Source organism: Dama dama, chromosome 5, assembly GCF_033118175.1.
Source record: "Dama dama isolate Ldn47 chromosome 5, ASM3311817v1, whole genome shotgun sequence".
NCBI classification, from domain to species: domain Eukaryota; kingdom Metazoa; phylum Chordata; class Mammalia; order Artiodactyla; family Cervidae; genus Dama; species Dama dama.
The window spans coordinates 84,767,227-85,220,398 of record NC_083685.1 but is presented as its reverse complement, the minus strand read 5'-3'; the positions used below and the strand labels follow the sequence as shown (position 1 = coordinate 85,220,398).

The 453,172-nt window shown below is 43.5% G+C and overlaps 16 protein-coding genes, 3 long non-coding RNA genes, 3 other non-coding genes and 1 pseudogene across 30 annotated transcripts; 10 read left to right on the top strand and 13 right to left on the bottom strand.

Annotated features, from left to right (window-relative positions):
* Nucleotides 1-15,742: 15,742 nt before the first annotated feature.
* On the bottom strand, nucleotides 15,743-21,289 carry LOC133056911 (uncharacterized). 3 transcript variants are annotated; one of them, XR_009692933.1, is made up of 4 exons: nucleotides 21,085-21,289; nucleotides 20,530-20,652; nucleotides 18,257-20,017; nucleotides 15,743-17,243 (listed from the first exon to the last, which is right to left on the bottom strand). It is a non-coding gene; the product is annotated as an uncharacterized LOC133056911 (long non-coding RNA). The 3 variants fall into 3 exon arrangements; XR_009692932.1 differs by lacking the exon at nucleotides 21,085-21,289 and having other exon boundaries at nucleotides 18,257-18,596; nucleotides 19,751-20,017; nucleotides 20,530-21,045; XR_009692931.1 differs by lacking the exon at nucleotides 21,085-21,289 and having other exon boundaries at nucleotides 20,530-21,054.
* Nucleotides 21,290-21,443: 154 nt separating this feature from the next.
* On the bottom strand, nucleotides 21,444-21,900 carry LOC133055589 (macrophage migration inhibitory factor-like). Its single transcript, XM_061140736.1, has one exon. The coding sequence runs from the start codon at nucleotides 21,898-21,900 to the stop codon at nucleotides 21,547-21,549; it is 354 nt and encodes a 117-aa protein (XP_060996719.1). The 3' UTR covers nucleotides 21,444-21,546.
* A 5,851-nt stretch (nucleotides 21,901-27,751) lies between these two features.
* LOC133055588 (schlafen family member 5-like) lies at nucleotides 27,752-31,858 on the top strand (annotated as a pseudogene).
* A 4,138-nt stretch (nucleotides 31,859-35,996) lies between these two features.
* On the bottom strand, nucleotides 35,997-71,221 carry LOC133056909 (ribonuclease SLFN12-like). Of its 2 annotated transcripts, XM_061142779.1 has the most exons (8): nucleotides 71,085-71,221; nucleotides 51,887-52,965; nucleotides 50,914-50,994; nucleotides 43,075-47,634; nucleotides 42,091-42,358; nucleotides 39,282-39,376; nucleotides 38,516-38,617; nucleotides 35,998-37,645 (listed from the first exon to the last, which is right to left on the bottom strand). In XM_061142779.1, the coding sequence occupies exons 2-4, from the start codon at nucleotides 52,938-52,940 to the stop codon at nucleotides 47,054-47,056; spliced, it is 1,716 nt and encodes a 571-aa protein (XP_060998762.1). In that variant the 5' UTR covers nucleotides 52,941-52,965; nucleotides 71,085-71,221; the 3' UTR covers nucleotides 35,998-37,645; nucleotides 38,516-38,617; nucleotides 39,282-39,376; nucleotides 42,091-42,358; nucleotides 43,075-47,053. The 2 variants fall into 2 exon arrangements, with proteins under 2 accessions (XP_060998763.1, XP_060998762.1); XM_061142780.1 differs by lacking the exon at nucleotides 38,516-38,617 and having other exon boundaries at nucleotides 35,997-37,645.
* On the top strand, nucleotides 42,083-42,245 carry LOC133058175 (U1 spliceosomal RNA). Its single transcript, XR_009693283.1, has one exon. It is a non-coding gene; the product is annotated as a U1 spliceosomal RNA (small nuclear RNA).
* Nucleotides 62,849-64,205, bottom strand: LOC133055587 (tripartite motif-containing protein 6-like). Its single transcript, XM_061140735.1, has one exon. It carries the CDS (start codon nucleotides 64,202-64,204, stop codon nucleotides 62,849-62,851), a length of 1,356 nt encoding a protein of 451 aa, XP_060996718.1. The 5' UTR covers nucleotide 64,205.
* Nucleotides 71,222-71,447: 226 nt separating the features above from the next.
* Nucleotides 71,448-75,618, top strand: LOC133056910 (uncharacterized). 2 transcript variants are annotated; one of them, XR_009692929.1, is made up of 3 exons: nucleotides 71,448-71,784; nucleotides 72,023-72,124; nucleotides 73,020-75,618. It is a non-coding gene; the product is annotated as an uncharacterized LOC133056910 (long non-coding RNA). The 2 variants fall into 2 exon arrangements; XR_009692930.1 differs by lacking the exon at nucleotides 73,020-75,618 and adding an exon at nucleotides 72,395-73,012 and having other exon boundaries at nucleotides 71,564-71,784.
* A 7,754-nt stretch (nucleotides 75,619-83,372) lies between these two features.
* LOC133056907 (schlafen family member 11-like) lies at nucleotides 83,373-140,791 on the bottom strand. Of its 2 annotated transcripts, none has more exons than XM_061142777.1 (5): nucleotides 140,660-140,791; nucleotides 96,260-97,329; nucleotides 95,213-95,341; nucleotides 86,942-87,665; nucleotides 83,373-86,318 (listed from the first exon to the last, which is right to left on the bottom strand). In XM_061142777.1, exons 2-5 carry the CDS (start codon nucleotides 97,314-97,316, stop codon nucleotides 85,535-85,537), a joined length of 2,694 nt encoding a protein of 897 aa, XP_060998760.1. In that variant the 5' UTR covers nucleotides 97,317-97,329; nucleotides 140,660-140,791; the 3' UTR covers nucleotides 83,373-85,534. The 2 variants fall into 2 exon arrangements, with proteins under 2 accessions (XP_060998760.1, XP_060998759.1); XM_061142776.1 differs by lacking the exon at nucleotides 140,660-140,791 and adding an exon at nucleotides 103,986-104,285.
* Nucleotides 104,079-106,868, top strand: LOC133055585 (uncharacterized). Its single transcript, XM_061140734.1, has 4 exons — nucleotides 104,079-104,145; nucleotides 104,253-104,685; nucleotides 104,924-105,025; nucleotides 105,924-106,868. The coding sequence occupies exons 1-4, from the start codon at nucleotides 104,079-104,081 to the stop codon at nucleotides 106,147-106,149; spliced, it is 828 nt and encodes a 275-aa protein (XP_060996717.1). The 3' UTR covers nucleotides 106,150-106,868.
* On the bottom strand, nucleotides 116,696-140,727 carry LOC133056908 (schlafen family member 11-like). The gene is made up of 5 exons (XM_061142778.1): nucleotides 140,660-140,727; nucleotides 129,877-130,946; nucleotides 128,830-128,958; nucleotides 120,233-120,956; nucleotides 116,696-119,614 (listed from the first exon to the last, which is right to left on the bottom strand). The coding sequence occupies exons 2-5, from the start codon at nucleotides 130,931-130,933 to the stop codon at nucleotides 118,831-118,833; spliced, it is 2,694 nt and encodes an 897-aa protein (XP_060998761.1). The 5' UTR covers nucleotides 130,934-130,946; nucleotides 140,660-140,727; the 3' UTR covers nucleotides 116,696-118,830.
* LOC133058165 (small nucleolar RNA SNORA44) lies at nucleotides 133,729-133,859 on the bottom strand. The gene has a single exon (XR_009693273.1). It is a non-coding gene; the product is annotated as a small nucleolar RNA SNORA44 (small nucleolar RNA).
* A 7,614-nt stretch (nucleotides 140,792-148,405) lies between the features above and the next one.
* SLFN14 (schlafen family member 14) lies at nucleotides 148,406-161,476 on the bottom strand. Its single transcript, XM_061142775.1, has 5 exons — nucleotides 161,401-161,476; nucleotides 158,537-159,708; nucleotides 156,725-156,853; nucleotides 154,384-155,098; nucleotides 148,406-151,626 (listed from the first exon to the last, which is right to left on the bottom strand). The coding sequence occupies exons 2-5, from the start codon at nucleotides 159,588-159,590 to the stop codon at nucleotides 150,792-150,794; spliced, it is 2,733 nt and encodes a 910-aa protein (XP_060998758.1). The 5' UTR covers nucleotides 159,591-159,708; nucleotides 161,401-161,476; the 3' UTR covers nucleotides 148,406-150,791.
* Nucleotides 161,477-168,177: 6,701 nt separating this feature from the next.
* Nucleotides 168,178-170,889, top strand: LOC133056905 (uncharacterized). Its single transcript, XR_009692928.1, has 2 exons — nucleotides 168,178-168,624; nucleotides 170,614-170,889. It is a non-coding gene; the product is annotated as an uncharacterized LOC133056905 (long non-coding RNA).
* Nucleotides 170,394-170,490, top strand: LOC133058159 (Z30 small nucleolar RNA). Its single transcript, XR_009693267.1, has one exon. It is a non-coding gene; the product is annotated as a Z30 small nucleolar RNA (small nucleolar RNA).
* A 1,087-nt stretch (nucleotides 170,890-171,976) lies between the features above and the next one.
* Nucleotides 171,977-175,852, bottom strand: PEX12 (peroxisomal biogenesis factor 12). The gene is made up of 3 exons (XM_061142773.1): nucleotides 175,092-175,852; nucleotides 174,233-174,786; nucleotides 171,977-173,199 (listed from the first exon to the last, which is right to left on the bottom strand). Exons 1-3 carry the CDS (start codon nucleotides 175,215-175,217, stop codon nucleotides 172,800-172,802), a joined length of 1,080 nt encoding a protein of 359 aa, XP_060998756.1. The 5' UTR covers nucleotides 175,218-175,852; the 3' UTR covers nucleotides 171,977-172,799.
* Nucleotides 175,853-181,372: 5,520 nt separating this feature from the next.
* Nucleotides 181,373-292,077, top strand: AP2B1 (adaptor related protein complex 2 subunit beta 1). 3 transcript variants are annotated; one of them, XM_061142770.1, is made up of 22 exons: nucleotides 181,373-181,513; nucleotides 187,520-187,579; nucleotides 191,761-191,866; nucleotides 195,108-195,243; nucleotides 196,924-197,169; nucleotides 209,527-209,717; nucleotides 211,763-211,984; nucleotides 212,524-212,644; nucleotides 212,777-212,872; nucleotides 221,539-221,654; nucleotides 222,812-222,977; nucleotides 224,221-224,319; nucleotides 232,759-233,018; nucleotides 237,377-237,569; nucleotides 249,437-249,478; nucleotides 250,220-250,366; nucleotides 251,029-251,174; nucleotides 255,861-255,990; nucleotides 277,120-277,204; nucleotides 278,124-278,210; nucleotides 286,224-286,378; nucleotides 291,260-292,077. In XM_061142770.1, the coding sequence occupies exons 2-22, from the start codon at nucleotides 187,543-187,545 to the stop codon at nucleotides 291,332-291,334; spliced, it is 2,856 nt and encodes a 951-aa protein (XP_060998753.1). In that variant the 5' UTR covers nucleotides 181,373-181,513; nucleotides 187,520-187,542; the 3' UTR covers nucleotides 291,335-292,077. The 3 variants fall into 3 exon arrangements, with proteins under 3 accessions (XP_060998753.1, XP_060998755.1, XP_060998754.1); XM_061142771.1 differs by lacking the exon at nucleotides 181,373-181,513 and adding an exon at nucleotides 181,537-181,629; XM_061142772.1 differs by lacking the exon at nucleotides 249,437-249,478.
* A 7,434-nt stretch (nucleotides 292,078-299,511) lies between these two features.
* Nucleotides 299,512-311,192, top strand: RASL10B (RAS like family 10 member B). The gene is made up of 4 exons (XM_061142769.1): nucleotides 299,512-299,746; nucleotides 302,798-303,161; nucleotides 308,032-308,156; nucleotides 308,736-311,192. The coding sequence occupies exons 2-4, from the start codon at nucleotides 302,946-302,948 to the stop codon at nucleotides 309,004-309,006; spliced, it is 612 nt and encodes a 203-aa protein (XP_060998752.1). The 5' UTR covers nucleotides 299,512-299,746; nucleotides 302,798-302,945; the 3' UTR covers nucleotides 309,007-311,192.
* A 1,103-nt stretch (nucleotides 311,193-312,295) lies between these two features.
* On the bottom strand, nucleotides 312,296-319,379 carry GAS2L2 (growth arrest specific 2 like 2). Its single transcript, XM_061140977.1, has 6 exons — nucleotides 318,995-319,379; nucleotides 317,393-317,634; nucleotides 316,463-316,570; nucleotides 315,267-315,363; nucleotides 314,407-314,659; nucleotides 312,296-313,844 (listed from the first exon to the last, which is right to left on the bottom strand). Exons 1-6 carry the CDS (start codon nucleotides 319,377-319,379, stop codon nucleotides 312,317-312,319), a joined length of 2,613 nt encoding a protein of 870 aa, XP_060996960.1. The 3' UTR covers nucleotides 312,296-312,316.
* A 4,320-nt stretch (nucleotides 319,380-323,699) lies between these two features.
* On the top strand, nucleotides 323,700-326,259 carry C5H17orf50 (chromosome 5 C17orf50 homolog). Its single transcript, XM_061140733.1, has 3 exons — nucleotides 323,700-323,712; nucleotides 325,648-325,969; nucleotides 326,064-326,259. The coding sequence occupies exons 1-3, from the start codon at nucleotides 323,700-323,702 to the stop codon at nucleotides 326,257-326,259; spliced, it is 531 nt and encodes a 176-aa protein (XP_060996716.1).
* Nucleotides 326,260-327,428: 1,169 nt separating this feature from the next.
* On the bottom strand, nucleotides 327,429-352,459 carry MMP28 (matrix metallopeptidase 28). Its single transcript, XM_061142768.1, has 8 exons — nucleotides 352,350-352,459; nucleotides 341,330-341,409; nucleotides 340,919-341,106; nucleotides 334,645-334,869; nucleotides 331,800-332,045; nucleotides 330,206-330,355; nucleotides 329,712-329,879; nucleotides 327,429-328,499 (listed from the first exon to the last, which is right to left on the bottom strand). The coding sequence occupies exons 1-8, from the start codon at nucleotides 352,449-352,451 to the stop codon at nucleotides 328,105-328,107; spliced, it is 1,554 nt and encodes a 517-aa protein (XP_060998751.1). The 5' UTR covers nucleotides 352,452-352,459; the 3' UTR covers nucleotides 327,429-328,104.
* A 12,870-nt stretch (nucleotides 352,460-365,329) lies between these two features.
* TAF15 (TATA-box binding protein associated factor 15) lies at nucleotides 365,330-395,496 on the top strand. 2 transcript variants are annotated; one of them, XM_061142767.1, is made up of 16 exons: nucleotides 365,330-365,451; nucleotides 372,880-372,919; nucleotides 374,435-374,486; nucleotides 374,569-374,653; nucleotides 374,736-374,841; nucleotides 376,606-376,799; nucleotides 377,903-377,924; nucleotides 386,942-386,976; nucleotides 387,581-387,613; nucleotides 388,918-389,027; nucleotides 390,068-390,197; nucleotides 392,099-392,191; nucleotides 392,800-392,881; nucleotides 392,994-393,082; nucleotides 393,189-393,825; nucleotides 395,165-395,496. In XM_061142767.1, exons 1-16 carry the CDS (start codon nucleotides 365,445-365,447, stop codon nucleotides 395,202-395,204), a joined length of 1,755 nt encoding a protein of 584 aa, XP_060998750.1. In that variant the 5' UTR covers nucleotides 365,330-365,444; the 3' UTR covers nucleotides 395,205-395,496. The 2 variants fall into 2 exon arrangements, with proteins under 2 accessions (XP_060998750.1, XP_060998749.1); XM_061142766.1 differs by having other exon boundaries at nucleotides 377,903-378,023.
* A 7,675-nt stretch (nucleotides 395,497-403,171) lies between these two features.
* HEATR9 (HEAT repeat containing 9) lies at nucleotides 403,172-418,912 on the bottom strand. The gene is made up of 15 exons (XM_061140732.1): nucleotides 418,825-418,912; nucleotides 417,387-417,436; nucleotides 415,041-415,222; nucleotides 414,667-414,793; nucleotides 414,390-414,446; nucleotides 414,134-414,190; nucleotides 413,468-413,525; nucleotides 412,950-413,080; nucleotides 407,613-407,795; nucleotides 407,150-407,242; nucleotides 406,940-407,059; nucleotides 404,808-404,881; nucleotides 404,278-404,329; nucleotides 403,758-403,844; nucleotides 403,172-403,540 (listed from the first exon to the last, which is right to left on the bottom strand). The coding sequence occupies exons 1-15, from the start codon at nucleotides 418,910-418,912 to the stop codon at nucleotides 403,172-403,174; spliced, it is 1,728 nt and encodes a 575-aa protein (XP_060996715.1).
* Nucleotides 418,913-422,325: 3,413 nt separating this feature from the next.
* On the bottom strand, nucleotides 422,326-429,056 carry CCL5 (C-C motif chemokine ligand 5). The gene is made up of 3 exons (XM_061142765.1): nucleotides 428,897-429,056; nucleotides 427,284-427,395; nucleotides 422,326-422,793 (listed from the first exon to the last, which is right to left on the bottom strand). Exons 1-3 carry the CDS (start codon nucleotides 428,970-428,972, stop codon nucleotides 422,706-422,708), a joined length of 276 nt encoding a protein of 91 aa, XP_060998748.1. The 5' UTR covers nucleotides 428,973-429,056; the 3' UTR covers nucleotides 422,326-422,705.
* Between the last annotated feature and the right edge of the window lie 24,116 nt (nucleotides 429,057-453,172).

The window sequence follows — 453,172 nt, the reverse complement described above, 5'->3', positions numbered from 1 at the left end:
CACTGAAACATCAGGGTAATAGATTCCCTCGTGATTCATAAAACCTTTCATAAAATGTTTCATGTTTTATGAAAGGTTTTAGTGCAAACAGCCACACTACTAGTCAAGGTTCTGGGATCCAATCTAGGTAAGTGAGTTCTGGGTCTTGGGGAGAAATAAAGTGAAAACCGCTCAGTCGTGTCCGACTCTATGCAACCCCATGTGCTTATACGGTAGGTCCAGGTTGTTTATCTATTTTAGATATAGAAAGCGAAAGTCACTCAGTCGTGTCCCACTCTTTGCGACCTCAAGCTTGGTGGTGGATTTTCAAGAGGGACTAAAAGGAAGAAGTCGAATGTAAAGGGAACTATGCTCTTTGGGTGGGTGGGTAGGTGTTCTGGGATTTGTATCACAGGTACTTTAAAAGAAACAGAACAGCTACCAACTCTGTAGGGGCTTTTCAGGTGGCTCTCCGCCTGCAAATGCAGGAGACTCGGGTTTGATCCCTGGGTCGGGAAGATCCCCTGGAGAAGGAAATAGCAACCCACTCCAGTGTTCTTGCCTGGGAAATCCCATGGACAGAGGAGCCTGGTGCGACCCCTTGGACTATACAGTCCATGGAATTCTCTAGGCCAGAATACTGGAGTGGGTAGCCTTTCCTTTCTCCAGGGGATCTTCCTAACCCAGGGATTGAACCCAGGTCTCCCACATTGCAGGGAAACCCGATGTTTCCAATATTCGAGGGAAGCCCAAGAATACTGGAGTGGGTAGCCTATCCCTTCCAGACCCAGGAATCGAACCGGTGTCTCCTGTATTGCAGGTGGATTCTTTACCAACTGAGCTCTGAGGGAAGCCCAAGGATAGAAACAGGCTCCTGAAATCATTTTACAGCAGGCTGTGTTCCAAATGACTGCCTGTGAGCTTCTGTCTTTGAAGTCTTTGAAGGTACCGGCATTGGATGGGGTGGGCAGGTGGAGATTTCTTCTCCCATTTACTCATGGTAGGAGTCGGGGCTAGAAAATGAATCTCTAGGGCAGAGTCTGTGTCAGGGTGCAAGGGGTGTGCTTAAAAGTGGGTTGAGCGTGTTCCCTGGGGTCTGGGAAGGGCAAGTGTTAGACATAGCTCAGGGATTATTGGATTGCTGCTCCTAGGAGTTGGTTGTTGTTGTTTAGTCACTGAGTCATGTCCCGACTCTTTTTGTGACCCTGTGAACTGTAGCCCACCTGGCTCCTCTGTCCATGGGATTTCCCAGGCAAGAACACTGGAGTGGGTTGCTATTTCCTTCTCCAGGGGATCTTCCCGACCCAGGGATCAAACCCGAGTCTCCTGCATTTGCAGGCGGAGAGCCACCTGAAAAGCCCCTACAGAGTTGGTAGCTGTTCTGTTTCTTTTAAAGTACCTGTGATTCAAATCCCAGAACACCTACCCACCCACCCAAAGAGCATAGTTCCCTTTACATTCGACTTCTTCCTTTTAGTCCCTCTTGAAAATCTACCACCAAGCTTGGGGACTTCACCCCAATGAAATTCTAAGTGTCATCAGGTTTTCGTGTAAGATTCTTGTGGTGTGGGTAGCTGGATTGGTGGATGACTCATATAGCCATCCATGGTTACCAGTTACACTGGGGTTGTAACCCCATTTTTGCTTTCTGTACAACAAAGTTTTGTAAGCATACTCTTATAAAAAAAAAAGTAATAGAGATCATGGGAAAGGATGAAGGAGCTCGCTGTCACCTTCAGGGGGCAGTGCAGGGTGCATGCTGGCCAGCTCAAGGGGAACCGAGCCCCCGGTTTCTCGGGGATGGTGTGAGAGTTCCAGGTATCACAGCAGCAGGGAAGGTCAGCAGTGCTTCCTGGGTAAGCAATGTTCATTTAAATGAAACATAAACTCTCAGACTCTTAAGAAACTTAGCAGAAGCACAAGTTTTATTATCTCCATGCATGTGGGAGACAGGAAAAAGCTTCTTCTCCTGGCTTGAAAAAGCAGATTTGTAAGTACGTATTCCTTCCAGGAAAAAGGTGTCAGTTTAAATGTTATCAGAGCTGGACATCATTTAGTTAAAAAAAAAACCCATCAAACTTTTTAGCAGTTTGTGATTATTTTCATAGGAGACGCCAACAGTCTCTGAATTCCATGGGTCTATACAATTCCCCTTTGTCAGAATAGCATTTAGAAAGACAGCTTTCTGAGTTGTATCTGCTTTTTATGCAGATATGACTGCATAAGGTACAGGAGGTCTTCCCTGGCGGCTCAGATGGTAAAGAATCCACCGGCAGTGCAGGAGACCTGGGTTCTGGGTTGGGAAGATCTCCTGGAGAAGGGAACAGCTACCCACGCCAGTATTCTGGCCTGGAGAATTTCATGGACAGGGGAGCCTGGCATACAGTCCATGGGGTCACAGAGTCAGACACGACTGAGCAACTTTCACTTTCGCTTTAAGGGACAAGAAGATATTATCTGTTTAACTTGCTGAATTTCTGTTCTCCACCCAGTTCTGTAATTTCCCGAACCAAGCACTGTATTCACTAATTGCTTTGGAGAAAGTGAATGCTAGACTCCAAAACTCAAAACTTCCAACGTGCAGTGAGAGGTCAGGATGGGGTTTTTATTATTATTTGACTGTAGATTCTGCAGTGTTTTATATTCACAGGAGTGCCAAGAATCTGGGACTATTAAACACAGATTGTATCAGAGGCCCAGGATATATGGGGGAGGGGACGTTCCAAAACAGGAGAAAAACACATTGTCTTAATACTTTCCAGATAATTGGAAAGAATTTTTTTTTTTTTATAAAATTAAAAGGTCAAAGTTGCCCAAGCACTTGGTATTGAAAGTCAAATAGTTCTCCAAGGCTTAGGATAAAATCAGTAGTCTCCTGTCCCACCCCTCTTCCTGCTCCTAGAAGTGAACACTTTGATGTTTCTTTTGGATATACTTTTCTGTAGGTGCAGTTTTGAGTTTCAAATGGGTATTATCTATTTACTTCCTGAAGACTTAGTTCAATTACGCTCCCTCCCTGTCTTCCCTTCCCCATACCCTGCCAGGGTGCTTTTATCAGCATTTTGGGTTAGAACAATCTTCAGCGTGTACCTTATTTTGACTCTTTTCACAGCTGTGCTAGGTGATATACTATGTGTACATTTCATTTCCTGTACAATTTTCTGCTTTGCTCAGAATTTATAATCATCTTACTTTCTGTCTGTTTAATTTTATAATTTTCTAATTTGTCTCCAAATTCTCTGCCTCATACAAGGAAACTTTTTGTTGGTGCTGTTAATCAAATGTATTAAGTATACTATCAATTAACATCAATTTCTATCCTTAGGATGTGTGTCCCCTGAGCCCTTTCCCCTGGGATCCTGACTGGGGCCTCTCTGGGCTCACTCCTGGGTTCTCCCTTCATGTACATACTGTTTTTTGTTTGTTTTGCTTTTCCCCAGGGCTATATCCTTGTTTCCTCGATCAAACTGCTGCAGAAGTATTTGGTGGTAGCAGGGTCAGGGCAATGTTTTGGGCACCAGAGTTTCCCTGTAGGTGCTTTGAAAGTCTCTCCAATCCATTTAGTTTTTAAATTTTCTCGGTTTCTACTTTGATGAAACAAAATCTCTAATATTTTTAGAAAAAAAAATGCCTATCACCAAATTATTATTTTTTCTTTAAGCCTGAAGGGATAAGAGATGGTGATATAGTCTGCTGGGGTTCCTCTGACAAACAAAAGACTCAAGAGCTTTCAGTTTGAATACAGTTACTTTAACAATGAACTAACACAAAATCGGTTTAAACTAAAGATTGCAAAACATGGGAAAAAACTTTAATGCTTTGAAGGCTAGATGTCTCAGATGGGACTTTTTTCCCCCTAGTAGTTTCACTACACTTTTTTTATTTGGCCACGCTGTACAGTTTGTGGAAACTTAGTTCCCCAACCAGGAAACTGAACCCAGGCTCTTAGCAGTGTAAGTGTGGAGTCCCAACCAGTGGACCACCATGGAGTTGCCTTTTGTTGTTTGTATTTAGACTTTTTCTAAATAATCTTCAAGCATCCTTTAGTACACAAGTCACAAATATGGCTTTTCACAAAGGGTGTTTCCATTAGACAAGTGTATGTGACTGTGAGAGTTTTGGTCTTCATTTACCTATAGACTCTGAGAATCCACCCACCCCACCGTGATATCCTGACACATGCTACCGTCACTGATGATGGGCAGTTTGCTCTATACAGCTCACCAATGTTAGTACACTGTTGTGCTTCTTACCAGGCACTTGACCCCCCACCTGGAAACACCCACATCCCTGGGCTTCCCTGATATAACTCTCACAGTATCCTGTTTATTTCTAAAACTGTGTTAAAAAAAAAAAAAAAAAGTACATAAAAGTTGTCATCTTAAATGGTACAGTTCAGTAGTGTTAAGTATATCCAGATTGTTGTCAGATAGACCACAGTTTTTTTATTTTGCAGAACTGAAACTCTACCCATTAAGCAACTGTGACTCACCTCTGCCTCGCCCAGCCGCTGGTAATCACTCCACTCCTTTCTGCCTCTACGAACTTGAGTACTTCAGGTACCTTGTGTGAGCAGAATCATACATCATCTGTCTTTGCATGACTGGCTTGTTTCCCTTAGCGTAATGTCATCAAAGTTCATCATGCTGGAGCACGTGCTGGGATTTTATTCCTTTCTAAAACTGAATAATATTCCATTGTATATATTTACCACATTTTGGTTATTCATTCATATGTTGATGGACATCTGGGTGTCCACTTCTACCTCCTGGTTTTTGTACACAGCGCTGCTATGAACATTAGCGTGCAAATACCTCTTCAAGATCCTGTTTTCGGTTCTTATGGGTATATACCCAGAAGTGGGATTGCTGGATCCCATGGTAGTTTTCATTTTTTGAGGAACTTGTATACCGATTTCCACAGGACTGTACCATTTTACAATCTCACAAAATGCAGTAGGGTTCCAATTTCTCCCCATCTTCACCAACACTTGTTATTTTTGGCTTTTTTTTTTTTTTTTTCTGATAGTATCTTTCTGTGGAGAGGGAAATGGCAACCCATTCCAGTACTCTTGCCTGGAAAATCCCATGGACAGGGGGGCCTGGTAGGCTACGGTCCATGGGGTCTCGAAGAGTCGGACACGTCTGAAGCGACTTAGCAGCAACAGTATCTTTCTAATGGGTGTGAGAAAATACTGCCTTTTGGTTTTGATTTCCATTTCTCTGGTGCTCTGAGGATTAATGATATGGATCATCTTTTTACACATTTGTTGGCCATCTGTTATCACCTCTGGAGAAATGTCCATTCAAGTCCTTTGTCCATTTTTGAATCAGGTTATCTGATTTTTTTTCTGTTAACTTGCAGAATTTCTCTATATATTCTGGATATTAACCCCTTATCACATATATGGTTTGCAAACATTTTCTCCCAGTCTGTCTGCTGTCCTTTCACTGTGGGGTCCTTTCATGCACGAGTTTTGGTGTTTTTTTTTCCATTTATTTTTATTAGTTGGAGGCTAATTACTTTACAATATTGAAGTGGGTTTTGCCTTACATTGACATGAATCAGCCATGGAGTTACATGTATTCCCGATCCCGATCCCCCCTCCCACCTCCCTCTCCACCCGATTCCTCTTGGTCTTCCCAGTGCACCAGGCCCGAGCACTTGTCTCATGCATCCAACCTGGGCTGGTGCTCTGTTTCACTATAGATAATATACATGTTTTGATGCTGTTCTTTCAAAACATCCCACCCTCGCCTTCTCCCACAGAGTCCAAAAGTCTGTTCTGTACATCTGTGTCTCTTTTTCTGTTTTCATGCACGAGTTTTAAAGTTTGATGTAGTCTCACTTGTCTAGTGTCTCTTTTGTGGCTGTCCTGTTCATTTTATTTCCTGAGTATCTCCCTGATGCACTCGAGTCTCTTCTCCACTGCAACTGGTCTAGTCTATATCACTCCCTCTCAACAAAACAGCTGCCATGACCCTCCCCCTTTGCTTTTAGTCTTCATTCCCCACACCTTCCCTCCACCCTGAGTTAATAATATGACACTTTGAAGTGCAGACTGGAACATGTTTTTTTCTTACCTAAAGATCTTCATATAGGTGTAACCCATTGCTTCAGGAGCCCGTTGGTCCAAAAGACAATGGATCTTAAGGATAGAAAAATGCATCTTGAATAAATGAATTGTTTTTACATTTATATTCTCTCTGAATACTGTTAGATTTTTTATGACAGAATCAGCTTTGGCATATAGTAGTTATTCAATAGATTGCTGAATGAAGTGGATGAGAAAATGGTTGTTGAATGTTCCTAAGATTACGGTCGTTAAGCCAACAACTATTTACTAAATCATAATGTGCAGGGCTGTATGCTGTCTTCTTTCGGCAATACAAAGTTTCTCTTTCCATGAAACTTACAATTCATTCATTTATTCACCAAATATTTATTGAGCACCTACTATGTGGCAGTTACTGTGGCAATGATGGGTATACAGTGCTGTACAATATACCTGACCTCATGGAGCTTTTGGTTTAGTAGGCAAGATCCCCATGAAAGCAAATACATAATTATTTAATTAGAGTTGTTGTAAGGGTTATTAGTGAAAAGCACAGGAATCTATGAGAGCATTTTCTAGAGTGTCCTAATCTAGAGTTAGGGATGGTAGATGTGGAGAGGGGTAGGGTGGGGGAACAAGACATATACACTGCTAAGTATAGCAAAAGTGTGTGACAAGTTCCATTAGAACCTCAAGCAAAGCACTAATGAGACTTAGAGAAAGGAGAATCGTACTGAACAGAGAAATGTATTCCAGATCCAAAACAACTCTTCTTCAGTGGTGAATCCCTGGGCATGGAGCAAAAGCATGCAGCACAGGCAGTAGTCCAGACAAACAAGAGAATGTATGTTTGCCCAATGTCTTCTCCAAGCATCGCTTGGGAGCTTGTCAGAAAAGCAGACTCTTGGGCCCAATTCCAAAACTACTGAGTCAGGAGGACCTGCAGGTCTAACAAGATCCCCAGGTGATTCAGGCAGATCTTATAGATACAAGAGTGAATGAAGTTATCACATCAGAAGACTGTGATACATTTTGCACCTCCACCAACAAGAGGAGGTTTTGTTGTGAAGCACTGTACCCCCGAGTGGTTTTTTTTTTTTTTTTAATCTTTATCAGCTATAGCACACAAAGGAAGTGCATTTGTTAGGTAAAGTTAGTTTCATTATCTTTATTTTTTTCACTATGTGCCTCACTTGTATCTCATTTATTTTTAAACGAATACACTTACTTTTCAGAGCAGTTTTAAATCCATAGCAAAACTGAGCAGAAAATACAGAGTATGTTCTGTCACCGCACACATAAACCTCTTCCCATTATAGATTTTCTGCCCCACGGTGGTACATTTCTTACAATCCATGAACCTACACTGACACATATTCATCACTCCAAGGTCCACAGATGATGTTAGGGTCCACTCTTGTAGTTGAACAGTCTGTGGGTCTCAACAAACATATAATGACATATATCCATCATTACAGTATTATACAGAGTGGTTTTACTGGCCTAAAAATCCTCTGAAGTAGGTTCTTCATCTGTAACAGGTACAGCACATGCAGAAGTCACTGGTTGGGTAAAGTAAGTTTTCATTTCAGAGAGAATTTCAAACATTCTTTCAGCTGGGGATGAGACAGACTATGTTTTGAATAAAAGGAAGCAGGTGAGCTCAGAGGAAAGGGGGCCAAGGAAGGAAGAATCTATTTCAAACTCAGCTACTTATGCTACCTTATAAGCCTGGTCCTTTTTGCTCATCAACTTTCAACCACTGCTCTTTCAAATCTGATATTACCTTGGAATTATTTTCTTCTCCTTGAAGTAGTTCGGAAGTTAAAGCTTCACTCACCTTCAATCCAGTTATACAATGAATCAAGTTCATTTGCTTTGGCTTTTTGAAATTCATTTTTAAAATGAGTACTTTTTAAAGTGAATTTCTGAGTGTGTTTCTTCACTCTTGCAAGTGCAAGTGTGAAGTATTTTTGTGTGTGTGAGCATTCATTATGTATTATATATTTTAGCTGAGTTTTAATTTTCAGCTTATTTTTAAAAAGTTCTTCAAGTTTAAGTCTTAATTCAAAGTACAAGGAGCACTAACATGCACATGTCCCTACCGGATTCGCCTGTGTTCAGGGATAGTTCATTCAATCTTCCCAACTCTGAGAAGTAGGTCTGTATTATCTATGCTGAAGAGAGTGAAGCTCAAAGAAGTCAAATAACTTTCCCATCACTTCCAAGGGCCAGAAACAGTCTGACTCCAAGGACCACAGTCTTTCCACTGCAGCAAACTGTTTCGTGCTTACAGATCCCATTTTAAGGAGTTCCTATAAACCAATAAGTTATGTATTTGCTGAAGATGCTATCTGCTATATAACGCAGGTCTTTCTTTCCCTTGCAAAGGAATTTTCCTTACAAAGGGACTGGTTGTGTGGTAGACAACCAATCAGCCCCCAGTGCTACCTAGCCATCCTAGGGAAGAGCTGTGAGGGTTTGTAACAAAGCAAATTTAAGAAGAATACAAACCATACGCAACTGGAGGACTCAAAAAGGAAACTGCAATATACAAAGTGTCAGTTGCTCAGTCATGTCTGACTCTTTGTGACCCCATGGACTGTAGCCCACAGGCTCCAGAAGTCCATGGAATTTTCCAGACAAGAATACTGGAGTGGTTAGCCATTCCCTTCTTCAGACAATCTTCCTGACCCTGGGATTAAACCCGGCCTCCTGCATTGCAGGCCATTCTTTACTATCTGAGCCACCAAGGAAGCCCTTAACATATTGTGTTTATGTTAATAGTATTCTGAACCAATTTTTCACTAAAACTTCTACTGTAACAAAGTATTAAAATTTGTTTACAAAGTTTCCACTGCTGCTGAATCTAATCAGTTCAACTGTTTTTAAAATTAACATGAGGAAAATGAACTCACAAAATGCCCAAAAGTCATCACGTTTATACCTTAATGCTAAGTCATCCAAAACTCTCGGGAATATATACTTGACAACTCTCTCATACAACAGTAAAAGGCATTTTTTCCTCACTAAAAAAATCCATAACTAATGTTATAGTCCTGACTTGGAAGCATCTCTGCACTTACACATGAAGAAATATAATAGGCATAAAATAATGTTTTTATACAGAACTGTCTGTGTGTATGCATGTGTGTGTTTTCAGGAAATTAACTGATATATCACTGTCTCTCCTAAAATGTGTGTTTCCAAGATTTTGTGAGAGGTAGAAGGAGTTTTCATTGTTCAGATTTCATCTAAGAATTTGATTTCCCAATTATTTTGCTAATAGAAAATGACAGCTACTTTAAGAATGACCTGAAAATTCATTAAAAGAGCAAAATAAACACTTGAAAAAAAAGTCAACTAAAATTGAAGAAGATAATGAAAGTAACGTACTCGTTAGTTTATGAGAACTGTGCTATATTAGTCACTTGTCTAAGACATTTCAGTAATTAATAATAACAATAATACAACCACCATGGCAACTTTAATAACAATACACTGTAGCTATCATCTACCGAGTAGCTACTCTGTGCAAGGTGCTTAGACCCATTGTCTCTTTGAAGTTCTACCACAGCCCTATGAAGGAAGCATCTCTAGATGAGCAACACAAGGGGCTTAAAGAGAGATTAGCTTGCCCACATCCCGTCCACGTGGAACTCCAGTTTAGTCGGGCTCAAGTATATACTCAGAAGCACTGCTACCTTGTCTTTCTTACAGTTAGCCTTAAAACATGCTCTTTTGAAAACTTTCAAGAGGGAAAATGTGTATTATGTGGCAATCTGTTTACATCAGTGACTCCCAGTGGGCTATGTGTTCATGGTTTGGGGCAGGTTCCTCTTCTTGAATCTGGGCTGGGTTCAAGACTGGCCTTAATCAACATGAGATAGAAATGATGCTACGTCAGGTCCGGGCCTCAGTCTTAAGAAGTCTGGCAGCTTCTGCTTTTGTGCTCTTGAGAGATCTGAACTGTCACATAAAGATGGTTACCCACCTGCAGAGCCCCCACGGAGCAAAAGAAAGGCCCAGCCAAACCAGCGCTCCCACTGCCTCCTGCCCCTACCCGTGACCTCCACGGCACCAACAGCGTGAGTGCGAAGCTCTGTCCTGGACGCTCCAGCCCAGGCTGCTCTTCATCTCCTTTAAAATATGTGCCTTCATGACTCTGGGGTCACAACGGAGAACAGCAGCGGAACTGCCCAGCTGAGGCCCGCTCAACTCACAGAATCCCAAGGAGACAGAATGGTTCTAATTTAATCCACTAAGTTTGAGGGTGCTTTGTTCCATAACAATAACTGAAATAAAAATTCACACCTGGAACTGAGGTACTGATGGAACAAAAAATCGAGAACATGAGTCCTTGGCTTTGAGCCTGGATGAGGCTTAAAGCTGTCAGAGTGATTTCCTGGCAGTCACAGAACCAGGAAAAGGCTGAGTTAGGACTTGAATCTAGGTCTCTCTCTCTTTTCATAACACTTCATTAGCTTAAGCCAAAAGACCACTTCTCTCCACTGCTGAGCAAATGCAATTGTAGTCCTCGATGGCGGTGTCACACAGGATTCACTTCAGCATTTACTTTTTTTTCTTTACTTGCACAATGCTACACTTTCCTCAAGGAAATCACATGATTCCTGAAGACAGGAAGTGGTTCCTTTATGTCTTTTGTTTTTCACATAGTAGGTAGAAAACCTGGAAACTAACACAACATTGTAAATCAATTACACTCTAATAAAAATTTTTAGGAAAAAAAATAACAGAGACCTAGGGGTCAAAAAAAAGAAGAAAATATGGGGGCCCAAAAGCATCCCCAGCCCCTATGCATTTTGCATCAGCTGCATAAGGCTGTTCACCACTCTCCATGTAGTTTGGGATCTCTGAACCTATAAAAAGTGTCCTTGGTGCCTCTGACGCTGTGCTCTCTTTGTTCACCTAAGAATTCCTCACCCTTCGAGGGTTGCCACGCCCTCCTTCAGGGGATCTTCCCAACCAGGGATCGAGCCCAGGTCTCCTGCATTTCAGGCAAATTCTTTACCAGCTGAGCTACCAGGGAAGCCCCATTTTCTAGATTTTAAAGCAAATCCTAGACAGTATATCATTTTACTTATATACATGACAGCAAATATCTTCATCAGATAAGACTGTCACAAGTTTTGCTTTGTTACATTTTTTTTTTTTTTTTCCAAAAAATCAGAATCCAAATAAGGTCCACACATTACATTTAGTTGATAAGGGACATAAGTCTCTCTTAATCCTCAGCCTTGATTTCATATTTGAAATCACCTGGGGACCTTTACAGTCAACTCAGAGGTTCTTATTTACTCGGTCTGGAGTGCAGCCTACACACTGAGACTTTTTTTTTTTTTTTTTTAGTATTTATTTGGCTGCGCTGGGTCTTAGTTGCGACACTCAGGATCTTTGCTGGTGCTTGGGGGATCTAGTTCTCTGATCAGGGATTGAAACCCAGGTCCCTTGCATTGGGAATGTGGAGTCTTAACCACTGAACCACCAGGGAAGTCCCCACATTGAGACTTTTTAACAGTTTTCCTGGGCAGTCAAGGTGTAGATCCACTATCCTTGTAGTTTCAGCATCCACTGGTGATTGTTACCTAGATCCATCATTTCATTAAAATATGCCCTTGAGACATCCTACTATTTGTGACAATATGGATGAAACTTCAGGGTATTATGGTAGGTGAAGTGAGTCAGACAGAGGTAGACAAATATTGCAAGATATTACTGATATATGGACTCTAAAAAGCTAAACTCATAAAACAGAGACAAGAATGGCGGTTACCAGGGACTGGGAGGTGGGGAGAAAGACAGTATCTTTCTAAAATACTATCAAAAATGACATTAATGCCATGTTTTAATGAAAACATATTTTCAACAAAAATTTTAGTGAGACGAGTGACATTCTTTCATAATTCTGCAAAGCTCTGATATCTGGTTTAAGAGAAGATAGCTAGATTTTTGATCTGCTTTTGTATTGTCTGTTAAATATCAGGTATCATGAAACCCCTGGAAAACTTCATTGTGTATTTGTGAAAAAATGAGAGTGATGAGGTAAATAATGTCTTGGTATTAAAACAAAATTAGTTTTGACCTACTGGCTCCTCTGAAAAGGTCTTGGTTCCTGAGACCACATCATGAGAACTGTTTTTAAATGTCCTATTTCTCTCACAAGATATTGTGGAATCATTGTGATCCTTTGCTGAACCAGAGGACATGTCAATTAATGACAATGGTACCATAGTCTGAGTCACAATTTTAGTTTCCAATGGCTTCTGTATCAAATTACTACAAATTTAGCGGCTTAAAGCAATGCAAATTTATTACCATACAGTTCTGGGGATGAGGAGTCCAAAATGGGTCTCACTGGCTAAAATCAAGATGTCAGTAGGACTGCCTTCCTTTCTGGAGGCTTTAGGGGAGATTACACTTCTAGCTCTTCCAGCTTCTAGGTTGCCAGTATTCTCTCATTGTAGCCACGCGTTCTGGGAAACAAACTCAGTCGGAAGGACAATGCAGATAGTGGAGGGCAGTCTATTACATCGGCGAGCCCAAGGCAGAGTCTCCTGTTAGCCAAGGACCTGGACCAGTTTTTGTGAAAACCTTTTATACCCTAAGTGTATAAGTTTCCCTGAAACTAGTCTGGACAAAGGATCAAATGCCTTAAGCCTAGGTAGTTAACAGTGGACAATTATCAATAGGCCTGTGGTCATACCCCAATAAGCATAATAGAATGTGTGATTCTATTCAGTTACACAGATAATTAGAGTATTCTTTTAGGTGATGGAGAGCCCTGGGACTCTTCCTTTTGGGGGCCTGGTTTTCCAGTTGATACGTCGTTTCCATAGATATTGGGCATATAGCTCAAAGTCCACAGACTTTGCCCCTCGCAGACTGAAATGGAATCAGTTTCTATTTCCCCAACCAAGGGAGGCATAGCTTCGCCACCTTCCAATACAGGAAGGTCAGGCAAAAAATAGAGCTTGTTCTCTTTCCTCCTTCACCCTAGCTTGTGATCCCTTCTGTCTTCAAAACTAGCCATGGATGGTCAAGTGTTCCTTCACTCTGGATGTGATGCACAGCATCATGGCCTAAATCTCACCAAACCAAGCCTTGTAGTGTTCAGTTAAATACACATAGCCCGGAAAGCCCGGTACCCGCCTCCCCCCATCAAATGGCTACCTAGAGCTCTGGTGTGTTCTGTCTGCAGAGGCTAGGCTTTGGTGATTCCATTTCCTTCTGCTGTCAGGAAGGAAATTCTTGAGGACTAGTACGGTAGGGAGGAGATGCTTGACAGTGGGATTTTTGTGGTAGCTCCTCCCAGTTCCCAGACCCAGAGTGGGTCTCCAGAAGGTGGAGCTGCTAGAAGGACATGGGGCGGTGGTTAACGTTTTCCTGACCTTCCTGTATTGGAATGTGGGAAAGCTACGCCTACCTTGGTTGGGGAAATAGAAACTGATTCCATTTCAGTCTGTGAGGGGCAAAGATGAGAGTTCTTGTGGCCAGAGAAGCAGGAAAGACAAGCCACTAAGCCTGACAGTTTCCTGTGTCAAAAGTGTTCACTTCAATGTCACAACTCTTCAAGTCTTTTGTTTAAATAGGAAAATGAGCAATTATAAATTTTAGGCCATTCTTACAAGTGGACAAAGAGTGAAATAAAATGATCCACTTGTGCCCTGATTATGAAATCTCAAGGTGTGTATGTCTATCAGAAAACAGAAACCGGTCTCAGTATTCTTTTCTTGGTAACAGGACATTAAGTAAACAATGATTCATAGTTACAGTATCTCTCAAGGTTAATACACAGTTCACAGGTCAGGTCACAGCCTCTGAAGACCAGGTGTCTTGAAGGATTCCTTTGCTAGCAAAACAAATCTGTAAGAGCAGTTTTACGAAATGGAACACTTTCAGTTTTAATGCACCTATAAGGGAGGAAAGAGCATTTTCTGCTATTTTGTTGAGGTAATTTTCAGTAGTAGTTAGATAGGCCTGCTGTTTTCTACACCAAGCACTTGATTTCCACTGAGAAAGGACTCGGCAGGTGTGAGAAGTGTAACCTTACAATATACAAAACAAAGGATAGGGTGGGGTGGTGATTGTAAGGTAGTTCCGGCCGAGGCAGAAAAGGGAAGATGACCTCAACAGAAGTAGGTTACCTTTATTCAGTCAAGGAGGGGCGACAGTCGGCCTAAAGACCAGGCTGAGCACTGAGAGGGATCAGGGAGGTTTCATATTTGTAGGGAGGTTTGTGGAAACGGTAAGGAAAACGTTACCTGATGGTGGGATATTTTGAGTATTCTTTAGTTGAGATGACATTTGTAGTTGGGCAGGGGATGATAAGTCTTCTGGGCAGGTGTAGGGTGTGGAAGGTTTCTGGACAGGGGGTGATAAATCCCAGATAGATGCAACCGGCCTGGAGCATCAGGGCGGAATTAAAGTATCTGTTGTTTTCTCCGAAGTTAGATGACTCAGCAAGGGCCTTTGAGACTGTTGTTTTCTTTTCTAGGCCCAAAAGACTCCTTCAGTGATTGTTATCAAATGAATATGGGGGCAAAGACCTCCATCTGGAGTATGCAGAATTTCAGACTCTATATCACTAATTCTTTCAGAGATATAGTTCCTGTGGGAAAAAACTTACCAATAGCAGGCACATAAATAGCCTACTGATTTGTGAACTAATTATATTACAGTAAGGCCCCTACTCTCTGGTTGGATCCATTGGGATGGCATCACCGATGCAATGGACATGAACTTGGGCAAACTTCAGGAGACGGTGAGGGACAGGGAGGCCTGGGTGCTACAGTCCATGGGGTCGCAGAGTCGGACGTGACTGGGTGACTGAACAACAACAAAGGCCCCTATTTACAAATCTTTCAAACTTTCAAAGATGTAAATGTGCATTCACAAGTTTAAGTTAGTTCATGTGTCTGACATATGTTTGTCATATGTGTTGTCAACTACAAATTGGCACTTAACAACAGTATTGCCAATCAGTTTTCATTCCAATCCCAAAGAAAGGCAATCCCAAAGAATGCTCAAACTACCGCACAATTGCACTCATCTCACACGCCAGTAAAGTAATGCTAAAAATTCTCCAAGCCAGGCTTCAGCAATACGTGAACCGTGAACTTCCAGATGTTCAAGCTGGTTTCAGAAAAGGCAGAAGAACCAGAGATCAAATTACCAACATCCGCTGGATCATTGAAAAAGCAATAGAGTTCCAGAAAAACATCTATTTCTGCTTTATTGACTATGCCAAAGCCTTTGACTGTGTGGATCACAATAAACTGTGGAAAATTCTGAAAGAGATGGGAATGCCAGATCACCCGACCTGCCTCTTGAGAAATCTGTATGCTGGTCAGGAAGCAACAGTTAGAACTGGACATGGAACAACAGACTGGTTCCAAATAGGAAAAGGAATATGTCAAGGCTGTATATTGTCACCCTGCTTATTTAACTTGTATGCAGAGTACATCATGAGAAACGCTGGGCTGGAAGAAGCACAAGCTGGAATCAAGATTGCGGGGAGAAAAATCAATAACCTCAGATTGTTATAGCCACGCTTTCCGGGAAACAAACTCACTCAGAAGGACAATGCAGATAGTGGAGTGCAGTTTATTACACCAGCGGGCCCAAGGCAGAGTCTCCTCTTAGCCAAGGACCCCGACCAGCATTTGTGAAAATCTTTTATACCCCATGTGTACGCGTCCAAACCCACTACCTTGAAACTTACATAAACAAAGGAAGGGTAAATACAACTACAATAACCCCATCATTCACGTGTTATGTGTTCAAACAGTCAATAATCAATAAGCCCGCAGTTACATTCCAAATAGTTAATAACCGATAAGCCTGTGCTTACATTCTTATAGATAGTGTCCGGAGGCAGGGGTGATTAGTGTCTGTTTTCTCTTCTTCAACATTCCCCTGCCCAGAGGGGGGTCTTATCCTTCCATTGTCATTCCCACAGGCACTAAGCAGAGAGTTCAGAGTCCACTGGAGAGGTGGCCGCGCACGATCAGCACAGACAGGCCTGAGATGGAGTCCAGGCCCTATGAATTCCTTCTTCATTACCCCCTCTTGATGCTCTTAGTTTACATAACGAGCATCATTTATTGAGATATATTGTACCTTAGCCCTCCTGCCACCCACATGAGAGAATGCTATCAACCTCTGGGTTACAAAATTCACGAGGCATTGTAGGAAGCAGGGCCCACAAAGCAGCAACAAGGCAGCAACATAGTCATACCATTGGAACACAGATCGTGTCCATCTTGCATGCAGATAAGGCAGGTTTACTGGAGGCTGGTATAGGCTAGGCTTAATTCTGCCATGGGCGAAAGCAAATCCTAATGTGCAACGCCGCACCCAGCCAACTGGTAACCATGGCCATAAGTTAAGCCCACAGAGCCACTGGGTCCCACTGGGGGCTACCCAGCTGATTCCAGGATTATATTTCCAGTCGGAACCGGGCCACTGAGCAGACTGATTGGGGTGATAGGTAACTTCCAAGATTTGTTTACATTGTTCAGGGCACAAATAACAATTCTTTTGGGTCTAGGGGATGGTCTCCAAATCCAACTTTCTGTTCTTTTTGTTCCCAGCAAATAGTAGCAGGGGCAATCAACTGTCCTTTCTCAGGAGTCATCCAGAAATATTCATCCCAGACCTGGTAGTATTGCTCAAGGCACCGGGAGGCCTGTCCCCCTTTTGTAAGGGAGCCCTTTTCCTCCTTAATTCTCATATATGAGGTATAAGCCTTTGTTATCTCCATAAGGCTGGTATTCATGTTAATGTAACCCTATGTCCCTGGCCCATTGATGGCTTCTTCTAACACCAGAGGGCAAAGAAAGGTTATGGTTGGTGAGAGACAGGAAAGTTCCTTTCTGTTGTTAAAGTCCCCATAACGGAGTGACGATACCCACCAGGGGAGTCTGTCTATTACTGACAGGGGCATAGCCCCACATACCCAAGTTCAGAATTGCATTGGTGAGGCCGAGCAGCAGGAGTCGTTTACCCAGCTCCATCCTGTAGAGGGCTCGTCTGGGACCTAGTTTTCTTCTTCCTCCTCAGAATGATCTTGGTTTCCCGTGGGTCGGTGGGGTCCTTCTGGGTGGTCCACTCGGCGTCCTCCGGGTCAGCATGGTATGCCTTCTTTGCTCTGGTGTGATGAATCAAGGGACAATACCTGCAACTTTAACTGCAGTAGGGGTAGTTAGAATAACATAAGGGCCCTTTCACCAAAGAGCTAGCAAATCATGTTCCCAATCTTTGACCCATACTTGGTCACCAAGTGTAAACTCATGAATCTGTTCCCCAAGGGGGAACGGCACCCTTTCTTGTACAAACTTAGTTATCCGATTTTATTACCTTACCCAGTTCCATCTGCTGTGAAATCCTATCCCCCCTTACCTGAGGCAAGTTTGTTGATACCTGTTTTATTATGGGAGGAGGCCTCCCATACACAATTTCATATGGAGAATAGCCTTGGGACTGTGGGGTCATCCTGAGTCTGAGCAGAGCCATTGGGAGCAAGTCCACTCAGGAGCAGTCAGTCTCTCTGATCCACTTGGAGAGTCTCTTTAAGTGTCTGGTTGGTTCATTCCACCATCTCAGAACTCTGGGCCTATATGCAGTGTGCAGTTTAAAGTTTTGCTTACTTGTTATACTAAATCAGCTACAAAAGCCGGGCCATTGCCTGATCCAATGCTGGTAGGAAATCCAAATCTAGGAACCATTTCCCTAATCAGGCACCGGGATACTTCTGATTCTCTTTCAGTCCAGGTAGGAAAAGCTTTTACCCATCTCAAGAATGCACATACCATGACCAGCAGGTAACGGTAGTGTCGGTGAGGTTTCATTTCAGTGAAGTCCACTCCCAGGTGTTCAAGGGGCAGTGTGCCTTTCAGTTGAATACCTGGAGGTTTTTGTCTGAATACCCAAGAGGCAGCATTAACCTGTGAGTAGGCAGCATAGCCTAGGTGGGTCGCTTGGTGTATTTGGCTTACCAGAGTGTGTGCCAGCTCCTCCGGTACCAATAATTTGCCACTTGGCAATTCCCACCCTCTCTTTTCAGTCTTGATGGCCCCTTCCACTTTGGAATACCCGAGAGCTGTTGTCCCTGTTTTATCAGGCGAGTGCCATCAATATATAGGACCCAATTAGGGTCTGGAACCCTGAGTCCTTCTTTAAAACAAACCCCAGATACCTTACCTCCTCTTTGTAGATCTGTGCCTTCTTCTTCGACACCCGGTAACCTTCCATCAACAGCTGGAGCAGTGCATTTGTCCCTTTCCAGCATTTTTCCTTGGGTCTCAGGCAGCCAGCAGCAGGTCATCCCCCTATTGTAGGAGCTGACATCCATACTCTTCCGGATGGAATGAGTCCAGATCAGAAGCCAAGGCTTCCCCAAAGATGGCTGGGAAGTTTTTAAACCCTTGTGGGGGAGTCCAGATGAGCTGTTGTTTGGTGCTCCCCACTGGATCTTCCCATTCAAAGGCAAAGATGGGTTGTGACGTTGGGGCGAGGCATATGCAGAAGGCATCCTTGAGATCTAGGCAAGTGTAAACTTTAGTCCTCGGTGGGAGGAGGCTAAGTAAGGTATAGGGGTTTGGAACAGTGGCGTGTAAAGTCACAGTAGCCTGGTTGACTAGCCTGAGATCTTGTACAGGCCTATAGTCCTGTCCTCCTTCCCTTTTGACTGGCAGGATTGGCGTATTCCAAGCCGACTGGCACTCTACCAGAATGCCTGCTTGTTTCAATCTATTGATGTAGGGCAATATGCCGGTTCAGGCCTCCATCCGTAGCGGGTACTGGCACCCTCTAACCGGGATGGTACCTGGTTTGAGTTCCATTATCACTGGGGCATGATGTTTAGCCAGCCTGGGGGGAGGAGGGGTTGTCTTCCACCCAGACCTCAGGGAATAATTGAGTTAGCTCCCTCATGCTCTTCTAGCCCACCCGGTTCTGCCTTCAGAGGCTCATGCAACCTCCACTCATCTTGGGTTGGTATTGAGAGAGAGGGCAAATAAGTCACAGAGTCCGTCCAGAAGGTGGGCCTCTCTCAGGGGAGAAAGTCACTTGTGCTCCTAGTTTGGAGAACAAGTCTCTTCCCAACAGGGGTACTGGGCACTCAGGAATGTAGAGGAATTCATGAATCACTTGGTGCCCCGCCCCCCCCCCCCCCCCCCCATCTGACATTTTCTGGGCTGGCAAAACGATTTAATCATCTCTTCTCCCGATACCCCAGTTACAGCGGTAGTCTTGTGGACAGAGGTGCCACAGGTTTTGTTACTACCGACAGTTCTCCTGTATCCACCACGAAGTCAATGTTTTGGTCCCCCACTTTTACGGTTACCATGGGCTCTCAGGGACCTGGTATCTCTGAGCCCTGGCAGCCCTAGTTAATTTTCAGGTCAGCAAGCCCCACAACTGCGGGAGCTTCCTCTTCTTCCAGTGGCCAAAAGCTCGGCGCCGGGCACACTGGTTTGGCTGTAACGGGCCCAGGGCCTCCCTTGGGACCGGCTGAAGGACTGTCCTGTCCCTGGGGCAGATGAGGTTTTCTGGAGGGCCCGAGTTAGACTTTCCCAGAGCAGCAGCTTGCACTGTAAGTCTCTTGTCTGTTCTCTTTCGTTCCCTCCAGCTCTCTGGCAGGGCGCGGTCTCTGCTTAATTCCAACGTCTCCCTCCCCCTCTTGTCAGTACTCACCGGGAGAGGCGGGTATAGCTTGGGCGGTTCGGGTGGAGCCGGATCCTGGAAGTGTTGGCCAGAGGCTTCTGTCACCGGGATTGGAGCCTGCCCAAACGGCGGCTCTATGAACTCCGGGAAAGCTGGCAGAGGAGCAGTGGCTGTTGCAGAAACTTCACCTGGCCCTGGATAGGGCATTAAGGCGGCCTCCGGTCCTGGTGAAGCACTGGGAGGCAGGCGTGTCATTATCCAGCATGGGGGAGGGGTCAGGTCATCCCCGTCCAAATCCTGTAGAATTTCCTTTTTTATCATCAGTCAATTTTTGTGCCGTTAATATTTTTCCCTTTCCCTTCTGGATACAGAACCTTGTCCAAGTAGGAGGGTCTCAAGCTAACCCTAGCCATGAGTCAATAGATGGATATAGATCCAGGTGTCCTGGCTCTCCTGTGACTACTGTATAGATTGCTTCCACTATTTTTAAGTTCACGGTGTTCTCTGGTGGCCATCCTGCTCCCATAGGGGTCCATTCGACCTCACAGAGTATGTGGAGGCAGTTAGGCTTCATCTTCACCCCATTGTCTCCTCCTAATCCCTTCTTTAAATTTTTAATCATGCACTCCAATACAGTTGCCTTAGATTCACTTTCCCCCATCTTGCTTACCTTCTCGGACCTTCTTCTACTTTTCCTTTTCGTTCTGTCTATGAAGTTCTCAGTACCCCATGTACTTCTGATATTTCCACTCAGTGACACTTAAATTGCCATTTTGCCTCCTTCTTAACTGGGGTGAGAAGAGCCTTACCTGCCAGATCCCAGAGGGAGAAGGGGGATCAGCGTGTCTTCACCTGCCAGTCAGCATAGCTGAACCAGAACATCACATGGTCCGAGACTGTTTCTCCCTTAAAGTCCATTCTGCCTTGGTGGGCTTGATCAGGTGCGGATGAAAACACAGATGGGTTAAATATCTCATGTCCCAGGCCATCTCCGGAAAAGCCAATTCATACTCACTTCTGTATCCCCCTCCTTCTAGCCCAACAATTCCGAGGGGGTCAAGAATTTCACAGCAGACAGGACACCTCCTGGGGGAGGGCAGAATACGAGCATACAAGGACCAGTTTCCTATCCTAAGAATCCCCTGGCGATAGTTTGGTAATAATTTTCCTCGAGACGCCATGGACACACCTCCTAAATGACCTTCACAAATTTCCTTCCTAAACCCTAGCACGCTCGTCGACCTGTGTACCAAGCAATCGCCGCCTGCCTATTCCAGGCTCCTGTGGGTCCCCGCTCCTTCTAGTCCCTCCCAGGGGGGTGATCAGGCCCCCTCTTCCACCCTGCCGGGTGGGCTCCTCCTCACCTGAGCGCTCAGTTCCCCTGCTGCCGTCCACTACCTGCTGACGTGAAAGGTCCAGGCGTTGAGAAGCAGAATCCTTCCAGAGGGGCGAGGCGCCTTCCCCCCTCTAGGAGATTCAAGCTACAAAGCCTCGGGGTGGCCTCAAATGAGACCTGTCTCCTCAAAGTGAGGAGTTTCCCGGCCAACGCACCAAATGTTATAGCCACGCTTTCCGGGAAACAAACTCACTCAGAAGGACAATGCAGATAGTGGAGTGCAGTTTATTACGCCGGCGGGCCCAAGGCAGAGTCTCCTCTTAGCCAAGGACCCCGACCAGCATTTGTGAAAATCTTTTTTTTTTTTTTTTTTCCCGCGTCTCCAGTTTATTTCTCCTTCCAGGGAGGTAGGGTCGGGGGAGGGGGACGCGGCGGGCGGGAAACCCGTGCGCGCCAGGGCGGCGGGCAGGGGGAACCCGTGGCGCGGCCCTCAGGCGAAGGTGGAGCCGTTCCAGCCCACGTTGGCCGCGTTCATGTCGCAGAAGTTGATGTAGACCCTGTCCGGGCTAATGCGCAGGCGCTCGGTCAGCAGGCCGCACAGCAGCTTGCTGTAGGAGCGGTTCTGCGCGCCGCCGATCTTGCCGATGCTGTGCAGGCTGCAGAGCGCGCAGGGCTCGCTGGAGCCCCCGAAGGTCACGAGCTGGTCTGGGGCCACGTGCACCGCGATGTACTGCGGGCGAGGGGCGGCGGTCAGCCGGCTCCCGCGCCCCCGCCGCTCCCGGCCTGGAGCCCCATCCCGGAGCCGCCCGCCTTCCGGGCCCTGTGAAAATCTTTTATACCCCATGTGTACGCGTCCAAACCCACTACCTTGAGACTTACATAAACAAAGGAAGGGTAAATACAACTACAATAACCCCATCATTCACGTGTTATGTGTTCAAACAGTCAATAATCAATAAGCCCGCAGTTACATTCCAAATAGTTAATAACCGATAAGCCTGTGCTTACATTCTTATAGATAGTGTCCGGAGGCAGGGGTGATTAGTGTCTGTTTTCTCTTCTTCAACATTCCCCTGCCCAGAGGGGGGTCTTATCCTTCCATTGTCATTCCCACAGGCACTAAGCAGAGAGTTCAGAGTCCACTGGAGAGGTGGCCGCGCACGATCAGCACAGACAGGCCTGAGATGGAGTCCAGGCCCTATGAATTCCTTCTTCAAGATATGCAGATGACACCACGCTTATGGCAGAAAGTGAAGAAGAACTAAAGAGCCTCTTGATGAAAGTGAAAGAGGAGAGTGAAAAAGTTGGCTTAAAGCTCAACATTCAGAAAACTAAGATCATGGTGTCACGCGAGTGTATGCTCCTCGGTTCAAAAATTTGGAGTGATGGACATTGAAGCCCCCTGGGCGGGTCACAGCTCTCGGAGGACAGACCGTGTTATAGCTCTTAAATAAATCAGTGTTACAGCTTTATTTATTTAGATAATAGCAGGAAAATCCATCTTCGAGGCATGAGGGCACGTCGATCCAAAGACAAAAAGAGAAGATGGCCCCATTGCGTGCGGGAGACAGAGAAGGAGAGAGGGGGGCGGAGAGGGAGAGGGAGAGCGCGAAGAGGGCTTTGGCTCCTCTTTTTATATGTTTCTCTGTCCCTGGGCCTGTGTTATGTGAATTGGGCCTAGGCAGGAGCGCTGTTTGTTTTACCTGAGGTTCTCACTCCGGTCGTCTGACCTTCCTTTGTTCTATTTTCGCAGGCTTTCCCCTTTCAGGTCTTTTAGCCACAGCCATTTTGGACTCCTTTTCCCTATTCTAACTACCTAACAATGGCATCTGGTCCCATCACCTCATGGGAAATAGATGGATAGACAGTGGAAACAGTGGCTGACTTTATTTTGGGGGCTCCAAAATCACTTCAGATGGTGATTGCAGCCATGAAATTAAAAGACACTCCTTGGAAGGAAAGTTATGACCAACCTAGACAGCATATTAAAAAGCAGAGGCATTACTTTGCCAAGAAAGGTCCATCTAGTCAAGGCTATGGTTTTTCCAGTGGTCATGTATGGGTGTGAGTGTTGGACTGTGAAGAAAGCTGAGCGCTGAAGAATTGATGCTTTTGAACTGTGGTGTTGGAGAAGACTCTTGAGAGTACCTTGGACTGCAAGGAGATCCAACCAGTCCATCCTAAAGGAGATCAGTCCTGGGTGTTCATTGGAAGGACTGATATTGAAGCTGAAGCTCCAGTACTTTGGCCAATTCATGCGGGGAGTTGACTCATTGGAGAAGACCCTGATGCTGGGAGGGATTGGGGGCAGGAGGAGAAGGGGACGACAGAGGATGAGATGGTTGGACGGCATTGCCAACTCAAAGGACATAAGTTTGAGTAAACTCCGGGAGTTGGTGATGTACAGGGAAGCCTGGTGTGCTGTGATTCATGGGGTCACAAAGAGTCAGACATGACTGAGCGACTGAACTGAACTAAACTGAACTGAACTGAAGAGCATTGCCAATGACAAAGAGTTTGCCATCTGCCTCTACAGAGATTGAACCCCATGCTGCTATAGCTGGTGACCTTCAACCATCCCTGAGGGAGTTCAGGGTGGAGTGAGGCACTCTGTGCTCCAGAGAATCTGGTGGGACAGGTCTTTAGACAGTTGCATGTTTTTAGGAGCAGATTTTATGATCTCAATCCTTGCATCTCCTCATATCTAGAGAAGCATTAAATCCCTTCATGGTGACATCAGACCCTCATGACTAATAAAAAACCTTTTGTAAACTGAATGCTTCATGGTATTGAACTTCCCTTTCACCAAAACCTTATATATTGACTTTCCCCCACTGCTGCTTTGGAGGAGTCTCTCAGAGCTATCTGAGATGCTGCCTCCCGGGCTGCAGACCTCATTTTGTCTCACAGCTCTCAAGTTGTACATCTTTTTTGGTCAACAGTGAGCATCCTCTCCAAGTGGTTGTGCTTTGGTGTACCTAACTGCACAGTACTGTACAGAGGACGGTAGTAGAGCATCTTCATTTCAAGCCCAGGATGTCAGGAAATGAGCGTAAAAGCAGCATGATGGAGCTGGTACTGCAAGATTAAAAATGTTTTATTCTTTGTGTTGGGTTGCTTTTTATTTGTGTGAAAAGTGTTTACACCTATTTCAGCACACTACCATGTAGCTGATTGTGTTAGTTGGGTACCTAGGCTAACTTTGTCAGACTTACAAATTGAACTTAAGAAACGGAAATCTTTCGTATGCAAGGGACTTACTGTATGATAAAATGTTTTTGCTTATTTTCTCAAAATCATTCATGTATGTAGTTTTTAATAGCATTATTTGGGCATTTTTGACAAACAACAAACTGCACATATTTAAATATTTGTTTATTTATTTATCTGGCTGTGCTGGGTCCTAGTAGCAGCATGTGGGATCTATACTTGTGGCACGGAAACTCTTATTTGCAGTATGTGGGATCTATCTCCCTGACCAGGGATTAAACCTGGGTGCCTGCTTTGGGAACTCAGAGTCTTAGTCACTAGACCACCAGGGAAGTCCCCTGCACATATTTAACGTGTAAAATTATATAAATTTTGACATATGAAACCATCACTGCAATCAAGATATCAAACATACATACCATCCTCTTTGCAATCTCTCTCTTCCACTTTTCCATACTCTGCTACCATCTGCAAGAAACAATTGATTTGCTATCTGTCACTACAGAAGAATTTGCACTTTCTAGACTTTTATACAAATGGAATCAAATGCACACTCCTTTTTTGTCTGGCTTCTTTCACTCAGAATAATTATTCTGAGAATCATTCATGTTGTGAGTACCAATAGTTCTTTCCTATTTTATAGGGAGCAATAATTCATCATATGGATAACTAAAACTTGTTTCTGTTGATGGGCATTTGGGTTTTCCAGTTTGACTTTTACAAATAAAAGTGTTATGAACATTCGTGTACAAGTCTGTGTTTGAATATATGCTTTCATTTCTCTTGGGTAAACACTTAGGAGCAGAACGACTGGGTCTTACAGTAAATGTATGAAAATACCAAACTGTTTCCAAAAATGGTTGTACTTTAAGTTCCTACCAGAAGTATATTGAAGGAAGAAACAGACAGAACAGGCTGCATCTTGAAAGCAGGACTCCATCTTGGGCTGGACTGTGGACTTTGAGCTCGATGCCCAGTATCTATGGAAACGACATATCAATGGAAAACCAGACCCCGCCCCCACCCCACCCCCAAGGAGCCTCAGGACTTGTACCTAGACTCTCCGAGGCCTAAAACAATGTGCTAATTATCTCTGTACCAGAACAAAGTCATAAATCCCATTATGCTTCTCAGGGTATGACCACAGGCCTATTGATAAATGTCCACTGTTAACTATCTAGGCTTATGGCACATGAATCATGGGTTAACTTTGATCTTATCTCTCTTTTACCTTGTCCAGACTAGTTTCAAGGAATTTGGGGAGGTGGGTTTGAGCACGTACACTTAGGGCATATAAGGTTTTCACAAAAACTGGTCAGGGTCCTTGGCTAAGAGGAGACTCTGCCTTGGGCCCGCTGGTGTAATAAACTGCACTCCACTATCTGCATTGTCCTTCTGAGTGAGTTTGTTTTCCGGAACACGTGGCTACAACAATATGAGAGTTCCCTTTCCTCCATAACCTTGCAGACACCCTGTATGGTTTCATTTTCACCATTCCAATGGGTAGGTAGTTTTGATTGGTATTTCCCTAATGACTAATGATGTTATCTCATTATAGTTTTTAAAAAGCTATTTATTTAATTAATTAATTTTTGACTGTACCACACAGCTTGTGGGATCTTTAGTTCCCTGACCAGGGATCAAACTATGCCCCCTGAAGTGGCAGTGTGGAGCCCTAACCACTGGACTGCCAGAGAATTCCCTCTTTTATCCATTTTTAAATTGTTTTCCTATTATTGCCTTTCAAGAGTTCTATATATAATTGAGATATAAGTTCTTTTATCATATAATCAATTACACATAGTTTCTTCTGGTCAAGGGCTCATATTTTAATTCCCTTAAGAGTGTCTTTCACTGTTAAGGAGGCTTTTTTTTTTTTTTTAAGGAAGCATTTTTAAAGTCCAATAAATCAATTTTTTTTTCTTTTATGTTTTGTGCATTTAGTGTCAGCTCTAAGAATTGTTTGCTGAACCCAAGGTAAAAATTCTGTTTTCCTCCGGAAGTTTGGAAGTTGAGAGATTAAACATACAAATGGATACTGGCCAAACCATAGATCAAAACGGACCTCTGATCACAGCGCTCAGTTGTGACTCAAACCTGATTCACAACTTTGACTTCCCAACCTAACCACAACCTCTGCAGCAACTGGTCAAACGTGGTCAGGACTTGATCAACAGCTGCTAAATTGCTTCCCCCACTTCCAACTCTGGCCCAACCAAACAAAGCCAGATAAGGTCTCCAAACCAGTGACATGAGATAACCCATTTCCAGGAAACCCACTTCCAGCTTCCATAAGTGAAAGTTGCTCAGTCATGTCTGACTCTTTGTGACCCCATGGACCATACCATGGAATTCTCCAGGCCAGAATACTGGAGTGGGTAGCCTTTCCCTCCGCCAGGGGATCTTCCCAACCCAGGGATCAAACCCAGGTCTCCCACATTGCAGGCGGATTCTTTACCTACCAGCTGAGCCACAAGGCAGCTTCCTTAGAACAACCTCAAATCAGGTCATCCCTGAGCCCTCTCTCTCTCTTTTAACTATAAATCTTCTGAGTTTCTGCCATCACAAACAAAGGATGGTGGCTGATTCTCTCGATGTACTGAGCTCTGAGTGAACAGAGCTCTACTTGTTATCATTTGGGCAGTCTTCATTTATTTCCACATGATTTTAGGCTTTACATTTAGGTCTATGACACATTTTAAGTACACTTCTGTAAATGGTGTAAAGACTTCGAATTGAAGTCCTTTCTTTGGTATGTAGATATCCAATGGTTCCAGTCCTATTTGCTGGGACAACTGGATTGCATTTAGGAAATGATGAAACACACCTCAACCTGCCAGACTGGTTGTTCCCAACAAATAGTCAATAATTTGTTAGTTCCAAACAAACTAAATGTGTGTGTATATGATATATTTTTATTACATAAAATATAATATATTAAATATATAATATACTTTTTTTCCCTCACAAAGATGGGAACTGCTCGGACCAGAGAAAGCTAAGGAATGTGTTCCATTGCAACAAAGATAAATGACCAACTCAATCAGATTTGCTCCTTTCAATACTTGGGCTATAAAATAATCTGAGATTGCCCAGGTCTAAGTGAGAGAGGAAAGACAAAGCACCAAGAAAAGCCATACCCACAGCATACCCTAGAAACACCCTGACCCTGAAAGCTTTCCAGGTCCAAGAAGAATGTTGCAGAAACTGTTACCAAAATCACAGCAGAAAAATCACCTCTTGACCATTTTTCTGGTGGCCATGGGCTCATGTCAGACTTGGCTTCTCCACCTGTCTTCCACACTTAATTCCTGTATGAATCTGGGCTCAAGTTCTGTGGGAATAAACGAAGTGAACCAACTTCAGAAGAGTGGCCTCAAAATAGTAATTTGCTTGCCTTCCCTGTGCTTGTCCTATTCTAATGGTGTGTCTTCCTGTATTTTAGGAGAACATTTCAGGGAAAGAACAGGACAATTGCTGAGAGTATGAGTCTCAAGACTGATTTGAAAATGAGTTTTGCTGTGTATGTTTTAAACGCAGGAAAAGTCACCCCTAGGAATGAGCACAGGAGAGGAATGAACCCTCAACTGCAGAAGAAAACAGAAAGAAAGCATCATGCATGCAACATCCGCCTGCTGAATTCTGGAGGGGGAGCGACCAAGGCTCAGACTGAGAACAAAGTCTACAATTATGAAAGCCGTGGAGTATGAATGTATCTGCCTTCAACTTTCAAAAGGCTGTTCAGATGAGTTGCACCAGGGAGATGTCTTTCTGATTTCTGTGAAATCATGGACCATCAGAGGCCTCTGTTATAGGACTTGCTACCTCTGCTCCTCTTTGAACCACAGACAGCGAATATCTACTGTTGTCATGAATTCTCAGGAAGCACTGGCCTTCCTCAAAGGCAGGATTCAGACTCTTAGAAATGTTCTAATTTGTTAAATCCATAGAAAGCTCAGGTTCATGTACAAAATAAAGGTAACCCAGAGGCTTCAGCTGCTGCTTTATTTGATAGTGCTCACCGCCTTCAGTGCCTGGAAAAGCTCAACCTTACTTCAAGTCCACACAGGTTGAATTTAAAATGTTCTCAACAAAAGAGTCACAATGCTTTACTGAGTATCTCCTCAGGTGTTTCTGCATTTATAAACACTGAGGGAGGGTACATATTTTTTGGTGTGCATGATAAGACCCATCGAGTCACTGTCCTTGGAAGTGAAAAGAGAAACTAGATCTTTCCGCCATGAGTGCTTCTGTTGATCACTGTATTAGGAAGTTACCAGTCCATCACTTCTGAACTCAGAGGTGTGAGATAAAATATGCCATCAAATTCCTTGAAGTGCACAATCAGGAGGCCCTCCATGGATAGATATGTCTGTGCAGTCGAGGTGGAATGATTCTGCAGTGTAGCGTTTCTGCCTAATTCCAGGCAGGTGAAGGACCACTGTGTGAGACAGCTGGCCACAAAGAACAGGCAGCACGGATGGTGTAAGGAGACTGAGGTCAGGGAACAAAATCAACAGTGGTTTTCATGTTTGCTGAGGTGGGAGGAGGTGGGGAAGGAGGAAGGGGAGGTTATTATTTTAGTATCTGGGGAAAGAGAGGTACCTTCTGATTTGCAGATGCCTGATTTATTAATTCCTATAGACACAGCGGGTGGGTCATTGCCCCTCTTTCCCTCTGCCTATCTTGAATATCCTGCATTCCACAAATAGATGCCCTGGCTTAGCAGACCTACTAGATGCTGGTGCAGAAAGCTGTTTGATTTAACAGTTTGTTATCTTCACACCCTTTCTTGTGTTCACATTCAAGTGTCTTGCTTCCCTTTCTGATTATGAATTCACGCTTATTCAGGAAATTCCTTTTTCACAGATGCATATGTGTCCTCTCTAATTTACTGCCCCTTTCCCCTGCCTCCCCATTCTTATAACGGTTCCATGATCAAATCTTTCTCACAACCCCATTTCCACTTTTGAACCAATGTACAATCAAACCTCTCTTTCTTCACTTTTCCTTTCAAAAGTCATGACTTTTGATGTTAACCATGACTAGAGGCCAAAAAGGTGATATGCATGCACCTTGGAAAAGGAAATTCTGAGATAAAATCAAACAAAAGAAAATCAATGGTAACTTCTTTAAAAGTCCAGAAAAACAAAGTCCATTTCAGGGTCTTCTTAGAAATCTATATTCATTTACCTTCATTTCTTCTAGTCATACTTTTTAAAAATATATTTAGAGATATGCCAACATGTACACATAGATTAACTGTCCTCAATGGTCCCAAACAGAAAACAACCAATTTATTTATTGATACAACAATGGATAAATATAGTATACTTGCATGATGAAATATTATTCAGTAATGAAAATGAAATAGGTCTAGAGTAGGATAATTAAATTGTTTCAAAATACCACTAGAGGGTTAAAGAAAGAGAGGGAATTTTAAGGGGGTGTGGAAGACTGTTTTAAGGTAATGACCACTTAAGAAAAGAATCCAGTAAGCTAGCAACAATCTACTCTACCTTGAAGTGAGACCAGGTGCATCTAAGCACTAGACACACTCAAGCCACAAGATCTTACAGTTAAAACACAAGACAACAGACATGGGGTCTGAATCTTGTTCCATGAAGTCAGAAATGCTGAAGAGCAGCATTTCTACATTTAGCTAAGACAGAAACACAGAGAAAGAAACCAGGTAAAGGGGGGCTTTATACTGAAACCTGGGATGAATTACCATATTCTAGAATAGGTTACCACCCTTTTGCTAATATATATGATCTGAATAGCACCCTAACAGTCCTGGTTATATCACACAGGGATGGAGGAGAAATTAACTATATAAGCCTGCAACAAGGGCAGGGTAGGCATGCAGTTGTTAGCGCTCGACCCTTAGCCAGAGGTCCCACTCCACTAGCAGTCAGCCTCGCAGTGGTCCTGGCAGCAGAGAGTGTGGTGAAAGGTGGATCACGGCCTTCTCCCCAGGGTCCTCCAGGTCCTCCAGCCTCAGGACTGGCAGGTGAGTTGGGGACAGGCTGAGAGCTGTACCTTGCAGAGCTCCAGAGCCCTCACCAGGGCCGCCCACTAGCCAGGCCTGGGCCCTGGTGAGAGAACCCAGACCAGGTACTGGATGAATGCTCCCAGGCAGGGTAACTGGCCTGCACAGGGAGACCCTCCTCTTAGCCAGGGCCTGGGCCTGGGAAAACGAAAGTTGAGTCTTGGGACCTTACCCTTTCTTGTCAGAACAGAGAACATTTGCTTTGGTGGAGGTTTACAGGGACATTGTGATCTGACCATGACCTGATACTGAGAAGTCTGCAATAACTAACCACACCCCTCTCCTCACATTTCCTATAAAAGGGCTTTGCTGAAAGCTTTCTGGGAGTTCAGGGTTTTTAAGGCATGAGCCACCCATCTCCTTGCATGGCTCTGCAATAAACCTCTCTCTGCTCCAAACTAACGTTTTGCTATTGTTTGGCCTCACTGTATGTCAGGCACACAGACCTAATGTTTGGTAACAAGACTTGATGTCTACTCAGGAAAGAGAAAATGATAGTCTTCTCCCCTCCCCACTCTTTCTTTGATTACAAAAATGTAGCCCTCTTTGTTCTTGGGGTTGCACTCCCTGGACTGCCCACTAGTATCTCTCACAAGCATCCTATGCTAATAAACTCACTCTTTGCCAACTGCTTTGCCTCACGTTGACTTCTTTCTGTGAGGAGACAAAACCTGAGCTTCAATAAGTCAGACACCAGATGAGCTGTTTTAATTGAAAGACAGTGGGCTTGAATCCCCTTCTGAACTAGGGATCTTGGGTTCAAATTCTAATCTGAGGTGCCGCTGGGTTCCAGTCCTATTTGACAAGGAGTGTGGCTTCAGAGCCTGCTCAGAACTCTTTCAGACACAGATCCAAACCACTAAATAAAATATACAATGTTAGGAACTAAATGGTTTGAAAACAGTAATGATTTTAAGGCAGTTTATAAAACACTCCTTTGATCTTTTGTGAGAAAAGACAAAGACTCAATCCCTTAATCTATGCCAAAGGAGACTGCAGGATTTTTAAACTGTGGTTGTAGATTTAAATACACATTATATATTGCATTAGACCAAGTCTTGTCTTATAAAAATCATGTCTTAAGGAATAAGAAAAATTAGCAATTCCCCAAATTCAGATAATATAAAGATTTTTTAAATCTTAAACTTAAAAATTCACTCTCAAAGGTTTCAATGGGCCTTTTCCAAACATATTTATGTGCTCTTGCTGCCTATTGAACTTCTGCTCTAGAAAATATAAAGGTTGACCACCACGGTCCTCTCCTCCAACTCATGGGCCCTCCGGCTCCTCAAATGGACAGAAGGTGTGAGGTCCAGGTAGCGGCCCCATGGAGGCCTAGACTCAGGGGTGGGTCTCAAGGCTGCCTCCCGAGCCCCGGCTTTCTAAAATGGAATGTGGGTCTGGACACGGATGACCAGCAGGCACAGAAGACCCGAAAGTGTCTGCTCCGCAGCTCTGCACCGCGGCCTCCGGGTCCTAGTATTTCAACCTGAAAGTCAACTTCGAGCTTTGCTTTGGACGGACCCTCCAGGCCAAGTGAACAGGACCACCAGGGAAGTCCCCGTGTGGACATGTCTTGAACCTCTTTGGGTAAAAACCAAGAAGTGAGCTGCAGCACTTTTCAGTGCCCACTACAAAGAGGGCACTTGAAAAAGCAAGAGAGTTCCAGAAAAGTATCTACTTCTGCTTTATTGACTACGCCAAAGCCTTTGACTGTGTGGATCACAACAAACTGGAAAATTCTTAAAGAGATGGGAATACCAGACCACCTTACCTGCCTCATGAAAAACCTGTATACAGGTCAAGAAGCAACAGTTAGAACTGAACATGGAACAACAGACTGGTTCCAAATAGGAAAGAGTACGTCAAGGCTGTATATTGTTACCCTGCTTATTTAACTTATATGCAGAGTACATCATGCGAAATGCCAGGCTGAATGAAGCACAAGCTGGCATCAGGATTGCCGGGAGAAATATCAATAACCTCAGATATGCAGATGACACCACCCTCATGGCAGAAATCGAAGAAGAACTAAAGAGCCTCTTGATGAAAGTGAAAGAGGAGAGTGAAAAAGTTGGCTTAAAACTCAACATTCAAAAAAACAAGATCATGGCACCTGGTCCCATCACTTCATGGCAAATAGATGGGGAAACAACAGAAACAGTGACAGACTTTATTTTGGGGGCTCCAAAATCACTTCAGATAGTAACTGCAACCATGAGGTTAAAAGATGCTTGCTCCTTGGGAGAAAAGCTATGACTAATCTAGGCAGCATATTAAAAAGCAGAGACATTACTTTGCCACAAAGGTCCATCTAGTCTAAGCTATGGTTTTTCCAGTAGTCATATATGGATGTGAGAGTTGGACTATAAAGAAAGCTGAGCGCAGAAGAATTGATGCTTCTGAACTGTGCTTTTGAAGACTCTTGAGAGTCCCTTGGACTGCAAGGAGATCAAACCAGTCAATCCTAAAGGAAATCAGTCCTGAACATTCATCGTAAGGACTGGTGCTGAAGCTGAAACTCCAGTACTTTCACCACCTGATGGGAAGAACTGCCCCATTGGAAAAGACTCTGATGCTGGGAAAGATTGAAAGCAGGAGAAGGTGATGACAGAAGATGAGATGGTTGGATGGCATCACCGACTCGATGGACATGAGTTTGAGTGAGCTCTGGGAGTTGGTGATGGACAGGGAGGCCTTGTGTGCTGCAGTCCATCGTGTCACAAAGAGTCGGACACGATTGAGCAACTGAATTGAAATGAACAAAGAGGAAAGCTTTGTGGTTGGTTGGTTTCTCTGAATTTTGGACATGCAGCTCTAATCTACATTCTGGTGACCAGTAAGGCTGTCCAGAGAGCAGGACTCTGTAGCAAGACCAAAGCAAGGATGCCTGGCCATTTTCACATGATGACCCAGCAGACCCAGTGGGAATGGAAGGCTCTGTAGAAGACAGGGTTCTGAAGAAAGTTCCCTAACAAGCCCCAGTAACAATCCCTGTGGTTTTGGAGGAAGACCACACTCACTCCTGCCAACGAGAGCTGTCCATGTGCATTCAGTCTCTGGCTTCCCACAGAGTCCTACTGAGACTGAATCTCAGACCATGGGGCACCAAGTAACTGTGTGCACTGACATCCCGTCACATCCTAGGGGTCATCTGATCTACTGAATCACACAGTGAAGGTACAGAGTAGAATTCCATCGTAAAATGGAGCTCATTTATATGACTGGACACAAGCGGGTCTGCAAGACCAAAACAAGTTACAAAAGCAGGCAACTCGGACTCCCATAGCATCGCCATCCACTATCTCACTGGCTTTCCCTCCACTCACAGCACTACCTTCAACCAGAATGGATGGTTGCTGCCCTCTGCCCCACTCAGGTAACCCTGAAAGACAATGCCAAAGGGAACTTCTCTAGGTCAGCAAACAATCATTGGGGTGGAATGAGAGATCTTCAAGGACTAAGACCCCACAGGAAGAAAAGTTTAGCCCCACGAGGTAAAGACTCCCATCCCACTGAGATGGGCAGAACTTGGAGGAGTTGATGGGAGAAGGAAGGCTGCTATAATTACCACCCGAGGCCTAAGGTCAGCTCCAGAAGTGGGTCAGCAGCAGCCAGGATTTGTGCTACTTGATGTTTCTTTCTCCCCCACTCCTTCTGATGAGAAGACTGGGGATTGATGACATTTTTTGGTTTCAAATGAACATTTGACTGAATTGACACCACTGTACGGTAGCTTCATTTACTATGTTGGGGACATTAACCCTTCACCCACAGGAAGGATAAGAACAGGTGCTTGGGAGGGTGAGAAGATGTGTTGGATCTCTCTGGGATCCATTCTCCATCCTGTTCTGGACCCCAAGAGGCTGACTGGATCATATCATCAGCTGAATTCTGGTTGATTTTGTCCATGGGGACGATGACTGAAAATTAGCAGGAAGGAGGAGAGTAAAGCAAGGCTTCTAAAAAAAAATTGCCCGTTTTACAACCATATTTTGCTCTGCCATTTTTTATAGTCCTTTGTTCATGTATTCAAGTTCGCCTCTGCCACAGGATTCCCAGCACCTAGAACAGCTAGTTTCACACACAGGCATAGTTTCTTCTTAGACGGGAGGCCTTCCTTTCAGTTATCATCCTTCTGAATATACAGACATGTTTCCATCCTGGAGGCTGGAGAGAGCATAAGAGTCTGTGCAACAGTTGTCCCAGCCAACCTTAGAGTATCTCAAACGTGACCTCCCTTGGAGTGATCTCAAACGTGACCTCCCTTGGACTGATCTCAAACATGACCTCCCTTGGAGTGATCTCAAACTTGACTTTCCTTAGAGTGATCTCAAAAGTGACCTCCCTTCCCAAGTTTGGAGCAGACATCACCGTCCAACCTGATGTGTTCATCCAGCTCTTCAGATGCCTTGTTGCTCTGGACTGTACCCTTTGCTTCCTCACTTGTTTCAGGAGCTTTGTCTGCTGTGTTTATTTAAAGGTCAACCCCTTGCGGGAGTGATCCTTTTTTTAAAAAGACCTGGCATAGCTCTGCCACATGGATCTCCTCATACAGTGCACTCAAATCTCTAAAGTGCCATCCACACCCTAAGTCCAGGAAGCCCCCAGAGAGTCACAGGGATGTTAGGTGGGGAATTTTCTCTGACCTCCTGCACTGCTCTTTGCTTTTGGATATTATCACAAAGCACTCTATTAAATGTCATCAAAACACTCTATTCCTGAATGCAAGGGTAAGGAGTGGGGAGGCCCCTGCAATCCAAGCAGCGAGTCAGAAAGTGGACCAAGAAAATCCAGAAAAAATTCCTGGGCAATTTTTGTCATTTCAGTGATGTTTTTTTCTTCTCATAGTAGTCTCTGTTGTCATTGTGGAAATTTCTTAGTTTCATCAGTCATGACATGTTGCATCCTTTCAAATATACTTTTTCATGAAGGTTTTCTGAGTTATTGCCTGGCAGATGTTTCGTGTGTGTGCTTAGTCATTCAATCATGTCTAACTCTCTGCAGCCCCACGGACTGTAGACTGCTAGACTCCTCTGTTCATGGAATTTCACAAGCAAGAATACTGAGCAGGTTGCCATCTCCTTCTCCAGGGGATCTTCCCCACCTAGGGATCGAACCCTATCTCTTGCCTCTCCTGCATTGGCAGGCAGAACATGCTATTAAAAATGCAAGAAGAGCTCTTCCTGCCATCTTTCAGTGCTGCCATAATGGTGCACGAATGTCCTGGTTGATGCTCTCGAGTATCAACAACGGCAAAAGGAAAGAGGTAAATGACCATGCTCCAAATCAGGCCATGCTCCAAAGTCATCTTCAGGTTTCTAACTATGATGATGAAGCATAGTTACATTGGCAAATTTGAAATCATTGATAATCACAAGGCTGGTAAAACTGTGGACCTCACAGGCAGGCTGAATAAGTGGCAAGTGGTCAGCCCAAGATTTGATGTGCAACTCAAAGAGCTAGAAAAATGACAGAATAACCTTCTCCCATCTTGTCGGTTTGGTTTCATTGTTCTGACAATCTCAGCTGACATCATGGACCATGAAGAAACAAGGTGAAAACACACAGGAGCGAAAATCCTTGGATTCTTTTTCTAGGGATGTACTACGTGCATGCAAATAAAATGCCTCAATGGTTAAAAAAGAAAAAGATACAAATGCAGGTCTTCCTAATGAAATAAAGAAAGCAGATGATTTTTAAAAATTCTTTAAAAATCAAAGTATAGTTTATTTACAATATTTTCTTAGTTACATGTGTTCAACATAGTGATTTATTTTTTTTACAAATTATGTTCCATTTGGTATTACAAAATAATGCCTATATTTCTCTGTGTTGTATAATATATACTTGTTGCTTATTTATGTCATACACAGTAGTTTGCACCTCTTAATCCCATGCCCCTTCCCCTCTCTCTCCCCACTAGTAACCACTAGTTTGTTCTCTGTATCTGTTTCTGTTTTGTTATACACTTGTTTGGTTTATTTCTTAGATTCTACATATATTTGATGAATATCTTGGACAGCAAGGAGATCAAACCAGTCAATCCTAAAGGAAATCAACCCTGAATATTCATTGGAAGGACTGATGCTGTAGCTGAAGCTCCAATACTTTGGCCACCTGATGTGAAGAGCCAACTCATTGGAGAAGACCCTGATGCTGGGAAAGACTGAAGGCAGGAGGAGAAGGGGACGACAGAAGACGAGATAGTTGGATGGCATCACCGACTCAATGGTCATGAGTTTGAGCAAACTCCAGAAGATTGTGAAGGACAGGGAAACCTGGTGTACTGCAGTCCATTCATGTTGGTGCAAATGGCAGAATTTCATTCTTCTTTTATGGCTGAGGAGTATTCCATTGTGTATATATGTACCACATCTTCTTTACTCATTCATCTATTGATGGACACGTAGGTTGTTTCCATATCTTGGCTATTACAAATAATGCTGCTATGAACATTGGGATGCATGTATCTTTTCGAATTAGTGTTTTTGTTTTCTTTGGATATAAACCCAGGAGTGGAACTGCTGAGTCATACAACAATACATACATACAGTTTTTTTGAGACGCTACCATACTGTTTTCCATAAAGGCTGCACTAGTTTACATTCCCACCAACAATGCACAAGGGTTCCCTTTTCTCCACATCCTCGTCAAAATTTGTTATTTGTACTATACTTTTGATGATAGCGTCCCTGGTGGCTCAGATGGTAAAGCTGGAATGCGGGAGACCCAGGCTCGACCCCTGGGTTGGAAAGATCCCCTGGAGAAGGAAATGGCAACCCACTCCAGTACTCTTGCCTGGAAAATTCCATGGACTGAGAAGCCTGGTAGGCTACAGTCCATGGGGTCGCAAAGAGTCGGACACGACTGAGCAACTTTATTTACTTACTTTGACGATAGCTATTCTGACAGGTGTGAGGTGATATCACATTGTGGCTTTAATTTGCATTTCTATAATGATTCCATAATGATTAGTGGGGCTTCCAAGGTGGCACTAGTGGTAAAGAACCCGCCTGCCAATGCAGGAGACGTGAGATACAGGTTCGATCCCTGGGTTAGGAAGATCCTCTGGAGGAAGGCATGGCAACCCACTCCAGTATTCTTGCCTGGAGAATCCCATGGACAGAGGGGCCTGGCGGGCTACAGTCCATGGGGTCGCAAAGAGTCAGACTCGGCTGAAGTGACTGAGCCCACATGCAGTGATTAGTGATGCTGAGTATCTGTTCACGTGCCTAATAGCCATTTCTACGTCTTCTTTGGGAAAATGTCTACTCAGGTCTTCTGCCCTGAAATTAATGTTTACATCTCTTTGGTCTCCTTAAACCTGGAAGAAACAGAGAAAAGCATAGAGTTCATCTGGATACTTTTTAGGTACCTATGACGTATCAAGCTGTACAACAAGCAACTAGACACAATAAAAATATTTTGAGCTCAGATAAAAATTACAGCCCATTAAAATGTAATCAAATGAGTGTATTGGTTATCTACTAAAATTTTAAGTTTTATTCTGAAATACTGCTATTAGTGCACAAAACTGGTATGCAGTAATGAGTAGCATGTGGCAAACCAACATTTCTACTGAGAACAGTTAGAAAAGGCCGTTATCATACATAAAACATCTGTCTGAAGGCAATTTAAAGCTGAGGCAACCAGCTTTGCTTTGCTTTAGACAAATAAGAGATTTGCAAATACAAATCAGAGATAAACAAAACTGTCAAAACTCTCCTTGAGTAGCTAAGTCTCTAACTGGATTAAGATAATCATATGTTACTCTGTTGGCCTTGCAAAGAAGAGCATGAATCTTCTTGAGAGGAAGACAGTATCATCTAGATCCTCTATACCTTTTTTCATACAGTGTCTAGGATTTAACTGAAAATTACCTGGTATGCCAAAATATAGGACTGTATGGTGAAGACCAAGAAGGAAAAAACCATACAACAGAAACAGACCAAAGTTAATCCAAATAATGGAATTATCAGACAAGCTATTATTTCTGTGCATAAGAAAAAGAGGAAAAGAGGGAGAAAAAAATCGTCAAAGAATTGACAGACTCCAGTAGGAATTCTAGAATTGAATTGAAATTAGACATTAACAGATAGGTTTAACAGGAAATTAGATAGCAAAAGAGAAAATTAGTGAACTAGAAGGCTGATAAAATCAATATTTAGATTTAAGCATATATATGGCAACCCACTCCAGTATTCTTGCCTGGAGAATCCCATGGATGGAGGAGTCTGGTTGGCTACAGTCCACGGGGTCGCAAAAAGTTGGACACGACTGAGTGACTTCACTTTCACTTTCAGAGAAAAAGAAGAGTGAAAATTCAGTTTAAAAAATAGCCATATGGCACACAACAAAAACATCAAATGTATACACAACATGTAGAGATGCGAGAAAGAATAAGAGTAATATTTTCTTTAAGAGATAACTTTTGAAAAATTCCAAAGCTGACAAGACAGAAAAAGCTGTGAATTGACATTCTGTGAATCCCAAACAGGATGAATAGAAACAAAAATATACATAGGCACAGCATATCAAACTGTTAAACATCAAAGACAAAGGAAAAAATATTAAGATGAAGAACAAAGTACACATTACTTTCACAGTAGTAACAGAAAATATTCTGTTGACTGTTTAAAGTTTTCATTTTATGTTGGACCATAGTTGATTAACAATGCTGTGTTAGTTTCAGGAGTACAGCAAAATGATTCAGTTATACATGTATCTTCTTTTTATTCTATTGACTTTTTACAATTTAGATATAATTGGCATATAACATTATATTAGCGACTGGTATACAACACAGTGATTAGATATTTCTGTATATTGCAAAGTGATCACCACTGGACAGTAAGTCTAGTTGATATCCATCACCATACATTATTACAACATTTTTTTCCTTGTGAAAACTTTTAATATTTATTCTCTTAACAACCTTCAAATATACAATAGAGTATTACCATAGTTGCGCTTCTCTGGTAGCTCTGCTGGCAAAGAATCCACCTGCAATGCAGGACACCCTGGCTCGACTTCTGAGTCGGGAAGATCCAGGAATCTGAAGGAGAAGGGATAGGCTATCCACTTCAGTATTCTTGGGCTGCCCTGGTCACTCAACCGGTAAAGAATCCACTTGCAGTGTGGGAGACCTGGGTTCAATCCCTGGGTTGGGAAGATCCCCTGGAGAAGGGAACAGCTACCTACTCCAGTATTCTGACCTGGAGAATTCCATGAACTGCATAGTCCATGGGGTCACAAAGAGTTGGACGTGACTGAGCCAATTTCACTTTCACTTTCATTACCATAGTCACCAGGCTGTATATAACATCCCATGACTTATTCATTTTACAGTTGGAATTTTGTGCTTTTTAACTTACTTTATCCATTTTGCAACCCCATCCCCACCCCTAATCTTTGTATTCATGAGCTGGGAGCTTTTTTGATTGGTTGGTTTTTGTCTTCATATTCCACATATAAGTGAGATCACATAATATTTGTTTTTCTCTGTCTTATTTCACTTAACATCATGCCCTAAAAATCCACCCATATTGTCAAAAATGGCAAAATCTTCTTTTTCTGTGATTGAATGATGTTTCATTGTGTGTGTTTAATGGCTATACAGAATATAGGAACATAAGTTTCTTCCATATCTTGGCTATTGTAAATAATGCTGCAATAAACATAGGGGTCATGTATCTTTCAGTTAGTACTTTTTTCTTCCTTTGAATAAACACCCAGACGTGAAACTGTGGGATCATATGGTCGTTCTACTTTAAATTTTTTGAGGAACTTCCATACTACTTTCCATAGTGGTTGCACAAATTTATATTCCCACCAACAGTGCACAAGCATTCCTTTTCTTTCAATCCTCACTAAAACTTGTCATTTCTTGTCTTTTTGATGATAGCCATTCTAACAGGTGTGTGGTGATATCTCATTGTGTTTTTGATTTTCATTTCCCTAATGATTAGTGATGTTAAAGCACTTTTTCATGTACCTTTTATTATCTGTATGTCTTCTTTAGAAAAATGTCTATTCAGATTCTGTACCCATTTTAAAATTAGATTGTTTTATTTTGTAGTTATTGAGTTGAATGAATTCTTTATATACTTTGGATGTTAACCCCTCATCAGACACATGATGTGCAAACATATTCTCCTATTTGGTATGTTGTCTTTTAATTTTATTGATGATTTAATTTGTTTTACACAAAGTTTTAAGTTTGATGGACAGGGAGGCCTGGCGTGCTGTGGTTCATGGGGTCGCAAAGAGCTGGACACGACTGAGCGACTGAACTGAACTGAACTGAACTGCTTGTTTATTTTTGCTTTCGTTATCTGTGCTTTTGGTGTCAATTCAAAAAAACAAAATCACCAAGACAGATGCTAAGCAGCTTACCACCTATGTTTTCTTCCAAGAGTTTTATGATTTCAGATCTAACATTAAAGCTTTTAATCCATTTTGAGTTAATTTTTTATGTAAGATATGGATTAATGGAACAGGATAGAAATCCAAGAAATAAACCCAAGCACTTGTCAGTTAATCCATGATAAAGGAAGTAAGAATGTACAGTGGAGAAAAGACAATTTCTTCAATAAGTGGTGCTGGGAAAACTGGACAGCTCCATTTAATAATAAAAGAATGAAATCAGAACATTCTCCATCACCATTTACAAAAATAATATCAAAATGGATTAAAGACTTAAATACAAGACTGGAAACCATAAAACTCCTAGAAGAAAACACATGCAGAATACTCTTTGAAGTAAGTTGTAGAAATATATATAGTTTTGGATCTGTCTCTGAAAGCAAAGAAAATAAAAGCAAAAGTAAATAAATGGAATCTAGTGAAACTTAAAAGCTTTTGCATAGTAAAGAAAACTATTGACAAAATGAAAAGACAATCTACTAAATAGGAGAAAATATTTCTAAATGATATGACTGATAAGGGGCTACTATCCAAAATATTAAAATAGCTCATACAACTTAACATCAAAAAGCTAGCAATGTGATTTTTAAACTTGCAGAAGACCTGAATAGACAATTTTCCAAAGAAAACAAACAGATGGCCAGCAGGAACATGGAAAGAGGCTCCACACTGTTAATCATCAGAGAAGCTCAGCTTAAAACCACAATGAGACATCGCCTGATACTGCCAGAGTAGCTACCATTAAAAAGAACACAAATAAAAAATGTTAGCAAGCATGTGAAAAACAGTAAGGAGCTTTCTCAAAAGACTAAAAAGAGGACTACCACATCACCCAGAAAATCCACTCCTGGGTATATATCCAAAAAATGAAAAACTAATTTGAAAAGACATATGAATCCCAATGTTCATAGCAGCATTATTTATAACTGAAGCAACCTAAGTGTCTATCAACAATGAATGGATAAAGAAGATGTGCTATATATGTACAATGGATTACTCAGCCATAAAAATGAAACCTTGCCTTTTTTCAACAACATGGATAAAATAAGTCAGACAGAAAGACAAATACTGTATGATATCACTTATATGTAGAATCTAAAATATAAAGCAAACTAGTTAAAACTAGTAACAAACTAGTAACAAAAAAGGAACAGACCCACAGATACAGTGGGGAGAAGGAAGTGGGGGAAGGGAAAAATAGAGTAGGGATTAAGAGGTACAAACTACTATGTATAAAATAAATAGGCTCCAGGGATATATTGTACAACACAAGGAATATAGCCAATATTTTATAAAAACTATAAACGAGGGATAACCTTTAAAAATTGTGAATCATATACTTACCCAACAGGGGAGATAACGTGATCATGAAGGTGGTTTTCCCAGGGCAAGGCTCATCCATTGCACACCAGGTGTTGCACTCCTGCGATTTCCTCAAATGTGGGGAACTCGGCTGCATAATTTGTAGTAGGGAGGAGCTGTATTCATGCTTCCCCCTGGTCTTTGTAGGTTTTGAAAAACATCTGGGAATTTCCCAGTGGTTCAGCTTTTAAGAATCTGTGCTTCCACTGCAGGGGGCACAGGTTCAATCCTTGGTTCTGGAACTAAGACCCTATATGCCATGTGGTACAGCCAAAAACGAAAACAAAACAAAAAACAGAACAAAACACTGTGAATCGCTGTGTTGTATAGTAAAACTTATATAATATTGTAAATCAACTATTTACATAAATATATAAACATTTTAAAAAGAAAGTAATTATTGATAGGTTTGCATTTAGTACCATTTTGCCATTTCCTGCTGTTTTGTAGCTCATCTGTTTCTTTTTTCTTCTCTCACTCACTTGCTTTGTGATTTGATGACTTTCTGTAGTAGTATGCTTAGATTCTTATCCCTTTATCTTTTGGAGTGGAAACGGAAACCCACTCCAGTATTCTTGCCTGGAGAATTCTATGGACAGGGGAGCCTGGCCAGCTACAATCCATGGGGTCGCAAAGAGTTGGACACGACTGAGTGACTATCAATTATACTTTCATATGTTTTCCTATTACAGATCTCCCTTGACTTGTGATGGTTTTATGTCCCAATAAACCCATCATAAGTTGAAAATATTTTAAGCCAAAACTGCATGTAATACAACTAACCTACTGAACATCATAGCTCAGTCCAGCCTACCTGAAATCAGCTCAGAACAGTTACATTAGCCTACAGTTGGGCAAACTCATCTAACACAAAGCTTATTTTTAAATTAAAATGTTGAATATATCATTTAATTTATTAATCACTGTACTGAAAGTGAAAAACAAAATGGTTGTATGGATACTCACCATCAAAGCAGACAGCTGAAAGCGCAGCAGGCCTGAAGAATGTTTGAAACATTGAACTAAAATCAATTGCTGGATGATATTGATGCTACAGTGACAGGATCATCAATTCTCTCTCGATGAGGCTTGAGAATAGCTGGTAGGAGGCACTGGGGCATCTACACTTGCTGATGGTTAATTAGGCACAGTATTCTTTAGGAAGGTTTCAAGCTTTGATTGTATAGTTTGTTTCTTCTTTTCATCATGAATTTCCCTACAGCAAATAAGAGCATCCTGTATCTGCCTGTGAGCTCTTGAGAACCTCTTGTAATTGACATCCATTTCTTCTAATATCCATATGCCCCTGCTCACAGTAGTAAATGTCTCTGCCAGTTTCTTTGCTGTTAACTCTCTTGGTGCCTTGGTATAACTTCTTCCTCTGCCTCAACTTCGTTACCTTTTAAAAAGTTTTTTATTGAATTTGTTACAATATTGCTTCTATTTTATGTTTTGGAATTTTGGCCTTGAGGCATGTGGGATCTTAGCTGCCCGACCAGGGATAAAACCCACACCCTCTTCTTTGAAAGGCAAAGTCTTAACCGCTGGATGGCCAGGGAAGTCCCCCAACTTCTTTACTATTTTTCCCTCCAGTTTGATGAGCTCCTCCCTGGAAAGCTCTTCAGCTTTGATGCCACCAAAGCTCATGAATATCCTCTATATCAATGTCCAATTCTAGATGTTTCTCAAGCACTAGTGTTTTGTGAGGTGGCTCAGTGGTAGAGAATCTGCCTGCCAAGCAGGAGACACAGGTTCAATCCCTGGTTCAGGAAGATCCCCTGGAGAAGGAAATGGCAACCCACTCCAGTATTCTTGCCTGGAAAATCCCATGGACAGAGGAGCCTGGCAGGCTACAGTCCATGGGGTCACAAAAGGGTCGGACACGACTTAGTGACTAGACAACAACAGAATATCTTGTTACTTAATATTTCATCAACCGCAGAATCATTTGAATATTCACATATGTCTTCATTCATTGCTGTGTGACTTTGACACACAATACAACAATGCTCCGGATAGATTCAGCATGTGAAAATCTTTCCAAATCTCTGAGAGTGTTTGGCCAGATTCACCACTTCAAAAGCATATGCAAACCTTTGGCATAAATAGGATGCTTTGAACGTAGCTGTTGCACCTTGGTCCATTGTGAACACCGTTGTGTTCAGTAGCAAATACACAGCTTTTATAGCACACTGCTGATATGACGTGGATGCCTTGGGGCATTGTCTAAGATCAGAAGGGTCTTAAATTGAATGTTTTGCCTGCGACATTGTCTTGTGTGCAGAATAAGACAGTTCAAAAACCAGTTTTCAAACAATACTAATGTCATCCAGGCTTCCCTGTTACAGCAACAATAAATGGGAAGTATATGCTTTTTTTGAGCAGGCTCTGGGAGTTGGTGATGGACAGGGAAGCCTGACGTGCCGCAGTCCATGGAGTGGCAAAGAGTCGGACATGACTGAGCGACTGGACTGAACTGAACCTATATGTTTTCTCATATTCCTACATGCTCTAGGGTTTTCCAAGTGGTAGGTTAAGAAAGGCTTTAACTTGAACCTTACAACATCTCTATCCCAAAGCAGCATTGTATCGTCTTCGAAAGCCTTGAATCCTGGCATTGTCTTGGACTTTTGATGAATGTACGTATGCTCTGGCATATGTTTTCAGAACAAGCTGATTTCATCAACATTACATATGTGTTCTCATTGACAATTATTCTACGCAGCTCTTCCTTAAATGCTTTGGCACTTCCTTAAACACTTTGGTATCAGCAACCTGCTGCCTCACCACCGACCTTCACATTATGAAAATAACAACGCCTCTTGAAACACTGGACATTTACTCACTATAAACATTCCCGTATGTGTAAGATCGTCAGCATACTCTTTAAGTGTATGTAAAAAACTTGCCTCAGTAGACTACGTGGAGTGCGCCTCTGTATCTGGTCTTCCATTCTAGTGTCGAGAAATTTTCCCATATCATCAATTAGCCCAGGTAATTTCTTCGCAAAGACAGTGGATTTAACCAATGCTGACAATTTCACTGCATCACCGATTCGCTTATCCTTTAAGACGGTCGAGATCATCAATTGTGAAAGTCCTAATTCACATGCGATGGCCGTTACTGACTTGCCACTTTCACGCAGGGAAATTATCTTGAGTTTCATCTCAAGAGTAATTGCTTTCCTCTTCTCCACATCAGAAGCAGGAAGTGACACAGTACACTATAGAGTGTTGATTGTTTACCCTCATGATCGCATGGCTGACTGGGAGTTGTGGCTCACTGCCAGTGCCCGGCATCATACGAAAATATTGTATCACATACAACTAGCTCAAGGAAAGATCAAAATTCAAAATTCGAAGTATAGTTTCTACGGAATGTGACGTGCTTCTGTACCATCATAAAGTCAAGAAATCCTAAGTTGAACCATTCTAAGACAGAGACCATCTGTGCTAATTAGCACCCTTTCATTTCAGCTTAAGTCCCTGTCACATTTCTTGCAGCACCAGTCTAGTGGTGATGAACTTCTTTAGCTTTTGTTTGTCTGGGAGACTATATCATCTTCAATTCCGCATGTTAAACTGACTATTCCGCTGAGTTCTTAAGGATGCCAGCTGAGTAATTAGAAACGTCATAACTTCTCCTAGAGAACAGTGTAAAAGTAGTCCAAGAAGATTCAGAGAATTTTGCAGGGAGGGGAAACAAATTTTGGATTCTTCTTCATTTCCTTATAAAGATTGTAAACATCATAATTATAATCTTTTCTAAGTTATAAAGGTTTTCTGGGTACGTCTTGGAAATTTCCATTGCTGTTGTTAAAAATAAAAGTATTGAAATTTTTTGCAACTTAAAAGTGGAAGAAAACTTATCCATGAACTATGCACAGAGTAATTAACAAATTGATTTTCCTAATAACTCTTAAAGGGGCTTTCCAGAGGGCTCGGTGGTAAAGAATCTGCCTGCCAAGCAGGAGATGCAAGTTTGATCCCTGGGTTGGAAAGATCCCCTGGAGAAGGAAATGGCAACCCACTCCAGTATTCCTGCCTGGGAAATCCCACGGACAGAGGAGCCTGGTGGGCTACAGTTCATGAGGTTGCAAAAGTGTCGGGTACAATTTAGAGACTAAATAACAACAAAAAGTCTTGAGTAACACCTATGAAAACCATTTAGAAAGAAACAAATTGAAAATTAAATTAGACTTTCCAAGATCCTATCAAGTTGTTTTCCTTGCAAAGTTTTTCAGAGGTATATTTTCACATTATTTGAGAATAACATTGACGACATAATGAAAAATGTAGCCTTTGTAGCCTGGTCCACTTTTCATGATTCAGATGAGCCTTGCACAAGATTTTCTTGGGCTCCAAAATCACTGCAGATGGTGACTGTACCCGTGAGATAAAAAGACACTTGCTCCTCGGAAGAAAAGCTATGACAAACCAAGACAGCACATTAAAAAGCTTTGCCAACAAAGGTCCATCTAGTCAAAGCTATGGTTTTTCTAGTAGTCATGTATGGATGTGAGAATTGGACCATAAAGAAAGCTGAGCGCCGAAGAATTGATGCTTTTGAACTGTGCTGTTGGAGAAGATTCTTGAGAGTCCCTTGGACTGCAAGGAGATCCAACCAGTCAATTCTAAAGGAAATCAGTCCTGAATATTTATTGGAAGGATTGGTGCTGAAGCTGAATACTTTGGCTGCCTGATGCAAAGAGCTGACTCATGAGAAAAGAACCTGCTGCTGGGAAAGATTGAAGACAGGACGAGAAGGGCACGACAGAGGATGAGATGATTGAATGGCATCACCGACTTGATAGACATGAGTTTGAGCAAACTCCGAGAGATGGCAAAGGACAGGGAAGCCAGCGTGCTGCAGTCTGTGGGGTTGCAAAGAGTCGGACACAACTGAGCAACTAAACTGAACTGGACGATATTTAAACAACCTTTTGTCATTCCTCAGAAAGTAATCCATGCTGATTGCTCAAGAGATGTTGAAAAATCTCAGAATCAAATTTATCACTCAAAGTTCCAAGTCTCTTCAAGACTATAAAAAGGGCCTTCTTTAAGTCGTTCATTGTTTGACTGGTTATAAGGGTGTAGGACTTAGGGTAAATTGCAGATAAGCTTGAATCATGAAGAAGTCTTGCACTGCCTTCAGTTAATATAGAAGATTCTTCACTCCAGTAGATCTTTGTCATGACACACACTTTACCAGTGTAGCCACCAATTTTTACCAGTTTCTTCTTTAAAGTTAAGGCAGTTTGTATAGAATAACCTTTTAGTTCCTCATTCAGTTCCCTAAGGAAGGTGTATAAGACTGGTGGACGGTCCTGGGAAATTAGAAGTGCATCACAGATGACACTCTGGTTCTCTTGCAAGTCCAGATCCAAAGACCAACTCTTAGAAAAGATCAATGTACCATGATGAACAGAGCCCATTTCTTTACGTATTAACTGTGCAAGTCCTTCATGTTGTGAGAACAGTCTCTTGCAGAGGATTTCTGGAATATACGTCACCTTTTCTGATGGCACTAGATATGAAAATAATCATAATAAATGTTTAAACATTGGAAGCTTCCAATTCCAATCAAGACAAAGTAGCTTGTACCAGACCAATCCCTCCCACCAAACACAACTATAAAAGTTGCATAACATATAAAAATAGAAATTTAAAGAACTAGAGAGCAACCAACACAAGCAGGACTTAAAGGGTCACAATATTTGATGGAAGCACAGGAAGCAGCACCACATTCATCCCAGCTTTTTGCCTGAGGATATTTTCCATATCATGTCATGGGTAAATACAGTGCAAGCATAAATCTTCAGTTTTACTAGGCTGAGGAAAAAGAGACTGGCATTCAGGGCTACCAGAGGAACTATAATTCGAGAAGGAAAATCTAAGATAAAACTGCAGAAAAGCAGCCAAACTCTACATACACATTTCCTTCAACTAACTGGCAGATACAGGGTGAGATGCAGACAACCCAGAAGAAAATGTCAACTGGGAGGTTAAAAAGAGCTGAACCTGAGTTTCATCAACCTCACGGTGGTGGGGTGACTTAGGCTGGAATTCAAGTCCCTGAAAAGCGGAAGGCCCGTGGTTAACACCTCAGAATTTGAGTTGAGACTCAAGAAGAGCCATGACCTAATAATGGTAAGGGCAAAATTTAAAGATATTATTGCTAGAAAAGTATAAAACAAACCTTAAAACAAAAAATCAAGGTTATCACTGGTACTCTATCTACCTGCAGAAAGAAATATAATCCCCTTTGGAGGAATGGAGCATCTTCCAAAGCCGCTGTAGTTTTTTCTTTTATTTTAATTGGAGGATAATTGCTTTGCAAGGTTGTGTTGGTTTCTGCAACACAATATCTTAATGATATTTTCTTAGGTCTGGAAAGCAATGTTATTTAAAATATTTAATTTTAACAAGGTGGTGTGAAATCAATATATAAAATCAGTTACATTTCTACACACTAGCAACAAATAAGAAAGAAATGTAACTTTTAAAGTAAAATGTTGAGAATTCCCTGGTGGTACAGTGGTTAGGACTTTGTACCTCATTCATTCCTGAGCGCACAAATTCGGTTCTGAGTCAGAGAACTAAGATCCCGCAAGCTAAGCAGTGCAGCCAAACAAAAAGGTAACATCAGTTACAACAATGAAACATTTTAAAAACCTATGCTCAGTTGTACAAAGGCCAATTGATATAAATTATGTCACTATGCCACTTCTGAAATCCATATATTCAGTGTAACTGCGATAAACATCTTTAAAGGGCTTTTTGTGGCACTTAAACAGTTCTAAAATTTGTTTCATAGATTAAATGATTTTTTTTCTATGTACAGTAGATAAAAGTTTTATTAGACTGCAGAGTGTTGTTTCATGGAAATTAAGATAAACATGTTTGACACAAGACATTTTGCCATAAAGTGAAATGAAGTCGCTCAGTCGTATCCGACTCTTTGCGACCCCATGGACTGTAGCCTACTAGGCTCCTCGGTCCATGGGATTTTCCAGGCAAGAGTACTGGAGTGGGTTGCCATTTCCTTCTCCAAGATTAAATGATTTAAATTGCCAAGACGCTCTCCAAGAAAAAGAGTACTAGTAAGGAGGCCTGCCCTGCTAAGTACTTAGAACAATATTACAATATTAAGACAGTATAGTGTGTATAAGGACAAATTGACCAAATGAACATAATAGGGATTCTAGAAACACAGTTATACATATACCTAGTAATATTGCTGGAGTTGGCATGGCAAATTGGTGGGTGAAAATGGGAACTGTTCAGTAACTGGAGCTGGGTAATGTGGTTACTGGGCTTCCCTGGGGGCTCAGTGGTAAAGAATCTGCCTACCAAGCCAGGAGAACACAGGTTTGATCGCGAGGTTTGGAAGATCCCCCTGGAGAAGGAAATGGCAACCCACTCCAGTATTCTTGCCTAGGAAATCCCATGGATGGAGCAGCCTGGTGGGCTACAGTCCAGGGAGGTCACAAAGAATTAGACATGACTTAGTGAATAAAAAACAACAATGTGGTTATCCACATGGAATAAAATGAAATACCACCCTTACATCACCACTGAGATAGACTGAGGCTTTAAATATTAAACATAAAGTGCAAAACCCTAAAACTTTTAGAAGAAAATGAAAGGAAATATGGTTCTAACTTTCTGGTTAGAGAGGATCTCATACACAAAGCAGAAAGAGCACTGAAACAGAAAATTTAAATATTGGTAACTTGGACTATTTTAAATTTAAGTTATAATCAGCAAAAATATCAAGCTGCTGATAATCATCATATGCCTGAAGGAGTCGGATACGACTGAAGCAACTTAGCAGCAGCAGCAGCCTCAAGAAAAGAGAAAACAAAAGCTACAAACTTGGAGAAGATTTCTGTAACCTGTAATACCTATGATCAGAAGAGGATCTGGATTCTAGAATCTCCTACATGTCAACAGGAAAAAGACAAAAGCCTAATAGCAAAATGGGCAACCAACAGAATAGGCATTTCATAGGCAATAAAATACATACCAACAGTAAGTACACAAAGAGATGCTCAACCAAATTAATAACCAGGGAAATGCAGATGTAAACAGATACTACTTTATACCTATCTGAGTGGGAAAAAGGAGGATGAAAAGAAAGATGAAGAGAAGCTGACAACTGGAGAAGATGTGCCATTTCTAACATGTTGGTGGGAGTAAAGTGACTCATCTACTTTGGAAAACAATCTGGCATTATCTTATTGCTTGGATATTCATATACTTCCTGACCTAGCAATTCTACTCCTAGGTGTGCACCCTAGAAAAACCTTCACAAATATGCGACAGAAGGCTGAAGAAAAATATTCAAGATAACACTGTTTAAACAGCAGAAAACAACAAACATGTTGCCCATAAACAATAACAACAAAAACAGGTAAATCAGAGATTCTGAGTATTGTTGGTCTTTCTTCAATAATGTAATATAGCCGTGTATGAAGCTGGGTCTCAATATAGACTTCCTACTGACATGATGGATTTCCTTTTTGTTTAAACTAAGTTAACTTGGGTTTCTCTTACTTCCAATGAAAGGAGCTCCTATTACACCAAGAAAAAGTCTACTCAAAATCTGAAATATTACATTTTGATATAGTCCATGCTAAAAACACCAGAAGCATTCCCCTGAATGCCAGAATATGCTTTGATGATAAGTTTCAAGACAGAGCTGATTTGAAGAGGAGATTTGAAAACACAAACAAGTCCAAAGAAACCCTAATTAAATTACCTCTAAAGTGATATCTCTGCTGATGACTTTCTAAATTCTTACCTTTATCAACAGACCAATCATGGGGAATTGGTGATAACATACTTCGTTGAAGGTTCAACTCTTCAAGCAACCTGGAAAAATCTTAAAAAACAAAAACCACTTTCTTAATTTGTCACAACTAAATGCTTAGTATTTCAACTAAATGCTTTGTATATCTAAAGTCTGGTTAGAAATGACCCCATTTTCCCAATAGAAATATTGTTAAATATCGTGGATAGATTCCCAGGTCAGACAAAAATTATAAATTTATTCCTTGAAGCTGCTGAAGCATACTATGTTGAATATTAATAGGAAAGTGCATGAATAGTAATTGAATACATTACCATATAACTGAGCTCATTTAAAAAGCAATTAAAATTAGAAAACATGATGCCTAGTGAAGGAGAGTCTAATTTCATGCAGATTCTAAGAAAAAGGCTTGCAATTTCAGAGATTTTTAAGTTGCTAGTGCTGGTCCGATTTCACTGGATGCTTTCCTTTTCCAAAAATCAGATAAAATACCAACATTATCCTTTTCTTATCTGTCCAATTTAGGGTTATATGTTGGTCCACAAATGGAAGAAACAGGAGAGGAAGAGGGAAGAGGTTTTAAGGGAAAGGTTTAAAGAAAGATGAAGGAGCAAGTACATAAAAGAGGCAAGTGTTCCTGAGAGAAAGAAATGGTCAGTTACTGAAACTGAGTTCTGAAGGGAAAGGGAGAAGGAATTCACAGGCTTTCCTTGAAAGTGAGTAGAGGTGATAGGGAAGAAAAATTACACCAGGTAGTGCTGTGGAGAGAAGATAATGTACTTCTGTGTATGGAATCATTACCTTCTAAACAGGTAGAGATAGCAAACTATTGCTTGTATCTACCAAAGATTAGTAAATTAGGTGTTGAAATCTGAGGACTATTGATCTTGCCCCCAATCTCAGAGAACAAAAAACCTTGCTGCCGCAGCCAAATGCACCATTATTTCTAATCCCCCTTCCTCACCTGGCTCAGGATCCATCATTAATTGCACCCACTCCTCCACGGACAGCTGCATCACTTGATTGTCTTTCACATGCCAGGAATCCGGCTTTTTGGCAAACACTGCACAACAGAACGGCTCTATTTTGAGCATACAGACATATCCACAAAGATTTTCTTCGTCGTATACCTCAAGGAATTTGCATAAATAATTTATCTTCTTCTTCTCCATACAGAAGTGATAGACAGGCAACTTGCTGATGCATTTTTCTATTTCTCTTTCTAACTTGTCAAGGTCACTCTTCTCTGCTTTAAAGCCAATTACTTCTTGTTTTTCTTCACTTAAACCAATAAACAAATACCCCCCACGAGTATTTGCAAATGCAGAAACGTTCTGAGGGAGAATCTCTTTAATGCGTTGTAACAGCTTTTGTGTTGAGAAGTCTTTAATTTCCACATATGTGGATTCAGTAAAGGTGAGTTTTTCTCTGTACCCGAGTTGCGTCTTATTAAAAAAGTCAGAAGCCAAGGACTTTGTGCTACTTTCTTCTGTTTCTTCTCGGCACCTCTTTGAAGATGATTTCAACATTAAAGAAAATCTCTCTCTAGTTTCTACCCTGTCTTTGAGGAATTCCAGTGCCACGGTAGCATTCATGACATTTACAGAGGTTATATCTCTTTTGTACAAATTGGAACTCAAGGTGGCAATCTTCATCCCAGGGATTTTGGAGCTCCACGATTTGACAAAAATCAGAAAATATTTACCTTGTTTCATAAAGTCAAAGTATTTATGAACAATTGGAACCATATCGGCTAAAGAATGTTCCAAATCTAATCCTATTCCATCTTTTTCATAACTATAATCTTCATTCTCAATTTCAATCTTGCTCATCCCCCCTCCAGAATTCAGCAAAGTAATCACACATTTTGAGAGGTTTTCATTCTGCTTTTTTCTCAGTTGAGAATCTCTCATTTTTTTTCTCTTCTTCTCCCCCAAAGTGACTTTTCCCACATCTAAAACCAGCTCAGCATAGTTAGAGTCCGAAACAATAAAGTTGGTCATTTTCTCAGGAGCCATTCAATTTCCAAGCAGAAATTCTTTTCTGTAAAACAGACAGCCATTTAAAATTGTACCTGAACAGAAGAGATAGCAAATTCTGTATTGTGAGGCAAACCCAGCAACATTCTTTCTTTTGCTTTACCCTATATCCCACTGAACAGCACGGTAAGGATACAAAGTATGTTTTTTTGAACATATTTTGAATTAAGGTGATAATTTGTACTCCTCTAAAATTTTTCAATATTTTACCATAGTTTTATACGACCCTCTTCTAATTGCTTGAATCTCATATTTATCTGTTTATATTATATACTTTCTAATTCCATATATATAAAAAACTTATTTCTCTCTTCTTTTCTTAAATAAGGCCCTGAGGAGAGCCTATCTATATTTCTGATCTCAGTGAACCAAGTTTTAGTTTTATATATTACATATATTTTAATTTTTAAAATAATTTCAACTTTATCTTAATTATCTTATTGAGGAATCCTTAGGTGAAATTATCATTGTTGAGTATAAACACATTTAGCAATATACCATTTTTTTCTTTTTTTAGTTGTAAAGCAACATTGCTTTACAATGTTGCATTGGTGCAATATGCCATTGTAGTAATTTTTCCTTCCTGCAAGGATGAATCAGATTCACAAATTTTGGCCATTGATCTTAAGCAAGGTGGGCCAAGATTTTCTATTTTCTATCCATTTTCTATCAGATATCACATAGCCACATATTTTCAATGAGGTAAAATTCTTATATACAAAAACATCTGCTTTAGTATAACTATATACATAATCCATTAGCTCTGTCCCTTTAAGGTCTATTGGGATTACGGTTTTGCTATATGGCTTAGAGACAACTGAGTGTAAAGTTTATCACAGATAGAAATAACTACACTGGGAAAGGATATAAAGGGTCCAAATATTCCTATCCTTTGCTGGACCAGTATCCTGAGGAGGCTCAGCTGTGGGTTGTAGATACCACCTCAGTCTCCATAAACTTTTGATCATATGTAAATAACTGTATGGATTGAATATTTGTTTCCCTCCAAAATTCGTACGCTGAACCCCTGCCCTACCATGCTGAAGATATTAGAAAGTTGGGCCTCTGGGGGGTCATTAGGATCAGATGAGATCATAAGGCTCGAGCACTCATGAATAAGATTAATGCCTTTATAAGAATCTCAAGACAGCTTGCTTCTCTTCTCTGCTCTCTACCATGTCATGAAAAGTCAGTAGTCCGCAACCAGAAAAGGACCCTCTTTTCAACCAGACTAGAACCTGACCACACTGGCACCTTGATCTTGGACTTCCCAGCCTCTAGAACTGTGAGAAATAAATTTCTGTTGTTTATAAGCCACCCAGTCTAGGATAGTTTTGTTACAGCAGCCAGAACTGAGACATCAAAAATAACTCTTTGTGCTGTGTGCTGAGTCGCTCAGTTGTGTCCGACTCTTTGCGACCCCATGGACCCCAACCTCTGTCCATGGGGATTCTCCAGGCAAGAATACTGGAGTGGGTTGCCATGACTTCTTCCAAGGAGGATCTTCCCGACCCAGGGACAGAACCCAGGTCTCTCGCATTGCAGGCAGAGATTCTTTACTGTTGAGTCATCAGGGAAACCACCAGGAAGTCTAGAGTGGTTGTTTTCAAACTACAGGAAATCAGGTGGGGGCTTCTAATCAGAACACAAACAGGAAAGATCTGGGGCTGGTTCCTGCCATGGACTCTGAACCTCCGGGGTACAGAGCACTCTTCATGCTCTGGAATGTCGTCCATGAAATTTTCTGAGCCCTTCCAGTGCCTGGGACCAGCCAGGGCCAGCAGTGTCATCCTGGAAGGTTGCCCAAGCCTGGACAACACTGTAAGGTTTCAGATCCAACATTCCTCTCTTTGGAGTTCTCAACGGCCTCTACCCAAGGAGCCCTGGGACTCATGCCAACATGTTGTCCTGGGACCTCATGACTGGATCCTGGTTCCAGAGAATAGCCTGGTACTATAAACTGAATGTTTGTGTGCCCCTAAAATTCACATGTTGAAACCTAATCCCCAGTGTGATGATGTTTGGGGTGTGGTGTGATTAAGTCATAAGGGGGGTGCCTTCCTAATTAAGATTAGTATCCTTATAAAAGGTTCCCCAGAGAGCTGCCTGACCCCTTACACCATGTAAGGACAGAGAAAGGACAGTCATTTAAGAAGCAAGAAGCCACCCTCATCAGACACCAAATTTGCTGCACCAACTTCCATAACTGTAAGAAATAAACTTCTACCGTTTATAAGCCACCCAGTCTATGATATTTTGTGATAGCAGCATGAACAAATTAAGATATCTGACAAGTGGATCACCTTAGTATTTCTTCCACAGGACTGAGACTGGACAGCCAGAATGGTGCTAATGTTCCGATTTTAGTTGAGAAAATTATTTTTATTGGCAAGAATCCCACACACACAAAAAAATTTAGCCAGGCAGAATACACCAGTGAAGCCATCTTTATAGCCAGGTAGAATTCACCAGTGAAGCCATCTTCATTTCATCTTCTTCTGACCCTCATTTCTTATTTTTTTAAGGAATATATTATGTCTTTATTGATTATTTTGTTGAAGCATTGAATGAGATCCTTTAACTTACATTCATCCAGTTATCCTTTTGCTTTTTTTTAACCTCCTTCCTTCCTTTCTTATTTATTTATTTATTTATTGCCTCTCTCTTTTATTTACTTTATGACATTAGAAAATTTTAGTTTGATAATAAAACAATAGTGATATCATCATGTCTTATGGCAGGCAAAATTATAATCCTTAAAGATGTCCATGCTCTAAACCCCAGATCCTGCAAATATGTTACCTTATATTATCCCAACAGCCTCTACAGATGTGATTAAGGGTACAGATCTTATTTTTTTTTTTCATTTATTTTTATTAGTTGGAGGCTAATTACTTTACAATATTGTAGTGGTTTTTGTCATACATTGACATGAATCAGCCATGGATTTACAAGTATTCCCCATCCCGATCCCCCCTCCCACCTCCCTCTCCACCCGATTCCTTTCTTGTTTAACTGAAGTATAGTTGATTTACGATGTGATAGTTTCAGGTGTATAGCAAACTAATTCAGTTATACATATGTGTGTCTATGTGTGTGTGTAAATCTAGTCTTTTTCAGATTCTTTTTCATTGTGGGATATTAACAGATATTGAATATAGTTTCCTGTGCTATACAGTAAGCCCTTGTTGGCTATCTATTTTATATATAATAGTGTGTATATGTTAATACTAATTTATCCCTCCCCCTGCCTTTTCCCTTTGGTAACCATAAGTCTGCTCTCTATGTCTGTGAGTCTATTTCTGCTTTGTAAATAAGTTCATATGAATCATTTTTTTAAGATTCCATATATAAATGATATTAGTCTTTCTCTGTCTGACTTAACTTCACTTAGTATGATAATTTCTAAGTCCATCCATGTTTCTGCAAATGGCACTATTTCATTCCTTTTTATGGCTGAGTAATATCCCGTTTTGTGTGTATGTGTATATATTTATATGATACATCTTCTTTATCCATTCACCTGTCAATGGACATTTAGGTTGCTTCCATGCCTCGGCTACTGTAAGTAGAGTTGCTATGAACACTGAGGTGCATGTATCTTTTTGAATTAGTTTTCCCTAGAAAACTGCCTGGGAGTGGGATTGCTGGATCATATGGATACTGTTCTCCATAGCTGCTGCATTAATTTACATTCTCACCATCAGTGTATGAGGGTTCTTTTTTCTCCATGCCCTCCCCAGCATTTATTGTTTGTAGACTTTTTAATGATGGTCAGATCTGACCAGTGTGAGGTGATACCTCATTTTAGTTTTGACTTGCATTTTTCTCTTATAATTAACAACCTTGAGCATCTTTTCATGTACCTGTTGGCTATCTATCTTGAATAGATGTCTATTTAGGTCTCCTGACTACTTTTTGATTGGGTTGTTTTTTTGACATTTGGGTTATATAACCTGTTTGTATACTTTGGGAATTAGACCCTTGTCAGTCACATTGTTTGCAAATATTTTCTCCCATTCTGTGAGTTGTCTTTTCATTTTGTTTATGGTTTCCTTTGCTGTGCGAAGTATTTTAAGTTTAGTTAGGTCCATTTGTTTATTTTTCCTTTTATATCCATAACCTGAAGAGACAGATCCAAAAACATGTTGCTGCGACTTATGTTGAAGATGTTCTGCCTATGTTTTCCTCATTTCCTATTTTAATGCCTTCCTTTGTGTTTATTTTTTCCCCATAGTTTACCTTAGGGCTCACTCTTGGTGTTGAATTTTCTATGGGTTTGGACCAATGTATAATAACATGTATCCATGATTGCACTATCATACAGAGCGTTTTCACTGCCCCCCAAAATCTTCTGTGCTCCACCTGTTCTCCTCTCTGCAACCCTCAGTCCCTGACAACTACCGATCATTTTACTGTCTTAGTTTTGCCATTCCCATAAGGTCGTATAATTGCATTCATACAGTATACAGTCTTTTCAATTGACTTCATTCATGTGATAGTATGCATTTAAGGTTCTTCTGTGTCTTTTCATGGCTTGATAACTCACTTATTTTTTAAAAAAACTTTTAATTTTGTATTGGGGTGTGGCCAATTAACAATGCTGTGATAGCTTCAGGTGAACAACAAAGGGACTCAGCCACACATACACATGTATCTGTTCTCCCCTAAACTCCCCTCCCATCCAGGCTTACTTATTTTTAACTCTGAATAATATTCCATTGCCTGAATACACCACAGTTTATTTATCCATTCACCTACTGAAGGATGCTTTTCAGGTGGTGCTAGTGGTAAAGAACCTGCCTGCCAAACCAGGAGACATGAGGAGACATGGGTTTGATCCCTTGGTCGGGAGCATCTACTGGAGAGGGGAGTGGCAACCCACTCCAGTATTCTTGCCTGGAGAATCCCATGGACAGAGGGGCATGGTGGGCTATAGTCCATGGGGTCACAAAGAGTCAGACACAACTGAAGCGACTGAGCACTGAAGGGTATCTTAATTGCTTCCCAGTTTGGGCAGTTATGAATAGGGCTGCTAAATCATCTATATGCAGGTTTTTGTGGAGACAAAAAATTTCATTTCCTTTGGAAAAATACCAAGGATCAAAATTGCTGGATTATACAGTAAGAGTATGTTTAGTTTTGTAAGAAATTGCCAAGCTGTCTTCCAAAGTAGCTGTGCCATTTTATATTCCCATCAGCAATGAGTATGAGTTCCTGGTATTTCACATCCTTGCCAACATTTGGTGTTCTCTGTGTTCCGGATTTTAGCCATTCTAATAGATAAGTGGTAGAATCTTGTTTTAATTTGCATTTCCCTGATGACATATAGTGTGGATCATCTTTTCATATGCTTATCTGCCATCTGTATATCTTCTTTGGTGAATGATTGTTAAGATTTTTTAGCTCATTTTTTAAATAGAGTTATTTTCTTATTGTTGAATTTTAAGAGTTCTTTGCATATTTTGGATAACAATACAATAACTATGTTTCTTGGAAGTATTTTTTCTTAGTCTGTGCCTTGTCTTATTCTCTTGACATTTTCTTTTCAGAGCAGAAGTTTTTTAATGTTAATGAAGTCCAATTTATCAATTCTTTACTTCATGGACCATGCCCTTGGTGTTGTATCTAAAAAGTCATTGTCAGCCAAGGTCACTGAGGTTTTCTCCTAGATTATTTTCTAGGCGTTTTATCATTTTGAATTCTACATTTGTTAATACACCCCATGATCCACTTTGAGTTAATGTTTGTGAAGTGTATAAGGTTACTATCTACATGTTTTTTTTTTTTAATTTCTATGTGGATGTTCAGTAGTTCTACCACCATTTGTTGAAAAGACTATCTTTACTCTATTGCATTGTCTTTGCTCTTTTGTCAAAGATCAGCTGGCCATATTGATGCAGGTCTATTTCTGAGTTCTCCATTCTGTTTCATTGATCTTTTCTATTCTTTCATCAGTACCATGCTGCCTTAACCAGTGTAGCTTTATTGAAGTTAAAGTACTTTCTTGAAGTTGGGGAGTATCAGTTCTCCAACTTTGTTCTTCTCCTTTAATATTGTATTGGTTATTTGAGGTTCTGTTTTTCTCTCCATGTAAACTATAAAATCAGTTTTTTGGTATCCACAAAGTAACTTGCTGGGATTTTGATTGGGATTGCATTGAATCTTATAGATCAAGTTGGGAAGAACTAAGATTGTGACAATATGAAACCTATTCACAGATACGGAGTCCCTATTTAGCTCTACTTTGATTTCTTTCATCACTGTTGTGTGGTTTTCCCTGTACATATCTTTTACATATTTTCAAAGATTTATACCTAAGCGTTTCATTTTGGGTGGTGCTAATGTAGGTGATATTGTGTTTTTAATTTCAAATTCCACTGCTCATTGCAAGTATATAGGCAAATGACTGACGTTTGTATATTAACCTTGTATCCTGAAAACTTGCTATAACTGTTTATAGTTTCAGTAGTTTCTGTTTTATTATTCTTTCAATTTTTTGCATAAATGATTATGTCATCTGTGAACAAATTTTATTTCTTCTTCCCAATCTGTATACCTTTATTCTTTCTTTCATTATTATTATTGTTTTAATAAGGACATCCAATATAATGATGAAAAAAAGTAGTGAGAGGGGATATCTTTACCTCAACTTAATTTTAGTGGGAAAATTTCAAATTTCTCACCATTAAGTAGGATGTTAGCTGTAGGTTTTTTGCAGGTCTTCTTTACCAGTTTGAGAAAGTTCCCCTCTATTCCTAGTTTGCAGAGAGTTTTTTAATCATAAATGGGTGTTGGGACTTTTTTTTAGCTATGTGTCTCAAACCCAGAGGATTTGATGAAGAGTTTATTTTTTAATAATGTTATTTATTTTTGGCTGTGCTGGGACTTCATTGCTGTCTGGGCATTTCTCTAGTTGCGGCGAGCAGGGGCTATTCTTTACTTGCAGTGTGCATGCTTCTCAATACGACAGCTTCTCTTGTTGCAGAGCATGGGTCCTAGGGCACTTGGGCTTCAGTAGTTGCAGCTCCCAGTTTCTAAAGCACAGGCTCAATAGTTGTGGTGCATGGGCTTAGCTGCTCTGCAGCATGTGGGATCTTCCCAGATCAGGGATCAAACCCATGTCGCCTGCATTGGCAGGCAAATTCTTCACCACTGGGAGCCACCAGGGAAACCTCATATATAACATTTTAAAATGATGACAATCTGCCTTAAAATCATTCCAATTTAACTTCAGTCACATAGAAAAACTCTACCTCTTTATAACTCATCCCTCCCTCACTTTATGTTACTGATGACACAAACTGTATCTTTATATACTATGTACCAGTAACTTAGATTTATACTACTTATACATTTTTCTTTTAAATCCAGTAGAAAATAAAAATAGCTACAAACCAAAATTATAGTAATACTTTTGTAGTATTTGTCTACATATTTTCTTTTACCAATAACTGTTATTAGAATTACTATCTGACATCCTTTCACTTTAACTTGAGGAATTCCCTTCAGCATTCCCTTTATGGCCAGCGTAGTGGAAATAAATTCCTCTAGCTTTTGTTTGGGACTATCTTAATTTCTCCTTTATTTTTAAAAGACAGTTTTGCCAGAGATAGAATTTTCAGTTGACAGGTTTTTTAAAAATATTTTAAATATACATCATCCCACTGCCTTCTAGCCTCCAAGGTTTTCTGCTGAGAAACTGGCTATTAATCTTACTGAAGAGCCTGTGTGATATGACAAGTTGCTTCTCTCTTGCTACTTTCAAGGTTCACTTTGCCTTTGGCTTTGACTGCTTGATCATAAGAAGTGTTGGTGTGAATCTCTTCTGGTTTATCCTTCTTGGGAGTTTACTGAGTTTCTTCTGTAGATTCACATATCTCACCAAATTTAGGAAGTTTTCAGTCATTATTTCTTCAAACAATCTCTTTTCTCCTTCTGGACTCCCATAATGTGTATTGCTCTGTGTGATAATATCCCACAAATCCCCAAAGCTTTGTTTGCTTCTCTTCATTCTTTTCTTTCTGCTCTTCGACTTGGATCATCTCAATTGTCTTGTCTCAAAATTCATCGATTTTTTTTCTTATGCCTTTTCAAGTCTACTGTTGAATTTCTCTACTTTTTTTCAATTCAGTTATTGTATTTTTCAGCTCCAGATTTGTCTTCCTTTATTATTTCTATTATTTTTGTTGATATTCCTACTTTGTAAATATACTGTTTGCCTGGTTTATTTAGTTCTCTGTCCATTTTTTCCTTCGGCTCTTTGAGCATACTTAATCTAGTTGTTTTATTTTATTTATTTTTTTTTATGGGGGGGGCGGGGCGCGCCTGAGGCCGCAGCCTAAGCCCTGGCTCTACCAGCTCCATCTGTTCGTCGCACTTCCGCGCCCTCACTTTTCCCCCACCCTCCTTTTTTTTTTTTAATCTAGTTGTTTTAACATCTTCATCTAGTATGTCTGATATCTGAGTTTCCTCAGGGGAAAGTTCTGCCATTCTACCTTCTTATTTTGCATGGGCCATGTTTTCCTGTTTCTCTCTATGCCTTACAAGTTTTTGCTGAAAATCAGATATCTGAAAAAACAGCCTCCTCTCCCAGTTTTTGCAGACCGCCTCTGTGCCAGGGCAGTCTTTCACTGATTAGCTGAGCATGGTCTGAGCATAGTGAGTCTGCCTCACATGAGAGGTTAAGAAATTCTCAGGTCTTTTACTGATCACAACTCCTACCTGAGCTTTATTCAATTTCTCCATATACATAATTGCTTTGCAATACCTTCATTTCCCCAAAATCTCACCCCAGCTCTTTCTCCAGGCTTTAGATGGTTATTGTATGTCTTCAACTGTAGTCTTTTGTCCTAGACATCTGTATGTTTATAGTCTCCTTGAAGATTTCACAAAGAGTGGCTGCCACTTTTTCCCACCTGGGGTCTGAATGAGGTGATATGGACACCATCCCTCAGGCAGTCTTTAAGACAGGTTAGAATATCACAAGTAAGGCCTGTTCTGGCACCTCCATGTCAAGGAGGGAAGTGGGAACTGAGTTGCTATCTCATCCAGACCAAGATCTTGCCAAGCCAGGGAGAGTTTGAGCCAAGGGCAAGCAAAATTGTCATGCAATTTCTTACAGTTTTGAATGCTGTGTCTTCTTGATATATTCACTTGACTGCCTTTAACCACTTACTATTGTTCAGTTCAGTTCAGTCGCTCAGTCAAGTCCAACTCTTTGCGACCCCATGAATCGCAGCACGCCAGGCCTCCCTGTCCATCACCAACTCCCGGAGTCCACCCAAACCCATGTCCATTGAGTCGGTGATGCCATCCAACCATCTCATCCTCTGTCATCCCCTTCTCCTCCTGCCCTCAATCTTTCTCAGCATCAGGGTCTCTTCCAATGAGTCAGCTCTTCACATCAGGTGGCCAAAGTATTGGAGTTTCAGCTTCAACATCAGTCCTTCCAATGAACACCCAGGACTGATCTCCTTTAGAATGGACTGGTTGGATCTTCTTGAAATCCAAGGGACTCTCCAGAGTCTTCTCCAACACCACAGTTCAAAAGCATCAATTCTTTGGCGCTCAGCTTTCTTCACAGTCCAACTCTCACATCCATACATGACCACTGGAAAAACCATAGCCTTGACTAGACGGACCTTTGTTGGCAAAGTAATGTCTCTGCTTTTTTTTTTTTTTTTAATACCTCACTACATACATCTATTAAAACACATAAAGGGAAACAAAATCAAGTTATAGCAAGGATGCAGAATAACTTCTACAATGATAAAAAAGATATTAAATGGTATAATTACTTTGGAAAATAGTTTGGCAGTTAAAAAATTAACCATATACTACCATATAACTGAACTATTTTACTACTGTGAATGAGTGCATGGGTGTTAAGTCGCTTCAGACATGTCTGATGCTGTGACCCCATGGACTGTATAGCCAGCCAGTCCACAGGATTCTCCCGGTAAGAATATTAAGAGTGGGTAGCCATTCCCTTCTCCAGGGGATCTTCCTGACCGAGGGATCAAACCCAGGTCATCTGCATGGCAGGCAGATTCTTCACCTCTTGAGCCACTTGGGAAGCCCATTATCATTGCTATCTGCCTCCGGTTCTTAGACAGGACAAGATTTAAATTAGCCGTGTGTGGATTCAGGGTCACGTCCACCCAGTAGCTCTGGACATCTGTCAGCTCTCTAAACACTCGCAGCATCTTTTTCAGATCTGGAGCTCGAAACATACTCTTCAGCTTGGTGGGGAGAGCCTCTGGCTTCTTCAGGGTCCAGAACTCACTCCTTTTCGCAACATCACTCACATCCTGCAGGAGCTCTGTTGCTGACCCCTCAGAACGGCGCTCCAGGTCTGAGATGAGCTCTCTCAGGGACTGGCTCTGCTGGACCAGCTCGACCTCAGCTTCTGCTATCATGTTCAGCCCCCTCCTCTCCTCCTCCTCCAGCTTCTTCAGCTGTCGCTGCTCCTCTTTGTCCAGGATGCTCCTCAACTGATCAAACTGTTTCTGGATCCTGTGTCTCTCAGGTTCCATCTGATTCTTCCAGGATGTCCTCTTCTCTCTGATAACAGCTGTTAATTTCTCAGCTTCCTGCTGCTCTTGCCTCAGCTTCTTCAGAGACTCCTGGAACTTCTCCTGGTACTCCTGGGCTATCTCCTCCATGAGGAATGTGTGGTGACCACGGTGCTCCTGAGACCGCTCGCAAAGCCAACAAATGAGCTTCCGATCCTCCTCACAGAAAAGCTGGAGTTTCTCTCCATGGTGTGCACAAAGAATCACCTTCAGCTGCTTCCCTGAGCCCAACACCACCTCCCTGAGCCTCTCGGCTATGTTGGCCAGGTGCTGATTGGGCCGCAGGTTCCCAAGCCAGTAGCTGGTCTGGCACACGGGACACCTGCTCTGCCCTTCTTGGCCAGGCACGGACTCCTTGTTGTGTGCAGTGATGCAGGCTTGGCAGAAGTTGTGTCCACAGTCTATGCTCAGGGGTTCGGTCAGGAACTCCAGGCAGATGGGGCAGGTCACTTCATCTTGGATGTCCACCAGGACTGCTGAAGTCATTGTAGCCACTTTCCTGGCCTCTGCCTGGCCAGCCCTGACTTCTAAGGTGCTTCCAGCGTTTAGAATCCTGGAATCTGTGACTTGGATCAGAGCCGAGGCTTTACAGCTGCTGCCGCCACCACCGAGGCAGAGAGGCTCGGGGCTGTCTCTGCTTTTTAATATGCTGTCTAGGTTGGTCATAACTTTCCTTCCAAGGAGTAAGTGTCTTTTAATTTCATGGCTGCAATCACCATCTGCAGTGATTTTGGAGCCCAGACTATTGAGCCATCTGGTTTCTTGTTTTTTTTTTATTTTTTCCTATATTTTCATGGGGAGTTGAAGCTTCCTTATCCACCTTTTTGCTGACATCACTCCTGTAATCATTTCTTTTTTAAAAAAATATTTACTTAGTCTATTTATTTGGCCATGCCATATCTTAGTTGCAGCATGTGGCATCTTCCTTGTGGCATGTGGGATCTTTCAATTGTGGCATGCAAACTCTTAGTTGTAGCATGTGAGATTTTAGTTCCCTGACCAAGGATCAAACCTGGGCCCCCTGCATTGGGAACACCAAGTCTCAGTTACTGCACAATCAGGGAAGTCCTTCCTCCTGCTATCATTTCTTAATATTGAATCTGACTTGTAATATTTTGTTTAAGATTTGTATTTATGATCATGGATGAGATTGTAAAAAAATTGTCCTTTCTCATATTATTGTTGACAGATGTTGGTGTCAAGGTTATAGTTCAGTTCAGTTAAGTTGCTCAGTCATGTCCGACTCTTTGTGACCCCATGGACTGCAGCATGCTAGGCTTCCCTGTCCATCACCAACTCCTGGAGCTTGCTCAAACTCATGACCATTGAGTCAGTGATGCCATCCAACCACCTCATCCTCTGTTCCCTTCTCCTCCTGCCTTCTGTCTTTCCCAGCATCAGGGTCTTTTTCAATGAGTAGGGTATTTTCCAGTGAGTCAGTTCTTCGCATCAGGTGGCCAAAGTATTGGAGTTTCAACTTCAGCATCCATCCTCCCAGTGAATATTCAGGACTGATTTCCTTTAGGATGGACTGGTTGGATCTTCTTGCAGTTCAAGGGACTCTCAAGAGGCATCCCCAACACCACAGTTCATAAACATCAATTCTTTGATGCTCAACTTTGTTTACGGTCCAACTGTAACATCCATACATGACTACTGGAAAAATAATAGTTTTGACTATATGGACCATTGTCAATAAAATAATGCCTCTGCTTTTTAATATGCTGTCTGGGTTTGTCATAGCTTTTCTTCCAACAAGCAAGCATCTTTTAATTTCATGGCTGCAGTCACCATTTGCAGTGATTTTGGAGCCCAAGAAAATAAAGCCTGTCACTGTTTGCATTGTTTCCCCATCTATTTGCCATAAAGTGATGGGACCAGATGCCATGATCTTGGTTTTTTGAATGTTGAGTTTTAAGCCAGCTTTTTCACTCTCCTCTTTCACTTTCATCAAGAGACTCTTTAATTCTTCACTTTCTGCCACAAGGGTGGTGTCATCTGCATATCTGAGGTTGTTGATATTTCTCCCAGCAATCTTGATTCCAGCTTGTGTTTCCTCCAGCCCAGCATTTCTCATGATGTACTCTGCATATAAGTTAAATAAGCAGGGTGACAATATACAGCCTCGACATACTCCTTTCCCAATTTGGAATCAATCCATTGTTTCATATCTGGTCCCAACTGTTGCTTCTTGACCAGCATACAGATTTCTCAAGAGTCAGGTGTGATGGCCTGATTTTCCCAACTCTTGAAGAATTTTCCACAGTTTGTTGTGATCCACATGGTCAAAGGCTTTGGCATAGTCAATAAAGCAGAAGTAGATGTTTTTCTGGAATTCTCTTGCTTTTTCTATGATCCAACGGATGTTGGCAATTTCTCTGGTTCCTCTGCCTTTTCTAAATCCAGCTTGAACATCTGGAAGTTCTTGGTTCACATACTGTTGAAGCCTTGCTTGGAGAATTTTGAGCATCACGTTGCTAGTGTGTGAGATGAGTGCAATTGTGTAGTAGTTTGAACATTCTTTGCCATTGCCTTTCTTAGGGATTGGAATCAAAACTGACCTTTTCCAGTCCTGTGGCCACTGAGTTTTCCAAATTTGCTGACATATTGAATGCAGTACTTTAACAGCATCATCTTTCAGTATTTGAAATAGCTCAGCTAGAATTTCATCACCTCCACTAACTTTGTTTGTAGGGATGCTTCCTAAAGTCCCACTTGACTCTGTATTCCAGGACGTCTGGCTCTAGGTAGTGATCATACCATTGTGGTTTTCTGAGTCATTAAGATCTTTTTTGTATAGTTATAGCAGCTACATAATATAAATTAGAGATGTAAGCTGTTTTTCTGCTCTTTTAACACTTTACCCAACATGATGAGCTTTTTCCAGTGGAAGAGTTTGTATGGTCTGGTCCATACTAAACTTGACAAACAGTTTTAAATCTTGTTTTTCCAGTGTAATAATATGTTATATATACTCATTTTGTAAAATAATGATTAGCTATTTTTAAAAACCTTACTAACTGCTTCATAACTTCATATATATTATTAGCATAGTATTATTTATTTTTCTACAGCTGGGAAATGAAATTGCTTTTTTTAAGATTTTTTTGGGGGGCGGATGTGAAACATTTTTTAAAGTCTTTACTGAATTTGTTACAATATTGCTTCTGTTTTATGTTTTGCTTTTTTTGGCCAGGAGGCATGTTGTATCTTAGCCCTCCAACCAGGAATTGAACCTGCACTCCCTGCATTGAAAGGCAAAGTCTTAACCACTGGACCACTAAGGAAGTACCCTGAAGTTGCTTTTAATTATTCAATAAATTATACTAGGATCATAGATCAGTTATACTGAGGCTTGGATAGGCTAATTACATCTTCTACTTTGCAGTGAGTCTAAGAGTCTCCTGACAAAGTACTTCAATTCAGTATACAAATATGATTCAAACATATGTAAAGGCTTTTTAGGATGGGGAATGGAGGCCAGAACAGAAAATCAGCAATTTCTCTTCTGTTCTAGAAATGGAGGATTTTTCCCTAGGGGAAAAATCATGTTAAGTGAAGAAAGTGTCTAGATCTGTGGAAATAAAGGTTGGCTCTAAAACATGAGGTTACACTTGGTCTTAGGTACATAAATAAGTGAAAATTATAAAACTCTGGAAGTAGATGAAGTATATACAGACACAGAGATTTCTAAAAGTTGAATCAGTAGATCGAGTGATGAAATATTTAAAGATCTAAATATATATTGTCAAATGGTTTCCTAAAGAATGGTATAAAATTTTTTTTTTTAGTGAAAAAATATAGTGTTTATTAGGAGGAAAATAAACAGGCACGCACATGGGCAGACAGACTCAGCTAGAGTCACACCCTCATGGTAGCCTGAATCGCTTATATGGAGATCTTTTTGTGTGAATAAGGTGCGAAAGGAAAGCATAGTGGAGGGTTCTACATGGGACAGAGAGATTGAAAGACCCTTTGGGCTCCTTCCCCGTCAGAAATCGTGTTTCCACTAGGTCCCAGTGGACAGCGTCAGCTGTCACTCAAGCATTATTTGAACCTGCATGACCTGGGGTATCCTTAATTTGAGGGTGGCCCTTGTCACTCAATTTGAGTGGACCCATAAGGCAGTGAGCAGACTGAGTTTATGCTCTGCATGTCTTGAATAGAAAGCAAAGCAGAAAGCAAGAGAAAAAGGACAAGAGCAAAAGTCAGGGGCCTCAAGCCGCAGCTGGGCAAAGGCTGCGGTTTACCTTGAATTCCTGGGTTTCTGCACCAAATATGATCTCGGGTGGCCTTGGACTACAGCAGATTTAAGCAGGATTTCAGTTCCCAGCCAGAGACTGAAGTCATGCCATGGCAATGAGAGCTCTGAAACCCAGGCACTAGACCACCAAGGACCAGTGGCTAGTGACAAGGCCCTGGCCCATCAGCTGTGAATAAATGGATTTCCAAGAGAAATGGGAAGTAGTGAAACAAGTTAAGCATTTATTAGCAGGCAAAAGAGCACATGGGAATAGGCACACACAGACAGACTCAGAGACAGAGAGTTGTCCAGATTTTTCTTTAGCAACTTCATCTTTGGGAGGATTACTGGGCTCTGCCCTGTACCTTTTGGAGGGAGAAGGCTGTGGTTCCAAGTCTACTAGACGGCAGAACCATTTCCTCAAGGTTGCCCCGAAACTCAGAGCTGGACCAGATGGAAGATGCCCTTCTAAGAGATGAGGACCTAGTAATCCATTCAAATAGGACTCCTTGGCCCAGGTCCCTAGAAGAAAAGCTTTTGAACATGACCCTGAAGGAAGGAGTGAGTGAAAGTGAAAGTCACTCGGTCATGTCCGACTCCTTGCCACCCCATGGACTATACAGTCCATGGAATTCTCCAGGCCAGAATACTGGAGTGGGTAGCCCTTCCCTTCTCCAGGAGATCTTCCCAACCCAGGGATCGAACCCAGGTCTCCCGTATTACAGGTGGATTCTTCACCAGCTGAGCTACTGGGGAAGTCCTGAAGGAAGGAACATTTCCCCCAAAAGAGACACTAACAGAGGAAGTATCCTCTCCTGGTAGATAAACAACGATAAAGCCAGCTAAACAAAGTCATTTAATTATAATCCTTAATAAAAGTCTTAATGTTGCATAAACAGATAACCAGCAAAGACCTACTGTATTTGTACGTACAGGGAACTCTGCTCAATATTCTGTAATAACCTAAATGGGAAAAGAATTTGAAAAAGAATAGATACATGTATAAGGGAGTCACTTTACTGTACACTTGAAACTAACACAATATTGTCAATCAATTATACTCAACTGTAGAACAAAACTTTAAAAATAAAATCATTAAAATAAATTAATAAAAAAAAGAAAAGAGCAGAGAGAGATAAGTATGCCTGCCATCCTATGCTTTCTCCACAATATTGCAGTACAACTAGTATTCTTTAGACCCAGTTTCTTTGTATTTCTTAGACATGAGGGCTGCCTCAAACACAGGTCCACATTTCCTGCTGACCTGACAGAAAAGATTCTGCATCTCTATCCCAAAGGGAGAATCAGTTCTACTCATGCCCAAGAACACAATCCCAGTCCTAGTATCTTCTGTAATACAAGCCCTGCCAAGAAGTCCCTGCATCCCAGTCTTCTTGTAGCTTCTGCATCGAGTCCTCTCACCTTTCCTCCCATCCTTAACACCTTCTGCATCAGGCCCTACCACTGGTGAACCCTTCTGGTTCACTCACCATATGTACTGTCTCACCCCCAGAGTGCTTAAGGAGGATGCCTTCTCATCCTGCTGGGCAACCTGGAACCCACGGAAGCTGGAACTGAGACGCCATATAGAAAAAGGACCCAGAGCTTGTGGGTGAGCATGACATCCTGGCCGTGCAGGTCCAACTCGGTAACTATGGAGAACTTTCTACAGTTCAAAACAACTGCCTTTAGGTGGTGGAACACAGTCCTTAAATATGCTGGGAACTGAAGCCTACCAAATCCATAAGAGCCTAAAAATCATTGACCTCACCTGGAACCTTGGATCTAGTTTTACAGGGAAGTCGTTTTTGAAATCTTCCACACTTCAGACTTTGGGGAAAATTCTATCTGACCTGGATTGGGGATTTAGCCTGAGTTGTTAGCTATTTTTAATGGGCAATGGGATGGCATTCACATCTCCTTAGTTATGCCAGAATGAAGGTTGGTGGTAACTGCACAGAAAGGTGGGCCAGAAGTGACAGGAACTAACTCCTGAGAAATAAAAACCAAGATGCCAAATACACACACATACACACACACACAAACCACAGACCACAAGCATATGGTGCATTCTTTGGCCTTCTCCCTTAGCACTTTGTATTTAGTTTAAAAGGGTGTGGTTCTTCTCCCCACTCCCTTTTAGACTATAACCTCTGGCAAAGCACTAAGGGCTTGGTTTCTCTTTCCGGATTTAGAAGACAGTTCACCAGTGACTGCCAGCCACATTTCTATCTACAGAACCCTAACTCCCCTTATTCCTGACCTGTCCCTTGCCCTTCCTCCCTCCCTGTGATATGCTGCTGCTCAGACCCCAACTTTCTCTCCCTAGGTCCATGCAGGGGAAGACACCAGCTCTGACCTCAAGCTCCCACGTGTCCCAATCCCAAGTCCTTAACAGTCTGTAGGCTTTTGGTAGATGTTGCTACAGAGACGGAGAAGGCAATGGCATCCCACTCCAGTATCCTTGCCTGGAAAATCCCATGGACAGAGGAGCCTGGTAGGCTGCAGTCCACAGGGTCATGAAGAGTCGGGCAGGGCTGAGTGACTTCACTTTCCATTTTCATGCATTGGAGAAGGAAATGGCAACCCACTCCAGTGTTCTTGCCTGGAGAAACCCAGGGACGGGGGAGCCTGGTGGGCTGCCGTCTATGGGGTCATACAGAGTCGGACACGACTGAAGCGACTTAGCAGCCTCAGCAGCTACCGAGACAGGAGTCCCGGAGCCAAGACTCAGACACGAGGGAACATCGGGCCGGGGTCTGCCCGGGGACAGCAGGAAGTGAGCTGCTGGCCAGCGAGGGAAGTTTCATGTGCTGCTCCCCATCACTCGAATTACTGCCAAAATCACACCCCCTCACCCCACCCCCATCCCCACCACGGTGGTGGTAAAATTGTCTTTCTCTAAAAGAAAGGTGTCAAAAAGGGTTGGGGACGGCAGGATTAGACTTAGGATAAGAAGCTGAGGTCCAAATATGTGGCAGTAGTGAAAGTCGCTCAGTCATCTCCGTCTCTTTGCCACCCCATGGACTACACAGTCCATGGGGTTTTCTAGACCAGAATACTGGAGTGGGTAGCCTATCCCTTCTCCAGGGGATCTTCCCAACCCAGGGATCGAACCCAGGTCTCCACAAGGGAAGCCCAAGAATACTGGAGTGGGTAGCCTATCCCTGTTCCAGCGGATTTTCCCAACCCAGGCATCGAACCGGGGTCTCCTGCATTGCAGGCGGATTCTTTACCAACTGAGCCACCAGGGAAGCCCGTTTGGCAACTGCTGGGGCAGGGCGGTGGAGGGGACAAACTTACCCAGGTGCGCTGCTCAGAAGTTTGCAGGATCCTTGTTGTTCCCAGTTTGAAAGGCGAGCTGATAAACGCTAGGCGAGCTGGCACATCCAGCCAATGGTGACGCCGCCGCCTCCGCCCCTCGAAACTTTGCGAGCGAAGCGCCTGGGCTTTAAACAAGTGAGTGTCCGAGTGGTGGCGGGAGATTTCTCCTTCTGGGCCTGCTTATCTGTACTTTCGAAGATACTATGCACGATAGGGCTAAAAGAACGAAGCTCACTTAAAACAAAGAAATCGAAACTGGCGAGGTCCGCTTTCTGGTCCCGGTCGCGGTTCTTCCGGGCTCGGCGTCCCCATCCGCCAGCGGCCGTTCCCGCCTGTTAGCGCGGCAGCCAATCAGCTTGTCAGGCAGTGTCCCCCACGCGCCGGGAGCCACCCTGAGCGTTTGCTCGACTGTCCTTTCTTTGGCTCATCACAGCCGAAGGGGTATCAGGTTTTCTACTCGGGACTCTCTCCAGCTCTACTCGCCTCGTTCCAGCCGCACCGCTGTCCCCTGGACTCAAAGCCCAGTCGCCGCTGGGGACCGGGTAAGAGCCGTCTGTGCACCTAAACGAGGATGGCGCGAAAATCCGGAGGCAGATTCGGACACATTCCCCGAGGAGCACCTCAGGGCCATTTGGGATGATCGGTCCGGAGCCGGCTCCATTTGGTTTCTCTCAAAGGGGTACGATTTTCTTGATACTTTTCTTAGGCCCGCTTTTTTATGGTAATTATGGTAATAGATGTTTCTGCAGCTCAGCGGGTCTAAGACCTGTGATCGGAACCCGCAGACTTTGAAACTCTCGGAAGCCGCGTTTTAAAACCGGGAGAGAGAGAGAGATGAAGGAGGAGAGGGAGGGAAGAAGGGAGGGAGGTCGGAATGCCTAAGGAACCCCCGGGTTAGTGGCTTCTCCTACCATCAGCCGCAGGTTGAACCTTCGGAGGATTCCAACCCCAACCTTCAAGTCAGTTGAAAATGAATGGAACAACATATCCCCTGTCCGGATTCCGGGCTCTCAGGATCTGTGAGTCTGGTTATTTTATGCAGCTGAGTTTTGGGATCATTTGTTATGCACCTTAGTAACGAACAATAGTATGTGTGTTCTTCTCAGGCTTCTTTTCCTGGTCTTAGTCTTTCCAACGTTTGCTATTTTCACACTTTTTTTTTTTTTCTTTTTTCATTTGTGCTGCAAGTATCTGTAGATCAGTTTGGAGACAATGACATCTCTATGAGATTACAGCTTCTGTAATCTGTAATCTATAATCCCCAACTTTCTCTCCCTGCTCTCTTTAAGGCACTTCCCAGTCCAAGCAGTGGAAGATGTCCAGCCCTGACCTGATACATGATATAACCTATACTTAATCACATTTTCTTCAATGTCTCACAATAAAGTTATGTACAATTTTCCCAAAGGATCTCGCACCTGTTGTCAGATAGTCCTATGTCCCTAATTTTTGAGGCAGTTTTAGATAGTATCTTCAAAAAATAATTTTGGAGGACATCCCTGGTGGCACCGTGGCTAAGAATCCGCCTGCCAGTGCAGGGGACAACCCTGGTCCGGGAAGATCCCACATGCCACAGAGCAACTAAGCCTTTGGGCCACAACTGCGGAGCCTGCGCTGTAGTCAGGGAGTTGCAACTACTGAGCCGGCTTGCCTAGAGCCCGGTGCTCTGCAACTAGAGGAGCCACCGCAATGAGAAGACTGGGCATCCAACGAAGAGTAGCCCCCTACTTACCTCAACTACAGAAAAACCTGTGTGCAACAACAAAGACCCAGCACAGTCAAAAATAAATTGAAATTTTTTTCCGTTTGATAATATAAGTACAATTACTTTGCACACATAGATTTCTGCAACCAGAAAATGGACACACTTCCTTATTATTCAAATTATTTTTCTGCACTTTTTTAAAAACATAGGCTTCCCTGATGGCTCAGTGGTAAAGAATCCACCTTGCAATGCAATGGACACAGGTTCAATCCGTGGTCTGGGAAGATCCCACATGCCTCGAAGCAGCTAAGCCCACACGCCACAACTACTGAGCCTGTATTCCAGAGCCCCCGAGCCGCAACTACTGAAGCCTGTGGAGCCCCTGTTCCACAACAAGAGAAGCCACCGCAACAAGAAGCCCTCGGCACTGCAATGAGAGAGTAACCCCCGCTCACCAAAACTAGAGAAAGTCCATGCAGCAACAAAGACCCAGTACAGCCAAAAATAACTAAATAAAACATAGTCGATAAGGGAATTCCCTGGAGATCCAGTGGTTGGGCCTCAGTGGTTTCATTTATTGCAAAGGCCCAGGTTCAATCCCTAGTTCGGAAACTAAGACCCTGCAAGCCAAGCAACTCGGCTAAAACACCAAAAGAACCCAGAAAGCAATAGTCAGTCATATCACCTTCTTTTCAGTACCCATTTTCTATTTTTCCTGCTCAACTGGATTAGCTAGAACCTCTTGGGAGGCAGTGAATAAGTGTTGATAGTAGGCACTCTTCCTGTGTTCACTGTCTTAAGGGGATATCTCAATAGTTTCTCAGCATGAAAACTATTTGCTGTGTGTTTTCTCATAAACTCCTTTTATCACTTCCCAAAAGTTTGGTCATAGTTCTAATTTGCTAAGAGGCTTTATCACGGATGAATATCCAAATTTATTAGAAGCCTTCTCATCTATTCAGCTGATCATATGATTTTTCACATTTGATCTTCTGTCAAGTTACAAACTGATTGATTTTCTAGTGCTAAAATGAACATTAAATTCCTCATTTAGATACAGTGCTGTGTGTCAATTATATCTCACTAAAACTAGAAGAAAAAAATTAACGAATTCCTGATTCAAATCACCTTGGCCATGATGTATTATCATTTTTAGATATTGTTGGATTTGGTTTGCTAAAATTTTATTTAGAATTTTTTTCATCTAGACATTGAGTGATGATGATCTGCAGTTTTCCTCTCATATTTCACTTGTCCAACTGATTATCAAGATTATGCTAGCCAGTGTTCATAACAGCAATATGTACAATAGCCAAGAAGTAGAAGCAACCTAAGTATCCATCAACGGATGGATAAAGAAAATGTGGCATATATATGTATATAAATGAATACTACTCACCCATTTTTCAAAAAGGATGAAATAATACCATTTGCAGCAACATGGATGGACCTAGAGATTATCATATTAAGTGAAGTAAGTCAGACAGAGAAAGACAAATACATGATATCACTTATATGTGGAATTTAAAAAGTTAATACGTGTAAACTTGTCTACAAAACAGAAACAGGCTCGTAGACATAGAAAGCAATGTTACAGTTTCCAAAGAGGAAATGGGTAGGAGAGGGATAAATTAAGAGTTGGGGATTAATTTCACATCCCTATATATAAAATAGATAAACAAAACGACCGAGCGACTAAGCACAGCACAGCATGAATACACATATATAACTGAATCAATTTGCAGTACAGAAGAAACTAGCACAACATTGTAAACCAACTATACTTCAATTAAAACAAGAAAAATGTCAATCCAGGAAATTGCTAGGAGAAATATGCAAAATACAGGGATTTAAAAACAAGAGTATGCTAGCATCATAAAGTTATTTAGGCAGTGTTTCCTCTTCTGTTCTTGTGGGTAGTTTGTGTAATACTGAAACTCTCACTTCCTTAAACTTGTATCTTAGAAGTTGCTGTGACAGAGTTATTAAGCTTGTCTGGATTTTTCCAATGTATGCACGTGTGTGTGCTAAATTGCTTCAGTTGTGTCTAACTCTTTGTGACCCCATGAACTGGGGAACTAGAGAACCATTCCAGATTAAAGGAGATTAAGAAACATAAATATTATATGTGTTCCTAGATTGAATCCCAGACCAGATTTTTTTCTTTTGCCATAAAATTCAAATAAAGTCTGTAGATTAGGTCATAGTAGTGTATCAGTTTTAGTTTACTGGTTTTGATTATTGCACTGTGAATGTCCTTATTCTTAAGAAATACCCACGAAAGTACTAGTGAAAAATGAAAGTAGTAGTCGCTCAGTGTCTGACTTTGTGACCCCATGGACTGTAGCCGGCCAGGCTCCTCTGTCCATGGAATTCTCCAGGCAAGAATACTGGAGTGGGCTGCCATTCCCTTCTCCAAGGGATCTTCCAGACCCAGTGATCAAACTCAGGTCTCCTGCTTTGCAGGTGGATTCTTTACCGTTTGAGCCATGAGGGAAGGAGTATTATGTCTGCAACTTACTCTCAAATATTTCAGCGGAAAAACAAATGGCAGTAGAAGGAGGATAAGGAGAAAAAAGCCATCAGGATAACCTGTGGTCAAAGGACTCTGGGCACAGTGCTATCTAATATCTAATTTAAAATATTTCCCTCTCACTCTAATCAAGTCTTTACTATGTTTTGCTAAAATCAGGGTCTGATATTTCATGTAACTTGGGAAACAGAGGAAGAGATCTTTTTCTTCTTGGGATACAGAGCAGCATGGCAAGGGCAGAGCTTGCAAGAGTTGTCGGGTCAATCAAGGAGGTAACCAGCAGAGGTCTTGACATAGCAGTTCAGAGCAAAAAGTGAGAGGAGAGGACTAGAAGAGATCTGTGGAGCATGGAAGCATTTCTGGCACTCTCAGAATTCTTAATGCAAGGAAACTAGAGAAAAGACCAAATTTTCTGTATTTACATATAAATGAGAGCCCAGACAATATCAAATGGGTGTTAAAAATCTCAATGTCACTGATAACTAGAGAACTTACGGTCATTCAGATTGCAAATGGGTGGGTTTTTTCCTGCTAGAAAGAAAAGAAATTGAACAAAACATTTTGAGCCTCCCTCCATTCCCCTTGTGTTGATTATAGAAGAAAGAAAAGCATAAAAACAGGTGCTGTAGAATTTTTGGTTATATAGATTCTCCAGTGTAGAAAGGCAACAGCATCCTGGTCTTTAGAACTATGTGAAATACATTGTAAATGTGGTTGCTGCATGAACCCCAGAATAGATCAGAAGTATATTTGGGTAAGGCCATTTGCAGCAACATGGATCAACCTAGACAGTGTCATACTGAGTGAAGTAAACCAGACAGAGAAAGAGAAATATCATATGACATCCCTAACATGTGGACTCTAAAAAACAATGATACAAATGAACTTACTTACAGAACAGAGACTCACAGACTTAGAAAAGGAACTCATGGTTGCCGAGGGAAAGGGATAGTTAAGCACTTTGGGAAGGACATGTACATGCTGCTATATTTAAAGGGATAACCAACAAAGACCTGTTGTATAACACATGGAACTCTGCTCAATGAAATTGAACGGGAGTGGGGTTTGGGGGAGAATGGATACATGTATATGTGTGGCTGAGTCCCTCCACTGTTCACCTGAAACTATCACAACATTGCTAATCAACTACAGCCCAACAAAAAATGTTTTGGATGTTAAAAAAATTAATATAAAATAACTATATGTGGGGAATGAGATCATTACAGCCTTGCACATAAGAGAATAAAAAGAAGTTGTAGGAAGCTGGAGTATTGTGGATGTAGGGATGCACCACCCACATCCCGTCAAAGGAGGCTTCCTGCCCAGACTTGGAAGAAGGCAAATGGCAGACCAGCCTCTAAACGTCAGCTCCTTCAGGGCCCACCTCAACTGTAGTGAGCTGCCTTGCTTGGAGTCACAGACCACTCCCAGACTCACAGCTCACAACTGACAACTGGAAAAATGTTATGGACAATATCAAACCTCAGCCATTCAGCTCAACGCAGGACAGCTCCCTTGGGCACAATTACTGCACCGCATCCTGCCAGAATGGCTGAGGTTCGTGGAGGGCTACATCTCATTCAACATCTTTCTCTACCCGAGTCTACTTCCTCCTGTTCTTTTCAGGGGGTTTGCTCTGTTGTAAACATCTTGCACCTGATAGAGCAGCTCAGCATCTGCTTCCAGAGAACTTCAACCTGCAAGGGAGTGTGAGAGGATACAGCAGAGTCTGCTACATGGTGCAGCAGATGTGAGTTGACATATGAATAAAGACACTTCACTACCTAGGATGAGTAGGAGGGACAAGGAGATGAGAATAAGGTTGGCATGTGTTTGGGTTCTGAGGTTGGTTCTGATGCTTTTACAGAAACCTCAAATTACCAATGGCTTAAAGAATTTAGAAATTTATTTCTCATGAAATTGAAGGTGTTAGTCACTCAGTCATGTCACATCTTCTTTGTGACCTCACAGGCTGTAGCCCACCGGGCTTTTCTGAGAATGGGATTCTCCAGGCAAGGATACTGGAGTGGGTTGACATTTCCTCCTTCAGGGGATCTTCCCAACCCAGGGATCGAACCTGGGTCTCCCACATTGCAGGCAGACTCTTTAGCACCTGAGCCACCAGGGAAGCCCAACAAGAAGGAGGCAGAGCTACGATTTGAACCCAGGCAGCTGGCCCCTGAGCCCTCGCTCTTACCAATTTTGCTGTACTGCCTCCTATTTCTCATAGAGAAGTAAAAAATGATGTGTTACTCCTCTGTTGTTTGTTGTTGTTCAGTTGCTAAGTCGTGTCTGACTCTTTTGTGACCCCATGGACTGTAGCCCACCAGGTTCCTCTGTCCATGGGATTCTCCAAGCAAGAATACTGGAGTGGGTTGCCATTTCCTTCTTCAGGGGATCTTCCCAATCCGGGGAACAAGCCTGTGTCTCCTGCATTGGCAGGCAGATTCTTTACCACTGAGCCACCAGGGAAGCCCACTATTTCTCTGAGAAGTCATCAAAGTCCAAGACCCCTTCCATTTTGTTGCTCTGCCTCACTTGACATGCTTCACCTACTCATCAATATAGGCCAGGTCATGGTGCAGAGAAGACTCATTTCCAAACCTCAGTGGCTTACAACAAACATTTTCTCACTTACACTGTAAGTCTGTTGGGGATTCACCTTCGCTCTGCTCCATATTCTTCTCACATGGGGATCAGGCTGCTAGAAAACCCCCTATCTGAGACATCACCACAATGCAGAGGAGATCACAACAATTAAGCAAAACACAAGCAATAACTGCCTTCAGACATAATACCACACCTGCCTGTGGTTATTGTCCCAGTCTGCAATACAGTTCAGAAAACTCAAGTTTTAGAGCTAATCAATGAATATAGTAAAGTGACAGGATATAAAATTAACACACAGAAATCCCTTGCATTCCTATACACTAACAATGAGAGAACACGAAGAGAAATTAAGGAAACAATTCCATTTACCACTGCAATGAAAAGAATAAAATACTTAGGAATAAATCTACCTAAAGAAACAAAAGACCCATATATAGAAAACTATAAAACACTGATGAAAGAAATCAAAGATGACACAAATAGATGGAGAACTATACCATGTTCATGAATCAGAAGAATCAATCGAGTGAAAATGAGTATAATATTCAAAGCAATCTATAGATTCAGTGCAATCCCTATCAAGCTACCAATGGTATTTTTCAGAGAACTAGAACAAATAACTTCACAGTTTGTATGGAAATACAAAAAACCTCAAATAGCCAAAGAAATCTTGAGAAAGAAGAATGGAACTGGAGGAATCAACCTGCCTGACTTCAAACTATGCTACAAAGCTATAGTCATCAAGACAGTATGGTACTGGCACAAAGACAGAAAAATGGATCAATGGAAGGAAATAGAAAGCCCATAGATAAATCCACACACCTGTGGACACCTTATCTTTGACAAAGGAGGCATGAATATACAATGGAGAAAAGACAATCTCTTTAACAAGTGGTGCTGGGAAAACTGGTCAACCACTTGTAAAAGAATGAAACTAGAACACTTTCTAACACCATACACAAAAATAAACTCAAAATGGATTAAGGATCTAAATGTAAGACCAGAAATTATAAAACTCCTAGAAGAAAACATAGGCAAAACACTCTGATATAAACCACAGCAGGATCCTCTATGACCCACCTCCCATAGTAATGGAAATAAGAGCAAAAATAAACAAATAGGAACTAATTAAATTTAAAAGTTTTTTCACAATGAAGGAAACTATAAGCAAGGTGAAAAGACAGCCTTCAGAATGGGAGAAAATAATAGCAAACGAAGCAACTGACAAAGAATTAATTTCAAAAATATACAAGCAGCTCCTGCAGCTCAATTCCAGAAAAATAAGCAAAATGGGCCAAAGAACTAAACAGACATTTCTACAAGGAAGGCATACAGATGGCTAACAAACACATGAAAAAATGTTCAACATCACTCATTATCAGAGAAATGCAAGTCAAAACCACAATGAAGTATCATCTCATGCTGGTCAGAATGGCTGCTATCAAAAAGTCTACAAACAATAAAGGCTGGACAGGGTGCGGAGAAAAGGGAACCCTCTTACACTGTTGGAGGGAATGCAAACAGTACAGCCACTATAGAGAATAGTGTGGAGATTCCTTAAAAAACTGGAAATAGAACTGCCATAAGACCCAGCAATCCCACTGCTGGGCATATACACAGAGGAAAACAGAATGGAAAGAGACATGTGTACCCCAGTGTTCATCACAGCACTGTTTGTAATATCCAGGACACGGAAGCAACCTAGATGAATGGATAAGAAAGCTGTGGTACATATACACAATGGAATATTAATCAGCCATTAAAAGAATGCACTTGAATCAGTTCTAATAAGGTGGATGAAACTGGAGCCTATTATACAGAGTGAAGTAAGTCAGAAAGAAAAACACCAATACAGTATAATAACACATATATATGGATTTAGAAAGATGGTAACGATCACCCTATATGCGAGACAGCAAAAGAGACACAGATGTAAAGAACAGACTTTTGGACTCTGTGGGAGAAGGCGAGGGTGGGATGATTTGAGAGAATAGCACTGAAACATGTATATTATCATATGTGAAACGGATCACCAGTCTGGATTTGATGCATGAGTCAGGGTGCTCAGGGCTGGTGCACTGGGATGACCCTGAGGGATGGGATGGGGAGGGAGGTGGGAGGGGGGTTCAGGATGGGGAACACATATACACCCATGGCTGATTCATGTCAATGTATGGCAAAAACCACTACAATATTATAAAGTAATTAGCCTCCAATTAAAATAAATAAAATTTTTTTAAAAACTCAAGTTTTCAGTAATATAAGAGCATGTCCAAAATTATGTATGCAGAGGCCACTTAGTTTTAATTTGGTTGTCTGAACCACAGCTACTCCCGTTTGAGTTTTGAATGCATTCCCTTTCTCAATGGCCAAAGCAGATGCACAGTGCATGTCTGAAGGACCACAAGGTGTGCTGCTCTCTAGTCAGTAAAATTTAAGTTCAGCCATGTATAAACCTTCTGACTTCCTCAATATGTGCAGATTCTCCCATCATTTCTCTTTTTAATTGCAAATCTTTCAATAGAAAGCACTGATGATTAAAATATCCAACCCTCAATAGGGTGTTGGCTTCTAGTCTAGATTCAGATTGTGTCCCTAGGCCTCCTTTACATTCACCTAATCATTCATATTGAGGGAAAACTAATCAGATCTCGTGAACAGGCTCAAAAGTTACATTAATGAGGAAACACATTAGAGGCCATATATTTTATGCCATTGTTACACAAGCATTATACATATGCTTTTTAAATTTTTCATTTTTTTTGGGCCACACCATGCAGTATGTGGAACTTCCCTGATCAGGAATCAGACTCAAGCCCCCCTGTAATAGAAGCATAGAGTTTTAACCAGTGGACCATCAGGGGCTTCCCAGGGGGTTTAGTGGGTTAAGAACCCACCTGCCAATACAGGAGACGTAAGACATGCAGTTTCTATCCCTGGGTCGGGAAGATCCCCTGGAGGACAGCATGGCAATACACTCCAGTATTCTTGCCTGGAGAATACCAATGGACAGAGGAGCTTCGCGGGCTACAGTCCATAGCGTCGCAAAGAACTGGACACGGCTGAGCAACTGACACACACACCATCAAGGAAGCCCCTATGTGAGCTTTTTTCTTTTTAAAATTTACTTATTTAATGTGTGTGCTTCTTTACAGCTTTTTAAGAAAGAAAAAAAGTTTTTTGACTGCACTGGGTCTTGGTTGCTGTGTGCAGCTTTCTCCGGTTGTGGCGAGCAGGGGCTACTCTCTGTTGCAGTGTGTGGGCTTCTCACTGCAGTGGCTTCTCTTGTTGCAAAGCATGGGCTCTAGGGCACGTGGGGCTCAGTAGCTATGGCACTCGAGCTTAGCTTTCCGCACACCATGTGGGATCTTCCAAAACGGGAATTGAACCTGTGTTCCCTACAGATTCACTGGACCCCCAGGGAAGCCCCCCTACATGTGCTTTTAGTCATAGATTTAAAGCAAACGGTGTCACACTTCATGAGTAGTTTTACTCTGTGACAATTTCACCAGAAAATTTTTTCTTTCCATCCAGAACATCAGGGCAAAAGTATGGCTAGCACAATAACTTTCATAAATACAGAGCTCAATTAACAGAACTGGAATATTGTTCTCTCTAAAATTACCCTCATTCCACCAAACACAGCCCATCAAAAGTAATTTGTTTGCAAAATAAGCCTGGTCAATTGACCACACTCAGAGTCTCACCATGCAATGAGACTCCTCCAAACTGACTGAGGGAGAACTCCTTGGGAGTCTCAGACAGAATTCCCAAAAGGCCCCTGGAAGCCAGCGAAGCTATGCCAAAGGTCTGCTCTCAGGCTATACGTGATGGATTTCTCAGTCCCCAAAATATTAAGATTCTTGCACATGCCCGGAGATAGTCTCTATCACCACCTGAGAAGGCTGCTCAGAACCTAAGGATCTCTAACTTCTGGAGGGACAGGTAGAGATGGAAAATGTTTTAATTCTACCCACAGGTGTAGTTTACCAAATGGCTATAAATCATACCCAACTTGAGTGAAAGGGCTTCTTCATATCTGAAAAACACAGATCAAACACAGTAACATTCCAGACAAAACCCATAAATGGTATAACCATATTTACCAGGTCATTCAGTAACCAGTCTTTCTGTTAACTTTTTATGAAGACATCAGGTCTTCTATTAGGATTCTTCAAGTTCTTACCCAGTTCAACAGTATCCCATGAAAGTCGCCCAGTTGTGTGCGACTCTTTGCAACCACATGGACTAGAGTCCATGGAATTGTCCAGGCCAGAATACTGGAGTGGGTAGCCTTTCCCTTCTCCAGGGGATTTTCCAAACCCAGGGATCGAACCCAGGTCTCCTGCACTGCAGGTGGATTCTTTGCCAGCTGAGCCACAGGGAAGCCCAAGAATACTGGAGTGAGTAGCCTATCCCTTCTCCAGCAGATCTTCCCGAGCCAGGAATTGAACCAGGGTCTCCTGCATTGCAGGCAGATTCTTTACCAACTGAGCTATCAGTTCAGCAGTATAAGATGAAATTTATCAGACCTGTTATGGTCAAGAGGCTCTTCCTACGAATCTTCTTGAAGATGAAGCATTTTTTGCTAAAACATCAGAGTACAGCAATAACAAATGTCTAAAGTATTTCAAAAAGGCACAAACGATCACAATGTGATGGATAAAGAAACTTGGTTACAAGAATTATGACTAATTATAATCTTAGCCCTTGAGAATCTTAATCTCTGGCAAAAAAAAAAAAAACAAGAAGCAAGTAATCATGCACTTCCTGATTGGAAAACTTAATGTTTAGTCTTCCTCTCCTAAGCAAACAAAGGTAGATAAACTTAGACTTGCCCAGTAATTAATACTTCAATCTTTTAACCTGTTTGAAATGACTCATGAATTCTCTTCTTTCAACTTCATTTTCAAAGTCACCAAAATCTAGGGAGACTATTTTAGGTAGACATTCCCAAAATATAATTATTTCTACAGAGTTTACCTAAAAGCTTTTTTTCCCTTCTTTACCCTGAGAGGTCATGTAAGATTAAAGTTCCAGAGAGCCCAGATAGATTATTTACATCTCAGAGGCACAAGAGAAATACCAAATACTTCTTGAAAGATAGCTTTGCCAATGACAAAAGGCTCACTCTGATACAATAGCAGAGCCATTAGAGGCCATTGCTCTCCAGATCTCTTGGTGGCCCCCCTTCAGCAAGGACAGACACCCCAGGATTACCCCTGCAACTTCCAGGCCCCACAGGCTCATGGACAGTCCTTGCAGCTTTCCATTCCCCATCCTGTGTTTTCCAACATCTTGGCACTAGTGGGAGTTTCTTTGGTTTCTTGATTGGCTCCACCAGTTTCTGGACTGCACACTCAGGCCTACAAGGCCCGTGTTTGCCCAGCTTCAAGACTGAAGAAACAGGCTGGAGTCAGCAACAGAGAACCAATGGTTTAATGGATGGGGGAGTTTATATGTCTGAAGCAAGTTTCTGGAGAGATACCCCACTGTGTGCAGTGGACAGTGGGCAGGACATGGTGGCAGGCTTTGCTCCAGAATTAGACTTTTAAAAAATTACTTTTGTAGACATTGCAACTCCAAGTCCAAGGACCTTACAAAACCAATTTTATTAGAGACAGCATTTACAAGGATAACTATTTGGTGCAGTGTTGTAACTGATTTAATGCAGTCAGAAAGAAAGATCACTTTTTCCTTATTTTGCTGAAGTTAGAAGAGCCTACAGTTTCAAGTCAAGAGGATGAAATTCCATGTGCAAGCACAGACAGGAGAAAGAAAAAGTCACAACTTATAATATGGGAGAAGGGGAGTAGAATAGGACTAGTAATAAGTGGAATATTAATCATGTAATGTTTTAAATTTCCATTAGTTGTACAAATATTTTGTGGTTATTTTTTAGACTAGAAACATTTTTCAAATGTTTTGTATGGACAGAAAAATAATAAATGCATTGGCGTTATTAAGTAGCAGGGCTTCCCTGGTGGCTTAGATGGTGAAGAATCTGCCTGCAATGTGGGAGGCCTGGGTTGGATCCCTGGGTCAGAAAGATCCCCTGGAGAAGGGAATAGCTACCCACTCCAGTATTCTGGTCTGGAGAATTCCATGGTTAGAGGAGCCTGGTGAGCTGTAGTCCATGGGGTCACAAAGAGTCGGACATGACTGAGCAACTAACACTAACACTATTAAGTATGTGTTTTAGTTAGAAGAATAATTCTGTGGCTATGTTAGTCTGCTCAGGCTGTAAGAACAAAATGCCACAGACTGGGTGGCTTAAAGGACAGAAATTTACTTCACAAAGTTCTAGATGCTGGGAATCTAAGATCGTGGTGTCAGTAGGAGTTGTTTCATCTTGGAGTCTCTTGACTTGAAACTGGCCACCATCTCTCTCTGTGTTCACATGACCTCATGTTTGTGTGTGAACAGAGAAAGAGACAGAAAGAGCTCTTGCGTGTCTCTTATAAGCTCTCCAATCTTAGGAGATCAAGACCCCATCCTATGACCGCATTTAACCTTAATGACTTCCTTACAAATCTACAAATACATCCACAGTAAATGTTAAGGGCTTCAATCTGTCAATTTTGGAAGGACACAAACATTCAGTCCATAAGTCTGGCCCACCAAAATATAAAAGTAAAGGGGGAAATTATAGTTCAAGAATATACTTGACTCAAAATTTAAGTTGATATGTTATAGAACATTAAGTAGAGCAGAGTTGAGAAGTTCCTCTGTAAAGACTGCATTTTTCCTAGTTCTCTTTACTTAATGACCCGTGTGCACCTTTAGAAGCAGATTTTGGTCTCTAATGCTCTCACTGAAAGAGAAAATGGCTCTAGTTTTGTTTTATATTGGCTTATAATTTCTTTGTAAAGTGACAATCAATGCTTACTATCATGATTAAAGCTTGATCTGGGATATTCTGAGGAGAAAAAAAATGGAACTTACAATTTTAAAGGATTAAATAATTGTACAGTGCTCTATGTTCTGCAAAAAATTATTAAGACCCACTGAGTTTTTGTCTGAACTATCTTGGGAATCTCCCAAATCCTGGATCACTGCAACACAGAGAAATGTCAAGAATTCTGGAAATAAGAATTCTGCTTCTAATTTGGCCAAGTAGTCCTTACCAGACCACCCTTCTGCAGATTAACTATAGATCCTGGACAAATTTTTTAAAAAATACACTATGAGGGTCCAGACTTAGAAGAAACAACGGCCACTGGACGAATGTGTTGTTTTATGGCTTTTAGCCAAAGGGCAGGTCACAGTCTGTGCTGTGCAGGGTGATTAAAGCTTCTTTAGAAAATCACTATCATTCTGGTTGGAAGAATCAGGGGCAGAATTTGGGACAATAGCTGGCAGAAGTAGTGTGGGGAGGAATCCCTAAAAGGAGAGAGCCAGAGAGGGAAGTTCCAGATTCTGTATGTCAGCTCTGCCCAAATCTCTAGCTGACCCATGAATGGAAAAGACAAGTTTCTTCCAATACCAGTCAGATTGCCACCCATGGATACTGACAGAGCAATTCGCCTCATCCCAAATCCCAAATCGCCTCATCCTCATCATTCTGGTTTGGAATTCTTCTTAAACGTCACGCTGCCACAGAATATGTAGCTGTTGATTCGCTCTGGATGCCAGACAGACAAGAATGTTGTATAAGATAGCTGGCTCCATGGTGCTTGGATGGATCCCAAACACAATGTTCCTTTCCAGACCTGAGAATCTTCGGATACTATCGAACACAATGTGATCACCCCCCATGTCACTCGCATTGGTGAGACACATTATCCTTTTCTTCCTCATTGCTTTCAAGAGCTCCTGCTCGTATTTCTCCACATCTCTTGTGGTGCTGACAAGCACAGCAACATCCTTGGGAGAATAACCCCTTTCAAAGAGAAGCTTGCATGTGTCTGCCACATGCGTCACTATTGCATTCAGAGTTAAGTTCTTCTTAATATTTAAGGTTCCCTGAACATCCTGAGCCCATTTAGCTTCAAGACGCATCTTCAGGGACTCATGGGGGATGTTATACGGAGGATTTTTCCTGATCCTCTTCAATACACGTTTTAGGTATCTGACTATTTGACCTGCATTGCGTACCACTCTGGTGAGCTCTTCCCTTGGATACTGGGCTGAGAAAGCAGGGAGGCCGATGCACTCCACGTGGCTGGTCTGAAAGTAGTCCAGAAAGATCCACATAATTCCTGGGCAATCCTTGTCTCTCTGAGTGATGGTTTTCGCCTTTCTATACCAATCCCCATCTTTAGCGCGGAAATTCTGAGCTTCATCGATGATGATGTGTTGAATGCGTGTAAAGTCATGTTTCATGAAGCTCTTCCGGGTCACTGCCTGGCAGATATCTTTGTCCCTGTGAAAATTAAAAAGATACATCCCGGTTTTCTCTTGAGTCAGTAAAGGAGGGAAATGATCATACTCCTACAAACACGTGGAGAAGGAAACGGCAACCCACTCCAGTGTTCTTCCCTGGAGAATCCCAGGGAGACGGCAGCCCACCCGGCTCCCCCGTCCCTGGGATTCTCTAGGCAAGAACACTGGAGTGGGTTGCCGTTTCCTTCTCCAATGCATGAAAGTGAAAAGTGAAAGTGAAGTCACTCAGTCGTGTCCGACTCCTAGTGACCCCATGGACTGCAGCCGACCAGGCTCCTCCATCCATGGGATTTTCCAGGCAAGAGTACTGGAGTAGGGTGCCATTGCCTTCTCTGCAACTTAGCAGCAGCTACAAACGTGGTATTCTTGCCACAGATCATTTTACCATCTTACTCTCAAGAAACAAGGTGATTCAGGTTGTCGGGGATGTGGAGTGAATTTAGACAGAATCTCATTTGCTGACAATAAGATCCAGCTGCTGGGACTTCCCTGGCCATCCAATGATTAGAACTCGGCCCTTTTGGTGCAGTGGGCCTGGGTTCAATCCCATTAAGCCGTGTGGTACGGCCCAAAAAAAGAAAAAAAAAAGATCCAGCTGCTTACCTGATAAAATTCTTCAGAGGCTCGTTCTCACAAATGTAGAGAATTTCATTCGTCTTACAGTGAAATGTGTTCCTGATCTTCTCCATGATCTTTATGGCCATGATCGTCTTCCCTGAGCCAGGTAAGCCATGGATAAACAACTCTTTGCTCTTGCGCAGGTTTTTTGAAAAGATCTTATACTGCTTGGCTGTGAGTAGATTTAAAACCTCACAGCCGAGCTGGTCACTCAAGACAGACCGGAAGCCAAGCAAGACGATCACAAGCGACTGCAGCAAAGCTTCCATTTGCTGAGTGTCTGCTAGGTGATAGGAACTGGGGTAATCAATCACAGAGCCTGAACCCGCCGAGGACTCTGCACTGCTCTCGGGACTCAGGTGGAGGACCTTGGTCATGATACACAGATTTTCAGTGTAGCCTCCCATGTTCACCAACTTCTGCTTCAGCGTGAACGCGACGCGAGTGCAATAGGACTGCCCCTCTGCGTCTTGCTCCCTGAGGACGGTGTAGAGAATGGGAGGACTGTTCTGTGCTATCAGCAGAGCATCACAGATGACTCCTGGCTTCTCTTCCAAGTTCAGGTCCACAGCCCAGCTTGTAGAAAGGATTAAAATTCCCTGGGAGAATGGGTCTATTTGCCTATGTATTAATTCCTCCAAACCTTCATTCTGCAAGAACAGTTCCTTCTGGAGAGATTCAGGGGTGTATTTCAGACATCCTGGTGTCACTAGATATGGAAAAGATTACACATTTAATGGCAAAGGTCGCATTTTTATGATTAATTGTAATTAATCAAAATTGCTAAATACTTATACTTAAATTGTAATCTTATTATTATAAATTACATATTTTATATACATTCTTTTGCCAATATTATTATATTACAGTGAGGAAAAAGAAGCCTTGATAGTCTGGCACACTTCAGCTAAGCCTATGTGCTTATTATGTTTATGACCCTGGTAAATTTCTTAACCTAAGACTGTTCCCTCATCTGTAAAACGAACAGAAATCCATGTTTACAAAAATAGCACATCTCTTAAGGTGAGAAATAAAAAAAAATGGCATAAAGTATGTGCTCATTATAGCTGGTTGAGAAGTTATTCTTCCCCTTGCTACTCTTAAAGCACCTGAATCTCCAAATGCCCCTGAACAGTCCCCACTGATGGAAGTAGGAAGAACCCTTCCAAGAAGAAGGTGGTCATTAAATATCAGTGGAGAAGATGGAGCTATGAGAACTTTACTAGAAGGAAACTTCATGCAGCCCTGCACTGGGAGATGCTGAGATTAGACTCTGAGATAACTCTCCTGAAGCATCACTCCCTTACAGATCTATGTAAGACTGCATCCATAACAAAGAGTCTTCCCTTTGACATGAGGGAGCAGGGAGCAGTGTTGTGACATGAGAATAAACTTTGCCTTTTAGGGTTTTAAACTTATGTCAACGATCATTTGTTCCCAAGAGGTGGGGGGAGGAATGAAGAGACTGTTGTCGTTCTCTGGTGGTGGCATCAGATCACATGCTAGAATCTGGATCTGTAGTGTTGATTTCCAATGAAATGACCCATATTGCATTGGTGGTTGTTTATTGTTCCTTGCCGTGGTGCTTTCTCACTGGTACCAGATGTTTGCTTAACTTGGTTTTGCCTGTAACCCGGGTGGTGGTAAGTAGGAGATGGAATCTATGATGAGACACATCTGGATTTTGGAGATGTTAAAAGGTGGGAGGAGGGCTTCCCTGGTGACTCCCAGTGGTAAAGAACCCTCCTGCCAATGCAGAAGACACAGGTTCAATCCCTGATCCAGGAAGATCCCATATGCTGCAGAGCAGCTAAGCCCATGCATCATGACCGCTGAGCCTGTGCTCTAGAAGCTGGGAGCCACAGCTACTGAACCCACGTGTCACAACCACGGAAGCCTGAGCACCTACAGCCTGTGCTCCAGGACGAAAGAAGCGCCCACAATGAGAAGCCCACACACTGCCACTAGAGAGTGGCCCTCACTAGACACAACTAGAGAAAAGCCTGAGCAGCAGCAAGACCCATCACAGCCAAAAGTAAATAAATAAATATTTAAAAGATGGGGGAAACATGCATCTTTGGATGGACAGAAGATATAAGGATATGTTTAAACATGCAGCTTTAGAAACCAAACAGGAAGTATAAAATAAGTAGTATAAAATAAGTATAAAATAAGAAAACACACCATTTGTTGATTATACCCGGGAGTTGACATGCATCTATGGTTCTCACAATTTTGCAAGGCAGGTATACTGACTGTTGTCTTTTTCATATGAGTAAATGGGAACTCAAACAGGTCAAGTGCCTGGCCCAAGGTCACACCACTGGGAAGTGGCAGAGCCGTGGGCTGGACCCGGTGCTGTCTCAGACACCAGACCCTCTCGCGGTCTCTACTGCACAGCCCTGCAAGCCACACAGACTACGCCTGCTGCTAAGTGGAGCATGTCACTAAAGCATTTGATGTTCATAGCACCTCCTTATCACCGAGTAGCTCGTATTATTAATTACATAATGGGATATGCTTCCCAAGGAAATTATGTGGAGACAATGTGTCCCTTTCATTTTTTTTATATTCTACTTGGCACTTAATCAATGATAGGGGCCAGACTAAATGTCAATAAAAGGCCAACCACTTCATGTGCACCAGAGGAGTTACCACTCTCCATGTGACTTGGGGTCTCTGTGCCTTTGTGCAGGTGTGCCCTGAGACTCGAATGCCCTCCTCTACTTTTGAAAGTTAAAGTGGCTCAGTCATGTCCAACAGTTTGCAACCCCATGGACTGTAGTGTCCATGGAATTCTCCAGGCCAGAATACTGGAGTGGGTAGCTGTTCCCCTTCTCCAAGGTTTCTTCCCAACCCAGGGATCGAACCCAGGTCTCCCATATTGCAGGCGGATTCCTTGGTTAGGGTGCTAGATCCCACATGGTACAACAAAGGTGGAAGATTCTATGTGCCACAACTAAGACCTGGCTGGATCTTAGAAAAAGCAAGCGAATTCCAAAAACCCTCTACTTTTGACATCTCAGTCCTTCCAGTCCTTCCAGAAGCCCCATGTTTGTTCTCTCCTCAGGGTTCTCACAGAACTTCATATCCATACTAAGCACTAATCTCACCATGGATCTAGGGAAATCTTTTGTGTTTGTGTATGTGGGTAAATGCGTTTTTTTTCATTTATGTTAGGGAGTCCCTGGTGGCCCGGTGGGTAAGACTGGGCACTCCCAATGCAGGAGGCCCAGGTTCAATCCCTGGTTGGGGAACTAGATCCTGCAAGCATACCACAACTAAAAGTCCACACGCTGCAACCCAGTGCAGCCTAAATAAATAAAATTTTTTAAAAATATATTAATTTATTTTTGGTTGCATTGAGTCTTCATTGCTGGGCACAGGTTTTTCTCTAGTTGCAGAGGCTACTCTCTAGCTGTGGTACGCCAGCTTCTTATTTTGATGGCATCTCTGGTTGCAGAGCACAAGCTCTAGGCATTCAGGCTTCAGCAGTCGTGGAGCGTGGGGTCAGTTGCTCCGTGGCATGTGGAAGCTTCCCAGACAAGGGATCGAACCTAAGTCCTCTTTGTCAGCAGGTGGATTCTTAACCACTGTACCACCAGGGAAGTCCAATAAGTAAACATTTTAAGAGTATTCTAGAGTATAGTTGATTAACAATGTGTTAGTTTCAGGTGCAGAGCAAAGTGATTCTTTTACACAAATATACACGTGTCTAGTGTCTATTGTTTTTCAAAACCTTCTCCTATTTAGGCTGTTACACAATATTAAGCAGAGTTCCCTGTGCTATACAGTAGATGAGCTAGGAAAATCGTTAAACACGGAGCCCTGAAGTATCTGGACTGATGCTTTTTCCAACTACAGGAAATCAGGTGAGGGCACCTAACAGTTTAGCACACCAGGATGGAGGTCGTTCGGGGCCGGCTGAATCTGATCCAGTACCCTCACCCCTGACTTTCTCTAGTACCCATATGCCAGGCACAGACAAAACTCCAGAGAGTCATTACATTTCTTTCAAGAAACATTTATACTGTTTAATCTGAAGCTAAACTATTGTCGATCAATAGTGGATTTCCCTATCCATAGAATCTGGACTCCCACTGCAAAACTGAAACTGAACTGATTATTTACCACATTGAGAGTTCAGAATCTAATAATAGCAGACTCTGAAAAATGACAATTTGCCTTAAAAAGTAGTTCTAACTAGGTAATACATCCCCATAGTCCAAATGCCAAAGCACTTCTACCCCTGTTTGCTCTTTTCCTCCCTCTTCAACTCCATCCTACTCCCCTAACACAGACAATTTTTTTTTTTTTTTTGCCAGTTCCTCACCTAGTCTTCCAAAACTTCTTCGAGCAAATACAAGCAAATATTTCCCCCTTTTGTTCAGCCCTCACATCTTTTTGTCCAGCAATATGTGTGGGAGATCTTTCTATACAAGTGCCAAGAACTTCCTTATTTTTTTCCCACATTTGTCTAACATGCCATCTTATGGATGTGACATAAGTCCCTGTTGATGGGTTCTTGTGTGTTTGCTCCAACTTTTTTAAAATAAATATTTATTTACCTAGCTGTGTAGGGTACTAGATGCAGCATGTGGGACCTTCCATTGCAAACCATGGATTCTCCAGTTGCTCCATGGCATGTGAAATCCCGGTTCCCCGACCAGAGATGGAACTTGCAACCCCAGTGCTACAAGGCAGGCTTTCAACCACTGGACCACTAAGGAAGTCCCTGCCTCAACTTGTTGCCATTACAAGAATATTACAATGTGTGCACGCTCATTCACTCGGTCCTCAGTTGTGTCTGACTCTCTGCGACCCTATGGACTGTAGTCTGCCAGGCTCCTCTGTCTATGGGATTTCCCAGGCAAGAATGCTGGAGTGTGTGGCCATTTCCTCCTACAGGGGATCTTCCCTACACAGGGATCAAACCACATCTTCTGCATTGGCCGGCAGATTCTTTACCACTGAGCCACCTGGGAAGCCCATTACAATGAGTAACCTTGTACATAGTCTTGGACATTTAGTGTGCACACAGGTATATATAAAGTATAAACTCCCAGGAACTCTCTGGAAGTCCAGTGATTAAGACTCAGCACTTTCACTGCTGAGGGCCTGGATTGGATCCCTAGTCAGGGAATTAAGATCCCACAAGCCATGTGGTATGGCCAAAATAATAATAATTTTAAAAGTCCCAGCAGTGGGATTACTGGGTAAAAGGGTAAATGCCATCTGTCCTTCTGATAGATATTGCCAAATTGTCCTCCATAGTTGTACCAATATGTATCCCTGCCAGTAATGAATGGGAAGACTTGCATAGCATCGCATACAAATGCCGAGAAATAGCAGTATAGCATACAAATGATAATATCAGATTTTTTTTTTACAATCCAGTAGATACAAATGATAGCTTGTTTAAATTTACATCTCTTATATTGATTACTATTAGGAATCTCTCCAAATGTTTGAAAGCCATTTGAATTTTATGTGCTCTGAACTATGTTTGTTGATTTTTCTGTTAAGTTGTTCTTTATCCTTATCAACTTTTGGAAGCTCTTTATATATTAGAGACATTGGCCCTCTGTAATATCAGTTGCAAACATTTTTCCTAGTTGGTCAATGGCCCTTTGACTTTGTACCTAGTTGTTTTAGCCATGCACACTGCTTATTTTTAATGTAATCATGTATGTCAGTATACAGTCACGGCTTCTGGATTTTGAATCTTGAACGTTCTAATCCTCATGCCAAAAGCATAAAGCCATTTATGAATGTATTTTCTAGAATACTTATGATATTTTTCAAATTCTTGATTGATTTAGAGCTTATGTTGGTATATAGTATCAATCGTGCATCTTTTTAAAAATAAATTATCACCCAGTTATCCCAATGTCTCTTTATTGAAACATCCCCATTCTTCTCCCTTAGTTGAGAGACCAGTTCCATCACGAACTAAATTCTGATATGTGTTTGCATCTACTTTCAGATCTTCTATTCTGTACCCTTGATCTAATTATATGTCAGTATAACTCTGTTTTTATTTGAGGCTTTATAATGATTTCATATCTGGAGTGCCCTTCTTTTTGCTCTTCTTTTTCAGATTTTTATTTCCTGGCTCTTCTTACTTATTTTTTCACTGGAACTTTAAGTTCCAATGTAGTTAAGTTAATCTCCAGATTAAGTTAATCTCTTGGATTTTTTAAAATTGATACCTCACTAAGTTTATAAAATAACTTAGAGAAAATTGACAGCTTTCTTTCCTTCAAAAATATAACATGTGTTTCCATTTTATTTTTCTTGTGTCCTTCAATATTATTTAAAATTTTTTCTCAGATTGCCTTATCTTAGATATTTTAACTTTTTGTTGCTATTGAAAATTGGGTGTTCTCTTTGATTGTTTGTTATATTAGGAAACTGAATTTTTGTGATATTAATTCTGACTTCATATAATACTATTAATACAACTATTGGTATTCAGTCCATATTCTTCTATTGTTTATAATAGGTTTTCATTGGATTCTCTTGAATATGGTCCCATGTTCTTCAGTTTTTATCCCTCTAATTTCTTTCTCCTATCTAACGGCACTGGCTAATTAATACTGCACAAAAGTTGCAGTAGTGTACATAATGGTTTTGTCCCCAAATTTAATAGAATGCTTCTCATATCTCCCTATTAGCATAATGGTCTTTGGTGGATATTGATAGATATAGACATCAATACATAGATATAAATATAATGTTAAAGAAGTATCTATGGGTTCCTATTTTATTGTCTTCCAGAAATTAAAATGTATATTCATGCTTTTCAAATGCTTTTTCAGTATATAAGAGGACAATCATAAAATTTTCTGCATGAAGAAATGGTGGATTATAATTAGAAATTATGGATTATAATAATTACTCTCTTAATGTTGATCCATCCTTTCATTTCTGGAGTTCTGTGTTTGCGTTTTCATTCATAAGGAAGATTAGTCTGAGTTTTCCTTTTGTGTGCTATCTCTGTCAAGTTTTACAATTACTGTTACTCCCATTTAAAATAACCTGGGAATCTTCCCTTTTTATATGACTCTGGAATAATTTGAATAGTGTTGAAACTGTCTGTTCTTCAAATGTTTGGTATGATTCCTGGAAAATTGATTTTTTTATACCAGAATAATAGGTTATCACTCTATGAGCATAAAGCCCAGTGTTTTGTTTTTAGATATAGTTTATTCAATGTTAATAAGTTCTACTAAAATAGAATTTGTTGAATTTAAAAAATAATTATCAATGCTTATGTTTATTCTTAGATTTAGTACTGTTTATTGTGGACAATTAGTAAAATATAAATTGATATGCAAATGAATGCAAAAAGCTCAATTAGGTAAGGTGAAAAAGAAATCTTAATTGGAACATCATTATCTATTAACTTAAAGGTCCTCGAGAGACATTTCCACATACATAGGACACTTCCCTGGTGGCTCAGTGGTAAAGAATCTGCCAGCCAATGCAAGAGACTCGGGTTCTATCCCTGGGTCAGGGAGATTCCCTGGAAGAGGAAATGACAACCCACTCTAGTATTCTTGCCTGGAGAATCCCATGGACGGAGGAGCCTGGTGGGCTACAGTCCAGGGGGTTGCAAAGAGTCGGACATGACTGAGCAACTTAACTTTCACTTTCAAACCCAAACATGCTGACTCATGTTGTAATTGATCTTCACTGTATTTGTTTTGTGTTCCATCTTGATATAAATCTTATATCTTCATATTCATAACTGGCACCTCTCTGGTAAATTCGGTAGAGGTAATTTGCCCTTAGTTCGGTAATTTGCCCTTAGTTCAATGTGTGCCTCTAATTCAACTAGATCAAAAGTTCCCAAAATGGATGAGGGTCAGAATACTGTGAGTAGCTTGAAAAAATGAACATTATAAGGTTCTATCTTCAGATATTTTAATTTATGAAGTCTGGAGTGTGGAGCCAGGTATCTGTACTTTTAAAAATAACCAGAAATACTGATGATCAGTCCTATTTAAGAACAAGACCAAAAGGTCTGTAAGGGCAATAATGTTTCTGGATTCTATACGTGATACTGCCTCAGTGAATGAGGTCAGTGAGGGTTCATTTCTAAATCATCAACATGTTTGTAGCACCATTACCTTGAACACATAGGTTTTGCAGAGTGTACTTTCAGGACTTTAAATAACAAACATAAGTTTATCTCCCCCTCTACTAACACAGAAACTGGCTGGTGTGAAGTAGGCAAACCATTGTTGCTACCTGGAAATAAGCGTTGTTGGAGATCCTTCTTATGTTCCAGACCTTTCTTGGAGTACACTGGTCTGCTCTGAGGAGGGCTGTTAGACAGGCTCAGCTGAGATTCAAAGTCTTTGCACAGCTGCCTAAGATCTTAACAAAGAAAGGAAATTCATGTTATTCTGACATGTTAGTTCATCTCTTCACCACTGAAAAAGACTTTATGAGTGGGTATATTGTATGGCTGTCGAGGCATGATTTGAGACATAATAGCAAGAAAACACCCCATTCACCCTGTATGAACAAGTGCCTTTACTGCATATGAAAGTTGCCAAAACCATCATAAGAGAGATGTTATTTGGAAGTTTGAATGTGTTTCCATTCAATATAAGTCTCCACTCGCTCTATCTGAATAGCATTTTGTTTTTATTTCTTCTATGGTACATAGAACATTCTTTTAGTACACTTATCTATGCATGTATCTATGGTGTAAATATTCCCACCATGGGCAATTTTAAGCTACCAATATGATGTCACTAAATGCAGAGTCGGGGAGACATGCATCATAACACATCATTTTAGAGCAATTCCATCATGCAGATAAAATAGATGTAAATAACCTCACACGCATCATCTTAAAATATAGTATTATAATTGGTGTTTTTATTTACTGCATTGGTTTTAAATATAATTTATGGAACTGTATAACTTGAGTTTTGTTTGTATAACTTGATTTTTAATAATGACTGTTTAGCAACTGGCTCACAACAATCCTGAAAATTTAATAAATCTTAATAAACAGCAAGAGTCAGTTCCAATACACCACTGCAAGGCAATCATCCCCAAACAATTTTCTCTTCATCTGATGTGGGAAATTGCCCATTATAAGACACTGGACTCAGGCTTGTCATCACCCAGCCAAATTTTCTCATGTTTGAAAAGTAGGATACTTGAAGATTCAAGAAACACAGAGTTTAATGGATGCGAGAAGTTCAAAGTCATGGCAAATATGTTTAATTGGAGTTTCTGAAGAGGCAGAAAAGACAGGAAGGGAGTTTTCTTCCATCTTACCTGGATCTGTATCCATCATCATGCTTAGCCATTCCTCAGTTGTCAGGCTGCAAACATCCTTATCCTTCACCATCCAGGAACTGGGAACACCTGAGAACACTGCACCACAGAATCGCTTCACTCCGATCACACAAGCATAGCCATATAACTCTCCCTTGTCTAACACATCCAAGATTTTGACTGTGAAATCTATCTGGCATTGACATTGGCAAAAATGGACACAAGATAACTTTTGTATTGCTTCTTCTATTTTCTTTTTCAAAGAGTCATGGTCAACATTTTCTTTAGCACATCCCAGAACTTTCCTACTTTTATCATCCACACCAATAACAAGATAGCCTCCTTCAGTGTTTGCAAATGCAGGGACATACTCTAGAATCGTGTCTTTCGTATATTGTTCAATGTGTTTTGTAGCAAACTGCTTAAACTCTATGAATTGAGACTCGGGAAAAGGCATGACTTCACCATGTTCAAAATGGTCTTTTTGAAAAACACTGTAAGTAGGATCCACGTCATGGAGGTCTGGATGTATAACCTTGGAAATTTCACCAAAAGGCTCTTTCCCTGAGCTTTTTGCATTTGCTTTCTTGGTTTTCAGGAAACGGAATGCCTTTCCTGAGTCCATGAGAAACACAGAAGTGCCAGATCTACAGTATAACGAAGAACTCAGGCTACAAATGCGGGGCTTAACAGAAATGTCTTCAGGGAAAGCGTCGGTGCTCCAAGACTTCACAAAAATGTAGTAACACTTCCCTTGTTGCTTTGTCTTGAAGAAAGCTTGCAGATTTGAAAACAGAATAAGTGTTCTCAAAGCTTCTTCTAAATCCAGTCCCATCTCCACGAGATTTTCATCGTTGTTTGCCATTTCCAGTTGAATCACTCCTCCTCCTGAGTTTAATAAAGCACATGCAGCCTGGGTCACTTTCGCCTTCTCTTTCTCTCTCTGAACTTTCTGCAGCTTTTTTCTGTTACTTTCACCAAGAGTTACTTTTCCTACATTGATGACCAAGTCTGAGTAAGACGATTTTATCGCCAATCGTGAATAATGTTTCTCCATGTTTATCCTGCAACTGAAACCATTAAAACACATATCTCATGTTGGTGAAGAAGTAGATTGCATAGTACACAAAAATGCATTTATTAATTTATTTTAAAGTGTGTATAATGGAATCACTTTGTGAAGCATCTATACTTCAATAAAATAAAACTTTTTTAAAGTTTACACTGAGCTGAAAAAAAAAAAGTGACAGAGAATGGGAGATGAGAAGTGGTGAGAGGAGACCTCAGAGTTGGAAAAGGGCTTACAACAGTAGAAAGCCGAAGAAGCATTTTAAGGACGGGAGTGACATGAGCACACGGACATTGTAAAAGACACATTACTGATGAACAGATCCATAGTTGCCAAGGGTTATGGGGAGGGAAGGGGTAACTACAAGGGATAACACAGTGGAGTTTGTTGGGGTGATGAAACTGTTCTGTCTCCTGATTGTGGTTGTAATTATATGAATCCATGTGCTAGAAGTGATAGAACTGCACACCCCAAAAGTAAATTTTATTGCATGATTAATTTTTAAGAGCAGAGGGCACATTATTTACAGATGGAGAACTAATTAGAGAAGAGTAAACAAGTAGGGATGGTTTTGCAGTAACCTGAGTGACAGATGATGGTAGCCTGCGCCACAGTAGGTAGCGGCCGTGGGAATGAAGAAATGTGAATGTTTCCGAGAGACATTTAGAAAATATTGATAAAAATTAACACGGCTCTGTACTGACCAGCTAGAGATCAGGAGAAAGGATTAAAATTTAGTAACGGGATTTTTAGCTTGGGCAATTGAGTTGTTAGCAGTACCACTTATTGGCAAAAAAAATTCAATGATTATTGAAGGTGGGTGATTGATAAATGGAGATTCACTCTCCTTGCCCTCTCTCTACCTCTGTGTATATTTGAAAAGTGTCTAAATAAGTTTTAAAAATCATTTCATCTATTAACTGGGTGGTGGACAAACTGGTGTTCATTATACTGTTCTCTATTTTTTTCCTGTAAATTTGAAATTACTCATGACATAAAAATGAAAACTTTTACCTCCAAAAAGTTTTAAAGGAGAGTAGGGCATATGAATTTGGAGTAACACAGTGGTTGAACTTTTGGACTATGCATTCTAACAAAACAAAGATGGCCAGGGCAGAGGGTGGATCTGAGAAATGAGGGAAGAGAAGGATAATGGATTCTAAGACTTTACGATGCCAAAAACTTGTATTTGGGAGTGATTGAGCAAATCAACAAAACTCAACAGTACCATAGTGAGGAGAGAGCGCTTAAGACCCAGGGTTGTGTTGCAACCTAGACTGTCATTTTTTTTCTTTTTTATTCTTTTGCTTGATTATATACTGAAGCATACACCGAAATATTTCATTTTTTAATTTTTTTAGCACAGGAAATACCTAATGGGCACTCACCAAGGGCACACTACCTGCTGTGAAAGACACTAAGAATACGACTATTGGAGATTTATGGTTTAGGGTCCGTCAGATTACCATGATGTGGTTTAAATGGTATGTGGAGAAAAATTCGTAGCCCTAAATGTCTGTCATGGTAAGAGAGAGAATTTAAATAAAATGATTTCCATCAACATTTAAAGAATTTAGGAAAAAACCCAGGTCACACAAGAACACAAAAGAACAGGAATAACAGATGGACGGGCAGAAGAAAGTTGGAAAATTAAAAAGCAATTATTTGATTAATTAACAAGATTGAGAGTTTTTTTTCATTTGTTTTGCTTTTTGCGTGTTTGATTTTTGTTTTTTAGATAAGCCACTAGCATCTTATTTATTTCGAATTTTATTGAAGTATAGTTGACTTACAATGTTGTGTAAGTTTCAGGTGTACATCAAAGTGACTCACTAATACATATACAGATATCATTCTTTTCCAGATTCTTTCCCCACATAGGGTATTACAGAACATTGAGTAGAGTTCCCTGTGCTAAACAGCAGGTCCTTGTCAATCATCTACTTTATATATAATAGTGTGTGTATGTTAATCCCAAGCTCCTAGCATCTTTATTATTTAAAAAGAGCTCTGAACAAATAGAAGGGTTGTTGATACAGGTGTGGCAAGGAAACAGAATTCTGAGCAGTAAATTATTAGAAGGCCATGTCATTCACAATCTTACTCATTTATCTGATATGTTCCTTGTGATATATTTTATATTTACAAATATCTTATTCTATATTTTATAACCTTTAAGGTGTTCTTGTCAGGTTATTTATACAAAATGCCACTGGAGACATTTGGACTTCAAAGTTTTGGTGTTTATTCATATGGATATTTGCTCTCAAGTATTGTGTTTGCATCTGTGCTCATCGTATCCAACTCTCTGTGACCCCATGGACTGCAGTCAGGCTCCTCTGTCCATGGAATTTCCCAGGCAATACTGGAGTGGGTTGCCATGTCCTACTCCAGGGGATCTTCCAAGCCCAGGGATTGAACCCGCAACTCCTGCATTGGCAGGTGGATTCGTCACCACTGAGCCACCTAGGAAGCATACTATTATCAGCAACTGATATCAGTGACTGATATCATATCAGCAACTGCCTTCTATTATCTAGTAAGCCTGGATCATTTTATATGGCAGAGAAAGCTTCAGAACTCCTAATATTTTCTTCTCCCTTTAAGACCTAAAAGAAAATCAGTAAAGGGAAATGTCTGGTAGATTTCTTTTTCAATAGGCAGAAAAGCAAAATTGGTTTTGCTTTCGGTTTTAAAAATTGAGAGCGCAGATAAATCAATAACAGAATAAAAGTATCAGGGCAGTTATAACAAGGAAAATTTTTAAGTGCCTGGCTCCATTGTGTTTACTGGAGAGCTTTTTTAAACTTTAAAATCATATAATTTCTACATTATTAGATTTAAAGTGTTTGACACATGAAAAACTATGGCCTGCTACAAAATTCAGTATTGTCATATATTTCATGAACATTATGACACTCAAGAATTCTTTCACCTGTTTTTCCTTTATCTCTTATGATCTTAATAATACAGTTTTTTTTAACAGATTGTAAGCATCAGATGAAGAGTTTTGCATTCTGCTTTTATCATTAACACTTCTGTAAACCTTTGAAGTCATTATATTTCTAATTATATGTCTTAAAGACAATAAAACTTCTCATCAAGTACATACAGTATTAATGAACTGGACATTTCTCGATCGTTAACATTTCTCTTGCTCACAATTCTTAATAATAAGCAATACTGCATTTACTTAACAGCTGTTTAGTGGACATCTATTATTTGCAAATCACTGTGCTAAATCCAGAGTAGACAGTGGTGAACAAAACAAACACGGTCCCTGCTCTCAAGATGCTCATTGCTTACCGAAGCTCACTGTTAAATAATCGATAGTTCAGAATGCCAGGGATGCTTAGAATGGAAACTGTCCTTATATGGCAGTTGGAAGGGGGATGGGTTCAGATAAGGCTTTCTAGAAAAAGTAATATTCTGAATTAAGATCTGAAGAGTGTAAATGAGGTGAAGAGTTAATTAGGTGAAGAAGGGTGGAAAAAACTTTCCAGAAGGAAGTAGGAAGGAACATGTCAGGTTCAAAGGACGGACTGTCTGAAACACTGAGATGGAGGGACGGAGAGGGAGGAAATGAGGCTGGAAAGGGGATCAAGAGTCACCTGTACATTGGCTGGCAGGCCCCTTTAAGGATTCAGTCTTTATCCTGAAGGTAATGGGAAGCCATTGGAGGATTTTTAGCAGGAAGGCATAGCATCAGATGTACTCTGTGTGTGTGTGTGTGTGTGTGTGTATAAATTTTTTTTTTTTTTACAAAGTTCCTTCTAGCTTCAGCGTGGAGGATGGATTGGAAGAGACTAGAGTAGTTGTGGAAGAGAACTTTGGGGATGCTATTTCAAAAGTCCAATGAGAAAAGATGGTGGTATGTACTAGTGACTGTGGATATGAAGAGAAATAAACAGTTGAGAGATATTTAGAAATAAATTGAAGGACATGGTATTTGATGGAAACTCAAGTCCATTATTTGAACTGTTTTTCTTCCTCCCTAACCCAATAGATAGAAACCAAAACTAGCCACTCACTGCGAGTTTATGACAAATTGCTTCTCAACCTAGATTAAAACAGGGAGCACAATGTATTTCAAAACCCACTGAAATGTTGTGAAGTAATTAGCCTCCAACTAATAAAAAAAAAAATAAATAAAATAAAATAAAATAAAAACAGGGAGCAACATGCAAAAACCTGTACACAGATGTTTTTAGCAGCTTTATTCATAACTTCCCAAACTTGGAAGCAGTCAATATCCTTCAGCATGTGAGTGAATAAATAAACTGTGGTACACCCAGACAGTGGTATATTATCTGTGCTAAAAAGAAATGAGCCATCAAGTCAGGAAAGACAAAAGGGAAATTTAAATGCATATTACAAAGTGACAGAAGACCATGTGAAAGAACATACTGTATGATTTTAATTACATGACATTCTGGAAAAGGCAAAACTGTGGAGACAGTGAAAAGATCAGTGGTTATCAGGAGTTGTGGGAAGGGAAGGATAAATAGGTAGAGAACAGAGGATTTTGAGGCAGTGGGAATACTCTGTTTAACAGTGTAGTTGTGGATGCATTTCATGTCATTATACATTTGTCCAAACCATAGAATATACACCAAGAGTGAACCATAAAGTAAGCTATGGACTTTGAATGATCATGATCTTTCAATGTAAGTTCATTAATTGTAACAAATGTACCACTGTGTTGCCCGGTGGGTAGGTTGGGGGTTGGGTGTTGATGATAGGAGGGTAATGCCAATGTAGGGGCAAGGGATATATGGGAAATCTCTGTACTTTCCTCTCTATTTTGCTGTGAGTCATGGATTTCCATGGAAGTTCAGTGGTGGTTAAGACTCCATGCTTCCAATACCCAAAAGAGTTGAATACCTGTCCTCAAAAATCTGTACATGAATGTTCATAGTAGCTTGGCTCATGATTACAAAAATTTGGAAGCAACCAAGATGTTTTTCAACTGATGAATGGATAAACCATGTATGTAAGGAGATAAGAACAGTCTTTTTTTTTTTAAGCACTATTTGTAACACCAAGTTTTGGAAATAGCCTATCAATAACAGAATAAGGAAATAATGGTAATATTTACTGAAAGGAATGCTGTGAACCACTTTAAGAGAATAAACTGAAACACACACAATGACATAGATATGAGAAACAAAATACAGAGTTTAAAAAATCAAGTTGCAGAAATATACACATAAAATTATACCATTTAAATAAGCTAAAAATGCACACATCACAGTGCTACATATTATTCCTGGATGTCTGTGCTTGTGTAAAACTGTGTTAAAAATATTAAAAAGATATATGGAGAAGGAAATGGCAACCCACTCCAGTATTCTTGCCTGAGAAATCCCATGAAGGGAGGAGCCTGGCAGGCTACAGTGCATGGGGTAACACCTAATTTTATCTTGGCAATTTTTCATTTTTCCTCCCAAAGAGGGGGCACTCCTCAGTTGTGTGAGCTTCGACTCCAATGAATCTGGACTGATCCCTGACTCAAGATACTTAAGAAAGACATTTACAGTGATGATGTTCATAGATTTTATATATGCATTGAAGACATACATACCAAATCTTGTACACAGAAAAATTAGTCATCTGTACACTGAAAAGTCAAAAGTAATAGTTCCTATGTGCTGGGAACATGAGAAAATACTTTTTCTCCCTCCCCCCCCTTTTTTTAAAGTTTTCCGTGATTGGAAGAAGTTTTTTCAAAATGGTGGAAAGTGAATTTTATAGAAACCCAGTAAATAATTTTCAAGAAAATTTAAAAAGCAAAAACAAATATAACTAAAATTCCATGACTCCAACAAAACTATTTTAAGTTTTACACTTTCTTTGCTATGATTTGACCACATTCACTGTCTTATAGTTACAACAAAATAAATATTTATAATTTACTTACTAAAAAAAAAATATTAAAAAGATATACAGTAAACTCAGAATGTTGGTTGCTTCTGAGATAAGAGAAAAATGAAGAGAGAGGAGAGAGAAGGCAAAGAGAACTTCAAATTTATCTACAATATTTTAGTTACTCGATTTTTTAAAAGCTTGAAGTAACTATGGCAAGACACCAACACTTGTCTATTTGAGGTAATGGGGTAACAAAAATTGGGGATAGCAGAACAGTTTTTTATATTTGTTCTTTAAGTTCCCTAGGAGCTCAGAGGGTAAGGAATCTGCCTGTAATGCAGGAGACCTGGGTTTGATCAGGTCAGGAAGATCCCCTGGAGAAGGGAATGAAAACCGACTCCAGTATTCTTGCCTGGAAAGTCCCATGAACAGAGGAGCCTGGCGGGCTATAGCCCTGGGGTCGCAAAGACATGACTGAGCGACCAGCACTTTCACACTTGAAGTTTATTATGTGTGTGCTGTGCTCAGTCGTGTCCTACTCTGTGTGACCCTGTGGAATGTAGCCCGCCAGGCTCCTCTGTCCATGGGATTTCCCAGGCAAGAACACTGGAATGGGGAAGCCCAAGAATACTGGAGTGGGTAGCCTATCCCTGCTCCAGCGGATTTTCCCAACCCAGGCATCGAACCGGGGTCTCCTGCATTGCAGGCGGATTCTTTACCAACTGAGCCACCAGGGAAGCCCGTTTGGCAACTGCGGGGACAGGGCGGTGGGGGGAGGGACAAACTTACCCAGGTGCGCTGCTTAGAACTTTGCAGGATCCTTGTTGTTCCCAGTTTGAAAGGCGAGCTGATAAACGCTAGGCGAGCTGGCACATCCAGCCAATGGTGACGCCGCCGCCTCCGCCCCTCGAAACTTTGCGAGCGAAGCGCCTGGGCTTTAAACAAGTGAGTGTCTTAGTGGTGGCGGGAGATTTCTCCTTCTGGGCCTGCTTATCTGTACTTTCGAAGATACTATGCACGATAGGGCTAAAAGAACGAAGCTCACTTAAAACAAAGAAATCGAAACTGGCGAGGTCCGCTTTCTGGTCCCGGTCGCGGTTCTTCCGGGCTCGGCGTCCCCATCCGCCCGCGGCCGTTCCCGCCTGTTAGCGCGGCAGCCAATCAGCTTGTCAGGCAGTGTCCCCCACGCGCCGGGAGCCACCCTGAGCGTTTGCTCGACTGTCCTTTCTTTGGCTCATCACAGCCGAAGGGGTATCAGGTTTTCTACTCGGGACTCTCTCCAGCTCTACTCGCCTCGTTCCAGCCACACCGCTGTCCCCTGGACTCAAAGCCCAGTCGCCGCTGGGGACCGGGTAAGAGCCGTCTGTGCACCTAAACGAGGATGGCGCGAAAATCCGGAGGCAGATTCGGACACATTCCCCGAGGAGCACCTCAGGGCCATTTGGGATGATCGGTCCGGAGCCGGCTCCATTTGGTTTCTCTCAAAGGGGTACGATTTTCTTGATACTTTTCTTAGGCCCGCTTTTTTATGGTAATTATGGTAATAGATGTTTCTGCAGCTCAGCGGGTCTAAGACCTGTGATCGGAACCCGCAGACTTTGAAACTCTCGGAAGCCGCGTTTTAAAACCGGGAGAGAGAGAGAGATGAAGGAGGAGAGGGAGGGAAGAAGGGAGGGAGGTCGGAATGCCTAAGGAACCCCCGGGTTAGTGGCTTCTCCTACCATCAGCCGCAGGTTGAACCTTCGGAGGATTCCAACCCCAACCTACAAGTCAGTTGAAAATGAATGGAACAACATATCCCCTGTCCGGATTCCGGGCTCTCAGGATCTGTGAGTCTTGGTTATTTTATGCAGCTGAGTTTTGGGATCATTTGTTATGCACCTTAGTAACGAACAATAGTATGTGTGTTCTTCTCAGGCTTCTTTTCCTAGTTTTCTAAGTTTTTCCAACGTTTGCTATTTTCAGACTTTTTTTTTTCTTTTTTCATTTGTGCTGCAAGTATCTGTAGATCAGTTTGGAGACAATGACATCTCTATGAGATTACAGCTTCTGTAATCTGTAATCTATAATCCCCAACTTTCTCTCCCTATGCTCTTTAAGGCACTTCCCAGTCCAAGCAGGGGAAGATGTCCAGCCCTGACCTGATACATGATATAACCTATACTTAATCACATTTTCTTCAATGTCTCACAATAAAGTTATGTACAATTTTCCCAAAGGATCTCGCACCTGTTGTCAGATAGTCCTATGTCCCTAATTTTTGAGGCAGTTTTAGATAGTATCTTCAAAAAATAATTTTGGAGGACATCCCTGGCGGCACTGTGGCTAAGAATCCGCCTGCCAGTGCAGGGGACAATCCCTGATCCGGGAAGATCCCACATGCCACAGAGCAACTAAGCCTTTGGGCCACAACTGCGGAGCCTGCGCTGTAGTCAGGGAGTTGCAACTACTGAGCCGGCTTGCCTAGAGCCCGGTGCTCTGCAACTAGAGGAGCCACCGCAATGAGAAGACTGGGCATCCAATGAAGAGTAGCCCCCTACTTGCCTCAACTACAGAAAAACCTGTGTGCAACAACAAAGACCCAGCACAGTCAAAAATAAATTGAAATTTTTTTTCCTTTTGATAATATAAGTACAATTACTTTGCACACATAGATTTCTGCAACCAGAAAATGGACACACTTCCTTATTATTCAAATTATTTTTCTGCACTTTTTTAAAAACATAGGCTCCCCTCATGGCTCAGTGGTAAAGAATCCACCTTGCAATGCAATGGACACAGGTTCAATCCGTGGTCTGGGAAGATACCACATGCCTCGAAGCAGCTAAGCCCACGCGCCACAACTACTGAAGCCCGTGGATTGTGGAGCCCCTGTTCCACAACAAGAGAAGCCACCGCAACGAGAAGCCCTCGGCACTGCAATGAGAGAGTAACCCCCGCTCACCAAAACTAGAGAAAGTCCATGCAGCCATAAAGACCCAGTACAGCCAAAAATAACTAAATAAAACATAGTTGATCAGGGAATTCCCTGGAGATCCAGTGGTTGGGCCTCAGTGGTTTCATTTATTGCAAAGGCCCAGGTTCAATCCCTAGTTCGGAAACTAAGACCCTGCAAGTCAAGCAACTCGGCTAAAACATCAAAAGAACCCAGAAAGCAATAGTCAGTCATATCACCTTCTTTTCAGTATCCATTTTCTATTTTTCCTGCTCAACTGGATTAGCTAGAACCTCTTGGGAGGCAGTGAATAAGTGTTGATAGTAGGCACTCTTCCTGTGTTCACTGTCTTAAGGGGATATCTCAGTAGTTTCTCAGCATGAAAACTATTTGCTGTGTGTTTTCTCATAAACTCCTTTTATCACTTCCCAAAAGGTTGGTCATAGTTCTGATTTGCAAAGAGGCTTTATCACGGATGAATATCCAAATTTATTAGAAGCCTTCTCATATAGTCAGCTGATCATATGATTTTTCTCATTTGATCTTCTAATCTGTCAAGTTACAAACTGATTGATTTTCTAGTGCTAAAATGAACATTAAATTCCTCATTTAGATACAGTGCTGTGTGTCAATTATATCTCAGTAAAACTAGAAGAAAAAAATAAATGAATTCCTTATTCAAATCACCTTGGCCATGATGTATTATCATTTTTAGATATTGTTGGATTTGGTTTGCTAAAATTTTATTTAGAATTTTTTTCATCTAGACATTGAGTGATGATGATCTGCAATTTTCCTCTCATATTTTACTTGTCCAATTGATTATCAAGATTATGCTAGCCAGTGTTCATAACAGCAATATGTACAATAGCCAAGAAGTAGAAGCAACCTAAGTATCCATCAACGGATGGATAAAGAAAATGTGGCATATATATGTATATAAATGAATACTACTCACCCATTTTTCAAAAAGGATGAAATAATACCATTTGCAGCAACATGAATGGACCTAGAGATTATCATATTAAGTGAAGTAAGTCAGACAGAGAAAGACAAATACATGATATCACTTATATGTGGAATTTAAAAAGTTAATACGTGTAAACTTGTCTACAAGACAGAAACAGGCTCATAGACATAGAGGGCAATGTTACAGTTTCCAAAGAGGAAATGGGTAGGAGAGGGATAAATTAGGAGTTGGAGATTAATTACACACTTCTGTATATAAAGGGGCTTCCCTGATAGCTCAGTTGGTAAAGAATCCGCCTACAATGCAGGAGACTCCGATTCGATTCTTGGGTTGGGAAGGTCTGCTGGAGAAGGGATAGGCTACGCACTCCAGTATTTTGGCCTGGAGAATTCCATGGACTGTATAGTCCATGGGGTCGCAAAGAGTGGGACACGACTAAGAGACTTTCACTTTCACTTTCTATATTTAAAATAGATAAACAACCTGGACCTACTGTATAAGCACAAGAAACTATATTCAATATATATAATAGAAAAGAATATGAAAAAAAAAATATATATATATACATCTTCAGTATTCTTGCCTGGAGAATCCCCATGGACAGAGGAACCTGGAGAGCTACAGTCCATGGGGTCACAAAGAGTCCAAAGAGGAAATGGGTAGGAAAGGGATAAATTAGGAGTTGGGGATTAATTTCACATCCCTATATATAAAATAGATAAACAACATGACCGAGCGACTAAGCACAGCACAGCATGAATATACATATATAACTGAATCCATTTGCTGTGCAGAAAACTAGTACAACATTGTAAACCAACTATAATTAAAACAAGAAAAATGTCAATCCAGGAAATTGCTAGAAGAAGTATGCAAAATGAAGGGATTTAAAAACAAGAGTATGCTAGCATCATAAAGTTATTTAGGCAGTGTTTCCTCTTCTGTTCTTGTGGATAGTTTGTGTAATACTGAAACTCTCTCTTCTTTAAACTTGTATTTTAGAAGTTGCTGTGATAGAGTTACTAAGCTATTCTGGATTTTTCCAATGTATGCATGTGTGTGTGCTAAGTTGCTTCAGTTGTGTCTAACTCTTTGTGACCCCATGAACTGGGGAACTAGAGAACCAATCCAGATTAAAGGAGATTAAGAAACAAATATTATATGTGTTCCTAGATTGAATCCCAGACCAGATTTTTTTCTTTTGCCATAAAATTCAAATAAAGTCTGTAGATTAGGTCATAGTAGTGTATCAGTTTTAGTTTACTGGCTTTGATTATTGTACTGTGAATGTTCTTATTCTTAAGAAATACCCACTAAAGTACTAGTGAAAAATGAAAGTGGTAGTCGCTCAGTGTCTGACTTTGTGACCCCATGGACTATAGCCCACCAGGCTCCTCTGTCCATGGAATTCTCCAGGCAAGAATACTGGAGTGGGCTGCCATTCCCTTCTCCAAGGGATCTTCCAGACCCAGTGATCAAACTCAGGTCTCTTGCTTTGCAGGTGGATTCTGTACCATTTGAGCCACGAGGGAAGGAGTATTATGTCTGCAACTTCCTCTCAATATTTCAGGGGGAAAAAAATGGCAGTAGAAGGAGGATAAGGAGAGAAGAGCCATCAAGATAACCTGTGGTCAAAGGACTCTGGGCACAGTGCTATCTAATATCTAATTTAAAATATTTCCCTCTCACTCTAATCAAGTCTTTACTATGTTTTGCTAAAATCAGGGTCTGATATTTCATGTAACTTGGGAAACAGAGGAAGAGATCTTTTTCTTCTTGGGATACAGAGCAGCATGGCAGGGGCAGAGCTTGCAAGAGTTACCGGGTCAATCAAGGAGGTAACCAGCAGAGGTCTTGACATAGCAGTTCAGAGCAAAAAGTGAGAGGAGAGGACTAGAAGAGATCTGTGGAGCATGGAAGCATTTCTGGCACTCTCAGAATTCTTAATGCAAGGAAACTAGAGAAAAGACCAAATTTTCTGTATTTACACATAATGAGAGCCCAGACAATATCAAATGGGTGTTAAAAATCTCAATGTCACTGATAACTAGAGAACTTACGGTCATTCAGATGCAAATGGGTGGGTTTTTTTCCTGCTAGAAAGAAAAGAAATTGAACAAAACATTTTGAGCCTCCCTCCATTCCCCTTGTGTTGATTGTAGAAGAAAGAAAAGCGTAAAAACAGGTGCTGTAGAATTTTTGGTTATATAGATTCTCCAGTGTAGAAAGGCAACAGCATCCTGGTCTTTAGAACTATGTGAAATACATTGTAAATGTGGTTGCTGCCATGAACCCCAGATTTGAGTAAGGCCATTTGCAGCAACATTGATCGACCTAGACAGTGTCATACTGAGTGAAGTAAACCAGACAGAGAAAGAGAAATATCATATGACATCCCTAACATGTGGACTCTAAAAAACAATGATACAAATGAACTTACATACAGAACAGAGACTCACAGACTTAGAAAAGGAACTCATGGTTGCCGAGGGAAAGGGATAGTTAAGGACTTTGGGAAGGACATGTACACGCTGCTATATTTAAAAGGGATAACCAACAAAGACCTGTTGTATAACACATGGAACTCTGCTCAATGAAATTGAATGGGAGTGGGGTTTGGGGGAGAATGGATACATGTATATGTGTGGCTGAGTCCCTCCACTGTTCACCTGAAACTATCACAACATTGCTAATCAACTACAGCCCAACAAAAAATGTTTTGGATGTTAAAAAAATTAAAATAAAATAACTATACGTGGGGAATGAGATCGTTACGGTCTTGTGCATAAGAGAATAAAAGGAAGTTGTAGGAAGGTGGAGTATTGTGGACGTACGGTTGCACCACCAACATCCTCGTCAAAGGAGACTTCCTGCCCAGACTTGGAAGAAGGCAAATGGCAGACCAGCCTCTAAACGTCAGCTCCTTCAGGGCCCACCTCAACAGCAGTGAGCTGCCTTGCTTGGAGTCACAGACCACTCCCAGACTCACAGCTCACAACTGACAACTGGAAAAATGTTGTGGACAATATCAAACCTCAGCCATTCAGCTCAACGCAGGACAGCTCCCTTGGGCACAATTACTGCACCGCATCCTGCCAGAATGGCTGAGGTTCGTGGAGGGCTACATCTCATTCAACGTCTTTCTCTACCCGAGTCTACTTCCTCCTGTTCTTTTCAGGAGGGTTGCTCTGTTGTAAACATCTTGCACCTGATAGAGCAGCTCAGCATCTGCTTCCAGAGAACTTCAACCTGCAAGGGAGTGTGAAAGGATACAGCAGAGTCTGCTACATGGTGCAGCAGATGTGAGTTGACATATGAATAAAGACACTTCACTACCTAGGATGAGTAGGAGGGACAAGGAGATGAGAGTAAGGTTGGCATGTGTTTGGGTTCTGAGGTTGTTTCTGATGCTTTTACAGAAACCTCAAATTACCAATGGCTTAAAGAATTTAGAAATTTATTTCTCATGAAATTGAAGGTGTTAGTCACTCAGTCATGTCGGACCTTCTTTGTGACCTCACAGGCTGTAGCCCACCGGGCTTTTCTGAGAATGGGATTCTCCAGGCAAGGATACTGGAGTGGGTTGACATTTCCTCCTTCAGGGGATCTTCCCGACCCAGGGATCAAACCTGGGTCTCCCACATTGCAGGCAGATTCTTTACCACCTGAGCCACCAGGGAAGCCCAACAAGAAGGAGGCAGAGCTAGGATTTGAACCCAGGCAGCTGGCCCCTGAGCCCTCGCTCTTACCAATTTTGCTATACTGCCTCCTATTTCTCATAGAGAAGTAAAAAATGATGTGTTACTCCTCTGTTGTTTGTTGTTGTTCAGTTGCTAAGTCGTGTCTGACTCTTTTGTGACCCCATGGACTGTAGCCCACCAGGTTCCTCTGTCCATGGGATTCTCCAGGCAAGAATACTGGAGTGGGTTGCCATTTCCTTCTTCAGGGGATGTTCCCAATCCGGGGAACAAGCCTGTGTCTCCTGCATTGGCAGGCAGATTCTTTACCACTGAGCCACCAGGGAAGCCCACTATTTCTCTGAGAAGTCATCAAAGTCCAAGACCCCTTCCATTTTGTTGCTCTGCCTCACTTGACATGCTTCACATACTCATCAATATAGGCCAGGTCATGGTGCAGGGAAGATTCATTTCCAAACCTCAGCGGCTTACAACAAACATTTTCTCACTTACACTGTAAGTCTGTTGGGGATTCACCTTCGCGCTGCTCCATATTCTTCTCACATGGGGATCAGGCTGCTAGAAAACCCCCTATCTGAGACATCACCACAATGCAGAGGAGATCACAACAATTAAGCAAAACACAAGCAATAACTGCCTTCAGACATAATACCACACCTGCCTGTGGTTTTTGTCCCAGTCTGCAATACAGTTCAGAAAACTCAAGTTTTAGAGCTAATCAATGAATATAGTAAAGTGACAGGATATAAAATTAACACACAGAAATCCCTTGCACTCCTATACACTAACAATGAGAGAACAGAAGGAGAAATTAAGGAAACAATTCATTTTACCACTGCAACAAAAAGAATAAAATACTTAGGAATAAATCTACCTAAAGAAACGAAAGACCCATATATAGAAAACTATAAAACACTGATGAAAGAAATCAAAGATGACACAAATAGATGGAGAACTATACCATGTTCATGAATCAGAAGAATCAATCGAGTGAAAATGGGTATAATATTCAAAGCAATCTATAGATTCAGTGAAATCCCTATCAAGCTACCAATGAAAATACCAATGGTATTTTTCAGAGAACTAGAACAAATAACTTCAAATTTGTATGGAAATACAAGAAACCTCAAATAGCCAAAGAAATCTTGAGAAAGAAGAATGGAACTGGAGGAATCAACCTGCCTGACTTCAAACTATACTACAAAGCTATAGTCATCAAGACAGTATGGTACTGGCACAAAGACAAATAGATCAATGGAACAAAATAGAAAGCCCATAGATAAATCCACACACCTGTGGACACCTTATCTTTGACAAAGGAGGCAAGAATATACAATGGAGAAAAGACAATCTCTTTAACAAGTGGTGCTGGGAAAACTGGTCAACCACTTGTAAAAGAATGAAACTAGAACACTTTCTAACACCATACACAAAAATAAACTCAAAATGGATTAAAGATCTAAATGTAACACCAGAAACTATAAAACTCCTAGAAGAAAACATAGGCAAAACACTCTGATATAAACCACAGCAGGATCCTCTATGACCCACCTCCCAGAGTAATGGAAATAAGAGCAAAAATAAACAAATAGGAACTAATTAAATTTAAAAGTTTTTTCACAATGAAGGAAACTATAAGCAAGGTGAAAAGACAGCCTTCAGAATGGGAGAAAATAATAGCAAACAAAGCAACTGACAAAAAATTAATCTCAAAATATACAAGCAGCTCCTGCAGCTCAATTCCAGAAAAATAAATGACCCAATCAAAAAATGGGCCAAAGAACTAAACAGACATTTCTCCAAAGAAGACATACAGATGGCTAACAAACACATGAAAAGATGCTCAACATCACTCATTATCAGAGAAATGCAAATCAAAAGCACAATGAGGTACCATCTCATGCTGGTCAGAATGGCTGCTATCAAAAAGTCTACAAACAATAAAGGCTGGACAGGGTGCAGAGAATAGGGAGCCCTCTTACACTGTTGGAGGGAATGCAAACAGTACAGCCACTATAGAGAATAGTGTGGAGATTCCTTAAAAAACTGGAAATAGAACTGCCATAAGACCCAGCAATCCCACTGATGGGCATACACACCGAGGAAACCAGAATGGAAAGAGACACGTGTACCCCAGTGTTCATCGCAGCACTGTTTGTAAGAGCCAGGACATGGAAGCAACCTAGATGAATGGATAAGAAAGCTTTGGTACATATACACAATGGAATATTAATCAGCCATTAAAAGAATGCACTTGAATCAGTTCTAATAAGGTGGATGAAACTGGAGCCTATTATACAGAGTGAAGTAAGTCAGAAAGAAAAACACCAATACAGTATATTAACACATATATATGGATTTAGAAAGATGGTAACTATCACCATATATGCGAGACAGCAAAAGAGACACAGATGTAAAGAACAGACTTTTGGACTCTGTGGGAGAAGGCGAGGGTGGGATGATTTGAGAGAATAGCATTGAATCATGTTTATTATCATATGTGAAATAGATCTCCAGGCTAGGTTCAATGCATGATACAAGGTGCTCAGGGCTGGTGCACTGGGATGACCCTGAGAGATGGGATGGGGAAGGAGGTGGGAGGGAGGTTCAGGATGGGGAACACATATACACCCATGGCTGATTCATGTCAATGTATGGCAAAAACCACTACAATATTATAAAGTAATTAGCCTCCAATTAAAATAAATAAATTTTTTTAAACACTCAAGTTTTCAGTAATATAAGAGCATGTCCAAAATTATGTATGCAGAGGCCACTTAGTTTTAATTTGGTTGTCTGAACCACCGCTACTCCTGTTTGACTTTTGAATGCGTTCCCTTTCCCAATGGCCAAAGCAGATGTACAGTGCATGTCTGAAGGACCACAAGGTGTGCTGCTCTCTAGTCAGTAAAATTTAAGTTCAGCCATGTATAAACCTTCTGACTTCCTCAATATGTGCAGATTCTCCCATCATTTCTCTTTTTAATTGCAAATCTTTCAACAGAAAGCACTGATGATTAAAATATCCAACCCTCAATAGGGTGTTGGCTTCTAGTCTAGATTCAGATTGTGTCCCTAGGCCTCCTTTATATTCACCTAATCATTCATATTGAGGGAAAACTAATCAGATCTCGTGAACAGGCTCAGAAGTTATGTTAATGAGGAAACACTTTAGAGGCCATATATTTTATCCAGTTGTTACACAAGCATTATACATATGCTTTTTAATTTTTCATTTTTTTTGGGCCACACCATGCAGTATGTGGAACTTCCATGATCAGGAATCAGACTCAAGCCCCGCTATAGTAGAAGTATAGAGTTTTAACCAGTGGACCATCAGGGGCTTCCCAGGGGGTTTAGTGCGTTAAGAACCCACCTGCCGATGCAGGAGACGTAAGACATGCAGTTTCGATCCCTGGGTCAGGAAGATCCCCTGGAGGACAGCATGGCAATACACTCCAGTATTCTTGCCTGGAGAATCCCAATGGACAGAGGAGTTTCACAGGCTACAGTCCAAGCGTCACAAAGAATTTGACATGCTGAGCAACTGACACACACACCATCAAGGAAGCCCCTATGTGAGCTTTTTTTTTTTTAAATTTTCTTCTTTTATGTGTGTGCTTCTTTACAGCTTTTTAAGAAAGAAAAAAAAGTTTTTTGACTGCACTGGGTCTTGGTTGTTGTGGGCAGCTTTCTCTGGTTGTGGCGAGCAGGGGCTACTCTCTATTGCAGTGTGTGGGCTTCTCACTGCAGTGGCTTCTCTTGTTGCAAAGCATGGGCTCTAGGGCACGTGGGGCTCAGTAGCTATGGCACTCGAGCTTAGCTTTCTGCACACCATGTGGGATCTTCCAAAACGGGAATTGAACCTGTGTTCCCTACAGATTCTTAATCACTGGACCCCCAGGGAAGCCCCCCTACATGTGCTTTTAGTCATAGATTTAAAGCAAACGGTGTCACACTTCATGAGTAGTTTTACTCTGTGACAATTTCACCAGAAAATTTTTTCTTTCCATCCAGAACATCAGGGCAAAAGTATGGCTAGCACAATAACTTTCATAAATACAGAGCTCAATTAACAGAACTGGAATATTGTTCTCTCTAAAATTACCCTCATTCCACCAAACACAGCCCATCAAAAGTAATTTGTTTGCAAAATAAGCCTGGTCAATTGACCACACTCAGAGTCTCACCATGCAATGAGACTCCTCCAAACTGACTGAGGGAGAACTCCTTGGGAGTCTCAGACAGAATTCCCAAAAGGCCCCTGGAAGCCAGCGAAGCCATGCAAAGGCCTGCTCTCAGGCTATACGTGATGGATTTCTCAGTCCCCAAAATATTAAGATTCCTGCACATGCCCGGAGATAGTCTCTATCACCACCTGAGAAGGCTGCTCAGAACCTAAGGATCTCTAACTTCTGGAGGGACAGGTAGAGATGGAAAATGTTTTAATTCTACCCACAGGTGTAGTTTACCAAATGGCTATAAATCATACCCAACTTGAGTGAAAGGGCTTCTTCATATCTGAAAAACACAGATCAAACACAGTAACATTCCAGACAAAACCCATAAATGGTATAACCATATTTACCAGGTCATTCAGTAACCAGTCTTTCTGTTAACTTTTTATGAAGACATCAGGTCTTCTATTAGGATTCTTCAAGTTCTTACCCAGTTCAACAGTATCCCATGAAAGTCGCCCAGTTGTGTGCGACTCTTTGCAACCACATGGACTAGAGTCCATGGAATTGTCCAGGCCAGAATACTGGAGTGGGTAGCCTTTCCCTTCTCCAGGGGATTTTCCAAACCCAGGGATCGAACCCAGGTCTCCTGCACTGCAGGTGGATTCTTTGCCAGCTGAGCCACAGGGAAGCCCAAGAATACTGGAGTGAGTAGCCTATCCCTTCTCCAGCGGATCTTCCCGAGCCAGGAATTGAACCAGGGTCTCCTGCATTGCAGGCAGATTCTTTACCAACTGAGCTATCAGTTCAACAGTATAAGATGAAATTTATCAGACCTGTTATGGTCAAGAGGCTCTTCCTACGAATCTTGAAGATGAAGCATTTTTTGCTAAAACATCAGAGTACAGCAATAACAAACGTCTAAATTCTTTTTAAAAGGCACAAACGATCACAATGTGATGGATAAAGAAACTTGGTTACAAGAATTATGACTAATTATAATCTTAGCCCTTGAGAATCTTAATCTCTGGCAAAAAAAAAAAAACAAGAAGCAAGTAATCATGCACTTCCTGATTGGAAAACTTAATGTTAATCTTCCTCTCCTAAGCAAACAAAGGTAGATAAACTTAGACTTGCCCAGTAATTAATACTTCAATCTTTTAACCTGTTTGAAATGACTCATGAATTCTCTTCTTTCAACTTCATTTTCAAAGTCACCAAAATCTAGGGAGACTATTTTAGGTAGACATTCCCAAAATATAATTATTTCTACAGAGTTTACCTAAAAGCTTTTTTTCCCTTCTTTACCCTGAGAGGTCATGTAAGATTAAAGTTCCAGAGAGCCCAGATAGATTATTTACATCTCAGAGGCACAAGAGAAATACCAAATACTTCTTGAAAGATAGCTTTGCCAATGACAAAAGGCTCACTCTGATACAATAGCAGAGCCATTAGAGGCCATTGCTCTCCAGATCTCTTGGTGGCCCCCCTTCAGCAAGGACAGACACCCCAGGATTACCCCTGCAACTTCCAGGCCCCACAGGCTCATGGACAGTCCTTGCAGCTTTCCATTCCCCATCCTGTGTTTTCCAACATCTTGGCACTAGTGGGAGTTTCTTTGGTTTCTTGATTGGCTCCACCAGTTTCTGGACTGCACACTCAGGCCTACAAGGCCCGTGTTTGCCCAGCTTCAAGACTGAAGAAACAGGCTGGAGTCAGCAACAGAGAACCAATGGTTTAATGGATGGGGGAGTTTATATGTCTGAAGCAAGTTTCTGGAGAGATACCCCACTGTGTGCAGTGGACAGTGGGCAGGATATGGTGGCAGGCTTTGCTCCAGAATTAGATTTTTAAAGAATTACTTTTGTAGACATTGCAACTCCAAGTCCAAGGACCTTACAAAACCAATTTTATTAGAGACAGCATTTACAAGGATAACTATTTGGTGCAGTGTTGTAACTGATTTAATGCAGTCAGAAAGAAAGATCACTTTTTCCTTATTTTGCTGAAGTTAGAAGAGCCTACAGTTTCAAGTCAAGAGGATGAAATTCCATGTGCAAGCACAGACAGGAGAAAGAAAAAGTCACAACTTATAATATGGGAGAAGGGGAGTAGAATAGGACTAGTAATAAATGGAATATTAATCATGTAATGTTTTAAATTTCCATTAGTTGTACAAATATTTTGTGGTTATTTTTTAGACTAGAAACATTTTTCAGATGTTTTGTATGGACAGAAAAATAATAAATGCATTGGCGTTATTAAGTAGCAGGGCTTCCCTGGTGGCTTAGATGGTGAAGAATCTGCCTGCAATGTGGGAGGCCTGGGTTGGATCCCTGGGTCAGAAAGATCCCCTGGAGAAGGGAATAGCTACCCACTCCAGTATTCTGGTCTGGAGAATTCCATGGTTAGAGGAGCCTGGTGAGCTGTAGTCCATGGGGTCACAAAGAGTCGGACATGACTGAGCAACTAACACTAACACTATTAAGTATGTGTTTTAGTTAGAAGAATAATTCTGTGGCTATGTTAGTCTGCTCAGGCTGTAAGAACAAAATGCCACAGACTGGGTGGCTTAAAGGACAGAAATTTACTTCACAAAGTTCTAGATGCTGGGAATCTAAGATCATGGTGTCAGTAGGAGTTGTTTCATCTTGGAGCCTCTTCTCTTGACTTGGAAGTGGCCACATCTCTCTCTGTGTTCACATGACCTCATGTTTGTGTGTGAACAGAGAAAGAGACAGAAAGAGCTCTTGCGTGTCTCTTATAAGCTCTCCAATCTTAGGAGATCAAGACCCCATCCTATGACCGCATTTAACCTTAATGACTTCCTTACAAATCTACAAATACATCCACACTAAATGTTAAGGGCTTCAATCTGTCAATTTTGGAAGGACACAAACATTCAGTCCTTAAGACTGGCCCACCAACATATAAAAGTAAAGGGGGAAATTATAGTTCAAGAATATACTTGACTTAAAATTTAAGTTGATATGTTATAGAACATTAAGTAGAGCAGAGTTGAGAAGTTCCTCTGTAAAGACTGCATTTTTCCTAGTTCTATTTACTTAATGACCCGTGTGCACCTTTAGAAGCAGATTTTGGTCTCTAATGCTCTCACTGAAAGAGAAAATGGCTCTAGTTTTGTTTTATATTGGCTTATAATTTCTTTGTAAAGTGACAATCAATGCCTACTATCATATTAAAGGTTGATCTAGGATATTCTGAGGACAAAAAAAATGGAACTTACAATTTTAAAGGATTAAATAATTGTACAGTGCTCCATGTTCTGCCAAAAATTATTAAGACCCACTCAGTTGCTGTCTGAACTATCTTGGGAACCTCTCAAGTCCTGGATCAATGCAACACAGAGAAATGTCAAGAATTCTGGAAACAAGAATTCTGCTTCTAATGTGGTCAATAGTCCCAACCAGACCACCCTTCTGCAGATTAACTATAGATCCTGGACATTTTTTTTAAAAAATACACTATGAGGGTCCAGACTTAGAAGAAACAATGGCCACAGGACGAATGTGTTGTTTTTATGGCTTTTAGCCAAAGGGCAGGTCACAGTCTGTGCTGTGCAGGGTGATTAAAGCTCCTTTAGAAATCCACTATCCTGGTTGGAAGAATCAGAGTCAGAATTTGGGACAATAGCTGGCAGAAGTAGTGTGGGGAGGAATCCCTAAAAGGCGAGAGCCAGAGAGGGAAGTTCCAGATTCTGTATGTCAGCTCTGCCCAAATCCTAGCTGACCCATGAATGGAAAAGACAAGTTTCTTCCAATACCAGTCAGATTGCCACCCACGGATACTGACAGAGCAAATCACCTCATCCTGTTTTGGTTTGGAATTCTTCTTAAACGTCACACTGCCACAGAATATGTAGCTGTTGATTCGCTCTGGATGCCAGACAGACAAGAATGTTGTATAAGATAGCCGCCTTCATGGTGCTTGGATGGATCCCAAACACAATGTTCCTTTCCAGACCTGAGAATCTTCGGACACTGTCCAACACCATGTGATCACCTCCCACGTCACTCGCATTGGTGAGACACACTATCCCTTTCTTCCTCATTGCTTTCACGAGCTCCTGCCGGTATTTCTCCACATCTCTTGCGGTGCTGACAAGCACAGCAACATCCTTGGGAGAATAGCCCCTTTCAAAGAGAAGCTTGCATGTGTCTGCCACATGCATCACTATTGCATTCAGAGTTAAGTTCTTCTTAATATTTAAGGTTCCCTGAACATCCTGAGCCCATTTAGCTTCAAGACACATCTTCAGGGGCTCATGAGGGATGTTACGTGGAGGATTTTTCCTGACCCTCTGCAATACACGTTGTAGGTATCCGGCTATTTGACCTGCATTGCGTACCACTCTGGTGAGCTCTTCCCTTGGATACTGGGCTGAGAAAGCAGGGAGGCCGATGCACTCCACGTGGCTGGTCTGAAAGTAGTCCAGAAAGATCCAGAGAATTCTTGGGCAATCCGTGTCTCTCTGAGTGATGGTTTTCGCCTTTCTATACCAATCCCCATCTTCAGTGCGGAAATTCTGAGCTTCATCGATGATGATGTGTTGAATGTGTGTAAAGTCATATTTCATGAAGGTCTTCCGGGTCACTGCCTGGCAGATATCTTTGTCCCTGTGAAAATTAAAAAGATACATCCGGTTTTCCCTTGAGTCAGTAAAGGAGGAAAATGATCATACTCCTACAAACATGTGGAGAAGGAAATGGTAACCCACTCCAGGATTCTTGCCTGGAGAATTCCAGGGAGACGGCAGCCCACCCGGCTCCCCCGTCCCTGGGATTCTCTAGGCAAGAACACTGGAGTGGGTTGCCATTTCCTTCTCCAATGCATGAAAGTGAAAAGTGAAAGTGAAGTCGCTCAGTCGTGTCCGACTCCTAGCTACCCCATGGGCTGCAGCCGACCAGGCTCCTCCGTTCATGGGATTTTCCAGGCAAGAGTACTGGAGTAGGGTGCCATTGCCTTCTCTGCAACTTAGCAGCAGCTACAAACATGGTGTTCTTGCCACAGATCATTTTACCATCTTACTCTCAAGAAACAAGGTGATTCAGGTTGTCGGGGATGTGGAGTGAATTTAGACAGAATCTCATTTGCTGACAATAAGATCCAGCTGCTGGGACTTCCCTGGCCGTCCAATGATTAGAATTCAGCCCTTTTGGTGCAGTGGGCCTGGGTTCAATCCCATTAAGCCGTGTGGTACGGCCCCCAAAAAAAAAAAAGACCCAACTGCTTACCTGATAAAATTCTTCAGAGGCTTGTTCTCACAAATGTAGAGAATTTCATTCGTCTTACAGTGAAATGTGTTCCTGATCTTCTCCATGATCTTTATGGCCATGATCGTCTTCCCTGAGCCAGGTAAGCCATGGATAAACAACTCTTTGCTCTTGCGCAGGTTTTTTGAGAAGATCTTATACTGCTTGGCTGTGAGCAGATTTAAAACCTCACAGCCGAGCTGGTCACTCAAGACAGACCGGAAGCCAAGCAAGACGATCACAAGCGACTGCAGCAAAGCTTCCATTTGCTGAGTGTCTGCTAGGTGATAGGAACTGGGGTAATCAATCACAGAGCCTGAACCCGCCGAGGACTCTGCACTGCTCTCGGGACTCAGGTGGAGGACCTTGGTCATGATACACAGATTTTCAGTGTAGCCTCCCATGTTCACCAACTTCTGCTTCAGCGTGAACGCGACGCGAGTGCAATAGGACTGCCCCTCTGCGTCTTGCTCCCTGAGGACAGTGTAGAGAATGGGAGGACTGTTCTGTGCTATCAGCAGAGCATCACAGATGACTCCTGGCTTCTCTTCCAAGTTCAGGTCCACAGCCCAGCTTGTAGAAAGGATTAAAGTTCCCTGGGAGAATGGGTCTATTTGCCTATGTATTAATTCCTCCAAACCTTCATTCTGCAAGAACAGTTCCTTCTGGAGAGATTCAGGGGTGTATTTCAGACATCCTGGTGTCACTAGATATGGAAAAGATTATACATTTAATGGCATAGGCCACATTTTTATGATTAATTGTAATTAATCAAAATTGCTAAATACTTATACTTAAATTGTAATCTTATTAATTATTATAAATTACATATTTTATATACATTCTTTTGCCAATATTATTATATTACAGTGAGGAAAAAGAAGCCTTGATAGTCTGGCACACTTCAGCTAAGCCTATGTGCTTATTATGTTTATGACCCTGGTAAATTTCTTAACCTAAGACTGTTCCCTCATCTGTAAAACGAACAGAAATCCATGTTTACAAAAATAGCACATCTCTTATGGTGAGAAATAAAAAAAAATGGCATAAAGTATGTGCTCATTATAGCTGGTTGAGAAGTTATTCTTTCCCTTGCTACTCTTAAAGCACCTGAATCTCAAAATGCCCCTGAACAGTCCCCACTGATGGAAGTAGGAAGAACCCTTCCAAGAAGAAGGTGGTCATTAAATATCAGTGGAGAAGATGGAGCTATGAGAACTTTGCTAGAAGGAAACTCCATGCAGCCCTGCACTGGGAGATGCTGAGATCAGACTCTGAGATAACTCTCCTGAAGCATCACTCCCTTACCGATCTATGTAAGACTGCATCCATAACAAAGAGTCTTCCCTTTGATATGAGGGAGCAGGGAGCAGTGTTGTGACATGAGAATAAACTTTGCCTTTTAGGGTTTTAAACTTATGTCAACGATCATTTGTTCCCAAGAGGTGGGGGGAGGAATGAAGAGACTGTTGTCGTTCTCTGGTGGTGGCATCAGATCACATGCTAGAATCTGGATCTGTAGCGTTGATTTCCAGTGAAATGACCCATATTGCATTGGTGGTTGTTTATTGTTCCTTGCCGTGGTGCTTTCTCACTCGTACCAGATGTTTGCTTAACTTGGTTTTGCCTGTAACCCGGGTGGTGGTAAGTAGGAGATGGAATCTATGATGAGACACATCTGGATTTTGGAGATGTTAAAAGGTGGGAGGAGGGCTTCCCTGGTGACTCCCAGTGGTAAAGAACTCTCCTGCCAATGCAGAAGACACAGGTTCAATCCCTGATCCAGGAAGATCCCATATGCATCTTTGGATGGACAGAAGATATAAGGATATGTTTAAACATGCAGCTTTAGAAACCAACCAGGAAGTATAAAATAAATAGTATAAGTATAAAATAAGGAGTATAAAATAAGAAAACACACCATTTGTTGATTATACCCGGGAGTTGACATGCATCTATGGTTCTCACAGTTAAAAAAAATACACTATGAGGGTCCAGACCCAGAAGAAACCATGACCACAGGACGAATGTGTTGTTTTTATGGCTTTTAGCCAAACGGCAGGTCACAGTCTGGGCTGTGCAGGGTGATTAAAGCTCCTTTAGAAAACCACTATCCTGGTTGGAAGAATCAGAGACAGAATAATTTTGCAAGGCAGATATACTGACTGCTGTCTTTTTCATATGAGTAAATGGGAACTCAAACAGGTCAAGTGCCTGGTGCATGATCACACCACTGGGCAGTGGCAGAGCCGTGGGCTGGACCCGGTGCTGTCTCAGACACCAGACCCTCTCGCGGTCTCTACTGCACAGCCCTGCAAGCCACACAGACTACGCCTGCTGCTAAGTGGAGCATGTCACTAAAGCATTTGATGTTCATAGCACCTCCTTATCACCGAGTAGCTCGTATTATTAATTACATAATGGGATATGCTTCCCAAGGAAATTATGTGGAGACAATGTGTCCCTTTCATTTTTTTTATATTCTACTTGGCACTTAATCAATGATAGGGGCCAGACTAAATGTCAATAAAAGGCCAACCACTTCATGTGCACCAGAGGAGTTACCACTCTCCATGTGACTTGGGGTCTCTGTGCCTTTGTGCAGGTGTGCCCTGAGACTCGAATGCCCTCCTCTACTTTTGAAAGTTAAAGTCGCTCAGTCGTGTCCAACTCTTTGCGACCCCATGGACTGTAGTGTCCATGGAATTCTCCAGGCCAGAATACTGGAGTGGGTAGCTGTTCCCTTCTCCAAGGTTTCTTCCCAACCCAGGGATCGAACCCAGGTCTCCCATATTGCAGGCGGATTCCTTGGTTGGGGTGCTAGATCCCACATGGTACAACAAAGGTGGAAGATTCTATGTGCCACAACTAAGACCTGGCTGGATCTTAGAAAAAGCAAGCGAATTCCAAAAACCCTCTACTTTTGACATCTCAGTCCTTCCAGTCCTTCCAGAAGCCCCATGTTTGTTCTCTCCTCAGGGTTCTCACAGAACTTCATATCCATACTAAGCACTAATCTCACCATGGATCTAGGGAAATCTTTTGTGTTTGTGTGTGTGTGAATGTGTTTTTTTTTTTCCATTTATGTTAGGGAGTCCCTGGTGGCCCGGTGGGTAAGACTGGGCACTCCCAATGCAGGAGGCCCAGATTCAATCCCTGGTTGGGGAACTAGATCCTGCAAGCATACCACAACTAAAAGTCCACACGCTGCAACCCAGTGCAGCCTAAATAAATAAAATTTTTAAAAAATATATTAATTTATTTTTGGTTACATTGAGTCTTCATTGCTGGGCACAGGTTTTTCTCTAGTTGCAGAGGCTACTCTCTAGCTGTGGTAGGCCGGCTTCTTATTTTGATGGCATCTCTGGTTGCACAGCACAAGCTCTAGGCATACAGGCTTCAGCAGTCGTGGAGCGTGGGGTCAGTTGCTCCGTGGCATGTGGAAGCTTCCCAGACAAGGGATCGAACCTAAGTCCTCTTTGTCAGCAGGTGGATTCTTAACCACTGTACCACCAGGGAAGTCCAATAAGTAAACATTTTAAGAGTATTCTAGAGTATAGTTGATTAATAATGTGTTAGTTTCAGATGCAGAGCAAAGTGATTCTTTTACACAAATATACACGTGTCTAGTGTCTATTGTTTTTCAAAACCTTCTCCTATTTAGGCTGTTACACAATATTAAGCAGAGTTCCCTGTGCTATACAGTAGATGAGCTAGGAAAATCGTTAAACACGGAGCCCTGAAGTATCTGGACTGATGCTTTTTCCAACTACAGGAAATCAGGTGAGGGCACCTAACAGTTTAGCACACCAGGATGGAGGTCGTTCGGGGCCGGCTGAATCTGATCCAGTACCCTCACCCCTGACTTTCTCTAGTACCCATATGCCAGGCACAGACAAAACTCCAGAGAGTCATTACATTTCTTTCAAGAAACATTTATACTGTTTAATCTGAAGCTAAACTATTGTCGATCAATAGTGGATTTCCCTAACCACAGAATCTGGACTCCCACTGCAAAACCGAAACTGAACTGATTATTTATCACATTGAGAGTTCAGAATCTAATAATAGCAGACTCTGAAAAATGACAATTTGCCTTAAAAAGTAGTTCTAACTAGGTAATACATCCCCATAGTCCAAATGCCAAAGCACTTCTACCCCTGTTTGCTCTTTTCCTCCCTCTTCAACTCCATCCTACTCCCCTAACACAGACAATTTTTTTTTTTTTGCCAGTTCCTCACCTAGTCTTCCAAAACTTCTTCGTGAAAATACAAGCAAATATTTCCCCCTTTTGTTTAGCCCTCACATCTTTTTGTCCAGCAATATGTGTGGGAGATCTTTCTATACAAGTGCCAAGAACTTCCTTATTTTTTTCCCACATTTGTCTAACATGCCATCTTATGGATGTGACATAAGTCCCTGTTGATGGGTTCTTGTGTGTTTGCTCCAACTTTTTTAAAATAAATATTTATTTACCTAGCTGTGTAGGGTCCTAGATGCAGCATGTGGGACCTTCCATTGCAAACCATGGATTCTCCAGTTGCTCCATGGCATGTGAAATCCCGGTTCCCCGACCAGAGATGGAACTTGCAACCCCAGTGCTACAAGGCAGGCTTTCAACCACTGGACCACTAAGGAAGTCCCTGCCTCAACTTGTTGCCATTACAAGAATATTACAATGTGTGCACGCTCATTCACTCGGTCCTCAGTCGTGTCTGACTCTCTGCGACCCTATGGACTGTAGTCTGCCGGGCTCCTCTGTCTATGGGATTTCCCAGGCAAGAATGCTGGAGTGTGTGGCCATTTCCTCCTACAGGGGATCTTCCCTACACAGGGATCAAACCACATCTTCTGCATTGGCCGGCAGATTCTTTACCACTGAGCCACCTGGGAAGCCCATTACAATGAGTAACCTTGTACATAGTCTTGGACATTTAGTGTGCACACAGGTATATATAAAGTATAAACTCCCAGGAACTCTCTGGAAGTCCAGTGATTAAGACTCAGCACTTTCACTGCTGAGGGCCTGGATTGGATCCCTAGTCAGGGAATTAAGATCCCACAAGCCATGTGGTATGGCCAAAATAATAATAATTTTAAAAGTCCCAGCAGTGGGATTACTGGGTAAAAGGGTAAATGCCATCTGTCCTTCTGATAGATATTGCCAAATTGTCCTCCATAGTTGTACCAATATGTATCCCTGCCAGTAATGAATGGGAAGACTTGCATAGCATCGCATACAAATGCCGAGAAATAGCAGTATAGCATACAAATGATAATATCAGATTTTTTTTTACAATCCAGTAGATACAAATGATAGCTTGTTTAAATTTACATCTCTTATTTTGATTACGATTAGGAATCTTTCCAAATGTTTGAAAGCCATTTGAATTTTATGTGCTCTGAACTATGTTTGTTGATTTTTCTGTTAAGTTGTTCTTTATCCTTATCAACTTTTGGAAGCTCTTTATATATTAGAGACATTGGCCCTCTGTAATATCAGTTGCAAACATTTTTCCTAGTTGGTCAATGGCCCTTTGACTTTGTACCTAGTTGTTTTAGCCATGCACACTGCTTATTTTTAATGTAATCATATCTGTCAGTATACTGTCGCGGCTTCTGGATTTTGAATCTTGAATGTTCTAATCCTCATGCCAAAAGCATAAAGCCATTTATGAATGTATTCTTCTAGAATACTTATGGCTTTGATTTTTTAAAAATTCTTGATTGATTTAGAGCTTATGTTGGTATATAGTATAAATCGTGAATCTTTTAAAAAATAAATTATCACCCAGTTATCCCAATGTCTCTTTATTGAAACATCCCCATTCTTCTCCCTTAGTTTAGAGACCAGTTCCATCACGAACTAAATTCTGATATGTGTTTGCATCTACTTTCAGATCTTCTATTCTGTACCCTTGATCTAATTATATGTCAGTATAACTCTGTTTTTATTTGAGGCTTTATAATGATTTCATATCTGGAGTGCCCTTCTTTTTGCTCTTCTTTTTCAGATTTTTATTTCCTGGCTCTTCTTACTTATTTTTTCACTGGAACTTTAAGTTCCAATGAAGTTAAGTTAATCTCCAGATTAAGTTAATCGCTTGGGTTTTTATAAAATTGATACCTCACTAAGTTATAAAATGACTTAGAGAAAATTGACAACTTTCTTTCCTTCAAAAATATAACATGTGTTTCCATTTTATTTTTCTTCTGTGTCCTTCAATATTATTTAAATTTTTTCTCAGATTGGCTTATCTTAGATATTTTAACTTTTTGTTGCTATTGAAAATTGGGTGTTCTCTTTGATTGTTTGTTATATTAGGAAACTGAATTTTTGTGATATTAATTCTGACTTCATATAATACTATTAATACAACTATTGGTATTCAGTCCATATTCTTCTATTGTTTATAATAGGTTTTCATTGGATTCTCTTGAATATGGTCCCATGTTCTTCAGTTTTTATCCCTCTAATTTCTTTCTCCTATCTAATGGCACTGGCTAATTAGTACTGCACAAAAGTTGTAGTAGTGTACATAATGGTTTTGTCCCCAAATTTAATAGAATGCTTCTCATATCTCCCTATTAGCATAATGGTCTTTGGTGGATATTGATAGATATAGACATCAATACATAGATATAAATATAATGTTAAAGAAGTATCTATGGGTTCCTATTTTATTGTCTTCTAAAAATTAAAATGTATATTCATGCTTTTCAAATGCTTTTTCAGTATATAAGAGGACAATCATAAAATTTTCTGCATGAAGAAATGGTGGATTATAATTAGAAATTATGGATTATAATAATTACTCTCTTAATGTTGATCCATCCTTTCATTTCTGGAGTTCTGTGTTTGCGTTTTCATTCATAAGGAAGATTAGTCTGAGTTTTCCTTTTGTGTGCTATCTCTGTCAAGTTTTACAATTACTGTTACTCCCATTTAAAATAACCTGGGAATCTTCCCTTTTTATATGACTCTGGAATAATTTGAATAGTGTTGAAACTGTCTGTTCTTCAAATGTTTGGTATGATTCCTGGAAAATTGATTTTTTTATACCAGAATAATAGGTTATCACTCTATGAGCATAAAGCCCAGTGTTTTGTTTTTAGATATAGTTTATTCAATGTTAATAAGTTCTACTAAAATAGAATTTGTTGAATTTAAAAAATAATTATCAATGCTTATGTTTATTCTTAGATTTAGTACTGTTTATTGTGGACAATTAGTAAAATATAAATTGATATGCAAATGAATGCAAAAAGCTCAATTAGGTAAGGTGAAAAAGAAATCTTAATTGGAACATCATTATCTATTAACTTAAAGTCCCTCGATAGACATTTCCACATACATAGGATGCTTCCCTGGTGGCTCAGTGGTAAAGAATCTGCCAGCCAATGCAAGAGACTCGGGTTCTATCCCTGGGTCAGGGAGATTCCCTGGAAGAGGAAATGACAACCCACTCTAGTATTCTTGCCTGGAGAATCCCATGGACAGAGGAGCCTGGCAGGCTACAGTCCATGGGGTGGCAAGAGTTGGACATGACTTAGCGACTAAATAACAACAAAAGGACATTTATGTATCAGAGTCTAGTGCCAGATAAGCCATTAACTTACTGCATATATCTGATCAGGTGGTTTTTCCTCTCTAAAAGTATAGAAAGAGGACAGCAACGGAAAACCTAACATGTTGGGAGTGAGGAATGAGAACAGATGCTATCCTTGGTCCTGAAACACGATTTTGTGCTGTCCTAAACCTAGCTCAGAGGTAAAAGCATCTGCCCGCAATGCAAGGAGACTGCCCCGCAATGGGTTCGATCCCTGGGTCGGGAAGATCCCCAGGAGAAGAAAATGGCAATCCACTCCAGCATTCTTGCCTGGAGAATCCCATGGACGGAGGAGCCTGGTGGGCTACAGTCCAGGGGGTGGCAAAGAGTCGGACACGACTGAGCGACTTAACTTTCACTTTCAAACCCAAACATGCTGACTCATGTTGTAATTGATCTTCATTGTATTTGTTTTGTGTTCCATCTTGATATAAATCTTACATCTTCGTATTCATAACTGGCACTCCTCTGGTAAATTTAGTAGAGGTAATTTGCCCTTAGTTCGGTAATTTGCCCTTAGTTCAATGTGTGCCTCTAATTCAACTAGATCAAAAGTTCCCAAAATGGATGAGGGTCAGAATACTGTGAGTAGCTTGAAAAAATGAACATTATAAGGTTCTATCTTCAGATATTTTAATTTATGAAGTCTGGAGTGTGGAGCCAGGTATCTGTACTTTTAAAAATAACCAGAAATACTGATGATCAGTCCTATTTAAGAACAAGACCAAAAGGTCTGTAAGGGCAATAATGTTCCTGGATTCTATACGTGATACTGCCCCAGTGAATGAGGTCAGTGAGGGTTCATTTCTAAACTACTTATCATCAATATGTTTATAGCACCATTACCTTGAACACATAGGTTTTGCAGAGTGTACTTTCAGGACTTTAAATAACAAACATAACAGTTTATCTCCCTCTCTACTAACACAGAAACTGGCTGGTGTGAAGTAGGCAAACCATTGTTGCTACCTGGAAATAAGCGTTGTTGGAGATCCTTCTTATGTTCCAGACCTTTCTTGGAGTACACTGGTCTGCTCTGAGGAGGGCTGTTAGACAGGCTCAGCTGAGATTCAAAGTCTTTGCACAGCTGCCTAAGATCTTAACAAAGAAAGGAAATTCATGTTATTCTGACATGTTAGTTCATCTCTTCACCACTGAAAAAGACTTTATGAGTGGGTATATTGTATGGCTGTCGAGGCATGATTTGAGACATAATAGCAAGAAAACACCCCATTCACCCTGTATGAACAAGTGCCTTTACTGCATATGAAAGTTGCCAAAACCATCATAAGAGAGATGTTATTTGGAAGTTTGAATGTGTTTCCATTCAATGTAAGTCTCCACTTTCTCTATCTGAATAGCATTTTGTTTTTATTTCTTCTATGGTACATAGAACATTCTTTTAGTACACTTATCTATGCATGTATCTATGGTGTAAATATTCCCACCATGGGCAATTTTAAGCTACCAATATGATGTCACTAAATGCAGAGTCGGGGAGACATGCATCATAACACATCATTTTAGAGCAATTCCATCATGCAGATAAAATAGATGTAAATAACCTCACACGCATCATCTTAAAATGTAGTATTATAATTGGTTTTTTTATTTACTGCATTGGTTTTAAATATAATTTATGGAACTGTATAACTTGATTTTTGTTTGTATAACTTGATTTTTAATAATGACTGTTTAGCAACTGGCTCACAACAATCCTGAAAATTTAATAAATCTTAATAAACAGCAAGAGTCAGTTCCAATACACCACTGCAAGGCAATCATCCCCAAACAATTTTCTCTTCATCTGATGTGGGAAATTGCCCATTATAAGACACTGGACTCAGGCTTGTCATCACCCAGCCAAATTTTCTCATGTTTGAAAAGTAGGATACTTGAAGATTCAAAAAACACAGAGTTTAATAGATGCGAGAAGTTCAAAGTCATGGCAAATATGTTTAATTGGAGTTTCTGAAGAGGCAGAAAAGACAGGAAGGGAGTTTTCTTCCATCTTACCTGGATCTGTATCCATCATCATGCTTAGCCATTCCTCAGTTGTCAGGCTGCAAACATCCTTATCCTTCACCATCCAGGAACTGGGAACACCTGAGAACACTGCACCACAGAATCGCTTCACTCCGATCACACAAGCATAGCCATATAACTCTCCCTTGTCTAACACATCCAAGATTTTGACTGTGAAATCTATCTGGCATTGACATTGGCAAAAATGGACACAAGATAACTTTTGTATTGCTTCTTCTATTTTCTTTTTCAAAGAGTCATGGTCAACATTTTCTTTAGCACATCCCAGAACTTTCCTACTTTTATCATCCACACCAATAACAAGATAGCCTCCTTCAGTGTTTGCAAATGCAGGGATATACTCTAGAATCGTGTCTTTCGTATATTGTTCAATGTGTTTTGTAGCAAACTGCTTAAACTCTATGAATTGAGACTCGGGAAAAGGCATGACTTCACCATGTTCAAAATGGTCTTTTTGAAAAACACTGTAAGTAGGATCCACGTCATGGAGGTCTGGATGTATAACCTTGGAAATTTCACCAAAAGGCTCTTTCCCTGAGCTTTTTGCATTTGCTTTCTTGGTTTTCAGGAAACGGAATGCCTTTCCTGAATCCATGAGAAACACAGAAGTGCCAGATCTACAGTATAACGAAGAACTCAGGCTACAAATGCGGGGCTTAACAGAAATGTCTTCAGGGAAAGCGTCGGTGCTCCAAGACTTCACAAAAATGTAGTAACACTTCCCTTGTTGCTTTGTCTTGAAGAAAGCTTGCAGATTTGAAAACAGAATAAGTGTTCTCAAAGCTTCTTCTAAATCCAGTCCCATCTCCACGAGATTTTCATCGTTGTTTGCCATTTCCAGTTGAATCACTCCTCCTCCTGAGTTTAATAAAGCACATGCAGCCTGGATCACTTTCGCCTTCTCTTTCTCTCTCTGAACTTTCTGCAGCTTTTTTCTGTTACTTTCACCAAGAGTTACTTTTCCTACGTTGATGACCAAGTCTGAGTAAGACGATTTTATCGCCAAACGTGAATAATGTTTCTCCATGTTTATTCTGCAACTGAAACCATTAAAACACATATCTCATGTTGGTGAAGAAGTAGATTGCATAGTACACAAAAATGCATTTATTAATTTATTTTAAAGTGTGTATAATGGAATCACTTTGTGAAGCATCTATACTTCAATAAAATAAAACTTTTTTAAAGTTTACACTGAGCTGAAAAAAAAAAGTGACAGAGAATGGGAGATGAGAAGTGGTGAGAGGAGACCTCAGAGTTGGAAAAGGGCTTACAACAGTAGAAAGCCGAAGAAGCATTTTAAGGACGGGAGTGACATGAGCACACGGACATTGTAAAAGACACATTACTGATGAACAGATCCATAGTTGCCAAGGGTTATGGGGAGGGAAGGGGTAACTACAAGGGATAACACAGTGGAGTTTGTTGGGGTGATGAAACTGTTCTGTCTCCTGATTGTGGTTGTAATTATATGAATCCATGTGCTAGAAGTGATAGAACTGCACACCCCAAAAGTAAATTTTATTGCATGATTAATTTTTAAGAGCAGAGGGCACATTATTTACAGATGGAGAACTAATTAGAGAAGAGTAAACAAGTAGGGATGGTTTTGCAGTAACCTGAGTGACAGATGATGGTAGCCTGCGCCACAGTAGGTAGCGGCCGTGGGAATGAAGAAATGTGAATGTTTCCGAGAGACATTTAGAAAATATTGATAAAAATTAACACGGCTCTGTACTGACCAGCTAGAGATCAGGAGAAAGGATTAAAATTTAGTAACGGGATTTTTAGCTTGGGCAATTGAGTTGTTAGCAGTACCATTTATTGCCAAAAAAATTCAATGATTATTGAAGGTGGGTGATTGATAAATGGAGATTCACTCTCCTTGCCCTCTCTCTACCTCTGTGTATATTTGAAAAGTGTCTAAATAAGTTTTAAAATTGATTTCATCTATTAACTGGGTGGTGGACAAACTGGTGTTCATTATATTTTTCTCTATTTTTTTCCTGTAAATTTGAAATTACTCATGACATAAAAAAGAAAACTTTTACCTCCAAAAATTTTTAAAGGAGAGTAGGGCATATGAATTTGGAGTAACAAAGTGGATGAACTTTTGGACTATGCATTCTAACAAAACAAAGATGGCCAGGGCAGAGGGTGGATCTGAGAAATGGGGGAAGAGAAGGATAATGGATTCTAAGACTTTACGATGCCAAAAACTTGTATTTGGGAGTGATTGAGCAAATCAACAAAACTCAACAGTACCATAGTGAGGAGAGAGCGCTTAAGACTCAGGGTTGTGTTGCAGCCTAGACAGTCATTTGTTTTTTCTTTTTTATTCTTTTGCTTGATTATATACTGAAGTGTACATTGAAATATTTCATTTTTTAATTTTCTTAGCACAGGAAACATCTAATGGGCTCTCACCAAGGGCACACTACCTGCTGTGAAAGACACAAAGAATGTGACTATTGGAGATTTATGGTTTAGGGTCCGTCAGATTACCATGATGTGGTTTAAATGGTATGTGGAGAAAAATTCGTAGCCCTAAATGTCTGTCATGGTAAGAGAGAGAATTTAAATAAAATGATTTCCATCAACATTTAAAGAATTTAGGAAAAAACCCAGGTCACACAAGAACACAAAAGAACAGGAATAACAGATGGACGGGCAGAAGAAAGTTGGAAAATTAAAAAGCAATTATTTGATTAATTAACAAGATTGAGAGTTTTTTTTTCATTTGTTTTGCTTTTTGCGTGTTTGATTTTTGTTTTTTAGATAAGCCACTAGCATCTTATTTATTTTACATTTTATTGAAGTATAGTTGACTTACAATGTTGTGTAAGTTTCAGGTGTACATCAAAGTGACTCACTTATACATATACAGATATCATTCTTTTCCAGATTCTTTCCCCACATAGGGTATTACAGAACATTGAGTAGAGTTCCCTGTGCTAGACAGCAGGTCCTTGTCAATCATCTACTTTATATATAATAGTGTGTGTATGTTAATCCCAAGCTCCTAGCATCTTTATTATTTAAAAAGAGCTCTGAACAAATAGAAGGGTTGTTGATACAGGTGTGGCAAGGAAACAGAATTCTGAGCAGTAAATTATTAGAAGGCCATGTCATTCACAATCTTACTCATTTATCTGATATGTTCCTTGTGATATATTTTATATTTATAAATATCTTATTCTGTATTTTATAACCTTTAAGGTGTTCTTGTCAGGTTATTTATACAAAATGCCACTGGAGACATTTGGACTTCAAAGTTTTGATGTTTATTCATATGGATATTTGCTCTCAAGTATTGTGTTTGCAAGTGTGCTCGTCGTGTCCAACTCTTTGTGACCCCATGGACTGCAGCCAGGCTCCTCTGTCCATGGAATTTTCCAGGCAAGAATACTGGAGTGGGTTGCCATGTCCTACTCCAGGGGATCTTCCAAGCCCAGGGATTGAACCCACAACTCCTGCATTGGCAGGTGGATTCGTCACCACTGAGCCACCTAGGAAGCATACTATTATCAGCAACTGATATCAGTGACTGATATCATATCAGCAACTGCCTTCTATTATCTAGTAAGCCTGGATCATTTTATATGGCAGAGAAAGCTTCAGAACTCCTAATATTTTCTTCTCCCTTTAAGACCTAAAAGAAAATCAATAAAGGGAAATGTCTGGTAGATTTCTTTTTCAATAGGCAGAAAAGCAAAATTGGTTTGATTTAAAAATTGAGAGCTCAAATAAATCAATAACAGAATAAAAGTATCAGGGCAGTTATAACAAGGAAAACTTTTTTTTTCTTTCTTTTTCTCCTGAGATTATAGGAAAGGCAAGTGGCAGCTGCAGGTATTATGCTGACCTGTGCTGTCGAAGTCTCTCCGCGTTGCTCTCACATGCAGTTGGAGATCCCGTGGCCACAACAGGCCACAGCCCTTGGAAACATGCCGATAACAAGGAAAACTTTTAAGTGCCTGGCTCCATTGTGTTTACTGGAGAGCTTTTTTAAACTTCAAAATCATATAATTTCTACATTATTAGATTTAAAGTGTTTGACACATGAAAAACTATGGCCTGCTACAAAATTCAGTATTGTCATATATTTCATGAACATTATGACACTCAAGAATTCTTTCACCTGTTTTTCCTTTATCTCTTATGATCTTAATAATATTACAGACTGTTTTTTAACAGATTGTAAGCGTCAGATGAAGAGTTTTGCATTCTGCTTTTATCATTAACACTTCTGTAAACCTTTGAAGTCATTATATTTCTAATTATATGTCTTAAAGACAATAAAACTTCTCATCAAGTACATACAATATTAATGAACTGGACATTTCTCGATCGTTAACATTTCTCTTGCTCACAATTCTTAATAATAAGCAATACTGCATTTACTTAACAGCTGTTTAGTGGACATCTATTATTTGCAAATCACTGTGCTAAATCCAGAGTAGACAGTGGTGAACAAAACAAACACGGTCCCTGCTCTCAAGATGCTCATTGCTTACCGAAGCTCACTGTTAAATAAACGATAGTTCAGAATGCCAGGGATGCTTAGAATGGAAACTGTCCTTATATGGCAGTTGGAAGGGGGATGGGTTCTGAGAAGGCTTTCTAGAAAAAGTAATATTCTGAATTAAGATCTGAAGAGTGTAAATGAGGTGAAGAGTTAATTAGGTGAAGAAGGGTGGAAAAAACTTTCCAGAAGGAAGTAGGAAGGAACATGTCAGGTTCAAAGGACGGACTGTCTGAAACACTGAGATGGAGGGACAGAGAGGGAGGAATGAGGCTGGAAAGGGGATCAAGAGTCACCTGTACATTGGTTGGCAGGCCCCTTTAAGGATTCAGTCTTTATCCTGAAGGTAATGGGAAGCCATTGGAGGATTTTTAGCAGGAAGGCATAGCATCAGATGTACTCTGTGTGTGTGTGTGTGTGTGTGTGTGTGTGTGTATACTTTTTTTTTTTACAAAGTTCCTTCTAGCTTCAGCGTGGAGGATGGATTGGAAGAGACTAGAGTAGTTGTGGAAGAGAACTTTGGGGATGCTATTTCAAAAGTCCAATGAGAAAAGATGGTGGTATGTACTAGTGACTGTGGATATGAAGAGAAATAAACAGTTGAGAGATATTTAGAAATAAATTGAAGGACATGGTATTTGATGGAAACTCAAGTCCATTATTTGAACTGTTTTTCTTCCTCCCTAACCCAATAGATAGAAACCAAAACTAGCCACTCACTGCGAGTTTATGACAAATTGCTTCTCAGCCTAGATTAAAACAGGGAGCAACATGCAAAAACCTGTACACACAGATGTTTTTAGCAGCTTTATTCATAACTTCCCAAACTTGGAAGCAGTCAATATCCTTCAGCATGTGAGTGAATAAATAAACTGTGGTACACCCAGACAGTGGTATATTATCTGTGCTAAAAAGAAATGAGCCATCAAGTCAGGAAAGACAAAAGGGAAATTTAAATGCATATTACAAAGTGACAGAAGACCATGTGAAAGGACATACTGTATGATTTTAATTACATGACATTCTGGAAAAGGTAAAACTGTGGAGACAGTGAAAAGATCAGTGGTTGTCAGGAGTTGTGGGAAGGGAAGGATAAATAGGTAGAGAACAGAGGATTTTGAGGCAGTGGGAATACTCTGTTTAACAGTGTAGTTGTGGATGCATTTCATGTCATTATACATTTGTCCAAACCGTAGAATGTACACCAAGAGTGAACCATAAAGTAAGCTATGGACTTTGAATGATCATGATCTTTCAGTGTAAGTAACAAATGTACCACCGTGTTGCCGGGTAGGTTGGGGGTTGGGTGTTGATGACAGGAAGGTAATGTCAATGTAGGGGCAAGGGATATATGGGAAATCTCTGTACTTTCCTTTCAATTTTGCTGTGAGTCATGGATTTCCATGGAAGTTCAGTGGTGGTTAAGACTCCATGCTTCCAATACCCCAAAGAGTTGAATACCTGTCCTCAAAAACCTGCACATGAATGTTCATAGTAGCTTGGCTCATGATTACAAAAATTTGGAAGCAACCAAGATGTTTTTCAACTGATGAATGGATAAACCATGTATGTTAGGAGATAAGAACAGTCTTTTTTTTTTAAGCACTATTTGTAACACCAAGTTTTGGAAATAGCCTATCAATAACAGAATAAGGAAATAATGGTAATATTTACTGAAAGGAATGCTGTGAACCACTTTAAGAGAATAAACTGAAACACACACAATGACACAGATATGAGAAACAAAATACAGAGTTTAAAAAATCAAGTTGCAGAAATATACACATAAAATTATACCATTTAAATAAGCTAAAAATGCACACATCACAGTGCTACATATTATTCCTGGATGTCTGTGCTTGTGTAAAACTGTGTTAAAAATATTAAAAAGATATACAGTAAACTCAGAATGTTGGTTGCTTCTGAGATAAGAAGAGAAAAATGAAGAGAGAGGAGAGAGAAGGCAAAGAGAACTTCAAATTTATCTACAATATTTTAGTCACTCGATTTTTTAAAAGCTTGAAGTAACTATGGGAAGACAATATGGTAACAAAAATTGGGGATAGCAGAACAGTTTTTTATATTTGTTAAGTTCCCTAGGAGCTCATAGTGTAAGGAATCTGCCTGTAATGCAGGAGACCCAGCTTTGATCCCTGGGTCAGGAAGATCCCCTGGAGAAGGGAGTGACAACCGACTCTAGTATTCTTGCCTGGAAAGTCCCATGAACAGAGGAGCCTGGCGGGCTATAGCCCTGGGGTCACAAAGACATGACTGAGCAGCCAGCACTTTCACACTTTGTTTATTATGTGTTGCTGTGCTCAGTCGTGTCCAACTCTTTGTAACCCCATGGACTGTAGCCCGCCAGGCTCCTCCGTCCATGGGATTTCACAGGCAAGAACACTGGAGTGGGTTGCCATTTCTTCCTCCAGGGAATCTTCCCAACCCAGGGATTGAACCCTTGTCTCCTATGTTGCAGGCAGATTCTTTACGGCTGAGCCATAAGTTTATTATTGCTATCATTAAACACACACAGACCCACACACACTAGCAGGAAGGCATTTTAATCTTAGTCTTAATGAACAACACACACACTCACTTAGCGTCTTAACAAAGTACACACACACACACGCACACACACACACACACACACACACACCTCAAGTCCAGGTCTCCCACCCCACCCACTGGCTCTGCACCTGTGCCCCATCCAGCCAGCACTTTCGTTTCAGCTCTTCCACCCTCCCCTCCTCACCACTCTACGTGTCCTTCAAGTGCGCATGCACACGTGTGTGTGTGTGTGTATGTGTGTGTAGATTCGGAAATGATAGTCTTGGAAGGGAAGTAGAGCCTCTGCATGCGGGCCCAAGGGGAAGAATGGAATGGGGAAGGTTATGAGCACCCGGGGCTGAGAAAATTGCAACCCACAAAGCAAAACAGACCCTAGAGAGGAGACCCTCAGCCTCAGACATGACTGCCCAGGCATTGTGATATCTTGTATTTCACAGGGCAAGACTCAAACCAGAGAACCATAAAGCCCACATCCTGTTCATGATTCAGTTACCTCCTCTGACTTCTTTCTTTTCATCATGTCAGTACTGTAGGCCCAGTCTCTGCTAATTCGTCCTTATTTAATTTGGGTCTAAAAAAATCATTTTAGGGCTTCCCTCATGGCTCAGTGGTAAAGAATCTGCCTGCCAGTGCAGAAGACACAGGTTAAATCCCTGATCCAGAAAGCTCACACGTGCCACAGAGCAGCTAAACCCATGTGCCAAAACTAATGAGCCTGTGTTCTAGAAGCCAGGAGGTGCAACTACCGAGCCGACACACTGCAGCAGAGAGGGACAGAATGAGGGGACAATACAGGTGACTAAACAGTCAATTCCACTAGGGGACTGTAAATAAAAGAATATGGGAGACTCATAAGTTAATTATTACTCAAGAAAGCAGGTGAGCTTAACCATAAAACCAAGCAGGCTTGCTTAACAACGAACTCATGCATGAGAAGCAGGGGACATGCCCCCGAACAATAAAACAGTGGTGGCAGGAGCCCCACATCCTGCCCAATGAGTTCAGGACATCAATGGTCCCTAGGACGTTCTCTCTGCTCATATGAATAAACCAGTAATTTGTAGACTTGGCTTGACCACGCAGGGACAAGAAAACTCCCCTGCTCAACATAGAGAAGGAACTAATGATAAAAATGTGACGTCTACTCAAGGAAGACAGAGAAGGTCTTCTCTCCTTCCCCACTTTTCCTTTGATTATAAAACTGTAGCCCACTAAGTTCTCGGGATGCAGCATTTGCTCTCCCTCTTCTAAGCCTCCAAAGCGCCTATCCTAATAAATCACCTTTTATGTACCACTTTGCTCTCCCTGACCTCTTCTCTGCACTGACACCTAAAAGAGTGTGGTACGGGAGCATTTCAGTGCCCCCCTAAAATGTTTCACCGATGAGTTTCACAACTCCTGAAGCCTGCGCGCCCTAGAGTCCATGCCCTGACCAAAGAGAAGCCACCACCACAGAGAAGCCTGTGCCCTGCAAGGAAGACTAGCACCCACTCGCTGCAACTAGAGAAAGCCCTCACAGCACAGCCAAATATTAAATCAATAAATTCTAAGAAATCACCTACGACTGCAGTGATAAAAGCATATTTATGTTGTAAACAGGAGTGTGGCAACTGATTTCTAGGAAATACTCAGAACATCTGTAGGTGTTGCCTATGTCTAGTAAAATAAATACCTACTATCGCAGATGAGGTTTTTTCCTATTACAGATTGGCAAATATTTTTCAAACATCCACTTGCTGAATTATTCATAATCCTACATTCCTTTGTTCCCCATCTCCAAAAAGATTAGAAAAAGCAATTTGTTAAAGTTGGGCAAGTTAATTTCCAGGGCTTTTGATAAATGTTGGTAAACAAAATAATCAAACTTTTGGCACACTTGCAAAAAATAACCTGAAATTTCCAATGAGGTCCGAGCTTCTGGGTTAATATATTTAAGTTTTTCCTGAAAACAAAAGTGTGTATATATCATAAAAAACAAAACCCTTTTCATAGAGACCAACCAACTGGGTACCTGACAGAATATCCTGACAGTCACCCCTTCCCGCCAAAGCTCTAGCTCCTCCCTGATCTATCTGAGAGTTTGCCTCCAGATAGTTGGTGATCTGTCCACCCCACAATCCTCTCCACCACCATCTCAGACCTCAGGGTGTCTGGCTGGAACCCTGCATCCCATATCCCTGGCCTGAGCTAGAAGGTAAGTCCCATCAAAGGACCAGTTCTCTTCACTGTCTATTTCACTTAAGAAAAATGCAGGCATAACATGTCCACCACAATCTCTCTTGTCTAAGATAGATATATCTGAAAGGGTCTCTAGCTACAGGGTGAATTTATTTATATATGTATATATTTTTTTAATTGTAGGACAATTACTTTACAATATTGTGATGGTTTTTGCCATCCATCAACATGAACCAGCCATAGGTATACATATGTCCCCTCCTTCTTACACCCTCTTCCCACAGCCCTCCCCCGTCCATCCCTCTGTGTTATCACAGAGCACTGACTTTGGGTTCCACAGGGTGGATTTTTTCCTTAGCATTCTTTGGTCTTTTTTCCAGCCCATCTTTTCTGTTGAACAGGCATGGATCCAGTCTCTCCAGATAGTCTCAGGGTTGGGGTGCTGAAGAGAAAAACGCCTGAGTTCTGACCTGTTCAGGTATCCTTGGCTTCACAAAAGCAAGCCCAGGAGAAATGCCCAGTTTTTATTTTCTTGAAAAGGGAAACTAGAATGTTCCCATCATTTTAAAGTTCCCACTATTTTACTGTTCACAACATTTTAATGTTCCCACCATTTTAAAGTTTCAATTTCCTGAAACCAAGTTAAATGTGTTCCCGTCTTTTAGGTTTCGATTTCTCAAGGAACTAATTAGATGGCATTTGACTCTTTATGGCTGCCTTCCCAACCTCAAGAGAGAGAGAAAATAAAGCACTGACTGTTGGCTGTCAGTCAATAGGAAATTGTCTTTTTAATAAGTAAGTGAAAAGTGCATTACTTCTGGCTTGAAACTTAAAACATCTTGGAGAGCAATGCTACAGAGAAATCTGTTTGGATACACATCAAATTATTATTAAGGATTTCACCCTAAGGAATGGAATTGGAAAGGAAGAGGGAGAGAGACGGAGGAAATGTTATTTTGTACACTATGCCTGTATTATTTGAGAAATGTTTAAAGCAATAGAAAAGAAAACAGTGCTAGAGCCAGACAGAGAATTAAGCAGTACACCTCATTGACTTTCTCACTCAATTTTTCTAGTGGCCTCTATAAGCTCAACAGTTGCCATTGAAACCAGTTGAAATTGTTGCTAGATTTCCTGTTCCTGATTTGACTAACACTGTTAGTTTTGTATTGAGTAAGTTTCTCCTACTTGCCATATTGATCTACAACCTCCCCCATAGCTTATGGAAATCAGAGTCCCCTGGGATTCTTTTTTTGGTTTCTTTTGGGTGGCCGTCCTTATAGATTGCAAAAATTGTTCCAGTATGAATTTAGCGATCATTCCTAATATTCAGGAAAAGTGTTGTGCACTAGAGGGAATTGAGTTTACGATGTGATGAGTCAGTGTTCTGTGATCATCTCAGTCTATCAATAACCAATGTAGTTCTTCAGCAATAATCATCAGGAACCTTTCGAAAAAAAAAAATTAAAAGTGATTACTTACAGGCTCTGGAAGTTACGCAACAGACTGGGCCGCACAGCGAGATCAGAAGTAGGAATGAGCACACTGGCCTGGTGATCGGCTCAGCCTTGGGGTGGAAGATGAGGGTTTAGGGTTTGGCAGGTTCCCTATTGGTGAACTTGAAACATGGGGGCAGAATTTAAAGTGCGGGGAGTAGGGGGCGGAGAAAAAAAACAGAAAGAAAACCGGAAACCCAGGGGGAATTCCCTGGCAGTCCAGTGGTAGCACTTTTCCTGCTGAGGACCCTAGTTCAGTCCCTGGTGTGGAAACTAAAATCCCACAAGCTGCTCGGGCATAGCCCCCAAAGACAAAAAAAGCCTTGCAACCAAAACTGTCAGTAATGAAATCAACAAAGATCTCAAAAACAGAAGAACCTGACTGGCAATGTGTTTATTCAAGATAGTCATCCTTGAAGTAAGGAAAGAAAAAAAAATTTTCAGCTCTCAGGTTCTACACTACAACAAAATTAGTTCCCAAATTTGGCTGCTCATCAGAATCTTTCAGCACACTTTTTTAAAAAATCCAGATTCCAACAATTTACAAATAAAATATTTTTTTAATTTTAAAAAGAAAGAGGGGGAAATAAAAAACAAACAAACAAAAAATAAAGCAGATTCATGGAGAATCTAATAGTAAATCTACAATTTTAAGATCCCCAGGTAATTTTATGGTCTGCAAGGTTCAGAAACTACTGGACTCCCATATTTCCTGTCTCTTGTCACAATCTCTTGGCTCACTATGGATGGTTATTGTCCTAGAAATTCCTAGTGTTATAGACTGCCACACAAAGCCAGTTGGTACCAAATCTGGTTGAATATGGTGAGCATTATCACTTCATGACATTGCCTACATTGCAGAGGAGGTAATGATCTGATTGTAAAAAACCAATGCAACCTACCAAGTACCCCAGAAACAGCAAACATCATTAAAATATTAAAATATGTACTTAAGAAGCATCCAGTGAGAAAAACTTAGCAATGTCCAGGAGATGTCTTAATAGCTGCCATAGGAGCTTGCTTGGTGGCTCAGATGATAAAGAATCCACCTGTAATGCAGGAGACACGGGTTCCATCCCCGGGTTGGGAAGATCCCCTGGAGGAGGAAATGGCTACCCACTCCAGTATTCTTGCCTGGAGAATTCCATGAACAGAGTAGTCTGGTGGGCTACAGTCCATGGGGTCACAAAGAGTTGGACACAACTGAGCGACTAACACTTTTCACAGAGGATTTAGCATTGTGCCCGCATTTCATAGTACCTCTGTGTTGAGGCTTAGAGCAGGCTGCCCCACGACATACCAGAATGGTATATTGATTGTTTTGAGTTAAAGTTACTGGAGAAAGACCTGGTGAGGGAAAGATTGATATTAAAACAATAACACTCTGACCTCCCCCTCGCTCCCCCAAAAAGTAGAAAATAAATCACCCATGTAAAAGGATCCCCCTATACTAGGAGTATAGAGAGTATTCTTATCACCAGATAAGGAATTCAAGGCTAAGAAAGCCAAATAAACAGACTCTCTTCCCTCATGAGTCTACTACCCCAAGCACAAACCCCTTTCTTAAATCTTCATAAATAATTCTGTATCTAAGAATGTTATATGAACAGACTGCTTTGGTCACTTGGTCTGGGTGGGGTTAGGGCATAGGGGTAGAATTTCTGTGACCTCTGTGTATATTAATTAATTTTTTCCTCCTTTTTTTCATTACAAATTTTTTTTTCTTTTTTTTTTTTTTATTAGTTGGAGGCTAATTACTTCACAACATTTCAGTGGGTTTTGTCATACATTGATATGAATCAGCCATAGATTTACACGTATTCCCCATCCCGATCCCCCCTCCCACCTCCCTCTCCACCCGATTCCTCTGGGTCTTCCCAGTGCACCAGGCCCGAGCACTTGTCTCATGCATCCCACCTGGGCTGGTGATCTGTTTCACCATAGATAGTATACATGCTGTTCTTTTGAAACATCCCACCCTCACCTTCTCCCACAGAGTTCAAAAGTCTGTTCTGTATTTCTGTGTCTCTTTTTCTGTTTTGCACATAGGGTTATCGTTGCCGTCTTTCTAAATTCCATATATATGTGTTAGTATGCTGTAATGTTCTTTATCTTTCTGGCTTACTTCACTCTGTATAATGGGCTCCAGTTTCATCCATCTCATTAGGACTGATTCAAATGAATTCTTTTTAACGGCTGAGTAATATTCCATGGTGTATATGTACCACAGCTTCCTTATCCATTCATCTGCTGATGGGCATCTAGGTTGCTTCCATGTCCTGGCTATTATAAACAGTGCTGCGATGAACATTGGGGTGCACGTGTCTCTTTCAGATCTGGTTTCCTCAGTGTGTATGCCCAGAAGTAAAAAATATTTATTTATTTATCTAACTGTGCAGTGTGTTAGCTGGGCATGCAGGATCTTTTATTTTTTTAACAGCTGTGCTGGGTCTTCATTGCTTCCTGGGCTTTCCTCTAGTTGTGGTGAGCGGGGGCTACTCTCATCACGGTGTACAGGCCTCTCATTGCAGCGGCTTCTTGTTGCAGAGCACAGGCTCAATAGTTGTAGCACATGAGCATGGTTGTTCCATGGCATGTGGGATCTTCCTGGATCAGCGCTCAAACTCTTGTCCCCTGCGTTGACAGGCGGATTCTTTACCACTGAGCCACCAAAGAAGTCCCAGCACGCAGGATCTCTAGTCACAGCATTTGAACTCTTAGTTGCCTCATGAGGGATCTAGTTCCTTGACCTGGCCTTGAACATGGGGCCCCTGCCTTGGGAGGGTAGAGTCTTAGCCACTGGACCACCAAGGAAGTCCCTGTCTTGTTAATTTGTCTTGTGTTAATCTACAGCTAAAATAACTCAAGACAGGTAGCAGGGGGATATTTCCCACTCTCCAACTTCCTGACCCTTGGAGGAAACTAAGCTTTGGAAAGATTAAGTAACAGTGCTTGATCATATGCCAGGCACTGAGAATTTACTAGTGGTTTAATAGCTACTGCTTATTGACACTTAGATTGTGTACCAAACACATGGAACACAGCATCTAATCATTACAACAACCATTGAGAGATGGATATAATAATGGTTATTTCCATTTTATATAGGAAAGAGCAGTTAAACCACCCAAATCACATGTGAGTGCCTGTAGTCGTAGTGAAAGTCACTCAGTTGTGTCCGACTCTTGTGACCCCATGGACTGTAGCCCGCCAGGCTCCTCTGTCCGTGGGATTCTCCAGGCAAGAATATTGGAGTGGGTTACCATTTCCTTCTCCAGGGAATCTTCCTGACCCAGGAATCGAACCCAAGTCTCCTGCATTGCAGGCAAGTTCTTTACCACCTGAGCTATGAGGGAAGCCTGAGCCTTGTCGAATTTGACTCTGAAACCCACACAAATACACGGGCACCTCCTCAAAGCTCAGTCTGATGGACGTAATGGTCATTCCTGGGTAGCACTTTAGGAAATGCATGAGTGTTCTTCCTGTAATCCAATCACAGTCTCCACCCATTTCAACACTCAACATATTTTCTGAATGATTTCCAAATTCCCTAGAGCTGAGATGGGCCTAGGGTCTGGAATTTTAACAACCACACCAGGTGATTCCTCATGGGAAAATTTGGACAACACTCTTTAGGTATCTTTGGATCAACAAAGGTTTGTTTTACAGACCTCTTGAGTTGTGTGCCTGCCAACAGCCACCCTTCGGGGAAGGCACAAGCCCCAGTGCCAGCTTCTCACAGTGACCTGGGAGGAAATGAGGGAGGAAGAATGCTTCTGTCCTGATAGTGTTCCTCTGTTCTCAGTTCCCTAAAATCTCTACCCTCTACCCCCACCTCCATATTTTATGGAGTTTGGGAAAGAGCTTCTTTTTGTTGTCGTTGTTTTGCTTTACTTGATAAGGTGTTTTCATTTATTTATAAATAAAAAATAAACATTTATTTATTTATTTGCTCTGGGATTTCTCCAGCTGCGGTGAGTAGGGGCTACTCTTCCTTGCAGTGTGCAGGCTTCTCGTTGCTGTGTCTTCTCTTGTTGTGGAGCACAGGCTCTAGCACAGGCTTCAGCAGTTCTGGTGCATGGGCTTCGTTGCTCTGAGGCCTGAGAAATCTTCCTGGGCTAAGACTAAATCCATGTCCCCTGCATTGGTAGGTGGATCCTTATCCAGGGAAGTCCTGGTGAGGAGTTCCTGTATTTTTTACATCATCTTCTTCCTCTGTAGGGGTAAATTCAGGCAGGTTTGGCCAAGGAATCAACTGGAACATCAGAGACTCTGCTACACCAAGAGTTGCTCCCCGCTAGGCTGTAAATGTGGACAAGGTCTCAGTGGGAGACTGCAGAGTGGAAAGAGGCCTCCAGAACAACCAGCCCCAGTGGGATGCAAAATGCAGTGTATACTATGATTACAACTCTGCTGAAATATATCTGCCAATGGATTAACACTGGAAATGAATAAGCAAAAATGAAAGCAACTGTGTGATACAGTGGTTGGAACAGAGATGAGTTTTCTTTTGTTATTCTCTGCTTTTCAATCTTTCTGTAACGTCATTAGAGAAGGCTTCCCAGATGGCATTAAAGGTAAAGAACCTGCCTGCCAATACAGGAGACAAAAAACAGGTGGGTTCAATCCCTGGACAGAGGAGCCTGGCAGCTACAGCCCATAGGGTCATACAGAGTCAGACATAACTGAAGAGGCTTAGCACGCACGCACACAGGCATGCAGGATATATATGGGGCTTCCCAGGCGGTGCAGTGGTAAAAGGGTCCGCCTGCCAACGCAGGAGACACAGGAGACACGGCTTCAATCCCTGGGTTGGGAAGATCCCCTGGAGGAGGAAATGGCAACCCAGGCCAGTATTCTTGCCTGAAAATTTCTATGGACAGAGGATAGACTGTAGGATACAGTATCCTTGCAGGATACAGTCCATGGAGTCACAAAGAGCCGGACATGACTGAGCACATCATCTGTGCTCATTTTATACATATATATAAAATGCGTATATATACACATCATATATTATATATATAATTCCTTATATATTCCTTATATAATTCCTTATATATAATTATATATATATATATTCCTTCCCCCTCCCCCCTGATCAAGGGACTTTGAAAGAAGAAGGACTGGAATTTTACATAAAATCACCAGGAAGCTCCTCCAAGTTTGCAGTATGAGAAGTCAAGATGCAACAGTCTTAGAGGGGATTTGCCAGTTCATGTTAGGAGTCCCTGATCTTGGACAGATCAGGAATATGACCTGAGTCTGATCCTGAGCTTTGCAGAAAAAGAAATTCAGATTTCTCCAGAATGATCAGGAGGCTCTGGGAGAACTGACAGATATTGAGTATAGGAAACAGTAGAGACTACTCAGCTGTTTCCACTTTCAGTGGAGGCCAATGCTTTCTAGAGATGACAGCTTGACAGAGGATCCTGATAGCAAACTTGAGTATTCTCACCTCTGGGGAGTATCTTCAGAGTATTTCTATGCTCTCAGAGTTGAGATGACTAACTCAAGGATTCTCTTTAAATGCTTTATTTATCTAGTTTGGATACCTTGACGTGTGCCTTTAAGAAAATTAAATTCTCTGTGCCTCAGTTGTACCATCTATGAAATTGGAATAATGTGTATATGATATACTTCATAGAATTGTCAGAATGTATGCCAAGCCTTAGCAAATAGTAGCTGGTTGTATCAATAATAACATCTCAGTAAATAGTAACAAGCGGTTATTGTAAATCTTGTGCTTATTTCAGATTGAAGCCTCTTGAAGATAATTTGATGTTCAACCTCTCCAAAACCTTGGGCAAAGCTGGGGCAGCTCAGCCTCATAGGAAATCTAGTTTACTGCTCTACCCTTCGTCTTTCCTTACATGTGTTTCTCCTGAGTCTCTCTTAAAAAAAAAAAAAAATTCCTATCTGAAATTCCCTGGCAGTCCAGTGGTTAGGATTCCATTGCAGGTGATATGAGTGTGATCCCTGATTAGGGAACTAAGATCCCACAAGGCACACAGCATGGCGAAAAAAAAAATTTTTTAAAGAGTCCTATTGATGTTTAGAGGTATCCTGTCTTTTCTTTTCTCTGGGATAGTACCCAACATCAATTTCAAGTGACCAGAATTTTTTAATTTATATATTAATGTTAAGATTGCATAATTCATATTCCTATCTGTAATTCTCCAAGTTACAGTCTTCCTCTGAGGTTCTGAGTTAGGGTGATGGATCCTGGTTTTACTCTGCATACACTCAGCATAATCTGAGCCACCTGTTTCTGAGATGCCAAAGCCTCTTTTGTCATCAAAACCTGATGTCAGCATTTTGTTCTCTTATTTAAGGCAACAGATCTGTATGTGTTTACATACAATGATCTGGGGATTTTCTAAGCACTCACCAGCTTCCCCAGTGGCTCAGACAGTAAAGAAACAGCCTGCAATGCAGGAGACCTGGGTTCGATCCCTGGGTTGGGAAGACCCCCTAAAGAAGGTAATGGCAACCTGTTCCAGCATTCTTGCCTGGAGAGTTCCATGGACAAAGGAACCTGGTAGGCTATAGTCCATGGGGCCACAAAGAGTTGGACATGACTGAGCAACTATAACACTTTCACTTCACTTTGACTTACGCACTGTCCATCAGAACCAGTATGAATACAGCAAATCTTTTATCGAGGTCTTTTTGATCCAGTCATCTCATATCTGGGGACCCACACATATACCAAGGAAAGAAAAGGGTCATATGCCTGAGTAGAGAATATGCCTGGCTTGATTTTAAAGTGTAAAACTGCTAGTCACCCAAATCATTAGGAGGATAATTATTGTATAATCTGAGATATCACACAACCATTGAAAATGATCATTTTGAAGATGGTGCTACAACATAGGGAAATGCCAGCATTACTCAGCTACCACTGCTGCTGCTGCTGCTAAGTCACTTCAGTCGTGTCCGACTCTGTGCGACCCTACAGACGGCAGCCCACCAGGCTCTGCCGTCCCTGGGACTCTCCAGGCAAGAACACTGGAGGGGGTTGCCGTTTCCTTCTCCAATGCATGAAAGTGAAATGGGAAAGTGAAGTCGCTCAGTCGTGTCCGACTCTTCGCGACCCCATGGACATGCAGCCTACCAGGCTCCTCCGTCCAAGGGATTTTCCAGGCAAGAGTACTGGAGTGGGTTGCCATTGCCTTCTCCTGCTGCCAAGCAAACAAACCATGAACCTCAATCATACAAGAAATCTTTACTTCTTCTGCATTTGCAGGTCAGCTGGATTTTGGCTGATCCAGGCCAGATCGGTGGAACTTGGCTGATCAGTTGAGTTGACATCGCTCAGTCCTTCATGACTGGTGGGCTACTCAAGACATCGTCTTTACAAGATGGTAGCAGAAGCTCAGGAGAGCAGACCTAATGCTGAAATGGGTAAAGCCTCTGTACACGTCACAACTACTAACATTTCTTTGGCTGAATAAAGTCCTATGGACCAGTCCACATCAGGGGGGGTGGAAAATACACTCCACCTCTAATGTCAGGAACTACAAGTGGTGTAGATCTAGGGAGTGAGGAAGTCTTGAGAAGAAGAATACGGGCTACAACAGTGCCTCACAAAAAGGCTACATGGAAAACACATGCACGCGATATGAAGTTGATTGTCCAACTTCATAGTAACTAAAAATATTTTTTGCAAGTCAACAAAGAATAGAAATAGATAAGCAAAATTGAAAAAAAATTTTGCCTGGATAACAAATTAATAAGAACTTTTTATTTTGCATTTCTCCAGTCCTCAAACTTACATAATAGAATTATCTTACCTTTTTTTTTAATTGGAGTATACTTGATTTACAATGTGTGTTAGTTACTTTTCTTTATTAAAGTAAGTTTTAGAAGCTTCTCACAGCAGGCATGTTATTTCACCAAATGAACTGTTTTATCTGTTACATTAAGGGTCTGTAGAAAAATGTAGACTTCTAAGTACATTTAAGTTAGCCATTTGTTCTTAGTCCCCACCAGTTGCTAATCTCAAACTCAAATCTAACAAACTTCCATCAATATGGATCTTTGCCTAAAAACAGTTTAAATGCCTTTGTTCTCTTATTCCTTGTTATGACAGTGTTAATTATTCTCTGCACTGACCTCTTTGAAGTCTCCAAAATCAGATATTCATTCCATTGACTAGAAGCATTGTTCTGGTAGATTCTGATTTTCTGAAAGGAGCAAGTCCATTCAATAAATAAGAATGGAGCACCTGTCATGTTCAAGGCACTCTACTAGTTACTTTTGGGGAACTAGAGATGTGTAAGTGCCATCCTTACTCTTAGGGGTCTCACAATCTAATGGGAAGAGAAAAGTGTACACATACATTTGGGGACAGAAAGAACAGACTAGAAGAAGAAAGAGTTCGTGAGTTCTCAACCCTGGTGGCATGGTGGAATCATTTGGACAACTTTTAATAAGTGCCCAAGCCCACGCCTGGAGATGCTGATTTAATTGGTCTGATGTCTGACTTCATGACTCTTTTGGTTAATTTTTAACATTTATTTATTTTTATTTTCTTATTTATTTGACTGCACCTTGTCTCACTTGTGGCATGCAGTGCCTTTAGCTGCAGCATGTGAACTCTTAGTTCATGTAGGATCTAGTTCCCTGACCAGGGATGATCGAACCTGGGCTCCCTGCATTGGGAGCACTTGAGTCTTATCCACTGGACCACCAAGGAAGTACCTGGTATTTTTTTAAAACTCTTCAGAGGGTTGTAAAGAGTAGCCAAGGTTGAGAACCCCTGGATTAGGCCTTCTACTTTAAGCTTGACTGAACTCTGTGCATAATACTGACAAAGACTCTCAAATGCAATCCTTAAGGCAATTAATTATTTTTAAAAAATAATTTTATCAAAAATTATACAATGTATGCAAATAGTTTAAAGTCAGAAAAGGCAAATGACCCTGAGGCTTGTGACTGAATTTCAGCAGTCCCCTGTTCTCTCCATCCCCCAATTCTTCCTCCATTTTTGACTCTTTGAATTACTTGTAGAGAATTCACACATCTTCAATTCTCCAAATGTTAACACACTGGTATCTCTTGCTTCATCAAAAAGAATTTACTAGGATTTCCCTGGTGGTTCAGTAGTTAAGAACCTGCCTTTCAGGAAATGTGGGTTTGATCCCTGGTCTGGGAACTAAGATCCCATATCCTTCGGAGCAACTAAGCCTTCGCCCCACAGCTACTGAGCCAGTGGGCCAATTAGAGTCCAGTGCGCTACAATGAAGGATTCCGCATGATGCAACTAAGAACCGATGCAGCCAAAAATTAACCCAAAAAACGAAAACAGGAAACTAATTAATTGTGGAATTTTTTTTCCCACCTAAAAGTACCCTGAAGCCCCCAAGGAAAGGCAAACAGAAGTAGGTAGTTGGAGCAACAGGAGGCAGAGGAAGGTTCTTCTGTTCATTCCAGGAAAAGGACAGCTGAAGTCAGGTTCAGACTGGCTGCCCTGGTGACCCAAGCAGTTCAGAGAGGCAGCTAAGAGCACTTTTCTAAGCCCCACCCACCTGCTCTCCCACCTCTTGGAAAGCTGATGGGCTTTATCTTAAATGATGGCCAAAAGCATGTATCCACACTTTCTCCTGGATATATGCTTGGAGGGCACCCTACTCCACCTCCAAAAGAAGCCAGTGAGGTGGGGGTATGTTAGAAACACGGGGAGATGGACTTATAACAAAGGATGCATTAGAAAAGTAAGTTAGAGTGTTATCCTGGGAAACCCTGAAAATTAGTTTGGCTTGAAGACTTCAGGGACTCCCTGGAGATACATTAGCAGGGATGTCACAAAATCAGTTCTGTATTTGAGGAGCACCTCTGTGGCTGGACAAGATGAAGGCTGGATTGGATTAGAAAACCCAGAGGCAAGGGACTCATCATAAGTCCCAGGGAAGAGGTGGAGAGGAGTGGGAAAGACCAGTGACACCGCAAATAGACTGGGAGGTCCAGTGCCAGGAGACAGTTTTGTGGCTTCACGAAATTCTGACTGAGCCTTGATGTCCTCGCTTGTGACACATGAAAGGGCGAAGCTGCCACCTGCTGGGGGGCAGGGAGACTCTGCTCTCTGTCCCTTCCTATACTGTTTGAAATAATTTTCAGAAGGTTGCCCTCTTTTCATAAAACAGGTAGAGGTGTTTGATGGCTTTCGAGGCAAAACAGAGCTTATGAACTTCCTCTGACAGGGCATACTCCGGACTGAGCCCAAACACAATATTCCTCTGCAGGCCTGAAAACTGCTGAATGCTGTCTAAAACAATGTGACCGTCCAGAACACCAGAGGCCTGGCTGAACACAACCTTTGTGGCTCCGCAGGTCTCAAATAATTCCATTGCTCTTAGCAGTGCAAGCTCATAGCGGCCTCTGTCCTCTGCTCTCCTGCACAGAATTGCTATGTCTCTGGGCAGATAGCCACACTGGAACAGGTGGTGACATCTTTCTGCCACGTGTCTCGCAATTTCTTCTGTGGTCAGGTTGGTCTCTGTCTCACACACCCCAGGCAGAGCCTGGGCACGGATTGCTTCCTCATATGAAGCTTCCCTGAATGACGCCAGTGTGTCTGGAGACACGATGGGGTGAGGATTTTCCTTGATCCTCTTCATTTCTTCTTTCATGAGCATCGCTATTTCCAGAGCACAGTGGATCCCGCGGGTGACTGTTTTCCGAGGAAACTGAGCAGATGGAGGGGGGAGGCCGTTGCCGTCTCCATGATGGACTTGGAAAGGGTCCAGAAAAAGCCAGAGAATCCCGTGGTGTGGGTTTTCAATTCCAGCAGCCCTCACCTTTGGGTGGGTGATGCTCTTGGCCTTCATGTACCAGTCACCATATTTACTGCAGAAATGCTCAGTTTCATCCATCACTATGTGCTTGATCTTTGGGAACTCCCCTCCCATAAAGGTTTTCCGGGTCACAGCTCGGCAGGTTGTTTGCTGTCTGTAAGGATGAAGGAGAGAATAGGGTTTCAGGCATACAAATAAAAGGAACACCATGCATTTATGACTCTCTGGATTGGCATTAGAGACTGGTTCTCATCCGGAGGCTGATTCACTGATTCAGTAGTGTCCTGAATACTACAAAAATGCTCTTCTTACAAGGTTCCTGACATTTGTTGTCTAAGTCAGGTTTCCCAGGTGGCGCTAGTGGTAAAGAACCTGCCTGCCAATACAGGAGATGTAAGAGATGGAGGTTCCATCCCTGGGTCGGGAAAGATCCCCTGGAGGAGGGCATGGCAATCCCCTCTAGTATTCTTGCCTGGAGAATCTTTTGGACAGAGGAGCCTAGTAGGTTATAGTCCACAGGGTCTCCTGGAGTTGGATACGACTGAAGTGACTTAGCATGCACACACAGTCACTAAGTCAGGTCCAACTCTTTTGCGACCCCATGGACTATAGCCTGCTGGGCTCCTCTGTCCATGGGATTTCCAGGCAAGAATACTGGAGTAGGTTGCCATTTCCTTCTCCAGGGGATCTTCCTGACCCAGGAGTCAAACTCATGTCTCCTGCTTGGCAGACTGATTCTTTACCACTGAGCCACCTAGGAATTCCTCCTGACAGAATACATAATTGCAAACCCTAATCTTTGGAGTTAGCAAGTTAAATCAGCATGTGAGACTTTTAAAATGAACTCAGGTAGAAGATTTTGTTTTTTCTACTATGGTCTATTTCTACTGCTTAACAATCCTTAAAGATAAATTCCTTATATCTAAGGGAAATCTCAAAGTGAATTTACACTTGTTACTACTATTTCTTTACTTTCTTTTTTAGAGCTGGTAAGCAGTCACCTAGAGGCATATCATAATTTTCATATGAAAAAGAAATATGGGCTCCTATAAGTTCCTCTAAAGAAAATCCTCATTCCCCACTTATTTTTAGTGCAAAACCAGAAGCCTCTCTAGATTTTGGTTAGGAAAGCATCTAGAGGTTGCTGAGTTCCATGACATGTCAGGATGGCAGGTAGGGTACCAAGTCTACAGGGCTATGCCCCTATAGAGCTACCATCCTACTTACTTAGCTCAATTTTCATTTAAAGTATATTTTAGCATATAAATAGATATACATGCATACATATACTTAAAATTTTTTAGTTGTTTATTGCCTCTTCTAATTTAGATTCAAGTCATATCACCCATCCCTACAGATTTCCTGATTTTGCATATGCAGTCCCTGGGGAAAAAGCTTTAATCGCTTTGTCCAGAATCACAAACCCCTAGTCACAACCATTCAATTTCTTTTCTTCCGGTTTGGACAGTGTAGACTTCTTGAAGAAAAGCGTTGATTCTTAGCCATCTCTGTATCCCCCTCACATTGTGCTCATAGCTATTTGTTGACTTTAACTTGGCTTTTGACTGGGGTTCTCTTAAAACTCATCTATAAAGCATAAGAAAGAACATAGCTTCAGCACAGTTTACAAGATCCTTCATTATCTGGCGTCTGCTTCCTTTCCAACTTCATTTGTCACACACCCACAGCTCCTCACAGCTCCAGGCAGACCTACCATTCTGAATGCCTTTCTACTTGCTGTAAAGTTGCTGCTGCTGCTGCTAAGTCGCTTCAGTCGTGTCCGACTCTGTGCGACCCCATCGACGGCAGCCCACCGGGCTCCGCCGTCCCTGGGACTCTCCAGGCAAGAACACTGGAGTGGGTTGCCATTTCCTTCTCCAATGCATGAAAGTGAAAAGTGAAAGTGAAGTCACTCAGTCGTCTCTGACTCTTAGCGACCCCATGCACTGCAGCCCACCAGGCTCCTCCATCCATGGGATTTTCCAGGTAAGAGAACTGGAGCGGGGTGCCATTGCCTTCTCCAACTTGCTGTAAAGAGCCCCTATTTAATGCACTTCTTCTACTGACTTCTTAAGAAAGAAGTCAGCATGTCCTTCATTGGAGAGTATTTGCTGACCAAACTACAGCCTGTTAAGTTTAAGCACATCTTTACTATCATACTAATTACACAACATTCCCATTGCTTATTTTTCTCTTTGTCTCTCTTACATGGCTTTATGGCAAGGTCTTCAACATGTTTTCCTCCTCTAACACTAAATGTACCCTACATCTAGCATATAAATGGTGCTCAAAAAAGATTAGCTTGATAAATAAGTCAAGCAAACCAAAAACTAAAAGCTCTCATTCGCTGGATTGAATAACAGCCAATTTCTTTTGCTAAACTGAAAGCTTAAGATTTAAATCAGAAGCAAATGTGCATGGTTTCTAAAATGGTTGAATCAGAATAAGTCAAACACATAAAAATATTTTATAAATGAAATCAAACGGTATTTAAAATCAAGTTCGTGTTAGGTAGACTGTCTAATTGACTGAAATACCCTATGAAAGCATGTAAATACCCTATTAAAACATTAAATATCAAGCAAAAACCATATGTGAAACAAGATGGATTCGTTTCAGCCTTTCTTAAGTTTAAAGCCATAAACTGTGGGGGAAAATGTTTCTAGTTCTATAAATTGAAAGTTATGCCTATGTGGCTAATTGATAATGAAATGTTTAAGTGTGAACACTGCAAAGTGCTCTTTTCTAGCTCAGCTGCTTGATCACTTGCAAATGTATACATAGTTTGGGCTGTTGTCTGTATGCATCAAAGGCATTGCACAATCTTACAGCAAAGACACAGATTACTGGTGCAATGCTGTTGAAAGACTGACTAAATACATTTATGGTGTTTAATTAGTGAAACTCTTACGTCACAAAATCCTTTAAGACGTCACTTTCGCAAACATAGAGGATCTCCTTGGGCTTGCAGTGGAAGAAGTCCTTAATTTTCTCCATGATCTTTATGGCCAGCACTGTCTTTCTGGTTCCTGGAAAGCAGTGGACGAACAGTTCTCGTGTCTCCTGAAGGCTCTGTGAAAGCAACTCACACTGCTCCACTACGAGCAAATTGGAAAATTCACAGCCCAGTTGGTCACTCAGAAGGGATCGAGAGCAGAGAGAGACCACGATAAGAGCCTGCAACAATTTTTCCATTTCGTCCTCATCGGCAAGCCTGTAGGGTCGGGGATAGCACAAGGTGATTTCACTGGGTTTGCGCTGTGTGCCGGGCAGGTACACCAGCTTCGGAATGACACACACTTTCCCCGTGTAACCACCAACAGTTCCCAGTCTCTGCTTTAACTGACGAGCAGTGTTCTGGGCATACACAAGCGCCCCAGTCCACGTGGGGTCTGTTAAGACTGTATAGAGTACCGGGGGGCTATTCACCGCTATTAGAAGAGCATCACAGAGGACATACTGCTCCTTCCTTAAACCGACATCACTAGCCCAGCTTCTGGAAACTATCACAAACCCCTGAGAACAAGGATATATCTGTGTCTTCATTAATTCCTCCAGTCCTTTATGATCTGAGAAGAGCTTCTTACAGAGGGATTCTGGTTTAAATTGAATCTTTTCCCGTGTCACTGAAAATTCAAGGAATAGAGGTTACTAAGATTTATAAAAGGATATTTAAGTATTCCCGCGACCTCATAATGAAATAAGCCTAGCCACGGAAATGTGGCTAGGATAAGTTTCCTTATTGGCAAATAAAACACCTCCTCTTCACAGGCCAGGGCTGTGAAGTCCCTGTTTCTGACAGCTCTCATGCAGGCAACAGAGTCAGACACGACTGAAGCGACTTAGCATGTATGCATGCATCGGAGAAGGAAATGGCAACCCACTCCAGTGTTCTTGCCTGGAGAATCCCAGGGACAGAGGAGCCTGGTGGGCTGCCGTCTATGGGGTCGCATAGGGTCGGACACAACTGAAGCGACTTAGTGGCAGCAGCAAGGAAGGGCAATCAGGGAGGGGTCTTCACAGAACAGCCTTCTAACACTCTGTCCTCAGCCCTAAGTGACCCAGTAACTCTAGGAAGGTACTTCTGTTAAGGGTGTGTGTGAGAGAGAGAGAGAGAACAAAAAGCTGATGCTTTGGGGAATCTAAGAACTTTGCTTTTGCAACAGTGATTCTTAACCTGTGGCAAGTTTGCCCCCAGTGGGGTTATTTGGGACGGTCTGGAAATGGTTTGACTTTTTGGAGCTAGAGAGGTATTACCGCCATCTAGTGGCTAGAGGCCAGGAATGCTGCTAAACTTCCTGCAATTCTCAGGGCTGCGGCTACTGCTGCTAAGTCACGTCTGTCGGGTCCAACTCTGTGCGACCCCATAGACGGCAGCCCACCAGGCTCCGCGGTCCCTGGGATTCTCCAGGCAAGAACACTGGATTGGGTTGCCATTTCCTTCTCCAATGCATGAAAGTGAAAAGTGAAAGTGAAGTCGCTAAGTCATGTCCGACTCAGCAATCCCATGGACTGCAGCCGACCAGGCTCCTCCATCCATGGGATTTTCCAGGCAAGAGTACTGGAGTGGGGTGCCATTGCCTTCTCGGAATTCTCAGGGCAGCCTCCCTCAAGCCATATGTAAAATAGAGAGCCAGCGGAAATGCTGAGGGACGCAGAGAGCTCAAACCCAGTGCTCTGTGACAAGCTAGAGGGGTGGGATGGGGTAAGAGGTGGGAGGGAGTTCAAGAGGGAGGGGACATGTGTATACCTATGGCTGATTCATGTTCATGTATGGCAGAAACTAACACAATATTGTAAAGCAATTATCCTCCAATTAAAATATTAATTAAAAAAAGAATTACCTAATCCAAATGTCAACAGGGTCGAGATTGAGAAACTCTGCCTTAGACTCTGCCTGGACTTTTGCCTGGAAGAGTCCAGGTGACCCCATGGCTCACTTCCTTCTGCCTTGGAAAGCCGAGGGGGGGGGGGGGCAGTTCTCTTAAATTTATTCTCTCATATATGGAGGGAAAAAAAAAAAAAAGCTATGTGACTGGAAGCCCAAAGGTACACAGAAGTATAGGGTGGATTTAATGACTGCAAACAAGAGTCCACCATGTGTATTAATTCAGGACCATTATGTCTGCTGAGCCCTACACCTGACCTTCTCCAAGGAGGAAGTCTGGGATGAATTGCTACCAACCACCCCCCACCGGCGACTTAATTTTAGGAAATAAATAGTCCCCTCAGCTGAAATCAAGAAGGAATACCTGGAAACAGGTGCTGTTGGAGAGCCTTTTTAAATTCTAAGACTTTGATGGGATATGACAGGCTTCTTAGGGTAGATGAAGTTGATGAAATCGGGTGAAGGCTGTGGTCAGCCTCCAAATTGGAAGGAGCTAAAAAAAAAACAAAAAAAACCACAAAGCATCATTTTAGATGATAAAGAACTTCTCTATTGCTCTTCCTATGGTTGACGTATGACATGTGTCATGCCTGGGCTGCCTTCACTCTTTCTACGCTGCCAACAGTACATGCTTGTTAGGAAGGAGGCCTGGGACTCCTGCAGGGCCATGCATCTTCTAAGGCACCTGTGATTCATCTCAGGCAAGTCAGTTCTCCTCTTCCTGCAAGGGTGGTCCCTGCAATTCCTTCCAATTCTAATATTTTGGTTCCAGGTCACCCCTAAAGAGAAAAGTCTTCTAGTAGTGGTGATGATGGGATGGCAGAAAAAGTAAGCACAGGATTTCCTTGCTGGTCCAGTGGTTAGGACTCTGTGCCTCCAATGCTGGGGATATGGGTTCGATCCCTGGCTGGGGAACTAAGGTCCAATATGGGAACTAAGGTCCAGCATGCCTAAAACAAATTTTTTAAAGTAAGCACAGTAATTTTTTTTATATTGTGATAGTTGTTAAAGGTCTCTCCCACCCCCCACCAAGTTTAGATGAAGAATAAGAAGTGGTAGGATCTCTAGTTTGGTATGTGTGTGTGAAGTAAACTCTAATTTAAGATAAGAGAAAGCATAATCCAATAAAATCACTCAAGTCTTGATCCAAACTTCTTTTTACCAAATCTGGAATTTACTGACCCTGGAGGCAAACCAATAAACTTCATTCAGCCTGTAAGTCTTTTATGGGCTGATCTGAAATCACCAGGGCTGATGTTTAGCAAAACTGAAAGGAAGTGAAAACACAGAGTCCTCCTCCCACACCCCCAACCCCTCCCCAGGACCTCCTTTTGCATAAGTTTTTAGTTTTTCTCCACTTGGTGGTGCCCCCAGCCCTGAGAGTGGCTGGAGTATGAGCTCCTAATGTTACTGAAGCAATTCAAATTTGTCAACAAGTTTCCCTTGAAAGAATTAGTGGAGAGCCATTCTTAAACAGTGTTTCTCTAAAATATCACCTTTAGAGAGACTATAGATGAATGTTTTAGAGTAGGAATATCAGCCTGCAAATTTGATTCAGCAGACCTTTACAATGTATAAGAATGAGACCTAGAAGGACACATTAATTGGTAAACTGCTTGAGATTATGAATGACTTTGGTTTTTGCTTCTTGTATTTTTTGGTTTCCTATTACGCACATGTTAACTTTTAAGAAATGAATGTTATTTTAAAAAGCTTAAAGGAAAAATAAAAAAGGAACTTTCACAAATTCATGGCTGATGGCCTACAGGCTTTTCTTGACTTCACACAGTTCATATTTTGAATCTTCGGAACTAAAAATATAGAAAATCACCCTTTAATAGGAGAAGATTTGTAAGCAAAAGCAGATTTATGTTCTTTTTTTCTCGTTGTTTAGTCGCTAAGTTATTTCCAACTCTTCTGCCACCCCATGGCATGGATGGTAGCCCGCCAGGCTCCTCTGTCCATGGGATTCCCAGGCAAGAATACCAGAGTGGGTTGCCATTTCCTTCTCCAGGGGATCTTCCCAACCCAGGGATCGAACCTGCGTCTCCTGAATTGGCAGGCAGATTCTTTACAGCTGATCCACCAGGGAAGCCCCATTCTTTACCTGGCCAAATAACCAAATGAAGACAGAAGTTTCTGCCTCCTGAATGAACAATGGCTTCTCTTGCTTTACCTGGTTGAATATCCAGCATCATGGTTACCCACTGCTCAGCAGACAGCCTCGTGACAGAATTGTCCCTGATGATCCAGGAATCCGGGGCTTCTGTGAATACTACACAGCAGAAGGGCTCCACGTGGACCACACAGACATGACCGTACAGGACATCTCTTTGGTATACATTTAAGATTTTGGTAGTGAAGCTCACCTTTGGCTTCTCACAGCAGAAGTGGAATGTAGGCAATTTTTCTATGCAGTTTTCTATTTCTTTTTTTAGTAAGTCAGGGTTCACTTTTTCTCCCTGACAGCCAAACACTTCTTTGCTCTTATCATCCACCCCAATAATTAGGTATCCCCCGTGGGTGTTGGCAAATGCAGAGACATAATGAGGCAGCATTTCTTTAGTCCGAGGAATGATCTTTTTGGTGGTGAACCTTTTAAACTCGACGTGTGTGGACTCAGTGAAGTTGAGTTTCTCCTTATACAGGAGCTTATCCTTTTTAACAAATTCTGAGGCGCTCATCCTCATGTCTTCCTCTTCCTGCATGTATCTATCCAGAGCTTTCTGAGAATGTAGCTCCTGCATCTTTGATCTTCCTCTCTGGGTTCTAGACTGTTTTTCTCGGAGGAGCTCCAGGGCGCTGTGGGCACTCAAGTTGATGGTGGAAGTCACAGCTCTCTGATATAAATTGGAGCGCAAGCTGCAGATCCTTAGGCTGAAAACATCAGGGTTCCATGACTTCACAAAAATCATAAGATTGTGTCCCTGCTGCACATAGTCAAGGTATTTCTGTGAGCCTGAAGGGAGGAGCTTCTGAAAAGAAGTTTCCAGATCATGTCCCAGGCCGTGGCATCGGTAACTGTAAGTCTTATCCTCAATCTCCGCTTTGATCACACCCCCTCCGGAATTTAACAGTGCACACGTCGCTTGGATGATTCTAGAATTCTCAGTTCTTTTCAAATAGCTATTGGTCATCCTCTTCCTGTTCTCCTCTCCGAAAGTGACTCTGCCCACTTCTACAGTTATCTCGGGATAAAGCATTTCCGTCTCCATCTTGAGGCTTTCCATCTCAGCAGCCCTTTTGCGCCACAAGCAATGACAGAAAGAAGTTCCAATAAATAATTAGGACAGAAGTGTTGTTTCAATATTAACATGAATTCCGGAGATTATAAAATTTTCTTCGAAGCTGTAAATTATTGGAGATAGATTTTAGTATTGGAAATCATCTTTGATAACAATTTTTTTTTTTAATTGGAGCATGATTGCTTTACAATGTTTACTTTCTGCTATACAACCACGTGGATCAGCTACATGTATACATGTATTCCCTCCCTCTTGAGCCTCCTTCCCATCCCCCTATCCCACCCTTCTAGGTCAGATTTCACTGTTTTATCCCAACTTAGTCAAGACCTTAGGCTTCCCAGCATGAATGGGCATAAACTAAATGCTTAATATTCAACCATAAAGGAAAAAATCGTATTGCTGAAAATTTTAGCTATTTTTCATTTAAAATAAGGAAGCATCAATTGTGAGCCCAGATATAAAGGGTATGGATTGTTACAGGAGCCAAACGAATTTTACAGAAGTGGTTGCCATCAGAAAATGCTCCTATTTACAATCCAAAGGGGAAAGAAGACAATAGAGAACCAAGAGAGCATAGCTTTGAAGTATATGTGATGTACAAGATCTAGTTATAAAAACAAACATAAAACTTGGTATTCTCTATGTGCTATTTTATACATTTTAAAAACCTTTATTCTACTCCTGAAAGAATGCCGACTGACACCAAATGCAGAAATCTTTCAAGCTCTTCAGACTTTCTTCTAAAAGTACATTTCTTATACAGTGTGATGTAGGAACAGTTTTCCTTGCTTCCTAACAGTTCTGCCTGTGGGAACCTCTGAGACCTGGGCATGGATATGAGCCTTTGAGACATAGTTACCAAATCATGGTAAACCTCCTTTTGCTTTCCAGACCAGAAAACAGCCACCTAACTTGAAGCTAGCACCCCAGAAGCAGATGTTACAGAAATGTCCCCTCCTTTGTTTTCGTTAATTGCAAAATAAAAGATTTACTAACCCAAACCAAAATTCTTCCTCTAGAAGAAGAGAGCCCAGTTTTTTTTCCCCTGTGTGATCTCTGCTAAGCAGAGGCCACGTGGGTGGTGTTTATATCCACTAAGAGGGAAAGAAAGCAGGCATCCAGCAGGCTTGGTCCCCTCCTCTGCCACTAGTTTACTCTTGGTTGCTTTCTCACTTCCTCCAAGCAAACCAGAATCAACCTGATGAATTGTTCTTTTCATAGGTGAGCATCTCCTATACACAAATGTAAATATCTGGCTCTTAGAGAAATATCCGGTAAGATTCTATTCATATCATAGAATCACAGAAGTGTTGGAACGGACTTTAAAGATCATTTTAACCATCAATCTGGTTCTTAAATACTCTATAATATTCACAACTCCCAACAAATTGCTTTCCAGTAATTGTTTGAACACCTCCAATAACATAACTCATTGTCTCTCAAATTAGTCCCCTTCTATTTTCTGACAGCTCTGTTATATATAGCTTGCTTATTTTTAGCTATAATCTGTCTTCCTATAACTTCCACATGGTGGGACTAAAACAAATCTAATTGCTTTTAAGCTAGAACTATACTCTCACTGATGTTACTTGAATGCTGATAACAACCCTGATAGATACAAAGTAGTCTGAGAGTCTAGCTCCAGATGAACATCTATCTGCTCCACATGTCCCCAGATTCCTCACTTGTTTTCCTTTACAAGATTCTCCTGTGCTATAATTTTATTAAGTTCTTTATGCCTTCAGACATAAGCTGAGATGAGATGGATGCGATTAAAAAAAAATTTTTTTTTTACCTGATGCCCTTGCTTTTCCTCTTGCTGTTTCAGTTCCACATCTGGGTTTGGTCTGAATGTTTGCCTTCTCTCACAGCCCCTGTTGCCCTCTGATATCAGCCTGGGAGGAGCAGGAACTCTGCCAGACTCCCCAAGACTTCGTAACACTGACCCACTGAGAAAGGCTGATAAGGAGTCAAGAAAAGTTCATGACAGGGCCGATTGGCGGGCCACAGTCTGACCTCTGGGAGTAAATGAAGGAGTAATGGGAAAATTCAGGGGTGTTCAAGTGCAGGGCCAAAGCTAAAACTTCCCACCTCTGAAAGGCTGAATGTCTTTTTTCATACATCCTACAAGCAGCTTCTGTCATAATTAATTTCATTTCAAAGCTCTATATTTATTTTAAATTAAGCTGCCCTGTACATATCCATTATGAACAATATTAACCTATTTTATCACCTTCCAAATTGCTTGTTCTGTTCTTCTTACTTTTATTCTATTTTTCCCATTCTTTCTCTTTGTTAAACACAAGACCCTTTCTAGAAAAATGCTCATTGATGAAGGTTTGGCTATCCTGGATGAGAGAATTACAGATGACCTCTCATCAAATTTCTTTTCCTTTCCTTTTTTTTTTTTTTAACTTTTCTGTATTTTCTAAATGGTCTACAATAAATGTCAATCATTTGCATAATTTACAAAGCAATTAAATTTAAAAAAAAAACAGACAAGAGACTGTTATCTCATTTGAGGATGCTGGTTAAACTGAATCAAGTTTCTTATAGAGGGCTGACTGATGGCCACCAATAATTGATGGTGATGATGGGATGGACCTATAAATGTTAACTTACAAGGGCTTCCCTGACAGCTCAGTGGGTAAAGAATCTGCCCACAATGTGGGAGACCTGGGTTTAATCCTGGGTTGGGAAGATCCCTTGGAGAAGGAAAAGGCTATCCATTCCAGTATTCTGGCCTAAAGAATTCCATGGACTATATAGTCCACGGGGTGGCAAAGAGTCAGACACAACTGAGCAACTTTCACTTTCACTTACAAGGAAAAAGGATCTTTACAGGTGTGATTAAGTACTGATGTTGAGATGAGATTATTTATCCATATGGGCCCTAAATCCAAATCAGAAGTGTTCTCATAAGAGCAGCAGCAGAAAGAGATTTGACATGTGCAAAAGAGAAGGCAAAAGACTGCAGAGGCAGAGACCACATGTGAGGGGTGTCAGCAGGCATGGGAAACAGCCAAATAGAGCTTCTGAGGGAGGGGAGCACAGCCCCTGCTGATATCCTGATTTCTGCCCACTTTTGTCAAACTCCTGGCAGTGAGAGAATAAACTTTTGTTGTTTTAAACAACCAAAATGGGGGTAATTTGTTACAGCAGCCACAGAAAACTAACACAGTTCTTTCCCCCTAAGTCAAACCATCAAACATCTACCATCTACTTCAACTTATTTATGATGAAATGACATTATTAAATAGGTTTCTGAATACCCCTCGTATTTCTTTTCATTAACTAAGGTTACTGTTCCTATGAAGTTCTGCTTTGCTGGCAGACTGAAAAGAGTTTCCAGGACAGGAGCCAGAATGGATGCTATGATGAATAATCAGTTCAGTTCAGTTCACTTGCTCAGTCTTGTCCGACTCTTTGCGACCCCATGAACTGCAGCACGCCAAGCCTCCCTGTCCATCACCAACAAATTAATAAAGTGCAAAGGTCTTCAACTTTAACCCTTTTCACTCTTTCGTTTTCAAATCCAGTCTCATTTATTTTATTTTTTAATTTCTTGTCCACACTGAGTGCTGATCCTAATTCCCTAACCAGGGAACCACTGGACCACCAGGGACGTCCTCAGTCTCATTTTTTTTTTTTTTCTTTAGGCCTCACTGTGCAGCATGTGGGATCTTAGTTCCCTGACCAGGAATCGAACCCATGTCCCCTTCATTGGAAGTGCAGAGTGTTAACCACTGGACTTCCAGGGAAATCCCCGAAGTCTCACTTTTAGTTCTACCATCTACCTTAATTCTCAGCTTCACTGAAATTCTTCTGATATTACTTACTTTTAGAAAGGTAGAAAAGACCATCATTTACTGGACATGTGCCTTTGGGCACAAGGGACCAAGCTGGGAGTGTGGCACACCACATGGAAACCGAGATTACTTGGCCAGGATTCCCTAGTGGCTCAGATGGTAAAGAGTCTGCCTGTAATGGGGGAGACCCAAGTTCCACCCCTGGGTCGGGAAGATCCCCTGGAGAAGGAAGGAAATGGCAACCCACTCTAGTACTCTCGCCTGGAAAAGCCCAAGGCCAGAGGAACCTGGCGGGCTACAGTCCATGGAGTCTCAAAGAGTCGGACCCGACTGAGCGACTTCACTTTCACTTTTCAAGTGGAAGAGCCGGCATGCAGTCAGGTCTGTTACTCCTTCCACTGCCTCTCAAATTTAGGATTCTGGATTGCTTTGGAGTCTTCAAAATCAGAAATTTACTTAAGTACTTCCTTTTTTTCTTCCCAGTCAACAGGAAAGACATTTTATGGGGCAGGAGAACTAGGAATTGGATTGTTTTCTTCTTCTTATTCTTTTGTTGTTGTTGTTGTGCTGGGTCTTCGTTGTTGCAGGCAGGCTTCCTCTAGCTGTGGCGTGAGGGCTTCTCGCCTTGTGAAGAACTCAGGCTCTAGAGCTCAGACTCAGTATTTGCGAGGTATAGTTGCCCCATGGCATGTGGAATCTTCCTGGACCAGAGATCAAACCCACGTCCCATGCTTTGGAAGGCAGATTCTTAACCACTAGATGACCAGGGAAGTTCTTCTTATTCTTTAATGAACTATTGGGAACCAAATCAGGAGAAGAAAGGATAATGTCAAAGGTGAGTAAGGAGAGTTTCTCTTCTTCAAAGTTCCTTAGTCAAGTCCGCTGGCTATGAATAGTAGGTTATCAGAACAGGGAGGAGTTCTCATTTTGGCTCTGATACCTAGAAGCAAATGTGCGTGATATGAAGCAACTTGAAATCAGTAGCTTGGACAGTGATTCTCTCTAGATCTTGGGACAGTAATCTGGCCATGCTGTTGACAGTTAGCTAAGAACTAGAGCTCCCAATTTAAGATGTGTTTATTCACTATGCATTTCAGTTTATCCTCAGAGATAATTACAGCACAGCCTTCAAGCTCAAAAGACACAAACAGCTGAATACCAGCCTTCATCTCACTCTAAATTCATTTGTCAGTATGACTTGACTAGCATAGCAGACTTGATAACATAGTGACCGACAGCAACCGTGCTGTTTTTACCACACCACCATCTGACTCTGAGTAAGTCTTTCATTCATTCTCTCATTCAATCAACCACTTTTTTTTTTTTTTTAAGCCCCAAGCACATAGCAACTCTAGCACTTTTTAGCTCTGAAGCTATGGTTAAGATAATCCAAGCCTCAGGCTCCTTCTGTGTACGTTGGAGGTAATAATAGTGCCTTCTTCATATCGTTCTTGATGAAGTGAGATGATGTATATAGTTTAGCATGGTGCCTGACATAGAATGTCAGCTTTTCATTTAATAATCAATTATCAAGCACTTACTGTGTTCCAAACATAGTACTGTGCTCTGGGGCTTCTGGTCATTTGCACCATTTAGTGACTGCCTTCTTTGGACCAGATCTGCAACTTTGATGATCTCAAATTGTCCTCATAATAACTTGTAAGACATGCATTACTTTCACCATCTTATAAATGAAGAAACTGAGTTAAGAGAAGTACAGCTCAAGGCTACACACCTAGTAGGTAGCAGAGCTGAGATCTGAACTCCTGGAGTCCAACTGATTTCAAAACTCACTTACTATCAGTCTGCCGTGCAGCCTTTACTGTTAGCAAGAATAAGACACGTGTCCTGTTCACAGTCTAGAGGGGGAAAACACGTATTAAAGAACTCATGGCAATACAACATATGTGGTAACACCAGGTGAGAACTTCATGTATTATGCATTGTTCTCAATGAGGAAGGTACTGTCATTTTCCCCACTTTTACAGATAGAGAAACTGAGGAACAGAGTTTATGATGCTTGCAAATACTATAGTCCATATGAATGACCACTACACTCTAGTGCCATTCTGGCAAGCTAGACTCCTATGAACAGTGTGCTTGGGGTGTTCTAATGAGTGAAAATGACTAAGCTTGTAAGAACAAGGTAAGACTTCTTAGATGAGATGGTATAGGAGCTTAATCCTGCAAGGAAGAGTGCACCAGCTTGAGAAAGGGTAATGGGGAGGGAAGGGGAAAACCAGGAAAAGGAAACAGCACTTGCAAAGGCCCATTCTCTTCACTATCTAAACTCTCCTATTTTTAAAGTATGATGAAAGTGATGAAAGTGAAAGTCGCTCAGTCATGTCCAACTCCTTGTGACCCCGTGGACTATGCAGTCCATGGAATTCTCTAGGCCAGAATACTGGAGTGGGTAAGCCTTTCCCTTCTCCAGGGAATCTTCCCAACCCAGGGATTGAACCCAGGTCTCCCACATTGCAGGCGGATTCTTTACCAACTGAGCCACAGGAGAAGTCTAAGAATACTGGACTGGGTAGCCTGTCCCTTCTCAGCGGATCTTCCTGAGTCAGGAATCTAACCGGGGTCTCCTGCATTGCAGGTGGATTCTTTAACAACTGAGGCATCAGGGAAGCCCCTAAAGTAAAATGAGGATCCTTAATAGGTCTCTAAAGAAGGCATTCCATTTTTCTCCACACTTTTCTTTTATTTCTTCACGTCTTTCTCCCCATCCCTATCCTCCTGCCACCCTTCACATGCCACCTTTCCATTTCTTACTAGCTATCACTGGACACTTGCCATCACTTGAAATAGCTTCCCCTTCTTTCACTCTGCCTTCCTTCCATCTATTTAAAAACATAGTTGACTAATGGGTTTTCATATTTAATCACTTATCTCCTCAGACTTTGAAACCTTCACACTGTCCACTTTCTCCAGAATAGTCTAAACTACACAGGCAGCAAGCCACCATCTTGCCCTGTCTTTCAATTCGTGCCACCCCCTTTCATCGCGGCTAACACTGGTCCTCAACTTTGGTGTGAATCAGAATCTCCCCTGCCATGCATGTGTGTGTGCTCAGTCACTTCAGTCGTGTCCAACGCTTTGTGACCCCATGGACTGTAGCCCACCAGGCTCCTCTGTCCATGGGATTCCCCAGGCAAGAATACCGGAGTGGGTTGCCATGCCCTCCTCCAGAGGATCTTCCCAACCTGGGGATCCTGGGGATCGAACTTGCATTTGCCTGCGTCTCCTGCATTGCATGCGGATTCTTTACCCACTGAGCCACCTGGGAAGCCCACTCCCTTAACATATTTATTAAAAATATACACGCTTGGGGGCTCCAGATTCAACCTTATTTATTCCGGAAAACTGAATTGTGCAGTTTTGTCCTTTGTTTTTGATGTTTTAGGACGTCTGTGTTAACTTTCCTCCTGGTGTTTCTAACTCACTGATTTTGAGAAACACTACACCATTTCAACCTGACCTAAATTTGGAAGGAAATGGCAACCCACTCCAATATTCGTGCCTGGAGAATTCCATGGACAGAGGAGCCTGATGGGCTCCAGTCCATGGGGTCGCAACGAATTGGACACAACTGAGTGACTCTCACTCACTCACCTATGCTTTCTTATTTAATTCGAGAGTTAAATAATCTGCTCCCAGAATATCCTAGTTCTCACACATCTTTCAAGACCCAGATCAAAGGCCAACTCTTCCACGACTTTTTTTCCTGTGCTCCTTCGCAGTTCTTTGATATCTAATGCCCTCTCTTTGTTGTTTAGGAAGCGCCCAAACCTCTGACCAGCCAATGAGTTTCCCCTGGGTGGGGAAGAAGGGGCACCTTAATCAAAGTTCACCCCAACCTCTCTAGTGCTCAGGTGGGAGTTTGGCACAAGCGCAGTATTGTTGGATCACTGTCTGAATCGATAGTTCTTCCTGTCAACTACAAATTGGCACCTACCAAGAGCATTGCCAATGACTGAACAACAAAAGCATTTGCCATCTGCCTCTACAGAGATTGAATCCCATGCTGCTATAGCTGTTGACCTTCAACAACCTCTGATGGAGTTCAGGGTGGAGTGAGGCACTCTGTGCTCTAGGGAATCTGGTGGGACAGGTCTTTGGATAGTTGCATGTTTTTAGGAACAGATTTTATGATCTCAAGCCTTCCATCTCCTCATATCTAGAGAAGGACTAAATCCCTTCATGGTGACATCAGATCCTCATGACTAACAAAAAGCCTTTTGTAAAATGAGTGCTTCATGGTATTGAACTCCCCCTTCACCAAAATCTTATATATTGTTTTTCCCCCACTGCCGCGTTGGAGCAGTCTCTCAGAGCTATCCGAGATGCTGCCTCCCAGGCTGCAGTCCTCATTTTGCCCCAAATAAAACTTAACTCACAACTCTTAAGTTGTACATCTTTTTTAGCTGACCTTTCCAAAAGTCCAAGGCACACACACTCTACAACCCTGCCTCAGAGGCCTTTCCCTAGTGAAACAAGACACCCCAGATAACAGCCTCTCCAACGTCAGAGATTAAGGAATTGAAGGACCAGCGGAAACTACTCAGCGTCTAACTTTTAACTCAGGCTTCGGAGCCCGCCAAGCCACAGAGCGACCGCAAACGCGCCTGCGCCCTCTAGCCGGCTCCGTCTCCAAAGTTCGCCTCGCGCTCCGATTGGCTGCTCTCCGCACCAGCCCCGCCTCAAAGCTGGGCGCCACGTGATCCACTGGCCACCGCGTGATTGGCTGTTCCTCTCCCGGGCCGCCGGCCCCGCCGCGAGGAGCAGGAGGAGTCTGGGAAGCAGCAAGTGGCTTCCTCCCGCACCAGACAGCACAGGGTGGGCTGCCGTCAGCCTCAGCAGGCCCTGGCCGGCCTCGTGAGAATGTAGGACGTAAGCGTTTAGGGAGGTTCGCAAAGCGGACTGTAGAGCCCCTGCCTGCAGCTTTGGTCTGCGCCCTGGCTCCGGCCTTACTTGTGTTTCCCCCACAAGAATGGCTTCCCCCAGTCTTTCCTGAAGTTGGTGAGGTTTGGACGTATTAGTAATATTGTAATTTTTCTTACTATCATCATCATTTTGAGAGTCCACTGCATATAAGCATTGGTGGTCCTGCGCAGGGCGCCATGCAGAAAGCCATGAGTTAGAAGCTGGAGGAAGGAGGGCTTATAGATGCTTGAGGAGTGTCCTTAAACCAGCATGAAATGTTGGAGGTAAGTCAAGCTTTATAAATTGTGCTGATGCTTTTATAATCTAGGAGCTTAGGGTTTAGTAGGGAGGGTTATTCGTTGACTAAACACTCGTTTATTGAGCCGCCTTCTGTTGTCCGAGGTACCCTGCTGAGTGTAATGGTTGCAAAGGCCAGTGGGACCCAGTCCTGGTTCTTTAGGACCTCCGTCTGTGTGTTGGGACTGGTGGGTGAGACAAGGAGATGGAAGATGGGAATGGGTGAATATTTGGCATGTGACGCCTACTATGGTCGGAAAAAGTGCTGTGAGAGTCAGAGGAGGGGGTAACTGAGGGAGTTAGGGACCACTCAACCGAGAAGGGGGCTTCCCTGATAGCTCAACTGGTAAAGAATCCGCCTGCAATGCAGGAGACCCCGGTTCGATTCTTGGATCAGGAAGATCCACTGAAGAAGGGAAGGACTACACCCTCCTGGAGAATTCCATGGACTGGATAGTCCATGAGGTCGCAGAGAGGCAGCACGACTGAGCGGCTTTCACTTAACAGAGGTGACATTTGGACAAGTCTTTAGAACTATAATTAGACTTTGTCCAAATAGAAAGGGGTAGGGAAGGCACTCCAGACAGGGAAAAGTTTACAGAGGAAGAGAACTAGGAAAGTGTGCCCACTGTGACTGGACCACACAGAGTTCTGCTCACAAGTCTCCTGCTTTGAGACAGAGTTATTTAAATTAAGTTCTGTTAGCTCCTTTGTTTTTTTGTAACAGGTACTTCTGCAGAGGTTGGTGGGATCAAGGCTCAAGCCTCTAAAAAGGCACTTTGTTTTTAATAGTTTCCCTCTCTTTGTGGAGTTTAGTTGCTGAATGGAGAACATACGTATATGCTGAATGGAGGCCATATGTAGCTGTCCAGTTTTAACTATGGAGTATCAGTCTATTGTCAGTTTTATAAGTGGCCAACTGAAGCGTGTTGTGTGTCCAGAATTGTTACTTATATATTGACAGTACTCTGCTGAAAAGCTGGAGAGGTTGACATTGTTTGCAAATCATGAGGTGTCATTTAGAATAAATAAAATGTAGTCAACTTTCTCATTCAGAAATTGACTTTCCAGGTTGTGAATTACTCAGGCTTTGCATTGTTTCATTTATCTTGCCCATCCTCTGGAGAAAAATGAAATTAAACCTTATATTTAGCTGGTAGTGGAAAAATATAAATCTGGTGACCAGACCTGTTTCTCTTCCAACTCTGTTGTTAATTTGCTATGGACCTTTGTCACATCATATCCTCCTTGGGTTTTGGACTCTTTAGAAGACTTGTATAAAATTTTTATGGCTAATACTTTTCATCTTTATTGGCAGTAGAATTGTAAATCAAATTATATGTTAAATGAATTGGAGTTTATAAAGGCTTTTTAGTAGAAAATCTTTCCTGAAGGTTTTCCTTTAGAGCTAGACTATAAATCCCTTCACAGACAATCCCTAAGATTTTATCATGCATGGTGTTTGGACTCACTAAAACCAGAAATTATTTTGAACTGTAAATGCTTCTCTACTCTGTATTTTAAAAGCAAACAGCCAAAAAAACCACATACCCCAAAACAAAACTTGTTCATGTTTACATTTTGTACAGCAGAGTTGTACATACTGGTGCATAGTGCAAGACGCAGTATTGAAAGCCCATGCCTGAAATTTATCTGAAAAGAAGCCTTTTTTTTTTCATGGGTAAACCTGTTTTCTCTGATGTGAAAATAGGGTTTGGGGCTGCTCTTATGAAATACAAGGAGGTGAAAAGCAATGATGCGATGATGAGTGAAGCGTAGTCTGACCTGGTATTGCCATTGCTTCAGTGTTGGCTTTGACCAGGGTATGACCCCTTAATCTTCTCTCTGAGCTGATTCTGATTGTGGTTTTTCTACATTGGTATGTTCTAGCCTATTTGAATACTGGCTTTATTCTATGTTAGAATGTTTCTTTAATATGCCTTTGTATTACTGATTCTTTCATGTTTTCTTTGTAGGTTGAGGTGAAAAATACAGCTTTGATATCTTCATGGAAGACTGCATCATTTCATCCCTGAATCTGGTTCAGTTCCCTTATTGACTTATTACTGTGTTAAAAATGCTTGTTTAGCAGATTGTAAAATAAATTAACACGTCCATGCTCTCTTGGGGCAGACTAAGGGAAAACAGGTGTTCAGCCTAGAAAAATGTTGCTCATTGGATTTCCAATTAAGTCAGTATGTCTTGGGTTTAACTTTGAAACAAATTAAAAACTTTAAATATTTTAAAATCTATAGGATATTCTATTTCAATATTTGTTACCTTCGTGGTATCAGAAAATGTGCTTTGAATTGCTAAAATGAGTTGTATTAGAAAACACCTGTCTTAGCAGAGGCACTTAAAAATCATTTTCATTCTTCTTCTTCTAGTAATGATTTAAAAAAAAAAAAAAACAAAACGTATATTTTCACCAACCTGCCAATCCAGTGGCTTGCTTTTTTCTACGTGGGTAACTTAAGTGTTTCTGTAGAATAAGGTATTTCACGCAAGACTAATTTCTTGCTGTTGGAGTAGAGGATTTCTCTCCGAGTATTCAATTAGCAAAAAAAGCAAAATGTTCATACAAAATGCCTCAAAATTTACTGTAAGTACCTCAACTAGGAAATTCCCTGGCAGTCCAGTGCTTAGGACTCCAGTGGTTAGGCTTTCACTGCCGAAGGCCTGGGTTCAGTCCCTGGTCAAGAAACTAAGATCCCACAAGCCTTGAGGTGTGGCCAAAAATAAATAAATATCTCATCTAATCTTTCAGTTTCCACATAATCATGACATGGAACAGCTCTTTGCCAAAAACATTTATTCTTAAAATTTATTTAAGCGTTTCATAGAAACTTTAGTAATAACCAGAATAATTCATGCCAGTTTAGCAAACTCTTAACAACAAGCAGAAAGAGCTTATTGAAAGGTGCTTTATGTACACAGTCACAGTTAGGTCAGTATTTTACTCCATCTCTTCATTAATAACTTTGCTTTCACATTGAAATCTTCAGACTATTCTGTATATACATTCAACCTCTATTTTCCTTTAACCGGTTTCCCAAGGAAGACATGTGTGGTTCACAAAGGGAACTTTAAAAGTTGATAAACTATAGCAGGTGTTATTTAACAAGTGGGTCACAGCAGACAGAAGGAGCTGTTGTTTTCCTAAAGTGTTTCTAAGTATGTCTGTAAAGAGCAAGTCCATATTTCATACTGTTTGCAAGCCAATAAAACCTATTCCTCAGAGGCAGGTTTCCCAGGTGGCTCAGTGGTAAAGAATCTGCCTGCCAACGCAGGAGCTACAAGAGATGCAGGTTCGATCCCTAGGTTGGGAACCTATCCTAGAGGAGGAAACGGCAACCCCTTCCAGTATTTTTGCCAGGATAGTCCCATGGACAGGAGCCTTTTGGCTACAGTCTCTGGGATTTCAAAGACTCGGACATGACTGAGCCACTGAGCACATAAGCATGCAGAGGCTGGTTACTGCTTTCTTTTCCAAAAAGGCCTGTTTCCGATTCACCACCCACATAAGGAGGTCTAACGTGGGTTTTCCCTGAGAGCTTCTATACCTCTTGTCCTTTAATGAGGGGGAGAGAAGATCTTCTGTGTCAAGTATTCTCTTTTATCCCATCCTCTTTGCTGACCCTCACATCCCTTGCCAGTCCTGATTCTCTCACTCTAACCAGCTTGGTCAACTCTAAGTAGGGGTGTCTAGGGAGCAAGCTAAAAGGTTAAGATCAACGAGTAAACCCTTTTATATTCTATGTGGTTGTCTGAAGTTCACACAATTATTAATTGAGAATGCTGCTGCTGCTAAGTCACTTCAGTCGTGTCCGACTCTATGCGACCCCATCGACGGCAGCCCACCACGCTCCCCGATCCCTGGGATCGCCTGGAGAACCAGGCGAGAACACTGGAGTGGATTGCCATTTCCTTCACTGCATGAAAGTGAAGTCGCTCAGGCGGGTCCGACTGTTAGCAACCCCATGGACTGCAGCCTACCAGATTCCTCCATGGAGGGTTTCCAGGGAGGAAAATCCATGAGATTTTCCAGGCAAGAGTACTGGAGTGGGTTGCCATTGCCTTCTCCTAATTGGGAATGAGAAGTATCAAGCCCTGTGGCCTTACAGTGCAATCATTTTGTTGTGAGATAAGGTGCTAACCCCTCTCAATTCTCAGGGGAGTACAGTTTGATCAGATGCTGTACCTCTGTTGGATAACCTGTGATCGGACAAGCCTGGTGACTCCTCACGTAATTAAACACACAGCGGTAACAAAACACGTAGCCAGAGGTGGCGAGAACCGTGTCGTTCACCCGGTTTTTACGACACAGTGGGCACACAGTCTTCATTTTGGGTAACAGAGGAGAATCAGAATTGTAGTCTAGGTGTACAGGTGGTGGTGGGGTAGGCAGAGCAGTCAGGGTCTTGATGGTTTCTTGGTTTTCCGATGAATACCACCACTCAAGGAACTGCAGGAAGAATACACCCACCGAAAGGCCAGTAGAGAGGGATAAGGCAACACCCCCCACGGCTTTCTTCAGAGCTGACTTTATCTTCTCACCAATGCTGTTTGGAGAATAGAATAAGGAGGCAAAGAGAAACTGTTTGTTTAGTTATAATCACAGAATGACTAATAGAAATGTAGTTCTTGCATTTTTCATTGGAATCATTGATTCAGCTTGGGGATGAAAATTGTGTCCTTAATGGTCCCTTCTAAACCATTCCCTCTTTCTGACTTATAATATTTTAGGAGTATAGGAGCTAAGATTTGTTTTTAATGACTAGAGCTTGTGTTTTGAGAAAGAAATTAGTGAGATTATATAGACTATAATCAACTTGTATATTGATTATATAGACCTTTCTGGGCAGGGGGTGAAGGGTAGTAATATCCAGGAAAAAAAAACAACTCAGCAGTATTGAGGAATATATTTGAACTTGTAGGAGAACACAAACACTAACCAGAAGTGGGATGTGTGTGCATGTTCAGTCATGTCCAACTCTTGGCGATCCCATGGACTGTAGCCGCCTGTTTCCTCTGTCCATGGGATTTTCCAGGCAAGAATACTGGAGTGGGTTGCTGTTTCCTACTCCAGAGGATCTTCCCGACCTAGGGATTGAACCCTAGTCTCTGGTATCTCCTGCACTGGCAGGCAGATTCTTTACCACTAGCACCAAATGTAAGTGGGAGAGCACCATGGTAAGAGCAGTCTTTAGAATTGTATTGATCTGGCTGGAATCTCAGCTCTGCCACCTTCTAGCTGTGTGGCCTTGGTGAGGCACTTAACTATTAGAACTTAGTTTCTTCAACTGTTAAATGGTGCTTCTGCATTATTTCATTGAGTTGTGATAAGGATTCAGGTGATATACATAAACATCTGTGTACCAGCACAGGGCCTGGTACATAGCAAGGGTGCACAAAAATGTAGGCAGTATGAGGAGGAAAGTTACCAGGATAGCAGTCCTTGTTTTATGGACACATGAATTTTTCAATGATTTTATGGAATAACCTCAGAGTGGACTGAAGGAGGTGAATTATAAAATTGGGATCAGATTTTAGGATTTATTAATCAAAGACTTGGGGGAAATGTTAAGGTCTTACCTCCCAGCTGGTAGCTGCATCATGCTGGCCTTAGCTGATTTGTGCTCCAGAGCTTGTATATCCTGAACTGTAAGCCGACCTAGCCGAACTCCAGCCAGCCTCAGCAGTGGTGAGTGATGTTGAACCTTTCCTAGGATGTATCGAAGCTGCTGTACCAGAAACCAGCCTTCCCAGGCCATGTTAACAAATGGGTAGGCTGCCAGGAAGGCTCTGTAAAATCGTTTCCAGCGGGAAGAAGGGGGATGGATGGAATATTCGTCTTCTTCTCTCAGGCTAGAAACCAGCTTCTCCAGTTTCACTTTCAGATAGGGAAGAAGAACCAGGAACATGATTGATTTCATAAGCTGCTTCTTTGGGAGACCAGCACTGGCCAATCTCTGAAGCCTGTGTTGGTCTCCCATTACAATCCTCTTTAAGCCATAAAAGTTTTCAGAAAAGGAGGCGCTGGTTTTTGACAGATAATGCTGCTGGAGCAGAAGATCTAGCAGGGTAAAGATTTCATCAAACCACCTCCAAAAGAAGCCAAAGTGGGCAGGATTTGATTCTGCAAGAACCTACAGCAAAATAAATAAATGAAATTCATTCCATTACAACAGCTACTATGCCTTGTTATTTATATTTCCTTTTTTCCCCTCTAAATTCTACACTTTTCTTTCTACATCTTAACCTCCCTGAAGGGCTGGGTATGTAGTGCACACAACACTCTACACAGAAGAGAGGCTCCATAACTGTTAAATCATAGGATATGAATTATATGCTAATTGATTATTTCAAAACCGAGGCCAACAAATTCAAATTGTTGGTTTGTTTTTTTTTACCCCAGACGTCTCGAAAACTTTCCAGAGAATTAGATCCTTACCTTGACCACATGCTGAAGAGCAGGTCTCACTGCTGACATTAAACTGTCCTGTGCTACCACCTCAAAGATGGATGGCTGGTCATCCACAACAGAGGCAGTCGTGATGTGAGCCCCGTGCTCAGCCATAGTTTCGTGTGTGCACTGGGTTTTTCTTTGTCCACAAGCTCTTTAGTAAGCATGAACTTTTGGGGGGCGCCAGATGGGTGCTCAGTCTCAACGATAACTTCTATCTCAAAAGATAGCCCCTCAGTTTTACTGGAACTGGGCCAAAAAAAAAGACCTCTTCCGGAGGCAAGCTAGGGGGCGGTGGGCGGGTGTTCGAGGGAAGGGAGGTGAAGAACGAAGTTAACACAGACGTGGTTAAATAGTGTGTAGGAGGGGTGACTTGACTAACGCTGCGCTTCACGGGACAAAACGTTGACTATGGGAGACAGCTCGGCACTGGACGCTGGCCTGTCGAGCGGCAGTCCCGGAGGCTGCCAGTCAGGGACTCTCACTCAGGAGGGTTCAAAAGCCAAGAGGCTCTGAGGGATCGGGCGTGCACCAGTACGGCCAGCCCCGCGCGGCCTGGCTCAGCTGTGGGCTGAGCAGTCCCCCCAACCCGTGACCGTCCTTGCCCGCTGACCCTAGGCGAGGCGGGAGGGACCCGCGACACCGCGGTTGAAAGGAGGTCTCGGCTTTACAACAGAATCCGCAGCGGGAAATAGAAGCTGCTGGAGCTTGAAGAAGGCCGGCGGAGGAGAGGCGCTCTAGCCCGGAATGAGGCCCTGGAGACCGGAACTAGAGAACTCTATGACCTCATCGGGACTTCCGCTTCCGCCCCCGCTGAAAATAAAGGAGGTGCTAGAGGCGATCGGGTTTGTGTCGCTGTCTTGTTAGAATGCCACATCTCTGATCTCTCTGCGGAGTCTTTTTGGCAAGGTGTTGGGGGCACTGCATCGACGTCTGGAGCCTGAGCTCGGCCCGCAGCTGAGGCGTTTGTTTCCTGGGGCGATACAGAGAGGGGCGAGGGACCCAAGGGAAATGTGCAGATGGAAGCCTCACTTTGCTTGCGGCGGGGGTCGTGATTCACTATTATCTGCCGCCTTCGGGAAGGATTTAAAGTGACATAGGCAGAGATAGAAGCCTTAGCTTTATGGCCACCAATTATTAAAAGTTTCCTGCCGTTGCTTATAACTTGGGACGATTCTTTTTCCTTCGGCCCTGTAGCTTAATTGTCTTCTAGGTTAGGTTCCCTTCAGTCATAACTCTAGGCACTTGCTCCATTTAATGAAAATGGTTCGTGTCCTCGAACACCGTAGGATGTGTTACATTGGCCATATAAATACGGTGCTAAGACGGAAGGATGCTGATGAATTCTAACCTAAGAGAAGGTGCTTTCCATTAATCGCATACCAAAATTAATGTAATTAACCTGACGATTTGCAAAGTGCTTTTACATCGTATGCAATTGCTTTGAGTTCCTGCTGCAGGTTTACTGAATTTGGATAATATTGATGGTTCAAGTTCATTTCCTTCTTCGAAACCTTCCCCCAGTCCCTGGGGGAAAGCTGGAAATAGAAATAGCTAGAAACAGAAGATATTATTATTTGTCCTAGAGGATCTTATGGAACAAAGGTAGTTAATTGGTTAACATAATGAGAACGCTCGAAAACAAGGTTTTCTTTTAGTTGTTTCAACAGGAAAAGTAAAATCTTGCAAGTTAACTTTATAGTTCCAAAAAGTGTTTTAGGGAATTCCCTGGTGGTCCAGGGCACTCGTGCACGGGGCTCGGTTTCCATCCCTGGTTGGGGGACGATCTCCCATGCCATGGGGCCAAGAAAAAAAAGTTTCACACTCTGCTAGGATATCTGTTGGAGAAAGTCACATTGATGAAAGATTTTACCTTAAAGAATTTTAAGGAACAGAGATAATGTATCTATATAGAGTACCTGGTTTTAGGTGCTTGATCGGTGGTAGCTATTACAGGCAGGCTTTTCTTAAGTGAACAGCAAAAAGACAAAGTTGAGAAATACAATCAACTAAGTCAAGTGGAAAGTTAAACATTTGTATCAGTTAGGGGTCTTTGGCTACAAGAAACAGAAAACATGCTAATTTAAACTAAAAAAAAAAAATTAGAATGTAGAGTAGCTAACAAAACAAATTAAACAGTTCTACTGGATGTTTCTAGCAAGAATTAGCAAAGTCTCACCCAGGCATTGATTATCATTGCAATAAATGAGCTTCAACACATTTCTGTCATTTTACTCATGATTCAGATTCCTATTGATTGACCTTAGGTTAAGATTACCTCTCCACTCCCTGTTTCACTCTTAGTCAACTAATAGTTCTTTGAGAATATTTCAAAAGTAAACTGACATTACTGCATGAGAAAAAAAGAAAGGCAGTAAAAAATAACAATGTCAGTTAATACAGCCAATAAATAATAAACCCCATCACAAACCCCACTCAGGTTTACAGTATAATGAGACAGGACACACAAAAATTGATTGTGCATATGTTAAAAATTATTAAGAGCCATCGGATAGGTTAATATGGTGAGATTCATATGGTGATAACAGCTGGGAGAAATGAGGCTGTTCAAACTAGCTCCAACTGAAGCCCTGTATTGGCCTTTGTAACCAAAGGGAAGATTGTTTCTAACCTCACGTTTTATCTCAGCTTCTCTCTGCCAGTTGCTTTCTACTAGAGTGATGTAACCTGGTATCTCCTTGTATCTCATGTCAGGACCAGAAGTCCGCTGAGAAATTAGGTGGACCTCAGAAGGTTGAGTACATTTGGGAAAAGTCATAGTCATGGTGCATCTGCCCGCAGTGCGGGAGACCCGGTTTCGATCCCTGGGTCAGGAAGCCCCTGGAGAAGGAAATGGCAACCCACTCCAGTATTCTTGCCTGGAAAATTCCATGGACAGAGGAGCCTGGCGGGCTATGGCCATGGGATCGCAAACAGTCGGATATGACTGAGTGACTTCACTTACTCACTACAAAATGGAATAAGAGGGCCAGGAAGGGGATGGCAGTGGGGGCTAGGAGAGAAGAACCTTTTAGATAAGGTAATCAGGGAGTGCTTTTATGAGATTACAGTTAAAACACGACCTAAGTTATAAGCCAGTCATAACTCCACCCTGTACAGGGTTGCTGCTGCTGCTACTGCTAAGTCGCTTCAGTCGTGTCCGACTCTGTGCGACCCCATAGATGGCAGCCCACCAGGCTCCACCATCCCTGGGATTCTCGAGGCAAGAACACTGGAGTAGGCGTATGGGGTTAGGGAAGACGAATAATAGGTAGGAGGAGTGTAGTTATAAAGCCCCTAGGATGGGAAACAGCTTGGAGTATTTGAAGGCTGCAAAACGTAGCAAGAAGTGAAATGAAGAGGAACTGAGTGACGAAAAAAATAAAATGATGTTAGAGAGGCAGGCAGGAACCAAACCACTCACAAGTCACGAGAAGGAGACTGGATTTTAGTCAAAGTGTAATGGGAAGCTTTTGAAGAGTCATGACCAGGTTTATATTTTTAAGATGACCCTGTAATGGTTATGTAGTTAGAATTGACAACTTGGAGATGGAATGAATGTGGCAGTTAAGGGAAAGAGAGAAATCAAGAATGACCCCCAGGTTTCTGGCTAGTAATTTCTGTCAGTGTAATTCATTGAGATAATTGCAATCTTAGAAAATATTTACACTCCAAAGTCTTCCCAGGTAGCTCAGTGGGTAAAGAATCTGCCTGCAATGCCGGAGGCCCCAGTTTGATCCCTGAGTCGGGAAGATCTCCTGGAGAAGGGCATGGCAACCCACTCCAGTATTCTTGCCTGGAGAAGCCCAAGGCCAGAGGAGTCTGGGGGGTACAGTCCATGGGGTTGAAAAGGGTCAGAGACGACTAAAACAACTGAGCTCAAGCACAGCACGAACTACTCAGAACAAGTCCTAGTCGACAACACGGCCATATATTGCCTCATATTCCTCATATATATGCTATGCGCAGGCATAGTTAAGTGACTTAGGTAGCCTAATTCATTTCATCCTTATAATAATATTATGGTTGGATATTACTATTTCTTCCATTGTATAGATGAGAAAACTAAAGAACAAAGAAATGGGGAAAACTGGGAGAAGGACAGTTCTGTTCAGTTCAGTCTCTCGGTTATGTCCGACTATTTGTGACTCCATGGACTGCAGCACTCCAGGCTTCTCTGTCCATCACCAACTCCCAGAGCTTGCTCAAACTCATGTCCATCGAGTCGGTGATGCCATCCAACCATCTCATCCTCTGTCCCCTTCTCCTCCTCCTTCAATCTTTCCCAGCATCAAGGTCTTTTACAAGGAGTCAGTTCTTTGCATCAGGTGGCCAAAGTATTGGAGTTTCAGCTTCAGCATCAGTCCTTCCAATGAATGTTCAGGACTGATTTCCTTTAGGATTGACTGGTTGGATCTTGTAGTCCAGGGACTCTCAAGAGTCTTCTCCAACACCACAATTCAAAAGCAACTATTCTTCGGTGCTCAGCTTTCTTTATAGTTCAAGTGTCACATCCATACATGACTACTGGAGAAGGACAGGTTCTATACAAATTAGGAAAATGAGAAACTGTTGGAAGTTTTTGAATGGGGGAAGAGGTATGAGTCAAAGATTTTTCTGGTGGCATCTTCTTTACAAAATACAACTCTGTCTTCTGTGAATTGTACCTGAAACCAGTTTTTTTTTTTTTTAACTCCCCACCCTACCCCCTACTCTTATGACTTGGCATATATATAGAATTACTCAAAAGTGTTGTTAGCAATTTGGTGGTGAAGTTTGGGGACTAGGTCAGGGCTAGAGATAGGTTTTTAGGAGTCATATGAGTAGGAAAAATAGTTGAACCCATGATATTGCTAAAGGGCTAGTGTAAAGAAAATGTATGAGTATAGAACATAAATCCTTGCTACTCTCTCCCTCAAACACCATCTTATATCTCTTTTCTTTTCAGTCATATTTTTTTATGGAGTTACCTGTTTTCATTCCTTTCCTCTCATTTATCTTCCAACTTCTGCAGCATGACTCTTGCCTTCAATATCTCTACGGATGGTCTCGGCAATGACATAAAGACCTTTGTGTTGCTAAGTTCTTGGACACTTTTTGGCCCCTTCTTTTCTCTATAGCAACTGTTATTGTTGACCACTCACTCATACATTTAGTCATTCAAATTCGGGGGAGGCGGGGCTAGGCCTCAGAGGTATAGTACAGTATTGATATTCAGTTCCTGTACTTTCATAGACCTCTAAAAACATCTTAAATCATTAGGACTGCCTTCTTTTCCTTCTACCTCTCTGACTGCTTCTCAGTCCCCTTTGCATTTTGGTTTCCCAGCTTCTGCCTTAGGCTCTCTTCACATTCTTCTTCTTTCTTGATTAATGACTTTATTATTTTTTTTTTACTTAGAGCAGTTTTAGTTTTGAGGGGAAGATACAGAGATTTCTAGGTTTTGGTTTCTGAAAGGGACTTCTTTTGTGTAAGCAAACTACAAGGCTTCCTTGGTGGCTGATTGGTAAGGAACTCACCTGCCAATGTAGTAGACACGGGTTCAATCCCTGGGTGGGGAATGATCCCTTGGAGAAAGAAATGGCAACCCACCCCAGTATTTTTGCCTAGGAAATCACATGGATGAAGGAGCCTGGTGGGCTACAGTCCATGAGGTCACAAGAGTCGTCTGTGACTTAGCAACTAAAACAATTAACAAAGCATACCTATTACATGCTAGGCTTCTTACCTACCTAATCCGGTTTAAGCTTCATAAACTGGGAAGATTTATTATCATCGTCTTTACTTCACAAGTAAGAAGACTAAAGTCGAAAAGACAAGTAACTTTCCTAGTCACCTTCAGGGCAGGGATTCGGACTCAGATGGATTCACACATAGATTTGAGGCCGTGTCAACCTCTTTTCCTTGCACCAGTCTCCTCCAGTCCCACTGCCCTTGTATAATCCTGGGCTGGATCACCACTGTCCGTGTATTTTAACTGCCCAAGCAATTAGCTGGGTTTTGTTGTTTGTTTTTAAAGAAAACAACAGGCATTTCACTGACTCTGTGTAAGTTTTTAGAGAGGTCTTGTGTGAGGAAACAAATCCAGAGAATGTCAGCTTGTTTACTAGATTCTTTCGGATGAACTTCCTCGGAAGCCCAGATCTCCGATCTTTTCCCCACCGAGCAAAATTTTTCCGTCTCCAAGGCGACAGAGTCCCTCCTTTCTCGTCCTCTCGCGCGTCTGGATGACGTCACACGGCGAGGCTCTCTGACGTAAGAGTTTCCTGTCCACCATCTTTGTCCCTGGCAAAGTGGGTTTTGCGCAGTGGCTTAGACCTGGAGAAGGAGTCGTGACGTGCAGGAAACCATTACAACATCGCCCGGGCCGTGCTCTCTGGCCGCTGCTGCCACCCCCGCCCTTGCCTACGGTGAGTTGTAGGCGGCTAACTTTGGGGTGTGTCCCTTTTTGATGGGGATGGGGGATCCCCAGGCTTGGCTGGAGACAGATGGAGGAGAGGAAATCCGAGGACCGTGACCGTTGAAGGTGGAGTGAGCCGTCGTGTGTGACCGTTGTGAGGAAGAGGGTTGGAGAAAAGGACTCCACCGCTGGGGCGGGGCGAGGGAATCCTCGAGGTGGCAATTGGGAATTGGGGGACACTGGGGAAAAGATATGTTCGAAGTCGGGGGGTTAGGATGGTCAGAGGCCAGGGGTGTGGCTGGCGGAGACCGGAGGCCGGGGAGAGAACCTGGCTTTTTCCCGGTTTGGCGTCGTTCTCTGAGAGGCTAGGATATGCTCAGCTGAGAGGGAAAAGGAGTTCCCCAGAGCTTTGCTCCTAGATGGGCAAACCTCGCCGTCGTCCGTCATTTGAGGTTAAGAGACGCCTCTCCTCCGCTTTGTAATGGAGGAACATAGCCGTAGAATTTTAACCATCTCGGGAAAGAAGAGGAATTCCTGACACCGGAGAAAGGGAAGAAAACTCAGAGAATTGACCCGATATGAGAGAGGGGGAAGTTCGTGGGAGTAAATCTTAGCCCGGAATTTTTTCTTCGGGGTCTTAGAAGGAACGGTCTGGTTTGAGAAAGGCTGTAGATTAAGACAGAGGTAAAGAAACTGGAACTTCCTGTTAATTCCATATTTTTTTGAATCCAAAGAATTTATCCATGCTGTTAGTTTTTACAGCACTCTTCTATTTGGGGGCAGACTTTTTTTTGTTGTTGTTGTTTTTTTTTCAGACTTTTTTTTTAACTCCGTTATGAAGCGGTGTGAATAAAGTGTGGCTGCTTCATTAAACTTTTGACTTTTAAAGGTTTTAAAAATGCCAAACACTGTTAACAATCATTGTGGTTTAAAAGAGAAAGTAAAAAAAAAAAACGAGGTAAGTTTAGAAAAGACAGAATGACCAAGAAAGTGGTCTCAGTGAGGAACAATTTAAATTATTAATCACCTTCCTGGTATAATTCTGTTACTTAGCCTCAGGGTACACTTACAAAGTAATAATAGAAAGCAGCAGATGAAGGAGATGAGGCTGTACAAGAAAACGTGTAACACATTGCCAGTGGTGACTAAGCCTGGTGGGAAGGTGAGAACTGTTTACAGGTATTTGACAGTTTAAACTTCCAGAGAAGCAGAAGGTAGAGTGTGTTCTGCAAATAACTTCACTGAAAGTTGGGTGGTAAAATTAGTATAAAGTTAACATTCTGTGAGGGCTTCCCTGGTGGCTCATTGGTAAGGAATCCATCTGCCAATGCAGTAGGTGTGGGTTTGATCCCTGGCTTGGGAAGATCCCCTGCAGAAGGAAATGGTAGTCCACTCCAGTATTCCTTCCTGGGAAATCCCATGGACAGAGGAGCCTGGCGGCCTACAGTCCATGGAGTGGCAAAACAGTAGGATGCCACTTAACCACTAAACAGCAACATTCTGTGACTTAAGAGACTCAGGAAACCCCGGTTCTTCCATCTTTTTTTTCCTTCTTTAAACACACCTGTATTTTCAGTCGGTCAGTTCAGTCCCTCTGTCGTGTGTGACTCTTTGCCACCCCATGGACTGCAGTACACCAGGCCTCCCTGTCCATCACCAACTCCCGGAGTTTACTCAAACTCATGTCCATTGAATCGGTGATGCCATCCAACCATCTCTTCCTCTGTTGTCCCCTTCTCCTGCCCTCAATCTTTCCCAGCATCAGGGTCTTTTCAAATGAGTCAGCCCTTCCCATCAGGTGGCCAAAGTATTGGAGTTTCAGCTTCAACATCAGTCCTTCCAATTCAGGACTGATTTCCTTTAGGATGGACTGGTTGGATCTCCCTGCAGTCCAAGGGACTGTCAAGAGTCTTCTCCAACACCACAATTCAAAAGCATCAATTCTTCGGCGCTCAGCTTTCTACCTGTATTTTAAAATATTACATTTTAGGCCCAGTTCTGAATCAAGCTGAACAAGGAACAAATTAAGTAGGACACATTTTCCTTTCTTCCTTCTTTCTCTCCTTCCAGGTGTAAGTTTTCCATAGTTTATTTCAATTAAGAATTGGATGTAAAACTTTTGACCTTTTTTCTTACTGTATGATATTAGAGTACTTTGTAGTCATTTTTAAATGGAAATGATAGGTGTGTCTGTTGTAATGAGTTATCTATTGTAATTTCGTATGCAGTAAATGATACATGAAGATGCGTTATTGAAATATCTAGTTAGCACTTCTCATCCTTATGCTTGTAGTGAAAGATTACTAGAATGACCTGTCCACTTTATAATTTGGTTAACTCTGTTCCCTTTTTCCCTATGGGCACCAGCTGTGTAAAGTCCAACTTTACGTGAAGAGAGTGGATTTAGTGGCCTCACCAACTCTAAATTAGCTTTTATTTTCCAGAGAGCCATTTGAAATTAAGACCCCTATTAATTTTTTTCTGGCCTTATTCTCATTAGGGGCACCAGAAGGAAGGAGGAATAGTTGAGAAGGGAAAACTGTCACAGCCTGTATTTAGTAGAAACTAGGTTATGTTAAATCTAGATGTGTAATCCTGTACAGAGAGGCCTTTTCTGAAATGCAGTGACATCACACTCTGGGCTAGGAAAGTTAGAGAAATTGTGCTTTTGACTCTGTCAGCCTTATTTATTTTTTAAAACAATGTCCTGAAGCCATACCTCAAGCCCGTAGAGCAGCAGGTGGATGACTTGTCTTGTTTGATCTGGTAAAGGGGTAGTGTGAGTTCCAATTCCATGTTGGCTTTGCTTTGCCCTGGATCTCTCCTGAGGAATAACTTCTCTCCCACTCCCCAGAAGAACTTGATTTTTTTTTTTTTTTTTTAAATTAGAGTATAGCCAATTAACAATACTAGTTTCAGTCAACAGAGCCACTCAGCCATACACATACATGTATCCATTCTCCCCCAAACTCTGCTCCCATCCAAGCTAGATTTTTGAGACTTTTCAGCAAATACTTGCTTTATTCTTTGAGCTCTATCTTTATCTTGGCTGCCTTTTTGGAGGGGGCGGGGGGTGGGTTCTAAAACAGTCAGCAGTTTTCACCATTCCTATGTTTTAGAGAATCTGTGTTCATCTCTGGCATGTGATTAAGTGTCTCATTTAAAAATATATGCATATGCATCTTTTGAGGTGAAATTCACATAAAATTAACCATTTTTTTAAAAAAATTAACCATTTTTAAGTGAACCGTTTGGTGGCATTTAGTACATTCACAGTATTGTGCAAGTCCGCCTCTTTATTTTTGTTGAGTTTTAGCTTTGTGGGTTTTTTTTGGAGTTTCTTTGGCTTAAGGCAAGAGCTGCTGCTGCTAAGTCACTTCAGTCGTGTCCGACTCTGTGTAACCCCATAGACGGCAGCCCACGAGACTCCCCCCATCCCTGGGATTCTCCAGGCAAGAATACTGGAGTGGGTTGCCATTTCCTTCTCCAGTGCATGAAAGTGAAAAGTGAAAGTGAAGACTCTCAGTCCTGTCCTACTCTTAGTGACCCCATGGACTGGAGCCTACCAGGCTCCTCCATCCATGGGATTTTCCAGGCAGGAGTACTGGAGTGGGTTGCCATTGCCTTCTCTGAAGGCAAGAGCTAACATGATAAAATGTTTCTCTGCTGGTAGCTGTAAGGGATATTACATTACTATTGTGTAGGACAGAGTGAAGGAAGAGAGTGGTAAGTTTTTCCCTTCTCTTTAAAAGCAGGGATTTTAATTTAGTATCTAAGATTATGTACTTGACTTTCTCCTGTTCCCTGAAGTGGTTGGGTACATTATTCCCTCGTTAAGAACACTTGGTGCTCACAGTGGATAGGACAGAAATCTCTTCCTCAGTGATAAAGATTGTTAGGGATTTGAGGCTAGGTTAATTTAATGTGTAATAGATTGTGCTGAAAATTTGTTAGGAATTTAATATGCGTGAATGTGTCAATGCTTTAGGAAACAAAACAATTTGGGGGCCCTTTTTCAAAGAAACAATGAAAATTTTCAAGCAGCTTTTATTTTTAAATCTTGAGCAAGTTTTAAGCTTTGGTGACCCCATAGGATTTAGAGTGGCTTAATCGCATCCTGGAGAGACCATAATGGCCTTGAGCTATGGCCCTCCTGTCAGGCTGTAGCAGCCATTTCTGTGTACTGGTTTTTCTCTTTGTGTATGTAAGTTCTTGGGCTTTCCAGGTGGCTCAGTGGTAAAGAATCCACCTGCCAGTGCGGGAGACACAGGTTCGGTCCCTGTGTCAGCAAGATCCCCTGGAGGAGGAAATAGCAGCCCACTCCAGTGTTCTCGCAGGGAAAATCCCATGGACAAAGGAGCCGGAAGAGCTACAGTCCATGGGATTTCAGAGTCAGACTGACTGCGCACACAGTGCAGTGCCATGTGTAAGTTCTTAGACAGTAACTTCAGATTTGGTCCAAGTCTTCTGTGTGAAGGACTCCTTTCTTCAGTTTGCCCACTTCACATTTAGTTTACATTGTGAATGGATTAAATGATTATAACATTCTTTGAATTTTTGCTAGAAAGGCATTATGAAAATATTACATAAGGCAAGTCTTTGTTACAGATTCACTTTAAATTGTAACAAATATGCTGAAAGCAGAAATTTCTGTTTTCAGTGATTTATGTGAGTTCTAGCTCTCTTCTTTTAATACAGTAAATTCAGTGAAATTCTGGTACAACCTAAAGCACTATTGTATATAAGGATCAGGATTATAAATATTAAGTAGTTGCTTGGAAAGATAGCAAATGAGTCTAATTTCTCTTAAATTACCCAAGTAGTACCTTTTAGAGAACAAAGTTGAGCCAAACTCTTGTCGCTACATGATTTTGTGGCTCTTTTTTCCTTAATTACATTGATTTGTTTAGTGCTTAGGTCTTTTCTCTCAGATACATAAGTACCATTGTTTGTAAAGATGTGGTCACTCAAATTTGCCAAATGTGTTATCACTGATGTTGTTTTGACCTGAAAGTGATGAGCAGGTACTGGGGCATCTGTCCTAAATTTGGTGATAAGTAGTACTAATAATGGTGGTAAAAAAGAAGATACCTTTTTTTAAGTGCAGAAGGAATATTATTAAAAGAGAAATTTAATGTATTTGAAGAAGTCAAGTACATTGGACAAACTCTTTAGAATTTCTTAAATCAGAAAACAGTGTTTCATTATTTGGGGAGAAATGTGATTAGTCTGTGCTGGTTTTGTTTTACCAGTGGAGCCTTATGTCAGCTGAATCAGTTCTGGAAATTGGAAGGGAAAAGTTAAAGCTGGCACCCATGTTCTTTTAAGTTTTAATATCAGTTCTGATTCTTTTTTGTACTCAATGTGACTAAACAGATATCTCAGTTCTTTGCATTGTTTTTAAGTGTAAACTGATACCATTTCTTTTGGGGAGTACTTTTGGGGGTAATTGTAGTTGTTGGAAATATATTTTTTAAGGTCTCTCTAGATGTTTGTCATGAAAGAATATTATCCTACTAATTTAGACCTTTTTTTTTTTTCTGAAAGAGATTCCTTTTACTGATACATGTGATGGTGAATAGATTGATGGAATTATTTTCTCTTTCAGTTTTTCTGTGCTTCTAAGAGACTAGGAGTGAGTCAGATTTGCCTTAATAGAAAGTAATAGGGAGATCTTTCAAAACAAACTTTGTCTTATCTTAAGTATTACAGAAAGATCTAGCTTTAGGTCTTGGAGGCTCTGAGGAGATAATTGTGGATAAAATCATAAAGCCATGATAGGTTCAGATTTTCACTATTTTCCATTAGGCCTTTGGAGTTTGCTCCAATTAGCTTTTTGACACAAGAGTTTCATTCTTAATTATCCTTGCATCCCTTTGGATCACCCATGATGGTGGTAAGGATGAAGAGACTCGTGGAATTTAGATATTCTCATATATAAATGTTCTTAAAATTGGTTGAATCCTTTGCTAGACCTAAATAACTCAGATAAAGGTATTTTTTTCTCTTGCTCTAGGTGCACATTAAAGATCCAAAACCATGACTGACTCCAAGTACTTCACAACCAATAAAAAGGGTAAGTATGAGAACTCGATTAAAGCCATTTTTGAAGATTCTTCAAAAGTGATGGTGTAAGATTGCTTCAGATAAAATGCTCCTTATCTCTTCAGAGATGCATGTCTTGGACCATCTCATAGGGAATCTGCTGCTTCTACAGAAAAGTGTATTGAACAGATTTTTAGAGTATAGGTTTTTAAAGATATAACTGTAATACACATCATTTTGACTTAAAAGTTTTAGTGAAAGGAAGAGATCCAAGATTGATCCACTGAAAATTGATAGGTCTGAGGAGGGTGAAAGAGAAAGAAGCGCATTTATTCTCTTTTTTAAAAAAATGGAAGTGTAGTTGGTTTACAGTGTTGTGTTCGTTTCTGGTGTACAGCAAGAGTAATTCAGTCGTGTGTTTGTGTGTGTGTATTCTTTTTCAGATTCTTTCCTATTACAGGTTATTACAAGATATTGAATATAGTTCCCTGTGCTGCTCAGTAGGACCTTGTTGTTTGTCTATTTAATATATAGTAGTGTGTATCTCCTAATCCCAAGGTCCTAATTTATCTCCCCCCACTCTTCCCCTCTGCTTTGATAACCATAAGTTTGTTTTGTAAATAAGTCCATTTGTACCATTTTTTTTTTTAGATTCCACATATAAGTGATATCATATATTTGTCTTTCTCTGTGTGATTTAACTTCACTTACTATGGTAATCTCTAGGTCTATCCATGTTGCTGCAAATGGCAGTATTTCATTCTTTTTTATGGCTGAATAATATTCCATAGTCCTTATGTATAAATCACATCTTCTTTATCCTTTCATCTGTTGATGGACATCTAGGTTGCTGCCATGTCTTGGCTATTGTAAATAGTGCTGCTGTGACCATTGGTGTGCATGTATCTTTTCAAATTAGAATTTTCTCTGGATATATGCCTAGGAGTGGAATTGTTGGATCATATGGTGATTATAGTTTTTTAAGGAACTCGCATACTGTTTTTCATAGTGGCTGCACCAAATTCTTTTATTTTTTCCTTGGAAATAAATATTTTATAACGAGTCTTATAAAAGCAATATAGCAATAAAAAGTAAAAATAAAAGTTCTCTTCTAATTTCTGTTTCTGATGGGAAGTTGATGTGTACCCTTAATCTTTTCTGTGCATATATTAGTACATATGATTGAAAAAAATTTTAACCACAAAAAAGAGATGATACAAAACGCTGCATGGAAACTTGATATTTTCTTATCCTTGCACTCATGCATTGTTTTGCATGACCTCTTTTTTGTTAAAGAGAAAAATGATGTGATGCACAGAGAAGCACATACCGTTGTTTATTAATTACAGCTGCCAAAATGCATAACCTCAGTGTGATTATGAGAAAATACCCATGACAACTGAGGGTGTTCTTTAAAATGACTGTCCTGTGCTTTTTAAAAACATCATTATAATGAAAGACAAAGGCTGACCAGCTGTTTCAGATTAAAGGGTGCTGAGACGTGACAGTAAGTGTAACGCATGATCCTGAATTGGGTTCTGGCCCGAGGGGGATGGGGTAAAATTACTGCAGAGGACATTATCAAGATCATTAAGTCTGTATAGATTAGATAATGTATTAGTGTTACATTCCCCGATTTTCATCATTGTATTACGGTTATGTAACGTAATTCCTTGTTCTTAGAAATTACACACTGATATAATTTAGGGCTAAAGAGACGTGATGTCTACAGTTTGTTGAATGAATCAGAAAAAAATGTATAAGTATATAAGAAGAGTATGATAAAGCAAATGTGGTGTAACATTAGGAACTGGGGAGTTTTATAGATTTTCCGTAAGATTAAAATGATTTCAAAAGAAAAAATGGGAGGGCAGGTATAGTGTCTGGAGCACCAGAAAGTTATCTAGAAAGCCCAAGCATATTCGTCATTTGTTATGTCATTTGGAGTTAATTAAGGCTAAACAGGCTCTTGAGCTATACTACAGAAAACACCGTAGGACACTACTTATTACATCAGCTGCTATAGTCCATGGCTTTCAACCTTGCCGACACATTGGCATTGCCTAGTGAAAGAGAGGAGGTGGTGTCCAGTCCTCCCCTGCACATGTCCTGATTACTTTGGTCTGGGATATGACTTTGATGGGATTTTTAAAAGCTCCCCAGATTTTTCCAGTGTTTAGCTGAGACTGAGAGCTATTGCCACCTGCTTGGTAGAGTTGATGAAGCGGGGAAGGAAGGGGGAAAGATGAGAATTTAATAAAGTGGTAGTATGTATGAGATACCTTGCCTCACTTAGTGCCCCTTGGCTCCACCCAGCTTCTTCCTGTTTATATTGCTTACACCTTAGAAAATCCTTTAGCCCCGGTCATTCATTTTCAGCTTTATTTCTGATTCTCTTACCATTCTGAAATGTATTTATTTCTTCTGTTAACATTTTGTGTGCTTTGATGACCTAGATGTTGTGTGAAGTTAAAGTGAAAGTCGCTCACTCATGTTGACTCTTTGCGACCCCTCAGTGCATGGAATTCTCCAGGCCAGAATACTGGAGTGGATAGCCTTTCCCTTCTCCAGGGGATCTTCCTAACCCAGGGATTAAACCCAGGTCTCCCACAATGCAGGCAGATTCTTTACCAGCTGAGCCACAAGGGAAACCCAGATGTTGTGTATAATGATACAAAAAGATGTAATTTAAAACTCACCTAATCCTTCAAACCTTCTCTTATAATGGGTCCTGATAACCTTTTTTTAATTTCAGGGATTTTTGTACAAGTTTGAGACTTAAGATGAATCATGACTAAGTAAATACCACATTTTAGAAAATGGATAGATTGTGTTCCTTTTACTTCCTGTAACACCCACCAGAACTGCCATGGAACATACTCTTTAAATTTATGCTATTGGAGTTGGAATAATTTCAGTTACATCCTGTTTTGATTCTTCGACTCCTGCTGCTATTCACAATTCAGATTTTCTGAAACCCTGCTGCTTGTTCTTTACTTTCCCCAGAAGTGAGTGATGGGAGGGACCCTGAGAGCTGGATTCAGCAGCAGAGGACTTGGAGAAGAGGAGAATGACTCTCTCAAGGGCCCGGCTTTTCTGTCTGTGCTATTTCTATAGCAGCTGTCAAGGAAAGGGCGATTTTTGTCAGAATTTATTTGCTTTGTTGGCAGTATATCTTGATATAACAAGTTTTTTTAGTGCTTATCTTCTGTGCTGCTTACTGGTTTCATCCTTCTCATTTAGAGGCTTCAGCAGATCACATCGTTTGCTGCCCCCACTATTATTATACTGGTGAGCGAGGCTGAAGTGAACGTCAAGAACAGTGGAAGAAAATGAGACAGTACGCTAGGTGGGAAGTGGAAGTGGCAGTAGTCAACTTCTTTTTCGTAGTGTTATAGTATATTTTCTTTCTTTTAAAACCAGTTGAGAGTTGTTACCTTCTTATTTCACCTCCAGCTTTCTTAAGGTAGGTGAGCCTAGGCCTTAAAATAGTAGTGACAGCCCTGGCATTTCACAGTGCAGAGCTTGAGCAGTCGCTGAAGATTGTACATTTAGAAATGACTGGTTTGTACCATTCTTGAAGCTTCAGGATGATTATTTCTGTTGTTAGCTTGATTGGACAGGATACGGCTTTAAATCCCATTGATATCTTAAAGTACTGATTAGAACAGTGATTTTCAACTCTGTACGTTGGAATCACTTGGGGAAACTTTAAAAAATATGAATGTAGGAGTTTTACTGTCTGAAAGTCTGTTTTACTTGATTCAGAATGGAGCCTGAGCATTGGTATTTTTAGATCCTTCCCAGGTAAGAATGTGTAGACAATGTTGGAAAATTCTTAAGTTAAAAAAGTTGGGAGAAACAGTTCTAAGGCCAGTTCTGTTACTCGCTAGCCCTGTGACCTTGGGTCCTCACTTTGTGGAGTTGAGAGTAGTGAATGAGAGGTATCTTCTGGTTTGGAAACATGGGTTTGTGAATTTGTTTCCTGCCTACGTTTATTTTTTCCTCAGGACTTGGAAATTCTGATGGGAGATCATCCCTCAGATGCCATTCTGTCCCCTTTGTAGAAAGATTTTACATCTTTGCTTTTTTAAAAATCTTGTTTCAATTGCAGCCTTGCCTCTGGTTAGCTGTTGTGGTGTTACTTTACATAGTGCAGTGTTGTGCTCTAATTTTCTGACCCTGGGACCTCATCTGTTTGTTCTCTTCTAGGAGAAATCTTTGAATTAAAGGCTGAACTCAACAATGAAAAGAAAGAAAAGAGGAAGGAGGCTGTGAAGAAAGTGATTGCTGCTATGACTGTGGGGAAGGATGTTAGGTAAGGGTGACCTCTTCTGCCTTGCTCACTTTAGAGTCTTACTCTAGTGGCTTTTACTGCTTTTCATTTAAGGCTATTATGATAAGAGTGTATATGAACTAGTTTGTCCCACGGAAAACATTAGGAAGTGTAGTTGATTTTATATTAACTCTGTGACCAAGTGTGGTGTTTTTAAAAGAGTGAAGCCAGTTTGATTTCATTTGCATATAGATCGAGCATAAAACCTCCTGAGAGCTGGCACAATTACAAATCTGTTGCTAAGGTAGTTTTAGAAGATGATAAAAATACACAGAGGAGCAGAAGCCCATGTATAGTTTAATTGGCTCATACCAGTGCCTCAACTGTACAACTCTGCATTGAGTTGCTGAATTCAAGATGAAAATCAATGGTAACAAAGTCCAAATGGTCTGTTTTTTTTTTTCTCCCTCTTTTTTCCCTGTAATTTAGCAGGACCATTTGGAAATAAGTAAAGATAGTCTGCAGGCCCCTGAGAATTCCGGAGATCCTTTCCATGAATTCCATGAGGTCAAAGCTATTCTTGTAATAATACTTAGGTCTTATTTGCCCTTTTCAATGTGTTGATATTTGCACGGCTGGTGCCGTATTCTGAATTAAGGCAGTGTGCCAGACCATAGCAGTAGTCACTGTATCCTTCACCACCATGTGCTTGGAGGAAAAAAGGGCAGTTTCACTTAGGACTGTCCTTCATGAAGCACTACAAATTTATTTCAGTAAAACTTGAATCTGAGTTCAGGTCTTTTTAATATTCTGTGTGATGAAACAGGAATTTGCATAAATTACTTCCGCATAGCAGAGTGTGTCGGTTGATTTGAAAAAAAGCCCGTGCACAGTTGTTTGACTTGGGAACACCATTCTATGCGAAATAATGATTGACAGACAAAATTATAGTTAATCAGACTTAATATTTGGGAGACATTTTATAAAAAATGAACAAAGTGAACCTGTCTTCAAGGGAAAAAATTTGACAGTAGATACATTTCGACTTTAAAAATTAGAGTGTTGGAAAACTTGTGTCTCCCATCACGAGCTTGATAGTTTCCGATACTTAGGGATTTTTCTGATGAGATTGGTGGTGAAATTAATGAATGTGATTATTTGGTGCTGTATAATGAAATATGACAACCTAGAGATGACCTGCATAACTCATTGAACCAGTGTTTTCCAAATAACCAGTGCATATATCATAAAATTATGCATGGGTAAAAGATCCAGTCAAAATAAATGCTAAATTAATGGATTTTAATTCAATCAAGTACAGAAAGTTTATCAGTATGGTTTCAGATTCCATGTTGCACCTAACTTTTAAGAAACTAGGATTTGTGGACTAAAAAAGACAAAAGAAAAATGATTGTCTGGCTTTAATGTGTCAAAGAAGAACACCCAGTTATGTGAAAAAGCTATTAAAATACTCCATTTTGCAATTTATGTATGTGTATGAAGATATGTTTTCTTCTTAATACTTCAGTTAAAACAACCTTTTCTACACGGGTTGAATGCAGGAGCAGATGTGAGAATCCAGCTATTTTTGCTTAAGTGAAAGTGAAAAGAGTGAAAGTGTTAGCCACTCAGTTGTGTTTGACTCTGCAACCCCATGGACTGCAGCTCTCTGTCCATAGGATTTCCTAGGCAAGAATACTGGAGTAGGTTGCCATTGCCTTCTCTAAGGCATCTTCCCAACCCAGGGATCTCCTGTATTACAGGCAGATTTTTACCTTCTGAGTCACCAGGGAAGCCCAAAGCCACACCCAACATGGGGCTTGAACCCATGACCCTGAGATTGGGACTCAGTTTTTGCTTAAACTAGACATTAAAGAGTTTGCAGAAATTAAAACAATGTCATCTTAATTTTTTAAAAAAAGTAAAATAGAGTTTTACTTTATAAAATATTTATGTTAATATGAAGCACATTTATTTTCTTTTTATTAGTTGAGTCAAATGCTGCTGATAAGAAGTGGATGAGTGCAAGAATGTCAAGTAAATTCCAGCATCTAGTGGTGGAATGTTGTTGTTTTAACACAAACATCTGAGAAGGTTCTAAGGCTAATGATGACCTTCTGATGTCATTAAGAAAAGGGAGAATCAAATTTAAGTGTATTGTGTCAGGCATGGTGATAGATGATTTTAGTTAACAGTTGTGTTTTTTTTAATAGTTCTCATATCTTCTGAACTAAAGGTTATTCTGAATTATAAGTTATTCCATGTTAGAGATCAAGAAAGGTATGCTCAGAGGACTAAAGAATAATCCCAGACTCATACAGCTAGTGGTAATGTAGCCAGGATTCTAACCTAATTTTGGGTCCCAGTACCCATTACTAGTCACTGCTTTCATGGGTGTATGTATATAATAGAGTTTAAATCTGTATATGCATGCACATGGGCTTCCCTGCTGGCTCATCTGGTAAAGAATCCACCTGTTGATGCAGGAGATGCAAAAGATTCAGGTTCAATCCCTGGGTTGGGAAGATCCCCTGGAGAAGGAAATGGCTACCCACTCCAGTATTCTTGTCTGCAGAATCCCATGAACGGAGGAGCTTGGTGGTCATAGAGCCGCAAAGAGTTGGACATGACTGAGAGACTGAACATGCATACACACACATGCTCAGGACTGTTTTGTTTTCTGAAAAGGTTAAAATTTTGAACAAAGGCCTTATCTGGGAACTGTTATTTAATAAGGACACCAACCACATAAGTTCCCACTGGTTAGAGATGGAAGAATATGCACATTGAAAAGCATAGCAACTGTAGTGCTTGGAAACTGCAAAGAATTGGTATGAAGAATACTGTTAACTGTTTTTGGTGACATAGTGATTTTTTTAAAAATTTGTAAAGAGATACACTAAGGTGTATGTCTAGGATTTGTTTAGAAATGGTTTAGAGCAATTAGATGGGGTAGGGACTGGGGGAGGGAAAGTGGGTTGAGGTTGTATATGAAACAATGTCAGGTATGTATCAATATTTACAGCTGGGTGATGGATGCATCAGGTGCATTAAACTGCTGTCTCCACTTTGAAAATTTTCAAAGTAAATGGTTTTTTAAAAATCTGGTTTTCAGTATCTTCTTGAGACCATTACTGTAGTTTCTTTAGTAATTCATTTCTGTGATTATTATCACTGCATTCATCCTCTCATCAGATTACTTTTTAAATTAAGGCTTTTTCTTTGTGTTCTATCCAACATCTTGGCACCAACATCAGTTCACTTTCCCTTTCTCTCTTCTTAGCTCTCTCTTTCCAGATGTAGTGAACTGTATGCAGACGGACAATCTGGAACTGAAGAAGCTTGTGTATCTCTACTTGATGAACTATGCCAAGAGTCAGCCAGACATGGCCATCATGGCTGTCAACAGCTTTGTGAAGGTAACTCTTTCTCAGGGACTCAAGGACAGTTTCTTCTATCTCAGAAAGCCTTTTAAGAAGTGTCTCTTGATATGGTTAGTGTCTGCATTGCAAATAAGCAACCTCTGTTCCAAAAGAGGGCTTCTAGAGAAGTATTGGCAACGAGTAGGAATGTTCATGATTTAAGCATTCTGAATGCTGGCGTTTGTCATCCAGTTCAGACCGTATGGTGAGCCTCCTGTCAGCTGGGCTTGTTACATCCTTGCCAGATGGGAGGAGAAGGCCAGGTGAAATGTCACCCTAACCTTCTGTGGCAGACAGAGGTTGGGCATGTCATTATAGTGTCAGTAACCTGGGGCCTTACCTATTTATCTTTGTAGAAATTATGCTTGTGTTTTAGAAGTAGTGGAAACTATAGAAGCTGCCTTTTAATTTTGTTTTAGTAAGTATGATTAACTTTTTTTGTTGTTGTTATGGAAATTTTCAAACATACTCAAGTAAAGGAAATAGTATAGTAAGTTCCTAAATATCTACCTTGTAGTTTCAATAGTTACCAACCTATGACCAGTCTTGTTTAGCTTATATTCTCCATACATGCTTTCCTGACCCCCACGTCCTCTCCTACTGGATAATTTTAAAGCAAATTCCAAACATTGTAAGGATGAAAAATCATTTAAGCAGCTGAGCATCAAAGAAAGTCCTTAATGCTATTGTATATCCAGTTAAAATTCTCATATGGTTAGATATGATGAACATAATAATAAGGTTGTCTCTATTAGAGATTGGGATTTTTTTGTTTTGTCTACTTATTGTTTTTTTCCTCTGTCTGGAATTCAGTGTACGTTAGAAGCAAAAATCAGATGGCATTTCTAAAATTAGCTGCAATTAAATTGTTTTGAAAAAATAAACATGCTTTCTTCTCATGGAATTTTTTTTTTCTGTGTTTAACTAAAAAATGTACAGAATCAAAATAACATTTCATTCTGTTTGGTGATTCATAGATGGATGATATCATTGGAAATAATTTAGTGTACATTTTTTGAAAGTTAGCTTGTGCATAGGTTTATAAAGTTTAAAGAAATTTTTAAATACAGGGCAATTTAAGGGGTATTCCTTCATGGTAAGCGTTCTATTAATATTTGTACAATATTTGGAGGCACTTGCTAGGAAAGGAGAATGTATGTTAATCAGGATTTCAGCAGATCTCTCTGCTGCTTCACTTAAGGATCTTCTCGGGGACCCAGATCAGCTTCTGGAATCTCCTTTGTTTTCTTGGCTGTCGGCCCCAGATATATCTAGCCCTCTTTTCTCCTTGGTTGATATTTGTGGAGTGGGACACATCTTTCCAGTTTCTGATTTTTCTCCTGTACCCGAATACAAGCCCAAAGCCCTTTTCTCTTTTTAGAGTAGGTCCACTAATGGCCATGAGGATAGTAACACCAGCTATCTAAATTTCTGCCCAGCTCTGGAATGAATCCTACAGGGCATGTCTTCATTGTATATATGAAACAGTTAAATGAATTCCTAGCCTAAACTCCTTGAATAGGCAACTAAGTTTTGTACTTGGAAAAGGTGGGTTCTGATGTAGAATATAACTGGAAACCTACATTAATTTAATGTTCTTTTGTGGCTTATAGAAGTCAGACTGTTCGATTTTAGACACCATGTACACCAGTAGTTGTCAATGACTGTTGTCTGTAGGACTGTGAAGATCCCAATCCTCTGATTCGAGCTTTGGCAGTCAGAACCATGGGGTGCATCCGGGTGGACAAGATTACAGAGTATCTCTGTGAGCCCCTCCGCAAGTGCTTAAAGGATGAAGATCCCTATGTCCGGAAGACAGCAGCAGTCTGTGTGGCAAAACTCCATGACATCAATGCCCAGATGGTGGAAGATCAGGGATTTTTGGATTCTCTGCGGGATCTCATAGCAGATTCAAATCCAATGGTAATGTATTTCCATTTTTTTATGAGAGAGCAGTATTTAAAATGGGTCTCTTTATTTTTTTATTTTATTTTTTTTTTTAATTTTTTTTTATAAAGTTTTATTAAAGTATAAAGGAGATAGAGAAAGCTTCTGACATAGGCATCAGAAGGGGGCAAAAAAGTACCCCCTGTAATAAAGTTTTATTAAAGTATAAAGGAGATAGAGAAAGCTTCTGACATAGGCATCAGAAGGGGGCAAAAGAGTACCCTAAAATGGGTCTCTTTAAAAAGCATGTTTAAAATAAATCTTTGGGACATTGAGCCATAGGTTAGCTATGTGAAGCATGACTTCCATGGGACCCAAAGATTGTCTGTCTCATACCCTACTGAGCTGAAAACCAAGTCCTAATATATAAATAGTATATGTATGCCGTTTATTTATTTATACTTTTCATTATAGGAATTTTCAAACATCTTCAAAATTAGAGTTACTAAATGAGTAAATAAAATGAACTCAGTTACCATCACCAGGTTCAGTAATTATTAATACATGCTAGTTTATTTTACCTGTTTTCTTCTCCTACCCCCTACTTACCTATGGGTAACTTAAAGATGTCACACATGAATGGGTCTCTGAATTTAATGTGTCATTATAATTAATAATAACCTTTAATAATCTTAACCTGTTTTTATACAACAAATCAGGACGATTTGAGGAGATTTTCACAAGGATCTTTGAGAAAACTTTTAGAGAAAATTTAAGGTTACTTAGTAGAGTTGTGAGAAACTATTTCAGGAATGCCTTATGTTTTATTGTGTCTTTCTTGAAGATTTTCCTAGAACAGGTGTTAGCATCAGGGATTATTAAATTGTTGGGCCCTGCTGCCCTCTAAATAGGAAATTTTTCCTTATTTCCTTTGTTTGACATCTTGTTAAGAAGGTGCCCAGGAGGCAGAATTTAAGGAGGCATTCATTCTCAGGTGCCCACTCTACCTGTGCAGGCTTGAGAGTGGAATACCTCTCTCCCTGCCTTATTCTCAGTTCAGTTGAGTCGCTCAGTCATGTCTGACTCTTTGCAATGCCATGAACTGCAGCACGCCAGGCCTCCCTGTCCCATCACCAACTCCCAGAGTTTACTCAGACTCATGTCCATTGATTCGATGATGCCATCCAACCATCTCATCCTCTGTCGTCCCCTTCTCTTCCTGCCTTCAATCTTTCCCAGCATCAGGGTCTTTTCAGATGAGTTAGTTCTTTGCATCAGGTGGCCAAAGTATTGGAGCTTCAGCATCAGTCCTTCCAGTGAATATTCTGGACTGATTTCCTTTACGATGGACTGGTTGGAACTCCTTGGCCTTATTTTACAAACATTAAATCATTTGTTTGAACTCTTCATTCCTGTTATTTTAGTGAAGAACTGAAAAGCTTGGACTAAGAGATAAACACATATATATCCCCATGCCTACTTTTGTTCTTGAACCCGTACTTTTCATCTCAACTGTATGTCCTGTTTTTTTTTGCCAGAAGTATTACTGCTGTTTTTAGACTGCTGGTTGTCCTTTTTATCAGTTGGGTCAAATGCTGCTGATATGAAATGAATGAGTATAAGAATGTGAAGTAAATTCCAGTGTCTAGTGGTGGAATGGAAGGTATAGTAACTCAAACATCTGAGAAGGTCCTAAGGCTAATGATGACCTTCCTAATACCATTAAGAAAATGAGAGGCTTCTCGGATGGTCCACCGGTTGGGAATCTGCCTAACAGTGCAGGGGTTCGATATCTGGTCCGAGAAAATCCCGTTTGCCGTGGAGCAACTAAGCCCTTGTGCCAGAGCTGAGCCCTCATGCCTAGAGCCTGTGCTCCACAATCAGAGAAGCCCCCACTGCACTCACAGCAGCTGAAGAAAGCCCTTGTGCGCAGCAACGGAAGACCCAGCGCAGCCAATAAATGAGTAATTTAAAAAAAATAAAAGGAAAGTGCATTCTCTGTCAGGCGTAGTGATAGGTGCTTTTACTTAAAGTGTTTTTTTTTTTTTTTTTGGTAGCTCTTCTATCTTCTGAACTACAAGTTATTCTGAATTAGAGGTTTTTCTATGATAGAGATCAAGTAGTATATACTTCAGTTCAGTCACTCATTTGTGTCTGACTCTGCGACCCCTTGAACCACAGCACTCCAGGCCTCCCTGTCCATGACCAACTCCCAGGGTCCACCCAAACCCATGTCCATTGAGTCGGTGATGCCATCCAACCATCTCATCCTCTGTGGTCCCCTTTTCCTCCTGCCCTCAATCTTTCCCAGCATCCGGATCTTTTCAAATGAGTCAGCTCTTCACATCAGGTGGCCAGAGTATTGGAGTTTCAGCTTCAACATCAGTCCTACCAATGAACACCCAGGACTGATCTCTTTTAGGATGGACTGGTTGGATCTCCTTCCACTCCAAGGAACTCTCACTTGGAGAAGCTAAAGAATAATCCCAGCGTCACTCAGCTAGTGGTACTGTGGCCAAAATTCTAACCTGGTTCTGAGCCCCAATACCCATCAGTGGTTACTGCCTCCATGGGTGTGTATAGGCATGATGTAATTTAAATACATATATGCACGTACAGATTTAGGACTTTGATTTTCTGAAAATGGTTAAAATTTTGAACAAATTAAGGCCTTAATTATCTGACAACTGTTTTAATAAGGAAATCTTCTGAACCCTCTTATTCCCATGATAGGTATGAGTCCAGTTTTACTGCTCTTGAGGGAGAATTTTGTTCCGCTTTTTCAGAAGTTGCCCCACATGGTGGCAGCACTGCACCAGCAACTCTCAGAACCACTTGCAGAAGGAATTGATGCTTCCTGGTTCTACCTGAGTAGTTTTCTTACAGCTCACTTTAGAAGGGCATCCTAGATGTGGAAGCACCAGTACCTCTGGAGAAATGACTTTGAAATCAGAGGGTAAAATGTCAGTTAAAATCTGATGACTTTTTTGGTGGATGGAGCCTTGCTTGTGGATCTTCTTAGTTCCCTGACCAGGAAGGCAGCTGTGCATCACTGTACCATCACCACGTACTTGGTTCCCTAACCAGGGATTGAACACTGGCCCTTGGCAGTGAGAGCATGGAGTCCAAACCACTAGACCTCCGGGGAATTTCCACTACAGTGTTAGTTTAAAAGGTGCTGATCTCTTTGATATCTCTACAGATTCATATGGTAAAACCTTTTCTGAGGAATTAGAGCTAAACTTATCTTTAGAGGCCAATTTTATTAATCCATTTTGTTGAAAGTAATTATGTATTTAGAAAGAGGAAGCACTTTGCAGTGAGAGGAAGATAACTCCCATGATTTCTTCACATAGCAGAATTTTGAAAGTCCTGGTCTCTGTAAATTGATATTTGCAAGAAAGATACACTTTTGGGTGATAGTGACTTTTCTCTAGCTTTTTATCCACATATTAGGATTTTCCCTCCTTAACTACAATTTTTCTTTTCTCTCTCAGAGGCATTTGAGATATTCCAATTTCTGTTAATGTTTACACTGGAATCTGCTCCCTGAGACTCCCTGGACAGCCCCACCACATGTGCTTTGCTTTTTGTTTGAGAATTCAGATCTCTTGAATCCTTTGGCTCCATGCCTTAGCCCCTTTGATCTTGTCTTGGAAGCCTTCTCAGTTCTGTCATCACTCTTGAGAACTGTCCCGGGAATGTCCCTTTTCCATTGCTCTGTTCTCTCAGCCAAAGTACAAACTACTGGATTAGTTACAACAACACCACCACCACCACCCCCAGAATCGTGTTTTTCATTTGTTGAGGGTTTTTCTGCACAAGCAGCATGCTGTCAGAACTTGGCCCACTATGGCCTTCAGCAAAGGCTCTAGTTAAACTGCCAGCTCCTTTTTTTTCCCTCAGCTTCTTTTAATTTGAACTTATTCTGAAAAGCTCTCTTACGAAAAGTAGCACTTTTCCTCTTAGAAAAAGTGTGTATTTTAACCATGTGCTAGCCAGCAGTTAGAAGCCGCGTGAGATTGTGACAGTGGTTCTCAGCTGGTAGCGGTATTCTCCCTGGGGGTACGCGGCCGTGTGGGGAAACACTCTTGGTTGTCAAAGCTGATGGGAAGATTGCTACTGACCTCTGGTAAGTAGCGTTCAAGGATACGTTAAACATCCTGCAGCGCTCAGGGAGTCTTCTGCAACCAACAGTTATCCATCCTGAAACGTCACTAGTGCTACTGTTGTGAAAATCTGGGTTATGGAAATAGCACACCGCATTTAGGGCCCAGAGTGGTTGCTGTTTGGCGTCCTGGCTTGGCTGCTTACTAGAAGCGTGGCCTTGAGACTGTTACTTAAAATGAGCTTCAGTGGCCTCATCTGGAAAAATAAAAATAAAAGCAGGTAATAATGCCTGTTTTACTGGATTATTTTGAACATGGAGGAATAATTTATTTAAAAATTTAAGTAATGCCTAACAGAGTAAATGCTTAATAAACAGTAGCTATTTTGGGGGGGAAATTTTTAAAAATTTATTTTTAATTGGAAGATAATTGCTTTACAGTGTTGTGTTGGTTTCTGCCAAACATCAACATCAATCAATCATAGGTATACACATGTCCCCTCCCCCTTGAACCTCCTTCCCACCTCCCAGCCCATCCCACCCATCTTAGGCTGTCACAGAGCACCAAGCTGAGCACTTGTGATACACAGCAGCTTCCTGTTAGCTATCTGTTTTACATATGGTAATGTGTATGCTGCTCGGCTAAGTCGCTCCAGTCATGTCCGACTCTGCGGCCCCATAGACGGCAGCCCACGAGGCTCCCCCATCCCTGGGGTTCTCCAGGCAAGAACACTGGAGTGGGTTGCCATTTCCTTCTCCAATGCAGGAAAGTGAAGACGCTCAGTCATGTCTGACTCTTAGCAACCCCACGGACTGCAGCCTACCAGGCTGCTCTGTCCATGGGATTTTCCCGGCAAGAATACTGGAGTGAGTGGCCATTGCCTTCTTTGGGTAATATATATATTTCAGTGCTATTCTCTCAGTTTGTCCCACCCTCTTTTTCCCCCTCCTCTGTCCATGAGTCTGATCTCTATGTCTGAGTCTCTATTCCCACCCTGCAAAGGGGTTCGTCAGTACCATTTTTCTAGATTTCATGTATATGCATTAATATTAATATATGATATTTATTTTTTCTCTTTCTGACTTACTTCCCACTGTATAAGGGTCTAGGTTGATCCACCTCACTAGAACTGATGCAAATTCATTCCTTCTTATGAACAGCAGCTATTCTCGAGGAATAGACCTAACATGACATGCTTTCTAATTATTGTAATTTTTATTTAGGCCTTTAGTGTGTGGCTTCCTGGTGGCTCAGAGGTTAAAGCATCTGCCTGCAATGCAGGAGACGTGGGTTCGATCCCTGGGTTGGGAAGATCCCCTGGAGAAGGAAATGGCAACCCACTCCAGTATTCTTGCCTGGAGAATCCTATGGACGGAGGAGCCTGGTGGGCTACAGTCCACGGGGTCGCAAAGAGTCAGACATGACTGAGCGATTTCAGTTTCACTTAGTGTGTGGTGGTTTGCTGTCAGTTTGAGATGGTAAATAATGAAAAACTCAAGTCTCTAGATCACTTTGTAAATTTGAGAAGGATTTTTGTCAGAATATATTTGTTGTCCTTGTGGGCTGTGTAAAATTGTTTATTAATAACCTCAGTTTAGTACTTTAATTACATTATTTCTTTTATCCCTAGACATATATTAATAAACAGAGTTGTAAACTTAGAATATTACACAGAAGTGAAATTAGAAATCCATAATGCTCTTCATGCCCCGTGTCCATGAAGGCGTTTCAGAGCTAGTCAAAATTTAGGCATGTGGGAGTATTGGTATGTTGGTAGGCAGTGGGTAAGAGTGATGTAGCAGGTAACATGTTCAGTCTTTGTCTGGATGCCCCTAGTAAGTAATGTTGTATTTGGTTGAGTAAGTGGAATCATTGGCAGCTGCCTAGTTGGAAGTGCGATTGATCTTAGTGCTTTTCTGTCTTTATTTACAGAGTAAGGAAACGATTTTTGTTTATCTTTATAGTAAACTTTGTGAAGATCTTCCTATGTGCAATCTCACCTTAGAAATTTTAATCATAATCGGGTTTTATTTTAGAAATTATTTCTAACTTAGGATATTGTTTTTTTAATCTCATTTTTGGGAGTAGATTTTTAGACTTAAAGTTTCAAAGACCATACAGAAACTTCTCATATGCTTGTCTTCACACAGGTTTACCAGTAATAAAATATTATTATATAATTATGGTACCTTTGTCAAAACTAAGAAATTAACTTTGGTACATTATTATAAACTGAAGTACAGACTTTATTTCACCTGTTTCAAAACAGATGTCCTTTTGCTATTGCAGCATTCAATTCAGCATACCAAATCGCATTCAGCCACTTCCTCTTATAAAGAGTTGACTCACTTTTTTTGGGGCTTACACAGCATGTTTATTTCCTCCGAGCTGTGAAGGCTGGAAGCCCAAGTCCAGGGCATCAGTAGGCTCGGTTTCTCCCTCTAAGGCCTCTCGTCTTGGCCTGTGGGTGGGCATCTCCCTTCTCTTCATATGATCCTCCCTCCTCAGGTGTCTATCCAAATTTAGTCTTCTGATAAGGACACCAGTTATATTGGATTAAGGTCCACTGTAATGACCTCATTTTAACTTAATTTCCTCTTTAAAGACCCTATCTCCAAACACAGTCACATGAGGTTTTTGGAGGTTAGGACTTCAAATCTTCAAATGTGAATTTTGGGGAGATACAAATTCAGCCCTTGTAGGAGGATGATAATAGAATTTACTTCACAGACTTGTGAGAATTAATTGAATCAGAACGTGTAAAGGGCTTAGAACAGTGATGGAAAATGTTTTGTATTGCTAAAGATGACATTTGAAATGACATGAAAATGAGACAGCCATTTCACAGATGTCCCAAAGCTCCGGCCTTTTCTGCAAGTGGCTCCTTTGAGTCCTTAGAGTTCTCAGAGACTAGTACCTTTAGAAGCGCTCCCCACTTACTTTGGATAATAGTTGACTCACTGTTTACCAAGGATTCTCAAAACAGAAAAGTGCTTTGTAACTGTGAAATGATTTTTTTCTTTCCCAGTATTAATAATGTGGGGGTTAAAACTCAGGCTCTGGAATCATTCAGACTTGGGTTTGTATCCTGGTCTGCCTTTCTTAGCTTGATGGTCTTCCTGAACATCTCAGTAGCCTCATCTACAAAATGGAATTGTGAAAGATAAAGGACAGAGGGCTTGCAAAGCACTTCACTGTGAATCTGATATAGAGTAAGCCCTTAATAAAACAAACTTTTCCTTACTTTATAGCAATCATGGTGCTGGTTTTTAGTGATTTTAGAAAGGTTAATATTTCAGTGGCAATTTTATTTAAAAAAAATTTTTTTTGTATACAATATTTAAAGCCAGACGTTATTTTTGAGGGGTTTCTGAGGGCAGCATATCTACAGATGGAAGCTTAAGTCTATCTACAATATTAATTAACACACCATTGCAGAATTACTCTTAAAAGAATTGTTCAAAGATATAACTAGAGCAGTTTTTGTTGGCAACTTCTGGAAAACTGGATCTGTTGTATATTGTAATTCAGTTGTGTACCAAAAGATCCCAGCTTGTTCATTTCTTAGTGTTCCTTTTAAAATGATCTCAAGGCTCTAATTTGGCAGAGGATTACTTATTCTCAAAAAGAGAAGATAAATGGAGTGATAATAAACTTTTTGTTTTGTTCATGTAGTAGCATTCTTTTGTGTGATTTGTGTGATTTTAGGTCCTGTGGACCAAGTAACTCTCTGCCTTTTAACTCTTAGGAGTGCCTCTTGTATGTATGTAGACATTTATTTGTAGTGTTTTGGCTTTGTGCTTATTTACATTTCATTAGAACACATCTTAAGCCACTCAAGTAATTAATGAGTTTCATTGAGTCTAATTTTTTATCTTTCTTGTTACTATGTATTCAGACTTTCTTGCTGTAATGGGATGTGTTGACTCTACTAGGTAGATGTATTCATTCAACTTTGTCATTCTGGAGAAGATGGGAAAACAGAACATTAGAATGTCATATAATCAGTGTATTATTAGTTGACAGTCTGGACAGTGTCTTTGGATTAAAGCATGAGCAGTAAAATTAACTGGTACCATATAGTCATATCCTTGGAGATGATAATGTCTGAAACCTGTTTAGGATAAATGCTCTGTGCTTTAACATGTTATTTCAGGCAACTCCATAAAAAAGAAAGTGAGGTTTTGAACTGTTGGTGATTTTCAGGAGGATAAAAATATACAAATCACCTGTATGTTTCATTATAATAGATTTGGCTAGCTATTCTACTGCTTTCAATTCAAGTCTTCAAGGGGCAGCAGCCAAGAGGATTGTAAATTGAATATGAGAATTGAAGTGTTTTTATTTCAGAGAGTGTGACCTTGAAGGTCATTGCTAGGAATGAAAGTCTTAATAGTAATTTAGTTAACAGGAGGAAGTCACTGAACCCAAGTTCTTGGGTTCTGGAACTAGGAAAGTGAGTGAAATTAGGGAAGTCATTCAAGGGGACAGGAAATGTGTGAGAGAGTCCTCCTAAAAAACTTCTACCTGTGATACTCCACTCCCAATGAGTATCTAGATTTCCTTCTAGCATTCTTTTTTTACAGGATAACTTTTATTTTATTCATATCCACTACTCCAGCTTGCTGCTTTTTTAAAAAAAGAAAAAGTGAGGTCAAATTTATGCCCTCGGAATTTCTGTGTATACGATAGGGGTAGCTTATAAATCAGGTTTTATAGCCAGATAGTAAATCTTGCCCTCTTAAGTGCTGCTAGGATGTGATTATCTCTGAAATATATAAAGTAAGAGAATACCCTTTTCTCCTTGTATGACTCTGCCAGGAAGTAATGTTTTGATTATATCATCCTGCCCAACTTTGATTTTTCTTTCGCAGCTCTTGGGACTTCTATAAATACAGTCGGCAGAGTGATTAGTACTCAGACACTAGAATCAGATACAGGCCATGTGTTCGTATTCAAGCATTTTCTCTTTTTGGGCTGTGTTGATTAAGCAAGTCACTGAGTTCCTCTAACTGTATTTATAAATTCGTTTTTAAAACCTGTTTCCTTATCTGTAATATGTAGATTTTGATAGCCGCTACATTAGAGTTGCATGAGGGTAAATGGCATAGTAAGTGTTCAATAAATTTTAGCTATTGCTGTCTTTTGTTTCTTTGTCCAATTCTTTTAGGTATAGTGTAAGGTAAGTCAAAACACAAGTTGCTTATGTTAAAAAAAATTCAGCAGACTTCAAGGGTCCACTTGGAGCTGTCAAATTGAAGGGAAGTGTGTAGTTATGGCAGAGAAAGATTTTTTTAGTATTGAGTGTGATTTTATTTATACACATACATATGTGTGCATGCTTTTGCATGTATGTATATATTTGTGTTTAGTGTCTATAAAGGATACATATTACATTAGGTCTACAGGGGTGGAGGTGAGATAGGAGGAGAAGTGTTTAGTTGCAGTCTCCCAAAGAACAGAATTGACTGTAATTGGGAGGTAAGATGAACTAAAAACAGTTTGTTGTGGTTTTTTTTTTTGATGTTATGGGATGTATTCCTTTGTAGCATAGATGCAAGGACAAGTGAGTTGTCCTATATAATCCAGCTATACTGTCTTGAAGTTAATGTTTGCCTCCTTGAGATTCAGTGTGCTAGCTCATTTTAAGTCTCCGTTAGTATAAGAAGCATGGCTTCCTGACCAGGAGAACTCTAAGCAACCCTTTATGGATCCACCTCAGTATGTTTTTAAAAATCTAGCAGTCTGAATGTGAAGATTAGGAGATGAAAATGGAAAGAATAGAATAGAAGGGATTTTAGAGGAATAGCGGTATGGTTTTGTTCAGTTCAGTCGCTCAGTCGTGTCTGACTCTTTGTGACCCCATGAACCGCAGCACGCCAGGCCTCCCTGTCCACCAACTTCTGGAGTTTACCCAAACTCATGTCCATTGAGTCGGTTATGCCATCCAACCATCTTATCCTCTGTTGTCCTCTTCTGTCGTCCTCTTCTCCTCCTGCCCTCAGTCTTTTCCCAGCGGCAGAGTTTTGTTATTGGGGTGCATATCTTCTGGTCACCCATTGGCTCCGTGACCATTTAGCAGTGACCTCTTTTCCCAGTGCAGACTTTTCTGAACATAATCCTGTAATCTGATCTCCGCATCTTTTAATCAGGTTTAGTTTTCCCTGTTTTTTTCCTTATTTTAATGGGATAAGTGAAAGTTGCCTATTTTACCACCAGACCATACACTTCATTAGCTGCATTATATACTTGGTTTAATTTCCAATTATGTATGATGATAGCAGAGGAATTATAAATGGTTCCTCCTGTTCAGTATCCTTCTGTTCTCTTTCCTCTCCATTGCTTTTTGTAATTCCCCCAATTCTCCCCTTTTGTTTTACGTTTCCTGTTAACAGACCTTATATTTAAATTTTTTAACAAGAAAAAGAAACTGGCAGAAAGTCAGTGACAGGACCTTTGTTTTGGACCAACTGGTCAAGAGTGGGCATGTGTTGACAGCAAGAAAGGAAAATAGGTATTTGGTCTTCCAGTGTGACATTTTGATCCTTTATCCTGTCATCCAATATATCAGGCTTATTATACAGGGAAAATATGTCTTTTCCTTGCATGTAAAGCACTGAGATGATGGAGATTATTATTTCACTCTTCATGCTTTTTAATTTTCATGAAAGCCTTTGCTTAATGGTGTGGTTGGTAAACAAAAATTGTCAGAAAAGAACCTCATGCATGCTGCCATGTGATAGATAGGTGAACTAGATAATCCTTCATGGTTTGTCTTAATAACAAGAAAATATTATATCCATAACCATACTTACCAACTGAACCATTGGTTTTTTCATCTTGGAATTTTTTTACCTAATCACTAGATTATAGCTGAAGGTGATTTCTGTTTGTGGCATCATTATCTTTTACATAATAATGGGTACTGTCAGAAGTATATTATTTCATTTAAAAAATCATATTCTCTAGAACTTAATCTTCTAGGTAAAATGCTGGGATAATCTGCAGACTACTCATGTGATGTAGATGTTAAAATCAGTAGCTTGGGACTTCACTGGTGGTATAGTGGTTAACTCCTCGCTTCCAATGCAAGGGGCGTGGGTTCAATCCCTGGCCGGGAAACTTAAGATCCCACATGCTGTTACCACCTTAACTTTGCTTAAAGCTTTTAGAAAGCACTTACATGTTATCTGGTTTTATTCTCAAACTGAAGCTCATCTCTGAGGTGAATTAAATTATCTCTAGTTTTTAGTTGAGGAAATGGAACTTACACAGAGTGTATGTGCTCTCCCAACATCATGTTACAGTGAACTAGTGTTTTGAGGTCACAGTTTCTTATTCTGACACTTAAAGGGAGTTGGACTATAAAGAAAGCTGAGTGCCAAAGAATTAATGCTTTTGAACTGTGGTGTTGGAGAAGCCTCTTGAGAGTTTCTTGGACTGCAAGGAGATCAAACCAGTGAATCCTAAAGGAAATCAGTCCAGAATATTCATTGGAAGGACTGATGCGGAAGCTGAAACTCCAATACTTTGGCCACCTGATGTGAAGAACTGACTCCTTGGAAAAGACCCTGATGCTGGGAAAGGTTGAAGGCGGGAGGATCAGGGGATGACAGAGGAAGAGATGGTTGGATGGCATCACCAACTCAATGGACATGAGTTTGAGCAAGCTCTGGGAGTTGTTGATGGACAGGGAAGCCTGGCGTGCTGCAGTCCATGGGGTCACAAAGAGTTGGACACTACTAAGAGTCTGAACTGAACTGAACGGATCACCTCCCTATCTGCCATACACCCATAAAATTATTTGGCCTAGATTTTCTTCTTTCTGTTGCCCAATGTACATTTCAAAATTAAAATTCACTGCTTTTTTTTTTTTTTGGCCACGAGGCATGCAGAATCTTAGTTCCCCAACAGGGATTAAACCCATGCCCCTTGCACTGGAAGTGCAGAGTTCTAACCATTGGACTGCCAGGGAAGTCCCTAAACTTGACTGCTTTTATAGCTGTTCGTTTGTCTTAGTTTTATTGATGGTTTGAGTACTATTAAAATTAATGTTTTAGTAGTAAACCATCAGTGACTCTCTGCTAAGATGTGAATTGTTTTAATTCTGGGTTGCCTGACCACAAGGAAGCTATATAAGCCATCATTAGTGGTATAATACATATTTTGAAAGCAGTTTATCTTTTTGTATATGACTAGGTAAAATGTTCAGGAACAGTTATGATTCAGAGAAATAGTTGTACTGTTCTTGACAAATCAAGGTCATATCTGCTTCTTTTTCCAGGTGGTGGCTAATGCTGTAGCAGCACTATCTGAAATCAGTGAGTCTCACCCCAACAGCAACTTACTCGATCTGAATCCACAGAACATTAATAAACTACTGACAGCCCTGAATGAGTGCACCGAATGGGGCCAGATTTTCATCCTGGACTGCTTATCTAATTACAACCCTAAAGATGACCGGGAGGCTCAGAGGTCAGTCTGTTTCTCTGAGTCTTGCCTGGTTCAGTAAGTTCTAGTGTGTCTGTATTAGAATAAGGGTCTGTTATGTTAGGAACAAGGAAAACAGTGACTTATGGGGTAGATATTGCTATCCCTGTGGTATTTTCTCTTTGTAATTAGGAACATTTTAGGTAGCAGAGTAAGCCATGCAAAAATAGGAGATGTGTATCTGCCATTTCTTTTCTGAGCAATACACTTAAAACAGTCTGCAAAAATCACCCTTATCACCTTCTCACATCTCCCATACAGCAGTTCTTAGCCACTTGGCAAAGGTTTGTGAGTGTCTCTCATTTTAGTGACCATTCTCATTCTTAAAGATACTTGGTATGTGGCTTGATACTAGTTAGTGAGGTGCCTTATACCTGTAATTTAGTACTAGAGAAAGTGGATGGGAGCCTGCAGTAAGTATGATGTCTTCCGTTAGGTATGGAAATTATATATTTGGAGAAGATTTGAAAGGCACACCTGAATTGTTCTGCTTAGCTCTCTACCACTTTAGTGTTCGAAGTTTTTTTTGGCTTTCAGATACTGACTGCTAAATTTCATGTACACATACATACATTCTGGTGTACAGAATTGGAGTTATATCAATTTTTATTGAGCATTTTGTGCATATAGGCACTGTAATTCTGGCAAAGTAATTCTGAAGAATTGTTGGCTCATTTTAACTATGATAGGTAGTAAGTAACCTTCCTTGCCTGGCTGAAGCTCGAGCTGCTATAATATAAATGTTCTTCACTTGTCTGGGAAATCGTTCCCTCTGGATTTTATCAAAACTCACCCTGATAGTTTCTTTCCATCACTGAAAGTACAAATGTCTCCTGGAAAGAATTTTACATACAATTTTATTTTCTCTTGGTCATTGACATCTCACACTTACTCACTCAGCAAATGTTTTTTTTGAACCCATGCTGTGTGCCAGGCATTGTTCTAGTCTCTGAGAATACAGCACTGGACAGACTAAAATCATAGCTCTTACGGAAAATCTATTCTGAGGCATAGAGCAGAAATGTATATAATATGTGTATATAATCCAACATATAATAGGTCAGATGATGATAAGTGCTAACAAGAAAAATAAAGTAAGGAAGAGAGCTAAGAAATATTGGGTGATTAGGTAAGGCCTCCTTAAGAAGGTGGCATTTGTATAAAGACCTAAAGAAGAGCAGGAAGTCTGCTGAGTAGATATAGGAAGAAGGGAAAAAAACACAGCTTAACTTAATCTCGTATCCTTAACTGAGTCAGCTAGCCAACCATGTTGCCTAAGAGCTATCAAAATTAGGTTAATTTCTGGAGAACCCTCAACAGATAATTAAATATCCTATATTTTATGAGACATTTAAGTATATCGTGACTGAGACGAGGAGAAGGGGATGACGTTGGATGAATATTGCAGTGGTATTTTTTTTTTTTTTTTTTTTTTGGTATTGTTGTTAAACAATCAAAAACCTTCTCCAAGAGGAATGGTTATTGTTAACAGCCAAAATCCCTCTTCAAGATTCTCTTATTATCCTGAAGACAACAGGTTGGGTAGTTTTCCCTGTCAGTCCATCTCCTCCTGCATCTTACAATGAAACTTCAGCCACAATTGGTTGATATCTTTCATTATGAAATAACTCTCAGAATGCTTAATTTGACTTCCTATAGGTTGAGGAGAAATGGGCTGTGAGTCAGGGAGCCCTTACATAATATGGGGAGACAGAGAGAGCTATAAAACAGGAAGGTAAATGGTGTGAGCTTCAAGTGTTTGGGGTATTGGCTATTTTCCTTCCATTTTGAACGTCCGTTATTGCTGGTTTCCTAAAGTCTTGTATCCCTGCTCTGCCTGTAGTTTGTTGGGAATGAGGCGTCTGCAGTGTTGAATCCCAAATTTACCTACGCATGGAGTTTTGACTTTTCTAACTGATTCTCTAATTTCTTGATCTTGGGCCATGGGACCTCTGACAGCATTACCTTACAGATTGGATTGAGCACAGAAATTGTCATTTAAGATACTAATTTTCATTTTCTGCCCTCAGCATCTGTGAGCGGGTAACTCCCCGGTTATCTCATGCCAACTCAGCAGTGGTGCTTTCAGCAGTAAAAGTCCTAATGAAATTTTTAGAGTTGCTACCCAAGGACTCTGACTACTACAATATGCTGCTGAAGAAGTTGGCCCCGCCACTTGTCACTCTGCTGTCTGGGGAGCCAGAGGTGCAATATGTCGCCCTGAGGAACATCAACCTAATTGTCCAGAAAAGGTTGGGAAAAAAATGAATTGGTGATTAAAGTGTTTGTAATTTTGAATTAAGCTTAATGATGTGAGTATTTAAAAGGACTGTTAAGCTTTGTTTAATGTGTAGAAATAAAAATATTATATGGTAGAGCAACTTGCCCAGGGTCAGGAGGCTGACAGTTGATTTTAGAGTGTTCCTGCAGTGAATGAACACAGTGAATGCCTGGTGTTGCTTTATAATTTAGTTTCTTTTCTGAAGGACCTGTTAGTATGCTAGCTAGTGTCTGTTTAATATGGTTCAGGCCATGGTTTAGATCAGGTTGTTGTTCTTCCACTGATTCTTCTTGGCAGTATATACTTTGCCCCCTTAAAAAGCATAAAAATAGTCTGCTAAATGGATCTGGTTAGAGGGGTGTAGAGGAAGATTCTGAGTTTTTTTTTTTTTTCCTGAGTGGGGTGTGTGGATGGAGAGGATAGAAGCACAGGTTGGGTATTAATGCAGACTCAGAAAGATATATCAATATATGCCTCACCTTCCTTACCTTGTATTTCTATACATCACAGGCCTGAAATCTTGAAGCAGGAAATCAAAGTTTTCTTTGTGAAGTACAATGATCCCATCTATGTGAAACTAGAGAAATTGGACATCATGATTCGTTTGGCATCTCAAGCCAACATTGCTCAGGTCAGACTTCCAGTAGATTCAAGTTAAGATCTAGTAACTTAGATCTTAAGAGCTGATCTTCAGAAAAGCTTAGACCTGAAAATTGTTGTTGCAGAATCCTTAATGGTTGTTCACTTCATGGATGTTTAACAGGTTCTGGCTGAACTGAAAGAGTATGCCACAGAGGTGGATGTTGACTTCGTGCGCAAAGCCGTGCGAGCCATTGGGCGGTGTGCCATCAAGGTGGAGGTGAGTGTTCCTTGGTAGCATAGGATTCTGGGTATTCTCTTTCCTAAAATACATTTTTAAGTTTATCAGAATAATAAAGCACATTGTTAGAATATTAAAGAATTTTTAACAAAAAGCAGCTATCCCTGATCTCTTTCTTTCCTGAGGGAATCATTTTTAACTCTGTTCCTAGTTATAGTTACTTTAATTACTTCCATATCTCTACTTTTATTTATTGATTTGCCATTTGTAGGCATTGTCTGTTAACTTTCTGCTATGAGATAAATTAGTTCATAAACTCCATCACTCCTATTTCTCCCCTTCTGTTCTCCTGTGTACTTAACATGAGGTTTTTGTTCCTGTATTATCTTTGTAAGTTGAGATACCTTTATTTCTTGTTCTGTCAACTAGAGTCTTGCAAAACTTACCATGCATATTATGCCTATAGATAAGTAGAAACTACATAATACAAATGATTGTATTTTCTTTCTTATAGAGACTTGGTTTTTTTCTTGAAGTTTATAATGGCCTTTTTTTTTTTTAATTTCATAATGTCTTCATTGCATTCCTATCTTCTTCCAGCTTTTCAAGCATAATATCAAATTTATAAAACTTTTCCTTTGTTCTAGGCCCTTCTGTCTTCCAGTCCTCTGTCTTTCAAGTGCTTGTTCCAGTCTGACTGTCTGCTTTCTTATTTTCTACACAACCATTTTTCTATACAGCCTCCCTTCATTGCTCTTTCTTGTTGTCAGTACTTTTTCATAGCCTTTTTTTGTGGTTGCAATAGTTTCTTAAGTCTCTGGGGATGTGAATTATAGTTTTGGTTTTATTTCTACAGTTTGAATTTAATTATCTCCAATATTTTACAGTGATGGTTGCATGTCTATATATGGTTTTTTAATTAAGATGTATAAGGTGGTGCTAGTAGTAAAGAACCAGCCTACCCATGCAAGAGATGTAAGAGACGCAGGTTCGATCCCTGAGTTGGGAAAATCCCATGGAGGAGGGCATGGCGACCAACTCCAGTAGTCTTGCCTTGAGAATCCCATGGACAGAGGAGCCTAGTGGGCTACAGTCCATAGAGTTGCACAGAGTTAGACATAACTGAAGTGACTTAGCACACACATACCGTGTATATAGTAGACGGGTGCCCACTTATATTAAGAACGAAATAACAGGAAAGTTGTCAGGATTTCTGTGCATGTAGGTAGGGCTGTTGACTAGCAAGTTTCTGCTTTAGGACAGGGAGTTTGTTGTTACTTGTTAAGTCCTCTGGAAGAGTATCTCTGTGGTCTTAGGGGGCAGATTTTTTTCTAGCTTGATTGAAATGTTCCAATAGATATTAAGGATTGCAACTTAAATTACGCTGCTTCATCAGTCCTCCATTTACTTTTCCTTACTCAGAAATTTGTTGAAATTAATGATGGCTTCTATTGACAGTGATATTGTAGATTCACAGTTCCATATTTGTTCTTACTACTGGACTGTATGCCGTGCTTTGAGTCAGATTGGATCATATGATTTCACAAGGATAGTTCTAAAATAATTTGTACAGTACGACCAGTGCTTCATAGGATCAGAAGGAAACAGATGTTGTGTCAGAGAAAAGTGTCTCTGAAAGCCAAGTTCCTAATTGGCCTTCCTTATTTTTATTTTTGTCAGTGCTGTTTCATATAGTTACCACTGATAAGTCATTTAGTAGACTAGTTGTTATAACAAGAAGTTAATTCATCCTGGTTTCTACTCCTGGTTCTTCCAGTTCAGAGGCTTCAGATATTTAATATACATGCTTCTGTTGCTCCATTTGAGAAATGGAAAAGTCTGTTTATTGGATCTTGGTGTGTTCTTTTTTTTTTTTTTTTACCACCACACTTCACATACTCAACTTTTGTCTTTTTCTTTTCTCACTGAGCAGTAGCCACATACTTATGGTACTAATGTAGACAATTTTCAGAACTTTTCTGATGGCAGAAGAGTCATTTTATGCTTTTCACTTCCTGAATGTCATTGCCTTATTAACCTCTCTTGCAGTGCTCTCTAAAAAGTCTCATTCCAAAGTTAAAAGAGATATTTTTTTTTTATTCCTGGAATTACTGGAAAGTGTTCTTAAAGCCTCTAGATTCTTAGAGGCTGTTAGTACTGTTTACTGTGACTAACAGGAAAGTTATCCATCATTTTCTGAAGGAGATGAGCTTCTGCTGGCTCTTACTTCTTCCTTTGACTCAAGATGCCCTGGTGGGAATATGAGAGTGTATGAGGAATGAATTTCCTCTGGAAGCTGAAGATCAGCCTTAAAGAATCCTGCCTTTTTGCTAATGTTCCCTTATCTCAAGTTACTTGGATTTGCTTGAGAACTTTTCCTAGAACTGTTTCAATCATGGAAGTTATTAGTTGGAAAGAGTTGCCTAGTCCAGACACAGTTACTGGGGCAGGAGAGGTCATGATTGCTTGTTTTTAACTGGCCTATCTGGGACAAGGGCAAGAACCAGTGACCCAGTTGTAATAGACTTTCTCTGTAGCTTACAGACTGAGCTGCTGTTTCCTCTCAGGGCACCTGACCATTTTTAACGTGGATCTGGTTTCAACGATATGACAGATGAGAAAAAAAGAATTTTGGTTAGGTGCTTAGCTAAGAGAACAGGGCCTATTGTAAACTTTGGGTATTGTTAAGAGTTGCAGTGGTTTTTTTTTTTTTCAATCATGACTTTAGGTACAGATGTCTCTCTGTTGCTTTAAGTAGCCTGAGGTGAAAAAACTAATTTTGTCCTATTAAGTTGTTTAGGTTAAAGGTTAATAAGCTTAAGTTGTTGAGTCAGTAAATAGCACTGAAAAAGAAATCTCATAGTACTGTTTTTTTTTAATGCTTTTTGTCTATACTTTTTTTGTATAATTGCCTTTTTAATGGATTTTACTCCATACCCCACCCTTCTCCCAGTTTTATTGAGGTATGATTGACAAATCATAGCTGTATATATTTACAGTATACACTTGTTTCTTTAAAGAGGAAATAAACACTGGCCCTCCTTTTCTTTTACAAATAAAATAATTTTGTTTGAGAGAGATATATTTATTTGTTTGATTTTGGTTTTGAGAGATTAAGTCATTAAGACACCACCGTTATGGCAGAAAGCGAAGCACTAAAGAGCCTTTTCAAGAAAATTAGAGATACCAAGGGAACATTTCATGCAAAGATGGGTTCAATAAAGGACAAAAATGGTATGGACCCAACAGAAGCAGAAGAGATTAAGAAGAGGTGACAAGAATACATGGAAGAACTGTACAATAAAGATCTTCACGACTCAGATAATCACGATGGTCTGATCACTCACCTAGAGCCAAACATCCTGAAATGTGAAGTCAAGTGGGCCTTAGAAAACATCACTACGAACAAAACTAGTGGAGGTGATGGAATTCCCGTTGAGCTATTTCAAATCCTGAAAGATGATGCTGTGAAAGTGCTGCACTCAATATGCCAGCAAACTTGGAAAACTCATCAGTGGCCACAGGACTGGAAAAGGTCAATTTTCATTCCAGTCCCAAAGAAAGGCAATGCCAAAGAATGTTCAGACTACCGCACAATTGCACTCATCTCACACGCTAATAAAGTAATGCTCAAAATTCTCCAAGCCAGGCTTCAGCAATATGTGAACCGTGAGCTTCCATATGTTCAAGCTGGTTTTAGAAAAGACAGAGGAACCAGAGATCAAATTGCCAACATTCACTGGATCATCGAAAAAGCAAGAGAGTTCCAGAAAAACATTTATTTCTGTTTTATTGATTATGCCAAAGCCTTTGATTGTGTGGATCACAACAAACTGTGGAAAATTCTTCAAGAGATGGGAATGTCAGACCACCTGACCTGCCTCTTGAGAAACCTGTGTGCAGGTCAGGAAGCAACAGTTAGAACTGGACATGGAACAACAGACTGGTTCCAAATAGGAAAAGGAGTACGTCAAGGCTGTGTATTGTCACCCTACTTATTTAACTTATATGCAGAGTACATCATGAGAAATGCTGGGCTGGAAGAAGCACAAGCTGGAATCAAGATTGCCGGGAGAAAAATCAATAACCTCAGATATGCAGATGACACCACCCTTATGGCAGAAAGTGAAGAAGAACTAAAGAGCCTCTTGATGAAAGTGAAAGAGGAGAGTGAAAAATTTTGCTTAAAGCTCAACATTCAGAAAACTAAGATCATGGCATCTGGTCCCATCACTTCATGGCAGATAGATGGGGAAACAGTAGAAACAGTATCAGACTTTATTTTTTGGGGCTCCAAAATCACTGCAGATGGTGATTGCAGCCATGAAATTAAAAGATGCTTACTTTTTGGAAGGAAAGTTATGACCAACCTAGATAGCATATTAAAGAGCAGAGACATTATTTTGCCAACAAAGGTCCATCTAGTCAAAGCTATGGTTTTTCCAGTGGTCATGTATGGATGTGAGAGTTGGACAGTGAAGAAAGCTGAGCGCTGAAAAATTGATGCTTTTGAACTGTGATGTTGGCGAAGACTCTTGAGAGTCCCTTGGACTGCAAGAAGATCCAACCGGTCCATCCTAGAGGAGATCAGTCCAGGGTGTTCATTGGAAGGGCTGAAGCAGGAACTCCAGTACTTTGGCCACCTCATGCAAAGAGTTGACTCATTGGAAAAGACTATGATGCTGGGAGGGATTGAGGGCAGGAGGAGAAGGAGACGGCAGAGGATCAGATGGCTGTATGGCATCACCGACTCGATGGACATGTGTTTGAGTAAACTCGGGGAGTTTGTGATGGACAGGGAGGCCTGGCGTGCTGTGATTCATGGGGTCGCAGAGAGTCGGACATGACTAAGCCACTGAACTGAACTGAAAGAGCCTCTTGAAAGTGAAAGAGGAGAGTGAAAAAGTTGGCTTAAAACTCAACATTCAGAAAACTAAGATCATTGGATCTGGTCCCATTACTTCATGGCAAGTAGATGGGGAAGCAGTGGAAACAGTGACAGACTTTATTTTCTGGTCTCCAAAATCACTGCAAATGGTGACTGCAGCCATGAAATTAAAAGACGCTTGCTCTTTGGGAGAAAAGCTATGACCAACCTAGACAGCATATTAGAAAGCAGAGAGATCACTTTGCCAACAAAGGTCCGTCTAGTCACAAGTATGGTTTTTCCAGTAGTCCTGTATGGAAATGAGAAAGTGAGTGAAGTCACTCAGTCGTGTCCGACTCTTTGCGACCCCATGGACTGTAGCCTACCAGACTCCTCAGTCCATGGGATTTTCCAGGCAAGATACTGGAGTGGGTTGCCATTTCCTTCTCCAGGAGATCTTCCCAACCCAGGGATTGAACCCTTGTCTCCTGCATTGTAGGCAGACGCTTTACCGTCTCAGCCACCAGGGATGAGAGTTGGACTATAAAGAAAGCTGAGTGCTAAAGAATTGATGCTTTTGAACTGTGGTGTTGGACTCTTGAGAGTCCCTGGGACTGCAAGGAGTTCCAACCAGTCCATCCTAAAGGACATCAGTCCTGCACATTCATCAGAAGGATTTATGCTAAAGTTGAAGCTCCAATACTTTGGCCACCTGATGCGAAGAACTGACTCCTTGGAAAAGACCCTGATGTTGGGAAAGATTGAGGGCAGGAGGAAAAGGGGATGACAGAAGATGAGATGGTTGGATGGCATCACCTACTCCATGGACGTGAGTTTGAGCAAGCTCCACGAGTTGTTGATGGACAGGGAATCCTGGCATGCTGTGGTCCATGGGGTCGCAAAGAGTCGGACACGACTGAGCGACAACTGAACTGATCTGAAGTCGCTAAGTTAAGATTAAGGTGTTTCTCACTTCCTTGTCTTTACTTTTAGCTGCAGTGGGTCTTTGTTGCTGTGTGTAGGCTTTCTCTAGTTGCAGCGAGTACTGGCCACTCTGTATTCACAGTACTTGGGCTTCTCGTTGCAGTGGCTTCTTTTGTTGTGGAGTACAAGCTCTAGGGCGTGTGAATCATTTCTGATTTGTGTAGGTCAGGATAAGGTACTAACTTATGTCTTATATAAACAAAAAGCATGTATTTACTCCATCAAATCATTAAATAATAGAAGTTAAAAGTAGAACACTGCTTTCTCCTATGCTTATTCTTCCCTCCCAGAGGTGACATGGACATAATTTTAAGTTCCCCTGAATTTCCAATTTTCTTGAAGAGATCGATAGCCTTAACCATTCTTTTGTTTTCCTCTGTTTGCATTGTTCTTTTAAGGCCTTCTTCTCTCCCCTCGCTATTCCCTGGAGTTCTGCTTTCAGTTGCCTATAGCTTTCTCTCTTTCCCTTGCCTTTGGCTTCACTTCTTTCCTCAGCTTGATGCATGGAAGTTCGCACTTCCTTGTGAGTTCTGTCCATTTTCTCTCAATAATATCTTCAGTGGCAGACCCAGAAACTTATGGTTCACCTCAAAAGTTATATAAAATTCACCATTGTTTTCTGCTTTAATGGAAATGGTTTGGTTAAAGATAAAGAGTATGGGGATCAAACACCAGAACATTTGATCCTTTCCTTATAGCTATGAATGTTGCCTTTTTTTAAAAAATCACATACCAAACTGTATATGTCTGAATTCCTTTGTTTCTGGACTTATTTTTTATTTACAGCGACTGGATATTTACTTTTGTTCCTCTGCCATACTGCTTTTTTTTTTTGCTACATCAGATCTTAGTTGTGACATGAAAGTTCAGTAGTTGTGGCACGCAGGCTTAGTTGCCCTTTGGCATGTGGGATCTTAGTTCCCCTACCAGGGATTGAACCTGCATCCCCTGCATTGGAAAGCAGGTTCTTCAACCACTGGACCACCAGGGAAATAACTGCCATACTGCTTTAATGGTAGTTTTAAAAAATTTATCAAAAGCAACATGCGTGAGATGACAATTTGCTTGAAAATTACTATCCTAGACTTAAATATTTTTGAATGTTGATGCATCATGGGAGATAGCCTTTAATCTTTATTATAATATTAAAACTAGAAGCTTAGTAAATGTTCGCTTTTTATCAAGTCCTATGCTGAGCAGTTTATTTTTGCTATCTAACTTGATAATTTAGCCCTTACGTGCTTTATAATTTATCATGACTTATATATTTAAAATTTCCTACTTCCTAGTCTTTGATTCCTTTGTGTTTACCATTTCTAATTTTTTTTCTTTTCTTTCTTTCAAATTTCCCAACTGTTTTGCTCTTGTAATAATAGCACAGGAATTACTAGTTGAAAATGAATTAAGATGTAATTAAAAAATGGAAAAACTACATAGAAGAATACACAATCATCATATATATGACCTTATATACATAACCTCAAGATGCAGTTTTGTTCTCATTATATTACTTGGAATGTTTTAAATTATAATATCCTTAAAAGATTTTATTACGGATTTTTAGGCGTGCACTAAAGTAAAACTGATTTATGAGCTCTCATGTACCCACCATCTGTCTTTAATAAATATCAATACATTGCTGTTTCCAATTGATCCTCTCCCTTCTCTTTCAAGGAAGTGGGTTACTGTTGTATTTTAATGCATATCTCAGATATGGTCTTACTAGAGTAGTCCAGTGTATATATTTAATAAGTCCTCTAAAAAGTCCTATTCATTGAATATCCAGTCCATGTTCAGTTTTCCATAATTGTGTCTAAATACAGTTGCCTTGTTCAAATCAAAATCTCAGAAGAACTACACATTGCATTTGGTTACTATGTCTTTTAAGTCTTTGCTTATTTATTTGGGTGCCATTTATTGAAGGAACTAGATCGATAGGCTTGTAGAATTTTCCAGAGTCTAGATTTAGCTGGTTGTATTTTAGCGATGCTTATCTCATCCCTTCATCCCCTTTAGACAGTTAAATCTAGAGGTTTGGTAATGTTCGTGTTCATTGTTTTTGGTAAGGGTTCCTCTTAGGTCATGCTGTATACTTCCTGTTGCATCTTATCAGGAGGCATATAATGGAATTACCTATCATAGTATATAATATATGGAAAATCAGTCCTTGGATTTTAGGATCTCTCTTCTGCTACCTTTCTTCTTTTAAAAACTATGATTTATTGTTTCAGTACATTAGTTTTGTCACTTGTATTCTTCCATATTCCTTTCATATAGCCGAACCATAGGCTATGGAAAATTGCAATTTATCTAAGTCCATAAACTTTCAGTTATATAGCCCAAAAGATGGCAAATTTTACTTAGAGCAATTTGAGTCACAGATAACTTTGAAAATACAGTGAAAATTGGGGACCCTCTTCCTGGAAAATATGCTTGTCTGCACAAATGAAATTTGACAGTTTCATTTCAAGAGGTTTAAAAATGCCCTCTGTCTTGCTCATTCATGAACTGCAGATAAAGACCTCCTACTTCGGTGTATTTTGTCATTCTTACTCTTTCCTCGTACCTTGACTTATGCTTTCTTCTCATTTCTGTCATCCTGGCTGTCCAAGATGATTTTGTTCATTTGAACTGACTCTTTTGTAATGAGTAAAATTTGGGGTGTATCTTGAACTTCTGTGCATCTCCATCAGATAACCCTGTGTCTAATACAGTTATGATCAAATTAAGTGCCTCATCTTTTAATCTAGTTTAGTTGATGTACCTGGATGTTCTCTCCCCTCTCCCCCATTTTTTTTTTGTTGATGTTGTTATTGGGTAGATATCTGACTTCTCATTATGTTCTTCATTGTAGCAATCTGCAGAGCGCTGTGTGAGCACGTTGCTTGATCTCATCCAAACCAAAGTAAATTATGTGGTCCAAGAGGCGATTGTTGTCATCAGGGACATCTTCCGCAAATACCCCAACAAGTATGTCCAAATACTTCTGCCCCTCTTCCTCAGATCATTTAGGAAATGTTTAAGTAAGGCACTTTGAGATTGGCTAGGTAAGAATTATTTTGTCATAATTAAATGCTTTATTAAAAATCAAACATGTAAGTTGGTGAGCACAAGGATTAAAATCTGATTTTTACTGTTTCATCACTTTTAGAAGAATTGGAGCTCTGTCTGAATATGCATTGTTGATTGGCGTATTTTTAAAGTTAACCAGGTTCTTTGGTGATGAAGTTACTGTTAAATAGGATACTCATACATTCCAGGTTGTCTGGGCATAATCCATTTTATGCTTCTTATCAAGTGTAATTAATAAATGTGCCCCCTTTCACTCTCAGAAACGTCTCAGTTTGAATAATATGGCCACCCTATTGTAAAATCCAGGAAGGTGACAGCTTCGCTATTCCCTTTGTATGTTACCTAGTACTTTTAGAAAATTATAGAACATGTAACAATGAATTATCAGAGTTTTAGACCCTTTCTCAAGTATGGTAGCTGCTTCCATTAAGATACGCAAAATCTACATTTTCACTCCACAGAAAATTTTCATGTTGAGGTCTCTTAGTTTGTGAAACATAGAGTTTTTCAAATTTGCTTTTGAAGGCAAGCAATTAAAGAATCTGAAAGAGTGAAATAAGCAGGTTCAAGGGGGAGGGGATATATGTATAATTTAAGACTGATTTGCGTTGTTGTATGGCAGAAATCATGACACTGTAATGCAGCTACCCTCCAATTAAAAAAAAAGAGCAGATCATATAAGCATATCCTAAATGTCATTTTAGGATATAATCATAGAGATAGGTTGTGCTGAGGCTTCTGACTAATCTTTAAAGATCATGTGAAATGAAATGACTTACAATTAAGTTAGTTTAATGGTGGACTCAAAATTAGTAGAAATATTTTAACAAGGTAGTGGTTTATTAAGTGTTTTATATATATATTTTTTTAATTCTAGAAATGGTATTTTTGGAAAAAGGATATGCTTTTACCTCTCTCTCAGGAAAGAGGGGTTGGGTTTCTAAGTTTCGTGATTAAGTGTGGATACCTTGTCCATGGTTTCGCTTTTAGCCTTCATTGTTAAATACAGTTCTCAGTTCTGCCCTCAGTAACCATAATCCATTTTGTTACATCAGATACGAAAGTATCATTGCCACACTGTGTGAGAACTTAGATTCACTGGATGAGCCAGACGCTCGAGCAGCTATGATTTGGATTGTGGGAGAATATGCTGAAAGAATTGACAATGCTGATGAGTTACTAGAGAGCTTTCTGGAGGGTTTCCATGATGAAAGCACCCAAGTAAGTTCTCTTCTATACCTTATGAAATAGATGTTTGGGGGAGGATTTCAGGAAAGGTTAAGGTTAGGCAGTTTTGTGTATCTGAACTTAAATATATGTGTGTGTGTATATAGTATGTATTATATATATAGTGTGTATATGTGTGGTGTGTATATATGTGTGTATATGTTCATTTTTCTCCCCAAGGGGGTGAGTGAGCTTTTTCAGTTGTGCTGACGTCTGTTGGAACAAGCTTGTTTAGCTTACACTGGTGGTTCTCAAACTTTAATGAGCTGTTAAGCACCTAAGCACTGGTATTTGACCTCTATTAAAGCTACAGGTTGCTGGAACCCACACTAGAGTTTCTGACTCAGTAGGCCTGAGATGGTTCATTTTTACAAGGTTCAGGGTGGTGATGCTTCTGCTGCTGCTGCTGCTCTTCCAGAACCATGCTTTGACAGCTACTGTCTAGAGCGATAGTTAATTATAATTTTCTGTCACCTAAAGATGATTCCCCATTACTGTTGGTAATGGCTGTGGCTCGGTTACAGCTGGAGTTTTTGTCGGGGTGAAGGCTGACATGTGCATTTTGAAAAGAATCTTCCTTCCCACGTTCTATCTGTCTTCTACCAAAATTGAGAGACCTTGAGAGACCTTTGAGTCAAAGGCCCAGAGAAGCAAATAAATTACTAAACCTTTTCCCCCTGGTGTTCATACTGACTGCAAATTGAAGTTCATATATGTATTCTATCATAGTAATTTTAATAGGCCCTGACAGGGAACACATACAAGCCAGTAATTCCATGGTTCAGCAGGCCACTCTTAATTGACTGTGAGCTGGCTTAATTCTATGGTCTTGACTCTTGCCTCAGTATGATAAATGATTCTTCAATTCCCCAGAAGTTGTAGCTTTCGGTGGAAGTAAATAATAAGGAATTTGGTCAGGAACCAGTTTTATTGCCATCAGCAATAACAGCTAACAAGCATGTACTTTAAGAAATACAGATGATTATCTGGGTCAGAAACAAACAGGCAGTTTTTGATGCCAAAAATGCAATTTGGAGATGGGAGTCTAGTGAGTTTTCAGTTGATGAAAACCTTTGACTGCTATTGTTGATATTGGTGGAGTTTTCAACCTTTGTCTCTTAATCAAAATCAGAAAGGCCTCATAGTCAGTCAGTCATGTTTGGGGAAACACCACTTTGGAATTGATGGTGTGGAATAAGGCGGAATGCCTTTCACTTTATCTATTAAATTTGTTTAGGTGCAGCTCACTCTGCTCACTGCCATAGTGAAGCTGTTTCTCAAGAAACCATCAGAAACACAGGAGCTGGTACAGCAGGTCTTGAGTTTGGCAACACAGGTAAGAAATCTGGAAAAAGCATGGAGTTGATTTGTCTTGTTTTAAATTCTTGGAAATTGTAAAACTTCTTCCAAGAAGGTTCATTTGGGGAGGTTTTGAATGTAAAGAGTACAGTCTTTAGATTCTGTTAAAAAATTAGAAACAGTTTTGCTTTTACATATTCTGCTGAATTAGAACTGGTTGTATGGCTTTTAAATGAGTTGACTGACTTTTGTTTTAATGGTAATTCATGAAAATTGAACTGAGAATAGACTCTTCAGTGTGAATGAAGGACATGCCTCTCTGAAAGTGACATTGAGTCTCACAGTACCTCCTTCTGAGGGACTTAATTTCAGCTTTCAAATGGAAGTACCCTGTAGAGATGGTAGATGCTTTGACAAAGATCTAATGTGTGCTGTTCTGCCTTCTAGATGGGTTGCTTTCTCTGAAAGTAATTTTTAAGTGCTAAAGCTACTTCCTTAATTATTTAATATTTTTGGTCTTCGTAGGGAGGGTTCTTATTTCAGGAATGTGGCCCCAAGCCCAGAAATTGAAGTAATTACTTTTTCTGATGTGACTAGTATAATGATAATCAATCCATCATGATCCAGTGATGTTCTTAATTGGATTTGAGAACAGGCTGACTTTAGCAGACTGTTCAGATATTCAATTTACCATTTCCTCTTTCTTCTCTACAGTTGTATATTTCAAAATTTGAAACTCTTTTATAGTACTTTGCCTAGTTCCGAGGTGTCATCTTTCTTTATATTTTTATTTTTTACTCTTTTTTCTGGTGAGCTTTATTTCATATCAAAAACAAGCACAATTGGAGGATTAGATATGGTAAATATTGTAATTAGTACAGTTGACATATATACCTTGTACACGGCTTGAATCCCAGTTCTCAATTGAGACCACAAATGTGAACCTACAGTAGTTGCCAGTACATTATCTGTTAAGTGATCAAAGCACATAATTTACTGCATATTAAATGCAAAGTTCTTCTTTCCTCTGACAGTATGTAATTTTAGAAATGCCAGGAATCCATTTTAAGGACAAGAATTTCCATGGATAGATAAGGCTTTTGAATACTCAATGGAATACTGTAAATGAGATAGCATTACCAAATAAGTTGTTTTTAGAATATACTACACAACTTTGAAAAAAATACAGCCAAGAAAACAGCTAGAGCCAGAGGCTACTTTCTGACACTTGATTCAAATACAGATGTTTCACAGTCGGTGAACTCAAACATGAAGAAGGCCTGAAGCTAAAAATTAAGATAATTTTCTTATCTGATTATTGATTCATATAAACATTATTGAGAATTATCTGCTTGATTATCTTTTAATGGAGCAGTTGACCAACAGTAATTGAGTTAAAGGATATTGTAAAATTCATTTAGCAGAAAACAGAGGTGTCTTGTCCCACCCCTTGTACCTCGGTTTTCTTCGTCTCTCCGACAGATAATCAGCATGCTGTTTTCCGAAGTCTCTAAGCTTTCACTTGACCCCATTGCAGTTAGTCTGAAGAAGCATTCATTTGATCATGTGGAGCCAAGGGCAAGCCATGGCTCACCATCTGTCCATGAAAAGTGGATGGGAGATTGTCCATCACTGATCAGGCATGTCTTGGTACTAAGGGCAGAAATTGGTCATCTTTTGAATCAAAGCAGTTAGGTTGGACACAGGAAGTCATTTTCCCATTAATGTATAATAGGTCATCTACAGGGGGCCATTTTGAATAGAAATTGCCACTTCTTAATCGTGTAGGGCTTATTACAGACACTACAGGGTGACTGCCATTAAATTAGTGATGTGTTATGAAAAAACAGAGAAATTAAGGAAACAATACCATTCACCATTGCAACAAAAAGAATAAAATACTTAGGAGTATATCTACCTAAAGAAACAAAAGACCTATACATAGAAAACTATAAAACACTGATGAAAGAAATCAAAGAGGACACAAACATACCGTGGAGAAACATACCGTGTTCATGGATTGGAAGAATCAATATTGTCAAAATGGCTATTCTACCCAAAGCAGTCTATAGATTCAATGCAATCCCTATCAAGCTACCAATGGTATTTTTCACAGAACTAGACCAAATAATTTCACAATTTGTATGGAAATACAAAAAACCTCGAATAGCCAAAGTAATCTTGAGAAAGAAGAATGGAACTGGAGGAATCAACCTGCCTGACTTCAGACTCTACTACAAAGCCACAGTCATCAAGACAGTATGGTACTGGCACAAAGACAGAAATATAGATCAATGGAACAGAATAGAAAGCCCAGAGATAAATCCACGAACCTATGGACACTTTATCTTTGACAAAGGAGGCAAGGATATACAATGGAAAAAAGACAACCTCTTTAACAAGTGGTACTGGGAAAACTGGTCAACCACTTGTAAAAGAATGAAACTAGAACACTTTCTAACACCATACACAAAAATAAACTCAAAATGGATTAAAGATCTAAATGTAAGACCAGAAACTATAAAACTCCTAGAGGAGAACATAGGGAAAACACTCTCCGACATAAATCACAGCAAGATCCTCTATGACCCACCTCCCAGAATATTGGAAATAAAAGCAAAAATAAACAAATGGGACCTAATGAAACTTAAAAGCTTTTGCACTACAAAGGAAACTATAAGTAAGGTGAAAAGACAGCCCTCAGATTGGGAGAAAATAATAGCAAATGAAGAAACAGACAAAGGATTAATCTCAAAAATATACAAGCAACTCCTGCAGCTCAATTCCAGAAAAATAAATGACCCAATCAAAAAATGGGCCAAAGAACTAAACAGACATTTCTCCAAAGAAGACATACAGATGGCTAACAAACACATGAAAAGATGCTCAACATCACTCATTATTAGAGAAATGCAAATCAAAACCACAATGAGGTACCATTACACGCCAGTCAGGATGGCTGCTATCCAAAAGTCTACAAGCAATAAATGCTGGAGAGGGTGTGGAGAAAAGGGAACCCTCTTACACTGTTGGTGGGAATGCAAACTAGTACAGCCGCTATGGAAAACAGTGTGGAGATTTCTTAAAAAACTGGAAATAGAACTGCCATATGACCCAGCAATCCCACTTCTGGGCATACACACTGAGGAAACCAGATCTGAAAGAGACACGTGCACCCCAATGTTCATCGCAGCACTGTTTATAATAGCCAGGACATGGAAGCAACCTAGATGCCCATCAGCAGATGAATGGATAAGGAAGCTGTGGTACATATACACCATGGAATATTACTCAGCCATTAAAAAGAATTCATTTGAACCAGTCCTAATGAGATGGATGAAGCTGGAGCCCCTTATACAGAGTGAAGTAAGCCAGAAAGATAAAGAACATTACAGCATACTAACACATATATATGGAATTTAGAAAGATGGTAACGATAACCCTATATGCAAAACAGAAAAAGAGACACAGAAATACAGAACAGACTTTTGAACTCTGTGGGAGAAGGCGAGGGTGGGATGTTTCGAGAGGAATCGGGTGGAGAGGGAGGTGGGAGCGGGGATTGGGATGGGGAAGACGTGTAAATCCATGGCTGATTCATATCAATGTATGACAAAACCCACTGAAATGTTGTGAAGTAATTAGCCTCCAACTAATAAAAAAATTAAAAAAAAAAAAAATTAGTGATGTGTTTGACTTCTTCTTAGGGCCTTAAAGCTCATTTCTGCCTTTTGTTACAGGCTTTGGAGCCTCTCTGCTTTGTATAAAAGAAAGAGCTTTATATAAATTAACGAAATCCAAAGATGTCTGGTGTTTATTCTAGATGGTAAAATGGTAAACTTGACATTAACAATGCCTTGTAATACTTGAGAAAACCTCCTAAACACAGGTAAATTCACATTTATACAGTCTCTTACCTTTCTTGGAAATAACATTTTCTTCAAGAATCATAGGATTTCTATTTATTACAATGTTTACTTGTATTGAAGTTTTAACTCTCCCTTGAGGGCTATATTTCAAAGCATCAGCAGTATTTGGCCCCTTGTGAAAGTTGCCACAATAAGTAGAAAAGAAAGAAAGAGAAAAGGTAGAGAAGAGAGTGCTGGGTCACTCAGCACCTAGAATTACTCAGAAGGTAAGGGACTGTCTCAGCTCACATTGTGTGACAGATTCATTCCTCAGCCAAATTAAAGATGACTGTGTTTAGCTATGTGTGGGATAGTCAGAATCATCTTAACTGCTGAGACTCCACTTGACATTCATACCCATTGTAAATAGAGACATCTTTTGCAATTTATTCGTAAGAGCTCTTCAGAGGGTTTTTAACTTTTATGCATCTTCCTTTGCCTGAAGCAGAATAATTTCCATTATCATTAAGACAGTGGTTATTAATATTATCTATATTGAGCATTCTAGATTTCCTAGTCTAGACCCATGACCACCCATTTGTGTCTCTGTTAAGATGGAGTCAGAACAGTCTTCTAAAAAGACTTTTGGCCTTGGTCCTTTTCAGTCACCTCTGAATAGATAAGGCTAGTCTCACAATCAAGTGAGTGTCTTTGGTAGATTTCTTTGTGTTCACACAAGTTCTGAACTCTGTCTTCATCTCCATTTTCTCTTAAATCCTCTGTATTTGTATTTTAACAGGCAGCATGGGAGAGCTGTATTTTAGATTCTTGTCAGAGTTCAGACTCACTCTTATTATTTACCTGAGGTAAAGTGTTAGGGAGAATTCCCTGTGTTCTTACAGATGTTGGAATGTACCACTGAATCAAGCCAAATTAGTAGAGAGCTGGCAATCTAATAAGGATTTGACCCTTATTAGAATTGTTTTTCGGAGAAGGCAATAGCACCCCACTCCAGTACTTTTGCCTGAAATCTCCCATGGATGGAGGAGCCTGGTAGGCAGCAGTCCATGGAGTTGTGAAGAGTTGGACATGACTGAGCAACTTCACTTTCACTTTTCACTTTCATGTGTTGGAGAAGGAAATGGCAACCCACTCCAGTGTTCTTGCCTGGAGAACCCCAGGGACAGAGGAGCCTGGTGGGCTGCCGTCTATGGGGTCGCACAGAGTCGGACACGACTGAAGTGACTTAGCAGCAGCAGTAGCAGCAGAATTATTTTTACTGAATTACATAGGTATCATCATCCTGTAGTAAAGGTTGTACATGAGAAACTATCCTGTTTGGGTTTGTTATCAAAGTAATTATTTACTTAATCATATATTTTCTTCTCTTGGAGACCGTGTAAAAAATTCCTAACCAGTTTTGGGTTCCCTTATGCGTAAGTATGTAGTTAACTGCCCCTCTAAAAGACTTATCTGACTTGATTTCTTTCTCATATCAGATGTTTGAAACCTCTGTCCATGGGATTCTCTAAGTAAGAATACTGGAGCAGGTTGTCATTTCCTTCTCCAGGGGATCTTCCTGACCTAGGGATCAAACCCGTGTCTCTTGTGTCTCCTGCATTGGCAGATGGGTTCTTTACCACTGCGCCTCTATCTTCATAGTAGACTTAATCCTGTTCTTTATGCTGAGGATTCAGGAAAGTATGTGTGAAATCTTTGTGCTTCTAATTTTAAGTAAAATGGTGGTATAATTAGAAATACTATTGGTTACGAAAAAAGAACAACCCTTGAATCCATGCCTTTAATAAGGTGTCTTTTTCACTTTGGTGGTTTTAAAGGAAATAGTAAAGAATACACAGAAAAGCGTCCAAACTTTAGTAATTACCTTCTTTAGTACATGGAAAGAAGTCTTCATCTTGGTATTTCCATCTGTGAACTAGAGACTACCATCATCAAAATCACCTGTGCTGCCTGTTGAAAATAAAAATTCCTGGGCTCCCCTTCTGACATAATGAATCAGAAACTCTGGTTTAGTTCTGGAATCTGCACTTTAGATGGCTTTCTTGGTGTGTTAAAATGTTGACACATGTTATAGTGTTAGGAATTACTGTTTTAGAGCTTGCCTGGTAAGAATTGTTTTGGAAGCTCTCAAATTTTGGGCAATACATTATTTTCTCGAGATCCTTATGAGGGCCTGTCAGACTAGCAGTACAGTGGATCCCCAACAAAATTTTCTGAGTTGCCAAACACATAATGGCACACTGTAAAATCATAAAAGATTCTGTTTTTTTTTGTCATTAGCCTTGACTGGGCCTGATTTATCGTGACTTCCATGTGAATAGTGAGGCAGTGAAGGCCGGCTGATAGTAGGCCTATCAGATCAGCCCTTAGGATAACCCGAGTTTGGACAGTGGAGGTCCTTGTCCACTCTTGACTTCTGGTCATGAAAAACTTGCACTCATTTTCTCATTTCTCATAGGACTAAAATTTTAAGTCAGTGTACCCCCTTTAATCCATTGATTGTATCTCTAGAAATTTCTCCTATTGTAGTGTTTCAAATTTGTGGGGGGACTCAAGCTTTTTTCATGGAAGTATGTATTTTTGTGAATCTCCACAGGAATTGTTTTTTTGCTATTTGGTTAAATATGTAGCTGATATATGAGAAGAATAATTTGAAGTAAAAAAAATTTACTTTGTATTATTAAGCTGTGTTGTATAGTTTATTTTAATATGTTTAACAATTTACTAGACAAATTAATATTTTCCCAGTTAAGTGATGTGTAGTATTCATTTTCATTGAGTAATAAAAAATATAACTAGTCTACAGATTTTAAATGACACACTTTGGGGACTGAGTGTACAGATTAAAACTTTTAATTTAAATATCAATAAAAGCTGGGATGGGGATTGCTTTCCTGATGAGATATTCGGAGAAACTTGTATTCTACTGTTTAAAACAAAAAAATCAACTTATGTTTTATAATATTTAAGTTTTGTTTCCAAATGAAAATCTAAGGAGGTTTCAGTCAACCATTTATAAGCACTTCCTCAGGAGCAAATTTCATGCTTCAACATGCAGCAAAGCAAATGCATCTAATTTGGATATTACCAGTTTCTTTTTTTTAATGGCATTTCAAATACTACAAATAGTTTGATATAAGTAATGCATGTATATGTGCAGTTCTTTTAGAATAATGCAACCTGTGAATATGATAAAGATTATCTTGAGATAAAATTTACCATTTTTATGCTGTATTAGCTTGTATCTCAGTTTTCTTTATACTTTAAAAAAAATTTTTTTTTCTTTATTCTTTTTTGTTTTTAACCAGCAGTCCATTTTTGAGTGCCAATAAAACAACATATGATTAAGAAAATATATGTAAAGCAGTCTGGGTCACTTCTGGTATTGAGCTGAATGCTCAATACCAAGTGCCTTAAGTGGCTAAATTATGAACCAGTTCATCTGCTTATGTACAGACTCGTGGGAAAACCCTGGCCTACTTTAAAGAAATACTTTTGTATGTGTGTTTTAGATGCAGAAATTGAAATGGGACTAATTGTTGCCTTTAATAACATAATACCACTGAAACAATTCATGGGTAGATGAATGTCACCATACAGACAGACTCTTGGAGGTAGATACCAGGATATTTACTGCCACTTTGTAATGACCACAAAACTGAATAGTATAAAGGAGGGAGAAGGAGGCAGCAATCTCAGTGTTCATCAGTAGGACACTAGTAAACAATGATGCAGTGCTGTGTATATAGTGGGAAAACGACAGCCGTGTGTGCCACTATGGAAAGAGGCGTGAGGAGCAGTATAGGATGAAACTGGTTTTGTGTGAAATGAATATATGTGTGTGTGTGAGCTCATAGCGCACTGTTCATGTGGATGGATACTTGGAGGATGGGGTAGGGCTGGGTGATCGGGGGAGACTTATTTTTATATTATTCATTTCTAAATTATGATGTGGCATTGATAATAAATTTTCCTTAGCCACAATCATGTATAAAATTATTTTAACCACCGCACAAAGAAATGAGGTCACTAAGTTCGTCACCCTTTTTAGAAGCACTTAGTTTTCTAGGCTCTCTTAAACAGTTTTTTTTTATTATTTAGATAATAGCGCCTTTCATATTTAATAAATAATTAGTGTCCTTTGAGCTTTTTGAAGTCAGGCCCCATGTGTTGTCTGTATTGCCAGGGCCTAGCCAGTGTCTCCATGGGAGATGCTTAATGTTTGAATAAAGAAAGAAGGTATGGGTGAAATATATGTCAGATGTGTTTCATGAATACTTCTGCTAATATTTGTAGCAGTTAAAAACATTTTTATGTCCCAAGGCCATTTGAAGCAATTGATTTTTCTTGGGTTAAACTTTATTTTCTTCTTCCCAACTTCCTTTCTGAATTTGAGTCTTAGAACTAACCTCAATTTATATTTAAATTCTTTGAAACATTAGAGATTTCAGAATTATGAGTATATTAACAACATTGAGTCTAAATATCTTCTAACAGCCAACCCTGCATAAATTGCTACGGCATTACCTTGATAATAAATCAGCTGTTTGAGTTTCTATATGGAAAAGAGTTATATTTAAACCTTCTTGTGTTTGCCTTTTCATTAGGATTCTGATAATCCTGACCTTCGAGACCGGGGTTATATTTATTGGCGCCTTCTCTCAACTGATCCTGTCACAGCTAAAGAAGTAGTCTTGTCTGAAAAGCCACTGATTTCTGAGGAGACAGATCTTATTGAGCCAACTCTACTGGATGAGCTAATCTGCCACATTGGTTCTTTGGCCTCAGTGTACCATAAGCCGCCCAATGCTTTTGTGGAAGGAAGTCATGGAATCCATCGCAAACACTTGCCAATACATCATGGGAGGTAAGCAGGTAAACTTGGTTTGATTGAGAAGTGATTCTTTGTATAGATGAAGTTGGTTGGTCTTAAGGTTTGCTATGCATTTGGCAAACCTATTCTGCTGCCTTGGGGGCTTCATCTGAATTCTAGTGACTACACACATGTAATGGATAAAAGCCCTTTTTGAGTTCTGATCTCAGGGTTGGTAAGATTATGCCTTTAGAAAATTGTGGTAAAACTTTCTGAACGGATAAAGTTTGAAAGTTGCTTAAGACTCTAAAAGATGCAGCTAGAAATTTTCCCATATTTGAAAACTTGGGAAAAAAACATATACAGGCATACCATAGAGATTGTGGACTTTGGATCCAGAACACTGCAATAAAGCAGGTCACAAATTTTTTTGTTGTTATTTCTGAGTGCATACAAAAGTTACATCTGCTCTATGGTGTAGTCTATTAAAGGTGCAATAGTATGACGTCTTAAAAAAAGTCTTTTGTTGTTCGGTCACTAAGTCGTGTCCGACTCTTTGCGACCCTGTGGACTGCAGCACACTGGGTTTCCCTGTCCTTCACTGTCTCCTGGAGTTTGCTCAAACTCATGTCCATTGAGTCGGTGGCCATCCAGTCATCTCATCCTCTGTCATTCCCTTCTCTTCCTGCCCTCAGTCTTCCCCACCATCAGGGTCATTTTCAGTGAGTTGACTTTTTGCGTCAGGTGGCCAAAGTACTGGAGCTTCAGCTTCAGCAACAGTCCTTCCAGTGAATGTTCAGGGTTGATTTCCTTTAGGATTGACTGGTGTGATCTCCTTGCAGTCCAAGGGACTCGCAAGAGTTTTCACCAGCACCATAGTTCAAAAGCATCAATTCTTCAGCAATCAGCCTGCTTTATGGTCCAACTCGCTCATCCGCGCATGACTACTGGAAAAGCCATAGTTTTGCCTATATGGACCTTTGTTGTCAAAGTGATGTCTCTACTTTTTAATACGCTGTCTCGGTTTGTTGTAGCTTTCCTTCCAAGGAGCAAGTATCTTTTAATTTTACGGCTACAGTCACAGTCCACAGTGATTTTGGAGCCCAAGAATATAAAATCTGCCACTATTTGCATTTATTCCCCATCTATTTGCCATGAAGTGATGGAACCAGATGCCATGATCTTAGTTTTTTGAATGTTGAGTTTTAAGCCAGGTCTTTTAGTTTCATCAAAAGGCTCTTTAGTTCCTTTTCACTTTCTACCATTAGAGTGGTGTCATCTGCATATCTGAGGTTGTTGATGTTTCTCCTGGCAATCTTGATTCCAGCTTATGCTTCATCCAGCCTGGCATATCACATGATGTACTCTGCATATAAATGAAATAAGCAGGGTGACAATAAAAAAGCCTTGATGTACTCCTTTCCCAGTCTGGAACCAGTCTGTTGTTTCATGTCCATTTCTAACTGTTGCTTCTTGACCCACATACAGGTTTTTCAGGAGGCTGGTAAGGTGGTCTGGTATTCTCATCTCTCTTAAGACTCTTCCACAGTTTAATGTGTTCCACATAGTCAAAGACTTACGTGTAGTCAGTGAAGCAGAAGTAGATATTTTTCTAGAATTCCCTTGCTTTCTTTATGATCCAGTGAATATTGGCAATTTGATTTCTGGTTCCTCTGCCTTTTCTAAATCCAGCTTGTACATCTGGAAGTTCTTGCTTCATATACTGCTAAAGGCTAGCTTGAAGGATTTTGAGCATAACCTTACTAGCATGCAAAATGAGCACAATTGTGCCATAGTTTGAATGTTCTTTGGCACTGCCCTTCTTTGAGATTGGAATGAAAACTAACCTTTTCCAGTCCTGTGGCCATGGCTGAGTTTTCCAAATTTGCTGACATATTGAGTGCAGTTCTTTAATAGCATCATCTTTTAGGATTTTAAATAGCTCAACTGGGTTACCACTGATACATTACAGGACTTTACAGTTTATACCATGTTTTCATTTGGAGCTCCCCTGGTAGTTCAGCTGGTGGTGAAACCACCGGCAGTGCAAGAAACCCTGGTTTGATTCCCGGGTCAGGGAGATCTCCTGGAGAAGGGATAGGCTACCCACTCCAGTATTCTTGGGTTTCCCTGGTGGTTCAGCTAGTAAAGAATCCACCTGCAATGTAGGAGACCTGGGTTCGACCCCTGGGTTGAGAAGATCCCACTATCCACTCCAGTATTCTGGCCTGGAGAAATACATGGACTATATAGTCCATGGGGTGGCAAAGAGTTGGACAGGACTAAGCGACTTTTACTCACTTCATTTGATCCTTCCTAAAATAGAGTGCTTTGTTTTGTTATCATTTTATTGGTGAGGAAGCTTTGTCTCAGAGAGGTGGTCACTTGCCCAAGACAGTGCATGCAACTAGTTATTAGTGGAACCAAAGCTTGGTCCTGGTCACCTTACTCTAATCGCCCCGTTCTTACCACAACACCCCCAGTGTTACTCTGCTTATTTCACTGGAAGTGTGTGCATGAATTTCTTCCCAGGTTTACTTCTGTGACTGACTGCCAGTTCCTTGGCCTTAGCTGTCTATTGAACTTCCCTATTTGTTTTTCTTCCTTGAAACTTGAACAGAATTGAAAGCAACATATAATTTTCCCTGTTACCCCTCCAGATTCCTCTTATAAGGAGCATAACTAGTCTTTTGCTTCTTTTCTTTTGTTTTTTTTCTGAGTTTGATTCTTCATTCTTCTTTGTTCAAGCATTGTCAAAACATAACTAGGAAGAGGGGATATGTGTAAACATACAGCTGATTCATTTTGCCTCTACAGCAGAAACTAACACAACATTGCAAAGCAACTTTACGCCAATAAAAAAGAATTAAAAAACCTACCTAGGGTTTTTAGAGAAAGCATTCGTTTATTAATGGGATTTTTATAGAATCTTTTTTGTTTTTAAAAATTTATCTTATGTCTTAGAAAACATGCAAGATAGATGGTTAAAACATAATCATCACTCAGCTTCAACGGTCATCAGTATTTTGCCAGTCTTATTTCATTTATCACCCCCACAATTTTTCTTTTTTAGGGAACTGAAGTATTTTAAATTTCAGACCTCATATCACTTCATTCGTAGTACTTTAATTGGTATCTCTAAAAAACAAGCAGTTTTTTAAAGGATCATAATATATCATCAAGCTGAAGTTAGGAATAATTCCTTAATAATCAAAACTGAACTTCTTTCAGATTTTTTCAATTGCCATTCTCTATTCTGTTTTATTAAAGTTTATCTAAAATTGGTTTTACTTTTTGCATAAATGTTTGGAATACTTCACAGTGAAGCCAACTGAGCTGGAAATTTTCTTTTGAGATTTTTTTTTCTTTTTTTTTTCACTTGGTAGGATTTAGGGGAAGTGAAGACGAAGAATATACAACTCTGAAAACAGGTCTAGAACATTACTCTAGCGGGTGTGTGTATAGTGGACTGAAGTTGGGAGAGTGGACATGAAGATGAGCTAAGAGTGATCAATTTAACTGCTACTGCCACCACACTGTAAAAAAGAGAATAGTGAGTTCTAAGAAATGTTAAAAGAATTAGTCCTTTCTTAAAACTCAGTATTCCCTTTTTAAACAATTACTCTTAGCTCATCTTCACGTCCATTCTCCCAACTTCAGTCCACTGTACACACAGCTGCTAGAATAATATTCCTCTAAATGTTATTTTTAGTTTTGTTCAATGAATAAAAGTAATTCTGCATTGCCTATCATATAAAAATTAACTCTCCAGACCTGTTTTCAGAGTTGTATTTTTCTCATCTTCATTTCCCCTAAATCTTGTAATTACAGTGTCTGCTCCTGCCAATATAATTTTTTAACTGGCCCTAAAAGTCAGGCTATTTATTTCTATGCCTTTGCACAAACTATCCCTTCATTTTTGGAAGGTCTCTCCCTGGTAGTTCCTTATAACTATACTATTCTTAAAAATCTAGCCCTAAAACCATCCTCAGAAGCTTTTGGGAATCAGCCCCTCCTGGTTCTGAGAAGCCCCACCTGCTTCTCGTCTGTAGTCTTGTCATTGTGCCAGACATACAATACTCATTTCTGCTGTTGCACAGTGAATGTGCTTTTCACTTGTTTTATCAGTACTGGTTTTAGGGTTGGTTTGTTCGAGTGTAAGTTATTTGAAGACAGGAAATATATTTCTCTCTTTAATTTTTTTAGATATTTTGCCAGAGTTCTCATTACAGTGTTCCCTTATAGAGTAGGCGCTCAATTAAAATTGATTGATGAGGTCGTTTTATATATATAAAATTGATTGAAGGGGTTATATTGTATAAGAACATATGACATTGACTTGTTGCCTTGTTACCAAGTCCCTGCTAAAACTGAGTTTTCTCTGTTCCCCTCTTCCTGTCTGTACCTTGCAGCACGGATGCGGGTGACAGCCCTGTTGGCACCACCACTGCCACCAACCTGGAGCAGCCTCAGGTTATTCCCTCCCAAGGTGACCTTCTGGGGGATCTTTTAAACCTTGACCTTGGTCCCCCAGTCAATGTGCCACAGGTGTCTTCCATGCAGATGGGAGCAGTGGATCTCTTGGGAGGAGGACTAGATAGTCTGGTAAGCATCTTTCTTCTGGTTCTTTTAAATTCTTTTTGTCTTTAAATTTTGGGAGTTATTTTTAATTCTTGATATGCTGAAGAACGTTAAACCTTTCACCTTTTTGGAACTAGATGACAAGCAGAGCAGTGTCCTTTGATAAGGACAGGATTGTGTGGTGTCTCTAGAGAATTAAATGATACTGTTACCATTGGTGTGGGGAGTGTTTGCCTGTGTACAGGATCATTTGGTTGTCCTGCCTTTGAATAGAACTTTTGGTGTTTAACCAACCTAGTTGCCTTTCCAGAGCTTATTTTTGCTCCTGCTGCTTAACTCTGGATAGCTGCTGTAATTCCCCTTTTGACCTGAACATCATTTAAATGATGTTCATTTAATAGTGTTCATCCTATTTTGAGGCTTTCAAGCTTTTGCCTTTTTTTATTTCAATATTTTATTGGCTTATACCTTATCTAATTCTGAAAGATTCTGAGGCAGACATTTGAGCCATTTGTGGTTTTTTTTTTTTTTTAAATGTATCTTTCTTACAGTTGGAAAGTACTTTTTGATTGGTTCTTTTTTCCTCTTCTCCATCCACATCTCCGACTCCACACTGTCATACTTCCAATTTAATTAGCTTCCAGGATTCTAATACTAAAAGGCTCCAAAGTCCAAAGTGTTTGTGAACATGTGCCAGTTAGTTACTGTTGCTGTGCAGGGTACATGAGAAACACTAAGGATGACCTTCCATCTGGGTAGAGAGGCCAGAGAAATAAGAGGGCTTATCACTTGGCTCCCCGCAAATTAGATGCTTAATTGTGGTGGAATTAGAGAAGCTTTTTTAGCAGGACACTTGCAAATAAGATGTTTGTCAACCTGATGACTATATATATGCCCAACAAACTGATTTATTTCCCAGCATTAGAAATTGAAAGGCAGTGCCTTAGATACAAAAATATGATGTCCTCAGAGATTACATAAATGAAACAACCTTCCTTTCTGCTTCATACACTGGCATTTTCTCTTCTACTTTATGAACAGTGTTATTATGTTTGGGATTTATACTAGCCAGTACATGTGTATTTACTTTTGGCTGACAGAGAGTCTAAGGAGATAGGGTTACCATCATATCTCTGTGGATGATACATTTTACTAATGGAAATCACTGCTTCCAGGGTCTATATACTGACCAAGCTCTGGACTGTAGCTAATGGTGACACAGATGAGCATTCCTTTTGTCTTTCTTGGGAATATAAGCATTGCTTTTCATATTCAGATCTCTTTAATGAACAGAGTTGACTGAAGGGCTTCCTCATGTGATATCCTGCATTGCTGTGTAGCCTCCTTTCTAGACTCAGGAGACTGACAGATGAATGTTGAAATATTCATGCAGACTCCCAGAAATCCCTTCTAAACATTGAAACATTCTGTTGACGTATGAACTGCAAGTTAAATATTAAATCCTCCTCACGTTTATGCCTTAACAACCCTGCTTATCTCTCTAGAAGTTTACATCATGGTGGACTCGTTGAACCTAAGAAGACAAATTAAATTTGAAGGATGGAGGGGATAAAGAGGCTCTGTATTTCGATGAAGCCTGGCCCAGGATTCTGTCCTCTTGTTTCTTGACCCACTTTAGCATGGAAGGAAAGGGAATATTATTTCCATTTGGCTTGGTATCTTAACTCTTTTTATCTTAGCTCTTGCTGGTCCTTAACACCAGTGAGTTTTTTCCTTTTATTTTATGCAGCCAATCCAGTCATCTGTTAGAATTCTGGAAAGTTTACATCAGGAAGAAAATTGATTAGAATTTTCTTAGATTGTAGTAGACTAAATCACATGTGGGCTTTTTCTTGTTTTGTTTTGCAAAGGATATTCTCTTTGGGGCAGAGAATAAACTGTTTTTACAATTGGATGTCTAAATATTATATAGGGGTTGCTGTGAAAGCCCAGTAATGTTCCTGTAACTCTAAATTTTAGCTTATTCTGACTTTGAGATTTAAAATGGCATGCTTGGTGTTATAGCCCCAGAAAGTGTTTACATGCAGGTTTCTTCAGCTTATTCTGTGATACAAATATATCCCAGAAATCAGAATGAGGAGGAAAAGCCCTTCTTTTTGCTTTGAATCTGTCTGCAGTTAAATATATATTCACTCAAAGAACCAAGATTACTTTTAAGAGAACATCACAAGGAAGAGACCTAAATGTGGCTGTGTGAAAGAACAAGTTTCTGTGGCAGCAGTAGTTTGTGCCATTTTTAAAAAGCTTTTATTGTTCTTGCGTAAATTATCTAATTTAAAGACGAAAATAGTTCTCAGGGTTTTTACTTAATCTATACAGATAGTGCTGTTTCTTGAATGAATGTTACCTTTTAACAGTGCTCCTCAAATTAACGTGTACATACATCAAATGGAGATCTTGAACAAGACAGTTGTTGTTGGTGTGGGGTATGACCTAGGAGTCTCCTTTTCTAACAAACACCCATGTCTGCGGACAACATTTTGCATCGCAAAGACATGGAATATCTGTAATCACTGTGAAACGCTTCATTTTGGTGTTGGAATAGCTACTGATAAACCTCCGTGCCTTTTCTCCTGACTTCAGTAGTAAACACAGTCCTGGAAAGATGGCTCCTACTCTGCCTAACATTGAGGGGGAGCATGAGACTCTTGAAATTATTTTGTTAAAAGTCTTTTATTCTCTAGGAAGAAGACTGTTGCTGGGTATGGTAGAATTTGACCCAGGTCCCCATTTAAAATGTAGCCTGGATCAGAGTTATTAATATGTGGTTGTCTGGCAAGCAGCGCTCAGGTTACATCGTCAGTGTTCATCTCAGAAAGGTGCTCGGCAAGGTTTCTGCTTGCTTTTATCATTGGTTTCTAACAGAACCTTACCATAGAGGTCAGTGGTGTGCTGCTAAGGAAGCGTGGCAGCTACTTAGCTTTTATTCCAAGCTTTGTGTTCTCAACTCTAGCTGCGTAATTGGTATTTAAAAACTACATACACTGGCAGTGTTTGTACCTAGCTCTAGAACAATTAAACAGGATTTCTGAGAGACAGGACCCTGTTGCTGTTCAGTCGCTCAGTTGGGTCTGACTCTTTGCGACCCCATGGACTGCAGCACGCCAGGCTTCCCTGTCCTTGACCATATCCCGGAACTTGCTCAAACTCATGTCCATTGAGTCAGTGATACCATCCAACAATCTCGTCCTCTGTTGTCCACTTCTCTTCGACGTTGGTTTTTTTTTTTTAATATCCAGGCTATTTTAATTTTGCAGCCAAGACTGAGAATATTGAGCCAGGTAAAGTTCCAGATGAAGTTAGGTAGAGAGTTAAAAAATTGGTCTTTAAGCCAAGACAGTGATTTCCACAGAGTTATATTCTGGTGAGTCTTGGTAGCTCCTACAGAACAGTCCTCTCTGAATTTACCTTTGTTCTGTCCCTCCCCACCTCACCCCTTACCCCCAACTCCGGGGCATTTTCTTGCTGTGATTTGCTGTTAGGTGATCCAGCCTATCAGAAATTGGCCAAAGGTTGAATTTGACCAATTTAGATTTAGTTGCTCATTCCCAGGGTTCTTTTACCCTTGCTCATGGTCCATAATTAGAGACTGAAAATTGTCTTGTATTTTAGATTATCTATCCATTTTCTGTTCCTTCGTCTTAAAACTTGAAATTCACTAGAGGATAGTATTATTCTTCCATTTTCATATCTTGCTGAACCTCCCATTAGATTTCATTTGCCCTCTTTCATCATCACGCTTACAGAACTTTGAGATTTAGTGAATTGTGACTTTTCTAGAGCTGTCATTCAGGAAATACTTGTCAATTCATTCATTCATTATCATTATTTATTACAACCTATCCGAAGGCTCCAGCCTTCGTCCATCAGTAATAGTAACTCATGTAACAGCTGCTATTCTTAAACCAGAGTGAGGCAGGTATGTAGCTGTGACATAAAAAAAACACACGTGCACACCATTCCTCCCAAGTGATTCTTAACATGGTGTTTTTTTGTTGTTGTTTGGCTTGTTTTCTTGGGTGTTTTTTGTTTGTTTTTTCTTTTTTTTTAGAGGTAGGTCTTTGAAAACCATTGAGTTTCCCTGGTAGCTCAACTGATAAGGAATCCACCTGCAATGCAGGAGACCTGGGTTCATTCCCTGGGTTGGGAAGATTCCCCTGGAGAAGGGAAAGGCTACCCATTCCAGTATTCTGGTCTGGAGAATTCCATGGACTATATAGTCCATGGGGTTGCATAGAGTCGGACACAGCTGAGCTACTTTCACTTCACTTTACCTTTGAAAATCATTGATGTAGATAGAGCTTCAGATTTTTAAAAATATTTCTGTATCACTGGACTTAAATAAAAATGGATTTCTGATATACTCTTCTCTTTCCTCCTTAGTTTTTTCTTGTCCTTTAGCATATTCTCTTTTGCTTAAAACATAGTTTCCTTCTGTTGGTATAAACTTAACTGTCTGCTTGATGTGGAATTAATTTCAGTTAATGAAACTTATGAGGTTGATCTGTTCTATGTGTAGAGCAGTGTAGTATACTATTTCAATATTATTGGGGGTTTTGCTTCTTTGTTTGAGAAGCTGTATGGGTGTCTTTTGATGCCCCAGCTACCGAATCTAAGAAACTGCTCATCCTGGGTAGTGTGGCTTTTCTGACAGTGCAGACCCTTCTGGTTTGGTGTAGTATGGGAGGTGACCCGGCACCCATGTGTGTAAACCTTGCATACACGTTACACAGATACAGCATGTGCTGGTGAGTGTGATATCTCTAAGGAGCACTGAGGTGATAATTGAATCTTGATTATTTGTTTCCATTATTTTCAGACTGTCAGCAGAGACCTTGGCTAAATTATGGCCTTCTTTTCATCCGAGATGCTGTGTGTTACTCTGTTTAGAAAAATGGTGCTATTGTATATCAAGAATGGAAAAGAACCATCATCCAGAGTGCCCTTTCTCTATGCTGACAGAGGGTTTCCTGCCAGAGAAATGTGCTTGCAGTGTGCCCAGCTAGAACAGAGTAGGAGAGAGGAGAAACTGCCTTTTCCAGACTCCAGTGTATGTTTTTCCAGAACATCCAGAACATCCTTTCAGATATTTTAACTCATGCACAATTATAGTAATGATTTTGAGGTTTCTTTAGCCCATGGGAAATCCATGCTACATCTTCATCTCTCTTCCTCTGGAAAAGATTTGCTGTGATTTCAGAACTTAAGTTTTAGAGTTGGAAGTGTTGTGGAGAGAGCTTTGTAAATTGTAGCCTAGTTTTGCCTGGTAAATTCTTTTTTTTTTTTTCTTGTAAATTCTTAAGTGGCTTTTTGTAACCGCTGTCTCTCTTTTCAGTGCATAGATTTCGTGAAGGCTGGCCTCAGGCAGTTTGGGGAATAATTACCAAACACCAAGTGCTGATCTCTGTGCCAGAACTTTTATAATTTCTAATCCTCAAAATAAGTGTGCAGGGTAATTGGTATTGGGTCTCATTTGACAGATAACTGAAGGACACATAGCTAACAAGTCTCAGTCAGGATTTTGAACCCAGGACTTTTTCAAAACTTTAAAGTTTATACACACCTTCAGTGTCCTGTGGTTCCTGCAGTTTGTTACTGTCATCTTCCATAATAGAGTCCAGTCTCACTTTGATCCTTCTCAAACTGGAGTACACAGTCTCTGGAGTGCACAGCAGAGCAGAGGGTGCATCTAAAGCTGCAGGATAAACCTGGTTCCTCGTCTTGTAGTGTTAAGTGTTACTCTACGGCAAGCAGCATAAACACACCATAGTAAGGCTTAGAATGTAAAATTGTATGAATGTTTTAAGATAAAACACAAGACTTGCTTGCCCTAGGCCTTTCCATGATATACCTCCTAGGTGCCCTCTCTGTGAATTTGAGCTAGTTTACCACTAGGGGGCACTTGAAAGTTTGAGAAAGACAATAAAAATATTCATTAATGAGAAGAAGGATTAGTTAAGTTTATACATCTGTCTCCCAACAAAAGGACTAAGATTGCTTAATCTTACCTCTTTCAAGTAGAGCCACAAAATCCTGTGTTCCCAGCTATTTGGTGGTGAGCTGTGATATAAAGCAAGTACTTTCAAGGCAATAAAATGATGCATGGGGCATTCTTGTGATGAAAACTCAGTCAAAACCACTCAGGCAATACATTCAGATTCTAGAAAAAGCTTTGGCTTTGGTTGGGAATAGAGGGGATGGGGTCATTTTTTTCCCTTAATGGTTCTATTCATATGTTTTGGCAGTGTTGATGGAGATAACGGTGCTCTCAGCAGTTAGTGAAACAATTTTGTCAGCCTTCTATCTGTTTTGTGATAATTTTCACCAGGGAAGTGATTCGTTTCAGAATTATCTTCCCAAGGAATAATAGTGCTGCTTACATGGTTAGTGAAACATTCAGTCACTCAGTAACTATTTGAGTGCTTATTCTATGTCAGGCTCTATTCTATGTATTGGGAATGTAGTTGTGAACAGGTAGTAATTACTGCAAAGGAAGATGAGGCCAGATACAGAGCTGCTCCTGTGAACTTTTACTACATTGAACGTGGCCATTCTAGGAACTTCTTGTCACATTCTGTCCCCTGTCCCGTCTCAGAAAATAATCTGTTACATCACCCTCTTTTTCTGTTAATACAAGACTTTTTTTTCCCTTCAAGCTAAGGAGTCTTCTGATGATTTTGTATAGTCTCAACTCCTTTATGCTGTTCTACATCAAGTCTGTTCTGTTCTCATCATGAGTTTGTCTAGTAGCTTTGGCACAGTTCCAGATTCTTTTCACTGGTTCAATTAGTTACATTTTCTGGTGCTTTTCTAAATAGCTTTGTGAAAAATCAAATTAAAATTTGCAGCCTAACAGCTGAAAACCATACTTTACCTCGGAGATAGTATGTGCCTATTAAAATCTGAAACTAATAGGAAAAACACAGATTGACATTTTTTATGCCAATAAGATTTTGGTATAAGTTTTCTTTGTGATGGGAATCATTATGTACTATTTTTACATCATTCTATTTTGATTCCTGCCTAGCAGAGCTATCGGTAAACTGTATGCCCTGAAACATTTCTTAGACTCTCTTCAATTAAATCAGTTCTGGAAAGTGTCAAATAAGAGGTAATAATTCCAGAAAGGAGCAAAGAAATGTGTGAGCTTAAGATCTCTACTTCTTATTAAGAGAATGTCTTCAGATTCTCAGAAAGCTCCATAGTTTCAGAAGCAGACAGGCATACTTTAGACTGGTCAGATGGACCTTGTCAGACTGACCAGATCAGTCTTTGTGAACATTTATGGGGCTTTGTGTTTTGTTTTATTTTCAGTCTACTTGGTGGCCACGTCAAGACTTACCCTTTTCTTAGAGTCTGACAGACTTGTTGCCTTACAGAATCTCAGTCTTGAATTCTTTTTTTGTACTTCTGGTATTAAAGCATGTTGCCATTGGATGAAGGAATTTCCTTTTGGTATGCGAACTCAGCTCTCAAACTTTTGACTCAACCAGGTTCTGGAGCAGAACTCTTGTATCCATGCTGAAATCTCTTTAGCCCATAAATTAAAATAAGTCACCATGAAATCACTGCTTTGCATCCAATTAATGAATGAACAGAGAAGCAATACATTATTATGTAGTTCAACATAAACTGAGCTGTTTCAGCACTAATTCAGACATGCTGAAGCACCCCACTCTTTGGCAGTAGCCAATATTAGTGTTACTGTTAATGTGTCATTTAATGTGATTTAGATTAGAGCCTGGGGAAGCTTTACCACTAGCAGAAATTTTAGACATGGGTATCAACCACAGACCTTTAGGAAAATTCTGTTTAATTTGCAGCATTTAAAATATTCTTTTCTTGAAATTGGTACCTTTCCTTTCTTCATCTTCCTATATACTGATTTAGTTGGTCTATAAAAAAGTGTTCGTTGCTCAGTCATGGTTGATTCTTTGAGACCCTGTGGACTGTAGCTCACCAGGCTCCGCTGTCCATGGAATCCTCCAGGCAAGAACACTGGAGTGGGTAGCCATTCCCTTCTCCGGGGGATCTTCCCAAACCAGGGATAAACCTGGGCCTCCTTCACTGCACACAAATTATTTACTGCCTGAACCACCAAGGAAGCAAGTTGACATTACTTCCTTCATGGAGAAAATAGCAGCCTCATTAAGGCAATCCTGGGAATAATGGGAAATAGCTCCAAAAGACCACTTAAAACATGTACAGCCTTTGAGATTAAAGTTGTACCTTACTTTTCACTCACCTCCTCTAGCTCACTGGATAACAGATATCACTGAAGACCGCTTAAAACATGTACAGCCTTTGAGATTAAAGTTGTACCTTACTTTTCACTCACCTCCTCTAGCTCACTGGATAACAGATATCACTGAATTTTTATAAGTGCAGTTTGATTGATTTTGTACCTGACCTGATTAGAAAGTATTACCAAACAGATGAATCTTGTCTGACTCAGGGTAATACTAGCAACTGAACTGAAACATTAGTGGCTGGTTCAGGCTAATATGACAACAACTTTGCTTTGTTTACTGTGGCTTTCTAGCCTCCCTGCCCCACCCCTACCTACCCCCCAATTAATATCTGCCTCAACCTGCTTGTCACTGTAGATAGGAGAGGCCCTCACTGGGGAATTGGCTCCTATCCTTGATGACAGCTCCCTATTACTCTTGTCTGTCACTCTGCTGTCACCTGTGTCATATTTTCAGAGGAAGATGACAGCCTCTCTCAGAAACTTTTCAGTCAGGAAGGCTGCCAAATAAAGTCTGAATAAGCTAGAGTTTTGCCAGTTAGAAAGCATACTGAAATTGTCCTTCACTTGTGCTCTGTGGACATAGCCCAGTTAGGTGAACCTTTTTATTTCTGGCCATGTGTCTCTAATACCCCTTGCATGCTGTCCCTGTAAGATCAGAGATCTTGAGTCTGAGTTGTAGCTCAGGTGTATCTGATCAGCTGAACATAAATGGAGGAGTGTCAGAATTGCTTTTCAGTTTCTCATATTGTTTTGAATAAAATTGACAAGCAGCATGGTGGGTGAGGGGGTGGGGAGGGGCGTACATTTAGATCCTGTCCAGCTAAGATAATACTCATATAATGCTCAAATATAATAAGAATGAAATCTAGGAAAATAAGGGCTATAAAGGGGCTTTTTTTCCTTTGGAAATAACACCACTAGTGAGTGCCTTTTCTCAATACCTTTTGTTGAATTTAGCATCTTTGATAATATTGCTGTTTCTCTTCCAGTGTGTTTTTTCTTTCTTGCCATCAAGTCCCAACTAGGTCCATAAAGAATTCCATCTCTTTCAAACTTGAGTTGTGAGATAGCCCAGAAGGGAAGATAATGGCTGTGGGAAGAATGTGTAAGCCCATCAGAAAGTCATAAAACCAGATCAAAACCAGCACTGGGACAAATGAGACATTCTGCATCATTGCCTTCCTTAGAAAGGGCTTTTCTTTCTGCTCAAGTTCTAGCTTCCTTTTCAATTTAGAAGATAGCTCCAAAGTAATTTCTAAACTGATAACTCTTGTCTGACTCCAGATAATAGTTAATTCTCTAAGGCAGTGGTTTTCAACCTTGTCTGTACATTGGAATCACTAGGGCAACTTTTTAAAATTCTGATGCCCAGGCTACACCTCAGAACAATTAAATCACTATGACTAGAACTGAGACTTGGGCATTAGTGGTTTTAAAAGTCCCCTTCCCCTGATGTGCCACAATCCATGGGATCACAAAGAATCAGACATGACTTAGCAACTGAACAACAACTCCCCACACTGTACACACAAAAGTGGTTGATTCCACTTTGTCTTTAAGGTTGAAAGCCATCGTTATTAGAACGAAATTGAGATCGTTATTAATACTCTTAGAAAGTTTGACTCTTAATCTAAGAAGCCTCCAAGTTTCATAAGGAGAAATTGAAAACTAAAGACCTCCATAAGCAGCTTGCTTTTGCAAATTTGTTTTCTGTGGCTTCTTTCTTTTTTTTACACCTATCTACCCTGTGCTCAAATCTAATTATAGTGCTCATTCTTCTTGATCATGCTTTTATTCCTACTTTTTAACCTTTGTTCATTCTGAGAAATAAATAACCTCTCCTGTCTTTGCTTTCTGTAATTTCACAAGCATCTTTTCATTATCCTTCAGCCAAAAGGAGGCTCTTCTCTCTAGAACTTTGCTTTTTTTGTGTTAGCATGTTCTGTTCTGTATGGTTTTGCATTCGTGTTTTATTTTTCTGCTAGTTTGCAAAGCCTGGATCTGGTTCGTCTATGTATTCCCCTCATCACCTGGCATCTTTACATTCCCCATCGTACCTTTCCTCCAATAAACGTTATGTAGGTGTGTGTTTGAATAACAGGACTCCCATGCTCCGGATGTGTGCTGTTCTGGAAACAGGGAGGAGGCAGGTGTATCATGTCCTTTCTGTTTGCTGTCATGTTTCCGGTTACTCAGAGTCTTGGTTGTGGTGCCTTTTTCATCTGTCTGAGCCTGTGATTTCTCCTCCCAGGTCCAACCATTACATAGTCTTCAGAAACCAGATTTTGGAAGTGTTGACTCTGAGGTTTGGAGTGCTCTGTAGCTTAGTGCAGAGCAAGCTTATTTGTGCCAGTTAGGCAGCACCTGCCTGGGTGGGTGTTTTTTTTTTTTTCCTGCCATGCTGGAAACAGAATGTTGTCATAAGTCCCATTATTTTTCAATATATATATTATTTTTGAGATTTGACAACTCAGTTTTATGTATCTCTTCACTGAGAAGATAATAAATCCTCTCTCTCAAATCCTGAAGATAGTACAGTTTTTTTAAAACACATCCGTAGCATCTGAGCTATCCAAGTTTCTATCACCAAATGACAATAAAGGAAACTGTTTTGTAAAGCAGACAAGGCATTTGGTAATTCAGAGATGCATTTTAGATACACAGTGCCAACTAGGGAAGCAGCAGTGTGAAATTGTAACAAAAAAAGTGGCCTTTGCCTTTTCAACGGCACCATTAGTTGCATGTATGTGTGTTTTATGTTTCTTCATGGTAGCTGTTTTCAGCTTCAGTTCTTTTAAATACTTTTGTCCTGAAATTCAGGGTGAATTATATCAGAGCCCTGGGGGTGGGGGTGGGGGGGCAGAGCTAAGACCATGTGGAATTACTTTCCTGTCACCAAGCTAATTACGTTAATCTAATTCTGTAGTAGCCAACATCCTTTTAAATAATCTACTTCAGAGAAATCACAGCATTTCTCCTTAATTGTACTGGCTGTGAGAGAGAGTTGAAAAATGGCAAGCCTTCCCACTTCCTCTCCAAGTAGGATATCTTCCTAACCCAGCTGTTGCTTTCTTAGCAAAGTTCTAAACTGAAAATCCCTCTTGTTCCAGCTGTAATTTTTGGAGCTTGAAATCTCAGTTCACTACTGGTTTGGCCCCTACTTTCTCAGTGAGGCAGCAAGTTTTGTAGTTCAAAGCACATTTTCATTTTTATTTTCTTTTTTCCCCCCTCAAATTTCCTTTTAAAAAAATAAGATGTATCCAAAACATTACTACCTGGAGATAGAGCTTCTTGGAATATGTAAATTCTTTAAATGCTGTTTGGGTTTGTGTCTGTGTACCCCAGTGGAAAGATTGGATCTGAAACATCCCTGAGGTGTCCCAGCTCCATCTCCTTTCCAAGTTTTCTGAAAACTCCCACACATCATCATGTCCCCTACTTAGTTCCCCTAGGATGTATTTCTTTGCAATCTAGAATTTCTTTAGCCTTTGGGAGTCAAGTTGAATAGCATGTGTTCCCTGCAAACTTGGTAGAGCAATTTGCACATTCTGTATGGGCATCTAGTACTTAGCTAAATGAACTCTACCTTTCTCTCCTCTCTCTCCTTTCTCTCTTTCAGCTTGGCAGTGACCTTGGCGGGGGCATTGGAGGAAGTCCGGCAGTAAGTGCCCTCGGTTTTTCTCACCATGGGACGCGCTGCCCCCTGTTTGATGCCTTTGCTATGCGCAGCTTCTCAGACCAGCCACCGCTGCTGTCTAGCCCTGCACGCCAGAACCTCTGTAGCAGTGTTAAGAAGAGTAGACAGTAGTGTAGGGTTACTTAGAATCCTCGGGACCATACGCCACATGGGCTGTAGGGGTGTCTATAGGGATTGGCGCTCTGGTGTCTCCAGAGTTCTGTGTCTTCCTGATGGTAAAGAGCCAAAGGAAATGGAACCTCCCATCTTGACGAGAGAATACCCTTCTTCTCTTCTGTCATCTAGAAAGAGCTTGAGAGTCAGCTGGACTCCAAGTGAGACTCTCCTCGTAAAAGAATTGGGGAGTATGAGTATCCGTCTCCCCCAGGAGAGTTTCCTGGGGATACTATAGGCCTTTTGCACAGAATCATGGAAGCTAAAATTGGAAACAAATAGAAAAAACCTTGGGTTACTGTGTTCCTGATCCTGCTGATTACTCTCTCTTGATAGAACTTCTAAAGAGTGTGTGTATCTTTTCAATGATGAAAAAATAACCATGATGATTTAAAGGACAAAGAATATATGAATTAAACTCCTAAGAATATTGTAATTATGGTGTGTTCTTATTGATTTACCAACAACTATTAAAATAGATAGCAACATTTTAAGGACTGTTAATCTGTTCTTCCTGATCTCCGTGCTCCCCTTCCCTTTCATTCCCTGCAGGTGGGACAGTCCTTCATCCCGTCATCAGTGCCTGCAACCTTTGCTCCCTCCCCTACTCCTGCTGTGGTCAGCAGTGGTCTGAATGACCTGTTTGAACTCTCCACGGGGATAGGCATGGCACCTGGTGGATATGTGGCTCCTAAGGCTGTAAGTAACACAACACTTCGTGGACAGGACCTGAATTATTTAACGTTTAACATTTGCATTACTCCCACTGATAATAAGTCCAAGGTTGGGGCCCTTAGTCTAGAGAATTTACAAGGACGATGAATGGTGGCCTCAAACCTAGCAATATGAAGCGCCATAGCACCCTTATTAACCATTTTTATAGTTAGACTTAAAATTGAAAATATTAAGTGTTTAGGTTTTGTTCTCTAGAAATCCTGCCTTGGTTGTCAGCACTGAAATCAATCTAGTGATCAATCTAGTGATTTGAACTGTACATCATTTCAAAGCAGAGGGGAAAAGACATAACATTTTACTTCACTTTCCTTCTGCTCTCCTTTTCCATTGGTATTGCATGTGGATTCTAGAGTGCCATTGCTCAGACTTGGTTTTCATGCATCTTAGTGCACCCTTTTAGAGTTCTGATTTAGGTTAGTGTCGTTAATATCTTTCTAGTCTCAGCCTTGCTTGATAGCATGCTCAAAAGGAAATTCAGAAGAAGAAGGGGAAACTCCTGTAAATGAAGCTTATTTTAGCACCTTACTTGCCTAACCAAGTGAAATCTTAATTTCATCTTTATTTACTCAAAAACAGCAGTGAGATGAATCCTGTCTGATTTCATTGGGCTTTATGCTGTGTTTTAGGTCTGGCTGCCTGCAGTAAAGGCTAAAGGCCTGGAGATATCAGGAACATTTACTCACCGCCAAGGGCACATCTATATGGAAATGAACTTCACCAACAAAGCTCTGCAGCACATGACGGACTTTGCAATTCAGTTTAACAAGAATAGGTAAGAAATCTGAGTTCCCCAGCTCAATCCTGAGACGGCGTGTACTTTGTGTCTAACAAGTGAGTGTTCCGTTCAGCAGTGGGTAGAAACTCTTGTGTTGGCGGATGCCCAATGTGGACTGAGCGAAGGCTCTTGTATATCTCTTCCGTGGTCAGCTTTAACTCTGGAGGCCCTAGGGAATTCTGCTGAGAAGGTTGTCCATATGGAATAAGGAAACCAGGACTGGGAGGAGCCAAGATGGCGGAGGAGTAGGACGGGGAGACCACTTTCTCTCCTACAAATTCATCAAAAGAATAACTGAACGCAGAACAAACTTCACAAAACAACTTCTGATCGCTAGCTGAGGTCATCAGGCGCCCAGAAAAGGAAACCAGGACTGACTTACTGCCATAAAGGATTCTAGAACTTGTATGTCTTTATTAACACAGTTTACCAAAAAAACACTTTTAGTTGAAACCCATTTATACAGTTAATAATAATTGTTTAATAATTGTTTTGCATCTGAGTGCCAGACATTTCTGGGTACTAAAGCTAGAGTGATGAAACAAATACGTGTCTCAAATGTGTGTCCAATGTTTGTAACTTGGACTTCCCTGGTGGCTCAGCTGGTAAATAATCCTCCTGACATGTGGGAAACCTGGGTTCAATCCCTGGGATGGGAAGATCCCATGGAGAAGCGAAAGGCTACCCACTCCAGTATTCTGGCCTGGAGAATTCCATGGACTGTATAAACTTTTGCTTGACTGTCCAAGTCCAGTGATTTTCTAGGATATTCCCAGTGTTGACCAATGTTACTTTTTCCTGGAATAAGGTGTGCCCTTTCAGTGTGTGTCTAGAGCCCACATTTTGGTGAGAAAAATGAATGGACTTTGGCTGCTGTAAAAAATATGGAAGACAGTCTGCCTGTTAACTGAATAATCATATATAGGCAGACAGTTTGCTTTTAGCAGTGAATTCTCTGCCATAATAGGGAAGAGAGTTATGACAGATGAGAGCTTATTCTACTTTCCACCTGCTTGTCTCCTTTTCCTCTCATTTTTGTCAGTTGTCATTTCTACATTTTATTCTTTCACTTTTATCCTCATCTTTGTTTCGTCTTGAGTTTGTGCTTGCTGCCAGTCCTTTTACTTACATTTCCATGGTCATTTCTTGTATGTCTTCTAGTAGGTTCCTCAACAAGGCCTCAACGATCCCTGAATTCTTACATGCTCAAAATCATGACTTATATGCTTGAAAATTCTTGACTTAAGCTCTTCGTTTTACTTCAGAGTTGTTTCTCATTTAATATTCCTGAGGAGAAGTTCATTGCCAGCATGGTTTTTCCCTGTATCTATAAGTAATCTGATCATTCTGTTTGGCAGTCCAAAGTTTTGAAGTCTGGTAATTTTTCTCGGCTACTCCCTGTGTTGACCAGTGTTAGTCACTGTTTCCTGGAATGAGGTGTGCCCTTTCAGTGTGTGCCTTGAAGTCCTGTATCTCTGGGAGGTTTTCAGGGTTTATGTGTTTAACCTTTTGTACTGTTCCATTGTTTAGATTTTCTTCTTTGGAGAATTCTGTATTTATTGACTTTGTCTGTTATATGTACTATTTTTCTCTCTAATATTTTCTTATCTATAAATATTGGAATATGTATCTCATGACTTTTTTTTTAATCCATTAACCACAGTGCCATTATTAAACTCAAAAATATTATTAAATTCTTTAATATCATTAATATTATTAAGTTCTTTAACATCATTAGCAGATTATTGCAATTCCCTGGTGTTGTACAACTTGTTTTATCTGAACAGGATCCCATTGGTCCCCATATATACCAATTAATTGATACGTGTCTTAAGTCTCTTTTAACCCATAGACTTTTCCTCCTCTCTCTTCCTTGAAATTTATTTGTAGAAGAAATTAGATCTTTTATCTGTAGAATTTCCCACAGTCTAGATTTTGCTGATTTTATCTGTAAATTGGTCTATAGGCTTAATTAGATTTAGACTTGATCTTCTGACTGGAGTGCTTCATGAGTAGTGGTGATCTTTTTCTTCATTTCTGTTTTATTTTATTTGCTTTTTCTTATTTTATTCTCTGTGTCTCTTACTGTTTTTACTATGATGTCTCTTCTCTTGTTCTTTGTAGCTCTGTCTCTGCCAGTATAATCATACCTTCTCTATTATGTTTTGTAAATGAAATTACATAGTATGGAGTCTTTTGCATTAGATTTTTTTCACTTAGCATAATGCTTAGAGGTGTTTCAGCAGTCTGTTTATTGTTGAGTAGTATCCCAGTGATACTTGTAGCACAATTTGTTTACAGTTTCACCAGTTGGTAGAAGTGGGGGTTGTTTCCAGTTTTTTCTTTCATGGCTAAAGCGCCTATGAATTTTCATATATAAGTCTTTGTGTAGAACTGTGTTTTCATTTTTTCTGGGTAAATACCTATCAGTGGTATTGCTGGGTCACATGGTAAGTATGGATGTTCCCGCTGTTCCATGTTCTCACCAATGCTAGCCATTCTTGTAGATGTATAGTAATATCTCTCTACTAACTGACAATACTGAGCATTTTTTTCATAATCTTGTTGACTAATCTTATATCTTCTTTGGTGAAGTATCTGCTCAGATCATTCCTTTTTCTTTTTTAAAAAAATTGTTTGTCCTGTTATCAAGTAGTAAAGTTTTTTATATTTTCTGGCTATAAGTACTTTTCAGATATGCCTTGCAAATATTTTCTCCCAGTCTGTAGCTTACTTTTACTTTCTTAGTGTTTTTCAAGGAACAGGTTTTTTATTTAAACACAGTTTATTTTACAATTTTTTCCTTTATAAGTCTTTTGCTTTTTGTTTTCTGTTTATCAAATCTTTGCCTGACCCACAGTTATTAATACAATTTTTAAAAATTTAATAGATATGGCAATCAATAAAGCTCTTATGTTTACCTTTATAATTCATTTTGAGATAATTTTGGTGAGATAATATGGTGTAATGTGCAATATCCAATTGTGTCCGACTCTTCACAGCCCCATGGATTGTAGCCCACCAGGCTTCTCTATCTGTGGAATTTTCCAGGCAAGAGTACTGGAGTAGGTTGCCATGCACTCCTCCAAGGGATCTTCCCAACCCAGAAATCCTCATCTCTTGAATTGGCAGGTGGATTTTTTTACCATTAGCGCCACCTGGGAAGCCTAGGATGGTGTAAAGTAAGAGTCAAAGTCAAATCTTTTTCTGGAGTAAATCTTGAAGTCATATAGTGTAAACCCTCCAACTATATTCTTTTTCAGAAATTGTTTTGGGCAAGTCTAGGTCTTTTTTCTGCTTGGATTTTGATGGAAAGTATAGGGAATATATAGATCAGTTTAGGGAAGAACTGACAACAAACAATACTGAGTCTTCTAATCCATCAGCATAGCATATCTCTCCATTTATGTAGGACATCTTTAACTTCCCTTTACAGTATTTTATAATTTTTCATGTACAGATCTTACACATCTTTTGTTGCATTTAAGTGTTTCATAGTTTTGATGTTATAGTAAGTAGCATGTTTTAACTTTCGGTTGCTAGTATATAGAAATACATTTGATTTTTGTATATTGAACTTGTATCGTGCAACTTTAATAAACTTACTTACTAGTTCTGGTAGCCTTTTTTTAAGATTCCCTATAGTGTTCCACATAGATGAATCATGAGAGCAAGATCAAAAGGGCAGAATGGTTTTTGACCCATAGATGTTAATACCAAAATGATTTGATGTGTCTACTCAAAATCATTTATTACATTTGGGACTCTAAAGTATAGTTTATCTAGGAAAAGGAAAATGTTTCTCCTGCTGTTCTGTGACTCTTGAAATTGATACTGCCTAAAAAACTCTAGTTATTTTATATTATAATCTCATCTTGCTTCCTGAAGCTAATTAGAGCATAAATTCAATGTAAATTTGTATCATTAAGTTGTTCATTTGTTTTACCTGTGGCCCAGCTTTTCCCTTTCAGTCTTCCTTCATACATTTTTGTTTTTATGTGACTTCAAACTCAGACTTTTCCTAGCTCTTTACTATTCTTATATTATTATCATGCAGGCTTCTGTGAGAAGTCTAATTGTGGTGGATACTCACTGCTTGCCTTAGGCTAAGAAAGTGGCCAGATTTGAGTCTACAGCCTGTCTTTTGTCCTTTGAGGTGTTGTTTTGAATATTTAAGCCAGTCAGTTCTGCTTTACTTAGAGTGGCTTTTTCCCAATGATTGTATCCTATGTAAGTAAATAAAGAAAAAAGAAAGTGAGTTACCATAAATCATCCTTGGGCTGATTGGGCAGGTTATCAGGCTAGTGAAAAAGTAGTAGTGTACTTTGCAGGGCGGGTATTCTCCCAAGGATTATCTAAAGACAGATGTATAAAAAAAAGATGTTTACCAAACCTGCCCCTCTAGTGGCATGATAAACAAGAAAACTTTAGCATCAGGCCATTACCTAACCAGTTCTCTGCTGCTGAATGTTTCTTCTTCCTCTAATCTGTTTCATGGAAAACAGAGGTTATGTGGTAACCAGTGTTACAGCAAATTAGAATTGGGCACCTCAGCTCCTGCTGTTCCTTCCATTTAATTTTGTTAAAAATTATGTTTCCTTGTAAAAAGCCATTGAAACCTAAAGATGGGTCTAAATCCTGCCTCCTAATTAACCTCTAGGATTTCTTCACCTTCTCTCCTAGCTTTGGTGTCATTCCCAGCACTCCTCTGGCCATCCATACACCGCTAATGCCAAACCAAAGCATCGATGTCTCCCTGCCCCTCAACACCTTGGGCCCCGTCATGAAGATGGAGCCTCTGAACAACCTGCAGGTTAGACATTTACTTCACTCTGGGTGTACAGGTTGATATGTTGCCAATTTTATTTTATTTATATGTAAAGCAACTCCTCTCATATCAGATTTAGTCATGGAATAGGGTTTGAAATAACTCTGAGGAGAAGACTTATTTTTCGTTAAAACATGCGCACAGAAAAGTCATACATTGACACAAAGTTATTAATTTTTTTTAACTCAAGAAACAAAAACTTTTCAAGGTGTTACTTACAAACTTTTTTCTTAAGACTTTCATAAAAGGGAATTTGCCCTTGTAAGAGTAGATTTCAGGAAAGCTATGTGGCAGTCATGTTTGAACACACTGCTGTAAATAGTTGGGTTATCTGTATGATATGCATGTGGTTAAGTATAACATCGCCTTAGAGGAGCTCAGAACTTTATCATGTCTACAAGAGCCTTTCCATCTTGAAAATACTGAATTTTTAGAATGCTTAAGTCCTAGCTTAGAGTTTCATTTCATTTGCATCACTTTGAATTTCTCTTTGAAATAAGCCTTCTGGTGTTTAAGCAACATGAAGACAGAGTAGTAAGCATGTAAATTGAAGCCACAGCAACCTGAAGAGATAAAATACAGATAGAAGCCCGGAAGTTGAGGGTTTTAATGCTCACAAGGACAGAAGAGACCACCTTGCGCTGACCTGAGATGGGGAACTGTAACTGAGCTTTGCATAAAGCTGACCCCTGGAAGGGCAAATCCCTCAGGGAAAGGGGAACTAGAAACAGATATCCATAGAGGCAAGTGATGGGAGAAAGTTCTCTCTGACCAGGGTTCTGGGTGGCCTCTTGTGGAAAATTCAGGGCCTGAATTTATACTGTGTAGGTACAGAATTCTCCAAACCAGTAAATTAGTGTAAAATTGGACCAGAACTGAGAGAGCCTAAGATACCAGGCAGAAGCAAATGCAATAATGGCCCTTTTGCAACAATTTTGAACTTTAAGGCCATCAGGACTCCCATCTGAAAAGAAAATCTCTACTGAAAGTGAGCTCACAATTTAACAAAAAAAGAAAAAGGGAACGATGTACTATGACTGACATAAGACTCAACAAAGAGGATTGGGCATCCCCTTCTACCAAGAACTTGAGAGAACAGTCTGAATGAGACTGTAAAATATGCTTTAAATGATGAACAAAAAATAGCAACCTTCTACTTTGTGGTCAAGACAGGTAGGATCCCATTGCTCAGTGTCTTGGAAATACCATTGTGGGATCCTAGTACTCATGGTAAGACATCAACAATAAAATTACCTAGAGTTGAAACTAATGTTCTCCAAAATAGTTTAAATACCAGCACACCAGGCCTGCTTGCCAGTTGACTGATTACCTTGCTGCCTCAGTAGTTGACTGCTTCTTTTTCAGCAAAGGGTTTGATGATACAGAGTGACAGTGAGTGAGTCACAATATAACTTGGCTTAGTCTAGGAGAGCAGAATAAGGATTACTGTGCAGAAGGAATTGGCTGTGCTGCTATGATGAGACTAATGTGTTGAGGGGCTTTTCCAACATAGAATCCTAAAGTAAGTAACTAACCCAAATTTACATCTGTTCTCTTTTCATGGAAATCTGACCTCCTGTTACCTTACAGAGCCTCAAGCCAAATATTTGAGGTCAGTCAGCATGGGTGCGAGAATGCTTTACTTTAGAAGTAAGAAAAGGAATTTGGGTCACAGATATCAGGGCAAATTTCCTCCTCTTAAAACCAAAAGGGAACAGTGAATAAATGTCAGTTTACTTCCCTATTTGCATTTCCATTTCACATTCAGTAAAATGAACATTCCAGATGGGAACCCTCACATGAGTTGATCTTTTTGTTTATTTGGCGCATGGCATGTGGGATCTTAGTTCCCCAACCAAGGATTGAACTGGTGTCTCTTGCATTGGAAGCCCAGAGTCTTAATGACTAAACCACCAGAGAAGTCCCAGGAATCCTCATAAAAGAGGTGACTCTTAGTCCAAATCCTTCTCTCGCATTAGAACTAGCAAGTTTTCATTTTCACAAACCTGACATTAAAAAAAAACTTAAAATTTTTCCATCTAAGCAGAATGTAATAAAGCAGTTCAACTTTCTAGAAAAAAACAGATTTTCCATCTGTAGTCAACTACTGATTCTACATGCTTTCCCATGGATTCTTTCCTTTCAAGGATGTCATAATTATGGCTATTTTCTCATTTAACTGGCTTTGCCCAATGGAGAAGATAAGCAAAAACTTGGAAAGAGATGAAGTTTTTCCCCCCTGAGAGCAGTTCTATTTAATGTCTGCTAGTGGAAGGTGAAACTAATGATTAACTGAAGATGGTGGGTTACCTTAGTTTTCAGCTTCTATTCTGCTCTTGTCCCAGTATGAATAAAAAGAGTCAGATCTTAACGCAGATCTTAAGCCTATTGAAACAGGCTTTGACCATAAAGATCCAGATAAAGCCAGGTAAATATTGATTGGCATTTAAACATTATGAATATATATGTTTAAATTCAAGAGCTCATGCAGGAAAAATTAGTACTTTTCTAGTACTGCAGACCATAAAATCAGAAAAGAAAGAGTTTTAGGAAATGAAATTTGGGAAGCAATGCGAGTTTTAGCTGTTTCAGCTAATTTGATATCTATATATAGGACAGACAAACCAAACTAACCTCCAGAACTGTAATGTAGCATTTACTACAAAAACTTTTCATTAAAAACATTGTCTAACTATTAACTCCATGGCTGATTCATGTCAATGTATGACAAAACCCACTGCAATGTTGTGAAGTAATTAGCCTCCAACTAATAAAAATAAAGGAAAAAAATAAAATAAAAAATAAAAACATTGTCAAACTACTTATTGACCTATGGTCTTTTTGAACCACTATTGGAAAAAAGACACTGTTCTCTCTTAAAATGTAAAATAGATTATACCTTAGAGCATTAAATACCTAGTAGAAATTTGAACCTAGAAAATCTACTGTACTAATAATGTTGGTTATCAAAAGCCTTTGTGAATCCAACTTATAAATATTACACAAAGCAAAGTTTAGCTTGCCCGCCCGGGAGCTTCTCTTGAGTTTAACATATTATATTCCTTTAAAAAAAGAGAATTGATTTCCTCTATTTAAATAAAACAAAAACCTTAACAAATGTCTAAATGAATTTTGTCTAAAAGAGCTTTCTCTGACTTTGATATCCTTTTCACTTCATCTGTTTTTTTATATTTTTTTTCACTTCATCTATTTCATCTGTGTTAGTTGCTTAGAAACATTTTCCCAGTACACTCCTTCAAACTTGACACCTGGCAGGTGACTGCTTCTTCAGGTCATTGTCTTCAAAAGTGCAATAGAATCGTGACATAACATGTTCATCCCAGTCTTTGTATGGATACTGTGGAGTTCTCACATTTGCTTGGCCTCCTTTTTCACCAAGCTGTGAACTTTTTGTGAGAACGTTGATACTCCTTTCTTTGAAGTTTTAATTTTATCAGGTCTGTGAATATACAGTTTAGAATTAACTAGTTCTAGAGTTAACTAAGAAAAACCCAGTCCCCAGCCTTCTCTTCCCACTTCCAGCCATTATCTGTGTATATATTCCCAATCCTCATATTTTCCTGATAGGACTGTCTTAGGATTTGCTTTAATTAGTATTCATTGTTCATGTTACTATGATTATATATACTCCTCAGAGCTGAACTATATAGTGTGATTATTTTTCTCCATAAAAGTTATTTCTTTTTTTCCATAAAACTTTTTATAAGTAATTAGATATTTACCCATTAAGACTTGTCTCTATTTATTTGCTTAATTTTTTGTGTTAACTGCCATTCATTCCCAAATTCCAGTGAGATCAAACTCTTCAAAATAGTCCTACCGAATTCACTCTTAAAGTCTCCTTTGGGAGCCGTTTGACTGCTTTAATCTGGAACGATTTTCTTCCACACCTGAAACTGTCATTCTATGAACTCCCTTCATCATAGCCCTGAGGATTCATTCTCTTCATCTGTTTTGTATGTTGGGTCTCCTCTTGTATTTTTCTTTCCTTGATTTACTCCTTCATTTTGATGAAGAACATACTCCAGTAGCTTCCTAAAAATAGGTGTTCAGTTCAGCCGCGCAGTCATGTCTGACTCTTTGCGACCCCATGGACTGCAACACGCCAGGCCTCGCTGTCCATCACCAACTCCCAGAGTTTACTCAGACTCATGTCCATTGCGTTGGTGATGCCATCCAGCCATCTCATCCTCTGTTGTCCCCTTGTCCTCCCGCCTTCAGTCTTTCCCAGCATCGGGTCTTTTCAACGAGTCAGTTCTTCGAATCAGGTGGCCAAAGTATTAGATAGGTGTGTAGAGTAAAGTTTTAAACAGGTAGCGACTTTACATGTTTTAGAACTTTTTTTTCTTCACACTTACATGATGGTTTCTGTATATTTTTCTAGATTAGAAATAGTTTTCCTCCTAGTCTGAAGTCATTCTGATTCTTGATCCTTTTCTGTGCCGTGTTCTCTCTGAATGAAAGCTTGTACAATCCTTGTTTTTCCCTCTTCTGAAACTTCACAGTGATATGCCTTGGTTTGTGTCTCTCTTCACCCACTGCACCAGGTCCTTATTGTGCTCTTTCAATGTAGAAACTTCTATCCTTCAATTCTGGGAATTTTCCTTTTTTATAGATCTCCTTTCATTTTCTTTGTCTCTCTTATTGGAAGTCTTGCTCTTTGAGTGCTGACTTTCCTGGACCAGTCTTCTGCTTTTTGTCCTATTTTCCATCTCCTTCTGCTCTGCTTTTTTTTTTTTTCCATAACCACGTGACATGCAGGCTCTTAGTTCCCTGACCAGGGATTGAACCTGTACCCCCTGCAGTGGATGTGCAGTCTTAACCACTGGACCACCAGGGAAGTCCTTCTTTTTGCTCTATTTTCTAAAAACTTTTTATGAAAAAAATTTTAACTGTACAAAAGTAAGCAATTACGTGATGAGTCCCATGTGCTCATCCCTCAGCTTCAATAATTAATCAATCCAGAGTTAGTAGCATTTCATCTGTGCTCTCTGTGCATAGCCCTGCCCTATATTATTTTGAAGCAAATCTTAGACATATCATTTCCTCTGTAAATATTTCAATGTATATATTTAAAACAGATGGTTTCTTTTTAAAACATAACCACAGTAACTATTGTGCTCATTAAAAAATTAACAAGAATTCCTCAACATCAGATATCCGGTCAGTGCTCAAGTTTCTGATTATCTCCATGTCTTAAATTTTATTTTTATTTATTTATTATTGTTTGTTTGAGTTAGTAAAGTGCATATATTAATGATGGGTTGATACCTCATAAGGCTCCTTAACTACCCTGTTCAATAAAATAACCCTTAGCCACATGCAGCTATCTAAATGGAAATTAATTAAAATCAAGTAAAGTAAAAAGTTGATTTCCTCTATTGCATTAGCCACATTCGAATGTTCACATGGCTGGTGGTTACTGAATCGGTCAGTGCAGAAGTAGAACATTTCTGTCATTATGGGAAGTTCTGTTGGGCAGTGCTCATCTATGGGCTCCTTCATTGTTAGGTTTGGTTTTCAGCAGCTTAAGACTGTTATGTACCTTGATGTTTTCATTACATTTATCTGACTTCAGATTCACTGAACTTGGATCTGTAAATTGATAGCTTCTCCCAAATTTAGGAAAGTCGTTTTTGGGTTTGTTTTTTTTTTTTTTTAATTATTTCTTTGATTTTTTTATCAGTCCCAGTATCTCACTCCCCTTCCTTCAGAATTCCACTTCTAAGGTGGCCCAAGTGGTAAAGAATCTACCTGCGTGTGCAGGAGCAGTAGAGATGTGGGCTTGATCCCTGGGTCGGCGGATCCCCTGGAGAAGAAAAATGGCAACCCACTGCAGTATTTCTTGCCTGAAAAATTGCATGGACCGAGGAGTTTGACAGGCTGCAATCCATGGGGTTGCAAAGCGTCAGACACGACTGAGTGTACACACGCCACTGTCACCTGTGACTGCTGGATTGTCCCCTCAGCCCCTAAGGCTGGTTTTCAGTTGTTCTTGTTTTCTTTATTTCTGTTCTTCAGAATGGGTAATTCCTATTGATCTGTCTTCAAGCGTACAGCCTCTTTTCTTTTATAGGCTACAACATTCTGGTTTATCTGTCCAGGATAGCTTTCATTTCAGATACTGTACTTTTTGATTCTAGGGTTTCCATTTGGTGCTTTGCTAAAATTCCACCTCTGTTCACTCAGGAGTACAACTGGAGAACCGTGTTTCACAGCCTTCTCTTCTTCTATTCCACTTCCACCCTTCGGCCATCCCTTGGGCCTCTGGATATATTTACTGACCCTCAGAAAAAGTGACCAGTAGAAGTATCTCAGACAGGACCTGGAAACAGTGTTAGGGCTTTTTAGTTAGGAAATTCTATGTTTCCTACCTGGGCATGTCTCTTTGGCCATATGGATTCTTCTGTAGAGGGGTTCTGAGGAGGCCAGAAAAACATCAGAGTGTGGCCCTCTAAACTGTAAGACACAGGGTAGGACCTCCACCCACCCATCACTGAACTCATCTGGAATCTTCTGTGTCAGTACTTTCATGTCTTTCTTTTGGGAGCTGGTTTAATTCTTCCAAAAATTACCCTTGACTCTCCTGTTTAGAATTTAAAGGCTTTCTACCAGCCTCCTGGAAGCTAAACTGGGAAAGAGGACTGGAGAGTCTCAGTACTCAGTATGCATAAATTCCCTTACTCCACCACCCCTCAGCCGTGTCTAGCATTCCCTTCAAAGTACTATCTTGTCTCCTCTGAAAGAATCAGTCTCTTAGTTTTATTGAAGGGCTGGGGTAGCTCAGGGTCGTGTGGGCATCTTGAACTCGGTTTCTTCATCCTCTTTATTTTAACGTCCCCTCCATCATTTCCCCTTCATACAATTCCAGAGGTGCTACCAGTACCAAGACTTTGAGAATTGTGCGGTGTTATTGCTAACAGCATTTGTTTTACAGTTACCAAGATTTTGTTGCCACTGTGTGTTTTTCTTTCCCATCTTTGTAAACTTATACCCTTAATTCTTTTTTCCTTTTAATTATGGCCAAATTCTTCCAGGAGAAAGAAAATTTAAATGTGATTTTAAATCTACTGTCTTTACCTGAAAGTCTCATGACACCTTCATAAAAATCCTTCTTTCGTTCCTTCTGTACTTCTTTGTGGTTAGAGGTTAACCTGTAGATAAATAATTGATCCTTTAGTGTATATGGTTTTTTATTATCTATCTTTGTATCCTCTTTAAACCCCACTTACATGTTGTTTAATAAGAGGATGGATATTATTTACAGAAAAGAAATAATGTCTCAGTTTTTTATTTGAATGTCCCTTCTAAAGCAAGGCAAGAGTCATCAACTCTCTTCATTTAACCTTTGAATGATTAGGGCAGGAAGTGCTAAGGATGCTAGCTGCAAAGGACACAATCTTACAACCCCATTTATTCATGTCTTTAAGATCTTTGTTAACCAAAAGGGTTTTTTTTTTGGGGGGGGGGGGTTTGTTTTGTTTTTTTTGGCAGTGTATGGCCCTGAGAAAAGTCTGTCCCTTGCTACTCCCACATTGCAGTCCCAGCCTATGAGACAATCAGTTGCAGATGGTGCCTGTCCCTGGTATTTCATGTCTTACATATGTCCATTCACACTCAGAAGGCCCACAGCTGTAGCTATTGTACCAGAAAAACTGGTAAATGCTTCCAAACGGAAGACCTTTTAAGCAGCTTCCATCAAAGGAAGCAAACCAGCTTGGCATTTACTGACTTTCTTGACTCTTGTGCAAGCCAAACAAGTTCAGTATTAAAGCCTCCTTTGGTCTTCCAGGCTCCACAGCTGAGGACTGCGCACTGTGGTTGCTTTTATGGGACCACATGCTGCTTGACTAGACATTGAGTCCTTGAAGTGGTGGATCTTAGGAAAACTATAAGAGATTCCCAGGTCACAGATAGAGCCAGTGCTGAAAATAACCCCTGTAGACAGGACAGAATCTGAAATATTCCATTAACAACCTGTAGGAAATGGTTATGAAAGATAAAAATATTTCACCACCAAAGAAGAGAAAAGAGAAAATTGCTTTTCGTGATTGCTGTTTCAATTTTGATTTATTTTTCATGTCACATCAGTACTATAAATGTGTCCTTTAATCTCATCTGAGGAGTAGAGTATCTTATATACTAGATGTTCCTTTTTCACTCAGTTGTCCTTATAGAGAACCTCCTTATCCTTTTTGTCAAGATAATCAAGATTCTGCTAGACAACACCTTTTGTCTTCCTGTAACTGGAACTCAACTACTGGCTTCTGGTACCCTCTTCTACGAATACGTTTGTCAGTAGCAACTGCCTTGCTTGAATAACCACACAGAAGCAGTAGATAAAAATCCTGTATCTTGATAGGCTGACATGGTCTAGCAAATTATAAATCTGACTTCAATGGTAGGAGACAGTTGTTCCTAAAACCCAGAATTCAGTTCTTAAAACACCCGAGCTTGAGAACTAGTTGTCATTAAAAAGAGCCTATGAGATGATTACCCAAGTAATAGAAGCCCGTGCTTGGCCAAATGATACTAAATTTCACATAGTTCTGCAGGGTAATAGGAGTGATTTGTGGGTGTTCGTCTATTAAAATTTCAACCATCTTTATATGATGTTAGTAAGTCAAGAGTTGATAAAAATTGAATTAGTTTTGTATTTCTAGTCAGATAAAAGATTGGAAAATAGATCTTTATGCAGTAGAGGACTTCAAATTCTGAATAAAAAGTAGGTACCTCTTTCTAGTCCTTAGGTTCTCGTTGTGGCTCGTAATTTTTACACAAAGCCTTAGGGGACATTATAGGTTTGAATTAAAGGAGACACCCTGGGCTTTACCTAAACTGGATTGAAGCCCACTTGAGAGCCATATCTTGCCCTCATTCATGTTTAGCTCTCTTAATACTCTGCTGTGGCGTCATGTTCAGTGAGATTGGAAAAGAGTTTCTTTTATTCACAATTTTGTGGTGTGAGGTTATACATAGGTTTCATGGTATTGAGATCAGGTTTTATACAATAAGTTTCTCTCTGAATCAAGGTTCACAAAGCCTGAAAATCAGTCAGGTGGACCTATAATGAAAATATACCCAGTCTGAATTCATTTTCCCTTTTATTCTACTTCAGGAGAGCCTAAGTTTGTGGAAGGACTTTTGTGTTCTGCAAATAAATGTCAGTTTTATTATTTTAATGGAAAAAAAAATGTGGAGACACAAGTAAATGTGCTTAGACTCAGTTACACTGGAGATAAAGGAAAACATCATTTAATTGTTTTTGAAAAGTGTGTGAATTTGGTCTTGGGCTTAGTGGCAACATCCCACTGATGGAGTTAGAAGGCAGAGACTCCAAATATGAAAGCACAAAACTTCTCAGATCCATAGCTCAAGCTCATGCTGTGTTTCTGACAGTGGTTTCTGCCCCTTCCGTATATGACCTGATCCCCTGCACAGTGGCCTACCCATGTGCCCAGTCACCTGACAGCCACCTCTGCCTGCTTTTTGTCTGTGCTGAGGTTAAATAATAGGGCAGGCAGTACATACCACACCTGTGAACCCTCTTGATTTCTAACTTGCTAGAACCTAGATTAGATTCTAGATCAGTTTCATCTCAGAATTTTTAAATAATGTTCATGGAGAAGGAAATGGCAACCCACTCCAGTATTCTTGCCTGAAGAATCCCATGGACGGAAGAGCCTGGTGTGGGCTACAGTCCACGGGGTCGCAAAGAGTCGGATACGGCCGAGCGACTTCACTTTCATTTTCAACCCTCAGCTGAGAAGACTTTCAGCTCTTGTGTTTGCTATTGATTTCTTGAGTTCTCAAAGACCTGTGATCATATTTTTTTTTAAGTTGCCGGTTTTCTAATTGCATCACTTTACACACTGTTGTCTAATAATATGTGGTATTTAGAATGCCTTCTTAATTATTTTGAGCAGCCATTGCCTGTATTTTCTTAGCACCTCCTTGGTTTTCTTACGTGAACTCATCTGACAGGGAAATGCAGCTTTTTTGTTCACCCTCTCTGCATACTGGACCGTCTGAGTCAGTGTTCTAACTAATCCCTGATGGTCTCTGAGCTACTGTTCTACCAGACTCAGTAGTTACGTGCTTCAGGAATTTTGGGGTAGAATTGGTCCTATTAGGAGACTCTTGGTGTCACCTTTGTTATCTTAAAAGCTGGTCCCTTTACCGAGGCTCTTAATTTTTTGAAAACTTGATGCTATTTCAGCTGAAAAAAATTGGCAAGACTTTAAAAAATTGAGGGAAGCCATTTAAGAAATTGAAAAGTAATCACAAACAACATTGGGTAGTTGTGACTTTCAGTTCTTTATCAGTTGAATTTTTGTGCTCTTTTCCCTGTGTACGTGGTGGTTCTATTTTTCTCCAGTAAAACTTTTTATTTAAAAATAAATAAATAATGTTCATTCACTCTCATTACTAAAGGAATGAGAGTTTTCTTTGTGTCTTCAGTCCCGTGACATACCAACTGGGGTGTGGAATATCTAATAACTTTAACTGATAGTTTATTAGTCCTTTCTTCACCATTTTGTGGTTCAGTACAGTATGTACAAAATGTATTTTAAAGTTTTAACAGTAAGCCCTGCGTAGCAAACAGATCATGGTGCTTAATGGTAAATAGTATTCAGCAGTGCAACAGCTGCAGTCATGGGCACATCAGCCCGTCATAGCAAGGTACACAGAGCTATTAATAAAGGCTAAAAGATAAAAGAGGTCATGCTTTTAGGGTTAGAGTCTGTGTGGGTTGGGCAGAACCTGTTTAAGGTAAGACCTTGGGTTTGGGGAATTTACCTGTTGGAAAGACTGAAAGGCCTCTGAAAATATTTTTGGCTGTTTCTGACAGCTGAAACTGTAGAGAGTAATTCTTTTGAAGGCTGCTGGAGGAGGAGGACACCTGGAGCGTGTGATAAAGGTTTCTGGGTGGTAACCAAATTGATTAGTATAGCATGGCAGGTGGGTTCTGTATTGACAGAAAAGACATCAAATTACCTTTGCTGTGAGTTTTCTGATTTATTTTGCTTAACATGTAAAACTAATAATGCCTGGAGCAGGAACAGATGCCGTATATCTTAGTATCATTTTCCCTTGACCCCGTGGTCCCTGTGAGGCACGCAGCTGCCAGTGACCCTCTCCACAGGTCCTAGCAGAGTTGTGACGGTTGCTTAATTCTTGCTGTACCAGTGCCCTGTTAGACACATGTTTACATCACTAGTGTAGACGAGCTCGCATTGGTATTCTTTCCAAGCAGAAAATTCCAAGTCCTAACAGTGGTCTCCAAGTCCCTGTCTTATCCAGCCATGTCTTCCCCCTCCCCTCTACCTCATTGACTTCATCTGCTACTCCTCCCCTCACTCCACTTAGCCACACTGGCTTCCTCCTGGATCCTCAGACTGACCGGTATGCTGCCACCTGGAGGCCTTGGAATTGGCTGTTTCCCACGCGTGGGATGTTCCTTCTCCCAGTTGCCATATCTGCATGACTCATTGCCTCCTTCAGGCCTTTGGTAAAATAGGGCCTTTCTGATAAGGCCTCCTCACTCTACTCCCAGTATTCTTGATCCCCTTTACCCTTGTTCTCTCCCCACCCCCAGAGCACTTATCCATTTTAAATACTATTTATTGTACTTAATTCATTTTCGCCTCTCCCCCTCCCACTCCACCCCCACCCACCACCTCCCAATTGGAACGCAGACTTCAAAAGGGCAACCATTTTTGTCTTAGTTTTTTTTTTTTTTTTCCCCTTCACTGACTTATCCCCCCAGTGCATGCCTGGCACACAATGAGTATTTAATAAATATTTGTTGTTGAATGAATCTTTTTGCTTTCATTTAAGAAAGTGTTTACAAGTATCTGGTGCCTCCAGTTCTTGAACGAGACTTAGCAAAGCCATCTCCTCATCATAGCAAACGGCATCCCTAGACACACTCTGCCTCTTGTTTCTCAGTGGCCTTGCAGTCTGCCCACTGCCCCTTTAATACCCTTTCATTTGGATGGGTCAGGTCCTGGCTTAATCTGAGGGCTACAATCGCAAATTCATTTTTCTCTCAAGTGGGCAGAGAAACATTAGAAGCTACTGCTTTCTTTACTCTGTTCATTGATATTTCTAAAGGCAAGATCACAGCACATTAATGGACCTTATTTCCAAGACTGGTGATAATCAGGATAATATAACATGTGACTGTTGTAACGTTTAGGGAACTTTTTCTGTTACTAACCTATGTTTTTGTGCCACTTCAAAATAAAAACAAACTGTCACCACACAACTATTAAACCATTGTCCTAATACCATCAAATTATTTGTGTAATATTCTCAGAATAACTTTGGAAACTCAAGGATGCTCTGTAAGTGTCTCAGAGCCCCAGGGAAAAGCAGAATCGTTCAGATATCTGACAGGAAATGGAGCTGAGCAAACCTTTTTTTCTGGGAGACCAGAAAGAAGCCTATCTGTTTCCTAATTTGGATGGAAGTAAAGTGATAAGGAGGCACTCTTTGAAAGGAAGGGCAAAGAGGGATATCTTTGGCCCGTGGATGAATCTCATCACTCATTCTTTGCTTTCAGAAAATAGTTCTTTTCAAATAATATTCAAAACAGTCTAACTTTTACCTTTAAAAGGGAAAAAAATTTAAAAGGTAATGGTCTAGCACTTCCCAATTCCAGATTTTTCTGCATGTGCTATCAGAAGAATTTGCTTTTTTGGGAATGGATATGGTTGTTTTCCAGTCCAGAGGTAAGCAGTATAAAGATTGGAAATCTAAACTGAAATTCACTTTGGGATGGATAAGGTGTCACATGCTGGCACTGGAGGTTGTCCTGAGAGTTGAAGGGTTTGAGTTCAACTTGACTCTGGTTCAGCTGGCTTTAGTGGTGGCTTTGGGTGGACTTCGAAAAGAAGCTTCTTGAAAGAGTCCCTCCACATTCCGAAGCTTCATGAAAGAGTCCCTCCACAGAGGCAGTCTTTGATGAAAATTGTGACCTTTCTACTTTTTTCCAAATGGCTTTGAAGGAAACAGGAATGCTTTTTTTTTTTTAAGCAGTACTTGAGAGTCTAACTTAAGTTGCAGAGAATTGCAAGATTTGATTCCAGTAGTTCTAACCCTACTGTGCTTTGGGGTTCTTCTAGTGTATACAGCTTTTGGAGACCATCATTCTGGTTTACTCCTGTCTAAATCAGAGGCTTTTAACAGCTTTTTGTTTGCTTTTTAAAATATATATTATTTATTTATTTATTTTCAGCTGTACTGGGTCTTCATTGCTTTGCACAGGCTTGTGGCAAGCAGGGGCTACTCTTTGTTGCGGTGCACGGGCTTCTCATTGCGGTGTCTTGCGGAGCACGGACTCCAGGGCACACCAGCTTCAGTAGCTGCAGCATGTGGGCTCAGCCGTTGCAGTTCCCAGGCTCTAGAGCTTGGACTCAATAGATGTGGTTTAGTTGCTCCATAGCATGTGGGATCTTTCTGAACCAGGGGAACCCATGTCTCCTGCATTGGCAGGTGGATTCTTTACCATTGAACCACCAGGGAAGCCCAATTTTTAACAGTTTAATCCGAGAGTCTTCTAAACTCATGTCTATCTATATCTCTTTACATCTTCATCTTCTCTTTGGTGTTCTGGTGATTTAATCTGCCTACATCCCAGTTCATGGTGTAAACTATGTGGGAGGTTTCTGAGACTGAGATTAAGCAGATCGCATGACAGAATGGGGACTCCAGGAGGAGTCAGAGCTACATCAGCTTTAGTAGATTTTGGTTTCTCCTCCCTTTCAAAAGGAGAAGGAAATGGCAACGCACTCCAGCATTCTTGCCTGGAGAGTCCCGTGGACAGAGGAGCCTGGTGGGCTGCTCTCCATGGGGTCGCACAGAGTCGGGCATTACTGAAGCGACTTAGCATGCATGCATTGGAGAAGGAAATGGCAACCCACCCCAGTATTCTTGCCTGGAGAATCCCAGGATGGAGGAGCCTGGTGGGCTGCCGTCTATGGGGTCACACAGAGTCAGACACGACTGAAGTGACTTAGCAGCAGCAGCTGCAGCACCTTTCAAAAACAAGACTCATTAAGAGAGTTTGTTTCTTAGGTTCTCATTGCCATTCTAAAACCCAATACTTACGAGTACCACTAGAAAATTTATAGTTTAAGAGATCATCTGGGGGTCTCTTCAGAGCTTTCCTTTCTATTCTGAAAAGCCTCTATTCTGTAAAGAAGTACAGATAGACATTAATTAGCCTTGGAAATATCAAATGCTGAAGTGCAAGTTGCTGCCCAAGAAATTAGGGATTTGAAGCTACTGCTTTTATTGGGACGAGTGGAACCTGTCAAATTTTCCCTGTAAAGGACTTTACTGGCCACATACTCTTAACAGTGAAAGTAAACAAGTATGGCTTTTATCTATCATAAACAGCAGACAGGGACTCTTTGAGGGCTGTTCAACTGCCATACAATCCCTCTGGTCTATTGGGTGAACTAGGAAAAAAAATAGAGGGTTTTTGATTGAATCTTAGCCTTGGAAGTAAACCAAAGATGCTTCTTCAAGTTAAAATGTAATTAGCATTGGAAGAAAGTAAATTGATATTTTCTATGGTGGATGGTGGCACTAGTGGTAAAGAATCCACCTGCAGGGCAGGGGACATACGAGATGGCGGGTTCAGTCCCTGGGTTGGGAAGATCCCCTGGAGAAGGGTATGGCAACCCACTCCAGTATTCTTGCCTGGAGAATCCCCTTGGGCAGAGGAACCAGGAGGGCCACAGTCCATAAGGTCACAAAGAGTTGATCACAAGTGAAGTGACTTAGCACACATGCATGGTGAGTTGCATGCCTATTCCTGCTATATTTTTAACTCTATTCAGACACTGTCAAATATTATAGATAGACCTGTTTTTTCAGGATGTCTCTGAGAGGTCTCAGGTAGTTTATTGGTCAATAGGGTTTGAAGTAGAAAACCATATTTAAACTAAAAATGGTAGATATTTTTTCACATTGACTGGGAATGCAGCACTGCGGGTGGATTTAACTCCAGCAGCTAGCAGAGAGCCTCTTCTGCTTGAGTCTCAGATGACATATCACACAGTTGGAGGCAGTATCATTAAAAACCTGTCACTCAGAGCCATTCCTCTAGGTTCTGTTGACTATATAGTGTAGTGCTTAAAACACATCTGAATCATCATTCCTCAGACAACTGGTGATGGTTGGCGTCACTGCCTGGTCCTCGGTTGGACCAGCCTGCAAATAATCTTTCCCAAAGCTAAATAGAGAGGAGGAAAACAGGGGGGAGAAATTGCTCAGAGACTGGGAAAGGTCACAAGTGACGTCACGGAAGAGTAGACGGTAATGCTCTCAAAGGTGAACTGTGTACCGCTTGCCTTGAATTTTCTTGTGGCAGTGCCTCCCGTGGTGATCTGTGGGGAGAGGTGTAGAGAGAGACCACATTTGCCAGAGTTCAGACCGAGTTCATCTTGTACCTTTTTATAGTACTTTTGAGCGCACTGGAACAAGGTTGGAATATTAATTCAGCCTGCTCGTCTCCAGCTGTGCTGCCAGAAAGGGGCTGCAGCCCCTGCAGCAGGCTTTCTGTACTATGGAGAGAAACTAATTGCTGGTTACAGGCTGAAGCTGACAAGCTGCTCTTTCCCCAGCAGCCACTGAAAGTAACTTGTAAAACTCATTATTATTATTAAGCATTTCTAGCCCGCTTTTGTGTTTTCCAAGTGCCTCATAATCATTTCTTTTTGCTCTCCCTATTGATGTCCCTGAGAAGCAAGTTAATATTACTGTGTCCCCATGTTGCTCGTGGCAGACCGGAGGAACACAGGATTAGGTAATTTGGTTCTTGGTACCATCTGGGATCTGCTTTAGGCTTCCTCAGAGCAGAAACTGAGGTGCACACCCTGTTCCTAAGCTCACTGAGCCCAGTTCCTCACTACTTGGTTTATAATTTGGTGAGTGAGTATTTAGGGCTTTTATAGTTTTTGGCTGCAGCTTACATAAGGAGGTATATTTTGCATAGTATATTCACACATACAGTACATAAAACTGAAACAGTTTCAGGAACCATTACTTATTCTTAGTGAGATACACTATGACATTTTCTATTCTGTTACTTATTTGGCCACACTGTGTGGAATTTCCTTGACCAGGAATCGAACTCATGTCCTCTGAAGTGGAAGCATGAGTCTTAACCACTGGACCTCTAGGGAAGTCCCTTCTATTATATTATTTTATGCCAGTTACGTCCCATTAAACAAATTTTAAGAACCACCAATTGGCCGTGACCCACAGTATTTAAAACCACCTTGTAAAAATAAAATAAAACCACCTTGATAGGAAGTACTTGAGGCTGAAGAATACACATGGTATATTCTCCTGGAGCATCAGTTTTGTTTAAAGGTAAATGAAAAAACACATTTCATATTAAAACACTTGGGTTCATTATGGAATAGCACAGAAGTTCAAAGAAATTTTGTTCTTATGGGCTACTTCATACTGTGCCCCTAATCCTGATCCTTACCCCTACCTCCACCCCAGTATATATGTCCATTCTTTCTTCCTCTGTTAAAGGAAGTACACTGGGAAAACCTTGAGAAGTACTGTCCTTTGGAAACTTAGTCCAAGTTCGTGTCTTATCTAAGCCCCGTGGCTGTCAGGAGCTTGGAGCCATGTATTTTACAGTCATTATTCTTACTGAGCCTTTACTCTGTGCCAGTCACTGAGGATCGAGTAGTAAACAAGAGACCAAAATCCCCGACTGTGTGGAGCTTGCATTTTCCTGGAGGTGCGTTATGTGGCACAGGTTCAGGCAGTGCACCAACCAATCAGTAAAAATGTGTGTCAGATAAGAGCAATGGGAGAAAAAGCAGAGCCTGAGCTAGGGCGTCCTGGAGGTCGAGATTGGGCGGTATGATTTCATAAATAGGTTGGTCATGGAAGACCTACATGAGAAGATAATGCTTGATTAAAGAGAAGACCTAAAGGAGGCCAGAATAAACCTTGCAGATTTCTGGTGGAAGAGAATTTCGGACAGAGGAAACAGCGAAAGGTTATGAGATAGGGGCATGCATGGTGTGTGCAAGGCACAGCAGCTGGCTCCAGCATGTGACAGCAGAGAGCTAACAGGCGTCTGACCGGAGTCAGTTATAACTTTGGGAAATCATTGGAGTCTCAAACACGGAGATATCTATGAACTGTTACATTTTAAGATCACTCTGATGCTATGTTGACAAGAGGCTGGGAAGTTAGGTGTTGAAGGTGGAAAAGACGAGTGCAGAAGCAGAGACATCATAGAGAGCTTTGCAGTATTTCATTTACTGGGTTTGGAAAGTCAGCAGGAGGTTCCATTTAGGGATGGGGAGAGGAGATCAAGAATTTGGTTTTGGACATGTTCATTTTGAGGTATCCATTTGTTATTTCAGGTGAAGATACTAAGTAGGCAGTTGGATATGTATGTGATAATTGATTTGCCATAGGCAGGCTAAACATCACTGTGAAAGCTCTTAGAAGGTACTTCTCCAGCTTGTATGGATTATGTCTTTCTGCTCTGTACCTGGTAGGATAGTGAATTTCAAAATAAGAAAACAAAGAACTCCCCTTTCTCCCTCTAAAGCAATCAATATCATACTATAAGGTTTACTCAGTTCTATTTCAGAGTAGCCGCCTGGCTAAAATTGAACTGGCTTCATACTGTGTTTTCCTTGATTCTTTTTTTGGCCTGGACTCCCAAAGAGTTATTGGCGTATTCTTAGAGATTCTCGTATTCTTTGGGTTGTGATCTACCACCTATGTTATTCTTCCTCCACATCTAGTTCAGTGATTTGAAACCAGGTGAACCCACATGTCATCCTATTGCCCCATCCTTGGCCTGTCATGTATCCATATGCCTAATGAGCCATGTTAGTGGTGAAATTATGTTTTGCCTATGAGTGATAGGGAGGTTTAGGGGGAAAAAAAAGGTTGAGAAACCAGTGTTTCATTCCATTTGCTCAGCTTCTTCCCTTTAATGAAAGGGGACAAATATTTATTGAGTCACTGGGATGTGAGTGAAGATGAGAGCCCCTGCATGCGCGAGAAACTGTTGTGTTGTGGGGGAGGCAGAGATAAATGCCTGTTTATGCTATGGTGGAAGTGCATGGTGTGGGTGCAATGGAGAGGAGTTAGAACCTTCCTGAGAAATCCTTGTCAAGTTTGAACTAAATCTTCAGATTACATAGATATTTTCCAGACAGATGAAGCTTTAGGAAAAGAACATACTAAGCAGAAAGAACAACATTAATGTTTGGAGAGCAGGAATCTACTTTGATAGGCTTGATGTTAAGGAAATGGACTAGAGAGATAGACAGGGGCCACGTCCAAGGGAACCATATACATTTGAAATAAATGCAGTTCTAGCCTGCATTTTACAGGCTACGTTTTACTCTACAAAAGAGTAAAAGTTTGAGAGCAGCAAAATGCAGATTTTGAAGAGCTAATGTAATAGAGGTGAACGACTTCTTCCAAGGAGTGCTGTGTGCAGTTGATCCTATAAGGAGATGACGTTTGACCAGGAGCACAGTCGCAAGAGGAATCATTAAACTAAGTTTCCCAGTAAGCCTTTCTTAAAAAATCTCTCCTGATATCTCTCATTAGCATAGCTGTAATACTACATTTGAGCATGTGTAAGATTTCAGATACGTCTAATGTGGTTATCCTTAATTATGAAAAATTCTTGAATAAGTGTACAGCAGAAAATGGTGAAAGAAGAGGGAACTTTTCTTTAGGAAACATTTGTTAACAGTACTTAACTGAAGTCAGTCACCATTCTAAGTGCTTTGCAAATATTAGCTTGCCTCATAACAACCCCATGCATTTAGTGTTGTGGTTATCTCCATTCTTTAGGCAAGAGACTGAGCTGAGTACTCCTGCCTCAGATCACACAGCTAGTAAGGAACAGAGTCCACGTTTGACTCTGTTGGTCAGGTGGTCTGGTCTGGTCCCTGAGTCCATGTTCAGAACCACTGTGTCTGCTGCTGCCAATTTGGGTGTGCCAGCTTCTCAGAGAACTTATCTAGAGCAGAAACCCAGGGATAGGTTTTAGGGTCTCCTGAAACCCCTGAAGTTTTGGTGGGAACATTGCATGTACAATTTGCAAAAAGAAGGTCCCTGACTTTCATGTGTTTGTCAAAAGGGTCCTCAGGGCAGAATGGTTTAGCACTGCTGACCTAGAAGAGCTTTTCACATCTTTTCCATGGTTAAAGGGCTCCAGTTGGTTTAAGAATTCCCTGAGAAGCACAGGCTATTTATAAGCCCAAGCGTACTTCCTAGGTAACATTGTTCTAAATTAATTACATGTCTAGTTGATCTTCTTAGAAACTTTTTCAAAAAATAGGTGTGCCAGGTCCCAGATTTAGGAGTTGGTTTATTTGTTTGTTTCTTAAATACAGGATGGAGTCAAAGATTCTGTTTTGAAAAATCTCTCCAAATGATTCTAATATAAGTCTTTGGTTAAGAACCAGTACTATTGTCTCCTGGAGGACATATAACCCACATGAGCCCACTTGCACCTCCTCCAGTTTGTACTTCTGAATGCCCTTTTCAGAGCCAGGCACTCCCTCAAGGTCTTCTTGGTGCCCTTATTTGAAATAAAGAGTTGCCCTTCTCTTAACTGCTGAGTACCAGATGAATTAGAAAATACCTCCTTCCTGGAGACCTGCAGCTGGTATGATCTTTTGAAGTGATGCTCTAGTACATCTTAAAGAATGTCTAAGGTCCCTCTTTCCTGAGGTTAGTTACTCTGCTTGCATTCACTGGACTCAAGCTTTTGGGGACTCCTGCTGTCTCAGCATTTGTGGGCATCAGATTATGTGATAGAGATTAGAAATTCCTGGGGGTTGGTAACTGAAAGCTTCAATGCCCAAGTTTCAAGGAAAGTAACTTGATAAATTCTTCTGGGAAGGAGTAGAAAGATATCAAGTAGATACACCCAAACCAAATTATGGAGGATGAAATAAAGTTACTGTTTAAGGTGGGGAAAATGAGTTGATAAGTGTAGACATTTGCCCCCAAGAAGGTGGGAGGAGAATGGTGGGGCTAGATAAGCACTTTTTACCTTTATTTTTTTAAAGAGAAATAGTCATGGTTACTGATTGTAAAACTCACCCAGAGAAATATTTTTCTGTGGCACCAAGAGCATAGATAGGAAAGTCACCAGTGACAGAAACCAGTGGGTAGCGTGGTTTCAAGCAGTTTTTCTCCTATGTCTCCCCTCATACTTATTTGCTTCTTATAATCTGCCTCAGCATAGTCTGTTTCTGAATGGAAACACCACCAATAATTGTCCCTAAACACAAGTATTATACTTATTGTAGCTTTTTAAAAAATACATAAACAGCTTCCTCTGGATTGAGCAGGCCACGGTAGAATCACAGCCTGTGCACATCCAGAAGTTTGTGTTGTGAGAATGAAACTCATTTCTTCATTCACTCAAAGGCTTTTCCTTCTTATAGTCATCAGATTTACAAGTGTTTGACACAAACTTTTCTAGCCATATGACTTAGGAAGTAGGAGTGTATAAAAGAAAACACTTTAAAACTCATGTCAGAAAAAAGGTAAGGGCGTTATGACACCAGTTATTGTGGAGAGAGAAAGATCAAAGTGTAGAGTCAAATTTGCATTTGAATCCTGTTTTTCTGTGTGCTTACAATGTGGCCCTGAATGTTACTTAATCTTTCAGTTCTTCATCAGGAAAATGAGAGGGGAGTACCAGTTACTACTTTGTTTGGGATAGTTATAAAGAGGATATAATGAGTTATAATGAAGATTAGAAATACCTGTTGGTACAGGTACTTAGTAAGTGATAGCAGCAGCTACTACTAAAATAACCGAGTAGATTATTACAGGCATAGAATTTATGCCTTGAATTCATCCCTCCTGGAGTGAGGCAGGGTTGCAGGTTGTTGATGGTGCTCTGATAGTGGAATAAGTAGGGACATGCTTTGTAGTATATGGGCTGGTGTGTCTTGATAAGGAAATCGGATGGTATATTTCTAGACAGTAACTGTTCTTTCCCTCCTACCTACCTTCTTATGATGTCCTAATTTTCCCTTCCTACTTTCCTGGCAGGTGGCTGTGAAAAACAATATTGATGTCTTCTACTTCAGCTGCCTCATCCCACTCAACGTGCTTTTTGTAGAAGATGGCAAAATGGGTAAGTATGTCCTCCTGTCCTACCAAATATACCTTTGCCCTTCCTCTGAACATCAGGTAGAGCATATCCCCAGAAGTTCAATTTATTTTGAGGTTTAAAAAAATGGGGGATGGCTATTCTAAAGCTCTGATAACTGCTAATTATGTATTCGCCTGAGTCACAGTTGATCTTGCTGTGCTGTTGGTCTTTAAATCACAATGCCCACTGTCTGAATAAGCCAGTCACCACAGCAGAGAGTAAGTGGCTTGGTGACAAGTAGATATGGATTGGAATCTCAGCTTGGCTGTTTGTTAGCTTTGTGACTATAGCGAGATGCTTAATTTTTTTGAGTTTCAGTTTCCATGTTTACAAAGCAGAAATAGTTTTTTTGTAATGACTTGAGATAATACATGCAGGTTTTAGCACTTAGCCCTGTCCTGAGTTCTTGCTGTCTCAAGATACGAATTCAGTTATTTATAATAAATTGTTAGTACTCCCCATGTGGTGGTTGATATTTCTCTTTTCCATTATTTAGGAAACCACCAGCTAATAAAACTAGCTTATATTGATACATATTAAGTTGTATTGGCATTTTATTAGTTTGATTCTTACAATAAGTCTTTGGGTAGTGTGGCAGGTATAATATATGATGAAATTAAGGATCAGGAAGTTCACAAGACTTACCCAAAGTCACCTAAATAGGAAAACTATGGAGCCAAAACAACCCTAAAGTCTTTCCCAATGTATCTTAGTACTCAGGAGGGATTAACTGACCTGGAAGGTGGCACTTGTGCAGAGCTGAGCATTGGCTCCAGTCGCAGGCTGCCGCTGGATGTCCTGCTGGGGCCAGCAGTCCACAGGAGAAACGGTGCAAGGGCTTAAATGTCAGACTGTTGCCAGACTGTGCGCATCCAGCCTTATCTCTGCTTCCCCCGAACAGAGCGCCAGGTCTTCCTTGCAACATGGAAGGATATTCCCAATGAAAATGAACTTCAGTTTCAGATTAAGGAATGTCATTTAAATGCTGGTGAGTGATAACTCTAAATTTCATTTTCATCTTGGTATATTCAGTTAGATGGTTGAAAATTCTGTCTTCTCTTTACCTATCTCTTTTTTTCACAGCTGCCTGTTTCTAGTGAGTAAAGGGTATATTACTTTGCAGACTTCTCGTTAAAAACTTGGGATGATTTGATGTAGGCACTAGATTAGCTACAAGCTGAGATTTAAGAACTAGAATGGATCCACATGCCTGATTGTCTAGTAGTTGAACATGGATCAGTCATGTTACTTGGACATTCTAAGCATCAGGTAACTGAGTGGCACTTGAAGATACGTGCTGTCCCAAGAATTAAAAGGACTGTTTGTCCTCTTACATCAGCCTTCAGTAGTGACTCTGTCTGAGATCCTTGTTTGGAATCCTCTGTTTATTATTAAATAAGACTACATCATAGTTGATTAAAGCCTGATTGGTGGCCTTTTTCTTTCTTTCCTTGTGTCAACTGTCACATGAAGATACGACCTCCTTAATCACCATTAAAAAGTTACAGCCCCCTTAGTAGTTGTATTATTACACTAGAACTTCAGACTGGGAACTGGGGAGGAAAAACAGTATGCGCTGGCAGTGCCTGGGCCTTGTTTCGCTGAGGCGTCCTCAGGCCTGGAGGGAGCCCTAAGCGGTTCAGGGTCTTGCCTTTGTCCCGGTCTCTCCTTGCGGTTAGTATAAGACTTGATGAGTTTGAATGAGGGTGGCCCCTGATGCCGGTCAGTGCCGCCTCTCTTCATTCCCCGTCACTTCCTCCTTCCGACGTGCTGCCCTCCCACTGTGGCTAGAGTGTTGCCCTGGGAGAAAGAGGCAGACAGACAGAAAAACAACAACTCACTGGCTCAACATTTCAACTTGTTCTTTAAAATTTGTTTGCAGGGAGTGGGTGTGCTCTGTGACATGTCCATCCTCTGTGTTCCATACAGATTTTTTTCTTACAGGGCTTCTCCTTAGCCCTTGGAGAGGTGTTTGAGGAAGACAGTCTTCTGTAATGTCCACTGTCATGACAGTTTGTTGATTCTCTTCACAAATACCACATGCCCTCCAGGTTTCTCAGCCTGACTGGTTATGTAGCTATTAAACAAAACCAGATTTTTTGCTGAGTTGTGTTTTTTTTTTTATTATTATTCATATTTAAATTGAGCTGCTTTTTATGCCATGTTCTAGGTAGGTGACGGTGTTTGCTGTCTCTCCCAGGCTCACTGGTTAGTTACCGCAAGCCTCATTTGATGAGTTGGGAGGTTGGACAGTTTTCCATTTTTTTAACCTCTTTTTCAGGAAACTTCAGCTGCAGAACCCACAGTGGCTAATGGCTAGGATTATAGTCACCCTTGTGTGGTCAGTCCCAGGTCATTTCATATATTATACTCCTGAGAACACTTGTCCCTCAGAAAAGCGTTCTGTGGTCATAAGATTGGGAAGTACAGTGTATGATGTGCCCGTCTTAGAAGTTGCCATTGCACATGAGCGTACTAGAAGCTGAGGCCTCCTGCATTGAGGAAACCACTAACTCAGTATCAACTGAATGTTTTCCCTATGGGATTTAAAATCACAAAATGCTTATTACTAACGTCTTACAGAGAACCAGTGTTCCTTCAACATATATGATCAGGAAAACTCTGGCCTACAGAGAGCAAAGAAAGGCCAGAGTCCTGGGAAAGCAGATTTGGTCTCAGAGGTCTGATGTAAAGGGGACACGATTTTTCAAAAAAGAAAATGGAAGTTTGGATGATTGAGGGTTTTAGTCTGGCCTGTCAGATTAATAAAATCCCCCTGCTTCCAGATGGGGGCTCCGAACCTTGGTGTACATTTGTGATCTTGCCAAAGAAAAGGTGTCTGGCCTTTCTCCCAGTGGAGCTATGTCTTCTGATGTAAACAGAAACAGTTTGCCAGAACAAACTCAGTTTTTTTGAACAGTTCGGCCGTGGCCCCGTGCCAGTGCCTGCCTGCCTTGGGTGCTCCAGATACCTGGGAATCAGTTCTCCAGGGACAGCCCGCTCCTGCGGTGGTGCAGCAATGAAGCCCAGGGGACGTGCCCAGCCGCTTCCTCTTCTCTGGGAGCCCAAGGCCGTCCAGCATTTCCCACACTGAATCCCTGCGCGTGTCTTACAAGACCACTCCTGCAGCTAATCCTTTCTAGCTTTTCCTCTCCCTCCACCCCGAGGTCTGGAGTACCTACCCCAACCTTTACTTTTCCTTCCAGTCTGAGGGCTCAATTAACGTGAATGTTTTCAGGTTTAGTGCCTTCTGATTCAACACCCTGGGTTGAGAGCTAAAAATACCTTCTTTCCAGCTGATCTGTCCTAATCACAATAGCACCAACCCTTTAAATAGCTTTTCTGTGCCAGAGTAGACATTTGACAGATGGAGCTAACACTCTGAGGGCTACAGGAAGTCTCAGGCTTAAAGTACTGACCAGCCTAGCATTGAGCTTTTACTTCTGCTCTTCCATTTCTTCTAGAGAAGAAAGAAGAAAAGAAACCCTCTTACTAAGCCTTAATAATTTATCAGTTCTTAATAGAAAAGTGTATATGATAGTGTGCTTATGATGTGTCACTAGTGGTGTAAATACTGGAAAATACTGGTTCAGAAAAGGCACCCAGTTGTATGGGTCTCCTTGCTTCCTAGCACTGGTCATATCTGGGACCACTATCTTATGTAAGAAATAGCTGCATCTCCAGCCATATCCAGAAAAGAATCTTTCGGGCAAGTGGTCTACAAATCTGTTTTTTAAATTAAGTGCTTCTTTTGCTTTGAGAAACTCAGAGACATGTTGCATCTGTATTTTCTAGTTAGGCTCTCTAATAAGGGACAGATATTTCTTCAGGCACAGGGACTAGGTGAGGGTGAATTCCTTTTCTTTGGTCATGGTTCTCCCCATTTCATAAATATAGGTGCATATTGCCAGTCAGCACTTAAATACAATTTGGTTGTTCAAACAATTGAAAAAAGAAAGGTGTTCTTTTCAGCAGGCACAGTGGTTTGCAGCTTGCTGATGATGGTGTCCCACAGCTGGGTCCCATGTGCAGGTCCCTCTTCCCGCTCTCCGAGTACCTTCTTCACTCTTACGGCTGCTGGAAGAGGTGAGACCTTAGCTAAGGTAGGAAGATGAAGGAGGGAAGACCACATTCCCATCTTCTAAGATTTTAGGCCTCAGACCCAAAGTCAGATACGAGGTAGGAGACAAATGAACCCAAAGAAATTACATCTTAATGCGTGTGTAACCGTATTTGACTGTCTTTTAATAAAAGCTCTTGTCCTGTAGGGCAGATCTCAGTGTCTTTACATTACATTCTCATTCTCCAAGTCACAGCTATTAGATTCCGTCGTATTTCCCCAGGAGTTTGGATATGTTTAAGAAACAAACAAACACAAAGAACTGTGATATTTTGTCAAGAAGTGTATCCCAGTCTGGCTGGGAAGCTTCTTTACATTGGCTCCCATTGCCATTCTTTTTGTTCTGTTTTTTTTCTAAGTTGGCTGCGTGGCGTCTTCATTGCTTTGTGTAGGGTTTCTCTGATTGTGGCAAGCAGGAAATACTCTTCATTGCATCGCATGGGCTGCTGCTTGCGGTGGCTTCTCTTGTGGAGCACAGACTCTAGGGCGTGCATGGGCTTCAGTAGTTGTTGCTCCTGGGCTCCGTAGTTGTGGCTCACAGGTAGAGTGTGGTCTTGGTAGAATCCTTCCAGACCAGAGATCGAACCCATGTTCCCTCCGTTGGCAAGCAGATTCTTATCCACTCTGCCACCAGGGAAGTCCCATTGCCGTTCTTAATAAGTTCACTTAGCAGAGTCTGGTTATCCTACCACCTTCAAGCCCTCTAGCTCAAACCTATAGTCTAAGGTTTATAAAAATTGACTCACAGAGACTTCCCTGGCCATCCAGTGGTTAAGACTCCACGCTTCCAGTGCAGGGGTATGGGTTCAATCCCTGGTCAGGGAACTAAGATCTCACAGGCTCTGTGGTGCAGCCAGAAAAATTGACTCACACATACTTATGTTATAGACCCCTCTTCCCTCCATGCAGTATTCTGATAGAAATCACAATAACAGCCATTCAGTAGGAGCAGAGCCAGGTTCCTAATCAGAATGCTTCCAAACACATTAAAGTTACATCCATTCAACTGGCTTATTCCGTCTGGCTTTTGGCCGTGTTTTTTAATTCTGGAGTGGGTGAGTGTGTATGTGTGTTTGGGTGCTTCCATTTCTTAGCCTATCATCTCTTTTTTAGCCTATCACCACTTACTTAGCCTGTCACCTCTTACTTAAACACATGACATGTCTGTAGGCATCTGGGCCTTGCTCTATATGTTGTCTAGAACATGTGCCTGTGCAACACGGTAGAACTTCAACAGAAGATCCTGTCGTGTGTATTTTCTGTTTCTTTGGAAATGGGCAAGAGCCTTGAAACTTGGGAATGGCTTTTACAACTTAAAGCAATCCTCCTCGTGTTAAAGACGGTCCTGTCAAAAGATGTAAGCCAAACTCCAGCTGGTGATGTTGCCTAGCAACTCAGTCTGAGCTGCAAGAGCCCTTCATAGTGGGAACCAAGGTGACAACCAGAACTGCCTGACCCCCCAGAAGGTGATGAAAAAGTATATTGAGGCTCCCTCCTCCCTCAGTCATGTGCATAACGACTTTGAGATAAACATTGTGGCTTCTCAAAGAGAACCCATTCTTGAATTACAGCTACTCTGCTTGGTGTTAGTGGAAACTGGAAATAAAAGGAGGGAAATTAAGCCATAACTAAGTGTGATGCAGTTGTTTAATGAATGGGCTTCAATACCTCCTGCCCTGAGCGTTCGCTGGGTTGAATGTGGAAGAAAGACATCAGGGCAAGAACTACCTGCAAAATTAGACCACATCTAAATAGATGGTTTTTACATTCGTAAACATAGAAAGCAAAATTATGGTTACCAAAGGGGAAAAGGGAAGGAGGAGAGATAAATTAGGAATATGGGATTAACAGATACATCAGTTCAACTCAGTTCAGTCATTCAGTCGTGTCCGACTCTTTGTGACCCCATGGACTGCAGCACGCCAGGCTTCCTGTCCATCACCAACTCCCGGAGCTTGCTCAAACTCATGTCCATCGAGTCAGTGATGCCATCCAACTGTCTCATCCTCTGTCGTTGTCTTTTTCCTCCTGCCTTCAATCTTTGCCAGCATCAGGGTGTTTTCAAATGAGTCAACTCTTTGAATTAGGTGGCCACAGTATTGGAGTTTCAGCTTCAGCTTCAGCTCTTCCAGTGAATATTCAGGACTGATTTCCTTTAGGATGGACTCGTTGGATCTCCTTGCAGTCCAAGGGACTCTCAAGAGTCTTCTCCAGCACCACAGTTCAAAAGCATTAATACTTTGGTGCTCAGCTTTCTTTATAGTCCAACTCTCACATCCATACATGTGATACGTACTACTATATATAAAACAGATAAAAAGGATTTAATGTATAGCACAGGGAACTATATTCAATATCTTATAATAACCTATCATGGAAAAGAATATTAGAAAAAGTATATATATATATGTATATATATATATATATATACACACACACACACATATATATATATATTTGTATATGTCTGAATCATTTTGCTGAACACCTGAAACGCAGTTTTGTAAATCAGCTGTACTTCAAATAACTAAACAAAAGATGTGAAGTTTTTCTGGCAGATTTTTTTTTTTTTTTTTTTTGGCAGCCTGACAGCTTATAGGATTTCAGTTTCCTGACCAGGGATTGAATCTGGGCCACAGCAGTGAAATCTCCAAATCCTAACCACTAGACCACCAAAGAACTCCCCAGAGAAAGTTGGCTTTGTTTGTTTGTTTGTTTGTTTTAATTGAAGTGTAGTTGATATAAATATTGTGTTAGTTTCTGCTACATAGCAAAGTGATTCAGTTGTGTGTGTATATACATACACACACACACACACACATATGTTTTTGCATTTTTTTCCACCATGGTTTATCACAGGATATTGAATATAGCTCCCTGTACTATACATTAGGCCCTTTTTGTTCACCCATTCTGTATTCAGTAGTTTGCATCTGCTAACCCAAACCTCCCATTCCATTCCTCCCCCTACCTACCTCGCCCATGGCAACCACAGGTCTTTTCTCTATGTCTGTGAATCTGTTTCTGTTTCATAGATAAGTCCATTTGTGTCATATTTTAGATTCTACACATAGGTCACGTATGATATAATATGGTATTTATCTTTTTGACTCACTTCACATAGTATGATGATCTCTAGCTCCATCTGTGTTGTGGCAGATAGCATTGTTTTGCTCTTTTTCCTGGCTGAGCAGATTCCCTTGTAGATGTGTACCACATCTGCTTCATCCATTCATCTGCAGATGGACATTTAGGTTGTTGGCCGGTCTCGGCGATTGTGGATGGTGCTGCTGTGGGCATAGGAATGCATGTGTCTTCTTTAATTATAATTTCGTCTGGATATTTGTCCAAAAGTGGGATTGCTGGATCATATGGTAATTCTGTTTTGTTTTTTGAGGAACTTCCATGTTGTTTTCCATAGTGGCTACACCAATTTACATTCCCACCAACAGCATAGGAGAGTTTTCTTTTCTCCACATCCTCTCCAGCATTTGTTATTTGCAGAGTTTTAAATAATGGCCATTCTGGCTAGTGTGAGGTGGTGCCTCATTCTAGTTTTGGTTTGCATTTGTCTATTATCACTATCCGTTAGGGATGTTGAGCATCTTTTCATGTGTCTGTCGGCCATTTGTATTTCTTTGGGGAAATGTCTTAAATAATGTTTTTTAATGCCTATGGCATTATGCACATGTCGGCATCTCCAACACCTGAGTCAGAGGCTTATTCACAGGTATTGATGGCAGGTACTCATTGTGTCCCAGATACTGTGAGAAGCACAGTGATGAAAAACCCTGGGATCCCTGTGCTCAGAGGGTTTACCGTCTAGGAGAATAGAAAGATCATCCATCACAGCAGCCTTCTCCCATAGAGTATGACTGGTTTTTATGTGGGGAGAATTTAGTTCCTGAGTAATTTAATTCTTATTAGAAGCAAATGTAATAAACTATCAACAAAGAAATGGTGTTTATCTTCTCTGTTCTTAAAGTTTCTCTGGTGCTGCAGCATCTCATGTTAGCAGTCAGAGAACAAGGAGAGAGAAATGACCTTTAATTCTAGAATGTCATGTCTTTGGTGCGATATGTAGTCACAAGGAAGACCCCAAACACCAACTTGTTCTTATCCTGCATTGATGACTACAAAGGCCCCCCGTTCTAACCAGAAATGGCAGTTGAGCTTACAGGCCTTGGAATAATCAACTTTGTACAACTTCAGTCTTTCCAAAGAACTTTTGTTGAGGCAGTTTGTTTCATTATTAATTTGGGGTATGGTATTCCCCAGAGGTTTAAGAAATCATTTGCCTGCTTTAAAAAAAAAACAAACAAAACAGAAAACAAACACCTTAACGTCAAGGCTAACAAATTTGATTTGCAGGATTTCTGCAACTGGGTGCTTTTCTGATCCTGGCACGTAAGGCCAGAATGACTCATGGTGGAGTAGTAGTGGCTTGGGAAGTATTGTTGGAGATTCAGTTGTCAATCTTTGGATCCCTATGGATCTGGGACCAATGTTCCAGAAGTGAATCCCAACATGGCAGTCACCCATTCACCCATTTCTGTCTCTGTCCACTTCAGTGCATTTTTACCGGTCTAGCTCCTAGTAGTAGTTTGAGGATACCAATGGCTTAGACCCACCATAATCTCCACAGGTAGTTCTTAAACACTGATGTTTAGTCACACCTTATTCCATTTTCTGGCCTGGAATGTGGTGCATAGGCACTTGAAGAGCTTCCTCACACTTTGCTCTTGTGGGAGAAGGGCTTTCTGAAATGTGCACATATGCATGTAACGGTGCTTATCAGGGGCTAATTGAGCACACATGGCTCACAGCATCCTTGTTGGATATTTTAGCTGAAGGTGTTGCATTTTGAATCTGTGTTTCTAGACACTGTTTCCAGCAAGTTGCAAAACAACAATGTTTATACTATTGCCAAGAGGAATGTGGAAGGACAGGACATGCTGTACCAATCCCTGAAGCTCACTAACGGCATTTGGATTTTGGCCGAGCTACGTATCCAACCAGGAAACCCCAATTACACGGTAAGGCCTTTTTCAGAATGGGTGAGATGGGTTCACGGAGGGAGGTAAGAGCCCTTCATTTTCTTCTTAGCATTTTTTAATTTGCCAGGAAAGATCTGGTGGAGTTCCTTCACTCCCTAGATATCCAAAACAAGCAGTCAAAAAAGTCCCCAGTTGCATTCTTAGAAGACCTTGTTCTGCCCCCATTCACCAGGAAGGGGCCTCTGGCAGCCGGAGTAACTCAGACTCCTCCAGGTATATACAAAGCTGCTCACAGAACCTGCAACTTCATCAGTATTGGTTAATGCTCATTTAGCGTATCCGTGCATGTGGTACTGTAACAGGCTGCTAAGAGGATTGTTTTCGTAGCTCATTTCAAGCCCATTCCTGCTTTTGGACGTAAGGATGTCAAAATCCCTGAACATATGAGCCTCTTTAGTGATATTGTATGTCCTAAATGCTTGTTGAAAAATTACGGCAAAATGGGACACACTTTTTATAGCCTGAAAGGGGACTTTAGGAAACTTCCTCAGTGCCATGCTGGGCTAAAATTGAAATCCTGGCCTTATTTTTAGGGGAGGAGCTGGTTGCTTTGTTAATCAGCACAGCCGTAATGCCCTAGGCACTGGCCATTTGTTTACTGTTGTAAAATACTGTCTCCCAGTAAGATGCTGCTTATCATCTGCATTTTGTAAAGTATATTATGAAAACCCTTGGGATAGGGGAAATACCATATTCTTCTGGCTTCATGTTCAAGGCTTTTGTACACTGTTTTGAATGAGAGGAAAGGAAAGTGATGAGAAAAGTAAGGTTCAAAAATTGAATAACTGATAAAGCTTTATATTCAGTAGATTAAGTGAGCTTTTTAGCCATTTAGCCGAGAAAAGTCTGACTCCATTCCTTAATTTTAAGGCAAGCGTGTGTTCATTAGCATATAGGAAGTAGTACCACTCTGAAATGAAAATTCTTGGTTTCCGTTGAAGTAAGCTGGACAAGTGTGTGTGTATGAGTGATACTACGTCCCATCTAACTAGATTTTTTTGCCCAAGCGTTTGTGAGCTGAGAAACTTGAGGCTTCTCCCATAAACTGTACACTCCTCCCACCCACCTCCTCCGCTGCCAGTCTTTTGTCTTTTTTTGTAAGAAACTATCCTGTCATTTTCCTTGAGTTCCCCAAGAAAGGGAAAGCCCTATCTGCTCTTCTGGAGGGACAGGTTTTTACTGTAAAATCAGGTCTTGTAAAATAGCTCCATTTACTTCCCTAGAAATTTTCTCAAAGTATGTGTATTTGTGTGTGTGTTTTGTTTTTTTTATCATTCATTATTTTATTGTCTGCAGTATTTCATCTCAGCTAGATTAGAGTAGCATGAATTGTAAAGTAGGTAGCCTCCAACTAATAAAAATAAATGGAAAAAAAAAATAGAGTAGCATGATTACCCCCAGATTCCAGATAAGGAAACCACGGTTCAGAATGATTAATAACTTGTTCAAGATTACAGAAGTTGTTGGTAAGTTGTGCTAAGAATTCATATATCTAAACACTTCGTAACTGTATTCTTTGTATTCATTAAGGATTGTGAGAATTTTGAGAAAGACCTCTTAGTAGTTGCATAGTTGATTTAAAATGTTTAAAAGCTTCTTATTTGGAACTAGTTTAAGACTCACATAAAGTTTTAAAAATGGTACATAGAGTTCCCATATATCTTCCACTGAGTGTTCCTCATTGAGAACATCTTACACCCAAATTCACCAGTTTTTACATCATTATTTTTATTTTATTTAATTTGGTTAAGGAGTGTACAGTACTATGAAATCTTATCACATTTGTGATAATCACCACCACGATCAGGAACAGAACTGTTCTGTCACCACGAAGAAACTCCTTCTTGCTATCTCTTTATAGTTACAGACTCACCCCACGCCTAACCCATGGGAATCACTGATATGTTTGTTTCCCATTACTATAATTTTGTCATTTTGAGAGGGTTCTATAAATTCAGTTCCTATCCTTTTCAGACTTTTTTCCCACTTAGCATAATATCCTTGACATCTGTCTTAAGTCATTGCATGTGTTAATAATTTGGTGTGTGTTTGTTTTTGATGACTGAGTAGTACTGCTGCTGCTGCTAAGTCGCTTCAGTCAGGTCCGACTCTGTGCGACCCCACAGACGGCAGCCCTCCAGGCTCCCCCGTCCCTGGTATTCTCCAGGCAAGAACGCTGGAGTGGGTTGCCATTTCCTTCTCCAATGCATGAAAGTGAAAAGTGAAAGTGAAGTCGCTCAGTCGTGTCCGACTCTTAGCGACCCCATGGACTGCAGCCCACCAGGCTCCTCCATCCACGGGATTTTCCAGGCAAGAATACTGGAGTGGGGTGCCATTGCCTTCTCTGGAGTAGTAGTACACTACATGATAAATCACTTCCTTCATCCCCTTACTGTATGTCATTAAGAAGGTTTGTTTTTCCCAGGGGGAAGAGCCCTCTTAATCTCTAAGTAGCTCTGTCTCACCTGGAAAGATTACTTGTCCCAGGTGAAGAAGTCTGTGTTCCAGGCCATAAACCTGAAGTAGATGTTTAAGTCCTTGGCTTATTACCTAGGCAGGGGAGGTGAGTCTAGGTGGGTGGCATTCCTCAGTGGTTGGTGTGAAAGATGTGACACATAAGTAGATTAGTGCTTCGAAAGTTAAAATCCTGGAAAGATGTCTTTTCCCGTATAAAATGAGACCAGAATCCTAAATCAGATTTTTTTTTAGCTTCTTTTTTTAATGTACATTTCCTTCTTGCTTTCTTTAGGAATTAGCCAAAAAAAAAAAAAATTTTTTTTAATGTGTTCCAGCTTGTCTTTTTTTTTTTTTTAATGTATTCCAGCTTGTCTTAACTGTACTTGTTGAAAAGCAAGGAATGGATTTAACCCTAAACTTAACCCATTGTTAAAGGCTGGGGTGTCTGGGGGAGGGATGTGATAGAACAGTCCAGAGAAAGAGATTCTTCCTCCTCTTCTTACCCTCCCTTCCCTCCCTCTCCTCCCACCTCCAAAGAGCAGCTCAAACTGTCTGCATCTAGACTCCTGCCAGTGCCCACTTTGGGCTTTTATTGAGGAAGACAACATTTCCTTATCACTAGTGAACCAAAAGTGGATCTCCAACTGGTTGGAAGTTCCAATACTGCTACAAGGATGTGAAAAAATACAGAACTGTATTTGGGGGAGGAGGAACTACCCCCTCTTTAGTCTGGGAGTTAATTCCCCTTAGGCTGTTCTTACTCTTTTTAGCTTCCTCTCCTCCTCCTCTTCTGAACCCACGTACTTTCCCACGAGAACTGTCTACAACACTGACAGTGGAAAGGCTGGGGGAGGAGCAGAAAGTCAGGGAAAGGCCTAGAGCTGCAACTTGGACCAAAGTAGGGAGCTGTTTTCTATTTATATTTATATTCTAAAATTAGTTACACATTTTGTTTTACGTGTATCAGAATTGTCTTTCCTGATGGATGTCAAGCAGCAGTTCTGGAAATGCCTTGGAGAATGCATATTAAAGCTATAAATTTTAAATAGAGCCTCTTTTGATGTTCTTTTTGTTTGGCTTGGTTTTGCATTTTTAAAATCTCACTCAGTTCTGAGGATGTGAGTTTTCTCAAGAAGAAAGATTGGGGTTGACCAATCATCTTCCTGACATTTTTGCCAAAACTATTCTCACCTCTTTGAACTTGGTTAAATCGTTAGTCTCTCATAAGACAATAAAGAGGTAAGATAATGTAAAATCTTATGGTGATACATCGTTAAAGACAACTTTTGTTCATCTCCTTTAATAAACAAGCAATGATGTCAGTAATACAAAAAACAGGGATTAAAATTTCTGGTTCTAAATGCAATTTATATGCTTCTTTTGTTAACGTCATTGTGAAGCTGGTGAATTTGCCTAATCTGGTACAATTCAGGAGTCCAAATCTGGGTTTAAATTTTGCACTTGTTGACCCACAAAGTGAAAATCTCAGTGTTCAGCATTGAAATCTTCTTAATATTTTAATTTGGTAATTGTTAGACAAGACAAAGAGGTGGTAATAAACAAGTAGAGTGGTATGAGAAGTATCTGACCAGCCTGAATAAGAGGCAGAAGCTGAAAGATAACACTGTTGTCATAAATGGTACAGTTACACTCGGTAAATGTCTCTTTAGTGTTAGTGTTAGTCGCTCAGTCGTACCTGACTCTTTGCAACCCCATGGACTGCAGCCCACCAGACTCCTCTGTCCATGGGATTTCCAGGCAAAGTATACTGGAGTGGGTTGTCCATTTCCTTCTCCAGGGGATCTTTCGAACCCAGGTCTCCTGCATTGCAGGCAGATTCTTTACCATCTGAGCTACAAGAGAAGCCCATATTGCTGCTTATCTTCATTCCCTAGCAGTGTGTGCTCTTTTCCATATAATACAGTGAAGACTAGTTACTTGGAGCTATCTAGCTCCTGCTTTTATTTTATTTAGTTATCCATCCTCCTGAACTGGGACTGAAATAACCATCCTTGTGAAGACAGAAACTGGAATGGAGAGATGAAATGACCACCAAGTTGAGGGTTTTAGCCCGTCCCTTTTCACTTGGTGATAGTCCCTGTGACTCCTAGCAAAGCAGGAAAGCCTCTTGCTCCTACGGAGTTTCCTGTGAATTGCTTCCTAACTTTGCAGACCCACGTAGGATGGGGCTGGGAACATAGCACAGCTAGACATTGACTAAACTGAAATTCTAAAACCCGCAGCACCTCCTGTCTGCAGGGTCTCTTTGTTTGGCTGCTCAATGATAGAAGCCCTTCTCCCCTTGTATCAGAAAGAGCTTTCCTTGAACTGAGTACTTGGATACCTTTTGAGTGAATGCCAGCCTCCGTGCTAATAATCTTCCTTCTCCTTTCCTCCGCACAGCTGTCGCTGAAGTGTAGAGCTCCCGAGGTCTCCCAGTACATCTATCAGGTCTACGACAGCATCTTGAAAAACTAATAGACTGGCCCGGTGCCCTCCAGCCACCCTGTGACCGGTGCAGGCCAAGAGCTCTTTAACTGGAAGAAACTGTTATCGCCATATAGAATCTGAACCTGAACACACCGAGGCTGTCCGCCAAGGTAGTGACTAGTCTAACCTGTGCTAATGTTAGGGCACCGCCTGTTGGATAGTGTTAGCTTCCTGTGACCGTCTGTAACCACTGCTTCCGTCAGTCCCCACCTCGTGCCACCCGCTGCTGTCCGTCCTTACTGTGGGCTTCTCCATGCTGTCCTTACAGTGGCTGCAGTTTTGAGTGTAGTTTGATATTTTGTAATCGAGAGCTCGTTTCAAAAGCAGAAAAAGACAACAAAAAAATATTAAAGCAAGGAATAGTGTCACTGAAACGTGAACTGCACTTTATTGTTTTATATTTTTGTACATGTGAGAAATAGAGGGAATAGTGTGTAGCTGAGAGAAGTGTTAAGACGACCGCACAGTCCTGGAGGGAAGAGACGCAGTTTCTTGCCACCCTGTGGCAGCCTTGTTCCTGATCACTTTCTTTTCTCTCCAAACTCCTTTTCCTGTGATTCCTCCTGCCCTGTATTTTCGTCTTGTTTGATGCGCTGCAGCCAGAAATAGTGGTCTTCCTTGAATGGTGCTGGAGGGTGTAGGAAATGGGGCCTGATGGCACCGAGCCTGAGAAGGAGAACTTACTACAGTCCTTTTCCGAGGTTGAATCCGTGAATAAACTGATGAAAGAATTTCAGAAATCAAAATGCCCTCCCCCCATCTCCTGCTCTGGATTTAATTTAATCTCAGGTCCAGTTCACATCTAAAATCTTGGTTTTAGAGTTGAAACAGACTTACTTAAAATAACAACTCATCCAACCTTGTTTTTCTAAAAAGAAAAAAGATAAAAGACTAACAGGATGTTACGGCCTGAGGACTGCTGACTGTTCGGTAGCAGAGGTGGGGGCTGGGTCTCCGAATCCCTGTCAGAGTTGTTCTCACCGCGGGACCCTCTCGTTGACTTTCTTTCCTCGATGCCTTTCTCTTACCTTTCCGGTGCCTGCTTCCTCATGGCTCCCACACTCCACGCACATGCTGGCGCTCCATTCATTGGCATCTGGTGGCAGCAGAGTCTCTGTCCAGGGACTTGAAGGTAAACCCTGATGCCAGAATGGAGGCCCCTCGGTGCTGGAGGCCAGCAGGGTAGGTGTGGGGAGGAAGTGAGCTGCTGGTGCCCACAGTCCTGCCTCGGCTCTCTGATCCGCCCGGCACTTGTGTTGCGTAGGCTCCCAGGCAGTTGAGATCACCTCAGAGGGCCAAGCCGTCCTTGTCATCTCTCAAAAGATCGGGAAACGTGAGAACCCCTGCCCCCCTAGACACATTGGGTGTGGCTGTCAAAGCGTGCTCTGTGCCCGGAACACCAGTCTGTCCTGCAGGCTTCTCTGTTTCACCTGTGGGCACTGCTGCTGCCCGGCACCCGGGATTCAGGGTCCATGACTGAGACTGCTGCTCAGATGCCCCTGCTCTCATCAGAGGCGCCTGGGTCCAAGATCTCACGTGGGACTTGGACCTAAAAGTGCGTCCAAGAGGCGGAACCCTAGAAAACAGCAGAAAGTACCCTGTACCCATGTTGCAAGTGAAATGATCCTGACTCGTGCCACTTGGAGAGCTACGGGAGCAGGTCCCCCAAAGCAGTTTCTTAGGCCTTGACACTCTCCACGAGGAGAATTCTTGGGGTGAGGGACAGGAACCCCGCAGGCACGTGAAGAACAGAAAATGGCCCAGGATGCTGGGCAGGGGTGGGTGAAGCTCTGTGGTTGGGAGATTGCTCGTGGAGTCAGTGCGATGCAAGCAGTGAAGAAGGTCCCCACTCCAAACGCTGCGTTCTCGCCTCGAAGCAGACCGCAGTCCCAGGCGGCAGAGCTTGTGGCAGGGTAAGCAGACGGGACAGTGTGGTACGGAGACGTGTCCCTCCGCCCCTGAAACCCGGCTCCTCAGCCTCCCCGGCAGTCATGGGCCACAGCTGGACTTCTCAGCTGACCCGGCCGGTCTGCCAGCCCTCCACTCCTTCGAGAGGCCGCCTCCTGGTTTGCCCCTGAGCCGCTGGGGAGGGATTCTGCTTCACGATTAGGACCCCTCTCCTGAAGAGGCAGAGCCTGTCCCTCCACCGCAGTGTCCCTCGGGGCCCGTTTCAAGCTTGGCCGAACCGGACGAGCGGAGGTTGCCCTGCAGTCCCCTGTCCGCTGCTGCAGCCTGTCTCTGTAACGTCAGCGGGCACCTCACAAAGGGCACGGCAAGCGCGCACACACCCAGGACTCTTGCTGGTCAGAGATTCCCTGAGTGTCTGCCCTCGCCCAAGCCTGTTTCGTGTGTCTGCATTGCGAACCTTGGGACTGGAGAGAAGGGGGAGGGGGGTAAGTGTTGCCCTGAGAAAACTTACCATTCTTTTGTTGTTGGGATCTGTTCTGGGGGAGGGTGGTGGGCAGGGGAAGCTTGACTTTGTGTTCATCAATAAACTCTCATTTACACAAAATGAAGTTTGTGCTGCGTACTTTGTTCCCAGAACTGAAACTCGAGGACAGAACACAGCGGGCCAGGGGAAGGATGGGGTATTAATAACCATGCTATTAGAACTTGCCTTTTGGCTGCCCGGCCCTCCCGGGGGTTTAGCCAGATGAAATGTGGAGATGGGCCTGAGGAAGCATCACACGCCTCAGAGGCTCCTGTCTCCCCAGCCCCCGCTGCCGTCACCACCACCATCACCACTCAGGCATCTCGCTGCAGGCCGTGCTCGGAGGAGCCAGTCCGTCTTCCCTGGCAGGTCCCCTCCAGGACCCAAGCGGATGGGCCAGGGGCGGGCAGCCAGCCAGGCACAGGGGCAGGAGGAGCCCAGCAGAGCTTCCCATAGGTGTCCTCTCAGCCCGGACATTTCACTGACCCACTCATAAGAAGCCTCTTGGATCTGCACTGGGGGCCTGCATGTTCCCAAGTGGATAGAATTAATGCTGCTTTCAATCAAGCTTCCCAAGGAGTTCAGATCTAATCACCTGCATTTGTGTGGCTGGGGACACGCGAGCCAGGTGTGGTCAGGCCGGAGGCGCTGGCCCTGGTTCTGATGACTGGACTCTGAAGTCTCCTACAGCCTGGCATGGGGGAGCGAGACTGAGGGGTCCCCTCAGTCACCAGTGTAGGGAAGGTGCACAGGGCTGCTCACAGTAACCGCTTCTCTTACGTGGATGTTCAAACACTATGAAAACTTTATCGCAGCTAGGAACTCTTGGGCTGTCGCCACATGCTGGCTACAGTTGGCCCAAGTTCTGACTGGAATAACTGGCAGGGAAGTGGGGTCAGGGTGGGCTTTGTGGAGGTTCAGAGTCAGAGATATGAAGAGGGATAGGCCTTACTGAAATCTGATTGGATTCAGCAACTAAGAATGTCAGTTTTGGCCAAGAAAATCCTTAGGGCAGAAGCTCTTATCTCTTGGGTGCACATTGATCACATCCTAGAGCTCTCATGAAAGGCTGACAATTCTTAGCCAGTTGGGAAGGGCCTGGGACAACCTGCATTTCAAAAAATTCCCCAGGTGTTTCTAAAAGGACAGGGTTGAGACTCCCTGTCAGAGAAAGACACCTGTTTGCCTACTCCTCTCCTGGAGTAACGGCACTCTTTTGGCAGCTGAAAAATGGCAAAGCACTCCTGCACAAGATGCCTGCCTGCCTGTCCCGTGAATTGAGAGTGTTATCCCCATTTTTCAGGTGAGAGGAGGTAAAGCCACATCTTCTGACCCTCTGTCTTGATTGCTGCTTTTCATCCCACTCCTCTGAGCCACCAGGCCAAGGGCCAGCCTTGCTAAGCCCCTACATCCCAGTGCAGTTCAGTCTCCAGAAGCAGGGCACAATGGCCAGAGACCTCCTCCTGAGATCGCCTGAGATCCTCCTCCCACCGAATGCGAAGTTAGGAAACACTGAGCCCTCAGGTGCGTTGCTCCTGAGGCCACAGGAAGAGCTGAGGACTCTGGGTTGGAGCCTTCCTACTCCCACCCCAGGCATTGATGCTTTTTCTGGTTTTGCTTGGACCCAGATTTCTTTTCCCTGCCACCCCCAGCTCCAGGAGGCAAGAGAGCCTGTTTATTTTAATACCTGGTGTGGCACTTAGGAAAGATCACACCTCCCCCGTTGTTACCCATTTCTATCTCCTGAACACTAATCCTAGAATCCCCACCAGCCCCCAGACATGTTATTAGCAACAAGGATGTTTCTTGAAAAGTTTCCGAGTTGGCTCCAAACTTGTTATCTCAGTTTCTCATTTAGCTTTCGCCCTGCCGTTCTTGATGCTGCCAACAAGGGGAAGGCTAATTTAGCGATTGTTTAGACCCAGATGGACTTAATTTCCAGAAGTATCCTCGAGACAGGACTGCCCCAACACTCTGGGGCTGAGAGAACTCCACTCCCCACCTTCTTCCGTGGGGTAGGTGTTAGAGGAGAGTGTTCAAGTCTAGCCTCTGGCTTCCCCTCCCTTGTTTCATTCACTCTCCACTTACGGTTAAAGGCCCCAGGATCTGGCCAGACAGCCTCTGAGAGCCAGTGGGATCCTCGGCTCCGAGGGAGCAAGGGCCGAGTCCCAGGTTCAGGTCTTTGTCCTCTGGGCTTCAGATGCTGTAGGTGGGCTCACATCTCCCATCCCTTGGAGTCTTTCGTTTGCACCTCAGGTGTCTTCAGCTGAACCGGAGCCACGGACTATGGACAGAGCCTGTCGGGTTTTTTTCACCAAGGTAATCCTAACCATAGAGAAGAGTGAACAGGCTCCTAGGAGTGTACAATCCTTAGCCCAAAGTGACTCAGCGAACCAAAATGACTTAACCAACCAAATCTTAAATTCAGGCAAATTTTGTATTTTATATTAATTGAATGGATTGGGATTTCAGATATAATGCTTCAGGGACTTCTCTGGCCATCCAGTGATTAAGACTCCTTGCTCACACTGCATGGGGCACGGGTTTAATTCCTAGACAGGGAACTAAGATCTTGCTTGCTGCGTGGTTAAAAAAAAAAACACTCTCTCTCCCTCTCTCTCTCTCTCTTTCTATATATATATATATATATATATATATATATATATGTATTTGTTGTTTAGTCGCTCAGTCATGTCTGACTCTGCGACCCCATGGACTGTAGCATGCCAGGCTTCCCTGTCCATCACCAACTCCCAGAGCTTGCTCAAACTTGTGCATTTAGTCACCAATGCCATCCAACCATCTTGTCCTCTGCTGTCCCCTTCTACTTCTGCCTTCAGTCTTTCCCAGCATCAGGGTCTTTTCCAGTGAGTCATCTCTTTGCATCAGGTGGCCAAAGTGTTGGAGCTTCAGCTTCAGCATCAGTCCTTCTAATGAATATTCAGGATTAATTTTCTTTAGGATTGACTGGTTTGATCTCCTTGCAGTCCAAGGGACTCTCAAGAGTCTTCTCCAACACCACAGTTCAAAAGCATCAATTCTTCGGCACTCAGCTTTCTTTATAGTCTAACTCTCACATCCATACATGACCACTGAAAAAACCATGGCCTTAACTAGATGGACCTTTGTTGGTAAAGTAATGTCTCTGCTTTTTAATATTGCTGTCTAGGTTGGTCATAACTTTTCTTCCAAGGAGTAAGTGTCTTTTAATTTCATGAGTGCAGTCACCATCCGCAGTGATTTTGGAGCCCAAAGAAATAAAGTCTGCCACTGTTTCCACTGTTTCTCCATCTATTTGCCATGAAGTGATGAGACCGGATGCCATGATACTTTTTTTCTGAATGTTGAGCTTTAACTTTTTCACCCTCCTTCACTTTCATCAAGAGGCTCTAGTTTTTCTTCACTTTCTGCCATAGGGTGGTATCATCTGCATATCTGAGGTTATTGATATTTCTCCCGGAAATCTTGATTCCAGCTTCCATATAAAGCAATCTATATATTGTTTTAAATTACTTATCACTACAAGCCAGTATGAGGCTCTATAATGAACCTGTGGCTCTGTGTTCCCCCAGTGGAGTTAAGCTGAGAATTCTGATAAGCCTGGTTGCAAAGTATGTGTGAGCATTGCCTGATTTTTTGTTTCTAGGTTTCCTTGGGCTGAAACAGAACTAGAATATACCTGGGGGCATAGACAAATTCTGAGATCCTTGGGCAGAGGTAAGAATGAAATATTTTCAGAAATGGTGGGGGGACTGGTAGTGCCCTGGACGATTTAATCAAATTAAGAGTCTATTGGTTGACCCCGTTGCAATCCCATAGCGCCAGTAAACCCGATGTCACCAGAACAAAAGTGGCACTGGGGGAGGGGGTCCCTGCTCTTCTTGCCCCTGAATTTGCTTCTAGCTGCTGCCCTGACTGCTCTCAAAACCCTACCCCAGGACCTGGGAGCCATCCTAGCATAAATAGAAATGCTTTCCCGGGAGGTTGTTCAGCCCCCGCTTTGAATGGCTGTGTCTGTAAAACAAAAGAAAAACAAAAGGTCACGCAGTGAGACTCCATGCCAGGCACTGTGTTGTGGACTCCGCACACCTGCAGGCTTATTTGTGCCTTGGGGACAACTCCACTTTATAAATAAGGCATAGAGTTCGGAGAGGTCAAGTAATTTGCCCTCAGTCACAGAGTAAGTGGTAGGGCCAGGATCTAAATCCAGATCTGCTTGATCTGAACCCCAGGCTTGTAACCACTGTGCTCTGTCTGGACAGGAGGGGAAGGGCAGCAACAGGGAGGGCACTCAGCCCTCAGGGAGGAGGAAAGTGGTTCTTTGCGGAAGCTGGGGCCCAGGTGCATACCAGAAAGTATAGAAAGTTACACAGTGGGGGATGTTGGGTCCCAGGGTGAAAACACTTGAGAGATTTCTCCCAGCTTCCTCCTCCTCCTCCCTGCACCTGCAACGCTGACCAGGTTGCTGGCCTGCTTCAAAACCGTTCCATGCATCCCAGTCAGACAGGTCTAGATCCAAACTCCTTACCAGGCAACCAAGGCCTTTGGGACTTCACATCAACCAGCCTCTCAGCCTCCTCTTGTATTTCCAGCCCGCTGTGTCTGGTTCCTGTACTCCCTTCTCAAAGCCCTGAAATGGTCCCCAGCTTCTCTGATCTGAAGCCTTCCTTGTCCATGCCCTCCCTGCCCTGGCCCCCCAATCCTACTTCTTTCAAGGCTCTTTCCTTGAAAGTCGCCTCGCCTGAAGCCTCCACTGACTCTTCTCAATACTCGGCAGGTTCCCTCTGCCCTTCCTTCCGGACCTTAGCTTTGCACACAGGGCACACATCAGCCGCTTGTGTCTGCTTCTGGCCTCCAGGTTAAACTGAGCATCTGCCAAGCTCCTCAGCAGCTGCCCTGCTACAGACTCCCAGTCTTTGATTCTGCATTTTATGCTTCAATAAGACCGGTCACTCAGCCTCTCTTGGCCTCAACTATCTCACCTGTAAAACGGAGGAAACAGAATCTACCTCATAGTATTGGTAGGGTTGACTTTGAAGACGCAGGCAAAGCTGGGACCCCGCTGTCTGGCACATAGTACCTGATCTTAATTGTCAGCTACCTATGATCAGTGACCCTGACCACGATTTCTTTAGACTAAGCTCACGGGCGATTCTGCCCTGGACGCGGGCAAACGCTGGCATCTCCCCGTCTGGAGAGGAGAGGGGAACAGTCGTTTCAGGGCATGGAGGTCATGCATTGGCTGCGGATGAGCTTTGCTTTGCTGGCCTCTCTGTTTTTCTCTCACTGAGGCAGTGAAGGGTGAAAGCGACCACCCTTGGCGGTGACCATACCTGCGGGGTGGAGGAGAGGAGGCTCGATGCCCTCTAGCACGCGGTGGGCGCCCATTCAGAACTGAACGGGGAAGGGTCAGAGCAGACCTAAACCTGGGGTGCGTGGTGGGGGTGGGAGGGTGGGGTGGGGTGGGATGGGATATGGAGAGAAGCAAGAGGAAGCAAGAGTCTTTAGGGCTTCTCCGGTCCCTTTCTTCCGCCCCTCCAGGTTGGAGTTAAACACATCGCAGGGAGAGTCAGAAGGGGTGAAGGTCGGGGCTCGGGATGGAAGAATTGGTCCCGCGCCGCCCCAGTGCAGACGGCGGGCTCAGGGACCCAGCGGAAGGCCGGCCGGGCACGCCCCCCCGCCCCCCGCTCCGCGCCCGCCGCCGCCGCCTCCTCCCGGCGCGAGCGGGCGGCGCGCTCCGGAGGGAGAGCGGGGCCGGAGGAGGTTTGCTACCCCCTCGGCGGCCAGCACCTGCCCCGCGCCGCCCCGCGCCCGCCCCGCGCCCGCCCGGACTGGGCATCCGGGGGCGCCAACACCTTTCTCCCCCCGGGCTGGGGAGCCAGCCAGGGGGCAGCGCCGGAGCCCGGGGGGAGCGCGGCCCCGCCGGCCGGCCGGCTCGCCCGGGCTGGGGGCAGCTAGGACGGCCCCGGGTAAGCGGCGGGAGGCGGGCGGGCCAGGGCCGGGCTGGGTCGGTGGGGGTGTGGAGGGGGGCCGGCCGGGCCGACGGGGCCAGGGACGCGGAGGGAGGAGGGGGCCGGCAGGCTGGCTGGGAAGCTGCGCGGGGCGGCCACGTGAGCGCTGGTGCGGGGGGTGGGGGGTGCCTGCAAGGTGCTGGAGGCGGAGAGCCGGCAGGGCTCCGGCCTCCCCCCGCCCCTCCACTCCTACCAATCAGGTCGTAGGGAACCCAGCATCCTCCGACGCCCCCACGCACCCACCCACCCACCCACTCCCACATGAATGTGACGGGGACCAACAGCGGGCCGACGTGGTGCCTCGGTCCACTGGACTTGCAAACCGCCCCCCTCCCACGCCCTCAGCTTGGGACTGGGACTCAGGTGTCCGGGCCCCTGGCAGGGGAACCAGAAGCAGGCTTTGGCCCCAGTGTCTGTCCCCGGGCGCCGTCTGCAGACTCACCGCAGAGCACAGGCCTTGGGGAGGGAGGCTGAGGGGTGCCTGGGCCCTGCTTCTCTGGACAGTCCTCTTCCACCACCACCCCACCCCCCGCAGCTGGGGATGTTGGATTAATAAACACTCAGACCCAGGACCCCTGCCTGGGAAGCAGGAGGGGGCCCACGGTCACCTCTGAGTCAGGGACGGGACCACACTCGGGCCTGCTGGGCTCCGGGAGGCTGTCCCCAACCCGGGGGCCGCTCGCTGCACCCTGCTCCTTGGCTGCAGCACTGTGGTCCCGCTTTTATTCCCCAGCTCTTCCCCCAGGAAGGGTTGATTTCAGGGCAAGGGAGTATGTTGTCCAGGAGAATCTGCAGGTAGGGTACAGCCTAGAGACCTCTTAAGTTGCCACACCCAGGGGGAGACCGGAAGTCTTCTGCATCCTTTGCCCTCTCTTCTTCCCCTAAGATGCCCCCCTCCCCAGCGTGTGCTGGTTATGTAATTAACCCAGCTGAGGCTCTCTGCCAAGCTGACAGGGTCCAGGGATGCCTGAGGGGCCCAGGGCCCTGGAGGCGTTTAGGGGGAGGAGGGGCTGGGACTTCCCCACGTTGGGAGCGCACAGAAGTAGAGACGCTCTTGGGAAAATGGCACTGCATGGGGCAGGAAAGAGATGAGGGTCCTAGGCTTAACTGACAGCTCAACGGGCTACACGGTCTTCACGTTCCTGAATTTTTGTTTGTTTGTTTTCACCTGCAATAAAATGGGGCAGGATTGCACACACACACTACACATATGTGAGCAGCAGTGCATAGTGACCCATCAGGGATGGCTAGGAGGTCCCCCTGGGATCGTGGAAAGCCTTTGATGAATGAAGGGCCCCTCGCCCCTGTTTACTGACCACCTCCTCAGTGCAGGCACCGTGCATGCTCAACCTCATAACACCCTGTGAAGCTTCTTGCCCAAGATCACACTGTAGGTGAGGGGCAGAGCAGGGGGTCCAAAGCTGGTGGGTCTCACCCCAAATCCTGCCTGTGGTTTACTCGGCTGTGTGTGCACATCCATGCCAAATGGATGGGGTCCTCTGAGCCAGGCCAGGCTGAGGGACGTTCAGCTGTGAGCTGCCCACACGGGAAAGGGCACATACCGACAGAGAAAGGTGCACGCGTGCTGGAGGCTGTGGCCCTATCAGCGCCCCGCACGCCCATCTGTCCCAGACCCGTTTAGCAGACAGGAAGTCTCGGGCACATGTACCTGCTTCCCTGGTCACCATCCTCCACAGATGAGAACGCACCTGGCTAAGAGGTTTACTTGAATTATTTCAGAAGTAGGGGCTCATGACCCTACTTTATATGTGTGCAGAACATGGCTCAGATTGGACAGGCCATCTGCCCCCTGACCCGCAGCTAGGAAACATCAGAGCTGGGATTTATTTCCACACTGAACTCACTGGAAACTGAGCAAGCAAGGAGCTAATGAAGCCATGTCAAGGTTCCACCCCATAGCAGCCCATTCCTGGGCACCTGCTGTGTGCCAGGCCTGCTGAGCTCAAAGGTTGCCAGGGAATCAGACCCAGCCCTTGGCCTGTGGCCTTCGCCAACTAGAATCATTAAATTTGGAAGCTGGGAGTACTCCGACATTGTAGAAAGGAGTACACTGTAGAAAGCCTTTCCCAGCTGTGTGCCTCGGGCTCATTTCTTCCTCTCTCTGAGCCTTCTCTCCAAAGTGGGAATAACTACCACCTGGGAATATTGTATTGACTATGGATAACACTGGAAAAGACCCGGATGCTGGGAAGGATTGAAGGCAAAAGGAGAAGGGGGTGGCAGAGGATGAGATGGTTAGACAGCATCACTGACCCAATGGACATGAATTTGAGTAAATTCCAGGAGACAGTAGAGGACAGGGAAGCCTGGCGTGCTGCAGTCCATGGGGTTGCAGAGTCGGCCATGACTTAGCCACTGAACAACAACAGCAAAGATAACCACATGGACGGGCTGACCTAGAGTAACCGCTCAACACGTGTCATGCGCCAGAGCCAGAGCCATCCTCTAGTCCAGGGGTTCTCAGCAGGGGTTGAAGGTGGCAGGTGGTGGGGAACACACTTTGGATCATCATAGTCCCAAGAGGCTGCTGCTGGCAAGTACCTCCTGGCAGCCAGGCACCTAAAATGTCCTGCTCAGTAAAGAATTCTCTCTCCACGAAAATGCCAGGAGCACCTCCACTGAGGACCAGGAGGCTGCAAGGTGTCGTCTTATTCTGGGCTCCACGGGAAAGCTGGGGCTTGAAACAAGGCTAGTGCTCTGTCCACTCCCCTCTGCAGCCTTGCCTGGGGTTTGGGAGTCGGACTGGCCAAAAGTCAGGTCATAACACAAGTCAAGAAAGCTGATTCCCACTAATGGGATGGAGGGCAGAGAGAATGGAAAAGGGAGGAAGGAGAGGTTCTGGATAGATGGGATAGGAGCTCTGGAAAAAGGAGGATGAGACGTCCCAAGTGGCAGGAACAGCTCCAGCACGGTCCCCAAGGTGGAAAAGTGCAGGATATCCGTCCCAGGAGAAGCCAGCCCACCAAAGCCTGCCTCTCATCCCCACAGGCCAGGTGGAGTCCGCAGAGGGCCCTGGGCAAGCAGGGGGCAGCGGTGATGGGTCCTGACGGTGGCTGAGCCCCCAGCCCCTGGAATATGCAGCCCGGGGGAGCCCCAGGCAGCGGCGAGGACGCGGTGGCGGAGCCGGGCGGGAGGCATGGTCTCCACCTACCGGGTGGCCGTGCTGGGGGCGCGAGGCGTGGGCAAGAGTGCCATCGTGCGCCAGTTCCTGTACAACGAGTTCAGCGAGGTCTGCGTGCCCACCACCGCCCGCCGCCTCTACCTGCCTGCTGTCGTCATGAACGGCCACGTGCACGACCTCCAGATCCTCGACTTCCCGCCCATCAGCGCCTTCCCGGTCAACACGCTGCAGGTAGGGGGGCCTGGTACGGGGCCGGGGCGGAGGCGGGGCTGGGCGCTGACCCTGCTGCCAGCTTGGAGAGCTCCCTGCTGCACCACCTGCCACTCTGCTAAGAGCTTTGCCGGGATCCCATTCATTTGTGCACTGGTTCATCCAACAGATATTTGAGGAATGTGGCTCAGGTGGTAAGAATCCGCCGGCAATGCAGAAGACCCAGGTTCTGTCCCTGGGTCGGGAAGATCCCCTGGAGGAGGGAATGGCAACCCACTCCAGTTATTCTTGCCCGGAGAGTTCCATGGACGGAGGAACCTGACCGGCTAGAGTGGAGTCGCAAAGAGTTGGACACGACTGAGTGACTAACCCTTTCACTCTCAATGTGTGCCTGGCCCTGTGGTAGGCACTGGGGTGGAATGGTGCTCAAAACAGAGAGCACTTTGCCCTCAAGGAACTCAGTCTGGTGAGAAGACAAACAGGCAATTATATTGATGACTGTCATGACTGGAGGGAACGCAGGGAACTAAGACAACTCTTATGGGGACATCCATCCCACCACATGTGTCAGAGTGGGGGTCACGGGAGGTGATGTCTCAACTGGGTGGGATCTGGGCAGGTGAGGGGCAGTGGGGAGAAAGACATAGAGCACCAGACGCCTATTAATATTCTGGGCTCTGCCTCCCATGGCCTCAGACCCACATCATCTATAGAAGGAATGGCAGAAGTAAAGGCTGGGACTGGGAGAGGTGTGTACTCAGAGGCTGGAGACCCCAACCAGGTCTCTTGCTCAAGGGCCTGTTCTCTTAAGTGATGCTCTGTCCCCTGACCTCAGAACTGGCCCCCGGGGCAGCCTTTCCTGCTGGGGTTGGATTCAGATGCCCCTGGGCCCCAGCTCACAGGGTCCCGCCTGCAGGCCTGGGTCCTCCTTCCCTCTCTCTTGGTCTGGCTTTAGAGGGGGTCAGGTTGGCTCACTGAAAAAGCCCCTGAGCAGAATGCAGAGTTTCTCCAGGAAAGACAAACATAGAGGAGGCCCTGAAGTCAGGGGCTATAGCTTGGCCAGTTGTCACTGTGCAAATACAGTAATTTCTCGGATGGGGCTGGGGTGGGGTGGGGCTCATACTTGGCATTGTCTCAGCAACTCCAGGCAGGACGGCTTTGGTCCAACCTCAGGGACACCTATCTCTCCCAGGTCCAGGGGTGTCCACGCCTCACCCCTGGGGAACACTGAGGTCAGGGCAGTGGGTTCAAGGTCAGATGTTCTCGTTCTCCTCCAAAGAAGGCTAACAGTAACCTGAGTGAAAGCTTAGCTTCTGCTCTGGTCCTGTGCATTGAGCCGGGTTTATTTTTTCACATTTTGTTGTGTGTTTTCATTTCATTTCAATTTCGGCATTGATAAGATCCAATTTAAAAGCCCAAACTTTATGTTTAAAAAAAAAAAAGGCACACTCAGAAATCTCAGCCCATTGCCGCCCTCCCCACCCTGATTCTTGCTCCACTCTCTAGAGCCATTCTCACTGGTTTTTTAATTCATACTTCCAGGATTTCTTTATGCAAATAAGAAAACGTATTCTTATTCCACTCCGCATCTTGCATTAACCTGGAGGTCTTTCCACATCTGTACTTTAGAGATCTCTTCTTCATTCTTTTTTTTTTTAATTAAAAAAAATTTAAGTATTTATTTTCACTGTCTTAGTGTTTTTAGCTGTACTTTTTCATGTTGTGTGTTGTTATTTTTTTATTAATTTATTTTAATTGGAGGCTAATTCCTTTACAATATTGTAGTGGTTTTTTCTTCTTCATTCTTTTTTTCATGGCCTCACTGTATTCCATTGGAGAAATATATGTGGAATCCCTTCTTGCTGGACAGGTGGGCTGTTTCCAAATTGTTGCTTCAAAACAATGCCACAGTGACTAGGCTTGTAATAGTCATGTTGTACATGTATGTGTTAGTCACTCAGTTGTGTCCGACTCTTTGCAATGCTGCAGACTGTAGCCCACCAGGCCCCTCGGTCCATGAAATTCTGCGGGCAAGAATACTGGAGTGGGTTGCCATTTCCTTCTCCAGGGGATCTTCCTGATCCAAGGATAGAACCCAGGTCTCCTGCATTGCAGGCAGATTCTTTACCATCTGAGCCACCAGGGAAGCCCCCATGTTGTACATAGGAAGGTATGTGTGTAGGATCAATTTCTAGGAATGGCATTGCTCGGTCAAATAATAAATGCAGCTGGAGTTTGAAAGGTGCCACGTTCCCCCTCCCCTTCTGTTGGGTTAGCCAAAGTTTGTCCATGTTTTCCCTTATAGTAAACAGATAACCCTAACCCTAAGGTATTGTGGTCAAAAAAACAAACTTTTTGACCAACCTAATATAAAGGTGCATATTTTGTGCTCCTTTGAGAGACGTTACATGAGCGCTTGTTTCCCTAAAGCCACCAGAATGTATTGTCAAATTTTTGTATTTTTGATAGTCTGAAAAATGAGCTAGGATAGTCTCGGTGTACTTTTTATTTACATTTCTGATTATGAGCGAAGTTGAGCATCTCTTCATATGTTTAAGGGCCTTTGCTTTCCTTTTTCTGAAAACTGTCAATGCCTTCACCCATCTTTCTGTTGGATCATTGGCCTTTTTCTTCCTGGTGGACCCTGAGTTTTGGACTCTCTGAGGATGTCCAAGACTTCACCCCTGGAATACGAGAAAGGGACATGGTGCCAAGAAATGCTGAGACAGGATCTGGCATGCCCCAAGGAACAAATAGTAGAAATCTCAGTGGCTACTGTCTGAAAGTAAGAACACATTCTTCCCCAATGCCAGAAGAGAACCAGCCTAGGAGGGCAGCGTTTCTAGGGTCTGAGCCTCAGCTGTTGCTTTTGCCATCCCTCTCCTCCTATCAGAGAAGGGAGTGGAGGTTAGAGGGTGTGTGCGACCCACCAAAGGAGTGAGCAGCAAATGCATGGCTGGCACCCAGGTGGCTCCCTCAGCTCCCGTGTCCTTGGAGCCGGACTCAGTTTCCATGGCTCCTTCTCTGTCTTGACACAGCCCCAAGATGGCCCTTTACCATCTGGAATGCTGCATGGTGCTCGCGGGAAGGCAGGCTGAGTTTTCTTGCTTGCTCCCTTCAATCAGGGGTGAAGGGACAACCCAGCCAATCAGGAGCCTTCTTCCTCTGCTTCTTCGGACCCCCAGAGAGGAATGGGTGGGAGGCAGCCTGGAGGGCCCCCTTGAGGAGGGAACAGGTTGGGGGGAGCAGTGGGACTGTCACCCTCGAAGGCTGGCAGCTGTTCCCTCTCCCCAGCAGAGAGCTGTTCCCTCTCTGCCTGTTTCCCCACCCCTCCCACTTCTTACTGATTGCTACTCCTTGTAGTGAGATGCAGGAGGAACGGCGAACACGCGGGGTCCCAAGCTCCCCAGAGGTCCCCATATTCAGTGGACTACAGTCTATTCTGGCCTGAGAAGCCAGTTCCTGGTTTCCTGTGGTTTCAGATTTGTCCTCAGCATCCCCCCACCCCCACCCCCCGCACCAAAGTTAAAACTCAGCACAAACAAAAGATGCCACATCATCCCCCTGGAGAAATCCACTGCAGCAGCTTCTAAGCCTTTGAGTTGGAAAGCACTTGTCTGGAGTCAGACTTAACTCTCCCCCACTATTGCCCAAGCCTCTCCCCTTTTCATCCTTCTCTGCAGTGTTAGAGCCTGCTGCAGTCCTCCAAACCCGGTCCCTACCCCAGTTTAGCTCATAAGCTGGTGCCAGAGACAGGCCTGCACCTCCCTGTGGTCTTTTCCTGGGCTCTGGTTCCTAGAGAAAACCCTCATCCTCCGTGTTCTGGGAGGTCTCTGCCTCGCCAAGCTTCCAGAAGCCCCCTCCTTTCCACACATTAGCTGCCTTCTGCTGCCCTTGCAGTTCTCATCTGCTGGCAGGTTAATTGGCTAATTAATCTCTTAAGGAATCTTCCCTTTAGTACACTCAGCTTTGCCAGGGGCCTGTTCAACTTGAGCTGCAGCCCTTTCCAGGAGAATTTGCCACTGGTGTTTCAGGAAGTTCCATCTCCCTGGAGCTGCCCTGGGGCCCTGGTCTAAATCAGCCCCCAGTAGGCATCCGGTCTCAACCTTTCTCTCCGCAGGGCTGCTGCTTCTCAACCTTGAAGGCAGAGAGATGCAAGCAGAAGGGGCACCTCAGGCAGCAATGTAAGGGCAGCGTTACAGGCAGGAATTGGGTCCAGGTGGGGTTCAGGACCATGGAGAGTTCTCCAGCCTAGGCCTTGCCATCCAAGAGCCCGCTAAGAGCCTACAGGTGTGAGGCACCGATGGGAAGGGGGAGGAGGTATGTAAAAATGAGGAAGGCTGGGTTCTGGTCCTCTCAGGAGCTCACAACAGAATGGGGGACCTGGGGATTGAGAAGGTACAGAGCTGTTGCTCTGACCAAGGTATCATGCAGCTGTTCTAAGAATATAGGAGATGAAGAGTCCCTTATGTGCAGGAAAGGTTCTTGGAGGAGGAGGAGGCATCTGTCCTGAGGCCCAGGGAGACAGGATTTCAACAGGTCCAACAGCTAACTCAAGGCTGGGCTCTTAGAGGCATCTCATAAATTTAACCAAACAAAGGACTAGATGGACCGATTGGGGCACAAAATGGGACCAGACAGAACTCAGCTCCAGGTCTGCACGGGACAGACAGTGGCCCTGGAAGTCAGACAGTGTGAGCTGACCTATCCTGGCCTGGAGGTGGGGAAGGTGTAGCACTGAGCACTTACATTCTGCCTGGGCCTGGCCTCCTGGAGACAGGAGGCTTAGGGTGCAGTGGCCGCTGAGAGTGCTGCATATCGCTGGAGGTGGCAGGGGGCGCAGGGAGCCCTCGTGTCTGCTCTGACCTTGGTGTGGTTGGGGGTGTTGCAGGAATGGGCAGACACCTGCTGCAGGGGACTCCGGAGTGTCCACGCCTACATCCTCGTCTACGACATCTGCTGCTTTGACAGCTTTGAGTACGTCAAGACCATCCGCCAGCAGATCCTAGAGACGAGGTGAGGGGCTGAGATACACTCCACTGCCACTTAAGTGGATGGCCCCCGTGCCGGCCACTTCCTGTGAAAAGCGTGCAGGGAGGGGGGCAGGTCAAGTACCTCTGGTTCCCACACATATAGTTACGCACACACGCCATTTTGCTGTCCCTGTTTCTATTAACCCCTTTTGGGACCCTTACCATGGGCTGGCTAGTCTAGTGCAGTAGTTAAGATCAGAGGTTCCAGGAAGGAGACTTCCAGGGCTTCATAACTAAGCCAGCCTCTGTTTCCTCCTCTGTACAATGGGGAGAACATTATTATTACAAATGCTCTGCAGGATGCTGGATGTAAGTTCCCCCACCAGGGATCGAATCCCTGCCCCCTGCATTGGGAGCGGGAGTCTTAACCTCTGGACCACCAGGGAAGTCCCGGGGAGAACATTAATAACCTACCTTTTTTATGCCAGTCATAGCGCTGTGCTTGGAACAGAGGGATGGTAGCAGTAACAGGGATCAGGCCCAGCCCACCCTGCCTTAGGTCCGGGGGTTGTGAGACACGAGATGGTGGGGTGCTGAGCGGGCTTCCCACCTCGGCCCGCAGGGTGATCGGCACCTCCGAGACGCCCATCATCATCGTGGGCAACAAGCGGGACCTGCAGCGCGGACGCGTGATCCCGCGCTGGAATGTGTCCCACCTGGTGCGCAAGACCTGGAAGTGCGGCTACGTGGAGTGCTCGGCCAAGTACAACTGGCACATTCTGCTGCTCTTCAGCGAACTGCTCAAGAGCGTGGGCTGCGCGCGCTGCAAGCACGTGCACGCCGCCTTGCGCTTCCAGGGCGCGCTGCGCCGCAACCGCTGCGCCGTCATGTGACGCGGCGGGGCGCGGGGCGCCGCGCGGGCGGAGAACTCCGACGGCGGAGCGTGGGCCCTGCGACGCCCCCGCAGCCACGCACCTCCCCCGGGGGGAGAGGGAGCGTCCCCGCCACCGCCCGGTCCTCACTCCCGCGCCTCTCCGCCCTAGGACGGCCGCCTCTAGTGCTGTAGTTCCTGCGGTTCCCGGCCCGGCCCCAGGGGCGCCGCGCCCTCCGGGATCGGGGTGCACGCGCGGGACACCCAGGGTGGGGGTGGGGTGGTGCTGCCTTGGCCGGACCCCTCCACCCCCCACACACACCCGTCTTCTCCAGAGAGTGTGTGTGTGTCTTGTCATCGCTCCGCCTCTTCTTTCCCGGTGTCTGTCTGTCCGTCAGCCCACGCGTCTGTTGGTTCCCCACCCTCTCCACCTTCCAGCTTCGTTCACAGGGCTCTCGTTTCGTCCATCCCCTTGTCGCGGATCCTGGCAGCTTCTTGGTGAGGCCAGCCTTCTGACCGTCAGCATCGCCGGCACAGGGCAGAGAGATGCGGGTGACCCACGGACCACAACCGGGGTCCGAGGGTTGAGGTCCTAAGGTCTGTCAGGGGGAGAAGGCTGAGCTCTCCCCCTTCCAGGGAGACCTCCCCGCCCAGCAGCGCCCCCCCCCCCCACCCCAGAGACACAACAACCTACCTTCCAGCCTTAACACGATGGTCCGTCCCTGCCGGGTGCCCCTCACCCTCTTCCTGACCCTAAAGCCAACTCACCCCCTGGGTTAAAAATTATTTTTTTTCTTCTTGACAGAATGTGGAGAGGGAATGCCCCAAATGATAGATTTATTTCCATGATGCCAGCTTCCAGCCCTCTGTTCCCTTTTGGGTTGGGTGGTCTGCCAGATGGGGGGTGTGGGGGGAGGGGCTGGTGTTGGGGTGGGGGGGGGGGCAGTCAGGTTATTGCAGCGAAGACTCTTGTTTATTTCCCCATCTGACCCCAAGCTGACTGCCCCAGACCCTGCCTGCCTTGAATCTCAGACTACCCTGATTAATCTGGGAAGGGGCAGAGCCACAAAAAGAATTATGCACCCCCTTGCTCCCATGCTTGGGGGTGATAATGCCGGCATCTCTACCCCCAGACGGAGGCCCTTGGGATCTGATGCCCCCTTGTCCCAACACCTGGTGGCATTATCCCCTGACCCACTCCACCCCATTTTCTCCAGCTGCCTGGCCAGTTTCTACCTCTCGTCACCAGAGCTGATCACTGTCAGTTTTGTACCGACTTAGAAATAACAAAGGAAATGAAGACACTAGGAGTGGCCTGAGGAGATTACTGGGGGACTTGGAGGGCGGGAGAAATGGTGCGAGCCCCCCTGCCTCCGGGCCAAGGTCTTGAGGCTGAGCCATCAGCCCTGTTCTGGTGGGAGGATAACGAGGTGCCTTGTTAGGAGACAGACAGAACAAGCCAGCCCCGAGTTAGCCGAGCTGTGGATCAGGTAGCCCAGCGTGGTGATGGAGAGGAGTGGGTCTGGGTGGTGGGTCTGGAGGGTCCTGGGTGGTGAACTTACCATCCAGATCCAGTGTGAGAGGGAAGCGTTGATTCTTTCTTCCACTTCCCCAGGTGATGCCCCCTCTGCTCGCTGGGTTAACGCAGCCCCACCGTGACTGCCCTCGCCCTGGGCGGTCCCATATCAGGGTTCCGGTCCCTGCTGTGCTGCGTGACTTTGGGCAAGTGACCCACCCTCTCTGAGCCTCCCTCTGAAGCAGAGGAGGTGGCTCCTCTCCCCCACACCTTGGAGTGGCCGGGAGGGTAAAGAAGAGGGGCTGCCCCCTTTCTCCCCTACATCCTTGCCCTCTGACTCACCAGGGGCATGGGTGAGGGAGGGCAGCATCTCACCTGCCCTGTCGCCATTACCCCCAGCTCTGGGGCGCCTGAAGTGAGGGTGAGGGACCCAGGCCTCTGGCTGGCCCCCATTGGAGCCGTTAGAATGTACCGCCTGGCCGGCCCCCCCTCACCCACCCTCCCACCCCCCACTACACCCCAGATCTTTGATTTTGATTCCTTCTGCTCCCATTCTGAGTCTCTGTCCTCCCCCCTGCCCCGCTCCCTCCCCAGGGTTTCCCACCACAGGGTCTGGAAGTGTGTGTGACGCCCATTGCGCTGTGATCGGAAGTCAGATTAAAAATCAGGGAGTGTTTTCCCTCGTTTCTGTACCGAGGTGTCGGCTCAGTTCCTGCCGTGGGGACAGAGGGGCTCCCTACGGGGTCTGCCTTCTGAGCTCCAGGTGATGAGGGGGCCTCAGTCCTAAAGCCCGGGTCAACCAGGAGAACAAAGGGAAAGGGAGAGTTGGGACTCATCTCTCTCCATCTACCCTGCCTCAGAACCCTCCAACTGATCAAAACCATCCAGGGGATAACATCTCTCTGCCACCTTCTTGGGAAAACTTTCGTAAGTGGACTCAGGCCCAGCTTCTGGTTTTGTGTCTTCCTCGAACTCAGGGCTGAGGTGCTAACTCCAGGGGTGTAGATGTGTCCAAGAATGCTCTCAGCCCTCGCTCTTGACTCCATGATCTCCGCTCCCAACCCCCAGGGTAAGTGCTAAGTAGCTTCTGTCATGTTGGACTCTGTGACCCTATGGACCGTAGCCTGCCAGGTTCTTCTGTCTGTAGGATTCTCCAGGCAAGGATACTGCAGTGGGTTGCCATTCCCTCCTCCAAGGGATCTTCCCGACCCAGGGATTGAGGCTGGGTCCCTCAGTCTCCTGCGTTGGCAGGTGGGTTCTTTACCACAAGCGCTAAGCCCCGCAGGAGCCTATATGGGGCAACCTGTCCCTGTCCATGGTGCTGACGCAACAGCTGCTTCTGGGAGAGAAGGGCTGTCTGGCAAGGTTGGCTGACCCTCCAAAGGGGAAGTGTCTCTGACCCCCTAGCTCTCTCGTCCTTGTCCCTCCCCCCCCCCGCCCCCCAAGTGGGAAAATGTTGCTACACCTTTCTGCATCACCACAGTCATAGAGTGGACTCAAGAGCTGAGGGTTCACAGGCAGACCCTCTCATGTTTAATAACATAAGAGTTGTGGAAGTGGGCCTGGCCAGAGAAGAGGGTGCAGGAATTGGGGGAGCTGTTTTGGGAGAGGGTAGCCCCACCATCCTGGAGTTGGGTTGAGGCTCATGGATTGCCTTTCTGCTCAGCTGAGCAGATTTGAGTCTCTATTTGCTTTCTAACCTCTCCTGGCCAAGGCCCTGTATTGAGGGGAGGGAACTTCCCTTCTGTTCCTGCAGTTGGGAGTGCATGGGCATCTTTTCACTTCCCTCCTTGGGGTCAGGGAGGAAAGCATCTTCTCAGACCCAGGACTCCTCCTCAGGTGAGAGGGGGACTGGATCGAGACGCCAGGGCCCCTGGCCCTCCAAAGGCGGGGAGTCACTCTCTAGTGGGATGGCTGGCTCTTTCCTCTCCTCTCTGTCCTCCTCCTCCCCTGCCAAGGCTCCATCCAGTAGTGTTGCCTCCACTCCCTTGCTGCCCAGTGCTGCTCTCACCAGCCTGCCCTTGGGCGGTGCCCTGACTGGACCCAGGCGGAGGTAGGTCACCGGCTTGGGGATCCGTGAAGGCCGCTTCTCAGGCCTGTGATCTCTCCGGGGCCGGATCCTGGGCCTCAGCTTCAGCTTGTAGATGGATGGGATTCTCTGGGGCTTCCGGAGTGTCCTCTTCCCCTTGCCTGGACATGCCTGGGCCCTCTCAGAACTGGGGTCAGAAGGTGAAGGTGTGAGGGGCTCCGGGCTGGCAGACACCGTAGGGGCTGAGCAGGCCTGTCCCCCTTGGACCTCTGTCCTGATGCCCTTGGCACTTGGGCTTGCTGCTGTCCTCAGCCCACTTTCTTGGGCTCTCAGTTTCCCTTTGAGGCTTCCTGGGCCTACAGTTACAGCTGGTGTAGGGGAGCCTGGAGGGGCTGCCTTCCAGGCTCCCAGGTCCACTTTAAGGAGGGGTGGGGGGCCCTGAATCAGCTCTTGGATGACTTTGTCATAAAGACCGCCAGGGTCAGGCCACCACCCCCCCAGACTGGGCACGTAGACGCCACTGCGAGGAATGACTGCAGACCCAGCACCCTGGGGGCGGGCACCCGCCACTCCTAGCAGCTTCGTGTTGGTTGAAGGCTCCTCCTCAAGGCCCTGATGGATGCCTTGTTCCTTGGTTCCACCTGATGGCAAGGGGGTGCCCCTCCCCTCCCAGTGCTGTGGGCCCAGGCCCCGGGGCCCTCCAGTCTCCACTGTCACCTGGACGTCCAGCTTCAGGTCCTCCTGCCCCTCTTCCACAGAACAGTGCTCATGTCTGGACCCAGACAGGTCTCCAGTGATGGCCCTTAGTGGAAGGGGGCCTCTCTCCAGTTCTGTGCTGGTACCTCCACTTGCAGTTCCTGCAAAGCCTCTTCCCGGAGTAGGGGGGCGAGCTGGGGGCAGCCGGATGGGGATCTTGGTGGACCCTTTGACAGGGGATGGCCCCCTGAGCTGAGAGGAAGCACCATCAGCCTCACCGCAGGGCGGCTGCCTGGGGCCCCTGGGCTTGGCTGGGCTGGGAGAACGCGGCAGGGGAGACAGTCCTCTTGCTGGCGTCCCTTTGGTGTTGGCCTCGGGGGCTTGGAGTCTCTGGGGGGTGGGGGTCCTGGCATGCATTCCCCGGCTGTCTGTCCTCTCATGAACCGAAGATGTGGGAGTCCTCCCCCGGGCGGGTTCAGGGGGATGTCTCCCCTCCGTCTTCCCTGAGCAAGTACACGGTGGGTCTTGGCCCCTGGGAGTGGGTGAGGACTGGGGGCCGGGCAGGTTGTCCCCAGCTGGCAGCTGCCTCCAAGATGGTGTGAACAACTTTTCCTGGCACCTGAAAGGATGAATCATAAACTGCAGGGTCATGTAATCCAGTCCCCTGACTCTGGGAAGGGATGGCCTTCCCCCTGCCAGAACTCCCAGGGGGCCAGACTTCATGTTGAATGAAGTAGACACTCCCTCTCCCCCATGACTGCCAGAGATGCTTCCTTAGAGCAGATGCTGTTTAAGCCTGTTCCCCCCGCCCCATTCCTTGTGGAGCAGATAGAAAGCAGCCTTGTCTGGGCCCCAGGTTGCTTCAGATCCCATGACAATAGGTCAGCAGTCTTGGGTGGAGAGGGTCTTCATTTCTGCTGTACATGAAATGGACAGACAGGCCTTGGGTAAGTCTCTTCCCTTTATGGGCCTCAGCCTCCTCATGTGTGAAATGGGACGATGTATGACGTAACTAGATGATCCTAAAGGTACTGGGTGCTTTTTTTTGGTTCTGAACACCTGAGGTTCTGCTGGGATGGCGCACTGCTGGGAGACCTGCTCCCCTTATCTTGGGTTGGGGTGGCCTCTGGGGATGTGGACTCCAAATCAGGAAAGGGCCCTGCCCTGTCCCGCCCCAGTACCTCAGCAATGGTGCTGTCTCTCTGAGGACTCCTGGCCCGGCTCTCTCTTCATGGCGGGGTCTGGGGGAGGAGGCAGCAGGGGGCCTCAGCTTTCGACCTGAAGAGGTATATGTCTTCCAGTCCACGGGGGGCAGTGGGCTCTGGGAGCGGCTGATGGTCATCGTAGGCTGGGGCTGCGAGGGCCCATCCTCCACCCTCACTTCATGCTGCGCAGGGTGGGCAGGGGGCTGCAGGAAGCTGCCTGTCTTGTGTGCTACCAACATAGCCCCCCAGAGAGAGGAGAGGAGGAAAGGGTTAAACTCCTGCGGGTGGGGTCCACAGTTCCTTCCCCCAGCTGCCCCTCACCCTTAATCCCACATTAGAGACGCTGGGACCCACTGGGACAGTGATAACACCAGAATTTCCTCAGGGGAGGAGTTTAGGGCATGAAATCTGGTTGGAGGGCCCAGCTGGGGGACTTGTTTAAAGCTGTATTTGTATTGCAAGTTCACGTCCTTTACTTAGATTGCATGCTTCTGTGGGACGTTTTGAGGTGCTGATGGAGATTAAGAGAAGACTAAAGGCCCTTCCAAGTCATGTTTGGTGCCCCTATCAGAGCCAAACCTGAACCCAGCCGACATGCACCGGTGACCAAATGCTGATTCTGCGTGTTTGGCTTTGGCGCCATCGTGTGGTGGAAACTGGTACTACACTATGGCTGCCAGGGTTTCCCCCTAGATGCCACCCACACCAGCAGCTTCTACCGTATCTTTCTCCATCGCCTCGCACACCTCTTGCCCCTGTAGATTAGACCTACCTCCCACCTCTGCTTCTGGCTTCCCAACCCAGAGTCACAGGGAAGGGGCTCTCAGGGGACTCACAGAGGGACGTGCACCGGCAGGGGTCATGTTTGTCCAGATAGTGACCAAGTGTGTCCCAGCCGCCCCCCACACGCACCATCACGTGGTTCCGGAGGATCTGCAGGGGACAAGGGTGAGGTGGAGGGCAGGGTGAGTTTGTCCTCTCTCCCTGGACCAGCCTGCAGGTCTTCAGCCCTTGCTTGCATCCATGTACACACACACGTGTGTGTGTGTGTGTGTGTGTGGTTGCAGCCGGAGACCCTTCTGTGACTGGCATCGAATCACACATGTTGTCAGGGGTGGAGGCCAAGCTGACAAACGGCAGGCTGCCCCACAGAGAGACACAGGACCTCACGAGCACTGGGTCGTCTGGCCCCGGGCTCTTGTCTCTCTCTTCACTGTGAAGGGGTTCACACCTGTACCCGTTTGTATCAGAAACGGGGCCCTGGCTTTGCGCTGTGGTGTTGTGTTTAAAGAGTTCGCGGGAGTCCTGGCCTGACTCCACTCCCGGTCACGTAGTCTCTTCAGGCCTCCACTTCCTCAGAGGAAACAAGCCGCCGCAGTCCTTCCCCACCTACTTCACAGGGCTCTTGGCTCAGGCTGTGGGGCGAGGGCTGGGGAGCTGGCTCTGCCCCCAGGGGCGGCCTGGCCCAGGGAGAAGTCTTAGCCGCGCCCCTGAGCTGCTGGCCACGCCCCCGGGCACAGGCTCTTACTGGTGAGGTGGCCAGGCATGGGCCCAGGGCTCGCGGGGGGCACAGGTCAGACCTGTACTAGCATCAGAACCCCGTGCTCAGAAGCTGCATGTGAGCGGTGGCCCGTGGCGGGGCCATACAGGGAGCGCAGACTTGGGGGGCGAGTTCCAGGCCCCTTGCTGTGACCAAGCCTCTGGGTGGAAAAGTCAGCATACCCTTCACCCCCACTTCTGCCTGAGGACCCTCCCCCCGAACTGGGCTGAGGCAGAGGTAGATGGGGGTGCGGGCTGTTTCTAACTGACTTAATGGAAGTGAGGGACATGCTTGCCAACTTTGCCAGGAATCTTCTGGAATTCGCAGAGGGAGAGAGGGATGGATAAACTGGTGGATAGTTATCTGATGGATAACTAGGGGTGGATGGTGATCTCCTTTCCTCACCTTCAGGCCTAGGTAAAGTCCCACCGCAGGACGCTGGATCCTGCTGACCCCCTGGGCACCCTCCAACCCCCTCCTCCCTAAACTTACCCGGATGAAGATAAGGGTGTTGGAATCTCCCACGCGATACTTCCCCTCCGACACCTTGACCATGGAGAACTGAACCGGGCACGTGCAGCGGCTCACCAGGCTCTGGACCTGCGGGCAGTGGGCCCTGCGCTCAGCCCTCCCCTCTGCCCAGGGACCAAGCGCCCCTTGCACTCCGGGTCAAGCCCAGCGGGCCGCCCGCCTGCCCCCGGACCCCAGCCCCAAGGCTTCTGCAGAGTCAGGACCAAGCAAGCAGAGAAGGCGTTCAATGACCCAGCGAGAACTAGACCTTCAGTGGAGACTTAGGGCTCAGCACCCTTGTGGGTCAGCCGACAGGGGCCGTGGAGTGTGATGTTTAAGGCGGACCTTGGGATCTGACTGCCTCCCCTGCACTATAGACCTTGGGCTGGTGAAGAAACCTCCCGGAGCTGGAGGCCTTGGTGGTGGAAGTGGGTAGACGCTCCCAGTTCACTCCCACCCCGGGACCCACTGTGCCGGACACACAGGCCGAGTGCTTCACGTGCCCTGGCTCATCTAAGACCCACGGTGGTCATGGAAGGTAGGCATGGGAAAGGTACATCCCCACGGTTCAGAAAAGGGAACCGAGCCACAGAGAGGGCAAATAATCTGCCCAGAGGTCACACAGCCGCAGAGCCGTGACTAAGACTTGAACCAAGCCGTCAGAGAGGGTGCTGGCGTCTGCCTTTGTAACCACCGGCCCACGGGGTTTAAACGAGAGAGGTGTAGGGTGCTGGATTCCTAATGAAAACGATGAGGGTGGTGGCTCCGAGTGGACACGACTTAACCAAAAACCACCGGGTGGGGGAGTGTCGGGGTGGGGCCTGGAGCTCAAGAAGCGGGTGGCCGGCTGGGGGGTGGCTGGCTGGGGGCGGGGCGAGGGAGGCGGGGCCCGGGGCGTGTCCGAGTCCTCACCAGCCGGTCCAGGTCGCGGAAGTGGCAGGGCCTGCGCGCAGGGGGCTCCGGCGGCGGGGGGTCGGGCGGGGGCAGGGCCCGCTCCAGCCGCAGCTCCTCTTCGATCTCGTCCTCCAGCCGCACCAGGGTGGGCGCCGCGACGCCGAAGCGCCAGGCCCGGCGGCCCAGCTCCAGCAGGCACAGCACCACGTTCTTCACGTTCTTGCGCAACACGAGGTCCTCCGTCTCGAACATCAGCACCTCTGGCCCGGGGCGAGAGGAGGGTAGGCAGCCTGAGCCCCCTGCGGACCTCCCTGGAGAGATCGCAGCGCGTGGGAGAGCCCTGGGGCCACTCTAAATCCGGGCGGGGGCCGGATGGGAGAAGCAGGCATGGATGGGATGGGGGTTAGCATCTCAGGATCTTGGCGTCAGGCCAGCCCCTCGGAGGGGTCAGGGCAGAATTGAGCGGGTACTGAGTGCAGAGCAGGTGGCCGCCTAATAGGAGAGGTGGGGGCAGGAAGAGGGGACGCAGCCAAGAGAAAAAACCCAGTTCTACCTGCTCTTCTCTCTGCTCTATATGCAGGATGGGTTCAGCAGGAAGAAGCACCCAGGCCTCTCACTTCCGGTAACCACCAGGCACCCCAGACTCAACCCCCAGCCCATGCATAACCTGGCAGGGTGGAGTACAGCCTCCGGAGTCGGGCTGCCAGCTTGGAATCCTGATGCTCCCACCCACCAGCTGTATGACCCTGGGCTAGTCCCAGCCTCAGTCTCCACTTTTGTAAAATGGGAATGCAGTCTGTTTCATGGGGTTGTGTTGGGGATAGCTATATGTCTGCAGGCAATGTCTGGCCTGTGGTAAGTGCCCGATAAAACACTAGCCTTTATCATGGCTGCAAGCCTGCTCCATACCGTATTGGACACCAGCTGGTGGGCGGGGCCTGACCCCTTCCTCTGCCCCATCCCCGGCCTGGTGAGTGTTCAGGTTCATCCCTGCCACTGGGTTCAGAGCCAAGGTGATGAGGGAGGCTAATATGTCACTGCCTGAGTCCCGCAAGCCCCAGCAAGACTGGCTGGGGTCCACTTGCCTCCTCTACTTGCCTCCTCCCCACTCCACCGCAGCCCAAACACACACCTTCTCAGGGCCCCCTCTGCCTAGAACTCCCTACCCCCCAAACTTTATTCCCGAAGACTCAGCTCAAATCCCCATCCTCTATTGCGTCTTTCTAGGCCTCATCGGGTGGCTGCTTCCTCCCATCTCCCCAGCACAGAAGCTCTACTTGAGTTTCTTTCAGTTGGGCTGTAATTTACACATCTTCTCAGCTGTCTCTCTCGGGCCACAACTTCTTTTAGCTCTGGTTCTCAGTCTTTTCAGCACTCACTGCCCAGCCCTGTCCGTGACCCCAAAGAGACAGGTGCCGTAATCATTCATTCAACGCATTGACTTATTGGGGATTTACTACGAGATGGGGAAACTGAAAGCATAAAAAGGAATGAGCTGGCCCAAGGCAAATCCGGAAGGAGGACCCCTGACCCTGAGGCAGCCTGAGCCTCAGAGAGGAGATGGATGCCTGGCAGGAGAAGGGTCTTCGCGGGGGAGGTGGGGGAACCCAGGAGGATTACCTTGGATGCCCATCTCCTTGCGACACCACTGGATGAAGTTGGAGATGTTGTCCCGGGCCTGGAAAGTGCGAGGCTGGGCGGCCTCGTTACAGGAGACCCCGGCCCGGGGCAGGGGGAGCCTTTGGGCTTGGACAGGTGTCTCAGCCAGGAAGGCCAGGGCGGCCTCGGTGATGGCGTTGGCATGCTGGCACAGCACCATGCCTGTCTCCAGCACCTGCAGGAAGTTGGCTGCGCTGATGTCCAGTCCGTACAGCTCCCGAAGCCACTCAGCCAGGTCCTCCTTCATGGCTTCCAGGTACTGCTCGCTGGACTTAAAGGGCTGGATGCTGCGCACCCGAGGCCCCGGGGTCCCAGGTCTCCTCCTGCCAGCCCGGGGCTGGGACATGGCCGGGCCGGGCGCCTCCACTGTGCCGCAGCTGCGTCTTCACTCCTGCCACCTGTGGGGTCTTGGCAGGTTCCCCCTGACTCAGGGGTCCCCTCCACCCTCTGAGAGCCTGGGACGGCTCTGCTACTCACCTCTGCCTTTGGCCACCACCACCGTGGCCAGTGGGCTGGGCCGGGCCGGGCCCCCACCCCCCCGCATTCTTCAGTCCCTGCCAGAACTTTCCTACTTGCTAGCCCTGCAGAGGTCTCACGCCCGAGCTGCCCAGTCCGCTCAGAGGTGGCCAGCTCCCAGGACAGATGGAGGGGAAGACACTCCTCTCTTCCCCCCAGGGCTGGACAGGCCACCTAGCTGCCTCTCAACCCCCACCAGCCGACCTGGAGTCTGGCTGTCTGTCGGCCTCTCCACTTTGCTTGCCTCTCCTTGGAGACCAGCTGCTGCTACAAACACTCCTTGTTAACCCTTCCTGGCATCGGCTGCTCTGGGGCCCTAGGAGCCAAGAAGAGGCTGGGGCTGGCTTATCGCTCACTTGGTCAACACCGGTGGAGACTTTAGGGAAATGGGAGGAGGGAAGCAGGGCCAGCGGGTGCCGTGCCCCTCGGAGTTCAGTGAGCACTGTCGTTTGGGGTGAAATAGACGCAGCCATAGAGTCCAGAGCCATGAGTCTGGCCTAGGACTCTTTCCTGAATCCCCCTGTGATCGTCACTTACTATCTGTTTCCTCTGTGCCTTTATTTGCCTCAACTGTAAAATAGGAATAATAATATCTCCCTTTCTGGGGTGTTGTGAGGAAGAGAGGATTCGTGGATGTGGGAAGTCTCCGACTGTCAGGACTGAGGGATCCCAGCTTCACTGATTCTCCCAGCAGCTCTGGCTGTGTGCCGTGATCCCCGCCTTCTCTGGAGAACCCGTTCCATCCCCCACTCTACCCACATGATTCCTCCAGAGCGGGCTGTCAGTCATAGTTTCTCCTCCATGGCCACAGGGATGCATGCATTCAACAAATATTTCCCGCAGACCTACTGTGTGCCGTGCGCTATTATAGTGCGTGAGGATGTAGCTGTAGGGGCTTCCCTTGTGGCTCAAATGGTAAAGAATCTGCCTGCAATGCAGGAGACCTGGGTTTGGTCCCTGGCTCGGGAAGAGCCCCTGGAAAAGGGAACGGCTTCCAGTATTCCAGTATTCTTGTCTGGAGAATTCCATGGACTGAGGAGCCTGGTGGGTTATAGTCCGTGGGGTCTTTTCAAAGAGTCAGACTGAGCCACTCACACTTTCACTTTTCATGTAGCTGTAAATGAAGACCCGTCCTCACGGAGGCTGCTTCCATGATGGTGGGTGTTAGATAGACATATGAATCTGTAGTGAGTCGGATGGTGAGAAATACCAGGGAGAAAACAGAAGGACTACCGGAGATGGGTTGGAGCTGGGGGATTTTCTATAAGGTGGCTAGGAAAGATTTCACTGATATGGTGATATCTGAGCAGGGACCTGAGGGAATCGAGGAAGCAAGCCCTGCAGATGTCTGCTGGAAGGGTACCCCGGCAGAAGGAACAGCCAGGGTAAACACTCCAGGCGGGGGAATTCCCTGGTGGTCCAGTGGTTAAAACTCAACACTTTCTCTGCGGGGGCCCAGGGTTCAATCCCTGCCTGGGGAACTAACATCCTGAAGCCTTGTGCTGTGACAAACAAACCACCCAAAAAAACTCCAGGCAGGGGGATACTTGGCATATCCCAGGCATAGCAATGACAAGTAGAATATGAGGAAGAGGGGAAATGGGGTCTCTATGGAGGGTCTTTGCTTTACCTTTTGGAAAGTAATTTTCTTTCAGTTGCCTTCTAAAGGCATCAAGATAATGATTGTTGTACCCATTTCATGGATGAGGAAACAGGAAAACCGAGGCTGGCAGGAGGCCTTAGTTCCTCAGGATATGGATGGACCTTTCCATGGGCTTGACTGAGTGTCCTCATGGCATGGCAGTGGGCTTTCTCCAGAGAGACAGAGCAAGACAGAAGCCACAGGGTCTTTTATTACACAGCCTTTAAAGTCACACTCTGTCAATTCCCACAACATCCTACCAATGACCCAGGTTGGCCTTATTTCATATGGGATGGGGCTACATCAGAGTGAATACCAGATGACAAGGGTCATTGGGAGCCATTCTAGAGGCTGGTTACCCGCAAGACAGAGGAGCTGTTTCTTTTCCTTTCTTGCTAATAGGACCCTCTTTTGTTTAGGTATTATTCATGGGTAGAGTTTTCTTGAAGTTAGGGAAGATGGGCCCAGCCCCAAAAAGAGAACCTGTCAAGTCTTCCAGCCATTCTGTGAGCCCTCACTGCTCTTTAAATTAGACAGAATAAGTTTTTGAACTTTCCAATCAAGAACCAAAGTGGCTAGGGGCTTCCCTGGCGGTCCAGTGGTTGGGAATCTTTCTGCCAGTGCCAATGCAGAGGACATAAGTTCAATCCCTGGTCTGTGAACTAAGATCCTCCATGCTGCGAGGCAGCTCAGCCAGTATCTCAAACCACCGAAGCCTGTGCTTCCGAGAGCCTGTGCTCTGCAACAAGAGAAGTCACTGCAATGAGAAGCTCCTGCACTGCTAAAAAGAGTAGCCCCCCACTCGCTGCAACTAAAGAAAGGCCGGGAGTCCACGAAGACCCAGTGCAGCCATAAATAATAAATTTTAAAAAGAGAACCAAGGTGGCTATAAGCTCCTTTAGTAAATGTAAGGATATTCAGGTTTGGAGAGGAGACCCTACTCCACAGGTCTTTCCTATTTTTTTCATGTCTTACAAGCAAAGGTATTTCAAGGGTGTTTATATAGTGAAAAACATTGGAAGATACAGTGTCTTTTTCTGGAGCAAAAAACAGGTTTGGTTACTACCCGGTATAAAAAAAATTAGGGTTCCCTAAGCTCAGGGTTCCTCTTACAATGCAATATGCATTGCATACACTGCATATGCAGGTACTACCTAGCACCCATGGGACAGTGGGCCAAGAGAAGATGAAACAGGTATGCCGATGCTGCTGCATCATCAGTAATGAGGTGTTTTATCTCTAACCCAAGAGTCTTCTGTGTTCTGGCAGCACCCAGGAAAACACAGCAGGCTAACTTGCTAGCTTGCACGTAGGATAAAATTTTAGATTCTTTACAGTTCTTCACAGTGTTACCCCCACGAGATTCTTGGAGGCTTGTCTGCCCTCTTTGTTCCACATCCCACCAAACTGCCTCCACCAAACTGGGTGATGCCAGAAGGAAGAGACCCATGCCCCCACTTCAGACCTGGATGGAGCACTATGTCATGTTCCCCTAACACACTGGGATCTCCTTGACTCCAGCAACTGTATCACATCAGACGGAGGCTCTCCAGACCTGGGTTTGCATCCTCTGCCCCTCTGAATACCACTGACTCTGGCAAAACACCCCACTGTCAGGCCAGGCAACGAAGGAGTTTCCCCAAGTTTCTACGATTTTATTCTTTTCCTGAGCCCCAGCTCTCACACACATACCGAACATCCAGAAGCTACACCTGGCTCTTACCTGAGCCCTGTTTGCCATAACTTGACACCGTGTCCTCTGCTCCTTGGAGCTAAGGCAATGAACTGGAGGTGGGTGGGGTGGGGAGCAGGGATGAGGAAGGATGGGGATTGAACTGAAAGGGAAGGGGAGAAAATAGTGATGCCAACAGACATAATGCTTTACATTTTTCGGTGGGCCAGGTAAAGTCTGGTACTGCACTGCTCTCTGACACACAGAAAAAGAGACAGAGGGTCAGAAAGATAATTCACTAACGCTCAGATAGCTTTTATATTTATGTGGTAGAGCTGGGAATTGACCGCAGTGTACTGGGGGCCAAAGTCACTCTGTGCCTGTGTGTGCATGCTAAGTCGCTTCCGTCATATCAGACTCTTTGCGACCCTATGGACTGTATGTAGCCTGCCAGGCTCCTCTGTCCATGGGATTCTCCAGGCAAGAATACCGGAGTGGGTTGCTGTGCCCTCCTCCAGGGGATCTTCCCGACCCAGGGATCGAACCCATTATATCTCCTGCATTGCAGGTGGATTCTTTACCACTAGTGCCACTTGGAAAGCCCCAAAGTTACTCTCTGTCCCCTTTAATACCTTCCCAAGAGAGAAGGTAGGGTTTGGGATGGAAGCTCTAGAAAAGGCAGTTATTCTGCGGGTGGAATCCTATGGGCAGGTGAGATTCTAGACCCGCCCCCTTGTAATCCAGCAGAGACCCTAGAGACCAGACCAAGCTCTATGGGAACTCTGTCCCATTCCTCTGCCTGATCAGGGGAAGAGGGCAGCACGACTTTGGGGAGAATGGATAAACACGGTGAGTGGGGCTGGAGGACGGGGTCTCTTGACCCCAGGGTGGACCAACAAGCTTATCACCATGGCAACCCCAGAGTAGAAGTCCAGGCTTTTCTCAGTTACCTATCCATATACAAGCCCTCTCCTCTCTCTTTTCTGAATATTCCTGACATCTCCTCTCTCATCTTCATCTGCTGCTGTTCAGATCTTTGTCTTCTCTGGCCTGGACCACTGGAATGACTCCTATGTGGGTCTCTGTCCGTCTCCTTCTGTCAGAGAAAACATCCTGAAGGATGCTCTGAGCACATCCCTGTGTCAAAATGTCCAGAGGCTCCCCAACTGCTGAAGGACAGTTCAAACTCCATAGCCCGGCCCCCAAAGCCCCAACCTCCCTCTCCAATTCCTCATCCTTCCCACATGTCCCCAGCACCCCTTCCTGGCTGTGCCCTAGGTCTGGCCTTTCACAACCAGAAGTCTCCTTAATGTGTTTTCCTAAATAAAAGTACAGTGGAACCTGGGGATTGCCTGGTAGTCCAGTGGTTAGGACTCTGCACTTAGGGCACAGGTTTGATCCCTGATCTGGGAACTAAGATCCCACAAGCCATGTAGCTTGGCCAGGGGGAAAAAAAAAAAATACAGTGGAGCTTGGTTCTCCACCTATAGCAATACCAAGAACTTGTAGAATCTCTGAAAAAACTTTTTTTGGGGAAAGTTTCCAAAAGTCTTGGTTGAAATGCAAAGGCCCCTCTCTTACCTACCTCATCACCTACCAGACAGTGTTGGGAAGCAGCAGGACAGAAGACGTGGTTAGCCAGGTGACGACATGCAGTTGGTACTCAGCACATGTGGGCTGGAACACTAACTTTATTATCATTCCCCTTTGTTTCCAACCTCTTTAAACAAGATGGGCAGGGATCAATGGAAAATTTTCTAGACCTTTCTAGGGAAAACCCCAAGAGCTGTGTCTTCCCTGCCCTCCTCCTCCTGTTTTTCCTTGCAAGTCTAGCTCCCCACATCCAGCAGACCGCAGGGCACTCGGTGGGGCTGAGCCTGTGTTTGCTGAATGAGTGGTGGACACCTCCTGGTAGGTTCCTTTCAGGTCAGCCATAGGAACTTCCTGCCTGCCAGGACTGCTGCTTGGGATTGTGGAGTTTGTGCCCTGAATATCAGCTAGGGGCCATCAGGGTGAAACCGGCAACCGGCAAGGTTGGGGTCAAGCCTGGAAGGACGAATAGAGGCCTTTTCCTCATTGGTCTGCCCTGCGTGTGTGTATGGGGGTAAGGGTGAATTTCCATTTAGTCCGCCCGTACGGGGCACTTTCCTGGATTGTTTTGCGCATCGGAGGCAGCGTGTGCTCTCCTGCTTGCCTACCCTGCCGCAAGTGGCGCTGGGCTTTCTTAAGGCAAGGCCCATTTTGAAGAAGGAAATCCCACTGCATGCAGAAAACAAAATATAACCACCTATTAAAATTCCAATCGGGGCACTTCATGATTACTGACCGCTGCACAGACATCAGTCCGCACCCCGGGGCCAATTAGAAGGAAGAGGGTGATGAACCAGCATTCTCGGGCTCAAGCCTCACTGCACCTGCTTGTTGCTGGCCTCCGCCCCGCGTCCCAGCCCTGGGCCAGGCGCTTCACACTGACTCCACCTGATTCCTGCTTCTCAGTCACCCTTGAGATGGGCACTGTTTCCTCTCCATTTTACAGAAGGGGAAACGGAGCTTGAGACCGTCTTCAGCTGGGACGTTCAGGGACCTAGGCAATCAGGTTCTCCTTTGCCCAGAAAACCCTGCACACTCCGGAAACCCTCTCTTGGAATCTTGCTGGCCCCGCGCATATCATGCACGTCCTTCGGGCGCCTGCCTTTTTTGGGGGGATCGGGTTAGGCGCCACAGTCAGGGCACCAGGGAGGGCCCTTCACTGATCTCCACCCCCCACTCCCCACACCCGTGCAGGAGTGAAGGCCCCCTTGTGGAAGAAGGAGCTGGAGGAGCCCCGGGCCAGGGAGGCAGAGGCGGAGGCCGAAGCCGCGGAGGAGGAGTCGGAGTCGGAGGACGAGGAGAGGCCGCCGGAGGAGAGCGCGGCCGCGGGCGAGGCCAAGGCCGGCGGGGAGGCGGAGGGCGGCGAGGGCCGAGAGCGGGGCTCGGTGTCCTATTACCCGCTGCGCCAGGAGTCCAGCACCCAGCAGGTGGCGCTGCTGCGGCGCGCGGACAGCGGCTTCTGGGGTTGGTTCAGCCCCTTGGCGCTGCTCGGCGTCCTGGCCGCGCCGGCCGACAGGTGAGGGCGCGCCCCGCGGCGGGGGTGGGATGCCCTAGGCGCCCGGCGCGAGCGCGCGGTGCGGTGCCCTGAGCGCCCCGGTCCCCGCCCGCAGGAAGCGGAGCCCTCCCGAGGAACCGTGCGTGCTGGAGACGCGGCGGCGGCGGCCGCGCGGCGGGGGCTGCGCGCGCTGCGAGATCCTTTTCTGCAAGAAGTGCGGGAACTTGCATAGCTCGCCGAGCTACGTGGCCCATTGCGTTCTGGAGCACCCGGATCTGGGGAGGACGCGGCCTGCTCCCGGCGGCCCCTGAGCACCACCACCACTCCCAGCCTCTATAGCCCTCCATCCTTGCCTCCACCCCAACTGCCCGCAACCCTCCCCTCTCTTCCCCCACGTCGATCACGTGCCGGAGAGCCGCCCTTCCGGGGCGCCCCCCTCTCGGAGCAGACCAGCAGGCGCATCCCCCATGGGGCGGCCCCACCTGTCATGAGTGCGCAGCCCAACATCATCACCTGGAGGTCCGTTCCTGCAACAGCGCCTCCCCGGCCAGCACGCGGTGCCCATCGCCCACCTGACTCCCGTCCCCTGCCCACAGCCCTCCCACTTGTCTCTTGGATATTTCAGGTTCCTGCTGGCCCGGTGGGCAGAGGCATCACCTAAAGTAAACAACCCCTCTGGGAAACTTGCTCCTCCCCTCAAATCCTCCAATAAAGCCTCTGGTCCAAGTGTGAGTGCCTAGAGGAGGGGCGAAGGCCCCGGTGAGCGTGATAAAGAGCAACCCTCCTCGCCCTTCCCCCGGGTTCAAGCCGGAGGGAAAAGGGCAGGCGGAGAGCCTCCTCCCAGCAGCTCCGGGCGGAACCAAGCCTTTGCAGCCAAGGGCAGTCAAAGGCCATTCTCCCCACCGCGCGACGAGAAGAAAAAAGGCAGGCTCCGCGCCAGGAATGCCCCCTGGGAGCTGAGGGCTGAGACTGGCCGGATCTTCCTCCCCTCCCGCGGTCAGTGTGTGTGCCCACGAGGCCCTGGCAGGTGTGGAGTGTGCAGACTAGAGAGTTAGCCCAGAAGCCTGCTGAGACTGAAGACAGGGAAGCTGGGGAGCTGGATCCTTCTCCAGGAATCCCAGCTATTCTTGGCCGGCCAGTGGGAGCTCCTGGAATGCTTCGTGTGTGGCCAGGACAACGGGGCCATTGTGAGCACTGGGGCTCTCCCAGGCTGCAGAGGCCCCCAGCGCCTGCAGCAGCCAGACCTTCAGAGAGGCCCCTGTCCTCCTGCGGCCACACAAGGTTCTCCATCTGGCCTGGAGGGTGAGTGGGCGAAGGACATTTTGCTTTTTGAGGAGAGCGGCAGGCCCCCTCTATCACGACTATACACACGCACAGCTCACTGGGCCTGGGCTAGGACAAAGAACATGGTTGCCCCCTCCCCAGCATCCACGTCCGCCTGCTCTCACCCGACACCGGTCCAAGGAAGCTGCTCCCCTGCTCCAAGTCCACTCGCTGGGAGCACAGCTTTATTCCCACCCTCCCCCCAAAAAATAACAGGGCCCAGCAGGTCTACATTGGTCTCCTTGTTCTGGGTCCTGACTCCCCTGAGGTTTGAGACTGGTACCCAAACCATACAAGCTTCCTGGTGGCAGGGCCTCTGATTAAATAAGACACAGTTCTCTAGGGACCAAGTCAGGAGGTCCTGAGGGGAAGGGACAGCCTGGGAAAGTGTCCCAACTTCTCCGCTGAGTTTGGCAGCCTTCCTGGTTGTCCAGTACTGTGGCCTCGGGGACAGGAACTGCACCTTTGGGGCAGAAGCATAATCCCCAAGGCCTGGGGAGGAATGAGTCCCTGGGGAAAGGGCCCATGGGGTCTGGGACCCTTTTTAGCTTCTCGTTGAGTTGATCCCACAATGGTCAATGTCTCGGGACTTCCCTGGTGGTCCAGTGGTTAAGACTTCGTGCTTCCTCTGCAGGGGGACAGGGGTTCGATCCCTGCTTGGGAAATGAGATCTCGAATGCAGTGTCTTGACAGCACAAAGACATCCTCCAGGGAACAAACACAGACCACCTTTCTTGCCCGGGCTTCTGTGGGGAGGCTCAGAGGCTTGTCTGCCCTTGGAGCAAGGGACACACATTGGCCATGAAGGCACTCACTAAGAGGTGGGGGCGTCTTCAGAACAGGGCGCCCCCTGAGTTGGCGTGCCAGCAGCCCATCCAGGGCAGCTCTGTGGCCCAGCGGCCCGAGGTGGTTGTCTGGAGTTTGGCCTGGTCGAGGCTCCAGTAGCGGTCGTCCCTGAAGAAGATGATGGAGCCGTCCGGCCTGGGCAGGGCGCCGCTGACCTCCTCCGGGATACCGCCCCAGTCCTGCAGGCCTCGGGGATAGTAGGGCTCCACCTGCAGCCCCCCTCGGGCCAGCACGTAGTAGCGAGTGCCTTTGAAGAGGACAAGGCGGCGCAGAGGAGGGAAGAAGAAGGCAGCATCGGGGTGACGGGGCAGGCCCCCGGCCCGGCACAGCTGTGGGGAGCCCCACACTGGCTTGGGGCCCCGGAACCTCCAGCATCGACTCCCTGTGGGATGTCGGAAGGGCCAGGGTGAGTTGGCAGCTCTCACCCTCTGGCTCTGTACCCCACCCCTGTCCCCCCACACCCCTACTCCGCATCGAGTTGGAGCCCAAGGTGGTTAGTATTCACGATAACCAAAATGGACCAGTGATAAATCGCAGAGGAGGAACTGCTGTGGCCTCAACTTCCAGCAAGTGTCAGCAGAGGGCGGGAAGCGCTGAAGGACCCGCCCCCCGCCCCGCCACACACACACCCCTGGCAGGAAGCACGCCCCCTCCCGGGTGAGGAATGGACTTCCCTCAAGGCCAAGGGCTTTCTCCAAGGTCATTACTACCAACAGTTCTGTGGGGGTGGGGATTTTTGTTTCGATCACTACAGTATCTCAACACCTCCAACCCAGTGTGCAGAAGGCACTCAGGATTGGTCGAATCAATGAATAAACAGTATTTTCTCATGTCATATACTGCACATTCCTCAGATTAATCCTCCTTAATTCCTCACATTAATCCTCCTTTCCCAACAAGGCTGAGGGATTCTCTTCCCCATTCAACAAATTCAAGCTCCAAAAGCGGTGCTGGAGAAGACTCTTGAGAGTCCCTTGGACTGCAAGGAGATCCATCCAGTCCATCCTAAAGGAAATCAGTCCGGAATATTCATTGGAAGGACTGATGCTGCAAATGAAGCTCCAATACTTTGACCACCTGATTCGAGGAGCTGACTCATCAGGAAAGACCCTGATGCTGGGAAATATTGAGGGCAGGAGAAGGGAGTGACAGAGGAGGAGATGGTTGGATGGCATCACTGACTCAAGGGACATGAGTTTGAGCAAACTCTAGGAGATAGTGAAGGACAGGGAAGCCTGGCGGGCTGCAGTCCATGGGGTCACAAACAGTTGGACATGACTTAGCGACTGAACAACAACGAGTTAAATGACAGGCCCAGCCTCACACAGCTAGGCTTCTAAAGAAGCTTCATTCTTCTGCTGTATTGCAGAGCTCAGAGCTGTCCTCTGCCTCCCTCGTCTCTGAAGTGCTTCCACCCTCTCTCCTGGGACAACCTTGGCACCTGTGTCCCCCAATCCATCACTAAAGGAAGCTCCTGGGAGAGTTCCTGGGGCCACAGGTTCAGATTGCAATCGAGACTCCTCCCCTCTTTTGACCTTGGGTAGATTCCTCCCCTGCTAGGACTCAATTTTCTCATCTGCCCCGGGGCTGGTACCTTTGAAGAAGTAGAAGTCTCCATCCTCCAATGACACGGCGGCTGCCTCGATGTGGGGCGGCAGCCCCGCCCACCTTTCCCGCAGTGGGCGGGGCTCTGAGACGTTGCCGTCAGCTGTCACCTCCCAGAACTGGTTCCCTTGAAAAACGTACAGGCGCTGTTGTCCGTCTGCCCGGAGCCAAGAGAGAGTTGAGGAGTGACCGTCAGCCTCCTGCCTGCCTTCCATGGGAGGTGCTTCCCTAGGGCCCAGCTTCCCAAACTGATGAGAGGACCCAGCAGAGAGGATGCTGTGTGCACAGCTGGGACAGAAGCGAAAGTGCAGGAGGGAGCAGGGTTTTGCTTGGCGTGGGCTTGCTACCCTGAGAGTGCTTGTGACTTGGGATTTCTGGATTTTATAATTGCCACCCTCCCAACCTTGTACTTCAATTCCGGAGACCCTTGGAGATGCTGGGGGGAGGAAAGAAGAAAGCGAGGCGCCGGTGGGACCATCTTACCTACAGTGATGGCATCGAAGGAAGAATGGCAATATTTTGGACCTCGGGTTTCCGGGCGCCTTCCCTGGAGTCTGAGGGGGTCCCAGGCCTCAAAGTCAGTGAACAGCTTTCCCGGCAGCTGGATGGCCACTGAGCCCCCCTGGGGCTTCCCTTGGTGGGGGGAGGAGGAGGAGGAGGAGGAGGGAAGCAGGAAAGAACACACACTGGTTGTGGGGTGGGGTGTTGAGAGCTCAAGACCTCCCCCTTGGTTCATTTCATTATCTGACAGGTGCAGGGAAGGACAGCAGGGGTGGGTGGTGGGGGTTAAACGTTATCCTTGGTTGCTGGTGTTAACTGTAGCACCAAACTCAGAAGTCCTCTTTCCTATCCCACAGTCTGTGAATGGGTAAAACTGGAGTGGGGAAACAAACAAGGGTTTGGAACTAGGATGGGCAGAGGGTCCTCTTTCCTGAGTCCTGGACAATGCAGAGAGTAGGAGCGCAGAGTTCAGGGGCCCAGGCTGTGATGATGACCGCAGTGATAATTACATCACTGCACTTCACTTCTGAGAATGAGGCAGAGTCCAACAAGCTTAGAATGTGGCCTTAGTTCCTGAATCCTGGCCTGCACCTTCCTAGCTGTGTGACCTTGGACAAGTTATCTAACCTTTCTGAGCCCCATTCTCTTCATTTGCGGATAAAAAGATACTTCTTGGGTGTGTTAAGTGCCTGGCCCAAGGTAGACACTCAAGAAATATCAGCTGCTATTATTATGTTTATGTAGATTTCTTGGGCTACAAAGCATGTTCATAGGCACTAGAACAACAGCCCTGTGGGGGTAAGCAGGACCTAAATTATCCCCCCTCTCTTTTTTTTTTTTAAAGGTAAAATGGAGGATTCTTTTTTTTTTTTAGTTGGAGGCTAATTACTTCACAAAAATGGAGGATTCTAACCGAGGAAATGCTTTGCCCATGAGCAACTGCTAGTCTGATATGAAATGGAGACTTGATCCCAGGGATCCTGGCCCTGTCCACTGCCCCTACGTACTCAGGGACGCAGCTCCCCAGGCCGAGGCGAGCCTTGGGTTCAGATAAGTCTCCGGGCAGCAGCACGGGTCAGTTCACTCTGGGGAAGACCTTGTCTAAGTCCACCGCCAGGCAGAGACCCAGGCTCGGGGGCGAGGGGCAGGGGGTTGGGTGGGAAGAGTTGGCATCAACGTCACGGAGGCTAAAGTTTGGGAGAGAGCCACTGGAGCTGGGAGCAGGAATGATGGGGGGGGGGGGGGGGGTTGGTGGAGGCGTATGGGAGGAACTGCGCAGCCGGGGGTTGGGCAGGAACAGACAATTGGAACGCAGAGGAGAGCTGTGCCCAGGGGGTCGGGATGCTGGAAATAGGCGTAGGGAAGCAGCAGAGCGGGAGATGAGGTTTTTCAGATCTAAGGGGAGCCTGAAGCTACAGATCGGAAAGGACCAGTGATGGGCAAGCCAGTTTCCTGCGCTTAGGATGGGGGATCCTCTTTGAAGAGCCGGCGTCCGAGCCCTGGGGGTCCCGGGTTGGGGGTGGGGGGCGCAGGGGGCGGGTAAGGGCGCAGGGGCGTGCGCGCCGGAGGCTCTCACCATACAGGTTCTGCACGGCCAGCACGTCGTCCCAGCTGAGCAGCGCGTCGCGGCCCAGCCTCTTGTAGTACGGCGCCATGAGCGCGCGCGGCGCGGCCGAGTGGGTCAGGCCCAGCGTGTGGCCGATCTCGTGCGCCAGCACCACGAACAGGTTGCGGCCGCGCCGACGGCTCAGGGACCAGCGCTCGTCTCTGTCGAAGTGCGCTTCCCCGCGGCGGGGCAGGAAGGCGTGCGCCAGGGCGCCCCCTGCAGGCGGCGCGGCGGGTCAGGGGCAGCCGGCGCCTCCGACCCCCACCCCCCACCCCCAACCGCCCCGCACAAACGCCGTTGGCTTGGGTGTGGGTGCTTTTCTGATGGGTGATTTCCCTCCTAATTGAGTCTGGCAGAGGCGGAAGTGTGGAGCAACGAACAGATGACTAGGCTGTGGGTCTGGACGCCTCGGAGGCAGCGTGGTGTGCAAAGAGCATGGGGCCAAACTGCCTGGCTTGCAATCCTGGTTTTAACCATTTATCCTAGCTGCTGTGACCTGGGCAGATAGCTCAAGGCCTCTGTGTCTTAGCTTTTAGATCCGAGAAATGAGAATGTTGACTAAGAGAGTCGATCCTTGCAGGGCTGTTCTGAAGATTAAAAAGGGATGTGTGCACAGCCCACAGGGCTTCCCAGGTGGTGCTAGTGGTAAAGTACCTGCCTGCCAATGCGGGAGACATAAAAGACATGGGTTCGATTCCTGGGTGGGGAAGATCACCTGGAGGAGGGCATAGCAGCCCACTCCAGTATTCTTGCCTGGAGAATCCCCATGGACAGAGGAGCCTGGAGGACTACAGTCCATGGGGTCGCAAAGAGTCGGACACGTCTGAGCACACCACACAGTATATGTGTATGTCACGTGTAATACTTAGAGCCTACTGTGGGTAATAACTACTACTTATTTTCGAAGAGATCTAGGATTAGGGATCAGTGGTTACCCCAAAAGGGGGCATAATGAGACTTCTGGGGGTGTTGGTAATGTTGTTTCTTCATCTAGGTGCTGAGTGTGTTTATGGGGAGGTATAGGCTTCCTTTTTAAGAAGTATATATAGGGGAATCCCCTGGCAGTCCAGTGGTTAGGATTTGACTCCTATCAGAGATCTAAGGTAACTAAGAGCCTGCATGCCTCTGAGTGCAGCCAAGAAATAACAGAAAAGAAAGAAAGAAAGAAAAAAACTTGCATTCATTTGTTCTTGCCTTCCCTCTGCCAGGGCCCTCTGTGGGTCTCTGCTTCCCTGCTTGTAATAGGCATGAGCAGAGGGAGATGGGCTGGATCAGTCATTGTCAAGCTTATAGCCGGGCCCAGATGCAGTTTTGTAGTTTCTAGAGCCCTAACCCCTCAGAATTCACTTTCCCCAAGGGTCAGAAAACAGCACTGCAATGATGCTGGCTTAGAAGCCCATTGAAAGTCCTTCTGATATGGCCTTCTTGGAACCCAGGCCAGCAGGGACTGACAAAAGTTGGGGGGTTACCATTAGAGGGAGCCTCCTGGGGCATGGAGAGCCGGCCTGAGGAGGAATGTGTGTGTGTGTGTGTGTGTGTGTGTGTGTGTGTGTGTGTGTGTGCACGTGCTAAGTCATGTCTGATTCCTTGTGACCCTATAGACTGTAGCCCGCCAGGCTCCTATGTCCATGGGATTCTCCACGCAAGAACACTGGAGTGGGTTGCCATGCCCTCCTCCAGGGAATCTTCCTGGCCAGGGATCAAACCCACGTCTCTTATGTCTCCCGGATTGGCAGGTGGGTTCTTTACCTCTAGTGCCAACTGGGAAGTCAGTGTAGGAGGAGTATTTGCTTCTAATTTTGAACATGCCTCAAGTTGTTTTGACCCATGTAAGCCCTTACTATGTAATTCTCACCATGATCCTGGAAGACAGATGGGCAGGTTTCAAAGGGAGAAGACATAAACGCAAATGAACACCAGTTTCAAATCAGAGAGCTGACTCCCAGTCCAGCGCTGTCTTAGCAACCAGACTATCAGTGTCTCATGGCGATATTGTGGGTGAAGGGAGTTACATGCAAGCACATGTGAGTGGTACATGTGGATTCTTGTAAAGCCTGGATTTCTCCCAGTCCTACCCTGGGTCCCAGGAGCAGGGCTTGGAAGTGGGTTTTGCTCTGAGTGGGCTTGATGGAAAGTAGGAGGGTGCAGGGGAGGTGGGGGCCCAAGTTCCCAGGCCACACAAGGGCTTAAGTCCTGAAGGGGTCTAATGAGGTCTCCTTGCCTCCCTAGCGGAGAGGAGATACACAGATAACCTGTATTCAGGTCATGAAGGCCAGTGCTGGGCAGACTGGGATGAGGGCAGTTTACATGATAACTAAAGGGCAGTAAGCCTTTAGTTTTGGGACCAAACAGAAGAGTCTGGGCTGTGAGTGTGTGAAGCAGTTGGCATGGAGGGGATAGAATGTCCCTTGCCCTGCATCCGTGACTGTGCTGTGGGTGGTGGCCTCCAGGTGTTTTTAGAGCCTTGGTCTGAGGGAACATCCACTCCTGGAGAACGAGAGGCACCAGCCTGACAAGAGGCAGGGTATGGAGGAAAGGACCCCAGGAGGTTCTCCCAGTAGAGATAATACTCCTTAGAGTTTGCAAGACACTTTCCATGCAGAACCTCATGTGACCAACCCTTCAGCCATGCGGCACCTAAGAGAGCAGGGACCACTGTTCCCATTCTACAGGTGGGAAGACAGGGTTCTCTGGAGCGGGCTGCAGCCTGGCCAAGCCTACAGGAGGAGCGAACCCTCCACTGCCTTCTCTCCAGACTGCCTTTCCTAGTTGGGGTTCCCTCCTGCCCTGTAGGAGAGAGGCTCGGCGTCAGCACCTGGGCCATCGAAGGCGTTGCTCAGCCCGTCGTTGTGGTCCCCTTGGAAGAAGGCGAGGCGGATGTCAGCGGGGCCCGTGGCCGGGGCCTCCCAGAACTCCAGCGCCGAGACGTTGCTCCACAGCTGGAAGGCGGCACGCACGGCCCCCCGGACTGCGGGCTCGGGCAGGTGTTGGGGCCAGTTCACCAGGCGGTAGGAGAGATGCCGTTTGTACCACTTGTTGCCTGCCACCCAGAGAGGCTGCGTCAGTCACAGCTGCTGCGGAGCCTGGGGCTGGCCCCGTGGACCCTTTTGATGGGGAGATTGGCCCTCCCCCGGGAAGTCCATGAACTGGTGAAGGAGACACAGCCTTGGCCCCGGGAAGCCCCCCATCGGTGGAGGCACTGATCTCAGACTGACAAAGCAACCCTTGTCTTGCACAGCCCCTGGTCCAGTGGCTTGGCCCGCGGAGGCCCCCGTGTGATGGGGGCTGTGGAGCCTCGACTCAGGAAGGACCCCCAACCCCGAGGACTCTTGGGTCTGGGGTCACCTTCCCCACTGTCTGGACCAAGCTTGAACATTGAGCCGCGCCTCTTGCTGGTAGCGGATCCCAGCCACTGCCTACCGTGTGGGGGCAGAGGAAGGGGGGCCATGGGGGCCGCACCTGCGACTCCCCTCTCCCCGATCCTCTTCCCCACCCCTCTCACTCTTCTGCTGTCTCCCCTTCCCCGTGCCCCCGGGCCTGCTGCTGACAAGAGACCACAAGGCGCATTTATTTGAGATCCTTCTCTGCCCCCCGGCCCTCCCCCCTCACTTCCTCAGGGACTCTGCAGAGCTCTGAGGTGAAAACAAATAAGAACAAAGGGTGTGTTTTGTCACTGACCAAGAGAAATTTTTCCATTTCCACTCAGTGAAGAGTTCCTTTGCCCCCAACTGCAGTTCCTCCCAGAGGCTGGAGACTCTGGCCTCTTGCCCGAGTCCCCACTCAACCAAGTCCCTCTGCAGCTCATCGGTCACCCAGGACCAGGGTGCTCAGAAGATCCAGCTCTCAGACTTTTTAATGGGCTATTTCTGAGCTCTGCAGGCTCAGGGACTGAGACTGTGACCCCCCAAGTGGAAGACTCGAAACTCAGAGGCAGGACTCCTGGGAGTGCACGAGAATCACATTGTCTTAATCACATTGTCTTTTGGGTCTCAGTGTCCTGAGCTATGGTAAAGAACCCACCTGCCAATGCAGGAGACATAAGAGATGCGGATTCGATCCCTGGGTCAGAAAGATCCCCTGGAGGAGGGCATGGCAACCCACTCCAATACTCTTGCCTGGAGAATCCCATGGACAGAGGAGCCTGGTGGGCTCCAGTCCATGGGGTCGCAAAGAGCTGGACACAACTGAAGCGACTTAGCATTCACACATGTCCCACATGGACCAGACTTCCTGCAGCATGGGTGATGAGTGGGCAGGGCGGGCCTGCCTGTGTTGGAGGACAGCCCCCTCTCTCCTCGGAGGGGGGACCAGGTAAAGGTTCAGACCTCCTGCCCTTTTGTCCTGGGGCTGTCCTTGCCTGAACCAGGCAGAAGGCGTGAAGTCATGGGTGTTCGGCCGTCTCCTTATCCATCTCTCTGCTCTGTTTTGCAGAGACTGAGACCAGGAGGAAGGGACTCAGAATGAGTGAGTCCGGACTTCCCTGGTCATCCAGGAGTCAAGACTCTGCCCTCCCCACACAGAGGCATGGTTTCGATCCCCGGTTGGGGAACTAAGATCCTGAACTTGGCACGGCATGGCCAAAAAAACAACAAACAAAAACAGAAAAAATAAAGATAAAATCTCTGAAGAAAAAAAAAAAAGAATGAGTGAGTAGTGGAGCTTGGCCCTGAGCCCAGGCCCGACACTGATAAGCAGGCACATTGGCTAAGACTCAAGGCATAAATTTGCCTAAACATCGCTTCTTTGTGTCACAGCAGGGGCCCTGCAAGAGCTGAAATTCTCCTGAATTCTCTGGAGAGCAGAAGAGCTGAGTGCCCTTTCCCTCCTCTCCACCCCTCCACGCCCCATGGCAGGCGGGGAGGGACTGTCCCTTCTCCTACCCCCATGCCAAGCTCCAGGCAAGGCAAGGCTGCCTCCTGGGACTGTAGGGCCTGGCAGCCACCCAACCTCTCCCAGCCAGTGAGCAACCCTCAGGGAGGGAACAGGGAAGGATCTAAGGATGGGAGGGGGCCCAGGAGGCCAGAGGAAGGCCTGGAGTCCAGAGGCGCCGCCTGAGGCTTCACTCTATGCCAGGAAGCTTCTCTTTGACAAGTCTTCACTGGGCTGGGCTCCTCCCCACCCTGCTATGGGTAAGCCACTCTCAGACTCTCTCCCCTCCACCTTCAAGCTTCTAGAAAAGTATGAAGCAGCTCCTTCTGCCTTTTTGCAGCGAGGGGAGCCCCTCACTCCGTGGGCAAGAAGTGGGGAGGCCAGGGAGGACAAACACAAATGGGAATTGAGAGAAAATGACTAATTGTCCTTAGGAGCGGAGCTGGGTGAGGGGCAGGGGAGCAAGGAACCACCGGACCAGCAGCCTGAGCCTTTACCCCCTGTCTTCTTCTAGGTGTGTGTTCTCGGAGCAGACCGGCCACTTTGGGCCCCCATCCCAAACTCCTGGCCAGGCAGGGCTGGTTTCCATGGTGACTCTCAGGCCACAGTAGCACCTGGCATCACACCCCCTACACCTTTGCTCCAAAATCCAAAAGGGAGGAGGGAGGGAAAAAGAGACGGGGAAGGGCAGAGAGCTAGATTCCTTGCTTGGGAAGACCTTGAAGTCCTGATTCCCAACAGGGAACTGATGTTATGGAGAGAACATGAGTTAACATCCCAGTGCCTCTGCTTACAACCTCGAATATCAAATTATTTGAATCTTTCCAAGCCTAAGTTTCCTTACTTGCAAAGTGGGGTTGGTAAGACCCACCTCCTGGTAAAAGTGAAATAGCAAGTGGAAAAGCAACACAAAGCTGCCTGGCATGTGGTGGGTGCTCAGTCAATATGCCGGCTCCTTCCTTTTATATCCCAGATACATCCCCCAGGGCCGTCACCTGCATCAGCTCTGGGAGGTTTCGGGAGCATTGAAAATCAGCCCTGTAAGCACGGTTGCCGGATTCAGCAAAATGAAAATATGGAACATCTAGTTCCATGTGAACTTTGGATAAACAGCAAATACCTTTTTTTTTTTAGTATAAGTATGTGAAAACAAAATACTTACTTGTTGTTCATCTGAACTTCAAATTTAAATGGGCATCCTGTGTTTTATCTGGCAACCCTAGAGCCCAGCTTCATCAGTACAGCATTCATCCACATCATGGAAAGCCACTGGCCTAAAAACCCACATCATTTTTCATGCACCTACCCATGTTCTGGGGTTTTTCACATCTGGTGATCACTTAATCCTCCCAATGACAAGAAGGCTTGGCTACTGTGTGGCCCTGGGAGAGTTGCCCAAGCTCTTGATCCCTCATTTTTCCCATCTGTAAACTGAGGGTGATAAGGGGACCCATCTCATACGGTTGTTATTGAATAAAATGAGTTAATCCATGTAGAACCATGCTTGGTACATCATCAAGGCTCAGCAGCCCACCAGGCTCCTCTCTCCATGGAATTCTCCAGGCAAGAATACTGGAGTGGGTTGCCATCTCTTTCTCCAGGGTAACTTCCCAACCCAGGGATCTGATCCAGGTCTCTTGTATTACAGGCAGATTCTCTACCATCTGAGCCACCAGGGAAACCCATTAATGATTACAGTCTCTTTCCTGAGGCATAGGAAGCACTCAGTGCCTGCCACACCCACAGCTCCATTCTAGGGGACGTCCTCCCACCCAGGAGGAAATCTAAGTCAAGCTGCTGTGGTGCATGTTGTGAACCAGAGGGAAATTCTCTGTCTAGTCTGGCCACTGCTGTCTGGACAGAGGGGGACAGTGTCATGCAATGAGATGGAGAAGGAGGTACCTTAGCATGGATTGATGTTCAAAAGGAATGCTCCAGGGCTTTTTACAATAGCCAAGACATGGAAGCAACCTAAATGTCCATCAACAGATGAGGGGATAAAGAAGAGGTACATATATATAATGGAATATTATTCAGCCATTAATAAAAATGAAATAATGTCATTTGCAGCCATGTGGATGGAGCTAGAGATTATCATACTGAGTGAAGTGTCAGAGAAGGAGGACGATCATATGGCATTCCTTGTATGTAGAATCTAAAAAGAAATGATATAAATGAACTTACAAAACAGACAGAGACAGCAAACTTATGGTTGCTGGGGAGAAAGATGGGGGGATTGAGACAGTTAGGGAGTCTGGGATGGACATGGACACCCTGGGGCTTCCCTGCTGGCTCAGCTGGTAAAGAATCCGCCGGCAATGTGGGAGGCCTGGGTTCGATCCCTGGGTTGGGAAGATGCCCTGGAGAAGGGAAAGGCTACCCACAAGGTAGCCAACAAGGATGCACCGTATAGCAAAGGCAACTCTGCTCAGCATTACGTGGCAGCCTGGGTGGGAGAGGAGTTTGGGGGAGAGTGGATACATGTACATGTGTGGCTGAGTCCCTTCCCCTTCGCTGAAACTATCACAACATTGTTTATCGGCTATACTCCAATACAAAATAAAAAGTTAAAAAAAAAAAAGAATGCTTCAAATTGGATGTCGTACATGGACTCCACCAGTTCCTCCCTTGGGGCTTGCCTGGAGGCTGCATCCCTGTGCTCAGGTCACGCCCTGAGCGCCCAGGAGACATCCCTTCAATTCTCTGGGACACGGGCTCTAGCCTGGACGTGTTGCTATTGAGACTGTCTGGGGCCCCATTTTCCACTGTATTCTCACGACAAGTCCCTTCCCCTTGGTAATCAGGGCCTCTCCTTTACAGATATTTCAGATACAGCCCAGGTCACACAACTAAACGCAGAGCCCCAGATCCATCCAGGGATGTTGCTCCAGCTTACACTGCTCCTCCATTCTGCCTCACCCTTCCCCTCCGCTGTCCAGAAGCATGGGGGGCTGCAGAATATGCTGACTCCAAGCACATCTTGACCGCAGAGTCCAGACCCCCATGGCTCCTCTCTGTTCTACCAGGAATGCATTTGGGCAGTACCGGGCACCCGGAGGGGCCGCACATGTGGACACAGTGGAGCCGGATTGGCAAACACCTGGAAACACCCGTCCTCCGACAGCTAAGGGGAACGGCCCACAGTTTCCTTACAAATCAGCTAAGAAATAAAAAAAACAGCATGCCTTCTGTTCTGTTCCTAATGGGTATTGTCAGCCAAAGTCGTTCATGCAAATTAAAAGAAGCAATGGCCCTAAGTGCCCATAGTAAAATTAATAATAGATGAGAACCTGACTGAGCAAACTCGTCTTGTTAGAAATCTTGAAAACTGGAAAAAACTGATCAGAAAAAATTAGACTTAGTACAGACAAGACGTTAAAATTACACAGTCAAACTTGTTATTGACAAAGCATTGACAAGAACCGAATCTTCTTTATAAATCTTAGTTCTGTAACATCTGATCCTGGAAGATTGGATTTGGACAAACAAGGAGAAAGTTGAGGAGGAGAAAGAAGGGAAGAAAAACCCCAAAACTACACAGGGAGACATACAACGGCAAAAACTGTAACGTGAAAATGTGTAAAATAGACAAATTCAAATAGTTGGGAAGGAGGTTGACCACTGTTGCCAACGGCTGGCAGGCAGAATGGGACAGACTGTTTCCTTGTTGGGATGGGGTTTCTTTTTGAGGTGATGGAAATGTTCTGAAATGAGATTGTGATGATGGTTGCACAATGCTGTGAATATACTAAAAATCACCGAATTGTTCACTTTAAGTGGGTAAATTGTATGGTAAGTGAATTGTATTTCCATAACACTGTAAAAAAAAAAAATGTGCCATGGCCAAAATAAAACTGATCGATGACTCATATCTTTGTTAAATAATTCTTATGAAAAAAGAATCGATTCAGATGAAAATGACTTCAGTCAAATATAAAAGAAAACGGTGATGGTTTAACTGCCATACATAGCAAATTGATCAAGGAATTAAGTGGGCTTGATGTGGTTTGCTCTGGAAAATACCTGCACAATGAAAGTTCATCAATGTAGGCATCATTCTGGTTTAAATGTCTGTGCTCACAAACATGAGCTTTGGGTTAAGAGGTCCCAGTTGCCCTCCCTAAGGAAGAGAGGTTATTGACAGAGCCTGGTCCGAGGCCGAGAAGTATTTTTCTGGCTACTGGGGAATTCCAGCCCACCTAGATTTTAACAGTACTCACCTTGCCTTGCAAAGCGTTTCTTACGCCTCATTTTGGCCCGGTGTCCCGAAAAGAGGGCGCTGACTCTCTCGGCCCAAGGCATCTGGCTGTCAGTATCTGCCACCCCGCAACGGGGCTGAGTCATCTGACGCAGGGTGGCGGGGTCCAGCACCCCACTGATGGGCAGCTGGGAAACCCACTGGAACTCCCTGTTAGGAGGAATTGAGATAAAGGACCACAGCGGGAGGCTGGCTGGTGCAGGGGAAGGCAGGGAGCTTCTCTGGAGATAGCAGGTGGTGGGGGGCAGGGGAGGGAGCCATGAGCGTGACCTGCTGCACACAGTTGGGAGACCAGCCTTTCAGCAGGAAAGCAGAGGTGACCCGAGCTTTTGCACGCCAGCATCACCAAGTCTTCCACATCCCTCTGCCTTACCTGATGGCATTACTGAATCGCGTGGAGGAAGGACTACTGGGGACCTGGTCACTGAGATATCCATACTTCTCCAGGAATGCCTGGGGGAGAGATGAACATCAGCTTTCCTCACAATGTAGCATCCTTTCCCCTTCCTGAGTCTCCCAGGGTCCATGGCACAGACTTCACGTCCAGGCTTATCCTCATTCCCAGCTGGGTCTATGAGCTATAGCAGAGAGAATCCTGGCATCAGAGTCAGAACCTGGACTCAGTTCCTGGCCACCACTGATGAGCTGGATATAGTTCTTTTTTTAAATTAATTTATTAAAACAATTTATTGTTTATTTACTTGGCTGCACTGGGTCTTAGTTGTAACACGCAGGATCTTTAGTTGCCGCATAGGAACTCTTAGTTTCAGCACGTGGGATCTAGTTCCCTGACCAGGGATCAAACCCAGGCCCCCTCCACTGGAGCACAGAGTCTTACCCACTGGACCACCACGGACGTCCGTGGATGTAGTTCTTGGAGGCCAGTGGAGAGAAGTGTGGGACTCACTGCGCATACCTATCACCAGTCCAGTCCCTCAGGTGAATGTAGGCACTGGGCTCCCTGTTTGCCCTTCTCGTGGATAAAGTCCCATCAATGGATTAAAAAAAAATGCCACCTCAGCTCCTGAATTCTTATATAGACACATTGACTCTTCATTTTACCCCTCTTTGCTATGTTACCTATCCAGAAACAATTTTCTGTCTTTCTTGTTCTCTTTGCTGTATTTCTTAACTCAGATTAACTCCAATCATAGCCGTTGCTTCAAGGAAAAGGTACAAGTTGGGAACAAAACCTCACTAAGTAAGCAGCCCCTAAACCTTTGCAGGTATCCCGCCTCCTTTTTGTGGATTTCATTACCTCGATCTCCAGCAACCTGTACATCCTCTTCTCAACACAGCCCTGTTCCATAAGGAACCCTCGTTCTAGACAAACTCTTTCCAAGTCCATTTGATTGTTCTTCTGTGCTAATTTATTGGTATTTCAGCACGATTGTTTCCCTCTTTCTCTTTGCATGTTGTTGGTGGTTTAGTCGCTAATTCGTGTCCGAGTGACCCCATGGACCGTAGCCTACCAGGCTCCTCTGTCCTTGGAATTTCCCAGGCAAGAATACCGGAGTGGGTTGCCGTTCCCTTCTGCAGTCTGTTTGCATAGGTACACTGTTTGGGGTTGCACCTTGGATTAAAGGAGTTCTAGGGGTTTAATCTGGAAGACTATGGCTCAAACTAGTGTGGCATTATAGAGTAAACTCTGGGCTTGGAATCAAGAATCTGTTCCTCACCATGACTCTACTGGGTGGCCAGGGACCTCTCTGAGCTTCCATTTCTTCACCCACAGTGTGAGAACAGAAATAACCCCACCGGATTCTCAGAAGGATTAAATACAGCAGTGTCCATCTAGCATAGTTGTCTGGTATATAGAGAACACGCAATGCACAGTTGATCTGGCTGATCGACCTTAATGGGGAAATCAGCAAGAGACTTTGGGAAGGCAACCCCTCTACGAGACAGGAAGTGCTTTGAACAAGGCGGTTGTGCCTCTGTTAATCAGGCCCTCTATCTCAGACTTGCCTCATGCCAGCCAGGTGCCTGGTTCCCGTCCGTGCCTCTTCCCTCTCCCCTGGGGAGGGTGGACAGAGTGGCTTTCTACAGGAAGCCAGGGAGGAATTAATGTTTCCCTAGAAGTGGTTTTGCTGAGTGAGTGACCTGGGAGAGACTGAGTCACAGGCTAACAGGGTGGCACTCCCTGTGTCCCTCCCCCCAAACCCACCCAGCCCTTATCAGGGAGTTGGCTCTGGTTCTGGAACTACGAAGCCTTGGACAGAGCGGGAGGGGAAAGGGGAAGTGGGCTAGCGGCGTCTCCTGTTTCCTGGCTGGGCTGCCAGCGCCTGGTACTTCTGGCAGGCAAGGTGGGTGGGGGGCAGGATGGGGCTGGAGGCTTTTGCAGGGGTCTATCAGAGGGGAAGTCCTGGGCTGCCTGGTCTCTGGGAATCTGTGGGTTGCAAGGCAGAGCTGAATTTCCAGCAGGCAGAGCGCGCAAGTATCCAGGACACCAGCCAAGAGACACCGAAAGAATGAGTAAAAGAAATGTTAAGAATCTGACACTTTCTACTTCCATAAAAGCACAGAAATGTTATAATGGGGATTATCAGGATTTCAGAACTCCCTTATAGTTATTCTATGTTTAGTATGCATGCCTGCTTGGTCGCTTCAGTCATGTCCCACTCTTTGCAACCCCATGGATGGTAGCCCGCCAGGCTCCTCTGTCTGTGGGATTCTCCAGGCAAGATTACTGGAGTGGGTTGCCATTTCCTCCCCCAGGGGTGTTTAATATGCACATATTTTAAAATATTTTAGTTACAGGCAGGGGCCCCTTAATACTGAGTGTCCTCAAGTTCTGTCGAGTGGAGGGAGGCCCACATCTCAGGGTGAGGAGGAGGCACGGCTGAGATGCCCTCTGCTCCTGAAGGCTTCCCTCACCCCCTTCTGTGTGCCCCTTTGCCCTGCCTCAGTTTTCCTCCTGCAAAGCTGAGAGAAACTCCCCTCTCTGCCTGGGAGAAAGAGTAGGGGTGCAGGGCTGGAGGGGCTTCCCAGGTGGCGCTGAAGAACCCACCTGCCAATGCAGGAGACAAGAGATGCAGGTTCCATCCCTGGCTTAGAAAGATCCCCTGCAGGAGGGCATGGCAACCCACTCCAGTATTCTTGCCTGGAGAACCCATGGACAGAGGAGCCTGGCGGGCTGCAATCCTTGGGGTCACAAAGAGTCAGACACGACTGAAGCGACTTAGCATGTACACACGCAGGTGGCAGCGTGGCCGAGAGACCCCAGGAGAAAACGCAGGCCTGGGGGGCTGTGCTGTGCGCTCTCAGGGGCTCCTGAGCTGCACCTGGGGTCACCTCTGTCCCCCTTCACAGAGCCCACGCCCAGGTGCTCCTCCCTGCCTCGCAGTTCAAGCACCAGGTTTTCTCTCTGCCCTGTCCTCACCCCGTCATGTCCCCCACGGAGCCCAGGGCTGCAGCTGCAGGAAGAGGAAGCTGGAGGGCTGTGTGCCTCCATGATTCACCCTCTCAGGTCTCAAAGTGTGTGCCAACCTGCCTCACCCACTCACTCAGGACGGGGGCCGCTTCCCTGGGGAGTCGCCTCCGTAAAGCCCTGGGAGCGGCTGTGGTGTCTGAGAAAAAGGAAAATGGTTCTCCCCGGACCCAGAAAGCTGAGAGGGATCAGAATTCCAGGGGTTCGAGTCCTTCATCTGTCCTGACTTGTCCTGGGAGGGTGTGTAGAGCCCAGCCCACCCAGTGCCTGAAGGAAGGGGAAGTCCTGGCCATTTCTGAGCAGGGCAAGACTAGCAGTGAGGTGCAGCAAATGAATCCCAGAGCTCTGAGTCATGAGCCGGGCAGGGCAGGAGCCCAAGACTGAGCACTTGAACTTTATTCTTGGTGCTGCGGAGAACTGTGTATCCTTAAGCAAGTCCTGTGCCTCTCTGATCTCAGTTGCCTCTTCTATAAAATGAGGGCGTTGCAAGACCTCCCTGGTGGTCCAGTGGCTAAGACTCCATGCTCCCAAAGCAGGGCGCCTGGGTTGGATCCCTGGTCAGGAAACTAGATCCCACATGATGCAACAACGAAGACCCAGTGCAGCCAAATAAATAAATATTAAAAGAAATAAAGTGAGGGGATTGGATTAGCGCTAAGATCTACTCCAGTTCCTTCTATTATTGGAGTCTTGCTTCTGCAACTGATTAGCTATGTGAACTATCCGACAGAGTTACTTACCCTCTCTGTGCCCCCAAATATAAAATGGGGTTAGGAATACTGCCTTATGCTTTTCACAGGAGCATTGTAAAAATCCAGTAAGAGGAAGCTTTGGGAAGGTTTTATGATAGTTGCTTCATTAAAAATGTTATTCTCCCCTTTACAGACACAGAACTTTATTGCTGGAAGGGACCTTTGGTAAATGAGTTGAGGAGGGACCAGCTCCCAGTCTCCTGTCCACAGAGTGGCTGGGACATCCTCCAAATAAAAAATTGCAAGGACTTCTTTGGTGGCCCACTGGTTAAGAATCTGGCTGACAATGCAGGGGACACCGGTTTGATCCCTGGTCAGGGAACTAAGATCCCACAAGCCACGGAGGAACTAAGCCCGTGAGCCACAACTAGAGAAAAGTCTGTGCACTGCGACGAACGACCCTGCATGCTGCAATGAAGATCCCACGTGTGGCAACTAAGACCTGATACAGCCAAAGAAAGAAATAATTTTAAAAAGAACTGCAGCAGCAAATATGAAGCAAAGAACTTGGAAAATTGCAAAATGGCAAGCTCATGAAGAAACCGCATTGCTTTACCTATGATCTTTTCCTTCTTATATTATGTTCCCACTTGATTTTAATCTTTCTATAGTGACTCTGTGATTGTGCTTATCATCCATTATATCTGTAGCCCTATTAGCTAAGTCAAGATGCAGGGGGTGATAGCTGAGGTTCTGTCTTGGCCTGAGTGCTGCGGTGCTTCAGTTGTGTCTGAATCTTTGTGACCTTACAGACTATAGACTGCCAGGCTCCTCTGTCCATGGGATTCTCCAGGCAAGGATACTGGAGTGGGTCGCCATGCCCTCCTCCAGCGGATCTTCCCAACCCAAGGATCAAACCTGTGTCTCTCATGTCTCCTGCACCGGCAGGCGGGTTCTTTCCCACTAGAGCCATCTGGAAGCCCAAGCCCTCTCTTGGCATGTCCCATGAATAAATATATTTTCTGGTCATCAGGACCACAGTGAGCTCCTGCCTATTGCAAAGTTTTCAGGACATCTCACTTTCCTTGAGCATCACAATTACCTTGAAAGAACATAGGCAGGACAGTGTTACTCCCATTCTAAAAATGCGAAAAGTAAGTCTCAAGGGAGTACAGCGTCTCATATGCTGTGCTGTGCCTAGTCACTCAGTCGTGTCTGACTCTTTGAAACCCCACGGACTATAGCCTTCCAGGCCCCTCTGTCCACGGGGATTCTCCAGGCAAAAATACTGGAGTGGGTTGCCATGCCCTCCTCCAGGGGATATTCCCAACCCAGGGACTGAACCCAGGTCTCCCGCATAGCAGGTGGATTCTTTACCAGCTGAGCCACAAGGGAAGCCCACAGAGTCTCATTCTTGAATCCAAATTCTCAAAAACCTATCCAAGGAAGTCTTGTTACACATTTAAACAAGTGACTCAGATGCTTTAAAACCGAAGGATCAGGGTCCAGCCTGCTCTGGTCCCTGGGAGACGGTCCTCAGATTAAAAAAGGTAAAACTGGGGGCGTTTCTAGCTAGATTCCTTCTGTCTCCTCTGCAAGCAGGAGCAGAGGGAAGAGGCTGCTTAGCCAGGGAACTCCGGCTTTCAAGAAAGAGGCTGGGATCACATCTCCCATGACATCCAAAGGGGCGATCTGACAAGCCACAGGTATTCGACAGCACTCAAGTATGTTCTTCACAAAGACAAACATCTGCTTCCAGAATTCATTGCTTTTGCTCTGACTTCTGGAACCTACTGAAGGCTTCAGGGCAGTGGGACCAGCTTGGCCCCTTTCCTTTATTTTGGGTGAAGACCTCCCCTTCTCTTCTGACTCCCTTCCTCTAAGCCTCCTTTCCCTTGTCCCTGGTTCAATATTCACAGAGTTCTGTCTGGGTATAACCTAGATACCTCTTACCGTAATCCCCATGCTTTCTTTCACTTTCCATCCTTAAGGAAGTTGGAAAACATTAGCTGCCCACTCTCCAGCCAGATCCCATCTTGTATTTTTTTCTCATGTCAAATAACCAGACTGTATGGAGCCATGGTCCTCACTGGATGTGGGGTTAAGTTTAAGGCATAAAATAATGTCCCAACTTGGGGACTTCCCCGGTGTCCAGTGGCTAAGACTCCACACTCCCAGTGCAGAGGGCCTGGGTTTGATCCCTGGACAAGGAATTAAGATCCTGAATGCTGCAACTAAGACCTGGCACAGCCAAATAAATGTAAAAATATTAAAACAAAGAATGCACTAACAAAGGTTGTGTTTAGGGAGAGTTGTCCAATAGTCTCTCTCTTCTGTGTCCCTGCGTCCACCATCCAGCTTTCACTAGATGTCTTGTTTTTTTCAGACTGGCTTGACAACTGCTTTTCCATCAACTCTTGGTCCTCTGAGACCCTGCAGAGCCTCTTGTGCACCCTGTGAGTCACAGAGAGGAGCTCTTGGGAACGATTTCCACACCCGGGCTTCTGGGTTTCTGACTCACATGAAGTCAGGCGAATGGCTCTGGGGTATGAGAAACAGACACTGCATCTGGGGGTGGATATTCCACAGAAGCCCTAAAGTCTCCCTGGAGAGACAAGTTACCCAGCTCCCTGTTGCACCCGCGCACTGGGAGTAGCTACATAGATACGGAAGGCAGGTCCTGGACACACTGCCTGGTTGTTCTAAAGAAAGTCCAAGCAATGCATGGCAGACAGACAGATCCCTTGGGACAGTCTGTGCTGCCCCAGAACAGGACAGGGCCTGGCTGGGAATGGGAGGGGGAGCCGGGGTGGTGATGTCATTCATTAAGTCTCCGTCTGGCAACTCAGCAATGGAGGCGCTTCCTACTCACTCACGCTGTGAGCGGCCCTGGTTTTCCTAAGTGGGCAACAATGACCTCGTTCACAATGCAGCTTTGTAAGCAGTCAGACCCCTCCCAGGCAAAGCCCACTCCGGAAAACCCTTGATTTCATTTCTTTGTGTGCACACGGGGACACACGGAGCCACTCTTGCAGGGCACAAGGATATACACAGAAAAAAAAAAAAAAGAATATACACAGGACTGTCCTGGTGGTCCAGTGGCTAAGAACCCGCCTGCCAGTGCAGCGGACACGGGTTCCATCGCTGGCCCAGGATGAACCCACATGCTGCGGGGCAACTAAGACTGTGCCCACAAATACTGAAGCCTGGATGCCCTAGAGCCGGTGTTCTGGAACAAGAGAAGCCACTACAATGAGAGGCTCTCGCACTGCAAATAGAGAGCAGCCCCCAGTCACTGAAACTAGAGAACGCCCACATGCAGCAAGGAAGACCTGGTGCAGCCAAAAATTTTAAATTAAAAAAAAAAACTGCACACAGAGACATCCAAATGGATAGACACGGACATAGGAAGATGAAACGTACACACACATACACGCAGAGGCACGGGCATACAAACATACCAAAGTTAAAGAAGGTTAGTGCTGGAGAGACTCTTAAAAGTCACTTAAGAAATGTAACTCCTTCGTTTTACAGAAAAGGAATCTGCAGAGTGGAGAAGGGAAGTGACAAGCTTAAGATCCCATGGCTTGTTTCCGCTGTGCCTCTCCTGCCATCTCCAGAACTCTGACCTTTGCCTATGAGCTCAGCAGGACTGCTGGGCTTTGTTTGGGATCTGGCTCCCTGCACTGTGGTCAGGGAACTGAACTGGAGCAGAGAGCTGGGGTGATCAGGAGGCTCACTTTGTGCTGGTTCCTGTCTGTGGATGGTTGTATTTCCCTAAATGATCACAATACCTCCCATTCCTGTGCTCTCCTTACGATGTGACTGCAACACCCCTCCCGCCAATTGTGGGATTTCAGTTCCCTCCCCTCCACCTGGGGCTTGGGGCGCCAGTCAGTGGAGTAGAGCAGAAATGATGCTATGGGAACGTCCCTGGTGGTCCAGTGGATAAGACTGCGTGCTCCCAACGCAGGGGGCCCGGGGTTCAGTCCCCAGTTGGAGAACTAAGATCCCACACACAAAGCCCATGTGCCACAACTTCTGAGCCTTCTGAGCCTCGTGCACCACAACTAGAGAAGCCTACACACCGCAACACAGAGCTCGCACACTGTGAGGAAGACCCAGCTCAGCCAAAATAAAAAAGTCTTTTAAAAAAAAGAAGTGATGCCATGCAACTTCTTAGTCTAGGTCACAAAGACATGACACCTTCTGCTTCTCTTACTCTTCTCTCTCTCTCAACACTCAGCCTGGAGACCTAGCTACCATGTTTAGAGATAGCCCAAACTAGCCCACCAGCAGAGACCACCACGTGGAGAGGAACTGAGGCTCACAGCTGACAGCAAGCAGCAGCTGCCAGACAGGTGAGTGAGCAGCCTTCAGATGGTTCCATCTCCAGACACTGCAGAGACAGACAAGCTGCCCTCATGAGCCTTGTTTGAAATTCTAACCCACAGTAGCTACGAACACAATAAATGGTTCTTTTACTTCACTGAATTTTGAAGTAATCTATAACATAGCCATAGTATCTGCAATACCATCTCTTAGGAATTATAGCCTTGTTGTCAAATGCTGAAAACAGTTGCCTTACATATTTTGTCCTGTGTTACTGCTCTAGGGGACTAGTCACCATGCCGGGACTTTAATGTGAAGCTCTGTTTCCCTGGTGGCTCAGATGGTAAATAATCTGCCTGCAATGCTGGAGACCTGGGTTTGATCCCTGGGTCAGGAATATCCCCTGGTGAAGGGAGTGGCAACCCACTCCAGTATTCTTGCCTGGATAGAGGAGCCTAGCATAAAGAAGCCTGGCAGGCTACAGTCCAGGGGGTCACAACTTTCTAAGATAACACCAAGAAGAACAACATTGAGAGCAATTTTCTTTGATAGACTGTTTTCTACATACTAGGCACTGTGCTGAGCCTAGAATGCATTTCACATACATTATCTCATGAAACCACACCAAAATCTTGTGGAATAGGCATTACTAACCCATATTACAGAAAAGAAAACTGAGGCTTATAGAGTTTAAATAATTTACCTGTGGTTTTTTGTACACAGGTCTGTCTGACACTGAAGTCCATGCAATTGATCATATACAGAAACACATACATACATTCCAACATGACACAATGTGCATATATATTTATGCATATAGGGACCACACCTATTGCACATTTCATGAGTTCTTCATGCTTTTAAAAATATCTCTTGTTCTCAGAGGTAACAAAAAAATCTCCTTCCTTCAATTATGTTAAATAGATGGAAAGAGACTCAGTCTGCTAGATATTATGTTTCCCAAGCACACCCGAAGATGAAATTCTCTCCATCTGGGGCCACCACAAGCATGGGCGGCAGAGATACGGTCTCTATTCTTCTGCCAAGGATTGTCTGGGACCTGGACTTGGGAGGAGGTGGGGTGGACTCTTAACAAGACTTGGCTTGGTCCACAGAAGCCTTCTCCTGGGGCCAGAAGGACTCTGCACTTGATGTTGTAAGACACTAAAGTCAGAGAAAGAAAGTGAGTCTCGAACGTGCAAAAGTAGAGAGCACAGACCAAGAGACCAGAGCTTGGAAGGGGAGGGAGAGAAGGCGTTGGGGAGAGGACCCTCATGGAAGCAGGGCCATCTCCAAATATTTCAGAGCAGTGATGGGAGCCGGCTGTGGAAGGCAGAGTGGTGCAGAGGTGGCCCTCTTCATTCTGCAGGGTTCTTACATTTGGAGATTCTCCCTCTTCTGGGGGAGGGGAGTGGGGATACTGAGAAGCTTGCATCTGGCAGTTTCAGGGCAGGAATGATGCTATTAAAGGAGTAAGAGTCTCAGGGCAGAGTGCTGGACTCAGTCATTTAAAACTAACTTGGATCCCTACTCCTTAAAATAGCAGAGACTTCAGTTCTAATCCAGAGAAGAGATAAAAAACACGGAGATGCTTCTATGGGGAAGAAAGAAATGAAACTGGTATATATTATTACAATCACCTTTATAGAGACGATAGATGCCCCCAATTCATCTCTACTTCCACTTCACAAAAAGTTCCCCTTGTGCAACCTACACCAAGCAGTTGAGTCCAAGGGAGGAAAATGAGATGGGAAATCTTTAAGGGTCACTTCCACCTCCCCACCCACCTTTCTAGGGTTCAGTCCTGAAACATTGTTTAAAGCTCCTTAGAAACAACTCAAAGAGTATGCTACTCTTGGGGCTTCCCTGGTGGCTCAGGGAATCTGAGGAATCTGCCTGCCAAGGCAGGAGAAATGGTTTCCATCACTGATCCAGGAAGATCCCTCATGCATGGGAGCAACTAAAGCCCCTAGTTCACAACTACTGAGCCTGAGCTCTAGAGCCTGGGAACCGGCAGCTACTGAAGCCCTCCGCACCCCTCCGCTCTCTAGATCCTGTACTCAGCAACAGGAGAAGCCAAGGCAATGAGGAGAAGCCGGCACACGACAACTAGAGCGCAGCCCCGCTCCCCAAAACTAGAGAAAAGCCCGGCTCAGCAAGGAAAACCCAGGGAAAGAAGACCCAGCCAAAAGCAAATAAATAAAAATTATTATTATTATTTTTAAAAAGAATATGCTACTTTGGGGGATTCCGCCACGGTCCAGTGGTTAGGACTGCATGCTTTCACTGTCAAGGGCCGAGGTTCAGCCCTTAGTTGAGGAACTTAGAACCCACATGCCAGGCAAAAAAAAAAAGAAAAAAAAAGAGTGTGCTACTTTTACCCATTTTACAGGTGGGAAACTAGTTCTGAGCTTGGGCGCCCACTTGTCTCAGCTGGTCAGCGGCAGCACCAGCCCAGGGAGGCAGAGCTCTTCCCCGTGCTGGCCCCGTCGGGGCCAGCCAGCGGTACCCTCTCCCCACCGGTCTGGGAGTCTCAGGAGCGTCTGATCCGGGAGGGCTCTGGGCGTCCGAGGAATGAACTGCTAAGTCTCCCCAGCCTAGGCAGTGAGGGACAGTGGCTGCGCTCCAAACTAGGGTGTGGGAGGCCCCTCCCCCTCAGTTCTTGCCTGTCTATCCCATTTTAGCGCCGACCCCTTCCCCGTGTCCTGGGAACCCGGTGCGGATCCGCGTGTGGTTCCAGCCCTGGCTTGGGGGCTGGGGATGGGGTGGGAAGGAAGAGAAGGCTGCCCCCGGCTCTTCGCGTGCAGGTGTGAAGGGTTCGGAGGACAAGGGAGGGTCACGCCGACGGTCAGCGCGGATGGACGGTTGGGTGGCCTGACTGCAAAGTTCGGGCCGGTCCCCAGCGCGCGGACCCTCTCCGGCCGGCTCTCACCGCGTACCTCCGCCTCCCGGCGCAGCTCCCGGCCTACGCGCTGGGCGTCCAGGCCGCCCCACAGCAGCAGCGGCAGGACACGGAGCAGCAGGCCGACCCGCGCGGCCATGTAGCCGCAGCCCCTGCGCGGGGCACCGGGCACCGGGCGCGGGGCAGCCGGCCGTCGGTCCGCCGCGCCCCGGCACCGGCGGACGCTCCAGCGCTGCGCCGGCCCAGTGCCGAGGGGAAAGTCGCAGGGCCTCGCCTGTTTCCCGGCTCCGAGCGCCAGGCGGTTCCTCCCAGCGCTTCGTCGCGAGCCGGCTTCGAGGTAGTCCAGCCCTGCAGTGCCTGCCCACGGATCCAAGCGAGGGCTCCGGACCTGGAGGCGACGGAGTGGGGAAGACGGGGCGGGTCCCGGGCACTCCGGCCCCACCCACCCGGCTCGCCTCCTGGAACGCGCCGTTGTGTTAACAAGCGCTTCTTCCGCAGGCGGCGTGGCCTCGCCCCGCGCGGATCCGGATCTCTCTGCGGAGGACAGGGGAGGAAACGTCTTCTCCTGGCGCTTGTGGCTACCTAAGACTGCGAGGAAGAGGGATTCTGGCCTACTCGAGGGTCATCGATTGTTTCAGCCGGGCCGACGGGGACGGAGGCCCTGGGGTGTGAGAGAAGGAGCCCTGGACTGGGGTCCGTTCAGTTCAGTCGCTCAGTCGTGTCCGACTCTTTGTGACCCCAGCACGCCAGGCCTCCCTGTCCATCACCAACTCCCGGAGTTTAAGACTTGAATTTGAGCTCCAGATGGGAATCCTGCCTCAACCACCGCCAGCTCGCTGTGTGGTCTTGGGCAAGTCACACACCCTCTCTGAACCTACTTTTTTCTCAGCAGTAAATGAAGATAATAAGTATAGCGATGTCATGTGATAATAGGGAGCATTTAATGAGAGAACAATGACCGTAGATAACGGAGCAGCGTACCTGGCGCCATGAAGTCCACGTTTTATAAATGGTAGGCTGCAGCTTATGACTTTATGACTGCAGAGGTCCATTTTGTCCTTAATAAGATGAGCGTGAATGATATTTAGTTTGCAAAGTCGCCTGAAGATCGAGAAAATGTGTAAAATGCCTAGCTGAATATATCCCACACAATTGCAGTAAGGGTTGAGAGATGATTTACGTGAAAAGGTTAGTCAAACTCGTAGTAAGCCAAAGTAAACTCTTTTTATTATTTGCCTTAGTGACTGCGGACAGGTTACTGTCTCTCTTCCAGGCTCAGTTTGCTAACCTGTAAAAAAAAAAAAAAATGTCTAGTCAAAGTTGTGGTTTTTCCAGTAGTCATGTATGGATGTGAGAGTTGGACCGTAAAGAAGGCTGAGCGCGGAAGAATTAATACGTTTGAACTGTCAGTTCAGTCAGTTCAGTCGCTCAGTCGTGTCCAACTCTTTGCGACCCCATGAATCACAGCACGCCAGGCCTCCCTGTCCATCACCAACTCCCGGAGTCTACCCAAACCCATGAACTGTGGTGTTGGAGAAAACTCTTGGGAGTCCCTTGGACTGCAAGGAAATCCAAGCAGTCCATGCTAAAGGTAATCAGTCCTGAATATTCATTGGAAGGACTGAAGCTCCAATACTTTGGCCACCTGATGCGAAGAACTGACTCACTGGAAAAGACCCTGATGCTGGGAAAGATTGAAGGCAGGAGGAGACGACAGAGGACGAGATGGTTGGCTGGCATAACCGACTCGATGGACATGAGTTTGAGCAAGCTCCGGGAGTTAGTGAAGGACAGGGAATCCTGGCATGTTGCAGTCCACGGGGTCGCAAAGAGTCGGACGTGACTGAGCGACTGAACTGAACTGAAAAAGCAAATGGTACAATGATACCCACCACTGGGGGGTCGATGTGGGGTTTAGATGAGTTAATGTGTGTAAAGGTAATTTGAAATCATTAAGATCTAAGCAAATGTAACGCAGTGTTCTTATCCTAAGGTCGAGGGATTCAGTAGCACAAAAGATACTTTTGTATCGTTTAGAAAAAGGTGGGGGGTGGGGATTCCCTGGTGGCTCAGACGGTAAAGAATCTGCCTGCAATGCAGGAGACTCAGGTTTGATCCCTGGGTTGGGAAGATCCCGTAAAGGGAATGGCTACCCACTCCAGTAAAAATTCTTGCTTGGAGAATTCCACGGACAGAGGAGTCTAGCAAGCTACGGTCCAGGCAATTACAAAGAGTTGGACACGACTGAGCAACTAACACTTTGAATTTAGAAAAAGAGGCCACTTGGATGGAAGGATTCTAAAATTTCCTTCAGTAGACTTAGAAACAGGAGTTCTTGTGGGCGGACTGTTTGGCGATTGGCCTCGCCCACCTCCCAACCAGCCAATGAAGAAGGGGCACTGATTCTGGACGAACCAATTAGAAGCAAGAGTTCCTCGGGTAGCTCAGTAAGAAAAAAAACGCCCTTCAATGGTTCACAGTTCCCTGCGAGGGCCCTGCGGGGCAGAGTTGAGGGTGGTTTTCTTTGTAAATTCATGTTCACTCTTGACCGGTGCCCTTGTGCACATCTGTAGGGAGCATATCTACCTGGAACGGAGATGGTGGACGAAGGCCTGGGTCTTACCCTCAGAGAGTAGGCAGCCTGAAGCCAATGTTCTCTGCTAAGGAATGAACAGAGAACCGATTCAGGCAAAGTCCTGGGGTGAACCTGGGGGAGGAAGATTCTGAAAGGTTCAGAATTTAGAAGGGTTGCTAAATCCAGAAGGGTAGTTTGAATATCAGATTAACAAATCATTTTTTTGTTTCTTTTTTAAAATATTTATTTTTAACAGAAGGATAATTGCTTTACAATATTGTATTGGTTTCTGCCATACATTAATATGAATCGGCCATAGGTATATATGTCCCCTTTCTCTTAAACCTCCCTCCCACTTCCCATCCCATCCTATTCCTCTAGGTTGTCACAGAGCATCGGTTTGAGCTCCCTCAGTCGTATAACAAATTCCCACTAGCTACCTATTTTACATATGGTAATGTATATGTTTCCATGCTACTTTCTCTGTTTGTCTCACCCTCATCTTCCTCCATTGTGTCCACAAGTCTTTTCTCTGTCTGCATCTTCAGTGCTGCCCTGAAAATGGATTCATCAGTACCATTGTTCTAGATTCCATATATGTGTCTGTGTGTGTATATATATATATGTATATGTGTGTGTGTGTGTATATATATATACATATATATATATACACACAATATTTGAACGCTTCCCTGGTGGCTCATTGGTAAAGAAACAGCCTACAATGTAGGAGATGGGGTTTTGATCCGTGGGTCAGGAAGATCCCCTGGAGAAGGAAGTGGCAACCTGCTTCAGTATTCTTGCTTGGGAAATGCTATGGACAGAGGAGCTTGGTGGGCTAGAGTCCATGGGGTCACAAAAGTGTTGGACAGGACTAAGTGACTAAACAAAAACCACAGTGATGTGTCAATGCAATATTTGGGACATATTTATACTAAAAAAGTATTTGTCATTTATCTGAAATTCAGGTTTAACTGGGTGTCCTCTATTTTATCTGACAATCCTAGAGAGTGTGTGGGAGGCAGTGTCAGAAGGTTGCAGTTATGACATGGCATATGGTGCCCTTGACCAACAGATGGACTTTGATAGACCAGATGTGGCTTTGCTTTGGGGCAAGAAGCTCTGAGGAGCACCAGTTGGTAAGGACACCAAGGGCCCAGCTGGAATCAACACAAGGTTTGCAAATTCTTTCTCCAGGCAGAATGTTTGCCATCCCTTCCTCCAGCACATCCTTGGGGTCCTCCATTCAGCTGCACTGTCAGGAGAGGGGAAGGCAGGAAGCAGCCGTTCTCCGGAGGCTGAAGGTCTGGAAGGAGACAGGCTCAGCCACATGGAGAGCTGACCCTGCTTCCTCTGCATCCCAGGCTAGCCTTGTCCAGAGACCTGAATACTAGCACCACTTCTGCATCTGGAAGTTGACTTCCTCTGCTTTCCTTTGTGTCCTTTAAAAACTTTTTAAAGAAATATTTTTACCTATCTGGCTGTGCCAGGTCTTAGTTGCCACATGTGGGATCTTTAGATGTGGCATTTGAACTCTAGCTGTGGCATGTGGATCTAGTTCCCCCGACCAGGGATTGAACATGGGCCCCCTGCATTGGGAGCAGGGAGTCTTAGCCACTGGATCACCAGGGAAATCTCTCCCTTGGTGTCCTTGGTTGGATTATTTCATCTCATCCTCACCTCTCCCCACTCCACTTCTGCTTGTGGTCACTTGGAGATGCCATCAGACTTGGCAATGTTTGCAAAAGTTTGTGCAGAAGCTTCATTCCACCCCTACCCCCGCATCCACCTGGGCATCAACCATGCCTTTGTGTGGGATATGTCTGTTTCCCAAAAAGACACTGTGTTAGTACCTGGGTAGCAGGAAGTTCAGTTCCCCATCTGCCTCTGAAGCTTGCTCATAGATCTCCGAGCACCAAATTCTGTGATCTTCAGGAATCCAGGGGCATATACACCTCCACAGTGGACTTGCTATATGTTTTTACTTTCCAGGACACATCTTGAGGACACTTTGGATGGTATGAAGGAGGGTGGCTTGCCATGCGAGAGGGAGACTGAGGGGGAAAGGAAAATGAGAAAGGCAGGGCAGTTTATTGGAAAGAGAGTATCCACAGCAAGGGTATCAGAAGAGTGATGGCAGGAGAATGGCTTTGGAATGGGAATCCTTAAAGCATGAACCAAAATCATCCAAAATAATACTCTGGTGACAAGGCCATTTTTTATCCAATACCATTATTTCTTCCTCTGGTGGGAATGGGGGTGGAGGTGGGAAGGAGTATTTGGAACAAATAATAATGGCTAATGCTTGCTGAGAAATTAACATGTACCATGTATGTGCTATGTGCCTTACATAAGTCATCTTATTGTATCTTTTCAGCTTCCTTATGAGATAGCTACTCACACAAGCATCTTCATTTTACAGACGAGGAAGATGAGACACAGAGAGATTATACCACTTGTCCACGATCACAAATCTAACAATGGAGCCAGGGTTCAAACCTGCATAATGTAGCTCCAGATCTTGGGCCCTAAACACTATATTATCCTGCCTCAAGTTCAAATTTATAAAATGGAACTCATGGGAATTCCCTGGCAGTCCAGTGGTTAGTTCCATTTCAAAGGGCAAGGTTTGATCTCTGGTCAGGGAACAAAGATCCTGCATGCCAAGTGGCAAAAAAAAAAAACCAAAACAAAACACTTACTTAGGGATATACATTAAAGTCGATTGTAGATTTTGGTTTTTAAAAATGCAGTTCTTGGACACCTGCATTAAATCATCTGGAGACACTTGTTAAAAATTCAGATTCCTGAGCCCTACTCCAGACCTACTAGATCACTAAATACTAGAATCCAATGTTTAAGAGGAAAACAGGGAAACTTCCCTGGTGGTCCAGTAATTAAGAATCTGCCTTGCAAAGCAGGGGAGGAACTAAGATCCCACATGCCTCATGGCAACCACGCCCATGCAGCACAACTACTGAGCCCACCCTGTAACTAGAGAATCCAGTCACCACAATGAAAGATCCCCCATGATGTCAGGGAGACCCCATGTGTCACAACTAAGACTCACACAACCAAATAAATATTAAAAGAAAAAGGAGGAAAACAGCTCCAGGTTTTCCCAGATTCTGGCTCTCTCATCCCCTCCCTCCCATCTTGGTTGAGCAGGTTCCTGACCCAACTAGTCCTTTCCAATAGCTCCTCTTCAAGGAGAGCTACTTCCATCCCCCTTCCCTGGACTGGGGCTCATTTTAGGTCCACAGTGCCTCCTAGCCCTCCCAGAGCAGACAGGACTTCTGAGGAACTCATGCTGGGGCTGGCCGGCCAGTCCTTCCTCCCTGTCAGAAGGCAGCAGCTGGCCGTCGAGTCCTCTTCCGGATCGGGACCCGGTGAACCAGTCAAGATGTGTGGACCTGGAAGAGGCCCCGCTGGGCCTCAGTTTCTCTTTTCATAATATGAGAAACAGTCAGCCTGTCTCTGTCCCTTCCTCCTCCCCAGGAAGTGTGCAGAACACAAAGCAGATATTATCAGAAGGAATTCTGGGCTCCAGAGAAAAGTGCTAATAGAGTGATCAACCTCTGAAAACCACAATAATAGGTATAATCAGAGGAATAATGAGGATGTGAGATTAGCTTAGGAGAACTGAAGAGGACGCATTTCCCAGAGTTGTGAGGACTTTAACTGTGATAACTTAGATTCTTTATTGACCTCTGTGCATTTTAAGCTGTGAGTCAATTTTAGAAGCCCTGACTTTCTAGCAACCCCCTCTTTCTCTGGAAGAGAGATTTCCTCTTTACAACACAGATGGATGTGGTCTCATCAGCCTGGGTCATATTCAAGAGTATACCTGCCTTTCTAATTGCCTGTACATACGCACACATGCCATGCTCCTAAGGGACTGAAAGAAGCAAGAAATTTTGTGCAACACAGACCTGGGTTTGAATCTTGCCTTTTGTCACACTCTGTTGACCTTTGTAAATCAACCAATCTCTGAGTGTCTGCCATTTAAAAATGGGACAATAGGGGACTTCTCTGGTGGTCCAGTGGTTAAGAATCCACCTTCCAATGCAGGGCACACAAGTTTGATTTCTGGTCAGGTGGGGAACTAAGATCCCACACGTTGCTGGGCAACTAAGCCTGTGTGCTGCAATCACAACTAGAGAGCTAGTGTGCTGCAAAGAAGACCCAGTAAAGCCAAAATTAAAAGGGGGGGGGGGCAATAATAATTCCTGCCTTTTCTGTGCTGTGCTGTGTTTAGTTGCTCAGTCCTGTCCGACTCTTCGTGACCCCATGGACTGTAGTCCACCAGGCCCCTCTGTCCATGGGGATTCTTCAGGCAAGAATACTGGAGTGAGTTGCCATGCCCTCCTCCAGGGTATCTTCCCAACCCAGGAATTGAACCCAGGTCTCCTGCATTGCAGGAGGATTCTTTACTGTCTCAGCCACCAGGGAAGCCCAACTAGACAATTAATAGCTGTTAAATTTTATCAAGTGGTGGGGGTTGGCAGTATGGACATAAGTGGACATGCATGTGTTCTTCACACAGGTTTCACACTCAGATGCTCTCATAGCCACTAGATACACACAAGCCCATCCTGCCGCAGGACAATCACATGAACATTCCCTCCCAAATGCTTTCTGGCTCAGAGTCATACCATCAACTCTAAGCTTCATCATGGTTTACTCTTCTGGTTTGTTTTTTTACTCACATCAGGGCCCAGGGGACTTGCCAGGAACACAATAAAAGCCTGGCCAATCTGGCCATGTGCCCCACTTCCCTTCCACATAAAGGCTGTCTAACCGCCAGGCATCTGGCCTGAAAGGCCGGGTCAGGACCTGTTTGGCATCTGTGGCTTTGCTTAAAAGACCTGCTAACAGGAAAGTGTCTGGTTCCTTTCCACCCCAAACAGGAAGGGCCTGCCTCTGTCCAGAGGACAGGGCAGCCAGTCACTCACAAGAAACATACCCACCTCCAGGCTCTGCTCTGGAGTGTCAGCCTAATCTTTGTGGGAGGGAGTTTGCTGTCTAGGAAGGTTGGAGGTGTGGGGCTCCAGGGACCCCTCCGAGGGGTGGGCGGTGGGTAATGACGACCCCTGGCACAGAGCAGGCCTAGAGTGTTCAATGAATACTCACTGAACACTTATTCTGTGCTCTGTGGGGAAGTAAGAAAGTCATAGACTTGGTTTTTGAGATTGGGGAGTTTGTAGATAAACCATACTTTTTTTTTTTGCCTTTTATTTATTCATTCAATACAAGTTCTCTCTCTCTCTCACACACACACACACACACACACTTTTTTGGGTGTTTACTGTTTCAGGTGCTGTACGAGGCACCCAATGACAGAACAAGTTGGCCTCTAAGCAGGCAGGCAAGCCTTGAATTATGTGGTAAAATTGTGAGTTCCACAGGATTTCACAAGTGGCAAAGGATCCCTGTGGTCTGGTTTTTATTCTGGTGGGAGTAATAATCTCCCTGCTTCCTCTCTTGCGGCTAGTCTGTTCTCCAGATAGCAGCCAGAGTAATCCTGGTAAAACAGGTCAGATCCTGTTGACGCTCTGCTAAATGGCTCCCTCTACTGGCTTCTCTTCTCATCCTGAGTAAAATCACAGTCCTTGCAGGGTCCTACAAGGACCTACAAGGCTCTATTCCAGTGCTGGAAGGGTTGGGAAGCCAGACTGGGTGGAGGCAACTTAGAAAGGACCAATAGCAAGAAGACTCTACCAGCCATAGGCTGGAGGGATGAAGGGAAGGAGCCCAGGAGCCAGGGTCATCGAGGGAAACTGGGTCTCTGGAGAGACACCCGCTGTGGCAGACAGAGAAGGCGGGGGATGAGGGAGGAGAAATAGCCCTCAGAAAGGAGTCTTAGCCACTGGACTACCAGGGAAGTTCTGATCCTCCCTTCTTTCTACTACCTAATTTCCCACCTAGATGCTCACTAACCATTCTAACTGAAGCTACCCCCTAGAGGAAACTCTAAAATTGAAACCAGCCTGCAGTATTCAACTCCCCAAATGAGGACCCGAGGAATGGATCAGGCAGAAACAGACACAGTACTAAGACCTCCCCAGATACATTCTGCTAAATGCTGATGCGTGAAAAGACCTGCTGTCTTCCCTAAGTACAGTGTACATGCTAAGTCGCTTCAGTCATGTATCTGAAGTGGGTGCCATGCCTTCCTCCAGGGGATCTTCCAGACCCAGGGATCGAATCAACATCTCTTATATCTTCTGCACTGACAGGCAGGTTCTTTACCACTAGTGCCACCTGAGAAGCCCCCTAAATACACAAAGAATCTCCCGGCAGATACACAGAGTGAGGATTAAAGTTTGTTGCAGATAATCATCCTTAGGCAAAAGCCTGGAAGGGAGGAGGGTACAGGAGTCAATCTTGAGTCTGTTGGCATTAGAGAAGAACCCCTGGAAAGAAGCCCCAGAACAATGCAGAGCTGGGAGGAGTTCTCTGTTTTACAGAGTTCTCTGACCACAGACACTGTAAGAAGAACAATGAGTCTGGCCCAAAGGCCTAGTCGTGAGCTCTGCTTCTGTCCTTCATTGACTGTGTGAACATGGTAACGAATTTCACTTTCCCAAGCTTCAGTGTTCAGTCTACAAAATATGCATATCAGCAATGTCTATTTCACAGGGCTGTCCAGATTAAAAGAGATAATGGATATATATATATAAAATTAAATGTCACTGCTCTGATTAGATTTCTCAGAAATTCCCCATTGTTTTAAATTTAACATCCAAACTCCTCCAGAAGGCGCACAGGATCTTCAGGATGTGGCTTCTGCCTACTTCTTTCACTTATCACCATTCCCCACCCCTGCAACTCCGCAGACCAGCCAGACTGAATCACTTAGAATTCCCAGAACTTTGCTCTTCCCTGGTGTTTGCAAATAACAGCCCTTTCTGCCAGTTCCTGATATACAGCCCCCAGTTAATTCCTGTTTTTTCTTCAAAGCTCAGTTTAGGAAGCATCTCTTGCAGGAAGCCTTCTTTCATCACCCCTTCCCCCTTCACATGGGCTAGGTGGTCTTCCTCTGTGTTTTCAGAGCCTCTGCACCCTCCGATTCTAGGACATTCAGTAGTTGATTGGAATCACAGGTTTTGCTGTCCCTCTTCCGAGAAAGCAGTTCCTGGAGGACAGGAGTTGCCCTGCTTCCTGTTTCTCTATCTCTAGGCCTTCTAGGGCCTGACACTTAGTAGACCTCAGGAGATGGCAGCTGAGAGAAGAATGCATGAATGCAAGCATGCATGAATCGTGGTACAAATGTAAGGGATCCATGATGAGCAACAATTTTTGTATATCCATCTCTCTTTTCTTAAATTAGACTTAGATTTAAAAATAATTTTTATTAATCAATTAATTTTTGGCAGTGCTGGGCCTTTGTTGTTGTACGAGCTGTTCTCTAGCTGAGGCCCGCAGGGGCTACTCTCTGGTTGTGGTACATGGGTTTCACGTTGCGGTGGCTTCTCTTGTTTCGGAGCACAGGCTCTAGGGCACTCGGGCTTCGGTAGTTGTGGCACGTGGGCTCAGTAGAAGTGGCTCCTCGGCTCTAGAGCACAGGCTCAGTAGTTGTGGCTCACAGGCTTAGTTGCTCCTTGACATGTGGGATCTTCATGGATCAGGGATTGAACCTGTGGCTCCTGCATTGGCAGCTGGATTCTTTATCACTGAGCCACCAGGGAAGCCCTATCCATATCTTAAAATACTTCAATTCTAAAAAAATTTGAAAAGGGGAAGAAAAACCTAGAAGTCCTGTCCTCTGCTCTCCCCATCAGCAATAACCCAATTCTTTCCTCCCTGACTTCTCCTCTGGGTTACCTTCCTTGATATATAAACTGAATGGCTACATCGTTTTTAGTCATGAAAGAATTTTTATTCCTGGGACTTCCCTGGTGGTCCAGTGGTTAAGACTTCCGCTTCTGTTGTAAGGGGTGTGGGTTCGATCCCTGGTTGGGGAGCTAATATCCCACGTACCTCATGGCTCCTCATGGCTAAAAAACCAAAATATAAAATAGAGACAATGCTGTAACAATTCAATACTTTGAAAATGGTCCACATAAAAAGTTTTCAAATAAAAGAATTTTTTTTCCTTTAACCTTGCTTATTTGAACCTGTCTATAGAGCTCTGTGACCCTCTACATCCAGAGCTGAGTGCACATTCACATTCACTGCCAGCATAATGAATAAAGATGATCTCTTGCCTCCTTTTCTTACCTGAAGGCAATAATTCTTTTTTTTTCCTTTTACAACAAGAATTTATCATCCAAATATTAACAGTAATGGCAGCATTTGTCTTGAGATTCTAAGGTCACAGCGGTCTCTAGCACTAACTATTTCAAAAGTACTTTTGTCCATCTGTTCTCTGTTGTGTGATCCCAATCCAGATGATCCTTTAGCGCCTGAGACTGCTTGAATCATTGGACTGCTCTTCCCATAGTTCTTATGGAATGGCACATATAAGAACATCAGAGCAAAGAAATATGCCAGAGATGCCAGTGAAAAAGGCATTATTCACTTGGACTGTGACATTGCCCCGCTTCCAATGACCTTCAGTCACCTAATGATGAAGAAGATGATGTCATGGCAGCACAGGCCAATGGGATAAGCATGAGGAACTTGAACTTGAAAATTAGCCCTGAATTCTCCCGGCTGGTTTTGCCCATCCTGATGAATCTGAGGTTCTTGCTTCGTTGGGAAAGAATTTGGATACAAAGTGATAGATAAGAAGTGGATTTATTTAGAAAGAAACACACTCCACAGACAGACTGTGGGCCATCTTAGAAGGTGAGAGAGCCCTGAAGGGAGTAATTCTAAACATACCATTCACCTCCAGCCCCACATGCTCCTCCTTCTGCTTCCTATCACACAGTGAATGACTACCTATCCACCTATCCAGTGTGGAAGTTACCCAGGACTTCTTGCTTTTTTCCCCACTCAAACTGGTCACCAAATTTTGCCCAGTCTGCTACCTTTGTATGTCAGGGATCTTTTCACTCACCTCCACCCCCACAGTTAAAACCTAAGTCCAGGCCACTATGATCCCTCACCAGAACTATTCCATTGGTCACCGAATTGGTGACCAATGCAAATCTGATCTTCCTTTAAAATCATCTGGCAGGAGGTACCCACTGCCTTCAAGATAAAGCACAAACTCTAATGAACTTTACAAGATCTCAGCTCTTTAGCCCCCTACTCTTCTGGCTTCATCTCCTACCACACCCCCGTGCCGGTAAACTTCAAACAGATTGAATCATTTGCTTCATAGCTAGTGAAAAGCACTTTTCCCTTCTAGAGAAGTGACTGGCTTCTAGTCATCGTCTATAGTTTGCTCAGAAGTCACGTCGCCTTTGGAGAAAGTGTCCTGTGTGCTCTCTGAGCTTTCACAGCCTCATTTCACTCAGGAGAGCTGGAGCCCCCTCGAGCCCCCTCGAGCCTGTACAACAGAATGGTCAGACGCACGGGCAGTGGTGTCTGGTTACCGGGATTCCAATTCCATATTGGCCATTTATCAGTTGTGCGACTCAGGGCAAGTGAATTTTGCCTTCTTGTCTGTAAGGTGGGAACAGTATTTCATTAGTCAATTGTGAGAATTAAATGAGATGATGCAAGGTGCCTGACAATTAGAATTAGCTATTGACAACTAGAATTAGCTATTTTCCTAGAACTCAAAACTAAAGTTCGATTCCTCACCCTGACACATCCTCACGGTTCAGTTTGTGTGTGAATTTCCCCCCCCCGCCCCCAGCCCCCAGCCCCCAGCCCCCAGCCCCCAGCCCCCAGCCCCCAATCTTTTGGCCCCGCAGCACGTCACATGGGATCTTAGCTCCCACACTAGGCATCAAACTCGCGACCCCGGCATTGGAGGCGCGGAGTCCTAACCACCGGACCGCCACAAGAGTCCCCCTTGTGTGTTATTTTAAGGCATACGTTTGTTCCAGTATCACCTCGTAGTCTGTTATTCGACAAGGTAGTTAACCGGGAGGCGACTTGGTCCGTCAGGACTTTCCATCTGGGAGCAACTTCCAACGCCCCCAGGTGGTTCAAGCAGTGCGCAGCCAAAACCTACTGAACTAGGGCATACCATTCGAAATCTGAGCGAAAGAAAGGCCTTTTCTAACCATATAACCTATGTTTATAAGGCCTCTTTCTCTTTCGCTTCCTAACCTCGATTTATATTAGATCAAGTCAAGTGAGAAACAAGACTGTAATCAGGACCGAGCGGGTAGGCTCAGCTTCCACCCCCATCCCGATCGCGGCATTGGTACTTCCTCTCCTCAATTCCCTCTCAATAATGGTACTGTCCACGGAGGGGGGAACGGGAAGGGATTCTGAAGTCCTCCGAGTTCGGAGGCCGGTCCTAGCACAGAGTCACCCCTCGAGTCGCGGCGCTGTCGTACCGCCCACTGCCCTCTGATTGGCTGCCGAGGCCCCGCAGTCGAGCCCAGCGCGCCGCGCCGCCCTCACTACAGCTCCGGCCGCCGCGCCGACTGGGTTTCGTATACCTTGTTCTCTGCGGGCTGTGGGGGCTTCGCGCCGCGGCCGTTAGTCATGTCGGGTAGGTGACTTCTTCAGCGAGCAGCGGCAGCAGCGAGAAGGGGCCCGGCGGGGTTGGGCCGTCTTCCCGCCCACCGGAGGGCCCCGAGGGAAGCCTCCGGCCCTGAGGGAGGCTGGGGTGGGGGGGCCGCCGCGGCCGCCGCCATGTTGGACTGAAGGGACGCACGCTCCCAACGCTCTCCGTCTGCAAATCTCGGCGGGAGCGCCTCGAGCCCCCTGTCTCTTGACCCAGCCCTTGGAACTTGAGGCGACGTGCCGCCCCCGGGGGAGGGTGTGTGAATCGGGGTGGGGGCGGAGGCCGCTACGCCATCGTAGGGGCGGGGGGAGCCCGTGATTAGAGCATCAGCCGGAGAGAATCGGTGCTTCTGGTTCTCCGCTTCGCCTCAGATCTTTCAGCGAGGCCTCAGGCCAGTCGTCTCGCCGTCTCGTCCCTCAGTTTCCCCATCCGTGAAGTGGAGCTGGGCCTTCCTGACTCACCCATTCATCAGGTGCGGGCCTTGATGCTCTAGGAGCCCTTTTTAAAAGGATGTTGCCTGACACGAAATCCTACATGTCGTCATTCATGTAGTAGCCTCCCGGATTCGAGTTGGGGGTGTTTGCATCTAATTCAGCTTCCTGTTCACCCTCCTCTGTCATCTTCTCAGACCCTCTAAAGTTGTCTCCTCACGAGCTTGAAAGTGAGCTTTGTCTATTATTAATGGGCTCGTGTAGATGCTTGTTGCATTTATGTTGAAACATACAAACGAAAGGAAACGTAATCTTCCACCAAGCACCTAAAATGATGCGGGGACCCCCCCCCCCCCCCCCCGCCTCCCGCCCCCGGCTCGTTGTGTGGAGGAGACAAAGAGGCCTTGGTCTCATCAGGACAGCCCATTTAGTCTGCTAAAGCAGAATATACATCTGGGAGGTGGATCTGCTTTTTTTTTTTTTTTAAATTCAGACTTTAAACGTTTTATTTTGTATTGGAGTATAGCCGATTAGCAGTGTTATGGTAGTTTCAGGTGAACAGCAAAGGGACTCAACCATAGATACACATATATCCATTCTTCCTCAAACCCAGATCGGCCCTTGATTTAGCATTCTTAGGTGCCACACAAGGTCCTCTGTCGTTGGGTACATCACAGGCTGCAAAGACAGACTCAGCTTTCCACTTACTAGAAACCATCATAAGAGGTGGAAAAGCAGAACACGTCCCCGAAAGCTAGGTGATTGGGATGAAAATGACAACTGGCAGAGTATTATACATTTTTTTTTTCCCAAGGGAAAACCTGTTGATAGTGAAAAAAAAAAACCCCTTTTCTCCAAGTAACCCAGTTTTGCAGAAGGGTGGAAATGTGTGACAAAAAGAAAGCAGGCTAAGAGGAGACCATGTTAGCAAGAATGGTTGGATCAAGGAATGATAAACATTCCTTATATTAACATGGATATTAAGTCAGAATGTTGATTTTTTGGGGAAAGGGGCAAAAGATACCTGATGTAAAAGGGTATTAATTGCACAGAATTAATCTCTTTAATTCTTGCTCAGTTGAGAAGTAACTTCTTACCCCGAAGTACATGTTGGGGTATATTTAATTAGGTGCATAATTTGGAGTGAAGTCTGGTAAAGTTCCACAGAAGAACATGTAAACACACTCTAAGGAGGGTGTGAAATCCCTCTATGATTTAAAAGGTTCTCCTCCCTTCAGGGAGAAATTTACCATTTCAGTGGATATAGTTCTCATTAAGAACTATTGACCTGTCTTGATTTTTTATGTGATTATTGGTTTAAAGCAGTGGCTTATTTTTGTAGGACTGGGTAGCCTTTATGGAAAATTAAGTTTTAGAGGTGTACTGTTTGCAAAATCCAGGATTTTCAGCATGTCATAATAGTGTGTGAGCTGGTTAATGCATTATTACTGCTCTTCAAAATTACCAAGACAGTACACATCCTTGTTGTTTGGTAATTTGAGTGTTTTTGTTCTTTCTTTTTTTTTTTTTTTCCTTTTTCCATGGGCTTTTATTTATTTTTTTTTTCCAGTGGGTTTTGTCATACATTGATATGAATCAGCCATGGATTTACACGTCTTCCCCATCCCAATCCCCGCTCCCACCTCCCTCTCCACCCGATTCCTCTTGAAACATCCCACCCTCGCCTTCTCCCACAGAGTTCAAAAGTCTGTTCTGTATTTCTGTGTCTCTTTTTCTGTTTTGCATATAGGGTTATCGTTACCATCTTTCTAAATTCCATATATATGTGTTAGTATGCTGTAATGTTCTTTATTTTTCTGGCTTACTTCACTCTGTATAAGGGGCTCCAGCTTCATCCATCTCATTAGGACTGGTTCAAATGAGTTCTTTTTAATGGCTGAGTAATATTCCATGGTGTATATGTACCACAGCTTCCTTATCCATTCATCTGCTGATGGGCATCTAGGTTGCTTAATTTGAGTGTTTTTGATACTGAAATTGACTTTTCATGTCAAAAGGAGCTATTTAGTAATTTGCTTGTTTCTACATTGTCAACTAAATTAAGAATTAACGTCTAATTAGTGTTAGATAATATTTGTACATTTTGCAATTTGCGTATAAAAATAATACTTTTGACTTGATATAAAAATAGTGATGTTTTTGACTTATTCTTGATGAATGTTTAAGTTAATAAATTTAAAAGAGCAGACTCCCTCCTAAACAACTAATAGCATTCAGTTTAGGTAAATCCGTTAAACATTCCAAACTATACTTACAAATTTATCAAATTGACTCAACCACTCTAGTTGCCTGACAAGACAGATTTATAAATCTAGTAAAATAAGTGTGTACATAATCAATAAGTCAGAATTGTAAATATTGTGAGTCAGACTCTCAGATAAATATTAGCTGACACCTTTTAAGTTAAAGTCAAATCTGATATCACTTACACATATAAAAGTTACAAAGTCAAGATACTTCTTTTGGCAATAGGGCAGACTAAGATAACTTGCAAATATTCTGTCTACAGATAACTAAAAATGCGGGAGCTTAACATAAAACAAAGGGTGGGCTTCTGCTGCAGGAAGTGAAGTAGAAGCCAGCATGGTAGGCATAGAGCTGACTTGGTGGTTTCCCTGAAGAGGAGGGTGTAGGTCACAGTATTCAGAGAGTTGAGTTTATTGCTCAAGTAACTAAGCACAGGAGATGAAGTCTTGAGACCTTTAGAGCCTTATAGTGGGAGCTGAGACTCTTACATAAACCCTGGATGTTTAAAGGACTGTATCTTCAGTGAAAGAATGAACTAGGAAAAAACCTTCGTATCAGCATAGGAGATAACAAACCTGGGCCTTGAGTAAGAGGGAAAAAAGTCTTTTTCCAAGAATTTGTAACCTGGGAACTGGGCTTCATAGTTTCAGTGTACATTTAGACTAGTTATGAGATCCAGGAAACCTCAAGCCAAGAAATTTAATGTAAAAGTTTGTTCTAGATTGGCACTAATAACCTTGGGGTTCTTAGTAGAAACAAATGAAAACCTTTTTTGAGTAAATTTCAGGGTTTGGGTCACTAGGAATTTTATAGGAAAAACCTTGCAGTTCACAGTAATACATTGCAGAATTCTGAGAAACAGCTCACCGAAATGAGTGACAAATGGTATTTGAACCCCTAATTAGATGGTTTGGACAAGAGTATTAAAGGTTTAAAATTATTGAAAACCTAAAAAGGAATCAGCCCTAAGACCAAGACTTGAAAAAAGGTTACATAGATTTGAAAAAGAACCAAGTGTAACTTGTAGAGGTGGAGAAAGTGTCTAAGTTGAATTGCAGATGAACCTAGCTGGAAGAGATAACTAGTGAGGTAGGAAATAGATGGGGTTTAATTAGCAGTTACCCGGGATTCAATTCAGAAGGTTAAAATGAAGATTGAGAGGTTAGGAAATGTGGGAGGAACTGTCCCTGGTAGTCCAGTGGTTAAGACTTGGCGCTTCCAGTTCAGAGGGTGTGGGTTTGATCCCTTGTTGGGGCACTAAGATCCCACATGGTCTGGAGTGCAGTCAGAAAGTTTAAAAAAAAAAAAAACCGTGGAAAGTAGATTGGGAAGCTCTGATATACATCTGAGTTTGAGAAGGAGAAAATGGTAATTGATAGTTGAGAATTTTCCAAAATTGATAGATCAAAAAGCAGTAGTCTCAAACATGAGACATAAAAGTCAGTTCATACTTACACATAAATGTGAGACTATGAATTTATGAAATACCAGTAACAAACCTAGCAGAAGAAATAGGGAAATGGTAAGATTGGTAGATTTCTTAAAAGTTTTAAGAAGCTGCTAAATACTGAAGTGGTCTTTGAAGTTTAGAGGAAAAAGAACGTGTGACCTTGAATTTTTTATCCCAATAAAAGACAGTACCACTTTCAGGCATTTACTGAAGGAACTCATAAAAAGAAATCCAGAAGGGAGGAGTAGGATGCAAAAAAATGTAGAGGAAGTAAATGCAGTAGATAAAAAAGTATTGACTGTGGGATTTTGAAGATTAAAATGATTACATTTAGAGTTTTTATAGTGGAAGCAAATGATACAGGAAAAAACGTGGAAGCAAAATAATAGATGAAGGCTGTAATTGGCATTATAGCATTAAAATTCTTATATTCTAGTGGAGGTTGAAGATCATTTTGAACTTTGTCAAAAATGTATGTTAAAAATTGAACATAATCTTTAAATTAATGAATGGTAATTTATTACAAGAACAGAATTTGAGCATCTAAAGCAATAGAGGGGGAAAAGAGGAAAATCCAGTAGAAGGAAGCGAAGGAGTTGGGGGAATAAAGGCCCTGGTAAGTAGAGAGTCCAGTATAGGCTACTAGGAATAAATAAAAAGTAACAGTAGTGAAAATATGAAAACATCAATTGAGAGATTTTCCACATTGGGAAAAATTGATTTAGATACATGCTTTCAAAAATGATACAAAAAGTGAAAATGTTAGTCACTCAGTGATGTCCCACTCGACCCTGTGGACTGTAGTCGGCCAGGCTCCTTTGTCCATGGGTTTATGCAGGCAAGAATACTGGAGTGGGTAAGAATTCCCTTCTCCAGGGGATCTTTCCGACCTAGGATTCGAACCACGAGCTTCTGCATTGCAGGCAGATTCTTTACCATCTGAGCCACCAGGGAAGATGTCTAAAGCATCAGAATAAGAAATGTTAAGAAATAAAGAGATAGAAAAAGACTAATCAGGCAAACATCAACCAAAAGGAAGATTGCTTGGTTACCAGTCAAAAGAAAGTTTGGACATTTTTAATGATAGTCTTCATGTAATGTTAAAAGGAAATTCACCAGGAAGGTGTAAATGTGTACTTTTATGTGCCTGACAGTATAGCCTCAAAATGTAGAAGCAAAAAACACTGTTAGAAGAAATTGACAAATACAGTCAGGGAATTTTAAGTTTAAACATACCTCTCTGTGTAATTAATAGATCAGGTTGATGAAACAGGAATAGGAATGATAGAATTAACAAGCATCTTACAGGCAATTCTTTGAACATTTAGAAAATGCAGTTCTTTTCAAGCACATAGGGGGCATTTATGAAAGTGAAAGTATTTACCAAGGGGAAAAGCAAAATCGTGACAAATACCTAGAATAGAGAAAACCTTTTCTGGCTGCAATGGAATATAATTAGACAGAACCACAAAGAGTATCAAAACCCTGTACACTTAGAAGTAAAAGCACTTCTGAATAATTCATGGGCCCAGATATAAGGCTCAAGTGCCAAGTGCTTAATAATGAGCAGTTGTTTGAAATGCCTTAGAATTTATTTTTTGTCATACAGTTTATAAACTGATTTTCTCTGAATGTAAAACATGTATACTTTCTTAGTCAAGTATACTAAGAGCTAGACTTGTTGGTCAATATGCTTATTTCTGTCTTCTAGAGTTTTAAAGTCAGCCAGCTAAAAAAGCCATATTTACTCTTTCAGAGAGCAGAAGTGACTGGGTTAAGAGGTTTGATTCTTAATAGATTAGGGTCCTATAACATGTGTGCTGTGTACTTCTATGATTCTTGCCTGAGCCAAAGTATAATAAGATCTTGGACTCTACTCTGTTGCTGGGAGAACCTACATCAGTGCCTTGGGATATAATTTAACCTAAAGCTTTATATCCCCAGTGTTGTATATTTGTTTCACTTGTACACTCCCTCCTTCCACTGTAATCCTTTTTAGTTTCTGAATTGGTTGAAACTAATTTCCTTTGCCATTTGATAGAAGCATCTAATCTTTTAGATACATCTGGTCTTTGAGATACATCTAATCTTTTTATGATCCAGGTAGATTCTGTATTCTTTTCATATATTTCTTATTTGATTGTTAGCTACAAATCTAGTCATTTTATTATTACAGGCTTGTGTGTGCTAAGTCACTTCAGTCATGTCACTTCAGTCATGTTTGACTCTTTACAGCCCTATAGACTGCAGCCCACCAGGCTCCTCTGTCCATCATATTCTCCAGGCAAGAATACTGGAGTGGGTTGCCATGCCTCCTCTAGGGGTTCTTCCCGAGCCAGGGATCGAACCCATGTCTCTTAATGTCTCTTGCGTTGGCAGGCAGGTTCTTTACCACTAGTGCCACCTGAGTATTATGGGCAGTGATGCACAATTTTTTTCCACCTTGGTTAGCCACCAGGGAAGCCCACTTCTCTTTTCTAGTAGGTAAGTCATGTCCGACTCCTGTGATGATACTGTGGACTGTAGCCCACCAGGCTCCTCTGTCCATGGGATTTCCCAGGGAAGAGTACTAGAGGGGGTTGCCATTGCATTCTCCAGGGGATCTTCCCGACCCAGGGGTCAAACCCGCAACTCTTGCATTGGCAGGCGGATTCTTGACCACTGTGCCACATGGGAAGCCCCAATTCTTTTACTCATCACTAATAAAGGTATGTCATTCATTTGAATCTGAGGAGAATCCCAAAGGATATATACTAATTGCCCAAGTCCCTGAAAGCTTTGATAAAGTTGGGGTTAAACAGCTGACTTAGCTTTTTACCAAGTCTTCAGAGATCTTTTTGTTGCTACTGACAGCCAGAGCAATCCAATCCAAGGGAGTGGTATATGTTCTTAGAGTGTGTATTTTCCTTTTTTTAATCCTGATTAGTTTTAACAGATGTCTTTTTGTATATAAAGATAATATAGCTTGAGCTTTTGAGTTTCTGTTAAAAGGATGGGTTTTTCACTGATTGTTTCTCACTTATTTACTTGATTTTTGTGACATCAGGACATATTTGTAGAGTAGTTATTTTCAGAGATATTACTGTAAATAGCCAATACTATTGACACAGATTTTTCCTTGCACTGTATTTTTAACTTCTAGTTTTCCTTTCTGTAGTTACTTTTTATAATATTTTCTTAACATTTCATCTGTAAGAGCTAAAGTCAGCCTTTGAGGGAAGCCTACTTTTAAATAAGATTAAACATTCTTTTTATGTGTTTTAGATTCTGGAAGTTACGGTCAGTCTGGGGGTGAACAGCAAAGGTAAAGTATATGCACATTTCAATAATACCATGAATGAGTAGAACTGAGAAAAAAAGATATATTTAGTCAGGTGTCCCTCTTGAGATTTGGTATCTTGATGTCTTAAAGAGTTGTCGAGGGGAAAGAGTTGGCCTAGGTACATAGGTGCTGTAACATATTTTTCTTTTTTTAAAAGTCTGTTTCAATCAGTAAATATAGATGCCCCCTAGAGATTAAAACAAATCTCACAGGTATTGTAAAGATTGTTTCCTTTAAGAAAGTTTTTAGCAGAAATCATTATTAAAAGGATTTAAGCAGTTAACTATAACAGCTTCTTAGAAAAAGCATTTTTTGGATGGTATATAATATGCTAACATGTTTCTGGAGTGGATTTTCTTGAAGCGCTATGATAGAAATGTTTAGTGTTTTTAAAAGGCTCCTTGCTATGCTCACAATAAAAAGTCTATTTTTATGTGAATACATTCACATGTAGTAGGATTCTCTTGCTTAACAGAAATATAGCCTTCAACTTGTACTATAAATGTTTTGTAGCTCGGTGTGAGATTTTCAGGAGAGCATCTCAGATATCTCTGTCATCAAGTTTTAAGCTTAGTGAAAACAAAATTGACTTTTTTATTCTCATAGGATAGACCCTCGTAGTAGGCAACTGGCAAATGTTTATTCAATGAAATATATTTTATAAAGTTAAATTTCTTTTAGTACTTGATAGCTCTAAACTAATAAGTTATTTGGCAGATGTTTTATTTTTCTTTGGCACATATTCAGAAAGTTTATTTCTGACTCGTTAAAGCTTATATACAATAACATTAAAGTTCAAATCTGAGGAAGCTACGTGTATTCATTCAGTTAAAAACTATATGCCAGGCTGTGCTGTAACGCGGGGGGTACAATATACTTTTACTCTGTGATAGTGCTCTGAAGATATACATACCTCTATTACTGAGGCACTAAAAATTGGACATTTAGTGCCACACTGTGCCTTTTCTAGGATCTTAGAGGCAAGTTAAGGTAAATGGTAGGAAGAAATTAATCTGTCAAAGCACAGTTAAATTGATTGAAGCTCTACCTTGGAGTCTTTTTTTCTTTCACTTCACATATTTATTATGGGTCTTGCTACCATTCTATCCCCAGCCTCCTACCCATCCAAGCATAATTCTCTTGGGATTTTCTAGCTGTGGTGGTAAAGTTTTTTTTTTTTCTGCACAACAAGCTTATTTTTATTTATTTTTATCTTGGGCAGCGTTGAGTCTTAGGTGTGGTGAAGTTTTTTTTGTGGGAGATTATCAAAGCAAAACTTCTGGTGATTGACATTCAAGAGGTCTTGAAATGACTTCATTTATGTCTTTGACTGTCTTTGGTTATCACCTTTTGGTTAGACTTTAAGAGGTAGGCAGATTGACCATTTTTCAGGAAAGAAGCTTGTATTTGAGTTGATAGTTGAAAATAAGGATAGAGTTCTTTTAAGCTTTTAAATTCTAGCACATTTCTTTCAAGTAGTACGTCTTTCTTTTACAGTTATCCTTCCTATGGAAATCAAGGCAGCCAAGGTTATGGACAAGCACCACAAGTAGGTTAAATATAAATTGAGTTCTTTATAAATAGTTTTAATATTAAATATGCAGTGAAACTTGTATTTATCTAAATTTCAGAGCTATTCTGGCTATGGACAAACTACTGACTCTTCATATGGACAGAACTATAGCGGCTACTCTGGTTATGGACAAAGCCAATCAGGTTGGACTGATTTGTTAAATTTACTGTTTTAGATGTTAAAAAATCAGAACCTTTCCTAAATGTGTATCCATTCTATCTTTAGGTTATTCACAGTCCTACAGTGGTTATGAGAATCAAAAGCAGAGCTCATATAGCCAGCAACAATCTTATAATAACCAGGGACAGCAAAACATGGAATCATCAGGAGGGTAAGGAAACAGTAAAGTACTGGGGTTGTGTTGGGAAGTGAAAGGGACACTTTGGGCATTAAACAGTTTTCACTAAAAAGTCCTTGCTTTAAACACTTTTTTCAGAAAAGTGTTGATGAAGTATGAATTTCATAGTTTTGTGTTATAAAGAATGTGGAAATTGTCAGTTGATATTTTGTTCTTTTCACGTGTTACTTATAAAATTAGTGCAGCTCTAAATGAATGCAGATGATTTAAATGTTAAAAAGTAAAATTTGGACCTCTGCTTTATACATGAGATGAAGTAAAAGAGCTGCCTATAAGGACTTACCAATGTTTACTTTTTATTTCCATTTTATTTTTTAACCATTTTAATGTCTTACCTTTTCAGGGACAAAAATATTAAAAGTGCCAAAAACTATCCACATATTTCAGATACCTTAAAAAATGTTTTAATTGTTAATATAGGTAGGTGAATATTAGCAATTTTACAGGGTTTTCCTTTTTTTTTTTTTTTAAATAATTATTGGATTCGAGGAGCCTATCCTTGTTATTAGTTTTAATAATAGCAACTTTTTTTTTTACTGTGCTTTACGGTTTGTGAAATGCTTTTGCATTTCCTAATTTAATTGATTCTGTTTTAATTACCACTGAGATTGCTAAGATTATATTGCCTTGCAAGTTACACAGCTAAAAACTGAGACAGAAATGGAAGTCACTAGTATTTTTTGCCTCTGCAGGGAAGAAATTATTATAAGTGAAGTTCAGTTAAATAAAAGTACTGGGAAAAAAATTAGGAAAAGATTTATGACATCACATTTATCAGTCTTAATAGATAGGAGAGTGCTTTGAAAAGTAGAAATGGAATACAAGTGTAGGGAATACTATCAAGAAAGCATGTTATATTAGAAGGTTCTTCAAGTCCTATTGGTTAGTTTTAAATTTAAGGAGAATCTTTTTATAAGGATACATTTTTGGAAATGAGACATCTGAGTGTGGACCAAAGAGAAATGTTAGATTTGGTTTAAGTCATTCTCAAGGAAATTGTAGGATTCTGACCATTGTTGTGATGTGCTTTGGATAGGGAGTTGGGGAACATACTGATCTTTATTAGATATTTTGATCATTTGCTGTGACATAAGATGTGACAATTAAGATAGGAGGCCATTTTTGTTCCCACTCCCCTGTTTTTTTAAGTAGCTCAAAACATTAGAACTCAAATCCAATGAAGTATTTCTTTCAACACTCCCATCCTGAGAGCAGGTAATTAATAACCATATTGCTCAGAACCTGCTTAGAATTTTTTTTTTTAATGGCCAGAGATAATAAAGCAGTCTTCTTTGATAGTTAGACTTCTTTTCAGTTAAAAAGTGGCATCACAAAGCAAGTTCCTTCTTCCTACTCAGCAGACTAAAAATTTGAATGATTTATTACTATTTTCTAATAGCAATATTTTGTACTATTGGAGATGCTTAGAAGAGTATACTAATGATAAGGTTCTAAAGATAAGAAAGTAGTCCCCAAAATATTACTAAATATGATTTTCTTCTCTATAGTTTTCAAAGGTGTGTGCTTTTTCTCATAATGCAACACCTCTTCAGTGATAGTAGAATTATTGTTTAAAAGTCATTCCATTGGTGATAAGATTCTCTAGATATAAAAACTAGATGATTCTCACCAGAAAGGAGTAGTAAATGTGGTTGAGGTCTTATAGCAATCACTCAGTCAGCTTAACTACAGTAAACAGTCCTATAAAGTCACGTAAGTTGTTGATCTCTGTTTTAGCCAAGGTGGAAGAGCACCTTCATATGACCAGTCAGACTATGGTCAACAAGATTCATATGACCAGCAGTCAGGCTATGATCAACATCAAGGCTCTTATGATGAGCAGTCAAATTATGATCAGCAGCATGATTCCTATAATCAAAACCAGCAGCCCTACCATTCACAAAGGGAAAATTACAGCCACCACACACAAGGTGAGATATGCTGCCCTCTTTATTTTTTTTAACCTTCAGAGAATTGTTTGTATATTGAACTTTGTTTTGAAAGACCCAATACAAATTACAGATTTCAACTGTAAACATTTGGAGTGACCTTGAACATATGTTCTCTCTCATATCCATCAAAGTTAGTTTCTTAGGTTGATATTTCTGAACTTCTTGGAAACTCCAAATGGTCACGTGATTTTTTTTGCTGGCTAATTAAAAAATTTCCTTTGTTGTCTCAATAAAGTGATCAGTTGACAATGCTGCTACTGCCATTTTTTTTTTAATTTGAAAATTTTGTATTTTTTGGCTGCACCATGAGGCATGTGGAATCTTAGGTTCCTAACCAGGGATTGAACCCTTGCCCCCTGCTGTGGAAGCACAGAAACTTAACCACTGTACCACAGCAGGGAAGTTCACGCTACCAGTTCTTTTTGGTGGTGGTGCTGTATGTGATTTGAGAAAATTATGATCCTGTATTAACCTTCTCTAACATCATACCACTTTATCTTTACTGTGGTATTTAAGAATCTGACCAGCCATGAAAATGAATGCTTCAAGGGCAAAGGTCCTGCCTTACTCATTTTTGTACCTGCTTAATATTTGTTGACTAGTTGAATGAATGACTTAGCAACTGAGTAAAAGAGAAAGTTCATTCACTAAATACCTTATTCAGTGAATATATTCACTACTGTTTCTCAGTTTGAAAATCTGGTTATTCCTTATTTGTGTTTTATTTACATTCACATATTTTCGACATGAAAAAAAGTAGCTTTTGAGATTAGAGTGTCCTTTTAATTAACTGGGGTTCTGTACCTAATGTACTTAAACTATTTCATGTTACCATCACATGAAAAGGTGATAACTATGTCACAATTTTGCTGTCTGACTTTGGTAGAATGGAATATGACATAGGTATAATTCTCATACATTTAATTCCAGATTGTGTTATGGTGACTTGCATTTGAGTTTTGTGCACAAGTGCCATTTTCTGAAGGTGATTTAAAGAGCCATTTAGGATTGTGTTGTGGAAAGCCTTTGTCAGAAATTTCAAGTTACTTATGTATGTTTGTATTAATTTTCTTTTCTGTTAGATGACCGTCGTGATGTGAGTAGGTATGGAGAAGATAATAGAGGATATGGCGGGTCACAGGGAGGAGGTAGAGGGCGTGGGGGATATGACAAGGATGGAAGAGGTCCTATGACAGGATCAAGGTAAGTTTTTAGATACGGATGCCTACATTTCTTTTTCTTTTTTTAAAAAATTATTTAGCTGGTTTGATTGCATCATCTGATTTCGTTAAGATGCCTAAAAAAGAGATTATGTTCTAGACAAGAGGACAGAAATTCAAATTTTATTTTCAGTGTTAAGATGTCACATAAATTACCTCAAAATAGGTTTTCTTAGCAGTTAGCTTTTGTTGTATTAAAACCAGTGGAGAAAAGTCCCCTGCTGTAATGTGGTTAAACCACTCAACTATGTTTTTCATGCCAGAGCTATAGACTCTAAACTCATTTAAAATATGACTCTGGGAAATCCAAGTGTTTCAATCTGTAGAAAGTAAAAGGTAAGTTTAGAATTCTAGATTAGAAGGTAGAGAGGCTGTTTTAATCTTGAATCCCTTTGGGATGGGAAAATATTAGGAAGCAATAGCAGAGTATAAAGTTGAGGTTGGCAGAGGAGAGAAAGATTGTCTATAACTGACCTATTTTGTTCCTATTTTTAAGTAAATAATTACTGAAATAATTAGTACAATGTCACATACCATTGTGTATTTTGTATAGACTAAGCTGTGGGAAAGGAATGACTTTTAATTCAGCTTTCCTTTTTTTTAATTGTTATTTTTATTTTAGGTTTTGGTATTTACTTATGGCATATGTTATGAAAGCTGATTTTAAAATTACTTTCAAGTGTATCTGTAAATTTAGCACTTATGCTCTAAAAACAGGAATGAAAAAATAGTTGGCACTTACTGTTCTCAGATGAAATTTGTACATGGCAAATTTCATGTATAAAATATACAGGCTTAAAGGATAATTTGTGTTCTTTGGGAATTGAAATTGTCAGCAGCATGTTAACTGACAATAATATATCAGTACTCTTTTGCTTCTTAGGGACTGAGTCTCTGTTCCCTGAGGTAACCTGAGAAAATCAGTTACATACAGCACTGTTAATTTTTCAACTGAGCCAGGAATTCTATCTCACTGACTTTTTCTGTTTAGTGTACAGTGCTTTGATCTAACAAATTAAAGTCTAAACATATTTGAAAAATGTTTATAAGACTTGAACATTAAAAGTTTTGATTAATAGCTTAAGTCAGTGTATTAAGGTAAAGCAACTGTGTTGTATGCCTCTTTGTTATCAAAGAGGATAGGGTACCATCATGTGGATATAAATGAACAGTGTACAGTGACACAGTGCTTACTGTCTATCCATAGCTTCCTCCCCTCAAACAGCATCCCAGACAGGATAACTAATAGGTTATGTGATTTTTCCAGGTAATATGTTTTAAATCAGTGGTCCCCAGCCTTTTTGGCACCAGGGACTGGTTTTGTGGAAGACAATTTTTCCACGAACTGGGATCAGAGGGGGATGCTTTTGGGATGATTCAAGTGTTTTTACATTTATTGTACACTTTATTTCTATTATTACATCAGCTCCACTTAAGATCATCAGGCATTAGATCCTGGAGGTTGGGAACCCCTGTTTTAGATAATTGGCTGCCTTGGGATGCTGTATGTTTTATAAGTTTAATTTTCTTTATAAGGAGGTTATAATTATATGTATAGATTATCTATTAAATTATGTCTGTCTGAGAATAGTAGAATCCCACTTTTTAAAAGGAGGAGGGTAGGGAAGTCTTTAAAAATATGTTTTCAACTTTGGTAGATGACTTATCTTAGGATCAAAGAGTTGAAGGACCTTTCTGATAAAGGAGGGAAGATCCGTATCTTAACCATCCCAGGCGTTTTAAGCACTTTGTTGACTCTTTGGCAACATATTTCAGTATAATTTTTGGCCCATGAGCTAAATTTTTGATTTTCAAACTTTTATTTAACCTTAGAAGCTCTTCAAACAAAATCTTACATACAAGCCCAGTATATGTTAGGTCAAAATGTCTGGTTCAGGTCAGGGTAGAGTTTGGGGGTGGGGAGGGGTTTTGCCCAGTTGCTGTCTATATATATATATATTTATACACTCCCTCCCTCTCCCTCTCCCCCCCTCCCCACCCCACTAGTAAATGGAATGTACATAAAAGGCCTTTTTAAGAAATTTATGTGGTTGATTATGTTTACTTTCTATATTGGGTTGACAAACTATGTGAAAGGCCACGTAATAAGTAATTTAGGCTTTGCAGGTCATGCGTTTTCTGTTGCAGCTGCTCAGCTCTGCTCTTGTAGCACCAGAGCAGCTATAGACATTATATAAGTGAATAAACATGGTTTTGTTCCAATAAAACTTAATTTATGGGTACTGAAATATGAAGTTCATGTAATTTTCATGTGTCACAATATCTTGTTCAGGATATGATTTTTTAGCTTACTTATAGGAGTATTTTTTTAAAAAAAGGCCCAGTTTCAGGGCTTGCTTTCCTGTACTTGGTTTTACATTTAAGTACCAAAATACCCAAACATCTTTTGTTAGTCTTCATTAACACTCCCATTTGTGTTTGTAATCATCTTATTTAAAAATAGCAAGATTGAAAATATCCTTTCAGGGCTGTTTGAAGAATATCTGCCCTTAGTTGGGTTTATAATTAAAGAAGGGGCACAGTTTGCTGGTGAAGGTGGGATGGGTGGTAAAGGATGGGACATTTCTTAGACTCAGGTTGTTGCTTGACTGCAGGAGGAATTCGGACCAAAGAGATCTGTGAGCTTTCCAGTTATGAAAGAGAAACTTGTGAAGACTATAGGAAACAATGTTTTTCTTGGGAAAAGCACTTGCAGCAAAAAAGATTGAATTTCTAATTGTCATCTATTAGGTTGGTGCAAATCTAATTGCGGTTTTGAACTGAATTTTAAATCATTATAACTAGGTTCAAACATGTCTTTATTAATCAAAGTAGAAGCCATTACAATCAACCATTTTTGCCAACGACAGATAAGTTTGTTTACTCCTGTAGCATAAAAATCCATGCTTTGGGATTCGATGAAGGCTTGGAAAGCACTTTCTGCCTTCTACTGGTTATGGAAGCATTTTCCCTGCAAAAAGTTGTCGAGATGCTTGAAGAAGTGGTAGTAGATTGGCAGGAGGTCAGGAGAATGTGGCAGATAAGGCAAAACTTCGTTGCCTCAGTCATTCAACTTTTGAAGCATTGGTTGTGTGATGTGTGGTCGGGCCTTTTCTGTTGACCAATGCCAGCTGCAGGCATTGCAGTTTTTGGTGCGTCCTATCAATTTGCTGAGCATCCTTCTCAGATGTAATGGTTTTGCTGGGATTCAGAAAGCTGCAGTGAATCAGGTGGGCAGCAGGCCACCAAATAGTGACCATGGCCCTTTTTTGGTCCAAGTTTGACTTGGGAAGTGCTTTGAAGCTATTTATCAGTCCATCTACTGAACTGGTTGTCACCAGTTATATAAAATCCACTGTTTCTCCCACGTCACAATTCCATTGAGAAATGGTTTGTTGTTGCGTAAGAGGTGATGACACTTCAAAATGAATTTTTTGATTTGCTGTCAGCTTATGAGGCATCCACTTACCAAGCTTTTTCACCTTTCCAGTTTGCTTCAACTGCCTAGTAACCATAGAATGGTCAACGCTGAGTTCTTCAGCAACTTCTTGTGTGGTTGTAAGAGCGTCAGCTTTGATGTGTCAGTTGGTCGTTGTCAACTTCTGATAGCCAGCTAAGCCCTCCTCATCTTCAAGGCTCTCATTTCATCTTGACCACTTCTGTACTAATGTGTTCGTTAGCAATTCCTGGGCCAAATGCATTGTTGATGTCATGAGTTGTCTCTGCTGCTTTACAACACATTTTGAATAAGAAAATTGCCTGAACTTGCCTTTTGCCTAACATCATTTCCCTAGTCTGAAATAAATGTAAAATAGACAGCAAATAATAACTCATTAGCAAAAAAACATAGTGAGAAATGTGCATTAAAATGATGTATAACATAATCAGATTTTAGAGTGTATTCCAGTATCAAATGGCAAAGTTCAACAATGCAAAACCACAATTATTTTTGCACCAACCAAATAAAATGCCACTGACCTTCTAGTGTACTAGAAGCTTAAGGCCATAATTTTTCTCAGTGTTTTTAACTTTATCATTGCAGTGAGCACATTGCAAAATTACTAAAACTAGATAATCATTTTCCATTATTAGTATGTCATCACATTAAGTAGTTTTTTAGGCTTTAACATCTCAAGTCTCAAAAAGTTATCTTGAATTTTGAATGTTCTTAAAAGAAATTTTGAATAGCTTGCTTAGAAATGTGCATGGGTGCTAGTGATAGTCCAGACAGTGCTGCCCAATAGAAATATAATGTGGGTCAACAGTGAGCTACCTGTGTGATTTAAAATTTTATAGTAGCTGCATTAAAAAAAATAAGCAAGTGAAGTTAATTTTAATAATAAATTTTATTTATTCTAATATATCAAAAACATTTTATATTATCAGTATAAAAATTGAGATATTGCACATTCTTTTTTTCATACTAAAACTTTGAAATCCATTTTGTATTTTACATTTAGAGTACATACATGTCGATTTAGAGTCTCCATATTTCAGAAGGTCAACAAACAGCTACATATGGCCAATAAGTGGCTGTATTGGACAGTGCAGCTCTAGAATGATAGATTCTTGGCCTTCTGAAATGTTGATAAATACTGAATCCAGAAAGCCTTTTTACCACACCTATAAGGAATGGGAGGAAGTAGAACATAAATACTGAAACTTCCCTGTGGTCCAGTGGTTAGGACTTCTCCTTCCAATGTAGGGGGTACAGGTTCATCCCTGTTTTTGGAGCAAAGATCCCACATGCCTTGTGGCTGAGAAACCAAAACAAAACAGAAACAGTATTGTAACAATTTCAATAAAGATTTTAAAAATGGTCCACATCAAAAAGATCTTAAAAAAAAAAAAAGAACAAATACAGCTACTGTTGAGAAATGGAATCTAAATCCACTTGAGTCATTTATGTTTGGAATTAATATTAGTCTGGCATGCTGTAGTCCATGGGGTCACAAAGAGTTGGACACAACTGAGCAACTGAACTGAACTGCATGTTAGTCTTCATATCCAAAAAATTACATTCTGGACTACTGATATGAAAAATCAAACATAGTTATTTATTTATTTATTTATTTATTTATTTTTTCCTCCTCCTCACCCCCTCTCCTCTTCCTTCCCTCCCTCTCACCCACACTCCCAAAGCGATTCAGCTACTAGGGGCTGTGCGCAGTCACTACAAAAAGCGGTCGGGAAGTTGCTGGCCCGTCACAGTACACCTCCCACTGTAATGGGGAACACAAATTGGGCATTTCTGACCCAATAAAAATTAATGTATCAACAAGAGAATAGATATTACTTGAACTGGGGGGTCTTTCCCCAGCCCCAACTCGCCCATTGCTTCTTCCCCTACTCCCCGGCTCCACTCTTGGGCACAAAATGAGCCGCATAATACAGTAATGATCAGTTTATAAAAACATGTTTGAAAAGTGTTGCAAGACTTTGAGCGAGGAGTCGATTAGTTGCACAGTCTAGTGCCGGCGGAGTGCGCTGAGCGCTGCACCCAGACGGGTTAAGGGCGGCGCTACAGGGCAGCAACCTCAGGTCCGCTCTGAACTGAAAAGTGCCCATCCTTTCCACCTCCCCCTCTCCTCAATGTTATAAAGTAAAATAAAAATGTCGGCCTCCTTAGGCCTCACTCAGGATGCCAAAATGAGTTTGGAAAATGTGCTTCCAAACATAGTTTTTTAAGAACTAATCTTTTTCAACTTTTAGCTAAGTTGCTTTTTCTTTCTGGGTATTGAGTTTTCTGGGAATAAAGATTCCTATATTGTCCTGTTACTTTTTGCAGGTTTTAGTCCTTGAATATAGATATATTTGAAGTTTTAAAAATTAAATTTTGAAAAAAAATTAAATTTTGGAAATAAGAGACTCTGTCGAAGAACATTTTCTTTCTTGGCAAGCACCTGAGGTTAAAATCTGATTGTCTTCTCTAAATATGTAATGCTGTAACAGTGAAGGAACCCTCAGTCTACCCTTAAGTAGGCCTCGTCATTTTGAACCTGGGACAGCCATTTCTGTAGTTGAGTCAAGGATATACAGTTGATTTTCTTATGCAGGGGACACTCAGTCATAAATTTGAGTATGGTTATATTATATCTCTAGTAAATACCTCTACTTTTTTACTTTAAAACATTCTTCAGGAATTCTTTGTACAGTTTTGCTTCTTCTGGGAGGAGAAAAAATTTGTTGTGGCAACACCTTGACTCAGATGTTCATACGCCTTTGTGTCTTAATTTGCTAGCGAGGCCTTAACTCAAGTTGTTTATAGAAAAGGGACTTATAACTTGACTGTAAATTTCAAAGAAAGATTCGTAACCAAAGGCCTGTCTTCTATTAACTGATTTGGTAGTGGTACTACTTGAGGTTTGTTTACTGTATTTAATATAATATGTTTCCTAGTAAGGAACTGTAATTAATGAACTTTGTTAATAAGTAAAGAAAAGTGTTGAAATACTGGAAATTGAAAGAAAGTCCCACAGAGAAGTATAGATTATCTAGACCAGTGCATCATTAACTGTAATATACATATGAACTCCTTGGGGATTTTATTAAAATGTAGATACTGATTCAGTGGGTCTGGGTGCGCTCGCTTTTCTGAGACACTTCTAGGCTCTGCCTTTGTTGCTATTCTGTAGACCACCTTTCAGATACTAAGGATGTAGACCAGCGATCCCCAACCTTTTTGGTACCAGGGACTGACTTCATGGAAGGCAGTTTTCCCATGGACTGGGGATTAGGGGGATGGTTTGGGGATGATTGAAGTGCATTACATTTATTGTGTACTCTATTTCTAATGCTGCCGCTAATCTGACAGGAGGTACTGGTTCCTGGCCCGGAGGTTGGGGATCCCTGGTGTAGACCCTTATTTTGTGAAAGAGGAAACAGAAGCCAAGGGAGAATTACTGACTGGTCTATATTTTCAAGATTGTTTAGTGATAGTTAAGATTATATACCCTGAGTCTCTTAATTTGAAGACTGGTACTTATTTAATAGACTTATTCTGTTTCCGTGTTTATGGCCAGTGTGTTTGAAGTGTTCAGCTGTTGAATTTTCAAAGTGCTCAGTAATGATGACTTAAGTTAAAATATTATTATATGGAGGAATAGGAAATTATAAACCTATTCAAATATTTATTTTATATCCTTTATATTGTACAGGGATTATGTCCTTTTTCTTTTTTTTCCTCTTTATTTGTTCAAAGTTGTATTGCTGGCCAGAATAGATATTATAGGAACTAGATGATGTATGAAATTGTGTATTTTCCCCCCACTGCAGCCAGATATAAACAGTTTGGTTCTTGGTTAAGGTGATAGCAAAATAATTCAGTGGTATCTCTTCCAGCACTTAGTTGTGAAAAATTTCTATTTAAAAAATAAAACAACTTTATCCTGGGTGTTTTAATGTCCTGACATAGGAATATGGGCTTTATATTTTCGCTAGTTATTTTCTCATCATTTCTAATGATCATCTTTGAAGAAGTCTGAGATACCTTGTTTCTAATAAGATTTTTAGCTGTTTAATCTCAGAACTGTGGCTTCCTTTCACTAAAGAGCTAAGCAGTGATAAAAAGGCCATTTAGAAGCATGGGTTGATGGGAGGGCTTGGGTAATGTTCTGAAAGAGAGGTCTTAGATACTCAATAGGAAACTATGCACATGAAAGACCTGAGCTTCACTTTTTGTCTGCATAGCCTTGAAATAGGCTTATTCTCCTTTTTAGATTTTCTGGGTATCAAGTAAAAATTAATAGCAAATTGAGATGCTTGTGTCTATAACTATATACCAGTTGCAAGGGAGTTCTTTTTTTTTTTTTTTAACATCAAGGTAGTTAGAATAGACTTAAAAAGTTCTTTCTCATTTAGTCAGAGTGATTTTTCTCAGGATGGCTCAGAAAACCTGTCTCAAGGGCAAGGTTATTATTAAAGGGACATTAGTATATTGGACTAGTTTCTTGGGTTATAGTAGAAGATGAGTAGTAGTAGAAAATTAGGTGTCACCATCTGAAAACTTTTTGATTATTTTTATATCAATATCAGCACATGAATCTTAAGAGGATTACATGGTTCAGTTAAGAGAAACAGGCTTTTAATGTATGAGTATTTAAAGAGTTCCTTGATAAGAGATTTCTTATATAAAGCTGTGCACACAAGGGGCATTGACTTACTGGCAGTGGAAATTGCCACTTAAAGTCCTTTCTTGTGGAGTATGTAGCATTCTGTCTCTGACATAGTCTCCTGATTGGTGTGCAGAGCACTGGGTAGCTTGAATTTCAGCAGTTCTGTGATGAGATCTAGCATATGGCAGTTTAAAGTTATACTTTCTGCTAGTGCTCATTTTGCTAGGTATTTGAATGATTTGAATTTTTAAGACTGCTTCCATTCAGGCTCACTTTTGTGTGTATTTGTACCTCGCTTTTTTCCTCATCTCGTAAAACCCACTGTTTGATATCACAATAGAACAGTGTTCGAGCTTTTTCCTCTCCCATTCTGTCAAAATTTTAACCTTGCTTTATATTCTTCTAGTCCTTTTCCTTTTTCTCATATTTAACAATAATGTCCCCTTGGAAAGAATGTTTGCTCTAGTTTAGCATTCTTCCTGTTGTGTCTTCAGTTTAAGTTGGTTTGAATCCCTTTGGCTTGGGGTTGGGAAGATTTTAAAGTAAGAGTATATTAGATATGTTCTGTAATGCTCTTGAAAAGGCACCCTTGTGGAAATAGATCCTTGGGAAAACATCTAGGTGAAAACAACATTTTGAAGTCTATGAAATGAAATTTACTGGAAAGTTAGAGGTGCTACTGTTTTCCTGGGCACTCTACTTGAGACAGTTAAGTGTAGATTGAGCCCAGGGCTCAGCACATTAGAGACTTAAGGAAGAAATCATTTCTTCAATTTTTCCTCTGCAGTGGTGGTGACCGCGGTGGCTTCAAAAATTTTGGTGGTAAGTGCTGAGTATCCCAAAATGTTTCAGTGGAAATGCTATATAAATCTAAAAGCCACCAATATCCCGCAGACATAGTCTAAGCCCTTTCTTACTCTGTTGAGGCTGGTGTGTGTTGTGTGCTTAAAAAAATTATATACATATTTATCTCAAAATATTAAAAAGACAGAGTTGATCTCAAATAGTCCAATGGGTTTCTACACAGTGAATTTGCATGAGAGTCTGTGGTGACCAATGAATGAGACCGCCACTGGATTTTGTCAATAACGTTTTTTAATAAAGGTAGCTGACATGGTGTTTTTAAATTACTAGGGTTTTCCAATCAGCCTTCACAACCAGAGCTTAACAAAAGTGATACTAGCATAATGCCAAAGTGGCTGGTGCCGTCTGGGACAAGCTTAAGGGAATATTGACATTCATCTTGATTTCTTAAACTTTTAATAGAACTTAATTTATATATTTACTTTGTAAATCTGTGATGGTTACTTACAAGGGTTTTGAAAGTATTGACTTTTCATGCCTTGGTTGTTGTTATTGTTTTAAGTGATTTCTAATGAGTCGCCTTAAATAGCTTTCTTTTTCTTTCTCTTTTCTTTTCCCTTAGGTCACAGGGATTATGGACCCAGACCAGATGCTGGTAAGGTTTATAATAGTTTGTGACTTTGCCATTAAGGAAATGTTAGTTTTCCATTTTTTCAAAGGAAGAATATGTGTGTTTGGAGGAGTTAGTACAGGAGGAGGATTTGATTTGATGGTATTGCCAGAACCAGGAAGCTTCACTTTTAAAGATGTTCCAGCAAGAAAAATTCAAGGGGTTTGGAAAGTTTGCTAAGGAAAATCACTGTTTGTGCTTTCCCCTGCTCCCTCCTCTTGTTTTTGTGAAGAAACACTTGATTTTGTATTTCTCATTAGCATTATTTATTTAATGACTACAAATCAGGTACAAGAGGATTCGTATCATTGGGGAATTAGAATAGCTGTGTTGAAGAAAATATGTTGGATTAATAGTCTGCTTAATGAGCCTAAGAAACCTGAAATCACATATGAGAGAATTGTCTTATTCTGGGCAGAGGTCACTAATTTCATGTGCCTTTTTATTTTCAAATGAGGTTCATGGCTACCTGGAGCATTTTGAAAGTTACGATTTAGATATTAAAAATTTGAGTTAAAAAATTTTAATATATATTGAAATCAGAACTTTTGTTTTTATTAAGATGCTAAAGTACTCTATATGGATGTCAATTTCTGAATTATCCCTTGATGGACTGAATTTTTGTACATCTTTCTTACTTTGTTGTACTAATCCAAAAGTATGTGAGTAAGGTAAGGTGTGTGTCAAGGTGCCTCTAATAATCTCATAAATATTAATATATTCTGCTTAAGATACATAGATTATGTAAGAAGTCCACACTCCAGTATCATTTGTCTCTTATTTATACCCTCTGGTTTATATAAAGCTTATTATAATGAATGGGAAATGGGCAATTCTGCTTGGCTTGCTTGGAAGTCCAGAGTGTCAGATTTGAGGAATTTCTACCAGAGAACCTTAAAAGTATTGATTAGCCAGAAAGAATTGAAGCCCTCCAAAGAAAGGAATGCTACTTTATACTACCTTTCTTCATCTCTTCCTGAGCTTGAGTCCTGTATCTGAATTTGAAGAGTAAGATTTATAAGATCTTCCTTAATCGGTCTGTATATTTGGCAGAGTGTGGACTTGAGCCACTTTTCATGAAGTTTAATTGCAAGAATTGACCTACCAAATAAATACTGTGACCACTTTGCATGTTTATCATAAGAGGTTTCCTGTATTGGTCCTTCTTCCGTTTGGTCTTAGAAATAGTTGAATATTGAACAGTAAATTACTGTTGTTGGTTACTAAACAGGATGTAGTTAAACCTAAGCAGTATGTAAAATTAATCATATATATATTTTTTCCTTTAGATTCAGAATCTGATAATTCAGATAACAACACAATCTTTGTACAAGGACTTGGGGAGGGTGTGTCTACAGATCAAGTGGGGGAGTTCTTTAAACAAATAGGAATCATCAAGGTGAGTAAGAAGTTGGCTTATGTTGAAAATCTCGTAATTATTAACATATTCTGGTTAAGATACATAGATTATGTAAGAAGTCCACACTCCAGTATCGCTTGTCTCTTATCACTTGTGCTCACGCGTGGCTGTAGGCCTTTGCTAAATTTGCTAAATACGTAAAGATTTTATTCCTTGCTTGTGTTTACCTTTCCGCAGCCTTCCACAGCTTTGGTTTTCAATCTTAGTACTCTAAACATAGTCTCTGCCTACCTCCTAAAACTGTGAGAACCAAATGAAATTGTGTGGCATTTTTATATTCTGAAATACCAACATATGAAAACCCAAGTTATTACTAACAACTTTTTATGTTGGTATATAATGTCTGCTATATATTTGCCTAATATAGTAATGCTTTATTTCATAACTTTATTGTACTTAAGTGTCTTGTACACTGTCTGTTTCATGCATATATTTTCATCTTCAACTAGAAAGCGGCATTTAGAGTAGTGTTAGTAGATTGTAGCATTTGCCTGAAATCAGGGTTTTTTGGGTGTCTATGGAATTACTTGAATTATTTTTTTTTTCTTGGGGAGCAAACATTTCTTAAGAAATTATTAACACATTAAATATGTTAAAAAAAATTCACATAGTTTCGAAAAGTAAAAATTCTTGTCTTCCACTCCCTTCTCGGCCAAATCGTGTATATGCCTTAATGGTAATTTATTTGCTTGGTCAACGTTCTTCCTGTTTAGTTTTGTTTTTTTTTTAGATTTACAAGGTAAATGTTTATATGAAGCATTATGTTTATTTTTTTGTGGGTTTGAGGGAATTATATATAGATAAAACAGTATAATGTGTATCATTTTTATAGTTTGGTTTTCACTTAATGTATTTTAGAATTTTCCTTTTCAGAACCTACAGATAACTTCATTTTTATGTTAAGTTGGTAGTATTTATAGTATGGATATGTGAATTCCTTTAAAAAAATAAATTTTTGATTATCTGTGTGGTTCATCACTTTTTCTTAAAATACTAACACCAGCTTTTTTGTTCCTCAGACAAATAAGAAGACTGGAAAACCAATGATAAATCTGTACACAGACAAGGACACAGGAAAGCCAAAAGGGGAGGCAACAGTATCGTTTGATGACCCTCCTTCAGCTAAGGCAGCCATTGACTGGTTTGATGGTATACCTCATTCATGTACTTTCTGTGTGGTTTTGATAAATGTTTTCTGGTCTTGAAGTCAAAATATGTTCTGATAGACAATGATTATCTTCATATTTACTTTTTTAGATATTCTATTGAGACTACAGGCCAGAATTCTTACATACTTTTAGAAGTGAGATGAACTGTTTCTTTGTCTAAAATATTTCCTAATGTCATACTTTGTGCTTGAGGCCACCCTCATAGAAATGTAAAGTGTTGGCCTGGTTGACTATGTTCTTTTAAAATTTAGGTTAATTTCTCTTCAAATGCAATGTTAATATGTACTTAGAAGACTTGTACAATAAGACTTTTTTCCCCCTGAAAATAAGAAAACATGAAAAAGTAGAAGAAAGTAAAGCTTCCATAGTCTTCTACATAGAGAAAACTACTTGTGTTTCTTACAGTTTTTTAAAATGTATTTTTAAAATAGTTTATCATTCCACTCCAAATGTAGTTTTGTCTCATGCTTTTATTTGCTTTTTTTTTCCTTGACATCTTATCACAGTCATTTCCCCATGTTGTAAACTTATTGTTTTTGTTGTACCTTGTAATGGGGCTTTCCAGGTGGTGCTAGTGGTGAAGAACCCATCTGCCAATGCAGGAGAATAACACTGCATGTTTACTGTAGTTTATGAGCTAGGCATAGTTCTGAGAACTTTATGTGCGTTAACTCAGATCTTCACAGTAACCCTGTAAGATGTACCCTTTTATTACCAGCTTACAGATGATGAAACTCAGGCACAGAAAAGATAAGTAATTTCCAAGATCACAGAAGTGCAGAGTTAGGGCTCAAACTCAGGCAGTTGGGCTGCACTGTCTCTGAAGAAGTAAATTGTACCTGATTGATAGGCACTTGTGGTTTCTCCCAGTTCTGAGATTATTGCACCTGTGTCTTCCAATACATAATTGCATTTTAATTTTTTGCACTAAGCAGACCCTGCTTTTGAAAGGCTAGGTCCATCCTCCCTCACTTTTCTGTTTGTTTCATAGTTTCTGTGAATCGTAAAACTATTTAGCTTATAATATGTTAAAACAATGACTGTGTCTTTCCCTCATAGGGCAAATGAGGCTCTTAACAGAGACTCCATAGTTCAGATCTTAATTACCAGGTTTTTGTAGAGCTTTTAAAAATATTTATCCGTGGTTTGTTTCCTATGTCAAAGAGCTTGCTATACCATTTGACATTGTGGAAGGTTGCCAGTCATAGCAGTTAAGAGTTTTGCTGAGAGGGCTAAGACTCCTAGATTTCTAACTATTTTATGAATCCTTGGGCAGCTTTTTCTGATAAGTCTGTTCTCTTGTTTAATACATAAAGTGAAAAGGCTAATTTTTATCTCTAAGGCCCTGGGACAGCAGAATATGTGTATATGTATATAAATAATCACAAATGCACACATTATTTTTAAAGATACTACTTCAAACGTACCAAGAGTATATAGTAAAAAATGAGTTTCCTTTCTGCCTTTTCACCTACTGAGAGTTAAGCAACAATAGTCAGTATATGAATGGGCATATGTGTGCATGTGCATGCATGCACACACATACACACATACTCTCATTCCCTTAAAAAAAGAAATGGTGGCATACTACATTCATTGGCTTTTTTCATGTAAAAATGATTAGACACTAGCTTTTTTTGCTCAGTAAGAAATGACTGTCTCCCAGTGATAAATATGTTCTATTCAGTAGATTGTGTCATGTTCTAGTACAGTTACCTTGACTCTTGAATGCTACTGTGTTTGAATTTCTGTGAGAACATGTCAGTTATTTCTCTGAAACTAAAAATTTCCGAGGCAGTTTTGTCTTTTGTTGAGAGGTGGAGATATGGAGTATCATTTCTTCAAAGCTATTTTCATTTTTTTTTTTTTTTTTTTTTTTAGGAAAAGAATTCCATGGCAATATCATTAAAGTGTCCTTTGCCACCAGAAGACCTGAATTCATGAGAGGAGGTGGAAGTGGAGGTGGGCGGCGAGGTGAGATTCTTGTTGTTCACAGGCTTGGGTTTACACAAAGGGTTTAGATTTTCTGTCTTAAAGTGAGATACAGAATAGAAGATTAGGTAAATAAAGTGTCATAACAACTAAGAAAGTGATGGGAAAAGGTTCTAGAAATCCCTTTGGAAAGCTATATAATGCAATTTGTTTCACATTAGGAGGCAGTAACTGTTTAACTGATGGCTAATTGGTAGTTAATCTGACCCGTTTGTGAGTTCCCTGATACAGTTACTGCCAACTTGTTTATTTCTGTTGTGTCTTAATTTCTTAAATTTGGAATACGTCTTCTCACCTAATCTTTATTACTGAGATTCTCAAACTGAGGAGGGTACTGTAGAAAATGGACTTTGAAGATGTTTAGTGCATTTTTAGTGAACTATAATGTGCATCTTGGAGCTTCTTCAATATTTCCTACGTTGACTGAATAAGTAAAGCCCAAGTCAAAGAATCATGGAGTCCTGCCATAAGAGGTTGATTTTGGGGGAGCTGCGCAGTTATTGATGAACACTTAGTTCTTTCATCTGATGCTTTTCCTCTGCTTTGTTCGTATCTGCTACTGATTCTTTCCTCCTCCTTACTTACCCCAGGCCGTGGAGGATACAGAGGCCGTGGAGGCTTTCAGGGGAGAGGTGGAGACCCCAAAAGTGGGGACTGGGTTTGCCCTAATCCGTAAGTACCCCGTTTATTTTGGTGGATGTAGGAGTTGGGATTGGATTTGGAAGGTGCAAGGGGGGCTCAGAATCCATTGGAAACTTGAGCGTTAGTTTCCCTTCTTTCTCAGGTCCTGTGGAAACATGAACTTTGCTCGAAGGAATTCTTGCAACCAGTGCAATGAGCCCAGACCAGAGGACTCCCGTCCCTCAGGAGGAGGTGGGTTAGCCTTAGCGGCGTCTGCCTGCTTCCCGTCTTCTGACAAGCATTAAGCAGGCTTTCCATGATTCTGCTGGCCTTACTGGTTTTCATTTCTACCTTGCAGATTTCCGGGGAAGAGGCTATGGTGGAGAGAGGGGCTACAGAGGCCGTGGGGGCAGAGGTGGAGACCGAGGCGGCTATGGTGCAGACAGAAGTGGGGGTGGCTATGGTGGAGACAGAAGTGGCAGCGGTGGCTACGGAGGAGACAGAAGTGGGGGTGGCTATGGTGGGGACAGAAGTGGGGGTGGCTATGGTGGGGACCGAGGAGGTGGCTATGGTGGGGACCGTGGTGGGGGCTATGGAGGAGACCGAGGAGGCAACTATGGAGGAGACCGAAGCGGCGGCTATGGAGGAGACCGAAGCGGAGGCTATGGAGGGGACCGAAGCGGCGGCTATGGAGGAGACCGAAGCGGCGGCTATGGAGGAGACCGAAGCGGCGGCTATGGAGGGGACCGAGGAGGCTATGGAGGGGACCGAGGAGGCTATGGTGGAGACCGAGGAGGCTACGGAGGAGACCGAGGAGGCTATGGTGGAGACCGAAGTGGGGGGGGTTATGGAGGAGACCGTGGTAGTAGCGGTGGCTACGGTGGGGACCGAAGTGGAGGCTATGGAGGAGACAGGAGTGGTGGTGGCTATGGAGGAGACCGAGGTGGAGGCTACGGAGGAGACCGAGGTGGCTATGGAGGCAAAATGGGAGGAAGGTAGGTATTAGAATGTGTTTGCTAACGTTTCTACCTCACTGCTCCTAGATTTTAGAGTCTAAGCCCCTTTCATCACGTTTTCTTCTTGTCCAGTTTTTTATGACTTGAATTTCCCATTGTCAACTCTTTCAGTTAGGATGGAGAAGATCCATTTAGTTCCCTACTTAGTAATTTCCAAAATTTATTTTGTTTGGGAAATTCTTCCTTGTGATCTTTATATTTGAATAATGTATGATAGGTGTGTGCATTCTTCCTTATAGCTAATCGAGATTGAGAGATGATTTGAAACTGTGTGTAAATCAGGGGTTTTTAATCTAAGTGTGGGGCAAGCATACCTTTTAGAGGGGTGTGCTTTTTCAGTCACATGTGCTACCTTGCAGTTGTTTCTTTGGAGATTGTTAACACCTTTTCCAGATTAAAAATCACTGGTGGTACTGATGGGAGTGTGTGATGCATGTGAAAGGTGTAGAGACAAGAAAGAGTTGAGTAACCAGTGATGCAAAATAAAATAACTTCAATTACTGTACTAAGCTTCTCTATGTCAGAAACAGTATAGGGCAGCCAGAATTAGTATAGCATAGAGTTAAGAGCACAGAGTTTGGAGACAGACTATCTTTGAAATCCTGGCTCCACCACTTATTATTAGCTGTGTGACTTTAAGCAAGTTACTTAACTCTTTGGAGCATCATATTCTCATTTGTAAAATAGGGCTAATGGCATTTAGCCCTATTTTGTGGAGTTGGATTAGATTATATTACAGCTGGCCATGGTAATCACTGAATAATTGTTACCTATTAGTGTAATTATTATCTACTGAATACTTCTTAGTGTGTGGCAAATCGTGAGAAAGTGTCTTTGTATACTGGAGTTCCAGTCCTTCTGTCAACCCCAGAGGTAGATGTACTTTCCATTTTATGGAATAAGAAATGTTAGGTAACTTTTCCAAGATCACATACTAAGTGGCAGATCCAAAATTCTTATGTGAAGGTGTTTGCTTGCTTATTCCAATAATCTACTCTCTCTAGAGTGCTGGAATGGCAAGGTCTCCAACCTGAAATACCACAGTGGTTTAGAGTCTTTATTCTAGATGGAAAAATTTTTTAAGAGAATTAGTCATAGCAAAGCTTCTAGGAACTTTGTGTGTCTTAAAGCTGGTAAATTAGATATTTAGTAAGCACCTTCTAGAAGTAGAGAACTATATTAGGCATATTGTCATCCTTATAGAAATTTGTCAAGCAGATGCTAGTCAACAGCATCCTGAAGAAGTGTCTAAAGTGTCTGATGCTCCCTCTTGGTAGAAAATTAGAATTTAGTCTGGCTCTTTATTTTTCATTCCTAGAAACGACTACAGAAATGATCAGCGCAACCGACCATACTGATGACTATTTTGAATGTTCCTTTGTCTCTGACATGATCCATAGAGAAATTGCCAGAGTTTTGCCTGCTGCTTTCCTCGTGGCCTCTTCTTGGGTAGTGAAATTAAGTGACATTTGAATTTTTATTTGGGTGGGAGGGTGGGGACAGTTTTTCTTTTAGAAATGTCAGTTGAAATATCCCCCTTTAGTTTTCAGCCTTTTCCTTCTCAACTCTTGAAGCTAAGTGCGTTGTAAAATATTGCCAAAATGGAAAAGTGTTTTGTAATACTGCAATAAAGAATGCTTGTTTTGTGGACTTTTGTACATTAGTGCATTGTTCTGTCACACTTAGGGTGCAACTGCAGCAGACTTCAACCCTAAAGAATTAGGAAATGAATTCTACTTCATGAAATTAAAGTGTTATTTCCAACAATATTTATTGATCTCCTACTCCGTTAAAAATAGTAGTTTCCAAGCATGACTGTGTGTCTGAACCACCCAAGGAGGTTGTGAAAATTCCAGATTCCTAGGCCTCACCCCAGGTCTGCTGGATTAGAAATTGGTGGGATGTCGGGAGGTAGAGCTGGGAATCGTATTTTAAGATCACCAGGTGATTTTGATATAGTTAGTTTACAGTTGAGAATCATTTATTTAGGGGAGTGTTCTAGATGCTGGGAATATGGAGGTACAAGAGCTAGGTAGAAGAGTTAGGGTTTGGCAAACCAGGGTTAAGATATCAATGTACATAGCATGTCAATTGACATTCTTTAAAATATTTTCCTACCCTTACCAAGGATAAGGCACTGCGTCGATGCTGGACATATTGCTCATCAAGCAAACAGATAGTATATAGTTTGATAAGTGCTCCATTGAGAATAAATGCAAGGTGCTTTGATGGCTGGTTGAAAGGATACTTAACCCAGTCAAGTGCGATTGGGAAGGCTTGATGAGTATTGAAAGAAGACTAGGAATTGGTTACGTAAAGAGGCTGGGGTGAGGAAATGATGTTCCCAGCAGAAAACTGACATGAACAAATCAAGAGTTAACAGAATGAAGAACAGGCTATTCACTTGAAAACTGTATGTAGTAGATTGTGATTGGAAGAAGGAATTTAAGAATGGGCATGCAAAAGTTCAGATGGAGAGGTAAATCAACTCTGTAAGGTCCTTGGATTTTGTTTTCCCCTTGCCTCCATATGGAGGCATCATTAAAATATTTTAAGCAGGAGAGTGGCCTGACCTGAGTGGCATCAACTGAAAGATAATTCTGGCTGCCTTGTAGAGAGGTTGGACTGGAGACAGAGTGGTACACCAGGTGAGAGATGATACTGGTCTGAGCTCATATAATGACTGGACAAGGAGATAATAGATTTGAGAAATGAACGGGGAAGTTTGACAGGATTTGGCTGGATGTCAGAAGTAGTGGGGAGAGGAGTGAGGTTTCTGGCCTGAGCAGTTGGGTAGATGTGCTGCTTGTTAAAATTTTAGGAAACACTGGAAAAGGAAACGGGAGTAAGATGAAGGAAATGAATTCAGTTGTGGGTAAGTAGGATTTTTGACACTTGTGAAACTTTCACATAGGGACATTGAGTAGGCAACTGGGTGCGCAAGTCTGCAACTCCAGTTCAGTGGCTCAGTCGTGTCCGGCTCTTTGTGACCCCATGGACTGCAGCACACCAGGCCTCCCTATCCATCACCAACTCCTGAAGCTTGCTCAAACTCATGTCCATAGAGTCAGTGATGCTATCCAACCATCTCATCCTCTCGTCCCCTTCTCCTCCTGCCTTCAATCTTTCCCAGCATCAGGGTCTTTTCCAATGGATCAGTTCTCATCAGGTAGCCAAAATATTAGGTGGCAACTCAAGAGGACAGCAGAAGTCAACATTACGCTCCACTGATTCCTTACTGACTTCTTTCTCCGCAAACTTCCTTTTCTTTTATCTTTTCCTTCGCTGACTTCATGCTTTTTACATGTTAGAAGTTTCTCAGCTTGTTCTGATCCCCTTTCTTCTACTTATACTCACTTTTATCCTGTGTGAACTCATTCAGGCTGTGGCTTTAAATATGTAATATGGTGATGACTACAAATTTGTGTCTCCAGTTCTGTCTTCCCTTAACTGTGGATTATATCCAGCTGCCCACTTGACCTTTCCACTAAGTTGTGTTGAACATAACTTTTTTGAAGACTGCTGGGACCAAACAGAACGTCTCCAAATCAGTTTCTCTTTTCCTAGTATTCCTTGTCTCAGTCTTCACCACCCATCCAGGTTGGATCAGATAAAAAACTTACAACTTATATTTGATTTCTTTTACTCATTCAATACTTGCAAGTCCTTTTAATCCTACTTCTAAAATAAAGGCTTGAAACCATCTTTGTATTCTTGTTGTAATCCTAGTATGAGCTATAGTCTCTGGTAAGTGCAGTTAGCCCATTAATAGGTCCCCTCCCCCTATAGTCTTGCACCTCTAAAAACCATTTTTCATACAGTAGCCAACAGTATTGTATGTCATGTCTCTTTAAAGCCCTTTCAATGACCTCCTATTGTATGTAGGCTATAAATTCCTTACCTTGGTGTACTGAACGTGATCTGGCCTTTGTCTCTGCGACCTCATAGTACATTTATCTATATTAGCCTTCCTTAATCACAGCAGTCCTAGTTCTTAATGGTTCCAAATGTGCTTCTGCTTTAGTGTCTGTATATATGGTTTGTCTCGGATTCTCTTTCCTCATGCTTACCTGGCTGACTGCTTTTCACCACAATGTTGGGTCCCATTGCACCCTCCCTCCCAGGTCTTTGCTGGCCTTCCTATTTATAATACTTCCTCTTCCAGTTACACATCACCTCTTGTAATGTCATCATAGTACTTAGCACTACGTGAAATCTTTTTGTGGTTAATTTTTCTCCTCCATTAGAATGCAAGCTCCAAGAGAGTAGGGAACCTCTTCTCTTGATCACTGTTCTACCCCAGTACCTAGAACAGTAGCAGGCACAGAATAGGTAGGTACTCGATAAAAACTGACTGAATCTATTACAGATTTGAGTCATTATAAATGGTAATTAAAGGGATGAAAGGGGATATGATAAAGCAAGACAGTGGTAGTTTTTCCATTCTCAGTGAATACTAGAATTAGCTAGGAACTTTTTTACAAGGCGAAAGATGTCTGGACTCCAATCCAAAACAATGAAATCTATGAGGCCTGGCACATTTAAAAATCAAAAGCCTCATTTGATTCTGATGGTTTTGGAGACTGTAGAGAGAGAAGAACCTAGGACGAAACTCTGAGAAATAGCAACATTTAAGAGATAAAAGAAGAAGATACGGAAGAAGACAATGACCAGTGAGGTGTCTGTGGAGCCCAAGGCAAGAGTGGTGTTCAAGGAGAGAAGAACGACTGGTGTCAGGTTCTCAAGCCGGCCAAGCTATGTAAAGACCAGGGGCTTCCCAGAGAGCCCTTGGTAAAGAATCCACCTGCAATGCATGAGACCCCGGTTTGATTCCTGGGTGGGGAAGATCCACTGGAGATGGGATAGGCTACCCACCCCAGTATTCTTGGGCTTCCCTTGTGGCTGAGCTGGTAAAGAATCTGCCTGCAATGCCGGAGACCTGGGTTCAGTCAAACCTGGCTTTGATCCTGGGTTGGGAAGATCCCATGGAGAAGGGAAAGGCTACCCATTCCAGTATTGTGGCCTGGAGAATATAGTCCATGAGGTTGCAAAGAGCTGGACACTGAGCGACTTTCACTTTCAATATAGGAAGCATTCATTATATATAGCAACATAGAGTTGTAAATTATCTTTGCACAGGATTTCTCAACCTTGGTGCTACTCACATTTTGGGTTGGATAATTCTTCGTTGTGGGGGGCTCCCCTGTACTTGGTAGGATGTTTAGCTGCATCCCTGTCCTCTATAAGATACTGGTAGCAATCTCCAGTTGTGACAACCAGATGTGTCTCTGGACATTACCAAATGGCCCTGGCTGGTGGGGTCAGGGGGTGGGGAGGAATTACCCCTTTTGAAAATTGCTGCCTTAGCAAAAGTGGTTTTGGTAGAAAACTGAACCCAAACTGAAGTAGGGTAATAAATAATAGAGAAATGGAGACTGGTGATGTGAACAACGATTTAAGAACCTTGATTATGAAGGGTGATTAGAAGTGGGATGAGGTAAGAAGGGGAGGCATGTAGACCAGCGATACAGGTTTTTATTTTTAAGATGGGTGGGAATTGATCATGTTTGTGTACTACTTGGAAGGAAGTGGGGATAACTGGTATTTAAATTCCTTGAAGGAATGGCATCCAGAACACTGGAGGATTTTGCCTCAGAAGAGGAAGAGTGCCTCTTGCATGGTAATCGGAGGTAAGAATAAGTGCAGATGCTGATAAAAGTAGTAACAAATGACTAACATTTATTGGGAGCTTACTATGTACCAAGCACTTAATAAGAAATCAGTGTGTGTTAACTCATTTAATTCTCGTAACAATGCTATGAGGCAAAGAGGTATCGGGAAAAATAACTCCCTTTGAATATGAAATCACAGGAGAGGTGAATGGTGTAAATGATTCTGACTGCTACTGGAAGGGGCTTTCAGAAGATACATTGAGGAACAGAGACTCTGAAAGTTTAAGCAACTTACCCAGTATCACATCTCTAGTTAAGTTACAGAGATCAGATACTAACTTAGAGTGTCTGGCCTTAGTGCCTATGCTCTTAACTACTGTGTATAAGGATTCTTTTTTTTTAAGGATTCTTAGAGATGTCAAGTATTTGGGGTAATTTTCATCTGATGTGTTTTTTTTTTTTTCCTCCCTGAAGAGAAATAATGGTCTACTGAGAGCTGAGGAGGTAATGTGATAGAAAGTTTGAAGAGACTGTAGGAAATGTGACGAGAACAGAGAACACTTGAAATAACTTGTAGGAAATAGGAAAGTATTGTCACTCAGCACCCATAAAGTTGCCAGAGAGCAATAAGGGCTCAGTAAGATAGGAGGCAAGTATTTTCGGGGAACCAGTTTGCGGGTGTGTGAATTCTCTCCACCATAATCAGCAACCTGGTTATAGGATCAGAGGCAATTTGATTCAGGGTTGGGAGTGTTACTAGTCAGGGAGAGAGATGCTAGTGGAAGTATGAGACTAGTGAGGAGAGTGGTTGATGGATGGGATCGGGGCTGAGTAGAAATTTATACAGTGAGAGGGGGCTGGCTAACAGAATGTAGGAAAGTCAAGAGCTTAGGGTTATTGATTGATGAGATTCAAAGGACTGGTAGTGGGGTTAAAAAGAGCTAGATAGATGGGAGATTGGGTCAGAAAATATTACAGATGTTCATGAGTATTTTGGAGATGGAGCCATTCCTGGGGGTGATGAGGGCTAAGTGTGGCCACAGAAATGGCTAGCTGGAGTAACTGGAAGGGAAAAGACTTTGTAGCTGAGCTTAAGGACCGAGGAGCTTAAGGAGGGTTGTCTGTAGGGATGGTGATAGCAAGACTAAGATTCAGGCAGTGAATGAGAGGAAATAGGGAAGTGGGCAGAGGGTGGGAGAGCTAGTTTGAGAGCCAAGACCCTCAGGGAAACAATGACAGGACATTGTGACATTGGAAGGAATGCAGGAGGAACAACATCTGCTGTTTCAAGAGGAGGCCCGTTTAAGAGCCAGATGTCAGTTACAACACAGAGATGGGTGAGAAATGCTTGAAGAGGTAGAGAGTATAAGTATAAATCTGTTTTCCCCCATTAGTGGGAGTATCTAGAGATCCCATTAGAAAGGGAGGAGAGAGAGGAGGGGTTTTACATTTTGGATGGTGTCCAAAATCAGCCCCAGCAGATCCGGACGGCTGAGAAGAGTGGGCAGTTCAGGCCTCAGAGAAGTTGCCCCAGCTTGGACTGAGCATGTTTCTAATAACATTGGGTCTAGGTAGCTCTAGTACTGGGAAGACTGGAATGTGGATGGTCTACCAGATGGTAGATGCTGTATGCAGACCTTTGTGCTCAGTGCTGTCTTAAATCTGGTGAGGGGTGGTGAAATTAGGATGGGGGGCCTGCTGAGCAGAGACTGTGGTATTTGGCTGAATAATGAGACCTGCCTCCCCCGCCCCCGGAGAGATCCAGAAGTGTGGAAGAGGAAGGGCTGGAGATCTGTGGGCAGAACTTTGCAGGAGTGGAGAGCCTGAAGTATACAGTTAAGGACTCATTTTGTACCCACAGGCTGTTAAATTGTAAAAATGTTAGTTGCTCAGTTGTTATCCAACTCTTTGTGACCCCATGGACTGTAACCCACCAGGCTCCCCTGTGCATGGGATTCTCCAGGCAAGAATACTGGAGTGGGTAGCCATTCCTTTCTTCAGGGGATCTTCCTGACCCAGGGATCAAACCCCAGGCTGTTTCACTGCAGGCAGATTCTTTGCCATCAGAGCCACTAGGGAAGCCCACTTCACTTTTCACTTGAACCCACTGTTACGGCCCCGGGAAATTTAGGTTAGGATGCTCACTGGTGCAAAACTGCAGAGTGGAGAAAAGAAAAAAAGATCATTTTTCCATCTTTGGCCTTTGTACCATGCGCTTAGAGGCAGTTGTGCTTATACACCAGAATAGTGATACTATTCCTTTGGTTTTTACTTAAAATTCTGTGAACCAAAGCATGAATTTATAAGTGGTAGGGCAGGTGGGCAGATAAATCTCAGTGACATACACCATGTTGGATTCAGAATAACCGGACTACTCTAGAACCTGGAATGTGGGGCAGTAGAAGGGAACATTTGTTTCACTTTGACCTTTCCTGCTCAGTGGGAAGAACTTGACCTCTCATTAGACTGCTCAATAAGATGGGAGGGGTAAATGAAGGTAGCAGAGCTTTTTAAATCTCTGGTGGTCACAGGCTCACATGGCAACACTGAAGAGAGGAATAGAGAAAAGAAATCTCCACTTGAGTGCCTTCTATGGAATACCAGGCACCAGTAAGTTTTGTGTTATTCTGGCTTCCCAGGTGGCACTAGCCAGGTGGTGCTAGTGGTAAAGAACCTGTTTGCCAATGCAGGAGATGTGAAAGATGCGGGTTCAATCCCTGGGTCAGGAAGATCTCCTGGAGGAGGGCGTGGCATCCCACTCCAATATTCTTGCCTGGAGAACCCCATGGTCAGAGGAGCCTGGCAGGCTACAGTCCATAGTGTCGCAAAGAGTGGGACACAACTGAAGCGACTTAGCACACGCGCACGTAATCCTAAGAGCCCTCAGAGGTAGTATGCATCATTCCCTTCATTTTGTAGGTGAGGACGGTTCAGTAACTTCTCCACAGTCGAAGATCAAGTGAGTGATGGAACCTGGGACTTGGCTTCAGATTTGTCTGACTCCAGAGTCTGGGCTTTTCCTTTTAATGGAGGACATAGCTTGTTGGGATTGGTGTGACCAGTCCTATTGGCCAAGGAAAACTGAATCATTTTGTAAAATGAGGGAGGCACTAAGGCACTTCTTAGAGAGTAAATAGAGTCTCTCAGAGGGAATGACCCTAAGGGAGTTGGAAAGTAGATGTGGGTCAAGAGACAGCGGAGAGGGTGTTTGGTCTTGATTAAGCCTAACTTATCTCTTGACCACCAATAGGGAAATGGGGGTGGGGAGGGACAAGTTAGTAAGAGGAAATGGTCCAAGAGCCAAGCTCTCCAGGATTTTCTCCTATTTCTCCCCTCAGCAGCCCCCTCTGGACAGAGGCTCAGCTCTGGCTTTGTCATCACATTCTGGGTGCAGAAAAAGGACTTGATGTAGGAAGGCAGGCTGGCCATCCAGAGCAGGTTTGCCTCATGGAAAGGACATGTGGCTGAGAACAAGGAAGGCCCAGCCAGGAGTGAGGAGATCTGTGTTCCAGTGCAGCTCACGATGAAGGGAACCATCATGGTAGGTAGAGTGATGCTTATTTATTCATGGAAGATAAGTACTGATCATTTCCTCAGGCGAGCCTGAGAAGCACCCTTAAGGAAAGGGCAGGGACTCGACCTAAACAACTGACCTAGTTGGGGGTCTCAGCAAAGATCTGGAGCTGTTTTCTGATCCCTTGTGTCCAGGACCCCTGTGACTTGTGTTTGGGGGCTATATAGAGAGAGGGTAGGAAGCCAGGGGTGTCAGACCCTTTTGGGGGGTTTAGCTTTTTCTGTTGGTCTAACGTGGCACTGGACTTTGTAAGAAACAAGGGGTTCAGCTCTGTAAGTTGAAAGTCTTGGATATTTGACTCTTCAGGGTTCTCAGGCTCTTTCCGGAACCTTGTGAACTCCACCTTCATGCTGGTCTTTGGCATCTCACATACAAACAGAACCTTGTTCTTTAGCTTGTTATGGATCCAGGGATCAATGGAGGCCAAAAGAATTAATGTTTCTTGTAGCTGCATTGAAACAAAGGCCCTGTGGCTGGCTCCCTTCAGGCCAGCCCTGGGTTTGGGGGTGGGTGGGTGGTAGTTCTGGTCACAGGTCACTCTGGGTCCCAGGGAATGAGGTCAAGGGACAACGTCTAAGGGCTTATTCCCCTCCCCGCCGGCAGAGGGCGTGTGGTGTGAGGAGAGTGGGAGAGGCTGGAGGAAGAGGAGGGCTGGGATGCCTTACGCTCTTCTTCACAGACGTGTTCTTCTCCACATCCAGCATGTCCAGGACCAAGTGGAACACCTGTGGGCTGCGGATCCCCAGGACGCTCTGGCAGAGGCAGGATGAGGGCACCTCAGTAGATAGCCCAGGAAGATGCCCCATCTACGCTGTCTTCCATTCTAGTGCCCTTGTGATGACCCTGTGCCTGGACAGGAGATGTGGCTTCCCAGCTGCTTCCTTACCTTTGAGGACCTGCCTCTGTACTGGGTTCCGGTACAATTTTTTTCACCAGAAGAGTCAAGATAGTTTCTGTCACATCTGAGCAATGCCTCTCACACCCTTCACCTGTCCCTTCTCCTACCCAGCTCCAGTCCTGCAGAAAAGCTTTCCCTGAACTCCTGGTAGGGCGGGAAGTCTAAAATAAAGCTGGCAAACCACCTCCCCACACTTTGCAGCCCTTTTTTCCCCGCAGTAGCTCTCCTGGACTGCCCACTCCGCCAGCCATCAACACATCTGGTCAGAGTTGTGGAGCTGGCCTTACCAGAGAGATGACTGCTTCCTGGCGTTCCATGGCATTTGAGCTCATCAGCTGCCTGAAGAGAATGGAGTGAGTGTTTTGTGGTCCAGTTAAGGGGACGAGGAGGGAGACTGGCTGCTTTTTACAGTCCAGAGTGAGTCAGGCATAGACTGATGAGTGATGTTAATTTCATTATGTCCCCTTCTTTGTTTCTTGGGTCAGGAAAGGGACTGGGAGGGGAAAGGTCGGTACAACAGTTTTTCAAGGGGCACTACGTGATGATCAGGACTGACATTTGTCCAGAACTTTACCTTTTACCAGTCCCTTCCAAGTCCTCATCTTAACTTGAGCTTTAAATAGCAACACTGAGTGGTAGGTATTACCAGCCCCTTCTTTACAAATGAAGAAAAGCCTGGAGGTCAAAGAGTGATTTGGCCAGTGGCCTGGGCAGTGCAGCTGAGAACAGGCAGTAGGTTCTTAGCTCTCACTGACCCTCTGTCCCCTTCCCACAGCCTAGGATTTGGCCCTGGCAGTTCCCAGCCCAAGCCACTCACGCCTCCACCAAGTTCAACATCGTGGACTTCATCTTGAGCTCTTCCACAGTTTCAGCAACAGCCTGCCTTATGGCCTGAAGAGAGGTTAAGGTGGGACAAGGACTCAGGGATGTGCTCTTAAGTGCTTCCCAAATTTTTTTTTTTTTTTTGATGTGGACCTTTTGAATTTGTTACAGTATTGTTTCTATTTCATGTGGGATCCTAGCTCCCTGGCCAGGGATTGAACCCACAACTCCTGCACTGGAAGGTCAAGTCTTAACCACTGGACCATCAACCTTCATTGAGTCTTTACTTTGTGCTGTGTGTATGGTCCTTGCCTCAGGGAGCTCATGGTCTGGTGGGGGAAGCAGACAAGTGAACAGGCAGTCAGACTCCTGAAGTAAATGTAAGGACAATAGGAGGGTCTCCTAGCTCAGTCTGGGTACCAGCAAGACTTCCCGGAGGAAGTGATGCTGCAGCTGAAACCTGAAGCATGGGTAGGAGTTAACTAGGCTGAGAGGCTGGGGGCCAACTTCCCTGGGCAGAGGGAGAGTAGGTACAAAAGCCTGGAGGCAGGAGAGAGCACAGAGAGATTAGGGAACAGAAAATAGTTCAGTTTAGCTAGGTGACCGTACAGAGTCTTCAGAGTGGGACACTCTGAGTAATTACACTGGGATCCCAGGTATAAGTCAGGACAGGGTGCTCCTAAGCACTGCTGGTGTGTGGCTGGGCACGAGTGTGGTGAGGCTGGAGAGTCAGGTGGGCCTAGGGTGGTGAAGGGCTATGCAAGCTCTCCTGAGAGCTTGGGGAGTAACTGAGAAGTTCTTTGCAGTGGTGAGCCGCAATCTGATGCACAGCTTAGAAAAATGTCTTTAGCAGTTCTGTGGCTGGCTTTGTAGCAAGCTCTAAGGAAGGTAAAAGCCAGGGAGGCAGGGTGATTCTGTTGGTGGTGATGGGAAGGCTTCCCGTAGGAGGTGTTGTCTGGGCTGGTCTGGAAGGGGCGGTCGTATTCTAATAGGCAGTAGGAGAGAGGAGCTACTCACTATTGGAACTGAAAGCAGAGGCAGTTTCCCCACCTTTCAGAGGAGGGAGGAATGGCAGGGCATTCTTAGCTGAGCAAACTGCCCGCACAAAGGCCAGACGGCTTGGGGACAGGAGCTGTGTTCTGGTGAATGTGATGCATGCCTGGGGGCATGCATACACAGAAGAACTATACAAGAAGGATCTTAATGACCCAGATAACCGTGATGGTGTGATCTGGAGCCAGAGAAATATCAATAACCTCAGATATGCAGATGACACCCATGACAGAAAGCAAAGAGGAACTGAAGAGCCTCTTGATGAAAGTGAAAAAGAAGAGTGAAAAAGCTGGCTTAAAACTCAACATTCAAAAAACTAAGATCATGGCATCCAGTCCCATCACTTCATGGCAAATAGATGGGGAACAATGGAAACAGTGACAGACTATTTTCTTGGGCACCAAAATCGCTGCAGATGGTGACTGCAGTCATGAAATCAAGACACTTGCTCCTTGTGACCAACCTGGACAGCATGTTAAAAAGCAGAAACATTAGTTTACTGACAAAGGTTCGCATAGTCAAAGCTATGGTTTTTCCAGTAGTCGTGTATGGATGTGAGAGTTGGACAATAAGGAAAGCTGAGTGCCGAAGAATTGATGCTTTTGACTGTGGTGTTGGAGAAGACTCTTGAGAATCCCTTGGACTGCAAGGAGATCAAACCAGTCAATCCTAAATGAAGTCAGTCCTGAATATTCATTGGAAGGACTGATGCTGAAGCTGAAGCTCCAATACTTTGGCTACCAGATATGAAGAAGTGACTCATTGGAAAATACCCTAATGTTGGGAAAGACTGCAGGCAGGAAGAGAAGGGGACGATAGAGGATGAGGTGGTAGATGGCATCACTGACTCGATGGACATGAATTTGAGCAATCTCCAGGAGTTGGTGATGGACAGGGAAGTCTGGCTTGCTGCAGTCCATTGGGTTGCAAAGAGTTGGACAGAACTGAGAGACTGAACTGAACTGATCTTTGGGGAGCAGTGTGGTGGGAGCCAAGGCAGGGTGGGGGTCCTTTAGAGAAAGGTGAAGAGACAGGTTTGGGCTGCCTGGGCTTGGGAGCATTGATCTCACTTACGAAGAAAGGTTCATTGTATGTCTTCTTCCTGAGTAGGTCAAATGTGAGTTCTTCTAGACCATGTGCCTGGATCTGTTCCAGCCCAATGGCCTTGAGCATCTGGGTGGCTTCAAAACGGTGCTGAGGGCAGACACAAAGGACAGACCACCTTCCTCATCTCCCAGCACATCCTTGTGCTGGAGCAGGAGGGGTACTAGGCAGTTAGCTTACCTCCAGGACGCTGGAACAGGACAGCTGGTCCAGGATGCTCCTGACAACTGTGGCTGAGTGCACACCCATTATCTTGACCAGCACAGTGAGTGCCTGTGGGGGTGGGCAGGGCAGGTGGGGTATACCAGACCAAGAGGCATTTGGGTGGCCACGCGCGCTTGAGGGCTAGAACTTGCAGGAAACAGGCAGAGTCCTTTCTCCTCCCTCTTGGCCTCATGAGTGAGAGCACAAGTTCATGTGTGTGCACATGTGCACATACGTGGATGAATGGAATATACACAGATCTGTGTACATTTATGCCCGTGTGACCCACATACACATTCACAGACACACAGAGGACCCTGCTGTGCTCCCTGCTGAAGCTCCTTTTCTCTGGGATGAGGATGACAGGGTCCAGGGCCCATCAGAGTCAGCGCTGTTTCCCCAGGGCTCCCCAGGGAGCCCGGCCGCCCGCCCCTCACACCTTCATCTGCTGGGTCTTCGGCCCTTGGCACAGGCACTGCAGCAAGTGCTCCCGGGCCATGTTGCTGTAGGGCCTCAGGAACCCCAAGCACAGGGCCGCCTCCGCCGCCGCCTTGTACCCTGACTTCTTTATCAGCATCAGTAGCGCCAGCGCCAGCTTCTCTTCATCCTCCACCTCAGTCCTCTTGAGAGGGAGACAGGGCGGTTGGACTAGGTTTCTGGTCAGGCTTTGTTAGGAGGGCAATTCATGACTGCTTCCAGACCATTCTCCCTCTTCTCTAGAAGGAATCTCCTGTCAAGAGCTTAGTTTACCACTTCCCTTCTTCTTGCTGCCATCTACTTGCTCCCAGCTCACATCCTTTCACTTCTCTATGACTTTTTTCTTGTGGGTGGGTCAGCGTTACTCTCTTTAATACCTCTGCTGTCTCAGCTTTTGGCATTTGAAAAAAATATACAGGTCATTGACGCCTCTCCTCCCATAACCTTGTCCTCGGCACTATATCAGTCATTAATTCCCGCAGACACTTTATCGTGACCTGTTACTGCACCTTCTCTATGACTCCCTCTCCTCCTGTCCTTCTGGTTCTCCTCTGATGTCAGCAGTTATTGTTATACCTACTGTAGAGCACTGGGAAATCTACTCAGTGCTGTGTGATGACCTAAATGGGCAGGAAATCCAAAAAAGTATGTATGGGGCTTCCCTGGGCCCAGTGGCAAAGAACCCGCCTGCCAATGCGGGAGACAGGGGTTCGATCCCTGGGTTGGGAAGATACCCTGGAAAGAGAAATGGCAACCCACTCCAGTATTCCTCTCTGGAAGATCCAATGGACAGGGGAGCCTGATGGGCTGTAGTCCATGGAGCTGCCAAAGAGTTGGACATGTTTTGTCCAAGTTTGTTGACTAAACAAGAGCAATATGTACAAATGACTGATTCGCTTTGCTGTATAGTGGAAACTTAACATTGTAAAGCAACTGTACGCCAATGAATTTTTTTTTAAAAGGGGTACATTAAATAGCTTTACTTTGAACTTATTTCATTACCTGTATGTGAATATATATGTGGGGTAGTTATTCATGATTTTTTTCTATCGTAAATTGTCGATAAAAGTTCCTTACATTTGTATAGTGTGGTCAGAGTGCTTTTATTTATTCTTATTGTTTTTTTTATTCTTATTGTTAATTGAATTCTTCTAAACAGGAATTGGAGTTTTTACTATCTAGTTGGCTATTACATAAAAGATGAGTTCTTTTATGTAAGTATAGATGTACATGCGGGGGATTGTGAGGGTTTATAAAAGTACATGGTCAGATCTATCACTTAGGCATTTCGTGTTATCTCCATTGCTTTTTTATTTTTTAAACATTTCTTAATGAAATAATTTATCTGTAATTTTTATATTCTTTACTTTCAAATCCTTATAAATAAAAATGAAAGTGAATGTTTTTTGAATATTTAATGCTAATAAATCACTCTATTAAAAAAGTTGTTGGACTGCACAAAGACTTAACAATTCATTGAGCAACTTTGCCCTCCTCCTCACTTTCTTGCCTTTTTACCCAGCTTCAATTCCATGGTCCCTGAACTCCTTTACCCCCTCTTTATTGTACTCAGCTCCCCACCGAGTCTATGCCTGCACTTTCCAGAGGAAAACAAAGTTATGATGGCTAATCTTGCTTGAAGTATATGAACACACACGTTATGTAGACCCTTAATGATGCCTAATGGTCAGACTGCTTTTCCCTGGGCAGTTCTCTTTCCCACCTTCCTAATTCATATTCCTTCCTCTGGACCCTCTAGCACTTCTTCCTCCATCCTCTTAAGTTGATGACCTTGCTCCCTACTTTACTGAGCAAAATAAAAGCAACTAGAAGAGAAGTTCCAGAGACACTTACTACCACTTGTGTACAACCTCCAGTACCTGAACCCATATTTCTTCCTTTCCGCATTACTGTGGACCACGACCATCTGTCTGGAAAAGTCAACCTTGGGGACTTTCCGGGTGGTCTGGTGGCTAGGATTGCACACTCCCATGTAGGGGCCTGGGTTCCATCTCTGGTCAGGAAACTAGATCCCACATGCTGCAACCAAGAGTCTACATGCAACTAAAGATCCCACATGCCACAACTAAGACTTGGTGCAGCCAAATAGATAAAAATATTGAAAAAAATAAAGTCAGTCTCTCATGTGTTTACTCTCATCCCTTCTCATCTTCTCAAGAACATTGCTGCACAGCTCTTCCCACCCTCTTCAAAATGATCATTTTCCTAACGACTGGATCATTACTCCTCAGCATTGAAACATGCTGCTATTTTTTCTTTTTCTAGAATTTACCCCTGCTGCTGACTACAGCTCTGTCCAGGAAAACTTGGAAAGTTGCCCATTCTTGCCATCTTGCACTTCTTTCCTCCCATTTTCTCTTAACCCTACCCCATTCAGACTTTCACTGCCCCATCAGAAGAGTTCTTATTAGGATAATCAATGATCCCCACACGGTTAAATCCATTGTGTGGATTCTCAGTCCTTATACTATTTGATATGGTTGATTTGTCTCCTTTCCTTGATAAATGTTCTTCACTTGATTTTCAGAATACCATACTATTGGTTGTCTTCCTACCTGTGGACTACTTCTTAGTATTCACTGGTTCTTCCTCTATCTCTGACCTCTTAACACTGGGCTGCCCCAAGTCTTGATTCTTGGTTCTTAGTTCTCATCTCATTGAGTGACATGATATGCTACCTATATGCTGACAACTCATAAATTTCTTCCATTAGTTCAGGTTTCTGAACTCCAGATTGTATATCCAGCTGCTTATTTGTTGTTTCCTTTGGATGTCCAGAAGACATCACAAACATAACTTGTCCAAAATTGGACTTCTGATATTACCTCCAAGCCTGTTCCATATGTAGCTTTCTCCATCTTGAAGTAAAGTCATGTCCCCATGGACTGTATACTGGAGTGGGTAGCCTTTCCCTTCTCCAGGGGATCTTCCCAACTCAGGGATAGAACCCAGGTTTGATTGAACCCAGGTCTCTGGCACTGCCGGCAGATTCTTTACCAGCTGAGCCACAAGGGAAGCCCAAGAATATTGGGGTGGATAGCCTATCCTGTCTCCAGGGGATCTTCCTGACCCAGGAATCGAACCGGGGTCTCCTGCATTGCAGGTGGATTCTTTACCAACTGAGCTATCAGGGAAACTCATTCTCCATCTTAGTTGATGACAACTCCATCCTTTCAATTTCAAGGCCAAAAGCCTCGGCTTCCTCATTGTTGCCTCACTTTCTCTTACAGCTCACATTTAACCTGTCAGAGTTTTACTTTAAAAATATATGCAGGGGATTTCCCTTGTGGTCCAGTGGCTGAGACTCCACACTCCCAATGAAGGGGGCCTGGGTTTGATCCCTGTTCAGGGAAGTAGATCCCACATGCTGCAACTACAAGATCCTGCATGCCACAACTAAGACCTGACACAGCCAAAACATACCAACAAATATTAATACTTATGTACATATTCAGAAATTAATAGCTGCTTACCAGCCCCACTGCAACCACTATGGCCCAAGCCACCATCGTGTCTCACCAGGATTGCTTTAACAACTCCTAACTGGTCTCTCTGCTCCCACTTTTGTCTTTCATCCCCTGCCCATCTTTCTTCAACATAGCAGTCAGAGTGAACCTTTTCTTTTGGCCACTGTGCCACATGAGGGATCTTAGTTCCCCGACCAGGGATCAACCAGGGACTGAACCCAGGCCCCCTGCACTTGAGAGCACAGAGCCCTAACCACTGGACCACCAGGAAAGTCCGCCAGAGTGACCTTTCGAAACATAAGTTAGATCACATCATTGCTTTGTTCAAAAACCTATTCCACTCAGAAGAAAAGCTCAAGTACTTAAAGTCATCCAGAAGGCCACATATGCTGTAGTCTCCTGTTAACGTCTTTGATCCAACTTCATTTCTTCCTGCTTTCTCGGGTCCCACTCCACTTCTGTCACATGGCCTCCTTGCTATTCCTTGCCCGTACCAAGCCTGCCCCTGCCTTCGGGACTTTGCCTCGATTCTTCCTTTACTGGGAGTGCCTTCTCTCAGATATCTGCAAGGCTCACCTCTCACCTTCGTGGTTGAGCTCAAACGACGACTTCCACATGAGGCCTCCCCTGTCCTCCTTGTTTAAAATTGCAACTCATTCCATCTGCACTCAGCATTCCTGATCACTCTCATTACTCTACATAACTCTTCCATTGCACTTGCTGTATCTAACATACTGTATAATGAAATTTATTGGTTATTCTGTGTCTTCCCAGGCTTTCCTTGTGGTTCAGCTGGTAAAGAATCTGCTGGCAATGCAGGAGACCTGAGTTCAATCCCTGGGTTGGGAAGATCCCCTGGGGAAGTGAAAGGCTACCCACTCCAATATTCTGGCCTGGAGAATCCATGGGCTGTATAGTCCATCGGGTCACAAAGAGTCAGACATGACTGAGTGATGTTTACTTTCATGTGTCTCCACCCTCCCCCCGCCCTACTGGAATGTAAGCTGTACAAAAGCTGAGATCTCTGCCTGCTTTGGTTTGCTGACGTATCTCAAGGGCCTAGGATGGTGTCTGGCCCATGATAGCTGTTTAATATATGTTTGTTGAGTAAGTGGATGTAATGAATTCTGTTTCATGTGGAGCAATGATGGGGTCAAAGTAAGAGGACCCTAAAGGGGAATAATCTCAAGTAGTGTCAGCAGACTTTCTTGGTCCCTGTCCCCTCTGGGCAGAGGTTTTCCTTTAACAGTTATTTTAAGGATGATGATAATGATGATGCGTGGTCACCGAAAGAGCACAGGTGCTGGGACTTCCATGGCAGAGCAGTGGCTAAGACTCCACGCTCCCAGTGCAGTGGGCCCAGGTTTGATCCCTGAACTGGGAACTAGATCCCACCTGCCACAACCAAGAGTGTGCAGGGTGCAAATAAGACCTGGTGCAGCCAAATAAATAAATAAATATATAAATATATATATATATATATATATATATAAGAATCTAGGTATTGAAGTAGGTGCTTTACATATATTATCTCATTTAATCTTCTCAACGGTGCTATGACTACTATATCCATTTTAGAGATGGACAAATGACAACTCTGAAAGCTGGCTTTTCAGAGGTGGTATGACCAGTTCAGGGGCTACGCGAGTGATTCTGTCCAGGGAACCTATTCCACAGGGGACTCCACGAGGACATCGTCCCCCCCATCAGAGCTAGAAGCTAGGTTACACTCTCCCTGGCTTAACCCCAGCCAGCACCATTGATGACAGGTCCGACCTTGCCCCAGGGACTGACTCTTCCCCCCCAGTCACCTGATCTCTGGGGACAGTAGCCCAGGAGTTCAGAGCCGTCCGAAGTGCTATCAGAGTATCCATCCTCTGTCCCTCATTTTGCCCCTTCAACTTCTTGATGAGAGTCTGGATCACGTCCTTTTTCAGGCATCCTGGGCAGGGAGGGGCCTCAGGTCAGGATGGAGCCTCCGGGGCTGCTCCTCTCTGCCAGAATCCACCTGACTCCGCTGCATCCTCATGACTTCAGTTCCAAGGACTAGGTCCCACGGTCGCCCGTCCCCCCAGGACCCCAGAGCAGCTGGCTAAGCATGACCGCAGTTCCCAGAGCCCGCTCTCCGTCTTCCTCCTACCTCTTCTCCCTTTTCACCCCACCTTCCTCTCTCTGCCCAACAACCCCTCGGATAATTCCCAGACCTGCCAATGGCTAAGTTGCAGTGGGGGTGCCGTCCATCCCTTCTGTCCTTCCCTAAAGGTGGATTGCGGCTACGCTGCCTCCTTCCTCACCTGACCCTACTGCCACCCGGGGAGGACCTACTCACCCAGGATGGCCAGGGCTCGACAGGCCTCATACTTCACTTTCTCTGGACCGGCTTGGGCCTGATTTAAGAAGTAGGGGGTGGGAACATGCCCTAAGGTGGTGGAACATCAGGAGCATTCAGGATCATCTCAGCTTAACTTTTCATTTTACAGATGAGGAAACCGAGGCCTAGAGAGGGACCTGTTTATGCTCAAACACGGGGTGCAGGCAGGGCGATGAGATGGAAGGACCATAACTTAGGAGTAAGACTTTTGTTCACATCCCTATCCGGGTCTGAGCCATGAGGCCTGGAGCAGGTCACCTGGCCTCTCGGAGCTTCCATTTTCTCATTAGAAAAATGCAGCTACTGCTACCTAGTTCTAGTACCAAAGAGTTTAAATGAGAGTAAGGGTAAGAACACAGCCCACCCCCACCCCCAAAGTCAACTTCTCTGTCAGACAAAGGGGATCTTCAGAGCCCCTCTTCCCCTTCCTTTAAGATCAAGCTTCCCTTTAAAGAAGCCAAGGGCATGAACTGGGCACACGCCGCACAAGGTGGCTGTCTCCTTCCTGCATCGGCCCCATCGTCCTTGACCCTGGTGGGCCTTGTCTGTGCTCAGGTGCCAAGGATCTACAGACCGCGGGCCCTGTGTCCTCCTCTCCTGGACTCCGTGCAGCCCCAGACTCACCACCTGCCGCAGTGCGTCCATGACAAACTTGTCTCTGACCCCCAGGCACCCCAGAGCCTGCAGGAACAGGGGGAGAGGAAAAGGAAGCGAGCCTCGACACCACCGCCAGGAGCTGCCACCTTCTGGACACTGCTGGAGGTTGTTCTTGGAGCATCAGTCCTCCCCGCGCTCCACCTCCAGCATCTTTCTCCTCTCCCCAGCTCAGTCAGCTCCTACCTGGCCTGTAGCCACACCCCTCTACCTTGCTGCTTCTCACCTGTGCTGCGTAGAGCTGCTCATCCTCCCTGGGAGATTTCAGGCTTTCTGTGAGTTCCTGCCCATCCAGGGGAGCCAGTGGAGGGGAAGAAAGGGACAAGGACAGTTCTACCACGCTTCTTTCAAAGTGGAAGGAGCTCACCCGATCCACTCTCCTCCCCACCCCCGACTCCATTTTGCCAGCAGGGTCTGAGGGCGGAAGGATGGTGTGAGCCCGAGGTACAGGCATCCTCAGGAAGTCTCCCCATTCTGCCCCGGCCCCCGCCATGGCCCCTGACCTTTAACCTTTGCCACTTCAGGGGATCCCCAGCAGGGTCTAAGGGCTTGGACTCCACCGGAGACCTGCGAGTCAGCTTGCTCATGGGGAGATGGAGCTTTTGGCTGAGGGTACCCTCCTTGAGGTACCTCGGGAGAAATCACACAGGTAGCCCTGGTCCCCTCGTTCCCTTCCTCCTCACTTCACAGACTCTCCTCTGCCTCTGGTCCTCAGCCCAGCTCAGATCAGCTTCCTTCTACCCCAGGGTCTCCTCTGGAGTCTGTAGGCTGATTTGCAGCCACCACCCTCCCCCAGCCCCATCCACCCCTTTCTTCTCTTTCCGTCCTTTCCTAGAAGATGGGGAGGGCGTGGAGAACAGGAAGGGATGAAACACACCTGGGGTGATCTCTCATTTTCCTCAGTATCTTCTGGGACTCCCGTTCCTTTCGGCGATCATACAGGGCATACCAGTGCGTGTAGATCTCGGGCTTCTTGGAGTAGCAGTAAGGTACGGCATTTGGCTTGCTCGGGTGCTCCCTCCAGCACTCCGGACTTGGGGGGAGCTCTTCCTTTGGTGCCTGGAGGCAGGTGTGAGTGGCAGAGCAGCCACAGGGGACATTTCTCAGCCAGGAAGAGGGCCAGGGTGAGAAGGGACTAGACGAGGGAAACATCCTTCAGCCTCTCGTCCGAGCTGAAGACACAGCCACCTCCTCACCAACTGTGTGACTCGGGCAAGTGACTTTACCCTTCCAAGTTCTCAGTCTTCTCCTCTGCAAAATGGGGCTAATCGTCCTTGTTCTGTACCCCTCCCAAGGTGGTCGTGAAGGACTAACGACATAGAGTGGGAAACCGTTGTTGGTCTGTGAATGGATCTGAGTACAGTTGGCCCTCCGTAGCCACAGGTTCCACACCCATGGATTCAACCAACCATGGGTTCAAAATATTTGGAAAAAGAAATGCTCAGAAGTTCCAAAAAGCAAAACTTGAATTTGTCATGTACCTGGTAATTCTTTACATACCATTTACATTATAAATAATCTAGAGAGGATGTGTGTAGGCTATATGCAAACACCACTCCATTTTATACAACGGACTTGAGTATCCGTGGAGTTTGGTATCCCCTGTGGATACCAAGGGACAACTGTCTACAGTTCAGTTAGCTGAGAATCTCAAGGGACTTTGAGAAAGTCATCTGGGGACTTCCCCGGTGGTCCAGTGGATAAGAATCTGTCTGCCAATGCAGGGGGACACAGGCTTGATCGCTGGTCCGGGAAGATCCCACATATCAAGGAGCAACTAAGCCTGTGTGCCACGGCTACAGAGCCTGCCCTCTGGAGCCCATGAGCCGCAAGAAGAAGAGCCACCGCAGTGAGAAGCCCATGATGAAGAGTAGCTCTCACTTCCCATGACTAGAAAAGCCCACGTGCAGCAATGAAGACCTTGTGCAACTAAAAAAAAAAAAAAAAAAGTCATCTGGGCAAGGAGACGAAGAGGCCAGGGGCAGGGGAGATGTGGAGTAGAGAGGGGTATTTTGGGGCCCCGCTCATTCACTCAGGCATTCAACAGATTTTTATTGAGCAGTTACTATGTGCCAAGCACTCGGTGCTGGGGAGACAGTTATGCCTGTCCTCATGAAACTTAATAGTTTCATTGGAAAAACAGGATTTCTTCAAATAATCTATCTTAGACATGTGTGAAACTGAAGCTCTGGTTGTGGCCAAGGGTTTTGGATGGGTCAGGGGATTTCTCTGAAGATTTGACAAGGATTCATTCTTGTCTTTTCTCAAGCCTCTCTTTCCCTACAACAACTCTCTGAAAAAGGGCTTCGGCTAGTGGTTCCCAGTGGGGTGACCGAGATGATCATAATGAGTTTGCAGGTGATCGTCATGACTTCAGAAAATGGGACATTGACTCACTATAAGTAGGGTTGTCAGATTTTGTAAGGACCAAGCAAATAAAAAACAGGACTGAGACTTCCCTGGTGGTCCACTGGCTACAATTCCAAGCTTTCATGGCAGGGGACCTGGCAGCGGGGGGTGGTGGTCAATCCCTCGTCAGGGAATTGGATCCCACATGCCACAACTAAGACCCAGCGCAGCCAAATAAATCAACTTCTCTACTTCAATTAAGAACAAACAAAAAAAACCCCAGGATGTCCCACTGAATTCTGATTCCAGGCAGTGAAGGCAATATTTAGGACATAGGCATATTGAAAAAAAGTCATTGTTTATCTGAAATTCAAAAATAAATCATTATTAAGCAACTGCCTGCCAAAACCTTACAGATGTTACCTCACAGCCACTAGACAAAGGGAGTGGGGTAGGGGTTGGCTTGTGACAGAGGCTACTCCTGCAGTTCAGGGAGGGAAAGCCACTTGTCCAAGGTCACTCAGAGTTAGTGGCAGCCCCAGGGGTGAGAGGAGAGTTCTAAGTGTGTGTTCGTGTTAGCCATTCAGTCGTGTCCGACTCTTTGCGGCCCCATGGACTGTAGCCCGCCAGGCTCCCCTGTCCATGGGATTCTCCAGGCAAGAATACTAGTGTGGATGGCCATTCCCTTCTCCAGGGGATCTTCCCGACCTAGGGATCGAACCCAGGTCCCCTGCATTGGCAGGTGGATTCTTTACCGTCTGAGCCACCAGGAGAGCCCGTAAAGTTCTGTGAACTAGGCTTAATGGGAAGGGGTGGTCTGCTGACCCTCCTCCCCCAACAAGGCTCCCAGGGTGGCGGAAGTCAGGGGTCTTACCTGGTGACAGGATAAGGGCAGTAAGACAGGAGCTGCAGCTCTTCTGAGTTCTGTGGTGCAAAGAGCCCGCATGGACAAGGGTGAGCTGAAGAGTTGTCCTTCTGGGTGTTCATTTATCAAGCATTAGCATTTAGCTGACCTGCTATCAGGCACCAGGGAGGTAAAGAAGCCATAATTCCTGTCCTTAAGGGGCTCGTATGTTTCTGGTGGCTTGGTCTGTGGAATAGCAGGATTACTGCAGTCTGGGAGCTTCTCAGAAACGCAGAATCTCTCAGGCCTACTAAGTCAGGATCTTTATTTGAGTAAGATTCCTACACATGTTGAAATTGAAGACACACTGGTCTCACAGAGTGGTTCTCATCCCTGGCTGCGTATTAGAATTATTTAAGGGAATTTTTTAACATGCCTCAGTCCTGCATCAGACTAATTGAATCAGATTGTCCAAGGAAGGGACCTAGGCATTTTAGAAAGCTTCCCGAAGGATTCTAATGTGCGGTTAATGGTAAAAATGCTCAGCGGTTCTCAAACTTCAGTGGCACTGGAAAAAACTGGAAATCTTGTTTTTCGTTTGCTTGTTTTGGGCACGCTGAGTGGCATGTGGGATCTTAGTTCCCTGACCAGGGATTGAACCCGTGCCCTGCTTTGCAGTGGACGCAGTCTTAACTACTGGACCACCAAGGAAGTTCCTGGAGGGCTTATTAAAATGCAGATTTCCTTATCCCCAGATGAAGACTCATCCCCAGAGTAACTCTGGGGTGTGGTCTAAGAATTCACTTTTTGGGTGGGGCGGGGTGTGTGGTGTACACGCACGTGGGATCTTAGTTCCCTGACCAGGGATCGAACCTCTGCCCTCTGTATTGGTGGCACAGAATCAACCTCTGGATCGCCAGGTAAGTCCTGAGAAGTTGCATTTCTAACGAGATACTGATGCTGCTGGTCCTGGGAACATATTTTGGGAATCACTGGTCTACTGGTGAGATAGAACCGTTTACTGGGGATTCACGAAAGGAAATAAATGTGAGGATGGATTAAGGCATATGTGGTCTCGATGAGGGGTCCTAAACTGGTGGGGAGGAGCAGGGCAGGTTTCCAGAGGAGATTATCCACAAGCTAAGTCTTCAGTGTAAGTAGGAGAGGTAGCCAGACAGATGAGAGGAAGGACAGTGGGCAAGAGGAGCACCTTGAAACCTTGGAGTTGTGAGAGTGCAGAGCAGATGAGGAAGCAGAAGCTGGGGTGTCACAGAGACATCCCGCCTTAGAGGGCCCTGGGAACTTACCTTGAGGGGTGTATGGAGCCTTGGAAGTACCCAAGGATCTGCCCTGACTCTTCCCATAGACTTGCTGACATCACCCGGACTCCTGCCTGGGACTGGGGGTCAGGGAGCTTTCCTTTCCAGGTTCCTATCCCCGACTCCACTCCTGTCCATTCTAACCTCACCTTTGGTCCTTCCTGGATATTCCAGCCATGGGCACTTGAACATCGCCCTGTTGATGTCAGAGATGTCTACCGATTTTTCGTAGGCCATCCTCTTCTCCTGCGGGGCGGGGGGCAGAGAGAACCTGGGTGGGCGAGGGGACTACAGGGACTGCTCCCTTGTGAGAGTTGGGGCAGAGCTCGGGGAGACCTGTCGTCTGTGGCACAAGAGGACTAGTGAGGTGTCTGGGCTTCTAGAGCTAGAAGCCTCCAAGTGTTGTGTGAGCAGATCACCTAGGCGCATGGAACACTCTGGTTCTACTCTGGAGCCCCAGCCCTGGCATCTACTGGCCTGTGGCTTGAGCTAGTCATTTTCCCTCTGGGAGCTTCACTTTCCTCATCTGAAAGGAGGAAAGCTATGCCTGTCTGGCGAGCTCGAGGGACAGTGGTGAGGCATAAATTAGAAAAGAAAGTCAAAGCACTTAATGAACCTCAAGCTCACATAGCCCTTGTTATTTGTCTCCTCTGAAGTGTTTACTTTTTAAAAAAAATTTTCAAAAACTTTTCCTTTTGTATTGGGGTATAGCCAATTAACAAAAAATGGTATGCCAATCCAGTATATTAATGCATATATATGGAATTTAGAAAGATGGTAACGATGACCCTATCTGCAAGACAGCAAAAGAGACACAGATGTAAAGAACAGACTTTTGGACTCTGTGGGAGAAGGCGAGGATGGGATGATTTGAGAGAATAGCATTGAAACATGTATATTACCATATGTGGAATAGATCGCCAGTCCAGGTTCCATGCATGAGACAGGGTGCTCAGGGCTGGTGCACTGGGCTGACCCTGAGGGATGCGATGGGGAGGGAGGTGGGAGGTGGGTTCAGGGTGGGGAACACAAGTACACCCATGGCGGAATCATGTCAATGTATGTCAGAAACCACCACAATATTGTAAAGTAATTAGCCTCCAATTAAAATAAATATAATTAAAGAACAAACAAACAAACCGTGGTGTGATGGTTTCAGGCAAACAGGGAAGGGTCTCAGCCATGCGTATACATGTATCCATCTCCCCCAAACGCACTCCCATCCGGGCTGCCACATAACATTGAGCAGAGTTCCCTGTGCTGTCCAGGAATTCCTTGTTGATTATCCATTGTAAATATAACAGTGTGTACATGTCCATCTCAAACTCCTTAACTATCCCTTCTCCCAATCAGACACATACCTCCTTCTTTGGCAGCAAGAGGTAGAACTCTTTTGGTTGTTGTTCACGAACACATTTATTTTATTTCATTTTGGAAAAAAATGTGAGTTTTTAAAACTATATGAGGACTTCCCTGGGGGTCTGTTTTGCTAAAAGTTTTACTTTTGTTTTAGGTTTGAAGGCTTTGTTAACAAAAGAAACCACTTGATACAAACACACAATATGCAATCCCAATATTTAATAGAGAATTGTTTGGCTTAATTTCAATATGCAGTCACGGAAAGTAAAATAAAAAGAACAGGAAAAGGTAATAGCATATACATCACCAACTGGGACTGAAAACCTGCATCCAGACTTGAATGCTGAGAAGTCCCAGATGACAGCAATCTGAAGCCTGAACAAGACTACCTCCATCTTAATTTTCCTAACATGGTCTGGTGGTTAAGACTCCATGCTTGCTTTGCAGGGGACACAGATTCGATCCCTGATTAGGGAACTAAGATCCCACATGCTGCCTGTGTGCTGCCAAATATTAAAAAATAAAAGAAACCCTTGGACTATTAAAAAAAATATGAACAGCAATAATAAAAATGCAAATGTGGATAGACACTCAAGTAACACTGATAAGGAGAAATGTTATCTCAAAGTCTATCCGCTGTGCATCAGCTTGCATTGCCACCAGCAGCCCTGGCTGTAGAGTCCTGCTTGCTGAGCCCCTGCTTCTGGTTGAAGATTCTGTGTCGTTTGCACCACAGAGAACTCCTTTGATTGCTTGCAGTGATTGCTACACCGCACCCCAGCGCTCGGCACACAGGGAGCAGCTCGCTCTGAGAAACCGCGGCCAAGTCCTCCGACAGGACCATCACTTTCAGTAAACGGACATCACGTGCCCTGATGTGCCACGTTAAGAAAGACAGCGTCACCTTGTGGTTTTCCGCCGAAAATACTCAAGCTGACTCTCCTCATGGAGAAGCAAACAGACAAACCCCTCTTAAAAAATATTCTACAAAAATCCAATCTGAATTCCTACAAAAATAAACATGTACTTAAAGACAAAGTCTATTAAAGGACATGTTAGCTAAATTCAGTATGTACTTGTAATTAGATCCTGGATTAAAAAAAAATAGTGATTATAAAGGGCAGTACTGAACAGTTGTGAGGATTTGATCATGGATGGTATGTGAGAAATTAATACCTTACCAGTGTTAAATGCTACTCATTCTGTGATTCTGTAGAATGTCTTGTTACTAGGAGATGTATGCAAAATTTTAAGGGGGAAATGATAAATCATCTGCAACATTTATTTCAGAAAGAAATATGTATGCCAACCACCCATATGACACATGTGTGTCACACACACATATTTGCACAGATAAAATGTGTATGACAACCATCCATATGATATATGTGTCACGCAGGCACATATATGCACAGATAAAGCAAGTAGATAAAGTAATATTTGAATCTAGATGGAGAGTATATTCTTGCAAATTTCAGTAGGTTTGAAATTTTGCAGATTGAAGATGGAAGAAAAAAAAACATCAGCTTTGGCATTGGACCTTGGACCTGGTGGGTCTAATTGTTCATTGTATCCCCTCCCACGTCCCTTTTTTTTTTTTTTTTTTGCTTTGGGGCCTTTGGCAAGTTATTTCCATCTCCTGTCAAGGGTTTTCCCCCACTATAAACAGGGTTAGTAATACCCTGTCCCAAAGGGTTGTGAGGATGAAGGATGGTGGATGTAAGGGGCTGGCGGTGCCTGGCACAGAAGGAGTGCTCAGTCAATGCCAGCTCTAATTATGAAGATATATTTTGCTAAAACAGGCTCACAGGGAGGAACACGTCAGTGGGAAAGTTGGAATACTCCCACCTGCAAAGTGCTGGTACCATTGCAGAAAACCACAAAATCCCCCCTTCTCTTAATTTGAAAGAACTGAGGTGTTTGGGAGCACCATGAAAACCCATTCCAGGGGCTTAAAGAAACCCACTGCAGGTAAGGGGTTGGGTGGGCTTGGGAAGAAGCCAGCAGAGTAGGCGGAAGGGTCAACCACCATCTGGGGAAGCAGGGAGGGGTGCGGCAGGGAGGGACAGAAACTCGTGGGGCTCCGGGGCTGGGAGATATGACTATGGTCTTCGCTCAGAGTAGAAAAGCCACTGGCTCACACAGCCACAGGTGCACAGAGCCTGCTCCCCTGGCTCTGCTCACAGCCCCCAGATCCAGGCTGGACGCCCAGCAGGACAAGCCCTGGATCCAAGGCTTGGCTTGCGAGGGAGGGGGTTGGTTCTGGAGAGGAAATCAAACCAAGAGCCAGCTTTGTGATCGCTTTGAGAATTTTAATGAAAAGCTGATTTCTCCACATTTGCCAGTCCAGCCCTCCCCAGGGAGGGGCCGAGATGGGGGCTATGGTCACGGGCCATGACCAGAGGACCCCAGTCTCCCTCCCTCCTTCCCCTCCAGAGACGCTGACATCCTTTCTGACTGCAGAGCGGTGAGCTTAGAGACCTCCTGTGCACAATGGCAGAGCCCCCGGAACCCTGGGGGGCTTTTATAGCAGTTGCTGCTGCGAGAGGTGGAATCTGTGCCCTCCCAGGAGAGGGTGGGAGGAGGGCACTGCGGGGGAGCCTCCCAAGCTGCTTAGGACAAGAGCGAGAAGCAGAGTTTGCACAAGTTCAGCTTGAAGGCGTCCTCCACCCTAGCTCAACTCCAAAGTGTTGATGTACTCTCGTACCCACTTCTTCTCTGGGTTGGCGCACACCTGGCGGTTCTTTCTGGTGATAAAGCTGTGGGAGAGAAGAGAGGGGGACCTGGTCAGTGTGGAGACAGCCAGGTTTGGGGATGAAGGGGACTGAGGCCGGCAGGAAATGATACCGGGTGGGTTATTTTCGGAGCTCCACGATTGTGTTTGTGGCTTTCAAGGAAAGGATGTTTTCTCTTCTATTGGGTCAAAAGGCTACAAGCCAGAAGCAGCTACATGTGCACTGTAACCCCTGCGCCCCTGTACAAACACATGTACCCTGGAGAGCTCAGGGAATACGGGGCTCGAGGCGCCCAGGGTTGAGCTGGTCAACCACTAGCCTTTTCTCGGCACTTCCTGTTTCAGAACCTGTGCTGGCTGCTGAAGATGCAGAGAAAAAGAGGCACCCTCCAGAACTGAGTCATGGCTGACTAAGTGGGAGACGAGGTGGCAAAAAAAACGCACGGTGTGGTTTTAGGTAACAGTGCCCGCCACACGTAGACACTCAATGAAGGAACCGGTCTGTGGGTGAACAGAAGAAGGACTCAAGTGAGTCTTGAGTTCACCACTGACTGGTTAGATCACCTTGGGCAAAATCACTTAGGGCCTCTGAGTCTACATTGACCTCTAAGATATGGAGAGAAATAATTCCTACTTTGCACAATTGCTGTGAAGCTCAAATGAGATAAGTGAGTGTGAATGAGTTTTGGAAAATACCATATATGTGTTGTTACTGGGGTGCCGTGGGGCCTCTGTTTTAGGGTGGATCAGAGCAGCATGAGAACAGAGGTCCTGGTAGTGGATGTGGTGGCTTGGAGAGATTGAGGGCCCGGAGATATGAGCACTTGTCAAAGCAATTAACCGGCCAGGATGTGGAGGCCAGTCTACAGGTGTCCGTGGTACAAGTTGGAGTTTGCTGGGAGCTTGGTTCTCTCTGGGGGATGCCCTGGGCCTGGCCAGCAGCACTTCTTGAGTTATTGCTGTTTAGTCGCTAAGTTGTGTCTGACTCTTTCGCAATCCCGTGGACTGTGGCCTGCCAGGCTCCTCTGTCCATGAGATTTCCCAGGCAAGAATATTGGAGTGGGTTGCCATGCCCTCCTCCAGGGGATCTTCCCGACCCAGGGATCGAAACTGCATCTCCTGCTTGGCAGGCGGGTTCTTTTCCACGGAGGCACCAGGGAAGGGGCCGGCAGGGTCGCCAGTTCATTCACAGTTTCCTCTCCACCTCGCCCTGCCTCCCTGCACCTTTCTCACTTTGCCTTCTCCTGCAGGATGCTTTCCTGCGTCTTTCTGGGATTTTTTTTCAGACAGAGTGAAGGCCTGGGTTGTTTGATGAGGAAGAGGATCTCTTGGCCCCTTTCCCTGCTCTGTCATGGAGAGCATGTGCTCTCCGGGGAGCTGCTTCTCCTTCTCTGAGCCGCACCCTGAGCACCCCACTGTCTTTCTCCCCCTTTCTCGGCGTGCAGAGAAGAGAAATCCAGCTGTTCTGAGCTGTCTTCTTGTTTGGGGTGGTGAGGGAGCTTCCGACACAGACCCTGCCCTGGACCAGCCAGGTGTCATGCAGGAAATCCTGCCGGCTCACTGTCCTGTCTCCTCGGCCCCACTGGCTTGTGGCCAGGAAATTAAAGGCCAGGAAACCGCCATCTAGAGCGTGGGGTGCCCAGGCCTCCCGCTCCTCTCTGATGAATGTGAGACTGGACGGCAGCCTCCCTTGCCAGGCCATCTCTCCCCACGCCCCCCGCCTCCGTGGGGACCCTGTCCTGGCCCGACTACCTTCCACCTTCACCTGCTCCTCCCGGGGAGCAAGTGTGCTCAGCATCACTGCCCTTTCGTCCCGTTCGCTCCCTCAAGTCTCTGGCCCCAGTTGTGGCACACCGTGGGTGCCTAATGAATGTTTATCGAACGAGTTAGTGACTGGATGAATTGGATTCGCTCATCAAGTTTCACTTGCCACTTCTATGTATCTAAGAATACATTTGAGGGGAGAAAGAGGATTAGTTAACCAGGCACCTAGCTGTGTGCCAAGAGATAGTCTAATCTCATTTTTCTCTTTATTATTCTCACTTTGACCCAGGGAGGGAAATACCTCTATTCTACTCCACTTTGCAGACAAAGAAATTGAGGCTCAGAGAGGTTAAGGGACGAGCCCAAGCTCACACAGCTGCTAAGTGGAAGAGCTGGGGTTCCAGGGAAGACAGACTCACTGGAGCTGCTGAGGTGGCTGACATGCCACTCTGACATCAGAAGACCCCCTCCTCCTTTAAAAAAGTGTCACACCTCCGGCCCCAGCCCCTTGTCCTCAGCTCCTAACCCTTCAGCTCACACTCCCTGCTGGACCCTTCCACAGGGTCATGGTGCTGACACCTTCGCCCTTTTCCTTTTTTAATTGGACTATAATTGCTTTACAAGGCTGTGTTAGCTTCTGCCGTACAGTGAAATGATATACATATGTATCCTCTCCTCTTGGACTTCTCCCCACCCCACCACCCCACCCTCTAGGTCATCACAGAGCACCGAGCTGGGCTCCCTGCGCTACACAGCAGTTTCCCACCAGCTATCTATTTTACACATGGATATTTATGTCAAACCTAATCTCCTAATTCATCCCGCCCTCCTGGGATCTTAGTTCCCCTATCAAGGATGGAACCCATGCCCCCTGCATTGGAAGCACAGAGTCTTCACCACTGGACCACCAGGGAAGTCCCAGCCCTTTCCTTTTAAAACAGCCCTTCCTTGGGACTTTAGGGGGCTCCACGCTTCACCCTTCTCCAGGTGTGGGCTGAAACCTCAGCGTCGTCACCCTCAAGCCCTCTCTCTTCCTTGCTGCTGACCTCACATCACCTCCCAGGCTTGCTGATTCCACCTCGGAAGTTTCCTCACCCCTGTCTCTCCTTCCCTTCCCTAAGTCCTCTTCAACCTCAGTACCACTCACGTGGACAGCCTCTCCACTGGACCCCTCTTGTCTAGACTTTCCCTGTTCTAGCTCATTTCACACTTTTGATTCTCTGTGCTGAGCCTTGAAGCCCTCAATACTTTTCTACATGGATACTCTACAAAAACCTAATGAGAGTTCTGACAATATCCTTGCTGTCTGATACACCCCATCCCTCAGTCCAATCCCAAGTCAAACAGCACAAACTTGCCCTAAATCCCTTCTCTTAGCTAAGCCCCAAAGAGCTGTGTATTCCTTCTTTCCTTTTGTCATGTTCTTATGTAGGGTGTCCTGGTCATTGCTGCGTCTGTCTTAGGCTCTGAGTCCCAGAAGGGCAGAGATGGTGATTTACTCCTCTCTGCCTGCCCATAATAGGTGCTCAAAGAATGTTCCTCTGTTTTGCTTTTCTGTCCAAAAAATACTTGTATTCAGAAATAAAATTAGTAGTACTAGATAGCAAATATATAGTATAGCAATAATTTGAAGAATTCATCAGGACCAAAGACCAACTCTGAATACCTACAACTATGAATCCTACAACTTTGCCAGTGTCACAGGAATTTTTGGATTAAAAAACTTCATCGTGGGTGGTCCAGTGGGTAAGACTCCACGCTCCCAGTGCAGGAGCCCCAGCTCCATCCTTGGTTAGGGAACTAGATCCCACATGCCACAACTAAAAGTTGGCATGCTGCAACTAAAAGGATCCTGCATGCCAGCAGCTAAGCCCCAGTACAGCCCAACAAATAACTAAATATTTAAAAAACCCAAACAACAACAAAAAAGTCATCATTATACAGAAAACGTCATGATTGCCCCATTTTCATTCTTTAAGTCTCTATCATCTTAAACTCCATAAGCAACTATCACTAATGATCTTACTAGCTTCGAAAGAGGAGGCTCCAGAGACAGGCTCCCTCCCTCACTTACTGAGCAACTTTGAGCAAGTCACCGAACCTCTCTGGGTCTCAATTTCACTCTCTAAAATGTGGAGAGAATTCTTCATACCTGTCAGGGATGCTATGATAAAATGTTGAGCTAATGCATGTAAGACATTTGACACATAGCAGGCACTTCCTAGGTAGCAAAAATTATAATTTTTCCAAATTGCGTGTTTAAAGGAGAATCTCATTTCATTATTTTTTCTTCATCAATCAATAACTTTTTTTTTTTCCAACACGCTGCAACTAGGGCCTTGGCTTCTGACCTCTCCTCTCTAGTTCCTCTGAGGTTGTGGGTGGCTTTGATTAGGGGCGGGATGTGGGGGACTGTGGGGTCCTTTTCTGGAAAGGGATGTATGAGTCGATCTTCTCCACCCAGGCATGTTGCAGACCAGGTTCAAGTAACAGTCACATCCATAAAGATCAGAGACCTATCCTAGTCCATCAGAGTCAGGGGGCGCCTCCAGGAACACATTGTCTAGCTTTTTCCATGATAGCTGGGGAATCTGAATCCAGAGAGGGCGGAACCAGAGCTATTTGAGCAGCTGGAGGATGGGTGGGAATGGATATGGCACCCTCTTTGAGGGCTCCTGGCGGGGAGACTGATTCTGGAGAGGGAGTTTTCCCTCCCTCCACCCCCGAGGTTCCCACAGGGCTGAGACTCACACCACTGCTGCCATGGAGCACTTGCTGCTGGTGTAGAAATATTCCTGGACGTGGTTGCGGGGCAGCGGGCGGGAGAGGTAGGCAAAGCAGCAGGGTGTGGTGTCCGAGGCATCTGGGAGAAGGAAAGAAGGAGACTCCTGGTCCATCGCCAGCACACACTGGGAACTGCGCTGGGCGCTCTATATGATTTAGCTCCAGCAGACTATTTTCCTCCTTTGGCTGAAACTGAGGCTCAGAGAGGTAAAGACACTTAGCCGTGGACACACAGTGCCAGAGTGGGGATTCTCTCACCTAACCCTTGAGGCCACTGGCCTCCGTCCTTCTACACCATAACCCCATGCCTTGGGCTCTCAGGGCACGCTGGGTCTCCTCTGGGCTGGTCCTGGTTCCTCCGCCCTTATTCTTGCCCTCCCAGGATCCTCGGTGGATTCGGAACTTGGTTTCTTTGAGACCTAGGCTGGGTTGTGGGGAGGTTTTTAAAATTCAGACTTCATGACTCAACCAGGACACCAAAGAGGGGCCTGAAGATGCATACTGCATCATGGGAGCCTCTGCCTGAAGCTACTGAGAGAAGGAGGACTTTTTGTTGGTCAGTGAATTCAGGATGCCCCTGGGAAGGGTCAGTTGCCATTTCCGAATAGAGTAGTAGTGTTTCAGAGCCAAGAAGAACTGGGTTTGAACTCCACTTTTCTTACTTCCCAGCTGCGTGACCCTGAACAGGTTACTTACCCTCTCTGGGCTGACAAGGACAGCTACTCAAAGACTGGATGCAAATATTAAGTCAGATGAGATATGTGAGGCAATCAGCATAATACTTGACCCATAGTGGACATTTAATTAGATTTTGTTATCTGTTCTCAAAATCTATGAAATGGGGAAGATATGACTGTCCCAGGAGGGGTTTAGTCAAGAGCTTAGAAACTTCTTAGAAACCCTGCCGGTGATGACAGACATGAGTCAGAGGCATTTGCAGGTCAGCTCGAGCAGCCCTTGCCGGCTAGTAACCCCAGTTCACACTCGGTGAGCACCTGCATGGCTTGGGGTGTAGACTTTGAGGACACAGACAAATTGATCAGAGGGGTCCCTGCCATGGAGTGGCTTAGAGATCTATCCAGGACAACTGGACATCTGAGTGAAGCAATGCGGAAGAATATAAACCATAGGAGTCAGACGGTATAAAGGCTGCAGTTGAAAAGAGGGCGAGACCTTCCCTGGTGCCTCAGTGGTAAAGACTCTGCCTGCTAATGCAAGAGACACAAATTGAATCCCTGGTCTGGGAAGATCCCACATACCCGTGGGGCAACTAAACCGGGGCGCCACAACTACCGAGTTTGTGCTCTAGAGCCCAGGAGCCGCAAGTACTGAGCCCAGGCACCCTAGAGCCTGCCGTCCACAACAAGAGGCCACTGGAATGCGAAGCACTGCAACTAGAGAGTAGCCACCTGCTTACTGCAACTGGAGAAGAGCCAGCAACGAAGACCCAGCACGGCCAAAATAAAGGAATAGAAATAAATAAATAATTTTTGTTAATATATAAAAAGGAAAAGAGGGCGAGATCCGGGCGAGTCTAAGGGCTGGCCCCGGGGGCTGTGGCGGTCAGGACTTGGACTTACATGGGGAGGCAGACGCAGGAGCGCAGAGGGCGGCCGCCGTCAAAAGGACAGCGAGGGCAGCGGCGGAGACCTTCATGGTAGCTGTGGGCAGAGTCTGGGGCGATCCACGCGCTGATCCTCTGCAGCTCCGACTGGCCCTTCACAAGGTGCCAGGCGGCCCTTTATAGGGAGGCAGGCCGGCAGACGGGGCGCCCCCGCTCGGGGAGTTTCCAAATAGCAGCCACATACTGCTGCTGATATCATAAGTGAAATTGCACAAAACGGAAAAGAAAACTGAAATAGCCTCCGGAAATCTATGTGTGTGTGAGTGTGTGTGTGTGTGTGAGAGGGTGTGTGTCTCTCTCTCTTCTCACGGCCTTCGCATCCAGAGTGAGCTCATCACTTCCCTCTTGGCCCTCGAGAAGAGCCAGCACAAGCCGCGGTGGCAGAAAATCTCTTCCACCACAAACAGCCCGGGATTTGTCTGCCAGGGCGGTGCCTGGTCCTCCCAGAGGTCGGGAAGCTGGTTCTCCCGGGGCAGGAGGAGGGGGTAGAACGACCAGATGGGAGCCCGGGTGCCTTGGCTCCCAGTGCAGTGCTCCCTCCATGAAGTACCGCTCATCGTGATGAGATGCGTCATTGGGGCATCCTTGAAACTGAACTCAAGCCGGTGGTCTGATTAGACCCGAGATCCTCCCTCCGTTTCCAAGCATTAGAGAAGTCTATGTTCATCATTTCCTATTTGGGTTATTTAAAATCAGTGACAGTATGGCCTGGGCTGAAGTTGACTTCTGAGTTATCTAAAAGAGTCTATTGACAGTGACAAAGGCAAACACATTTTAAAAAGTGTAATTTTTTAAAAATGTAATCTTATACCAAGGATGTTTCTTGCTAGCTACTGTCACATATGTAACTTGGAGGCTGAGGGGGACTGAATCACCCAGAATGGGGAGAACTTGTCTCTTTTCTTTCTTTTGAAGACTTTGAGGCAGGATGGTTATTATTCTCCTTTTATAGAAGTGAACACTAAGCCTCAGAAGAGGTCATTAAGGTCCTCAGATCACACAGCAGGAAGTGGGGCTTGAACCCAAATATTTCTTTTTTTTCAGACTGACTTAAAAAAATGAACCATAGTTGATTTACAAATTGTGTTAATTTTAGGTGTATAGCAAATTGATTCAAATATGTATGTATAGAAAAATTTATATCTATCTGTATATACATATGGGCTTCTCAGGTGGCACAGTGGTAAGGAATCTGCCTGCCAATGCAGGGAACGTAAAAGACTCAGGTTTGATCCTTGGGTTGGGAAGATCCCCTGGAGGAGGAAATGACTACCCACGCCAGTATTTTTGCCTGAGAAATTCCATGAACAGACGAGCCTGGTGGGCTACAGTCCATGGGGTTGCAAAGAGGTTGGACACGACTGAGCACACACACACATATTGTATATTCTTTTTCAGATTCTTTTCCATTATATGTTATTATAAGTTAGTGGACATGGTTCCCTGTGCAGTACAGTAGGTCTTGTTGTCTCCCTGTTTTATAGATGGCAGTGTGCATCTGTTAATTCCAAACTCCTAATTTCTCCCTACCTCTGCCCATTCCCTTTGATAACCATAAGTTTGTTTTCTATGTCTGTGAGTCCATTTCTGTTTTGTCAACAAGTTCATTTGTATCATTTTTTAGATTCCACATATAATTTATATCACATAATACTTGTCTTTCTCTGACTTAGTATGATAATCTAAGATATCTGACTTACTTCACTTAGTATGATTATCTTTAAGTCCATCCATATTGCAGCAGAATAGCAATATTTCATTCTTCCTTTATGGCTGAGCAATATTCCACTGCATGTATGTACCACATCTTCTTTGTCCATTCATCTGTCTGTGGACACTTAGGGTACTTCCTTGTCTTGGCTATTGTAAATAGTGCGGTTATGAACTTTGGGGTGTGTGTATCTTTTCAAATTAGAGTTGTCATCTTTTCTGGATATATGCCCAGGAGTGGAACTGCTGAATTGTATGGTAACTCTACTTTCAGTTTTATAAGGAACCTCCATAGCGTTCTCTTTAGTGACTGCACCAGTTTATGAACCCAAGTACTTATGACCAGGTTCAAGCCCTTCCCACTGTCCCACATTAAGTTAAGCTGTTCATCCTCTCTAGGTGCCAGGTGTTATTGTCCTAAACCTATAAGAATCCTCTTATTACCTCCTGACCTATTAATCAATTAGCAATAGAAAACATAGTTTTGGAAAGCATAGGCCACGTCATTTAAATAAATAAATTGCAAGCACTTAAGGAACATCCAACCGTCTACACAAGATGATCTGCCTGTTTGAACTGCTCCCTTCATGGAACCCCCTTAGTCCCCAAACACATGGGAGGCTGTGTTGCCTAGTGGTTAAGGGCAGCTGCTTTGGTGTTATTCTCATTTATGAGCCAGGTAGCTTCCTGCAAGTTACTTCATCTGCCTGGCCTCAGTTTCCTCATCTATAAGCCAGGGGTAATAATACTGGCTCCTCCCACAGCTGCTGAGACAATTAAGATCCCATAATGTGCTCATGCTTGTACAGGTCTTAGTATAATTCCTGTTAAGTACTTCATAACATTAGCTAATATTATTAGCTTTTATCATCATATTATTATTAACAGTAAGAAAAAGCAGTCCCTTTAAGGATTCTATACTGTAGGTTTTTCACTGATTTAAACCAGACCCCCCACTGTTGATACGGATTAGCGAACTTTACTGTAGCTGTTTAGTCACTAAGTCAAGTCCGCCTGTGTTGTGACTCTATGCACTGTAGCCTGCAGGCTCCTCTGACCATGGGATGTCCCAGCCTATAATACTAGAGTGAGTTGCCAAGCCATTTCCTTCTCCTGGGGTCTTCCTGACCCAGGGATTGAACCTGTGTCTCCTGAACTGGAGGTGGATTCTTTATCACTGAGCTACCAGGGAAGCCTGAATATATTACAGAGACTAATTTGAAGCAGCGGGTCAGTTGAGGCTTAGCGAGGTTAAATGAGCTGCTTAAGGCCACATAGCCTAAAGTGGTAGAATTCAACATGGAACCGAAGTTTGTCTGGGTTCCTAGCTTGCTACCACACTGCATTGTTTCTAGAGAAATCCTGAAACTTTGGCCAAGGCTCAGTTTTCCCATGGGAGCTCTATTTCTGTTGCCTTTCCTCGATCTCACTTTCCCTCTTTCAGGAAGAAAGGAAAGTACTTTCCTGGATACCAAATCTACTGAGTTGGGACACGAGCTGAGGACAGAGACGTGAGAACCACAGATGGACCAAACTCATCCCCATTTTTAAATCCCAGTGAGCCTTTCTGCTGTGTGTATGTGTACCTGTCTGTATATAAGTGGTCATGGAAATGGAGATTGGTTGCAGGGCTGATTGCTAAGCAGGAATAGCAGTGGGCATGTCAGGAGTATTTTCTTCCCTTTTGGTGGTTCCAGTGGATTGTGGGGTTGCAGAGGAGAGAGAAGAACCCAATTGTAATTCACTTCTGCCCTTTCTCCTGTGCGAAATCAGAGTTTGGACTCATGGAGTCAGTGTATCTGTGGCTCCAAGGTACTGATTCCAGGAGGAAATCAAAACACCTGTGTGAACAGTCTGGTACCTGGTACAGGGTGAATGTCCAATGAACGGCAACTATCACCAAGACTCACCCAGCATTTTATGTTCCTGAAAACCAGGGCTGCCTGCCCGTCTGACCCAGCACACAGTGGTTGAGACGATCTAGGGAAGTGATGATGGCGGATGTGCTTAGGGAACAGGGGAGGTACGAACATCATGAAGACGCCTCTGCCCTCCCTGTCCTGCCAGTGTGCTTAGCCAACACCACTCCTTCTAAAATTGTCACTGACAATTGCTGTGAGCCAGGCAACCCTCTCTTGGGACACCAAGTGAGCCAGTCAAAGGCCTGCCCTCTGGAGCTTCTGGAGCCAACCCAGAACAAGGGAAAAGGGATTCCTTTTTGTGAGTCATCATTTCACTTCTCTTGTTTTCACTTCCTGGATAGAGTAACAACAGTCTTAGGCTTTCCCTTTCCCTCCCACCCCCGCCCCCCCTCGCCCCAATTTGTTTATTGCATCCTTTCCCTGACTTCCAACAAATGTCTTGGACATGACAGATGCTAAATTAATGCTGGTTTAAGGACTTCCCTGGTGATGCAGTGGCTAAGACTCTGCACTTCCAAGGAGGGGGCCTGGGTTCCATCCCTGGTCAAGGAACTAGATTCCACATGCCCCAGCTAAGCATTGGCATGCTGCAATTAAAGATCCTTCTTGCCACAACTAAGACCTGGCGCAGCCAACTAAATAAATTAATTAATAAGAATATTAAAAATAGATACATTAATGCTCGGTTGTTCTTGATACCTTCTTACAGCATCTTGATTAAGACGCTGTAGAGTCTGCCTCCCACATTCAAAACTCGGCTATATTATTAACTCTGGCTTGGAGCAAGCGGCTTACTTTCTCTAGCATTAAGTTTCTATATCTGTAGCGTGAGAGATTGGTTGCTTCCTGTTTGGGGGAATCGAGCTCTTTAAGCATCCTTTTTTTTGTTTTGTTTTGTTTTTTGCCCGGAGACCTGCCGCATCCGCGCTCCATCCCGGGCGCCGGGGATGGGGAAGGACAAGGGCACCGACGCGTGGACCCCCTGCCTCATGTGTGTTCCACCCCCGTCCCCCGCAAGGGGATCTGCGATGTCCCCGGCCTCTTGTTCGCACCCCGCCCCTCCCCTTCGCCGTACCAGCCCGCGGGCGAGGCCCACCGCGGGGGAAGGCCCACCGCGGCTCGCCGAGGCCGGCCCCGCGAGGGAAGGACCGCGCCACTCGACCCTGGCCCTTCGGTCTAGGCGGGACGGGCGCCTCCCCCGACCGTGGGGACGAGGCGGGCGGCCGCGGAGGGTGGGCCGCTGGCGGAGAGGCTGAGCCCCGCAGAGGGACGAAGGGAGGTATGGATGCCAAGAATCTGATGAAAGCTGTGAACAGTTTCAACAAACACGTGGAGACCGACACACACACGTACGCACGCACGCACACATCATTTTGCATGTAGGAGCTTCATAGACCCCCAGGATCCTTGATGGGCCTCTCGAGTTCAGATAGCTGGTTCTCTGTCCTGAAAGAAACCAGACGCACACTGCCCCCAGCCTAGTTGGCCCCTCCTCGGCCCTCCTGGCCCAATCTTTCCTTTTCTCTTTGTCTTTAGTTAAACTGGCCGCCTGCCCAGCCTAACACTGTGACGTTAGGAAACCAAAGGCAGGCAAAGAAAGTGAAACCCCATCTCCTTTGGATTCCGAAGCTTTGCTCTGACCTGGAGTTCCCCGCCCCGTGACTGTGTGGGGAGCGGCTCTGGCTTTTCTGGTGGACATTAAAAAAAAAGAAAAAAAAACCAACAAGAAAAAATGTCCAGAGCAGGGAAATTCCCTCCATCCTCTAGGAATCCCAGTCAGGGGCCCTGAGAGAAGCGGGCAGCAAAGTCATTTCCTCCCGGTGAGCCTTAATTGTCTCCATCTGCAAGTTAGAGAGGGGGCTTCCCTAATGGCTGAACAACCCACCTGCCAAGGCAGGAGACGCCGGCTCCACCCCCGGATCGGGAAGATCCCCTGGTGAAGGGAATGGCAACCCACTCAAGTATTTTCGCCTGGGAAACTCCTTGGACAGAGGAGCCTGGCGGGCTGCAGTCCATGCGGTCTCAAAAGAGCTGGACACGACTGAGCGACCAAACAGCATGGCAACACATTGGAGATTTGCTCTCTGATTGTGTTTCTCTTCTGTGCCCTCCTTAACACGAGTGAATATCTCCAGCTTAAGTCAGTGCACTGCTGTCTCCCGCTGTGTCTACAGGGCCCCCTGGGGGTAGGTGCTCTGTTGGTGAGGGTGGAGGCCTGTAGGGGGCGGCAGTCTGAAGGTGAAGGGGAGGCCTCCCAGTTGATGCAGGGGATTTGCCCAGGTGGGAGCAGGATCTGAACCCCTATTCAAGAGCTTTCCTGCTCCATCCTGCCCTGGCCTTTGATGCCGAAAGCTCAGCTTCTCTGTATACCGGTGCTGAATCTCTGAGACAGAGCGTTTCGTGAGATAGAAAAGAATCGATTTATCACTTTTCCAGGCAAATGGGGCCACGGCAGGCTAACGCCTTCAAAACCACTTGAGGAATATAGTGAGAAGTTTTATGGGAATAGTTGAAAGAGTGCGTGATCAGCTCCTGGACATTCTTCTGATGGGTTGCTCGTGAGGTAAGGAGGAGTCAGCGTCATCAACCTTCAGGTCCAACCCGTCTGGGGTCTCCAGGCTTGTGGGCAGCAGGCCATACTTCTTCCTCCTGCAGAGGGTTTCAGTGTCTGCAAAACAGCTCAAAGATATTGTGTGTATCCCTTGATGGGGAGCCAGGACCTTGCCCCAAGGCTGCTCTTGACTGTTTCTCCCTGGTCTCTCATCCCCTCCTTTCCTTAATTAACAACTGCCTGAATCTGCCCAGTGGAACTCAGGGACGGTCATGGAGGCTGAATGAAGGCCGTTTCCTGTAATCAAAGCAATGGGGACACAGAAGACCTTGTGCTCAGGAGCCCCAGAGGGCCCTGCATGGTATGGCCTATTGGCCCAGCTGCAGTTTGCTGGTCCGGTCATCCTGTTCTGGGCTGCCCTTCCCTTCCCCATCCCCTGGAACATTTCACTGTCAGGGTACTGACCATGACACCCATTTTCCGGATTCAACCGCAGCGAGGTGGGAGGGCTGCAGCTTCTCAGCCTCCCCTCTGCTCGCACCTTCACCACACAGGACGGGGTCTGTGTGCGCCCCGCTTGTTTACTGTGGCTGGAGACCACAGGCGGTGTGTTTGCTCGTGTGCTCACCCCTTTCACTTCGGGGCAGGTTGGGGGTGGGCAGGACTGGAGGAGCCCACCGCAAGGCGCCCTGGAGATGGGGCATCGAGGCCCGGACAGAAGTATCAGTTCTTCCAAAATTGCTGGGGATGGGGGAGGGGGCAATTTCAGGGCCTCCTCCTCGGGACACTTGGGGGTCTGTTCTTTGTTTTACTCTGTCGGAGACTTCCCCTTTCTCTGTGCTCAATTTCTGATCCCCCTTCCGCTGTCCCTAGACCCTGGCAGAAAGCCTGGTGAAGGTGGGGACAAACTTGGGGCTGAAATCAAACAGACCATTTACTCTCTGTATGTCTTTGGTCAAGTTATTAACTCATCTACACTTTGGTTTCCTATCTAGAAACAGGGCAGAAACTCCTAGCTCCTGGGACACCCCAGAGGATGAAAGGAGGCAACCAGTTGACCTCCCATCACCAATCCTGGCACCGGCACCTAAAGAAAGCAATGCCTTCTCTCTGTTCTCCCAAATGTCAGGCTCCAGAGTTGCTTCCCTCAAGGTACCCGGCCCCCCACCCTACCCCCGCCCAGGAGAGGTATTCATCTCAGCTCATCATCAGGAAACATGGGGGCAGGAGAGGGAAATTGACAGTGATTTTCCACTAGCTGTTCAGCACTGTGCTGGATATTTTAGGCATGCTAGATATTTCAGGCATTATTCATTATTAGGCAGAAAGCACACAGAAAATGGTCATGACTCAGGCTTGCCTTGACCTTTCCCGCCTTCCGTGTGGCAGATTTCAGAAACTCAGGCCCTGGATTTCTCGCTTTCTGAGCCTGGCCGCTGGGTGAGACCTGGTCCCCGCTTCCCCTTTCCTGGCTGACCCTGCAGGCCAGCACACAGACCCCATTTTCAAAGAGTTTCACAGACAGACTGACAAAGGAAGTTACACAAGTTTCAGAATCTCACAGGGCTCTGTGGCTGTGGTCTGGATTCTGCCCCCTTTAAAGAGCTGGTTCTGAGACGCCCCTTGACCTCTTGCCTGTCGCAGCCATGCCTGGGGCTGGGGCCTGCAGTCTCCTGTTTCTTTTCCAACCTGCCCCCCACTCACCCCCGGCCGCAGAGTGTTCAGGCCACAGAGAGAGGGACCTTAGGACCTTCTGAGGCATTCGCAAGGAAATCCCCTTGGGGAATTTTCTCAAAACGGGATTTGGAAATTCTGCACCTTATTCACTCCTGACAGAGGCAGCTCTGGGCAGTGACAGGAGTGGGGGGACAGGGATTTAGGAGATCTGGGCTCTGGCCCCAGTTCAGCTCCAGACCTCTCTGTGAGATGTTGGCAGACCTCTGCCCTTTGTGGCCCTCTGTTTCCTCATGTAGGAAGTGGAGGTTTGACAGTATTGTTTCTGAGGCTGTTCTCGGTTAAAAGAAACAAAACCAGAGGATTTGTAGTATCCTGGAGGAGAGTTGGGTATACATGTCCTATTGCCCCTAAAATCGATTCACATCACTTCTCCTGCAGGTAAGGCTGCGGGGTTATCTTATCATCTCTTCCTCCTTCCCGTCCTTCCAAGGCCCGGGACTCACCTTAGTACTTAGCTCATGAAGTCCTTGTGTGGGCAGTACTGGTCCGTCCTTTCACTTCACTCCCTCCTTCCCTCCCTCCATTCCTCCACCCCCCTCCCACCTTTCCATTCATCTCTATGTCTGTGACATATAAAATTCTTTGGGGCTTCCCTGGTGGCTCAATGGTTAATAATCCACCGGCCAATGCAGGAAACACGGGTTCAATCCCTGGTCCTGGAAGATCCCACGTTCTGCGCGACAACTAAGCCCTTCCGCCACAACTACTGAGCCTGCGCCCCACAGCCCAGGAGCCACAACTACTGAAGCCCGCACGCCCTAGACACTGTGCGCTGTAACAAGAGAAGCCACCGCAATGAGAAGCCCGTGCCCTGCATCTCGAGGCTAGCCGCTGCTTGCTGCAACTAGAGGAAAAAAGCCCTCATGGCAATGAAGACCCAGCACAGCCAAAAATAAGTAAAATAATAAAACATAAAATTCTTTGTTCATTAATGGAGAAAACAACTCTGGCTAACTTAAGCAGGAGGGTATTGTACTGGGGGCAATGCTGAGTAGTTCACAGAATGGATAGAGCATTGGAGAACCTGACTTGGAAAAAGGACAAGTGAGACACCATGGGTATTTGGGTGGCAGTACTACTGGGCAGTCTCATCAGGGTACCACTGTTAAAATAAATATACCCCAGCGATTTTTCCTATCCACCTCTCAATCTATTAAAGACTCATAGTCCTAGGGGAGGGAGGGTAACCAGCCAAGCTGGTGTTATTTGCTTGCTTCTTTGCTGGGAGAGGATAGAACTCTGAGATTTGCAGTACCACTGAGACCGTATACCCTGGAGGATAAATAAGTCCACAAAAGGATATCAAGATGATATTTGGAAGGGAGAATGGATACTGTGCAAGGAAATTAGAAAACAAATGCAGAAACATATTAAACCAATACTCCACCCAACCATCCACCCATTCATCCATCCATCTATATATTCATCTATCCATCCTTTTGGCCAACCAAGAAACACACTTTAAAAAAAAGCCAAAACCTTTTATTTTGTATTGGGGTATAGCTGATTAACAATGTTGTAACAGTTTCTGGTGAACGGTGAAGGGACTCAGGCATACATATACATGTATCCCTTCTCCCTCATCCAGGCTGCTGCAAAACATTGAGCAGAGTTCCCTGTGCTATAGCAGTAGGTCCTTGTTGGTTATCTATTTAAAATATAGCAGAAGAAACGTAGGATCCTAGTTCTGACCAGGGATGGAACCTTTGCCCTCTGCATTGGAAGAGTGGAGTCTTAACCACTGGATCACCAGGGAAGTCCCTGAAGAAGCGTCTGCCTGCAATGCGGGATGCCCGGGTTCAATCCCTGGGTTGGGAAGATCCCCTGGAGAAGGAAATGGCAACCCACTCCGGTATTCTTGCCTGGAGAATTCCATGGACGGAGGAGCCTGGTGGGCTACAGTCCACAGGGTCGCAAAGAGTCAGATACGACTGAACAACTTCACTTTCACTTTCCTGTTCCAGAGGCCATACCAGGAACTTAGAGTGCAAAGCCATCCATCAGAAATATCCCAAGAGTCTTCTTGGATGTACATACAAAGGATGTATCTATGGCGCTGAAACAAAGACGAGGACCCAGAGAAAGGAATTCATGTCTATCCACACAGTGGGGGGCCTCTAACAACGTTTCTAGGGACAGAGTGACTCGTTTTGCATGCGGGCAGACAAGGGATGGTTTTATGGACAGCTATTGCAGGAGATTGCTCACCACAAGTGCACAACAGGATGTGGCCGGGATTAAGCCTCTTAATCCTAGGTTCTGCCTCTTGTCTCTTTACCTCTCTTTACCTCTCTCTTTACCGGAAGTCATAGTTCATTTTTAACAGCTCTCAAACGGGGACTGTGAATATAAGAATCCCTAGCCGGTGTAACTCAGGGAACTTCTGTGAAGGTGGGGTGACTTAGTGGGTATGAGGTACTTTCCAAGTGCAAAGACGAACTGTTTTTGCCATGCTTACTTCTGTCTCCAGAATGGCTAATGAGAACACTCTGGCTCATGTGTCCCTCTCACTTCTTTCCAGTCCTCACTGCCCTCCCCCTATCGGTCACCACGGAGAGGGTCTGTTGAGATTTTTGGTTCTTTAGGCTGGTGGATGAATGTCCAGAATAATCACTGCTACTCACCTTGGAGCTGTGAAGGGTCAGGGCTCTGTGGGCCCCATGCAGGTTGCAAACAGCCCCTGGGTGAATGTGTGTGTGTGGGGGGGCGGGGGGGGGAGCAGGTCCTGGTTTCTTGCAGAGGGGAATACAGTGACTCAGAAAGTCCTAAAATACCTGGGTGGCTCAGCTACTTTCAGTTCACAGTAGAAAGGAGCTGGTTCTCCAAACTTTTGCTAAGTCAGAACAGGAGATCAGAGCTGAGATCAGAGGTGAAGCAGATGTTGTCTGGAAATTGCCCCGGGCTCACAGGGACCCAGGTCATGACCCTGGGTGAAGCATGTCAATTCCCAGTGCCTGTTTTGTCATCTGTGAAATGGGTGGCTTGCCTGTTGTTGGTGCTGCCTCATCTTTGTCACTTGTCCTAGGATGAATGTCTGGCCAGGCACAGGCATGCCTGTCTGCCCCCAGCTCGTCTCTTCCTCATGTGGAAAGCACTCTCTGCACTGCGATTCATTGTTGGTGGTCTACACACACTGCCACCTCTCTGGAGGGTTGCTTGGCAAAATCCATTAGAATTTTAAAAGCACATATTGTATTTAATAAGCACCAGCAATTCTACTAGGAATTTATCTTACATCACGTGCACACGTGCACAAACAAATATATGCAAGATAGTCATGGTTTGTAACAATGAAGGCTGCAAACAGCCTCATTGTCCATCAGGAAGGGGCTGACTGGGGCTTCCCCATGACTCAGTGGTAAAGAATCTACCTGCAATGCAGGAGCTGCAGGAGATGTTTGTTCGATTCCTGCGTCGAGAAGATCCCCTGGAAGAGGGCATGGCAATCCACTCCAGTATTCTTGCCTGGAGAATTCCATGGACAGAAGAGCCTGGTGGGCTATAGTCCATGGGGCTGCAAAGAGTCAGACAGGACTGAAGGGACTGAGCATGCAGGGGGCTGATTAGTCTGGTGCTTCCTTATAATGGCATTTTAGGCAGCTACTGAAAAGAATGATGGAGTTCTTTAAGTGCAGATATGAAACGATCTCTAAGATACAAGAGGCAAGAAGCAGTAGCTTTTGAAGTGTGCTACATGTGTGTGAAAAGAGAAAACTCATCTATGCTTGTAAAGGTACAGATTCTCTTCTGGAGGCTCGTGGGAAAGTGGTAGTATTAACCTTCCCTTCCTATCAGAAAGGGCAATGCAAAGAGGCCTGGGGGTAGGGGTAAGAGGGGTAGTGCTTTTTTTTTGTTTAAGCTTTCACACACTTAAAACATGAGTTTAGGGACTTCCCTGGCAGTCCAGTGGTTAAGACTCCAAGCTCTTAATGCAGGGGGTACGGGGTTCAATCCATGGTAGGGGAACTAAGACCCTACATATTGCATGGCAGAGCCAAAAGGAAAAATGTGAGTTTATTTCGGACAAAGGTACATTTTGAAAAATTGACATGAGTCATTCTTTATTATTATTATTATTATTTTTTTTACTTTTTGGCCACACTGCACAGCATGTGGGCTCTTAACTCCCTGACCAGGGATTGAACCCAGGCTCCCGGCATTGGAAGCGCCAAGTATTAACCATGGGAGCCCCAGGGAAGCCCCAATATGTATCATTTTAAACAATATAACCATTCAAAATTATTACAGTATTTATTTTCAGTTTCTGGTAAAAATTTACCTTTTTTACATGACTCCTTCACCCAACTTGCTTGACTTTTTTCTTTTTAAAATTTCTATTTTATATTGGGGTACTACATTGCTGACAAATGTCTGTATAGTCAAAGCGATGGTTTTTCCAGCAGTCATGTATGGATGTGAGAGTTGTACCATAAAGAAGGCTGAGCGCCTAAGAACTGATGCTTTTGAACTGTGATGTTGGAGAAGACTCTTGAGAGTCCCTTGGACTGCAAGATCAAACTAGTCCATCCTAAAGGAAATCAGTCCTGAATATTCACTGCTGAAGCTGAAGCTCCAATACTTTGGTCACCTGATGAGAAGAACTGACTCACTGGAAAAGACTCTGATGCTGGGAAAGATTGAGGGCAGGAGGAGAAGGGGGCAGCAGAGGATGAGATGGTTGGATGGTATCAATGGGCATGAGTTTGAGCAAACTCCAGGAGAGAGGGAAGGACAGGGAGCCTAGTGTGCTGCAGTAGCAAAGAGAAGGACGTGACTTAGCGACTGAACAACAGTTGATTAACGATGTTGTGTTTCATGTGTTCAACAAAGTGATTCAGTTAAACATATACATGTATCTGTTCTTTTTCCAAATCTTTTCCCATTTAGGTTATTACAGAATATAGAGTAGAGTTCCCTGTGCTTACAGTAGGTCCTTGTTGATTGTCTATTTTAAATGTAATAGCATGTATATGTCAATCCTAAACTCCCAATTTATTCCTCCCCACCAGAGGGATACTATTTTTGTATCTTCAGAATTTAGTATCGTGTGCACTTTCTGTCAGTTTATAAAGAGTCATCTGGCAGGAAGTGCCCAGGAGTCCTTTGGCATTTCAGGCTCGGTCTTAGAGTCTCTTTAATCTCTAAGTCCAATGAGGGATCCAGGTCTCACGGGGGTGGGACGACTCACCCAGAGGCTCATCCTTGCTGCAGTCTCTCACCCAACCCCTTGTCCCACCAACTGCATCAGCTTTTAGAATCGTGCTTTGACCCCCAAAACACAGCCTCTTGTGCCTTCCCCTAGAAGGACACTGATGTCTGGACCCTGGGAAAGGAGGGGCAGATTACCATCTCCTGTGATAGAGGGTGTTGCGTAGTGGAAACTGCACAGGGTTTGCAGTTGCACAAGCTTAGTTTCAAATTCCAGCTTCTGCTGCTGAAGCTGTGAAAGTCCAAGAAACTGCTGTGATCTTGCTCATCTGTAAAATGGGCTGACTGCCACTGAGTCCTGGGGCTGGGAAGACGAGAGGAGGTCATTGTGTGCAGGGCCTGGCCCGCAGCAGCTGCAGCTGAGCACATGGTCACTGAAGTCAGGGTGACCTCTTCTCATGAGGGAGGGAAGAAACAGGGTGTTTGGAGTTGATGGCCCCCTGGGTTTGGCCCCTTGCCGGGTAGAGGTGAAAGGGCATGGTGCCTGCCAGCCAGTGGGGAACAGTGCCTGCCTGCCAGGGGTGCACGCTGATTAGGTAGTCTGGGAGAGCCTCCAGTCTGCAGCCATCTCTGTAGCTCTGACGTCTAGAGATGGTGTGGTTGGCCCCAAGGTGACGTTTGCAGGATGGGACTTGCCCTGATGTTCACGGTGGTGACTCTGGTCGAGGAAGAGCCTGACTCAGGAAGAAGCAGGAGTGCTGGAAGCTGCTCTGTGAGGCCGGCATGACCCCAGCATCAGGGGTTCTTATCTCCTGGCTCCACACGTGACTGAAGCACACTGGCCTTTCCTGCTGCTTGGGAATTGTTTTAAAAACGGGGTTTTCCTCCCAGCTACAGAATCATCCACTCCTCCAAGGTGGGGGGGGGGGGCAATGGTGGAGGGCACAGAGTTTAGAGTAAGGTCCACCTGGGTTTGAGTTCTTGCCTGGATGTTGATTCACTCATTGGCTGTGTTCTTTAACTTTGCTAAGCCTCAGTTTCCTTTTCTGTGAAATGGGGATAATAATGCTGTCTACTTTTCACTGTGAGGATTCACAGAAATGTATGAGGCAGTACAAAAATGTTGTCTCAGGAGAGCAGGTTAAAGTTGAGCTGATTGGTCTAAAATGAGGGCAAAAAACTTCTTAGGGAGGGAATTACTTTTGGGTTTGGGGAAAAGGTGTGTAATGGGAATGTCTGATTAAAAAGGGGGAGACTCCCTGCGTTACCTCACCCTACCTCTGTTGTCTAGAGAGGGCTGATTTTTCTGCAAAGGAAAGAAAGAGGTTTGAGAGTCTTTCATGGTCAGTGTGAGAGTTGGTGTGGCATTGTGAGGGAGAAGAGGGGAGATGCCCAAGGCTCCCAGGTCTCGGGAAGAAAGTCAGGCCAGGAAGAGATTAATTTTTTTCTGTCAGGGAATAGCTAGTGGATTCTTTAAAAAAAAAATTTATCTACCTATTTATTTTTGGCCGTGTTGGGTCTTTATTGCTGTACTCGGGCTGTCTCTAGTTGCTGTGAGCAGGGGCCACTCTTCATTGCGGTGTGGGGGCTTCAGTAGTTGGGGCTTAGTTGCCCATGGCATGTGACATCTTCTGGAACCAGGGATCAAACATGTGTTCCCTGCATTGGCAGGTAGATTCTTAACGGGTGGATCACCGGGGAAGTCTCTGGACAGTGGATTTTAAAGCAGGGATTTTTATGGCTAATATCTAATTTTATTTTTTATTTATTTATTTTTAAATTTATTTATTTGTCTGTGCTGAGTCTTAGTTATAGCACACAGGCTCTTCAATCTTTATTGCAGCATATGGGATCTGTAGTTGCTGCAATGAAACTCTTAGTTGCAGTATATGAACTCTTAGTTGTAGCATGTAAAATCTAGTTCCCTGACCAGGGATTGAACCGGGATCAGACACCCTGTATTGGGAGCACAGAGTCCTAGCCACTGGACCACCAGGGAAGTCCCTAATATCTAATTTTAAGTTCTCACCCGAATTATTCTGTGCTACATTTAGAACCTACCTTATGCCCAAATTTCCAGTAAACATCTGTTAACACCCAATAGCTCACAGAGGGGTTACTTTGGGGAGATGAGGGCCCTGCGTGTGAAGGAAGAGAGAATTCAGTGGAAGCTGGGAACTGGAGGGGAGAGGTGGCAGGACCCGGCCCCAGCCTTCAGCTGTCACGAGGGCATGTGGATGGGCTGAGCCTCCTGGCAACTTGCAGTCGCTGAGATGCCGGAGGGAACCAGTTTTGGGGGTATTTTGGTGAGGCTCCGGATGACCCCAGAGCAGAACCTGCCAGGTGGGCGGCTTAAAAAGGAGGGAGGACACGCTGAGACTCAGGTCCAGGAGAACGTGGTGGGGCAGAGGCTGCGAGTGAGGGACCAGGGGCTCTGGCCACGCCCAGTGAGCGGACCGCGAGTCCCCCAGCTCAGAGCGAGGTGAGATGACACCTCCGCAGGCAGTAACCGGAACCGCAGGGTGAGAGCCACGCCCCTCACCCCCAGCCAGGGCCTCCAGGCTGCTTCAGTGCCCCCTGCATCCCCAGGCCCTCTTGGAGAGGGTTTCCCTTCGTCCATCCTTGGAGGGAATGGGTCTTCCAGTGTGGGATCAGTTCCCGAGAACAAAGAGAACATCCGTCCCTGGGGATATAGCTAAGTGGTGACAAGTCCATTTTTGACACTGCCGTGTGATGCACGGCAAAGGATCACCCCACTGTCGCAGATGCACACCACTCTCCAGCCACAAAACCACCCTCTCCGGTTGCAGACATAGGCTGCTCTCCGGCCTCAGTGCTGCAGATACTCAGAGCATCTGTCTCTGCAAAGCCCTGCTGGTGCGGCTGAAAACACGAGGGACCCTCCCTTTTCTGTCTTGTAGTTGTCCTTTGACTTGTAGCTTCAGTCCTTTTTAAAACAAACAAACAAACAAACAACAACTCTTTATTTATTTGACTGTGCCAGGTCTTACTTGGGGCACACTGGATCTTCGATCTTTGCTGTGATTGTGGGGTCTAGTTCCCTGCCCACGGTTTAAATCTGGGCCCCCTGCATTGGGAGTGTGGAGTCTCAGCCATTGGAATACCAGGGAAGTCCTCTTCAGTCCTTTTTTTTTTTTTTTTTAGATTTCTTTTTTTTTTTTTTATTATTATTATTATTTTTTTCCAGTGGGTTTTGTCATACATTGATATGAATCAGCCATGGATTTACATGTATTCCCAATCCCGATCCCCCCTCCCACCTCCCTCTCCACCCGATTCCTCTGGGTCTTCCCAGTGCACCAGGCCGGAGCACTTGTCTCATGCATCCCACCTGGGCTGGTGATCTGTTTCACCATAGATAGTATACATGCTGTTCTTTTGAAATATCCCACCCTCACATTCTCCCACAGAGTTCAAAAGTCTGTTCTGTATTTCTGTGTCTCTTTTTCTGTTCTGCATATAGGGTTATCGTTATCACCTTTCTAAATTCCGTATACATGTGTCAGTATGCTGTAATGTTCTTTATCTTTCTGGCTTACTTCACTCTGTATAAGGGGCTCCAGCTTCATCCATCTCATTAGGACTGGTTCAAATGAATTCTTTTTAATGGCTGAGTAATATTCCATGGTGTATATGTACTACAGCTTCCTTATCCATTCATCTGCTGATGGGCATCTAGGTTGCTTCCATGTCCTGGCTATTATAAACAGTGCTGCGATGAACATTGGGGTGCACGTGTCTCTTTCAGATCTGGTTTCCTCAGTGTGTATGCCCAGAAGTGGGATTGCTGGGTCATATGGCAGTTCTATTTCCAGTTTTTTAAGAAATCTCCACACTGTTTTCCATAGCGGCTGTACTAGTTTGCATTCCCACCAACAGTGTAAGAGGGTTCCCTTTTCTCCACACCCTCTCCAGCATTTCTCTTCAGTCCTCTTTATGAGGCTTAATTTCCCTCCCAGGGACCAGGTAGGAAAGGCTCAGAGAGTAGGGTGTGGAATGGTTTTGTCAAAAAATTTGAAAGAAAGAAAAGAAAAGAAACAGAAAGTATGGAGGTCATACTCCATACCGTTGAGTCACAGGGCAGTGGGGCTAGACCCGGGCCACCAGGACGTCAAGTGGGTAGATTTTCTCTTTAGTGTTCTGTTGAACTTGTCCTTTCCCCCCTTCTGTTAAATAGGAAATAATTTTAAACAATTCTTCTCCTACTGCTTTGGCAAGATTCTCTGAGATAACATGAAGAATTGAATAGGGCTTAGCACATTGTAAGCACTCACTGCAGGCCAGCCAATATGACCTTGTTTAGTCCCGCCTTCCCTTTGAACTTTTGGTCTCTCTCTTTTCTTTCTCTCTTGCCTCCCTTTTTCCATCAGTGAAAAGGCGAATGGTAGCACCATTCAGAATCTCAACAGTAGAACAGACATGTGGACACAGGGGGAAGAGAAGGATGAGATGACTTGAGAGATTAGGATTGGCATATACACACTGCCATGCATAAAATAGATAGCGAGTGGGAAGCTGCTGTGTCGCACAGGGAGCTCGTCTCGGTGCTGATGACCTGGAGGGCTGAGGTGGGGGTGCTGGGAGGCAGGTTTAAGAGGAAGGGGATGTATGTGTCCAGCTGATTCACTTTTCTGTACAGCAGAAAGTGACGCAACATTGTAAAGCATCTATACTCCAATTAAAGAATTAAAAACCAGAAGAGAAAAAAAAAGGCATAATGCACTCCTAGAATGAACATCAAATGCTTATCATAAAAAAAGAAAAAAAACTCTCTGTTATGAGGAAAGGGGAACTTTCCTGTTGGGAGTGAGGGGCTGGCTCCTGGTACTTAGGGGTCGTCAGGACCCCAGGGTTTGGGCCCCATCCAAAGCAGTGTGAACTTGCTACTTCCTCTGCTCCTTGAAAGCCAGTTCCACCACTTACTAGCTGTTTGACCCCGGGCAACGGGGTGAACTTAATCGAGCCTGTTTCCTTATTGGTAACGTGGGGCTGATCCTGTGCAGGACACACTGGGGCTGGGATAGTTGATTGGCATGTTCCGTGTCATGGGCCCAGCTGAATGTGTAAGCCAGGTGCTCAGGATAAGTAGCTGCTTAAGCTAAGATGATGAAACTCTACTACTCAGGCCGACAACCTAGCAGTCGTCATCCTTGACTTTTCTTTCTCACACACTTCTCTGAGGTTGGTCTCCCCTGGAAGCAGAATACGAGATATGGATTTGAGTGCAAGTACTTCACTGGGCTTCAGCAAACCCCGGGAGGTGGTGAGGGACAGGGAAGCCTGGCGTGCTGCAGTCCATGGGGTTTTGAAGAGTCAGACACAACTGAGTAACTAAACAACAAACCACCGTAATGGGGCACCTTGGACTCAAAGTCCTCCAGGGACCTCTGGGACAAAGTGTGGAGCGAGAAGCTGAGTGATTTGCCTGCCAGTGTGGGTCTTTCATTGATCAAGGGCTGCTCAGGATGAATTCCCCAGCATTCCCGTCTTGCTGGGAGTGGGACCTGGGGCAGAGAGGCAGGGGCTTGCTGTAGAGGGCCAGCCAGTGGTGGTGTGCCTGGATTGAAAGGATGAGCTGGACCAGAAAGATTTCTCTGTTGTGGCCTTGGAGATGGAGAAACAGTGGGGCCAGTGGGGGCATAATACCTTCCTCAGCTGGGAGGCGTGGACCCTGAGCTGGGAGTGTAGATGCCATGATGATGGCCCATAGAGACCACAGGGAGGGTGGGTCAGGCACTGACTGGTCCCTCTGGGAGCCTTGGCATCAGACAGACATAGATTTGAATTTTGGCTTGGTCACTGTCTAGCTGGGTGTGTTGGAGCAAGTTGCTCGAACTCTGAATTCTCCATGATTTTCTCATATGCCCTATGGCTAAAATCCCTGCCCTGCAGGGTAGATACTGGGATTAAGTTGGCATAAAAGATGCTGAGAGTTGGAAGAATTGATGTTTTTGAACTGTGGTGTTGGAGAAGACTCTTGAAAGTCTCTTGGACTGCAAGGAGATCAAACCAGTCCATCCTAAAGGAAATCAGTCCTGAATATTCATTGGAAGGACTGATGCTGAAGCTGAAACTCCAATCCTTTGGCCACCTGATGCGAAGAACTGACTCATTGGAAAAGACCTAGATTCTGGGAAAGATTGAAGGTGGGAGGAGAAGAGGATGATAGAGAATGAGATGGTTGGATGGCATCACCAGCTCGATGGACATGAGTTTGTGCAAACTCCGGGAATTGGTGATGGACAGGGAGGCCTGGCGTGCTGCAGTCCATGGGGTCGCAAAGAGTCGGACACGGCTGAGCAACTGAACTGAAGTGTAAGGTGACACATAACAAGATGGTCACTGAGTGTGACTTTCCTTTTCATTTCCTTCTGCCCCACCCCTTGCTTCTTGGAGCTGGGCTGTGACAGGGTTGTGGGTCACAAGTGGGTTTGAGAACGGAGGCTTCTTAGGAAGAGCTGAGGAGGACTCCAGCTAGAAAACGGGAAGTAGAGGCACGCTCATGACTCAGAATTTCTATTTCAGGCTCCCAGGCAGGACTGGGAGGGCGGTTCCCCAGCCGTTGTGAGATATAAGCAGACAAGAATGAGCGAAGCCAGGGCTGGCTAGGCAGTGGGGGGTTTCCTGAGCTCCCTTCCCTCTCCGCTCCCCTGGGGGGTGAGGATGGGATGGTGGTCCTGGCAGGGACTCCGCTCTGTAGTAAGGCAAGAAAGGAGGTGGTGGAGGCACCCTGTCAGTTATGCAGCCAGGAGCCTCAGGCTGCTCTGTGAGCCCAGGAGGGAGGCAGCTAGCGGTCCGACTGTGGTCCACCCTCAGGATGAAGGGTAAGGGGCATCTGTGGGCAGACCAAAGTCTCAGGGAAGCCAGGGTGGGAGCACCTTCAGCAGACTCCTCCCTTGTAGGTCTCCATGCTGGAGACACAGGGTAACAAGAATGAATGGAAATGATGCAAGTAAAACACAAACACAGGAAACATTCAGATCTTTAAAACAGATTCAAGTAATGCAGAAGCACCTAGAGCTGTGGCTGGAATCTAAGTTACAGACTCAGGTTTACAGGAAAGAGAACTTTACCAGTATCAGCTGGTCTGAGATGTATTTTTATCCTGCCCGTTGCTGGCCTGGTGGGAAGCTTTAATGTCACCTTTCTGGGGGGTGTTCCAGGCACTGGGGGCCCTGTATGGTGACCTGTCACCACCGGTTACTACCGAGCCTTCCTCCCTGGGGTTAGTGCGGGCTGGGGGGTGTGGTGGTGTTCCGATAGTCTGGGGTCCGCTTGAGGACACAGAGACCTTCCCCAGGACTTGGGCCGTCTGTCTGAATGTTCTCCACAGCCCTTCTTCTTTGGGGTCTCCCCTGTGTCAGCCTAAAGAAAAAGACAGTGTATGAGTTGTGACTTCAGGTTTCATTCAGGGACTGACTGAGGACTGTAGCCTGGGAGACAGCCTCTCAGTCGCTCTGCAAAGTTGCTCTAAAGAAGTCGGGGGGGTGGGGGAAGCCAGGGTATGTGTGGTTTTTGGCCGAGGGTTATGAGCAGTGAAAGAGTACCACTGGTCGCAGAGAACAGATCTCTCTAGTGAAGGGTGTTAGTGCCGTTCGGTGTGTGGGAAGAGGTGAGAATCTGGGTTCATTCAAATTCTTCCTGAGATAGACATCTAGCTAACTGAGGGGTCTGCTCCTCTGAGGCACAGAGCGTCTCATCTTGTTGTGGCCTTCTCCTTTATAAATTATGAAAGTATGATAACACATTTACAGGAGGCTTGGAAAATACAGAGCAAGGTTACATATAATTCCACTATATATTACAGTTCCTTTCTTTGTTTTTATTTTTAAACTATGAAAATTTGATAATGCATTTACAGCAGACTTGGAAAATACAAAACCAGTTTACATATAGTTCTACTATATATTACAATTATTTTTTAGGTAGATAAATTAAGATTTTTTTTTTAAGTTGGAGCTGCAATGTCAAACTCTTAAAAATTAATAGAATGAAAAGATAGAAAGGTAGAAGGATATGGTAGACCTGAGAAACACTATGAACCAATTCACATAGTTAAGACTTATACAATTTTCACACAATAGCGGGATACAAATTCTATTCAAGTCCCTGTAGTCTATAAGCCAGGAGACACTGGAACATATACAGGGACATAAAACAAGGTGCAAAAATTTCATGGTCTGAAGGTACAGAAATCATCGAGTCTGTCCTCTTATCACTGTGGAATTAGGTTAGAAATCAATATCGGAAGATATTTGAAAATAACCCACATGTTTTCAAGAGCAGTGTGATGTTTACCAAGAGATCTTTGACTTAGCCTTTGAAAGCCTCAATAAAGTTAAAAGACTGAAGAAACTCAGAGGGTGATTGCACCAAAGAAAGCACTTAAATGAGAAATGAATATCAAAATGGAAAATTAATATCAGCGATACTTAAAAAACCCCGTGTATTTTGAAATTAAATGTCCACTTTTAAATGACGGGTGTGTCTAAGAAAACATGACAAGGAAAATTAGAGAATGTCTGTACATCCTGTTGTGGGCTTCATTTCCCCTCAGAGTGTGCTGTCGGGCAGCTTCTATAGCAGGTTATGACCTGAACTTTGTAGAGCCGGGTGGTGAGCAATGCTCTTGTTTGTGTGTTTTTACACTTGCTTCCCGGCAGTGGTGCTGGGATGCCCAGGTTGCACCTGCCTCCCTCCAGCCCAAACCAAGACTCTCTCTCTTTTCTTGGCCACGTGGAATGGCTTGCGGGATCTTAGTTCCCTGACCAGGGGTCAAACCCGGGGCCCTTGCGGTGAAAGCCCAGAATCCTAACCACTGGGTCGGCAGGGAATTCTACCCCCACCTTTTTTTTTTTTTTTTCCTAAATGAGTGTTTCATTATCTTTCTTTTCTTTTTTTTTTTTAAATTGAGGTGCAGTTGATTTACAATGTTGTGTTAATTTCTGCTGAACATCAGAGTGACTCTGTTATACACACGCATACATTTAAAAAATACCCTTTTCATTTAAGGTTTATTCCAGGAGACTGGATACAGTTCCCTGTGCTATCCAGTAGGACCTCATTGTTTATCCATTCTATTCTTTTTGGCTGTGCCGCAGGGCATGTGGGATCTTAGTTTCCTGATTGGGGGCTGAACACTTGCCCCCTGCAGTGGAAGCCTTAACCACTGTACCACCAGGGAAGTCCCTGTTTATCTATTCTAAAGGTAATAGTTTGCACCTACTAACCCCAGACTCTCAGCAGAACTCTCTTTCTTTTTGTTCTGGAAGAAATCCACTCTCTTTAAATAATTCCGCTGGACACATGAAGGAAATGGACTTTGAATCTTCTTTTATTTTTTATGCAGAGGGCGTAGGCTTTTAGAACACAAGCCAGAGGGCCCCAGTTTTGCTCTCTGCCCCGCATCAACTCTCCCCTGCAAGGGCTGCAGGAGCTGCGTGGTGCACATTATCTGCTTGACTCAGGGAAGGGAAGAGGGGATATAAATAGGAAAACATCCCTAAATATCCTAACAGGAAATAAATGTGGCAGTCTGTCTTCCAACAGTGCTCCCCCCACTGTTCACTCCTAGAGAGATGTGTCCTGCATTTGCATGTGTGTAGATTTGGTAGCCTGGGTTAGTCCCTATGATGGGGCATTTCCCCATCTCCTCCCCATTCCTCATTTCCCATTTAAAAATGCCATGTAGATTACAGTATTGAATATGCTACGGAAGCAGTAGAGTAGAACCAGGCGGTCACGTCTGGTGACGTCAGCTCCCTCTGCAATCCCAGCTGCCCTTTGCCTGGTAGGTATGCAGTTCCCAAGAGCAGAGTATAGAACTGCTATCTCTGCTTTACCGTTCTCCCAGCTCCTTATTAAAAAAAATTATTGAGGGGCTTCCCTGGTGGCTCAGTGGGGAATCTGCCTGCCAATATAGGAAACACAGGTTCGATCACTGGTTCGGGAAGATCCCATATGCTGCAGAGCGGCTAAGCCTGTGCACCATAACTCCGGAGCCTGTGCTCCAGAGCCTGGGAACCACAACTACTGAAGTCCATGTGTTCTATAGCCTGTGCTCCTAAACAAGGGAGGTCACTGCAATGAGAAGCCCACGCACTGCACCTAGAGAGTGGCCCCTGCTCATCACAGCTAGAGAAAAGTCCGAGCAGTGATGAAGACCCAGCACAGCCAAAAAATAAAATAAAATAAATTAAAAGGAATTATTGAGGTGTGGCTTGCAGAGAGCTAAGTGTGTAAATCTTACAGCTGGATGAATTTTGGCACATGGATATACGTGTGTAGTCATCACCCAGACCCAGATAAAGAACATTTTCAGCTCCTCAGAAGTTTCTCTATTGTTCTCTCTCTCTTTTTCCACCATGCCACAGGGCTTGTGGAATCTTAATTCCTTGAACAGGGATGGAACCCTGGCCACTGATAGTGCAAGTGCAGAGTCCTAACCACTGGACCACCAGGGATTTCCCTCCCTCACATTATTTTTTGCAGTGAATATCCATCCCCTAAAAGTAACCACTATTTGATATCTATGACTTTGTTTTTGTTTTTAAGGATTTTTTGGAAGTGGATCATTTAAAAAAAGTCTTTATTGAATTTGTTACAATATTGCTTCTGTTTTGGTTTTCTGGCCTCAAGACATGTGGGATCTTAGGTCCCCCTATCAGGAGTCAGACCTGCATCCCCTGCATTGGAAGGTGAAGTCTTAACCAGTGAATCATCAGGGAATTCCCTCTATGATTGTTTTGACTGTTCTTGAATATCACATAAATGGGCAAAAGTGTTTACCCTCATGAGTCTGCCTGATTCACTCCAAACCACGTCTGTGAAATCCATTCATACTGCGTCTATCAGCGGTCTGCTGGGTGGTGTCTCCCGTTGCATGGATGCACCGCAATGACTAAGGCTGCACACAGCTTCTCTGAATTCAGGTTTCCCCCCAACCTCTGGTCTGAAGGGAGAATTGTATGACAAACACTGCCCTCCACTTGTTCACCCTGAGGTCCCACCCTCCACTCTTCTGCCACTGTTGGAGTAGAAGGGGCAGCTTTTCCATGTTCTCCAGCTGTCTCTACTTTATGCCTTCCTCCTTCCAAGGAGGCACTGGCCCTGCCTTCTTTCTTGAGCTGGGAGAGCAACTGGT

Excerpts from the sequence above, each read along its gene's own strand:
- CCL5 (XM_061142765.1), bottom strand. The coding sequence starts at position 428,972 with ATGAAGGTCTCCGCCGCTGCCCTCGCTGTCCTTTTGACGGCGGCCGCC. Across the intron at positions 427,396-428,896 it reads TCCTGCGTCTGCCTCCCCAT|ATGCCTCGGACACCACACCC; the intron begins GTAAGTCCAAGT and ends TCCTTCTCCCAG. Across the intron at positions 422,794-427,283 it reads TGCTCCATGGCAGCAGTGGT|CTTTATCACCAGAAAGAACC; the intron begins GTGAGTCTCAGC and ends TCTCTCCCACAG.
- LOC133055585 (XM_061140734.1), top strand. The coding sequence starts at position 104,079 with ATGGTGACGCCGCCGCCTCCGCCCCTCGAAACTTTGCGAGCGAAGCGC. Across the intron at positions 104,146-104,252 it reads CCTGGGCTTTAAACAAGTGA|AAATCGAAACTGGCGAGGTC; the intron begins GTGTCTTAGTGG and ends CTTAAAACAAAG. Across the intron at positions 104,686-104,923 it reads ATTTGGTTTCTCTCAAAGGG|CCGCAGGTTGAACCTTCGGA; the intron begins GTACGATTTTCT and ends TCCTACCATCAG.
- GAS2L2 (XM_061140977.1), bottom strand. The coding sequence starts at position 319,379 with ATGTCCCAGCCCCGGGCTGGCAGGAGGAGACCTGGGACCCCGGGGCCT. Across the intron at positions 316,571-317,392 it reads TCCGCGACCTGGACCGGCTG|GTCCAGAGCCTGGTGAGCCG; the intron begins GTGAGGACTCGG and ends CACTGCCCGCAG. Across the intron at positions 313,845-314,406 it reads GAGACAGCACCATTGCTGAG|GTGCCAGGAAAAGTTGTTCA; the intron begins GTACTGGGGCGG and ends TCATCCTTTCAG.
- LOC133056907 (XM_061142777.1), bottom strand. The coding sequence starts at position 97,316 with ATGGAGAAACATTATTCACGATTGGCGATAAAATCGTCTTACTCAGAC. Across the intron at positions 87,666-95,212 it reads CCAACAACGCTTATTTCCAG|TGACACCAGGATGTCTGAAA; the intron begins GTAGCAACAATG and ends TTCCATATCTAG. Across the intron at positions 86,319-86,941 it reads CCTCTGAAGAATTTTATCAG|GGACAAAGATATCTGCCAGG; the intron begins GTAAGCAGCTGG and ends TAATTTTCACAG.
- LOC133055589 (XM_061140736.1), bottom strand. The coding sequence starts at position 21,900 with ATGGGGTATAAAAGATTTTCACAGGGCCCGGAAGGCGGGCGGCTCCGG.
- SLFN14 (XM_061142775.1), bottom strand. The coding sequence starts at position 159,590 with ATGGAAAGCCTCAAGATGGAGACGGAAATGCTTTATCCCGAGATAACT. Across the intron at positions 156,854-158,536 it reads GATGCTGGATATTCAACCAG|CTCCTTCCAATTTGGAGGCT; the intron begins GTAAAGCAAGAG and ends TTTTTTTTTTAG. Across the intron at positions 155,099-156,724 it reads CCAACAGCACCTGTTTCCAG|TGACACGGGAAAAGATTCAA; the intron begins GTATTCCTTCTT and ends TTGAATTTTCAG.
- LOC133056908 (XM_061142778.1), bottom strand. The coding sequence starts at position 130,933 with ATGGAGAAACATTATTCACGTTTGGCGATAAAATCGTCTTACTCAGAC. Across the intron at positions 128,959-129,876 it reads GATGATGGATACAGATCCAG|ATCTTAGGCAGCTGTGCAAA; the intron begins GTAAGATGGAAG and ends TTCTTTGTTAAG. Across the intron at positions 119,615-120,232 it reads CCTCTGAAGAATTTTATCAG|GGACAAAGATATCTGCCAGG; the intron begins GTAAGCAGTTGG and ends TAATTTTCACAG.
- LOC133056909 (XM_061142780.1), bottom strand. The coding sequence starts at position 52,940 with ATGGCTCCTGAGAAAATGACCAACTTTATTGTTTCGGACTCTAACTAT. Across the intron at positions 50,995-51,886 it reads AATGATGGATCCTGAGCCAG|ATTTTTCCAGGTTGCTTGAA; the intron begins GTGAGGAAGGGG and ends TTGTTTTTTAAG. Across the intron at positions 47,635-50,913 it reads TGATTGGTCTGTTGATAAAG|TGCCATCAGAAAAGGTGACG; the intron begins GTAAGAATTTAG and ends TTTCATATCTAG.
- TAF15 (XM_061142766.1), top strand. Across the intron at positions 372,920-374,434 it reads TCTGGGGGTGAACAGCAAAG|TTATCCTTCCTATGGAAATC; the intron begins GTAAAGTATATG and ends TTTCTTTTACAG. Across the intron at positions 393,083-393,188 it reads CTCCCGTCCCTCAGGAGGAG|ATTTCCGGGGAAGAGGCTAT; the intron begins GTGGGTTAGCCT and ends TCTACCTTGCAG.
- C5H17orf50 (XM_061140733.1), top strand. Across the intron at positions 325,970-326,063 it reads CTGGCCGCGCCGGCCGACAG|GAAGCGGAGCCCTCCCGAGG; the intron begins GTGAGGGCGCGC and ends CCCCGCCCGCAG.
- LOC133055587 (XM_061140735.1), bottom strand. The coding sequence starts at position 64,204 with ATGACCAACCTAGACAGCATATTAAAAAGCAGAGACAGCCCCGAGCCT.
- AP2B1 (XM_061142770.1), top strand. The coding sequence starts at position 187,543 with ATGACTGACTCCAAGTACTTCACAACCAATAAAAAGG. Across the intron at positions 187,580-191,760 it reads CTTCACAACCAATAAAAAGG|GAGAAATCTTTGAATTAAAG; the intron begins GTAAGTATGAGA and ends GTTCTCTTCTAG. Across the intron at positions 191,867-195,107 it reads ACTGTGGGGAAGGATGTTAG|CTCTCTCTTTCCAGATGTAG; the intron begins GTAAGGGTGACC and ends CTCTCTTCTTAG.
- HEATR9 (XM_061140732.1), bottom strand. The coding sequence starts at position 418,912 with ATGGCCTACGAAAAATCGGTAGACATCTCTGACATCAACAGGGCGATG. Across the intron at positions 414,191-414,389 it reads AGCAGCTCTACGCAGCACAG|GCTCTGGGGTGCCTGGGGGT; the intron begins GTGAGAAGCAGC and ends CTGTTCCTGCAG. Across the intron at positions 407,243-407,612 it reads CGAAGACCCAGCAGATGAAG|GCACTCACTGTGCTGGTCAA; the intron begins GTGTGAGGGGCG and ends CCACCCCCACAG.
- MMP28 (XM_061142768.1), bottom strand. The coding sequence starts at position 352,451 with ATGGCCGCGCGGGTCGGCCTGCTGCTCCGTGTCCTGCCGCTGCTGCTG. Across the intron at positions 341,410-352,349 it reads AGCTGCGCCGGGAGGCGGAG|GCATTCCTGGAGAAGTATGG; the intron begins GTACGCGGTGAG and ends TCTCTCCCCCAG. Across the intron at positions 328,500-329,711 it reads AGACTTCTACTTCTTCAAAG|GGAGTCGATGCTGGAGGTTC; the intron begins GTACCAGCCCCG and ends GACATCCCACAG.
- RASL10B (XM_061142769.1), top strand. The coding sequence starts at position 302,946 with ATGGTCTCCACCTACCGGGTGGCCGTGCTGGGGGCGCGAGGCGTGGGC. Across the intron at positions 303,162-308,031 it reads TCCCGGTCAACACGCTGCAG|GAATGGGCAGACACCTGCTG; the intron begins GTAGGGGGGCCT and ends GGGGTGTTGCAG. Across the intron at positions 308,157-308,735 it reads CAGCAGATCCTAGAGACGAG|GGTGATCGGCACCTCCGAGA; the intron begins GTGAGGGGCTGA and ends CTCGGCCCGCAG.
- PEX12 (XM_061142773.1), bottom strand. The coding sequence starts at position 175,217 with ATGGCTGAGCACGGGGCTCACATCACGACTGCCTCTGTTGTGGATGAC. Across the intron at positions 174,787-175,091 it reads CTCTTCAGCATGTGGTCAAG|GTTCTTGCAGAATCAAATCC; the intron begins GTAAGGATCTAA and ends ATTTTGCTGTAG. Across the intron at positions 173,200-174,232 it reads ATGCAGCTACCAGCTGGGAG|CATTGGTGAGAAGATAAAGT; the intron begins GTAAGACCTTAA and ends TTCTCCAAACAG.